This window comes from Tenrec ecaudatus, chromosome 13, assembly GCF_050624435.1.
Source record: "Tenrec ecaudatus isolate mTenEca1 chromosome 13, mTenEca1.hap1, whole genome shotgun sequence".
Taxonomy (NCBI): Eukaryota; Metazoa; Chordata; class Mammalia; order Afrosoricida; family Tenrecidae; genus Tenrec; species Tenrec ecaudatus.
Window position 1 is genome coordinate 8,718,958 of NC_134542.1, and position 576,716 is coordinate 9,295,673.

General features: G+C 46.3%; 3 protein-coding genes, 1 non-coding gene and 1 pseudogene across 32 annotated transcripts in view; 3 read left to right on the plus strand and 2 right to left on the minus strand.

Moving 5' to 3' along the window:
• Positions 1 to 9,766: 9,766 nt before the first annotated feature.
• Positions 9,767 to 95,268, minus strand: FBXO36 (F-box protein 36). 3 transcript variants are annotated; one of them, XM_075530187.1, is made up of 5 exons: positions 94,520 to 95,268; positions 37,652 to 37,813; positions 24,732 to 24,840; positions 19,880 to 20,052; positions 9,767 to 10,257 (listed from the first exon to the last, which is right to left on the minus strand). In XM_075530187.1, the coding sequence occupies exons 2-5, from the start codon at positions 37,670 to 37,672 to the stop codon at positions 10,060 to 10,062; spliced, it is 501 nt and encodes a 166-aa protein (XP_075386302.1). In that variant the 5' UTR covers positions 37,673 to 37,813; positions 94,520 to 95,268; the 3' UTR covers positions 9,767 to 10,059. The 3 variants fall into 3 exon arrangements, 2 of the variants coding, with proteins under 2 accessions (XP_075386302.1, XP_075386303.1); XM_075530188.1 differs by having other exon boundaries at positions 19,880 to 19,992; positions 94,520 to 95,264; XR_012779396.1 differs by lacking the exon at positions 37,652 to 37,813 and having other exon boundaries at positions 10,236 to 10,257; positions 19,880 to 19,992; positions 94,520 to 95,265.
• Positions 25,670 to 25,795, plus strand: LOC142425216 (small nucleolar RNA SNORA44). The gene has a single exon (XR_012779569.1). It is a non-coding gene; the product is annotated as a small nucleolar RNA SNORA44 (small nucleolar RNA).
• Positions 94,571 to 228,719, plus strand: TRIP12 (thyroid hormone receptor interactor 12). 27 transcript variants are annotated; one of them, XM_075530182.1, is made up of 43 exons: positions 95,764 to 95,910; positions 134,094 to 134,240; positions 150,353 to 150,484; positions 151,272 to 151,831; positions 152,018 to 152,077; positions 171,806 to 171,911; positions 174,612 to 174,748; positions 180,094 to 180,177; positions 181,132 to 181,227; positions 184,822 to 184,970; positions 187,367 to 187,402; positions 187,486 to 187,581; positions 188,588 to 188,680; positions 188,846 to 189,007; positions 190,119 to 190,187; positions 190,278 to 190,443; positions 194,428 to 194,545; positions 194,682 to 194,841; positions 196,738 to 196,891; positions 197,986 to 198,214; positions 198,474 to 198,592; positions 201,303 to 201,510; positions 202,611 to 202,711; positions 202,950 to 203,124; positions 204,963 to 205,104; positions 205,827 to 206,018; positions 207,283 to 207,434; positions 209,444 to 209,616; positions 211,819 to 211,892; positions 211,983 to 212,182; positions 212,711 to 212,886; positions 213,982 to 214,133; positions 214,784 to 214,926; positions 216,656 to 216,812; positions 217,870 to 217,968; positions 219,774 to 219,888; positions 220,677 to 220,831; positions 221,692 to 221,856; positions 223,256 to 223,420; positions 224,401 to 224,514; positions 225,566 to 225,660; positions 227,717 to 227,820; positions 228,179 to 228,719. In XM_075530182.1, exons 2-43 carry the CDS (start codon positions 134,143 to 134,145, stop codon positions 228,373 to 228,375), a joined length of 6,078 nt encoding a protein of 2,025 aa, XP_075386297.1. In that variant the 5' UTR covers positions 95,764 to 95,910; positions 134,094 to 134,142; the 3' UTR covers positions 228,376 to 228,719. The 27 variants fall into 27 exon arrangements, with proteins under 27 accessions (XP_075386275.1, XP_075386274.1, XP_075386278.1 ...); XM_075530160.1 differs by lacking the exon at positions 95,764 to 95,910 and adding an exon at positions 94,571 to 94,692 and having other exon boundaries at positions 151,272 to 152,077; XM_075530159.1 differs by lacking the exon at positions 95,764 to 95,910 and adding an exon at positions 94,787 to 94,943 and having other exon boundaries at positions 151,272 to 152,077.
• A 167,348-nt stretch (positions 228,720 to 396,067) lies between these two features.
• DNER (delta/notch like EGF repeat containing) overlaps positions 396,068 to 576,716 on the plus strand; it is a 188,906-nt gene continuing 8,257 nt past the window's right edge. Inside the window, exons 1-9 of the mRNA XM_075530190.1 lie at positions 396,068 to 396,382; positions 399,237 to 399,331; positions 403,477 to 403,643; positions 452,110 to 452,255; positions 478,387 to 478,540; positions 492,764 to 492,877; positions 524,153 to 524,377; positions 553,714 to 553,836; positions 571,645 to 571,758. Coding sequence (XP_075386305.1) covers positions 396,068 to 396,382; positions 399,237 to 399,331; positions 403,477 to 403,643; positions 452,110 to 452,255; positions 478,387 to 478,540; positions 492,764 to 492,877; positions 524,153 to 524,377; positions 553,714 to 553,836; positions 571,645 to 571,758 — 1,453 coding nt within the window. The remainder of the gene's footprint in view (positions 396,383 to 399,236; positions 399,332 to 403,476; positions 403,644 to 452,109; positions 452,256 to 478,386; positions 478,541 to 492,763; positions 492,878 to 524,152; positions 524,378 to 553,713; positions 553,837 to 571,644; positions 571,759 to 576,716) is intronic.
• On the minus strand, positions 506,512 to 507,744 carry LOC142424706 (60 kDa heat shock protein, mitochondrial pseudogene; annotated as a pseudogene).

A 576,716-nucleotide genomic window follows, 5' to 3' on the forward strand; every position in this document is an offset into this window, starting at 1 on the left:
GGAGCCGGGCACCATCCAGTTCTTCTGGTCTCATGCCACAGCTGTAAATTTCTACAGAAACAGATCTCCAGGTCTTGCTTGCACGGAGCTGCTGGTGGGTTCAGCCTGTCAATCCTTCAGTTAGCAGCCAAACACTAAACCACTAAACCACGGTGCCACTTGGTCCAGCTATTAAATTTTGACTGCATACTTCTTTTAATATCACAATGACATCCCTCCCCGCCCTGTTTTGTACAAAGACAATTTTTTTTCTGCATTATTGTTGTGAAGTAAAAGTCTGGAAACCATTTAACTGCCTGTCACTGAGGGATTGAATGCTAAGTAAAGGTATAGTTTGTAAGCGACTATTTTAAAAAACCAAAAATAAATGTATATTTAGAAACTCAGAGTTTCTAAGATCTATTTCTAAGCGAGAAAAACAAGAGAGAATTTATTTGATAGACCTCCAGTATTTTATTCGTAAGAAAGAAAGGTTATTCATACATATGTCAGTTTGCTTATACATGGACCACCTCTAGAAAGAAACACAAGAAGACAGCATAGCTCATCTCTGGAGGTCAGAGTGGGTCCAACTAATTTTTTCCTTAGGCATCTATTACTTTTCCAATTTTTTTCCATTGGAAATAAGTCATTATTTTAAATGCAGACCTGAGGTTGCTTAGAACTAAATGAAGTGAAATATTGAGCATAAGTCTCAAAATAGGCCTTCTAAGTACCCGTATCCATTGATTCTTATGCTCATGAAGATTTTTTTTAACGTTTTATTAGGGGCTCATACAACTCTTATCACAATCCATACATATACATACATCAATTGTATAAAGCACATCCATACATTCACTGCCCCAATCATTCTCAAGGCATTTGCTCTCCACTTAAGCCCTTTGCATCAGGTCCTCTTTTTTTTCCCCCTCCCTCCCCGCTCCCACCTCCCTCATGTGCCCTTGGTAATTTATACCTCGTTATTTTGTCATATCTTGCCCTATCCGGAGTCTCCCTTCCCCCCCTTTTCTGCTGTCCCTCTCCCAGGGAGGAGGTCACATGTGGATCCTTGTAATCAGTTCCCCCCTTCCAACCCACTCACCCTCCACTCTCCCAGCATCGTCCCTCACACCCTTGGTCCTGAAGGTATCGTCCCCCCTGGGTTCCCTGTGCCTCCAGCTCCCATATGCACCAGTGTACAACCTCTGCCCTATCCAGCCCTGCGAGGTAGAATTCGGATCAGCTCATGAAGATTCTTATGCTCATTCTCAAACCAGTCCGAACAGATGTTTTCCTGACTCTCTTTAATTGCCTCTTTTCTCTTCATACAGCGTTCTGGTCAATTATACCAATGGAGAACTCATAGTGTATCGTACCTTTATTCAACAGTGCCTTTTGGATTACAGGGTCCTTTCCCAATCGACAAATGTCAACCCGCTTGTAGGAGAATAAAACAAACGGATGCCAGGTCCTTTGACACACACACGAGATCACCATGAGTTGGGGTCACCTGGATCACAGCTGGTTTTTAAAGTGACAGTGTGGCAACTAATGTATGGGCAATTTTACTTGCAGCCTGCATAAATGAAACTGATTGATCACGTAAAAGTACAAGGACGTTCAACAAAGCAATCAAGCAATTCCTAGGAAATGGAAGACCAACGACTTGTCAAATGAAAGATACAATATGAGTGTACGCATGTGCCACCACGTCAATGCTGACTCACAGCGACCCTCTAGAACAGGGCAGAACTGCCCCTATGGGTTCCCGAGACTGTAACTCTTACAGGAGTAGAAAGCCTCTTTCTCCTGCAGAGCAGCTGGTGGGTTAGAACTGCTGGCCCTTGCCGTTATGAGCCCAACTTATCACATATGATTCATTTAGGAATAGCAATGATAAATCTACTATACTCATATAAATCACATTTTTAAGAAAGTGACTTTTCCAAGAGGGGGAAAACCCATTTAGTAAGAATAACACTGTTTTGCATTTTTCAAATCTCTTCAAAGTCTGGTTTAGAAAATAGTTGCATCTTCCTATTCTGTATTCAACCTGATTTGATACGCGCTTCTGACTGATGCCTATAAAGGAAGGCTAGCCTCATAGAACAATGTAGCTGGAAAACAGACGAGTGTTTTAGTAGTCTTTTCAGATATTTATGATTCTTTTCATATATATCATACCAAACTTGACTCAATAAATGTTGTTTCCCCTTTTTAAAAACCATTTTATTGGCATATAATTCTCACATCATACAACAGTTCAATCACATTAAGAAGGATTGTACAATATTGCCAGCGTTAGAACATGTTCTTTCTGGTACTCATGGTTATTCAAATGGTGTTTCCTAGAGATCAGGTGCTGTGTGAGCTTGAACCCTAGCAATGAACTTTTGGGTTCAATATTACATTGAACTCCAACGGTCTATCTTGAGCTTCAGGTGGATCTTTTGCAAGTAATTTGTCCACCGCATCTTCTAGATCTTCCAAAAACTTTCATATTTCAGACAAGATTTTAGAAATGGTGTGCTCTCAGATGACTCCATGGATCTGAAAAGCCCAGAAGACTCACACCCATCGAACGGCATGCCTGTGTGGCTGCCTAAGGCTCTGCAGAGAAGCGACAGGAGGTGCCTGCCAATGAGGACAATTGCTTCCTTTTGGGGGATGAAGATGTTCTAAAGTGAGACAGCGGTGATTACTCCAGGACTTAGTGAATATAGTTTTAAAACACTGAATTATGCACTTTAATGGGTAGATTTGATAGTACGCGAATCACATGTTTTTAAAAATAACACTGCCACTTGGGCCACAGGAATCCCCGGGTGGTGTAAACAGTTAAACCCATGATGTCTAACAGGCTGTTGGTTTGAATTCACTGAGATTCCTTAGAGGGAAGGCCTAGTGATCCACTTGTGGACAAGAAACAGTCTTGCAATGGATGAGCTGAAGCATTCAGAGAGTGTGAATGGCTGAACGTAGGACTACGATGGGCACTGTAAACCTTCACTTGGGATCACACACAAAATGCCGAAAACCAAAACAACCCCTAGGGAGCAGAGTTCTACTCTGACCCCAAGGGCTGCCAGGATTCAGAACCCTCTCAAAGACAACGGGTTTGGTTTGGGGTTTGGGAATCTGACCACCAACCTTATCAGAAAAGAAGTCTTTCAGTGTTGGGAAGGTGGATGAGCTCATGGAGGTTCTCGAATTCACACGGCGTTTGAATGCCTCAGTTTCATTAGTGACATTCAACACAGATGGTAGCTGCTTTCTTGGGGTGGAGGAGCCCTAGTGGCATAGAGGTTAGGTGTTGAGTTGCTAACTGCAAGGTCAGCAGTTTGAAACCACCAACTGCTCCACTGGCGAAAGAGGAGGCTTTCTACTCCAATAAGACTTACAGCTTCAAACCCACAGGGTTCTACGCTGTGCTGTGGACTCACTGTGAGTTGGAATGGCAGTGGGTTTGGTTTGGGTGTTCCCTTGGAGGGACAGTCAAGAAGGTGTCTGGATAGAAGCTGCAGTTAGTTCACCTTGCAGTTCAGTTCCTCAAATATCCCTGATGACAACCCCTGTACTTCCGAATCCAGCAGGTAGGCTTTGTCTCGATTTCCTATCTTTGCCTACAGATGATGAGAAATATCTTACTTGGGGGCACAAATCTAATAAAGATGAACCTTTTCACTGCTTCTCCACGAACATTCTTCAGTCACTTTGGCACCCATGTTCTGTCAGTGTGTGGTGGTGAGGAAGCCAATGATGCCACCAGTGTTGGGCGTCCCTGCTTTGTGGTGTGCAGTGGTGAGGGTGTTACCCACCATGGCTTCTGGACCATCAGTGAAGATGTCAGCACAGGTGCTCCAGGGTCTGTCTACCTTGAGAGGGAACATGGCTATTCAGGACTTCAGACCCTTCAGCATCACGTGGGCGGGTCCCTAAGCATCTTCTAGAAGGCCTTTGATGTAAGTGGTGATACGGGATGAGCCCAAGCAAAATAGCACATGTCCATCCACACCTATTGCTCTTCCGTCTTTTGATGTACCATCTACTGATATGTCCATTTCTAAGGCAAGAATGGACTCCCTGGGTGATGCAAGGAGTTCATGTGCTCAGCTGCTAACCAAAAGTTAGGAAGTGAGAGTCAGTCTGGAGGCTCCTCAAAGGAGGGCCCGATGACCTATTTCCACAAATAAAAATCTCCCATTGAAAACCCTAAGAAGCACAGTTCTCTTCTGACACGTGGGGGTGTCGCGAATTGGAGGCAACTCCATGTCAACTGGTCCTGGTAAGGCAAGGGCGAAATCCGGCACACAGTGGTTCAGCTTTCATGTGTGAGGCTCAGTCTTTCACTTGACAAGTGTGATGGTTAGGGGCTATGTCAACTAGGTATGCCTGGGTTAAGGGTAGGGGTGGAGCTCACAACTACCAATTGCATCACACTTATGACACCTCCTTGACATCCTAAGTCTTTCTGTATAAGACAGAGGGGTCGAGGAGACTCGAATCCCCCTTTGTCCTTTGCTTTCTGCTGGAGCTGCAGCTGGATCTTGTGTCTGGCTCCTCCACCTCCTGCTGCATCATCTGCCCACCCCAGGAGCCATCAGCGAACTACCAACGGTGGATTCCTTTGACTGACTCCCGGACCTCTGCATCCACCAGCCTGTCGGGGCCCCTGCTGTCTCTGCCTCGTCATCCTGCTCTGGGTTGCATTGCCTGCCATCCCAGGAGCCTCAGCGGAGTACCCTGGCTTGAACCAGACTGCCCTTGCCTATTTTTTGCAACTGTGTAAGCCATTTCTTTTCTTTCTTACTTTTTTCTTAAGTAAATCATGTTATTGGGGGGCTCTTACAGCTCTTCTAACAATCCATCCCTCTATTGTATCAAGCTGGGAATGATTAGGGCAATGAATGTACAAATGTGCTTTACACGATTGATGCATGTGTGGATGGTAATGAGTTGTATGAGCCCCTAATAAAGCGATTAAAAAATTGTATCAAGCATGTTTGTACATAGGTTGCCATCATCATTTTCAAAACATTTTCTTTCTACGTGAGCACTTGCTATCAGCTCTTTTGTCCTCTCCATCCCACCCCTGCCCTCCCACCTTCAGGAACCCTTGATCAATTACAAATTATTATTTTTATATCTTACACCATCCATTGTCTCCCTTCGCCCACATTTCTGTTGTTCGTCCCCCTGGGTCGCGTGTGTGAATATGTCAATCATTGTAGATGATTCCCCATTTCTGCCCCTTTTCTTCCCACCTTCCTCCTACCATCATGGTAACACTGCTCCCATTTATGTTCCTGAGGGGTTTATCTGCCCTGGATTCCGTGTGTTGAGAGTCTTACCTGTACTAGTGTATATTCTCCGGTCTAGCCACATTGATAAGGTAGGACTGGGGTCATGATAGCGGGGAAAGGCGGGAAGAAGTACTGAAGAACCCGAGGAATGTTGTGTTGTCGGTGCTGTGCTGCACCTTGTGGAAGCCATTTCTTGATAGCAATCTCTTCATAAGTACAACACACACAGCGTCGTTCTTCGAGAGAAGTCACCCCACCAAGTGACGGTCTCATTAGAGGGGCACGTGTGTGTGTGTGTGTGTGTGTTTTGTCTCTCCGCTGAGCAGTCAGCAGTCAGGAGTCCCTGTCCCCAGGCACTATTGTGCAACAACTTGCCTGCCTTGTGTGTTACCTCAGTGGCTCCAGAAAGTTGTACAGATCCATCTTTTGGCTGTGACTGAACCTATCCCATCTCCATCCAAAACACACCATGTCTTTTCCTTTAACATCGCAACGATCACTCTCAGAAGGATGCTCGAACACAAGGGCCACTAAAACGATAACTTATTAATAATGATAAGGGCCAGGAAAAGACACTTTTGTCCTATCATTTTGGTTCCCATTTAGCGTTGTGTTTTGGTCTTTAGTAGATTTATTTTTCTTCCATGATCTGGGGAACTAATGTGTCAGTTCCAACTTTTCCTGTGTCTTTGGGTTTTTCAATGTTTCCCAAAGTGGGCAAAACTGCCCCCAAGGGGGAGGTGGGTACTACGGGTTGGAAGCGATTCGACACCCACCACCTTTAAGAGTCACTGTAAGAATTAAATTGGGTGATACGTGTGTATTTCTTAGCACCAGCCTCTCTGTGAGAGAAAGATGTGGCCGTCTGCTTCCTCTGAAACCCTGTGGGCACAGTGCCACTCCGCCTACTGGGTGGCTGTATCAGAGCGAACCTGATGGGCGTGTGTTAGGTTTAGGCTAGCAGACGATACGTGGAAACTTTCACCATGATCATTTAGAAGGCTGTTGGCAATGTGTGGACAGGTGCTGACCATAACAGATCTACGTCTGAGTCTAGACCTCTGAGTACACAGAACAGATTTCCCAATGAGACATCACTCTTCTGAGCGAAGAGCTGTGTTTTGTTGTTGTTTTTAAATGAAAAGCGGTAGCTGATGACGGGGAGTTGCTCTATGGTGTGAGTCTGGGTCGGGTGGGGCAGCCAATGCTGTCCCAGAGGCTGGGCGACAATTCACAGGAGAATACGGAGGTAGAAAGCCAGGCTTTCTGCTCCCATGGGGGGGGGGGGGGAAGAGAGAGGGAGAGGGAGAGGGAGAGAGAGATAGAGCGAGAGATATGAGTTTTGCAATGTGATCTGGCCCTTGGGGTTAACGGTGTTTTGGATGTAGGTGTGTGGTTTGCAAGTGTGGCGGCAGCTGTTCACAGGATGTTTTTAACATCTAACCACAACATCCTTTTCGAGGTCAGGTCAACGATTCAAAGTTGAAACATTTGGGTTCTCTTGTCGCCAAACCAAGCTCTCTGCCATGGAGCCGTTTCTGATACACAGTGAAGCCACGGGTAGACCGACCCAGGGGGTTTCCGAGACTGCAACACTTGTTTATAAGAGTAGAAAGCCTCTTTCTCCCTCGGAGCAGCTGGTAGTGTCAAACTGCTGACCTTCAGGTTAGCATTAGCCTGCTGCGTAAACACTATGCCCCCCCACCCCCGGGTTCTTCCTGAAAAGGCCACTATTCACTCGACAGTGGCCACAGAGAGTGAGAACACAATAGAAGCAACTTTGGTTGAAAACCCAGAAAGAGGCACTTGACTCTGAAATGCTACATCATACCCAAAGCAGATGGATCCGCTCCCACGAGAGCTACAAATAGAGAGGGTGTGCGGGGGTGCCCCCCCACCCCCGTGCTGTGAGCATCCAGTGAGCCTTAGAGGGATCACCCCATAGGATCAAACACCGAAAGTGCCGCACCACGCAAGGCTTCCTGAAAAATGCCCCAACGCTAAGGATGGGGGACCACAAAAGGTTCAAAGGTCACTGATTTGTCTTCTATTTTGGCAAAAATAATGAACAAGTAATAAGACATTCAAGTTATTTATGACAAGGATTTACAATACATCAACCTATACTTAACAATAGTCACTATATGAATAATTCATGCATTATTTAATGCTAGTGTCTGTTTTACACTACAATGTATATATTATAAACATGTGCATGCTCTCAAATAAATATATATCGCTATATAGATATAGACACATCTGGAGCCCTGGTGGTATCGTGGTTATGTGTTGGGCTGCCATGTGCTTATTCAGAAGTTCAAAACCACCAGCAGCTCTGCAGGAGAAAGATGGGGCTCCCTACTCCCATAGAGTTAGAAACCCTGTTGAAAACCCCCAGGGGCTCCCTGAGTTAGCAGAGACCCCCAAGTCAGCGAGTGAGTGTTCAAGACACATGTATAGACATGTGCTGTGAGCCTGAATATGGCTCTTTCACCCTAGTCTCAGTAGCTCCCCCAAATGACGGGATGGGATTATGAACATAGGGAGTGTGTAAGCCTCGAGGGGATTGGTCATTTTTGGTGCCCCCCCACCCACGTCCCCGGCTTTCAAAATGAGCCCCCTTTGAAGCAGCAGAGAGAGAAACCTGGAGGACCCGGGAAGAGCACGTTCCAGGTCTGTCTGCAATGGCGGCAGCCACCGAGACCAGACACATCACAGACTGTGCGTGGAGACTGGGAGGAGTGGGGCACCTTCTGACCGTGGAACTACGGGGCTGAGGGACAGGCGGGCGGGTTTCCTGGCCCATGGAGGCAAAGGCCAAGCAACCACGTGGCTGAGAGGCTGAGAGCCAGAGAAGTGACTGCAGGCTGAGGAGACCAATGACAGTGACCTGGCTGTTTGCTGAGCCTGACTTGTGGTAACTTATTAATGTCCCTAATGAACCCCCTTAATTGAGTGTTGCGTATGAGTTGTGGCCATTGCAACAATTGAACACGGCACAGCAAAGAGGGTTGTGGGAGGAACGGTTGGTGACAGGACGGTAAGGGAGGCTGGACCCTGAAGGCTTGTGGGACCCCTGCCTCTCCGCATTACAGAAGCCAGAGGAGGTCACAGAGGTCAACCCTCCATCGCCATTACTTGCAACATGCATGTCTGTAGGCCTGTCTCTCGTCTATGGCCAGAACGTGTCTCTAGGTTATTCTGAGTGCTCTCAGCGTCAGAGCCTCGGATAGCTGAGATAACGCAAGCAGGGAGACTAAGACAGCCACCTTTGGCAGAGATGTCGCAGAAGATTTGGAAGATGTTCACCCACTTCTGTTGCCCCCCCACCCCCCGATTCTTGTGGTGTTGGCGTACACCTGCTGTTAACTCATGTTCTGGCCCTTAACACGGAGCTTGGAAGGAAGTTAGAAACAGCCGCTGGGAGCCCCTAGGCGAAGCATGCCCTGTGAGACCGCCATCTGAGCAGGAGTGTGCAGTCGGGCGGCTCACCGGCCCCCAGTCTTTGCCAGGTGCTGGGACTACATCCTGGCAGGACTGTGACCGGCACCCCCTCTTGTGGGAAGAAGATGCTTCTGCTGTCAGGTGTCCCTGGCAATGTCTGGCCACGTTTTAAGGGTGTGTAGATGAGGGAGAATTCTGATGGGTTGTCATCACAGGTTTGGGGGACTGGGAGTGGGTGTTAGTCCGTGACCCCTGGCTTCGGAGCTCTCCCAGTGGGCTTAGATGAGAAGGCCATGCTGAGACCACCACTGGGCCCCACTGGGAAGGGCTTTCCCTTCGCCGGTATAGGATTTGTTTTCCTAGTTAGGGAAGCGGGAGGAAAACAATCTGGCGACAAAGATTACGTGGCAGGAAGCCGGGACTCGGTCACCTGGACAGCATCTCGTGAACAGAAGGTAGGCTGCTGTGAAATCACGGTCGGAAGGACTTCAGCCTCAGACAGCAGGCAAAGAGGGAACAAATGAAAATGAAGGAACCCTTCTCAGTGGGGTGCAATGGCTTCCTGCCGTTTGCACCGGCTTGATTTCTCTGCCTAGACCATCTGGGAATTTCCTCTAGTCCCTGAAGCTCCCTTTGTCTCTTACAAACCCACGTGAAAAGGTGTCCTAGGTGCCCTAGACAGCCATGGCCCTTGGAGCAAGGGTGACTGAGCTAGTTCTCCTCTGGGGTTTTTCTGTTGGGCCAGGTCTGCAGGGAGGTCCTGGTCTTCCCCTCCAGCTGTGATCCTGGGCCAGCTCAGAGGCTGTCTACACAGCCTGAGAGAGCCTGCCAACCAGGGACCCCAAATCCCCATGGAGGGGCCATGACGGCAGATGTAGCAGGACAAAGCTGGGAAGGCCACCACACTCAGAATGAGGGCCCTGCGGCTCCCAGTCCCCCGTAGGGACACTCGAGACCCCCTCACGAGGGGCTAGGAATGGCATCCATCACCAGCCCAAGGTCACCAGCCCAAGGCCCAGACTCAAACAGAGCTAACATTTAACATGCTAACAAGCATTTATTGTTCTACCCAGCAGAAGGCTCTTTTCCTGTAGGTGTCTTGGGAGGAAGGTGACAGCAGTGACCTGGAGGCTCCCAAGACTGCAGGCCTTGGGCTCACTGATGGCAGGGAGGGTGGCACCGGCACGGCAGGGTGGCTAGGTTTGCTGCCGTTGTGTGCGTGACTCCTTGGGTCAGCCGAGGCCCCTGGGTCTTAGAAAAGGGAGCAGCAGAGAGGTGGGCTCTGAGGAGAAGCCGCCGGGCCTCCACTCCCCGCCGGCCAGGCCGGCCTCTATGGCTGGTCGGCTGGGGCTGGCTTATGGCTCTCGGATTTCTGCTTCCTCTTGCGGAGCTGACGCTGGAGCTGCAGCTTGTTGGTGAAGAACATCGCCTTCCAGCCAATGTCCTCGGCCAGGGCCCGCATGTCGGGGGTGATGGTGTCACACGTAGAATGGACAATCTGCTCCCACAGCTGGTCACACACACACAGCTGTGGGTGGAGAGAGTGGGGATGGGTTACACGGCTGACGGAGGGGTGGAGTGAGCGAAAGCCATTCCCTTAAAACACACAGACTGAGAGACTGGGAGAGGAAGGCGGGGTCTTGATGGGAGGGATGGGTTGGGGGGACAACTTCTTTCAGGACTGCTTCTAACTCTGAGGCCAATAAGATGCCATAGCAACCAATGAGAAAAGAGGAGGGGAGCCAGAGACTTTTGGAAAAGGGGAGGGGGCAGGGACAAGTCACTGTATGGAATGGATTCTGATTTAAAGCGACCCCCTGGGAATTAGAGCAGGAGTCCTCCTTGGGATTTTCAATGCCTAAATTTTTTGGAGTCGACTGCCACCTGCTGGTGGACTCAGACTTCCTATGCTGGAAGCTTGTTCATTGTGTGCATGCCAGGCTCACAATGGAGCCCTGGCGGTGTCATGGGGACAAGTTGGGCTGCTCTCTGCATTGGTGGGCAGTTCAAAACCACCAGCAGCCCTGCAGGAGGCAGAGTGGGTTTTCTGCGCTGACAGTCACTGTGAAGGAGTACGGACTCGATGGCAGTAGGTGAATGCACACTAGAACATTTCCAAAAAGAAAAGAGTAGATGAAGAAAACAGCCCCTGTGGAAGGGGCGGGAGAGGGGGTATTTGATAAACGTGATATAGTTTTAGACTTATAAAACATTGCCTTCCGCTAGGGTCGTTTGTTTTGTGTATCATGTCAGGTACATGGTTCCAAGCATAGGGTCTCCAGAAACGTGGGAAGGAGTCGCCATGAAGGAACGAAAGGCCCATCTTGGAAGGAGAACTGTAATGGGAGCAGGCTGCTGGTGTGACCCGGTAGAATCTATTACTGCAAGGCCACCTTCAGACCTGGGAATTGAGCTACAAGCACTGCCTAGTCTGTGACAGAAACCGTGTGGTGGCTGGCTAACATGCCACCTTCTTCTCCCACAACTCCTTGTTCCTAGGAGTCACGGGAGGAGTCCTGGTGGGGCAGTGGGTTGCACGCTGGGCTAACCACAAGATCAGCAGTTCAAAACCACCAGCCACTCTTAAGGCAAGAAGCTCTCTACTCCCATCGAGATTTAAGGTCTGGAAAGCTGAAGGAGCAGCCCCACTCTGTCCTGTGAGTCAGAATGAACTCGATGGCAGGGAGTGGTTTTCCTCTGGGCTTGGAGTCTGCAGTCAGGTGGGGGCTTCATCATCCATTCTGGCCAAAGAGCTGTGAGTATAAGAAACATGCAGGGTAGCATGCCCGGGTTCTTGTCCTTGCCATGGTGCTGTGGTGGCCCTGTGGGTCGAATAGGGCAGCTCCAATATGGCAGAGACGAGCCTCCCATTGACCTACAGGGAATAGGAACTATAGGTGAGAGGGCCGGTGTTACTGCATCACAGCGAGGGAGTTTGGCATGGGAGTGGAGGGGTTTGGTCCCAAGACACAGCTTCGAACCTAGTCTATTACGACATCAATTTTATGGAAAGTTTGGGTTTTTCTTTCAACTCTTTTCTAGCATCCCTACTAATACCACTCCTGGCCCACCCTTGGCGCTGCCCTGCCCTGCTGTGGTGTCCCCTAACTTCTTTCTGGGCAGGGAAACAGACAAACAGGCAAGCCTTCTTGCTATCCCTTCACACCCGCTGCAGAACAGAAAATAGCCTGTGAGCTTTACTCTGACAGGCCGTGTGACTGTGAAGAACTAGAATGAGGGACAAGGAGGGCTGGCCAGAGAACTGAGGAGACACTCCAGGGTGGTCACCTGTGGTCCTTTCGGCAGCTGTAGCACAGCAGAGCAATGCTAGTCACCTGATATAGGGGGCTGGGAAGCAACCACACAGCTGCACATGGTCCTCGCAGCTCCCAACCGTCTTGATGCCGGGCAGATCATTAGCTCATCCTACCCTCACTGACATCATCAAGGATTTTGTCTTGCTTGGGTGTTAGTCTGGGTACGTTAGAGAAACAAATCCACAGAAACTCATGTATAAGAGTGTTTTATATAAAGGGTAAGTGTGCATCAAGAAAACATCCCAACCCAGTGCTGCCCAAGCCCACAAGCCCAACGTTAACCCATATGTCCAACACCAATCCACAAAGTCCTCCTCCATCTCACAAAACAGATGCTGATGGCAGGAGGAAAGCCCAGTCAGTGAATGTGTAAGCAACTCAGCGTGTTGGCAGGGGTCTCCACACGGCTACTCCAGCACCCAGGGCCACCTCAGGGTAGGTTCATGTGGCTTCTCCTCAGGGATGTCTTGCAGGAAGTGAGCCTTGCCAGCTAAAGCAGGGGACTGGCTGAGGCAGCTGTACCCTGGTCCGACCATCAGAAAGCAAGAGACCCAAGAACTAGAGAGGTGAGGTTCACCAAGCCATTTATCCCTAAACCCTTCAATTAACCCCACATGTGTTTATCGGCCAGGTTGGCACAATAAACTAACTACCTCACTTGGATCCACAATCAATGCTCACGGAAGCAGCAGTCAAGAGCTCAAACGACACACTGCATTCAGTAAATCTACTGTGCGAGACCTCTTTAGAAGCTTGAAAAGCCAGGATGTTACTTTGAGGATTAAGGTGTGCCTGGCCCAACCATGGTACTTTCGCTGGCCTCATATGCGTGTGGTTGTTGGACATAACCTCTGTATTAGAATTGGGGTGCTGGTGAAGAACACTGCCAGTACCCTGGGCTGCTCAAAGGACAAACCAATCTGTCTTGAAAGAAGTCCAGGCGGAATCTTTCTTAGACACAGGAGAGCAAGACTTCATCTCACGCACTTGGGACACGTGGTCAGGAGAGACCAGTCCCTGGAGAAGGACGGCAACAAAGAGGAAGGCCTGCCACAGGAGGGACTGGCACCGTGGCTGCAACAAAGGGTTCGGACATAAGAACACCTGGGGGGCAGCGCCACAGTGGGCAGTGTTTCCTTCGGTTGTACATCAGTCGCTAGCAGTCGAAGCCCACGTGATGACACCTAACAACAGCAAGACTCCTCCTCACTCTGCCTGCCCTGGAGGGGGGGGGGGCTGTAAATCGGGATCAATTCAACGGCAGGGAGCTTGCTTCTTACTAACTGCATTTCTGCAGTATGAACATTTTATACTGAAAGGATTTACAGAAAACTACTCTTCAGTTGATGTACAAAATACTATCCACCTGAGACCACCAAAGGACTCTGGGTAGTATTCATGAAGGTACCAGCCAGCGCCTTTGACCAAAGCCCTTTTAAGCGTGCATTTGGCGCCCTCTGGTGGTAGCACGTGCATGGATTTCAGTGTTTGTGTAGCCCATGGGCGGCTAAGGAGTAAAGTCGGCAGTTCTAAACCACTCTTGGAAAGAGTTACAGTCTCATCTTAAAAACCCCACAGTGGCAGTTCTACCCTGTCCCACAGGGTCACTATAAGTAGGCACGGACTCAATGGCAGCGAGTTTGGTTTGGTTTGCCTAGTTAAAACCTGTCTTTCACAAAAGAGGGAGCTAAGGTTCAAGGAGGGGTGGGGTGCTGCCCAAGGCTGAGCCTGGACGACAACCTAGCGCTCTGGCCTCGTGCTGCTTCAAATACACCACAGGGCGGAGGAGGCATCTCTCTTCACTTGCCCCAGACTGCAAAGGCGCCCTGTAGCGCAGGGAATACATGCTGGGCTGCGCACCGCAGGCCACTCTGAGGAAACGAGGTGGCAGGCTGCTCGTGTCCCGTCTCGGAGGCCCTGCCTGCAGTGTCGGGAGCAGGGATCACCTCTGGGCAGTGGCTGGGCACCTCCAAGGATACCAGTCACCTAAGCAAAATCCACTGTGCTCTCTGAAAAACTCTGCACACCCTCCTTCCCTTCCCCGCTGCCCCGACTGGGGAGGAGTTTGACTAAACCACTGGGATAAAAGGAGCCCTGGTGGCCTGGTGGTTATGGGCTGGGCTGCGAATCACAGGGTTGGCGGTTCAAAACCACCAGCCACTTCATAGGAGAGACAAGGCTTTCTACTCCGGTCAAGAGTTACAGTTTTGGAAACCCACACAGGCAGTTCTACTCTGCCCTACAGGCTCATTATGGACTGGACGACAGTGAGTTTGCTGGTATAAATAATGGTCTTTCTTCTCCCCGCCCGGAAGGAGGAGAGAGGTTGGATAAAAGCAGAGTCAAGTACTTTTTATTTGAAGGATAAAAGTGATTGGGGGGAAGGGGGTTTACTGGGAAGAATAAACCAATAGAGAGAACTAGAAATCAGAACTAAATATAATATCCTATTGGACTGGATTGATGGAATGCTGGTGGGGTTCTCAGCTGCTGACTGGAACGTTGGTGGTTCAAAGTCACCAGGTGCGACATAGGAGAAGAGACCTCAGGATATCTGCTTCCATACACCTGACAGCCTAGCAGTTTGGGGGGGCCAGTTCTCTGTCACATGGAGTCAGCTCAACTCCCACCACCACACCAAGATCCTGGATTGTGTCCTGCACCAGCAAAAGGGCATTAGAAAAAGCTGGTGAAACATGCACAGGATTGTGCCAACATAGATGCTTGGTTTTAGTCAAGTGTCCTGGTTACATAAGTATTAGGAGAAGTTGGGGCAAGAGGTTTTGTAATCTCTTGATACTATCTTTGCAAGTCCTCTGTAAATGTAAAATTATTTTAAAACAACAACAACAGATGGAAAAGGAGATGGCTGATAGCCTGGTGTCACCAGGAGGAAGTCCAGGAGCCAGGTGGCCCTGGCCTTGGACAGGGAGGAACACCTCCATCCCTAAGAGTCGATGACAGGGTTGGACCTGGACACAAATGTATTCATGATAAATGTCTCCCAAGGAGTTTGAGATGGAAGCTTTTTGTCATTCATAAAGGGTCGCTGTGGTTGGGTGCCGTCACGCAGGTTCTGATGCAAAGCACCCGTGTACAATGTAGCCACACACTGCCCAGGCCTGCAAAGTGGTTGTTATGTTTGAGCACACCGTGGAAATCACTGTGTCAATCCATTTCCGGGAGGGTCTACCTCAGTGGTTCTCCACCTTCCTAATGTTGGGACCCTTTCATACAGTTCTTCGTGTTATTGGTGACCCCCCAACCATAAAATTATTTTCATTGCTACTTCATCACTGTCATTTTGCTCCTGTTATGAATCAGGTGACCCGGTGAAAGGGTTGTTTGACACACCCCCAAAGGGGTCACGACCCACAGGTTGAGAACCACTGGTCTACCGCTTTTGTCTGGCCCTTGACTTTACCAACATGATGTCCTATCCCAGGGACTGGTCTTTCCTGATAACATGTCTGAAGTATGTGAGGTGACGTCTTGCTCTCATCACTTCTGAGGAGCACTCTGGCGGTACTTCTTCCAAGACAGACCTGTGTGTTCTTTTGGCAGTCTGTGGTACTTTCAACATTCTTCCCCAGCACTGCCATGAAACGCATCAGTGCTGTGTCTCCAGTAGTCCGTGTCCAACTTTCAAGTGTCTGTGCAGCACGGGCACCCACTGGGACGAGACCTTTGGATCTTGATGCTGCCTCCATGAGCACTGACCTATTGGATCCACCAATTCAGTCAAAATGAAATCTTCGGCAACTTCACTTTTCCCCCTCCATTTCTCATGATGTTATTTATTGATCCAGCTGTGAGGATCATGGCCTTCCTTACACTGAGTTGTAATCCATCTTGAGGGCTACAATCCCTGCTCTTCATCAGCAAGTGTTTCAAGTCCTCCTCACTTTCAGCAAGCAAGGTTGTGTCGTCTGTGTATTGCAGGTGGTTGATAAGCTGTCCTCCCATCCTGATGCTGCATTCTTCTTCGTCTAATCCAGCTTCTCTGATGATTTGCCCACAGATTGAACAATAATGATGAGAGGACACAACCCGGATGCACACATTTCCTGATTTTAACCCATGCAGTATTTCCTTGTTCTGTTCACACAGCCTCTTGATCCATGCCCAGGCTCCGCATGTGCACAGTGAAGTCTCTGCAATTCCCAGTCTTCTCAAAGCTACTCATGATTCCTAAGATCCACAGAGTCGAATAGTCGTGCATAGTCAATAAAACACAAGTAAACATTTTCCTGATATTGTTGCTCTCGTTTCAGCAATGTTATCCCTTGTTCCATGTCCTCTTCTGAAACTACCTTGAATTTCTTATAGCTCCCTGTCAATGTAGTGCTACAACTGTTTTTGAATTATCTTTAGCAAAATTGTGCTTGCATGTGATATCAATGGTATTGTTCTATAATTTGAGCATTATCTTGTGTCAATTTTCTTTGGAATGGGTCCAAATGTGGATCTCTTCCAATCAGTTGAGCAGGTAGCTATCTTCTAAGTTTCTTGGCATAGACAAGAGAGTGCTTTCAATTCATCAGCTTGTTGAAACACTTTAATGCATATCCTGTCATTGCCTGAAGCTTGTTGTTGGTTAATGCTTTCAGTGCAACTTGGACTTCTTCCTTCAGGACCCCTGGCCCTTGTTCATGTGCTACCTCTTGAAATGGTGGAATGTCGACTGGTTAATTTTGGTACGGTGACTCTGTTCTTTCCATGTTCTTTTGAAGTTCTCTGCATCATTCAATGTTTTGCTCACAGACTCTTTCCATATTACAACTCACTCAAGTCTGGAACCCTGTCTTCAGTTCTCTCAGCTTAAGCTACGCCGAGGGGTGCTTCCTCTTTGGTTTTCTATCTCCAGGCCTCTGTACATCTCGTTACAATGCCTTCCTTTGTCTTCTCAAGTTGACCCTTTGACATTTTCTGTTCGGCTCTTTTCTTCATCATTGCTTTCCTTTGGTTTAGCTTCTCCATAATGAAGAGCAAGTTTGAGAGTCTCTGCTTAACATCCACTTTGACCTTTTTTTTCTAAATCATTTTATTGGGGGCTTGCACAACTCACCATAATCCATCCATCCATCCACTGTGTCAAGCACATGGGTACCTTTGTTGCCCTCATCATTCTCAAAACATTTTCCTTCTACTTGAGCCCTTGGTATCAGCTCCTCAATCCCCCCCCCCCTCCTTCATCAGTGCTATACTACACCCTGACTAGCCTGTCTTCTCCCCGAAACCCTTCTGTAAGGGGATGTCCAATTGCCTACAGACTGGTTTTAGGCCTCCACTCCTCACTCCCTTCCTCCCCCATTCACATTGACATAATGATTTTTTTGTTCTGGGTCTTTGATGCCTGATACCTGATCCCATCGACAGCTCATGATCACACAGGCTGGTGGGCTTCTTCCATATGGGGTTTGTTGCTTCTCAGCTAGATGGTCACTTGTTTATCTTCAAGCCTTTAAGATGCTATATCTTTTGATAAGCGGGCACCATCAGCTTTCTTCACCACATTTGCTTATGCACCCATTTGTCTTCAGTGATTGTGTTGGGAAGGTGAGCATTTCAGAATGTTGGATTACTAGAACAAAGTGTTCTTGTGTTGAGGGAGTACTTGAGTAGAGGCCCAATGTCCATCTGTTTCCTTAATACTAAACCTATAAATATATGTACATAGATCTGTTTCCCCATCGTCATATATAAATATATTTACATATGTACATACCTGTATTTAGATCTCTATAAATGCCTCCTAGTTCTTTCCTCTATTTCCTTTAACTCTCCTCTTGTCCCACTATCATGTTCAGCCTTCATTTGGGTTTCAGTAATTCCTCTTGGTTGTATTGCCCTTAATCAAGCCCTACCAGACCTCCTACACTCTCCTTGCCATCGATTTTCGGTCACTTGTTGTTCCCTTGTCCCTGGGTTTGTTAACACCCACTTCTTTTCCCCCACCTTACCTTCTCCCATGTCCCCCAGAACTGTTATCCCATTATTTTCTCCTCTGGGTTGTTTATATCTTATTTACGTAGACTTGCAGGAGCTCTTCTTTCTTTATGGGCTTTTTAATGACCTTTTGCTTTCTTCATGTATAGTGTTCTTGATGTTCTATCACACCTCATCAGGTCTCTGTCATTAATGTTCAACACATCAAATATGTTCCTGAAATGTTCTCAAAATTCAGGTGGAATAGACACTAAAAGTCATATCTTGGCTCTTGTGGACTTGTTTTAATTTTCTTCAACTTCAGCCTGAATTTACATATGAGCAATTGATGGTTGGTTCAACAGTTAGCCCCTGGTTTAGTCTGAGCAACTGATATTAAGCTTCTCCATTGTCTCTTCCCACAGATATAGGCAATTTTGTTTCTGTGTATTCAATCTGGAAAAGTCCACACATCTGGTTGACTTTTGTGTTGTTAAAAAATGGTATTTGCAACCAAGAAGTCATTCGTCTTGAAAAATTCTATCATGCAATCTCCAACTTCATTTCTATCACCAAGACCCTATTTTCCAATGACTGTTCCAGCCTCTTTGTTTCCAACTTTTGCATTCCAATCCCCAGTAATTATCAATGCATCTTAGTGCATTGATCAGTTTCAGACTGAAGACGTTGGTAAAATTCTTCAGTTTCTTCATCACTAGTTTTAATGGTTGGTATGTCAATTTAAGTAATAGTTGTATTAACTGAATTTTCTCGTAGGTACGTAGAAATTATCCTGTCACAGACAGCAGTGTATGTCTATAAATCATGAAATTTCCTTTTTGATCACGAATTCCTCGAGTATGTGTCATTCCCACCCTCCTAAGTCCTATGGTGTTAGGATTCAAATGGCCAGCTCCAGTCTGTTTCAGCTCACTAATGCCTAGGATTATCCATCTTTAGGAGGTAGGGCTGTTTCAGTTCTGACGACTATCAATTTTCCTAAATTCACACTTTGTACTTTCCATGTTCCAATTGTTAGCAGATGTTTGCAGTTGTTTCTTCTCATTTTGAGTCATGCCCCACCAGCCAACGGAGGTCAGAAAGGTTTTACTCCTTCCACATCATTAAAACTGGCTCTGTTTGAGGAGGCAGCTCTTCCCCGGTCGTGTTTTGAGTGTCTCCCGTTTTTCTGGCACTCTCTCTGACAGGGCTCCACTGCTCTCCTAAGCTTCTCAGTGGCTGATCCCTCCGGAGCGAACGGTCCTGTCCTTCTCAACAGTCTGTTCTTAGCAGGGAGTGCCACGGAAGCCTGTTCACCTTGAGTGACCCTGCTGGTATTTGAAATACGAGTGACATCGCTTCCAGCATCATAGTATCACACAAGCCACCACAGTATGACACACTGACAGCTAAGTGGTGGATTAATGGGGGAGTTAGATTTTTAAAAAAATTCTAAATAAAGAAACGAAACAGGGAAATGGAACACGGAGGAAACAGATTGGGAATAAAAACAGATTGGGAATAGAGTCGCTATGAGTCACAATCGACTTGATGGCAGTGTGTTTAAGTTTGCTTTCGGTAGAAATTAGATGTAATTCGTGAGTGTCTCTTTTGTATGCAATGTACAAAGTCTCCTTTCCCACTGTAGGTTCCTTGAGGGTAGGGATAATGTCTTTCCCCTCTGGGGATTCTTGACCAGGGCGCTGCAGATGCCCAAGACTGCCCAAATGACTGCTGAAACCAATGCAAACACTAAAACAACTTTGAAAATGCTGATGGGGGAGTGGAAAAAAGAAGAGCTGAGACCAAGGGTTCAACTAGAAAGTAAATGTTTAGAAAAGAAAAAAAAAAAAAAGAAAAGGCTGATGGGAAATGCTTCCGAGGGGCAAGCGATGGGCCTGTTACCTTGGCGAATTTTCGAGAGGTCTGCGATAGCCTGCAGATGTCTTCCAGATCCAGGTAGGACATGATGCTCAGGAGCAAGTTGTCCGAGAGCCGTTCAAGGAAGTCGACTTTACCTTGGCACAAATTGAGGACATACTCTATTATTCTTTCACCGAAAATTAAGGCAACTTGAACTGCAATTCAAAGAAACCAACAATGTTATCACGCAGAGTCACCTGGAAGCTCGGATAGCAATTTCAGGGCACAAACGGGGAAGGCATTCCTCCCATCCCCAGCACCCACCCCAAGAGTGATGCTCAATTTGGCTTCCTCTTCCCAAGTTGCCTCAGTGACCAATGGCCCAGTTACAATAATGGCACAATCATAAAGGTCACATGTGTTATAAATGGCATCCACCCGGCCTGCCGTGGCAAGGCGGCTCTAGGTGGTTAACAGAAATACTCGGTGGCCTTTTTCAGATTTGCTCCCAAATGCACAAGGTTTGCAAGCATTCCCCCTGTCGATAAAATTCAGAGCAGCTATCAATGTATGTGACATGCCCATCTTTATACCTGGCACTGCCACATCTAAACTAGTGGCATTCTCACGCAGGGTGCAAAGATAAGTACGTCCCAAAACATACCCAGTGTTTCGTAAGAACAGCAAGCAATGATGTGAAAATACCCATCATTTCAAAGTGGAAAGATACACGGAAACCCTTAGTCACCCTTCAGCCCTGGGACTGAACTCATCCCCTTGTTAGAATAGTCAGCCAGCTGATCCAAAGGGCAGAATGACCCGAGGACAAAGTCCAGAGGGTTAGGAGAGAAGGGGGTGGAAACGGGAACCAGCGGAAGGAACGGGGAAGCACTAGGGTGCTGACAGATGGCAATAGATGAGCCTAAACAAAACAGGTATGAATTGTTGGAGGTAAAGCTGATGATCTGCTCTGTAAACCTTCACCTAATTCACAACAACAACAAAAGAAAAAGAAAAATTACCCATCAGTTAAAAAGCCAAACCAAGCTCACTGCCATCTAGTCAATGCTGATTTATAGCAACCCTCTAGGACAAGGTTGAAATGCTCCAGTGAGTTTCCGGGACTGTAACTATTGACAGGAATAGAAAACCTGTCTTTCTCCCATAAAGTGGCTGGTGGATTCGCATATAATCTTTAAAAACAATGGGGTCCTTCTTTATATATCCTAACCTTCAGCCCCTAAAACAAAACCCATTGCCATCAAGTCCATTCTGATTGCTCAGCCCCGTAGGACACAAGAGAACTGCCCTAGGGCGCTTGCAAAGGAGCCCGGAGACCTGCTGTGCTGCTAACAACAAGGCCAGCAGTTCAAAACCAGCCTGCACTCAGGAGAAAACGAGGCTTTCAAATTCCGCCCAGTTCCAGCCTTGGGACCCCACAAGGACAGCCCTGTCCTGTGCTATAGGGTCACTCTGAGTCAAAATTGACTTGGAGGCACTGAGGTGGGCTGGGGTTGTGAGGTCCCCAAGGCTGTACAGTCTTAAAAAAGCAGACCACCAACCTTTGCCCTCAGAGCACCGGTGGGTTTGGACCGCTGACCTTAGTCTAGCGAATGAGCGCTTTCCCCACCGCACTGCCAGGGCTCCTCTGCGTCCTCACAGCAACCAGTCCACAGTCTACGGCGTGCGAAACCAAGTGAGAGGGCTAAAGGGGACATCTGATGCCATTTTTGTCAACAGACGCAAACAGCACCCAAACAAAACCCAGTAGGTCTGTGTGGACCGTCTTGAACAGAGCCTGAAAGAATTCAAATGCAACTGGAACCACTCATGGCTGTTATCTCTGGGAAGGGAGCCAGTGAAGAGGGAGGGGATTTCTACTTTTTAAGTTTTAAAAACTGGACCGGCTTGAATTTAGGGAGTAGAACTTCTTTTGTGTCAGACACGGTGCAAAGTACTTCATTCAGTTCCTGCCCCCCTCCCCGCCCCCCCCAGCCCTGTCAGGCAGATGCCCTTAATGTTTGTGTTATCACAGTGCAGGTGACTGGACGCTGAGACAGGGGATAATTTGCATATTTGTGGGAGTTTGGAGTATCAAACAATGGAGAGGCCCTGGTGACTCAGCGGCTAAGCACTCAGCTGCTACCTAAAACAAATGAATTCACGGATGGCCTGGTGGCTGTACTAGAGTGTTGAAAAGCAAGGGAGTCACTTTCTGAGGGCTCAGGTGCGCCTGGCCCACGCCACTGTGCTTTCAGTCACCTCATATGCATGCTGGCCATTGACTAGGGAAGGCCGAAGAAGAACCGGGGCAACTGGATGGTGGTGCTGGCAAAGACTACTGAAGGTACCATGGAATGCCAGGAGAACAAACATCTGTCTGGAAACAGCACAGCCAGAATTCTCCTTAAAAGGGAGGATGATAAACTATCAAGGAATTGTGAGGGAGCAGTGAGGGAGGAGAGAGAAAAGAAAAATGAGGATCTGATTCCAAGACCCCAAGTGGAAAGCAAATGTTTTGAGAATGATGAGGGCAATGAATGTACAAGTGTGCTTTACACAATTGAAGTATGTATGGATTATGATAAGAGTAGTATGAGCCCCAATAAAATGATTTTAAAAATAAGGGAGGATGGGAAGACTTGGTCTCGGTTACGGTGGACATGGTATCAGGAGAGGCCAGTCTCTGGAGAAGGACATCTTGCTTGGTAAAGCGGAGGGACGAGGAGAAAGAGGAAGGCCCAGGACGAGATGGACTGGCACAATGGCTGCAACAATGGGCTCAAGCCTAGAAGCAAGGGTGAGGATAGTGCAGGACCGGTGGTGTTTAGTTCTGCTGTTGTACATTGGGCTATTATGAATCAGAACCAACTGGATTGCACCTAACAACAACAGAGGCATTGCGGTGGCTTGGGACTGAACTCCCAATGTCACCAAGGTCTTCCTGCATCTACAGTGCTCAGGGAGGTTGCCCCTTAAGACCCCCCCTGAGAAGACTCCCAGTGATCTTCAGTTTCTGCTCTCTCTGGCCCAAGCACCCCTCTCCCCCAGGCTTCGGTGGAAGTTGGCCAGAAAAGCGCATGGTCTGTCAGTCAGTTAATAGCACCCACTAGACTAAGGGTTCTGGGGCAGTTAGAACCATGATAAGAAAAGAAAATGGATCACAACTCCAACACTGGACGTGCTTTGTAGATGTCTGTCTACGATGATCTGTGTGGAAACAGGCCTATTCCATGGTTAAATGAACAGGGCTTGCCTGGAGTGTGTTTTATTCAGTGAAAAATAGAAGTCTTTCACCCAGAATGGTTCTTTTTAAGGCCAAGAATGAGTCTTTAAGAAATACTTGCTATCCAGGAGTGGGCTCACTCATAGATGCAATTGGGAGGCTGGTGCAGGACTGGGCAGTGTTTCACTCTGCTGTGCAGAGTCCCTAAGAGTCAACCTGACAGCCCATAGCAACAACGTGAAGGAGGGAATGAAAGATGAGGTGGGCGTTGTCAGGAATCCTGAATTTTTTCACTGGGTTGAAAATATGTGCAATCAACCCTGTACATCCCAACCATTTCCACGGGGATACTTCAGTGTGTTTTCTCATCCACTACCCTCTCCAGACTATTCCACCACTGTAATCAATCCAGACTGTTAGCTATTTAAGGGGAAGCACAACAGAACCAAGCCTTTCCCCCTGAGACCAGCTATTGCATGTCGTAAGGTTAAATAAGGATGCTGGTTATCAAGGATCCTACCCGGAGTCTGCCTCCTTTTAAAGTGACGTGAAATAGACTTGATTTCCAAGGCTAGTTCCCCAAATTTCACTTATGAAGCCAAGATGCCGATGTTGATGTCACGAGGCTACTGTGACAATCGAGGAGAGAATGTGGGTGAAAGCACTTGCTATTATTAGTAACTACTAACTAATGCTAATAGAAGAAGAAGTTCTAGGTGACTTCTGGCTATAAAATCTTATTATGAGGGATTTATTACTGCAGCATTTAGGATTCCTGGAGTAACTGTGATTGTGCTCAAAGAAGACACCTACTGAAGTCACGGAGGACAAAGTGAGGGAATTATCCAGATTTGTCTCCAAATAATCGCAGGGCAACCCGGAGTGGAGGTTGCTGAATACTCAGGCGGGGTTATGGTACATGGGAGCTTGTTACATCACCCTACTCCTTTTATTGGCATGGATTTTCATATGAAGAAGGGGATAAGAAGCAAAGGGGTAAATCAGGGAGAAATTTCTATTATTAAGTTCCAAACAAAAAACAAAAAATCTCCTCACTGTCATCGAGTCAATGCCAAGTCATGGTTAGCCTATAAACAGGACAGAACTGACTCTGTACATTTCCAAGACTGCAACTCTTTATGAGAGTAGAAAGCCCTGTCTTTTTCCCACAGAGCGGCTGGTGGTTTCAAACTGCTGACCTTGCGGGTAACCACCGTCCCACAAAAGTGGTAGGTAATTTAACACTACTGCTTAACCAAGCCTTGATATTCAAAGAAATACGGAGATGTCCCTTTTAAATTAATTCCAAGATTTATCGCATTCAAAGATTTGATTCTTTGGCTATATCTTCAAGTGGTTTTTTCCATTCGTTTGTAGACTAAAAGAGACCCCTTTGAATGAAATTATATTTACAAGATTTAACCTTCATAGGTTCGATTCCAATGTACATGTTGACTGGAAATCCTAAACACGTCAAAATACCTCCCAGAGGGAAATCTCAGGACACGCTAATGTTTTCTGTTTTCCTAAGAACGCAATGCTCTATTGTTTCCAGTATAGTGTTCCATGTCACTGCTTGGCAAGATGGCATGTTGGTGACTTCGCTGGCATCACGGATTAAAGGCCCGAGCCAGTGAGCATGAAACCGTGACCCGTCCCCGTCCTTGCCTTGGAGATGGGAGTTCTCCAGGAAGTCCTCGTGAGTTTCTCTGACTTCTCCAGGTTTGGTTGTTCGGTACTCACTCCTCAGGGAGATCTTCCACCACCGGAAGACGATCTGTCAGGAACAGAAAGTGATGGGAATTAAAACTGGACTCACGGCAACAGCTACCATCAGGTCTGCAGTGTTGAAGGCTCAGCCTAAGACATACAAGGGGCTCTGCCTTCACCTGCAATCAGTGGCATGGAGGCGGTCATACTTGACCTCTTCTGGCATCCCAAGTGCTATGAGGCCAGGGCCAAACACTCATCCATGGTCCATCCTTCTTTACCTTATTCTGACACCAACCGGTCTTCCCACGCCACTCTGCATCTCCACTGGGTTCGCGAATTCATTGCAAAGACCAGACAGAACTTACAGACAACACTCATGGTTAAAGCAGGTTTATTGGGGAAGTCCATAGGTTAATATCAATCAGGAGCTGCAAACAGTAAGGATGCAGTCATTGGTCCCCTCAGTCAGCAGTCAAATCTTTCTCGCTCCAGTTCTTAGCCTCTCAACCACACGGTAGCAACTCTCAGGTCCTCAGTCGCTCAGCTATGTGGTCCCTTGGCCTTTGACTCCAAGGGCCAGGAAGCCAGTCCACCTGTCCCTCCGTCCCACAGTTCAGATGAGAAGGTACCCCCTAGTCTTGGCCCTGCTCTTCTGAGTCTCTGTGTCCCAAACCCCGAGGCATCTGGTCTTGGTGGCCTCTGCCACTTCAGGGATGTGCTCGTCTAAGACAGTCCCAGGATTTCTCTACTTCTGCTTCTGCTTCAAAGATGACTCTTCCTTAGAGCCAGGGGCTGGTAACCAAAACCACCCAATCCCCTCTCTTCGTGTGACACACGCCCTGTTTGCAGCGTCCCTCCCAATGGTGTGGTAGAAGAACCATGTTAAGAAAGTTGAGCATGTTCCCGAGTCTGTGGCTCGTGTGGCCATCTGATCTCCACCACGCAAGGGCAGCGTGGAGACACGGTGACAGCTCAGGTCAGCAAAGGATCTGCAGCTGCCCCTGGCCTTTCCTATCACATTCTCCAGGACCTGGACAAGGAAGCCTTCTACCTACGTCCAGTTTTCCATCAGCTTCCATGTAGATGGGTGTACTGGATTGATTTTGGCTTTGTACTTTTTATCTATTTTCCTCCCCTTAACAAGAAGAAGAAATTTCACCACCACCATCACCCACAGTGGATGAACAACAGAACTGTGGGGAAAGGAGACAGCAGACGGTGTAAGATATGAAAATAATAATAATTTATAATTTAACAAGGGGTCACAAGGGTGGGAGGAGAAAAAGAGGAGCTGATACCAAGGGCTCAAGTAGAAAGAAAATGTTTTGAAAATGATGATGGCAAAGTATGTGCAAATGTGCTTGACACAATTAATGTATTGACTGTTAGAAGAGCTGGAAGAGTCCCAATAAAATGATCTTTAAAAAAAAGAAAGACATTTCTGATTCGGCAGTAGCCACAGCGCACACAGATTCTACTCCTCTTGTAGCTCTCTCAATTCCTCTGCAACCGTGTGTCACCCAGTAAGGCCGAGATCGAGAGATTCGAGGAGTCAAAATGGAAGACAGAGCGCAAGAGAAACCAGAGAAGCAGGCGAGTCGTCCAGAGGCGGCGCTGCCTTCAGATTGCCCTCTCCTAGCCGTGTAACTTTGTACCGCGCAAAGGGGTTGGATCTCGTTGAAATGACGGTGCAGCCCAGAGAGAAGGCGGTGCGCCTGCCGCTCCCATCGCCTGTCTGGCTGGCAGGGAAGGAAGAGAACTTGCCCATTGGTGAAGGCAGCAGCTGGGTTGGGGGTCAGGGAACCAAGGGCTGGAAAAGCAAAGCTGGGCCAAGGTGTCCTGCAGACGTAAAATGCAGTTTAATCGGAATGCCATTTTTTAGTTCAAATGATTTTTGTTATTGGAATGCACAATTTTTAAAATATGCAAACAAAAAAATTTAAACCTGGGGTAAAAAAAGAAAGAAATGTCATTGCACGACATGAAGCCCAGCTGAAGCTTGAGCGACGTGCATCACATCAACTCAGGAGCAAGGCTCTCGCCCAGCAGTGTCCACGGAGGCTGTCCCATGCAGGGCAACCCCAGTCTCTGGGCTGCCTTGCCCCTGGGGTCTTCATCTTCTGGAAGAAGGTCGCTTTCCTTGCTCAACCATTCAGCTCCTCTCAGTGCTGTAGATTTTCCACCACATCAGAGACGTGGTGAAACTGTTCACCACAGATGAATGACTAAGCACAGGTCAGCCCACGCTCATCCATGCTTAATGACGGCCCTGTCCCAGACTGTAAATTGGAAAAGAGGCCTGGATTCTGTAGGGATGTGCTGCGAGTGGGGTGGGGGTGGGTGGAGACGCCAGGCAGACTATCTTTTGATGTGGTGAAAAACATGGAACAGTGTTCACCACTGGTTCATGAGTAAGCACAATTCAGCCATGCTTACCTTACAAGTTTGGCAATCCAACACTGCCATTCTTCTGATGCCTACGTTCTCAATCTTATTTAGCTTAATGCCCCCTTTTCAGGGGAAAATTTACTCAGTGTCCCAGGCAATGAAAACATTTGCCCTTTAGTCCACGACCCAGGATAAAGAGTAGGTGTCTGCTTTTGCAGCCTCCCTCACTGGCCCTGCATTAGCCCCCAGGGTGAGGGATTGCCAGGTTTGAAAATGCCAATGGGCAGAGCACTTTCTGGTGCTGAACCTGCTAATAGTACACTGAGAATCAGTGGAAATGCCAAGGGTGATGCCTACGGTTTCTGCTGCCTTCATGGCCCAGGTCAACTAGTGGGTCTGGGGAGAACATCCTTAAAGTTTTTCCAATATATCTCCTCTTTTTATACCTGTAACGGGGCCGGGCAGTTCACTGTGATGGCAGGACACCTACCAGTGTGAGGAGACAAGACCTGCCCTGGACATGGGTAAATACTGAGAGGGAAAAGGTGTGTAAGGGGCCAGACAGTGCCGAGTGAGCAAGTGGTGGGCTTCCGGTTCTGGGGTCTCCCCTCTCTAGCACTACTACAAAAACCAAACCAAAGGTCCTGCACCCATTGTCCTCCAGCCAAATCTGGGGTGTGGTGGCTCTAGTACGACCACTCCATGGGGTTTTCTTGGCTGTCATTTTATAGGAGTCCTGATAGCATGTGGCTGCTAACTGAAAGGTTGGAAGTTCAAGTCCACCCTGTGTCTCTTCCAGAGAAAGACCTGCTCTTCCTGAAGATGACAGCCTAGAAACCCCTAAGGATTGGTTCTGCTGTGACATGGGGCCTACACAAGTCAAAACATCCAGCAAGAATCTTTTTTAATGTAAATTTTAAAAAATTTAATACATCATTTTATTGGGGGCTCTTATAACAATCCATACATCCATTATATTAAGCAGACATGTACAATTATTGGCATCAACAATTTCTAAGCATTATCTTTGTTCTTGAGCCCTTTAATATCAGCTTCTCTTTTGCCCTCTCCCTTTCCCACCCTGTCACCCCCACCCTTAGCATATTACGTATTGTTATTCTTATTTATACATATCTTATACCACCCATTCTATCCCTTCACCTACTATCGAGGGGGAGTCATTCTGCCATCATTGGTATCCATTCCTCCTTCCCCCACTTTCCTTCCCTTCTCCTACCCTCCTGGAATCACTACTCCCATTACTGTTTCTGGGGGGGTTTGTCTATCCTGAGTTCTGCTGTATATACACGGGTCTAGCAGGATTTCCAAGGTAGGACTGAGATCATAATAGTGGGAGAGGAAAGATTACAGAACTAGAGGAGTGTTGTGTGTTTCGTGCACATTAAACTGCCCCCTGGATGTAGTTTCTTTTCCGTGCAGCCCCTCTGCATGGGACTTGTCCAGACGGACTCTGGGTCTCTTCTTTGACCCCTCTCTTATCACCTTGATGAGATTCCAACAACAATCTTGACAAAAGTGGATTGCCATGGACCACTGGGTAGATCTGAACCACCAACCTTTGGGTTAAGCAACTGAAAGCAAACTGCTTATGTCAGCTTAGGGGCCAACTAGCATTCTTGACAAACCCACTGCAATCTAGTTCATCCCAACTCACAGTGACCCTGTAGGACTGAGAAAAACCACCACACAGGGTCTCTGTGGCTGACATTGATGAAGGCAGAGGACCAGCCAAAAAGAGGAAGACCCTAAGATAATTAACGTTTATGGAGCCAACATGGCCAATGAACATATGCGGGATTAATTGAAGGGCGGAGAGATAAATGACTCAGGGAGCCTCGCCTCTCATTCTTAGCTCACAGCTGCCTTGCTTGTTCTGTGCTTCAATTTGTAAGTTACACTACCCAAGGGACACCTAACCCGTGGACTGTGTCACTGTAATTTGAGGTTCCTTCAAGACCTGCTTTGCCACACCATTGGAATTTACATCTCTTGAGCTGGGGACTGTCGGACCCTGTCATCTCATTGGCTGTGTGTGACCTGCCTTGCTGTTTGCTGCCTGTGCCCGGATAGTCTGAATTGCTCTACAGAGGACTACCTGGTGGCCCTCAAGACTTGAAGGACTGCCAGTGTCTCACAACTGTCTCACGGGAGTGAGCTGCACTGAGCCATTTGTACTGCTTTATGATTTGATTAAGTGTTTATTTCTTATGTTATCTATCTCTCTATAAAATTATTAGCATCTGGTTTTGTTTCTCTGGAGAACCTTGTCTAACACAGACCCCAACAAGATGGACTGACAGTGGATGCAGCCACGGGCTCAAACACAAGCACAGTGGCGAGGCTGGTGCAGGGCCGGGCGATGTTTTGTTCTGTTGCACATCGATCGGGTCACTAGGAGTTAGAGCGGACCTGAGCACATAACAAGAAGTGCCATCTTTAGGGAAGCAGATCACCAGGGCCTTTCTTCTGAGGTGCTCCATCATCCTTCAGGTTAGTAACTGAAATGTAAACCATTGGTGCCACCCAGGGACCTTCCTAAAACAGAAGGAAAAAACTCACTGCCACCACGTCAATTCTCACTCATGACAGAGCGACCCTAGTGGACTTCTGACACGGTGACCCTTAACAGGAGTCGAAAGCCTTTCTTGTCTCCCGCAGAGGGGCTGGTGGTTTCAGACTGCTCATCTTGTGGTTTGCAGCCCAGCGTGTAACTGCTGTCCCACCGGAACTCCTCTAGGACACATCTTCGTGGAAGTATTTTGCTGTGAAAGCAAATCTCAGACTGAATTTGGTCACCAGAAAGGCAGGTGTTAACAGACAGGTGATGAGAGACCACAGACCCAGGCCGGGCGCCAGTGGAGCCCAGTGGGCCCTCTACAAGAACATGTGCCAGGTAGTTCCCCTCCGTGGCAACTGTGCCTACCAGATTGTGACAAAATGAGCCACCCTTCTAGCCAGGCCACACCACCAAGGCCTGGGTTGCATGGGGGACTTGGGAATCACTGGAGCTTTGGGCCAGGCGTGGCCCCAGTGCTGCGTCTCTGAACGTACTCACCCTGTAGCTTAAGGTGACCAGACATCCTGCTTTTGGCGGGACAGGTCTGATTTTTAATAATTTGTCCCGTGGCCCATGGTGTTTTAAAAAAGTCCTGATTTTTGGAAAGAATGCACGACAAGCTAGGGTATACGGTTTTCGGCTGCAATGTGGCTATTTTGCCAGGATATGAGTTTTATCAATGGTGTCCCGCTTTACCAATGTTAAAATCTGGTCACCTTACCATCTCATCACCATTTATCACACCATTTATCTCATCAGCAAAAAGAAGATTTCCGGCATTCATTCGCTATGCTAATGAATAAGCCCTCTGGCCCTGATTGAGAAGGCAGCCTTTGAAGGGCTTGTCATCAGGCCTCTGGAGGGAGGATCCCCAGGGCACAGACTCAAGTTAACTTACCGAGATGAGAAACCTGCTGTCTGGCTCCTCCGAGAGAGGCAAAGGAAATTACTGAGGAGGTGACATGGGCCTCAGAAACATCACAAACACAGCCTGCCTTCTGAGCCTTTCCTCAGAGCTCTGATGGTACAGCAGTTAAACTAACAGAAAGGCTGGCAGTTAAAACCCACTCAGAGGCTGACCTGGAGTTCTAGTCCATCTACACACAGGTTCACCACGAGTCAGAACTGGCTCACACCCAAGAACAAGATTTCCTTATATACGGCCTTCATTATGCAACTCAGCACCAGGCAGGATACCCCCAAACTCCAAATTCATTGCCATCGAGTTGATTCTGACTCACAACGACCCTACAGGGCAAAGATGAACCTTTTTGAGAATAAAAAGCTCCATCTTTCATCCTCGGAGCAGCTCGTGGTTTCAAACTGCTGACCTTGTGGTTAGCAGCCCCACACACAACCCACCACACCACTGGGACTCCTTATTTCAATTCACAGACATATCGCATTATGTATTCCACCCCTTTTTGAAAACCTGATGATCTACACATACTGTCTTAAAGTGCCTCGTTCTTATCAATTGTGAATGCCTTGTCAATGAGAACGCCTGGAAGAAAAGCCTCCGAGAAAGTGCTTGGGAGACGATGTGTTGGGGCTGGGAGGGAACAGGAGTGTGACTGTATGTGACCAGGTCTCCCTCATCCCTCCATGCCTGTGAGCAATGCATAACTGTCCTGCTGCCAAAACCCAAACCCAGTCCAATTCAGTCAATTCTGCCTTAGAGCGCATGACAGGGCAAAGGAGAGGTGTCCCGGAAATGGACCTCAGGTGATTAGATACCAGTGGGTCCACTCTGGAGCACATGCCACGATTTGGTAACTTCATAAAGAGCAAGGGCCCAGAAGTAGAACTTGTGAAAAGTTTCAGCGACAGTTCGCAGATTCTGAGACTTCTTATACGAGGAGGCTTCAAAGAGCCTGTAGGAAAATGGCATGAAAAGATCATGGAGTTCATGCTTTGCGAAGCCCCTCATTGATGGCCATCCATGCCTATGTATGTGCCCGCCTATGCCCATGCACATCTTTCTAATAAACTTGGAAACTGAACAGACTTTTAAAGAGGGGTCAAACATCTCTCATAAATCCCTGACTCTTTTTTCCGCTCAAATTATCCAAGCAGGATGATGAGGGGCCCAATGAAGGTAAAATACACACAAGCCCACCCCCTGGCCCAGGCCTGATTGTCCCACTGCTACCCGCAGCTGAAGAGCTCTAGTGGCACAGTGGGTTAAGCAGTTGGGCGGTGCTGTGAACGCCCCCAGGAGGATCCACAGAAGAAAGATGAAGCTCTCTGCTCCCGGAAAGGGGTATAGCCCCAGAATCCCACAGGGACACTTCTGTACCTGCCCCATCGGGTGCCTGTGAGTTGGAATCATGAGTTGGCACAGCCCACCATCTGGTTTGCTTTGGTTGTCATCAGGAGGAAGACATCCTGGTTGGTGGGGCAGAGGGCCTGGGAGCGTGAGGGAGACGCTCCGTTTGATGCACTGGTACAGTTTTCACATCAATGGGCCCGAAGACTCCAGCTGCGGTGAGGATCATGCAGCACCAGGCAACGTGTCCGTTAGTTGTAGGCATCAATCACCGTCGACTCAAGGGCATCTGACAACAAGCACATAGATCTGTGCGTGGCTGAATTTCTCTTATCAGGGCCAAAGTTAGCTGCTTGGCTACCAATACTGTGCCCGGACTGAGGGCCTGGTAAGGCCTCTCCGTGAAGACTGAAAGCAGCATTATTAAGAGTGGGCAAGGGGGGTGGAGGAGATGAACTGCACCGGTGGCCAGAGCCGAGCCGGAGTCAGCTTTGCCTCTCCACAAGTTCTTGGGGCTCCTGGGTGGGGCACCTGGCTCAGTGATCTACTACAGATCTAAAGGCTGGTAGATTGAATCCACCCAGAGGTGCCCTGAAAGAAAGGCCTGGTGATACGAGATGGCTTTCTTGTTGTAAGCTGGGCTGCCTATCATTTGACCCTCTCACTGCCACCAAATGGATGCCAACTCACAGAACCCAATAAGCCAAAGCAGAACTGCCCCGAGAGTTTCTAAGGCTGTAACTCTTTACAGGAGTAGAAAGCCCAGATTTTCTCCTGCTGGTTTCAAACTGTTGACCATTCGGATGACAGCCCAATATGTAATCACTATGCCATCAGTAAGAGCAATAACTGATCCACCATCCAGACCCTTGAGACTCAAGAGAGTGTCTTGGCTGCAGAAGCTCTGGTGTCCTTGTTAAAATTATCCCTGAAGTCACGCAGTGGGACTCTTCAGCCTTGGAGTGGACCCAAACCACCCAGAAGGGAGTCCTGCTGGCACACTGGTTAAGGTTGGCAGTTTAAAACCACCAGCTGCAATGTGGGAGGAAACTGAGGTCATCTGTTCCGTGAAAACTGAGTCTATGGGGCACTGCACTGTTCTATTCTCTCCTTCACAGTCCGTATGAGTTGGAATCGACTGGACCACCATGGGCTTACAACCACCTAGGAGCCAGATTTCAGCTCTCAGTTGTCTGGAACAGGTGCTGGAAATCTTGCTGTTGGTGGACTCACATGATGTTTTGGAAAAGCGAGTATTTTGGATAAATGTGCCTCCACTGCCTTAGCTTTTTTAATTTTAATTTTTTTCCAAATTGAACTTATTTTGAGGCTGGATTGAAGACTCATCCATTACTGTTAGAGGGAGTACAAGGAGGCCCCTTTCACCCTCAGCCCGGTTTTCCCCTAATAGTAATCACTAGGACAATCACACTATGACGAGCTGTGCTTATGAACGCCAGCACAGGGGGGTATAGCTTATCATTAGTAACATACACTATGTACAACACTAAACTATATCTATGTTCAAACATAAAAGTTGGAAAAGTTGAATGCTTCCAACTGCCAAAGATGAATGACAATTTGATTTATAGAGAAACTAATCATAAAAGGAAAGCTTAATGAAAAAATTAAGTACTTAATTTATGTCAGAACTGACCTGTGACAGTCACTGGATGGATAGTCATAAACCAGGGACTATCTGCATTGTTTGATGCCACAACCAGGTCACTGGTGCTAATACCATCAGGATGCACAACATCCCATCTGTCCAGGGTCCTTCACCTTGCTCTTTTAAGCCACACCCACTTCCTTCCTTTACCACCCTGCTTGGTAAAGTGGAGGAGTAGTTGTGATATATAGGTTTATTGTACCAACCTGGCTAATAGGAACATGTGGGATTAATAAGGTTAAAGTTTGCTTGGAGGGCAAGGAGATAAATGTCTCAGCAAGCCCTGCCTCTCACTTGCTCTCTGATCGGACTAGTGTGTGGCTCCTAGTTCTCTGCTTCAACTTGTGAGCTACACTACCTGTGGGACTGCCAACTCATGGATCGTGTCACTCACTAGAGCTTGAGGTTCCTTTGAGACCTGCTTCACTGCGCTGCTGGTGAATACATTGCTTGAGCTTGGGACTGTCGGATCTTGTGGTCTTGCTGACTGCTGGTGACCCACCCTGCTGTTTGCTGCCTGTGGCCGGACTGCCTGCAGTGCCCAAGGAAGACTCAGCTGTCTGCTTCCTTGATCTTGGACCCAGCAGCCCTCCTGAGTTGAAGGACTTCCAGTATATTAACTGTTCCACGGAAGTTAGTTGAACTGAGCCCTGTGTACTGCTGTGTGGACTAATTAGCTGTTATATTCCTTTGTGCTGTTTATATCTATCCATATATATAATGTATATTATATATATAATCGTAAGTGTCCTGGTTTTGTTTCTCTAGAGAGCCCTGTCTAACACAGTAGTGGAAAAGAGGAAGGCTCTCAACGAGATGGATGGACACAGTGGCTGCATAAATGGGCTCAAGCATAGAAACAATGGTGGGGATGGCACAAGACCAGGCAGTGTTTCTTCTGTTGTACATAAGGTCACTATGGGCCAGCACTGACTTAATGGCCCCTAGCAACAACATTCCACGGCATGAACACACCAGAGTGTGCTAAACCATTCACCTGCTGGACGACATTTTTGGGATTGTTTCCGGTACGGGGCTGTAGTCAACAACAACGATGTTCTATAAAGCCTGCGGTGTGTATGTTTGGGTGAACCTCAGTCTTCTTTTCTCTGAAGTGCACACCTGGGAGTGGAATGGCTGGCTTGTATGGAAGCTGCATGTTTAGCATAGTTTCTTTTAAGGAACTGCCTGACTGCTGGCGCTTAAAAAGCGAGGACCGAGTGATCCAATTTCTGTACATCTCTGCCAGCATTCTGTGCTATCACTATTTTTCACTTCCGCGTTCGAGTAGAGATGGCTCCTTGTGGTTTTCTGTGTTTCTCGTCATGCGTGTCTGTTCTCTTCCATGAAATATGCTCTTCGCGTCTTTTGTCCGTTTTCTAATCTAAATACCATTCCTTTGTCGGACCTGTGGTTTGCAAATATTTCCTCCTACTCTGTACCAGCTCTTAACAGACTCATCTCGAAGCAGATGTTTTAAATTTCAATGAAGTCCAATTTGTGAAGGAAAAAAAATGTTTTCCTTTTTCTGGATCATGCTTTTCATGTGAAGTCGAAGAACTTTTCCTGGTCCTGGATCCTGAAAGTTTTCTCCTGAAAGTTCCTCTCCCATTACAATTTACATTTCATTAGTATTCCACTTCACGTTTAGAAACCTTGGTGGTGCAATGGTTATGCATGGGGCTACGATCTGCAAGGTGAGCAGTTCGAAACCACTAGCCGCTCCTCGGGAGAAAGACGGGGCTCTCCGTCCCGTAAACAGTGACAGTCTCTGATGCTCAGAGGGGCAGTTCTTACCTTATCCTATAGACTCAATGGCAGTGAGCTGAGCCACACACACTTTACATTTAAATCCACAGTCCTCTGGGTGTTAATTTTGAGGACAATGTGAAGCTTAGATTGAGGCTCTTGATTTTTGTTTATTTATTTTGGAGTATCCGGGTTTCTGCCCACTGTCTGCTCAGCAGTAGAAATATGTGGCAGTCAGAACTGACTGGACGACAATGGGTCAGTTCTAGAAGGAGCCCTGGTGATGTGCTGGTTCTCTGCTCAACTGCCATCCAAAAGCTCAGTAGTTCAAATCCACCAGCTGCTCCGTGGCAGAAAGACGAGGCTGTCTCCTTCCATAACTATGTCAGCCCTGGAGACCCTACGGGTCACTTCTATGCTGTCCTAGGGTGTTACTCTGGATCAGACCCAAGCAGACAGCACCTGATTCCATTAGACTCATTCAGCAGATGGTTGCGAACCACTGCTTTGTTTCAGACACTGTGGCTGTTGTGTCATTCTTATTTTTCCTGTCTTTTCTCCTATGTTGAGCTATTTTTGCTTCAGGTCTTCTGGAGGAGCAAATAATGTTTAATGGACTAGTAATCTGACTAGAAACCTGAGGGTTCACAGATCAAACCCACAGGAGAAAGGCCAGACGATGTTTCCATAAAGATTACAGCTAAGAAAACCCTCTGCAGAGTTCGACTCCGTGACTCGTGGGCTCAGAATGTGCTGCAATCAACTTGATGTCAATGGCTGGTCCTTCCTCTTTGAGCCTGGTTCTTGCCCTTCTGAAGACAGATGTGCGGTGCTTTTATGGTGTCTCTGTGCCCTGCCTTTGCATGCTCCTGCTTCCTGATGCCGTTTCCTGTCCATTCCCAGATGAGAAGTGAGGTGCTGACGAGCCAGCTGGGAGCTCTGGGCATGTGAGTGGGGCCTTGGGGTGGAGTGATCTGTGGGGTTTCTCTGGTTGGCAGGTCTTGCCTGTTACTATCTTGGGAGCATGTCTCCTGGGCTGGCCAGATTCCTGCCTCTATAGCCTCTGCCTGGAAGCTGTGTCAGCCAGGCTGTGCAATGCCTTCTGGGAACTGGGAGGGAGTCTCGTGGTTCAGTGTGGAGTTTCACTTACTCCCCTCCATCTCCAGCACAGACTCCACGTGACCTCAGTTGGGCTGGGGACTCCCAATTCATCATCTCCTTAGCTCAATTTACCAGGGACCCAACCTCCACTTTTCTGCTGGGAGATGGGCAGGGTGGACGGTGCGGGTAAAGCAGATGCTGGTTGTGCAGGGAGGGGGGAAGGGTGAAGAAAGTGAGCCGACGGCTTCTTAAACAGCATTGCAAACATTCCTGCTGCCTCCAGCCTCTTCCTCGCCCCACTTCCAGAGCAACCTAGATCCACCCACGCCTGAGCCTCTGGACTTCTGGGGTGCCCCTGTGATTGTTTCTTGACTCTCCACCACTAGCTTGGGTTTTAGGGTTCCCAGAGCTGCTAAACCAGCTGTCTTGAGGCTACCTGCTTTCTAGAAAGCACCCTTGTATTGCCTATCTCTTTGTCGGTGGGCTTGTGTCTCGGGAAAGCCATTTTGTCGGTGTTGCTGGAGGGGGAGAAGGTACAGGCTGGCTCTTTATCTAACAAGGCACAGGAAATAACAGTCACACACCAGTGCTCCTCAAAAATGTAGAGAGAATCTACAGACTGGAAAAAAAACAAAACATTTGGCAACGACTTGTCTGACCAGAGTCTAATCTCTCAGAATGATAGAAAACTTTGCAACTACAGAAAGATGAACAGGCCAATCAAAAAGATGTGCAAGGGACATGACCAGAAACACCACCAAAGAAGGCATGCAGATGGCTAAGCACATGAAGAGGTGCTCTCCAGCATTAGTCATTACCCAAAACAACCCAAGCCCAGCCCACTATCACCCAGGCGATTCTGACTCATGGCGGCCCTGTGGAGGTTTTCCACGGCTGTACGCCTTTCCCAGAGCAGAGGGCCCCACCTTCCTCCCTCGAAGTGGCTGCTCTGTTTGAACTGCCCTCCTTGAGGTTAGTGGGCCAACGCTTACCCAACAGCACCATCAAGACTCCTTCTGATTAGTCATTAGAGGAGATACCACCCCACTCCAGCAAAAACACTCCAAATCAGAAAAACAGCCAATACTGGAAAGGCTTTAGGGATCCTGGAACTCGCTTACCCTGTGGGTGGGACTGTACATCGGCACAACCACGAGAAAAAAAATCCTTGAGGATGCAGTAGCTCCACTCTTACGGATCTCCTCTCCAAGGGATATGAGAACAGTGATCTGAGTGTGGAGACATGCGCACACCCAGGCTCCCTGCAGTCATTATTCACCAGACTGGAAAGACAGAAACAACCCAAGTGGCCATCAAGGGATGAATAGACAGATAGACATCCATCCATGGAATACTACTAGGCAACCAACAGGAGTCATGAGTCTGTGAAACATCTCAAACCCTGGCTGGATCAGGGGGCGGGGCATTATGTGTAGTGAACCCCCACAGGACAAATATTCTATTTGTAACAAGTCAAGAATAGGTTATACACAGAAAGCACCTTTTTCTCATGGTTACGAGGATGAGACACGAAGGGAAGGGTTAGTACTGACTTGAGCCCTGGTAGTATCCTAGTAATGCATGGGGCTTCTAACTGCAGCTCCATGGGAGAAACGTTAGTTTTCTACTCCTTTGAAGATTTATAATCTCAGAAACCCACAGGGGGTAGTTTTATTCTTTCCTGTAGTAGGGGCACGAGAAGTTGAGTTGGAATTGTGTGTGTGTATGTGTGTGTGTATGGTAGACAATTAATTCTAGTGAACAAAGGCGATTGACAACTCACAATACAGGGAAGTCAGCACAATGTGACCAAGGCACGTGACGACACTAAGAGGTACACAAGAATAAAGGGTATGTACAGTACGTGCGATATACATTTCTCCAGGAGGGGTAACCACCTCCCCAAATTTGTGAGTGGTTACACAGGTAGATATGTATGCTACACAGGTGCGGCAGGACAGATGGAAGGACCGCACATGCATGTGTAGGTATAGTAGTTGGCCTTTATGTGTCATTTACATATATATTCAAACCTATATTCTAAAGCAGTTATAGAAACCTCTTACAGATGTCCAAACATCTCTTGGAACTGAAGGCTAGGGACTATCTATCGTCTTAGGGGACATGTCAGTCTAGTGGCAAAACCCAGGACATGAAGAGGATGCTCTACCTCCTAGTTTGGTGAGAGCAGCTGAAGCTGGAGAAGCTTGAAAGTGGCCCCAGAAGGACACCAGCATTGGTCTCTTCACCTGGAGCAAAGCAGAGTCCAGGAGAGCAGCTAGTCCCCAGAGCTAATGGCCCCAGGGAGCCACAGCCTCCTCTAGTCTGAGACGGGAAGAGCGAGGCAGTGCCTGGCTACCACTGCCGACCACTCTGACCAGGGACACCAGAGAAGGCCCTGAACAGGATGGGAGGAAAAGGTAGGACAAAATCCAAAGTCCTAAAAAGATCAGATGTGTTGGCCTGGTAGACTGAAGGATTCCCGAGGCGATGACTGGAAGATACATTTTAACTTGGAACGGAAGTCTTCCTGGAGGCCATATTTCAGCCACCAGAGTGGCCTGTACAGTGGACAGCAATAAGCGTGAGCAATGGCAACTCCAGGAGAGGAGACTGAATGGTTAATGTTTGCCAAAAAGTAAGCAAGAGCCTAGGAGGAGGAGGAGGGGCAGAAAAAGGGGAAGGAGGGAGGCAGAGAAGGCAAGGTGAAAACAGAGGGAGCGTATACCCTGAGGGGAAAGCAGAGAATGTCAGTTGTGGACTGGGAAGCAAATTCAGGCTGTAAAACGTTCACCTGAAACACGATGTTTAGGAAAAATAAGGTTCTTTGTCTATAAGCTGCTTTGACATAGGTTATAAAACTCAAGTAAGCGTCTTTCTGGTATTCTCTGCTTTCAGCCAAGATCCATCGGATATCAGCAAAGCTAGCCCTTGTTCTGAGTTCTCTTCTGAATCCGGCCTGAACCTCTGGCAGCTCCGTCAATGTACTGCTTGTTGTTGGATGGTTGTCAGCAAAATTTGCCTTGCATGCAATATCATTACAATTTGAGTACTCTATTGGGTCACCTTTTTATGGAATGTGTACAAATATGGATCTTTTCTAGTCAGTTGGCCAAGTAGCTGTCTTTCGCTTCCAGTGCTTCATCAGTTTGTGGACACATTTTAATGGATATTCCATCAATCCCTGAAGCCTCGCTTTGGGCTAATGCTTTCAGTGCAGCTTGAACTTCTTTCAGTATCGTTGGCTCTTGTTCATATGCTACCTTTTGAAATGCTGGAATGTCAACTAGTTCTTTTTAGTTCGCTATACAGTCGCCGTGTATTCTTCACATCTTTTGATGCTTCCCGAATTACTCAGTATTTTGCCCATAGAATCTTGCAGCTTGAAGCTTCAATTTTTCCTTGAGTTCTTTCCGTTTAAGATATGCTGAGTGTGTTCTTCTTTTTTTGTTTCTTAACTCTCGGTCTTTGCATATTTCATTATAATATTTTACTCTGTCCTCTCGAGCTGCCCTTCCAGAATTTCTGTTCAGTTCTTTGACTTCCTAGTTTCTTCCATCTGCCTGAGCTACCCTTCCTATAATTAGGAACAACTTTCAGAGTCTTTTCTGACATCCACCTTGATCTTTTTTTTCTCTCTTGTCTTTTTAATGACCTTTTGCTTTCTTCGTGAATAATATTCTTAATGTCCTCCCACTGCTCATCAGGGTCATTAATGTTCAATGTATCAAATCTGTTCTTGAGATGTTCTCACAATTCAGGTGAGAGACTCAGGTTGCATCTGGGCTCTCGTGGACTTGCTTTAATTTTATCTGCTTTACCTTGAACTTACATATGAGCAATTCATATTCTGTCTCACAGTTGGCCTGTGGGGTCATTGAAGCTACTAATATCGAGCTTCTCCAGCACCTCTTCCCACAGATGTAGGCAATTTGGTTTTTGTGTGTCCCATCTAGAGAAGTCCACCCGTAGAGTTGTCGTTGGTGTTGCTGAACTATGAACAAGTCATGAGTTTTGCAAAATTCTATCATGTGATTGATTTCCAGTCTCGTTTCTGTCACCAAGACCACATTTTTGTTCCTTCCGTTTTGTTTCGAACATTTGTATTCCAGTGACCAACAGTAATCAATGCATCTTGACTGCATGTTTGATAAATTTTGGACCAAAAACAATGGTAAAATTCTGAAATTTCATCCTCACAAGCTCAAGTATGTAGGATAGGGCAAACGATGAAGTTTGCAGTTGATGCTTAAACTTAGAAATATCTGATTTACTCAATTTACCATGATTTTGAAGTGCTCAAAAAAGTTTTATGTTCTATTGTTGTAAATGTTATTTCTAAATACTTGGACAAGTTCTGTTTGATTTGTCATTAGACCTTTTTAAGATTTTGGACATGCTGAAGTAAATCAAATATATTAAACACAAGATCATTGTTGGTGACAGAACAGGGGCTTCTGCCCTGCCTGCTAGGAGAATGAAAGAACTCTGTGAGAGCTGGCTGGGAGCACCGAGCCAGGCCCCAGTGACCATCAGAACACAAGACTTACCTCAGATAAAGACTGTACCTGGAAATAAATCCAAAGCACGCTGACCCAGAGCCAGATCCAAGATAAAAGTAGGAGACTAAAGGACAGACTGAGTATCGAGAAAGTTGCTTGAGCATCTGCAGAGTGGCATTCTTACCCTTTAAAGATCCCCTTTAAAAGCTAGAAGCGTTCCCCTAGAGCAGTGGTTCTCAGCCTTCTAATGCCATGACCCTTTAATACAGTTCCTCATGTTGTGGTGACCCCTCAATAAAAATATTTTCATTGCTGCTTCATAACTGTAATTTTGCTACTATTATGCCTCGTCATGTAAATATCTGATATGTAGGATGCATTTTCATTGTTACAAATTTAACATAATTAAGGCATAGTGATTAATCACAAACAATATAATTATATATTGTGAAATATTTATTTCTAAGTACAAATAAATGAAATTTTGTCTAGAAGCATGGTGTAGCATGGGTAACAGTCTTCATGCCGGGTACTCATATGTGGGCGGATCTGCATGTGGGCAGATCTACCTGGAGATGGATAGAGGAGTGGTGCCTCAGTTCCTAAGACCAATGGAAATATGCAACCCCCGTGAAAGGGTCCTTGGACCCCCAAAGGGGTCACACCCCACAGGTGGAGAACTGCTGCCCTAGACAATGTCCATTTTCAACCTGAGGGGGAGTGGGGCCTTCTTAGTCTCTGGAGCAAGCACACCTGATCTATGCTTAAGGTGTTTTTCCCACCTTGCAAGAAGAACCCAAGTGACCCTATGCTCCTGTGTGCATGTGTGTGAGCTCTCAATTTACCTCTGGACTCCAACAAGCCACACGGTTCTGGAATTTGTTAGTATGCCAATGGCACCGAACTTCACAATTCTAAGTTTAGAGGCTTAGAATCTAATCAAGTCAGTAAATTATAATATTGCACGAGAATCTCTTTTGTTAGACTTATGTTTTTGAGCCTCTAACTTAAGTTTCAGATAAATTAACTGAGCACAAAGTGCTTAAGTGTTAAGAGAGGGTTAAATGATAATCAAAGAACAATGACTTGAGTGTTTTTCACTTTAACCCTAAATTACTTGATTTACATCAGAATGTACTATGTTAGTAAATGGTGTTTTGACAGTTTATGGAGAAACAGGCTTTTAATTAGAAACTTTCCACTGAGTGCTGCTGGTGTTAAGCACAAAGAACTGTAAAGCAGAGTCCCCAAATCAGATTTTTAAAAGTGAATCAGGAGCAAAGTACTTATGGACACCTGGGTGGCCATTTGGAAAAAAGAAAACTGGCTCATGCCTCACAACTGTATAAACTCTAATTGGATCAAAGATCTACATGGAGAAAAATGAGATCATAGACGTATTAGAAGAAAAAATGGGGAAAACATTTAAAAGAAAAAAACCATGAGTGAATTCCATTATAACTTTGTCTCGATGTCTAGCAACATTACTGGCATAGCGGTTATGCATTAGGCTGCAACCCACGAGGTGGGCAGGCAGAAACTACCAGTTGCTTGCTCGGCAGGAGAAAGACGAAGGGTTCTACTCCCTTAAAGGGTTCGTCTCAGAGACCCAAGGTAGGGGTGGGGTCAGTTCTAGTCTGTCTTCATGAGAGTGAGTTTGGAGTTGAGTTTATAAAACAGAAGGCTGACTTAATGGCCCATATAAACAGATTTCTGCATGGGCACAATCCCCCAAAGATATAAACAAATGTTTGGAGTCATTTTATTCTGATAGCCACAAATTAGATACAACCAAAATATTCTTCAACTGGTTAAATGGATATTTAGAACATGCATACCCATTTTTGCTGAAAGACCCTTCGGCAGTCAAGAGAGCTTCAAGGTCAGCAGTTTGAAACCATCAGTCTCTCCGAGGGAGAAAGGTGAGGCTTTCTTTCTACTCTTGTGGAGATTTGTAGTCTAGGAAACCTACAGGGGCAGTTCTCTGTCCTTTAGGGTCACGGAGGGTTGAAATAAACTTGATGATAGCGAGTTTGGTGTAGGCTTTTGGAACCAACCTTTCAGTTAACAGCCAAGTGTGTTAAGACTCATATTCTCTCTCTCTCTCATTATATCTACCTTCATAAAAATGAATAAGTGACATAAAAGTGGAGTTCACAGAATACAAGCACCCACGCTGTCCAAAAGCATATGAAGAGGTGCAAAACTCCCACCAGCGTCCCAAAGGCTCAAAACGCACGCGGTTAGTAAGGATGTGGGCAAACGGGCACTCACCACCATGGCAGTAAACCTACAGAGGCACATCCTGCACGTTCTGTTAAGATTCCAGAAGAATTTACCCTATAGATACACCTGCACACATGGAAAATGACATACATGTGCGGCTTTTCACTGAAGTTTGATACGCAAAAGCTCAAGATTAAAAACAGCCAACACCCAGCAATAAAGGGCTGATTGGATAAACGTTGGTCTAGCCCCAGAGGACTGGACTGTCATGCGCTGTCCAAAGAAACAAATGAGAACGGTGTCTAGGTATTGATGTGGCGAAACCACTAAGATAGCTTATTACCTTTTAATTCCATTTTTCCACCAACTATTTGACGCCTTTTGTAGTCTATAGCTAGCTTATCTCCTTTCTAAGCTCCTTCAATGTGGGAGTAGTGATTTTTGGCGGGGGGGGGGGGGCTGTTTGGCTGGTTGGTTGGGTTTTACATTTCTATACCCCTTGTGGCTGCTAACTGCAAGGTCAGCTGTTCAAATCCACCAGCTTCTCTGTGGGAGGGAAAAAAAAGAGGCCTTTACTCCCATAAAAATGTACTGTACAGATTTAGAAACCCACAGGGACAGTTCTACTCTATCCGATAGGGTTGCTATGTGTCGAAATTGACTTCATTGTAGTGAGTTGCTTATTCCCAGGATCTCGTGTTGTAAGATACTGGGAACTCAAAAAATATGTGTGTGTGTGTGTGTTGGGGGGAAGTAACCTCACATCTGGAAGGGAGGCTAAAAAATGATTATAGAAACTGAGGGGAACAATGAATCTAATTTTATGTTCCTGGGAAGACATTACATTACAAATATGTCTCTACCCCAAACCTCTCTATGGTTTTGTTGTTTGTTTGTTTACTGGTTGGTTTGTTGCGGTTGTTGGTGTAGTGGGTCTTAGGGGGTTTTGATTCTGTCACAATACGACAAAATTGAAGTAAACCTGAGTCGTGCATATCCCATGGATGTGCAGATGGATTCTGGGCCCCCACTGAACTCTGGCCCCAATCCAAGAACAGTTAGTTCTGATAACATGGCCCTACTCAATACTCACCTTCATGAAATGATCACTGAAGATAAGGGTGCTACAGCAAAGTATGGTGAAGAAAGCAGATGGTGCTCGGCTATTAATTGAACTCGTGTCTAGGGTCTTAAAGGATTATAATCAAACAAACAGCCATCTAAGTTATATGTCTACTAAGTCCACATAGACGAAGCACCCCAGCTTGTGTGATCCAAAAATGATAACAAAATTCAAATATGTAGAAGGGAAAAGTATCAGAGCTTAAATTGTGAGCACCCAATTTGTAAAAGGCTATGGAGGACATGGGAGCCCCAAACCCAGCTGCAGACTATCTAATCTGATTAAGGCCCTGGCAGATCCCCTCCAAGGGTCTCTAGCAGTTTTACTCTCAGATAGAGATTACTGTGATCGTGATTATACTGGATCGAACTTGATACTTGGTTAGTTGACCTCCCTCTTGACCCAACCTGAATTTGTTCTAGGTGCAAGTATTTCTTATTCCATGACAAAAATTTCTTCCCTGGCTTTTAAAATATTGATGATGACATTTTCTTTCTTACTCATTGATTTTTATCTTTATATTATTATTATTATTCTATCCTTACCACTTTATTTCATTTTTGTTTTTTTTTTGTTTCTGTTGAATTTTCTAGTTCGTAAAGCAAATAAGGAGTGAATGCATACAGGCCATAACTGAGGCAAGGGTTTATTGGGGACATAGGGGAGGAAGGCGATAGAGAGGGTAAGGGGAATTCTGGAGCAAACAATCAATTCATGAGAGGGAGGGAGTACTAGAACTGATTTGGATTACACAACTCTTTTTAAAAGCAATTTAACCATGGGGAGTGTTCAAAATTTGATTGTAGTAATGATTGTACAATTCTTCTTGATATGCTTGAACTACTGAATTGTATGTTTATTATGTGCCAATAAAACTGTAAAGATATATACGTATATATGTTTGTGGAATTAATGAATTGTCTATGCACATGAATTTTGTTGCTTTTCTTATCGGCTTACTAACCTTTTCCCATTATATTGAGGTTTTGGTGGAAGTTGACACTGAAAATTAAGTGCTCATTTAATTACTTCTGCACACAGTTTTAGTAACACTGATGGCAGTTTACACATTGCATCAACGTTCTCATTATTTCTGTTCTGGCTGCCCTGTCGCCATGATTCTTGCTGCCCTGCACCTGCCCTGCTCTGCCTCCCAAACTTCCCTTATTTGTTTGAAGATCTTTTCCTTTCTGGCTTTTGAGTTTCCTATATGAGGAAGACTGCCACACTATAAATTTATTTAAATGCTATCTTAAATTGTATTCCTAATATTGAATAACAGCATAAATTATTGTATTAAGAAGTTAAAAGAGAAATATATTTTACCAATAGATGCCAAAAATGTCTGCGAAAATTCAGTAGCTATTCCTCAGATAAAATTCCTAGTATAAAAATAGTAACAGAATAAATTCATATAAATATAACAAAATCTATTTTCATATATACTATTCTTGCTATATGCAATATTCATATATCTACAAGATCTCAAAAATTTCATGGAAAAATAAAATTTAAAGATAATAGATTTATCGATGAGCTTGGTGAAGCCCCTTTGTACAAACCGATACATCTAATAATCGTCCTATTGAATGGGGGGCGGTTTGAAGCCAGGACATTTAAATCACAACCAAAATCACTACTTTGGGCTTTCCAGACAGTGCAATGAGATAAGAAAATTAAGTAAATGCAAAGATTTTTTAAATGTATAGACAAAATAGCTGCTACTCTATTAGAAGTAACGAAAATTGAGTAAGGAGACTGGGTATAAGGGTTACAGATAAATAGCCATTCTTTATATCATAATAAAAAATTCGTATGATAAGCAGTTAGGATGGAAGTAGAAGCATATTCCATATACAATACCCCCAAACGATATAATACATAAATATAAATAACAAAAAGGGTATAGAATCCTTTTTTTTAAAAAGCCTATTCAATGTTGTTGATATACCTAAAACCAATAGTTTTAAAAACAGAGAAACATTTCAAATTCCTAGATTGGAAACTTTCATTTTGCTAAAAAGGAAAAAAAATCACCCTCCCTCAAATTAATATATACAACAGTACCATTTCCAATCAATCCATTCTTTCTGAAAATACAAAACCATATTTTAAATTCATATGGTATAACAAATATGAGAAAATTGAAAAAAGAACTTGGGGGAAGAAGAGGTGTTTGAAATATATTAAATGTGAGATACTCGCTCATTCACTGTCAAGTCAACTCTAATTCATAGTGACCCCATAGGACAGGATAGAGCCTGTGGGTTTCTGAGACTATAACTCTTCTGGGGAGTAGAAATCTTTCACACTAGAGGAGCTGGTGGTTTTGAACTGCTGACTTTGCAGTTGGCAGCCCAACATGCCCCCCTAATCCACAGCAAGGAACAAGGAGCTATTCTTGCAGCTATACACAGGAGATTCTGGGTCATGGCCAACATGCAGGAAGATCTTTGAGTTGAGGCTTACTGTGGAGTGATGCGCCCCTTTGGGCATTTATTAGCAGCGCGGAAAGAACTCTGTGACATGTCCTGACTGCACATCTTTATCGTGAACATTTCTCACCTGCCTTGTAATCTATTAACTTCTTGGGAAAACAAACAAACAAAACCCCCAGTAAATTACGAGCATTGTCTAAGAGTTGTGTGTGAGCAACCCAGATGTAAAAGTAGAGCGTGTTTGAAGTAGAACAGTATCATAGTACCAAGCCTTTGTACATCTATTCATACCCTTTCCTGTCTGAACCTCAGAGTCTTTCTGCAAGACTTGGGTGATGTAGGTCAGATCACTTCTACTGTGTGATGGTGGTCAGTTGTGGTAGTTACATAATCTGTCATCAATTTGATACTTAAGAGCGAGTTTAGCCTGTCAATCAGGTTGCAGCTTGATGATCTCATTTAGAGACGCTATGGAGATACATAGCTCACTGGAGGCAGGACATTCCTGTTGAGAAGACACATGGAGCTACTCTAGAGTCCTGGAGCTGAAAGAGCCACGTGAAGACACTGCCAGCGCTGAGATGTTTCCCACTGCCACTGGATTCACAAGACTTTCCACAGTGGCCTGTGATCTTCCTGTATTCAGCATCATTGCATGTGTTGCATGAGCCTCAAAAGGAATTTATAGATTGGTATTAGATATATGGGCTAATATAAAACTTATGGACTTGATCTGGACTGGGCTGGTATGTTTCCTCAATGTTCAATTGCTCTTGGATATAAAGCTCTTTCTTACACACATAAGAATGTCTCTGGATTTGTTTCTCTAGTCACCCCAGACTAACTTATCAGTGAAAGCACTTGGGGGTGCTGACAAATGTTGCTTACTCTCTATGCAAAGCACTTAGCCCTCCATATGTGATCAAACTTGCAAAGTGACTGAAATCAAATGCTCCAAGGGCTTGCATAGCAGTCACATGATCATGGACTTGATGATTACAGACATCCATCAGCTTAATACATACTGTGTTCCTACTACTTGTAAAGCAGTGAGCCAGGCAACTGTTCGTGTAGAGGGCGGCGGTGGAGGGCGGGGGAATAAGGGCAGTCTCCTTATTCAACAAGTTCTTGATCTTGTAGATTCCTTACTCCCCACGTGGTAGTTACATAATCTGGTATCAATTTGAAGACTAAGAGTATTAAGGGTAGAGTCTAGCCTGTCAATCAGGATATAGTCAATGAGTCTCTCTGTGGGCATGGCTTTCTCCTGAGGATTCTGGGAACTCCTGCATTTCCTCCTTGGAGGCAGGAGATACTCCCTCTCTCTCAGCTCACTCCCTGAGAGACATCCCTGTGGAGAAGACACAAGGAGAGGGGCTGATGCAGACAGACCTTTGGAGTCAGAGAAGCCACATGGAGACCCCTGCCAGCGCTGAGGATGCTTACAATGCCACTGGAGCCACAAGACTTCCCACCCACTGACTTGTGATTTTCCTGCACTCTATGTCAATGTCTGTGTTGTGTGAGCTTCAAGAGGACTTTATAGATTGGTATCAGACATATGGGCTAATATTAGACTTATGGACTTGATCTGGACAGAGCTGGGATGTTTTCTCAATATACAGTTGCTTTTTTTTAATCGTTTTATTAGGGGCTCATACAACTCTTATCACAATCCATACACACATCAATTGTGTAAAGCACATTTGTACATTCATTGCCCTTATCATTCTCAAAATATTTGCTGTTCACTTAAGCCCCTGGCATCAGGTCCTCATTGTTTCCCCTCCCTCCTCGCTCCCCTCTCCCTCATGAACGCTTGATAATTTATCAATTATTTTTTCATATCTTACCCAGTCCAATGGTCTCCCTTCACCTACTTTTCTGTTGTCCGTCCCCCAGGGAGGAGGTCACATGTAGATCCTTGTAATTGGTTCCCCCTTTCCAGTCCACCCTCCCTCTACCTTCCCAGTATCACCACTCACATCAGTGGTTCTGAAGGGATCATCCGCCCTGGACTCCCTGTGTTTCCAGTTCCTATCTGTACCAGGGGACATCCTCTGGTCTAGCCAGATTTGCAAGGGAGAATTCGGATCATGATAGTAGGGGGAGGGGGAGGAAGCATTTAGGAAATAGAGGAAAGTTGCAATTTTCATCATTGTTACATCGCACCCTGACTGGCTCATCTCCTCCCTGATATCCCTCTGCCAGGGTATGTCCAGTGGCCTACAGGTAGACTTTGTGTCTCCACTCCACAGTCCCTCACTCATTGACTATGGTAAAATTTTGTTCTGATGATGCCTGATACCTGATCCTTTCGACACCTCATGATCGCACAGGCTAGTGTGCTTCTTCCATGTGGGCTTTGATGCTTCTGAGCTAGATGGCTGCTTGTTTACCTTCAAGTTTTTAAGACCCCAGATGATTTATCTTTTGATAGCCGGGCACCATCAGCTTTCTTCACATTTGCTTATTCGTCCTACAGTTGCTCTTTTATATAAAATGCTTTCTTATACACATGAGTGTCCATGAATTTGTTTTTCTAGTTTAAACCAGACTAACACACCCCCAGATTGAAATACTGGTCTCATTGATGAGCCTATAGAGACAGGAAGCAGAACATGGGTTCTTTGGCGGGGTGGGGTGGCGGGGTAGGGTGGGGGGGGATGCGTAAAGCAGAGCTGATATCTAGGAGTTGAAGAAGAGAATATTTTGAAACAGATTGTGGTAGCAACTATACAGTACTGCTTGATGTGACTGACTATGGAATGATATGATATCCAAATTAGCTGCCAATAAAATGGTTTTGGGGAAAAAATGATAAATATTGGTCTAAAGTGACTAAAAAAGAGAGGAAGAGTAAAACTGAAGTGGACTTGGAGCCTTTAGTGACAAAACCAAACCATAACAGGACAGTTGTCTTGTCCAAGAAGCTGGCCTTAACCTCATAGAGCCAGGTTTTTGTCAGTCATATAGAAGGAAGGCCCATTCCTGTTGACTTGACAAAGAGAAATGAATGGCTTTAAACACCTTGAATGTCTACTGTCCGACTAAGGCATAATGTAAGCACATGTCCCTCTTCAGGCCCCAGGGAAAGACATCATGCTTGATAAAGTGGAGGGACAGCAAAAAGGAGGAAGGCCCTCCATGAGACAGAGAGATGGACTGATATGGGGGCTACAAACATAGCAACCATGGTGGGAATGACAGGGCACCTGCAGACAGGGTTTCGGTCTGTGGTCTGCAGGTCGCTACGGGCCGGAACAGACTCTGTGGCATCTAACAAGAGTAGAGTAATGCGTGGAACTCTCACTTCACTACCTGTAGGTATGCGACAAGAAAAAAAAAGGCTTGTTGGAAGTGAGCATTATTTCCGTACGTTAACTCAACGCATTATTTATTTTGGTGTTGGGAATGTAGACAGCAAAGCATGCACCAACACACTGCCAACTGCTCTGAAAGGGATTGCATTAGCAGGTCCTTTATTGAAGGGGAGAAAGCAGCAGAACAAAACACACAACCATAAAGAAGACAGCCAACTGGTCAGACTGGAGAGCTCTGAGACTAGTCAGGCCTGGAATTGAAGTCTCCCCAGGGCTCAGTTTTCAGTCAAACAACTGGCAGGTCTCCAAGGGGAATCAAACCACCAGGAAGGTAACCACCCCTGTGAGACCAAGGGGACAGCATTTGCCCGAAGGACAGAGTTCAGAAGGGTTTTCAGAGGAGGCGGGTGGAGGCTGGAAACTTAGGCAGGAGGCGGGGCTGAGTGGTATTGCTCAGAGGGCTGGCAATGAGTAGGATTAAGCAACATGTGTGTGAATATCTTAATGTAGAATGGATGACCTCTCTGTAAGGTATCACCCAATTCACAACATCCAACTTTGTAATGGGTTCCCTTTTTCCCCTCTTCCTCACCGCACCCCCCCCCCCCAAGCAGTAATCTTTACAAGAGCAGATTGCCAGGTATTTGTCCCACCAAGCTACTGGGTGGCTGCAGACCACCAATCTTTTGAGCCAAGTCCTTAACCACTTTCACTGCTGTAGTGAGTCAAAAAAGTGTCTGGGGGTTGAGAAATTAGAAGCCAGGGGTGTGAAGCACACTTTGAGGAAGCTCAGCTCTGAAGGCAGGGAGGGTGGCCTAAGTTAGGAGGATCAAATGATTTAGTCTCAGGAAAGCCTATCTTAACCTGTTGCCTCAAGGCTGCCAGTAGCCATCTGGGCCCTTCTGTGGTTAAATAAAACACTTGCCATTATCAAGTCAATGGCTTAGTGACCTACAAGACTGGGTAGAACTACCCCACAATACAAAAGTTGGACATATAGCAGGGGATGAGTAACAGAAAGGTGGGTGGGTGAATGGAGACAATGGACAGTGTAAGACATGGAATAACAATAATAATAATATATAATTGACAAGGATTCATAAGGGTGGGAGGGGGAATAAAGAGGAGCTAATACTAAGACTCAAGTAGAAATAGTTTTGGAAATGTTGATGGCAACATATGTATAAGGGTGCTTAATACTATCGAATGATGGATTGTTATAAGATTTGTCAGAGCCCCCCAATAAAATGATTTAAAAAAATAGATTACAGCTCAGGAAACCCTATGGAGCTGCTCCACACTGTCCTACAGGGTCCCTGGGAGTCGGGAGGAATTTGGTGGTACCAACAGCAGCAGCAGCAAGTTACAGACTGACTACCAACACTCAGGGCAACTCCTGGGAATCACCAAGAAAGCTCTTCCATGACTCAATTGGAAGGTGGAGTGCTAGCCACGTTCTGGGGTCCCTGTACAACTGCTAACCAAAGGCTGGAGACATGAGTTCACCCAGAAGTGCTTTGGGAAAAAGGCCTGGGGATCTTCCCCCAAAACAGCCCTTGAAAACCCTATGCTGGCCACAGTTCTATACTGACACACACGAGCTGGAATGGATTCCTCGCATTTTTTTAAAGCACTCTTCTAGTTGTTGGGCCACAGCGTGCAATGGATCCGTGTAGAAGCTCAGGCGCCATGAAGCAAGCTGCTAAGCAGAGTAGCCTATTTCTTGATGGTCCCTATTTCAGGGAGGCACCGTGGTTAAGTGGTTGGCTGCTAATTAAAAGGCGATGGTTTGAACCCACCCAGTGGCTTCCCAGCAGAAAGGGCACAGCAATCTGCCCCCATTAAGAGTGCAGCCGAGGAGAAGCGGCCCAAGGGCAGTTCTACTCATGTGGGTGCTGAGTCCAACGGACACAACCACAACATTTCAGGGCTAGCCCGACCCCAATCACCCATGACAGAAATCTGGAAGCTCCTGTGCTTCTACACACACACACACAAACACACACACACACCACACTCCTGTGCTTCTACACACACACACACACACACACACCATACTCCTGTGCTTCTACACACACACACACACACCACACTCCTGTGCTTCTACACACACACACACACACACACACACACACACACACACACACACACTTCAGTTGGTTGCCAAGTCTCAATTCAACCCCTTCCTCTCAGATCCGTCCGTCCAGGATGTCCACTACTTGCCTTGGGTCTGGGGGTGTGCTGGAACTTCTCTCCCCAACTCCAGGTTCAGTGACATCATGCTGGTGGCTTACACCTGATCACAGTAGGGGCATTTTACACTTGATCACAGCAGGGGCATTTGTACCACGGAAATTGCAGAATGCTCCAGTTCCCAGCACCCCCTGGGTGAGGCCTTTGATGTTGATCCTGTGAATGACCACAGAGGTTCTCTGTTCTCCACATCTCCTAGTTCACGCCCTAGAAGCCTTCCTTTAACTAGCTGCTGCCAGAATGCGCCTTATAAAATATCTGGGATCGAACCCACGCCCTTTAAAAGCTGCCATCTTAGTTATCCAGATGCATGCTCTAGGGAAAGGCCCTTGGCTCTTGTCAACAGCTGGGGGCCCAGGATTCTTTGAAGACCTCCATGTGTCTGGGCGTCAAGGTGCCCTGGGTCCAAAGGCTGCGCACCACTCCCACTCCTTCTTTCGGAGTGGCACTGAGGTCCCTATTGTTTCTCTTCCTTTCACTCAGGTAAACTGTCTCAGTGCGGGGTGGCCTGAGCAAGTGGAGATCTGAGTCAAGCTCTCTCCTAAGTTATGATGCAAGACACAGCCCACCCCAATCCTACCTCGTCAGCATATGGTGTGCGGATTTGCAATATGTATCACAAAAACAGAGGAAAAGCACACAATGTGGGAATCGTAGCCTACCCAAGTAGACACATAGAGGGGGCAAGGGGCGCACATAATTCAGTGTGTGACAGTCCCTCTACCCCTTTCAAGGCTGTCTCTCACTCTCTAACTCACTGCCATCAAGTTGATTGTGACTTGGGCAGAAGCGTCCCTGCGGTTTTCTAAGATTGTAACTCTACATTTCCGTCTTCCTCCTTGGAGCAGCTGGTGGCCTCTGACCTTGCGTTCAGCAGCCCAATATGTTACCACTGCATCCGCCAGGGCTCCTGTCTGGGGCCTTGGCAGTACAAAACAAAAATCTCTTCAATCTAGCCCTTCTTGTCCTTCCAGCCTGCTTACCTTGTTTTTTTTCAGTCTGCCTACCTATACCTAGGAGCCTATAGACGCACCGCCCCCTCAGTGCATTTTCACAGCTCTCCCTTCTGCCTGCAATGCTTGCCTAATTCCCAATCATCTTAGAAGACTCGGGGAAGGCATGACATTTTGGCCTCCCTTTTTAAGGCCCAGCAGGCTCAACGCCTTTACCATATGTTCTCAACTGTACTGTAGCTCCCTCCACACAGGCTTTGTGGCCTGTCTGCCTGAGAAACTCTCTGGCTGGGGAGAGTCGTCCTTAGAGATCTCTCTTCCTCCTTGGCTTCTCCGACCACCTCCAGGCTGATGATTCACAGGCCCTATCTCCAGCCCAGATCTCTCAGTCTAATGAGCATCGACATCTTGACATGGTGGAGAACCCAGCCAGTTCCTTCTCCTCCTTCTTCTTCCAGCGAATGTCAGGAGCAGGGATGGGCTGGTCAGAGACACCCACGGCCTCCTCTGAGAACAGGTTTCAGGTTTTTCAAAGGACTCTCATCACAACACACCGAAACAGAAACAAAGGTTAGGAGACCCTGTTTATGATGTGGCCTTTTATAAGGAAGGAAAAAAAAAAAAGTCGACTTTGAGGCATTACATTTGACCAAGCACCTGGGAATTCATAATAATATGAAATCACTTAACTGGCAATTAATACTAATAGCCAAGGTTGAGCTCACTCTGTTCGGGCACTGGGTGTTTCACAGATGTACTTAACTTCATCCTGGTCTCAACTGATAACTACAAGGATGCTCCAGGCTCCACTCTAGACAGCACAGAGGAGCTGGCAGAGATGACTGAGTCCAGACCAGGGGAAGGCATAGGCATGGATGACCTTGGTGCCACCCATCTCTAAGAACCTGGGAGATGAACTGAGCTGAGTCCCGTCATGTCCACTGGACCACTGCTGCTGGTAGACAGAGACCATTGTGTCCTTGTCACTGCATGTCCAGCAGCTGTCATACAATCCAGCTGGCTGGCTGGCTGGCTGAAGAAACTGCACAGGAAATGGGATCTTCCTCTCACAACTCAGGAAAATGTGATTCAGAGGGTGAGCTTCCTGGGCCTGGGTCACACAGATAACCCAAACCACTGCCAGCGAGTCGATTCTGACTCATGGCGACCCTACAGGACAGAGTACAACTGCCCCTGTGGGTTTCTAAGACTGTAACTCTTTACAGGAGTAGAAAGCCTGATCCTTCTCCCTCTGAGTGGCTGGTGATTCTGAACTGTAGCAGACCAACACATCACCACTACACCGCCAGGGCTCCTCACACAGCAAACAGGAGCCTAGTTTTAGGTCTGACATCAGCTCTTTACTTTCATTAGACTGGTCTCTTCCCTCTGGTTTGCTCACTGTCCTCTCCATTGGCTTCTTCCGCCTGGCCTTAAAAAAATAAAAAGTTTCCTTGGAGTCAATTCCGACGCTTAGCAGCCCCGTGGGACAGTGGAGGGTTGCCCCAGAGGGTTTCCAAGGCTGTCATCTTTATGGAAGTAGACTGTCTCATCCTTTAGAGGAGCGCCTGGGAATTCAAAACATTGACCTTTCGGTTGCATTCAAGCACTAACCATGGGCACCCAAGGCTCATTCCTGAGCCTTAACCGTGCTCACTTTGCCCCCAACAACAGCCTTTGGCCACTCCTCCCCTATATCTTGCACCTTTTCTCATCTTCCCCCTTTACAGACAAGTTTCTTGGGAAAATTGGCATTTTACTTGTCTCTATTTCCTCACTTTTCATTCCTGTTCATGGCTGAATCGTAGAATGCAACAATGACCAGTGTCCAGCTGTCCTGGGCCTGGTCTTAAGACATCTTGGCAGCATTTGCCACCGTTCCTAGTTTCCATCTCTTCCCAGATCTTCCTGGTTCCCTAACAATTCTTGGCTTGTCTTCCTGGGTTCCTGCAGGATAGTTTTCTTTGGCCCAGAATCCCCTTCTGAGGCCTTCTGTGGTCCACACTCCACCCAAGCTCCGTGGCACCCACTTCTTCCTGTCACCCATCTACCCATCACTGTGTATTCTTTTGTGTCCACTAGTCTAAGCAGCACTCCAAGGCCATTTCCAGGTACTGGTCGTTTTTGTTCACCTGCAGTCTGGAGTGGTTCAGGGTGTGGAGGTCAATCAGTAAGCATTGGTTGAATACATTATGGAACAAGTTAACACAGAGCCTTCTCTAGCAGCTGACAGCCAGCAACAAGGCAGAAATAAAGTTAAGCAAGGTCAGAGATTTTTCTGCCACACTGTACTTGGAAAATGACCAACAAGGAGGAGAATATGGGCCACGTGTAATAATATAGTAGCCTGTGGGATATAAACCCATACTTTGGAAAATACAAATACACATGCATACATGAGTTCTGCGACAATGATATATTTAGAATCTTATGTCCGTAGGTTTTTATTTATAATTTGCACTTGTGGATTTTTAGACAAGAAGCTAAAGCAAGAGGCTAAAAAAGAATCCATTATGCTGTCTGCTGCTTTTCTCCTTTTCTGAAATGCTGAGGTAGTGGCTTGTGCTGCAAGGCGGGTGTTGGGAACATTAATGTGATAAAAGCCAAGAAAGAATTCTGAGGCAGCGTTTATTTAAATGGGCAAAACGGAGAGTAGAGATGAAAATGCCTCAAGGACTAAAAACTTCACAGGCAGCTTCAGGTTCCTACAAGTCAAAGCAACAGGCAAGGCAACCCCCATCCCCCCCCCCACCTCCCCACACACAGAGTAAGGAGGAAAGTGTACAGGCGGTTAAATGTTGAGTAGCAACAGTTCGAACCCACCAGACCCACCAAGGGAGAAAGACGAGGAAGCCTGCTTCCATCCGGGTTCACAGCCTGCTCGGAAACCCAGGGCTTTCCGCTACTCTATACGACCACCACGAGTTGGAATCGACTCTACAGCACTAAGTTTTTTCATCAGAGAAGGAGAGGTGACTTATTATCACAAAATCTTAAAACTGGGGAATGTTGGGGTAATATGTCTGTAAGTACCAGAGCTTAACGTCGGAGCTGCGAATCCATCTTGGAGTGCCCTCACAGATTCACCTTCCAGGAGTGCTGATTGTGGGTTGGCAATGTGCTGTCGGGACGATGACTCAAACACAGTGACGAGCTGATTCTGACAGCGACCCTATAGGGCAGGGCAGAACAGCCCCAGTGGGTTTCTGAGATTGTAACTCTTGATGGCAGGAAAAGAGCAGCTGGTGGTTTTGAACTGCTGACTTTGTGGTTAGCAACCCAACACATAACCACCACTCCACCAGGGCACAGCGGGACAAGAGACGCCTCAGATACAAATATAGCTTATAGAGACATTTATTACGTCTTAAAACAGGGCAAATGGAATCCTTGGTAGCAGAGTGGTTACATATTGTACTGCTAACTGCAAAGTCAGCTGTTCGAAACCACCAGTCAGCAGCTTCACAGAAGAAAGGTAAGGCTTTCTATTTCCAAAAGGAGTAGTCTCAGTAACCTACAGGGATGATTCTACCCTGTCTTCTAGGACTGTCAAGACTGAGAATTGACTCAATGGCAGTGAGTTTGGTTTTTGGTTAAACAGGACAAAGATGAAGACAATTCCTTATGAAGAGGAGACCACCAGCAGGAGGCCATCATGGTGTACAATGATTTACAGAAAAACAGCCCCTTGAAAGGACATGGGAGGACAGGAGAAACTGTCACAAAAGCATGACTGGTAACAGCTCAATACATCAACCACAAGCAGTCATTACAGAAACAGGAATGGGACCATGATTGGGAAATGTACATTTTGCGCGACAGAAGAGCTTACAAGGCAAGGCCCTCCAACCAAGGCAGGCAGTATGACTCATGACTATGTAACCTTGGTACCTCAATTCCATGAAGGGCACATCCAGGCAAGTCCCTTTGGGCTAGGCCCCATCCCTGGACTGGCTAGGGGAGTGGGAGTAATCCACTGTAACTACCCTGCCAGAGGGCAAGGCTATTCACACTGCTGAGTAAATGGATTCAGTGGAGACTGAATGTATGTAGATTGAAGGCCCAAACTGGAAACTTTGTTGCTTTTGCAGTTAAATGTCACCAAGTTGGCTCCCATCCACAGTGACCCTAGACACAGCAGAAACTGCACCATCCTCACAAGGGTTCCTAGGCCTGAGCCCAGTGACACACCGCTGTGTCAATCCGTATCGTTGAGGGCCTTTCTCTTTTCAACCACCCCTCCACTTTGCCAAACATGATGTCCTTCTTCAGCGACTGGTCTCTCCTGACAATATATCCAAAGTATGTAAGACAAAGTTTTGCCATCCTTGCCTCTAAGGAGCACTATGGCTTTACTTCTTCCAATACAGACCTGTTTGTCCTTTTAGCAGTTCATGGTACTGTCAATATTCTTCTCCAGCACCACAATTCAAATCTGTCTATTCTATCGTCTTCCTTAGTAATGTCCAACTTTAATATGCATATGATCAATGGACAATACCAACGTTTGGGTCAGGATCATTCAGTTCTCAAAGAAAACAGCCTTGCTCTTCCATACTCTGAAGAGGTCTGTATAGCAGATTGACCTTATGCAATACCTCTTGATCTCTTGACTGCTGCTTCCAGGAGCACTGATTGTGGTTTCAAGCAAAACAAAATCCTTGACAACTTCAACCTTTTTTTCTATTTATCATGGTGTTACCTATCGGTCCAGTTGTGAGGATTTGGGTTTTCCTTACACTGAGTTGTAATCCACATGGAAGTCTACAATCTTTGATCTCCATCAGCAAGTGTTTCAAGTTCTCCTCACTTTCGGCAAGCAAGGTTGTGTCACCTGCATATCACAGGTTGTTAATAAACCTGCCTCCAATCCTGAATGCCACACTCTTCTTCATATAATCCAGCTTCTCTGATAATTTGTTCAGCATAAAGACTGAACAAATATGGTGCGAGGATAAACCCTGATATACACCTTTCCTGATTTTAAAGTATTCCCTGGTTCTGTGCACACAACTGCCCCATGATCCAGGTATAAGTTCCCCCGAAGAATAATCAAATGTTCTGGGATTCCTATTGGTCTCAAGATTATCCAGGGAAACAAAAGTAAACATCTTTCTGGTAGTCTCTGCTTTGAGCTAAGATCCATCTGACATCAGCAACGATATCCTTTGTTGTATATCCTCTTCTGATTCCGGCCTGACGTTCCGACAATGTGCTGCTGTAACCATTGCAGGATGATCTTTAGTAAAATGTTACGTGTGTTCTATAGTCTTAGCATCCTGTTGGGGCACCCTTCTTTGGAATGGGTACAAATAGGGATCTTTATCATTCATTTGGCAGGTAACTGTCTTCCAAATTTCCTGGCACAGACAAGTGAGTATTCTGGTGCTTCTTCAGCCTTCTGAAACATTCCTATGGGCATTTTGTCAATTCCTGGAAACTTGTTTTTGGCTAATGCCTTCATTGCAGCTCGAACTTCTTCCTTCGGCACCATTGGTTCCTGCTCATAGACTACCGCCTGAAATGGTACACTGTCAGCCATAAACTTAGTGCTCAGAATTTTAAGATCTAATGCAAATGGAAAAATCCCCACCAGACTCATCCGGAAAACACTCCTAAAGGCCAACAAACAGACCTCAAACTACTAAAGAATTTTTTTTTTTTGCTGTTTTTTTGTTTTTTCTTTTTTTTCCTCTTGTAAATTTTGTATGTCAGTGGCTTTTTTGTCTATCAGCGTGTCGGTGTTGCTGCTGTTGATGCCATGTTCTCATGTGCCACTTGGTTGCTGTCAAATCCATCTGCATTTGTATGCACATATTACTATACCTGCAGGTCCACTTAGATAAGATAGGCTGGACAAACAATGAGAGAAGAAAATAACGGGACCAACGGTCCTGGAGGGACATGAGAGCATGGGAGGTAGGGGAAGGGAGGAGGTATCGCCCAACACAGGGACAGGGGAACAGCGAGTGGTTCAAAACCAGTGCCAGGGAGGGGATGGGAGGACTGGTAGAGAGTGACCAAGGGCAAGGTAACTGGGAGCAATTACTGAAACCAGAATGAAGGTTGAACATGGTAGTGGGAAAGGAGGAAAGCATAAGGAAATAGAAGAAAGGAGTAATAAGCAAAGGGCATACATAGAAGCCTAAATACAAACATGTACATATGCAAATATACTTATGATTATGGGGGAAATAGACCTATGTGCATATATTTATAGGTTCAGTAGTAGGATAGCAGGTGGACATTGGGCCTCCTAGTGCACACTCCCTCAATACAATAGCACCTTGCCTAGCTAAACGGTCATTCCATGATACCCACCTTCCCGACATGATCACTGAAGACAGACGTGTGCATGAGTAAACATGTGAAGAAAGCTGATGGTGCCCGGCTATCAAAAAGATATAGTGACTGGGGTCTTAAAGGCTTGAAGGCAAACAAGCGGCCATCTAGCTCAGAAGCAACAAAGCCCACAGAGAAGAAGCACACAGCCTAAGTGAATACAAGGTGTTGAACGGACCAGGTAGCAGACACCAAGGAACAAAAACCATCATTGTGTGATTACCTTCCTCACATAAATGCTGAAGACAAATGTGTGCATAAGTAAGTGTGGTGAAGAAGGCTGATGGTGCCCGGCTATTGAGAGATATAGCATCTGGAGACTTAAAGGCTTGAAAGTAAACAAGCGGCCATCTAGCCCAGAAGCAACAAAGCCCACATGGAAGCAGCACACCAACATGTGTGATCATGAAGGGCCGATGGGACCAGGTTTCAAATAACAAAGGCGAGGGGGCATCACATCACCGTGAATAAGGGGAATGCGTGATGGGGACCCAATGCCCATCTGTAGACAGCTGGACATCCCTTGCAGAGGGGTAGTGGGGAGGAGATGAGTCACTCAGGGTTCAGTGTAGCAACAATGAAACTCAAAACCTTCCTCTAGTTCTTGAACGCTTCCTCCCCCTCAGTTATCATGATCCCAATTTTGCCTTGTGCACCTGGTTAGACCAGAGGATGCACAGCAGTGCAGTAGGGATCTGGAAATGCAGGGCATCTAGGACAGATGAACCCCTCAGGACCAGCGGTGAGAGTGGTGACACCTGGAGGAGAGGGGGTGTAGAAAGGAAGAATGATCTCGGGGATCTACGTGTAGACTCCTCTCTGGGGAATGGGCTATGGGAAGGTGGGTGAGGGGAGACGCTGGGCAGTGTAAGATAATAAGTTATAAACTGTTAAGGGTTCATGGGGGAGGGGGGAGCAGGGGGGGAGGGAAAAAAAGGAAAATGAGCTGATTCCAGGAACCCAAGTAGAAGGCGAATTTTGAGAATGACGAGGGCAACAAATGTATAAGGGTGCTTTACTCAATTGGTGTATGTATGGATTGGGATAAGAGTTGTATGAGCCCCAATAAAATAATTTATTTTAAAAAAAAGCCTTGTTCTCAGACAGAGTGCATTTGTTGAGCCTCCTTGGCCAGTGCAGGGAAGGGACAATCTTGCCCTTAACAACTGGCCTGGACATGCCCACCCCTGATCGAAACAAAGAGCAAACTAGAGGTGTGCTAACAATTAAAGAGTTTCTTGAAGGGACAAAACAATACAGGATTAGGAGGACCTTGCAAGGATTCACAAAGTACTACAGTGAAAGGAAATTTTCAAAGAGCTTAAGTACAGAGAACACAGACTTACAAGAAATTTCTGATTTGACAGTACTAAATCAGACTTTAATAGACACAAGACAATGGCATGTACTCTTAAGCATTATTTTGCTAATAGTAAAGTTTGAGTCATTTAACAAAGGATTACATGGATAGTCCTAAAGACAACCTGAATGCTTTCCCAGAATCTTGCTGTGTAAGGAAGGGAGAGAAAAGGAGGGTGGTAGAAGGCTTCCTCAGGTTTGGGGGCCTTTGAACGTCAGCTCAGACTATGCAGTGAGAACAACAGCAAAACAGACTCTGCCCTGTATCTTTGGCAGAAGCTTCTCATGGCGATGATTGTTTTATTTTGTTTTGTTCTCCTTCAAAATCACCACAGATGATCAATAATGTCTACAGAAACTTGCAGATCATTATTTTAAGATCTCTTTTTTATTGGAACTTGATCCACATATCATACACTTCAAGCATATGAAGAAGAGTTGTACAGTCTTTTTGGTTTTTTTTTAGTAAGGATAAAATAATATAAAGATAAAAGTACAAATAATGAGTATCAAAGAAAAGACCATCATCAATATTTAAAAAGCCAGGAAAGAAATTTTTGTCACGGAACAAGCAATACTTCCACCTAGAACAAATTTAGGTTGGGTCAAGAGGGAGGTCAACTTGGGGACGAACAGAAACATGGGTGAAGGGAGAAAGCAGACAGTGTAAGATATGAAAATAATAATAATTTATAATTTATCAAAGGGTCACGAGGGTAGAAGGTATCAAGTTCGATCCAGCATAACAAGATGACAATGATCTCTAAGAGTAAAGCTATTAGAGAACCTTGCCTGTGGCAAGCGGGGATCTGCCAGGGACCTAATTAGACTACTCTGCAACTGGGTTGGGGGTACCTACTGTCCTCCATAGGTTTCTATAAATTGGGTGCTCACAATTTAAGTTCTGATACTTTCCCCTTCTTCATATTTCAATTTTGTTATAGTCATTTTTTGATTACACAGCTGGTGTGCTTTGTCTATTTGGACTTGGTTGAAGTTTTGCTTAGATGGCTGTTTGTATGAATATAATCCTTTAGGAACCCAGACACAAGTTCAAAAAATAGTTGAGTACCACCTGCTTTCTTCTCCACACTTTGCTGTAGCACCCTTATCTTCAGTGATCATTTCATAAAGGTGAGTATTGAGCAGGGCCATGTTATCAGAACTAACTGTTCTTGGATGGGACTAGAGTTCAGGAGGAACCCAGAATCCATCTGCATGTCCATGTTATATGCACGACTCAGGTTTATCTCTATTTTGTTGAATGGTGACAAAATCACAACCCCCTAAACCTACTACACCAACAATAGCAAAAAACTAACCAGTAAAAAACAAACAATAAAAACAGCAAACAAGGTAAGGGCAGGAAACAGAAATTCATAGAAACAAAACAATGAAGCAATTTCAATCATCCCCCGAGGGTAGAAGGCACTGATAACATCATCAATCTTCCCAGTTACAGAGCACTCCAGGCACTGGCCTTATAAGGAGTCTAACAGTACAGTTCCACCATGAGAGAAAACCCACGTGTTACTGCTCTGCAGAATTCAACCTCCCATTTCACTGAGCTCTGCTTACCCTAAGTATGAGACTTGGTGCCAGGGGAGAACTTCCTGGATCAATTCTTCCGAGTGCAGATCCCTGCCCCACAGATCAAAACCTGTCATACCAGTGCGAAGGGGGGCACAGAGGTACCAACTTACGGTGGATCTGGGACCCTTTCCATTGGCTAGCCACCAAACCAAGGGTTCCCCCCCAAGGTCCGATGACCACCACCTCCACATTCCCTTGGCAACTACTCTGTTTCCCCTCCCATCCTGGTACCCCAGTCCTCAGTCCATGGGTGCGGGCAACTTTGAGGCAGGGCTCAGTTCATTCAGCTGGGTCTCTATGTTAAGCCCTTCTGGTGTAGCCCCTGGGTTATTCCATGCTGCCTGTAAAATCAGCATCTAAGGTCATCATGGTGCTTCGTCCACGGCATGGTTCACTGAGGTTTGAGTGGAAACATATTTATAATGTCTACCCAGGAACATAGAATCTGATCCACTGTCCCCCTAGGTTTCGTACAATCATTATTTATCACCCCTTCCTGATGTGAGGTTAATTCTCACCAATTACCCACCATAATCACTCACAGATCTATCTGTGTCTCCTCCAAAATGCTGATGCTCCCCTTTGTTGGTCTGGATTTCCGGCAAGGTTCTCATTCCATTCCTGTGGAGGCCCATTGATTTGTCCTTGCCTAGTATTGATGCTACATTGCCTCAAGAGGATGGTCTCTCACACACTCCCCCTTTGACGGAGTAACCCCAGACAATGTGTGGTCTCCACCTTCAAGGTGGCTCTTGTAAAGTGAGCATAAGGGAGGTGATGTATGGTTCATGGCCGGTAGGTAGCCTTCTCCCCTTTTGTTTAGGAATTGGTCTCTAAGATTTGATTAATTGGTGTTTCTCCTTATAATAATGGACTCATACAATACTTGTCCTTTTGCGATTGACTTACTTCACTCAACACAATGGTTTCCATGTCATGTGGTGGTTCATGCTTTTCTCACCGTTTTTTAGGGATGCATAGTATTCCATTCTGTGTATGTAGTTTATCTATTCTTCCTCTCTTGGGCATTTGGGGTGCTTCGTTTCTTGCTATTGTGAACTGCGCTATGAACACGGATAGAGCATATATCCACTTGTGTTATGTCTCTTTATTCTTTAAGGTATATGTGTAATAATGATCCGTATTGCTGGATCATATGGGATTGCAATTCTCAGTTGCTTTAAGTAACACCATATTGTTTTCCACAGTGGCTATAAGTATTTACAAATCCACCAACACTGAAGATGAGTTCCCAACTTGCCACATCCTCTCCAGCATGTTTTGATTTTTTATTTGGGCTACCGTTGTGGGTATAAAATTGAATCTCATTGTGGTTTTAATTTGCATCTCTCTGATGACTTATGATTGTGAGCATTTTTTCATGTGTTTTCTAGCCATTTATACTTCATTTTTGGTGAATTGTTCATGTTTTTCCTATTTTTTTCATATCTTTCTTTTAATCATCTGATTGGGAGCTCATACAGCTTTTATCACAATATATCCATCCATCCATTGTGTCAAGCACATCTGTACATTTGTTGCCAACATTTTCTTTCTCCTTGAGCCCTTGGTATCAGCTCATTTTCCCCCTTCCTTCCCCGTCTCCCTCTCTCCCAAACCCCTGATAATTTATAAATTATTTCCTCATGTATTACACTGACCAATGTCTTCCTTCGCCCACATTTCTGTTGTTCATCCCCCTGGGAGGGCATTATATGTAGAACATTGTGATTGGTTCCCTTTCTTCCCCCACCTTCCCCTTCCCCTCCTGGTATTGCTAGTCTCAATACTGGTCCTGAGGAAGTTTATCTGTCTTGGATTTCCTGTGTTTCCAGCTCTTATCTGTACCCCTGTACATGCTCTAGTCTAGCTGGATTTGTAAGGTAGAAGTGGGATCATGATAGCGGGGGTGAGGTGGGTGGAGGAAACATTAAAGAACTAGAGGAAAGTTATGTTTCATTAGTGGTATACTGTACCCTGGCTGGCTCGTCTCTTCCTTGTGACCCTTCTGTAAGGCGATGTCCAATTGTCTACAGATGGGCTTTGGGTCTCCACTCCAGACTCCCTTTCATTCACAATATGATTTTTTGTTCTGGGTCCTTGATGCCTGATCCCTGATCCCACTGACACCTCCTAATCACAGAAGCTGGTGTGCTTCTTCCATGTGGACGTTGTTGCTTCTCAGCTAGATGGCTACTTGTTTATCTTCAAGCTTTTAAGGTCCCAGATGCCATATCTTGTGATAGCCAGGCACCATCAGCTTTTTTCACCACATTTGCTTCTGCACCCATTTTGTCTTCAGCGATTGTGCCAGGAAGGTGAGCATCACAGAATGCCAGGTTATTCAAAGTGTTCTTGTGTTGAGGGAATACTTGAGTAGAGACCCAATGTCCATTTGCTACCTTAATATTAAACCTATAAATATATGTACATAGATTTCCCTATTGTTATATATTTACATATGTACACAGTATTTAGACCTCTATAAATGCCCTTTGCCTCCTAGTTCTTTCCTCTATTTCCTTTTACTATCCTCTTGACCCACTATCATGTTTGGCCTTCATTTGGGTTTCAGTAATTCCTCTCGGTTACATTGGCCTTGATCAAGCCCTATCAGGCACCGCATGCCTTCCTCACCATTTATTTTAGAGCACTTTTTGTTCCCTTGTTTCTGGGTTTGTTAACATTCACTTCCTTTCCCCAGCCTCTTCCTCTCCCATGTTCCCCTTTGGAATCGGCAATCCGGTGTTTTCTCCTCTGCATTGTTTATCCAACCTATCTTATCTAGATAGACAAGAATAGCACACACACACACACACACACACACACACACACACACACACAAGCAAAACAGCAAAAGAACCAAAAACTAAAGACAATAAAAGAGAGAAAAGTCTATAAATAGTTCAAGTATGTTTGTTGACCTATAGGAGTGCTTTGAGTCTGATGAGGTGCCATACCCTGGTCCCAAAGTGCATTTTTGGTATTCCCTGGGGACTTCATTGCTTTACTCCCCTTGCTGTTCTGTTGCATGCCCTTAGCATTTAGCCCTGGTGTGTTGGGTTTTTTCCCATTTCTTATTTGGGTCTGTTATTTTCTTATTTGAGTTGTTGTAGAGTTTTATCTATTTTGGTGATTAGCCTTTTGTCCAATACATCATTGGTAAAAAATTTGTTCCTAATCTGTGGGCTCTCGTTTAACATTCCTGATGAAGTCTTTTAATGTGCCTCAGTGATGGAATTTCAGCATGTCCCAGTCATCTACTTTGTTTTCTGCTGTGTGTGCTTCTTCCATTATACTTGGCAGTCTATGTATGTCTCGTATTAGGGCCCTTCAGTTTATTCCAACCTTCTCATTTATGATACAAAGAGTCTGGGGGTTTATATTTAGGTCTTTAATCCATCTTGAGTTCATTTTTGTGCATGGGGAAAGGTATGGGTCTTGTTTCACTCTTCTGCATGTAGAAATCCAGTTTTGTTGAAGAGGCTGTCTTTCTCCTATTGGATCTTTCTAGGTCCTCTGTCAAAGATTAGTTGTCTGTAGAATGATGCATTTATATCTGGGTTTTCTGTTCTGATCCATTGGTCTATGTATCTCTCGCTGTACCCAGTACCAGGTTGCTTTCACTGTTGTGGCTATGCAGTAGGTTTTCAAGTCAGGTAGTGCTAGGCCTCATATTTAGTTCTCCTTTTTAAGATGTTCTTTTCTTATCCCGGTAGACTTATCAACTCGTCACTTTGCTATGTATAGAGCCTCTTCTTCAGGGTGAGCAGATCTTTTTGGCCACCAAGGAGTAATGTCTTCTGCAAGGGTTTTTTATGTGTTAATTAGATGGCTGTCTATTTCAAATACTCCCTAGACACTTCCTTTGAAAGGAAGCTGGACACCAGGTAGCTGATTATGTAACAAGCCTGTAAGATTGACTTGAGTTGGTATCGCGTGGACAAACGGCCACCACCATTGACGTGTCTTTATCGTATTATGTAGCTTGGAGCTAGGTTCCATGATATTTCTCTTTTCTATTTTTTCTAAAAAGAGATGTGTGTGTAAGCATGGTTGAATGAAAAGGAATACTTGTTAGAAAAGGGCAGTGGCCAAAGGGCTGAGCTGTTCTCCAAAGAATTTCCATTTCTTCAAAATACCTGACTTTTCGCTAAGTGGTGTTGCATTGTATGTAAGCATAAATAACAATAAAACATTTAATTAGTCCTATAATAATTATTCCAGTGATTAAAATAATTAGTCCCGTTTGTAAAATTGAATATAATCAAGAGCCAATTGCAGTCGGTAACTAATTAAGAAAAAGTGATCTGTCAAAAAAGAACTGTGACTTGGGGGTGGCATCTGACTCCTCTAACTTTAGACGGTGGAAGGACAGTCACCATCATCAACATTAGCTGGCCAGGGCCATTTCCTATGAACTTTCTCACCCCCACCTCCAATCTTCCTTACCATTCCTTCAAGGGCACGCTTCTTAACTGGGTCTGATAATTCACTGCCATGTCCACAAAGAATGCACAGGCTACACTCACAATCAGAGGGCTTATCAGATGACTTAACAGGTTACGATTCAAGCAATAAATGTCCAGGATACAGCTGTTCAGTTAGGACACGTTTTTCTATGCTGTGTTTGCAGGTGGCCTCTCTCTGGATCTGTCTCCTGGTCTGGCCCAGTGTTTCCCAAAGTGGCTAAAACCACCCTCTGGGGGTGCAGAAACAATTGGGGAGGGAGACTGTGAAAGCAGATACTTACACTTTATCTGAGATTATAGGCTATAGTACAAAAGTTTTCCATCGAGAGAAGTAAACTGAGTAAAAATTAATTTAAGGGCACAGCAGGTCAAACAAGTTTGGGACCCTATGGTCTGGCCTCTGCCCTCCTTGCGCAATGTTTACAAAGCTTTTTTTTTTTTTTTTAGGTTTGTCAATAAATGCTTAAAGGTCATGACACAAGCTGTAAGCAATCCGCCCCACAGCACTTCTGCCATAAGCTACAAGCCTTAGCCTAACAGTGCTCAGCTTCAGCTCCGTGGGCCAACAAACTTACATTTCCCCCACCTTCCAATTAAGTGCCTAAAGGCATCCCACTCCACAAGCCAGCCTCCTGCCTGCTTTACTTGTTCTGTGGGCTGGGAAATACACTGTTGTGTCTCATGCTCTGGTTCCTGGTTCTGGTGCTGTTGCTGCTCCTCCTGTGTCACAGATATCGTCTGGATCAAGGAGATTCAATGTGCAAGAATCATAGGATCCAAAGGATACATGTCATTCCTCTCTCTTTCTTGCTGGTAATGAGATCCCCCTTCCTGCTTTTGAGAGGGCTTTGGGATAAATCAGGATGGTAATCACAATGAACCCTTATTAACAATCACTAAAAAAAAAGTCTAGAAGAGCCAAACTAAATAATTCACTGCACTGCAGGGGCTAATGATTGATGGATGGTAAATTGAATGCACTTTAAAGGTCTTTCGATGTAAAGATCAGTCACCTGGTCTAAGTGAGAGATCCCAGCCAGTTTGGTTAATTATGAGCACATTCTTCTGAAGGACAAACTACTTAAGTTTTACACGAGAGATCACACGGTTCTGAAACACAGCATTTCACATATAAAATGTGTTGAACTAAAACAAAAGAGCCCCTTTCAATAAGAATAGAAACAATGGGGAACAGAGATTCCACAATAGAGTAGCATTCTCCACCCCACCTCCAACATCTAAACCAAGAGGAAAATCAACTGCTTATATAATAGTTTCATTTAAGAGGGAACAGGATCATTAAGACAAGACCCTATGTGCCACATATTTAATGTAGCGAAGAATGCTAGCACTATTGGCAGGAATTGATAGAGCAATTAGATTTTACTATGGCGCGAGTGCTTCCTGGGGCTGCGGTGAAGATGGTAACAGACATTCACTCTATTTTTGGATGTTAAGTCGTTGCACTTTTCTTGTCATAGCTATTCAGTATCCATCTCTCAGTGTCCATGGCACTGCCAGGGCAGTTTAGGGCATAGTTAATCCTTCTATATGTTTCATAATGGTTACTGGGGTACCATGGTCAAATGGTGAGAAGTCATACCCCAAGGTGGCTAGAAGGTCCTGAACCACACTTTCAACCTTTTCTACCTGCAATAGGGCATGTCTCCTCTTCCAAGTCGAGGCTGTAGTCCCATCTGTGAATGTGAGGAATTGATCTGTTGCCAGTTGTGAATCTGTGGCGTTTCCTTTGTGTCTGACGTCCTTTTTAAGTGGCTGGGACTCCTTGGACACAATTATGGTCTTGTGCTGATGGCCTCCTTCAATTGGATGACTTGTCTTTGTCCCGTTTAAGGCTTAATAAACATGTCTCTACAAATTATATTTGGATTTGGAGTCTGGTGTTCCCCTAGAATAGAAGGAAACTGGCTCTCTGCAGCCTTCCCCCATCCAGGAGTTCTGCAATGTTATCTCTAGTTAACTATGGTGAGTTGTATAAACTCAAATTTCGTAACAAAAACGTTAAACAAAATAAAGCATGAAAGTAATAAATGACTGGAGTGGGTTGAGTGACTAAATGAGAGAGTTGCCTTGGGGCATGGTGGTGTCATGGGACCAGGCAGAGTTTTGTTCTGCTGCACACAGGGCCACTATGAGTCAGAACAGACATGATGGCACACACACACACACACACACACACACACACACACACTGCCACCATCTCCACCACTTTGGGGCAGAAACTCAACTTTAAAAATCTAAAACTTCTATGGCCATAAGGAACCTTAAGCTCCTTTGAAGACTTATTGCCTCAGAAACCCACAGGAACAGTCCTACTCTGCCTATGGGGTCACCATTCAGTAATGAGTTCTTTTAATGAAAAGACTGCATCATTGTTACTATGTGCATAAATAAATATCTTGCCAGATTTGATAATAATTGCAATCGATCTATCACTAAAATAGATGGATAGATAGAACCCAGTGCTATCACGTCAACTCTGACTCAAAGTGATCCTGTGTAGGTTTCTGAGACTATCTATCTTTTCTGGTGCAGGCTGTGTCTTTCTCCTCCAGAACAGTTGATGGATTTGAACTGCCGACTACTTGATTAGCAGCCTACTGTTCAATCCACTGTTCCACCAGAAGAGGAAAGAAAAATAAAAACTAAAGAGCTTTAAATGATAGAAATTCTTTTGGTCCATAAATATTTTCTTACTTTGTTCCCCTAAATGTACAAAATAAAATGAAATAATTGACATAGGCTAGCCATGAGACTTGCAATCTAAGTTACAAATATTTTCTCAGTAGCAAGTTAAAAATTCTGGCAATTAGGATGCCCTCACCTTGTAGGGTTCTCACAAAAAAGGTGAGCCTGGTTCCCTGACTATTGTTAATGTTTTATTTCTAGCAGCTAAGGTCTCATCTTGGTGGTTCAAACCCACCAGCTGCTCCTCGGAAGAAAGGTGAGACTGAAGATCTACAGCAGTGGTTCTTGACCTTCCTAATGCTGCGACCCTTTCAAACAGTCCCTCATGTTGTGGTAAACCCCCAATCATAAAATTATTTTTGTTGCCACTTCATCATTGTCATTTTGCTACTGTTATGAATCAGGTGACCCCTGTGAAAGGGTCGTTCGACCCCCAAAAGGGGTTGCAACCACTGGTTGAGAACCACTAATCTATAGCCTCACAAACTCTAGAGGGGGTCTCGAGGAACCAGAAGTGATTGGATGGTAGTGTGTTTGGGTTTAGATGCATACACCAGGGGTGTCAAACTGGTGGCCCGTGGGCCATATGCGGCCCCCGAGGTAATTTCTTGTGGCCCGCGATGTTCTGAAATAAAATGAAAATAGAAAAAATTGTTATGAAGAAAATAGCACTTGGGGGAGATCTAGGCAATGCCTTACACACAATTCCCTCATTAACCCTTAACTACTGAAGACCAGTATACATGTGGCCCAGTGCCTTTCCTGGGGGCCTGTGGACATGTATAAAGGCGCTGACTCTGTTCCGGCAATGTTTGAAAGCGGTATGTCTGCCACTCTCAGTGTCATGTAATGTAAATAAATGCCAATAATGAAAAGGTTAAAAAGAGCACTCTGGGTTGTGCTGTTATGAATCATACCTAGCGGCAGCACTAGCTAACATCTTTAGAGGGAAGCCATTATGATTGTGCATCATGTTTGTCAGCTGTCCTACATTTTGTCTTTTTTATTAGTTACTTTGTTATATTTTCTGGTCACAACATGAGAAGTAAGTGAAAACTAGTAGGAGGAAAGCGCTGGCAAGTTTCGGAAAAAAAAATTTAAATTTTATAGATACATAATAAATGTTTAAATAAAAGCAATTATATAGTGTTTTAATGATCTTATCCATATTCCTGAATCCTCACTTCAAAATATAAATTTAACAAAATTTTTAATGTGATGTGGCCTGTGTGAATCTTGCCTGTTGCACCAAATGGCCCAAGTTTTCATTGAGTTGACACCCCTGTCTACACTACAGTTTTCCAAGTCAGGGACAGCACTGACCACGCCCATTTGTAATACTGTCCTCCAGTCCGGATCCGCAGTATCACATAGGGCATCTCCAATTCCCCTGGCCCACGGTGCTGCTTTGTACAGAGATAGACAACATTTGCTCAGCCCATTCCAGGCTAGAAGACAAGTTTGTTTCTCTCCTGTCTTCCCCAGCAACTCTGTTTTGGGTTATTAGAAACAAAATGAGGATGAATATCCAGGACAGTAATTCCCCCTGGGCAATGTGGATCGATCCAAGGGGCGGCAACAACAACACTTACACTTCACCCTGGATTAGGAGTTTTCATTGCCGGGGGGCACGGGGTATTTTTCTCAAAAGCGAGTGGTAGGACAAATAAGTTTGAGAACCTATGCTCTAGGGTATGTCGCGTTTCAAATGTGTCTAATTCTCTCCTTTGGTAAGTTCACTGAAGTAGGAGACCAGGGCAAGAAGTATACACATTACCCTTGACATATAACATGCACACATGTACAATGCGCACAGAAAGCAGAGGAAACTCACGAGAGGGGCTGTCCAGCTGAGGGGCAGGAGTATGCCATATAAGGTGCAATTAGGGTCAAGTTAGGGTGGACTGAGTGCCACAGACCGCCCAGCAGAGCGGCTTCCCAAGCTGCAAGTTTAGTTCTTCTTCGTGTGAGAGAAGACAGGCCTCCACTGTGTGACTTCACCAACTTCGGGGCGTGCTGTGTGATTCGGTGGCCTGCTCCAGGCTGAGGCACGGAGTCTGAGCCCAGCTGGCAATGAGAGGAAGGGACAGAGAGGGCCCAGCTCCCAGATCCTCCTCGGTGAAATGCTCGCCAACCCTGCGGACTTGCATCTAACTGGCCAGAATGTGGTCAGCGGCTCTTGGTCGCTGCAGGAGAAACTGTGAAATGCTGCCTTTTCTCTGGGCTGTTGGTAGGCGCTGCTCAAAGTCAGGTGATCCTTTACTGAGACAAAACTCACATAGGTATTGGAGACAAGTTGTGGTTTCTGCCACAGGAAAATGGTCACTTCACCCTCAGGTCAGCACCGCACGGGGAGGCAGAGCCTTTAGCAATGCTGGGCAGACTTGCCTCAGGTGCTGGCATGATGGCGAAGTGCTCGGTGGCCAAAGGAAAGGTGGGCGCTGTGAACCCCCCCAGGGCCTGACAGGAGAGACCGGCCATCTTCTCCTGTGAAAGCCTTCTGGGCACTCTCTTCCATCCTGGGGGACTGCCTGGGGTAGAGATTGACAGCACACAGTAACACATACACGGACACTTATCCACAGCATTAACCTCAAATCATGTGTACAGCTTATGCCACTGATGTCAGGGATGTATACTTTATCCCCAGAAGGTAAAAAGAACATGCAGATGTCAGGAGTCATGCGTTCCGCTGCCTCCTACAGATGCTTCAACCTTAAAGCTCTGTCCTTGGCTGTCTCCTCCCCTCCCTGAGGGGAATCCATCCGCGGAGCTGAAAATGCTGCTGATCCAAATGCTATGCCGCCAGTCCTGAGCCCAGAACCTGTGCCGGCTACAGCGGCTAAGCATGCTCCCCTTCCCCTGGAGACCTGCAGGCAGTTTACCAACCAGCTGCCATTGAGGCGATGAAAACCCAGGGTGACCCGGGGGGAGGGGGTGGGGTAGAACTGAGCTCCGTGAAGTTTTCGAGGGCTGATCTTTCGGCATCAGACCGCCAGGGCTGCCCTTTGAGGTGCCTCTAGGTCAGCAGTTCTCAACCTGTGGGTCTCGACCCCTTTGGGGTGGAACAACCCTTTCACAGGGGTCGCCTGATTCATAATTGTGGCAAAATTACAGTTATGAAGTAGCAATAAATATAATTTGATGGTTGGGGGTCAACACAACATGAGGAACTGTCTTAAAGGGTTGTGGCATTAGGAAGGTTGAGAGCCACTGTTCTAGGTGAACTTGAACTTCCAACCTTTGGGTTAGCAGCATCCGAAATCCGGGCTTTGAACTAGTTCACCCAGACCAACCTTTGGAAGAGAATCTGCCTTCTCATCTCTGACAGACTGAACCTGAAGTACATTTTAACCAGATTCCTACCAGAAGCACCACAATCAGAAGACCCATCTGGGGATCTGGTACATTTTAGGATCCAGTACCTCTGAGGTGGAAATGCAAATTCTCAGCAGGGGGTGGGGATGGGGCTGATCCAAATGGAAATAAGTCAGTTTGAAGCCCTGCCCTAAACTCAGCATATTCAAAGAAAAACCCAATTCACTGCCATTGAGTCAATTTTGACTGATGGCAACCCAGGGAAGAACAGCCCTATGGTTTCCAAGACTGTCACTCTTTACAGGAGCACAATGCCTCCTCTCTCTCCCATGGAGCTGTTGGTGGATTTGAGCCGCTGACCTTCTTCCGGTTAGCAGCATATAACCAGAGCGCCTCTCTGGACTCATCCTCTTCCTTTATCGGCGCACCGACTGCTTCCCACGTGCCCAATTGTGGTGGCACTGCTTGAGCTGCAGTGACCACACTTGATTACGTTCATTTCCTTCCTATCACCTGACACAGTCTCCGCACCACACTGCAGAGACGTGACTGTCTCAGCGAGGGCGCCCTGCCACCAAGCCCGAGTCAGTTCAGGCCACCTTCAGCACCGCAGCCCACAGCCTCTCACCGAGATGCGGATGTATCTTTATACTGCCCACGGAAGCCCCGTCCGTGGCTCTCTGGGAGCACAGAACTCAGCGTGACACTGCAGCAGCCACTCCTGTCACCTCTTCCTCTACACCATCTCACACCAGGATCCTGGTGCAACGCACATTTCAACGTATCATTTATAGTGCTACGATTACAACATCGCAGCTCAGTGACCATGGTCCAGTGGTCCTCCCTCCTATCTACATTTGTTTCTACACGCACCTCTTTCCCTGGAAAATAGGTACCGGCAGCCCAGGTCACCTCCAGTGTATGGAGCTCGCCGACTTGCCCTTTCATAGTATGTATATTTGCCCTCACTTTGACACGACTGAGCCAACCCCTGTCACTGAGGCCATTCGGATTCAGAGCAAGCCTACAGGACAGGGCAGATCTGGCCCTGTGGGTTTGTGAGACTGCAACTCTTCCCAGCAGTAGAAAGCCTTGTCTTCCTCTGTGGAGCAGCTGGTGGCTTCAACCTGCTGACAGTGCTTAGCATCCCAGCATGTAAACACTACACCACTAGGGCTCCCTAACCAACTCCTACCGGCGACAGATTCTTCATCACAGTCACCTAAGCTGGGCCTGACTCACAAGGACCCCACATACATCACCAAACACTGTGTCATCCTCACAATCGTGATGTCTGAGCCCATTGTTGCAGTCGCTGCATCAAGCCATCCCTTGAGGGTTTCCTCTTTTCCACTGACCCTCTACCAAGCACCATGCCCTTCTCCAGGGGCCGGGCCCTCCTGATAACACGTCTGAAGTACCATCCTTGTCTCTAAACAGCATCTGGCCGTACTTCTTCCCAGACAGATGTTTGTTCTTTTGGCAGTCCATAGTACTTTCAAAATTCTTCAACACCACAATTCAAAGGTGTGCACGAGGATGTGTAAATGATTTCCCCTCATAAGTGCCAATGTCTTTCACTTAAATAAGAATCAGAACTGTCATCTTTACTGCAGTTTTAGAGACCAGAAATATGAGACTCAGAACTAAAGTCTCCTGCCAGAATATAAAGGTGAGACAAGGCAGGCCCCTGTATCCACCATTTGTAAGTGGTATTTCATAGAATCCTTAAGCTATTGTTATCAGGAAAGGAGTATGATCTTCACGTTGTTGGATAAGAAAACGAGGCCCTCCAGTCTGACTGCCTGCCTTCTTCCCGCAGTTCTTAGGCCCCACCCCCTTGCTCCCTATGCTGTCCTCCCTATGCTGTGCTCTCCTGCAACTTCAATCATGTCTGTGCTTGTGTAAAAATTCCTTCATTTTCCAAATCGGTGATGAGGAGGGTGTAGGAGGCCTGGTAGGGAGTGATCAAGGTTAAGTTAACTGAGAGGAATTACTGTAATGCAAATGAAGGCTGAGCATGATGGTGGGACAAGAGAAAAACAAAAGGAAATAGAGGACAGAGCTGGGAGGCAAAGGGCATTTATAGAGGTCTACATACAGGCATGTGCATGTGTAAATACATTTATATACAAGGATGGGGAAATAGATTTATGTACACATATGTATAGATTTAGTATTAAGGTAGCAGATGGACATTGGGCCTTCACTCAAGTACTCCCTCAATGCAAGAATACTTTGTTATATTAATGTGTCATTCCATGATGCTCATCTTCCTGACATGGCATAAGCAAATGTGGTGAAGAAAGCTGATGGTGCCTGGCTATCAAAAGATATAGCATCCAGGGTCTTAAAGGCTTGAAGGTAAACAGTTGTCATCTAGCTCAGAAGCAACGAAGCCCACACAGAAGAAGCATACCAGCCTGTGTGATCACAAGGTGTCGAAGGGAGGAGGTATCAGGCATCAAAGAATAAAAAATCTTATCATTGTGAATGAGGGGGAGTGCAGAGTGGAGTCCCAAAGGCCATCTGTAGGCAACTCTGGACATTACCTTAAGGAAGGGTCGCAGGGAGGAGACGCGCCAGTCAGGGTACAGTGTAGCAAGGATGAAACATACAACTTTTCTCTAGTTCCTAAATGCTTCCCACCCACCTACCCTACCCCTCCACTATCATGACCTCAATTCTACCTTACAAATCTGGTTAGACCAGAGGATGTACACAGGTACAGACAGGAACTGGAAACATGGAATCCAGGGCAGATGGTCCCTTCAGAACGAGTGGTGAGAGTGGTGATACAGGGAGGTTGGAGAGAGGGTGGGGTAGGGAGGGGGGACCGATTACAGGGATCTACATATAACCTCCTCCCTGGGGGACAGACAACAGAAAAGTGGGAAAGGGAGATGTCGGACAGTGTGAGATATGACAAAATAATAATTTATAAACTATCAAGGGTTCATGAGGAAGGGGGAGCATGGAGGGAGGAGAGAAAATGAGGAGCTGATGCCAGCGACTTACGTGGAGAACAAATGTTTTGAGAATGATGAGGGTAATGAAATGTACAGACGTGCTTTATACAATTGATGTATTTATGGATTGTGATAAGAGTTGTATGAGCCCACAATAAAATGATTAAAAAATTAAAAGTAATGGAATTAAAAAAATTCTTCATGGGTCACTACTACCTAGAACAGTTGTTAAATTTTGGCATTTAAAAAAATTTAGCAGCACCCTTTTCTTATTAATAGAATTCTGTAGCGATTTTATCTCATTTATGTGTATCTATTGAATAGAAAGGGAGCTTTATTAAGGTCAAAGTTTTCAATAAGTTCAGCTTAGTAATGATTACTGATTATGAAGTCAATGAGAACAAAGAGGCTACTGTGAAAAGAGAAACCACAGATCATTGAAATGAGACAGTGTTACATAGAAAATGAAAACTAGTTTTACTCACTATCAGTAGTCGATGAGTTTCTGCATCACAAAACAATATGAAGAAAAAACTTTGAATTGCACGGGTCATTAAAGGCCTGTCCTTCACCTCATAACCAGACTGAACCTTTAAACACACAAATTTTTACAAAGCACAAAGCTTCGGTCAACTCTGAAATGCCCTTGAGTATAAGTTGCATCGTTGTGTTCTATATTAAAATGTAGAAACATGGCAGTGATGCTGAGGATGGTACAGGACCGAGTAATATGTCATTCTCTTGGACATGGGGTAGCTATGGGTCAGAAGCAACTCCAGGACACCTACCACCCCCAACCCAAAGTGAAAGAAAGCGTGGGCTGATTCAAAAGGTTGCAGAGCTCCAGCCTCCTCACAGCCTTAAAGCTCAATGGTTTCTCCCCCTCTTACTGTCAGGGAAAAGCTACAGATTACTCTCCCAGAAGTCCTCGTAGCCTACCCTTCTGCCCCCTTGCTGCTCCCTGTGTGGCGGGCAGGCTCTCTAGACTTCTTTCTGCACCCTAGTCATCTAGTTCTCAGGTCAAGCATCACTGCCTCTGGCCACATCTCCCCTGCTGGCACTCACTGTAATGATGCCTTGTAATGAGCATATGTGCTTACTTGACGGCTATCTTCTGTCTCCATTAGCCTGCCCACTCCATGGTACAGGGATCAGCATTTTTTGCTTTCAAATTTATATTCAGCTCCCAGTGCACCCAGGAACCACACACATTTGTTGGATGACCGAAGAGTGTGGAACTGATTTTTAAACAGTTGATAATTTTAGGATACTCTTTAACCCTACTGCCAGGAAAACCCATAGATGGCCAAGTCAGACTTGGGTCATTAAAAAGATCTGGTGTGTGGTGTATGGTTGTGGTGTGTGGTGTATGTTTTTTTCTTTGGGGAAGGTATGAAAACCAGGACTGGTGAGCCTAGAGAGTCAGGCAGTGGAATAAGGGTTTCTGGGGAGGGGCACAGAGGGGTGGTGGGTAATAATGTTAAGGAGGTCCATATAGAAGGAGGTCTGGAAACTGACTGTGGTAACAAATGTACAGTTCTGCTGGATGTGATTGAACTATGGAGTGACTTGATTGATATATATATCTATATTAATAATAAAAACAATCTATCAGCTGTCGCCTCCTGAGCATAGGCACCAGGTTTAGATGAAAGTCACTGAAAACTATCAGGTGCGAAAACTCTGCTTGGACACTGTCATCATAAGGTAGTCAAACTATTTATTTTCAGGAGCCCTAGTAGTGCTGTGAGTTAAACTTGGGCTGCTAACCAAAAGGTCAGAGGTTCAAATCCACCACCTGCTCCTTGGGAGTAAGAAAGGCGGCCTGCACCAGTAAAGATTTACTCTCAGAAGTTCTATCTAGGGCCACTCTGGGCAGTGGGTTTGGTTTTGGTGTTTTTGTCTGGGCAGGAGGAGCACTGGTGGCACAGTGGTTAAGGGCTTGGCTGATAACTGACAAGGTGGGTGCTTCAAACCCACCAGCTGCTCTCGGGGAGACAGGTTACAGCATTGGAAACCTTTTGAGGCAGTTCTACTCAGTTCAGAATCCACTGGAGGACAACAGGTTTGGGGCTGTATAGACACAAATCCAACTTAGTTGGTCAGGGCTTAGCCTTCCCAGTCAGTGACTTATTTCTAAGATGTACTCCTATAGACACGGCAGGACCGATGCTGTCCTCTGTAGCCTGTGGACGTAGCTAACGTCACTACTCATTACAGTCATTTTTAGGGACCAGGTGATGACAGTGCAGTGAAAGTACCTCAGGACCATGCTGAGTGTTTCCAGAATGTTCCACAGAAACCTAGTTCATGAAGATGCCTTGGGAGAAGAGGGTCCCATGGTGGCATACCCTTCGGAAAAGCCCCAGGCAGCCATCTCCCTTGGGGGTTTCCCGAGCACAGCAGGACTTGACAGGCGCTGTGAAGCTTCAGAGGGCGGTCCTTGTGGCACTGTGGGTTAGGTGTTCGGCTGTTAACCTCAAAGTCAGTGGCTCAAACCTACCAGGTACTCTGCTGAAGAAAGATGAGTCTGTCTGCTCCAATACAGATGAAGAATCTCAGAAATCTCACGTAGGATCGCAGTGCATTGGAATCAACTAGGATGGAGGTGGGTTGGTTGGCTGAGAAATTCTGGCACAAAGACATCCATGCAATTTTGTCAAATCCTGGACTTTCCAATCCCAGTGGAACCCGGAATCTCTCTCTCTGAGACGCGCCGGACTGGTGGGTTTAGAAATTTCACAGGATTAGCACGTGTGGCATGCTGGCATGCATTCCAGGCTTAGCACATCTGTGAAGCAGGTGGAGGAGGAGCTATGTCCAGTGTGTGGGGGGGAGTTGACGAGTGGACCCTCCGGGAGGTGAAAAATTGCACCAAGTCACACAGCCACCAACACCATCTTGGACGCAAGCTTAACTTCTCTAAGCACACCAACCAAACAAGAACGCCAGCGCTTTCCTTAGCACCCAAAGGACGGCACCGTTCGAGTCAGACAGCATTTCAGAGGAGTGAACTTGCAGCTGACAGTGCTGAGGACTGTCTAACCCCACTTGAGGGGAGCGAACAAAAGAATTGCACGTAAATGGATACACTGGATGATGGAAGATGCAAAAAAAGAAAAAAAATAGATAATAAGGGTTCCTGGGGCGGGGGTAGGGTGGGGGAAGCGATGGGTTAAAAGGGAGCCGATATCAAGGAGTTCAAGAAGAAAGAAAATGTTTTGAAACAGACTGTGGTAGCAATTGCACAATCCTGCTTGATGTGATTGAACCATGGAATGCTGTGATACCTGCAAGAGCTCCCAATAAGATGATTACATAAATAAAGCTAAAAAAAAAACACCTGAGTATGCTTGACCTGGGCCTACCTTGGCTTGGCTCAAGACTTGCGAACCAGCTGGAGTATTAAAGAGTCATGACTCAGTGACTCCCAATTAAGTGTTGTACTGCTGCCCCATATAATTACAGGGCAAATCTTTGTCCACGTGGGCAGGGTGAGACCAAACAAACGCCCCAGCCCAAGGAGGTGCTAAGAGATGGTGAGTGAGCCATGCACCTGCCCAAGGACGATACCAGGGCAACAGCAGGTGGCTGTGTGATTTCAGATGCAGACGGAGTAGCTGCCACTTGTTGACAGGGCTTGGACAGGGTTCTGTACTGGATACTGCCGGGTTTTCAGGCTGGGGCCACCTCATTTGTACCATTTTCTTTCTGTCCCATGTCTGGGGCAGTTCCTGCACGTGTGAAATTAGCCAGCCTGTGCTGCCTAAGTGTCTGGCTAAACCTTGGTCTGTAGGTTGCTATGTACTTTGTAGCTGTGATTAACATTCACGGCCGGCTGACTTTAAGCAGATTGCCCTTGATCATGTAGGTGGGGTTCAGCCAATCAGGTGATGGCCTGAGAAGCAAAGAGGAAGGTTTGTTTCTCCAGACAGGACCCTAGTTATGCTGCCTTAGTCTCCAGCCTGCTGGCCTGCTCCATGGACTTGATTGCCAGGGCCCATCATTCCATGAGGAATTCTTTAAAATAAATCATCTCTATATATCTATATCCAGGAGCCCCAGTGGCGTAGTGGGACATGTATTAATCTATTATCCCACTGGGTCAGCAGTTTGAACCTCCCAGTTGCTCTGAGGGGCAACAATGAGACTGCCTACACCTGTAAAGATTTAGGTTTTGGAAATCCAGAGACAGTTTTAATCTGTCATATAGGGTCGCTATGAGTCAGAATCGATATGACAACAGTGAGGGGTTTTGTTCCCTCAGTATATGTAGTCCCCAACTTACCATGGGCTACTGTTCTGACACAACTGGCAGTGGGTTCTGACCAACTGAACTGTGTTTCATTTTCATTATCATTGCTTTTCATTGTCAGCACAAGGCTGGCTGATTTTTAATGTTTTTTTCAAGTGGTGTAGGAACTTTGGGAGAGTATCAACCGGGTGATCTCTAGAAGACTAGAACCAACAGGCTGTCTGTCTATTGATAGACGAGGACATGTAAGGACATGTATGGAAGACATGTATGGAGTCATGTATGGAGGCAGTCCTTGACTTGTGACATGCTTAGGGGCTTCAAAAAGCCTGTGGGAAAGTCCCATTCTCTTTTCACTTTCCTGTGAGTTTTTTCATGTACAACAAATCACACTTAACCACCATCTGGATTCATTTTAAGCAGCCTGGTAACACAGTGCTTCCGTGTTGGGCTGCTAACCACACAAGGTCAACAATTCAAAACCACCAGTGGCTCTGTGAGATCAAAATGAGGCTTTCTGATCCTATGGGGGGATGGGAGGATCATTTTATCATTAAGAAGCCCGGGTGGCATAGTCGGCCACACATTAAGCTGCTAACCTTGCAGTTACCACTCTCTCAGGAGAAACGGGAGGCTTTCTGCTCCCGCGAAGATATATAGCCTTGGAAAGTCACAGGGGCAACGTCCTTTGGGGTTGCTGTGAGTTTGCATCGACTGGCTATGAGGCTGAGTTTGGTTGTGGCACTTCTGCTGCTGGGATCTTCCTCAAATGTTCACTCAGAGATGTTCAATGGGATGACTTATAAAGACACTGATAACAAAAGAAATAAAGAAAACAAAACAAAAGGCATTCGAATTGTGTTAGAGCCCACTTATAATGGACCTGCGGGAATGGAACCCCTTGTAAGTTGGGGACTACCTATAGGCTCTAGAAATCCCATCTTTATCTTTGGGGGCTGGAACCTACATGCAAATATCAGTGAGTGAATATTTGAAAATTATGACGCCAGCAAATCACATGCTATAATGCGGTGTGTCTTGCTTATTACTGATGATATGATGTCTAGAAATGCTCACAAATGAACCAATAAGAAAATCCAAATATGCCGCTGAGTGGATTTCAAGTCATCTCAGCCCTATAAGACAGAGGAGACCTGTAACTATTTTATTTATTTTTAACAAATTTATTGGCACATAACCCACATACCATACATTTCAATAATTCAGTCACATGAAGAAGAGTTGTGAAATCACTATCAATTTTAGAAGATTTCCTTATTTCACTCATCGTTAGCAGCTTTCCATTCCCTGGAACTGTTAACTCTTTACAGGATTAGAAAGTCTCATTTTGATCTCACAGAGCCACTGGTGGTTTTGAACTGTTGACCTTGTGTGGTTAACACGGAAGCACCATGCCACCAGGTTGGTTAAAATGAAACCAGACAGTCGTAGTGTGGTTTGTTGTACATGAAAAAGCTCACAGGAAAGTGAAAAGAGAATGGGACTTTCCCACAGGGTTTTTGAAGCCCCTAAGCATGTCACAAGTCGAAGACTGCCTCTCCATACATGTCCTCATCTATCAACAGACAGGCAGACAGACAGCCTGTCGGTTCTATTCTTCTGGAGATCACCCGGTTGATACTCTCCCAAAGTTCCTACACCACTTGAAAAAAGAAATCAAAGGAAATTTAAACTTTCTGACTAAATCCGATTTCACAACTCTTTAATTGGGCATATCCTGGAGCATCACGGGGCTGGGAGTCATAAGTGTGTCAGATGTGCAGAATGGAAGGAGACTTTGGCAGGGGCCTCTCCTGCTGGTCTAACCTGTAGGACAGGGAGGCTATGTTTACTGCAGCAGCTCCTGTCAGCAAGAGAGGTGCGGACCCAAGTGCCCGGAGGAGGGAAAACCCAAACAGTGTGACTAGGGCCCTGAGCACAGTCGAGCTGTAGCGTCTTAGCTGCCACGAGGAGGGACAATGCTTGGCCTTCATGGGCAAAGAAGGAGGGACTTTGAGAGGCAGGCAAAAGGACAGCTGAAGAGATGAGGGTGAACCCCGAGCTATCAACCACAGGACAGGAGAAGAATGCAGTAAGTATCACAGTGAACTCTGAGGCTAAGAGAGGGGCAGGGGCCTTGTTTTCTGCCTGGACACTTGGCTGTGGCTGGTCGTCCACGGGCAGAGTGGGCCATGGGGGAGACTAGGGAAGCGTTCTACCAAAGAAGGAGCCTGGAGGAATGTCTTCTCTGTACTTGTGAGGGGCAGGGCTGGAGCAGAGCTCCTGGGTCCAGAGGCCGAGGGTGGTGAAAATGGCTAATGTACCTGCTTACGATCTGAAAGGTTGGCAGTTCAAAGCCCTAGCCCCCACAGGCCCCTTGGAAGAAAGGCTGGGCTAAGATTGGGGTTTGGGAGAGCACTGTCAATTGGCATAAGATGCCCCACACAAAGACAATGCTCTATATCCTAGTTGGGTGACTAACAGGTGGGGTCTAAAAAGCTGGTGAGCACTTATCTGAGATACAAAATTGGTTAGGCTCTTCGGGCCCAGGGAATAGATGATTGAAGAGAAAAAAAAAATCAAACACCAAAAGAAACCACTAGCCCAATGAACTAGCGGGTCACCTGAACCTCAGCCTCCAAGACCCTGAAACTGAAAGCACTAGTTGGTGCCTGGACAACTGCTTTAAAAGGAATTATAACAGGAGATCCTCGATAGACTTGGAGGAAAAATGCAGAACAAAACTCAAAATCGTCAAAAAGACCAGCCTTCTGGTCTGAGAGGGACTGGCAGAACCCCTGACCCTACAGGCCCTCTACCACCCTTCCTGCTGGAACCAATTTCATCCGTTGTGGAGCAATGTCCAGTGAATCCATAGACAGGCTAACAGAGTGAACAATCTCACCAGAGAGGAACACACTCCTTAGATTAGAACTAAAACCACAGGACTTCCAAAGGGCAGCACTAGCCCAGGGAGAAAGGTCAGAGGGCAGGAAGGGCTAGGAAGAGAGGAGGAGGAGGGGACTGGTCAAGAAGGGGCGGCAGTGGGAGGAGCGCTGATGCATGAAAGTAAATGTACACAAGCTGTTGAAGGGGAACCAGTGAGCTCTGTAAACATCACCCACATAACAGTGAAAACATTAACAGCCCAGATCCACTCGCAGGGTCCCCACATGGCGTACTTCTCTGGTGAACCCTCTCTGACCAGTCGAGGGAGGGGAAGAGCTTTGTTCTTAGGCTGAGAGCATGGCGCGGTTCATTAGGGGAGATATGGTCAGCTTAAAATGGAATACCTTATCATCTGAACTCCCTCTTGACCCATTTTAAAGCTGTTTTGGTTTTTGCTATTTTTTTGCTTTCTCTTTATTTGAGGTTTTTCTGTATTATGCCTAGTCATTGTTGTTGGTTTTTAAAAATTGGTATAATTGTGCCGCTTTGCATTTCCATATATGAAATCTAGGACAGGGAGGCCTAGAGAGACAGTAGCTGGTTGGGGGTGTGGCAGGGGAGGATGGGAGGCAAGGGGGCAATGGGGAGCTATCAGCAATGAATGGAAGCAAACATCCTGAAATTGATTGTGGCGATTGCAAAAATCATGATTGAGCAATTAAATTGTATATGTGAAGTATATGCCAATAGAACTGAAAGAAAAAAAGGACAGACCTGCCACTGCAGACCCTGTGCACCACAGTGCTACTCCTGACACACATGGGGTCGCCTCCTCAAGTCAGCCAATTTAACAGCAGATGGTGTGAAAATGAAATTTCCTGAGAAATACTAAAGATGGCACCGCATTCGACTCTCAAAACAGGTGACTTTGATGTCTCCCTAATATGATCCCAGTGTCCTGGAGAAATTATGTTCTTCAAACTGAGAAGTCTACCCGGGGGGCTGGTTTTGTATGATTTTTTTCCTCCACCTTTCTGTTTCACCTCCCCCCCTCCCTATAGGACATGAGAGCGTAAACCCTTCTGTTCTGAGGAGTGAACTTATCAGAGGGTCGGGGCTGGGGTGAGGGTGAAGGCTATTGCGTTCACTGTGCCTCATGGTGACCCCTGTATGACTGAGGGGAACTCCACAGGGTTTGGAAGGGCTGATGATTTAGACCACCAGGCCCTTTCTGCTAGCAGTTCAGTTCATTAACCCAAGGTTTCTTTTCTGGCACTAAGATCCTGCAGCTAACCTTGCTAACACATACAGATTATTACTTTTTTTGTCCATACCAAACAGCAGGCTCTTTGGAGACACATTGATTAAAAGCCAAATGTGGGAGGGGCGCTAACGTGGTGCTGGGGAAACAGGCAGGGAGGCCCGTGTGTGGAGCAGGCTGGCAGCTCCTAGGAGGCACCGCCGGGGCACGGCCCTGTTCAATCTTCATGGCTACCTCAGATTCTAAGTAGGAACTAAGGGCTGTAGAAAATGCCTGAGCTTTCAGGACGATGTGCCCTGACAAGCCTCTCTCTGACGTTTACTTCATACCTACTGCAAATCAGTTTCCTTTTAAAACACGGAATCAAACTTTATGTAACCCAGCAACTAGCTCTTCGTCACTTCCTATGCATTTTGTTGATGGAGTTAATAGAAAGGCGCTTCGGAGGTGCACTGGGTGAGGCAGTGGGCTGCTAACCCCAAGGCTGGCGGTGCCAACCCACCAGCTGCTCTTTGGGAGCAGAGGAAGGCCTTCTGATCCAGGTAGGGTCCATCTCAGAAACCCTGTGTCCAGTTGCTGGGAGGTGGAGGCGACAGGTTGGCAGTGGGTTGCTTTTTCTTTCGTGTGTGTGTGTGGTGGTTGCTTGTAAATAGACACCCTCCACATTGTTTATCAAAGACTGGGGCATATTCTGTGGTTACGAGTGTCTCACAGTTTTGCCAAAACAGAAAGCTGTGATTGTCCTGCCTTTACTTTGGGACAAATTCTTGGTGGTATGACCTTCCCAGTTGAGAACATTTCACGAGGAAAAAAAGTCCTGGATGAGAATGATGAGGGCAATGAATGTACAGATGTGCTTTACACAATTGATGTATGTATGGATTGTGATAAGAGTTGTATGAGCACCTAATAAAATTATTTTTTAAAAGTCCTGGAAACGGATTTGGTTGGGGACCAAGGGGTACACGTGAGGGGGCTTCAGAAGGCTTCTGGAAAAATGGAATTGAAAGATCAAGGGATTTTCCCACCAACTTTTGCTCAGGCCCTCTTGTATTGACATGTTGATGCCACTGCACTAATTTGAAATCTTTAAATTTGGCCGATGGCTTGCACCGGCACGGGCACAATTCTTTGTTGCTGAGGCTCTTGAATAACCGCCCAGCAGATTAAGTCTAGTTTTCTTTAAGGCGCTGACACTTTTGTGTCACTAGCTGCTGTGTCACAACCTTGGACACTTCCATCATAAAGCATTTCGAAGATATCTATCTTTTTTGGTCGGGGTGGGGGGTTGCAAGTTTTTAATTTTTGTTCTCTCTACCCCCCCGCCCCCAATAATGTCAGCCTCAGTGATCCTCTTTTGAGGGGGTCTGAAGTAGGAGTTCGTCAGAGATGAGGGTTAAGTCAAAATGGGCTGCAATAGAATCACAGAAACCTTTATTAAACAAAACTATCAAAAAATGCGAAGCTATTGTTTCTCCACATATCTTCCAACCATGTCTAGATACTTCTGACGGCGGTGTTTCCATCTCTCTAAACCTGTCTTGAAGAATTCTCTTCCGCTGACACCGAGGCAGAAGGGCAGTTTGGGCATCCTTGAGGTATTTAAATCATGTACCTTCTAAATGCTGAGTTTGGGAATGCCAATAAAGTAGGAAGGGGCACGATCAGGGCTGTAGGCAGGTAAGGTTCTCCAACTTACCACTAGTGGGATGGCCCTTGCTACCTTTGAACAGCGAGCAGAACAGGGCATTGTTATGAAGGAAAGACAGTTCTCAGAGTTTTTTTTCTCCTCACTAATGCAACTTTCCATTAAAAAAAAAAATTAAGGTAAATAAGCGGCCATCTAGCTGAGAAGCAACAAAGCCAACATGGAAGAAGCATACCAGCCTGTGTGATCATGAGGTGCTGATGGGATCAGTTATCAGGCATCAAAAAACAAAAAATCATATCATTGTGTGCTAACCTTCCCGACACAATCACTGAAGACTAAGCGGGTGCATAAGCAAATGTGGCGAAAAAGCTGATGGTGTCCAGCTATCAAAAGATATAGCATTTGGAGTATTAAAGACTTGAAGGTAAACAAGCCACAAAGCGCACATGGAAGCAACAAAGCGCACATGGAAGAAGCAACAAAGCGCACATGGAAGAAGCACACCAGCCTGTGGGATCAAGAGGTGTCGAAAGGATCAGAAAACAAAATCATATCATTGTGAATGAGGGGGGGAGTGTGGTAGGCCAGTCAGTATGCGATGAGCAACGATGAAACATACAATTTTCCTCTAGTTCCTAAATGCTTCCTCCTCCCCTACTATCATGATCCCAATTCTACCTTACAAATCTGACTAGGCCAGAGGATGTACACTGGTACAGATAGGAACTGGAAATACAGGGAACTCAGGGTGGATGATCCCTTCAGGACCAGTGGTATCAGAGTGGCGACACTGGGAGGGCAGAGGGAGGATGGGTTGGAAAGGGAGAACCGATTACAAGGATCTACATGTGACCACCTCCCTGGGGGACGGTCAACAGAGAAGTGGGTGAAGGGAGACATCGGACAGTGCAAGATATGACAAAATAATAATTTATAAATTATCAAGGGTTCATGATGGAAGGCAGAGTGGGGAGGAAAGGGAAAATGAGGAGGTGATGCCAGGAGCTTAAGTGGAAAGCAAATGTTTTGAGAATGCTGAGGGCAATGAATGTACAAATGTGCTTTACACAATTGATGTATGTATAGATTGTGATAAGAGTTATATGAGCCTCTAATAAAATTATTTTTAAAAAATCATCTACACAAAAAGTCCCTGTGATCATCCCATTTCCTTCAAGAAATTCTGTCAGGAGAATTCCTTTGGGATTCCCTCCAAAGTCTCCAAAGATATGTACACTCGTGCTCATTGTAGCCCTTTTCCCCATAGCAAGAAGATGGAAACAGCCTAAATGTTCATCAGAAGGGACACAATGGAATATTATGCAGTGCTAAAACACGGAATTACGCGGGGCGATTGAACCACCCTGTTTGCAGCCATCCACTGGTCAGAGAGATACACACCTGAACACCTTTGGTGTGGAGTAAACCTGAGCGTGTATGTACCCTTTCAACCATCCTTGGTGAGAAGATGTAAAATGAGACTGGCCTTTCAGCTGGAGTGGCTGGACTCTGGGGGCTACGTGGGACAAGCCCTGTGCTATTAGGATAAAGCATTGGATGAACTTTAGATATCAAACTTAAAATTCTAATTCAACAGCCTCTTCCAAGAATCTGTACACAATTCAAGCGACTCTGATGATGTGGAGATAGTTTAGGATCCATTTGGGTGATAGGTGGTGGCCTGTTGTCCACTTGTTTTCAGATGTACAAGGTTGTCACTCTCCACTTTCCTGTCTGGCAGCTCTGCTCGACTTGGCAGATTTTTGAGGCTTTGTTTCTAATACTTTCTGGCCTTTCTCCATGCAATTTGTCACCAGTTCTGGCCACCGTGAGCAACACTTCCATTTCGAGAGGACAATGATGACAGCATTTCAGGGGTAGTTCATACTGTACCCTTCCAGATATTTGCTTCCTCGAGAAACAGAGATTTTCAGGTACCTACACTATTCATTAGGAATCCAGTGGTGAAGTGGTTATGTGTTGGACTGCTAACTGCAAGGTCAGCAGTTCAAACAACCAGCTGCTCCTCAGGAGAGAGATGGGCTTTCTACTCCTATAGAGAGTTAAGTCTTGGAAACTCTAAACGCCAGTTCCATCCTGTTCTTGTGACTTGGAATCAGAATCGACCCGATGGCAGTGAGTTTGATTTTTTTTTTGTGGCGCTGTGGATTAGGTGTTGGGTTGCCAACCACAAGGTTGGCAGTTCAAATCCCTCAGCCACTCCGAGGGAAAAGGATAAGGCTCTTTAAGATTTACAGTGGAGGGAGAACTCTCTAGAACTGATGATAATTACATACATCATGTTAAAAGTGACTTAACTGGGAGACGTCAATGTTTAAGAAAGGACAAAATATTAAATTATTATTTTTAAATTTACAAAGTGGTTTTAATAGTTTGTTCTATTTTTAAAAATTAATTATTAATCTATAAATTATCAAGGGTTCATGATGGAGCAGGGAGGGAGGGGAAAAATGAGGACCTGATGCCAGGGGCTTAAGTGGAAAGCAAATGTTTTGAGAATAATGAGGGCAATGAATACACAAAAGTGCTTTATACAACTGATGTATGTATGGATTGTGAGAAGAGTTTTATGAGCCCTTAATTAAATGATTAAAAAAAAGTTGTATGAGCCCCCAATAAAATGCTAAAAATAAATAAATAATTAAAAAACAAACCCTGATTTAACCATGGGGGGCTGTTCTAAAATTGATGGTGGTAATGATTACAATACTCTAGTCACTGGAGACTCCGTGTGGGAATTGTGTCCGATCTGATCCGGCCACACCAAGGCAACACACTACGGGGGTGCAACAACAGCAAGGGAACGGAGCCGTGAGGTCCCCAGGGAATGCCAAAGGTGGATTTTGGGGTCAGGGCTTGGTGCCCCAACAGATTGGACTGGAAAACACTCCTAAAGGCCAACAAACAGTCCTTGAACTAACTACAAGCTTTTCTTTCTTGTTTTGTTGTCATTGGTTCGTTGTTGTTGTATATTGTTGCTTGGTTTTGCTCTATCTTGTTTTTGTGCATGCTATTATCTCCAAAGGTTTGTCTAAATAAGATAGGCCTGATAAACAATCTGGAGGAGAAAACAATGGGACCTACAGTTCTAGGGGGACATCAGATAGGGGGAGGTGGAGGGAAAGGTAGTGGTGTTAACAAACCCAGGGACAAGGGAACAACAAGTAAAACAAATCAGTGGTGAGGAGGGTGTAGGAGGCCTGGTAGGGCGTGATCAAGGGTAATATAACCAAGAAGAATTACGGAAACCCAAATGAAGACTGAGCATGATAGTGGGGCAAGAGGAAAGTCATAGGAAATAGAGGAAACAGCTAAGTGGCAAAGGGCATTTATAGAGGTCTAAATAAAGGCGCATTTATAGAGGTCTAAATAAAGGCATGTACATATGCAAACATATTTATATATGATGGGGAAATAGATCTATGTACATATATTTATAGGTTTAGTATTAAGGTAATAGAAGGACATTGGGTCTCCACTCAAGTACTCCCTCAATGCAAGAATACTTTCTTCTATTAAATTGGTATTCTATGATGCTCACCTTCCCGACACAACCGCTGAAGACAAAGAGGGTGAATAAGCAAATGTGGTGAAGAAAGCTGATGATGCCCGGCTATCAAAAGATTTGGCATCTGGGGTCTTAAAGGCTTGAAGGTAAACAAGCGGTCATCTAGCTCAGAAGCAACAAGGCCCACATGGAAGAAGCACACCAGCCTGTGTGATCACGAGGTGCTGAAGGAATCAGTTATCAGGCATGAAAGAACAAAACATCCTATCATGTGTGCTCACCTCCCTTATATGATCGCTGTAGACTAATGGGTGCATAAGCAAATGTAGGGAAGAAAGCTGATAGTGCCTGGCTATCAAAAGATAGAGCATCTGGTATAAGCCATTATCAGAACAAAAAATCATTATCATTGTGAATGAGGGGAGCAGTGCAGAGTGGAGACCTAAAGTCCACCTGTAAGCCACTGGACATACCCTTACAGAAGGGTCTCGGGGAGGAGATAAGCAGTCAGGGTGCAGTGTAGTAACAATGAAACATACAACTTTCTTCTAGTTCCTAAATGCTACCACCCCACCCGCTATCATGATCCCAATTCTATCCTACAAAGATGGCTAGACCAGAGGATGTACACTGGTACAAATAGGAACTAGAAACACAGAGAATCCAGGGAAGATAATCACTTCAGGACCAGTGGTGTGAGTAGCGAGACTGGGAGGGTGGCGGAAGGTGTGGGGTGGAATGGGGGAACTGATTACAAGGATCTACATATAACCTCCTCCCTGGGGGACATACAACAGAAAAATGGGTGAAGGGAGACGTCGGACAGGGCAAGATATTACAAAATAATGATTTATAAATTATCAATGGTTCATGAGAGAGGGGGATTGGGGAGGGAGGGAAAAAATGAGGAGCTGATGCCAGCGGCTTAAGTGGAGAGCAAATGTTTTGAAAATGATAAGGGGAACGAATGCACAAATGTGCTTTACAGAACTGATGTATGTATGGATTGTGATAAGAGTTGTATGAGATCCTAGTAAAATGATTTAACAAAAGATTCTTCTTGCTATGATTGAACTACTGAATTGTGTGATAAGTGGATTAAAAGCCAATAAAACTATTAAAAAAAGATTTACAGTCTTGGAAACCCTGTGTGGGTCACTATGAGTCAGAACGGAATCAAAGACAATGGGTTTGTGTTTTGTTTGGGTTCTTTTCATTAAAAGAGCCCCAATGACATAGTGGGTTATGCAAGATATACAGCCTCAGACACCCCAAGAATTAGTTCTACTGAGCCAGAATTGACTCAATGGCCGTGGATGGGCTTTATTCATTAACTTGACAGTGGTTCATCAATATCCTTTAGACTTAAATTGAAAAAGTTCATATAAATATTACACCACCTACATGGTCGTACAAATCAAATCGTTAACTAGGTTCTCCCACTAGAGGATATGTACCATGAAACAGTACCTGATGTGTTTAGAAATAAACTCAAAGCCATGCCCTGCAGTGGGCTCATGGCAACTGGACAGGACAGAGTAGACCTGCCGCCCCATAGAGTTTCCAGGCTGCAAATCTTCACGAAATCGAATGGCCTCATCCTTCTGTGGAGCAACTGCTGGGACTGAATCTTCCTGGTAGCGCAGAGCACTTTCACCACCACACCACCAGGCCTCCTCAGGCCCATAAAGGAGCCCAACAGTTAAAGGAGTTATAGTCTTTGTGGGCACCAGCTTCTATTTAGCATTCTGTGGTAAATGCCAAATTGCTAATTAAAATCAAGGTCTGGAACTTCATTCAGCAACGGGAAGTGAGATTTTCCCAGGGAGTCCTATGTGAAATGGCCCCAGGCTTCACAATAGCATTCAAGGCCTTTCCAGTATGAATCCACTATTTTTGAGAGAACTCCTCTTCAGAGGGAGAACCAAGAATGACTACTACAAGCGGTAGAGGGAGGGGGCACAACCAGATGACTTTCATTCAGAAAGCAGGGGACTGATTTGTCTTAGCCTTGACATCTTCATCACAATCAGATTTGAGAATTAACATCTAACACCACCCCACTTGCCCCCACCCCATGCTATAGTCTGAATAATCCATTGGAGGAGGGGTGAATCCACAGCTGCAAGTTCTTAATTTGGAATCCCTTTAACTCACTGCAGCCCATTCGATTCTGACTCCTGGTGGTGACCTTATACACAGAACTGCCCCATAGACAGGACTCTCAAGGCTGTACATAATTTTGGGGGGTCAATTCTGTATACGTTTAAAGATTTTTTAAATTTATAAATTAGGAGGAGGCTCTTTATGGAAGTCGACTGCTGCATCTTTTTCCTGAGGAGCTTAGCTGGGCGGTTCAGATCACTGACCTTTCAATTAGAAGTCGGGGCACATGATGACTGCACCACCAGGACTCTGAGGAATGCTTCTAGAAGCGCAAACAAACAAACAAAGTATTTACAAATTTAAATGCATAAGCAAGGAGTCACAGAAAACCTTCCTGTGTAAGGACTATGTCAACAACAGTGGGGAACTAAAGTGTGATTTGGCTGCCTGCAAGTCCCTGTCAAGTACGTAGCTTTGGGATTTTAAAACTATACAAATACAGTGAAAAGGGGGAGTGGGGGAAGGAAGAAATCCAAAAAGAGGATTTGAGAAAGGAGTCATCATCTAAACTAAGGACATATTTTGGATATTACACAGATTGTATGGAAGAAAAGCAGAAGTGAGGACAGGTGAGTGTGTTTGGGAGGAGTACAGGAAACAGTTGTCGAAAGACATTCAAAGATGGGAACTGGAAACACAGGGAATTCAGGGTGGATGATCCCTTCAGGACCAGTGGTGTGAGTGGCGATACTGGGAGTGGAAAGTGGGAAGCGATTACTAGGATCTACATATAACCTCCTCCCTGGGGACGGACAACAGAAAAGTGGGTGAAGGGAGACGGCAGACAGTGCAAGATATGACAAAATAATAGTTTATAAATTATCAAGGGTTCATGAGGGAGCAGGTAGCAGGGAGGGAGGGGAAAATTGAGGAGCTGATGCCAGGGGCTTAAGTGGAGAGCAAATGTTTTGAGAATGATGAGGGCAATGAATGTACAAATGTGCTTTACACAACTGATGTATGTATGGATTGTGAAAAGTTATATGAGCCTCTAATAAAATGATTGAAGAAAAAAAATAAAACTTAAAAAAGGGAGCGTCATTAAAAAATTAAAAACCTACCTAAGACGCTTTTTAATGCTAGTCTTTCAGTATTTATTGGTAGCAAGCCACCCCATATTGGAGGTTCAGTTGCATGTACTGAGAATGTGTGTAACTATGGTTTGGTTAGAAAGTGGCATCGTCTCAAAGCGACTGACTGGGAAGCGCTTTCTATTTTGTGCAACACATTTGACTTTAAAAAGAGGATGAATCTATTAGACTTGGGACGAACTTGTGTAGAATTGTAGTATATATACATATTCAGAGTGCCTAGGAAATAGAAACTGGATCAGATCTTAAACCATAACAAAAACCACCCCTCCTATTTTATAGATGAGTGTCTGACGGAGAGAAAAAGATCCCGAAATAAAGGTGAGTTTTTTATCTGGGAAGGAAGGAAGCACCAATTCAGGATGTTGGAAAGAGAAGATTTAAAAAATAAAATAGGATAGTTAGAAGACACATGCCCGGGTTACACCGGGGAAGAACACCAAGGGCAGCATCGTCAAGACAAACAGACGCTTAAGGCTGAACTCAGTGAAAGTGAAAGGAACAGGCACGCAGGGGGTCACCTGGCTGAGGCGTCCAGCTCTACAACAGAGCAGACTTGTCACCCCAGACCTGGCAGGAAAATGCTCAAAAGGAATCCTTTTAAGACACACTATGCAAAAAGCTAAGCGGTAAACAATAAGAACTTACTTGAGGTGGATGAAAAGAAACAGAATCTCTTTTCCATCAGTCACGTGAGTGAGTCAAGTATGGAAGACAGCCCCTAATCTGCCACCAAAGTGTACCCAAGATAACAATTTTAGTATGTGCGAGAACTCTTAATTAAATGTGTCAACATTCTTGAAAAAAAGATTATTTCGTCCAAGAAAATTTAAATGGGGTGAGCTGATCATGCAGGTAAAGATGGTGACTTCTTAGGTTTAGAAAATAAAATTATTTCTATTACAAAGGATGATTAGAAAGCTATGAAACATCCATTCTCTGCCTCTTGTAGGGGCCAAGAGCAAATTGATATTCAATATCCACACCCACAGATAGTGAGTTCTACATTTCATTTTATAGGCATATCACAACAAACTCCATTGCCATGTAGTTGTTTCTGAGTCATCGTGACTCTCTAAGCCAGCAGTTCTCAACCTGTGCCTCCCAACCCCTTTGGGGGTCCAGAGACCCCTTTTCACAGGGGATTGCCTGATTCCTAACAATAGCAAAATGACAGTGAAGCAGTAGTAACGGAAATAATGTTATGGTTGGGGGCGGGGGTCACCACCACATGAGGAACTGTATTAAGGGGTGGCCGCATCAGGAAGGTTGAGAACCGCTGCTCCAGGAGATCCACCTGCTGGCTCCATAGGGTTCCTAAAGGAAAGGACCACCAGACCTTCCTCTCCAAGTGCAAGGTTGCTTGCACGACCTTTCGGGTGGCGGGCCATCGCTGAAACCGCTGAGCCACCCGGCCGCATCTCAGGACGACCAAGTGTTCAACGGCAAGATGCACGGATACCTCAGAGAGCGGCACAAGCTCGGTGGGCACTGCCCACGTGGAGGCCCAGCTGGGGGAGAGAAGGCGGTCATTTCCCGTGCACCATAAATCACCCAGAAAACCCACCTTCCGCGGCTTGTCATAAACAGGCGGTCACCTTCCTCCCGGAGGGCACAATCCTCCGGCTGATTGTGGTGGGGCAGATGTCACGATGGGTGGGGCAGCCGCGCGGAGCAGCTCCAACAGTTGGTGCCGCCCCTCCCGCACACCTTCCATGGGCTAGAAAGGGCTCCGAGAAGGTAAGGGGGGGAAACTCGCCGCCGCCCCTTTCTCCCTAGAAGGCTGGGCGTCCTGACGTGGGTGTGGAAGTCGAAGATACCGCCCGGGATTGGAACACTTCCCGAGGATTCAGTCACACCCTGGCAGAGAGGTCGGCCCTCTCTCCCCTCCCCTGCCGGCTCCTCCTCGGGACTCGGGGCCGGGGCGGTCTTCGCCTCCTTCCCGCGCGGAGGACGCCAGCTCGACGCTTCGCGCGGAGGCAGCTCTGCGGGTAGGGCCCCGGGGTCGCGGCGCGGACGGCCGGGGCGGAGGAAGGGAGGACGACGCGGGCGGGCGGCCCGGCTGAGGAGGCCGAGCGGACCAGGGCGATCGCCCGGCTCGGGGCTGGGAGCGGGCGCTTCCGGCGGGCCTCGCTCGCTCTCGGCCTAGTGGGGGCTCGCGTCCCCGGAGCCGACCCCGGAGGGCAGGGGGTCGGGAGAGAGGGTGAGCCGCGCCTCGCACTTGCCTGCGACCGGGTGACCGATAATTGGTAATAGTCTTTGCTCGGAGCCGGACCTTGTCCTACAATTTCGAACAGAGTGTCCGGCAGCCACGACGCCATCTTGGGACGCCACCGCCGTCGCTAGGACAACCAGGAAGGGGCGGGACTTGCTTGGGGTCATGGGGCCAAAGCCCTAGCTGGAGTCGAGCCTAGCTTTTGAGCGCTCGGAGGTCAGGAGGCAGGTTCAAACTTGGGGTAATCATCCCCTCTCCCAAGGGTCTCAGGGAACTTTGACAGAGGAAATTTCCACCTCGAGGCCCCCCGTGACCCGAAAGGGAATTAGTTCCTGCTATCACCGAGGGGAGGGGGTGACCCCGGCGGAGGGATACCAAGCGGAGCTTCACAGCCTTCTTCCTGGTCCCTCGAAGGGATCGGGAGGAGATCGGAGGCCGCTGGGGGCGTCGCGCCGGGCGGTGGGGGAGGGAGGGGCAATGTGATGGGCCGCGAGTAGACTGCGGGGCCTGTCCCGCGGACGAGCCCGGCGGGGAAGGGCAAAGTAGTCCCCGGGAGTGTCGGCGCTGGCGGGGAGGGAGGCGGCGCGGGCGGAGGCGCACGGCGGCGCGGTGCTGCGGCTCAGCTGATAATTGAAGGGACTGAGGAGCCGCCGCCGCCGCCGCCGCTGGGGGGGGTGGGGGGAGCGAGTGGAAGTTACTGCCGCGCCACCGAGTCCGCACCGGAGACTTTGGGGCCTAACTAGGTAATTGGGGCGCAGGACCGAGCGACTGGGGGAGGGGTCGGCTGAGGGGTTGGGGGAGCAGCGGGGGTGGGGGGGGGCTGGAACAGAAAGTCCCAGGAAGCCTGCTTGTGTCATCGCCGCGGTTCGGCCCCCGCTCGGCCCTGTTCCCGGTGGCGACGGCCGCGGCGGCGGGACCGCGGAAGGACGGGGCCGAGGGTTGACGGGCGAGGCGTTCGAGGGAGACCGAGGCCGGAGGGGCCCGGGTGGGCCGGAGCGGGGGTGGGGGGGTGACGCTGGGTGCCCCCTCCTGCCCCTCACCATGAGAAGGGCCCCTCACTGCATTGGGGTAAGGCGTGTGGGTCTGGGGGAGCCCGGCAAGGGTCGGGGGGGCCGGAAGTGGGTTTGGGAGCTTGGAGGGCGTCTAGGAAGAGAGAAAGTGGGGGGCCGGAAGTGCAGGTGGGGGGTGTGAAGACGGCCTGGGTTCCCCGGAAATGGGACGGGGGGCCCGGAAACGGGGAGAGGGGAGGCTCTAGCGCCGGAGACGGCCCGGAAATGGAAACTAGGGAGCAGTTCGAGTGACAACAGTTGTGGGGAGCGAGGGTCCTAAGAGGGAGCGGCCGGAGTGAGTGGAGTCCGCCGCAGGGGTCGCCTGCCGAGGGGGACGGTTGAGGGCGGGCGAGCCGGAGCCGGGGCTGCGCGGGCCAGTTCCTTCAGCCGGGGAACTTGAGGCTGAGGGATGACGCCGAGTGGGCCGTGAAGGGGGCCCGAAGGCGGCCGCGAAACTTGGCAGAGGGGAGCCGAACATCCTCCGTGGAGCAGAAGGAAAAGCGAGGGGTTGGGGGAGGGCGCCTCGAACTTGGGGGAGGTAGGTGACCCAATTGCCAAGCCCCCGCCCCCCTCGAATCGGGTTTGCGTCCAAGCCCAAGCGAGACTGGTGATTCGGGGCTCCCTGGGTTACATAAAACCCATCACGACGTCTGCCTGGCCGCCTCATCCCCTTGCGCCTTCCCCCGGGGAGAGAGAGGGGGGGGGGGCTTACTGGGGCACGGAACAAGTGCTAGAGGTGCTCTGACGCCCGCCCTGGGGTGGCTCAGCCCAAGCCCGGCCCGCCTCCGTGGCCTGGGGGGATGCCTTCGTCTGCTCCAGGAGAAATTAAGCCCCAAATTTCCAAACATCCATGCCAATCGGGGGAGGGGGGTGGAACCCACATCCGCGGAGCACTGCTGGGGAGCGGGCAGGCTTTGGTTCCTCCTGAGCCTTCCTGACGGCCCTTTTTGGTGTTGGCGTTGATCTTGCCGTTTGTCTGGGGTTGGTCAGATCAGCGGAAAGCATCGCTTTCCGTAGGTGGGTCCCGGTTTGATTACCTCCTTAGGTAATTGGGAGGGGGACGAGAGAGTGGGGGTGTCGGCGTTCGCGTGTGTTGTGTTGTGTACGTCCGCTTAGGAGTGCTGCTGGGAACCTGCCCCCAGTGGACATCTTACCGCGCCCCTGCCGGCTCCCTTCCCCGGCGGCCTTCCAAGGGCCTTGGCTTGGCCTGCCGGATCACCAGATCCCCGGGCTCCTCTCGGTAGTGTAGGCCCAGTGGTGATATGTGTGTAACTTTCTCTTCCTCCCGAGAGAACCCCCTCGATGTTTTTGGCATCTCATCTCCTAAAGACCTCGCAGCGGGCCCCGAATCTCTTCTTGTCAAACAAAAATCCAACAAAACCACCGGGTAGAAAGTTGAAAGAGCTATTGAGTTAGGGTAAAAAACCGACACTAGGAACAAAGGTCCTAGTTGTGTTGGGAGAAAAAGGCTAGAGGCCTATAGACCAGGCCTTGTGTGTGCGCGCCTGTGTGTGCATTTACACCCAGGGGAGGAGGGAAGCAATTCTGAGTTGACTAGGGGGATTATCACCGGTGACTTGGACACAATAAATTGGGGTGGGGTTTGTTGGGGCTGCTTTTTTATTTGTAGTGCCCAAGAGAGCAGTGTTAAAGTGTAGGAGAGGAAACATAAATATAAGTATTTTACCCCTTGACATTTGCTTCTTGAGAATACTGAACTAATGAGGTCTTCTTGTGACAGTCTTTGGGCTTTTGGATTTCCATGTACTTGCAGCTGAAGAAGCACCTCCGCTTGGTTGAGTAGCGTGGGCTTTTTCTGAAGGTGCCAATGCCCAAGATTTGGGTAGCTGGACTTGAGAATGCCACTCTTTACTTTGCGGTTTTTCTGGATTTTGAGTGATTTCTAAGCCTGTATAGCTGACATTTCTTAATGTAGTTTATGTCTACGGACAGGTTGTTTTATTTCACTTTTTCATGCACTTTCTCCAAGTTTTAGGATACTAAAACTTAGGTTATATAGTGTACCAGACAATGCTGAAGGGAGAAATACTGACCCAGGTTGGTAGGCCAGAGTAAGTGCCGTCACCTAGCAGGGTACAGCACATTTTGGAGTAATGTTTACTTTTCCATTCCAACTTGTAAGATTACTGTGTTTATGTTATCCAAATAAGGGTGTGTTTTTTTTTAATTCCTGTTTTAAAGACCTAGCAAAGAAGATGAGGAATTGCCAGTTATTAACTTTGTGACCTTGAACTAGACACTTAACTCTGGTTATGAGCTCCAGTGGTGATGACAGTGGATAACTTTATTACTATTAGAAAATTAGTTATTTTAAGGTTATTGGGGGTAAAATAAAAGGATAGACCCTGTTGAAGGTGGTGATGTGTTTGTAGGGGGACACTGGTAGGAGGTACGTTGAGGATTGGGGTCATGGTTTTTTGTCTTTGAAACTGCTGCTGAACTGGTAGAGGAACTTGTCTCTGATTTTTATAATATGATAAATGAACGTTTTTGTTTGTTTGCATCTACATGCTACATTCTTTTTTCTTTGCCTTGTATACAACTGAGGGCCCTTGTAAAGCTTTGGGGAAAGACTTGTTTACAGTTTTATTATTACAAACATTTGTGTTGATCTAGTTTTGTGGTCTAGAAAATAGATTTCTAGTCCCTGTAGAGATTACAATGAAGGAAAACAAAACCTTTCTGTGACTTTTCTTTCCCAGATCTAGGGAGTTTGTATTTAGCTTAATTGTTTAAATAGCTGTACTTCCTCACACATGCTTCCTCTTAAAGTATTTGTAGGAAGGGATCTTTTTGAGTGTGATGCAAATTTTACTCTCCCTGCTGAGATAGGTAATTTGATGTAGGCAAGCTGAAACTACCAGGATCTCATCTTCTTTATTTTAGTTGTTTCTTGCTCCTAAGGAACCCTGGAAGCTCTATCAGATAAGCTTTGGACTGCTAACCATAAGTAAGATCAGAAGTTCAAACCCATCAGCCCCTCTTGAGGGAGAAAGATAAGGCTGACTGCTCTTTTCAAGATTGATAGCATAGGGTCCCAAACTTGTTTGGCCTACCCTTTATCAGGAAGGAAAAAATTTTTTTTTCACTCAGCACCCCCTTGGCAATTAGAGACTTTGTAATGTATCTCATAATCCAGGACATAGTGTCACCATCTGCTTTTGCAACCTCCTTGTGCCCCCCCCCCCCCCATGTACACTGATTTATATAGTCTTAGAAACGCTACAGGAGGTGGTTAGGAGTCATAAGTAACCCTGTGGCAGTGGAGGTTTTGATTTGCCACCAGCCTGACCAGCATTTTTCTCCTCAATTTAAGGCACTTCCAATTTGAACTCAGCCGCTCAAATCGCCACAAGTGTAACTTCCCAGGCTTTTTGTCTTTTTTTCTGTTTTTTTTTCTTCCTCTTTACTGCAGTTTTAACTATTACAAGAGAATTTAAAGAGTTGTGTGGAGAAATGGAATGAAAGAGAATGGGGTTTCCCTCCACAAACTTGGCAAAGCCCTCTTGCATCGCCATGCTTGTTGACATGTGACTTTTTGTTTCTCCAACTAGATTGCAGGCTTCCTGATCTAACGGCAAGGAGCACTCAGCAACCTGATTGGAAAGTAACCCTGTTTTCCTTGCCCTTCAGACCTGCCGGTGCCAGCCTGACCCTGTTGAGTAGGCCACCCATCTTCCTGCCTGGAGGGTTTCTTGACCTCAGACAGTCCAGGTAGCTGCCTCTGGTTTAGTTCAGTGATCCTGACCTTGCTACATCTCTTCCCTGTGCCTGCATGGGTACAAACTGCTATCGGCAAGTTTTTATTGCTAAGCCAATGGGTCACTCTGCCTCTCTTCCCATCGGCCAACCCTAGAGGGAGCGCAGCCAACAAGGGTTGCAGGGTGAGTCTAAGACCGTGCTCTCCTGCTGTTCCCAGTGTGCAGTGTTAGCTTCATGTTTATGTGTTTCATTTTCCTGCCTGATAGTCATCTCATCAGCAGTTGCTCCTCACCACCTCCTTCTCCCCCCCTCCCCGCCCAGCCAGGTGACTGTTGGTATGGCAGTATAAAAGGAGGCCTTCAATGAGACGGGTCGATACAGTGGCTGCAGTTGTGAACATGACACAAGGCCAGGCAGCATTTTGTTTTGTTTATATAGGGTTGCTATGGGTCGGAACCAACTCAGCAGCACCTAACAACCACAGCCGACAAGTATGCTGATGCCCGGCAAGTCACCTGGTTTTCTTAAGTAAGATTTAATTTTGCAAATGGCCTGGATTGTTTGAAGGGCAGTTCTTCAATGAGAGCTAATAAGAGGGAGGCTTTCAAAAATTTGTGGAAAACAACTGAAAGATAATAGATTTTTTTCTGTTTTTTTTTTTTTTAAGTCCCGCTCGTATCACCTATCTTACTGATTTAGTTCATTGCCCCCCAAAAAAAGGGAGTTTAACAGACCGAAATAAGTCTGCCTAACAATTTATTCTGAGGCTTTTTAGATTTCGCTTTTGGGGATTCTTGTCATTTCATATAACTTGATGGGCCAGAAATGAAAGAGGACGTGTCAGTTACTCAGGGATCACTGATGGTGCAGCTGTTAAGAGTTCTGTGCTGCTAACTCAAAGGTCGGCAGTTTGATCCCACTATCCACTCTTGCAGGGGCATGAGCAGGTGAGATGATGGGTTCAGAAACCCTACACTCTGATCTCTGGGTCACCATGATGAGTGGGAATGGATTCTGACAGCGATGCGTTGGGCCTTGGGGCCTATGATTCAGATTTAACCTGCCTTGTCTTAAGTCTGCAGCAGTGGAACATGACAGGGCTTCAAACCTTGGTTTGGATAATAGGATGAAAAGATCTTGTAATTGTTCCACAGCCTTTTTGAAGCCCCCTTATAGGGAGTTTTGTGGTTCTGCTTCCTTTTAAATGTCATTCTGTTGGCATAGTGTGACTGATGCCTGCTCCTCTTTCCACTCAACTAATTTCAGCTCAGCAACCCATATACAGGGTGTCCAAGATTAAAAACCTATGTGTGAGCAGACAGCTTCATCTTGGAGCTGGTGAGTTTGAACTGTTAACCTTGTGGTTAGCAGCTGGGTGCCTAACTCCATACTACCAAGGCCCCTCTTTCCATTAGTTTCAGTGGTTCTCAACCTTGCTAATGGCACAACCCTTTTACTATAGTTCCTCATGCTGTAGTGACCCTCAACCATAAAATAATTTTCATTGCTACTTCATAACTAATTTTGCTACTATTATGAATCAGGCAACTCCTGTGAAAGGGTCGTTTGACCCCCACAGGTTGAGAACTGCTGCATTAGTGTGAGTGAAGCAACATGACATTGCGTGTGTGACTTGAAGGCAGAGACTCATGCTCCCAGTCCTGTTATGTCCTTTCTCTTGGGTTGACCCTGGGAAATTGTTGAACCTTTCTTTAGGTGAGCTTCAGGTGCTCAATCTGAACTCAAACCAAACTCCCTGGCATCAAGTTAATCCTAAGGCTTTTGATCTACACAGTTGGAGTTGGTTAGGCACTTAGGAGACTAGGTCTGGAAGGTGAATGGAGCAATCTTTGTGCCCCTCGTACATTGTAGTATTGACTCTGACCCTTTTCAGCTCTACCTAAAAAAAACCCATTGCCCTGTAGCCATTTCTAACATACATCGATCGGGTGGGACAGAGTAGAACTGCACCAGGATGTTTCTGAGACAACAGTCTTTACTGGAGAAGGTAGATAGCCTCATCTTTTTCCTGAGAAGCATCTGGTAGGTTCAAACTGCTCACTTCAGTTAACAGCCCAACTGAAAACCCACTCTGCTTATGCCACCAGGGCTCCTTTCTACCTAGAACATATGTCTATTATATAGACAGCGTTCCTCTCTCATCTGTACTGGTGACATCTTGAGTGCAGGAGAGGAATTACTGAGGGGATCAGGAATTCCTTGAATTCTGGTTTATTTCCTTTTAAATCTCCAGGATCTAGCACAGTGCCTTCCATAATAGGAATTCTCTAAAGATGTTTTGAAGGTATAAGTCTTGTGACAAACTTGGGAAAAATCAACCCCCCTGCCAATTCCAGTCACTTTTGACTCAGCTCTCTCCAAGGCCAGAGCAGAACACTCTTCAGGGTTTCCAGGGCGGATTGTCACATCTTTCTCCAGAGAGAACACAGGAACTAGTCTTGCAAGAATAGTTATCTTTAAAGAAAATCATTCTTAAGTGGAATGATTTTGTACAATTCTATTTATCCTGATCCTTGTTTCATAAGTATTGGTTCATGCCCTGGTGGCACAGTGGTTAAAGCCCAGCTGCTCACCAGAAGGTAGACAGTTCAAATCCAATACCTGAATCTCCGGGAGATGGACCTGGTCAGCCACTCTTGTCATAGTCTTAGTACATCAGACCAGTAAAACAACCAGGGCAGTGTCTTATGTAGTGCTGCTATAATCACACGCCACACGTCAGTGCCTTTAACCAAGAGAAGGGTGTTTTCTCAGTCTGAGGACTGGAAGCCCCAATGCAGGCCTCTGGGTCCAGCGAAGGGCCTGATTTTCTCACCATCCTTTTCCTTGGTCCTTGGAGACCATGGGGCTTGGCTGTTCCCTTACCCCCTCTCTGCTTCCTTGCCTGTTTAATCTGCATTTCAGAAATTGGCACGACACACCCTATTGCTAATTATGCCTCATTAGCATAAGAACCCATCCCCAAATGGAACTCAGGGTAGAATTGACAGCTCATTTATTTGGGGTAAGGGGCATGATTCCTTTCATAATCACAAGCTATCATACACTGTTTTTCTTTATTATTTGCATATAACAATTGACCAAATAAATGTCTGCTAAGTTGTGGCTCTAAATATGTTTTGATGATTTTCAACCAATTTGCAGTACATGCAAGCCTTTAACTTTATGATATGTGTGTCATTGCCCAAACCTGAATGTTGAGGGCTCTTTGTAAGCCATAGTTCTTTCAGTAAATGAAATTCCATTTGAATCACCTTGGGGGCAGGCCTCCCTTCCTAGTTGGAGCTGGGAAGGCAGAGCCCTACACTGCCTTCCCAGCTCCACCTGGCTCCTCCCACAGGCTGCGTGCATTTTGAGTGCCTGAAGGAGCTGTTGCTGTCTTAAGGTCAGATGGACTCCTTAGTGGGAGTGTTTAGTGTCTTCCCAATGAGAGTCAGTCCTTAGGCACTACAGTCTTCTCTTAGTGCACTGTCGTAATTTAAGCTGCAATGTGTCCTTGGGGTTCGTTCTGGAGATCACATGGAAGGCCTCCCGGTTTTAAATCCTTAGACACCAAGTCTGTGTAGCTGCAGAGAGATGAATGCTCTAACTCCTGCCCTGAGCATGGTGCTTTTTAGGCCTGCCCATGCAGCTGGCAGTCAGCTTGACTGACTGGTTTTCTGAGCACACCTTGTCAGCATTCTTGACTCTGGCTCTCTCTGCTCTCACTTCCTGGGTTGCTTACCTTCTCCTATTTTGTATTGCCTGTGCTCAAGTAAGTCACTTGTCTTCCCAGAGCTCCTCAGAGATGTTCTCGCTTCACTCTGTTCTCCATTCTTTATCTCACTTGTAGGATGTCCTGTATTACATAATTTGATGTTTACAGTTTAACTCAGCGGTTCTCAACCTTCTTACTGCTGCCACCCTTTGATACAGTTCCTCATGTTGTGGTGACCCCTAACCATAAAATTATTTTTGTTGCTACTTCATAACTAAATTTGCCATGGTTATGAATCATCACGTAAATAAATATCTGATATGCAGGATGCATTTTCATTCTTACAAACTGAACATAATTAAAGCACAGTGATCAATCACAAAACAATATGTAATTATAGATTGTGAAATCATTTCTAATGACAAATGAAATCTTGTCTTGACGCTTAGTGTAGCATGAGTAACAGTCATCATGCCGGGTACTCGTATGTAAGCGGACCCACCTGGAGACGATGGAGGAGCAGTGTCTCGGTTCCTAAGACCATTGGAAATACGTGTTTTCCCATGGTCTTAGGCGACCCCGGTGAAAGGGTTGTTGAACCCCAAAGGGGTCTTGACCCACAGGTTGAGAACTGCTGGTTTCTCGCTCTCACTTGACTCTTTGAGGGCAGAGGTCTGGTTCTCCTGTCTCCACCTGCCTGGCCCAGGGCTCCTAGTCAAAGACGCTGTGCCTGGGGCAGATAGGTCTGGGTGACACATGCTTCTTCAGAGAGCCTTCAGGCTGCATCTTGAAACCTTATTTGTGAAATAGATTAGCATCCTTTTCTGTGACTTACTGTTGACTTACATTTTTTTGTTTTCCAGCATTTATTAGCTGAGTATAGGATCCTAGAATCTGAATTGGGCTCATTGAAATCAGCTATTTAAGGAATATTTTAGTCATTCAGTTACCTCAGGTTTAGCAGTTGGGTGTTTATTAGAAAAGGAAGATCTATCCCGATGTCCATCTTATTTCTGAAAGCATCTTGCACGCAGACCTTTCCCTCAGTGAGGTTCCACAGAGTTGATCATAGCTCATTTGGTCTAACTAATTTGATAGCTGTAGTAGAGTATAAAATTTAGCCTAGAGGAGTATTTCATAAATGGTCGCAATGCACATTTCCTGCATTTAGAAAAGCTGTTATTCCACAGCAGTTGAGTCAACCCACAGTGACCCTCTATAGCAATGGTTCTCTAACTGGGATTGTGACCCCTTTGGGGGTCAAATGACCCTTTCACAGGGGTCACCCGATTCATAACAATAGCAAAATTACAGTTTTGAAGTAGCAATGAAAATAGTTTTATGGTTGGGGGGGCGGAGCGGGGATGTCACCAGAACATGTTAGCTCAGAGGCTGTGAATCTTTATGAGAGCAGATGTTTTCATCTTTCTTCCCAGGAATGGCTAATGATTTCGAACTGCTGACCTTAGGGTTAGCAGCCCAATGTGTAACCCAGTTCATCAGGGCTCCACACGAAAGTAAAAAACAGGTGAATTAGGGCACGAGTTTGGACTTCAGAAATCAGTTGTTGGAAACACCTTTATATGAGTGTGCCTTTCCAGTTTAATACAAACTCTACAGTCTTAGCTCTGAGGAAAAATAAAGAGGTTTCCTTGTCTTGAAATGTACTTATGCTTACATTCACATTAATGATAGGGTAAACTGTGTATTGTGCATATTTATATTTGTTACTCACTGAGAACAAAGTTGAATTTTATACAGTGAGTACTGTGAAGTTTATGGGGGGGTGTACTTCTGGGTTGAGACTGAGGAAGGCTTCAGAGAGAGGAGGGCCTTGAACCCTGAGTGCCATTGTTTGGGGGTAGGTACAGAATTGGGGAGTCTAATGAATTAATGGTGGCCTAAACCTAATGATCAGGTAAACTTACTCTTGGGAGTGAAGGTCCTCATTTATAAAATAACAGGAAATAAGGTTGCATAATAGAAAATCTGGGTGGAGATGAAGGGAGTTTCTTAAGAAATTAGATTTAACAGATCGATTTTGACAGCTTAGTGTTGAGCCCAGAATAGGCACTGACAACAATGAAAGAAATATCTGAAAACACTTAATTTGTAAATGAACTGAAAATGAAAAGGACTATGAGGTTAAGTGCTTTGAGAGCCTAGCTTTTTATGAAATTGCTTCCCATTCTTGGATTGCACATCAAGATTTTTGTGCTAAGTTTGGGGAGAGTGAAACAGTGGACGCCAACATGATTTCTTGTTCAATTTTCCAACATAGCAGTGAAAAATTTTCGTTAAATAAACAAGAGCTGGGTAATTGTCTCTGTGACTCCCACTGCCCTGTATTCAGTTCCAGAACCCTTCCATGAGTGGAAGATGCTGTCATTTTGTCTCAGCACATTTAGCTATTTTGGTTTTTAAAAATGCAAAATGCTATTTTGAGATTTAAAGTTTTTATGAATTACTCAATAATTTGTTCATCTTATTTGTTTGAGAAACTTGCTTAGCCTCTATTGTGATGAAGGAAATGTAAAACAAAAGCTAATTGTAGTTTAAACCATAACCTATTATTATTTATTTTCAGAGGTGGAGGATTTTTATCAAGGTGGGGAGTTGAGAAAACATCATACATCTTTAGGATCTTTGTGCTTTCTGAATAACGGAGCTGGTTCTGATGGGATACCTCCTTCCACCTCTGGTGAATGCATTTCCAGCGCTGGTTATTGTAATAAATGAGTGTGGAGGGTGCTCAGCAGGCTCCTCATCTGGAGCACCCTGGGTCTCAGGTTGCAATGGGGAGGGAATCCGAGTTCTGTAGGAATCTCCAGGGGCCCTGGGTGGTGGCAGCTTGTACACATCATGACTCTTGCTGATGGTAACAGTTGATGCCTCCTCGTCCTCAGGTAGTGGTGAAGTGGGTGAACGGTCTCGCTCTCGACACAGCAGATGGGGTACAGTGGGGTGTTCTCACTAAACTGGGCCAAGTCCACACGCCGGTCAAATAGCTTGATCACATGCATGTTGGATCACTGAGGTTCTCCCTCAGCCAGCCCATCATCCATCCATCTCCTTTCCTTGCACCACTGTTGAGGGAAGCGGGTGCATGGCCTGTCCATGTGGCTCTTCTCCAGTAGACACTGCAGAACAGCATCCGCTTGGTTCCGGGCGTTGGCCATCTCCAACTCTGATTTCTCCACTTTTACTTTAACCAGGAAGATGGTTTGGACTCAGGATCTGGTTAGCTGGTCAGATGAGTCCCCTAATTACCTATTTTAAAGACATCAATAATACCCTCTTAATCTAGTTCACTGCCTTAGATTTGTTGAGCCCTCTGGTGGGAGCTGTTATTAGAAGTAGATGTGTAGCCCTGTCGTTTTCTAAGGGTGTACACAACAGGAGTTAAAAAGTGGGAAACAAGGTTAGATGGTTTATGAGTCAGAATCAACTTGCAGACAATAGGATGGCTCTTGGTTTGTTTTAGGTCAGTGGTTCTCAACCTTCTTATGCCGTTATCCTTTAATACAGTTCCTCATGTTGTGACACCACCATCCCCCGAACCATAAAATTATTTTTGTTACTACTTCATAACTGTAATTTTGCTACTGTTGTATCGGGCGACCTCTGTGAAATGGTTGTTTGATGCACAAAGGGTCGCGACCCACAGGTAGAGAAGCTGGTTTAGGAAAAGTGAAGCTAAAGAGTAGGATGTTTTCTTCAGGGGTCTGGGAGCCGTGCCTGCCTTCTTGGGCTGCTTTTATTTCTAGCATATTGATTCTTTGTAGCCTTCCTGGTGGTTTTGACTCTCTCTCATGTGGAGCTAGCAGAGATGCTGAGAGTTAATACAAAGCTATGCCTGACACTAAAGTTGGTCAAGTAAGGGTAATGTGTACGGTCAAAACTGGTGGAGTTTATGGGCTTCAGACAAAGGGCATTTTGTAAAGTCTTTCTATTTGACTGCTGTCACTGACCAGTATGCCTGTTTTCCTGCTAGGCAGTCCTGTAGCTACACGAAGGCTGTACTCCTATCTCCTGATACCTCCCACCCTCCTCTCCAGCAGATGGCCACAGGCAGGCTGGTGTGGGAAGTTTGTGGCCTACTTGATTTTGTGATCGGATTGTTCGCCCCCCCCCCTTTTTTTTTTTCCTAAATGGTTCTCAGGAACTTCAGTGTTGATTTTTCATATTTTTGGCCCCACATGCTTTTCTTAGAAAACCCGTAGAATTCACCTTCCCTCTCTGCTTCACCCCGCATCCTGGTTCCTGTAAAGTCTTGCTCTTCTGGTTATAGCAGTGAGACGAGGTGCTGTAAGTAATCTGCTGCCAACAGCTTCTAACCATCTAGGGTTACTGCCCAGCTGCCCAGTGCTGGGCCAGGTCGGTTTTTCCCAGGTAGTTTCTCATTACACAAAGTGCTGCTGCAAGGAATTGCCCAAGAGTCGTGGAATCTCGACCACATGTCTTTGTAGTGGTACCTGTGTTCATTGATCCTCCTTTTATTTCTTGGATAAGCTAAGAAGTTGATAAACTTAGGTTTAGTAGAAGAGAGTTGTTTTAATGTGGGATGGATCTGTACTGTTTAGCTCGTGTGTTTAGGTATCTATTTGACCAGGGTGGGGAAAAGCTTTGTTTCAGCTAAGATGATTTTGTAATTCCACAGCATTGTGCTTTGTGGGACACAGTTAACTTCTGAGAATTTACAGTATTTAGAGAAACAACTTTTTCAGGGTGCCAATGTTAATCTTTCCACTTAAATATTTAATGCTATATTGAAGGATTTGGAAAATTGCCACCTTTCTAAGAGAACTTTAAAGTTCAGAGTGGCTCCATCTATAATACTTTTAAGACATGGAAGGTAAAGAACGTAGTAAAATAGCACTTACAGAAAAACCTGGAGTTGAAAAATTCTCTTTGGAGAGGTGATGCAGTCACATGGAGACATTTCTCTGGGCCTTTAGAATGGTTACTGTGCCTGTTGTTTGCCACCCGGAAGATGGGAGGTTCAAGTGCAGCCAGGAGAAAAGACTTGGTGATCCATCTACAGCTAGAAAGCCCTATGGCCAGTTGGGCTCTGTCACACAGGTTGCTGTGAATCGGAATTAGACTCAACAGCACCTAACATCCCAGAATTCTGAAGTCTGAGTGCTGCAAATGCTTCCTGTCTCTGGTTGCTAAGCAAAAGGTTAGAGGTTCTAGTCTCCCAAGACCCTTGAGAAGGAAGGTTGGAAGTCTGCTCGAGACAAGTCAGCCATTGAGTGCACTGGAGCCACAGTACTTCCTTACCTCATGTGGGGTTGCCACTTGGAGCTGACACATCAGGAATCATGAGCACAGGAAGAAGTTACCTTGAGTTTGGCAGTTGCCATGTAGCTCTTTGGCAGTTGTTGCTTTTGTCTTCATTAACCATACTCAACATAAAAAGCACATGAGCACTCGGGGAAGTTAGTTTAGCGCAGTGTAAACCAAATTAGTGCCTACAGATCACAAGCAAATGGCATATATTACAACTTGTTTTTGGTCACTTCTTATTTCAGGCCATGGGCCAAGTAAGACTTTGGATTATAAAAGTATATAAGATGCAGAGCCCTGGGCCTTGAACTTACAGTCTCATGGGTAAGGGTGGTCAACTTGTCATGAAGAATTCTAACACAATTCTGAGGTTTTACTCGGGTAGAGGACCTGGTAAACATACTAGCATGCTCTTTCTCTGAATGTTGCATCCTCGTAGGTCATACCTGCCCACGTGGAACACCAAATGTCTATTAACGCCAAGTGCTCTAGGTCAGCGCAGTGGGCAATTGAGGACAGAAGAAAAGGAAAGGCTTCTTGAATAATTGTAACGGTAACAACTGCTAACCTGACTCCTTGGCTCATGCCTGACTGGCGGTTTACACTGGTTGGGGGCAGGAGGAAACAGATCAGTAATTAAGAGCTAAAGTGGCACATTTTAGACAAATAAAATGAGATGAAGATGGTGAGGATCTGCTTTGAGAGGGTGTCATTTTTCAGTGGCAGGGGAGAGTTCATTGTACCCGGAGAAAATCATACTTTGCATTTGGTGTTTGTTTGCTGTGTTGACCTTAATGAGCCCCTTTCCTCTTTATCTTTGCCAAAGGAGGAATGTGCCACGTTTTTTTCCATTTTTGAGTCAAGCCCCAGCTCACAGTTAACCTGATTTCATTATGTGTTGTGCAATTCCATGAGCATTTTATCTGGCTTTTTAACTGGGTAACTTTACTCAGTTTCATCATTAGTCTTAAATATTTCCATGGTTACCCATGTTTAAAGCAGTGTCACAGACAAAGAATATGAACTTTGAAGGTGGGTAGAATCCGTATTTAAACAAAAAATGGTTCTGTGTTCTTGCGGTATGATCTTGGGTATGTCATTTCAATGCACTGAGCCCTTAATGACTTGGTAGCTGCTGCTGTGTTATTTATAGAAATAGTGAAAAAGGAAAGTACTGCATTAATTTGGATAGTATAGAGATTATATACAAAACTGCCCTGTGAAACCCATCACTGTGCCACCGAGTCAGTTCTGACTCATAGTGACCCTGCATGTCAGTGCAGAACTGCCTTTGTGAGTTGCTGAGGCTGTTAATCTCTAGTGGCACAGAAAGGCTGGTCTCTAGCAGAAGGAACCCCTGGGAATAATATAACAATGCTTGTATCCTAGGATTGTTGTAAAGATGAGGTTATCGTATATGACTCTTAAAACTGCCTGGTTGTGGGTAAACACGAAATGTGTTCTCCCTGTTGGCACTACCAGCTAAGCCAGTGGTTCTCAACGTATGGGTCGCAACACCTTTGGGGGTTGAACGACCCTTTCCCAGGGGTTACCCGATTTCATAACTGTAGAAAAATGACAGCTATGAAGTAGCAACAAAAGTAATTTTATGGTTGGCGGTGGGGGGGCAGGTATCACCACAGCTTGAGGAACCAACTATAGTGAAGGGCCGCAGCATTAGGAAGGTTGATAACCAGAGCTAAGGACTCTTTTTTTTTTTTAACAATTGGCTGTTTTTATTTTAATTAAAAGATCATTTTATTGGGGATTTTTACAACTCTTATTAACAATCCATACATCAATTGTATGAAGCATATTTGTACATATGTTACCCTGATTCTTTTCTAGACAGTTATTTTCTTTTTTCTATTTTTAAACATTTTATTAGGGACTCATATAACTCTTCTCACAATCCACACATGCATCAATTGTGTAAAGCACATCTGTACATTCTTTGCTCTCATCATTTTCAGAGCATTTGCTCTCCACTTAAGTCCTTTGCATTAGGTCCTCTCTTTTTTCCCCTCCCTCCCCGCTCGCCCCTCCCTCATGAGCCCTTGATAATTTATAGATTGTTATTTTGTCATATCTTGCCCTGTCCAACGTCTCCCTTCACCCCCTTTTCTGTTGTCTCTCCCCCAGGGAGGAGGTCACATGTAGATCCTTGTAATCGGTTCCCTCTTTCCAACCCACTCAACCCTCTACCCTCCCAGTATCACCCCTCAGACCCCTTGTCCTGAAGGTATCATCTGCCCTGGATTCCCTGTGCCTCCAACAGAGCTAAGGACTCTTACAGTGACCCATTGTACAACGGAACTGATCTGTCCTGCCCTATCCTCACAATTGTTGTTAGATTTGAGCTCATTGTTGGCAAGCCACCTTGCCAGTTCCATCTCCTTGATGGCCTTCCTTTGTTTTTTTTTGGCCTTTTTTGGGATATCTTTTCATTGAGCAGTCTTTTGATAACTTGTCCAAAGTGAAATGGGAGTTTCACCATCCGCACTTAAAAAAAATCATTTTATTGGGAGCTCTTACAGATATTATAACAATCCATAGTTCAATTAGAACAAGTATAATTGTACAACTGTTGCCACCATCTTTTTTGTTATTTTATTGGAGGCTCATACAACTTATCACAATCCATAATTGTATAAAGCACATGTGTACTTTTATTACCCTCATCATTCTCAAAACATTTTCTCTCCACTTAAGGCCCTGGCATCAGCTCATTTTTCTCCCTCCCTCCCTGCTAACCCCGTCCCTCATGAACCCTTAATAATTTATAAATTATTTTGTTGTATCTTAACACTGTCCGATCTCCGTTCACCCACTTTTCTGTTGTCTGTCCCCCAGGGAAGAGGTTATATGTAGATCCTTGTAATTGGTTCCCTTTCCCACCCCACCCTCCTGGTATTGCCACTCTCACCATGCCCTGAAGGGATCATCTGCCCTGGATTCCCTGTGTTTCCAGTTCCTCTCTGTACCAGTATACATCCTCTGGTCTAGCCAGATTTGTAAGGTAGAGTTGGGATCATGATAGAGGAAGTGTTTAGGAATTAGAGGAAGCATTTAGGAACTAGAGGAAAGTTGTATGTTTCATCGTTGCTACATTGCACCCTGAATGGCTCGTCCTTTCCCTGTGACCCTTCTGTAAGGGGATGTCCAATTGCCTACAGATGGGCTTTAGGTCTCCACTCTGCACTCCTCCTTAGTCACAAGTTATGGTTTTGTTTTCTGATGATCCCTGATCCCTTGGACAACTCGTGATCACACAGGCTATTGTGCTTTTTCCAGGTGGGCTTTGTTGCTTCTGAGCTAGATGGTCACTTGTTTATCTTCAAGCCTTTAAGACTCTAGACACTATATCTTTTGATAGCCAGGCACCATCAGCTTTCTTCCCCACATTTGCTTATGCACCCAGCTGTCTTCAGCAATTGTATTGGGGTGGTGAGCACACAATGGTATTTTGTTTTGTTTTTTGATGACTGATAACTGATCCTTTGGGCACCTCGTGATCATGCAGGCTGGTGTGCTTCATCCACGTGGGCTTTGTTGCTTCTGAGCTAGATGGCTGCTTGTTTACCTTCAATCCTTTAAGACCCAGATGCTATATCTTTTGATAGCCGGGTACCATCAGCTTTCTTCACCACATTTGCTTATGCACCCACTCAAAGCATTTTCTGTCTTGAACTCTTTGCTTTCAGCTCCCCATCACCATCCTCACTTCTAAATGGCATTTCCAAAAAGGATTTGTTTGTTCTTCTGCCAGTCTATGGTACTTTGTAGCGTTTTCAAATATATCCGTTCTTCTGCACTCTTCCTTACCAACTTTACTCTTCCTGAACAAGATGAGTGCAAATCTCATGGTCAGGCTCACCTTTGTCGTCAAAGTGGCATCCTTGCTCTTCAGCACTTTTAAAGAGGTCTTGCAGCAGATTTACCCAATGCAAAGTGACCTTAGATTTCTTGACTGTAGCTTCTATGAGCATTAATGAAATTGATACCCTCAGTCTTCTCTGGCATGAGGAAATGAATTTCTCTGATATCTCAGAATTAATTTTGTGATGCAATTGTTGGGTTGAAAAGAGACTTTAATGGTCATGGAGTAAGGCACCTTTACTGCATCAGAATAATGAGTTCAGTTTTTAAACGTGTTTGCCTTTGAGTAAATTAGTCACTGTTAATTGTAAAAAACACGGATTATGTTTCTTATTTTAACTTTTATTTTTGGTTTGTTTGTTAATGTTGTTTTAGTTTTAAGTGTGAAAATGATGTGCTTAGCACCATGCCTGGTAAACAGTTAAGTGATTAAAGAGTTGTTTCCTCTGCTGAGTCTTCTAGTTTTAACTCTTGCACCATCCTCCCAATTGTTAGGTTTAAGCCCATTGTTGCAGCCGCTGTGAAAGCCCATCTCCTGCAAGATCTTCCTTTTTGTCACTCCCTCTCCTTGAGGAAGCATGATGTCCTTCTCTAGGGACTGGTCCCTCCTGATAAACATGTCAAACTAAACCAGACTCCCAACTATTGATTTGATTCCAAGCTGACAGGACAAGGTAGAAAGAACTGCCCCACTGGGTTTGCTAGATGAACTCTACAGGGTAGAAAGTTTCATCTCTCTCCGGATAACACGTTAGCGTTCATGGAACAATATCTAAACATCTTTGCTTTTAAAAATCTTTCAAGCTGTTCTTTCAACTTGTTTGAATAGTAGTGATGGTGGCAGTGTGGGTGCTGACCATGAGATCAGCCATTCAGAGCCACCAGCTGCTCTGGATGAAAAGGATGATGCAGTCGTATATATTTACAACTTTGGAAAGTTGTAACTTAAATCTGAATTAAGTTAATGATAATGGGTAGTTAACTGTGGTACCTTTTTTTTTTTTTCCCTGATTAAAATACTGGATCCTAGGAGTTTAATGATGGCTTTTTATCCTAATTTTTTGGGGGGTGGGCATTTTATAAAAATCTATAAAATTACAAGGTTGCAGAGTAAATTTATTATTCTTAAGATGTTTTAATCTGTTAGGTAAATGTATTAGACAATTAATATGAAACTTACAGAAAGGAAAAATATTCTTTACCTAGACTAACATTCAGTGCTTTCAAACATTTTTTGAGATGTGTTCAAATCTGGTTCAATTTGAGATGTTTTATCACTAAAAATTATAATCTCTTTGACTCCTTTTAATAGTTTAAAATATTGGTTTTAGCAGTTTGATGTGGCTTAAGGTTTATTTTTCTGATGTCTCTTTTGGTATAATTTTAGACTTATAGAAATGTTACAAAAATATAAGGATCCCATTAGCAATCAAGATCTTTTCATTTGTCCATGAGGATTTTGTGTGTGTGTGTGGGGGGGGGGGGTGTTTCCCTTAAGAACTAGATCTTGTGAAACCTGTTATAATAGTACAATGAAGACAACTTGTGGTGGCTATTTAACAGTAATTATATACCTCACTTTCCACCGTGTGTTCTGAAAGCCTTGAATGTTTTATTCCTGACTCTGGGCTACCATTAATGAGAATTGGTTTATCATAGGCCTTGTAGAGTACTCACTGACAGTTGGACCCTCCTAAATGGCCCCAGCTTCTGATGTGACTTGACTGTTTTTGTTTTGTGGCTCAGATGTGAGCTGAAGTAAATAGTTAAGTTTAGAGTACTTGAGTCATTTGGCTTATAACACTGGTAGTGCAAGATATTTTTAAAACATGAGTTTTCAGCAGTTTTCTTTTTAGTTGAGATCAATAAAGCTTTTTTCTCTCTCTCTCTTAAAACATGCTTCCCTTAGTTATCTAGTGGTGCTGTAACAGAAACGCCACAAGTGAATGGCTTGAACACATTGATTTTTTTCACAGACTAGGAGCCGAGAAACATGAATTCCAGGTCCAGTCGCTAGGGGAAGCTTGCTTTTTTTTTTCCTCCTCTCTCTTCTGGGTCACCTGGGGGAAGATCCTTGTTCCTTCTGCTTCTACTGCCTTCCTTGTTCCATGGAGCTGTATCATCACACCTGGCTCATCCCACCTCACCTCTGGGCTCTCTTTGATCCCTTCTACAGGGAGAGACAGACACCCTGCCAGGAATGCTGACAGCTGCTCATTAATATCACAAAGATGACTCCTCTTTTCCAGTTGGGTTCATAGCCAGAGGCTTAAATGTTTGAATTTAGGGTCCCATCTATTGAGGGCCCCTGTTCAATCCTTAACCCTTGTTTTCCCTAGCCAGCCATGATGATCCTTGTAACATGTGTAAACAATTCCTCTTGTAAGTAATAGAAACGTAATAGAAAACGTGCCTAACTGAACCATCAACAAACTTGGCAGGGTTCTGCTGTGTGGTAGTTCCAGCCAGACCCAGGCTCTGAGTCACTGCCTTGCCACTCTTAGCTGCTTCTCACAAGATGGTTATCATGGCGTAAAATCACTGTGTCCATATTTCCAGGCAGGAAGGAGACAAAGATGGGGTCATGTTATATTTTTAATGGAGACTACAGAAGTGTGCCTACGGGAAGTCTTGTGTAGCTCTCTCTGGACCATCCTTCTACTCTTGTCCCCATAAAAAAGGTGGGGGTGGGTGGGCATAATGGTATTTTGTACCAAGACATGATTAGATTATTGGCTTTCCTTTTTGGCTTGCATTTCTTAGTAAGTAGATATGTGGACATGTACACAGTGCCATTGGTATCGTGATGGTATGCAATAGACCTGCTATTTTCCATTTCATTGAAAAGTTCTAGCTGAGACCAGTCAGTCTGGGCTCAACCTTTCTGTGCCATCCACCCCTTGCAGCAGTTGGGACCCCAGGGACTGCTGCCAAGTTATTTTTAAACTTATAAATAAATAGCTTGAACTGAAAACCTCAAACACACCAAAATACTGAAATTGTGCTCTCAAACTTTAAACCAACTTGTAATAGAGAGATAGGTTTCTGTATTAGCACTCTGAGTAACACAGTGATGAGGGTAACTGATATTTGTAGAGGTCGGCAACTATTGTAATGTGACACATTAATATCTGTGATTTTGATTGGTACAAAGTCAGGTGCTGCCAACATCACTGTAGTTTGGTGCCTATTCATAATCCGAGCACTTGTTGCATTTCAACGTGATCTTAGTGAAATTATATCAAAAACAATTTCCAACCTAAGTTCATGAGCTCGTTCTGCTTATGAACGCTTGCTTTAAATTGATCTCAAGACTCTAATCTTGCAGTTAAAAAAAAAAAGAAAAAGACTGGCTTCAACCCAATCATGACTCATCCTCCAGGGGCCAGGGAGTCACCCATTTTCCTCAGAGGTGGAGGGATCTGGGCCCTGCCTTCTAAGGCAGGGTTCCTTTAGCAGGGAGAACGAATATGTTTTCTACCCTCCCTTCCCTTCCGTCCCCCCTCCCCCACCGCAAAAAAAAAAAAAAGCAATACAACAACAACAAAAATATCCCCACAAAGCTTCATGTGGGAGAGACTTCTATTACCCCTATCTCCCCAAACCATTTGAAGTAAACTGGTAAGTAATTACATGGTCAGTAAACAAAGGAGTTGCTGAATACAATGAAGGAGCTCTAGCACTTGCAATCTGCAAGGTCAGCATTTTGAAACCATCAGCTGCTGTTTAGGAGAAAGGGTTTTCTAAAGAGATAGTCTCAGAAACTGACAGGGGCACTTCCACCCTGCCCTTATAGGGTCTCTATGAGTCGATGACAGTTTTTTGTTTTTTAGTAAGCATACAACCTAGCTGGCCCTAGAATAGGGGTGGGGGCTTATGAGGCTGGAGAAATCATTGGTACCAGTTAACATCACAGGCCCTCACCAAAGAGAAGCTGTTCCAGTCATCACCTTTGGGGCGAGCTAATTTGAAATGTGTGACTAGTATGACCTAAGAATGATTTTGTAACTGTCCAAATAGCCTTTGGCAAAATTAAGTGTAAAAGGGTTCCCCATGCTTTCCCCACTTAGCCCCCATGCCAACAAAAACCAGGTGTAACATAACTGTGCTTGCCTTTCTACTCAGCACATCTGTTGTTCTCTTTAGACCTGACCCTGAGTTGGGAAGCTTGTGACATTTATGTCAAGTGACTGCTATAAAGCACGGCACACATGTGCTGTTTCTTTCCTCAGAGGGAGGATATAAGATGGCTTGTGTTAAGGCAGTAAATTTTCATGTATCTACATCTATGTCTTTCTCCAGTAGTTTGTAAGCCAGGAGCCCAAACCTGAAAAACAGTGGTTCTCAACTTACCTAATGCCATAACCCTCTCATACAGTTCTTCAGGTTGTGGTGACCCCCAAACATAAAATTATTTTCATTACTACTTCATATCTATAATTTTGCTTCTGTGAATCGGGTGACCCCTGTGAAAGGGTTGTTCGGAACCCCAAAGGGGCCGTTGACCTACAGGTTGAGAACTGTTGCTTTAAAGGACAGTGGGATTTCCAAGGCTGTAATCTTTTTAAAACTTATTTTATTGGGGCTTATGCAACTCTTACCACAATCCATACATCCATCCATTGTGTCAAACACATTTGTACATTTGTTGCTATCATCATTCTCAAAACATTTGCTTTCCATTTGAGCCCTTGGTATCAGCTCCTCATTTTAACCCTCCCTCACCCTCCCCTACCTTCCATCCCTCATGAACACTTGGTAATTTATAACTTATTTTTTCATGTCTTACACTGTCTGATATCTCCCTTCACCTACTGTCCTGTTGTCTGTCCTCCAGGGGGAGGGGGTTATATGTTGATCATTGTGATCAGTTCCCTCTTTCTCCCCCCACCTTCTCTCCACCCTCCTGGTATCTCTACTCAGTATTGGTCCTGAGGGGGTTTATCGGTCCTAGATTCCCTGTGTTTCCAGCTCTTATCTGTACCAGTGTACAAGCAGATTGCTCATCTTCCGTGGAATAGCTGGTGGGTTCAGACTCACTCTTAACCACTGTGCCAAGGCTCTTTAAACCTGGAGCAGAAAATAATTTTCCCTTCCTTAATTTGTGTAAGATGAATAAAAATAAAAATGCCTTGTGAAGAACTATAATCTCATGACATTAATCCAAATCTCTCAGGAGTTAGTGCAAGCCCCTTCCCCCCTTACTTTAGTTCAAATAAATTCCTTGGCCCTTCCAAATGCATTATTTTACAAGTTACAGCAAATCTGATTAATGAAAATCCTGAAGGAATTGGTTTGGCTGCTCTCATTAATTGGATTTTTGTTTTAACTTGGTAGGTAACCAAGTTTTATTTTAAAGTTTCCTCACAGCAGTATTTCTGACTTGATAGGATACATCTATGTCCTTTTGCACAAGGTAGAACTAAAAAATCTATAGGGCAAGTAAATTTTTTTTCGGGTGCACCAGTGACTTGAGCCTTTACTATAGCTTCATTTTTAAATAATGCTTCCTTTTGGGTGATAATCTAATTCTTAAAGGCAACCAACATTAGTTATTGTGGCATGTATCAGTAAGCCTTTTCTGTTAGTTCCTGTGTAAGTACTGACCATCGGCTTTTGATTTTTATATTTAATGGCAACGTTGGAAAATAAAAGTTACTGGCTTCTAACCAAGGTGAGGACTGATGAAGCATCCTAGTGTTTTCAGACAGGAGAAGGGGAAGATGTGGTTCCTGTAGGTTACCTGGAGACGTAGTTCTGCATTATAAAGGCATTCTTCTCATTGTGATAGGTTCCCACCCCCACCCCCTCACCCCCGGAAATGACTTGTTGATTTCTAGTACCTCCTATCTTTGGGCTTTCTGGGTTTGGTATATCACACTTTTGATTAGTCCCTGCTCTGCACACTTTTTACATTTGTTGTAGATTGGAATCAACAACCGCTAACATCACCACCAAATCACAGTTTATTGTTGGCATATTTGAAGGTTTAAAAACAACACAAATTAATTTAAGGTTTCCCTTACAAATGTTTCTTGTGAAGGTAGGAAAAATCAGAGAAAAGGGGGAATTTTTTTTTTTTGAAAAAGGAATTTTAAAAGAGTTCTTTGGAAGTATAATTCATATGTCATTAAGTCTCCATATTTGTACACTGTTTAATATATTCAGTTGTGTGACTCTGAATATCTGGTTACAGGGTTTTTTTATCACTCCCCCCCCCCCCCAAAAAAAAACCCAACTAACGAAAAATACAACAACACTTTTGGATTCTGTAGACTTTGGGATTAAGTTTTAGAGTTGGCATTTTGCTTGTGATGTGTTTGTTCTTAGTTAAAATCTTAGCCATTGTGCTGCATGTAGTTGTAGCCTAGTACAAGCTCGAAAGTTATAAACTTGAGTTTAGATATGGATTGATCCTTTTTAAGGTCAACATTCAAGAAAACTGCCCTGTGAGTCAATGCTAGTCTGATTTTAAGCTTAGATATTTGAACATAGATGATTTCCTTGACTCTTTCTGTTGTATGAGTAATATATTTGTTCTTGCTGTAAACCTGAAGTTGTTTAGGATTAAAGAGAGATGCGTGCCAGAAGTTCTGTTACATTGGTGCTCTGTACAAATACTAGGGTATGGTATGAACTGAGAGTTTTTGTCTTTGGTCTTGGGGAAATTTGAAATCTCCATGAGTCAAACTTAGAGGGACATCCTTCTCAATTTAAAGGCATTTAAAAAAAGTTCTTGTTGGGCGCCAGCAAATCAGTTCTAACTCCTATTGACTGTACAATAGAACTAAACTGCCTGGTCCTGTGCGAGTCTCACAAATGTTCTTAAGGAAAATGTGAGTTGGACATGGTGGTTACTTAGAGCTAAATTGAAAACTCTTGTATTTCCTGAAATCCTTCAGGGTGAAATCAAGAGAGCTGATTCTTGGGACAATTGAAACCACTGGCTCACATGCTGCTTCCTGAACATGGCTTCAGAAAATGAAGCCCCTATAATGCGAACCTTTACAGTCCAGGGTAAGGGTCTTGTAGAAGGACTCTGGTTGGTCCTTCATAGACCATTTGCAGTTTTGAGTCTTAGTTAACTTGTGGTGGGAGTTGCCACTATGGGGGTGGTCTTGCTTTGTCATGTAGAGTGGTGCCTTTTCTCAGGAACCCACAGGAATGAAGTACCTAAAAGGAGGCATTTGGACATGAAGGAAACATGGAGGAAACATGAAACAAGAACTCCTTTAGGGTTTTCAGGACTGTAAATCTTTATCAGACAGCTCATCTTTCTTCCACAGAGTGGCTCCTGGGATTGAGCCACCAACTTTTCGGTTAGGATTTTAGGGCCTAACTCACCGCACTACTAGGGAAGTTTTCATTTAAATAGACAGACATGATTTGGGGTTAACTTAGTGTGGTCAAGTGTAAGGTGAGGAATTTGGGGAGGGAGAAGCACTATAAACTACTAATGGGTGATGACCTCTCTGAGCAGCAGTCTGCAGGCTTAGTTCAGTCTCACCCGAACCCCAAAGGTATGTACAATGCAAAGGTATGACACAATGTTTTGTGTCGCTGTTTGTTTACTAAGTGAAGTGTCTAAGGCACCTCTTCCTGGAGAGTTAGAAAGTCCTGACACAAATGGAGGAGGTGTGTCTTTTGCCAGAATGGAGTGGTGGAAGGGCTGTTTAGCTCTATTCCGAAGAGTTAGATGCTTGTTGAGTTCATTCTGATGTCCCTAAAGTTCACTTCAAGTGCTTGCATCCTGCATGAGTGGAGATTACATTCAACTTCTAATCAGAGAAAGAAGGAGCACTTATACCCTAAATGGAAAGATGCCTAAGGAAACGGGGACCCTTCTCCAACGGTCCAGAGGCAGGGTGTGTGCATCTCGGAAAGGCAGTGTTAAGTATCAGGAGACCAGGACTTACAGACACTTTTTTTTCTTCCCATTTCTGATAAAAGTGAACTCTCTATGGACCTATTTTCTAAAAGAAAGTGGTAATCATCCTTTGAAACAGAAAAAGCAACAGTTCTCTGCGCCTACCAGAGTACTATTCTCATTTTTATTTGAGTGTCTGTTCTTTTCATGGGCAACATTTTGTTACAGAAGATGTCAGCCATACCTAAGACCCAGCCACTACACCATTAATTCATGGCTACATTTAAAAAAAAACTGCCCTCTCCCCACCCTCAAGTTACTTGCTTCACAAATTATTTGGAAACAAATTTCACCATTAGAATAGTTAGTCTCTAAGTATTGTCTGCCTTAAAGATGGAGATCACATTTTAAAAACTTGTGCTAATGCTGTGATTGCATCATAAACAATAGACATGCCTTTTAAAATCTGAATGTTCAGTGACTGTACAAGTTCCCTTGGTTGTCCACAGTTCCATCTTGTTGATGTGTCTTAAACACGCAGATTCTCTTTCTTTTTCCCCTTGGAATTAGCTTATATTTTTCTTCATGTTTTACCTTTTAGTCATGGAAATGTTAGTTCACGAGACAGCCATTGTTTCCATTTTACAGACAAGGAAGCTGAGGCTTAAAGAGGTCAAGAAATGTCTCCAAGGGAACATGGTGTAGAATAATGCAGCTCGTAGGATTTGAAGTTTCTCAGGAAAGACGTCCTTTACCCCCTTAACCTTTCTTTTCCACTGTTGACACCTAGGCACATTTTACCATAATTTACTCTTACGGACACACAAACAAATACTGTTTTTCCTACTGTTCTCTTATCCTCTGGATCTCAGCTTCAGAGATCCAGAGGGCTGTTTACCTAGCGATTGAATCTAAAATAGCTTTCTTGTGTTCTTCTGTTGTGCTATCCCTCATTTTCTTTACCTTGGCTCCCTGTAGCATCCCCATTGCACCTTAATCACAGTGAACAAACCTTTCAATTGAGTGCACGCCATGGTGGCAAAGTCAATTTAGAGTGCTCTACAAAATAGATTTTCTGTGCTGGCGTTGGATACATCATCAATGGCTGATTCGACATGGTATTCTCTTTGTTTGTGTTGATGGGCAGTAAGAACTCATTTTCTTTCGGGGGGAGGGGGAGAGTAGTAATTTGAATTACAAAGTTGATTTTTTTTTTAAAAGCAAACATTCTATCCAAGATATAAAAATCTTAAAACTCAGTACTTGAGTTTTTATTTATTTTATTTTTTTTTGAGTTTTTCTTATTGAGGGGTGAAACCAAAAGATGAAAATTAGAGAAATGAAAGAAAAAGCTGCTAAAAAGTGGTATCATTTTGGTGTCCTTTACTGATTATTTAAATGTTACCATGTACAGATATAGTTAAGATTAACTGTTCTCATATAGTTAAACTTGAAATGTACACAGTATTATAAACATGTTTTTGGAGTACAGAAAATAGGTAACTGGTGTAACATATAAGATACCTGGTAGTCCTGTCCTGTTCTTCCTAGATAAACACTGTTGTATGAATGTGTGTGTGTGTGTGTGTGTGTGTGTGTAATTGCAGTGTCTCTCCTACTGATTATTGGCGAAGAGTAGTGAGAGTACTACGTACAGCCAGAAGAACAGACAGATCTGTCTTGGTCGAAGCACAGAATGTGAGGATGGCAAGACTTCATCTACTGTACTTTGGATGTGTTATCAGGAGAAACCAGTCCCTGGAAAAAGACATGCTTGGACAGGAGAGAGGGAAAACGAGGAAGTGCCTCAGTCAGATGGATTGACTGACCTTGGCTAAAAGAGTAGGCTCAAACATGATGACAGTTGTGAGGATGGTGCAGGACCAGGCAGTGTTTTATTCTGTACATGGGGTCGCTGTGAGCAGGATCCTACCGAATGTCATCTAACAGCAACGTGTTGATTATTTAATTCTGTGCAGACCAACAGTGGGTGGTCTGGACTTTGTTTATGGACATAATCGTACTCTGTGCAGCATTCCTTACCTGCATTTTCAGTTTAGCAAAGGCTTGACAACAGTATTCCTCTTAGTGCAAAGCACATTTTCCTTTTCATTTATGAGTTAAAGCTCTTCGGATTGTCTTAATGTCTTCCTGTTGTATAACCTGCCTTTTAAAAAATTGTGCAGTGGATTTTTTTCCCTTTTGTTTCTTCTTTTATTTTGTTTGTTTGTTTCTTCTTTTCATAACCTTGATCTCCCTTTTAGTCTCCTTTCTTTGCCGTGGGATGTCTTTTCACTGATCCTTTGGCTTCCTCTGCTCTGTACTTAATTCTCCATGTCTCTTTTTTTTTTTTTTGGCAGTTCCCTTGCTGGAGCTGAACAGATCCTCATAATGGAAGCTATGATGGTGTGTGTGTGTGTGTGTTGCATTCCTTCATTTTGGAATTTAACTCCCTTGTTTCTCTTGTTTATTTTGCGTTGGCTAGTCATTTGCTGTTTGGTGCTATCTAGTTGTTCCTTCTCGTGGCAACGCCCAATTCGTAATGGAATGAAACTCTTGTCTGGTCCTATGCCCATTGTTGTAGCCCCTGTGTCAGTCCATCTCCTCAGGAATCTTCCTCTTTCACTGACCTTCAGGTTTGCCGAGTATAATGTCCTTTTCCAGTGACTGAAAACCCTCCCAATAACAAGGCTGAAGTGCCATGGGGCAAAGTCTTACCATCCTCACTTCTAAGGGTTTGTGACTCCTTTTCCCAAGATAAATAGACTTGTTTTGTTCTTCTGGCAACCCCTAAAAAACAAGAGCTCACTGCCATCTAGTCATACCTAACATACAGCCACCCTGTAGGACAGAGTAAGAACTATCCTTTGTGGGTTACCAAGGCTGTAAATATTTATGGGAACAGAAAGCCTCATCTTACGTCCATGGAATGACTGGTGGATCCAAAGTGGGGTTAGCATCCCAGCTTGTAACAAACTGTGCCACTAGGGCAGCCTGAGGTATAGTCAGTATTATTTCCCCAGCACCATTATTCAAAAATATCTGATTCTTTGGTCTTCCTTATGCATTGTCCAACTTTCACAGTTGAAAGGCAATAGAAAATAGGCTTGCTTGGGTCAGGTGCACCATCTTAGTCCTCTGACATCTTTGTTTTTTAGTCCTTTAGAAAGGTCTGTAACATTTTTGCCCAAATGCAATATGTCCTTTGGTTTCTTGACTGCTGTTTCCATGGGTATTGATTTGATTAGAGAAAAATGAAATCCCTGGCAATTTTTTTCTTTCCACCATTTACTATAGTGAATATTGGTTCAGTTGTGACGCTTTTTATTTGCGTAGCTTGAATTTTAGTTCATACCGAAGGCTATATAATAGGCTTTGCCCTTGATCCGCATGTGCTTCGCATTACCGACCACTTGAGCAAGCAAGGCTGTGCATGGTGCTGCATTCTTTATACAGTCCGGCTTTTCAGATGCGAGTTGTGTAAGAAGACTAATTCTGTGAGAAGTGAAAGGATACAACCTGACACGTGTTCTAAACTTTGAACCACACAGTTAGTCCTTTTTCTGTTTGCGCTCCTGCTGCTTGTTCCAGCTTCCATAGGAGCACAGTGAAGTATTGTGAAATTCCTATTCGTTGCAATGTTATCAATAATTTGTTATGATCCACGGAGCTGAATGTCAGTAAAGCAAAAGCAGACATCTTTCTGGTATTGTCTGCTTTCAGCCAAGATCCACCTGTCACCAGCAGTGATAGCGCATGTGCCATGTCCTCTTTTTAATCTAGTTTAATTTCTGGCAGCTCCCTGTTGATGGTTGTATTGCTACAACAATTTATTTGCATTTGATATTTATGGTACTTTTGGATACATATGTATTTGTTGGTAATCTGTTTGATTACCTTTCTTTGAAATGGGCACTTCCATTCAAGTAACTTTCTCCTAGATTTCTGGATGTGGACGAGTTTGTTTCCTGTCTTTTGCATTCTTTTGTTGAAACATACCTGTTGGCATTCCAACAATTCCTGGAGTGTCTCACTCTACCCCATCCCCACTCCACCCCCACTGCTTTGGGTGCAGCATGGTCTTCTTCCTCATAAGGAATCAATTACTGATTTATATGCTACCTCCTGATACTTGAACCAACCCTTTTTGGTAAGGTGACTCTGTATTCCTTCCATCTTGTTTTGATGTTTCCTGCATCAGTCGATGTTGCCCCCATAGAATTCTTCGGTGTTGCAACTCGGGGCCTTAATTTTTCGAACTTGAGATGTGCTGAACATATTTTTGGGTTTCTAACTTTAGATCTGTGTGCACTTCATCACAATACTTTATCTTCTTGGACTTCCTTTTGAATCATCAATTCAGTTCTTTGGCTTCTGACATTCACCATGTCTTTTCCTTGTTGAAGAGCAAATTCCAGTTTTCTGACATTCACTTTTGTTGTTGTTGTTGCTTCTTCCTTGTCTTTGTAACCCTTTTGCTTTCTTTATGGGTGACATCCATAATGTCATTCCACTTATCTGGGCCATTGTTCATTGGTGTTTGAGCACGTCAAATCTGTTCTTGAGATGGTTTCTACATTCAATGGCATGTACTCAGAGTTGTACTTTAACTCTGGTGGGTTAATCAGGAGACTGCTAAATCCAGATGACCTGCTGCCACCCCTTTAATAGCCAGACCACCCTTGCTTGAACAGCCTCTCGAGCATGGACTGTTAGCTATCACTTGTTTCCTTCGTGGAACACTTTTGTTTTTTATCAAGGAAAAGGTCTTTGGATAGTGACCTTTAAGATCACTTTTGGAGGGAGAGGTAGGGAGGGAAGGGTGTTACTGAGATCGCAATGAATGGCATGTAAACAAACTCGCGCGCACGCACACCACCACCACCACCACCACCCCACCCCTTCAAGGGGATAAACAACAGAAACCAGAGGGGAAAGGAGACAGCGGTGGATGTGAGATATGAAAACAATAACAATCTATAATCTATCAAGGGGTCATGGGTGGGGGGGAGCTGATCCCAAGGGCTCAACAGAAAGTGAATGTCTAGAGAACAATGGCAATACCTGTATTAATATGTCTGATACAATTGATGTATGGACTGTAACAAGAGTTGCAAGAGCCCCTAATAAAATGATCATAACATATAAACAAAAGGGAGAAGGGAAAATTAAAATATCAGGGTAAAAGTGTGATTAAAAGGTATTAAAATAGAAAAATAGGTCACTTTTATCTACTACCTTTAACAACTCATTAGGTCATTGCCTTTAGACAAGTTCTTTTGTCCCTGGCAATAGTCTTCAGAGTTCATGTTTTTTCTAGTTTTAAACTTTCGGTCATTTTGCTTGGTTGATGGGTCAATATTAGTCTCTGTTTTGCACATGTGTGTTAAAAAGAGCTGGTTTCAAGTTCTGTTGAGAAATAAAAAGGATATTTCCAAGAAAATTACAGCATAATTTGTATAGATGTTAATGCTTACTTCATACTCAAAAGAATAACGCACTTTCAAATTAATTCCAAAATCTCCTTGACTCTTCCTGAGACCTGGTACATGGCCTTTCCAAGCACATTGCTGTAGTAAAATGTGGGTGCTAGTACCTAGGATTGAATTTCATTCATCAGCCTTGGATGGCACTTGAACAATCGCTTTTTTCCTAGGTTCTTTAATTTTAATTTGTACTCAGTAAGTGAAGGTACAGAGATATGCGAGAGTGCGGTATCGGTATGCTGTGTTCATTATAGTCGATTTCTACCTTGTAAATAGATTGCTGTCTTGGAATAGAATGGCCCACGGGTAAACAAGCTTGCCGTTGGCATCTGGGAGACAGGGATTTTATTCGTTGGTTATATTCTTGAATAGTTAGTTGTTTGGATTCCTCTGGCCTAAAATGAGATGGTCACATCAGGTATGGATTGGTGTGATTAAGTTTGGTTTCCTCTATCATCTAAGGTCTCTGTGCTGTTGGGCCATCCCCCTTCTTATTTGTTGTAAGGTGTTTTCAAGTCCGCTCCAACTCATAGCAACCCTGTATATACAACAGAACAAAATTACCTGACCCATTACCAATTAGGCAATTGTTGCTATGTCCAAGTTCATTGTTAGCAGCCACTGCATCAGTATATTGTAAGGAGGTTTAGCAGACTCCGAGCGAAGGTGAGCCCCACACAACATGGAGCAAAATGCTGCCCTTCCTTTGATTGGTTATAGATTGGACCATTGTGACCCATAGGGCTCACATTGGCTGATACTCAGAATTAGCTCTTCAGGCCTTTCTTTCTAAACCTTAGACTGGACTCTTTGATGAAACCTGTTCAACATGGGAGCAACACAAGCTGCCCCTGCAGGCCAGGATGGCTTTTCCTGATCTCCAGTAATTAATATGAAATCTCCATTCTCTTGTTCTAGAGCTGTGCCTTTCCTTGCTGCCGCAGAGACAATTACCTTTCCTCTCCCAGGCTTGTGCTCTTCAACCCCCCTCTCCATAGAATCATTCTAGTAACTGTACATTTTACAGCCTCTTTCATTTAGGCCCCTTACAAATATAAACTTCCTTAAAGCTTCTTTTAAAAAGAAAAATGGGAAAGTCAACACATCCTACATACACACATGCACACACTTTGTGCCCTTTTTGTTGGCTAGCATTTTCAGAGGATGGCTGCTGTTTATGCTCCGGACACAAGTTTTCTTCACTTTCTAAAGCTGATGGCACATCTTTTGTCCTCTGTGTCTGGCAGGTGACGATTGAACTCTGCCTTGTCCTCCTCTTCCTCTTGACTCCTCCTGCATTGTCACTGCCCAGCCTGACCCCCTACCCCCTTCCCAATTACATTCTTTCTGTTTTCCTTAGACTTTAGCATTTGCCCAAGGTTCTGGCCCTCTCTACTTCGCTTGTTTTTTATTGAGGAAATGGATTCTCATCGATGACCAGGCCTTCACTTAGCTCTTGTCTCTGCTGATCATTTCCCTCATCTACATATCCTGTTACCTACCTACTTCATTCTAGACTGGAGACTGAATTCTTTCCTGGCCCTCTACCTTGATAGCCCTTATAATCACCTCAGTGTGACTGGACTTAGTGACACTTGCCCCGCCCATCTCTATTTTGGTAATACAACCATCACCTATTTTGCATACTTTGCTAAGGTTAAAGACATTACTTGTTAACAACTGTAGCCTAAAGTCTTGGTGAAGATTTAATTCAGCTCATTCACTAAATTGGGGGAAAAACCTGTTGGCTAGAGCTGAAGTTGGTGCAGATAGCTCTTGGCAAACTGGATATTCATCTGTGCAAGATTACCTGCTGGGTAATTCTCTGCAGGACATTCTCCTGTATAATATGTACATACTGTATATATTTGAATATAAGCCAACCCGAATATCAGCTGAGGCACCTAATTTTACCACAAAAGCTGCATTAAAAAATATGCTAAAAACTTCGTATATTGCCACTAGGTATGACTGCAACTTAACATGTAACCCGTGTCTGAACTCCTAATTAATTATAAATAGCCAAGTTAAACAATGATGTTCTTGCCTAGAAAAATGAAATTCTCCTTATGAGCCAGTTGATGGTTCTTCTGGAATTGAAAGAATGTACAATCTAGTTTGTATTTTAGAAAGATTTTCTTAACTCCTCACCAGAGCAAGAAACTGAAGAGTTGTTGGAGATAAGTGTTTCTGTTCTTCTGCATGTGAGGTTGGAGAGCCACTGCCCTAGACTTACCCTTAAACAACAACAAAATAAACCAATCCCACTGCCATTGTGTTGGTGCCGACTCAGTGACATAGTAGAACTGCCCCTTTGGGTTTCTGAAACTAGATCTTCTAAGTGGGGGAAAGAGTGAACTGCTGACCTTGCAGTTAGCAGCCCATCTTGGAACTCACTAGGCCCAAAAGTCTCCTGATGGCCTTAAAGAAGTAGAAAAAAAAAAGACCATACACTTCCGGACCATACACTTTCCCCCACACACTCCCAGCTAGGGATGTCATGACTTTCCAGTATTTTGACTTTTGCAAAAGGAAGGACGTGTTAGTTTTGCTTTGTTCAGCGAAGGAGCACAGTCAGACTGGCTTTGAGTCAGACCTGCGTCTGAATGTTGACCCTGCCACCTATTTCCTTGGGGACCCTGGGATTGCTTCAGCCACCTCTGAAAACCCAAACCCACCTCCATCGCATCCATTCTGACTCTTAGCAACCCTACCTCTGTCGAGTATCCGAGAAGAGAACTCTTGATGGGAACAGCCTCCTCTCACTGTGCTTCAGCTCTTCTGGATGGAAAATGGTTTCTCTCCAGCACCTGTTTTGTCAAGTTGATGAGAAGAGTATTGGAAAAGTAACAATATTTGAGCCACTCTTGGGGAGACTAGGAACTCTGGTTGTGTGTAGTGAGTTAGTTTTGTGTTGGGTTGCTAGCTACAAGGTCGTTAGTTGGAAACCACCAATCACTCTTTAGGAGAGAAAGATGAGGCATTCTACTCTTGTCAAGAGTTACAGCCTAGGAAACAGACCAGGCAGTTCTACACTGTTCTGTAGGGGTTAGCTGACCACAACTGAGGTTTGGGGCGGAGCTGGAGCAGTCAGCTCTGTGACCAGTTGTTGCTTTATTTGCCTCTGTATCACAGGACCTCTCAATTCCTGGCACTTAGCAGCAGCGCCCAGGGTTATTCGTTCTCACTAATCTGAAGCCCTCGCCATTCTGGCGTCCTTAAGCAGGTGGCTGCTTTTTGGGGCAAGGTTAATTCCTCTTCCATTCTCTTATAGTCATTGACTCTACCTTGTGTACTTAATTTGCCACAATGTCTTCTGACACCTGGCTGTGTCCTCCTCGGACCTAGTGTGTGGGGTCTGTAAGTACAGATGGCGTTAGCGACAGGTTGCATGCAGGCTACTCGGTTTGGCAACACACTTTGTTGCCTTATTTGTAAAATGGGAACCCTGTCACACTTGATGAGGTTATCAGCACATTGATGTTTGGCTACAAGAATAAACCTGTGAGTAAAGGGTGGTGCAGATTGTATTTATTACTGCTGTTGTCCAGGCACTGAGTTGTATTCCGAAACCAAACCAGGTGTCTTGGAGGGAGGACCACAGCTAAATCCAGTGCTCACAAACTAGTGGGGGCGCACCCTGGACTGTGAGGCCAGTTCTGAAAGCCAAACGCACCCTGCCTGCATGGGATATGAGTAATAGTGCATTATGAAGATTCGTAAATTACATCTTTGAAATGATCTGGTTTTCAGGCCCCTACTGGCATTGTCAAATAGGCAACAAGGAGTGATTGGGGCACTTTCAGGGTTGGGGTGCTCAACTGAAAGCTCCTTCTTAAAAGTCTGTCAAATGCCATCCACTGGTGGGAAACCTGCCCACATCCTGACCTCTTGTGACATCTCTTGTCCTAGACTTGGTGGCCATTGGACCAGGAAGAACTGCCACCTTCTGAAATTACATGAAGGAATTGCCTCTTGGGAAAATTTCAAGGATGAGTTTTAAAATGTAGCTTAATGTACAACTCACTCTTTACCTGTGTAGCATTTGCCTGTAGAGCTGAATATATTCTTTCACATAAAATTAAAATGCCATTTCATCCAAGTAACAAAGTTTTAGACACTTTGAGCTGAGAAACAGTCAACCTGAGTCTGTTTTCAGTTCTAAAGATAATCCCTGAGCTATTTCATCCGTTCCATTTGAGGACAGTCAAGGAGCCCTGGTGGCCTAATTGGTTGCTACTTGTTGGGCTGCGAACTGCAAAGTCAGCGCTTCGAGCCCTCAGCAGTTCTGTGGGAGAAAGATGAGCCTTTGTGCTCTGTAAAGAGGGACAGCCTTGGAAACCCCAGGGAGCAGTCTAGTCTGCCCTGCAGGGTTGTCCTGAATAGGAATCCATTTGGTAGCCAGCGGTGGGTTATTTTGGGGTGGGAGGTCAGCTCTTTCATTTCAGTGCTTTAGAGTTTGAGTTTTGACCTTAAATATCTGGGTGGTCCTTTTCTCAGGAGTCAAAGTCTGATTCTGGTGCCAGCCACAGTGTATTATCAGATCACCTCAGACCCCTTCCTGCATGCACACTCATGCACAGCACCCTTCCACCCCCTCCACCCCCCCCCCCCTTTGTTGATAACCTGGCCCAGGAGTGGGCTCTGTTTGTCATTGGTTAACCTTTTACTGTTTACTTTCATGGAATTGACATTCCAAAGTTTAACTCAGTAGGATGTCCTTTCTTAAAGATAAGTTTAGACTTCACAACTGGGCAGCCTTTTGATAACACAAGTAACGGGCTGTGGGGAAGTTGGTAGGAAAATCCCATTATCTTAAAAAAAATTTTCCAAAATGTTTTGAGGGCCCCTCACCTAAGCATCTCCTCGTGAATCTCACTATTAGTTCTAGGTACTCTTAAATCTCTGGAGTCACCCACAAGTGGCAAGTAATGTGCAGGCTGAAAAGCACAGGTGTTCGGCATATTATTAAGGTGACTTTGGCCAATGCAGGCCAGAATAACTAGCCTGATTTATATTCATTTGAATAACTTCACAGCCCTTGTTGACATACAGCAGGCATTTAATAGCAGGAAGTGGGCAGGTGAGAAATACCTGCCCTGGGTAATAATAGCACTTTTTGCTTTTCAAAACAAGAGCAGCAGTCTCATGTCATTCCCTTGTAACTCCACTATTTAAAGTCTGGGTATTTATTTGATGGTGGTGTTTGAAGCTTCTTGAATGGATTCTAAAATAGGCTGGCCTACTATTTAATTCTTTAGTTCGTTCAAACGAGGAAGCCCTTGGAAAATCTGGCTTCTGGTTTTTGTGCCCACCAAATTCGAATTTTTTGCAAGAAGGTGACTTTGTCAGGTAAGCATTGGGCTGGTAAACAAATGCAAGGCTGGCATTTCGAACCCACCTCCTGCGCTGCAAAAGTTGGGGGCTATCTGCTCCCACAAAGACTACCTCAGAAACCCTTTCAAGAGCAGAGTCTGCGGATCTACTCAATGGTAGTGGTTTTCATAAGTGGACATTCCCCTTTAAAAGGAGCCTGGGCGGTGCACTGGGGTACAAAGTTATTTGCTAACTGCAACTATACTACTTAGAGAGAAGCTGTGCTTTTATAAGGGTTTGCGGTTGCAACTCTAGTCTGCCAGCCACCACTCCGTGTAAGGAAGGGTTGCTCTGAGTCAGTGCAGCCGTAGGTGGCTGGTTTTCACCAGTGACGTTTATTGTATGTGTTTTTTAATAGCAAAAAGTCACTTGCAGCTACATTACTGGAAATTTGTGGCTGACATGTGGACAACTGGTTATAAGGTGATCTTTAACTCATAATGTTGTTACTGCAGTATTTTTCCCTTCTGTTTATTGAAATGAACACTATTTACTATATATTTGAGTTCTTGTTTTGAGAGAGGACCGTGTTTGAAATAGATTTTCTCACTAAATCCTCCAAATAATTTCATGAGGGTCACTTCTCTTTCCCGTTCTTTTGAACAGGTGTACTCTATATAAGTACTTAAACCAGATAGTATGCAGTCTCCAAAAAGCTCAAGGAGGTGTGAGGGGGAACAACCCATTATCTTTAAATTCGATTTTTCCACGAATTTTCTGAAGCCCCATACAACCTGTGGATGGTTGAGTGGGATTCCAGCTCAGGAGTCGGGCAGTATTTAGGATTCCTAAGAGCAGCAAAAGCTATTTTTATTTTATTTCCAAATTCCAGACACATACCTTCCCAGCCTTTATTCTCAGTTGGCAATCAATACTTAATTCACGAATCCTTCCTTCTGCTTTCAGGGTATTGATAATACAGTCTTTTTCTTTTCTTTTTTTTTTTTTTTAAGAGACATAACCCTGACCTTAAAAGATCAAGAGGTTTATGTGGGTCTTCCCCAAAATATCTTAGTGGAGGGCATCTTTCCATCTCACCACTGTGGATTTCATGAAGGATGTCAAGCATTTATCACCGAAGAAAAGAAATAGACTTTTACTAAAACAGTGTGTGTGCACTATCCTAGCTCCCTGTCCCCTAACCTTACCCTCCATCATTTGCTGTGTGTGCTAACGACTTAGGTATGTTACTGAGGGTGGTGGTGGTGCTGTAATCCTTTTCTGCTGACCTGGGTCGACATGTAATTAAAAAGAAAAGTTGAGTTACTGTTAGTCCGTGTGATCTCTGAAAACAACATGCAGCACCGTGCTCAGCTGTGCCTATTCATTCAGCTCCAGCTCTAGTGCTCTTGTTGGCCATTCCTTATTTTTCCTTTCCCATTAAATAGAAGTAAATAATTCTACCTGGAAATTGGAGGCTTAAAAATACTTGGGTAAGAGTTGGTTTACACAAACTAAATATGTCTCAGATAATAATGTTGGCTTGCGTTTCCAGTTAAATTACTCTTTTTTAGTTTTATCTACAGTAAATTTGCAGAGAAATACAAAGCATCTGGGTTAACTTGTGGTCCGATTTTCTTTTTGTTAACAACTCAGATAGTTGAAATACTGGTTTTACAGAACAGATCAATGAAATTCTGAGCTGAAGTTTCATGTCCAGGGTCACATGGCCACGAGGGAAATCTAGGATACTTGGGAGTGTTGCTCAGTTGACTGGGGCTGCATTTCCCTTCCTTCACCTCCCCCCCCCCCCTGCACATTAAAATGCTCCTGTTGGTTTGGTTATTCACAGCACTTCAGGGAAATAGGCACGGGTTTATGGGTGGGGAAACTGGAGGCTTCCAGCTGGGATTTGTGCAATAGTGAACCTCTCCAAACCTTTACAGTACTCGCATCCTGGTCTGTGCACTTACAAGCAGCAGTGTCCCCTTTTAGGCACAGCTGTGGACGTGGAGAAACAAAGACGTATTTTAGCTGGCACCCCGTGTTTCTTGAACAGAGAATTTTCTGGCAATTTTTTGAAAAGTCAAGTTTTATGTTCTGGTTTTTTAATCACGTGCCTTGAGTTGAGTATATTCCCGACAGTTTTTAAACACATTAATCAAGTAGTCTTTACAAGGTATTATGATTTCTAACTGGTTCATTTCTACTGGGGACACTGTTGGAGAATTTGCCGCCTCACCTGGGATACACTGAATCATAACTGCCATTGTAGCAAGGTTTTTTAACATGAGGATCACCTAGGGATCGTGTTAAACTGTAGATTCCTAAACCCACAGGGGCAGTTGTGCCCTGCTTCACAGGGTTGCCATGGGTCAGAGTTGATGACAGTGAATTTGATTTGAGGCAGAGTGGACCCACTCAGAGGCTGCTATTTAGACAGCGCTTTGTTGGTTAAAGCTATCAAAATCACATTATTTGCATCACCCTTTAATTCCGTTACTACTTTCGATGGACCATCATCTCCCATGGCCCTTAATTTTCTAGGTACCATTCCACAAACATCTAATACATTTTGTTTCCTCTGTTTTTCTTGCAGTGAATGGTAGTGTCTAGAAAGGGTATGTCCCTTCAAGAGAGAGGTGCCAATGTCCAACCGGCCTAATAACAATCCAGGGGGGTCACTGCGACGTTCACAGAGGAACACTGCCGGGGCCCAACCACAGGACGACGCCATAGGAGGAAGGTAAGGCCGTGACAAGGGTGGGAACATGATTATAGGGCCACAGTTTTGAGGGGCTCGCTGAGCAGGGCAACCTTCCCCCACCCACCAATTTTTGAGTGGAGTAACAAACAAACTTCAAAGTCAATCTTAAATCACCCCCTCATCAGCTCCTCCACCATGCACATGGTCACACAAGCTGCTTGCAGGACGTGTGTCATGCACGAGCTACAAGAACTCCAGCCTCTTGTGTCACTCCTTGTGTGTCACACGGATATTTTGTTGACCAGGAGCTTCATTTGTGTTTAGAAATTGAGCTTTGACACCCTGGCATTTGAGTTTTTAAATCAAATGTGTTGACAACTTACAGATATGGAGGAGCGGGCAGGCTGACGTTGTTAGTGTATCAACAAGTTCGTCTTTTTTCTTGGGGAACCCAGTGTTGAGCTAGAGGCTTTAAGAGGAATGTTGTACTGCGCTCGTGTGAGGAATCAGATGCTTTCCCTTGAATGTAGATTTGAGGCCTGGCAGGCCTGCACTGTATCTTCAGATAGATGTACAAGGTTCTCTGGCCTCTGCAAAGAAGGCCCACTTCTCTGAGGACTAACATTGCGCAGCCGTACCTTGTGTTAACCACTAAATCTCAGATATCTGGCACAACACATCTGGTCAAGATTATAAAAATCTTGAAAATGTCAGGTATAAAAATGGAAACCACGAGAGTAGGCTGAGTGAGGCCACTTTTGTGGTGAGGCCTGTGGGCGCTAGAGTAGGGCAGCTCTGTATGTAGTGTCGGCCGCTGGCACTAAGTAGCTTTGCGTCCTTTGCCACGTCTTCCTAACCGCCTCCGTTTCCCAGGCCACACGGTGGGGAGGGGGCCGCGTGCAGTGTTAGTGTGTGGAGCTCAGCTCTTGGCAGGTGTTTGCAGCCCCGAGTCCCCTTCTGCAACTCTTTTGCTCTTTCACACTCATCTTAACCTTTTTTTTTTGGTTGTTTTTAACTTTTTGTTGTGAGTTAAATGGAAGTGTAACGGAGTAGCGCATCCCTTTATTCTTCAGTTGATACACATTTCCTTGCTTCCTTGTCATTTCCTGTTTATTCCTTCTCCACCTTTCCTAAGTCTCTGAATTTTGATCTTGGGGAATGACGACTGCCCTTTTGAATCTTCTAAGGCAGCTTATTCTAGGCAGCGGGGGTGGGAGGCGCAGAGTGACTAAGGGCCACAGTCTTAGGGATTCCACCTGTCTATCTGACCACAAGCCTCACCCTTGTGATTTTTTTTTTAGTTCTATTCTTTGGTTATTCTTGGGAGCAGCCAAATTAGTTTCTGTTGCTTCTTTTTAATATTTTAAAGAATTAGGAAAATGTAGAGAAAAGTCAAATTCCACACCTCTGTTACATTGGTCTATTCCTTCCTGGTCTTTTCTCTCCTTAACTGCTTCTACATGATTATTTGTAAGCATGGAGCCTGAGGGTGCACATGAGTAACATATACACTTTGGCCAGCTGAGATTTCTGTTAATTTGTGTTCTATCTGAACTCTTGTTACATGTGGATCGACAAGTATTTGCACAACCCATTGCTCATAAATCCACAGTGATGTTTGTTTAGCACCACTGCCTTTTCTATACATCAGTGCTATATGCAAAACCACTCCTATATTGGATCGTGTTTATATATATTTTTTAAATGAATGAAAACCAGTGGGAGCAGTTCACGCTAATGATTAAGAAGCATTATTGGTTTGCAAAACTTTAAACGTGTGATGGACACGGAAAATGATTGGGTTTTTAGATGGCATAACTCCTGTGTTTTAGGACAGTCAACTCAACGATGAAGGAAAAACAAAATCATGTAAAATGTGTGTGACAGAACGGACCGGAACAGAAAAAGCAAAGTGTAATGAAACATTTTACAGCTTTTACCTAACATCATCTCCTTCCTTGCCTTTTGATAATGGAAAAGAGCCCCAACTGTTAACTACAAGGTTGATAATTCAAACCCATCAGCAACTATCAGGGAGAACGCCGAGGCTGTCCATGTAAAGATTTTCAACCTCAAAAACCCGTTGTGGGTTTCTAGGAGTCAGCATTGACATGATGGCAGTGGGTTTTTTGATCACAGAACTATTTCAGCCTGTTCACTTAGAAACAGCAGACTGCTGGGACCACAGGTGTCATTTTCCATGCCATTCAAAGGTGTTTGAAAACATACCTCTGAAGTTGTCCTCAGCTGTGTGGCTCTCACATAGTTTGGTATGTTCAGTAAATGGAACTTCTCTCTCTCTCTCTCTCTCTCTCTCTCTCTCTCTCTCTCTCTCTCTCTCTCGTGTGTAATAGACATGTGTGTGATAATTATGATCGGCACATAGATTTAGAATTTTAATCAGAAGTCTTAGTTTGACTCAGAATGCCAATTAAAGGATTTTTGCTGGTCTGCATTTCACACTGCCTGCTTAGGAGAGATGGCTGTGTTCTCTAGAACCCTGGGGAGATGGAAGGCTGCCTCATCACACTCTAGACTGACTTGGAAACCACTGCCTGAGTGCATGCCACCCTAGCAGTGACTGCATCTCTACAAAGCCTCTTAGGATTTTCTGAGTGGTCCCACAACTGTTTGGCTCTGTTCTTCATCTGACTCTAAAATACTGTGCCTGTGGCTTTGTTTTCTAGAAACTGCCAACTTGTCAGTTCTTCGTGATACAGTGCTTCAAATAAAGAAGATGCTATTACGGCAGCACTAGTGGTACTAAGTGTGTGAAAATTATTACAAACACTCTTGTTTATAATACTTTTTGCAACCTAGCAGACTCAAGGAACTATCATTGCCCTTAATCCCTGCTATGTCAATGTTGAAACTTGCCTCACCTCTATAATGTTGAGCCAGGACTTGATTCCAGACCTGAATAGCACCTGTGGGTCTTTTCAGATTGTCTTTACATCACAAACCATTCACTTCCATTTGATAGGGGACTTTAGAGCAGGGCATGAAATACTAATAATTGCAGCGTATTAACCCATTTAATTTAAAGTATAAGTATTATCTTCCTCAAGTTTCTTGACATCATGCATTTTGGATCCACTTGTACTTTCTTCCAAACTGGATTTACAGTCTTTATAGAGCTACCTCCTGTTGACCATCTTTGCCCTCCTCCTAAATCAAGCGTACCTGCTTCTTCTACAACACTCATTTGTGCTCACCTGTAAGAGAAGAGAAAGTAGTAAACTCTTTGGAATATACCAACATAGGTACTCTCCTTTGATTATTTCTCTGGCTTTTTTTTTTCATCACCCTTTTCTTCCCATAGACAAGCATTCATCTTTCTCCTAATGTCCTAGGCTGGGTTCACTAGAGAAGCAAAACAAAGTAACTCTTAGATATGTTTATACAGGGAGTGGAATTTATACCCAGGAAGTGGCCTCACACAGCGGTAGAAGTGGGCAGGTCCAAGTCTGACAGGCAGACTCCCAAGTCTGTGGGTCAGATGTTAGGCTGGAAGCGTCTCCTGGCTCACTTAGCTGTGGGGACTGATGAACCTAAGATCAGCAGGAAGACCACAGGCTGGTGACTGCAAAGGTGGATGAATCCAAATCTGGCTGATTACATAGTAGGCTGTTGACAACTGTGATCAGCAGGCGCAATGGTAGGCATTGACTCCACTCCAAAAGAACTTGGTTGATGAGTCAGACCTATCGAAAAGCTTAGACACTTTTCACAGCTTCTACTTAATTAGAAGCAGGCCACATCCTAGGAAACCTCGTAATTGCTTCAGGGTTGTGACCCTGATGTAAGGAGTTTGGATTCCACCCTTATCTACTAGGACTGCTTGGCTGCTCACAACAGCAGATCCCATTATGGAGTTGATTACATTGTGTTGGGTCATATTATTAGCGATTACTAGATCTTACCTGCCAAGCCACTGAATTCCTGACCCAGCAAGTTGACACAATACTAACCACACTCTTCTGTTAATTTTTTCTTTTCCTCTTACCATTTTTTGGACTCTAGCTGATCTGTTCCTCTTTTTTCTGTTCTCTTTTTCTTCTTTAGGCACTCCTTCCCCTCCACTGCTTCTCTGTGTTGGCTTGTTCTCAGGGACACTTCCTACCCTTTTCTGCTTCTAGCCACAGGTATTTGTAGGCTACCCCGCCCTCCACCATGTAGCAGCATTCTCATGACATCATGTGCTTTTCCCCCTTTTTCTCAAATGGCAACCGTGGGATTGTCCTCAAATTCTATGAGCAACTTCCTTTCAGATTGCTTGAGTGATAATTGGGACATTATTTGGGGAATAAGAACAGATCAGAACGGGAAATTGGAAAGCTTCAGTAAAATTTAAAAAAAGATCATTTTAATTCTGCCACCCAGAGTTTAACCATGGCTGTTATTTCTACCGTAAGTTCATCTAGTCTTTGCTATGTCTACTTCCTATGTAACAGATGATGCAGTAACCCACTGCTCTCTCCAGATACGAGCATTTTCTGGAATTTTGAAACATTGCTCTGTAATAAAATTTAAAACAACTCCATCCATGATTTTCTTCTATTTGAAAGCCCGTGCTTTAAACAATGTTTAGGCCTTTGGTTGTTGACTTTTCCTCCTTAGTTTGTAATCTTTACAAAAATAGTGCTATGCTTATGACATTTAAGTATGATTTTACTTTAATTCTGAAAGAGGGTTTATTAGATCTAAGGGTATGACTGTTATGAAGATTCTTAACAGATTGTCACTGGAAAGACTAGACCAATTTGTACGCCTCCCAGAGCTCCGAAACCAACTATTTCCTCAAATCCTAGGCAATACAAAATGTGCTCTCTAACAACAACAAAAGTCCCAACCCCACCCCCCAAGAAAAGGACTCCTTTGGCTAAAGTGAACATTTTTGGGGCTACTCTAGAGTTGAAGACGTTCCCAGCATGTAGCCATTGAGCTTTTTTTTTAATTTAACTTTTTTATGATGAAATATATGGAGCACGTTTACACTTTTATTTTGTGACTTGTCAATTTATGTCCTGTCTCTATTAATGTTGGAATTGCTTATTCTTTTATTAAACCCGTATTGGGAAAGTTATCAAATGCATTGGCATGAGCAGCATTTTTTTTATATAGAAATTTGAAAACTTTGGTCAGCAAGGTGATCACATCTGTACTGCTTTTCTTTCTTTGCGCCCTCCATCCCCCATGTATGTGATTTTTTTTTTTTCCTCCTTCAATTCTGTGAGTTTTACATTTGATGGATCTATCTGGAAGTTTCTGATGGTATTAGAAAATGCTTGTGTTCAGCCTACTCCTGCCCTCTTAAAAAAATTTGGCAGTAAACTTGGGATAACTATTGGTTATTGAGTATAAACTCAGTTGTGAGATTGTAGGTTATATGTAGCTTTTTAACAGTTTCATTGCTGACTTTTAAGCACAAGCATTAACTATATAGACTCTGATTTTGCTTGAAAAATGATTCCAAAGGGTGGGAGGTATTTGAGGAAGTGAGTATTGTTCAGAGTAAATTTGACAGCATTTTGTTTTTTAACTTTGAAATACAATTTAGAATGTCACTGGTTATACTGTCCAATCCTGCCCTGTTCCCCACTCAGCATTATTTTCTCCAAGCCACTAGTGGCGCCGCCTTTTTTCCAGGTATTTTTGTTTAGTTTTTGGATAGTTGCATTGGAAAATTTTTATGCCTCTGCGCAAATATGTACATTTCTGATAGCTCTGCAGGTGAACTTCCTGGAAGTGAACTTGCTTGGTTAAAAGGGCCGTACCATCCCCTTGTGTCATGTAAATTCATTTGATCCAAATTACACTCTTTGCACCAGGAAGAGAGTTCTTCCACTGTTCTATTTGTGGTTTCTGTTGTTCATTTTTTTACCCCTGCTGATTTAAGAAAGAAATGCTTTCTTTTATTAGTACATTTTTAGTAGTGTAAAGGCTAAATGTTGGTAAAGTCCATTTCAAGTAGTAAGAGTCCATTTTAAGTAGGAAGAGCCAATACTATTTCTTACTGATGTGCTACTAAATCTGCTTGGGTTCTTTTCATATGTACTGGAGCGTAAAATTCCAAGTAGTACCAAAAGCAGCTTTGAAATTGTGGCGATATGAGACTTGTACAATCTCCCATGAGAAATGTAGACTCAGTGGAGCGCAAATGCTTTGAAAATGATTAGGGCAAAGAATGTACAGATCTGCTTTATACAATTGATGTATGTATATGTATGGATTGTGGTAAGAGTTGTATGAGTCCCTAATAAAATGTTAAAAACATAAAAACACATTAAAAAAAAAAGAAAAGAAATCTAGACTCACACCCTGGAAGTCCTGGGAGGCTATGGGGACGGTTAAAGACAATTCACAGAAGATGTAGAAATTAACTATAATTTTTTAAAGACTTGAATAAGAAGTCACGATAGCTTTTTATTTATATTTTATTTATATCCCTTTTTAAGAATAAGTTCTTGTATTTTACACACATTAATGTGGCTTCAAGGAGCTCTGGTGGCATAGTGGTTCCATGTTGGGCTGCTAGCCACAAGGTCAACAGCTCAAAACTGCCAGCTGCTCCATAGGAGAAAGATGAGACATTTTACGCCCTAAAGAGTTATATTACGGTCTCGGGAGACGACAGGGGCAGTTCTACCTTGTCCTATAGGGTGGCTATGAGTCAGAATTGAGATTCTGAGTGGGATCGTGACTTGCTGTGTGTACTCCCTGTATCATAGGCACCGTAACAAGTCATTACATAACCTGTGTACTCATTTAAATGTTGGTTTTAATGTTTCCATTTACTGTTGTGTTAATATGATTAATTCTATTTTAATGACATCTGATTTCTGGTTTACTTGATAGCAAGTGGTATTAAGCTATTTCCAACCTGTATTCTCTAGATACTGGACGTAGAGTTTTGGGGTCTGGGAGTCTATTTTTAAACATGTTTTACCCTTCTAGAAAGTTAACCTTTGCAGAGTTAGTTGTAAACACTTTTTTGTAATTAGAAATTGATTATATCAAGATTATTAAATTTCCTGATAATATGGTCACTTTTCTGTTTCACTGTAATATTTTTCTAATGTTAGAAATAAAATTGGAAAAGGGGCCATAGTTTAACTTTTGAATTATTCTGTTTTCCAGTGGGAAAGTGAAGCCCTTCCAGGACTGATCAAAACAAGCTGTGCCTGTGTCATCAGCTTGATCCCTCCCTCTCTCCCCTCCATCCCCAGAGGAGGAAGCAAGCACGCCACAGTGGAGTGCAGGCTTTCGGGGGCCAGAGACCATATTAAGCCCTGGTGGCGTAGTGATTATATGTTGGGCTACTAATCCCACTGTCAGCAGTTCAAAAACACCAGCTGCTCTGCAGGAGCAAGAGGTGTTCCACTCCTGCAAAGAGTTGGTCTCGGAAACAGACCCAGGCAGTTGTACCCTGCCCTGTATGATGAGTTTAAGTTGGAATTGACTCGATGGCTGTGAGAGAATCAAATGGCAATAATCGCCACTGGCTTCAACTCTGTTGCCATTTTCTGCTTTTCAATCTTTGCCTAGGCCGTTTTCCTTCTAAATTACTTTTAGAAGATGTACGTCTTCAGACCTTTTCCTATGAAATCTTACCTGTTTTGAGAGAGCCAGTCCAAACTTACCACTTTTGGCCTAAGCTCTTCTCCAGTTTCGATTCCTGCCACACATTGCCACATTCTTAGGACGGTTAAGGTGGTAGCATGCTGGAGGCTGGCAGAGCAACCACAGGCTCGGGATCTGGGTAGCTAGTGTAGTAGTGTCTGCCGACCTGGTGGTGTCCAGCTTTTCCCTCAGTGTTCATTTGGGCAGCTTTGGAGGGGTCTCTATACCAGGTTGGTGTATTTCAAGGGTCAGCTAGGGCAGTGTCATAGTGACGCTCTCATTTACCCTTGGCTGTGAGACTGAGGCAGGCAGGGGTGAAGAGCTGATGGCTCACATCAGCTGGGCTTTCACGGGCCAGGTGGACTTGAGAGTCACAGAATTTGGGTTTTATTTCTAATGTTACTGCAAGTAATTGGTATTCAACAAGAACTGGTTGGGGTAAGAAATAAACAGGTTTAGTTGCCTGATGTTTGTAGGCATAGACATGACTTATTTTTATGTAAAGCTGGGGTGAAGGTGGGGTTGAAGTGGGTGGGATTGTGCTGCAGAGACTCTGGCTGCCCAGTGCTAACTGCTCAACCGCCAACCTACAGGGCTGCAGATTGAACCCACCAACTGCCACGCAGAAGAGGGATGTGAAACCCTGTTTCCATGAAGATGTACAACCTTGGATGCCCTCCGGGCATAGTTTTCCTCTGTCCTATAGGATTTCTGGGAGTCAGAATCTACTTTTGGACACTGGGTGTAGTTTTTTCCTTTTAGATTTTGTTATCAAACAGTAACAAACAACCCTAAATCTTATGAGCTTTTAACAACCTAACCTCTAACCGACTTGCCTGTCCTGATGGGGTCGCCTGTGTTTCCTGTTTGTACATTCAGGGTACCCTGCTGGGTAGGCAGTGGTCTGTGGGGCAAGGGAAATGGTGGGTTGCCCTCTACCTCTCCAGAGTCTTCTCCTAGAAGCCCCCACCACCACCACCACCACAAGGCAAGATGTCTGCTAAGAGGAGCCATTTTGGGTTATTGTAAATTTCATAGCTATGGCAGGCTGGTTATGTGTTAGCCCTTATAAAACGTAATGAATTTCTCTCATCTCCACTTTGTGTGACAGACCTGTGGGGGTGGGTGGGTGTTCTCTTCATTTTTCTGTATCATTAGCCACTATGAATGTCTGCCTTTTCTATTTTCCTATATTTTCAAACAATATGTTCAAGTTGGCTACATAACTGGTAACCTGCTCCTTTCAGTAACCAGTGCTATAATACTCAGTCTTAAGCTGTAGCCCAAGTTGGGCCCAAATGTTCAGCTCCCACTTTTTAAAAAAAATTATTTTTTAGTGGCTTGTACAACTCTTACCACAATCTATAGAATCTATACATACATCAGTTGTGTAAAGCACAGTTGTACATTCAGTGCCCTCATTCTCAAAACATTTGCTCTTCACTTAAGCCCCCGGCATCAGCTCATTTCCCCCTCCTCCCCGCCCCCCCATGAACCCCAATAGTTTATAAATTGTTATTTTGTCATATCTTACCCTGTCCATTGTCTCCCTTCACCTACTTCTGTTGTCCGTCCCCCAGGGAGGAGGTTATATGTCGAATCCTAGTAATTGGTTCCCCCTTTCCACTTCACCCTCCCAGGATCACCATTCTCACCACTGATCCTGAAGGGACCATCCACCCTGGATTCCCTGTTTCCAGTTCCTATCTGTACCTATCTGGTCTAGCCAGATTTGTAAGGTAGAATTGGGATCATGATAGTGGGTGGGGAGGAAGCATTTAGGAACTAGAGGAAAGTTGTATGTTTCATCATTACTACACTGCACCCTGAATGGTTTGTCTCCTCCCTGCCTGTAATGGAATGTCCAATTGCCTACAGATGGGCTTTGAGTCTCCACTCTGCATTCCCCTTCATTCACAATGATATGATTCTTTGTTCTGATGATGCCTGATAACCTGATCCCTTCGACACCTCGTGATCACACAGGCTGGTGTGCTTCCAAGTGGTCTTTGTTGCTTCTTAGCTAGATGGCTGCTTGTTTATCTTCAAGCCTTTAAGACCCCAGACGCCATATCTTTTGATAGCTGTGTACATGTTCACTCCCACTGATGACTTTGTGACCCAGAAGCAAAAGAAAGCAAGGGGCCCCTTTTTAGGAGTTCACAGGGAAAGAGGATGGCTTCTTCATTTTTCTGTTCCTACTATCTCCAAAGCAATGAGCCACTGCTTTTGATCTGTAGGCAATGCTGGCCAAAAACCCCAGTGTGGGAAGGAAACCTGAAGCCAGGGTAGACATAACTCTCTGCCTTGCCTTTTAGCCAGAGGGCTGGAGTGTAGCAGCAGAGGGACCAGCTCTGTAGACCTGGCTCACTCTAACCAGCCTGCCTCATCCCCCATATCTTTAAAATGGGAATGACTCCCACCTCGGGTCTTAACTTGAACAAACTGGATGATGTATTGAAAGGAAGTTAGTCATCAGCCATTTATATATCATATGGGTTCATAACTACAGCTGTCTTTATTATCCTGGGGTAGGCTTGCTGTAAATGTGGGCGTGGTTGTCGATTGGGGTATAAGGTTTCCCTTGTGTGGGCCAGCTTTTCTCAGGGTTGTGATTCTTAACTTCCTCTGCCTTGTTTTTGTTCTGCTAAAGTAACATAAGCCTTGTAAGCTTGGACTTGGCAGCACTTAGGTCACTGAGCTTATTAATGTGTTGCTTTTGTCTCACTGCGTGTTACCTTGTCCCCACCTCTCCCTGCTTTTCAGCAGAGGACCAGGAAAAGATGGAGAAATAAAACACCATCATCTTGATCTTGCACCTCTACTACACGATTACTATCAGATGCTGTACACAAACTGCCATAGCATTTTACAGCTGCGTTAGTAGAAGGAACATCTGCCAGGCTCCAAACTCACTGCCGTTGGGTCCATCCCAACTCAGAGCAACCTTATCCGCGGGGGCTCAGCCTGCGCAGTCCATGTGCACGTAGAGGAGGAGTTCCTGATGATTTGTTAGAAATGGGGGAGGAGTTGGTGGTTTGGAAAGTACTTTGATTTTGGAGTTAGGTCTCCCATTTTAAATGGGCTGAAGCAGGCGTCCTCAAACTACAGCCCGCTGAGGACATTTATCCAGCCCCATTTTGTTTTTTACTTCAAAATAAGATATGTGCATTGTGAATAGGAACTTGTTCATAGTTTTTTTTTTTTTTAAACTATAGTCCGGCCCTCCAACGGGTCTGAGAGAGACAGTGAACTGGCCCCCTGTTTAAAAAGTTTGAGGGCTAAAGTTAACGCTCAATTGTTTTGTATCCAAACTAAGGGAAATGCCTCAAATTTGCAGTGTGAGCACCTCTCAGCACTACATATAAGCTGGTTCTGTGGCATTTCATCTTTGCAGATCCTTAAGATCATCCCTTTGTGGAACCACTTAGTGGTGAGACCTCCTCATAACTCTCCTTTGGCTCTTACGGAATTGAATTGTCCTTAAATATCAGACGTGCCTAATAATCCACCTATTATCGAATGTGAAGCATAGCTGCAGATATCATGGCATTTTGTTGTAGTAAACCTTTACCGAGGATAAAATCTAGAAACTTCTGCATAAGGACCCGCCCTGTCTGGCTCAGCCTGACCTTTCCACCCTTTTTCCATGCCGCGTATGCATCATTATGTCTTTCCTCTGCCTTCGTTCACACTGGTTTGGGGCTCGCAGGCTTTCCCATCGGCTCTTCAAACTTCCAGTGCCAGTTTAAATGCTGTGCGCTCTTCTTTAAAGCCTGTGGGTTTTTGCTACACGTGGTTCCTCCCTCCTGGCAGTTCACTTTGTGTAATCTTCAAAAGCAGGGCTGATGTCTGTCAGTCATGTTTACAAAGCCTGCATGACTTTGGTACGCCCAGCATGTCTCTGGCATTGAGGCTATTAACAGGGGTTTTCACTCTGCAGTTCCCTCTCCTTCGTGTGTATCTTACGATGAAAACATCTTTTGTGGCATACCCTTCACTATCTTGAAAAGAATCAACATATAAAATTCTTTCCTACCTGTAGTTAAGCATCCATAAAGCATGCTACCATTTGTAAAGATAGAAAATAAGAAAAGTAAACTACCCGATAGAATAAAAGGTGTAGGACAAAGGCGCCTTTGGTCCATTGAGTGGCACAAGATGGCCTAATGCAGGTTGACACATCCTTACACCTACGTGTGGACATTGAATGTGACAGCTGCTGCAGCCAGGTATATTTTCCAAAATGATACTTGAGGAAAAAGAAACAACCCCCAAACAAACCCACAACAGTAATCTTTAATTGATTTATATGGTAAGTTCATTCTTGGAAATTATAGCATGTACTAAAACGATGGTCTTTTGTCATTGTGCTCCCCTCCCCCATCTTTTCAGATTTTTTCTTCAAGTTTTCATCTATTCCAAGGCTGTTTAAAAACTATGGCTTGACCATGGGACCATACTTTCCTTGTGTCTTACTGTTGTGTATATTAGATGGCAGCTACATTCCAGGATCACCTGTGTTCACCAGTATGGGTTTCCAGAATGTGCCCTAGAGTCAGTGCCATGCCTGTCAGAGGATGAATAAGTCTGAATTTACAGAATCATGCAGGCTAGCACTGCGCTGTAACTGAACACGGACTATTGGACAGATGATTTTGGGGACTGAAATAGAAAAACAGTGGTATAGTGGGTTAAGAATTGGGTGCGAACCACAGGGTCAGCAGTTCAAAACCCTCAGTAGAAAGATTAAGACTGTGTGCTCCCATTAAGATCTACAGGCTTTGAAACCACTGGAGGAGTTCAACTCAATCCTATAGAGTTGCTATGAGTCAGAACTTGATTCAATGGTAATGAATTTTGTTTGGGGTTTGTGGGGTGCAGTTGATAGTTTGTCTAAGTACTTTAAAATTACCTTTCTACCATGATTACTGAGAAGAAGTCACTGGTTTATTGAAATACGTGTCTTACAGAGTTAAAACAAAACAAACATTTGATTTTTGGAATACAAAGCTCCATAGAGGCCTGACCCATCACCCAGACCCAAGAGTCTAGGCCCCAAGTACTCTCCTTCCTCAGACCCATGAGTCCTGCCTTAGCCCCCTGCTTTTCTGTATACTTGTATATTTAAAACATAAAGGGAGCAATATGTGTATCTATGTACACATACATTTTAAAATATAATTAAAGGATAATTTCATTTATATTTTGTAATTTGTGCATGCATTTGGGTTGTGTGTTTCTATGTCTGGCATGAAAATTAATTTCAAACTAATTAGCTAATTGTCATTGTTTTAGATGACTTAGACTAGAGATGACTTTTAATCCTTTGACCTACCAAAGGCTTTATTTAGGCACCAAAATTCAGTTAAAATATTTAGGAGACAGGTCATACCATGTCATTGGAAAGTTTATTATGAAGAGTTCAAGTTAACATTCTTGAAGCCCATGACCTTGAGTTGATTATAGTCTGTTCTGCCACGTGTGTTTTGCTAGTGTGAACCAGCCTGTGTGTAGTTGGTGTACAGTGTCATTATGATGTGGAAGTCATATCTCTTCATGGGCAATTCCTTCCACAGTGATGATGTATGAAGTGAAATGGGGCAAGTGTTTCAACTAAAGGGGGACATGTGATATTATTGGAGACCTCTGGAAAAGCTGATGTTCGTAGAAATTATTTGACTCAAGCAATCCCTAGTGTACTGGCTGCCAGAATCATTGCTTTGTGCACATTGCTAAACACTTTCAGGAAAAGGTAAAAAGGATGGAAAGTAGCATGGACTCTGGTATTTTTTTTTTTTCATTTGTTGGAGCTGGTCTCAAAAGTACGTTAAGAAGAGGTACACTTAAAATTAAAGAAGCCCCCCCCCCTAAAAAAATTGAAGGCCATGTGAAAATAACACTTAAAGGAGTGAACCAAGCTCTCTCGTGTCTTCACTTCTGAGATGACAAAGAAAAGGCGTAACAACAATCGTACCAAGCCTATTCGCTGCAGGCATGCACCCACTGCATGCCCAAAGACAAGGCCATTAAGAAGCTTATAATCAGAAACAGTGGAGGCTGTAGCCGTCAGAGACATTTCCAGAGCAAGCGTTTCCAATGTGTATGTGGTTCCCAAGTTGTATGTGAAGCTCCATGATTGTGTGAGTTGTGCCATTCACAGCAAGATGGTCATGGTCCCGTGAAGCCCTGAAGGACTGAAACCCACCCCTATTTAGACCTGCAGGTGCTGCCCATGACCACCTCCAAAGTCTCTGTAAAGATTCTAAGTTAAAGAAAGACCTGAAAGGAATTAAATTGGAAGTGGCTCTTTTAAAAAGAGTGCAGGGATTGTTGTGATTAGTGCGAGTGCCAGCAGAGATCAGAGTTGGTTGTTGTCTTGGGACTATTATTAAATGTTCTGAACACTGGTTTTCAGAAGGTGGTTTAGCTCTGGAGGGAACCTTGGAATTGTGGGTACGGATTGAACTGCCAGTCACAAGGTCAGCGATGTGCAACCACCAGCCATTCTGCAGGAAAAACACTAGGCCTTGTGCTGTGCGCAGCTCTCCGCACCGGCCCTTCTGACTGTCCTGTACAGTTGTCCTGGGTCAGAATGGATGCCATGACAGGGAGCTTGAATTGTGCCTGAGTTCAACTCTGAATGGCTGCAGGCTCTTTTAATATAAACGTTAGAATTCACAAGTCAGGATTACAACAAGGGGAAAACGTAATTCTATAATGAAATATAAAATATGGTTTGATTTTAAAACATGTAGGAAACATAAGTAAAATAAGCATGTAGAGCATCAGAATGACTTCATGCCTAAACAGTGATCAATGCATATTAAATTCTTAAGTCTGAAAACAGTCTTAATACTCTTTTGTCTTCTCTTTCATAAATTTGGAATGATTTGAAAAATTAACTCATCTTATAAAAGATAACTCTCCAACCCAAGAAATACAAAAAAAAGGAAAGCAAACACTTGAGAAATGAAATCTGCTAAAAGTACAATAGAAAATTTGGGGAAAACAAAAAAACAGCCACATATGTGAAGTCATACCTGGATTCACCCCTTATCAGCTCCTCCCCCTTCCCCTTAACCACCTCCCAGCCCCCAAGAAAATGTGGATCTGCAGACACACTCACTACTCACCTGATGACTAGCCACTGACAAATGAGGCTGGAGCTTTTTCAGAGCTCATTTAGTCTTAATAAGTTCAGAATAGACTATGATTGCTGCCGGAGGTTAGAACCTAAAATACAAAAATTATTTTGGGACCCAGGAAACACTTTATTTTATTGAAGAGCTTACTTTTACAAGAATCCATTATTGAATTCTGAAAAAGGTGGAAGAAAGAAATATCCTGAAGAAAGAAACGTGTTATTTTAGAGAAGATAGTTGAGACATCAGGACATGGCATCTTTACAGATTCAGTTAGAATTATTTTTTTGTGATGTTTTCGGGGATTTATTTCTATTCCTGTGAGGTGGTGTTGGCACTGGCAGCCTTCCAAAGGCCTTTAAAGTGCCCCAAACAGCCATGGTTCTGAGTTGTCACCAGACGACTCTCATAGATGCTATTTACTTGCAGGATGGGTGTTGGCTGTGAATTAGATAAGTTGGATTTAATAAATGAATATCTCACCTCGGTAAGGACAGATCTTCTGTATATATGTTTAAAATGGATGTTTACTTCCTTTGGAGTGCTTCTGTAAATCTCTTCTAGCTAATCATTGCCAGAGCTTGAAAAACCTAACAATTGAATACACTGCTTCTTTGTCTTCCTTCAGCTTGCTATAAGGAGAGTAATGCCATAAATAAGAATTTGACTGATTATAAATGACTTATTAATAATGGAATCTTTGGATGTGCTTGGAATGCTTTATGGTGAATTCTTTTAAGTATCTCTTTCTCTAGGACTTGGGTTTTGGTGTACTTGATTAGTACTTTAAATTCTTAACAACTGTCACTATATTGATTTCCTGTAGTTCTGTGTTCTGTTTCATCTGATGATTTTCTCTGTAAAATCTCTTGGAGAATTGGTGTATCTGCTTCAACATTTACAGTGCTAATTGAAATTTTAATGTACAAATTGGAAATTAGGTCATTTTGAGGAATCGTAGAATACCTTCATTATAAATGTTTAAAGCAATGATAGTTACATTGTCTTTTAATGCTAGCATGTAATTCTATAGAAAGTCTAGATTTGCTGTTCTTAAAATTAAGCATGCCTGAAGTAAAATTATGGGAAAAATCATTTTGCTTTAGCAACACTAACACTAATGTAATTGTGGCAACTGGTAAGAGTAACCTTAACTCTTGGACATTAAGGGGAATTGGTCGTAAGAAGCATTTTCGTTTTACTTTTTCTTTCTCTTGGTTATTTGATTAAATAATTAGATTATCTTAAATATTGGGGGAAAGGTGTAGGGTCAGTGATGAAGAATATTTAGGCTTTTTTTAAAATGTAAAAATATTTCACCTTCAATATTGTGTTTGCACCGCATTTTCCTGATAGATTTCTGTTTTGATTTTCTGCTGACAGGTCACATTTAGAGCAGGCAAAACATAAGGGATCTAGCCCTCCTGAGAGTAGAAAATGTAATGCTAATGCTAAGGCACCCAAAGGGCAGTCTAATTCCACTTCTGAACTGTCAAGGGGACACCTTTCTCAAAGGTAAATCTTCACATTGCTTCTTTATTTTCAAGGCAGAATTATTTGCATTTGAATCCTTGCATATAATATTAAAAGTTGGCCAGATTACCCCCAATGGTATGATACATATTTTTCTTAATCTCTGAGAGGAGCTCCGAGGATTAACTGTCCAGCACCTTGTCCGTGAGGACAGCGTGATTAATAGGCCTTCAACAGGGAAATTTTTCCTTTTCTTTAGAGAACTATGAGGTTCCCATTTTACTCAGCAAACCACAATCAGCCTCTGATATGCTAAGTTACTGTTTTCCATAGTTTTTGTAGTTGAAGCCATAGTTCGGACAACAATTTCTTCCAGACCAATTTGGAGGAGTCTGGGGAAGTAAAAGGAAATAAAGATTTAGCAGTGGTAGAAATAGCATTTCTAGCCTTCGTTTTGAAAGTACATATTTTACTGTGTTTGAGAGCCTTGATAGTCCACTCTCAGCTGGTTCTGAACCGCTAAGTATTCTTTTTCTTACGCCCTCAGCCCTTGCTTTGTGAGTGGGTATGCTCACAATCTCTGAGCTAAAGATCCTTATCTTGTAGTTAAAACTTTGACCACCCAGGGTCATACCTGCTATTTTCCCCCTGGCATTTTGAGCAGCTTGGAGGGTCCCTGTTTGTTAAATATGGGGCTTGCTGGGAAGATTGTTGGTTTGGTTTGTTTTTAAAGAACTTAATTCCTGAGACGTAAGACTTTCATAGATAGATATACACTGAGTGTGGAGGTGAATGATGGTGCTAACTCTTGTCTTATCTAACCTCTTAGAAGCTCCAGTTCATCCTCTGCTGTCATAGTTCCACAACCTGAAGACCCAGACAGAGCCAATACTTCAGAACGGCCCAAAACGGGGCAGGTGCCTAAGAAGGACAATTCTCGAGGAGTGAAACGCAGCGCAAGTCCAGACTACAACCGGACCAGTTCACCTAGCTCTGCAAAAAAACCCAAAGCGCTGCAGCACACTGACTCTCCCACAGACACGAAGAAGCCACACAGCAAGTCCAAGAAGAGACATTTAGACCAGGAGCCACTGCTGAAATCTGCACAGTCACCATCCACCAGCAAGGCTCACCCCCGGAAGAGCGGGGCTGCCGGGAGTTCACGGAGTCAGAAAAGGAAGCGGACGGAGACTTCTTGTATAAAGAGTGGTTCTGCGTCGGAGTCAACTGGTGCTGAAGAGAGAGCTGCAAAACCACCCACCAAGCTGGCTTCAAAATCAGCCGCCTCAGCCAAAGCTGGGTGTAGCACCATCACTGAGTCTTCTTCCACCGCCTCGACTTCCTCCTCGTCTTCGGCTGTCGCCTCGGCCTCCTCCACGGTGCCACCAGGTGCCCGGGTGAAACAAGGAAAAGACCAGAATAAAGCCAGGCGTTCCCGCTCCGCATCTAGCCCCAGTCCCAGAAGAAGTAGCAGGGAAAAGGAGCAGAGTAAAACTGGTGGCTCTTCAAAGTTTGATTGGGCTGCTCGTTTCAGCCCGAAAGTCAGCCTTCCTAAAACAAAACTGTCTCTTCCAGGGCCGTCTAAGTCCGAGACCTCGAAACCTGGACCTTCTGGACTACAGGCCAAATTAGCAAGTAAGTGCAGCCTAGCCGGCCCCATTTCTTTTATTTTCACTTCGAGAATGTCAGTCATGGTTTGTGCAAACATGAATGCGCTTTAAAAGTACGGTATATTTTTTCATTCTAAGGCTGTCTTAAATAAACGGATTGCTACATTTGCATCTGTGTGGACCACGCACATGGTCATTGACACCCCCTCTAACTGTCGGGAAGGCGTCTTGGTGGTGCTGTAGGCTAGGCATTGGACTGCTCACAGCTAGGTCAGCAGTTCAAGCTCACTAGCTGCTCTGCAGGAGAAAGATGCCACATTCTCCCATTCAAATGTACAGGCTTGGAAACCTTGGAGGACCAGCTCTACTGTTTCTGCTAGGATGGCTATAAGATCGGACAGAATCTACTTGATAACAGTAGGTTTAAGGAGTTTTGTTTTGTGGAGGCTGGTGGTGGTAATAGTGTCTGGGAGAGATCAGGAATCCTGTCTGGGAAGATTATTATTATTATTATTATTATTATTATTACTACAAACCATTCTGTTTGAGTGTCTTTATGACTTTTTGAAAGGAGTGGTTGGGCTGCAAACTGAAAAGTCAGTAGTTTGAAACCATCACCCACTATATGGGAGAAAAATGGAGCTTTCTACTCCTGTAAAAAGTTGACAGTCTTGGAAACCCACAGATGCAGCTCTGCCCTGTTCTATAGGGTCACATGATTTGGAATCCACTCGATGGCGGTAAATACATTTCTTTAGACACCATAGATGTGTGACGGGTTGTACGTTGGACTGTTAACCACAAAGTTAGCAATTGAAACCCACCAGCCACGCCTCCAGAGAGAGATGAGGCTGTCTGCTCCCTTACAAAGTTACAGTTTTAGAAACTCAGAGGGACCACCCTACTCTGTTTTACAGACCACTAGGCATTGGAATTGACGAGGCGGCCGTGGTTTTTTGGTTTTGGTTCTCTGGTACAATGCCATCTTTCTTCACATGTCATACTTATGGCCTTGCCCATTGTGGGTGAATGCTCTGTGGAAGCTTGCGGTGAAGCAGAAAGAACTGATGGTGCTAGACTTCTGAGGTCCCCGCAGGGCCATGGAGTTCCCCCAGGAGTTGAGGACTCCCGTATCTCTCTTTTCTCTCTCCTCTCTCTTCTCCTCTCCCTCCCTCTGGCAGTGCGACTCTGCCTACTCCTTGCTGGCGTCCGTGAATCTTGCCCGTGAAACACAGAATAAATTTCTCCCTTTCCTTCAAAAAATAAATAAGTAAATAAATAAAAGAACTGATGGTGCTAAAGAACAGAAACTTGATGGGAGAAGCGAGGTGCTGGCTGCAATCTCTCAACACCCCGTCGAGCAGCCAAGGGCACAAACTTCCCTCTCACTGGAATCAAATAATCCACCATAATGCAGAAGGGTTCCTTCCCTCACTCCCTCCTTTTTATTTTAAATCCATTCAGACTACACTTATCTACCATTTTTTAAAAATCACTCGTTTTCTTTGGTAATGTTTAGTCTGGTAGCTTCTTTTGACTTTTCTCCTTCAGCGGCCTCATAGTGGATTCAGATTTCATATCCACATTTTGGTAAATCTCGGACAGGGTTTAGTAAACTCTGGCTCTCAAGCCGTAGGCTTTTTGGGTACATGCATGTGGCTCTGAAGTACCATTGAAACATTTTAAAGCATCTTACTCAGATGAGTGATGTCATTTGCTTGCAAAAATCTATTTATGGCTCCGAGTAATTTTTAAATTGTTGTGAGGGACAGGATTGGCTCTTCCATCTCAAGTTTGACAATCCGTTGTCTAGAACTTTCTCTTAGTTATCGGAAGAAGGTGGCTGGGGTTCTAGCATAACATTGGCTTCAGGATTTGTTAGCCTCATGTGGTAGGACCCTATAAAATTATGTTGATTATTCTGTATTGGTTCAGTGTTAACTAAACTGACAAGAATACCACTTTTCAAGCAAATGATGCACTTGTTACTGAGATTTTTGCAAAGGGTGGGAAAATAAAGTACTAGCTGGCCCTAAAGGAGTCCTGGTGGTTATTGTGGGTTATGAGTTGGGCTGCTAAAATGCCAGGTCATCAGTTTGAACCCGCCAGCTGCTCTTCAGGAGAAAGATGAGGCTGCCTGCTCCTATAAAGAATAGTCTCAGAAAGGTCAAGGAAGGACCTAGAGGGTCACTGTGAGTTGGAGCAACTAGATGGCAGTGAACAGTAAACCCTGAATAAAATCTTAATTTTAACCTTCACCACAGGGCAAGCTTGTCCGATTGGTATATTAAATAAACAGTACATCTTTCTTAAATATTTTGTTTGGAAATAGAGCCATGGATTCGTCTGTCCTGGGCAAATCAACTGGCCCTTTGTTCTGCCAAGGTTTTCTGGACAATTGGAGTTACTGATGTCAGCTTTCCCACCTCCACCTTGCCTTCTCCTTGCATGTTCTTGCAGTAGAACTGAGGTTTCTCGCCCAGACCTTTGTGCATCTCCATTGGTGTCACCTGTGTGATAGCAGTTCCATGGGTCCATCAGTCATCCTCACTGGATGAACTCTTCTCTTCTTTGTAGGAAGGAGCCCGGCCAGGCTACGGTAAGGTTGGGCTTGAGTTCCAGGTGTTGACTTCTCTGAGAGATAAGCTTTCTTTTAAATGTCTTGCTGCTGCTGCTGCTGCTGCTACGTTTTTAAGGAGCACTCCACAGCACCACTAGCTACTCAACAGGGACACCCAGGAGTAGCGCCCAGGCACTAGCCAGTGTATGCTTCATGTGCTCCTAGGCTCACCTGGTGTCAGAAGTCACTTCAAAATTATTTTGCTCACTTCACAAAAATCTCCGTGTGTACCTTGTCTCTAATACCACTGGTCCATTTCCACCGCCACTACTTTAGTTCTAAGCAAAGCTGTTGAAACAAGTTATCAGATCTATTAGGGCACAAGTTTTGTATGTAAGCACTTGCATTTAAGTTTTAAAATATGGTGCTTTCAGTCTTGGGACAAGCATTGGGCAGCTGCTAACCCAACTCTAAGTAGCTTAAACCCGCCGCCCGCCCCCAAGGAGAGAGATGATGCAGCGTGCCCATGGAAACAAAGATTAACACCCTTGGAAACTTTAAGGCAGTGGGTCTCAACCTTCCTAATGCCATGACCCTTTAACACAGGTCCTCATGTTGTTGTGTCCCGTATGTGGGCGGACCCTCTTGGAGATGGATAGAGGATCAGTATCTCAGGTCTTAACACCATCGGAAATGTGATATTGGACAACGCCCAGGAAAGGGTCTTTCGACACTCTCCCGCCCCCAAAATGGTCGAGACCCACAGGTTGAGAACCACTGTTTTAAGGGGTAGCTCTGTACAGTTTCATAGGGTCTCTCTGAGCCAGAATTGACTCTGGCAATGGGTTTGGCTTTATAGTTTACCATAGTTACCAAACAATTATTTTTGAAGAGCTGAGTCACTTGCTTAAGTGACCCATCTCTGGAAGTGGATGAGTTGGGATTCAGTGCCCTGGCCAGTATGACTTTTCCTCAGTGTCCTTTAGGCTCTGTTGCCCTCACTGGCGTGATGCAGGTGAGTGAGCTCTGTGGTGGTGATGAGACCTGAAAGGAGGCAGCCTTGTATTGGCGCCTCCTCTACTGGTAGTATTCATTCTGAGATCTACGTAATCCCTGTGGTCTGTGGAGCATAAGGGCTGCTGTTTGTCGGAACCTACTCATCGCACCAAAATCAACAAAACAAGTACCCTGAATCCGGGACCCAAGGCATACACCATTTAGTACCGTATATGCTCGAATATAAGCCAACCCAAGTATAAGCCGAGACACCTAATTATTACCTGGGAAACCAGAAAAACTGATGACTCGAGTATAAGCCTAGGGTGGGAAATACAGGATGTGAATTAACACAGAGACCAGAGGGGAGAGACGGAGCGCAGCCACAGACACATCCTTACCAGTTCAGCTGCTGGTGTAAGTGAATCACTACAGGTGCGTCTGCGAATTGGAGCCATCCACGTCATAGGATGACTCTGATTGGTTAGATGTGAGTAAACAAACATTCAAAGCCCCGAAGTGTCAGCAGGGCTTTGAATGAACAGCTGAGGAACGGCAGTCACCTATGAGATTTTACACCTCGCTGGGGTATCACTGACCCATGTATAAGCCAACCCCCAATTTTTCAGCACAGTTTTTGTATATACAGTAGGTTTTATTGTGGGGTGTTCTTTTTTTTTTTTTTGCTTCCCCTCAAATGAGTGAATAACATTTCAAAACAAAATAATGGGAGCAAATATTTAATGTGCTTGCAATGTGCAGGCAACAGTTCTGAATGCATGAATCATCTTGTTCCTTCCATATCCCACTCAGGGAGGCCAGGTCAGTGGTCAAGTTACCTGTCCAAGGTCACAGGAGTCCAGTTCCGGGATCTGATTGCAGTGATCAATCTGGAGACTAGGGCGAACTAGCTAGTAGGTGGGGAAGTGCTTCATTTGCAAAGACCCCTTGAACTCAGATGGGGCAGGGTCAGTTGTAGTTGAGATTAAATGTGAGCCTTTAGGGAAGAGCTTATTTAAGAAGCAGTACTGCAATCAAGTTGGCAGTGCTGATAGTTTTACTTAAGGATGCAGAAGCTTACCATCGTGACCTGGGTTTCAACTGACAGCATTTGAGGAGAGAACACCACCCCACCCCACTGCCGCTCCCCATTGAGCTAAAAGCCCTAGATTAGGACCCTGGATCTGCTGGTGGCTGTGGGAAAGCTTGTTAAATTTTCTCTGCCAGTTGCTCATAATCACCACTGGAGGGACACAGAGGATGTTGGGAAGACTAGGATAGATGGTGCTTAGGACACGGGAACTGCCACCAAAGTGAATGAAGCCCCGTGCGAGTGTGGAGCGTTTTAAGGTAGAAAAGAGTCTGGAGAACATTCTGACGAGGCATTGACCAGTCCTTAGATACTAGTCCACTTATTTGGAACATGTATGTGAAAGTAACCTTGTGTGATTAGAATGCCTTACATAAATAATGATGTTGTGAGGATGGCAGCCTTACATTTAAGTGGCTTGCCCATGCCTCAGGCATTCGATTGTTGTTTGCTTACGTTGATCAGAGGCAGAATTACTGAGTTAAAAGTTGAGAGGTGGGTTTCTGATTATTTCAGGGTAGGTACTGGGTGTTTTATCTAAAAACATTTATGGTGACATGGGGAGCTTGCCAAATAGAGTATATTGTGTCCCGTCCCATCCCCCCCACAACCCCCACCATGCCCTTTGTTTTCTTCCAGCTTCTGAGATGCAGCAGCTCTATTTCCTCAGACAAAGGACTCGTTTAAGATATGATTGGACAGTACAGCTTCATGATAAAAAAAGGTGTTCTTTGGTTTTTGTTCTTGCTTTTGGTAAAATTGTTAGAGTAGTCATCTTCTAAGCTGTTTTGTGAGAAAGCAGTCTCAGTGAGCAACTATTCCTCAAGAGGCTCAGGAGGTGTGCAGTAACTCAAAGGTTTACTGGGAGGTCTCGCAGGAGCGTGTGCTTCGCTCAGTGATTCACAGATGTCTTGGCCGGAAGATGTTCTCCGTGGGCTCGTTTAGCCACGGCTTAGGATGGAGGGCTGTATGAGAGTTAGAACTGTTGCTTGCCAGCTGCGACTGATCAAAATAGCTCTGGGCCAGAGGTCACGCTGTCCCGGTTGGTAGCAATCTTGAGCGTGCCCCAGAAAGGGCAGCGCTAATTTGTAATAAACCCTAGGAAATTGTCACAGCCATACACTGTTTATGTAACATATATAAAACAAGTAGGCCAATGAAATGCTACAGATGACTTTCATAGAATTTTTATTTTTCAAAATTAGTTTGGCTTTAAACTGTTTTTTTAAAATCTGTGTTACTTCAGTGTAAGCTGATTTTAAGACGTTTCGACGATTGCACAGTAGGCATTTCCTGGATAGTGGGAAGAGATGACATAGAAATGTAAGAAAGTTGCATAAGCAAATATGGTGAAGAAAGCTGATGGTGCCTGGCTCCTAAAAAAGTGTCTGGGGACTTAAAGGCCTGAACATAAACAGCGGTCCTGTAGCTCAGAAGCAACAAAGCCCAAATGGAGGAAGCACACCAGCCTGTGTGATCAAGGGGTGTTGATGGGATCAGGCATCAGAGAACAAAAACTCCTGTGAATGAGGGGGAGTTCAGAGTGGGGACCCAAAGCCCATCTGTAGGCAACTGGACATCCCCTTACAGAAGGGTCATGGGGAGGAGATGAGGCAGTTAGGGTGCAGTATACAACAATGAAACTTACAACTTTCCTCTAGTTCTTTAATGCTTCCTCCCCCTCACTATCATGATCCCAACTCTACCTTACAAATCTGGTTAGATTAGAAGATGCACACTGCTACAGATAGAGCTGGAAAAACAGGGAACCCAGGGCAGATAAACCCCTCAGGACCAATAATGAGAGTAGTGACATCAGGAGGATAAAGGGAAGGTGGGGTAAATACATGGGGAAAAAAATTTATAAATTTTCAAGGGCTCGGGAAGGAGAGGGTGGGGGGAATGAGCTGATACCAAGGGCTTAAGTAGAGGGAAAATGTCTTCAGGATGATGATGGCAACAAGGTACAAATGTGTTCCACACCATGGATATGTGGATTGTGATAAGAATTGTATGAGTCCCCCAATAAAATGATTTTTTAAAAGAAAAAAAAAACGTAAGAAAGTTCTTGATCAAACTCTAGATCATTAATGGGAAAAAATTTTTTTTGATGAGGGGAGGGGTAAGGATATGGACATTCCAGAACACCAATTCATACATTGTCCTGTGTGCTCCCCCTCAATGACGTCAGCTCTGGGTGTCAGGTTATGACACCTTTCTCAGTATGTTTTTTCAGATGATTTCTCCAGCCTAAGACAACATTTCTGACTCTGTGTCTTCTTGAGAAAACACCCCCCTCCGTTGTTGTGTGTGAGACCACTGTTGCAGCCACTCTCAGCCCATCTTCCCTTCTGAGAACCTTACTCTAACTAAAAGGGGAAGCCTTCTGCAGGACCTCGTCCCCCGGATAATTTATCCAACTTGGTTCAAGAGCAGCCTGGCTCTCCTTATTCCAAGACACATTTTTGTTGTTGTTCTGGCAATGTAGCACTGTAATTTAAATGCATCAGTTTTTCTCTGGTCTTCCTAATTGATTTTATAGCTTTCACATACACATGACACAGTTGAAAACACCCTGGCTTGAGCCAGGTGCACCTTAGCCCTCCGAGTGACATCTATGCTCTTTAACCCTGTAAGAGTGACATCTTTGCTCTTTAACCCTGTAAAAGAGCACAGTTCTCTAAGTGGACCTTCTTTTCTAAGTAAGCTATGTTGGTGTTTGGTTTACAAATGTCTTCTGGGCATTGTTTGGGTTTTAAGGCTTAAAGAATTTCCTTGGGCAAAATTGGGATGATGGGTAGTGGTGGTGTTCATCTAGCTTTATTGGCTCCCTAAAGTCTAGATCCCATGAGAATTTGAAATTCCGTTCCATATTTTTCTCCTTTAATTAAGATTTACCTATAGTATATTTGCATCCCAGTTTCCGTGGTGGTAACTGAGTGCTGTCCATTTTGGTGTCCTGGCCAGTGGGGACATTGAAGTTGTTCACGGAACCAGCTAGCTAGCTGTGCACTCAAGTTGTGCCTCTAAGTTCAAGCTTTCTATCTTCCTCTGCTGCTCCTGGCGATAAAAAAACCATTGTTATCCTTTTGTTGGCCCACTAGCAAACCTTTAGGGTCCTGGGTACTATACAGTGAACCAGGAGGTAGAACAGAGGCGGCCAGTTAATTGGAACGCCCTGTAAAACCAGGCCCCCAAAATCGCTGAATCAAGGAAACAAATCTCACGAAGTGTTTGGTTGGCTATGGACAGTATCAGCAGCTGCTTTACTCCCCTCCCCTTTTGGTAGAAATCTCACCCATGTATCAGATTAGCCCCTTTCAGGTGTATAGCGTAGTACATTAATCATGTTGTGCACCAATTTAATTGCAGAAGTTATTTATAGAACAAACTTAAAGGTATTATATTTCTAGTCTATTTGTAGATCTAGTCTACTCTCCATTATTTAAAGTGGACATCATGTGCGAATTATTAATAACATAGTCAGCAGTAACCACCAGCTTATTTCCATCTTGAGTTTCATACTCTTCTGGTTCCTTGCTTGCAGCCTGTGGCCTTTATTAGAACTAGACAAGAACCAGGGAGCTGCTGAGATCTGGGAAGGTAATTCTGCTGAGATTAGGGTCCTTTCTACCAGGCTGAGATACAGCGCTTTGCACCTTTAGCATGTAGAGAGGAATGAAGAATGAGTTGAGTAGGAGCAAAATTTTTTTAAATCTAGTTGGGCTTTTAAATTTAATAATGTTGTGGCTTAGGTGAAAGTTCACAGGTTCTTCTATGGAATGTCCCGTGGGGATAGCAGTTGCAGTCCCCACAGTGTGTCTGCCTGGTCCCCTTCTCCACCTTGAGTTCCTGTTTCCACTCTCCCAGTATTCTGGTGCCTTCCTGCCCTCGTGACTTTTCTCTTAGGCAAGGCTGCCCTTTGGTCTTATGTAGTTGAATGTTCTGAGGAGCATATTCTTCTTCCTGACTGTGGGATTGTTCGTTTTATAGGGCTCTTGCCTATGGCTGAAAGTAGTCGCTGAGAATGACCTCAGTTTCCAATCAGCGTGTGTCTGGAGGCCATAGTTCTGTGGTTTCCTACAGGGCAGTGAGTCTGGTTTAGTTGCTTTTATGAAATTTCTTTTTAAATCGATTTATGGGGGCCCTTACAGCTTTCATAATGGTCTGGTGATTTTTATGAATTTGAGTTCTACCTCCCTCCCACTGGTACCTTCTTGCATTGTGATCCTGGTAGGAGCCATTGGTAGTGGTATCCAGGCAGCACTCTTTCTGCTGCTGGTCTCAGATGGTCCACCTGGTCCAAGTCCTTTGGGCTAATTGTTTCCTTGAGTTTGGGGTTTTCTGTACGCTTGCTTGCTCCTGATGGAAAGAGACTAGTCGATAAAACTTGGATGACCACCTGAAAGCTTTTATGACCCCAGTTGTTTCCAAACTGGCGCATAGAACATTGACTTTGTGATGGACTGTGTTAGGCCAGTTGCTGGCTGTCTTTTCAGACCATCAACCTAGTTTGATCAGACAGGGTCATTCCTGTTGAGCTGGAAACGTAGATTAACTTTGTGAGTGTTGAGTGGAGAGCTTAAATCGAAAGCTTAAAAAGGGTTGAGTTGGATATCTATCAATATACACACACCCTGCCCCCCACATATATGGCAGATAAATTTAACCTAAAACCTTTAATAGTATAACCAATTTGAAAAACCACCACTAAAGACTCCTATTTTGAGTGTTTCTTTAAAAATACGGTAATTTTTTTAAGGACTTCCAAGTTGAAAAAATAACATTTAGTGGAAAGAGAAATGGTTGGTCTTTTTGTTAGACACTTTGTTTACCAGGGTGAGTTTTCAATGACCATGTGAGGTATTTTTGTGTACTAGGTCAGAATAAGGATTAGCCAAATTATATTCTTTACATTTACATACATATAATGCAATGTGTTTATGTGAGTGGTTGTGTTTTATTACGTTGGTTATAAAACCAAGAAAATATCAACAAGTACAAAGAACATGCAAATTCCTTAAATTCCATCACCAGAGATTTCCTTCCTTTTGGTGTCTGTGTATCCTGTCAACTTGCTTTGTTCTCTCCCCCACCCCCATTTTCTTGTCTTTATATTGTCCAACTCTTAGATATCTTGACAGAGCTTAAAGGCAAAGCGTTAGATAAGATTTATTACAAACAGCCTACACCTCTACTATTGCCCTTCCCTGAAGCTCATTACTCTTATTTAACATGCATTGCACTTCTCCGGGAATACTGCACCCATTGGACAGGTGGTATTTCCTAACCATGCAGTCGCCTTGGGTGCTACTTTGCAGTGTGTGTTACATGCTGGGTGTTGTATTCCTGTTTGTGAGAATTATGGTATTTCAGTGTCTCAGCATCACGCCCTTAGATGCCTGTTTTGTTTTATTTTTCCCATTGGAGCACTAACTGCGTTCTTCGGAGGAAAGATGAGGATGTAATCCCATCTTGCTTGCAATCTCACCTCAACCTCTTCACTCACCAAGCACATACAAGGGGGAAGCTTAAAAAATTGGATGGGAAAATGGAATAAGAAGATGATAGAATTTCCCAGGAGCTTCCGGAAGCCCTGTTGTGTGCTTCCCATTTGCTCACTTCCTGATCAGTGGCTGCCTGTGTTCTTTGATCACAGCCACTGCCACATGGCGGCCACTTCCGCTTCCTTGCTCCTGTGGTTCGGTGATTGTTCTCTTTAGCTTGCTTAGGAACCCACCACGCAATCCAAGTCCTCACTGTCCACAGTGTTGCTTGTCTGACTGCTCCTCCAGATGTCCACATGCATGAGGTTGTCACTCAGTCCCTCGTTTCATCTGGCAGAGGAAGGATGGTTCGAGAAGCCCTGATTGCTTTTTATGCCCCTTCCTCCTCTTCCGCCAGCCTCAGGACTTCCGTTCCCCTACTTCTCTGCTGTCTGCTTTCTTGTCTCCACCTTCCGCTACCATGTCTGTCGCCTTGGATTGCCTTATTTTGATGGACCATAATCTTCCACTTTCTCCAAGAAAAGGGGCCCAGGAGAGTATACTGTTGCTAGTATTTTTATTCTGAGGTTTGTATATCTGGCAGATTACCTTGATAGCAGACTTTTTCTTTCTTTCCAATTTCAAATATGTCTGTGAAATATCGGTAACGAACAGTTGTACCTTGGGGGAAAAAAGCCACAACATGTCTTAAGCTAGGCAATTGTTTAACAGATTGGTTGAATGTAGCGTTCTGGTCAAGAAATTCTTTCCCTTCAGGATTTTGAAGGCTTTACTCTCCATATCTACTAGCAGCTCCTCCTAATACTGGGACCATTGTGATTCCAGATCTTTTCCCAGTGTGATCGGGTTTCCTGCCAACAGATAGATCTTATCTTGACCTCCATTGTTTTCAGCTGGCACTGCAGGCTGCTGAGGTGTGTTTTCAGTCCGAATTAGGGCCACCAGCGTTCTGGGCTGGAAATATTTCCCAACTCAGAACTTTTCAGAGCCAGTCATCCTGGAAACCACTCGGTCTCCTGGATGGCCCACGTGTCTAAGCAGAACTGTACTCCAGTTTTTATTTTTTATTTCCCTTTTTGTTTGCGAACATGTTGTGAATTGGATGAAAGCTTAGCAAGTCATTTCCCAGTTAGCAGTATAATCATGTTTTGTTTTCTGACAATGGCTCAGCCCCCTCAGGGTAACAGCACTTTTCTCACTCAACTTTCTCCTTGGCCTCCCTGTTTCCAAGGCCCCCCTTTTGATCCCGCAGGGGTGATAGTTCTGAGGAGCATGCCCTCCAGTGGTGGTGTCCCTTTTATGAGTCTATCATTTGGCCCAGGTGGGCTCTGGGGCTGGAGAGGGTCAGTGCAGGCTTTGGCTTAAGAGTGTCAAAGGGGTGCATCTAGTCTGTATCAGACCAGGACGTCTGAGGAATTCTGCACTCGAGTGGATAGAGATTGCATTTTAGATGACTACTTAAAGGTTTTAAACAGACTCCAGTTAGTTGTTATGCATCCAAGTCAATGTAAAGCCTTGTCTCTGTGCACTTTGAAGCTCTGGTGACGTAGTTGGTTATACACTGGCTGCTAACAACAAGGTCAGCAGTTTGAGCCCACCAGCCATTCTCTGGGAAAAAGATGAAACTTTCTGCTCCCCTAAAAATGTATAGCCTGGCAACCCTAGGAAACCCTTTTTTATTTAGGGTTGATACGACTTGGAACTGAATTGGTGACAGTGGGTTTGGGTTTTTGTGGACTCCAGCTTATGACATTTGACTTAGATGTCCCTTGTCCTAATCCTCAAGACCAGTGACTTGTTCCATCAAGGTGTTTGGTTATGGTAAGTTTTCATAACTCCCTGTATTCTTCCAAAAGCTCATGGAAAACTGGAATGAAAAGATACTGTAATTTTCCCACAAACTTTAAACCCCCCTTGTACACATGGATATATTTTCAGCAGATAACAGCTGCTGCACACACATATTCACATAATGTACATCCCATATGCCATGCCCATCTACCTGTGTATCCATTCATAGACGATTGTGCGTTAATACGTTATTGTAGTGTTGGCTGTATAATAGTGTTCGGCATTGTTGCCTTTTACTCTTGTGTACCTACCAGTGCCATCCTTTGTTGCTTCTGTGGACTTACCCCTCAGTAGGGTCTACAGTGCCTGGATTTTCAGAAGTAGTTCACCAGGCCCTTCTCTGGTGGTACCACTGCCAGGTCGACTCGGACCATCCTGAGTAAATCTGGACAATTGGTCACCCTATTCCTTCTATCGACAACTTGTTATTTTGGGGGATTGTCCTCTTGTTCGTGTTTCCTCTCCCCTTTAAAAATTTTCTTTTCAGTAGATTCCTTTAACTTTGCCATCCAACCTTTTCTATTGATTTTTTTTCTTCCTATTTTAATGCTTGCTGTCTTGTTTATAATATTCCATAGATGATTTTATTTTTCCTTTTTAAAAAAATCCTGTATTTGGCATTATGGGCATATTTCTAATTTTGAGGGCAGGCTTTTACTACCATGTGAGTTTATTTTGGTTTTTAATCGTGTAGCTTGATTTTGGTCTTAATATCTCAGGGTCTGTCCTCGGATTTTGATCATTCTTGGTTGTTTCTTCATATTTGTGGATGTGGGAGGTGGGGCAGGTAACCTAGAGTCAAGTCTGTTAGCTCACCATGTAGTTGAAATTGGACTGCCATTTGCTGTCCAGTGATGTGGCTGAGCTATTCATTTGGGAAGCCTCTAGCATTTTCCAGCCGTTTCCCTTTGGTGGACTGGCAAAGCTCCCTAGGGAAGATTCTTTCCAACTCCTCTGTGGCCCTTCTGAAGGCCTAACGGACACCTTTCTAGGGCAGAGTAGAAGAAGGGGTCTGGGAAGAAGAGGACGTGCTAGACACTGGGTTTCTTTCTAGTTGTCTCCTTCCCCCTCCCATTTTTAGAATGGTGCCATTTGTTTTCATTGAGAACTTACACGCCTTAGATCATCACAGGAATAACAGAAAGGTCCATTGTTTCGGGTTTAGATTGGGAAGAAAGGATAGTTGCCTAGCAGTCCGATGGGGAAGAAGGTCTGGGGATCTGACCACTTTATGAACAACTGATTAACCAAGCCCCCAATTTGACATTGAAGTGGTTACAGAAGTACCTGGTAACGAATTCCTAAACCTTTGGAGTTTTTTTGTTTTTACTTTGAATCGAATGGGTACTTAGGTCAGTTTATACCTTACCTTTTGAGGTGGGTGCTGATTTCCTATCCACTTAGTGCTAGTGTTGCTGCTTGTCTATTTTGAATACTGTATTGCGGCGGAGTTTCCAATCCTGCCCAGCTGTAAGCCTTGTGATGGCACAGCTCTTTCTTCCGTGGAGTGTTGGGAGTGATTACTTTTTCTTTTCTACACTTGTTCAGAAGCAGAGCCTTGTCTGTGGGTAGCCATTCTCTCTCAGAAGTTGGGTCCATCTCTCTTCATAAGTGGAGTTGTTGGCATGGGCTTTGAGGGCCTGTGTGTGCCAGGATCTGTACTAGACTTTGGCATAACCTAAATTTCACCTTTATAGCAATTGAGAGTATGCTTATTTTAGGTGCAAAAAGTTCTTTGTTTCAACACTTATTAATAGGCTGGTTTTCCCTTCAAAAATCTCTGTAAATCATAATAACACTTTTAGTGGCTGTATGTAAATGACCTTTAATTTAGCTTATTTCCTATTAATTGAGACTGATATTATCTTGTGTTTTTATTACATATGTGCTTACCTCAATTTCTTTGTTAGGTGTCTGTGGTTATCTTCCTTTTAAATAATGGGGAAGGGATGGAGAGAGGGAGATGATGGATAGGGGGAGGTATCAATGGTATAAACAGTTAGTGCACTCAGGTGCTAACCAAAAGGTTGGAAATCCTAATAGTCCCCAGGCAACTGAGAAGACAGACCTCTGACAAGCTAGTGAAGACCCTTGGGGCGCAGTTGTAGTCTCACCCACAAGAGGCTCTCCTAACATACATACCCTAATTGAAACTGGCTACATGCCTATGAGTTTTACATAGTAAGGTATTATATATATATTGCTCCTAAAGAAAGGGATGCAAATTCAGACCTATCAAGTGATGTGAAAGTGTCGGTGTGTTCACATCCTTATTAACCAGTGCTGTGGTCCCAGTGTCACACTGACTAACCATTCCCTACCAGTGCACCAGGAGGAGCTCTTGAGCCATCCTAAATAGTGATCACATGGGATAGATCAGCTCCTTTGTGATGGATATCCAGCAGGAGTTACACCTGGAAAAGGAAATCGGACTCTTATGACCGATAAGGCCTGATCAGCCTCAGGTGTAGATTGAAACTAGGAACTCAAATGGATATGGTTGCCAGGAGTCCCGAGCCTGGTGCTTTTTTATGAATTAGAAAAAAATACACTATACCTTCATGTGTCTATCCACCTGTAAGAAAGTTCCTATTTTAGCATAATGGTTTTGCTGCAGTCCCTGGGAGGGGTGTCCGGGTGGAGAGGAAGGGGCAGGGTGGGACGGTAGTGGTATAGTACTGATTGGAGAGGGCAGTCATCTCAGCGGTGGTCAGGGCCCCATGCCCTTTGTCGAGGTGTTAAGGAAATGGCAGCTTCATCAGTTAGTTCCATGTGGAGAAAAGGGGCATGGGGTGTAAGGAACAGCTTCTCCGAAGTTTTGAAAGTCAAAAAACCGCAGGACATGAAACATTTGGCACTTACTTCATCATGGTTTCACTGAATTGGAACCAACTCCACAGCACCTAACACAGAATGAATGTGTATGTTTGAGAGGAAATGCATTTAATGAGGTCAGTCCCAAACACCCTTTCGAAGCATCCTTGTGTGATGCTCAGGTGACTATAATAGATCTTTTCAAATCCGTGTTTGCTTTTTGCTTCTTATGGAATAGACGGGTTTTTTAAAAATTGGAAAATCCACATTTGGGAATACTAAGACTCGATGGCACAAAACACCCAGCAATATAAAGTTTGAAAATAGAATGTAAAGCTGAACAGTGAATGTGGTTAGTTGTCTGTTGCTGTTTTTTAAGCGTTTACTTAGGAGAACCATTGCACCTTTTCAGCACTAACTACAGTCTGGTAAGAAAAGTTTGGCAAAATCTTGGTACCGGTTAGAAAAGAAAAATCTACCATACCAAAAAGCAGCACTGAAGAACACCCTTAACTGTATAATACATAAACTAAGGTCCAAAATTTAAATACCTACTGTATATACTTGTGTGTAAGCTGAGTTTTTCAGCATATTTTTAATGCAGTTTTGTGGTAAAGTCCGGCCGGTTTATACTCGAGCGTACGCGGTATGTGCGTGATGAGCCTTCACTCGTGTAGTCGTAGGAAACCCAGACTAGAGTGGCATAATGAGGAGAGTAGTCATGTCACGTCTCACTGAAAGAGGGCTCATTTAGAAAATGAAGCTCTGAGCTTAGAGCAAGCCAGTTACTGCTTAGGAATACTTGTTTAAAATAACAAGTATTTTATTATTATTTATAATAATACAAATAATATTTGTATTATTCACCTGGTTACGGTGGAGAAGAATACATTAATCAGGATTTTAAGTGAGTAGCACTCAGTGCCAGTTTCATTCATACTCAGAGGACTAAATCTGGGATTATATATGGTTCATATATTCTCGAACCTTTAGATTGCCAAAAGCATTGGCAGGAGCAGTAAGTCTAAATGCATACCTAACTTCAGTACATCAAGACTTTGAACAAGGATATGTTAGTCTGACCAACAATATTCTGGTTCTTTCTCAAAGTTGGCATCATAAGAATGAATGGTAAATGCTATTTCAGTGCATAACAAAACCTGGGGCAGGAGAGAGAAAGAACAAGTATTTTAATAGGTTTTCAGTTTATTATAGGTTTACATTTCCCATGCCTCCTCTTCTATTAATGAATAGAATTACAAAGAAAGACATTTTTATGCTATACCACCACTGTATTTTTGTAGCAAGGGTTTGAAAGGTGTATAAATGGAAACACTAAAACACAGTTTTTGCCCGAAGCAGATTGGAGGTTCTTGTCTGCGTAAAAAAAAAAAAAAAAACCCAAAAACCAACGCAGTGATTTGTGTAGTTGACTGGGTTATGTCCTTGTTAAACAAGGTAGTTAATGTTTGTGTGTCTGAAAAACAAGTGCATTAGCTTAGTAGCTCCAGGTTACAGAATGAATCTGAAAGTGATTTGGTGGTAGTGGTGGTATCCCCACGAATATCCAGACTAAAATGATAAGAGGGTGGTAAGTTGTAGCACAATTCACTTTCTTAACAGTCTAAAGAGAGTTCAACTATTCCTGTTGTCTTGGAAGGGTTCTACTGAGTTTCCTCAGATGAACCCTTCCTTTTTTTTTTTGCAAGGTCTTAGGAATTTCTGTAGTTCTTCCAATATTTGATGAGAAATATCGACAAATTACCAGTTAACAACTGTAAAGGAGCTGTCTGCCATTGGGGTTAAGGTTACCAATGCAGCCTGTGCCCCCTTTTCATCAGAGAGCTTGAATACAGAGTGTTATCCTTGAGATGACAAGTTGGGGGGTGGGGGTTGCTCTCTCAGTCTCCCATGCTAGGTTAAATGGGCGATTGATTGTGTGTTGTGATTGATGTCAGTTTGTGAAATCAGTTGTAAATAGTTCTCTTTCCACTCTGTTTTGGGTCTTCTTCCTCTACTTCTCAATATTTAATATCACGAGGTTGTTTTAGGTACATGCCAAGGATTCCCACTCAACAAAGAGAAGGACCAGGCTACCCAAACCTGCAACAACATGGCTTCTTTCTTGAAACGTGGTGCTAGTTGAAAGCAGCTTTCATCACTCAAAGGTTACATATTGTATGATTCCCTATGTATGAGATTCTCCTGGGACGATTGTTTTTACAAAACAACCTGATCACCTTCAAAGTACTCTCCATTATATGTAATACATTTGTGAAATCTGCTATTCCATTCTTGGAAACATTTTTCAAACTCATCTGTTTGGATGGTTGACAACACCTCCCTTGTTTTTTTCTACACCTCTTCTACGTCATCACATCACTGTCCTTTCATGTCCCTCTGCATTCATGGACATGAAAAGAGGTTGCACAGAGCGACTGGCGTGCATGGGTCAAGAGAGGCATGCCGTTTTTTTTTTTTGCCAAAAACTGACTCACTGAGATGGCTGCGTGAGTAGGTGCATTGTTTGGTGGCAAAACCAGTCCTCCATCTGCCATAAGTCAGGCCTTTTTTTGGTCACACACTGTTAGGCAATCTTTTTGGAACCTATAAATAGGAAGCTTGATTAACCGTCTGACCTGGTGGAATGAACTCCAAATGCACTGCCCCCCTCAACTAAAAAGAAACAAAAAACGAATGAGCATCATCTTGATCTTTGATTTTACTTCTCGAGCTTTTGGGGGGCAAGGTGATGATGACATCTTCTACTGGCTTGATTGATGTTTGCTTTCAGCGTGGTAGAGTCGAACCCTGTCTAGTCACCAGTAACGACCCTGGGATAAACGCCTGGGTCGCTTCAGAGCGGCATGTTTCCACTTTGGACGCTCTTGTCCCTGGTCAGTCCAAACCTGAGGCACACATTTTGCAGTGACCCTCTTATTCCCAAATCTTACCTATGAGCGCCAAGACAGTGCAGAGAGCTTTCCCATCTCCTCAATGGTCCGGGGTCTGTCTTCCAGACGAGTACACGAGGTTTGTCAACTTTCTCATCCATTTGGGAACTTGACGGACGTCTATAACTAGTTTGTCATCAAACCAGTTCAGTTTTTGAAATGAGAATACCACTTGTACACTTGACTTTTTCCCATAGCACTGTCCTCGTAAGCCATGTTCAACATCCCAGCAGTTTCTGTGGCATCTTCCCTGAGCAGGAAGCAAAATTTCACAGCCACATGTTGTTCTCTTAAATCAGCCATCACCAAAAAACAAGGTTCAAGCAAAATAGCTTTTACGAAAAAATTCACTGTGACCAGAGAGAACCTTCCCAGACAACACCCCCGGGTGAAGGAACTCAGAGCGAATTGCTCAATGCTCGCCTAAGGGGGAAAATGTCCAGGGGAGCTTTTTTTTTTTTCATTTTGGGGAGGTACCCCCTTGTATATACCAGCATCTTAATACTATGGCACCAGCTCATAGCACATTATGTTGCAAATTTTATATGAAATACCATGGGAAATAACCCGTCTTGGTTATGTATGAAGAGACTTAATTGTCATATGAGGATGAGGCTTCAGAAAGCACTCAGATAAGTGGGATTTCCCCACAGATCTTGTGAAGCCCCTTACACAGTAAAGGGACCCTGAGGAAGACAGAAGCCTGTCAGAAGGTAAACAGATAGTTCTCACTCTCAGAGATTGATGGGGATGTGCTAAAGACTGCGCCTTGTCAATAGGGGGACACTGCCGAGGTCTAGGCACTGAAAAAGGTGGTCCTGCCCAGGTCTGGCTCAGGTGCGACTGTGTTAATGATGTAATCCAGGAGTCTTCACAGTGCTGTATTATGGTTTTAAAAGGCATTTTGATTTTTAGAATATTTTAATATGAAAGGCCTTCAAAACGCTCGTGGAAAAATGAGATGCAGTCTCAAAAGGTATAATCCTAGTGACTTTATTTTGTTTTATCTCCAAACTGCATTTTTTAAGTTCTCATTAGCCTTCCACTCCCAATATTATGGCAAGTATTGGCTTAATATTTTCTGGAGTGTTTTAACGGGTACTACTAGTCACTTAAATGTAGTAGCCTAATGCCATCCACTCTTCCCCTCGGCCTGTGTGTGGAGGCCAACATAAAAAGCTTAGCTCTGGCAGAGTAATTCTGTTATTTGCTGGGGGGGGGGGGGCGAGAAATCAACCTCACAATAAATTTAAATTAAAGAACTCAAGCTAGTTTTCTTGTATCGCTTGAAGTCGCTGCCTTTGCCACAGTTTTGGGGTCATCTTTTTCCCGAAAACATAGCTTGGCAACACAAACCACAGTAACTAACCCTCTTGACATCAGTAATGGGGGTGGCGGTGAGTAGTGGAGGAGCTGAGATGGGGGTTCCTGCCACTGTCATCATGTCAATCCTGACTCATGGCGACTTGGGTGAAATTTTTAGGGGGTTGGTTTGGAAGAGCAAGGGGTGAGATATATAGCTTGAATCAAGGCTGATTTTGAGTCAAAGGTTGAAGATTGATCCTTAACAAAAGTACTCAGGGCCATTCTCACATTCCCAGTGGCCTTGGAGGTTTGTCTTGGTGACGTATAGATATTGGGCTGCTCACCACAAAGTTAGCAGTTCAAACCCACCAGCTGACGCTCCATTGGGGAAAGCCGCAGCTTCCTGCTCTCATAAGGTTTATAGGTTTGGAAGTTCTATCCAGGGTCACTCTTGAGTATGAATCAACTCAATAGCAGTGAATTTCCTTTTTTTTTTTTTCTCCCTAGTGTGAGTGGTTCATTTTCTTGCTAGTATGAGTCAATGCTAGGTCAAGTCCAACTACAAGCAACCAAGGGATCATTCGGTGGTGTCCCGCGGAACGGAACAATTGTCTGATGTTTAATTCGTTAAAACGTCTCTGTTTAAAACACGTCTTTGTCTTCTCTCTGCATTCAGGTTTAAGGAAATCTACCAAGAAGCGCAGCGAGTCCCCCCCTGCGGAGCTCCCCAGTTTGCGGCGGAGCACACGCCAGAAGACCACGGGCTCCTGTGCCAGCACCAGGTAACCGCCGGGCCTTCTCAAAACCCTTAGCCTGCAGGCCAGAACCTCCCGTAGTTTACTAGGCTAACAAGTAATTTATTATGACGTAGCAGGTATTTTGTGATCTGTCTCCAACTATATCTCTACATTTTTAGTAAGTTTTAATCACATACACACAACACACATACATGCACGTACATGCAGCGGCCTCAAAAAGTCTGTGGGGGAAATTTTAAAAAGGGAATTTCTCCCACAGAATTTTGAGGCAGGCACGCGCGTGTGTTAAGCTATACAAAACTGTGTGTTATGCTACACAAAATTCTTTTCTTTACACTTTGTTTTGTGGTTATATTGTTGCTCCCAAAGCTGTTGCCAATAGTTGGGTCATTGAAGTTTTCAGTCTGCCAAATAAACCTCTAATGAGCATCTTTATGTGGTTAGAGGTTATTTTTTAAAGCCAGCTTAGCTCCCCACTCCCTTTTTGGGTCAAGTGGATTAAGAAAAGTCCTTGGATTAATGGCTATAATGTTGCCTGGGTAGTTTCTAGACTTTTTGGTACCAGTTACTAGCTTTAACGGGTGAGGGGGGAAAATAATGCTGAATTCTCACTTCCTGGCACACAGAGAGCCCCTCGCTCTCCCCCTCTCTGAGGGAAGTCCCAGACCTAGTATGGCTCTTGTACATCTCTGGCTCCTGCATCTCCTGCTCTTATTCAACATTTATTTTCAGAAAGTTTTTTATTGGATAATGGTGTACGATTTCAGTCTTTTTATCAGCTGTTTGAGAAAACTGAGTGTCGACTTGATGATATTTTTCTTCCCCTTTTCCCAACTCTCTTCATGTCTGACTATTTGGGTAGAAATGCTGCATGGTCCCCAGCCAGACAACAGCCTCTCTTCTTTCATCGCTGCTTGGTTCCCTCCAGTAGAAACGGACACTAGATTCAAATTAACAATGGACCCAATTTATAGCTATCAGCATCAGGGCTGTTTTGTATGTTTTATTGTTTGTAATAAAAGACCAAATTTTAAAACCCACTGGTCATTAAAAAAAGACAATGATATTGAAAATGAAATTAACCAAAAGATGAGATGTATTTGACTTATGCCAGAAACCCATGTGTGATAAGAGTTGTTGGATCAGAACTCTATTGGTCGTCGGGGATTGCCTGTTCTCTCCGTCCAGCAGCAGGGGTGGGAGAAGGCTTTCCTCCTGCCTTGCCTGCTCATTTTAGTAAGGCCAGGGCATGGGGCACTTCTTTGACTCTGCTGCCTGTGTGCTGCAGGTTTGCCTCCTGGCGGGAGGAGCCAACGTGATGGGTGCTTCTAAGTCCCTTGCCAAATGAATCCCCACTTTTACATGTATTTTCTAGTTCTTAGTAGTAAGTTGGAATTAGCACACCTAATGCCCCTTTGAGTTTCCTTAGCAACACTTTTCAGAGGCTCTCCCAGAGAAGCCGTTCTTCAGCACTGGGGTGGTTTCTTGCTCAGAATTGAGATCTGCGCTAGAAACTAATCCACTGCGGTTCAAAATCCGCTTTCACGTTCATATGAAGTTAGGGATTCTGAAATCGAATGGTCTGGCCCTACTGCTGCCTTTCCTTTGTGCTCAGCCCTTTCTGAAAGCCTGGAGATGCTTGCCTTGGGCATGTGTGCCCACCTGCCGGAACTCGCCAAGAGCCTCGGCCACCCATGGGCGTGCCTGTGTCTGTCTACTCACTCCTTGAGGGCAGCAACCATGTGGGTCCCTAGGTAGGCATGGATGGTTAAGAAGAATCCCACTAGCTTAGATAGCTTAATAAATTGGATTTAGAAAGAGCATTTCCAGTGATGGAAAGATTGGCTTTCAGAGCCCTGTTGGGGAAGATTTTTCTCTAAATAATATAGGGTCCAGTCCTCTCAAGTAGATCTGAGGTTTCACTTGCATAGATAGCAACTGGTCTGCTTTTCTTTGTTCTGAACCTTTTATTTGGCAGCATTAAATTGGATTGTCGTTAGACTAGTCGAAAGCACTTCTTTTTTATCATTAAAGCAAAAGCATCTCTTGAAATTGGTATGGTTCAGTGTCTTCTGCATTTTCTAAGTGACTCTGGAAGGCTGCTGTTTAAAATCTCTCGTGTTGCAAACAACTGGAGGAATTTAGTAAAAACCAAAAACAATCTATCGCCATCAATAAAATACAACTTGCTTTATGAGGAATTCTTTTGTCCCCTCTCCTAGTCTGCCTTTATCCTATGCAACTGACAGCAGTCTTTGTTTACAAACATTAAGTCTTCTTAAAGGACTGGCGTTCTTTGGTGGGAATCTGTTTGTGCCTTCCTTTCTCATCCCCTCTCCTCCCTGTAAGATGTTACTCTTCAGCCAAGCCACTGTTCACCCTGGACCTGGTCATCCCTTACTCCAAAGATGTTTCCTTGCACGAGAGTAGGGCGTTTTCTATTGAGTTGGAAGTGTTTTAAGATTGTGGTCTGTGAGATTGGACCACAACTCTGGTTTCACTGGGAGCTATCATTGCGAATGTGCTATTGTAACTTGGAGGAAATTGAAATCTACCACCTGCCAGCTGTGACAGAGTGATTGTCTACAACAGTCTTTTATGTAAAAAAAAAAAATATCTGATGAAGACACTGGCTTTGTGCCCCTAGAATCTGAGCTTTGTGCTGCCTCTATGATGCTCAGGTTCAGCGGGTGCACCGCCCCTGATGGCATATTTCTCTCCTAGTCGGCGAGGCTCTGGCCTGGGCAAAAGAGGAGCAGCTGAAGCTCGTCGACAGGAGAAAATGGCCGACCCAGAGAGCAACCCGGAAACCGTCAACTCTTCAGCTGCACGAACAGATGAAGCTCCCCAAGGGGCTACAGGTAGACGGACGCTGGCTCCAGGCTAGCCCGTGGGGTGGGGCAGCACGTGGAGGCTCCCTTTCGAGATGGTCGACCTTGTACATGCATGTACCAGGTGTAGCACACGAGTGGGCTGAGGGGAAAGGTGGGCTCAAGGCTCCCAGCAAATACATACACTTGGTGCTTCTTTTCCTTTATAGTAACTCAAACGCCCCACTTATACTTATAGGCTTGGTCTTTTGGTTCATTGAATGTGATACATATGGGCCACTACTGTTGGTAGATTTTTTTTTTTTTTTTTTTACCAAACTCCAACTTTCACTAATCAGAGTCAGAGAAGCCTAGTTGGAGTAGTAGTTACATGCTGGGCTGTGGTCCACATGATCGGCAGTTGGAAACCACCAGCAGCTCACAGGGAGAAACGTTCTTGTCGTGAAAACCCAAAGGGGGTCGCTATGAGTCAGCTTTGGCTTAAGGGCAGTGAGAGTGTCAGAGATTTTGAGAGGAAGGAATCCCTTCTGTGGGGGCTCCTGTGTTGATAGTCACCTTCATAGAAGATTTTCTCACTGCTAATGGGAAAGAATTCAAAATCAGGATGAAGATGTATAAGGGTCTGGTTTAACTCACTTCCTGTGTGTGTTAGAAATTAGGATTTTGTCTTCCCTGAAAAATATGTGTTTCATGGGATTCTGAGCAGCCTAAAAGAAGGGTGCTTCTGTTTGTACTCATCTTGCTATCTTCGCACAACAGAACTCACCCCCCCAGCACTCAGCATTACCAGTTAGCCACACACAGCCATCAGCCAGTCACGGGAGCCGACAGGTTGTGAAATTTAGTCATGGGCACCTCATTTAAAAAAGCTTGAGCAGCTCATCGTGGTGAACAGATAGCTATGCATCCTTTTAATGAGGTCCAGATGCAGGCTTGCATATCTTTCTTTTTGAACCAGCTCCTTCCCATTTTGTTTCTCACTATTAGAATGTGTTCATTTCTTGAGTTCTTCTCTGCATCCCCAATTGATAGGCAGCTTCTTGTAGGTCCACCGTTGCCCTGTGCCTATGTTATTCTTAGTAGCATTTCTACGTCACCACCCTGCTTCTCCAGGTGTATGATCTGTTACAGCAGTGGTTCTCCACCTTCCTCTTATTGCGACCCTATCATAGGGTTCCTCATGCTGTGGTTGCCCTCCCCCCCAACCATAGCATTATTTTAATTGCCACTTCATAACTGTCATTTTGCTACTGTTGTGAATCGGACGACCCCTGTGAAAGTTGAGAACCACTGTATGATATGGTTGGCCTGTAGAATTTATGTTGGTGGAACAGGCCATTTGGGGATCATTTTTCCCTAGAATTGTTTTCCTAAAAGGTTAAATGGTGAGTTTCAGGCAGCCACGTGTCTCTTGCACATGCAAGTCATTGAAGCTGCACCTGACACATGTCCTCCCTCTGTTCCCATACCAACCTAGTCTTTGCATGCTGAAGTTGGAAAGGGGAGGGGGGTACAGTTCTCTACAAGGTGGCAGAGATGGAGCTACTGAGTACGCCATCGGATAGACTCATTGCCGTAATGGTACTGGCTCATGCTTATGCAGTATTCGACACCCCTCTTTCATTCACATGTAATACTCAGCCTGCTGGCAGGAGTGAGTACTATGGGTTCTCAGAGACAAACAGCAGATATGCTTGCCCAGGGTTTCGGGCCAAGGGTGTGGCTCTCAAGCCAGGCAGTAGAAAGGAAGCACACGTTTGTAGCAGGCCATCCTGTTTCGCTCTAGTTAGACGAGAATTGTGCTCATGCGGATATGATCAGAAACCAGGATGTGTGGGTGGACAAGCAGTTCTTCCCTGGTCCATTCACCTGGGAGGCAGAAAGCATCGGACTTTGCCTTCCTGAGCATGAACACAAGTCTCTGCGATTCATAGTGACCCCACATGTGCGTCCGAGTAGAACTGTGTGCTCCATGGGGCTGCAGGTGGTTGGTTTCTCAGGAGATTGCCAGCCAAAGTGGATCCAACCTTTCGGACGGCATCTGAGTAAGTGGATTGCTGGGCACCCAGGACTCCCTCAAGAGTTTTGCTGTTCTTCATATTAGCAAGCACATTTTCCACTTTTATCCTCCATTGCCAACAAACCAGACCCCTTGCACACACCAACACCCCCCATCCCAGTTTCAAAGACTTTAATTTTCTTTATGGAATCAGACTGCCCCCCTTTCAAATTAGCTGCTGAGCACCTCACCACTGTGCCATCTGGGCTCCTTGTGTACTGTAGCTAAGGATGAAAGGATAGTGTCCGGCCATCACAGACACTGGACAGGAGCATCCATGGCTCCAGCATGGTGTAGAGGGCGGGTACCTGAGTCTTTGCTGAAGCGTTATTCATGGGGAAAGAAGCTGATACCTTATCGGTGATGTGCAGGACTCTAGGGGAAAAGGAAAACTTCTGGAAACAAGTTTTGTGCCAGCTCGGCTTAACTCGAGATTTGAATACGGCCCCCAGCTGGTATTGAGTGATTGCTTTTTCTCACCTGTGTAACTGCAGCCAGCCACTTGTATTGAAATTAGTCCAAAGGCTAGATTTGTGTGGCTTACCTTATTTTTGAAAACTTGACTACAGTAAGTCTCTGGGTAACATGTCTGAATTTAAGAACAGCTCCTAACTGGAACTAAACCCACTCCCAATGCGTCCGTCCCCAGTCCTCTCCGCATGCGTGTGCAGTTTTTAATCATTGGGGAGCCTTCAAGGCCTTTCCTGCCCTGAAATCATAGGGCTCAAAGCCCAACTTGAGGAGGGGATCTTGTTCCTAAGACAGTCTAGGGTCTCCTTGTCCAGAGGACAGCAACAAACAGATGCGCCATCCAAGGGGTGACAAAGAATCCCGCTCTTTCTCTTTGGGTCCAGTAACTGTCAGAACAGGTCCTTCTGTTTCTGTGACACGCCCCTAGTAGTCTTGGCACCACTATAACAGAGCTACAACAGCGTTTTAAAATGTGTGTCTTCACAAGTTATAATGTGTTTGTTAAGTTCTGCGGCAGTCCAATTTGAAATGTTTGTTCTTTATGAATAACAAATAATTAGAGCAATATGTATAAGGAGTAACTTAAAATCCTGAACCCACTGCCATTGAGTCAATTCTTACTCATAGTGACCCTAGAGGACGGGCTGGAATTGCCTCTGTGGGTTTCTGAGACTGTCACTCTCTGTGGGAGTAGAAAGCCTTGACTGTCTAGAGGAGCAGTTTGGTGGTTTCAAACTGCTGACGTGGGCCAAAACTGGCTGGGCCAATGTGTATAACCCACTATGCCACTTAACTTAAAATAGAAGCTTTTAAAATTACAGACTATAGGTCTTCACCATTTTTCAGAAGTAAAGCCGAACCTCTACTAGATTAAAGAAACCAGCATTACCTCACATAGAGTGTGTTTTGATTTGATTTCCAGTTGTGTGGGTTCCAGAACCCAGTTATTTCTCCTTTTTAAACTTTGCACTTACTGCTCACATAATTGGCAGAATTTGAAAGCCATTAATTCAGTTCATAATTGACACTGTGTTTGAATATAAAAGTGCTACTGAGGAATGTATTTAAGGAACTGATGTGTTACGGCTCTGTGAAGCCAGGCCTCCTAGGTTCAAACTCTGACCCACAGTTAGCTGTCTGGCTTTGGATATGCACGCAACCTTCTTCGAGTGTCTTCTGGAGTGAGATAGCCCTTCTGATGCCTCTTTGGAAAGCTTTGTTCATAGGAACACACAGTTCCTATGCTGAACAAGCATTTCCTAAAGGCCACCTCTACGTAGCATTAAGCTGTACAGAGATTGGACGTCCCCTTTTTCCTCAGCAAAGGTATATGATTTTGCTCGATTCTAATACCCTTTAATGTTACAATTTCTAGTTAGCCTGTGGTTCTAAACTGGGGCTTAGTGTCATGATGTATAGAGGGAAAGGCCTCATTAATACTTCATTCCGTGTAGACTTTCACAGTCTCTGTTGCTGCTAAACCCAGCTCTGCCTGTATCCCATGAGCAACTTCATGAATCCAAACGTGGATGTGGCTCTCTTCCAATCACAGTCGATTGATAACATTCATGTGGGTCTTGGATGTGGCTGGTGAGCCAGTTTGCCTACCTGTATTCTATGCCATCCATTTTTCCCAAGAATATTTTTAAACCCCCACGAAATCATGCTTGCTTACTTACTGCTCTGCAGTTGATTCTGACTCGTAGTGACCCTGTAAGACGGGGTAGAACTGTGTGCGCCCCTTGGGTTTCCAAGGTTAGAACTCTTTACAAGAACAGAAAGCTTCATCTGTCACCTGTTAGCAACTAACTGCTGGTGGATTTGAACCTCTGGTGTGCAGTCAGCTGCCGCAGTGCTTAACTTCACTGTACCATCAGGGCTCAAGAAAATAATACATAAGGGTGGTCAAGAAAAGTCTTAGGAAAACACAGAGTTGCTGGTTGTTGGCAGTCATCTCGTTCGTCAGAGCAGCCGCTTAATGCCTGTGTTGTCTGTGGGCCATTTGAACAACAATGACGGATGGACTCTGTGTGGCAACTGTCTTGTTGTGTGTGCATGGCTCACGGTGTTGCGGATGATGCTGTCCTTCACAGATGGAATGCTTGTTTAAAAAGAACAAACAAAAACCACATGGTTTAAGATCAACAAACACATCGAGGGACTGGATACAGCTGGTTTGGGAACATAACTTTACCTCCTTGTCACCTTCATAAGAGGACCAGAAATTATTGTGAGCGTTGAGTGTTCTGGGGAATGGAATCCTTCTGAGTTGACATCTTACTGTTCTAGCTTTTCACTTCATTCTATTAATGGGGGTCTGTGTCTTCTAGATTTTGGCTTGGGAGTAAATAGAAGGGTGCCACTTCGCATACACCTAAGTTCAAGAAGGTGGCTGAGTGGTTGTGTCAGGACTACAGCCCAGGAACAAGGCACATCAACCACCTAATAGAGCATCTCCCCTGAATGCCGGTTTCCTTTTTGTTTTGCTTCTGGTTTCATGTGTCAGCTATTAACTGCCCTCCCGTACGGCTGTCTTCCTTCATTGCCTTTCACTAGAGTAGTTCAGGACAAGACTTAATTAATACCTCAGGAACTGTTTCCAAGACTTGGATCTGTCACAAACCATGTAGAACTAAAATGGAAAGATAGTATTTTTTTATGCTGATTTACTACTAAGGCAGTTGAGCCATCCATACGCCCACTAAAAAGGAAGACTGGAAGAACGGCTGAGAGCAGTAGAGAGACAGGGACAAGCGTCATGGCCTGTCTTCTTCATTCCTTTTGTAAGATTAACTGGGTCCCTAACCTGTACTCTTCTTTCGTTTATTCAATCTCCTTCCCGAAGCCTCCAGTTCTGTCGCAGGGGCCGTTGGCATGACCACCTCTGGGGAGAGTGAATCTGATGATTCCGAGATGGGACGATTACAAGGTAAAAAAAAAAAAAAAAAGTTATTGAGCTTACAAGTGACTTAAGGATCATTGTGGAAATTAACCGATAAGTGTATGTGGCCATAATCTATCAACGCCTGCACCTTCTCAATTTCCCACTGAATTGCATATGGTCCATCAGCCTCTTAATTTCTACTGTTTAATTTGAGGACAGAGCCCTTAAACCTATTGCTGCTTTTAAAACCATCCTTTTGTGGTATATTTGTAGCAGGATTTATTGTAACAAATCAAGAAGCAGCTTGAAAAAGATGCTTAATATGCTGTTCTTTCTCAGGGACATGGTGATCTGTACACATCTCAGCGGGTGGTTTGGGGCCATGCTCCTTTGTCTCTTGTTACCTTTTCCCAATTAAATTGTACATTGTATTTCAAAATTATAGATTTGACTTAGTGGTTTACTTTTTAAAGTAATCAAGTTTATATTTGCATGATCTTTACCAATGGATAGATAAATTTTTCTATCTAAAGTAGTTTAAAATTGATTCTATTGTGATATGTATTAGGTACATTAACAGGTCAGTTTTCAGATGACCACTCACTTTTGAGAACACTCATCAACACAGTTTTCCTCGCTTTAAAGCTTGGAATGGATACAAATAATGTACTGTTTTCCCTGTGCTGGAAGGTATCATGACCAATATCTCATTGGGAAATAACAACAGGGAATAAGGCACAAGGGCACTTCATACCTTGGGTTTTTCTGGGACTGTTTGTTTATATGAGTTTCTGCTGATAATTTGGGGTTGAAATATGGGTGTTTTAATAGCTATTCTATTACTATATTAGTGGTCTTGAACGTTTAATGTAGCACCTCAAAGTTCACCGTGGAAAGTAGTGTAGCATTGATTAACTCAGGTGAATAAGATCAGCTGCATTAAACCAACTCAGTTTGCCCTCCTACCCTCCCCCAACCCCCCCTCTTTTTTTCCCTTAGCTCTGTTAGAGGCCAGGGGTCTTCCTCCTCACCTGTTTGGTCCTCTTGGTCCTCGGATGTCACAACTTTTCCACAGAACAATTGGAAGTGGAGCCAGTAAGTTCATTCTGATAATAAATTTGTCCTCTAAAAATCCTTATAATTAATTAAGTGCAAGCTGTACTGCTGATTACCTATTGATAAAAGTGGTAAGTTTCCAGGAACTTGTAACCTGTTTTTAAAAATAGGATGCATGCATATTCTATTCTTAAATATGAACAATGATAGTTTTTGTTGCGTGCATGTCAAGCTCAGGTAGATTGATTAGAGACGAGGTTGCACTGAGGTGGTGGCAGACTGCGTGTGCTGCTTTGCACTGTGGAAAGGTGTGGGTGTGTACATTATGGTACCTGCTTGCCTCTTTGTGTAGATGGAAATCTTGGAGGTTTTTTATGGTTCAATGATTTCAAGCATGAAACAGCCAACCTATTAGGGGGTTTCAGAAATTCCATCGTCTTTTCAGTTCCCTTTTCCCTGAGCTTTTGGAAGCCCCTCATTTAATATGATCGTGTGAGGAAAGAGTACTCTGTAGACTTATGCAACACTAGACACATCACACTACTGTACCCCAGCCCGTCCATCTTCTCTACAGTAGACACACACTGACTCCTGAAGTCTCGACCTAACAAATCCAACAGTTGATAGCACATCCAGCAACAGTGCGACATCCTTCGCTTTCCTTAAATAAAGCTTAGTGTTCTTTGTGTTTTATAGCTTCCTTGATAATGCTTCATAGACTTGGTAGCCTATTTTTACTCTTAAGACTTGTTGAATCTCACACCTTTCTAGAGTGTTATGGAAGTCTGTGACTTTTGACCTTACTCATTTAAGTTTATATCATCTTCCATGCATTTTCAAAACTGACGTGTATCCATGTGGACTCAATATGTGTGCACATGTACCTCATGCCCTTTTCTGTTTCTGACTCGGCACCTTGCAGCTGGTGTTTCTGTGTGTCTCTTGCTGCCCTGTCCCTCGGGACTCAGCAGACCCTGCTGCAGAATCCTTGAGAGCCAGTGAACGTTTTCGCTTTTTGAGTCCCCTTCACTAGGCACAGGGAGCAATTGAGTGAGCCCAGAGAGAGAGAGAGCCTGGGGCTCCATTTTTGAGATATGAACATAGTTGATTTCAGCAGTCCCTGACATTGGACATGAGGATTATTTCTGAGTTTGTGTTACTAGTTCCGGTACAGTGACATACACAGCCATTGTATTTTCTGCAATGTTGTCTTCAAAAAATTGTTCTGGAAGTGGAGCCAATGTGTGAATGGGTAAATGCCTGGCAAGTGGTGCTGGCATTCTAGAACTGTCTTTGGGGGAGTTGGGCCGGTTTGCACTTCTACCAGTTCAAGCTTGACAACAGAACGTTGTGTGGATATTTTTGGAAGATATATACCCTTTGGGATTCATCAAATATTTTATGTATTTCTTTCAGCTCTTCTCAACTTTTTAGTTATACATCCGTATGCATATCTTTTAGTATATATGGAGGGATTCACTCATCTTACTGATTTATTACATACCAAAACCAAACCTCCTATTGTGGAGTCCATTCTGACTCTTCCTGACCCTGTAGCGTGGACTAGAACTGCCCCGATAGGGCTGCGAACATGGGAAACTTTATGGAAAAGTTGTCGTAATCTTTCCCCGCTTGAGCAACTAGTAGGTTCAGACCACCAGTTTTTTTTGCACCTGGTGGTGTTCAGAGCTGTGCAGTCATTGCAGATTCGTGGTGATCTGGTGTACAACAGATCAAATTAGTGCCCTGGCCTCGGCCCTCCTCGCCACCGTTGCTCCCTGGCCTACCTTAAATTGTTACCATATCCCAGCCAGGACTCGGACCTCGCAGCTTCACTCGTTTTAACTCCTGCCCATCCTTTCTGTTCATTCTAATTTTACTTTTACCATGTAGACTCGTGTATAAGCCAAGTTTTTTCAGCATTTTAAAAATGCAATTTTTTGTGCTAAACTTAGGTATCTCGACTGATAACTCGGGTCGGTTTATACTCGAGTGCTTACGGAACTTATGTTAGACTTAAAAAGACGTTGCTGTTTCGTTATTTTAAAATATCTTCCCACACATATTTGAGAAGGTTTCAAAAAGTTCGTGAAAAAGTGGAATTAAAAGATAATTGGAATTTTTAAGCCCCTTCATACCCTCAATCCTCTGCGTTCCCTTCTGCATTGCCGTCCTTCTTTGACAGGGATTGTTTGTTCCCCTTCAGCCTGACTGATCTCTGCTTTTATTTCACAAATTCATGTTTGATCCTGAATTATTAAGGAAAGTCAGCCTCCGTTAGCACTTTGCTTCTACAATTTCTGCTTAAAAGTCTTTCTGTTGCCCTTCCATGGCAAGGTCATCTTTCTTTCAGCCTTTTTCAAGGCTGGCGGGCTTGCTTTTTAAATGTGAGTCGTTCGATTGGTGTTCTTGTTGTTTCGGCTGAGGGCTCACTGAGCCGTTTTTTCCGGCCTGTAGAGGTTGATAGCTTTTAGGGAAGGCTTGGCCGTTGTCTCTTCAAAATAATATTTCTGCTGCTTTATGTCCTTTCGGGGGTATCAAGATGATATGCAGGTTTCATTTCCTTTTCAGACTTTGAGCTGTATTCTGGCTGGCTGTCTGGTCCTGTTCTCATGTTGGCTCTGTTTCTGAATTTTCATTCTCAGCACAGTTTAGAAACTTTCTGTTGGCCCATTTCCAGACTCAGAAATATTTTCTGCAGTCTTTTTTTTTTTAGGTGCTTTAGATAGTGTGTTAGTTTTAGACAGATAAATAGCAGATATTTTGTTATAGCTTTTTATGCCTTTTTAATTGATTTAGATTACCTTTTGAAATTGTTTTATATTCTAATTTTGCTTCTTTTTTATTTTCAGTATGTTGTAGTGGGTATAAGTAAAATACTCGTGTGTGAAGAAATAAGCTTCAAGGTGACATCAGTTATAAATTTCTTAAGGACATATTGAATTCGAATGTGGTTTTAAGAAAGGTGGGCGAGGAAAGGGAATCAATTCGTACGTGTTATGTGTGACAGCCCAATAGCCTGTTTTCCTCTCATGGTTAACTGTGAACTGGTCACCATTTCTCTGGGCAGGGGTGGCTCTCCACTGGCCTGAATCTGCACAAAAAATAAGAGGTGCATAACCTGGTCAGTTTGGTACTTTAACAAAACACTTCCCCTTACCATCCCCCATACTGCCATCGTACTTCATTGATTACAGTGTAGGTTTTGAGGGAAATCCTTGCTGATTCATTTGAGGTCTGGGAATACTGCTTATCTGACTTTTACTGCAGAAGGAACACTTTTGCTAACTTGTAGTTTTCAAATAGCAGGTAGAAACATACCAGTTTTGTGATTATTATGTTCTCTGTTTCTCATCTGAAGAACCCAGCCAACTACACTCACTTAAAAAGGCAAAAAATACACCAAAAACTCTGAATTCACTGAAGGAGGCAGCATTGATCCAGTTTATTTAATTCTGCCTTGACTGTATCAGCCATGTATCTTTTCTCCAGTATCGACCTGACCTTTAATTAAGATCAAAGAAATTTGGTGGCCATTTCCTGGCAGACCATCTCCCAAGTAGTAGCAGTCACACTTTCCAGCAGATTGAAATTTTCTTCACTGTGTAAAAATGCCCGTGTCTTCCGCTGAAGGTTCTAAGGCCCAGCAGCTTCTTCAAGGACTACAAGCCACCGATGAAAGTCAGCAACTTCAGGCTGTTATTGAAATGTGTCAACTGTTGGTCATGGGCAACGAGGAGACCCTGGGAGGCTTTCCCGTCAAGAGTGTCGTTCCAGCTTTGGTAAGCATGGCTGCCCCAGGGTTGCCCTCAGTGCTGCCAAAAACACACGAAATGCATGGGGGCATCTCACGATGGATTGAAGACAGCAGAACGAAGAGGGGAGAGTGACTTGATGCTTTTATTTCATGGGTATATTAGAATAAGTCAATTTAGTGTGAACCATTACATGGTGAACCAGGTACCCAAGATTTGATACTGTTATTATCAACTCTGTATTTTAAGTTGCTAGCCCTGTAAGTAGTACCCAGACTCTTACCGTGCCTAAGTTTATAGGCTCCCTCCTTCCCGCTCCAACTTATGAGGCAGTAATAGGAAGTTCATTTTTGGTTGTCTTTGGAGGCCCCCAGAATTTCCTCGTTTGATAATTGTGTGTAAGGCACAGAGATCAAACTAACCACCATATGGGTCCTTCATCTCCCCCACTCCCAAAACCAGTAAATAAATAACCTTAATGACTTTTGATGCAGCTGTGAATTGATATTTAGACCTGGTTAATATCCTTTTTTAAATAAAAAGAAATCTTATTGGGGGCTCATACAACTCATCACAATCCATACATATATCAATTGTGTCAAGCACATTTGCTTAGTAAATCTTTTTTTAACGGAAGACAAATTGCCATTAGCAAATGTAGGCACTTTTTATGCCATATAACATTAACCTAGTGGTTTGGTAATTTTCTTAGTCCAAAATGAATTGGCACTACTTTCAGATTAGACATTAACAGAGTCAAATATTAACCATAGTCTAAAACAAACATTACAATGATATTCATGGCACATTTTATCTTAGAAGGTAAAAATAAATGTTATGTCCTTTTCTACGTAGCCCAAACATGAAGATCTGCTGAGACATCAGACTGTCTCATTGGACCCATGACCAGATCAGGATGATGGGAGTGTCTTGCCTGTTGTATCATTTGCTCCATAGCGGGTTCTGTGATATGAATCAAACGTTCTTTTTTGGTTCACTAAAAATAAATAGCAATAAAGCTCTAGGTTCACTTTAGACCATCTTCTCTTTAGAAAGCAGTTTTTGTTAATTAAATAAAGAAGTCATTAAATCTAGGACAAAATGTGGACACGTTTTTCACATTACTTAATTTGCTGGCTGTTGATTAGATTTAAGTACTTAATAGACCCATGCAAGTCAACTCGTGCTATTAATAGTAGCTGCTAATGAGCTGTCCAGCTTCATCTTTTATGATGATTGAATATATGAATATATTTATCACCGCAAATTTGTGTGGCCGTAAATATTTTTGGTAAAGAGGGTCTGTTTACAGCAATTCCTTCTGATTGTGGTCTTTTTTATTAATGTGACAATGCTTTTGAATGTAGGTGGTTACAGTGGCTGACTGGAAATGGAAGGCAGGACTGGTTGGAACATGAAAGGGGTTGTGTGGGTGTGTTTGTAGGGGTGGGGCGATGTTTAAACAACATAATAGCCTCAGGACTAAACTCCACATCATGTAGAGCAACTTTGTGGAGAAACTAAGAATTGTGTTAAAGTACCTGATGTTTATTATTGTAATTACTCATTTAATTGAAGGATACTGCTTCAATTCCGGTTTTCCATTGAACCCACAGATAGCGGATAGCTCTCTGAATAGGAAATTTATCTGCTAATTCTCGGTTGCTTCAGGATAAGAAACATAAGAGATTTACATTGCGTAGTTTTTATTAAAAAAAAAAGGCAGAAGTCTGCTTAACTTCTTTTCCACACACATAAAAGCAAATGAAAATAAAACTATATGTTTAGGTCCACTGAATGATTGTACGCTTATGTTACCTTGGCTTTGGCTAGCTCCTGATCCGTGGTGTGGGCAATTGTGTGTTCAACTCCCCGACAGCATGCTGCACAGTATACTTGACCGCTGTGTGCAGGGCTGCCTTTCTCTGCTGGCACAGAAACTTTTTCACAGGCGTTTTAAGCTTTGGTCCTGAATTTGCAGACAGGGCATTTCTGGTTGGGTCATGTGTATAGCAAATGCTGTGGGCACTTGGTAATTCTTGAGATGTATGTTACGTGTCTGAGTGGGCATTGGAAACCACAGACCTGTTGCTGTCAAGTTGATTCCAACTCATGATGACTCTCCAAAGGTGCACAAAATGGCTCATTGGGTCTGAGCAGCTGAGCACTTCACCTCCCACCAACCCTTTCCGGGGTCCCGTAGTGATGATTAGCAGAGAGAAAATGCGTGCGTGCGTGCGTGCTTGCGGGTGGTGCCGTCTGACTAGATTCAGTCCTTGTGCACACACTGGCCCTGTCTTCATTCCATGTGGTAAATGTCATGAACGAACCCATTTCAGTTGAACTGGAAGAGGAGCTGACATTTGTAGAGCTTTTCTCCAAGAATCTATCTTTTAATATTTTGTCAAAATCTTTCTCCACAGATAACATTACTGCAGATGGAGCATAATTTTGACATTGTAAGTATATACTGTACTTTTAAAAATTCCACATGTTTCGAGTTTTTTAGTCAGAAGAAAACAAACACAGTCTTGTTTTCTAGATGAACCATGCCTGTCGAGCCTTAACGTACATGATGGAAGCGCTTCCCAGGTCATCTGCAGTTGTAGTGGATGCAATTCCGGTCTTTCTAGAAAAGGTGCGTCTACTCACTAACTTGCTCAGAAGCAGACATAAGCCAAACACCAAGCCTGTGGGACACAGGTGGGCTCAAATTGCTGATTTTGCAGTTAGCATCTTATCTTGTAAGCCACAATACTGCTAGCGCTCCTTCGAAGCAGACGTAAGGAAATCAAATTGAGGATCCTTGAATTTTAAATTCTGGGGTAGAATGTCAATTTAGTGAATCTACTTTAAAAGACTTTTGCTTTTGTAGTGTTGTATCTCTAAATAAATTTTATATATTTTTAGCTAGTGTTCCAGAAAAATATTTCATGTTCCGCAGACCAAAAACTTAACGGTGAAGCTAATGGATCAGTTATAAAATCAACCCACTTTTATAATTTTAATAATAGCAATTACCAAATTAAAATAATATCTCACAGAGATGAGTTTAACACACCTGTTTAAAAAAATAATCTCATTATAACTAAAAAAAATGTGGTTGATCGCTATTTATACCCTGACTGTACAGCTGGGAAGGCTGAGATGGCCAAGGTGTTCAAGGTCACCAAGGGAGGGAGGTTGCCGGGAAAGGGAATTTTTTCTTAGGGTCTGTGGTAGGTTCTTTTTTAGGACTGTTAAACACATAAGCCTTTCCTCTCCCCTTTCAATGTATAAGAGAAAAAATTTATTACTTGATAAACCTAGAGAATACAGAATTCTGATAGAAAAGATGTTTTTTTTAATATAAAACAACCTATTTTAAATAGGAAAATTTCATGTTTGTGATTGGATTTTGTTTATTCTCCGTGTAAGCATAGTTTTCTCTATCTTAAGGAGCAAAGTAGTTGGAAGGACAGGGTATTGGCCCATGTCTGTGTCTTGTTCATCAGTTACTGGTTCCTCATGGTGGCTTTCATGTTAGAGGCAGTAGCGATTGATGGAAATTGGTAAAAGAAAGAAAGAAAAGCCCAGTCTATTAGTGTACAAGTTATGCTGGTAGAAAAGCCCTTGAATATGGGGTACCTGGTTCTCTGCCGCAGCTGCAAGTGATCCAGTGCATTGACGTGGCGGAGCAGGCCCTGACTGCCTTGGAGATGCTGTCTCGCAGGCACAGCAAAGCCATTCTGCAAGCGGTAAGTCTGGCCGCTCCCTCAGGCCCTGTCCGCACATTCAGACCCACCCACTCCTAGAGCGCAAGATGTTTCTCAAATAGTGTGCTTGGCTCTTTTGGGATTGATGGTTTTTATTGCTGGGATGGGCGGTGTCTTTGCTGTAAAAATGGTTTCTCTCTGTTGTAGGGTGGTTTGGCAGACTGTTTGCTGTATCTAGAGTTCTTCAGCATAAATGCCCAAAGAAATGCACTCGCGATTGCAGCCAATTGCTGCCAGAGCATCACGCCAGATGAATTTCACTTTGTGGCAGATTCTCTTCCGTTGCTCACCCAAAGGCTGACCCACCAGGTAAAGAAGAACCCAGTCTCTGTTGGGAATTCTCTGCTGGTTGGTTTGTTATTTCTCAAATGACAATTTCTCTGAGTATCCCAAATCTTCCAGCTCGGTGTAGATGTTGTGTTAATCCATCAGCTTTACCCTTCGCTACTGTACTGGGTGCTGTTACATAGTTTTTACGGGTTTGCTGAGTTGAACAGCATTCTCACAATGCGTGCTGTCTTGGGTTATTGGAGCTGTAAGGGGCGGCTTGATGATTTCATTAAGTATTACGGGTATTTCATGGTGTGTGATCAGTGTGGAGATGGGCAGACAGGATAGGGATGTGTTAGTAAAAGACAAGTGAGCAGAGGCTGGGGATGGACTTGAATCTAGGAGGGTAGGCTTGCCTGGCTTGTGCTGTTGAATAAAAAGCAGAGTATATGACAGCGGTTCTCAACTTGTGGGTCACACCCCCTTTGGGAGTCAAACGACCCTTGCACAGGGGTCACCCCGTTCATCACCAAAGCAAAATTACAGTTAAGAAGTAGCAACAAGAATAATTTTATGGTTAGGGCGTCACGACAACATGAGGAACTGTGTTAAGGGGTCACGGCATTAGGAAGGTTAAGAACCACTGCTCTAGGGCTTCATGGTACCCAAATCTATGCCTTTGCTACACAAACAAAGCTAGCTTTTACAGATGACGTCTTTTTGTAGCATTAGGGAGGGGCACTTGCTAACCAAACTCAGGTCAGTAAAATACTCTTTGTTTTTATGTGTGGGGACTTTTTGAAATCTTTTTTCAGCGAGGCTACTTGTTTTCATAAGGAACACCACCGATTTAAAGCCATTGTTAATCCAGCTGATTGCAAATGAGTCACCTCATGTGTGGGATGAGGTTTCCTAAGTACAGAGAAAGCTGTTCCTCCTCATCTGTTCCTTGGCCTCCGTCTCTGCTTGGGCCTTCATGCATGTTCTCGTGACTGGCACTGTGGTGGTACTGAGTGCTCCTCAGGCGTGCTTGCCTTTCCAATGCTAGCATGTACTGACTGAGCTGGCCTGGCAGAGTTTGGGGTTGAGAAGCAGTGCGCAACCACGAGTACGGCTCTGATCAGTCAACCTTTTCCTTTCCCCAAAACAGGACAAAAAGTCGGTAGAAAGCACTTGCCTTTGTTTTGCACGCCTGGTGGACAACTTCCAACATGAGGAGGTGAGTGAGGCTCCTTGTGGAGACGTCATGACCGTGTCACATTGCTGGGCTGCCACATGACAGTTTCTTCTTTCTTTCGCTTTCCTGAAGAACTTACTGCAGCAGGTTGCCTCCAAAGATCTGCTTACAAATGTCCAGCAACTCCTGGTTGTGACACCGCCCATTCTAAGTTCGGGGATGTTTATCATGGTGGTTCGCATGTTTTCTTTGATGTGCTCCAACTGTCCACCCCTCGCTGTCCAGCTCATGAAGCAAAGTAAGTACTGCTGGTTTGTCCTGCCGCCACCTCCCACGGGTGCACCACATCAACATTAGTCACATAGAAGCAACCATGAACATGGCAGTGGTTCTAGTTGTTGCCAGGTGCTTTTGAGTTGGTTTCAACTCATAGCCACCACGCATCACAGTATAACTGACTCCTTAGGTTTCCCGTGATGTAGTCTGTCCGGGAGCATATCACCAGGTCTTTCTCTGCCTTGGAGACACTTGTTCAAACAACAGCCAGCCTTTTGGTGAGCAGCCATGGACTTAATTGCTGAGCCGCCAGCGGTGCTGTATGATAAGGAAGAGAATGCTTGTTTCCAGCAGTGGTGGGAGTTAGTACATTACTGCTCCTAACATGCAATGTACACGCATATTACAGGTGAAACTGTTACCCTTCTTAGTTCAAGATAACTATTTCCTTTGCGATACTAATTACGTAGTGATGGTTCATTAGAATCTGAGTTTACGTCACCACTTGTCTTCCTGTCATTTTTTTTGCCATGGTAAAGTTGCTAGCAGTTTATCTGAGTCTGGAATCCTTTCCTCAAGAAGATGGAGACATAGTCATGCAAACACATCTCTGTGTGCTCTGCTCCGTGTGCATTTCTGAACTTCTTCCCCACCTCCCCCAGAACCTAAGAAAGCAAATGTCACATTGCTTGTGGGATTTTCCTTTCCACTCTGACATTCTGGGGTACAGGGAGAGCCTGGGCAAACACCTGTGTGTGATGATTCTCCTGAGCACTGATCGCATACGGCCGCCTGCAGTTGTGGGTGGTTTCTTTCCCACACGTTTAATCTATATCTGAGATACTACTTTGGGGATCAGTGGTGACGCTCGCTGGAAAAATAACCTTTATTTCCACAGCTTCAGACAGAATATTCATCAGTAAAATAATAATTCAGTTTGGGGAAACTCAACGTTATTATTTTGCATGTATACAAGTTAGTACATCGCCACAGAATGTTGTGAAAGAACAGTGTTGAGGTGATTTATTGAAAATATTTCTCCTAAAAGCATTGTATCTTTCCCAAACTTCGTGTTCCAGAAGACAGAGCCACAGTGAAGTAGCCCTTATCCCGATGTGTGTGGGAGATTCCGCTCCTTTGTGTTCAGTCATTACCGTCTGTGTTTACTAACATCCCTGTGAGCCCTGCTGGAACAAAGGCCAGGCACTCGGGCAGAAACTGGGAGGTTTACTGGTTCAAAGATGTAGTGGCAGTCTGCTTCCACAAAGGCAGCAGCCTTGGACCTCGGGGGCAGACCTCCTCTGTCCTGCAGGGTTGCTGTGAGTCGGGATCAGTGTGACAGCAGTGGGTTTAGTGTGAGGTGCCCTTTGAACTTTGCAGTGGCCAACAGTTCCTGCAGTTTGAATCCAGGACAACCCCGGACTCTGTTCCAGCATGTCCTCACAAACGCTGTGGGGCAGTGCAACCTGGCTCGAGTTTAATTGTGGGGGGTGTTTTTTCCTTTTAATAGGGTGAGTGTTTTCACCTCTGCTGCATATTCAACTATGTGTCCTGCACTTGGATATGTGAAGGCAGCTTGGGGCTGATCGTCAACTTCTATAGCAATATCGTAAAAAAAAAAACTGTGACCCTGTTCTGGCTCTAGGAAAGCAGGTTAACGAGCACTAAGGATGTAATCCCCACATAACCAAGTGTCCTAGGGAACTTGACAGAATTGTTTATTTTCAGAAAACTTTTTTAAAGGCACAAATTGTGATATGCATAAGGTTTTCAGCTGCTGCTTCCTCCTAGGTCTGGAAGCTACACGGAAACCTGGCTGTTGTTTTTTTGGTGGTGGTTGGGGGGGGGTGACCCTGCTGGCATTTGAAATACCAGTGACATGGCTTCCAGCCTCCCAGCAGCGCGCAAGCCACCCAGTGTGACAGACGGACAAACAAGTGGTCGATAACGCTAAATCACTTGCTGATAAAGATGAAGGATTGCAGTTTAAGCACAGATTATGACTGTAAACAAAACCCAACTCCTCCTCACGATAGGACTGTTTATGTAACAGGGAGAAAAGATTGAAGTTGCCTAGGATGTCTTCTTGCTTGGATCCACAATCAGTTCTCATAGAAGCAGCAGTCAGAGATCAAATTACATGTTGCATTAGGTAAATCTGCGACACAAGGCAGACCCTTTGAGATGTTGCTTTGAGGGCTGAGGTGTGCCTGACCCAAGCCAGTGGGCCAGACTGCCTTATGTACATGTGAAATTTGGACACTGAATAAGGACAAAGAAAAATCAATTCTCTTGAATTGTGGTGCAGGTGAAGAATCTTGAAAATACCACAGACTTCCAAAGGACAAACTGATCTGTCCTGGAAGAACGACCAGAGTGTTTCTTAGAGGCAAGGATGGCACACCATGTACCTTAAATGCCATATATACTTGCATAACCAGAATATCAGCCAAGGCACCTAATTTTACCACAAAAACTGCATTATAAATGTGTCGAGAATTGGGCTTATCCACGAGCATATACGGTACTTTGGAGGTATTGTCAGGCTAGACCACTCCCTGGAAAAAAGGCTTCCAGCTTGATAAAATGGAGGGGAGTCAAAAGGAGGAAGGCCCTCAACAAGAATGGAAAGACACAGCGGCTGCAACAGTGAGCTGAGACGTAAGAACAGTTGTGAGGTGGCACTGGACCCGATTTCATTCTGTTGTACATAGGGTTCCTGTGGGTTAGAACAGGCTCAGTATGTTATTTGGGCATATTATCAGTAGAGCTCAGCCCCCTGCAAAGGACGCTGTGCTTGGTAAAGTAGATGGTCAACAAACGAGTAAGATCCTTGACTAGATGACGTGACACCATATCTGCAACAATAGACACAGGACAATTGTGAAGCTGGCTCCAGCTCAGGCAGGTCTGAGTCAGAGCCAACTCACTGACAGCGCCAGTTACACCCCCGCGGAGTGCCCGCTGGGGCCCGTAAGGTTTAGTGTGGCGGCTCTTCCCACACAGTACATTGAGGTAGGTAGTTGGCAAATATCTCCTTTTCCCTGGAGCCAGCCTACTACTGTTTAAGTGATTGAGCATTATTGAGTTAGCACGGTTAATGTCACATACAGTAGACGTTTCCTGATCACTGCCTGATTAGCATCTGAAGGTATTGAATTGCTTCATTTTATCTTCTTGGCCCCACATGACCAGTTTACCAAACTCACTGCCTTGGAGTCGAAGCTGATCCAATAGGACAGGGTAGAAGCGCCCTGTGGGTTTCTGAGACTCGCTCTTTACAGGAGCAGAGAGCCTCCTCTTTCTCCCTTGCAGCTTCTGGTACTTTCAAACTGCTGTCCAGCGTGGAACCAAGGGACCTTCACAAAGTCCGGGGAAAGTCGAATTAAAAGACAATGGAATTCGCCCCGCCCACCCCACCATATTGGTGAAGCTCCCCAGATTTGAAGCCGAGACGATATATGATGTGTTTGAATTGCAGCTTAAGGAGCATGTTGAATGTGACTATGCAAAGTATCACACTCCTCTTGGGAAGCAATAAAAGTGTCCGTCTGGAAATGTCTGGGGACAGACTGAAGGATTTCATTCGAATTAGGCACCCAGTTGGTAGAAGGCAAATGCTTAAAAAGAAACTTCACTTTTTTTCTTCCAGTTTTTATGAAAACTTTTATTTCGTTGACTAATAGAAAATACTCCTGATAGCCTTCCCAGTAGGGAACAGTTGCCTTTGATTTAGGAACTTTTTTCTTTTTAATCAGTTATTGGCGGGGGGTGGGGGGGTGGGGGGGTGTTTGTCTTAGCGCTCTTAAATAATCCATACATCCATTGTGTCGAGCACATTTGTATATATGTTGTTGCCATCATCCTTTACAAAACATTTTCTTTCTACTTGTGCTCCTCATTTTTCCCTCCCATCCCCATGAACCCTTGATAAATTATTATTTTCGCATTAGGAACTCTTAACTAGGTTAATGGGGTTTTGTGGTGGTTCTTGTTGGTTTTACAGACATTGCAGAAACTCTTCACTTCCTGCTGTGCGGCGCCTCCAACGGAAGCTGTCAGGAGCAGATTGACCTTGTGCCCCGCAGTCCTCAAGAGCTCTATGAACTGACCTCGCTGATCTGGTAAAGAATAGCAGTAATGGTGGCGGGGTAGCTCTCTTGGGGTACACTTCACTGTAGAGGGTGAATGACTTGGAGTTCCGGAAGCTGGGCCGTCTTAAAAAATAACACTTTGTTGTCTGCCCCCCCACTCCCCCAGCGAACTCATGCCCTGCCTGCCGAAGGAGGGCATCTTCGCGGTGGACACCATGCTGAAGAAGGGCAGCACTCAGAACACCGATGGTGCCATCTGGCAGTGGCGGGATGACCGGGGCCTCTGGCATCCATACAACAGGATTGACAGCCGTATCATTGAGGTAGTAGTTTCATCGCACCATTTAATGAGAGTGTTCGCTAGAGAGAGCGAGGGGGTGGAGTGAGGGGGAGGTGAGCGTGTGTACTGCATTGTCCTCAATTTTACATTAACTCCTGATCTTCTCATTTTGTCTCCTGAGAACAAGGTCCTCATATCTGTTCAGGTCAGAAAACGGTGTTCTAGTCCTGCTTTTGCTGCTCAGTACTTGGCTGACTTGTTCCACAGTTTCCTCCTTTTCTCTAAGGAAACGTTGGAGGAGTCATGCTCTGTGTTGCTAAAAACCCTCTCCTCCTGCCCCTACCCCCTAACAAAATCTGCCAAATGCAGATCTACACACAAGTAGATGGTTTAGGAGGGTTCACAAGGCTGCAAACAGACGGAAACATGCATGATGAAGCGAATTGTGTTACATGCCCTAGGCTTGTATGCAATCCAGATGAACGAAGTGCGTGCTCACTGCATAGGGTGAGAGAAATACCAAGCTGTACTTTTCAAGACCGCACACCACCGAGGAGGGAAGACGGGGATACTAAGGAGAAAAATAGGGCAGCGTGTTTCTTGTGATTTCCCCCCCCCCCATGGCAGTTTTATGTATGTAGTGTTTTTATGTTGATTTCCATTGAGTTTGTATCGGAATATTTTTTGGAAATGATCTGATCCATAAGATATTTGTGTCCCAGTTTACAGAGTGTGCTGCTCATGGTCTCCTTTGAGATGCCATGCCTCTTTTACTTAGATTTGTCACAAACCTACTTGTGAGTTTTCTGATTTCAACCCCGACACTTGAATATGCCCCGGAGGTCTCATTTCCTTTTTCTTTTTTATCAACTCAATTTTTAAAAATCATTTTATTGGGCGCTCATTTTTTAACGGATACTCTCTTGAAAGAGGGTTTTCACCAGTTTCAGGAAAGGAATTTTTGAAAACCTTTTGAATCTTGGATTCATGTTGTAAAACAAAGTTCCTATGACAACAGTCAGAAGACTGTTGAAAGTTAACCTTTTTTAAGGAAGTGAACTTTAACTGCTCACCCGTTTGTCCTTAGCTCTGCCTTTGATGCCAGCCCTCAGATGGAAACAGCAGGGCTGTGTAAGTGGGTGAACCCAGGAGAAGGGCTGTGGGCTCCAAAGATAAGGGCTGAACGCTTACATTTTAGTGTGTCTCCCCCACCCCCTTTCAGTAATTGCTTCTTTGCCCTTAGTGTCTTACAATTCCTACGCTTCTTCTCTAAAGCCCAGACATTCTATAGTTTATAAGAAAATTTTTCATATTCTGTTACTTTTATAGGTTGTCTGGAGTCGAGCACACTGTTTAAACGGCCTTCAGCTGCATACAGACTGTGTGTACGGACTGCAGATCTGGACTGTAGTTTTCCGTCGGGTCTCCTTCTCAGTCTTATTTCAGTGAAATGTAAAATCCTTTGTTTACCTAAGGGCAAAACCTTTGATAGGGACCTTTGTTTAAAGGAGGAACTTGCTGGGCAGCTGTAAACCTAACACATGATAGCTTTTTAGTCTAAGAATAAGAGCAGTGAGATTTATGCATAACCCTTTCCCCCACCCCCTACCAGCAGCGGCTTAAGAACTTTCTGAGCACCCTTGGCGGCGGCGGCTTGTCAGTGATGCTCTACAGCTGGACCTTTCTTCAGTATTTGACCTGTGTTTTGGTTTCATGGGACCCGATAGGCCTATGTGTATCTGTGTTTAGTGAAAATGGGATTTGTTGGCTGGAGGAGTTTTGTCCTATGGGACAAAATCGTCCGCACTCTGTTAATTCACCATTTGAAACCTAATGAAATGAACCTGTTGGTTAGCGATTACGGAGAGGGGCTCCCGCTGTGTCAGAAGGTAATTTAGTGTCTCCATGTTTATATTCAAGGTTTCTCTCTCTTTGCTCTCAGGCAGCCCATCAGGTCGGTGAGGATGAGATAAGCTTGTCCACTCTGGGACGAGTTTATACTATTGATTTTAATTCTATGCAGCAAATCAATGAGGACACGGGAACAGCACGTGCCATTCAGAGAAAACCTAACCCCTTAGCCAACACTAACACTAGTAAGTAACTTTTGCCTCAATATTGTCATCTGAATATTATTTGTAATAGTAAATCATATTTGGTTCACTGGGTACTTATACTTACGATAGCAGCATATTAGTTTTGGGATTTTTTATGCTGTACGTGATGATGAATAAACTGGTACTGTGTGTATCTTTCCCCTTTTTTGCCTCTCCTAATTTTTTTTTAAACTTACAATGTTTTGGCCTGTGTCTTCAATCAGAATTGACCCCTGCCATTTTTCCCCCTTGATCCCGTTATTTCTATCCGACCCATTTCAAAATTCTAAGTGACCTTTTCTTTTATACCTTGCCATCTAAATTCTCTTAAGTAATAAAAAATAGATTCCTCTATTGTATTTTTTCTCCTTCTGCTTTCTGACATCCTCCCTCAGCGAATGTATAGTTCATTGCTTTTGAAAGTCCAGTCTAGAGCAGCTGTAGCAAACACCCACAAATGACCAAGTCGCAAAGAGCTTGGACTCGGTGGGCCGCTGTTCAACCATCCAGCAGGGCAGCTCTCACTGAGGTGTCACTCCTGACCGTCTGGTTTTGCCCTCGGGCCCAAGTTTAGTGCCTGGTTTACCCTGTGCTGTTTAAGGTTACCTGTGGCCTCAACTCCTCCTAGGCACTTTCTAGCCCAGACTCAGCAAGGAGCTCGGCTAGTTAGGACTTGCATCCGCTCGCTCTCTCGCTCTCTCTCTCTCTCTCTCTCTCTCTCTCTCTCTCTCTCTCTCTCTCTCTCTCTCTCTCTCCATCAGTACTGCACTGTTGAGGGAGTTTCAGAAAGTTGACGGAAGATTCATTTAAGAGATCACAGAAGTTTCCCAGGTTCAACAAGTTTCTACATTTTTAAAATCAACAGGGCCGTGGGGAGGATGCCTTGCTGCGTGTTCCGTAGGACAGAATGGCCCTGACCCAATTTTGTCTGGCTACCTTCTAGCATTGTTGTGACCGTGGCACATCATACTAGAGAAGTGTATTGGTTTGACTACCCAACAGGACTTGGCGTGCCTGAACATGATGTTGACTTGACTGTGTCCTTACCTTTCTGGCGCCTGTCACTGTGTATGGTTCTCCACTCTCTGCCACAGGTGGATATTCAGAGTTAAAGAAGGATGACGCTCGAGCTCAGCTTATGAAAGAGGACCCGGACCTGGCTAAGTCTTTCATTAAGACGCTGTTTGGTGTTCTTTACGAAGTGTATAGTTCCTCGGCAGGACCTGCGGTCAGACATAAGTGCCTTAGAGCAATTCTTAGGATCATCTATTTTGCGGATGCTGAACTTCTGAAGGACGTCCTGAAGAACCATGCTGTTTCAAGGTGTGTGCCGGGAAATCGCCCTCAGGAACCCTGTAGTCATGTGGAATATTGGCTGTGAGAGTTCATTTGGAACATCTTGAGAGGGGGCTTTATGCAAATTCGTAACTTTAATAAGCAGTAAAATATAAGTAGGAAAACGGAAGGAAGACTCTTGTTTTGATGGAGTGATTTCACATGTGTTTTGCCCTCACCGTTAAAATAGTATGGCCATTGACGATTAAGCAGACAAAGTTTTATATGCAAATGCTTTCTCTTTTAGTCACATTGCTTCCATGCTATCGAGCCAAGACCTGAAGATCGTAGTTGGAGCGCTGCAGATGGCAGAGATCTTAATGCAGAAGCTGCCTGATATTTTTAGTGTTTACTTCAGAAGAGAAGGTAATATCATTCACGACGGGACGTTCGTGGTCAGTGTGTCCAAGTGAAAGTGTGGCTAGCTGTAGACACAGGGGAAAGTGCATTGTGAGCTCTTACAAGAGAGGACATCTACATGCTATACCTCCAGTGCACTTAGAGCATTGTCTTCCCAGCAGTCTCTTGTGAAATTCACAACCCGTTGACAGATACTTAGGATCATTGGTTTGAGTTTTTATGGCTGAGACCACTGACTTTTTGGTATAGATCGTATAGGCCCTCATGAAGATGCTCTGTTGAAAGAGTCAGATGTCTATGTCTTCCAAACAAACACTGTGTGTAAGGAGAAATTCCCCAACGATAAAGGGTTTCTGTGTACTCTCCATCATGCCGGTGAATGAGAATCTAATTTGAGGCACTTCGATAGGAAATCAACCTAAGAGACCTGGTCCTTTCCGAGTTCCCTTCTTGAAGACCTCAGATAAGAAGCTTCCGAACGCCTTCGGGGCTGTGCTCGTTTTCAAGTCTGCCAACATGTTCCTATCAGTAGAAGCCTTCCCTTGGCTCTTGGCCTTGGCCTTCTGATGATGAAGAAAATAATGGTATTTCCTCCTCAACTAATCTTGAATTATATCTGCCATCTAGGAAACAATTCTGGCCCACTTTCTTCATACAGTCTGCTTTCCATTCTCTTTAGTAACCTTTTCCGATGATGGATGCTCCTATCTTTTTCACATCTTGAAAATGCAGTGGGCGTATTAGTGGAATTGTACTGAGTGGAATGGAAGAGATTTTCCTCCATTAGTTTTGCATCAATAACACCGACTTTTAAGAATTCCACGTCTATATACATATGAAATGGAAAGCGAAATTCTCCCATTTTCCCAAGATAGCTATTGATAAACAAGCACACATGCAGATAGTTTTCTACATACATAAAAACACTGGTGCATGTCCCTTCTCTTTATGCTGTGATGACCGTACATCTTGCTTTTTGTAGTTTTATTTCTATGGGCAGCTTTTGTTCGCCTTGTCAAATGTTATACCTTTCTGGCCTGGAAGTGTATCACAGTCTTGTTCTCTCAAAGTCAATGTCTTTTCTAACCTTCCGGTGACCAACTAATGCTGCTCTGGTGGCACTGTGGGTTAGGCATTTGCTATGGACCACAGTCAGGGCTTCAGCTCTCTGCTCCCACCATGAAGTCAGAATTGCCTTGAAGGTAACGGGGTTGACTTTGCAACTGGAATCAGCTATGCCGCTCTATTGAATTTCCCCCACCCCAAGAGTGCTATGGCAGCTGGGTCTCAAAGCTGATGGAGCACTCTGGAGGCTCAGCTGGCTTACAACTCTCTGTCTAGGCCTTTCTGATCCTTCAGCTTCAGCTCTCCTGCCTGCGGACCCTCCTTCCTCTGCAGGGTAGCTGAGGCCCATCTGCTGGGGGCTGGGAGTGTACTGCCGTCTCTCTCAGCATCAGATCCATGCTAGTTTCTGGTGAAAGTGTCTCCCACCAGACATTTGTGCCCTGAGTGCACTGGTCTTGTTCATGGTCGTGTCAGTCCCTTATACAATAATGATAAGCAAGCTTGAATTTGTTGCCTTACCTCTTTCTGAACTTTTATCTTTTTATTTACTTTTTTAAAATTACAAATCTGATGAAAGCCCTGGATTGTTTCTAAGGCTGGGGGTGGGGAAATTATGAACATATATTTACATACATTCATATGCCCTGATTAGCATGTCATTTATACAAACAGGTTCTCTCTCTCTCTCTCTCTCTCTCTCTCTCTCTCTCTCTCTCTCTCTCTCACTCACTCACTCACTCACTTCCCCATTTAATTCCCTAGGAGCTTGGTGATGCTGTGGGGTAAGCGCCAGGCTGTCCGTAGCATGGTTAGTGGTTCAGACCAACCAGCCCCTCTTTAGGACAGCGACATGGATCAGTTGTGTCCAGCCATGGAAATGGATCCGGAGGCAGTGGGTTTGGTTTATGCACTTCCAAGGGAATCCTGGTGGTGCAGGGGTTAAGAGCTTGGCTGAACCAACCACGAGGGCAGCAGTCTGTCCCACCAGCTGTCTGTCCACGTGACAACAGACCCAGCACTTTGCTCCATTAGAGTCGACAGACAGCCTTGGAAGCCCCCTGGGGTAGTTCTACTCTGTCTTATGAGGTCACGGTCGCTTTGAGCCAGACCTCGAAGGCAGTAGGGATTTTGTTGGCTTGTTCCACTGTGCCTCCCAGCATGGTGAAAATAGCACTGCTAGGTGAAAAGCCTGCATTCTCTCTTTTGGGTGACAGTTTTCTTGTGGTCTTGGTTCCTCCTCGTGGCACCTGGACAGGTAATCCTAGTTACTCCCCACCACAACCCCACCATGCCTCCCTCACACACCACGTTGACCCTGAAGCTGGAACCTCACGATGCTTCTGGGATTGATGATGTTCTCCTGTGGGTGTTGTGAACTGCAGGTGACTCGACTGAACTCTCTTACTAAACACACTTCTTGTTTTGAAATTTCGAAGACATTCGGTAGAAATGTCTTTCCTCCATTTTGGAATTTGATGGTGTTTTTTGGATTGGGGTCCGGTTGAGGGCTCTGGCTTCTAGATGTGTTTCCCCATTGTGTCTGCTGTTTATCTGTTCGGCCCGTGCATCCCTGTTAGCATTTTGGGGTTTTGCCTGTGGGGGGCGGTCGTGATGAAAGCTGGCTCTTCTTTCCGTCTCTGTTACTGTGAAGGTGTGATGCATCAAGTGAAATACTTAGCCGAGTCCGAGTCTCTGTTGACGAGCCCACCAAAGGCTTGTACCAATGGATCCGGGACTTTGGGGTCCACGACGTCAGTCAGCAGTGGAACAGCCACGGCTGCCAGTAACGCAGCGGCCGACTTGGGGTCTCCCAGCCTGCAGCACAGCCGAGACGATTCTCTAGATCTGAGCCCTCAAGGGTGAGTCGGTGTTCTGCTTTGATTTCTGTGCTCTCTGCCATGGCGCTGGAGACCGGTGTGGGCAAGAGACAACAGGGCCATTCCTGCCCTGTAGTCTCGGTTGATTATCTGTTGAAGGGAGTGGGAAGAAAGCCTTCACCTTCATGGCAGCCTCCGACCAGAGGGCGTCCAAAAGGTGGTGGGAGCATAGCATCACAAAGTAATGGAAATTTTCCACCCACTTCTGGAAGCATCCTTGTTCTTAGCCTGCCCGCAGCCTTCACGACAGATGTACCATGTGCCCATCTGGATGGTGCCCATCTGGAGCCAGGCCCAGGGATGTTGGATGTGCTGCACAGGGTGACACGCAGATCACATAGGCCTGGGTTTCTGTCCTGTCGCACGAACCAGCCTTGAGACACCAAGGTTTGCCACAGCGAGAGTCAGTGTAAATTAGCATGTTGAGAATGGAGAGGAAAGAGAGCCAAAGGACACCCTCCACCTCCTGCTCCTGTTCTCCCACACTGGCCCCAGGAGACAGGCCTGCATGCCTTCCTGTCATTGTGGCCGCACTGTGTTGCTGGGGCTTGAGCCAGCCTTTTTCTGGTTGGCTGTCCATTTGTTAGACTAGACACACGCCTTATACACTAGCTATTCTTATTTTCTTGGTGTTGGAAACATAAGCAGTAATGCTACATGCACAGTGCCTGGTGAACCACACACTGAAATGCAGAGCTCACTCCAAGGGAGGCTCCCTTTTGGCTCCTCAACTGAAAAACTGGTCTTGGCCAAACATAGTCCTGCTTTAGGCCTGGGTTCCAGAAGCTTAATGTCAGGGCACCATTGGCTCCGTCCTGCCCAGCAGCAGCCCCTGGGCTGCGTGGTGCTGCCACAGAAACTTCCCCTGCCTGACTGCTTTGGGTGCCCCCTGGTGGCAGAGTTTGGGCGATGGTGCAATTTAAAGGCTGGCTGGGATATCAGGCACTGAAACTGAGCTCCTGGGAGCTGCTGAGTTGAGGTGGTGCCTGTGCCCAGAGCCTCGGAAACGCCAGAGACTTTGGAATAATGGTTATTGTGTAGCAATGATTGCTCAACTGACTGTGTTTTTTCCCATGTAATAGTCGACTGAGTGATGTTCTCAAGAGAAAGCGACTGCCCAAACGAGGGCCAAGAAGGCCAAAGTATTCACCTCCTAGAGATGATGACAAAGTAGACAATCAAGGTAAGTAACGCTGACCACGGGGCCAGGCTTGGGGTGGGGGAGGAGTGGGAGTGAGGTGAGATCCTTTATGGATCAGGATTTCCTTAAAATGGCTCATAGCACCAAGCAGGCCGCCATTTCCTGAGTGTTCAGTGTCCACAGTTTTGTTTTTGTTTTCCTCGGGGAATGTAAGTCTTAAGATTCACATGGTTTTCAGCATGTACGCTGAAGGGATTTCATTGCTGTTTCCATCTTGTAGCTAAAAGCCCCACCACAATGCAGTCACCCAAATCTTCTTTCCTGGCAAGCTTGAACCCCAAAACGTGGGGAAGGTTAAGTGCACAGTCCAACAGCAACAATATCGAACCAGCACGTACCGCCGGCGTCAGTGGGCTTGCCAGGGCTGCCTCTAAGGACACCATATCCAATAATAGGTGAGACCCGGGCTGGGGGTGGGAGTGCTGATGCTTGCCTCTTCCAGATGAGAAAATGTGACGCCATGTTCAGTTAGAATGTTTATGGTATAGATAAGATAATACAGATGGTGAGAACTTAGAACTGTGAAGGAGGTCGGGATGATGGAGCTTGAACCCCATTGTTGTTGAGTGCTGTCATCCAACTCATAGCAACACCACCCCCGCCCCTGGGCACTGAGCCACCAAGAGTTTTCCATCATCTTTCCAGAATCATAGCACCAGATTTTTTCCCCCACAGAGCTGCTGGGTGGATCTGAACCACCAACCTTTTGGTTAGCAGCTATGTGCTTAACCGTTGGACCACCAAGACTTTGTACCGCTTCCTAAATTCCAGTATTAGGTCTAGAAGTTCCTTTGACCATCTCTAGCTCTCTCAAGACTGAACAAGTTAGGATTCCTTGATACTTGCTTCAGAGTTATGTGCCGGACGGGGAAAACTGCCCTGTTCTCTGTTCACAGTCAGAGATATTTACGTACCCATTGTCCTATGTAACAAGAACAAGGGGATACCAAATGGTTTAAAGTCAGGAGAAGTGTGAGCCGCTGGAGAAGGCTTTCACCACACTGGTTCAGCCTGTCTGCTGAGCAGCTAATCCAGGAGCCTAGTGAACATGGTCAGGATTGGAGGAAGACTCATTCACAACCTGAGGTAGGCACAGGACCCAATCGTGCTTCTCGAAACCAAAGAAGACTCGAAGACCATGCACTTCAATATAAGACAGAACCCTCACAAGTAGACCAACGTATTCAGAGGGAAAAAATGGAAGTTGTCAAGTGTTGCATTTATCCACACTTAGCTCCCATGGAAGCTTCAGGAAATCAAGCTTTGTGTTGGGCAAATCTGCTGTATACGTGCTCTTTAAAGGGTTAAAACGATGTCCGAGAATGCTTCTTAGAAGCGAGAATGGCGAGGCTTTGTCTCACACACTCTGGACACTGGAGAAAGGACATCCTGGAAAGTACAGGCTGCCCCTCGTGAAATGGACGCAACCAGGGCTTCAGCCCGCGCCCCAAGCACAGTAGAAATTGGTGAGCGTGGCACAGGATCGGGCAGTGTTTGTCTTGCTGCACATGGGGTTGCTAGAGCCGGAACGGACCTGATGGCACCAAACGCAATGTCATGCCCGCATGTGGATTCTTTGCGTGTTGCCCGCCAGTAAGAATCCCTCCCCCTGCAAACATGCGGTTGAAAATGATCGATGAATGTCTTCGGTGAAATAGCTTTTTGAGGGTTGGCGTGGTTGGTTGGTTGGTTGGTCCATTGGTGGTTTTTCTAAATTGGACTTAATAAAAATAATTAGGTAGATATATTTTTGAAGGGATTGGAATTCGTAATTTAAACAGCCAGGCCTCATTTACCATAGCGTGCCAGTGTTTGGTAAGCTGTTTCTGATCAAATACAGCTCGCTCAAGTACAGCTGGGGACAGGGTAGGTATGAGTATACATTACATAGTAATTGTGTAGACGAAAATTCAAGTGAATGCTTAGGGACGTAGGCTGTCAGGTCTCAGGAAGTTAGTGCACTCTGTCTACTGCTCATGTCAACCTTCCACGCATTCATGCAGCCCTCGGATTTCTCAGGACACACCTTTGCCTGTTTGCAAAACAAAACCTAGTTTGGTTCAGGTGGGATGTGGGTGAGCTGTGTGGATCTACCCATGTGGGTCCTGCATAGTGTTTCCATTGTAGCACCTGTTGGTCAGCGATCGGACTATGTCATTGAGATCCTGTCCCTGAACCATGAGGCTTCAATCGCGCTCTCGCTCTCTCTCTCTTTTTCCCCTTCTTTGTGCAGAGAAAAAATTAAAGGCTGGATTAAGGAGCAGGCACATAAATTTGTAGAGCGTTATTTCAGTTCTGAGAATATGGATGGGAGCAACCCTGCGCTGAACGTGCTGCAGAGACTTTGTGCTGCAACCGAACAACTCAACCTCCAGGTACTAATGTGGGCACCTTTCTCCACCAGGGAGCGGCCTCCACTTCCCCTCCTGACCTGCGGGGGTGGCTGTCACAGAGCGACAGCTTCATGCCAGACAGCCCTTCTGTCATTTGTCCCTCAACTGTTCAGCGTCATGTTGAAAGTTCTGGAAAACACATCTTCAAACTTTGCCCAATTACTGGCAAACGGAGCGACTCCAGAATGGTCCCCCAAGCTTGTCTCCTTGTCTTCTCTAGCCCCTCTCTGCTTGGGCCTGATGTTACTTATTAAAATGATTTTGTTTGTGTTGGGGTTTTGGTTTTGTTTTTCATCTTTGACTTGTTTCAGACAATTGGGGGAATACATGTTTTCAAAGGCTGAGCTCTTATGTGCAAATTTTCCATGTCATTGGAAAGCCACACTTTGGCTCTTGTTTTCTTTTCCTTCTGATAGTATGGCTCCTTTCTTAACTTTCACTTTATCCTCTCACCCCCGGTCAATTCGCCTTTGTTACCTTAACACCCATGGCTGTGTCCTTGCCTCAGGAAGCAGCTATTGTGTGTCTCTATTGTCCCTTAAGCATCTGTTGCTCCTGCGATCTCCCAAGAACCCAGCACTCCCCGCCCCCTCCTGGTAGAGTTCTTCAGTGTGTGCGCAGTTCCTTGTGGTGGAAGGGAGGGGCAGGGTGGCTTTCGTCCTTGCTGTGCACATCCAGCTGGGAACCCTGTTCAACTCTCGCAGGTGGACGGTGGAGCCGAGTGCCTTGTAGAAATCCGCAGCATAGTCTCCGAGTCTGACGTCTCCTCCTTTGAGATCCAGCACAGTGGCTTCGTGAAGCAGCTGCTGCTTTATTTGACATCGAAGAGTGAGAAGGATGCTGTGAGCAGAGAGATCAGATTAAAGCGGTTCCTCCATGTGTTCTTTGCTTCCCCAGTAAGTTGGCTGGTGACGTGTCCAGAGCTCGTGAGAGGAGTGTCTGCTCACGGCCTGTGTGTGCTCTCCCACTGATCGTCTCCAGTGGCTGGCAGTCAAGATCTGGAGGGACTGTTTCCTGCTGCTTAGCCACAGTGGGCATCCCTGGAGAACAACCAGTAGTTAGTACCAGCACAGTGGTGATGTCGTGGGCCCATCCTACAGTGTCTCCGGCTGCAGTCTCTGGGTCTCCTGCCACCATAAGTCCTACTGTTTATAGTGGTCCCTCACAACTATAGGCCTACCACCAAACCCACTGCCACTGAGTCAATTCGGCTCCTAGCCACCCTATAGGGCAGAGTGGAACTGCCCCGTGGCATTGCTGAGGCTGTCCACATGCTCATCTTTCTCTCAAGGAGCAGCTGGTGGGTTTTTTGTTTAGCACCCCAATGTGTAACCCATTATGCCACCAGGGCACCTTAGAATGGATGTGTTGATTCTGTCCTGTTTGTAGAGCCCACAAAATGCCCCCTTTTTTTCCTGCACTCACGGGGAGAGCAAGAAGGTAGCTGCTCTTGGACACCAGTGACTTAGCAACGCCCTGCTTATTGACAGTGCTTCACAGATGGCTTCCCATGGAGGGTTCCCTCGGAGCTGTCTGAATGAAGACTGAGGCCAACTTTCCTGGGTGGCGGCAGAGCTGCTGCTCCCAGACAGTCTCAGCCGAGAGCTGCCTGTGTTCTCTCGGCTCACGGGGCTCCAGAGAAAGCAGGGTTGCTCAGCAGACATGTCTGAGATTAGTGACACCACCTGGGTGTTGTTTGTCCCACCCTTAAGATTAGGGGCAGGTCTGTGATCTTTTATCTGGAACCCTGGTGTCTGTCTGGGTGTGTTCATGAGTTCTGAACTCCAGTGTAGACAAGGGGGCTTCACCGCGTTGGTGGGAAGTAGAATGGAAAGACAAAGGTATTTTTTACATATTTTTTGAAGACCGCTGTCAGGAGCAGCCCTCCACAGTATACACATTCAATCCTTTTGCAGAAAAATCCTGGCCGTTCTTAACCAAAACCAAGCCCAGGAAGCCTAGAAAGGGAGCTGGCTGTTGGTAGGTTTGTGGACCGGCCCAACACAAGTGTCTTTATGGAACTAGAGAAGGCTTCGTGGGCTAGGAAAGGGCACAGACTAGTGGTGGCTCCCGTGTGCAAACTGCTGTTGGCATTTTCTTACTGGGGAGAGTTTCATTTGCAAAGTGCCTGGTTTAAACTCTTGACTTTTTTATAACCAGCTTCCTGGAGAAGAGCCTATTGGTAGAGTGGAGCCATTGGGGAATGCACCTCTGTTGGCGTTAGTTCACAAGATGAACAACTGCCTCAGCCAGATGGAACAGTTTCCTGTCAAAGTTCATGACTTCCCCAGTGGGAATGGGACGGCAGGCAGGTAAGGATCATGACGGAGGAGTTCACTAGCCGCTGGAATCTGGTAACTTTGGGGTGGAGAGGGAGGGGGGTTGTCATTTGTTTTGTTTAAGATCAGGTGGCAAGAGGTCTACTAATGTCTTGCTCAGTCTGGGAACAAATGGGCATTGGGACTGAAGGAAATTGAGTGCTCTGAAGTGTCGGCTACACCCAGCCTTAAACATGCCATTTTCCAACCATAAAAGACCGCTCCGACTAGGCTGGTTCTCAAATTCATATTCTTTGTTACGTAAGGCTCCTGCCAGAATTTGATGGTCATGGATCGTGAATTAATTATTTATAGTTATTTACAGTCATGGGCTATCATACTTAACACCTCAAACTCACTGCCATCGGATTGATGCCAACTCACAATGCCCCCATAGGGCAGGATAGAACTGCCCTTGTAGGTTTCCACGACAGTAACTGTTTACGGGAATAGAAAGCCCGGTCTTTTTCTCTCGGAGCTGCTGCTGGGGGTTTCCAACTGCTGGCCTTGTGGTTCACAGCTTGATTTGTAATCACTACACCACCAGGGCTCCTGCTCTTTGGCACAAGGAACATCATTGTATTTTGCCAGTGTACATCAGCATCATTGTGTTTTGATGGTCTTCAACAAATTACGATTATTCTGAAGTTACGCTGCGTGCATCCAAATTTCTACCGTGTTCAACTATGTAGTAGTTTTACAGGAGTTGTGTGAAGTGCCGAAAAGAGCCCTGAAGCACTGTGGGTTACATCTGGGCTACTGTCATCCAAGGTCTGCTTCTTGACCCCACCAGCGCCTCTGTGGCTTTCTACTCCCATAAAGACTGACAGTCTTGGAACCCAATGGAGCAGTTCTCTGACCTACAAGGTCGCTGTAAGTTGGAGTATAAACACAAGGCAGTGAGTTGGGTGTGGTTTGGCGAGATACTTCCAGAGGGATGAACTGTAAAAGCTCACTGTTGTCAGTTAAAAGCTTCATTGGGGTATTTGGGCCAGAAGCTTAGAACGTGGGGGCTAAGGTTGGTTGTAAAATATAAAATCTTAAGTATTTTGAGTGATGGAAAGTGATTAGCTTGAAACACAAGCGTCGATATTGAATGGTTTGTAAAGGGGTCCTTGTGCTGACGTAGTGGGGTGTTCTGTGAGTGTGGGGTGTTTCTGTTTGCAGAGTGGGGGGGTGTCCATTCTCGTTAGCCTATTGGAAGCCCTATATTCTGAACTCTCGTATCAATTCAGGGGAAATTCTATTCATTTTTGCTGTGTTATGCTTGCGAAAACCATTAAGCGTTTCATGTTTGTCTCTGTGTGCATGAGAGCGTTTGGAAAGTTGATGGAAATGAAAGAGAAAGGCATCTTCCCACTGTTTGAAGCCACCTCATATGACCAGTGTCATGGAATACTCTGCCCCTTAGCCCCACATGCACTTTCTGTGGGACTTTGTGGATGAGCTCATCTTACAAAGCCACTTGCTACGTGGCTGCTGGTAGTGAGCTTTTCAAAAGTGAACGCTGAAACCTAATGTGCTGTTTTAGTGAAAAAACATGTACCCAGAGATTTCCGATTCTTGAAGTGATTTTGTGGCTGAAATCTTTAAAAGCAAAACAACAGTCTTCCATTGTAAATTGGTAGGCTTGAGTAGGAAAGGACCCACGAGGGGAGCAGTGAGCATGCTGCCTGACTGAGAAGCCCTCAGCTGAGGTGGAGCGCCCCAGGGCCAGGTGCTGCTGCTCACGGGAAACCGTGACGGGGCGGGGAGGGAACTGTGACCCTGTTTTCCCTGCATGGGTGCAGGACCTCCTTGTGGCCTCGTTTAGTTCATTTATTATTCTCACTTTAAAAAATAAAGTAGTTGCTGGCTTTACCATTTAATCTGCCTGGTAAGTTCTTACTTTGTATGCCTGTATGTTTGTTGTCTGTGTTAGATTGTTTGCTTTTATATGAATTAATTAATGTATATCGATTGTGGCAATAAGTGAATAACCTTTTTTCCCAAATTATCTGGAGCTTTTCTCTCAACAGAGGATCACAAGCTTTAAAATTTTTCAACACACACCAGCTCAAGTGCCAGCTGCAGAGACACCCGGACTGTGCCAACGTGAAGCAGTGGAAGGGCGGGCCTGTCAAGATCGACCCCCTGGCCCTGGTGCAGGCTATCGAGAGATACCTGGTTGTCAGAGGTGAGTCGGGCGTCGCTCTTTGGGTTGATGCTTGTGCTTGGGGTGTGATTAAAAACGCACACACGAAGACCGAGAACTTGAGATACAGACCGTGCATGGGCATATCCACATATATAACACACATACATGAGGGATTTTAAAAGTTCTTGGAAGTTTTTCATTCTTTCACTTCCATTTTTTACCATCCTTTGGAAGACTGTGTATGTGTGTGAGTACACAGAAATACACACGCAAGAGTTAGTCCAGAGTATTAACTGTTTAAGTGCAGTCGGTCTGTGTGTAGCTGCAGACAAGGCAACACTGGTGTCTTACGTAGGGGCCATCATTGGGAAAGAGTTCAGTCAACATGGTGGCTTCTGAGAACATCTGCTGCTGGGTCAGTTCAATGCATGTAGAGAGGTTAGCTTAGAAGGTTATGGTTATGGTGGTGATCTTGATAGATTAAAACAAACAAACAAAAAACAATAATTATCGGGGCTTATTGTGAAGCTTGAAGAAATGGAAAACTGCACCAGTGAGAAAAAGACCAGCAAAATTTTGCTGAGGAATTTTCCTCATCCTGAAAAGGCACCCCTTAGCCCTTGAGGCTAGCAAGAGCAGCCTTGTCTCTTATGAGCTACGGCGGCCACCCTCTTGCCCCTTCCAACTTCGTTTTGTTCCTTGAACCCAAAAAACATTGAAGAAGAGCAAGGTCGTTAGGGAGATAGGTCTATGTATACATATTTATATGTTAAGTATCAAGGTAGCAGATGGACGTTGGGCCTCTACTCAAGTCCTCCCTCAACACAAGAACGCTTTGTTCTAATAACCTGGCATTCCGTGATGCTCCCCTTTTCGATCCAATGGCTAAAGTCAAATTATGGTGAAGAAAGCTGATGGTAGCCAGCTACGAAAAGATACGACATCTAGGCTAGTAAATGCTTGAAATTAAACAAGCGGCCATCTAGCAGGAAAGCAACAAAACCACATGGAAGAAGCACACCAGCCCGTGATCACGAGGTGGTGTCGACGGGATCAGGTATCAGGTACCAGAAGACCCAAAATAAAAAGCAGTCATATGAGAACGAGGGGTGGTCAGAGTGGAAACCCAAAGACCATCTATAGACAATTGGACATCCCTTCAGAGATGGGTCACAGGCCAGCCAGGGTGCAGCATAGCACTGCCAAAACACCCCTCAACATTCCTCTACTTTTACACACACACACACACACACACACACAACCATCGTGACCCCAGTTCTACCTTACAAACCCGGCTAGCCTGGAGCCTGACACTGGTACAGATAAGAATTCTCAGCCCATAGAACTCAGAATAGATAAAACTCTTTATGAACAAAAAGTGGGTAGTGATACCATGAGAAGAGGAGAAAGGGGGAACCAATCACAGTGATCCATGTATAAACACCCAGTGGGGGGGATTAATAATAGACTGATGAACGGCGACAGCAGACAGTGTAAGATATGAAAATAATAATAATTTATAATTGATCAAGGGTTCACAAGGGTTAGGGGAGGGAGGGGAAAAAGAGATGCTTTTGCCAATGACAAGTAGAAAAATGTTTTGAAGATGATGGCAGCATATGTACAAATGTGCTTGATACAATTGATGTATGGATTGTTATAAGAGCTCTTTTCAATAAAATGATTTACTAAAGAGAAGGAAGGAAGAAAACAGGGTTTGAGTCTCTTGAGACCAAATCTGCCTCACTGACATGGTGTCAGCTGATGAGGACTGACCCTTCTGGGCAGGCTTGGAGGAGGTGGAGCGCCCCTTCAAAGGGCCCGGACCTAGGAGGGAGACTATGTCCAGGAACTGGAGTGTTCAAGTTACATAGTTTAGTGTCATAAAGGTGCCTCTCATTTGGTAGCAGTTTCTTGTTTGTTTGTTGTTTACTCCTGAACCCAGCCATGATTTCCTGTCCTGTGCTCTTTGTGCCAAGAGCTTGTGCTTCTTTCCTTCGTCTCGTGTCTAGCATTCAGCTTAACGCGCCCTTAACTGCTTGCTCGAGGGATGAGTGCGCGTGTCTGCTTCAATGCAGTAGGAAGGCCTCCCTGTGTTTGACAGTTTGCCCAGCTCTGCCTGCTGTGAGGTCAATGTGTTAACAGGCCTGTAGTGTATAAGAAGTGCTACTTACCCAGGATGCCCCGGTTTTCCCTTTTGCTATCTTTGCTAGGAGGTTAACATCCTTCTTGGATCTTTAGGGTACGGACGAGTCCGGGAAGATGACGAAGACAGTGATGATGATGGGTCAGACGAGGAGATAGATGAGTCTCTGGTAAGACACTGCCCCCCACCCCCACCCCTAGCACTTGGAGAGTGGTACGTGGGGCCTGCCATGTCACCAGCTCTGCTTGTGCTTGTGCAGGCTGCTCAGTTCTTGAATTCGGGAAACGTGAGGCACAGGCTGCAGTTCCACATTGGCGAGCACTTGCTGCCATACAACATGACAGTGTACCAGGCTGTGCGGCAGTTCAGCGTTCAGGCGGAGGACGAACGGGAGTCCACGGATGACGAGAGCAATCCCCTGGGAAGAGCTGGCATCTGGACAAAGACTCACACCATATGGCAAGTCTGCACTTGAGGGCGTAGGGCTCTTAGTAGACTTTGATATTATTGGTGTGTTGTAGAACTATGAGCAGTGGCTGACTTGCGTAAGGAAAGGAGCCCCGAAATGCCCTCTTCTGAAAGTGCTCAAAGCCCCTTCAAGTGTTGCGTCGTGTGCGTGGACCTGCATCTGTATACCTCTCCGTCCATCCACTAGGAAGTGTGTACAAGGGGCCCTCATACTCATGGCAGCAGTCAGTGTTTGCCTCTCGAGACCTGACATAAGACAAAAGTGTCCTGCCCAGAATGACCCACAAGTAGTAGGGGTTGGGCACCACCCCCACCTGGGAGCCTCCGAGGATTTTTAGTGCTGTTTCCTCTGTTGCTTTGAGGAGGGCTGTTCTTCCCTGGGGAATTTCTTAGGTGAGCCCCAAGAAGGTGAGCCTCCTGCAGAAGTGAGCTCAGGCCGGGCTCTCTGGTGTTTGTTGTTGGCACTGGGGCTCAGGGAGCCGTCTTGCTCAAGGCTCACATGCTGCCCTATCGTTGCAGGTACAAGCCCGTTCGAGAGGATGAAGAAAGCAGTAAAGATTGTGTTGGTGGTAAACGAGGGAGAGCCCAAACGGCTCCAACAAAAACTTCTCCTCGCAACGCCAAGAAACACGATGAGCTGTGGCACGGTGCGTGCGTGCTCGTGCAGGAGGAGGACGCGGGGCTCCCTGCCGCGGGTGGGCTTCTGCTCCACAAGTCAGCCAGTAGCCAGGCTAACCATCTGTGAAACGCTATTCCCACAGAAATGTGGGGGCGGCCCTCCCAGCATTTTCCTGAAGGCTGAGTTGGGGGCATGTTTCACTGCTAGAGGCTTCAGATAGGGGCTTGTGGCAGACTGGTGGGGCTGTAGTTGTCTTCCTCAGTATAATGTGTCATACGGGGGTAAGGGGGGAGCACTGCGTACTCTTCTGGTTGCATATTTTTTGAGGACTTTGAAGCCCTTCTTGTAACAAGCACCAAACCAAACTCACTGCCACTGAGTCCGTTTGACAGGGTAGAAATGGGGTTTCTGAGACTAACTCTGTGCGAGCAGAAAGTCTTCGCTTTCTCCTGAGGAATGGCTGCTGCTTTCGAACTACTGAACTCCCAGTGAACAGCCTGACACACAGATGAGGACAACGACGATGGCCACAGTGTTGTGGTCCTTTCCCGGTGGTGTGAGTTCCCTGTGCAGGACAGCAAGGCAGTATAGCTGCTCCTCTTCTCTGCAGACGGGCATGGTAGTGCCACAGAACCCGGCAGGCCATATGAGAGAGGCCATCTTATCACTGGGGCTTTCTAACATGACGGTAATGAAATGCCCCTCATAGATGATGAAAAGACCCTGGTGGCGAAGAGGGTTACACTTTGGGTTGCGGACTATAAAGTTGATGTCTCAAATCCTCTCCCCGCTCCAAAGGAGAAAGATGAGATTGTCTGCTTCCTAAGAATCAACACCTGAGAAACCCAAAGAGGCAGTTCCATTGTGTCACATTGTATCACTGTGAGTTGAAATTGATCCAGTGGCAGTGAATTTTTAGTAGCATTTACCCTTAATTTGTTCCTCTGACTATTTTATTGTTGCCAACTGTTTCTGTAAATGCAAATTCATCCGTGGGATGGGACAGGGAAGCTTTATAATCCTGGACAGTACTGTTTTGCATGCAAGATAGAACCAGAAAGCTGAGTCTGCACTGAGTATCCTGCTGACGTTTCGAGCAGTCTCTCCTCTCTGTGAGGGTTGGTGAACGACATGCAACGCGAGCCTTTCCACTCTGCTCTTTGCCCTCTAGATGGAGTGTGCCCGTCAGTGTCAAACCCTTTAGAAGTGTACCTTGTACCCACATCACCCGAAAACATCACCTTCGAAGACCCATCCTTAGACGTCATCCTCCTCTTACGGGTTCTGCACGCCATCAGCCGATACTGGTATTACTTGTATGATGTGAGTAAGAGTCCTTGGTCTGCTGTTCACGCCGTGCTTTATCCGTTTGGTGGATTTGTTTCACCCGGAAAGTCAAGCAATGATTCAGTTGAAAGTGGGGCTCCTAATCCTTGTCCGGTGCCTTCAGAAGTCCATGGAAAACCCAGGGATCTATCATGTCATGCCATTTCCCGTGCGCTTTCTGAAGCCCCCTGACCCAGGCCATTCATCCATTCATACCTCCACCACCACCCCCACCCCGGTCCTTCTTGGCCTATATTCTTGGAGTCGTTTGCAGCGTGCATTTAATAGTATTCTCTAGGTACGTTAAACCAAAATTCATCTGTCTCAAGATGTAGCTACCCAGTAGAACTTCCCATGAAAGCTGCGCACTGCCCGTGTTGTTGTCAGTGCAGAGCAGCGGGCCCGGGTGGGGCTAGCCCAAGCTGTGGCGGGCGGAGGTTGGGGTGCGTTTAAAACAGAGGTGGTAGGAGTTTCAGGAATTTGGGTCGGGATACAGGCTGAGGTCCTGTACACAGCTCACTAGGAAGCACTAACTGCAATCCAGCTCCTCTGCATGCAAACAAAGCTGGTGGTGCAGAGAGAATTATGAGCGTAACCCAAATGTTTTATGAAGCGTGGCAATGTTTTCTTTTTAAATCATCTTACAGAACGCAGTGTGCAAGGAGATTATCCCAACTAGTGAATTTATCAACAGTAAGTTGACTGCAAAAGCGAACAGGCAGCTTCAAGATCCTTTAGTCATCATGACGGGAAACATCCCCACGTGGCTGACAGAGCTGGGAAAGACCTGGTAAGCCTCCTGCCGCCCTGGAGCAACTGTGTCTCGGCGCCGAGGCCACCTGCCTTCAGTGGACCTTCACGGACATTCTCAGTGCTGTGGGGGTGGTGCTCCCACTGGTGGCACCAGCTGCTCCTCACCAATCAGATGGGTGGGGGCCAGAAGTGGCTCTCTCGTACAATGGGGCTGTGTAGTGTCTGAACCATAGGTGGACCTTTGGGGTGTAGGTGTGGTGGGTGTCCCTGGCATAGCTGGGACCAGAGACACTCAGTTGTGCTGGTTCATCCATGACAGTGGCTCCTAGCCGGGGGAGGAGAAGTAAACGAGTTGCTGCAATGGGATAAAATAATCCCATTTTACCAACACGTTAGCCTCATGCTCTCGTGACCTGAACAGGACAAAGTGTTCAGGTCACCCCTGGATGATGTTCTGCAGAGTGGTCTTCGTGTTTCCCCTAGTAAGAGGCAGTCAGGCCACCTCACTGCCACAAGACGAAAAAGTTAGGAGGGGGAAAGCAAGACTTAGTTAAGCCATGATGTGGGCATGTGTGACATGGGGCCCAGGCCTCCTGCGAACGCTCCTCAGTAGCCAGGTTATCAAGAAGCCCTAAGCTGCTAGTCTCAAGATCTGGTTCAAACCCACCAGCTGTTCAGTAGTAGAAGAGAACTGGCGACAGACAGCTGTAAAGATGACAATCTAAGGCGTGGGTGGGGGCGCATTCTACTCTGCCTTACAGTGTTAACTCTGACAGGCACTGCAATAGCAGGCATGTTAGTTGAAGCATTGGAAGGTTGGGGAGGAGGAGGGTTTCCCTCCTTCCACGCTGGGGCCCTGGTTCCCATTCCCTGCACTTCCAACTCCTCATTGCCAGACTTAAGGCATGCTAGGATGAAGGGCCTGGTGATCATTTCTGGAAACCCTGTGGATCACAGCAGTCAGATCTACCCCTGCTCACAGGGCTGGCTTGGGACTGGACCGTGTGCCATTCTCTTGTGTATTCAGTCTCCTAGATTCGAGACCAACTGCTGCTGCTGATGGCCAGAAGTTGTGCATGCCACACTTCTTCAGGCCCAGGGGCAGTGCACGATTGGCTTGCAAAGACTGAACTGAACAGTCATGACTGGTTATAGTAGTGGGATTCCAGTGTGCTGTATAGGACATACCTCTGGCGTCTGTGTGTGATCCCCACGAAATGTCACGGAAGAGCCATTAGAAGGCATGGAAGCTTTCCAGGATCATTTCTGTTCCTTAGGTTGGTCATTGAGGACTTCTGGGGGCTCAGCTGACCAAAATCTAGGGAGTTGGAACCCACCTGCTTCTGCAGGAGAAGGGCGCGGCAGTCTGCAGCTGTCAAGCTGACAGCTTCTGGAACCTGCTGGATTGTTCTCTGTCCTGATGGGGCTTCGGAACTACACTCAACTGGGTGACGGTGGGGGGGGGGGGTATGGAGAAGCCACCTTTCTGCTTCTTATTAAACATAAAAACCACTGCCCTCAAGCGATTCCAACTCTACGCGGGGTATCTTTATAGGAGCAGACAGCCTCATCTTTTTCCCATGGAGTCGCTGGTGGGTTTGAGCCCTCAGTCACCTGGTTAGCAGCCCAACACCTAGCCCATAGCGCCTGCCAGAGTGGGGAAGGTGGGGGGGGGGTTGTGTGTGCACGTGTGTGTTGGGCACACGTGTTTGTGCTTAATGATTTCTGATTCTAATTCAGATTGTTTTTCTTACATCTTCTTCCAGTCCATTTTTCTTTCCTTTTGACACCCGGCAAATGCTTTTTTACGTCACCGCATTTGATCGAGACCGAGCCATGCAGAGACTACTTGACACTAACCCGGAAATCAACCAGTCCGATTCTCAAGATAGCAGAGTTGCACCTAGATTGGATAGAAAAAAAGTATGTTTCTCCCCCAGATATTTTAAGATAAAGCTTTTCAGTATGCTGAGCAGCCTGAAGGGGGTAGTGTGCTGTTCTGCTGGGTTGCTTTGGGTGGTTTGAAGCATGTCATTCATCTCTTTGTCCCTCCTCTCTCCTGTGGGTCCCACATGTCTCTGTCACACTCTTAGTCCTGCACTGCCTGTGACTCCTCTTTGTCTCCCCGCCCCCACAATCCTCTCCACAGCTTCTCCTGTTGTCAGGGCCCGTTACCAAGCACCAGACTTCCCTTCTTGTACGGAGATTCCTTTTCCTCCTCAATTGGGGACTTAGGCCGTAGGCATTCTTGCACACCAGGCAGAGTTAGTTCTTGGCTGCACCAAAGGTGGTGTCCGAGGAACAATTGGGGTGTCTCCCCAAGGCAACCCCAGGATTGTGGACCATCCTGTCCCTCATCCTGGCTCCAAGACTGTGAACCCTCTTTCTCCAAGGTGCAGCCTTTTATGTACATTGACTCTTGTCAGGGGCCCCTCTTCCTGCCTGCGTTGTTCTTCCCAAGCCATTCAGCACTTGAATGACCTAAGGGCCATTAGTAATGACGAGACATGTGGCATGACAAGATGCAACCAAAGCCCCTTTTGCACAGACGGGGTGCATCATTTGGCACTCTGGCTTTATCATCCTCCCACTGCCGAGGAGCAGGCAGCTTTGGGCAGGAAGGTCCAACCAATACATTTTAGTTCCCCTGTCTCCCTGTCTGTCCCTCTGCCCTCTAATTGTAACGGGACCCCAAGAGGCTTCTGGGAAGCTGCAGCCCTGCGCTTACACTCGTGACTAAGTTACGGAGACATTTCTCGCTCACCTAGGGTTTCTGAGTTTGCCCTGCACCCTGCTATGGCTAAGCATGTTCTTGTGCTTCCTGAGCGAGTTCCTTCATGTCTGCCAGGCTACTGCCGGCATTGGCAGCGGTTTGGCTGCTTTGAGGCTTTTCGACATGTGTCAAAGAATTGCTTTGCTCCACCATTGGTCAGCAGGTAACATGGGGGGACTCACATCTCATGCCCTGCTTTCTCCACAGCGTACTGTGAACAGGGAGGAGCTGCTGAAGCAGGCCGAGTCTGTGATGCAGGACCTGGGCAGCTCTCGGGCCATGCTCGAGATCCAGTATGAGAATGAGGTGAGCTTGAGTCTGCGCGATGCCCACGTGGCCCTGGGGCACGCTGCCTCTGACATCCTCTGGTGTCGGTGTCCATGGGATTCTGAAAGAGTTGGGAACACTAGCATGCTCTCCCTCCAATGCCCTTTTTTCCTCATGAATGGTCTGTTCTGAGGAGCCCTGATGGCTTGCAGGTCACAGGCACCATGCTGCTAACTGGAAGTTCAAAACCACCAGCTGCTCCGTGGAAGAGGGACAGCTTTCTAGCCCCTCAAAGAGTAGCAGCCTGGGAAACTCGGGGAGTCCTTGAAGGATTCCTGAGAGTTAGTTTGTAATCTTTAACTTGATACAATATAAGAAAGACTATCTTAAAGCTCCAGTGTCTAAAAAAAATTGATGTGTGGGCAGAAGTGATATGTAGGGTGGGTTCTTGACCGTAGTGCACACATAAGAAATTGTGCACTTGTTATTGTTGACAGGTGTGTGGTATGTCACTGCAGCCTCAGCCAGGAGACTGTACAGTCCCTTCCCCACAAGATGTCCCTCAGAGCGAGTCTCCATTTCTGGTCATATAGTTTAAGATAATCTTGTGTTCCAGCACCATCTGGTGGGTGTCAGATGTCACTGCAGTCCCTTCCTCTCATCTCAGAAAAAACAAAACAACACGGAGCTGATTTTTATGTGAGGGAGATTCCCGTGTTAGGCCATGTGGGAACGGTGAAGAATGGCGTGTGAGGTCAGAGCCCGAGGTCTGAGGTGGCATTTGAGCAGAGACCAGTCCCTGCTCTGTGCTGAGGAGAGGTGATGTGGCCCTTCAGGCTGTCCGTCTAGCATATATGCTGCTGGTGGGGCCTTGCTGCAGTCTGGTAGTTGAGGGTGTGGTGAGAGGCGAGAAGGGCATGATCTGACGGTTTGGGTGAAGGGCACTCACCCTGGATGGGGAGGTTGCCATGTCCTGGGGTGCAGACTGCTATAGAGACATCCCCAGATAGCAGGTGATTGTGATTTGACAACATGTAGCGGACCACACAGCCTGCCTTATAAACTCGCCTGGGTTCACTGTAGAAGTAGCTAGGGTAGTAGCCAAACAAGGGTGTCTTCACGCGGGCTGAGGGAGCCTGAGAACGCCAGCCTGGACCCTCCCTCTCCTGGTGCATAGCTTCATCACAGAGTTCTGGCATCCTTCCCTAGACTTACTGATGTCCTCTTCATGTGTGCACATGAGGTTAAGCATTGAACTGCTAACTGACAGGTGGGCAGTTTCCACGGGCCCACCGCTCCTTGGGAGGAAGAAGAGGCAACAGCTCCCATTAAGATGTACAGTCTCGGAAACGCTGGGGTCGTTGTGCTCCATCCTCGAGGGTCTGAATCGCAACAGACTCACAGCGGTGGGGGGTTGGGGTATGTGCCAGGCACTACAAGAGAAATTAAGGAGCATGAAGTTTGAGCGTCTGTTAAAAAACAAACCGGTGAGGCAGGCAGGAGGCTTCTTTGAGGTGGTGACCCGTGAGCTGCTTTTAAGGTCCCCGCTCACTGAAAAGTGGCTGGCGGGGAGAGCCCCAGCACTGTTCTCCAGGCAGCACCCGGGGTTATCCCTGTCAGCTACCAACTAGGAAAAGGCGGCCACCAACTTGGAAGAGGCAGGCCTGCTGGCCGGTAACCGAAAACAACTAGTTGCTGTGGAGCTAACCCTGGCAGGACTGTGGGCAAGACTGGGTAGCAAGCCCCAGGAGCCCGGTGCTGTTCACACCGTCAAATGGTGTGCACGACCCACAAGTGGCACTGCAGGTTCATGCCGTGACCTTGTTCTACTCATTCTCTTTCAGGTTGGCACGGGTCTTGGGCCTACACTGGAATTTTATGCACTTGTATCTCAGGAACTACAGAGGGCTGACTTGGGTCTCTGGAGAGGGGAAGAAGTGACTCTTAGCAATCCAAAAGGTAACTGCTTTGGGAGACCGTAAGCTGGTTTGTGTTGTTCAGTTCAAATATCACACAGATCTTGCAGCCCATGCTGTTCCTGTACGTTCCAGCCACGGCATTCATGCCCTTCCACGTACCCTGCGCATCTCACGTGCAGCTACTACTGTCTGGGGCAGCTTCTGGGTTGCTTTAGTGCTGAGCATGGCTCTGCAGGGCTTCCAGGCAACAGTGGACACCGAAGAAGGCCAGACGCAGGGATGGCATGGAAGGAGGAGGTGGTGGTTGCTGCTGGGCACGGGGTCCCTGGGAGCCCAGTCAGCATCCTAGGAGAAGACGGCCTGGAGTCTGCAGTCAGTCCCTTGATTTCTTGTACCCTCTAGTTCATATTTTAAAAGACAGGAAATGAACCCCCAGCTCTGAGGCACTCTCGTTAAGTGTGGGGCTGTTAAGCACAGGCTTGGCAGTCTGCTCCCACAAAGACTTAATGCTTCAGAAACCTGGGACGCTGTTCTGTTTGGCCCTGGAGGGTTTGAACCAGTTCAGTGGCCGTGGGTTTGGCTATTTGTTTTGTTTTCCAGCGCTATTCCATTTCGTTTTCTGACCTTTCGGATCATGAGAATACTAGCTCTCTACTCCCATGAAGAGTTACAGTCTTGGGAGCACACGGGCATTTCCACCCTGTCCTACAGTGTTACTTTGTGTCACCATCGACTTGATGGCAGGGAGTGTCCTAAGTGCTCTCAGTCCCCAGTTTTTTGCTTTGGGGAAGTGCCATCTAACGTCGGATGCCTTTGCTCTCGCTACAGGAAGCCAAGAAGGGACCAAGTATATCCAAAACCTGCAGGGCCTGTTTGCACTCCCCTTTGGTCGGACAGCCAAACCAGCTCATATCGCAAAGGTTAAGATGAAGTTTCGCTTTCTGGGAAAATTAATGGCCAAGGCGATCATGGATTTCAGATTGGTGAGTCGGAGCTTCGCGACAGTTGCAAAGGGGCCAGGAGGCCCTGCACTCAGTGCTTCTCAGACGTCACACAAACCAGTGAAAGATTCTCATTCGGAGTCAATAAGCCTGAGTGAGGCCTAGAGCTCCAGAGTTTCATACAAGTTCTGGGGTGATGCCACCTGCTTGCCAATTGGTGGACCACACCTAAGTTAGCAGGGTTCCAGAGAAAGTGTTTACCATCGAACATTTCACTTGGTTGGAAAGTTGGCGCAGATGGGGAAGCCATGGTATCTTTCCGTTGGGAAACCTTTGCCTGCCTTCCGCTCCTCTTCCCCTGTTTTCTGAGTGACTTTGCCATTGTGTGTGAGACCGTGTCCTCACGTGCCAAGGCCACAAGGCTATACAGTTCCTCTTTCACCCCAAAGTGGGCCATTTATCCGTGATTTTAGACGTTCCAACTCCTGTTGGAAAGAGCATCATCGGTTGTCATGGTACCGACTGGGATGACCTGACTGTCTTTTGACTCTCACGCTGGTGGAGTAGTAATAGAGTCTCACGAACACTTGGTGCTTTAGGCCCCGATGGAAAGTGAATTGCGGAGAGCGTGTGACTGCACCATGGAAACATGTCTCTTCGTGTCAGGGTTAAATGGGATTCTGAAGTATTCTAAATTCCTTACAGTAGCTGAACTTAAAGTGGAATTAGGGGATCATCAGTTTCGAATGTGAGAGGCAGTCCCTCGGTGCATTGTTTATTTTTCTCTCCTTCTAAAAGACCAAGAAACCTGGGTCTTTCTGAGGGAGCTCGCGTCATCTTGTTGAACTGAGGCATTCCGACGCTCTGTGAGCCTGTAACTGTTCCGTGTGCTTCCCCTCCAGGTGGACCTCCCCCTTGGCCTGCCCTTTTATAAGTGGATGCTGCGACAAGAAACTTCACTGACGTCACACGACCTGTTCGACATCGACCCAGTTGTAGCCCGCTCAGTGCGTCACCTCGAAGACATTGTCAGACAGAAGAAGAGACTAGAACAAGATCAATCCCAGGTGGGCTCAGAGGGCCAAGGACCCACCGGGCAAAGCAGTTGTTAGGGCCTTCAGTCTTGTGAAATGATTTGTATTGCACCCAGGGATTTTTACATTCATATTTCCATTGAAGCGCAGAGTATAATTTTTGTTGAATGATAATAACTGAAGCCTGTGACTGATTTCCACAGTGATAGCAGTAAAAAAAAAAATGAACCAGACTCACTGTCATAGACTCTGTTCTGACTCAGAGCGACCCCACAGGACAGGGTAGAACTTCCCCTGTAGGTTTGACTGAATCAGAACTTCTGAAGCTTTCCTGGTCTAAGTGATGTTTTCTGCACCATGACTGCTCCGCTGCCGGAAATCTGGGTTTGTAGCATTTCAAACACAGGCGCCTCCAGGTCAGACCCTCGTTTGTCACCTCTCTCCCCTATGCTGACTGCCTTCATTCGCAGTTTGTTGCTTTGCTTGTGGGTCTTGGATTATTTATCAAACAAGTCAGCTTTCATCTAGGCCAGCGGTTCTCAACCTGTGCGTCGTGACACCTTTTGGGGTTGAACAGCCCTTTCACAGGGGTCACCTGATTCAAAACAGCAAAATTACAGCGATGAAGTAGCAGTGAAAATAATGTTATAGTTAGGGGCACCGCCGCATGAGGAAGGTTGAGAGCCACTGCTCTAGGCCTTGCATTTAAAAGGGGACGTGGCAGCCTGCTTCTAGCTGCCCCTGCCTGCAGAGGGAGGTTGCGCTTTTCTCACGACTCCTCCCTGTTGTTGTGGGAGCGCTCGCGTGAAGGAAGGGTCTCCAGGGGGTTCTGAGACTCGAACTGCGTGGTAGTAGGAACATTTCCACCACATATGGACATGCTCAGTGCACTGTGCTGTTCAGGGTTTAACATGTATGTACGTACATCTGTATCACTCATCTTTCACGAGAAGTTTGATTGTAGCCTCTAGGCTCTTAAAATTAACCACTGTCTATCGCATGGACTTGGGAGTGGAGCCCGGAGCTTGAGCTAGCTAGGCCGCACTTCTCACACGGAGGAACCCAAACCCCAAACGCCCTGTCGCTCCCTGGAACTGCCTGAGTCTTTCTCTCTCTCTGTCTCTCTCTCTCTCTCTCTCTCTCTCTCTCTCTCTCTCTCTCTCTCTCTCTCTTTAGTATTTTTGGTAGTTTTCTGTTTCTTTGAAACTTCTATCGTGCACTGGGTGAGGGAAATAAGGGCCGTCATCTCCTAGGGACATCATGGGCTTCTTCTAAGGTGCTGAACATGCCATTCTGAGATTGGAGTGGTCACATGTGTCGATGAGATGGTGGCAAGAAATTCACTCATAACTGGAGGAACCCGTAGCACCCACTAGGAAACAAGCCCAAGTGAATCACCAAGCTTGACCTTGGCCCTATTTTGTATTTGCAGACCAAAGAGAGTCTCCAGTACGCATTAGAAACCCTGACTATGAACGGCTGCTCAGTGGAAGACCTAGGGTTGGATTTCACTCTCCCAGGGTTTCCCAACATCGAACTGAAGAAAGGCGGAAAGGACACCCCCGTCACCATCTACAATTTAGAGGAGTATCTCAGAGTACGTGACCAGATGGCCACTTCCGGGGACGAGGGTGTTAAGGCCCGGGAAGTGCTGGCTTGTGTCCAGTAGAGACCATAACTCAGGCCTTCGCACCTAGTTCTTTTGAGAAGAGCGTAGCAGATGCTCAAGAATCTTTCATTCTCTACCCTCCAGCTGAAATAGTAGCCAGCAAATACCGGCTACATGGTTGTCGTTGAGAAAGGGCAAATAGGGATAAGGGAGGCCTCACTTGTGTTCTCACTGAAGTACGCATCCTCCTCCTGCTCGGCAGCACTGTCCTCACACGTAGCCCAGTCCCTTCTCTGAACAACCCCGCTCTCTAGCCCGCTAGGGAGCAAGGAGCTCAGGTGAAGGGGCTCCAGGAAGTGAACTGCTAACAGTTGGTTTTCGAGCAACCAAACACTGGTGGTGGCGTTTTTCTCCAATTATGTTCTTTGTTAGGGTCTTTAAGGCTTGGTCATTAGTGATCGGTGAGCCAGTAAGAGTCCCATGCTTGCTTCCATGTACCTGTACGTCTGGATTTTTCTGAGTCACACACGCTGCAGGAACATGATGGTCCTAAGCAAAGCAGGATCTAGGATGAACTATTTCATTTTCAATGAAAAGCCCTCCACGTGGCTAATTGTCAGCCTTGAGACATTATTTCTCTACCCTCTGCTCTAAAAGAGTGCTCCCTTGACTTCTCATCTGATAAAATGCCGTCACGACTAGGGATTTCACATAGCAAACTTTTACAACCTACTCTGCCAGTGCACAGAAGATTTTTTTAATACATTTTTTTCTTGCCTGGACCCAGATTAGAAATTGACCTGGCATGTTGTTTATGCCGTTTCCTCGGAAATGCTTTAAAGACAATGGTGCTTTTTTTTTTTTTTTTTTTAATACCCAGAAGGATGCCTGGCTATGCTTCACCACACACGATTGAGCAGAAAGATTGAAATCTTGCCACTGTTTCTAAAAAACATTTCTTTTTGCAGCTGGTTATATTCTGGGCATTGAATGAAGGCGTCTCCAGGCAGTTTGATTCATTTCGAGATGGATTTGAATCTGTCTTCCCACTCAGTCACCTTCAGTACTTCTACCCAGAGGAAGTGAGTAGCTCGTGTGGTCAAGTCAAAACCGAAGTCGATGGGGGGTGGGGGCCGAGGCCTTTGGCTGCTCAGGGGACATTGCGGATGGCTCCCTCGCAGAGCATCTCTGTCGGCTCTATCTCTGGACCTCAGAGCTATGTTTGGCCGCTTTTGCCAGTGATGGGGGGAAACTCCGGAGCTGCTACTTTGTTTTTAAAGTTTTGATTTCAAACTAGGGGAAGATTTTCAGAGCACGTCATTTCTGTCCTGGAATGCAAGTGTCCTGCCTACTGCGCAGTGGGACGACAGAGTGCTGTGCTCTGTGCCTCTTTGTTCCCCTGCCTCTGTCCAGAGGGCACCAGAAGTCCCTAGAAAGTAGTCCCTGGTGTGCGGTGTCACAGAGGGGCAGAGCAGCGGTGCTCGACATTGGGGTTCCACCAGGTGTGGGGAGCCTCTTGTGTGTATCTTTTGAACATTAGCCTTGATCTTGGCTCTTCCTTTCAACCCTATGTTGGTTGGCCTGGCCCTTTAGGGCGCTCACTGAATGTGTGTTGAATTGAGTTTCCAGTTGCAGGGCCTCCTCCTGGGATGGAATCCAGTGCCCCCTTTCGGCCCCACCCCTTCACCGTGTCAGCAGCACCTGGCTGTGTAGCCTGTATTCCCACTCCAGTTTGATGTCCTTAGACCACACGTGCACACCAGCCACCAGTGGATAGCATCTTCCATTTGCCCAGAACGGGCTTTTCTCAGGGTGCAGTCATTTCGCACGTGGGCAGGGAGTCAGCTTCGCTGCTTAGCATGCTGGCAAGTGGAACATCCAGGACTTGAGCGCACGAGTTAGAAAGCTGATAAACGGGGGTCTGGGCCATGGGTCAGCTTGCTGTGTGCACCAGAACTGCATGCCAAGGAAAGAGACTAGGTGCAGATGTTTGGGCCCCAGAAATGATGCTGCTCTTAAAAGGACATGGATGTGGTGGTGGGCATGGAGGAGCGGCCTGGTCAGAAATTGACAAGCCGTGTGTGCACCCAGGGGCACGGGCACTGTCCTGACTCTGCCCTTGTGCCCGCACAGCTGGATCAGCTCCTGTGTGGCAGTAAAGCAGACACTTGGGATGCCAAGACGTTGATGGAGTGCTGTCGGCCCGATCACGGTTACACCCATGACAGGTACGTACTGGGCTTCGTGGTACAGTCCAGGTGTTGGGGTGGTGGGGAGGGTGCTCATGGGAATGCACCAAAACATACTGCCACTAGGGCTCCAGTTCACACCGAATGTGTTTGAAGGTGTCTGTGGGATCATGGATGGCCGCAAAGAAACTGAACCTCACAGCTGCCCTTGGTCATCTCAGTGGGCTTTCCCCAGAGTAAGCTCATCGGAACAGGGGCTTCTTAAGGGGAAATCCAAGAATGAGGGGCAACTCAAGACGCTTATGATGATGAGTTAGGACTCTAAAGCCATCCTCCTGGTGGATTTTCCAAAAGGATTGAGGTGATCCTGGGAACTTACTGTGCTGAAGTGTGAAGAATGTCGAAAGCTGCCTTGGTGGCACAAAGACCAGGACCTCTGTGCACCCCAGCAGTGCATCTGCTCATTCTTTCAGGACACCAAGGCTGTCCTATGAGAATGTCATTGGGAACCTGGCCCCAAGGAGCCCACAACTCTGAGCTTGTCCTTCCAGACTTCTTTCTGTTGCCCAAATGCCCCATCTCAGAGGACCCCGAGCTGCCCCCTTAGGGGGTCGGGCGCCCAGCTGTTTTGATGAGGTGTGAGTCAGAGCATGCATAGCTCTTTGTGTGTGGGGGGGTGGGGGTGGCGGTGGTAGATGGAAACAACTACCTTCAGAGAATACAATGAGAAATGAACTTCATGCTTGATGTTTTTTTTTTTTTCATTGCTTTTTTTTTTTTTTAACAATTTATTGGGGCTGATACAATTCTTTTCACAGTTCATACATATACATACATCAATTGTATAAAGCACATCTGTACAGTCTTTGCCCTAATCATTTTTTTCTCTTTTCTTCTTTTACATTTTATTAGGGACTCATACAACTCTTACCACAATCCATACATATACATACATCAATTGTATAAAGCACATCCATGCATTTTCTGCCCCAATCATTCTCAAGGCATTTGCTCTCCACTTAAGCCCCTTGCATCAGGTCCTCTTTTTTTTTTTTCCCCTCCCTCCCTCCCCATTCCCCACTCCCTCATATGCCCTTGGTAATTTATACATCGTTGTTTTGTCATATCTTGCCCTATCCGGAGTCTCCCTTCCCCCCTTCTCTGCTGTCCCTCTCCCAGGGAAGAGGTCACATGTGGATCCTTGTAATCAGTTCCCCCTTTCCAACCCACTCACCCTCCACTCTCCCAGCATCGTCCCTCACACCCTTGGTCCTGAAGGGATCATCCACCCTGGATTCCCTGTACCTCCAACCCTCATATGCACCAGTGTACAGCCTCTGTCCTATCCAGCCCTGCAAGGTAGAATTCGGATCATGGTAGTTGGGGGGAGGAAGCATCCAGGATCTGGGGGAAAGCTGTGTTCTTCATCGGTACTACCTCACACCCTAATTAACCCATCTCCTCTCCTAAACCCCTCTATGAGGGGATCTCCATTGGTCGACACTTGGGCCTTGGGTCTCCACTCTGCCCTTCCCCCTTCATTTAATATGATATATATACATACACATATACATATATACATGTACATACACACACTTATATCTTTCTTTTTTTTTTTTTTTTTTGCATGATGCCTTGTACCTGGTCCCTTGGGCACCTTGTGACATGCTTGATGTCTTTAAATGAAGGTGTCCATGGATTCTGGGTAGCAGTACTTTTTGGCTTATCCTTAAGTGTTTTAAATAACAAAAGTGATAGGAGGGTTACATTTTAATATGGGCCTGGTTCCTAAAGGGCGCTTACTTCCCTGAAGATTGCCACTGGGGAGACTAGAGCTTCCTTTCACATGTAGAGGGCGGAGGTACAGGAGGGTGCTGTCCTGAGCCAGGTATTGTTCTGGACCGTAGTAGGGGGTTCTCCTCCTATTTGTACTGCATCCCATCTGTAACAACCGGAGGGAGGGATGGAGGGGCGGGGGTCCCATGGCATATCTTCCTCTACCTAGCTGTGAGTTGGGGATAGGGGCGCACTAGCCTGGTTATATAAACGGAATTTTGCTGTGAGGGCGTAATTCTGGCGTTTGCTTGTGTTGCAGCCGAGCTGTGAAGTTCTTGTTTGAGACCCTTAGCGGCTTTGACAATGAGCAGCAGCGGCTGTTTCTGCAGTTTGTGACCGGCAGCCCCCGATTACCTGTTGGAGGTGAGTGCCCTTTGGGGAATGCGTGTGACTTGGCTGCTGCAGCCTCGATGCTGCTCAGTTCTGGGCTGTGTTGTCAGCCAGGGGAAAGTGAGAGAGCCTCCCTTTTGGGCAGGGGAATCCTCTGTGTGTGGTCTGTTGTGTTTGTGCGTGTGTTGGAGGGGAGGGGACCAGGGGTGGGGGGAGCTGGGCATGTATGTACAGCAAAGCCATTAGCCGTTTTTGGAGAGTAGCCACGTCATAATGGTGTGCCTGGGATTACTGATTGAGGCCTGGGAGCCAGAGCACTTCTCCTGGGGGAGCAGGTGATTTGTGCCCCGTACACTCATCCCCCGGTATGTCTGCCTCTCCCAACCCTCAGGCTTCCGGAGTTTGAATCCACCTCTAACGATTGTCCGGAAGACGTTTGAGTCCACGGAGAACCCTGATGACTTCCTGCCCTCGGTGATGACGTGTGTGAACTATCTGAAGCTGCCGGACTATTCGAGCATTGAGATCATGCGTGAAAAACTGCTCATCGCAGCTAGGGAAGGGCAGCAGTCCTTCCACCTGTCCTGATCCCAGCCGGAGCCGGTCTGCCTGCTACAGCAAAAGAGACAAAACCACCACCACGGGCTCTTTCCTAAGCGCTGTCACCAAGTCAGGGAAACACGCTACTTACGCCGTCTTGTAGGAGAACGACTTGCCGATTGCAGAAGAGACACTTGGTTGAGATCTATCGATGGCCCCATGGACTTAAGTGATCAGGCCCTAAAACGTTGTTGTCATGAGGTTCCTTTAGCAAGTTCTTGTTTAAATTATCATTTATTTGACGAGTGAAGTTTTTAACTTGCTTTGCTGTGTGAAATTTACAAAAGGGATGTTTTCCAGGCTGGAACAATAAATGTCGCTGTGCAGTTTAACCCGAGCTGTGTGTGTCCCTCTAGCTAAGTCTGCCAAGACAACGCGTGCTCCAGGACAGAAGCTCCTGCCCAAGAGGGTGTGGCCGGCAAGTGCTGTGGGCCGGCCTCACGCCCCTTTGGGACTGCCAAGTGCCCAGGGGTTTGGGCGTCCTGCATCACCCTCCAGGGCCCTGTGTGGCCCCAGGTGCTCACAACGGAAGGCCGCACTAACCATGGGTTGCACTAAAAGATGGGAGCCCCATCATTGCAACGAGAGGTTTCTCCCCCGTAGCTTGCATTTAATGTTCCAGGAGAGCCCCACCCCTGCCCCAACTTCCTCACCCCGCAGGGCTTGGAGGCTTGGAGATTGCGGGCGGCCGTATTCCCCCTTCACGCGGAGGAAAAGCATTACTCAGGTGTCGCAGAACATTGAACGGCTTGGGCGCCCTGTGTGTACTGTGGGACGGGCAGAGCACTGCGCAGATGTGGGACATCCCCAACAACGGCTGTGGTTCTCATATCCTGTCCAAGTAGGCAGCCTGTTTTCCTCCTCCTCCTCTTCCTCCGGGGCTGACTGACACACAGGCCTCAACCTCGACACAAACAGACGTTTGTCCTCCACGCTCGGCCCAGGGAGTGGCTTCTCTCTCAAGACCACAGTGGGGCATCCCCAAACCACCGGTTTCTGGGCTGTCGGCATCCTTCCCACAACCCAGCCGACAAACAGCCACGGTCCCTGGTCATGGTTGATTCCACCTGCCAAGCATGATCCTGAAGAGCAGCCTGAGGAACCGTGGAGAGAGCACTGAAGGAGACGCCCTCCCTCCCTGAGGTTGAAACTGAAACGCCGATCTCACCACTAGGAGAAACCATTCCATAATTGCCCTCTGACATCGAGAATGGAGCTCATTGCTTTGTGGACCTTCAATCCCTTTCCTTGGTTTTACTGACTCCGCAGCCAGGAGTCTCATTTGATTGATGCGAGGCCCCTTGCCCCCCCTCGCCCCTCTATGCCACCATCAAAGGAAACTCGATGATTTGCCCTCTTTATCATTCGGCTTGCCTCTGTCAGTGGCCTTGTCTGCACAACCCCCTGAGTGGGGTGGAGCAGGCCTGCCCGGGAAATGGAAGACCACAGCACTTAACTGCTCGTGTCCCAGCTGTCTCGGGAAGTGAGCTTCATATAAAAATAAGATTTGTTCTCAACTGTGTTGTCTGTCGGCTCTCTGGGAAGCACAAACCCGGAGTAAACGTAACCATTCTTTAAATGGTTTTGCTGGTGTGTAAGCGCAGTGCTGGGTCCCGTATTAGAAGATGTCTGTCTTGTGCTCTCTGACAGTGCGGCCTCTGGTTCCAGCCCCTCGAGGCTGTGCAGGGTGATGTAACAAATCTGCAGCCTCAGGGTTTCTCAGTGTAGCTGGTTGAAATAAAGGCTCCGCAGTAGGTGGCAAACCCCTGGCCTTAGCAGGTCGGGCCTTTATTCAATTTGCGGCAGGAAGCAACCTAGGGGGGGGTGTCGTAGCTTTCATGTGGCCGCATGGGGAACGAGTCTGTCCTTCACACACTGTACCTGCTGTGAACACCTTCAGTGTGCCTGCTCAGTAGTCCTGTTTGCATTGCTTCAGGCGGCTTGAGAGACGTGGGCAGCCAAGCAGTGACAGTCGTCGCCCTTGCTTCTCATGCCCACAGGTGGATCGTCTGCCATCCAAGGCCCGGTTAACCAACAGGGCTTGTGGATGGTACTTTTTGTGCTGTTTCTGGTTTGGTCAGAAGGAAGGTGGCAGGGCTGGGTGAGCCCATAGTCTGCATTGAACCTGACGTTCAGACAAGCCAGGTGCCCACCCCTGCTGAAGGGTACCCTCTGCCCATGTAGCAGGAAAGAGCCCTGCGCCCTGTCCAAGCCCAGCAGCCACCTTTCACACAGGTCGAGGCTGGGAGAAATGCCGCGTGTTTCTTCCGTCCTTGCTCCGGCTTCATGTTCTGATGAGGGAGGATGGCATCCCCTTTTCCAATCTGGCCACTGGGTATGAGAAGGGGTGGCCACTCCCTGTCCTGGAGCCGCTGTGAGGAAAAGACCGTGAGGTTGAGGGGACAGAGCGCTGACCCAGGTGCCCAAGAAATCACTCTGCGCTCATGGTGCCCACTGGCACCTTCCCTCAAGTCCATCCAGAAGTCAGCTCAGCCAAGTGAGAATGCCACCGATGTTCCAAGGGCGGGGAAGGGGGCACCGTGCTCAGCAAGAGACTGGTTTGGAGGAAAGAGTTTAGTTGACAAGGTACCTTCAAAATGCAGCTCCTTGTGCGAGGCTGGGAGGGGGTGATTCTGTGCTGTTGCTCAGGCTGCGTCGGCCACGATGGACAAAGCCTCCGAAGTGTGTGCTTGGGCCGGGTCCTGACTTCTACTTTGTCCCTCCAGCTGTAATAAGCCCGCTGTTTGGAAAGGCCCTGCTCTGTGTGGGGAGTTCTCCAAGAAAGGCTTGGGTGTGACGGTGCAGTGGTTTTGCGAGTTCAGGCAAGGAGAACGTAAAACATCACGGAGAAGACGCTTCACAGGTTCCTCGGGAAGGGATTCCGGCATCCCAATTTCCAGCAGACAGCCTGTGCTGTTTCCCAGGAGCCACAAGTGAACAACTCTTGGGCAAGGAGAAGCACGTCTTCACTCGGAGGGCTTGTTCCACGTGAAGAAGACACGACTAGTGAGGAGGTGTTTTTGTGTTTCTACCTCGTCCCGAGCGCGTGTGTAAAACCTCTCCTTTTCTCTCTCCCACCTAACACGGGGACTTCTCTGAACTGTCAGAGTCAAGGAAACGGAACCTCAGACTGCCGATGGGTCTGTAAGACTGCGTAAATGCACCGACCCCCGTGGGTATATTTTTCACAAGCCGCTTTATCCTTGCGTGGTCAGTGTCATCAGCCGGTGCACCGCTGGAAGGGGAGCCCGGCCTTGAGTTGGGTCAGTAAGTGCCCAGAGTGTATGGAGCAGGGTGAGCATGGTACCTGTTTCTAAGTAAGATGCCCCTGTGTGGTGACGTTCTGGTGCCTTGGAGACTGGACAGTCCTGGGAAACGCAGAGACCATGTCCCTTCCCAGCAAGACCCCTGAAGTCCTGGTGTGGCTTTCTCTGCTGGCTTCTAAGTGGCCGTTCCTTCTGTCCAGGAACGTGGTGGGAAGAGAACTGATTTAGGGGAGCAGGGGAGATGGGTGGTTCTTTGTTAAGCCATGATTCAGAGGGGTTTTGTCCCCCGCTGCTTTGAAGTGAATGTGATGTCCACCTATACAAGGCCGTTCCCAACGTTTTGTGGGGAAATTCCATTATCGTCTAGTTCCATGTTTCCATAAGCTGTTTGAAATCCCCTTGTATGCATACAACACATGTGTTTATACTTATTTTTGTCAGTATTTCTTGTTTGCGCCTAGAGAGTCCCCAGATCCCCTGTTGAATCTTCTCCCCTGGAAAATGACTGAGATAGATACAGCAGCCGGGCCTCAGACCGCCATTCTGAATGGCAAAGCCAACACTGCCAGTCTGACTCAGCGACCCTACAGGACAAGGCAGAACTGCCCCTGTGGGTCTCCCAGACTAACTCAGTGCAGGCAGAGAAGGCGGCATGTTTCTCCCTAGAAACAGCCCGTGATTTAGAACTGCTGACCTTAAGGGTAGCAGCCCAACGGCTAACCCATAACAACATCAGAAAGAGACTCTACCATCTAGTCAGCGCAGACCCACAGCATCCCCATAGGACAGTGGAACCGCCCCTGTTTCCAAGAATGTGCTAAGACTTAGCAACTAAGTCGTTGTCATGGCAGCAGTAGGCCCTTTAGGCCCCTTGAGGTCAGTGGGTACCAGACCACAAGGCAGTGTTTTTTGGGTGTGTGATTTTTGGCGGGGTTCGGCGCTGGGTAGCCGGGGCTGTTTGATTTAAGGTTATCTCGAGTGCTTACGGAGGCATAGCTCTGTTCTGCCTCGTAGCCAGTTCCGAACCCCGAGGTTGGCCCTGCCCAGCCCGGGCCTTCGTAATTTGCGTGAAAAGGACAGAGCTGGAGCCACCCGGCCTGTGTAAGAAGCTGCCCCTGAGAGGCGCAACCTCAGGACTTGTGCCCGCTCCCCAAAGGCAACATGGTAGAAGATTGTGGGGTTGGTCGGTCCCTCGAAGCCTCCATTGCGGCCACACTGGGAACACAAGTCTCGGACATAAATTCAAACACCCTCTCTGTGAGTACCAGCTATCCACCAGACTAGAGACCCTTGGAATTGACAATCCACTCTAGAAAGCTGCGAGAAGGGACGTTGGAATAGCAAACATGTTATTTCTGAACAGCCAGGTGGTACGTGCTGACTATGGTAATGACACACAGGCAAATGCTATTAAGAAGCGGAAGCGATGATTGCACGTTGAGTTAATAACCTAAAGAAATCCCAGTGGGCAGCTGGGGACTCCTGTACCAGCGCAAATAGGGGCCTCTATTAGGACGGCTCATCTCCGGTCCACTGACTTCTCCCAAAGTGTCTTTCAGCAGAACAGGAGCAGGTTCAGGCAGAGCCAGCCATTGCCCCACTGTCCTGTCCCAGTGTCAGAGCTGTGGCCGAGGGCTGCCTGGTGGAAGCCCAAGGGCCCTGGCTCTGAGTGCTCTGACAAGCCAAACCCCAGAACCTCACCTCTTAGGACCACATTACTCTCCCCGTGTTTCAAACCAGTGACACCTAGCCTCACATTCCAGTCACACCACGTCCACCCTCGTGCACGGGCTCTGAGAACACGACCTTGAGGGGTTCTCTGTGAAGACATCCGTCCCAGGCCTTCCTGGGAAAGGGCTGGTGTGAGGAGTGGAGCTTCCCCAGTTGCCGGCTGGAAGTGGCAGCAGCCTTCTCCATTCATTCTGATGACCCCAGACGTGCCCTGACGCACCTCTTCACTCTCAGGGTTAGGTCCCAAAGACCAGGTCGTCATGTGGAAATCAATGTTAGGTGCAAATGGAGGGTGCCTCCCTCGTTGCATAGCTGCCAAACCCCAGAGGACCATGGTAACGTTAGCCACCGCAGGCGGCCATGAGCTGGCTCCATTGGCATCTATTTCTGGCAACCATTCACCCATAATGCGCAAACCAGTTTGTTCACTGCTGCCATCGATGCCAGGTAACAAGATGGTTGGTCCTCGAGGAGTGGGTGCAGTTTCTGAAATGCACAGCAACATCCCTGGTTGAGAAACGAGGTGGTATGTGACTGCTTTCAGAAAGGATCTGCGTATTAACTTCCTGCTAAACACCAGGGGCCCTGTGAGATGACAGAGAGCTGGCCCAGAGTGGTCCCAGGCTGAAATCTGTACGGGAGCAACTGCCACATCTTTCTTCCATGGGGGTGCTGGTGGTGGCTTCCAACCACCAAGTTTGGGGGGTTGCAGCTGAGCACTTAGCCCGCTGCACCACTAAGTCTTCCAGTGAGTAGCTGCAACTAGCAACACATCCAAACTGCAGAATTTATAAGCAAACTGACTCATAGCGACCCTACAGGACAAGAGTGAAGGGGGGGTGGGGGTGGTGGTGCAAGTCTGCGGCAGCAACTTGGAAAGCCTCCTCCTCTTCCCGCAAAGCAGCTGGGGGTTTCCAACTGCTGACCTCCATGGTTTTCAACCTTCCTGATGCCGCGACCCTTTGATACAGTTCCTCACTTGGTGGGGACCCCCAGCCCCAACCATAAAGTTATTTTCGTGGCCACTTCATCACTGTCATTTTGCTACTGTTAGGAATCAGGTGACCCCCAAAGGGGTCGAGACCAACAGGTTGAGAACCGCTACCTTGTGACCCGCATCCCAACGCACAACCCACTATAACAGCCGGGTTCATTCACCACAAGCAGACAGTGTGAAAAAGGGAGCAAAATGTAGGCTAGTCAGGCAAAGGCACTGCATTGTGCCCTGCCCATGCACACATGTGAGTGTGCTTGCGTTTGCGCGAGCACACACACACACACACACACACACACACACTTTCTCACCAGGAGATGACTTCCTTACTATTCTGGTATTCAGCCTAAGTGGGAGCTGCCATGTGTGGGAAGAGGGGGCTTCTCTCCCCCTTTAAAAGGACCCGGAGGTGCTCTGAAGGAAGGATCCTTTCTGGCCGATGTCCTGTTACCTCTTCGTTGTCCAGGTGCTTGTGTAACCCAGGTCCTTGACTTCACGGAGTTTGACAGCCACATAGAAGGTAAGATGGAATCAACTTGAGCCTGCGCACAGCTAAGTGCTGGGCGATGAAGAGCCCTACGAGTCCTGAGGAGAGCTGGGGCTGCTCAGTCTGGAGCTCACCCCACCACCGAAACCACTGGTAGCACTCGGTGCTCTGCCATGATGTCCTGCCGGCCCTGCCCTTCTGCCATCCTGCTTGATAGGCCCATGAGATCAGTCTACCAGAGAACCGGAACAAAGTGGAAGGACACTTTGATTTGTGACACGAGGGGAAGCTGAGTTGCTTTGGCCGGGATCAGAGAATATATGCGTGCTGGGCAAAAGTAAAGCCTAAAAGAAACTGTTGCCTAAATAAAATGAACCAAGAGCTGACCTCTGTTCTCATCACCTGAACACACAGGTCCCAGGGGGTGGGGGGCAGTGGAACCAGAAAGCCATTTGATCCATTTGAAGATGATGAGGAGAGAATTGGGTCATATTTTTTCCTGAGCACATTTCAGACAGAGCCTCAGAGAGTGCGCGCGCACGAGAGAGAGAGAGAGAGAGAGAGAGAGAGAGAGAGAGAGAGAGAGAGAGAGAGAGTCATCCAACAGTGACTTTCTATTGCCATCCCACCTCTTTTGCAGGATCTGTTCTCATTTCAATGATATTCTAATAAAACATTTTTAAAAAACGAAAAAGCTCAATGATATTATCGCTCCTTACAAAGTTGCCCTCGCGGTCCAGGCATTTTGAGCCCACCAGCTGCCCCACGGAAGAGAGAAGCTGCCTGCTGCTGGAAGGATTGGTGGCCTCAGAAACCCCGCACAGTAGGTCTACTCAGTCTTCCAGAGGCTTGGCGATTCTGATGGCAGCGGCCGTGGCTTGGGTAGTGTTCGTTTTGATTCAGAATGGTGCAAATACTGGTTACACACACACACACACACACACAGCGAGAGGCAGGAGTCACTCCTTCCCACCATGTATAAAGCTTGTCAGGAAGATTTCCATCCACCAGCCATGTGGTAGTTGGAAAATGTGGCTGAGCTTCACAGAGCTGGGCTTCTGGTTTTGAATTTGACCTTGAGCAAGTCATTGGATTTGCACTGAGTCTCAGGGGGGGTGGGGGACGTATACCAGATTGAGGGTGTATGTATCAGTCCCACCTGGGAGGCGCTCACCATGTCAAACAGGTGTTTAAACCTCCATCACCTGAATTCCTGCCTAAGGCAGTCACCCTGTGCAGTAGGTCACCCCTAAGGCTTTCCTTACCTTGACGGTTCAAGTTCGTGTCATTGGCCGGGCGCCTGGGTCTTATTCCCTCTTTGGATGCCATTAATTTTGAATAGGTGTGTCTGCGCTTTCAGGTAGAATTCCCTTTTGCCCGGGCTTATCTCCTTCTAAGGACTGCTCTCTGGCTGGGGGGGGGGGGGGCTGCGGTTTCCTTGTTGTTAAAGGGAGACTGATGCTGAGCCAGTATTTGGTTAACTTTCAGAGATCCCTATCACTTAGAGCTGAGCTGCCCGTTCTTTCGCCCAACGTTCTCACTTGACAGAGGGCGGAGGTCAGCAGACAGTCAGGGACTTGCTGGTACAACTCAACCGGAAGTGACAGAGCCCAGCTGCATCCCCAGACTCTAGGACCCAGGCTGGCTCCACCTGTGCCCGGGGAGCTTGGAGTTAAAAGAATGTTCTGGTTGATGGCTAACCAGTGGTCTTGGAGTCAACCCCGACTCCCGGCCACCCCTTGTGTGTCTAAGTAGACAGAGCCTCCATGGGGTTTTCAGTCCTCAGACGTAGATCACCAGGCCTTTCGGAGGTGCCTCTGGGTGAACCTGCGCCCCTAACCTTTCAGGCAGCAGTGGAGGCATTCACCTTTTGTGCCCCCAAGAGGCTGCAGAACTGATCAGAGCCCTGCCCTCCCCTTCAGGGTGGAGCTAGTTTCCTCCCATCTAAGACCAGAACTGCGACCCTGTCCTGCTTCTTAAATTTTATAGATGAGTCTTCCAATATTAGTGATAAAATGAGCGGAGGGCAGGGGCGGAGAAGGTAAACTACAACTTTAAAACCAGTTCCTTTCTGTCTGTTTCCCATCATCTGACTTTCTAAATTCAGTGACGATTGTTTTTACCGTTTGGGCTTGTTCACTTAGTATTTTAAAAGACATCTTTCCTTTTTTAAGCATGGGACAGGTGGTGGGGATGGTTTATGGGAAAGGACTGTACCTAACCTCTGTCTCTGTACTCACCACTCTTATTTTTTGTCCTAAGGTCACTGTCAATAATTTCACAGAGAGAATTCTCTAGCAACCCTCTAGGAAACCTTGATTTCTTCTCTAAGTGACCCCTTGTGTTGAGGCTGGACTATGTTCCACTGACTCCCTGCCATAGAGTTGATGCCAACTCATGGCCGCCCTATCAGACAGGATAGAACTGCCCGTGCGTTTCTGAGACTGTAACGCTTTTTTTATATTTTATTGGGAGCTCTTACATTTATCATAACATTCCATCAATCACATAAAACAGTATTGTACAATTGCTACCACAGTCGGTTTCAGAACATTTTCTTTTTTTTACATAGATGACATATAATATTTTTAAAAATACCATTAAACAATGTATTATTTAAGGTTAAGTATAATATGAGGGATTTTTTAAGTGTAGAAAAAAATGAATTAAAATATAATGGCATCTTCCCACTTTTAAAAAAAAATCATTTTATTAGGGACTCATACACCACCCATCTCGATCCATACATACATCAATTATGTAAACACATTTGTACATTCATTGCCCTCATCATTCTCAAAACTTTTGCTCTCCACCCAAGCCCCTGAAATCAGGTCCTCATTTTTCCCCTCCCTCCCCACTCCCCCCTCTCTCATGAACCCCTGATGATTTATAAATTATTATTTTGTCATATCTTGCTCTGTCCCACGTCTCCCTTCCCCCACTTTTCTGTTGTATGTCCCCCAGGGAGGAGGTCACATGTAGATCCTTGAAATAGGTTCCCCCTTTCCAACCTACCCTTCCTATTCCCTCCCAGTATCGCCACTCACTCCACCGGTCCTGAGGGAATCATCTGCCCTGGCTTCCCTGTGTTTCCAGTTCTCATCTGTACCAGTGTACCTCCTCTGGTCTAGTCAGGCTTGCAAGGTAAGATTCGGATCATGACAGTGGGAGGTGGGAGGAGCAAGCATTTAGGAACTAGAGGAATGTCGTATGTTTCATCATTGCTTCCGTTGCACCCTGACTGGCTCATTTCCTTCCTAAGAACCTTCTGTAAGGGGATATCCAGTGGCCTATAAATGGGCTTTGGGTCTCCACGCCGCACTGTCCCCCTCATTCACTATTATAGGATTTTTTGTTCTGATGATACCTGATACCTGCTCCCTTCAACACCTTGTGATCGCACAGGCTGGTGTGCTTCTTCCATGTGGGCTTTGTTTCTTCTGAGCTAGATGGCTGCTTGTTTACCTTCAAGCCTTTAAGACCCCAGACGCTATCACTTTTGATAACCGGGCACCATCAGCTTTCTTCACCACATTTGCTTATGTCCCATTTGTCTTCAGCGATCATATCAGGGAGGTGAGCACAAAATGATACGATATTTTTGTTCTTTGATGCCTGGTAACTGATCCCTTCAGCACCATCAGCTTTCTTCACCACATTTAGTTGTTCACCCACTTTGTCTTCAGCGGTTGTGCTAGGAAGGTGAGCATCCTAGAATGCCAATTTAATAGAAGAAAGTATTCTTGCATTGAGGGAGTACTTGAGTGGAGGTCCAATGAGACTATAACTCTTTACAGGAGTAGAAACCCCATCGTTCTCCAGTAGAGCGGCTGGTCGTTTCGAACTGTGGACCTTACAATTAGCAACCCAACGCATAACCACGGCTCCAGAACAATGTCCTGGGGAGGAGGGTATTTCTAGGTGGAAATGCTTGCTCAGTGATCCTCATTGCATACAAGCCATGTGATCATGCTAGAGAATCTCTAACACCCTTCCCATGAGGTGGTCCTGAAAATCCTGGAAGAGTTCCTAGGGAAATTCCATCACCTTCTCATTCCATCCACCCACCAACTTTTTGAAGCAAGCCCCCTACTGAATGCTTTCATTTTGCATCTCCCATCCCACCCCCCACCCCCGTCAATCCCACTGTTTTTCTCTCCGCTACATCTAGAGAGGAACGCAGAAGAAGTGATGCATTTGAATGACGGCGAAGAACACCGAAAGGGCTGAGGACCGCCAGAAGAAGAAACAAATCTGTCTTGGAAGAAGTCAAGCCGGGATGTTTCTTAGAAGTGAGGATGAAGACACTTCATCTCACACACAAGTCCCTGGAGCAGAACAGCGTGCTTGGCAAAATAGAGGAGCAAAAACAGAGAGAGAAAGAGAGAAACCCTTGAGCTGCAGCATAGCAAATACCCCTGAGGCCGGCAGAAGGCCGGGCCATGCTTCGTTCGGCTGTATATCCAGTTACTGTCAAACCCGAAGCCGCACTTCACAACCTTCTGTCCCCTCCCTGCCAAATGAGCTCACTCTTCAACACCTGACCCCTCGCCATTTGCTGACCTTTTTTCTCAGGTTAGAACTTTAAGTGTATCGCGTGACATTGGTCTCAGTTTCAGGTGCTATGGGAACAAAGACACCATGAGAAGGTGACTTGAAAGGGCACCGCTGTGTTGCCCCAGTCTTCTGGAGGCTACCTGCCCAGGGCAGGGACTCCATCCTGAGCTCCTCTGGTCCTCTGACCATAGGCTGTCCTGCAGGACCTCTCTCCTCTCCTCCTGTGGGGGGCTCCTGTGTCTCATCAGCTTTTTCTTGCTCAGAAAAGGTTCCCTTCCAAACACCTGACACTGGCATGGCCTCGTGGGACACAGCCAGGAAAGCATGGTGTCCAGAGAGAGTTACATCCACCCGGTAACTGCCTCCTAGCCATCGAGTCAATTCTGACTCATCTTGACTATGCCCCGCCACTAGGACTCCTATTTCCACAGGGGTGGGACTAAATCCACTTCAAGCCAGGGAGTGAGTGTGGAGAATGCACCAGAACGAGCCAGCCATCTGCCGGGTGGTCTTGCAGAAGCCACAAGTGAAGCGTGACTGGGGACGAGGTATGAAGAACACAGGTGGATGTTGTGAGGTGTGGTTCTTGTAGAGCAGGGCTTGGGAACATCCAATCCACAGGGCTGTAATAAGGCCGGTGAAATCATCAATACCGTCAAACATCACATGCTTCACCTCAGAGAAGCCATCCAAGACACCACACTAACCCAACACCAAACTCACTGCCCTCGAGTGGATGCCGACTCACAGCGACCCCATAAGACAGGATAGAATGGTCTCTGCGAGTTTCTGAGACCATAACTCTTTATGGGAGTAGAAAGCCTCATCTTTCTCCCTCAGAGTGGCTGGTGGTTTAGAAATGCTGACCTTACCATGTAACCACTACACCACAAGGCCTCCTTACAGTTAAGGATGAACTGATGAAATGTTAGCTAGTTTGTAAGTTGATCCTCAAGTTGATAGGGCCCTCAGAAGCTGTTATAAATATCCAAGTGGTCTCTAGTAGATAAAAGGCTTGCCACACCTGTTGGAGAGCAGTCCCCCTGTGGGGTCCGGACCTTGCCTCCTGAGACAGGGAATACCCAGCTCAGGGCTTTATCTGACATGCCCTGTGCTGTGCCGTCACTCACCCAGGGGCCTTTGCAACACAGATGCTCTGTGGAAATGTAACACCGCCAGACGCTTGGCTCAGGACCCAGCTATCGACACCCTGACATGTTACCCACAGAGATGGCTGTCTCCTCTCTGGGGTTCACTTTCTCAGAGATAGCGCTCAGTGACTTATTTCCACGCTGACCCTTAATCCCTTCCTTCTGCGTGTTTTGAGCTTAACCTGCTCTTTCTCTAAGATTTTCCAGGTGGAAACACAACAAACAGACTCAGTGCCCGGGAGTCGATGCTGACTCATAGTGACCCTATGGGACACGGTAGAACTGTCCCTGTGGGCTTCCGAGGCTGGCCTCGTCCTTCTGCACAGCTTCCGGTGGTTTCAAAATGCTGACTTTGAGGTGAGCCGGCTAAGAAATCACCCTCCCTCTGCCTCCCTGGCTCCTCCCTGGTAGGTACAGTTTGTACAAATGTCCCCCCTCCCACATTCACTGTCAAAAGCATTAACTTCTTTACTTATGTCTAAAGTCTAGAGCAGGGGTCCTCAACTTTTTTAACAGGGGGCCAGTTCACTGTCCCTCAGACCGTTGGAGGGCCGGACTATAGTTTAAAAAAAAAAAACTATGAACAAATTCCTATGCACACTGGACGAGTCGGCTGCTCAGCAGGACAGGCAGCGGCGGCAAAAACACCCGATGGGCCAGATAAATGTCCTCGGTGGGCCGCATGTGGCCCGCGGGCTGTAGTTTGAGGACCCCTGAACTCTAAACCCTAGGAAATCAACCTTCTGGCAGGGCCAGGGTGTGTACATGGACGAACTCTGCCTGAAATCTGCTTCAAATATGTGTACAACCACAAGAGAGAGATGTGATCCATCCAACTGCTTGTTTTCTTAGTCAGAAGGATTTGCTCTGGATGAGAATGTGACCAGAGGCTGGGTGGGGTCCAAGAGAAGTGGGGATTTGGGAGAAGGAGGCAAAGGAAGGTGGAGGGGCTAAAGGCAGACTTCACCGCTTTGGTAACGCCTTGAAGAGTCCTGTTACCCAAAGCAAGCTTCCAAAGGAAGGTTCTTTCCCTGCTCAGTAAGAATACCAAAAACAGGGAGCCAAGCTTACCACGCAAGCAAAAGGATGTGTTAGAGAGAGAAGCATCTTGCAAGGGGAGACGGGGATCTAAGGCAGCACAGAGACCTCACCCCTCCAAAACAGGAAAAAGAGGTTGAACAGGGAAAGAGCGTGGACGCGAGAAACATTATGTTAACTCATGGAAGACATGAGAGCCGAAGCGTCGAGTCTACGTGGGTGGGTTATGACTATTGGGTGCTCGCGAAACAAGGTTCAAAATGGGGGCTTTGGCCAAAGCTTCTGGGTGAGGTAGTATCACTTATTATGGGATGGTGCCCATGCTGGCTCATCAAGCTCTGGTCCTGTGCCCGGGTGTTCTTTGCGCTTGGGGTCAACTCGAGGTCACGGGTCTGCTGTTACTCATGTCCAATCTGAGTCGGTCAGAACGCTGAATGCTGTCGACAAGGGAGTGGGATGGAAAACATTATTGTTGCAAGGAGGGATACATTGAAAATGACACAGCTATTGTAATATGCTCCAAGTTTAAAATTGCCTGGGTGGGGTGTGGATGTGTTGATCCCTATGGGTTGATCTGAGGAAATGCTTTTACTTCATGTGGGATGTGTGTGTGTGTGTGTGTGTGTGTGTGTGTGTGTGTGTGTGTGTGTGAAGTCAAGGAATTGCCAAGAGCTACTTCAGACACAGATAGTCGGGAGACACAATGATGGAAACTACCCCATCATAGTCTAAGTATGTGTCTCTATCATTGTCCAAGTGTGTGTCCGACATCTTTTAAGGAACCTTGGTGGTGCAATGGTTTAGTGCTAGGCTGTCAACCGACAGGTCTGAACCCATCCATTCAACCGATGCACTTGAACTGCTGGTGTTGCAGAATGCTGGAAGCCCCAGCCGTCTTGGAAGAAGTCAGACCAGAGTGTTCCTTAGAGACAGGATGGCAAGACTTCATCTTACATGCTTTGGACATGTTGTCAGGAGAGACCATCCCTAGCTAGGGACATCGTGCTAGGTAAAGTTGAGGGGCAGCAAGAAGAGGAAGGCTTTCCATGAGATGGATTGACCCAGTTGCTGCAACAACGGGCTCAAACATAAGAAGAATTATGAGGACAGCACGGGGCCAAGTGATATTTTGCTCCACTGTGCACAGGGACACTGTGGTAGTTACATAATCTGGTGTCCAATTGGGACATGAGAGGATTAAGAATGAAGGCATGGAGTCTAGTCTGATAGCCAATGAGACCTCTGTGGGCGTGGCTTCTGAGAATTCTGGGAACTCCTTTATTTCCCCTGGGAGGCGGAAGAGACTCTCACTGCTCTCCCTTGGAGATGCTCTACAGACAAGATACATGGCATTACGCTAATAGACCCCGTGCCCTGGGAACTGGAGAAGCCATGTGGAGACCGCTGCCAGCGCTGCAATGCTTACATCTCCACTGGCTCCAAAGACTTTCTACCCACTGGCCTGTGATTGTCCTGTATTTGGCGTCTTTGCATGTGTTTCGTGAGTCTACAGAGGACTTTATCGATTGTTATAGGACATATCAGCTAATATTGGACTTGTGGACTTGATCTGGACTGGGCTGGGACATTTCTTGATGTTCAATTGCTCTTGCATATAAACGTCTTTCTTATTTACATGTGAGTCTCTATGAATTTGTTTCTCTAGTCTACCTGGACTAACACAGTTGCTATGGGTCGGAACTGACCAGATGGCGCCTAACAATGGCAGTGGCTCTTTTCAAGAGAGCGCAGGAATGTGTATCTGTAAAGCTTACAGCAGAGAGGACCCCAAAGAGCGGCTGGACAGTGTTGCGTGTCACCGATGTGAGTTGGAATGGCTCGGTAGAGACAGCAGCAGCGTCACTGTCTGAGAGGGCACCTCTTTGCTCGGGTTCCTCATTCTGTGCCAGTTTTAATGCCAAGGAGCCAGCCTAGAATATGTGCAGCTCAGAAACTCTCTGGCTCTATGTGTTAGAAGACTGGAAAACACAGCACACCTCCTTTAAAGTAAAATAATGGGGGCTTCATGGTCCCTGGTGGCACAGTAGCTAATGTGCTTGCAGCCAATGGAGATGTCCGGAGTTGGAATCCCCGGGCTGCTCCTGATGAGAGAGATGTGACTGCGCCGGCAAAGATCCACAGCCTTGGAAACCGACCCTATGGGCAGTTCTTCTCTGCCCTACAGCGTCACTAAGGGGTGTCCTCAGCTTGACAGCAGTGGGCTTTTAGTTTGAGTTTTCAGTAAGGACTTGGGAAATGTCTGAGCTTAGTGATTTGTCTATTTGGGGGGAAGCACATGATACAACAGAAGAACCCCTTGATCACACTGACTTAAGAGAGTGACTTCAACCCTTGAGAGTGACTGGAATTCCCCTGCCCCTACCCCAAAGAGCCCTTCTGAGAGAAAGCAAGCTGCCTCCGGCTGAGCCAAGGTCGGGTTACAGTCAGATGTCGGGGGTGGGGGGGGTGGGGGGAGGGGGGGCTCTGTCACCAACATTAATAATGGGAGATGGTTACATGGGACACACAGGCATGTGCTGATAACCCTCTTCCTTGAGAAACTGACCAGGAATTCTGGGAGACCAGACTCCAGGGGTCTCAACTCCAAAGAGCATTTTCACGTCATCTGAGCTGGACGGCACGTGGAGAGCTCAGGGTCTCTTTCAGAGGCCTCTGTGTCCAGGGGGAGCCATTTATTGACTTCCTTTTATTACCAATGCTAGTTCGCCTGCAGGGAAAATGATAGAAGCAGCAAGTTGCCTGGCCCTCCTTAAGGCTGTAAGCTGCTGGTGATGGGAGGCTTAGCCCCCAAATTTGCTCCCAACTTCTCCATTCACCACCAGCGGGGAATGGCTGATGGAAATTCCCAGCTCGCTCTCTCTCTCTCTCTCTCTCTCTCTCTCTCTCTCTCTCTCTCTCTCTCTCTCTCGGCTCTGAAATGAAGAAAGACAAAGACTCTGGAGTGATGCTGGTGCTGCAGTTCAAAACTGGCAGATCTTTGGCACTCTTGGCACTGGTTCTCATGGCTTGATGGTGGTTGTTGGTGACAGTTACATAATCTCTTGCCAACTTGAGTGAAGGGGTGGAGTCTAGCCTGTCAATCAGGTCACATAGCCAATGTGACCTCTATGTGGGCATGGGCTTCTCAGGAGGCTTCTGGGAACTCCGTCTTCCTCCCTGGAGGTGGGACTCATACTCTCCTTGCGGGACATTCCTGTTGACAAACCAGATGGAACTATGCTGATGGAGCCAGAGCCCTGGAGCTGGAGGAACCACGTGGAGACCTATTCGCCACTGAATCCACAAGACTTCCCGCCCACTGGCCTCTGATCTTCCTGCATTTGGCATCGTTGCCTGTGTTGTGTGAGTCTAAAGAGGAATTTATGGGCCAGTATCAGACATATGGGCTAATATTCGACTTATGGACTTGATCTGGACTGGGCTGGGATATTTTCTCAATATACAGTAACTTTTTTATATAAAGTTCTTTCGTACACATATGTGCGTCTCTCTGGATTTGTTTCTCTAGTCTCCCTGGACTAACACGGTCATCTCTGGACCCAAACAGCAGAAAGATTATGAAGCCACATCAACAAGCCAGTGAGCTAAGAGTATCCTGATTGATTAGTGATGCCTGCCTGGGCCAGCAAGGGAAGCGTTGAAGCTCACAGGACACATTACCAAGCCTGGTGTGCAGGCAGAAAAGATGTTTACTCTGCAGTTCAGCAGAATGAGGTTTGATTATGAACCATGCCATCAACTTGCAGGCTGAATGCTCCTGAGAATTAAATGAGAAGATGAGTGTGAAATGTGCAGCTACGTGCGTGCAGGATAGAACACGATTCTGTTCCTCTTGACAGAATTCCAGAGAACTAAGTCATCCTAATCACCTTCCATTCCCTGACTGGTGGCTGGCCCACAGAAAGACCCTCATCATGGTTCGGCACGGTGGCTGCAACAATGAGCTCAAACTTAACCACTGTGAGGATGGCCCAGGGCCAGGCAGTGCTCAGTTCTGTGATACATAAGGCCACTGTGAATCAGAGTTGACTGGACAGCACCTCACAATAAGCCCCCAGAACCAGGCTGAAGGAATGCATCTAGTGGCTGGACTTGAGACTCCGCTCATCGAGGAGAGAAGCATTTGAGGGTCAGCAGGCATTTTTTTCCAGACTAGAAGTTACACTCCCTCCGGGGCCTCCTCTTATTATTGGTTTATAATGTATTTATAGTTGTTCTGGAGAATATACACTGCGGGGCACACACCCAACCAACAATTCCTGCAGGTGCAATTCAGTGACACTGACTAGAGTCTCTAAGTTGTGCAAGCATTCTCACTTTCCCTCCTTCCATCCCATCAACACAAACTCACTGCCCCTACATTTCTATGGCAGCTGCTCTTTTCAACTTGACCCCACATACAAAAAACCAAACCTACTGCTGTCCAGTCAATTCCAACGTGGAGGCTGAAGTCTTTAGGGGGACAGACTGCCGCATATTTTCCCATTGGAATGGCTGGTGGGCTCGAACCACCGACCCTTCTGTTACCAGTCCAGTGCTTAATGCTGTTTGCACCACTAAAGCTTCTCTGGGAGCCTTAATAAAACATACACACAGAGATGTGCATAATGAACTCAGTTCTAGTTCTCACTCAATGGTACAACCACCGGCACCCTGGAAGACTGCCGTTGCCTGTTGCCAGCCTCAATCTGTCCACCTCCAAAGGTACCTTCTCCTTGTAACCTCACCTTGTCACGGTGGTTAGCCGTGCACACACCATGCTTCCTCTTACTCTAGTGAGCCTACCATGTACCACGTGTTCCTTGACCTTCACCTCAGGCTCTTTGGGATTTTTATAACTTGCTGCATTGCTCAGAGGCAAACATGATGTTTCCTGAGAATCTTCCCAAGGAAAGTTAATTCCTGCTCTGTGGTTGGCCAACCAAGACTTTCTAGCCTTACTGTTCTGTCTGCATCCCACGATTATCCTGAAGCCCGAGTTAATGGAGAACATCTATAAGTGACTCCTCCAGGGGGTGAATTCCAAAGTGAGAAGTATGTAATTTCTATGTATTCGGAGCACAAGTGGGACTCCATCAAGTCAGCCTGTGTTGCTGTCATTCTCCCTGCTGGTGCCACTTCCTAATAAAACTTCTCTTTTTCTCTAGCTCTATGTTAGGGAATTAGCTCAGCTGCTCCCTGGTATGAACCTTTACTGAAGATTAGTAAAGGTTAACAGCCTGATTTCAATCATCAGGTATTAAGTGCCTTCAACAGTGTGTGAACTCAAACCATACTGTTGCATAGAACAAATGAATTCATTTTCACCAGTGGCTTCTAATCCAACTTATGAATACATCTTAGTTTACTTAATTATTTACCTTTGTATGGGCATTTGAGTTATTTCAGATGTTAGCTATTACAAGGAAGGCTGCTTCGGACACGGCTTACATGTCTTTCGGTGTTTTCACCCACATTTCAGTGGATCTGAGTAGAATGATGGCCTGAAATAACCAAGTTTGGACTTTAGTAGATATCAAAAATAATTACCTAAAGTGGTTGTACCCATTGACATTCTCTCCAGGTATAAGGAAGTTTCCTGTGCTCCACAACTTGGCTAATGCTTGCCATTGTCAGTCTTTGACATTTTAGCCATCTAGTGCGTCTGTCAGTTTGTCCTGCTGAGGTGGCTTGCCTATGACGGTGCTGCTGGTACTTCAAGGACCACAGGGTCATCCCCGGTTTCTAACAGACAGCTTGCTGGAAGTGAGGAGGACACGAAGCTCTTACTGATGGGGATCGAGGATGGAGCCTTCAGCTCGGATAATAACTCAGTGTAAAGAAGGCCCAAATCCTCACAACTGGACCAACAGGTAACATCATGAAACATGAAGAAAAGATTGAAGTTCTCAAGGATTTTGTCTTGCTTGTATCACCATTCAATGCTCACGGAAGCAACAGTCAAGGGATCCAAGGATGCCTTGCATTGGGTAAATCTGCTACACAAATCCCTTTAAAAAAAATCATTTTATTGGGGGCTCGTACAACTCTTATCACAATCCATCCATTGTGTCAAGCACATTTGTACATTTGTTGCTATTACCATTCTCAAAACATTTGCTTTCTGCTTGAACTCTTGGTATTAGCTCCTCATTTTTCCCCTCCCTCCCCAACCCCCTCATGAACCCTTGATAATTTATAAATTATTATTTTGTCATGTCTTACACTGTCTGACATCTCCCTTCACCCACTTTTCTGTTGTCTGTCCCCCAGGGAGGAGGTTATATGTAGATCCTTGTAATCGGTTCCCCTTTTCCAACCCACTCTCCCTCCACCCTCCTGGTGTCGCCACTTTCACCACTCATCCTGAAGGGATCATCTGTCCTGGATTCCCTGTGTTTCCGGTTCCTATCTGTACCAGTGTACATCCTCTGGTCTAGCCAGATTTTTAAAAATATGTTTCTTTTCTTTCTTTTTTTGTCTTTATTTCCAGCTATCTTTTTTTTATCATTTTATTAGGAGCTCATACAACTCTTATCACAATCCATACATACATCAATTGTGTGTAGCACATTTGTACATTCATTTCCCTGCTCATTCTCAAAACATATGCTCTCCACTTAAGCCCCTGGCATCAGCTCCTCATTTTTTCCCTTCCCTCCCCGCTCCCTGCTCTCTTTAGCCAGATTTTTAAGGCAGAACTGGGATCATAATAGTGGGCAGGGGAGGAAGCCTTTAGGAACTAGAGGAAAGTTGTATGTTTCATCGTTGCTACACTGCACCCTGACTGGCTCATCTCCTCCCTTCAACCCTTCTGTAAGGGGATGTTTAATTGCCTACAGATGGACTTTGGGTCCCCTCCCCGCACTCCCCCTCATTCACAATGATATGATTTTTTGTTCTTTGAAGCCTGATGCCTGATCCCATCGACACCTCATGATTGCACAGGATGGTGTACTTTGTTGCTTCGATGTGGGATTTGTTGCTTTTGAGCTAGATGGCTGCTTGTTTATCTTCAAGTCTTTAAGACCCCAGCCACTATATCTTTTGATATCCAGGCACCATCAGCTTTCTTCATCACTTTTGCTTGTGTTCCCATTTGTCTTCAGAGATCATTTTTGGGAAGGTGAGCATCTTGAAATGCCAGTTTAATAGAACAAAGTATTCTTGCATTGAGAGAGTACTTGAGTGGAGGCCCAATGTCCATCAGCTACCTTAATACTAAACCTATAAATATATGCACATAGATTTATTTCCCTGTCATCATATATATAAATATTTATATGTGTACATGCCTGTATTTGGACCTTTATAAATGCCCTTTGCCTCCCGGTTCTTTCCTCTATTTTCCTTTTTAAAAAATACTTTTATTGGGGGCTCTTATATCTCAACACAATCCATACATTCCTCCAATGTGTCAAGCACATTTGCTGATATGCCACCACCATCATTTTCAAAGCATTCTCTTCCTACTTGAGCCCCTGATGTCAGCTCCCAATTTCTTCCTCCTCCCTCCCCCGCCTGCCCTCCCTCGTGAACACTTGATAAGCTATAGATTATATTTTCCATATCTCACATCATCCTCTGCCATCCCTCACCCACTTTTCCATTATTTGTCCCCCTGGGAGGGGTTTCTAGGTTGATCCTTCTGATCCATTCACCTTTTCTCCCCCAACCCTCCCCTAATACTCCTGGTATCTCTACTCTCCCTGTTGACCCTGAGGGGTTTATCTATCCTGGGTTCCATGTACTGTGGACTGTTATCTGTAGCAGTGCGCATGCTCCTGGTCTAATCTGAATTGTAAGGTAGAATTGAGGTCATGATAGTGGGGCAAAGGACTCGCCAAAGAGCTTCCTTCATTGGTGTGTTTCATTGGTGTTTCATTGGTGCTTACTGCACCCTGAATGGTTCATGTCTTCCCTGTGACCCCTCTATTGTAAGGGGATGTCCAATTGTCTACAGATGGGCACTGGGTCTCCACTCCATCCCACCCCCTATTCTCCTTTATTTCCTTTTAATTTGCTCTTGTTCCACTATCATGGTCAGCCTTCATTTGGATTTCAATAATTCCTCTTCGTTACATTGCCCTTGATCAAACCTTACCAGGCCTCCTACACCCTCCTCGCCACTGATTTTGGATCACTTATTGTACCCTTGTCTCTGGGTTTGTTAGCACCACTTCCTTTCCCCCACCTTCCCCTCTCCCATGCCCAAACCCCCCTGAACAGTTGGTCCTGTTGTTTTCTCATCCAGATTGTTTATCCCACCTGTGTTAGGGTTCTCTAGAGAAACAAAACTAGAATGCTAATAATTATATATATATATATGACAGCTAGATAGATATATAACATAAGAAGTAAACAGTTAATTAAATTATAAAGCAGCACAAATGGCTCAGTGCAACTCACTCCCGTGAGACAGTTGTGAGACACTGGCAGTTCTTCTAGTCTTGAGGGCCGCCAGGTAGTCCTCTGAAGAGCAATTCAGGCAATCCCACCACAGGCAGCAAACAGCAAGTCAGGTCACCCACAGTCAGCCAGATGACAGGGTCTGACAGTCCCCAGCTCAAGAGATTTAAATTCCAATGGTGTGGTGAAGCAGGTCTGGAAGGAACCTCAAATTACAGTGACACAGTCCATGGGTTAGGTGTCCCACAGGTAGTGTAGCTTGTAAATTGAGGCACAGAACAAACAAGGCAGAGGCACATTGGTCTGAAGATCAAAGAGCAAAAGACAAGAAAGGTGAGGCTCGCCAAGCCATTTATCTCTCTGCCCTTCAATTAATCCCACTTGTGTTTATCAGCCAGGTTGGCACAATAAACTAACTACCTTACTACCTATCGTATCTAGATAGACCTGCAGAGATAATAATATGCACAAAAACAAGACAGAGGAAAACAAATCAACAAAAGAAAACAAAACAACAATGACCAAAAAAAGAAAAAGAAAGAAAAGTCTGTAAATAGTTTAAGGTCTGTTTCTTGACTTTGGGAGTGTTTTCTGGTCGAGTGTGATGGGGTGCTATTCCCTGGCCCCAAAGCCCATTTTTGGTATTCCCTGGGGACTTTGTTGCTCTGTTACCCTTGCTGTTCTGTTGCATGCCCTTAGTGTTTTGCCTCTGTGTGGTGGGGTCAGATCAGGCACAATTCCCACAGTGTGTCTCCAGTAGGGCTACGGGTCAGTGAGGGAAGTCGTGTCTCGTGGTGGGGCCGGTCCTATGGTCCCCTCTGTGCGTTGGCTGCTCTGAGCAGGGATATCGTCCTTAGGGCTTGGTGGCCAGGATTGCACAGATCTTTTCTAAGAGTTGAAAAGCAAGGGTGTTGCTTTGAGGACTAAGTCGCACCAGACCTAAGGCAAGCTCATTTTAGTTGTCTCATAGACATGTGAAAGCTGGACATTGACTAAGAAAGACAGAAAAAGAATTGATGTGTCTGAATTATGGTGCTGGCAAAAAAAATATTGAAAGTACCATGGACTCCTAAAAGAACAAACACGTCTGTCTTGGAGGAAGTGCAAACAGAATGATCCTTAGAAGCAAGGATGGTGAGACTTCATCTTATGTACTTTGGACATCATCAGGAGAGACCAGTCCCTGGAGAAGGACATCATGTTTGGTCAAAACGAGGGGCAGCACAAAAGAGAAAGGCTCTCAACAAGATGGATTGACCCAGTGGCTGCAACAATGGGCTCAAATATAAGAAACCATTGTGTGGTGGTGCAGGACTGGGTCTTGGCTTATTCTCTTGTACATAGGGTTGCTATGAGTTAGTATCAATTCAACGACACTAACAACCACAACAGAATGAAGGAAGAGGCTGAGCACATCTCAAAGAGCAGACACTGGAAACGCTATAGCCCTAGGAATTGATAGAATGCCAAGAGAAATGTTTCAACAAATGAACACAGCGTGCTGCAGCGCTCGGCCATCTGTGCTAAGACTTTAGAAGACAGATACCTGGTTACCTGATAGGAGAAGATCTATATTGATGTCCATTCCAAAGAAAGGTGACCCAACAGAATGTGGAAATCATCCAACCATTATTATTAATTTCACATGCAAATAAGATTTTGCTGAGGATAATTCAGAAATGCTTGTCCTCGTACAGCAAGAGAGCTGCTAGTTGTTTAAGCTGGATCCCAAGAGGATTTGGACTGAGAGCTCTCCTTGTGGCTGTCAGATGGATGTTGACTGAAAGCAGAGAATACCAGAAAAAAATGTTTCCTTGTGTTTTGTTGATGGTGCAAAAATGTTCAACTGTGTGCATCATAAGAACCAACAAGTGACAAAATAAAAAATTCAAGAACACCGACATGTGCTCATGGGCAACCTGCGCATAAACCAAGAGGCAATCATTTGAACAGTAAAAGGATGGTTTCAGGAACCTGGATGGTTTCAGGAGCCCTGGTGGCTCAGTGGTTATGAGTTGGACTGTGATCCCCAAGGCTGGTAGTTAGAAACCACTGGCCGTTCCATGGGAGAAAGAAACGGCTTTCTACTCCCATTAATAATTACCGTCTCAGGAACTCACAGGGGGCAGTTCTACGCTTCTATGAGCGGGCATCGACGTGCGGGCAGTGGGTGAAAGGTTTAAAATTAAGAGAGGTGTGGATCGGGACTATATCCTTTCTTTTTTTAATTAAAAAAAAGTTTTATTAGGGGCTCATACAACTGTTATCACAATCCATACATACATCAATTGTGTAAAGCACATCTGTGCATTCATTGCCCTCATCATTTTCAAAGCATTTGCTCTCCACTTAAGCCCTTTGCATCATGTCCTCTTTTTATCCCCTCCCTCCCCGCTCCCCTTTCCCTCATGAGCCCTTGATAATTTATAAATTATTATTTTGTCATATCTTTCCCTGTCTGACATCTCCCTTCACCCCCTTTTCTGTTGTCTATCCCCCAGAGAGGTGGTTACATGTAGATCCTTGTAATCGGTTCCCTCTTTCCAACCCACTCTCCCTCTACCCTCCCAGTATCGCCACTCACACCACTGGTCCTGAAGGTATCATCTGCCCTGGATTCTATGTGCCTCCAGCTCCTATCTGCACCAGTGTACATCCTCTGCTCTATCCAGACTTGCAAAGTAGAATTCAGATCATGATAGTGGTGGTGGGGGTGGGAAGAGGAAGCATTCAGGAACTAGAAGAAAGCTGTATTCTTCATCAGTGCTGCATCGCACCCTGACTGACTCATCTCCTCCCCTAGACCCCTCTGCAAAGGGATCTCCAGTGGCTGACAAATTGGCTTTGGGCCTCCACTCTGCACTTCCCCCTTCATTCACTATGGTAAGATTTTTTTTTGTTTTGATGATGCCTTATACCTGATCCCTTCGACACCTCGTGATCACACAGGCTGGTCTGCTTCTTCCATGTGGGCTTTGTTGCTTCTGAGCTAGATGGCCACTTGTTTACCTTCAAGCCTTTAAGACCCCAGATGCTATCTCTTTTGATAGCCGGGCACCATCAGCTTTCTTCACCACATTTGCTTATGCACCCATTTGTCCTCAGTGATCGTATCATGGAGGTGTGCACCCAATGATATGAATTTTGGTTCTTTGATCCTGTTCAATCCGTGTGCTGAGCAAATCATCCAAGAAGCTGGCTTATCTGAAGAAGAATGTGGCATCAGGATCGGAGGGGGGCTTGTGAACAACCTGCGCTGTGCAGTTGGCACCACCTTGCTTGCTGACAACGAGGACTTGAAGCACTTTCTGAAGATTACACCTCCACATAAACTTTAAAATCCTCAGAACTGGACCAGTAAGCCACATTACTCTCCATGGAGAAACACTGAAGTTGTCAAGGATTTCATTTCACTTGGATCCGCAATCGATGCCTATGAAGCTACGGTCAAAGGGTGTATTACACTGGGCAAGTCTGCAAATGCACTGCTGAGCATCGTAGAGGGCAAAGCTGCCGCTCTAGGGACTAAGGTGAGCTTTACCGAGGCCATGCTGTTTTCAATCGCCTTGTGTGCAGGCAAACTCTGCACAGTGGACAAGGAAGACCGAAGGAGCGTGAATGCATTTGACTTGTGGTATCGAAGGACCTGACTATTCCCCAGGTGGCCAGAAGAACGAACACAGCTGTTTTGAACGAAGCACAGCCGGGTTGATCCTCGGACATGTGGATGGAGACACTTTGGCTGGTGTCCTTTGGACATGTTACCAGGACGGACCAGTCCCTGGAGACTGACATCCTGCTTGCCAGGGGGAAGACTCAATGAGACGGGAGTGACACAGTAGCTTCGATGGTAGACTCAAGCACAGTGACGGTGAGGATGGCGCAGGCCCAGGCAGTGTTTTGTTTTGTTTCCTTGCGGCTGCTAGGAGACGTCATGGAGTCAGTGGCACCTAGCAACAACGGGAGATGCGTACTGGTCTGCTGGGGTTTCAAGAGGTTCATGGAAAAATTCAGTGATCTTTTCACGCCATTCTTCCAGGAAGATTTTTTGAAGCTCCTTCGTATTTATGTATCTTAATTTTAATTTTCCTGATGCCTGATGGGGGTGGCCATTTGGATACCCTCATCATTAAATCCGCTGACATGTAAAGCATGCGCCTTATTCTTAGGATTTTAATTTTTAACGTGCAGTTGCTATTGATTGTGCTTGCTAAAAAGCAATTAAATTCCAGCCTCTAGAAATTCAGACTCCTGTGGATTTATTTTCTTTAACAAAGAAGATCAGAACTTACAAGTGCAAATGCTATACATTAGGAGCTCTGGGGGCATAGTGGGCTACTCCTTGACCTGCTAACAGCAAGGTTAGCAGTTCGAAACCACCAGCCTCTCTTTGGGAGAAAGGTGAGGCTTTCTGCTCTCATAGAGATTTATAGCCCTGGAAACCTACTGGGGCAATTATATTTTGTCCTCCATGACAATGAATGAGTTCTATACGCTTCCCGTTCTTGAAACTCACTATCACTGAGTTGATGGTGACTCATAGGAATAAAGACCCTCCAGGACAGGGTGAGACTGTAGCTCTTTATGGGAGTAGAAAGCCCTGTTTTTCTCTCAAGGAGCGGCTGGTGGTTTCCAACTGCAGTCCTTGCAGATGGCAGCCCAGTGCATAACCACTATGCCACCAGGGAGCCCTACCCATTTTTAAGGCAGCCTCATGGTTTTGGAGTGTCCATTAAGTAGTGTATATTGTGGCAAGAGATCCAAAAGACATGTTGCATTAGGTACATCTGCTACACCAGATCTCTTAAGGGTATTGAAAAGCAAGGATATTACTTTGAGGATGAAGGTGCACCTGACCCAAGCCTTGTCCCTTGCTTCATAGGCATGTGAAAGTTGGACATTGAAATAAGAAAGACCAAAGAAGAGTTGATGCATTTGAATTGTGGTACTGAAGAATAATATATAGAGATAACATATGTAATATGATTTTTAAAATATCTATTAAATAATCATTTTGTTGGGGGCTCTTACAGCTCTTATAACAATCCACACATCATGTGTATCAAGAATATTTGTACATATGTTGCCATCATCATTTCCAAAACATTTTCTTTCTACTTGAGCCCTGGTATCAGTTCCTCCTTTTTACCTCCCTCCCCAACCCTCCTACCCTCTTGAATCCTTGATAAATTATAAATTATTGTTATTTTCATTTCGTACACCATCTGCTGTCTCCCTTCACCTACGTTTCTGTTGCGCACGCCTCTCACGGGTGGTGGTGGTAGTGGGTATATGCTGATCATTACCATTGGTTCCCCCTTTCTCCTCTTTCTTCGCCCACCTTCCCCCTAACCTCATGATATCACCATTCCCACTATTGTTCCTAAGGGGTTTTATCTGTCCTTGATTCCTTGTGTTGAGAGCTCTTATCAATACCAGTGAACATGCTCTGGTCTAGCTGGATTTATAAGGTAGAACTGGGGTTATGATAGTGGGGGGAGGCAGCATTAAAGAACTAGAGGAATGTTGTGTGTTTTGCCAGTGCTACACTGCACCCTGGCTGGCTCATCGCTTCCTTGTGACCTTTCTGTGAGGGGATGTCCAGTTGTCTACAGATGGGCTTCGGGTCTCCACTCTGACCCTCTCCCTCGTTTGCATCGATATCATTGCTTGTGTTGGGTGTTCTGGTGTCTGATACCTGTTTCCGTGAAGACCTCATGATCACCCAGGCTGCTGTGCTGGAGAGGAATGTTGAAAGTACAGTGGGCTGCAAAAAAGACAAAGAAATCTGTCCTGGAAGAAGTGGGGCCGGAGCGCTCCTTAGACGCAAGCAAGGAAGGCAAAGCCTCATCCAACATACTTTGGACATCGTGTCGGGACATGCCCCTGGAGAAGGACATCGTGCCCGGTAAAGTGGAGGGGCAGTTAAGAAGAGGAAGGCCCTTAAGGAAGTGGATTGACCCAGGAGCTGCTACCATGGGATCCGGTGTGGCAATAGTTGTGAGGATAGTGCAGGACTGGGCGGTGTTTTGTCCTGTTGAGCAGAGGGTGGTTGTGGGTCAGAACAGACTCGAGGACACCTAAAAACAGCAACATTGTGTATTTTAAATACACAGTTTTAAAATAAGGACTCAAATACCCTCCTGCTCAGCAGAGGCCCAGCCTGGACTTGTGCTACGTGGTAGTCCAAACTGCTCAGTGGGTGGCAGTGCAAATCCACCCAGCAGTGCCGCACAAGAAAGGTCTGGAGATCTGCTTCCATAAAGATCACTGTGAAGAGCTCTCCCTGGAGCCTGGCACACACGGGCTCACCCTACAGCAGAACTGATTTGAGGTCAATAGTTTGTCTTCCCTTTTTTCTTGCTGTCACACCGCTATACCAGACAGACTGGAGAGCAATCAACAGAGTGGTGACATGAACAGCTCACCCCCGGAGGCACTCGGGTCTCAGGTGACCCTGCCACCACCAATATCCGGTATCTGACTTCTGCTTCTTGTCCAGCCCCTTTGGTGGGACCCTTAATTTCTGGCTGCTGTCTCAGGGCCCAGTTGCCCTTGGTTCTGCTCCCCAACCTTGGTGCTCTCTCCGGACCCCCAGAGTCCCACAGTCCCACAGTCAGTGGTGCTATTTGCTCCACTGGGATTTAGGTCGCAAATAGAAGCAAGATTCAGTATGTGGAATTCATTTGTCATGAGAAATCACCTGATGCCGGCGGGCATTCTTCACGGTTTGCCTTCTAAAATCCCCCCAGGTTGACAACAAGGACAATGCTGTTCGATCCGGCTAGAGGGATGGCACTGTGGAGCCCAGAGGTGGGTGTCAAGTGTTCACAGGGCTCCTGGCAGTGAGAGAGTGAAGGGCTCACCTTGGGCTAATCCTGTACTCCCTAGAGGACACGCCTGGTCCCTGATGAGCTGTCATCCCTGTTTGTCATCATGCCCTGTGTCTGGGAGTTCTCGTTTTAGTGGATGATTGGCTACGGAGTGGTTTTTAATCAGCCTGTCACACCTGCCTCTGTATCTGCTGGCACGGTCCTGAGAGAGAAACAATTGCCATCGATGCGGCTCTCGGCGATGCCAATGACCTTTCCCAGCACAGCTCTCTTTGAGGGCTGCTCCGGTCGCACGTGACACCCGTGACGCACAGAAGATCAGGTGACGCTGCGCTCCTGTTTGACGGTGACCCGAGGCTTCAGTTAACCGCGGGCAGGGTGACACCTGGGTCCAGGGGAGCCAGCGGCTCTTCCTGACTGACTGCGGGAGAACAGCGTCAGCCGGCGCTCCAGCCCCTCCTTTCCGTCTCGTTCAGTCCGCTTCCACAAAGCCGTTTCATCTAGCGCCTTGTAAGCGGAAATAAATAGCCCAGGCGCCAAGTGAAGAGTCCCTGTTTTCTTCCAGCTCCGTTCAGCGTGATGCTTTCCAGAGCCCCCCGTTTCTTCGTCTTTGCCACCATCAACCTCTGATGTCATATGTGTCTTAGGTGTCTCACAAGTATCGGGTCCGGGGGTGGGGCGGTGTCGGGCAGTGTGCACAGGGTGCTTTCAGGAGGCGGACCAGGTTTAGCGTGCAAGGAGCTCAAGCAGGACAGGAGCTCAAGCAGTGCGTCTAACTTTGGAAATGTGTGATAGGACTGTACTGAGGGTGCTGGAGGAGAGAACATGATTTTGTTGATCTAAAATATCAATGTGGACGTCCTCACGGCATAATTGGGAACAGGAAACAAGCCGATTCATGGGCAGAATTGGAAACCAAGTTCTTTCCTGATTTTAAACCGTAGGGGCTACATTTTTCAGCCGCCTTCACAGCGAGTGATGATCAATGAGATAGAAACAAATGGTCACAGGAAGCTTCTGGGCTGATTCGGGTAGTGTTTCCGCTTCACCTTGCCTTGTTTTACTGCCTGGAATGTGGGCTGATGGCTGGAGCTCAGGTACCTTTGTGCCCACGGAGTTGGGAGCCTGAACTAAGAGAAAGTGGCAGAATGGGGAGGTAGAAGGAGCCTGGACCCCTGATAGCTTTCTGGAGGTACCAGATCTTATGGGGATGAAAACTTCCAGACTTTTAAAATGTGGGAAAATCAACTCTTAACTCAAATTTTAAACCAAAACATCATTCACGTGGAAAGTATAAGTATGATGTGCTTTTTTGAGTTGGCAAAGCCAATGTACATGCTTCCATTGCCACTGGGAAATCGAAGGCCTGGAGCTGTCGCAGGAGTTCCTGGGCAGGTCAAACAGTTAAATGCTCGATTACAATCTGAAAGGTTGGCGGTTCAATCACAGCCCGAGATGCCTGGAAGACAGGCCTGGTGGCTTGCTCTGTACACATGAGTCAGGAACTATCCAACCACCACTAGCAGCAGCAGCAGCAGCAGCAGCAGCAGCAAAAGAGCTGCCTTATGGTATTCCAGTTCAAGGTCACAGTGAATTCAGCTCGCAAAGGAGAGATCTCACTTTTAATCTCCTCTTTGCTGCCAGTCAAGGTGGACAGCTTCTGGAAAAGACAGCTAGGTTCTCGTAGGGTGCATTCCTCACAAGGACAAAATCTTGGGACTAAAAATCACAACTGTGTTTAAACTAATTCTCCCATTCTCAGGTGGTTGTGTGAAACAGATCTGGCTTCCATCTGGTGGCCGTGAAGGGCTTTGTGAAGTACGCTTTGAGGAAAGCCATCTTTCCACAGTCCTGGCGGTTTGCTACGAGCCGGAGTCCACTTGGCGGCAGTGAGTTACATTTTGGATTCTTCCTGGGTGTCCTTACATCCAAGACTGCTCACTTGAACTTGCCCTAGATCAGTGTGATCATGTAGAAGAAGTGAAAATGCTCCCACAGCTGCTTCAACAGTGACTGCTCAAATCAGAGCCTGGCTAAAGTCAAGAAGCCCAATGCCAACCACGGTCAGTGGTACGTTTAGAAATCGCTCTGTGACACATCAGGACAAGAGAACCTGACCATATATGCTACAACACTTGAATGACTTTAAAAATTAATATTTCTAATTAAAGGAATACGAGAAGAGAATCGTTCTGGTGCCTGTGGTGTTCATGTCTGCCACACACATTTATACTTCTTGAAGACTCTTCCAAGACACTTAAAACTCCCAGGTACGTGGTGTTTGTATGTTCGCACTTCCTTTGGGCTTGGTTGCCTCTGGTGAGAAATTGAGCAGAGTAGACCTGGGGATTAGGAGATGTGAGGGTCCTTTCTGGTTCCGAGTTGGAGTGGGTTCTTCCTCAGGAACTGGATCTTTCTCTTCAGAAGAGACCTTCAAGCCCCCTCCCTCGCTCCCATCTTACATTTCTGTAGGACAGCCGTAGTAGTGCACCCTAGAAAGCAAGTGAGCAAATGACAATGCTCATGTCCTCCTGTGAAACATGAATGCAGAATAAAGCAAGCTGGGAATGAATGGACCTTTGGATGGGGGTTCTGTTGTTGCTGCTAGGGACCATTCAGTGGTGTGCTAGTCTGTGTACATTAGAGAAACAAATCCACCGAAACTCATGTATAAGAGAGCATTTTATATAAAGGGTAAGTGCACATCAAGAAAACATCCCAACCCAGTGCTGCCCAAGCCCACAAGTTCAACATTAACCCATATGTCCAATGCCAATCCACAAAGTCCTCCTCCATCTCACAAAACAGACACAATGATGCTGACTACAGGAGGAGAGCCGAATCAGTGAATGTGTAAGTATCTTAGTGCAGGCAGGGGTCTCCTCACAGGCTGTTCCAGCACCCAGGGCTGCATCGGGGTAGGTTCATGCAGCTTCTCCTCAGGGATGTCTTGCAGGAAGGTGAGCCTTGCCAGCTGAAGCAGGGAACCAGCTAAGGCAGCTGCACCCTGGTCTGACCATCAGAAAGTAAGAGACCTGAGAACTACAAAGGCGAGGATCACTGAGCCATTTATCTCAATTAACTCCTCATGTGTTTATCGGCCAGGTTGGCACAATAAACTAACCACCTCAAGCGGGTTCTGACTGGTAGCTGCCTTGTGCACAACACACTGAAACACTGCCCAGTCTTGTGCCATCCTTCTCATTGTCACAGATGACCGCTTTGTAATTGAAAACAAAAAAACACTATCATCGTCACTTTCTGAACGGACTGATCTGTCTTGAATTTAAATGGCCCAACAAATCTTCTGGAAGCCATTGTTCTGATTGGATTTATCTTTTAATTTTTTGGAAGACACCTTAACAAGACTTAGGTAAGTATGTTCCTGAATTTGTTTGCAGCCATCTACTGACCATAGAGTATGTTTAAACATGTTTTCTTTGGATAAACCTAGATACATAAGCACTGGAACCAGAGTTATACTCTTTGACTTACTTGGCTATATAGATATGATTCATGCAGCACACATACACACACCATACATATCGCTACTGTGTGCCAGGGCACTCCTGGAGTGGACAGAGAGTAGAGGTTCAGAGTTGAACTTCATTTCCAGGTTCCTCTCCCTGTTTGAGTACTGGCCAAACCACTTCCACGCTGTAGTTTTAGACTCTTACTTAACCGTATTATACTTCAATCTTGTCTTATTTTCTTTTTCATTTCTGTTTTTTTAAAATTGTTTTATTGGAGACTCTTACAGCTCTTATAACAATCCATCCACTCTTCCATTTGATTAAGCACATTTGTATATATGTTGCCATCATCATTTTCAAAACATTTTCTTTTACTTGAGTCCTTGGTATCAGCTTATACCCCCCTCCCTCCTTCATGATCCCTTGATAATTTATAATTTTTTTCATGTCTTACACTGACAGCTGCCTCCCTTCACCCATTTTTCTGTTGTCTGTCCCCATGGAAAGGGGTTATATGTCAATCATTGTGATGGGTTCCTTCTTCCTCCTCTCACCTTCCCCTTGTCCTCCTGATATTGCTACTCTCATTATTGGTCCTGAGGGGTTTATCTGTCCTGGATTCCCTGTGTTTCGAGGTCTTATCTGTATCTGTGTACTTGCTCTGATGTAGCCAGGTTTGTAAGATAAATTTGGGGTCATGATAATGGGGGGTGGGGAGGAAGCATCAAAGAACTAGAGGAAAGCTGTGTGTTTCATGAGTGCTGTACTGCACCCTGACTGGTCTCTTCCTTGTGACCCTTCTACAAGGGGATGTCCAATTGTCTACAGATGAGCTTTGGTTCTCCACTCCGCACTCCCCCCTCATCCACATCGATATGATTTTTTTATTGACACTTTGTGATCACACAGGCTAGTGTGCCTTTTCCACGAGGGCTTTCTTGCTTCTCAGCTACATGGCTGCCTGTTTATCTTTAAGCTTTAAGACCCCAGATACTAAATCTTTTGCTACCCAGGCACCATGAGCTTTCTTCACCACATTTACTTATGCACCTACTTGTCTTCAGTGATCGTGTCAGGGAAGGTGAGCATGACAGAATGCCAGGTTATTAGAACAACGTGTTCTTGTGTTGAGGGAGTACTTGAGTGGAGGTTGAAGGAGTGCTAGAGTGGACGTTGAAGGAGCACTTGAGTGGAGGCTTTTTTTATTTCTTAAAAAGACATTTAAAAAATCTTTTTATTGAGATGTGAGTTAAGGTTTCAGAGAAGGTCACTTTTCCGGTCAGCGATTTGTACACATTTTGTTTCATGTCATTGATTGCAATCCCTATAATGTAACATCACTCATCTCACTTCCTCCCCGTGTTTCCTGTCTCCATTGCTCCTTCTTTCCTTTGGATCCCATGTGGTTGATTGTTCTTAGGTGGGTGTTCCTCCCTAGTGTGATTGATCTCCTTGCAGACTCATCTGTTAGGCTGAAAATTGAGCCATGGGGGTGAGCTCATTCCCAGACCCGAAGGGTGACTGAGGTCCGTAGTTTTGGCTCCATTTGTTCTGTCCTCTTGTCATCAGTACAGGTAGAGTGGCTACCTCATAGTGTTGGTGTTGATATTAAATGAGATATGTTTAAAAATACATTTTGGGGCCGGGTGTATTATAAATTATCTCCACATATAATTGTCATTATCGTCTCATTTACTTCTTCCAAGGTCTCCATAAAGTGAGGTTGCTATCTCCATATCGCTTATGCAGAAACTGAAGGTCAAGGAGACAACTAACTTTCCCAGTGCGTTCATGAGACTTGTTACAACTGTTCTGGTGGTGTCCTCTATGACAGGAAATTGTCACTGGGGAATGTGTCCCTTTGGTCTGGATTCTATGGCTGATTTTTTTCTTTCAAGTTAACCCTAGCTTCACACTAGTACCTAGTGTCAACTTCTGTAGGTCACAGGGGCTTTCCTTTATATTTGAAAGGGGAACTGGACGTGGAAGGGGGGGGCTAGGAACGAGGTCATTATCTCTAGGGAACCTCAAGAATGCACGTGGTGTGTCCGTCTTTGCCTCTAAAGAACTTTCTGGCTGTACTTCTTCCCAGACAGAGCTGTTTGTTCTTTTGGCAGTCCCTGGCATGTTCATCATTCTTTGCCAGCGCCATAGTTCATATGCACAGACTCTCATTAATCTTCCTTATTTAATGTCCAAAATTTCACATGCATATGAAGCAATGGAAAACATCATGGCTGGGGTCAGGCGCACCTTAGTCCTCAGGGTAACAACCTTGCTTTCCAACACTCTCAGGAGGTCTTTGGCAGCAGATGTGCCCAGTGTAAGCTGGGTTAAAAGATGGGAAGACTCAACCCCCTTTTGTCTCGGAGCAGAGTGAAAAGCACAATATGCCTTTCAAAGCCTAAAGTGAGTGAGAATATTGAAAATATTTTCAGCATAAAACCATGCTTAACCTTACAAAAGGTTAAATTTGATCCGGAATTTTTAGAAATGAGCACCCAGATATTAAAACTAGTGTTAGTTGTTCCATATTTCAACTCAACTCAACTCAACCCACTGCCATACAGTCGATGCTGACTCACACCAACCGTACAGTAAAGGGCAGAGTAGAACTGCCCCTGTGCGTTTCTGAGAACGTAACTCTTGACAGAAGTAGAAAAATCTCCCCTCTCTCACTCAGAGGGGCTGGCCGTGCGGATCTTCTGGTTAGCAGTTCAGCTCACATAGCCAGGGTTTCACTGTTCAAAGTGGTATGGAATTCACATCCCAGCCATGGCTTACGGGCAAAAATATAGACGTATATACATATAGATTTGTGGATATATATGCATGCTGATATCGCTGTTGATGTACATAGGTGTCTTTTTGACTAGTTCACGGCACATTTTATAGTATCTTTTGCTGGATCGATGGAAGCATGTAAACCGCTTACATCGCTTGTCAGTCTGGGATTTTTAAGGTAAAAAAAGTGAGTTTGGGGCAAAGAACTCACATCTAGGGACACGGCAACTGGGAGAAACAGGTGGTTGATGAACATGTACCAGCAGAGGGTGCTGGCGTGGCACAAAATTAAGATTTAAAAGGGAGGTCTCAAAGAGGACCAGCAGGTGCGCGGGCTAATGCATTAACTGTGCATCCGCTTGGGGACCAGAAGTCACGGGTCCCCTTGGCGGTAGATGCACCCTGGGATCCACTGATGCCTGTATTGGCAGTTAGGATGGGTAAGAGGTGCCAGTCCTCCTAGACAGGGATGCCTGACACTTGTTCCCACGCCTGGGAGGGGTCAAAAATTGCTCACCTTTCCCTGGGCCAGGAGCAGCAGCTCTTGGTTGTTTTTCTTTGGTGCCTACGTGTCTTTACTTTTTTAAGTGCCTACTTTTTACACAGAGATTTTTTGTTTTGTTTTGTTTTAACACAAAATGTACCCACACGTCAATCCAAGCGGGTCACATTTTGATTTTTCATCTGGGAACCATAACACGTGGTCGCCAGTACCTGGGGGCCTACACACACATAGTACAAGTTAGAAGGGGCGATGGGGCTGGGCTGCATTTTGTTCTTGGCCACCTCCTCCTGAGCCAACCTAGCCAGGCCTGTGGGGCGCCCCTGAGGTAGGTCAAGGTGTCTGCTCCTTTTACTTAGAGCACTGTGGCCACCCTGCCCTTCTAAACTGTTCGTTCCGTTCTGACCGCGTTCTGGGCTGGCCATAAATTGACCCACTGGGTGCCAGGCCAGCCCGTCTGGACCTCGGTTTCTTTCTTTGGCCAGCGACAGGGCTGGGCACGGAGAGGCTGAGGCTTCTTGCAGTCTTCTGCCGCCATCGGTAGGCGTTTCTTGGTTGCGCGGCCGGCTCCGCACCGAGGAAGGGGCCGCGAGAATGGAGACGCCTCGGTCAGCACCAAGGACAAGGCCTCCGGGCGCGCCGGGCAAAGGCAAGGTCACTCCTGAGCTCCGTGAGGCTCCGAGGACCGCGGGGCGCAGGAAGGGCCTCGGGAGGGGACAGGGGTCCCGAGACAGGCACCGCCGGGCCCGCGGAGGCCTCGAAGACTCTTGTGTCAAAAGCTGGCCCTCCCCGGGTCCCGCGCGCCCCCGAGGTCCTGCCCGGCTTGTGGGGCGTCCCCTGCGCCCTCCTGGAACTGTGAACGACTCCCACCCGCATGCACCACCTCTCCATCCCGTGCGCCTCCCAGCAGCGCCCAGGTTCCAGCCCTCGCAGCTCCCCACCCTGGCCCCCAGGGGTCCTTATGGACACATCCTACTGCCTGACTCGCCACTTTCCCCGCCGCCTTCCTGTTGCACCTGCCCCAGTTTCCTGGCGGGCCGGGGGAAGGGTCTCCACGCCCCACCCCCACCCAAAGCCGTCCTAGTGTCCCCAGGGACTGAAAGGGCGTCCGCCTGGGTCAGGGCGCCACAGAGCAGATGCACTCCTGGCCCGCCCGCCGCAGTCAGAGACCCTCAAACCCGCTGCGGCCCCGCCCCACCGGCCCCGCCCCCAGGCTCCGCCCGTCGTTGCCCGGGGAACCGCGGATCGGCAGCTGCTGGCGGCGCGCTGCTCGCCCAGTCTTCTCCGCCGGCCGCCGCCGCCGCTGCGCGCAGCTCCGCTCTGCACCCGCTCCGGCTCCGCGCCCGCGCCCGCGCCCGCGCCGCCCGGCCATGCCGCCCCGCCGCGCCCCGGCGCCCCGGCGCCCGCTCCCGTCTGCCGCGCCGCTGCTGCCCGCACCAGCCCGGCTGCTCCTGCTGCTGCTGCTGCTGCTCGGCCCCGGCTGCCGGGCCGGCCCCGTGCCCGCCGTGCCCCTGGCCGCACCCGGGCCGTGCGCCGCGCAGCCCTGCCAGAACGGGGGCGTGTGCTCCCCGACCGCCGGCCAGCCCGGCTACAGCTGCGCCTGCCCCGCCGGGGTCTCCGGCTCCAACTGTCAGGTGAGTGAGGCGGCGCCCGGCGCGGGCAGGGGACCGGCCACCTGGCCGCCTGTCTGTTAGGGGATGCCGGCCCGCCGGCCGCCTGGCCACGGCTTTCAGCCCTTCGGGAGCGGGGTGGATGCGGGCTCTCCGCCCGCGTGGACGCGGATCCCCAGGCCGACTTTGCAGGTGCCAGCCCTGGGCTCTGGGGGCGCGCGCTCCAGGGCCTGGCAGACGCCCGCGTCCCGGGCGGTGCTCCTGGCACCATCGCTGGCCGCCGAGTGGCGCGCCCCTGCCGGCTCCGACCAGCCACGCGCTGCCGGAGCTTGGCCTCTGTGCGGGTCCTGTGCGCCCTGCCCTGCTTGCCCGAGTTACGGGGTGTGAAGGGGTGGTGGTGGTGCAGGTGGTGTCCGCTCGTTTTCTGATCCTTGGGGACCCAGGGACCCAGCGGGCGGCTGCCTTCCTGCGGCCCGAGGCCAGCCTCTCTGGGCTCTGGATGGGGTGTGGGGACAGTCGGACGACTGGAGGGGGCTGATGAACGTGGGGGTCGCAGGGTCGCCCCGGCACTGGCCGGTCCTTGGGGCGCACGTCTGTCACGGGCAGCCTGGGCGTGAATGGGGCGTGGGGCGGCTAGAGGACGCGTGGGGCCCAGAGGACGAATGAAGATGGCCCACGGCGGCCTCCTGGTTTGGAATTTCCAAGAGATTTTGACAGAAGGCAGTACGTGGAGGCAGATGACCAGTGCGGGGGGGGGGGGGGCGGGGGGAGCGCGTGCAAGCCTCAATAGGTGATTAGGTTGTGGCTTTGTGTGCTCCTAGAAAAATCCCAAGTCTCCATTCCAGAGTGGACTTGTTCTAAAGAATGAAATGTGACCGAGAGAATGGGGGGATGCATGTGGAAATCAAGGCTAGTTTTCTTGTGCTTAGCGGTTGGTGAGTTTGTTTCCTAGAAATTGGATAGGATGCTTAGAGAGAGAGAGTCTGAGGACATGCCAAGTGCCCTCACCCACCTCCCAAGCCCACTCTTTCAGTGTGACCAGTTTTATTATTATTTTGTTTTTCCTAGAGGTGATGGGATTGAGGAGTTTGACCTTGCCAGCTAGGAATTTTATGACTTTGATTTTATCTTTCCTTTACTTGCAAAGTAGAGACAGAATCCATCCTTTCCTTGACCTCCTTTCCCCCCTTTGTCCCTGGTTTCCATGAGCTTTCGTTTCCTCAAAGGAGATGATGATGATGGTGATGGGTGTGAGCAGGGAGGGAGGTCATCAAAAGTAGGTTTGGGGCAGAACAGCTGTTTGAGGAAATACTGGTTGGAAGCATTCTAACCTGCTTTTGGGGGAAAAACAAACAAACCTGCTTTGGGAACAAAGAAAAGGACAGCAAGCAAAAAGCCATGTGAATTTGCTTCAGTGATGGGTGAATTACCACCTTCCCCGGCAGAACCGAGTTTGTCTCCAAGCTTCTCTCAGCTGCTGCTACGTGTGTGTGTGTGTGTGTGTGTCTGAATTCCATTTCGGAAAGACCTCGTTGCTTCGCTTCCAGAGTGTAGTGGGGATGATGGCAGAAGGGAGGCCGGAAAGGCACTTCAGGTCAAGTAAATGGGAAGAAAGTCAGGGTGGTCATAGGGAATCTGATGTAACTCAGAGGACCTTTGTTTTTTTTTTGGGGGGGGTGACTTTAAAAATGGGTATGTCTTCAAACAGGGAAAGAGATCTTTCATTCTGTTTAAAGGTGACTAACCGAGAAACATGTGTCTGTCCGTCTGTCCTGAGTTGTCATCTGATCTATAATTGTTCTAGAAAGCAGGCTGAACTGGAACATAAACATTACTGACCCCAGTGGCTCAAAAGTCTTGTGTCCCAGCTGAGCTCTCGTCGGAGGCTGGCTTTGCCCCGTGGAAACCCCCCACCCGAGGAGAGAAGCAACTTGTACCCAAGCTCGGCGATCGGAACTGAGGAGTGAGCCGAAGCCCCTGTTATTCGAACGGCCACACTCAGAAAATGTGGAACCCAATCAGGCCTGATTCCCCTGGGAGCGGGGGTGGGGTGGGGATTGAACTGGGATGATTCAGGTCTTTTTCACCCATAAAAAATTGATTCCTGATGATTTTATTTGAATCTTTCATTATCTTGCAGTTAAGACCCGAGGCTCTAATTTTCAATGGAAAGAACTATATCCCCTCCATAAAAACAAGAAACAACACACACACACAACACACACACACACATACCCCTCAACAGAGAAATTCCATAGATGAGACCGAGCAGAGCAATAACCCACCCAGTTGCAGATCAAGACAGCGATTGCTGGCCGTTGTGGGCAGTGTGCGCGCTAAAAGAGCGGTCCTGCTCACAGGTTGAATGGAACTTGGGATTTTAGCGGGATCTGAAGAGAATTTGTTCACCAGAAAGGAGTGTCACCTTCCTTCTCCAGATACAGGGACAATAGTGTTAGTGGACCCGTAGAACCTAGCCCTGAAGTTCCTCTCTCTCTCTCTCTCTCTCTCTCTGAGAGAATATTAAGAAAATCTTGAACCACTAATTGGGATCAAAGTGGATGAAGATTATTTTTCGGGGATGACGTTTTTGACTCGTGGGCGGTTGGCCAGTTGATGCTGGACAAGTTGACACTGGAGTGGAGGCACTGCTTTCTCCAGTGCCTTTGAAGGGAGTCTTGCTGCTCACGGCACCTGGGTGCTGAGGGAGGATGGAGGTTCTGAGGTGGAGAGGTTCTGGTTAAATCTGCAGTTACCAGTGATTTAAATGGCCCAGGGCTTGTTCTCCTCATCAGCCAGGATTAGGGCTACCTGATGGACATTGGGCTGCTCACCATTTGTAAGCCTTGCCCCTGTTGCCCTCCCCTTGTGGTCCACCTAGGCAGGGTCCCCAACCTTTGGGTAGTTGTCTGACTGATGACAGAGCCAGGAGTGCCCTCTGTAGGCACCAAACCATTCGAGCTCTTGCACAGTCCTACTGCTACCGGCAGCAGGACCCCACGCCGGCCTTTCTCTGCCCTGGCAGCCTTGGACCTCTTTCTGATCTAGGGTGGGGACACTCTGGGCCCACTGAAAATGAGTTTTGCCTGAGTCTGAGCCTCCGGCTATAGCAGTAGACCTTTTATAGCCTCAGGGGTGTGTGTGGTGTGTGTGTGTGTGTAATGATGATGGCAGCACATGTACAAATGTGCTTGACACATGGATGGATGGATGGATGGTGATAAGAGTGGTATGAGCCCCCAATCAAATGATTAAGCAAAACACAACACTACATAAACTAGAGAGAGAGAGAGAGATAGAGAGAGAGATCATTCGTCTTGACATCTGAGCCAACATTTTTGGTGGGAATCTGACCAAAATTTTTGCCAAGATTTCCCCAACAGGGTTTTAGGGAGGATTGTGTTCATCAAGTATCTAAATTGAGGAGCACCTGGTACCCTGACGGTCACTTCTCCTCTGTCTTGCCTCTCTTCCTTCCTGTCTTCTCATTTCCTCCCTTGCTTCCTTCCTTCCTTCCTTCCTTCCTTCCTTCCTTCCTTCCTTCCTTCCTCTGTTTCTCTGTCCCTCCTGGCCCCCCTTCTTTCTCATACACACCTCCACCTTCTCCTGCTGTGCTCCCTCCCTGTGGCAAATGGAACAAACAGTATCATCTCCTTTAGTCGGCTGGAAGAATGGATGCTCATTTTGATAGTACGACTCATTAAAGGGCTCCCATGTCAATAAGTTACGGAGAAATTGTATCCCACCCAAATATGGGTTTCTGAGTGTCTTCAGTTCACTTTGAAAATTCAAACTCTCGAGTGATTCTATCGGTCAGAAACATGTCCCTGGAAATCTATTTGATCGGGCTACAGGGCTGACGGCGCAGCTGATGGGGTGAATGCTTTCCTGCAGCCTTTACCACGTACCAGCACTGTCCTGGGGGACCTGTTCACACCCCAAACTCACCAATCCTCTGCATGTTGCATGAGCTGGAAGCTGTTACCATCCCATTCCCATTTTATAGATAACACACTGAGAAGTTAGGTGCCTGGCTCAAGGGCATGCTGCTAGTTCCTCCTGGTAACCAGGTAGCCAGTCATGCTTAGATGGAAGCCTGTGCTGGACTGTCACCTTAGCTGGGTGACCTTGAGCAAGAGCTATGACTTTCTTGAGGCTTGCCTGTGGAAAGAGGACCATGATCCAATTGCCGAGAGCCAGCCTCATGCTAAGACACCAGGCTTGGTCGGGCCGTGCTCTAAGGCGTTTGCTCAGCTGGAGTAAAATGGTGCAGCAGGGCTGAAGACTCCCAGCGTCTCCTGGGAGAACGCTGACCTCAGATGGAACTCTCAGCCCTCCCTGAAGTGACTTAGCCATCAAATGGACACAAATGGACCAGCAAATGGACACAACGTACAAGATAGATGTCTCTACTGGGTTTGAGAGAGGTTCACCTTTTAAAAACCCAGAGCTCTGCCTTTAGGTTCTGCTGGGCAGCGACTGGGTCCCATGAGAGTCCCACAGACACAGGAGCTCTGGTGCCTCAATGAGTTAAGAGTCGGGCTGCCGACTGTGGCAAGTCCTTGGTTCCAACCTTCTGGAGAGGGAGGCAGGTGAGGTCATCCACACCCCAGAGTTCCCATCCCCATGGAGTAGTTCTCTCTGGCCCTGTAGGCTGCCCCATGTTGGATCCATTCAATGGCAGTGGGTTTGCATTTGGACCCAGAACTCTTTCCCACAGAGTGGGCCAGCCCTCCCCGGGAGGGAGCGTTTCCATGGTCACCATGCTGTTTGTGAAGTCCATTGAACTTTAATGCCACACTTCGCTGCCAGATAACCAAGCCACCAGACACCTGCTCATTTTTCCATTAGCTGGTCCCTGGGGCTCCCGCCCTGTGGGCTGATAGTGAAAAGGTACGCATTTCTGCACTCGGAGGGAGCAGGGACTCCTGAAGCTGGCTCTGTAATCCTCTTCTGTCCTTAGCCTGCTAATGCAAAACCACCAAGGCGCCCTGGTGATGCAGTGGATAAAGCATTGGGCTGCTCATCAGAAGGTCTGAGGTTCGAACCCTGAGCCACTCTACAGGTGACAGGTGAGGGCAGTCTGCTTTCAAACCTTATGAGGGTGGCTCCTCTCTGTCCTGCAGGGTGGCTCTGAATTGCACTCAACTAGAGGGCCATGAGTTATTTGTTGTGGGGGGTGGGGTGGGTGTGCATTTGAATGACGGTGCTGGTGAAGAATATTGAAAGTGCCATGGACTGCCGAAAGAACAGACAGACCTGTCGTGGAAGAAGGCCAGCCAGATGCTCCTTAGAAGCAACGACGGTGAGGCTTCGTCTCAGGTACTTTGGACACGTTCACGGGAGACACCAGTCCCTGGAGAAGGGCATTGAGCTTGGTAAAGAAGAGGGGCCATGGAGAAGAGGGAGGCCCTTGACAAGGTGGATCGGTTTGGGGCCTCCATCAACATGAGAGCAGTTATGAAGATGGCATCGCACTGGACAGAGGTTCCTTCTGCCGAACTGACTCAACCGCACTTGGCAGCAACACCCGGGCCGAGGGGGAGTGCATTTAACTGAAAGCAATGGCTCTGCTTTAGAGGGATCCATTTTCTTTTCTTTTCTTTTTTTTGGTCTGATACTAAGTTCTTTTTTTAAAAAAATCATTTTATTGGGGGCTCGTACAACTCTTATCACAATCCATACATGCACCCATTGTGTCAAGCACATTTGTACATTTGTTGCCATCATCTTTCTCAAAACATTTCCCTTCTACTTGAGCCCTTGATATCAGCTCCTCATTTTCCCCTCCCTCCCCCACTCACCCTCCCTCTTAAACCCTTGATAATTTATAAATTATTATTATTTTTTCATATCTTACACTTTCCAGTGTCTCCCTTCACCCACTTTTCTGTTGTTCATTCCCCACGGAGGGGTTATATGTAGCTCCTTATAATCGGTTCCCGCTTTCCACCCCACCCTCCCCTTACCCTCCTGGTATCGCTGCTCTCATTATTGGTCCTGAGGGGTTTATCTGTCCTGGATTCCCCGTGTTTCTAATTCTTATCTGTACCAGTGTACATCCTCTGGTCTAGCCAGATTTGTAAGGTAGAATTGGCATCATGAGAGTGTGGGGAGGAAGCATTAAAGAACTAAAGGAAAGTTGTATGTTTCATCGGTGCTACACTGCACCCTGACTGGCTCGTCTCTCCCCACGACAGATGGATCCATTTTCAATTGGGTTTTACTCACCAAAGATGCTGGTTTTTCGTACTGGACTTTTTGAAGGCCTCTGGGTGGCCATGTCAGCAGGGCATGTCTGACCGTTAACTTAAAGGCGGGTGGTTCACAGACACTCAGAAGGAGTGGGCCCAGGGTCCTTCTGTGAAGATGTCAGCCAAGATGGAGCAGTTCTGCTCTGCAACACGGTGAGTGGGAAGGCCGTGAGTTCGAATCAGCTCCATGCCAGCTAACACGAACCCCTGTGGTGGTTTTCACACACACACACACACACACACACACACACACACACACACACACGCATGTGTAGCGCATATTATTGGATCTTGGGTGCTTCATGGCAGATTCTTCAGCCTCTGTCCTCACATTTCTAAAATGGCCCAAGACGGCCTTATTTTCGTTATAGCTCTTAAGACACAACGGAGAACACGGCAGAGGTTTTCCAATAGGTAATATGACGTGTGTGAGAATGGATTTTAAAAATTCTTCGTGGACCAAAGCAAAACAAAGAAAGAAAATGTTTCATCCAGACAAGGTATGCGAAGAAAAGGATTCTGTCTCTTTCCCTACGGAACGTGCCCGCATCTGTGAGCATTTTGGTTCAGCGAACGGACTCGGCCTTTCCTCTCCACCAGGGTGAGTTACACAACCGCCTATGTGAAGAACCAACACATCGATCTTGGAAGAAGTGCGGCCAGAACGCTCCTTGGGGTGAGGATGGCAGCGCTTCCCCTTACATGCTGCTTGGGCACGTTGTCAGGAGAGACCAGTCCCCGGAGAAGGACATCGTGCTGGGGAGAGTGGAGGGGCTGAAAAGACCAAGCCTCTCAAGGAGACGCATGGACACAGTGACCTCAGCAACGGCTCACATGTCAGAACAACTGCGAGGCGGGCGCGGGCTGGCACGGTTTCATGCTGTTGTCATGAGATGTCGTGTTTGGAAGCGGAAGCAAATGAAGCTCGTAAGCCATTTCAGTAAAGGGGGGAAGCAGGGGTCCACTTGGTGGTGTTCAGGCGAGGGATTCTCTTAGGCTCTTGGTCTGGTGCATCCTTCAGAAACTTGCTGGCCTCGGCTCGGCCACCTGACACAGGCACACTTCTGTCCTCAGCTTCTTCACCCCAGCGTCGTGTGATGCCGTGGTATCCAGAGTGGGCTGGTTTTGACCTCACTCTGGAAGCATCCACAGGGAAGAGAGCTCATCGGAAGCTGCAGCGAGCAGAGGAGCTGAGTTGTCTTTCGCGCCTCCCTTGGCAGTTCTGTAGGGAACCCTGGTGGCTGTGAGGCAGGCGTTGGACTGCGAAGTAGTGCAAGCTCGCCGGGTCGGATGCACCCGTCCCCGGGAGGGGAGGAAGATGAGGCTGCCTGCTTCCATGAAGACTTAGAATCTTAGAAACCCTGTAGAGCAGGGCTCCTCAAACTTTTTAAACAGGGGGCCAGTTCACTTTCCCTCAGACTCGCTGGAGGGCCGGACTATAGTTTAAAAACACCTATGAACAAATTCCTGTGCATACTGCACATATCTTATTTTGAAGTAAAAAACCAAATGGGGCAAAAACACCTAGTGGGCCAGTTAAATGTGGCCCACGGGCCGTAATTTGAGGATGCCTGCTATAGAGGGTCACTTTGAGTCAGACTCAGTGGCAGTGGTTGTTTTGGGCAAAGAAAAGTGGCACATTCACGTTTGTTCCGAATTGTTCTCACCCAAAGGGCCTCCAGTTTCCAGGGAAGACGTGGTGGAAGATTTCCCCGGCCACACTCCTTGAATGGTGTAGGTTTTGGATTTCCAGGTGAAGGGGACGATGGGTGGCTCATGGCGGGGTGGGAAGTGTCCACACGAGGGTGTCAGACCTGGGCTGGAATCCAGCTGGGGATGTCCTTGGACGGGTTCCTGATTTCTTGAAGGCTCGGTTTTCTCATTTGTGAGAATGGGATCTTGATGTCAACTTTGAAGGTGGCTGAGACTTAGAAAAGTGTGTAGCCCACTGCCTGCTGCATGGGAGGTAGACACTGTGCTTCTCTGTAACTGGGCCTGGGTCAGGATCAAGAGAGGTGTGCGTCAGGGCGCATCAGTCAAGCTCCTCACCCAAGTCACGGCCTTTCCAATCACCGCATGTGCATGGGAAAGGTGGACAGTGAATAAGGAAGATTCATGCATTTGAATGATGGTGCTGGCAAAGAAGCTTGAAAGTGCCACCCCGACCAAATACCCAACCCACTGCCATTGAATTGACGGGTACTCATAACGACTGCAGGACAGGGTAGGACTGATCTTGTCAGTTTCCAAGTCTAACTCTTTCTTTCTTTCGAACTTCAGAGCCTTTGAATAGGTTATCTGAGCTATATGTTACCTTAATAGGAATGATAAGGAATTCAATGATCTATGATTGTAGATTTCGGCGATGAACATTTTCTTTTTAAAACTTTTTTATTTTAATAAATCATTTTATCGGGGACTCATACAGCTTTTTAAAAAAAAGACATTTTCTTAGGGGCTCATACAACTCTTATCACAATCCACACATGCATCATTGTGTAAGGCACATCTCATGCAGCTCTTACAGCAGTCCATCCATCCACTGTATCAAGCACATGTGTACATATGTTGCCATCATCCTTTTCAAAATGCTTTCTTTCTACTTGAGACCTTGGTATCAGCTCCTCTTTTCCCCCCTCCCTCCCCTCCCCTCCCATCCTTGTGACCCCTTGATAAATTATAAATTACTATTATTTTCATATCTTGCACCATCTGCTGTCTCCCTTCCCCCATGTTTCTGTTGTTTGTCATGGGGGTGCGGCTTTATACATCGATCATTGTGATCTGTTCCTCTTTTCTCCCCTCACTTTCCCCCTACCTTCATGGTATCGCTACTCCCATTACAGTTCCTCAGAGGTTTATCTGTTCTGGATTCTGTGTGCTGAGAGCTCTTTGATAAGAGCTCATGTACCCGTGTACATGCTCTGGTTTAGCCAGATTTTTAAGGTAAAACTGGAGTCACGATGGTGGGGGGAGGAAGCATTAAAGAACTAGAGGAATGTTGTATGATTTGTTGGTGCTATACTACTGCACGGATGCTATCTTTTAATAGCCAGGCACCACCCGCTTTCTTCACCACATTTGCTTATGCACCCATTTTGTCTTCAGTGAATGTGTCAGGAAGGTGAGCATCACAGAATGCCAGGTTATTAGGGCAAAGTGGTCTGTGTAGAGGGAGGACTTGAGAAGAGGCCCAATGTCCACTTGCTACTTTAATATATAACATATAAATATATGTACATAGACCGATATCTGTATCATTATATGTAAATATATTTTAATATATTTTGTCTCTTAGTTCTTTCCTCTGTTTCCTTTTACTTTCCTCTTGTCCCATTATCATATTCAACCTTTATTTGGCTTTCAGTAATTCCTCTTGGCTACATTGCCCTTGGTCAAGCCCCAGCAGGCATTCTATGCCCTCCTCTCCATTGATTTTAGAATACTTGTTGTTCCTTTGCCCCTGGGCTTGTTGACTCCCTCTTTCCTTCGTCCACTCCCATATCCCCCGCCCTCCCAGGAACCATTGGTTCCATTATTTTCTCTCCGGAATTTTGTTTATTGTGCCTATAAATAGACATGAAAAAGAAAAAGCTTATTAATAGTTCCAGGTCTGTTTGTTGACCCTTATGAATATTTTCTGATCAATTTGATGAGGTGCCCAGCCCTGCCACCAAAGTCTGTTTTGGGGATTCCTTGGGGACTTCATTGCTTTGCTCCCCTTGCTGCTCTGTTGCACTCCCTCCGTGATTTTCCCCCGTGTGGAAGGGTTAGACTGTGTACAATTCCCACACTGTGTCTCCAGTGCTGTCCCCCGTAGTGGTATGGGTAAGTGAGGGACGTCATGTCTCATGGTGGGGTCAGCCTTGTGGTCCTCTCTGTGCATTGACTGCTCAGAGCAGGAATGCCGTCCTGGGTCTTGGAAGGCCAGGATTCAGTCCATCCTCTCTCTCTCTCTCTCCTTTCCTCTTAGTTTGCTCCTGTGTGGTCTGAGCAGACCCGCTCCTCTCCCCAGGCTGTCTCTTCAGTGCTATCCTCTGTAGTGCATTCTTCTGGGAAGGGGGTCCATGTGGCTAGGATTGGGGCCAGATCCGCAAGACTAATTCTTCATGGGAGTAGAAAGCCTCCTCTTTCTCCCACAGAGCAGCTGCTCTGTGATTCGCAGCTCACTGTCCCTGGCTCGGAAGTACCCTGGACTGCCAAAAGAAGAAACCAGCCCATCTTGGCAAGCGGTACAGCGGAATGCTCCTTAGAAGTGAACATGAAGGGACTTTGTCTTGTGTCTTTTAGACATCTTATGAGGACAGGCTAATCCTTGAAAAAGGACACTGGGTTTTGTAAAGTCAAGCAAAAAAGAGGAAGCTCCTCCATGAGATGGATTGACCCAGTGGCTACAACATGGGCTCAAGCGTAACCGTTGGAAGGACGAAGGAGGACTGGACAGTGGTTCCTTCTGATGAACACAGCATTGCTAAGAGTACGAACTCACTTGAAGACCCCAAACACAATGCAACAGTGGCCTTGCTTAGTTCGCACTTTCTTTCTCAGAAGAGGGAAACCTGGGATAGTGTGGTAGTTACATCATCTGGTATAAATTTGAGACTTAAGAGTGAAAGGGTGGCCTGTCAATCAGGTCGCAGCTTGATGGCCTCATTTGGAGGCGCTAAGCGATAAATAGCTCACTGGAGGCGGGACACACACTCACCCCCTGTGAGACATGCTTGCTGACAAGACACATGGAGCTACGCTAGAGCCCCGGAGCTGGAGAAGCCACGTGGAGACCCCTGTCAGTGCTAAGTGGCCTCTTCTACCACGGGATCCACAAGACTTTCCACCCACTGGTCTGTGATCTTCCTGCATTTGGCATCATTGAATGTCTTTCATGAGTCTGAAGAGGACTTTATAAATTAGTATCAGACATTTGGGCTAATATTGGACTTATGGACTTGATCTGGACTGGGCTGGGATGTTTCCTCAATATTCAATTGCTCTTGTATATAAAGCTCTTTCTCACACACATATGAGTCTCCCTGGATTTGTTTCTCTAGTCGACCCGGACTAACACAGATAGTCTGTCCCTTTGCCCCCAGTGACCTCCTTCCCTGTGGATTCCCAAGAGACCACAGTTCTTTCAATAGACATTCACTTCTTAGGTTGTGATGGACTAGATGCCAGGCATGGACCACAGCGCTCATTTCCAGAGCACCCACTCCCCTTAGTGCCCCCTTCCCTCCCACCTGGGGGTGGGGTGAGGACCATGAGAACCAGGTCTCTCCAGGGGTCTAGACTTTTGTGGAATCCTCAGGTGCAGCTTCTGTTTGCACACACCCCCTTGTCTTTAGTCAAAAAACCAACGTGACTCTTGGGGTGCCTGTCTTCCAGAAGCCCCTCGGAGGGCCTCTCAGAGTCTTCCTTTCCTGCCTCCACCAGCAGAAGCAGCCCTACCTGGGGACAGTCTGCTCATGTTTTATGAGGGCAGGGACCTGCAGTCATTCCCAAGGCTCCCAGGTCCGTGTTGGTTCTCCATAACCGGGTGCACAGTGGCTTGGTGGGTCTTTGAGGGAGTGCAGCATGGGAGCCAGGGGCCAAGGTGGCGGGGCACTATGTTCGGGAATAGAAAGCTCCCTGCTGGCAGAGTTTGCAGTCATCAGTTCCGCCTTTCAGATTTGCTCTGGGGAATACATGATGTGTTTTTTGGGGAAAAAAATCCTTCCCAGTAGCTCTGCCTTTTGCTTTTTCCTCATCGAATTTTCTTTTTACGATGATTTATCTCTTGTGGTGAGCTAAGCCGTGGGGAAGTCTCCCCCTCTACCCCCCACCGCCAGTGCAACTTGGAGCCAGGATTCAGACTTTCTCTCTCCGCAAAGGAAAACAGCCCTCAAAATAAGAATGGCATTTGTGACACATGGAATTCAAATTCTGGGGCCCCTAAATAAGCATGTATTGGAGCGCAGCCTCTTCCCATGGTTTGGGTATCATTTATGGCCGTCTAGAAGATGGGAAGAATATGCAAAGTCACTGTACCAACAAGAATTAATCAACCATTTCAAGAGGTGGCGCTCGATCAAGAACCAATGGTGCTGAAGAAAGAAGTCCAAGCTGTGCTGAAGGCATTGGCTAAAAACAAGGCTTAGGAATTGGTGGAATGCCCCTGAAACGTTTCAACAAGCCAGTGAAGCACTGGAAGCAATCACTCACCCAAACCAAGCAATTTGGAAGACAGTTACTTGTCCAACTGACTGGCAGAGATCCCTATTTGTACCCATTCCAAAGGAAGGTGACCCCACAGAATACACAAATTATAGAACAATATCATTGGTATCACACGAAAGTACAATTTTGCTGAAGATCATCCAGCAACAGTTGCAGCAGACCATTGACAGGGATCTGACAGGGAGGTTCAGGTCGGATTCAGAAGAGGATGTGGAACAAGGGCTATAATTGATGATGTCAGATGGATCTTGGTGAAAGCAGAGAATGTTGGAAAGATGCAAAGGCATTCCACTGTGTGGGTCATAACAAGCTATGGACAGTCTTGAGAAGAATGGGAATTCCAGCACTCTTCCTTGTGCTCATGTGGAACTTGTCAAGAGGCAGTGCGCAGACAGAACAAGGGAATACCTCCTAGTTTAGATTCAGGAAGTGACCTTCTAGTTTAGATTCAGGAAGTGACCTCATAGTTTAGATTCAGGAAGTGTGTGCATCAGGGTTGTATCTTCCTTCCATTGTGTTCAATCTGTATGCTCAGCAAATCATCAGAGACCCTGCATTATATAAAGAAAAACTCAACGTCAGGGTTGGAGGAAGGCTTATTAACGATCTGCGACATGCCGATGACACGACTTTGCTTGCTGAAAGTGAGTACTTGCTTATGAAGATCAAGGATCGTAGCCTTCAGTTTGGTCACAACTCAATGTAAAAAAGACCAAACTCCTCACAACTGGACCAATAGGTAACATCACGGCAAGTGGGAAAAAGATTGAAGCTGTTAAGAATTTCATCTTGCTTGGCTCCATAATCAATGCTCATGGAAGCAGCAAGTTAGCGAGCAAACGATGCATTGCATTGGGTAAGTCTGCTGCCCAACACCTCTTTAGTGTATTGGAAAGCAAGGACGTTACTTTGAGGACTAAGGCACACCTGACCCAAAACACAGTATTTTCATTCACCTCACATGCATGTGAAAGTTGGACATTGCATGAGGAAGACTGAAGAAATATTGACGCATTTGAACTCTGGTGTTGGCGAAGAATATTGAAAGTACCGTGGATTGCCAAAAGAACAAGCAGATTTGAAAATAAGTACAGCCAGACATGAGGGAGGGGGGAGCGGGGAGGGAGGGAAAAAAAAGAGGACCTGATGCAAAGGGCTTAAGTGGAGAGCAAATGCTTTGAGAATGATTGGGGCAGGGAATGTATGGATGTGCTTTATACAATTGATGTATGTATATGTATGGATTGTGATAAGAGTTGTATGAGTCCCTAATAAAATGTAAAAAAAGAAGAGGAGAAAAAAAAGAAAATGATTAGGGCAAAGAATGTACAGATGTGCTTTATACAATTGATGTATGTATATGTATGGACTGTGATAAGAGTTGTATGAGCCCCTAATAAATTGTTTTTTTAAAAAAAAGTACAGCCAGAGTGCTCCTTGGGGCACGGATAGTGAGAATTTGTCTCATGTTCTTTGGACAGACACATCATCAGGAGAGACCAATCCCGGAAGAAGGACAGACATCATGCTTGGTAAAGTGGAGGGACAGCGAAAAAGAGGACAGCTGTGGAGAAGACAGAGGGACAGACACAGTGGCCGAAGATAGCGCAGGACCGGGTCATTTCTCTGTTGTACATCTGATCACCGATGAAATATACAACATTCCTCTAGTTCATTAATGCTTCCTCCCACCCACTATCATGCCCCCAATTCTACCTTACAAATCCGGCAAGACTAGAGCATGTACATGGGTATAGATAAGAGCTGGAAACACAGGGAATCCAGGTCAGATAAACCCCTAGGACTGATAATGAGAGTAGTGATAACAGGAGGGTAAGGGTAAGGTGGGGGAGAAAGGGGAAATGGATCACAATGATCTACATATAATCCCTTGCCAGGGGGATGGACAACAGAAAAGTCAGTGAATGGAGACATGAAAAAAATATAAATTATCAAGGGTTCATGAGGAAGGGGGGTGGGGTAAGGAGGGGAAAATGAGGAGCTGATACCAAGGGCTCAAGTAGAAAGAGAATGTTTTGAAAATGATGGCAACAAATGTACAAATGTACCTGACACAATGGATCGATGTATGGATTGTGATAAGAGCTGTAAGAGCCCCTAATAAAATGATGTTTTAAAAAGAGCGTTACAGTCTCAGAAGGCCAGAGGGGCAGTTCTACGTGTTGGAAATCAACTAGATGGCCCAAGTTTGGTGCTTTGAGTCCTGCCCCACGAGGTCTCCCAGGTGTCATCTATACGGACGTACACCACCACATCCTTCTCCTGACGGGCAGCCGGGAGATTTGAACTCTCGACCCTTGGGTGAGCAGGTGAACCCTTTGACCAGGGAGGGGACCGTGTGTGGGGGCTCCTTTTGATGTAGGTGCTTCTGGTTCACGCGGTGTTGAGGTTTTGTTAAAGAGAAAGGGCGTGGGGAAAAGGACAAGGATTTGGACAATGACCTAAGTGAGCTTATTGGAAAGGCACGGTCTCCAGGGAAGCCTGCGCGCTGTCTTTCGTTCACAGTTCCTCAGAGCTCCCAGAGCTTCGGAGTTTTAATGCCGCAGCTACCCCACTTTTGTACTAATTTAAAGGCGTGTTTACAAAGGTAAAACTGGGGTTCCCGAGGCAGGCGGACGCTCCTCTGTGGCAGGTGTTCTTTGGCACATTCTTTGTGGAAGTCATCCCAGCAAGGACGTGATGACGACCTTTATTTCCATAGGAAATCAGACCCAGGCGGTCGGGAGCCAATGGACTGACGCTGGTCGAGGGGACGCACCCCACATGAGGGCATCTGCCAGTCTCACAGGACGTTCAGGTCCCATTCCTCAAAGAAGTCGTTTGGCACAAAAATCCCATGTGTAGTGCTTTAAGTGACACAGAAAGTGTTAGAGCAGGCGCAACATTACCTATGGACCCCCCAAAGGCCAAATACATTGCCACCAAGTCGGTGCCGACTCATAGACCCAACAGGACAGAGCAGAACTGCCTCTGTGAGTCTCCAAGGTGGTGCAGTGGTTACATGCTGGGTAGCAGTGCACGTGGTCAGCAGTTCAAAACCATCAGCAGCTCTGAGGGAGAAAGACTCAACTTTCTACTCCTGTGAGCAGTTACAGTCTGGAAATCCCCGGGGTGGGGTGGGGTGTTGGGGGCAGTGGTCACTGTGAGTCAGCACTGACTTGATGGCAGTGAGGTTTTCTTTTTAGAATTCTTCGTGGGTGTACAAAGCCCCGTCTTTCTACTGGGGTGGCTGGTGGGTTTGAACTGCAGACCTGGTGGATGGCAGCCCAATGCGTACTCACTACGCCACCAGGGTTCCGACGCGTCCCTGGGAGTGAAAAGGATTAAGTGCCTCAGAAGAAAGGCCTGGTGATCACCTTCAGAAAAATTAGCCGCTGAAAACCTTACGGAGCACACCTTCAACTCTGATGCACCTGGAGACACCGTGCATTTGAGCGGACTCCACAGCAATGTTTCTTTTTTCTCGAGACAGTATGGGAAGGTGTGTGCTGGGCGGCTAGCCTCAAGGATGATGGTTCGGACTCACCAGCCAATGTTCTGTGGGAGGAAGAGGAGGCGAGCTGCTTCCGCTAGGAGGGACGCCCCAGAGACCCTTGCAGCATCTCTATACCGTCCTCTAGCGCTGCGATGAGGTGCAATCAGCGCAGCCCCGTGGGCCTGCTTCTTGGGTCCTATCAGAACAGTACAAGGAGAAGCCTAACCTCTCACTGCAAATGGACCTTTCCCGGTGCTCAGTGGTAGAGCGTCGGTGGGGTAATGGTTGCGCACCGTTGGGTCACTCATTGCGCGGTCAGCAGTTTGGAACCGCCAGCTTAGCTGCTCTGAAGGAGACGGATGAGGCTTTCTGCTCCCAGAAAGAGTTACAGTCCCAGGCACCCACGGGTCAATTCTGCCCTGACCCGTAGCGTTCGCTACAAGAGTCACAATTGCCTGGGTGGGTGGCAGGGAGTGAGGATTGCTCCCTAGACAAGGATTCCCAGCCTCGTTTTGTTTCTCTTTAATGAAATATAATGCACACGCAGGGCTTCATTTGGTCCTCGCGTATGGTTCTGCAGTCAAAACATGACACAGGCTATCTTCCCTCAGAGTTGCCATAGCGCCTCCCCCCCCCACCATTTTTAACATCTACTCTTTCCTAGTAGGGCCCCTACTAGACTCTGCTGCAGCCAGTCTCCTCTGATTTCTGTCCCTCTGGTTTTGCCACATCCAGATGTCACATAAAGGTAACAGCACAACCCGGGAACTGGTTGTTCTTGTGACAAGTCCTCTCGCCTTCAGCGGTCAAGTTGACACTGACTCACAGTGAGCCCATGTGCAGCGGAACAAGACACTGCTCGGTCCTGCGTCCTCCTCCCAAGTGCTATTGAGCCCCTTGTTGCAGCCACTGTGCCAACCCCCCTTCTTTCTCTGATCCCCTGCCCCTCCCCTTTACCAAGCACGCTGTCCTTTTCCGGGGACTGGTCTCTTGTGATAATGCATCCAAAGTACGTGAAACCCCAACTCGCCCTCCCCTCTTCCACGGCGCTTCCTGGCTGTCCTCCGAGGCAGTTTGTGGGTCCTTGCAGTCCACGATCCTTTCAAAAGTCTTCACCTATCCTCACAATTCTGGAGGATCATCAGGGGAAACAACAGGCCACAGCGGGTCAGGAGAGACGCACCATCTGACCGGCCTGCCTCAGGCTCCCCAGGAAGTTGCCTTCCTGTCTCCTCGCTTACTGCTACCCTAATGCAGCTGCTTCTAGTCCACGGGCTCTCAACCTTCCCGATGCCGCGACCCTTTCATACAGTTCCTCATGTGGTGACACCCCACCCCCCAACCCCAACCATGAAATTATTTTCGTGGCTACTTCATCACTGTCATTCTGCTACTGTGATGAATCGGGTGACCCCTGTGAAAGGGTCGTTAGACCCCCAAAGGGCTCACGACCCACAGGTAGAAACCGCTGTTCTGGTCTGTATATCAACCCGCTTCTCAACCCTTTCTTCCGCACCTCCGGGTTCTGTGATTCCCAGCTGTGAAGACCGTCATTAGGCATGGCGCGGCGTGTCTTTGGTGAGGAGCGGCTGAGCGGTTTGTCCGCCCAGGCAGGTACTTTCAGCATTCTTCGCCAACATCATAATTCCGATGTAGCAGTTCTTCTGTGGCCTTGTGGGTCTCTACTGTTTCCACGCATGTGAGGGATGGAAAATCGCACGACGTGGGCCGGACCCACCTCAGTCCCGAAAGTGAGGATTTTAGTACTGCTCTTTGACACCTTAAAGAGGTTGTGTGCAGCAGATTTGCCCAAAGCAGTAGGCTGCTTGATTTCTTGACTGCTGCTTCCATGAGCGTCGATTGTGGCCCCATGTCAAACAGATGCTTAGCATCATGCCTTTGAGACAGGCCCAGTGGTTGCCTGTATCTGCAGCTTGTCTCTTTTTACCGCTGCAAAGTCCCCCTGTAAAGATGTGCTGTATTCGTTTATCCTTTTACCAGTTGACGGCATCGGGGCTGTCTCCAGGTTTGCGTGGCTGTGACTAAGGCTGCCGTCAGCATCCATACTCCTTAGAGGCAAGGCTGGCAAGACTTCGTCCTGCATACTCTGGCCATGCGGTCAGGGGAGACCAGTCCCTGGAGAAGGGCATCATGCTTGGTAACATGGAGGAGCGGTGCAGAGACACAGGGGCTGCACCCATGGGCTCAGGCACAAGGACCATTGTGAGGACAGCATGGGGCTGGGCAGTGTTTCCTGCTGTTGTGCCTGGGTGGCTATGGGTCAGGACTGACTCAGCGGCTCCTAACAAGGACAACCACCAGCATCCATGTCTTAATCAACTGCTGTCACTGTGATGGAAACATCATGAGTGGATGATTTTAAGAACAGAAATATATTTCTCATAGTGTAGGAAGCTAGAGTCAGGGTGCGGCTTCTTGCTCTCCCCAAAACTCACTGCCTTTGAGTCTATTTTGACTCATTGTGACCCTATAGGACAGGGTAGAACTGCCCTTGTGGCTCTCAGAGGCTGCAACTATTTGCGGGGAGTAGAGAACCTCATTATTCTGAGGAGCAGCTGGTGGTTTTGAACTGCTAACCTTGCGATTGGCAGCCTAGCACATAACCTGCTACACCCCACTAGGGCTCTTATTTAAACTTCTAGTAGTTCCAAATAATAATAATAATAAAATGTCCTATTACCATTGAGTTGATTCTGACTCAGGCTGTGAATCTTTATGGGAGCAGAGACTGTATGGGTCTCAGAGACTGTAACTATTTATGGGTGTAGAGTGCCTCATCTTTCTCCAGAGGAGTGGCTGGTGGGTTTGAACTGCACACCTTGCGGTTAGCAGACTAACAGCCAACAACAAAGCCACCAGTAGTTCCAAATACCATATATACTCATGTATAAGCCGAGTTTTCCAGCACATTTTTAATGCGGTTTTTGTGGTAAAATCAGGAGCCTGGGCTGGTATTCTGGCCGGCTTATACTCGAGTATATACGGTACACATCTTTTATTTGACCTGTGATTTGTAAATGTCAAATGCCAGCTGAGGCTTGTCTTTCCCTTTTCTTAATAGCAACTCCGGTAGAGCAGGTTTATAAGATGGACAAAGTCTCACTTATCAATCCTTCTGTTGGGGTATGTGCCCGATCTAAGGAACATTGGTCTAAAACTAAGATCACAGTTTGCTTCTATGTTTTCTTCTAGCATTGTATAATTTTAGGTTTTACATTTAGGTCTGGGACCCATTTTGTGCTAATATTTATATGTGGGACAAAGTATAGATTTTTTGAGTGATTTTTGTGTGGCTTATGGGGCCTAAGTCTTTGTCTTCAAATTGCTTAAAATTGGAGAGCAAGGGTAGATGATTTCGATTTTTCATATGAAATCAGGCCTTGGTCAGCACATTTGAGCACGAGGTTACCGGTAGTCTGTTTCCAGGCATGCTGGAACATATAGTGAAAAGTTGTATTTGTTCTAGGAATTTGGGGTGTGGGCTAGAGGTCGGCTTAGGATCTCAAGCTGTGTAGCCTTGAAAAGTTATGAACTTTCTTCACCCGCGTTTCCGCCTTCATCTATCAGATGATGCAGGGATAGACAAGAGTGGGTTTGTAAAGCTAATGGCACCAGGTAGGCTTTCTAGGCAGAGGACGGTTGTTAGTTGGAGAAAGGGAGGCTTTCTAGTTCCATAAAGAGTTAGTCTTGGAGACGCCCAGGGGCAGTTGTGCCCTGCCCTGCCGGGTCACCTGAGTCAGAATTGGCTTGGCAGGAGGGAGGGTGTTGCTGTGCTGGGAACATGTGCGGGTCTAGGTCTGCACTCTCTCACTCTGCTGAAACTAGGCGCCATCCCGACCCAGCCTTGATGATTGTCTCATGAGAGCAATTCTTGAAATTAGGTTCCCAAGCTCTATAATGATCCTTTCCATGCTGGAATTGTTCGGCTATTCCAGATCGCCTGGCTCTTGCTCTTTAGAAGGGCAAAGAAGCGTGGGAAGCCTGGGCCCTCTCAGGCCTAGTGAGAGAAACAAGGATTCCAAGGAACAGGCAGACTTTTAAGGAGCCCTGGTGGCACCATCTGCTAAGTGTTGGCCACAGACTCCCTATCCACTCTGTGGGATAAAGATGAGGCTGGCCGCCTCCTGGAAGATGTGCAGCCTCAGGAAACCTGTGCACCAGTTCTCCTCTGACTGAATAGGGTCAGTAGGAGTCAGAATCAATTTGGTAGCAGTGCGTTGTTTTTTTTTTTTGTTGGTTTGATTTGGTTTGGGTTAGGCTGCCTTTGGATACCCAGGTCCAACTAACCTGGGGTCCCAGGATAGCCTCCAGAATGCCCTGAAAGACCAGGTTTTGCACGCTCTAGTTTCCACAAGGCTCCCTAAACAGAGACCATTCGTCTCAATTACCAGGGGCTGAGGGATTGGAGAGCAGACCAGGAGTCTCTCTGGGAGACACGGGCTTTGTGATTTATGGGGAGATTCCAAGACGTGCAGCGCTGCTTGATGGCCGGCAGGGTCAGCGAGACAAGCCCAGAGGAGCTGCCGGGGCTGTGGGCTCCCTGGAAACCGCTCCTCCAAGTCTGTCCCGTGAACACTGCCTTGAAATGGGATAGTGTGTTCTTGGTGCTCCGCCTTGAATGGAAGGTGTCGTCTGGGCGAGGCCATGGATGGGACGTGTGGGTTCCTACGTTTCCTGAGGTTGTGTCAGTAGTTTTCCACCCATAAAGGAGCCACTAGAAGGAGGGAAGGAAAGGAGGGAGGGAGGAAGAGGCGGAGGGAGGGAGGCAGGGAGGAAGCACAGCACCGGAAAGCATGGGGCCTTCTGGGTGGGAGTAAGGCGTGTACCAGTCCTTTGTGCACACACAGCATGTGCTCATAGAACTGTGTGCTCAAGACGAGAATCTGATTGTACAGAAATTATGTCTCACCGTATATACTCGTGTATAAGCCGAGTTCTTCAGCACATTAAAAAAATCATTTTATTGGGGGCTCGTGCAATCTTAGCACAATCCATGCATCCATCCATTGTGTCAGGCACGTTTGTACCTTTGTTGCCATCATCGTTCTCAAAACATTTTCTTTCTACTTGAGCCCTTGCTCCTTATTTCCCCCCTCCCTCCTTCCCTCCCTCCCTCATGAACCCTTGATAATTTATAAATTATTATTACTTTTTCATGTCTTACCCTGTCCAATGTTGCCCTTTACCCTAGGTCATTGCGATCGGTTCTCCCTTTCTCCCCCCAACCTTCCGCTTACCCTACTGGTATGGCTACTCTCATATTGGTCCCATGGAGTTTATCTGTCCTTTATCCCCTGTGTTTCCAGCTCTTATCTGTACCCATGTACATGCTCTGGTCTAGCCAGACTTGTAAGGTAGAATTGGGATCATGATAGTGGGAGAGGGGAGGAAGCATTAAAGAACCTGAGGAAAGTTGTATGTTTCATCTGTGCTACACTGCACCCTGACTGGCCCGTCTTCTCACCCCAACCCTTCAGTAAGGGGATGTCCAATTGCTTACAGATTGGCTCTGGGCCTCCACTCCACATGCCCCGCCTCATTTACATTATGATTTTTGGTTCTGGGTCTTTGATACTTGTCATGATCACACAGTTCAGCACACTTTTAATGCAGTTTTTGTGGTGAAATTAGGTGCCTCAGCTGATATTCAGGTCAGCGTATACTCGAATACATACATAGGATACATAGGGTAATTAAAAAACGTTAAAAAGAAAGTATGGGAATCGTCTGTCTGAGATGCTTCGAAGCAGTCAGTCAGTTTGAGGTTAGAGATTTTGGTTTTCTCAGCCTTGGTTTCTCTTTCCGAGGTAATGTGTCATCTTTGGGTGCTGCCGAGCCAGGAACGATTCCCACTGACCCGTGCATAACAGAACAAAGCACTGCGGGGCCCCACCCCGGCCTCACAACCACTGCTGAACTTGAGCCCGTAATTGCCAACACTGTCAATCCATCTTCTTGAGCGTCTTCCCCGTTTTACAGTGACCCTTTACTTTAACAAGCAGGGTGTCCTCCCTCTTCCCTTCTAAGGAGCATTCTGATGGCCCCTCTTGGAAGACAGATTTGTCTGTTCTTTTGGCGCGCCATGGTATATGTAATGGTCTTCGCCCTAATTGAACCGTCATTCGAATTCAAATGCGTTAATCCTTCTTTGGTCTTTCTTATGCCTTGTCTGGTGTTCACCTGCCTTGGAAGTGATTGAAAAGAAAATACCACGGCTTCCCTGGGTCAGGCAAGCCTTCATCCTCAAAGTGACACCTCTGCTTCTTAACACTTCCAAAGGTCTTTCACAGCAGATTTGCCCAATGCAGTATGTCCTTTGATTTCCTGGACCACTGAGCCGATATCTTAGCACTTTTCCTGTTCCGGTACATTCCATCGTGCATGAAGCCGGGAGCCAGCCTAACAACATGCTGAGGGGCCTGAGTGTGGGGTTGCCAGGGAGAATACACGGGATGCTCAGGTCATGTGAATTTCAGTCTGTGATGAAGTCCCACCCCCCAACACACACACACACAAAGCTGTCATATTACTTACACTAGAAATGTTTCATTGCTTAGCTGAGACTCAGATTGACCTGGGAATCTTGACTTCTCTGCTAAATCTTTAAGTCTGAATGCACCAGCCCAATTCCTTCCTGCTGTTCTGATGTCCAGCTTCCGTCTGCTCTGGCCCCCTTTTTTCCCCCTTCCCCCCTTCTCCCCCCCAGTACTTTCAATGCTTGCCAAGGGGTCACAGGAGGCGACTCTCAGTTGCTGGCATTTAAGGTGTGAATTCACGAATTCATGGGCCCCTTTCAGGCTGTCAACCTGTGAGAGAACTTAGCGCTGAGGGGAGTCAAGCCAGTCACCAAAGGACAGTCCGATTCCACTAAGAAGAACCACCTGGAAGAGGTAAATCCAGAGACCAGACTTTTCCTGTGGTTCCCAGGGGGCAGAGGGAAGAGGGAAGGGAAGTCCTGGTGCAGGAAGCATTGAGTTCCTGTTGATAACCAAACCCACCGCCTTCCAGAGGATGCTCAGCCACACGGGTCCTACGTAGAGACTCTGAGACTGTCAGTCTTTACAATAGTGGGTCGCTTCATTTGTTTACCGTGGACCCGCTGGTGGGTTCGAACTGCGGACCTTTTGCTTAGTAGCCCAGTACCTAGCCCACAGTGCCACCAGACTTCCTTAAATGATGACGGAGGACTGGCAGCTTGCACGGCCTGGCTGACACAATTGCATCGTTGAGTTGCTAAGGCGCACGCTGTCCCGCACTGCGCTTGCTTGTGCTGTGTGGGTTTGGGGCAGTTTTCCACAAACACGGTTTGCTGCCTTTTTTACACATTGAAGCTGTCCAGAGAGCCCATCGGCGCCATGGACAGCAGGCATTCACCCCTCCCCCCCGCCCCCCGTGTCCTGTTTGGTTATTCTCACCGTCCCTCCAGCTGGCCCTGGAAACGTGCTGTTTACGAGCTGGGCTGCTCACCCCAGGCTCAGCAGTTTGAAACCACCAGCGGCTCCGAAGGAGAAAGACCGGGCTTTCTATTCCCGCAAAGAGTTACCGTCTCGGAGACTGAACGGGGCAGGTCTACCCTGTCCGACGGGCTTGCTGAGTCGGCCTTTACTTGATGGCCGTGAGTTTGGATTTTGAGTACGATGAGGCGTTACAGTCTCAGAAGCCCACGGGGCTGTCATCTACGCTGTTACATAAGGTCACTACGCGTCACGGTCGACTTGAAGGCAGGTGCGTTTGGTTTTGCTGTGTCTGGAAATTAAATCATGCACTGCAGGACGTAGGAGGCCTGTGGTACAATGGTTACAGCGCTCAGCCATGAAGGAAAAGTTCTGTGGTTGAAACCCACCAACCGATCTTGGGGAAAGACATGCCGCCAGCCTGCTTCTGAGATTATGGCCCTGGAAATCCTCGGGGCAGTAGGGCTGGTATGAGTCAGCAGCCGCTTGACTGGGTTTGCTTTTACGCACAATATTTTGGGCATCTTGCCATGTCTTAAGAGCCCTGGTGATGTAGTAGCTATGCATTGGGGGCTTGCCAACCTCAAAGTCAGCAGTTCGGAACCATCTGCTGGTTCGTGGGAGACTGAAGAGCTTCCTGCTCCTGTGAAGAGTTACAGTCTCAGAAACCCACAGGGGCAGTTCCACCCTGTCCTATAGGGTTGGTATGAAATGATTCCATGGCCGGGAGTCTAGTTTTTACCATGTCTTGGACCCCAAACCAAACCCCAAACTTACTGCCGTAGGGACGATTCCAACTCACAGCAACCCTGCCCTGAAATGGAGAGTTGACACCTGCATTCTGATGTCTGGATGGCATTCTGTCCTGTGAATAGTTACATCTTCACTCCTCTCTGCAGCATGTTTCCTGGGTTGCTTCATACACCGCCCCCCCCCAATATAACAACAGAGAGTGACAGTCTCAGAAACCCATAGGGACAGTTCTACCCTGTCCTATAGGGTTACAATGTGTCAGCATCGACTCAGTGACAGGGAATGTGTGTATGTAAATATAAGCAATGACCACCCTTACAGAGAGTATATCTCTTTACTCACTTCTCAGAGACTTTCTCAAGACTAATTTTCCTAGAGTCAAAATTCCGGGTGAGCGGTTGCACCCGTAAGCTGTGCAGCGCACAACGCTTGGTGAGCGTCTGAAAGGCAAGGCCATTTTGCACCTCTCCTGTCAGCACGCGAGAATGCATCTTCACCAGCATTTTGGTCCATACTGGTATCCCCAAATTTGATCCCCGCCCCCATATCCCCCCCAGTGGGTGGGTAAAAGGTGGCATCTCATTGGCTCGCTTTGGAATTTTAAAATTATGACGGAGAGAGCTTGCTTGTGAATTGCCCGTTATTATGTCGGCCAGATTTTTGGAACGCTCCTTAGACGTGATGATGATGGGACGTCAGCTCACCTAATTTGGACACGTTGTCAGGAGGGACCAGCTCCGGGGAAGGACGTCATGTTCGGTAAAGCGGAGGAAACCTCTCAGGGAGCTGCATTAACACAGTGGCTCCAACAATGGGCTCAGCCGTAGCAACATGATGAGGCTGACAGAGGACGGGGCAGTGTTTTGTTCTGTTGTATGTAGGGGCACCATGAGCTGGAACAGATTTCGTGACACCTAGCAACAGCGACAGCTCATTAAAAACAAAAAAGACTTGTGATGGTTGTTAGGCGCTGGGGAGTCAATTTTCAAGCCACCGTGGCCCTATAGTACACAGCAGGACTGTGCTGTAGAGCTCTGAGGCCGGCATCCTGAAAGAGGAGGTTTGGTGGCACGGTGGTTTTGTATTCAGCTGTGATCTACATGCTCAGCAGTTTGAAACCACACGGCGCTCTGATGGTGAGAGACAGGGCTTTCTGCCCCAGTAAGGAGTCTCAGTCTTGGAAGCTCACAGGGGCAGTTCTACCCTCTCCTCTGTGGGGCGATGAGCCGGAAGCAACTTGATGGCCGTCAGTTTTGAGATTAATCTTCATAGGAACGGATGACCAGCTCTTTTCCCTGGTAGATCTGCTGGCGGGTTTGACTTCTCGACCACTCGGTTAGCAGCCAACCGCGTACCCAGGTCTCCCTCACTGATTCGTGGTAGCTCTTGTGAAAGATATTAGTCCTTTTTGTACTTTGCTTCATAAGTATTGCCCCTACTTATTGTTTTTCTTTTGACTTCCTAGTGTTCACCATTTTGTCCTTTCAAAGTCTACAATTCAAGTTTTGATTTTGGCTTTACCCTGACTCATCAATGGACTGGGGGTAGGGATGGGTGTATACAGTTTAAGGAGAAACCGTATGCTTGATACCATTTCTGTGTTGTTCTTAGGTGGTCGTTTCCACGCTATGCATAACAGAACCCACACACTGCCCCTGTGCCCTCCCCACAATTCCTGCTTTGCTTGAGCCATTGTTGCAGCCACTGTCAGGCCTTCTCACAGAAGGTCTTTCGGACTCTCTGCTTCACCAAGCCCGATGCTCTTCTCCTGATCATGTGGACAAAGTAAGTGAGGTGCAGTCTTCCCATCCTCGATTCTCAGGACCATTCCGTTTCTATACTCTACAAAAGTTCCAGAATTCGCTGATGTGGGCCAAATGTTAGCTTTTGAAGAATTCCATTTTGGCCGAGATTTACATTAATAGGATGGATCGGATTGCCTCTTTAGAACATGCAATTAAATATAGCCCAAGTTTCTGCCTGTTCTAAGAAGGGCTGACATAGATTTTCTAAAGCACACATAAATGCTTTTAATTCATCATTTTGTAATCATCTTATCAGAATTCCTTAAAAGAACCACTCTCCTCTTTTATTCCGAAGAAATGCTCAGCACGTCTTCCCTATCGCAGTCACCCTGTGAGCTGCCTTAATATGATGATAAAATAACAGGTTAATTGGCATGGCATTCTAGTGTCATTGAGTCGATACGAAGGGTCTTGGTGTCACGCTCTTGTGTTCCAGGAGTGCTCTACACCCAGGCGTGGGACAGAGCAAGACTCGTCCTGATATTCAGTGAAAGGCCAGTGTCGCCTGCTTAAGCTTCTTCTTTGACTTTTAGCTCTTTCCCTCTTGAGTCCAGCCTCATTTCTTCTGACTGGGCATTTTTGTAGTCCTCTATTTTCATTTTTACGCTTTAAAACTAGGCGTTGGTTGTTATTTTTAAAACATTTTTGGGGGTTGTACAAAAGGGAATGCTTTTTTTCCCTTTATCTTGATGAGAGAAATAATAGGAGAAGCAAAAATGCAAACTCACATTAGCATTTCCATGTGGCCCCAAATAAACTCTCTGCTGGAGAGAAGTGAGTTTAATGTGATCATCACAGCGGCTCTTGTTAATTTTCATCTTGTGTGAAAGAAGGGCAGCAGGGGGCCTGGGGAGGGGTCTTCAGACTGGACTAGCTGAAAGACAAGTCACCTCTCTAATACAGTGGTTTTCAACCTTCCTCAAGCCGCCACCCTTTCTTTCATACAGGTCCTCGTGTTGTGGTGACTGCCCCCCAACCATAAAATTATTTTCATTGCTACTTCATAACTAGAATTTTGCTACTGTTATGCATCGGGCAACCCCTGTGAAGGGTCATTCAACCCCCAAAGGGGTCGCGACCCACTGGTTGAGAACCGCTGCTCTAACAGGTTTTCTAAGGAAATGATGGTTATATACCATCCGCTAGTATTTGAAATGAAACTGAAGACGACAGTGACACCTCTTTAGAAATCTCCGTGGGATGTGGAAGCAGCTTGTGCTTCCTGTGTCTTGGATAGATCCTAAAGGTGCTTTGTTTGGTTTGAAGAGAGTTTTTAATGAAAACAACTTTATTTTTATCTATCTATCTATAAGGTTTGAAGAGTGTTTTTAATGAAAACAACAACTTTATTTTAATCTATCTATCTATTTATTCATTTATTTATAAGCAGTGGGGAATTAATCGAGAGCCCTGTCTCTTCAACCTCGATCTTTCTCTCCCCCTGCCCCACCCCGATCTTTCTTACTCGTGGTTTTTATGGTCCCTTTGTTCTTCCTCCCCTGTGTTTAGTAAAGGGGGTCCCATGCATAAATTATCAAGGGGTCATGAGGGAGGGGGAGCAGGGAGGGAGGGGGTAAAATGAGGAGCTGATACCAAGGGTTTAAGTGGAGAGCAAATGTTTTGAGAACGATGAAGGCAATGAATGTACAACTGTAAATTGATGTATGTATGGATTGTTGTATGTAAGAGTTGTATGAGCCCCCAATAAAATGATTAAAAATAAAGGGCACCCCATCTAGGCCGCAGAAGACAGTAGGGAGGAGAGGCTGCCTACAGGGGTAGCTCAGTTGCTCTCTGCCCTCTCCTCCCTTCCACTGTCCTGTGCCCCCCTCAGTGGAAGGTTTGCTTCACCCCCAGAAAGGGAGTCCTTATCTTGTCAGGGCTTACCAGTAGCTCTGCTTTCTTCCTAGATTGCAGCGAACCCCACGGCCATTGCTGTCAAGGCGTAGGAACCCTGTGAGATGGCAAAGGCTGGACTCAGGCACTGCCACGGCTTTCTCTCATGGTAGGGCTGTTGGGTCTGAAGCACCGACCTTTTGGGTGGCAGTCAGGCCCACGACACCATCGGGGTTCCCTGCTTCCCTCCTGTTGCTCACGGCGCGCCCTTGTAGAGCAGAGCACAGAGCCTGGTTCTGCGCCACCCTCCCGGGCGCCGCCGCGTCGGAGCTGATGGTTGCAGCCACAGCAGCAGTCCTCCTCGAGGGTCTTCCTCTCTCCCACTGACCTCCGCTCCATCACCTCTGCCTGCTAACGTCCTGAGATCCGACAACACGAGTTTCTGTTTGACGGAGCCACTCACGTGTGTGGTTTCTGTTATGGCACTGCTGGGTGTCTGTCCGACCACCACTTGTCTGCCAGTTTGTCACACTGTGCTGGCGTGTGTGCTGCTGGTATTTCACATGTCGGCAGGGTCACCCAAAGTGAACAGGTTTCAGCAGAGCTTCCAGACTGAGAACAGACCACGAGGAAGGAATGGACTGTCCATGTCAGAGGAATGAGCCTTTGGCATCTCTGGGTAGCACGGAAACATTGCCAATTACGGAAAACCCAATGAAAGGAAGCATAACATTGTCAGACATGGTGCCAGCAGATGAGCCCATCAGGTCGGAAGGTACCCGGAAGAGGACGAGGGAGCGCTGCCTTCTCCAAGTGGTCCGCCTCAGTGACGTGGCATGAGTAAAGCCTTTGAGACCTTTACTTGCTGCAGGGGTATGACGCAAAATGAGAAGAGACAACCGCAAGCATCAGTGCATCATTGGAACTTGAAATGTGCAAAGTATGACTACAGAAAAATTGGAAGCCATTAAAAATAAATATGAAATGAAGATGACTATTCTGGGCATTAGTGAGCTGAAATGGACTGGTCCTGGCCATGTTGAGTCAGAGACTCGTGTGGTTTGCTCTGTCAGGGATGATGCAGTGAGGAGGCGTGGCACTGCCTTCATCATTCAAAAGGACAGTTTAAGGTCTGTCTCAAGTACAATGCTGCCCATGATGAGATTATGTCTATGGTCCTTGAAGGAAATCCAGTCAATACAACAACGATTCAAATGTATGCACCACTCAGTAAAGCTAGTGATGAAGAAATTGAAGAATTCTGCCAGCGTCTTTAGTCTGAAAGTGATCAAACATGAAATCAAGATGCAGTGATAACGATTAGCAATTGGAATGCAACAATTGGAAACCAAGGAGGGACAGCAGTAGGAAAACAGGGCCTGCGTGATTCGAGATGAAGCTGGAGATCACATGCTAGAATTCTGCCAGACCAACAACTTGTTTTTAGCAAATGCCGTTTTTTCAACAATTCTAAAGGTGACTATGCCCACGGAGTTCTTCAGGTGCGACACACAGAAATATACTTAATTGCAACTTTGCAGGAAAGTGACGATGGGGAAGATCAAGGTCAGCAGCTAAAACCACGTCAGGGGATGACTGTGGGACAGACCAGCAATCGCTCATGTGTAAATTCAGATTGAAGTGGAAGAAAATGAAGACAAGCCCACACGAGCGCACAGGTCACTTTGAGCCTATCCCACCTGAATTTAAGGCGATCTCAAGAATAGGGCTGCTGCATTGAACACCAATGACCTGATGCACTATGGGTTGGCGTTAAGAACATCATACATAAAGAAAGCAAACTGGCATTAAAAAGGCATGCAAGAAAGCGAAGAACAAAGTGGGCGCCAGAAGAGACTCTGAAACGTACTCTTAATTGTAGCATAGCTACGTCAAGTGGAATCAAAATGAAGTTAAAGAACTGCACAGAAAAATTCAAAGGGCAGCTCTGGAAGCCAAAGTAAAATATTCTAATGAACTATGCAAAAACCTAGAGTTAGAAACCAAAGAGGAATAACATACTCCACATGTCTTATACGGAAAGAACTCAAGAAAAAAATTGCAGCCTTGAGTTGAAATACTGAAAGCTCCAGTGGGCAAAATATTGAAGGATGCAGGAAGCATCAAAAAAAGATGGAAATAATCCACAGAATCACTGGACCAACAGGAACTAGTCAGCATTGAACCAGTTCAGGAGGTAGCCTGTGAGCAGGAACCAATGGTGCGAAAGGAAGAAGTCCAAGCTGTACTGAAGGCATTAGCCAGAAAGAAGGCTCCAGAAACCGATGAAGCACCAATGGAAATATTCCAAGAAAGCGTTGAGGCACTGGAAGCACTTACTCTTCTATGCCAGTAAATTCGGAAGACAGTTACTTGACTAACTTGATTGGAAGAGATCCATATTTGTGCCCATTCCAAAGAGAGGTGACGAGATGCCCAAATTCTAGAGCAACAGCATTGATACCACAAGCAAGGAAAACTTTGCTGAAGATCAAGAGCGACAGTTGCAGCAGTGCACGGACAGGGAGCTGCCAGAAGTTCAGGCTGGATTCCGAAGAGGACATGGAACAAGGGCTATCATGGCTGCCGTCAGATAGATCTTGACTCAAAGCAGAAAATGTCAGAAAGATACTTGTCTTTTATTGGCAAGGCAATCAACTGTGTGAACCATACTAAACTGTGGATCATCTTGAGAAGAATGGGAATTCCAAACACTTCCTTGTGCTCGGGTGGAACTCGTACAAGGTTCAAGAGGCAGCTGTGTCTGTGTGCATAGAACAAGGGACTACTGCATGGTTCAAAATAAGGGAAAGCGTGCGTCAGGGTCGCATCCTCTCACCATGCTTGTTCAGTGTGTTCTCTGCCTGAGGCCTGTCTGTGAGTACCTTTGTCCCTCCTGCCCGGTGATTCCTACCTCATCCTCACTCCTGTGGTCTGCTGAGCATCTTTGGGAGAAAGTGAGCTTTGCAGGGAAGAACTGGCCCAGGTTTCGTGGGTCCGTTTCGTATCTCTAAAGAGGAATCTGAGACCAGAAAGGTGAAGAAAATTATTCCAGGCCATCTAATCCATTGCTGGCTGCACCAAGGCTTACACCAAGCCTTTGAGATCCGGTGTGATGGCCCTCAGAGCCCTTCTCCGGCCGGGCCCCCATCGCCAAGGCATGGACTTTAGGTGACAAGGTCTGGCGCCTGTCTCCCAGTCCTCCTGGAGGGGGGCTGTACCAGCCTGACCGACTTGTTTGTTAGGGCGCTAGCTCCTGGGAGTCGAGCAGCGAAAGCGTTCACACCACTGGGTTTTAATGAGCTCAGTATAAATGCCAAGTTTGAGTGGGTCCGGTGGGGGTGGGGCTCCCTGTTCTTTCTGAGAAGCCAAAAGAGGGCTGAAGACTGGAGGTCACTAGTTGCTTAGCAACCTCTGCCAGGCTCCCAGGTTTCCACCACCTGAGCCTTGTTAACCTCTTCAGGGGTTGGGACTTGGGCGCTGAGGTTTAGGCAGGAGTGAGCATGGGGCATTTTGTGGGCTCACCCTAGTGCCCTAAAATACACGACCCACCGCCCTCCGTCCCACCCTCTCAGGGCTCCAGCAGTTCGGGTCACCTTGGCCCTTGTGAGCTCTGGGAGCTCATGAAACAACTGTGTGCTTGTTGGCTGGCTCAGCATGTACTCACTCAGCCCGGTGCGTTCCAGGCCCCTTCTGATCACTGAGCAAGGGTTTGCCACCGATTCTAACCAGAAAGAATGCTGGTTTGAACCCCCTCCCCTCCACCCCAGTAACGTGGCTGAAGAAAGGCCTGAGAAGCCTATGGATCAATTGGACAGCAAAAGGCTTAGAGCTTTTGTTTAGTTCTAATGAGCTCATCTGCATGTGAAAGCCAGATAAAAAGTGCATGTGGACCGCAGGCTGCAGTTTGAGGATGCCTGCCTTAGAGCCTCCAGAGGTTTTAGCTGGAGTGCCAGGATCTCTCTCTTCTATAATCTGGACAACTTTGGATAACTTGCTTAGCCTCACTGAATCTGGGTTTCCACTCCCCCCCCCATCCCCCCCGCACCTCCACCCAGTGGTGTAGTGGTTTTACTTTGGGCTGCCGTCCTGGTTGTCATTTCAGTACCACCAGCAGCTCTGCGGGAGACAGACTGGACTTTCCACTCTCCTAAAGAGTTCGCCTCGGACACCCATGGGGGTCACTATAAATCAGCATCGACTCAATGCCAGTGAATTGTTTTTTATTTTAAATGATTCTTCAAAATAAGAATAACTGATAAGGCATTGATGTTCTCTTAGCTATATAATGAGAGTCAACTTTGCAGCGTGATAAGCAAAGATTGTAGTCAGATATAAAAAAGCACCTGAAGGTTTGCCAACATACTCGGACACGCGTGTAGAACCCCGTGTCTCTGTTCTGTGGATATTTTCCAGAACATGGATCATCTTCTGCCGACTCAGGACTGATGGTGAGGACAGCACCGGGCGTATTTCCTCCTGTGGTGTAGAGGGTCTCCGGGAGTGGGGATCAACCCGGAGGCATCAGACCACAACAAACTTACTGAGAGGTTACTCTTTCATCATGCCCATTGTTTTTCTTCAAAAAACCACTTTTATTAAAAGATGATTTTATTGGGGACTCTTACAGCTCTTATAACACTGCACCCCTCCGTCTATCGCAGCCATTGTTAACAGAGCTGGAGGAGGACAGAGATTTCTGGGGTTTTCACAGGTCTTGTCTAGGACCACAAACAGCGCCTGCACATGTAGACACGGACTGAATGTTTGTTGTACAAACGTCTGAGTGAGGAATCATGTGAGAATTCGCCTCATTAGCTTCATTCCACTCAGCAGTCAGCACTGTGCACGCTATGCTGGCTCCGGCTCATTCCATCAGTGAGCTAGATGTCTGGTAGGCACTGTTGGCATCACTCACGGCCATGGAGTGGATGCTGGCTCATAGTGACCTCATAGGACAGGGTAGAACTGCCCTTGAGTTTCTGAGACGGTCACTCTTTAACGGCGCAGGAAGCCCACCCAGGTTGTCACCCTTGGAGCAGCTGGTGGCTTTGAATTGCTGACCTTGCGGATCTCAACCCAATGCGGAACCACTACGCCACCACGGTGGGTGGAAATAGAGTCTCAGTGAAGTTAAGCGATTTACCCAAAGTTGCCCAGATTGTAGAAAGCAAGGTCCTGGCATTGCAGCTAAAATCTCTCTTGAGGCACTGAGGTAGTTATCTGCTTGGCTTTAAATACAAATAAACAAACAAACTTTTTTTGGCAAAGGGGTAAAAGTAGCCCCTACCCCCAATTAGTAATTCTCAACCCTAGCATTGTATTAGAACCCCTGTCATTGGTACCATTGAGTGGATTCCATGGAACAGTGACCCCATGTGTTCTAGTTACCTAGCCTTGTCATAACAAACACACCACAAGTTGTTGTTCAGTGCCACGGATCGATTCCAACTGAGAGAGAATCCATGCATCACAGTGTCCCGAGTCTTCCTCACAACTGTTAGGTGTGAGATCATTGTTGTGGCCACTGTGTCAATCTCGCTCATTGAGAGTCCCCCCCTCCCCCCACTGATCCTCTACTTCACCAAGTATGATGTCCTTGTCCAGGGACTGGTCCCTCCTGACATGTCCAAACCACGTGAGACGAAGCCTCTCCATCCTCCCTTCTAAGGAGGATTCTGGCTGAACTTCTTCCAAAAATCAATTGTTAGTGTCTGGGGTAGTCCATGTGTGCCTTCAGTATTCTTTTCTAACTTCATAATTCAGACATACTGTTCTTCTCTCCCTTGTTCACTGTCCGGCATTCACGCAGGGCCCCGTGGCTCTGTTGGACAGAGTGTGTGTCCGCACGAGTGGCAGCGTTGCATAGTGCTGCACACAGATTCTCTGTGAACTGAAAAGCAGAATTTCCTGTCTTCCTGCAGGTAGAAGCCAGTCCATTAGCAATGGACATGATAAAAGAGGTATATCCCCCCTTGACATCGGAGCAGGACTGTGGCCTCTTCTAAGTGGGAAAGAGCAAGGGCATTACTTTGACGACTAAGGAGTAGCTGACCCAAGCCACGGTGTTTTCCGTGTGAAAGTTGGACATGGGATAGAGAAGACTGAAGGAGAATCACTATTTCTAATTAAGGTGCTGGTGAGGAACATTGCAAGTATCAGGGACTGTCAAAAGAACAAACAAATGTTTTTTCGGAAGAAGTATAGCCAAAATGCTCCTTAGAAAGGAGGTGTTGAGAATTCATCTCACGTCCTTTGGACATGTTATGAAGAGAGACCAATCTTTGGTAAAGTAGAAGGGCAGCAAATAAATGAATGAATGAACGAATATGTAAATAAAAGCCCCTAAGGAAATGGATTGATGCCTTGGCTGCTTTGATAGGCTCAAACAGACATCTTCGAGGACAACATAGAACGTAGCAGTATGACCTTGTTTTATGCAGCTTTGTTCTGAGTGGGAACCACCATGAAAGCACCTGACAGGTAGGTTTATTGTGCCAACCTGGCCAATGAACACAAGTGGGATTAATTGAAGGGCGGAGCAATAAATGGCTCGGCCAGCCTCGCCTTTCTTGTCTCTCGCTCTTTGATCATCGGACCAGAGTGCAGCTGCCTTGCTTGTTCGGTGCTTCAATTTGCAAGCTACACTACCTGTGGGACACCTAACCCATGGACTGTGTTGCTGTAATTTGAGGTTCCTTCCAGACCTGCGTTGCCACACCATTGGAATTTACATCTTTTGATCTGGGGCCTGTCGGACCCTGTCATCTGGCTGACTGTTGGTGACCTGCCTTGCTGTTTGCTGCCTGTGACCGGATGGCCTGAATTGCTCTACAGAGGACTGCCCAGCAGCTTTCAAGACTTGAAGGACTGCCAGTGTCTCACAACTGCCTCATGGGAGTGAGTTGCACCGAGCCATTTATACTGCTCTATAGATTAATTCACTGTTTATTTCTGATATTTTATCTATCTATCTATCTATCTAAATATATATAAAACCATAAATGTCCTATTTTTTAAATCATTTAATTGGGGGCTCATACTACTCATCAAAATCCATACATGTATTTACTGTGTCAAGCACATTTGTACATTTGTTGCCATCATCATTTTCAAAACATTTGCTTTCTACTTGAGTCCTTGGTATCGGCTCCTCATTTTTTCCCTTCCCTCCCCGTTTCCCCTTTCCTCATGAACCCTTGATAATTTATAAATTATTATTATTTTGTCACATCTTACACTGTCTTAACGTCTCCCTTCACCCATTTTTCTGTTGTCCATCCCCCAGGAAGGAGGTTATATGTAGATCCTTGTAATCAGTTCCCCCTTTCTACCCCACCTTCCCTCCACCCTCCTGGTATCGCCACTCTTACCACTGGTCCTGAAGAGATCGTCTTTCCTGGATTCCCTGTGTTTCCAGTTCCTATCTGTACCAATGTCCATCCTTTGGTCTAGCCAGATTTGTAAGGTAGAATTGGGATCATGATAGAGGGGTATGGGGGGTAGGGAAGCATTTAGGAACTAGAGGAAAGTTGTATGCTTCATAGTTGCTACACTGCACCCTGACTGGCTTGTCTCCTCCTTGCACCCCTTCTGTAAGGGGATGTCCAGTTGCCTACAGATAGATCGTGGGTCCCTAAGCTGCACTCCCTTTCATTCACAATGGTATTATTTTTTGTTCTTTGATGCCTGATACCTGATTCCTTCAACACCTCATGATCACACAGGCTGAAGTGCTTCTTCCATGTAGGCTTTGTTGCTTCTGTGCTAGATGGCTGCTTGTTTACCTTCAAGCCTTTAAGACCCCAGATGCTATATCTTTTGATAGCTGGGCACCATCAGCATTCTTCACCACTTTTGCTTATGCACCCATTTGTCTTCAGCGATCATATGGGGAGGTGAGCACACAACGGTATGATTTTTTGCTCTTTGATGCCTGATACCTGATATCTTTGACACCTTGTGATCATACAAGCTGCTGTGCTTCTTTCATGTGGGCTTTGTTGCTTCTGAGTTAGATGGCCGCTTGTTTACCAAGTGTTCTGGTTTTGTTTCTCTAGAGAACCCTGTTTAACATAGCACCTAACAACAACAATCCTCTTAGAACCGATTGATTGGTCACATCAGATCAGATCACATGATGGGGATGCTTACATAATTTCTTAACTACCAGATTATGTCAGCATTTAACTGCCAAACCAATGAGAATCATGGACCAGCCAGGTTGACACATATATTGGGGATACACAATTCAATCTTTGACCTCATGGAACAGAGCAGAAGCTGCTGCCTGGGTTCGAACCACAAACCTTTGGGTTAGTAGCCACCCACTTAACCATCTGTGCTATCAGGGTTCCTTTTGTTTTTCTTAGACCCTGTAGGTGACCTTTAGACAAATTAAGGTACCTGGGCTCTGTCCCAGAGTGGCCCCATCAGAATCTTTAGGGATGGAGTCTGAGCAATTTAGTCAAGAGGAAACGCCCCTGGGGATGCTGATGAGCAGCTGTAGGTGGGGATTACTGGCCCAGGTTATTCATGGAGGGCAAGTAGCCCAGTTGTGTGTTGTTTATTTCCTTTTCATGAGAGATTAGACCCCTCTCCACCTTCTGAAATTCCACATCTCTCCTGTTTCTTTGACTATGAGCTTAGTTTGATTTCCCCCACAAATAATAAATCTGCTACAAGAAAAAGTCCATCTTCTCTGAAAAGTGCACCTTGATTATGGCTGGTTATGGATCCATGCATCAAGTTCATTGACAAGGCTGTGATATTCTCCTGTCTTCATAGAGATTCAGCTTGTAGGAGATACTGACCCTGGTTGTTAGCAGCAGGCATTTGAATCCTGGCTCTGACATGTGTTGGCTCTGTGGCCCTGGACAGGTTGACATCCCTTAGTCTTACCTCCTTCAGGTCTAACATGGCTTCAGTCAAGGGCTGTAAGGCACCCAAACCAATAAAGCTCACAGAAAGCTCTTGACCACTTATTTGTCCTCTCGTTTCCATCATGAGAACCTTTCTACCCCCAGGCAACAGATGGCACCCAATTACTAATCCAAAGATTGGCAGTTTGATCCCACCCAAAAGTACTGTGGAAGCAAAGTTTCAGGAAGAGGAGGGTGTGAAGGGGAGATGATGTCAGGGGGTTCATGTAGGAAAAGAATGTTTGGAAACTGATTGTGGTGGCAATTGTACAACTCTGCTTGGTGTGATGGAACTATGGAATGATAAGATATATCGTCATAAAAAAGTACACAAGTACAAAATAAGTAAATAAGTAATCACAATTAAAATAAAAAGGGTCACTGCTAAGATCACGGCCATCACAGCCCCATGGGGCAGTTAGTTACACGTTGTAACACACGAAATCACCATGAGGTGCCGCCGCCACCTCCAGCAGGCCCTTCTGTCTTGGTTGGGGACACTTGTCTGGTATTTTTAGTTCCTTGTACATCTGGCAAAGTAACCTAATGCTGTCGTCGGATGGTTTCCAACTCATAGTGGCCCTACGAAGGGTAAATCTTGACGGGAGCCAACAGCCTCCTCTTTCTCCCCCAGGCAGGCATGGTGGGTTGAACCACAGCGTTTGTGGTTAGCAGCCAGCTTCTAACTCACAGCCCCACCGGGCTCCTGTGGTCCATGGGAGGTGGACACAAGGGTTTGCAGGATCTGAGATTTTGTCTTCAAGGCATCTAAGGATATGCTTTCCTGGGTTCCTGAGTCAGGAGCCCTGTAAGATGGACTAGAATAAGACATTTGCTTCTGTTCATTGGGCTCTGCTGGGGTCATGGCAGTGGGCGAGGGATGGCTGGTTTGCCCCTCCCTATCCCCACGCTGAATTTAAAGGAAGATTATTAGGTTCAGGGTCACTGCTCTTTCAAGTAAATTCTTACTGTGATGTGGGTCCCGGTCCTGTGGAGGAGCCCTGGTGGCTCAGTAGGGCCCAGCTGCTAATCACAAGGCCGGTGGTTTGAACCCACCAGTCGCTCACTTCTGGAAACCACCCTGGAAACCCTATAAAAACTGAACCAAACCGACTGCCATCGAATCGATTCCTACTCATAGCAACCCTGTCTGTGGGCAGTTCCGTTGTTAGGTCGTTGCTAGGTGTCATCGAATCAGTTCTGACCCCTAGCGACCCTACGGGATGAAACACAGCCCGGCCTGCGCCATCCTCACAGTTGAACCGCCGTTGCAGCCATTGTGTCAGGTCATCTCCTTGAAGTCCTTCCTCTTTTTGTCGTCCCTCCACTTTACCAAGCACATTGTCCTTCTCCAGCGACGGGCTCTCCTGGCAACATGTCCAAAGGATGTAAGAGGAAGTCGCACCACCCTGGCCTTTAAGGAGCAAGTGCTTAAGTGCTTGCCTCTAAGTATGGCCATCCTGTCTTCTTCCAAGACAGACTTGCTTGTCCTTTGGGCAGTCCAAGGTCTTTTCAGTAGTCTTTGCTAGCACCATTCAAAACCATCGATTCTTTTTCAGTCTTCCCTATTACATGACCAACTTGCACATGCATATGACGTGATGGAGAATATTATGGCTCGGGGCACATGCACCTTAGTCCTCCAAGTAACATCCTTGCTTTTCCACATTCTAGGATTGCTACGAGTCAGAACCCACTTGACAGCACCGGGTTTGATTTTTTTGGCATTCACACTGAGGACCCCTGGTGGTGCAGGGGTTAAGTGCTTGGCTCCCAACCAAAAGATTAGTGGTTCGCACACACCAGCACGCTGTGGGAGAGCGATGTGGCAGTCTGCTCCTGTAGCTTGGGAACTCCCTGGGGCAGTTCTACTCCGTCCCGTGGGCTTCCTATGGATGTCATTGACTCAACGGCACTGGGTTTGGTCCTAAACATTTTTTTGGTTTTTATTGTTCTCATTGATGGGACTCGTGCTGGCCTCTAATTGGTAAATTAAGACATGTCAGAAGGGCCGTTTCATGGAACAAATGAAGCATTTTGCTGGGGCACACATGACTAGTAATGCTTTCCTTCAAGGCCCAAGGTGGAATCTGTTGCTCGGAGGTGCTGCAAACTTCAGTTTGTGCGGCCAGCTAGAGAGCCAGGCAGTTTGTGTCGTGTCTGCATCGGGTCAGGTGGGCGTTGCCTGGTGCTATGCTCCTCTTCTGGTTTCCATGATTTCTGCAGGAAGTGATGCAAAGCGGGTGATTCCTGTAGATTGTGACACAGGGCTCCATCGACACTTCACATTCCTGTCTCGCAGAGGTCTCTTTGGGGGAAATGACTGGCGTGCATCGGCTGTGGGGTTGACTGTTCAGCTTAGAGCTGAGAGAGTGGGACAGAAGCATTCACATTTTGGGTGGAGCCTTTGGCAGACTTGCTCTTAAACACCTGGGGAAGTAGACGCAGCCTTCAAGTATCATCATTCAAATTACACTTGTCAAGGGTTGGGACTTTGGGGGATCTTGCCTTGAATGGAAGACCTACCCTTGCAATGGTACCAGTCCCATGTGCCAATGTGGTGTGCTAGTAAGAGTTCTGGGTGGGGACCCAGGGCTGCTTCTGCCATTTGCTTCCAGGAGAACCTTTGTGGGGCTTAGTGTCATCATCTCAATGGTGGCAGGTAGGTAGGTCTTGGGAAGACCTTGAAGTCTGTGATTGTTTCAATGCTGGCTGCTGTTGCTGGTTTTGCTCTTGAGCCCCGACTCATGGTGACATCATGCACAAGGAGGTAAATTGTGCCCAGTCCTGTGCCGTCCCCATCCATGGACGATTGCGATCCACAGGGTTTCTGTTGGCTGGTTTGCAGAAGCACAGAGTTGCCTGAGGTCTCTTCCTAGTCCTTCTGGGTTGGGAAGCTCTGCTAAGACCTGGTTGGCATCACAGCACTACGAATCCTCCCGCTGGCTGATGGGTAGTAGCTGTGTGGGAAGTGTCCTGACTGGCCATCAGATTCTGGTGGTCGGCCTTTCTTATTTTAATGACTGAAAACAACAAACAAACAAACAGTGGCTGTGAATTCTGACCCCCGAGGGTCCCGAGTGTTCAGAGCAGAACTTTGTAGGGTTTGCAAGGCTGTTATTCTGAAAGCTTGTCTCCAGGCCTTCCTTCGGAGGCACCCTGCTTTTAGGAGCACCTAACCATTTGCCCCACCCGGGGAGTGCATTTTCATGGTACTGAAACCCAAACCCACCCCCACCCAGCCGCTTCAGCTCGTGGGCACCCTATAGGAAATAGCAGAACTGCTCCTGGGGACTTCTGAGACTGCACATTTTTGTGAAGCATCAGCCTCATCTCGCTTCTGTGGAGCAGCAGGTGGGTTTGGGCTGCGGACTTTGCTGACATGTCACCCCCTAGGGCCCCGGGGCCCCTTCTATATTAGTGGTCAGAGCTTCTAAGTCCTTTCTGTGGAGCCCACATGACACATTATAGTCTAGAAAACACACCCAGCAACAACCGTGACAGCTGTGCCGCCGCTGGCGGTGTCTGGCCCCCTGCAGTCCCCCAGGGCGCTGCCCATCAGAGCTGGAGAAGCGAGTGTGTGTGTATGTGCTTTCAGAATGCGGGCAGTGCCCAGTGGGCTCACATAGGGAGGGGGGCCCTTCTTCTTCAGCCAATCTGAGTTCAGGGGCCCAACGTTTTTCCCACACTGGCGGCGTATTAGTTACGCGTCAGGCTGCTAACCGTGGAGTGAGTCAACAGTCCCAAACTGCCAGCTGCTCTGCGGGAGAAAGGTGGGACTTTTCCTCCTGTAGCGTGACCGTCTCAGAAGCCCACAGGAGCAGTTCTACCCTGCCCTATAGGGTCGCCATGAGTCAGCAATGAGTTTTTTTGGCTGATTTGCTGCCATCTCCAGCACTTCCTAGTGCGCCAGTGTGAATGGTCTCCTCACGCTCATGTCCCTTCCGCACACGTTAATGCTAACACCAATCGTGCGAAGGAATGCAATTTAAAGAGTTTAAAACCTAACAGATGTTAAAAACAAACAAACAACAGACCCAGAAACCCACTGCCATCGAGTCATTGCACCTCATAGCAACCCTTCGGGACAGAGTAGAACAGCCCTGTTGGGTTCCCAAGGCTGTCTCCTTCACCGAAACTGATGGTGCATCTGCCTCCCAAACCACTGACCTTTCAGGTGGATGCCGAGTGCTTTAACCGCAGCACCACTAGGGCTCCTGTGTAGGTTTACATGCTCAAAAAAATCAAACTCACTTCTATTGAGCTGATTCATGGTGATCCTATAGGACAGGGCAGAACCGCCCCTCTGAGTTTCCGAGACAGTAGCTCTTAACGGGAGTAGAAAGCTCCATCGTCTCTCTCAGAGGAGCAGATGGTTTTGAACTGCTGACCTTGCGATTAGCAGCCCAACTTGAAACTATCATGCCTTTTAATGTTCACATAAGGATACATATAAGGAGGCTTGGAAAAATTCGTGGAAAGATGGAATGTAAACATAAGGGAATTTTTCCAGGAACTTTTTGAAGGTCTCCTTGTCTAGCACAACTTTCCAAAACTCACTTCCTCTGCGTCAATTCTGACTCATAGCCACTCTATAGCACAGAATAGAACTGGCTCTTGGGGTTTCTGAGATTGTAAATCTTTACGGGAGAGGAAGACTTCATTGTTCTCCTGTGGAGTGGCTGGTGGTTTTGAACTGCTGACCCTGCAGTTATCAGCCTAATATAGAACCCGCTATGCCACCAGGGCCAAATCATGGCTCCACCCAACCACCTGCTCAATTGCTTTGGTAGACTCAGCCTAACTGACCTCTTAGAACAAGCCCTGCTGTGGGGTCCCTTCCTTCTGGAGGTGACCCCAGGCATGTCAGAAGAGAACTTTGCTTCAGATTCCAAAGGCTGGTCTTTCAGAAGTTGAAGCACCTACGGATGGACTTGAACCACCAACAGTTTGCTTAGTAAGTGCGCTCCTAACCACTTGCACCTCTCTGAGAACTCCCACTAAGCCCACACCTGGGAGAAAAGACACCTGAACGCAGGGCCAAGGGGGGCAGGAGGAACAGGACTGCAGGCCCCACAGGCTGAATGTGGCTGCCTGAAACTCAGACTCTGGAGTTTACTTTAAATAGGAGATGCGGTGACTTACACTTTCTGTTCTCTCCCAGGAACCAGCCCTGCAGAGGAGACCCTCAGGTGTGGTGGCATGAAAGGCCAGAGTCTTAGTAAAACGTGACACATCATAATGGATACTAGAAAGTCAAGGTCCCAAAGAGAACTGAGTCTAGTTCCTAGAAGCCTCTCCTACACACACCTCACATAGGACCCCAGGCGCTGGAAGGTGGCTGAATGGGGCCTGTGCAGTCGCCCACATTTCATGACTTCTCAGCCTTGATGTCAGCACTGGGGAATCTCCTGTTCTTCTGCAATTCCCCAAATTCAGTGGGAGGAGTTTGGCTTGCATAATGTCTCTGAGGCTGCACATTTTCAAAGCAACGTAGATCCCATGAACCTGCTTCACAGTGGTTGAAGTGTTAGTCTAGGCCAGGGGGTCCTCAAACTTTTTAAACAGGGGCCCAGCTTACTGTCCCTCAGACCCGTTGGAGGGCTGGACTATAGTTTAAAAAAAGAACTATGAACAAAGTCCTATGCACACTGCACATATCTTATTTTGAAGTAAAAAACAAAAAAGGGAAAAACACCCGGCGGGCCACATGTGGCCCGCGGGCCGTGGGTTGAGGACCCCTGGCCTAGGCAGTCCGCTGGGTGAGTGGCATTAAGTGGAATCCACTACTTAGTGGGGAAGTCTGGGTTTCAAAGTGACTGGCTGTGTGAGTGGGATCCTTCCCTTTCGGAGAGTCTGTGTGCTCGAGCCCACCGTGGTGAGCGCCCTCAACACCCAATTTGCGTTCTCCTTTCTATGGAGCGTCCCAAGACAGATAGTCAATGTTGTTGGCTAACGTGGCATTCAAATGCCTCCCCTTTCCTCCAGTCTTGTAAATTTACTGTGCAGCTCCCACATGCATATGGGAAGCTCTGGTTCAGTGTGTTGTTGTCTTCAGATGCCTTCCAGTGCGTTCCAAGTCATCGCGGCCCCGTGTGTAACAGAACAGAACCCTGCCTGGTCCTGCGCCGTCCTCACACTGGTTGCGGTGTTTGAGCTCACTGTTGTAGCCACTGTGTCGGTCCATCTCACTGAGGATCTTCCTTCTTCTCTCTGAGCCTCCACTTCGCCAAGCATGATGTCCTACTCCAGAGCCTAGTTCCTTCTGATCACATGTCCAAAGTGCATGAGACGAAGTCTCGTCATCCCCGCCTCTAAGGACCATGCTGGCCGTACTTCTTCCAAGGCAGACCCATTTGTTCCGCTGGCGGTCCATTCTGGATTCAGTATCCTTTGCCCGCACGATCGCTCAAAGGCACCAAGTCTCCTTCACTTTCTTCATTGCCCTGGTTTCATGGATAGGAAGATGTTAAAAGCACCTTGTCTTCTGTAGGCTGCCCCTTAATCTTCAGAGTGGCATCTCTGATCGTTGAGCACTTACGGGAGAGCTTCTGTAGCAGATTTGCCCCAGGCAATACATCGTATCGAGGCGGTAAGTGTTTTCATTTGAGCAAGTTTGATGGGAGGCCAGAGGTTCCCGGCCATGCCAGCTTCCACATCCCAACTGAATATTGCTGAGCACTTGTTGGGCAATCCTAATTAGCAGCCAGATCAAGATCACAGACAGAGAGGCGTGAGAGGGTGACAGTAAAGGTAAAGTTGATTGAGAATCCATCTGGAGATAATTATGGTCCAAATGAGTGCCAGATCCACAAATTCTGTGTGAAATCACTCCGTTAGCCTTATGACTACATTTGGCAGCTGCTGACATTAAAATATTGTGACAGATAAAAGTAATTTCACATGGCATTAAAAATGTACTCCTTGAAGTGAAATGGGCTCTTATATCAATGGCAGTTGTGAAGACTGGTTCCATTTTTCTGGAAGGCAACTTGATCTGATGGCTCACGAAACCTTGAAATATGTTGACACGGTGAAACCCCTTCTGAGGAGTTTGTGCTAAGGAAGTAGCAGATGGGAATTCAAACAAATTTTTATCAACAGAGAAAATCATCGTTGTATTATTTACAAGAGGTGAAAATTGAAAAACATGGAGTTGCTCAATTCACAGGAAGACTCAAATGGTGATGACATCACCGGGTGGTAGGAGCTTATTCCGGGTGTGTTTCAGGATGACTTTGTGCTGCTAATAACTGCAAGGCCAGCAGTTCGGAAGCACCAGCTGCTCTTTGGGAGAACGAGGAGACTTTCTCCTCCAGTACAGATTTACAGCCCCAGAACCCCACAGGGGCAGTTCTTCTCTGTCCTAGAGGGTCGCGCCGAGTCAAACATCAACTTGGTGGCAGTGAGTTTTTGGGTTGTGCCATGATGGCAAATGACAAGAAAAGGAAGGAAGGAAGAAAACTAACAGAAGCCGTGCTAAAGACACCCTTAGGTGAAGATGCGTAACATCAAGGTGGAAGGAAATCTATTCCACGCCGCCACGGCCCATTCCACACAGGAGGACACGAGCTATGGTCCTGAGCCATCTTCGTGCTTGATTGTAGAGGAGAGCACTGTGATGCCAGGGAACTCTTTACCCAATCACCAGACCTTCCTTCCCTCGCTCTCTGTCTCAGATACCCAGGGACAGACCCCCTGTTTCTCGGGGCCGGAGGATGATGCGTGTTTTTCTGGTAGGATGTGACTGAGAAGGGAGCGTTCAGGCCTTTGTGAATATGTAGCCAGGCCTTTCAGAAGGTTGCTGATTCAGTTCCCTTTCCAAGGTCCCTCCGACCTTGGCTCATCCCATGCGTAACCCATCCTGGCCTCACCTAACACAAGACCTATGGGCTCTTGTCTACCCTTGGCCTTTTCCCAGTCAGTTCTCTTTTCCCTCAGCTCTGCCCACAGCTGCATCCGCATTATTCTTTGAGTAGCCCCCAAATAGCACACCTCCCAAAGGTGCCATCCTCTGATACCTGGAACTGGTCTCAGCCCTGTGCTCCCGTCCTCCCCAGAATTTGTCACGATCCACAGTTCTGTCAGTTCCTGCTACTGGCAGTAGTCATGTTCTGTAAAGTCACCACCAACACAGAGGTGGAAAATCCTGAGTCACCCTCCTGTGTCGGGCAACTCACCTCATTTGGCTGTGTTGCTAACACCTGGGCCCCGAGAATTGGTGTTGGGGCTACACCTACATTTTAGCAAGGGAAGCCATAAATGACGGCTCCGTAGAGGATGAAACTCAGCGGCACTTCTTTGTTGTCTGTCCCTTGTGCTCAAGAGCCCCTGACGACAGGCACCATGTCGGTCCTGCTTCCAGTTGCCCATTCTGTGTCTGGGCCACGGCCGGCCCCCTGCAGCTGCTAAGTGCCCGTCTGTCACATGCAACAATAACGACTGAGTGATCACAGAACGTGCATGTGGACTCCATCACCATCCACAGGCTCAGCCTCAAACCGGACGATGCTCTCTGTGGAATGGATGCTCTTAGCTGAGTTCTGCCCACGGGCCAGTTTTCAGCCGCTTTAGTCGTGATGCGGGTGATGATGATGAAGCCTGAAAACCCTCAAACTTATGGCCATCGAGTCGATTCTGACTCATAGGGACCCTATAGGACGAGGCAGAACCGCCTTTGTGGGTTTCTGAGCCTGTGACTCTTTGCGGGAGTAGAAAAACTTGTGTTTCCCCCGTGGGTTGATTGGTGGTTTCAAACTTCTGACCTTGGGGTTAGCAGCCCAACTCGTAACCAATATGCCACCAGGGCTCCAGGGGATGGCGACAACAGCCAATATTCATTGGGCAGCACTGCAGGCTGGCTATCCTCCTTGGCCACCTCCATTCATTTGCTCTCCTTTGATGGTGTCCGAACCGGGCCAGCTCTGTCTTCAGGAGAGCGGCATGGAGTGCCGCCAGCATCTGGCTTGTGCTCACACGAGCCAGCCCGTTGCACCTGCTCCACGCCAGCCCCCAGCCCAGGTGGCTGTGGAAATAAACAAGCTGGCAGACCCGGTGGGGTGGGGAGGGGTGGGGTGGTGGAGTGGTGGGGTGAAGCATTCTGGACACACCAGTATTTAGACAGAAAGGTTTTAATGAACGGTTCCGAAACTTTCCAAGTAATGGCTAAACTGCAAACGACATGGTTTGGCCAGAGACCCTTTATCCTTGTTCTCTTCACAGCCCAGGGTCGCTAAGCAACCAAACAGCTGAGGCCTCTAAACCCCTGTTATCTTTATACAAGCAAGGCCCTGGTGGAGAGGGAGAACAAAAATCATCCAACCTGGAAAGCCTGCCCCAGGATGCCGGTAATCCAGCCCGGATCATCCTGAGAGCGGTCTGGAGAATCACATGGCTTCCAAGCGCTTTGTTTTCACTAGGTCAAGAGAACAGCTTCCATCGAAATGATTGGTAACTCTGGCTTCCTGTTGTTCTTGTTCTTCAGACGGTGAAACGAGCCTGGTTTGCTTTACGACTGGAGGGGTGAACTGTGGGTCGTAAGTAGGGCATGATCTTGAGCACCCACTTTGAGAGGAATCTGCACCTTGGACTGTGGGTCAGGAAGGCGTGCCCAGGGGGCAGTAGGCTGGGCATCAGACAGACCTGATGTGGCTCTGCCAACCTCCAGCTACATCCGCTGGGCTGGAGATTTCTCAAATCTATTTCTGTGTCTGAGGAATGGAGCACCTCTCTCCCAGGTGCAGTTGTTTCAAGGTTCTGATTGATAGTGATCCTAGGGACAACTGAAGAAATCCTGCCCCTCCCTGAAACATCCTCACAGGGCCTGGCACGTCTGACCGAGCCCATGGGGACAGCCACTGTGTCAGTCCATCTACTTGACCATCTTCCTCTTTTTTGCTGCCTCTCCACTTGACCAGGAATGACGTCCCTTTCTATGGACACGTGTCTCCTGGTAGTGTGTCTGGAAGATGTGAAATGAAGCCTTTTGTCAGGGATATCCCAAACACAAGCAATTCCAACCCCTAGTGACCCTGTAGGACAGGGGTGCATGGTCCCGTAGGGTTTCCACTGCGAAATCTCTGCAGAAGCAGACTACCTCGTCTTTCTTCCAAGGAGTGGTTGCTGAGTTCCAACCACTGACCTTGTGGTTCGTAGCTGAGCGCTTAACCTCTGTGTCATCAGGGCTCTTTCTTGTAGGAGAGACTTAATTGATGGAACCAGAGAGGCAGGCCGTGTCCAGGTGACTGAGGCCTTGTGTGTTGTGCTTTGGTGAAACAGAGGGTCAGCAATGACGAAGGAGATCCTGGGCAAGATGGACTGGTCTAATAACTGCCACGACAGACTTGAACATGGAAGCAATCATGAGAATGACACAGGGCAGTGTTTTGTATTCTTTTGTGAATAAGACCACCATGAAACACAGCCAACTCCATGGCAGGCAGTGATCCATCCATCCATCCATCCATCCATCCATCCATCCATCCATCCATCCATCTCTCTTTCCTTCTATCTATCCACCTCCATGGAAAAAGTCAAACTTGCAAGATACTAAAGAATTAGCTACCTTTCAAAATAAATCTATTTTCCTAGTCTGCTGGGAATGGTGACATATCTTTGCAATTTTATAATTCACTCTTACCAACAGCAATACCATCTATAGCTACTTTTGCATACTTGTTGATAATTAATGGCTTGACCTTTCATTTTGTGTGAGGTTTATTGTCACCATGTCATCCCCTCAGTCCTTTATTCCTTCTCCATTCCGCCCCACAGTTTTGAGACAAAATGACAAGGCACTACTTAAAAAAAAATCATTTTATTGGGGCTCATGCAACTCTTCCCCGCCCCCCCTGGTCACTGCTGTCAACTGTACAGTACTGTGGCTGTTGTTGATTTGGCTTTTAAAAAAATCATTTTATTAGGGGCTCATATAACTCTTATCACAATCCATCCATCCATCCATCCATCATCCATCCATTGTGTCAAGCACATTTGTACATCTGTTGCCATCATCATTCTCAAATCATTTGCTTTCTATTTGAGCCCTTCGTATCAGCTCCTCATTTTTTCCCCTCCCTCCCCACCACCTCTTCCCTCATGAACCCTTGATAATTTATAAATTATTATTATTTTGACATATCTTACACTGTCTGACATCTCCCTTCACCCACTTTTCTGTTGTCCTTCCCACAAGGAGGAGGTTATATGCAGATCCTTGTAATCAATCCCCCCTATCCCCCCACCCTCCCTCCACCCTCCTGGTGTGACTTTTAGAATGCCTCTTGCTGAGCTGATGCCATCAGCAGGAAGTGCTCAGAAGCAGGATTAGTGGAATCATCTTGAGGATATTGAAATATTGGACAAAAGTAAGATGAGCAAACTTATCAGGCAAATGAAAGCTTCTTTTGATTCAGTTAATTAGAACATATTGACTTTTATGCTGGTGTTCTCAGGAGCTGAATAGACACGAATCAGATCACAATGTCAAAATTCTAAGTACAGCATTCTTAGGAAATTGTAGTCGATGGTCTGCTGAATTTTATCCTGGGATGGAGGGAGTGTGGGGATACATTTGTGAATGAGTCCTGAAAGACAGTTTTCAACTGTCCCAATGTCTTTATGACTCTAAATTCTGTGTAGCCTTCAGGAATGGCCTTCGACTTGAAATTCCCTCCCTCCTCACGAGCTTTCCTCTGCCTCCTGTCTTAAGTCTACCGTAATGGTTTCTGTTGCCCTCTAGTAGGTACATGCTGTGTGCATACACCTGGCAACCTGTCCTGCTTATCTCTCATTTCTTGAGATGACATTTACTAAATTTAAAAAAAAGGTTTTCTTTAAAAAAATAAATAGTACTTTTGATGGTTCAAGAATTACGTCTTTATGGTGCCCAGCTATCAAAAGATATAGTGTCTGGAGTCTTAAAGGCTTGAAGATAAACAAGCGGCCATCTAGCTCAGAAGCAACAAAGCCCACATGGAAGAAACACACCAGCCTGTGTGACCACAAGCTGTCGAAGGGATCAGGTATCAGGCATCAAGGAACAAAAATCATATCATTGAAAATGTGGGTGAGTGCAGAGTGGAGACTCAAAGCCCAATGGTAGCCAACCGGATACCCCTTACTGAAGGGTTGGGGGAGAAAATGAACCAGGCAGGGTGCAGGGTAGCAATGATGAAACGTATAACTTTCCTCTAGTTCTTAAATACTTCCCACCCCCACTATCATGATATCAATTCTACCTTACAAATCTGGCTAGACCAGAGGATGTACATTGGTACAGATAACAACTGGAAACACAGGGAATCCAGGACAGATGACTCCTCCAGGACCAGTGGTGAGAGTGGCGATGCCTGGAGGGTGGAGAGAATGTAAGGTAGAAAGGGGTAACTGATTACAAGAATCTATGTATAGCCTCCTCCCTGGGGGAGAGACAGCAGAGAAGAAGGCAGGGGGAGATGTCAGACAGTGTAATATATGACAAAATAATAATAATTTATAAATGATGGAAGGGTTCATGAGGTAGGGGAGAGGGGCGAGGGAGGGGGAAAATGAACAGCAGATATTAAGGGCTCAAGTAGAAGGCAGATATTTTGAGAATGATGATGGCAACAAATGTACATATGTTCTTGACACAATGGCTGTATGTATGGATTGTGATAAGAATTGTATGGGCACCCAATAAAATAATTTAAAAAAGAATTACGTCGTTATAATTTAAACATAATACTTGAGATGTGACTTTTAGTGTTTGACTTGACGTCAAAAAGCAACAAAAAACACTAACCAATAAAACCACTAACAACAAAAGCCACATCACTATACTCCAAATTCACTGCTGTCGAGTCGATTCCATCTCTTCATAACCCTGTCGGACAGTGTCAAACGGCCCCTGTGGGTTTCCGAGACTGGAACTCTTCACAGGAGCAGAAAGATCCACTTTCTCTTGAGGAGCGGCTGCTGGTTTTGAACTGCTGACCTTGCGGTGAGCAGCCTCATCACGATACGATCACCAGTGTAATAAGGAAGGGTGTAGTGCTGAAGCACTCCGTGGCTAGCCAGAGGCTCGGGTGGTTCCAAGTCACTCCGTGGGAGAACGACACGGCAGTCTGCTTTTGTCCTGACATAGAGCCCTGGCAAGGGAGCAGCCCAGCACTGAACCCAGAGCACCACCAACCCTGGCTCCACAGAAGCACAGTTTGCTTGAAGGAAGGCCTGGGAAGCAGAAGATGGCTTCTGATGTTAGGGATGGTTGGGAAGAAACTTAGTATTTACATGTACTATTTTGAGGAAACAGTAGTGAATCATATTACTGAGCACCTGATTCTGCGAGTTTGGGGAGATCGCTAAGCAGGGACCCAGTTCAGTTCCTTTTCCTGGAACAGAACTGGATTAGGGGAGTGAGGCTGGAGTGCACAAGGAGTGGCCTTGGCCCCTCAGTTTACCCTTCCCACTGACAAGATGGGCACTGCGTTAGTCCGGGTGGACTAGAGGAACAAATTCATAGACACTCATATGTATGTAATAGAGAACTTCATATTAAAGCCATTGTATATTAAGAAAACATCCCAGCCCAGTCCAGATCAAGTCCATAAGTACGATATTAGCCCATATGTCTATTACCAGTCTATAAATTTCTCTTCAGACTCATGCTACACATGCAATGACATGGGATGCAGGAAGATCACAAGCCAGTGGGTGGAAAGTATTGTGGGTCCAGTGGTGGTGGAAGCATCTCAGTGCTGGCGTGGGTCTCCATGTAGCTCCTCCAGCTCCAGGGCTCTGGCTCCATCAGGATAGCTCCATGTGGCCTTTCAGCAGGAATGAAGTAGAGAGAGTGTGTCCCACCTCCAGGGAGGAAGATGAAGCAGAGTGTGGGTCTGGCCTTCAGCGAGCTATTTATCACCATAGTGCAGTGCTTCTCAATCTTCCTAATGCCAGGTCCTCATGTTGTGGTGACCCCCAACCATAAAATTATTTTCGTTGCTACTTCATAACTGTAATTTTGCTACGGTTATGAATCGCAATGTAAATATCTGATATGCAGGATATATATTCATTGTTACAATTGAACATAATTAAAGCATAGTGATTAATCACAAAACAATATGTAATTACATATTATGAAATATTTATTTCTAATAACAAATAAATGAAATTTTGTCTTGAAGCATGGTGTAGCATGGGTAACTGTCGTCACACCGGGTACCTCATAGGTGGGCATATGTGCATGTGGGTGAATGGTTTTCTGATGGTCTTAGGTGACCCTTGTGAATGGATTGTTCGACCCTCAAAGGGGTCGCGACCCACAGGTTGAGAACCACTGCCATAGGCCTCCAAATGAGGTCATCAAGCTGCCACCCAATTGACAAGCTAGACTCCACCCTTTGCAAGTTGACATGCAATTATATAACTGCCACAGGCACCTTGAGTAGGTGGTCCTCCTCTGGTCACAACCAATGACTGGCCAGGGTCGCGAAGGCTGCCATGTGAGGATGGGGCGTGGCGTCCAGTTGGCACAGTGGCAGGTCATTTGAGGGTCCAATGGATGCAGCGTGGGCACTTAGCCATTGTGCCACCAAGGGCCCTGGATGAGCGCTCGTCGTTGCCACCCTCGTGTTGGGTGTGACTCACAGCGACCCTATGTTCCACAGAGTGGCCAGATCCTGTGCCATCCTCACAGTTGTCCTTACGTCTGAGCCCATTCTTGCAGCCGCGGTGTCAGTCCGACTCGCTGAGGGCCTTTCTGTCTCTCACTGCCCCTCTCCTTTACAAAGCATGATGTCCTTCTCCAGGGACTGGACTGGCGTCCAAAGTACGTGAAAGTGAGACATGTCACCAGCTTTGCTGTAAGGAGCCTTCTGGTGGTACTTTGACAGATTTGTTGTGCTTTTGGCAGGCCATGGCACTTTCACCAACACCACAATTCAACACCCAACTGTTCACATGTGTGTGAGGAGATGGAAATACCATGGCTTGGATCAGGTGCACCGAGTCCTCAAAGTAACAGCCTTGCCTTTCAACACCCTACAGAGGTCTTACTCAGATTTACCCATTGCCATGTGTCATTGGAGTTCCTGACTGCTGCTTCCACGAGCATCGCCGGGGGTTTCAAGCCAGATTAATCATTGACAGCTGCAATCTCTTCTCCAGTTATCATGCTGTTAACTATTGGTCCAATGGTGATGCAGTGCCTATAGGTGGTAAAAGACTTCGATGTACTTTTCTTCTGAGAGACTGATTTCTGGGGATGGAGGGAGGGTGGGTAGGGTCTGGCTTAGTGGTACTGAGGCATCCCATGGGGGAAGATGTAGAGGGTGGTGCCCCATGGTTCACGAGCACTGTTCTTACTTGGACCCACGCGAGTGGCTCATCACTGGGTGACTTGGTGTGCTCAGCTAATCTGCCAGCTTATTCCACTTGTACCCATGACTTCTCCACGTTTCCAGCAGCCCCAGGGGTCACTTACTTGATATACCATCATTTCTGCACTTCAAAGTCCTTTTGTGTATAAGGAGGAGTCAGAAAACACCTCACTTGGAGGGGAGGGGTGGTCCCACATAGGATGCTGCTTTTCCGAAGGGTTCATGACCTGTGCCTTCCTCCCCTGCAACTCTGGCCATGTTAGACTCCATCAAAGTTTCTAGATTTCAGGCCAACAAAACCCAACCCACTGGCAAGGTGGGCTCTGGAGTACTGGCTGTCCTGTTAAGTGGCCCTGACCAGAGGTTCTGCCTCTGGAGTTTGTGGTGAGGACCCGTGGCTGGGGCTCAAGGAACAGTATTTAAGGTCTGAAATTTGGGAACCAAAATCACGATGCTCACAAGATGCCTTCCCTGTTCTAGCCATGTCGAGGCCAATGAGGCACATGGGGCTTTTCTTTATGCAGCAGAGGAATCTTGGAGTGACCAGGCCACTGCTGGCATGTCTGAAGGGTCCACCAACCCACAGCCTTTGAGAAAAGAGTCATTAAGGAGGGAATGGGGGTCACTGTGTGCAGCCCCAGATGACAAACGCCTCCAATTTGGTACTTTGTCCTGCGAGCGATCTGGGGTGGATGAGTTCAGCCGCTTTGTGTGCAAAGCTTATTTAAGACCCTTAAAGCCCTCAAATGGACCTTGGAACAAGAAGAGTCATGGGCCCAGGTGATGCTTTGGTACAATCAGCAGGGGGCTAGAAGCAGTGTAGGGGGTCAGAGGCCACCAGTGAAACAAGTTTTCACATGGAGACTAAACCTGTAAACCCCGCAGTCGACTGGTGAGAAGGACCAGGCTTTCCATCGCCGTGAAGAGTTACAATCTCGGAAACCAGGGAGGCAGGTCTCCCCTACCCTGTGGCACCACTAATGGTCAGAATCCACTTGACGGCAGTGAGTTTTGCTCTTTTTTTTTTTTTGGTGGTCAATTCAGTTCAGACTCATAGCGATCTGACAGGGCTGAACAAAGCGCTTCCACAGTTTCCAAGGCTGAAACTCTTTACCGAAGCAGACAACCTCATCTTTATTCTGGTGCACGGTGGGTAGATTTGGACTGCTGATCTTTCAGTTAGCAGCTGAACGGTTAACCCACTGAGCCCCTAGGGTGCCTTTCAAGGAGAATGAGGGCATTCTCCCAAGGCCGCCTTATTGGAAAGTCAGAGTTTATGATGCTCCATCTGTCTGGGAGCAGTCAAGCTGAGGCCATGGCAGTCACTGAATCCTTATGAAAAGTTTACCACCTAGCGCCCACTGAGGTGACGGTGCTGAATTTGAAGGCGGGAAAGTACTTCCTGCCCTTTCTTCCCCTGAAGCTTGAACACTTTGAAATGTGCACTAGACTTCACAGAGCCTTGTCTATGAATATTGCAGCCAATGCAGATGAAAAAAAAAACAAAAAAAAAAGCTTTCGGAACCGGGGAGAAGATGGGGGGGGGGGGGGAAGAGGGAGAAAAGGGAACCTGATCGCAATGATTGACATATAACCCTCCCCAAGGGGGGGATGAATAACAGAGATGGGGGTGAAGGGAGACAGCTTACAGTATGAGATATAAAAATAGTAATACTTTAGGGAATCCAGGACAGATGAACCCCTCAGGACCAGTGGTGAGAGTGGCGATACCGGGAGGGTGGAGGGAAGGTGAGCGAGAAAGGGGGAACAGATTACAAGGATCTACACATAATCTCCTCCCTGGGCGTCGGACAGTGGGGAAGTGGGTGAAGGGCGATGTCAGACAGTGTAAGATATGACAAAATAATAATAATTTATAAATTACCCAGAGTTCATGGGGGAGTGGGGAGCAGGGAGGAAGGGGAAAAATGAGGAACTGATACCAAGGGCTCAAGTAGAAAGAAAATTTTTTGAGAATGATGATGGCAACAAATGTACAAAAGTGCTTGACACAATGGATGGATGGATGGAGTGTGATAAGAGTTGTACAAGCCCCAAATAAAATGATTAAAAAAAGAAAATAGTGATAATTTATAATTGATCAGGGTTCATGAGGGAGGGAAGGTGGGGAACGGAGGGAAAAGAGAGGAACTGATAGGAAGAAATTGTTTTGAAAATGATGATGGCAACATATGTACAAGTTGCCACGAGTTGATAACAACTGATGTATGGATTGTTCTAAGAGCTGTAAGAGCCCCAATAAATGATTTATTTTTTAAAAACCTTTCTGATCGCTCATCTATCCTGGGCATGGGAGATGGTATAGCTCTGAGAAGAAATGACTGGATCTTCTCTTCTAAGTCCCAGTGGCCCCGAACTGATTGAAGTGGGGTTTATATCTACGCCTGTCTCCTCCCTGTCTGTTCTGGTTTTTCTGTTGTTGTTGTTCTTGTCATCATGTACCATGCACACGCACAACGGAACAAACCACTGCCCGGTCCTGCGCCACACTCACCATCCTGGCAATGTTTGAGCCCATTGTTGAATTCTCGGTGCCAGTCCACCTCCTTGAACAGCTTCCTCTCAAAAAAATTTTTTTTAAATGTTTGCTGACCATCTACTAAGCACGATGTCCTTCTGAAGGTACTGATCCTTTCAGACATGTCCCCAGTGCATGAGACCAGGTCTCGTCACCCTCCCTTTGAAGGATCATTCTGATTGGTTCGTTCTTCTGACAGTCTAGGGCACATTCATTTTGTCAAGACTGCAATCTGAACATGTAGTTTTTCTTCCACCTTGCTTTTTCTACGCACACGTGTAAATGGGAGTAGAGAGGGCTTTGGGGGCCTGAAGAATCGCCTTTGAAAGCTGTGGTGCGGACCGAGCTAGCGTTGGTAAGCCCCAAAGCAGACTTCCTGCGGGATTTGGTCCGTGCTACTGCTGCTGCTGCTGCTGTGGGAAGGCCGGAATTCAAGGAGCTCTTGTGTTGGGTGGCGCTGCCAGGCAACGTGAACCAGGAGGAGAGGCTCAAACAGGAAAGAGACCGAGGCAGGACGCAGTGGTGAGGCTCGAGAAGCCACCACCGAGCACGCAGAAGCTGACTCACGATGAGAGCGAGAGCGTGGGCATCTGGAGGTGACCTGATGGACAGGCTGGACTCCACCCCTACACTCTATTTATCAAGTTGACATGAAATTATGTAACCACTACAGAGGGTGGGGTTGGGTGGGGGAGATATGTGTCAGCAAGCCCTGTATAAAACCAAGTCCTCATCCAGTTCTATGACTTTAAGGGGAGGGATGCCCCTCACCAATGTACAGCTTTTTATTGGAGCCCAAATGAATCACTCAAAATCACTAGACCTCAACCAAACCCGCTGCCCTGAGTCGGATCTGACAGCAACCCCATAGCATCTCTATAGTAGTGGACAACCTCGTCTTTCTCCCAAGGAGCAGCTGCTGGGTTTGAACCACCAACCTTGCACTCAGCAGCCCAATGCCTGTTCCACAGCAGCACCCATGCTTCTTAGTCAAAATTGTTGTTGTTAGGTGTGGGTCTGTCCGTTCTGACGTATAGCAACACTATATAACAGAAGGAAACACTGCCCAGTCCCATGTCATCTTTACACAGCCCCGCTCTCGGTCCTCGTGACCGTACAACTCATGGCATTGGCTTCTTGACAAACGTTTGCCTCGTCCAACATGGCAGGTGGACTCTAAGGCCCATGAAAGCAGGGACTCGAGGGCTCACCCCCAGGACTGACCCTCACCGCTCACCTCTGAATCTATCTCATGGCTTCTCTCTAAGAGCACACTGGTGCTCTGCAGATGACTGCATTCTTAGCGACCTAGTAAGGCAGAACTCTCACGAGCAGTCTCTAAGGAGGTCAGATCATTCAGGAGGTGGAGATATCTGTGCCATTTATTCATTTATAAGAGCAAGACTTTCTGGGAAAGTATGGGCAACATCCTCTTAAATTCGTATCCTTGGAATAGTTACACAGGAGCCGGCAGGGTACACTTAGCCAAGCAGGGACACTGTGGCGCCCCGGGCTAAAGCAACTGAAGGCCAAGGGAGGCCCAGGAGCTGGTCTTGGCAAATGGAGACCAAGAGCATTGGGCTGGAAGTCAGGATGTCCATCAGTGGAGGAGTGCAGCCAGCCTGGGTGCCCTGCAGGGGGCGCTGGCTTAACACATACCCACCCTTCCCTACTACCCTCCCAGAGGTCTCTGCCAGCACACACTGTTGGCAGAACCCAGCCAGCAGCTGTGTTGATGAGTCCACATAGGTCAGCTGTTAGGACACAGAGCAAGTGGCATCGCTAACTGCCCTCAAGATGGCCCTGGCTCACAGGGAGCCCCACCACACAACAGACTAAACACCCCCTATCCTCCAGGCTCAGTTGCCCATCAGACTGTTGTGAACTGTAGGAATTTCCTAGACTGATTTTCAGATCTCCAGGCCTTTCTTCCTAGTCTCTAAGCTCTGTTGAAGCCTGTTCAGCATCAGAGCAACAAGCAAGCTTCCACTGATGATGAATGATGGCAGGCCATGAGGTGCATTGACCAGGCATCGAACCTGGGTCTCCCTCACTGAGGGCGAGAACTCTACTACTGAGCCACTGCTGCCCCCACGCAGAGCAGGCAGAAAAGAGGAGGCTCTTTCATTGCCAGGGAACCAGCCAGGGAAAACTTCACGGAGCACAGTTCTACTCTGGAGCACATGGGGACTGCCCTGACCCAAATTGACCTGGACACCTCTGGTTGGCTGATCTATTTATTGTCAGCGGCTGGTGTAGTCAGGAGCCCTGGGGGTAGCATAGTAGTGCTTACGCGTTTGGCTGTTATCCGATTTTCTACTCCCACAAAGAGGTGCAGTCTTGGAAATTCCCTGGGGGCCGTTCCACTCGGTCTTATAGGGTTGTTATGAGTCGCTATTGACTGGATGGCAATGAGAGCTGCTGTCGTCACCCCAGCTTCTCCTTACAAGGTGCCAGGCCCTTGGAGAGCCCTTGGAGAAGCTGCTTTGTCCTTACTCTCCTTTCTGGAAGGTCTGCTCTCTGAGAGGGTGAACAGAACTTCAAGGGAATTGTGCTGACTGGACAGTGGTCCTCAGCTTCCCAAAGAGAAACCTGGCAGACAGGCGCCCTCCTGCGAATGGTGAGGCCTCTCCCCAGGGACATTCCAAGGACCCGCCCTGACCGAAGCCAGGCTGGAGTCAGCTTCCACGTTGAATGGCCCAGATTCATCGGATGCCTGACCTGGTCTTTTTTGTCCATTAAAAAAAACACGATTGGCTGATGCTTGGCAAAGACCACTGTGGCAGCAATTCCGGGACCCTGTTTCTAAGGAATGCTGTGCAAAACCTCGTTAGAGTATTGAAAAGCCAGGACTAAGATGTGCCTGACCCAAGCCATCACATTCACAGCGGTTTCATATGCATGTGAGACTTGGACACGGAATAAAGAAAACTGCAGAAGAATGAGTGCACTTGAACTGTAGTGCTCGTGAAGAATACTGAACGTTTTATGGACTGCTTAAGGACAAACAAACAAATCTGTGTGGGAAGAAGTATGGCCAGCATGCGTGAGGGCAAGAATGGCAAGACTTCATCTAACATACTTTGGACATGTTGTCAGGAGAGACCCATCTCTAGAGAAAGACATCATGCTTGGTGAGTAGAAAACCAAACCAAATTCACTGCCTTTGAGTCAATGCTGACTCATGCAACTCCTGTGGGTTTCCAAGACTGCAACTGCTTACTGGAGCTGAAAGCCCAATCTTTCTCCCACAGAAATGCTGCTGCTAGTTTTGAACTGCCAACCATGTAGATTGCAGCCCAACTCGTAACCACTAGACCGCCAGAGGGCCAGCAAAAAAAAGAGGAAGGCCCTGGACAAGACAGACTGACACAATGTATGAAACAAAGGGCTCACACATAACCATTGAGAGGATGGCACAGGGCTGGGCCGTGTTTCATTCTGTTGCGCACAGGGTCCCTATGGGTGGGTATAGACTGAGTGGTGCCCAACAACAACAACAACAAGCTCTAAGTGGTCCCAGGAGGTCCTGGGCCTTCAGGCTCTCTCTCCTTCCTCCACATTCAGCTCAGAGGTCTGCTCAGAAGGCAGATTAGCAGTGTGTACTGCTGCTATTCCCACAGGGCTGGTGTTCCTGAGTGGGCAGTGCTGGTCCTGCAGTGGGCACTTCCCAGGTTCTCATTCTCACCTTAGGCACCTGTGGTGTATGCGCCGCATACATTCTAGAAAAAACACAGATCCCTTCCCCGCTTCCTCCCACTCTCGCTTTGTCTTTGTGTATTATGAACACATGTCTTCTTGCGTCAAGGTGCTAGGAGCCAGGCCCATATTTTCTGTGGCACCCAGAGGTGCGCACCCTCTCCTGAGCCAGGATAAAAGGCAAGGCAGGTTCGGGCCATGAGAGTGGTCTTAGGAGTCTCCACCCTAGGTGGATTCTCAGAGGGCGAGACAGATGGAGTAGACGCTCCAGCCGTGGCTCCGTCTCACTGTGGAATCCGTGTCTGAAGGGTGATGGACAGAAGTCATGGGTGGGACCTCAAACACCTCTCAGTGCCATTCTGTATGGGTGAGGGGAGAAATGATTGGCAGACGTTTGGACTTTAGAAATGATCAATAGCAGAACACACCGATTTTTTTTTTTGAGCTTCCAAACTCAACCCGTTGCCCTTGAGTCAATGCCAACTCATAGCCACCCTGGAGGACAGAGCGGAACGGCCCCTGTTCCTTTCCAAGGTTGCCATCCTTACTCTCTGTGGAAGCAGCAGTCAAGAACTCAAAGGATGTACAACACTGGGAAAATCGGCTGCAAACAAATCTCCTTAAAGTGCCCAAAAGTCAAGCAGTCCCGTTGAAGAGTAAGGCACACCTGACTCAAGTCACAGTATTTTCAGATGCCTTCCACTTCTGGAGCAGGTAAGGGACACTGAGTACACCGGGGACTGCCAGAAGGAGCGTCAAACATGTCTTGGAAAAAGCACAGCCGCAATGCTCCTTAGGAACAAGTTTGCTGAGACTTGGTCTCATATATTTTGGATGTGTTTAGCATCAGTGACAAGTCTCTGGAGAAGGTCATCATGTTTGCTGAAGCAGAGGGTCAGAGAGAAAGAGGAAAATGCAACACGATGGCTTCACACAGTGGGTGCAGTAAGAAGCTCAAACATAGCAAAGACGGTGAGGATGACGCAGGGCCGGGCTGTGTTTTGTCCTGTTGGGTGTGCACTGCAATGTACAACTGGCTCAGCGGCATCCAACAGTGACAACTGTAGTCTTTACTGAAGCAGATGCTCAGCTGGTGCGTTTGAACCACCGACCTTCTGGTTAACAGCCAAACACTTTAACCACTGTGCCCCAGGACTCCTAGCCTGTGAGCTATCAAAAAAACAAAAAACAAAACCACAACCAAACTCATTCCCATGGAGTCAATTCCACCTCATAAAGACCCTACACAACAGAGTGGAGCTGCCCCTGGTTGTTTGTGAGATAGAAACTCTTTACCAGAGTAGAAAGCCTTGTCTTTCTCCCTCTGAGTTGCTAGTGGTTTTGAACTGCTAACCTTGTGGTTAGCAGCCCAGCTCGTACCCACCACGGTGCTACAACATGGCACAAATTCTCTGAGCATTTGACTCCCAGAACGCACGGAGGGAGTGCAACAGAGCAGTAAGGGGAGCAAAGCAACAAAGTCCCAAAGGACTTTTGACAATAGACGTTGGACTTGGGGGCACAGCTTAGCACTGACCTGATCAGAAAACATTCATAAGGGTCAGCAGACAGACCTGGAACTATTCATAGGCTATTTCTTCTTTTTCATCTTCATGTCTATCTATATAAGATAGGCAGGATAAACAATCCCGAGGAGAAAACAATGGGACTGACGGTTCCGGGGGGCACATGGGGAGAGGAGGAGGTAGGGGAAAATGAGGAGGTAGCCAACAAACCTAGGGATGAGGGAACAAGAGATCTAAAATTGATGGTGAGGAGGGCATAGACTGCCTGGTGGGTTCAATCAAGTGCAGTATAGGTGAGAGGCAATACAGAGAGCCTGATGAAGGTCAAATATGATAGTGGGACAGGAGGAAAATAAAAGGAAATAGAGGAAAGAACTAGGAGGCAAAAGACATTTATAGAAATATAAACATAGGCATGTACATATATAAGTATATGAATATATAATGACAGGGAGATAGGTCGATGTACACATATTTATAGGTTAAGTATTAAGGTAGCAGATAGACATTGGGCCTCTACTCAAGTCCTCCCTCAGTGCAAGAACACTTTGTTCTAATAGCCTGGCATTCTGTGATGCTCAATTTCCGGACATGATTGCTGAAAACAAAATAGGTGCATAAACAAATGTGATGACGAAAGCTGATGATGACTGAGTATTACAAGATATAGCGTCTGATGTCTTAAAGGCTTGAAGTTAAACAAACGGCCATCTAGCCGGGAAGAATCAAAGCCCACGTGGAAGAAGCACACTAATCCATGTGATCATGAGGTGTTGATGGGATCGGGTGTCAAGCATCAGAAGACCCAAATCAACCATTTTGATGTGATGAGGGGGTCAGACTGGAGACCCAAGGCCCACCTGTAGGTAGTTGGACTTCCCCTCACCGAAGGGTCACGAGGAAGGGATGAACCAGCCAGGGTACAGCATAGCACCAATGAAACACATAACATTCCTCTAGTTCTTTAATGCTCCCCCCTCTCCCATCATGACCCCAGTTTTACCTGACAAAACTGGCTAGACCAGAACATGTGCTCTGGTACAGATAAGAGCTCTCCACACACAGAATCCAGGACAGATAAACACTTCAGGATCAATAATAAGAGTAGTGATACCATGAGGGTAGGTGGAAGGTGGGTGAAGTGGGAGAAAGGGTGAACCGATCACAATGATCAACCTACAACCCCCACCCCCTGCTCCAGGGGGATGAACCACAGAAATGTGGGTGAAGGGAGACAGGTGACAGTGTACACTATGAAAATAAAATTAATTTATAAATTATCAAAGGTTCATGAGGGCGGAAGGGGAGGAGAAAGAGGGGGAAAAAAGAGGAGCTGATACCAAGAGCTCGAGTAGAAAGAAAATGTTTTGGAAACGATGATGGCAACATTTGTACAAATGTGCTTGATATATGAATTGTTATAAGAGCTATAGGAGCCCTCAATAAAATGATTTATTAAAATTAAACTAAACCAACAAGACAAAACAAAATAAAGTTAGGGAGAGAAGGGAGGAGTTGTTTTGAGTGGGGAAAAGAAAGAGGAGGGCATGAAATTAAAGAGTCCTGCACCAAGCTTGGGAGGTGAGAATGGAATTAAAGGTGAGACTTGCTCTGCAGGAGGTGGGCCAGCAAGGGCATGATGGGAACGTAAATCTGAGGTGCTGGCCTGTTGGCATTCCGGACAGGAGTAGCCAGAGGGACTTGCCTTTGCTGCTGGCTTTGTGGGAAGCTCGGCTGGTTACGGGTTATGAGACTGTTAAGCCTTGAAGGTAGATTGACCCTGTGGCTGGGCTTGTGCTGCTGGAGAGCTTGGCCTTGGCCTTGGTCTTTGGAGAGCTTGGCCTTGTTCCTGACTCCCTGTGCTGACTCTACTACTTCTCCGCTGGGTCACCTGGAGTGAGTTATTTGGCCTCTGTCTGCTTTAGCATCCTTACCAGTGAAAAGGGGGAGGAGCGCCATTAGCAGTTTCTTATGGAGAAGAGCAGATCTTGGAGAGTGAGTCTTCCACTCGGGTGAATTGCTGTTCTCCACCTAAGCCAGTCACAAAGTATACCTGCTGGGGACCCTGCTGCCCCAAGGCCAAGCATCCTAGAACGACACAGCTCACCTGTATCCCCACTGGGCCATCTGGCCTTGGGCACCTGGCTGTGGTGACTCTGAAATCCCCTGTGGGTCCTTGGGGGCACTGTGCTCTTCTCCAACCAGAGGGAGACTTGATTTTCTTTGTAGACCTAGTACTTTTTTGAGGGCGCTTGTAAAGTGCACACGAAAGACCCACATTCGGTGAAAGAGACAAGATAAGCCTTTGGCTCTAGCGCTACCACTGCACACCACACACTGATTGAATTAAGGACTCATCCAAACAACCTATTTGATTTCCTACCAGTGGCTCCAATGGAGAAAGATGAGGCTGTCTGCTCTCACAGAGAGTTTCAATCTTGGAAACCCAAAGGGGCAGTCTACTCTGTTCTGTGGGGTGGCTTTGAGTTGGAATCAACTCGATGGCAGCACGACTGAGCTTTTTGTTTTATTTTGGTTTGGTGAGCAGGGCACGTTTCCAGGGGGTCATGCCACGGTTCCCCAATTTTTAGCTCTTGTTATCCCCATGCTCTGTTATGGAGTCGATTCTAACTCACAGAGACCCAGTCAGACAGCATGGAACTAACTATCCCCGGGGGTTTCAGAGATGGTAAATCTTTAAGGGGGCAGAAAGCCTCATCTTTCTCCTGCAGAGCTGCTGGTGTTTTCAAACCGCTGACCTTGCAGTTAGCAGCCCAACCTGTAACTCGCTATACCACCAATGGCCTCAAACTCTCCAGTAACCAGGGACATGGCACCAAACGGGGCAATGTTTTCTTTCGCTACATGCGAGGTCGCTGGGAATCGGAGCTGACTTAACGGCAGCTAATAACCTCAACATATTACACATGAGGTACAACATGTATACTACAGCCATACATGGTACCACATAGCGGCTAAAAAGACACATCGGTCTGTCTTGGAAGAAGTACGGCCAGAGTGCTCCTTAGAGGCAAGATGGCAAGACTTTGGCTTACTTGCTTTAGACATGTTGTCAGGAGAGACCAGTCCCTGGAGAAGGACAGCATGCTTGGTAAAGTGGAAGGGCAATGATAAAGAGATGTCCATCAAGGAGGTGGGTGGACACAGTGGCTGCATCAGTGGGTTCAGTCCTGGGGACAACTGAGGAGGGCGCAGGACGGGGCAGTGTTTCCTTCTGTTGTGCATGGGGTCGCTATGGGTCCGAGTGAATTCATCGGCACTTAAAACAGCAACCTAGTTGGGTGCATTCTTCTGAACAATGGAAACACTTCAGGGTCCCTGGGATTCATTAGACCAGCGGTTCTCAACCTTCCTCATGCTGCAACCCTTTAATACAGTTCTGCGTGTTGTGGTGACCCCCAAGCCCTTAAATTATTTTAGTTGCTACTCCATCACTGTAATTTTGCTACTTTTAAGAATTGGACGACCCTTGTGAAAGGGTCATTCGATCCCCAAAGGGGTCATGACCCATAGTTGAGAACCACTGCATTAGACAGTTGATTTTTAAGCTGAGATTTGTGATGGCTTGTGAACATCATTAGATTGGTCATAAATGTGTGTGTGTGTGTGTGTGTGTGAGAGAGAGAGAGAGAGAGACCTTTTCAGAGGGAATCTATAACTTACCAGCAGCCTCTCAAAGCGCTTTATTCTACGGTGTTTTCATGGAGACCACCTGCCCTGCTTCCAGAGAAAGAGTCACTGGGACTCCCCACACACCCCCCCATCGGAGGAATTCTTTAAGAAAATAGTTTTATTAGGGGCTCATACAACTCTTATCACAATCCATACATTACATCAATTGTGTAAAGCACATGTGTACATTCATTGCCCTCATCATTCTCAAAACATTTGCTCTCCACCTAAACCCCTGGCATCAGCTCCTCATTTTTCCCCTCCCTCCCCATACCCCACTCCCTCATGAACCCTTGATAATATATAAATTATTATTTTGTCATATCTTTCCCTGTCCAACGTCTCCCTTCACCCACTTTTCTGTTGTCCATTCCCCAGGGAGGTCACATGTAGATTCTTGTAATTGGTTCCCCCTTTCCAACCCATCCTCCCTCCACCTTCCCAGTATCACCACTCTCAGCACTGGTCCTAAAGGGATCATCCGCCCTGGATTCCCTGTGTTTCCAGTTCCTATCTGTACCAGTGTCCATCTTCTGGTCTAGCCAGATTTGTAAGGTAGAATTGGGATCCTGATAGTGGGAGAGGAGGAAGCATTTAGGTACTAGAGGAAAGTTGTATGTTTCATTGTTGCTACATCATACCCTGACTGGCTCATCTCCTCCCTGAGACCCTTCTGTAAGGGGATGTCCAGTGGCCTACAAATGGGCTTTGGGTCTCCACTGCAAACTTCCCCCCTCATTCACTATGATATAATCTTTTGATGCCTGATACCTGATCCCTTCAACACCTCGTGATCACACAGGCTGGTGTGCTTCCTCCATGTGGGCTTTGTTGCTTTTGAGCTGGATGGCCTTTTGTTTACCTTCAATCCTTTAAGACCCCAGATGCTATATCTTTTGATAGCCGGGCACCATCAGCTTTCTTTACCACTTTTGCTTATGCACCCATTTGTCTTGAGCGATCCTATCAGGGAGGTGAGCACACGATGATATGATTTTTTGATCTTTGATGCCTGACAACTGATCCTTTCGGCACCTAGTGATCATGCAGGATGGTGTGCTTCTTCCATGTGGGCTTTGTTGCTTCTGAGCTAGATGGCTGCTTGTTTACCTTCAAGCTTTTAAGACTCAGATACTATATCTTTTGATAGCCAGGCACCATCAGCTTTCTTCACCACATTTGTTTATTCACCCGCTTTGGCTTCAGCAGTTGTGCCGGGAAGGTGAGCACCATAGAATGCCAATTTAATAGAAGAAAGTATTCTTGCACTGAGGGAGTACTTGAGTGGAGGCCCAATGTCCTTCTGCTACCTTAATGCTAAACCTGTAAATATATGCACATAGATCTATTTCCCCATCCTCATATATAAATAAATTTGCATATGTACATGCTTTTATTTAGACCTCCAAAAATGCCCTTTGCCTCCTAGCTCTTTCCTCTATTTCCTTTGACTTTCCTCTTGTCCCACTGTCATGCTCAATCTTTATTTGGGTTTTAGTAATTCCTCTTGGTTACATTACCCTTGGTCACGCCCTACAAGGCTTCTACATCCTCCTCACCACCGATTTGGATCACCTGTTGCTCCCTTGTCCCCTGGGTTTGTTAACACCACTTCCTTTCCCCCCACCTCCCCCTTTCCCATGTCCACCAGAACTGTTGATCACGTAGTTTTCTCCTCCAGATTGTTCATCCACCCTATCTTATTTAGACAGACCTGTGGAGATAATAACATGCACAAAAACAAGACAGAGCAAAACAAAGCAAAAATATACAAGAAAACAACAACAACATGCCAATGACAAAAAACAAACAAAACAAAACACAACAAGAAACAAAAGTTTGTAGTTAGTTCAAGGACTGTTTGTTGGCCTTTAGGAGTATTTTCCAGTCCAGTCTGTTGGGGCACCAAGCCCTGGCCCCAAAGCCTACCTTCAGCATTCCCTGGGGACCTCGCTGCTCTGTTCCCTTGCTATTCTGTTATACCCCCTTAGTGTTTTGCCTCGGTGTGGCAGGATCACACAATTCCCACACTGTGTCTCCGGTGTTGTCCCCTGCAGGGCTATGGGTCAGTGAGGGTTGGGATGTCATGTCTCATAGTGGGGCCGGCCATGTGGTCCTCTCTGTGGACTGGCTGCTGTCATTGGGAACATCGTCCTCAAGGCCAGGATGTGCTCCACTCTCTCCTCCTCTCCCTTCATCTTCTCTCGTATGCTCCAATCATGCATGTCCCTCTCCCAGAGCTGCAGATTGAAATAAATTCTTCTGGGGGGAGGGGCAGGTGTCCACGTAGTAGTTGGAATTGTGGCCGGCCCCCTCAGACCTCTCCACTGGCTCCCTACTCCACGCCCGCATGTTGCATTCACATCTTGGAGCACTGGGTTGAATCTGGTCCTTCTTTCCCTGTGTAGATATAAACAATACCCTCCTCTTGGGTGGGTTAGTGCCCCGTGCCCCCGCTATCCATTTCTTTTTCATTATTTTTCCTTTCCCCACCTCCTTTTTAGTTGTCTACCATGTGTACCCCGGGATTTGATCTGGCCCAATTTTTCAGCAATACAGCTCCAGCCCCCACAGCTCAGATCTCAGGACCAGACTGTGCCTGCAAAATACTTAGTCTCAATGAGGTTAAACGAGGTCAAATGGTTCTGTCCTATTTAAATATGGAGCATTTGGGATGGCGAGGCCCTGGGACTGGGCTGCAGGGTGGCATCGGGAGCCGTGCTGAATGCAGCTGTAGAGCTGGGAGCAGAGCTGTGGAGATCCTTCTGAAACACTCACTGATGTGGAGGGGCCTCTGCAGAGGGTCTGGGAAGGAGTGACAGGAGAAAAGTCTGATTGATGGCTTTGAAATCCCACTCTTCCATCTCACCCCTCATCTACGTCTTCTGGAATCCCCTTTCAGAGATCTTGGAAAGACACTCCATTCTTGTCTCAGGACTAAGAAATGCCTCCCTGCCCTTTAGCGTTGAAACTGTGGGGCAGCCCTGCCTGGGGCCCTTCTTCATCACTGGGGCCAGCTCAGTCCTGCAGCACGCTGCTCATGACAGCATCACTTCCATTGTAGGTCATAGTGTCCTCCAGACTGGGGCGGGGTGGGAGGGCGGGGAGGAGCGATAAGTGCTTTGGAAAAATAGAAAGCTGGCTAATTTTGTAACATGTCTCTCTTGCGTTTTTTTAAGGTCGACTTTTCAAACCTTCCATTAACCCATCGTTTCATAATGACGCGTTGTACAATGTGAACTACCAGCGAGGTGACTATGAGTGTCAACCTTGCTAGCTCTCGAAATCAGCCGGAGTGCTGCTAATTGTCCCCAAATCTAGACTGAAGGGGGGGGGGGACGTCAAAGGCATGCTATTTTCTGATTAGACTTTTGGTATCCGGGAACTGCTTTCTGGAGTTGGTTGTCATTCAGATGAAAGAGGCCGATACATGTATTGATCTAAGGACTCTCAGAGGGAGATTTGGAAAACAAAAACGCTTCTCCCATTGCCCCCAAATAATGGCAGGGGGCTTCAGAAAGTTTGTGGGAAAATTCGATTATCTATTTTTTGGCAGGGAACATTTCATTAGCTATTATCTTTTTAAATAAAATGAATCATTTATTGGGAGCTTTTACAGATATTGTAACAGCCCATTAGTCAGTTAGATCAAGCATAATTCTATATTTGCTACCACCCTCAGTTTCAAACCATTTTCTTTCTTCTTGAACAATTTGATATCAGTTCCCCTTGATCCCTGCCCTACCACCCCCAAGAACCCTTATTGTTATATTATATTATATATTGTTATTTTATTTGTTTATTTAATTTATTTTATTTTATCTTACACCATTCGTTGGATCCATTCACCTGCAAATCTGTTGTTATTCATTCCCCTAGAGTGGGGTTATACAGTCATCATTGCTTTCAGCTCCCCCTTCCTCCCTTTCTCCTGCCCTCTCTTCTCATACTCACAGGGAATCATTACTCCTATTACTGTTTCCTCTTATGTCTTAAAATCATTTTATTGGTGACTCATACAACTCTTATCACAATCCATTACTGTTTCCAAAGGGTTATCTATCTTGGCTTTCATGCATGGAAGGCTCTTAATTATACAAATGAACATAATTATACAAATGAACATTAGCAAGGTTAATGAGATAAAACAAACACTATCATAATAAGGGGAGGACATTTTAAAAATAATTTTATTGGGGGCTCATACAATACTTCTCACAATCCATACATCTATCCATTTTGTCCAGCACACTTGCACATTGTTGCCATCGTCATTCTCAAAATATTTGCTTGCTACTTGAGCCCTTGGTAGAAGCTCCTCATTTTTCCCCCTCCCCAACCTCTTCCAAAGGGAGGAAATATTAAAGAACTAGAAGATAGTTAAAAGCAAAAAGGGCTTCTGAAGACACCTGGGTATGATAAGCGTGTCTTAAAGACATACAGACAGGTGACAGGTGAGCGAATGGGATCAGAGAAACTGTTGACTAAAGCCACCCTACATCTCCAACCTTCGTCTTCTTGGGCAGGCGAGTTTTATCTGACGATTAAGCTAACCTGGACTTACCTTCCTCACCGTTTAGAAGGCTTTCCACAAGTTTACCTGAGATGACCTGGCCCTGTGCTTGACTTCTGCAGTCAAGAGGGTATGTCTGGACTTTGTCATCAGCATTCTGTTTCAATCCAACTCAGCTCGCTGTGTTCTTTCTCTCTCGTTTGTCTTCATGTCGTTGTTTTAGGGACATGCTGAATGTTTCCGAGGCCTGTAAGGATGAACCAGTTTTTATCAATTCCCTTGGGTTTCCCTTGAAATGAGGACAGGCCTTAAAATAGGGGCTTGCAAACCTGACCCCTGAATGAATTCCTACCCTACTCCAAATGGAGGGCAAACGCTTTCTGGAAATTGTCACCCCAAATGTGTTAGCCTCACCTCCAAATGTGTTAGCTTGGTTGGGCCATGTATTATGTAGTTATCAGTATTATATAATTATCCTCCATTTGGTGATCTGATGTAATTATCCCTTGTGTTGTAAATGCTAACTTCTAAGCTATTAATGGATTGACACAGATGGATCGACACAAGGGTATTAACAATTGGCTCAGACATAACAGCCACTGTGAGGAGGGCAGTGTTTCATTCTGTTGTACAGAGTTGCTCTCAGCTGGAGCCAACTCCCCAACAACTCCCCACAACAACAATCATAACAACAACATATATTAATGAGGCAATCCACAGGATTCCGTTCTATTTTGAGCCAATTCCTTTTGAGATTTAAAGGAGATTGAATAAGTGAGTGACTCTGTGGACCCAGAGTCCCTGTGCTGAGAAGCTCCCAGACCCAGGGGAAGATTGATGCTGAGACCCATGGAGATCTCCAAGGAACAGGGGGCCCCAGGTATTGAAAGGAGATACAAATCTTCCTTCTGAACTGTGGACCAATAGAGAGAGTACATTTTTCCCCAGAGCTAGTGCCCTGAGTTCAGACGTCTAGTCTTCTCAACTGTGAGAGGATGCATTTCCGTTGATCAAAGCCACCTGCTTGCGATATTTCCCTTATCGCAGCCCTGTAGAAGGAACACATCTGTGCATGGCCCCATTCTCTACTAGGCAGGTCTCAGGGATGGGAGAGTCTGCTTCCAGGGTCTGGATGCAAGAGCCAGTTTGAAGTAGGTCATGTTTTCAAGTGTAATGAGTTGTCTAGGTCTTACCTAGTAGATTCTGAGCAAACGTTTGCACAATTGACGACTATGAACTTGGCTAACCATGGCAAAACATCTTGGGGGCAAATATCTCTAGGAGCATAATGATTTTCACTTGGTTACTTATGTAATGGCCCTGACATCTTGAAATAGAAAGAAAAACAGAAGTATTGTCTTCATGTTTCCCAGGAAGTAAATGCATTGCACGATCGTTTCATAGCTCCCGGATATCTAAATATCTCAAAAACACATTTGCTGAAAAGATACCCCTCCTGCGAGGATTAATGTGTAAGCGCTTGGGTGTGATAACGAGGATGAAGCTGATAAAAAAGAGTTATAAATAGAAGTGTGGATATCAAGGCATTGGAGTTACTCTGATTAGTGACAAGAAGCTGACTGAGGGGACAAAAAAGAATTTCAAAAAGTCAGATGAGGGCTTCTTCATCTGATCTTAGACAGTGATTCGGTTTGGGCTACCTAGCTCTTAGCAACGCTAAGATCTTACCATCCACCTTTCTAAAGATGATGCTGAGAAGAACACAGAGAAGTTCGGAAACACGCCCACGGTCATACAGATAAATGAGGAGAGCTTGAATGATTTCAGCCTTCTTGTTGTTTTGGGGTACCATCCAGTTGACGCCATCTCTTAGCGGCTTCATGCTTTCTGGGCAGAACTGCCCCCGTAGTGGTCTCTAGACTGTGGTCTTTACAGAAGCTAGCTGCGGGTCTTTTGCCCCTGAAGCCATTGGATGGGTTCCAGGTATCAACCACTCAGCAGCTGCGCCCTCAGTGCCACCAGGGCTCCTTTGTTCCAGCCCAGCGCTCTTTAATCTGGAAGTTTCAGCTTCTGGCCAGTCTGCTGCAGTCATGCCATTGAGCTGGTCCCAACTCATCTCATCCCTGTGGGTTTCCAAGATGGTAACTCTATGGGAATAGAAAACACTCTCTCTTCCTGTGACCTGACTGGTAGTTTCGAACTGCCGACCTTGTGGTTCACAGCTGGATGCATAACCACTATGCATAACCACTGGCTTTCCACAATTACTGTGCTCAAGGTGCACCTCTACATCCTGTTTCTAATTGTTGACTGCCACCCATGGCCTGCAGAATGGAAGAAAACACTGCCTGCTCTGTGCCATCCCTGTGATGGACTGTGGATTCGCCCTCGTGAGACATCAGGGTTTCACTGGCTAATTCTCAGAGGTAGATCTCCAGGCCTTTCTTTCTAGTCCAGTCTAGCTCTGGAAGTTCTTGCTCTTGGTGAGGCCTGTTCGCTATCATGGCAGCACAGCAGCTGCTGCTCGTGAGGTATGAAGGCCGGGATTGAACTCTGCACAGAAGGGGAGATTTCTACCGCCGAGCCACCCCTGCCTTCTACTTTTACCTGTTGTTGTTAGGTGCCATCAACTAGGTTCCAACTCCTAGCGACCCTCTCTGCAGTAGAACGGAACACTGCCAGGTCCTAACCACCCTCACAGTTGTTATACTTGAGGCCATTGTTGCAGCCCCCGTGTCCATCCGTCGTTCTGAGGGTCTTCTCTTCTTTAGCTGCTTTACCAAGCACGATGTCCTTCTCCAGGGACTGGGCTCTCCTGACATGTCCAAAGTATGTGCGACAAAGTCTCAAAATCCTTGCCTCTCAGTAGCATTGTGGCTGTACTTCTTCCGAGTTAGAGTTGTTTGTTGCAGGGCACTTTCAATATTCTTCACCAGCACCACAGTGCAAACGCATCGATTCCTCTTCAGTCTTCCTTACTCAGTGCCCAACTTTCACATGTGTATGAAGTGACTGAAAGTATCATGGCTTGGGGGAGCTACACCTCAGTCCTCAAAGTAACATCCTGGCTTCTGAACACTTTGAAGAGTTTTGCATAGTTACCCACAATGCAACGTGTCTCTTGACTGCTGCTTCCATGAGCATTTCTTGTGGATCCAACCAAGACAAAATCCTTGACAACTTCAACCCTTTCACCATTTTTCATGATTTCATCTATTGGTCCAGTTGTGAGGATTTGGGTCTTCTTTATATTGAGTTGTAATCCACGCTGAAGGCTACAGTCTTTCATCTTCATCAGAAAGTGTTTTAAGCCCTTCTCACGTTCAGCAAGCAAGGTTGTGTTATTTGTATATCACAGGTTATTAAAAAAAAGCCTCCCTCCAATCCTGATGCCCCATTTTTCTTCATATAAGCCATCTTTTTGGATTCTTTGCTCAGCATACACACTGAGCGAGTACAGTGAGAGGATACCAACCGGATGCATACCTTTCCTGATTTTAAATCATGCAGTATTCCCGTTTCCTCTTTGCACAGCTGGTCCCATATGAGCACAACGAAGTGTTCTGGAATTTTCATTCTTCTCAAGGCTATCCATAGTTTGCTATAATCCACACAGTCAAATTCCTTGGCATAGTCAATACAATTCAAATAAACATCATTCAGGTAGTCTCAGCTTTCAACCAAGATCCACGTGACATCAGCAATGATATCTCTTGTCCCACATCTTCTTCTGAGTCCAGCCTGGACACGTGGCAGCTTCATGCCAATGTACTGCTGGAACTACTGTGGGATGATCTTCAGCAAAATTGTGCTTGCATGCGATATCAATGATCTTGTTCTATAACCTGCACATTCTGTTGGGTCACTTTTCTTTGAAATGGGTATAAACATCCAGTCAATTGACCAAGTAGCTGCCTTCCAAATTTCTTGGCCTAGCTGAGTGCATACTTCCAGTGCTTTGTCAGCTTTTTGAAACATTTCATTTGGCATTCCATCAATTCCTGGATCTTTGTTTTTGTGTAATGCTTTCAGTGTAGTGTGATAGGTTTATTGTGCCAACCTGGCCAATAGGAACATGGGGGATTAATGAGGTTGCAGTTTGATTGGAGGGCAAAGAGATAAATGGCTCTGCAAGACCTGCCTCTATTTCTTGCTCTCTGGTGATCAGACCAGTGTGTTGCTGCTTTAGTTAGTTCTCTGCCTCAACTTGCCTGCTGCACTACCTGTGGGTCAAGCCAACCTGTGCATCATGTCGCTAGAGTTTGAGGCTGGTGGATCCTGTTGCCTTGTATTGCTTAAGTTCGATATCCTATCCTGGCTCAGATCCCAAGCTATTGACTGTCGCTGACCCACCCTGCTGTTTGCTGCCTGTGGGAAGATTCTGAGGGAGTCTGAGGGAGGACTTGTCTGAGGAAGGACTCTGCTGTCTGCTTCCTTAACCTTGAACCTGGCAGTCCACGTGAACTGAAGGATTTCCAGTATATTAACTGTTCCATGAAAGTGAGTTGAACTGAGCCCTCTGTACTGCTGTGTGGACTAATTAGCTGTTATATTCCTTATTGCTATATAAACATATATTGTATATACTCGAGTATAAGCCAAGGCACCTAATTTTACCACAAAACTGGGGGGCTTTCTCAGCATTAAAAATGTGCTGAAAAAACTCAGCCTACACTTGAGTATATATGGTATGTGTGTGTGTATATATCTCCAACACACACACACACACACACACACACACGCACACACACACACACGCACACACTCAGTGTCCTGGTTTTGTTTCTGCAGAGAACCCTGCCTAACACAGTGCAGTTCTTCCTTCCTCCTGATATGGTGGAATGTCAAGTAGGTTCTTTCTTGGGGGTGCGGGGGTACAATGACTCTGTATATTCCAATCAAGTTATTTCGGATAAAGGAACAAAATTACACACCAAAGTGGTCTATTTGCTTTGAATCCTATATTCTTTCCCCCCCATTCATTTAGACAAAAGGCCTGCTTTCATTAGGATTAAACCCTTTCCCACTGAGCTGATTCTCATGCTGGTGACCCTAGAGGACAGAGTGTAACTGCCCAATGGGATTCCCAAGGCTGTAAATCTTCATGGAAGCTGACTGCCTCATCTTTCTCTGATGGAGTGGCTAGTGTTTGGGGGGCTGCCATCCTTTATGGTTAGCAGCCAAATGCCTAATCACTAATCCAGAAGGGCTCTCTGTAAAGATTCCTCATTGCCGTCTGCTTTCCTAAGGATTGAACCCTTGTCATTGAGTTGATTCTGACTCATAGTGACCTTCTAGAATAAAGTAGTACTGTCACATGGACTTTCCGAGGAAGTGGACTATCTGTCTTATCTTTCTCCCTTCGAGAAGCTGGTTGGTTTGAATCATAGACTTTTGCTTTCACCCCTGTGCCACTAGAGCTCCTTCCCCATAAATCTTACCGTCTTGAAAACCCTTTGGGAAATCAACTCAGTAACAAAGAATGTGGCTTGGTTTCTTTCATTGCACTTCTTTTAAAAAAATTGGATTTCTAAATTTCAAAATTCCTTAAAGATCTATTTAACTGCCTTCTTTTTGATGATTGCTCTTAACCATGCACAGACTTAATGAATTTGAGTAAAATAGTGTGTCATTTTGGGAGTTGCTGTTGGTGATAAGGAACCCTGGTCTCTTTGTTGGGTAAGCATTGGACTGCCAGTTGCAAGGTCAGTGGTTCAAATCCACCAGCTGCTCCTTGGGAAAAAAGTGAGGCTGGCTGCTCCTGTGAAGATATACAACCTCAGAAACCCTTTATCAGGTTGCTATGAACCCTAATCAACTTTATGAAAGCGGGTTTGGTTGATGATAATGGCCCACCTCACCATACAAGGAGTGCCATTGCATTGTGGGAAATGCTTGCATGATCTGGCAATGTTTTAAAAATGAGGCCAGTTAACTGTTGGTTCCACTGGCTTACCTCAGTACTGATCTCTGAAAATGGTCTTAAGAATTGTCAGAGGCAATTTTAATGCTGCTGCTGCTATTTCTTTAAGTAGAATTTCTCTCTCTCTCCTCCTCCTAGTGGAGTTCAAGGCTGGGAAGTCAGCACCAGCATTTGGGTTAAAATGCAGCCGTTCACCTGTGCAGAGACCCAAGAAGGGGCCCGGGCAGTACAGTGGGTCCCATGCTGGGCTGCTAACCAGAAAGCTTGCTGGTTTGACCCCACCAGTCACCCTCGGAACGAACGATGCGGCTGCTTCTGGGAAGACTCTGCTTCCGGGAAGACTCGCAACCTTGGAAATGCTCTGGGGCAGTTCTGCTCTGTCCTGTAGGGTTGCTGTGAGTTCAGATCAATGTCATGGCAGAGAGTTTTAAAGCAGCGCGTTCCAGGGAATCCAGGACAGATAAATGCCCGGGACCAATGGTGAGAGTAGCCATACCAGGAGGGGAAGAGGAAGGTAGGGGGAATAAAAGGGGAATCGATCAACCTATAACCCCCTTCCAGGAGGATGGACAACAGAAAAGTGGGTAAAGGGAGACATCAGTCAGTATAAGACATGAGAAAATAATAACATAAATTATCAAGGGTTCATGAGGGAGGGAGAGTGGAGGAGGGAGGGAAAATGAACTGATAGCAAGGGCTCAAGTAGAAAGAAAATGTTTTGAAAATGGTGATGGCAACAAATGTACAAATGTGCTTGACACAATGGGTGCATGGATGGATTATGATGAATTGTACGAGCCCCCAATAGAATGATTATATAAAAAAGCAGTGTGTTTGAGTTTTGGTGAATTTTACCTCGATCCATGGGCAGTCTAGATGTCCGGGGCTCAGGGGGACATTCTGACTAGGCCTCCCTCCATGTTGGAAATGTGTCAACTTTCCGGTAGTTCCTGTGGATCACCACTGTGTGCTCTTGTCACCGGAGTGGACCTTGTCTCCCATGCAGCCTCTGAAGCTGCTGGACTCGCAATCCTCACCAGGACTGCAGAGGCCAGTGGTTGGTTGTCAGCGTTCGGCCCCCACCAGCACAGGTAGCGATCAGGACAGAGTAAAACCTCTGGGGTGTGGTGTCCAAAATGACTATTTTTATCCCCTTCCCACAACAAAAAGAAGGCACCCAAACCACCGAGTTGCTTTTGACTCCTCTCTCGTTTCTGAGACCGTGAGCCTTCTCAGGGACAGACAGCCTCACCTTTCTTCCTCAGAGTGGCTGGTGGCTTTGCACTGCGGACTTTGGAGTCAGCAGCTCAGCATCTTGCCCATTAGCTTTGTATTAAACACTTACTGATATGAGCCCATGCCTCTCCCACAATCCTTGCCTCACCCCCTTCTTGAGAGGGATTTAAGAAGACCCTGCAAAAACGTCTTTGTGGCTTTTGCGTTTTCCTTTGGCAGTTTGCAACATTTTCAGCCACCCAGCAGGGATTCTCAGCCGTCACACCAGACAAAGCCACGCCCATTGCTACCCGGCTCAAAGTGACCTCACGTGTTACATAGCGCTGCTCCATAGGCGTCGCTGACTGTAATCTTAATGGAAACAGATTTCTAGGCTTTTCATTCATGCCACTGCTGGGTGGCTTTGAACTGCCAACCTTTAGGTTACTGGTAGAGTGCAACCTTTCACTGCCGTCTAGGCAGTTCTGACTCAAAGCGACCTAGAGTGTCCTAGGTTGGTATCTTTGCAGAAGATGTTCTTGTGGAACTCCAGGCTGAGTTTGAACCTCCAACCCCATGGCGAACAGCCAAATGCTCAACTGTTTTGCCACCCGGGCTCCTGTAAGTGTGAGGCTGGGGCAGGACTGGGTGGTGGTTGGTTTAATGGGATAAAGGGTCTCTATGAGTCAGAGGGGCCTCAGGCAACATGTAACAGAATCTGAAATGGATGAAGAAAAGACTTCCTTCAGGAGCTGTACCCTGTATGCAGCTGTGGAGCCTCTGGAACCATGGGAAAATACACTCGTGACGGCGTTAGGGACCCTCCTCTGCCCCAGCTGCTGTAGGAAGCCCAGCCGTGCAGCAGAACAAAGACGTGATGTGCTCAGAGCTAACCGAGAGCCCAGAGAGCCACGGCCTCCTCCTGCACTGTCCCTCTCCGGTGGGACTGGCTAGCAGCTGGCCGCAGCATCAACCTCCCAAAGCCCCCAACTGGCAGGTGCTTTTCCCTCCGCCACCTTGAACTCAAGGTCTAAGGGTTTCTAAGAGATTGTGTTCCACACAGAGAGCAAAGCGGCTGTGGGTTTTCAGGGTGCGCAGAGAAAGAAGCCCAGCCTCATGGATATGCATGCTTTTGTGCTCGGGGAGAAGCCAAGTGCACATTAGCATGCGGGCATTGGCGTCCCTGGATCAGCATCCTCGCCAATTCTGGGAGAAGAAAGGGCATGTGTTCGCCATGCAGCGCCTGGTCCCCGACCCTGCTCACTGACGGACTCCCCAGCCCCGTCTCCAGGTCCCTTCCGAGAGATGTGAACAGCTTTTCACAGCTTCTTTTCCATCTGCCCAAATCCACAATAGCCTTGATAACCAATGGAAAGAGGCAGCAGCAGGTGAAGAGTTATTTTTAGATGTGCTGAAAGCTCAGCGTTGATTACTGTATTTTCACACCTAAAACACCCAAGACGCTGGTTGGAAAAATGGACCACCCCCCACCCATCCCCTTCCTTCCTCCGAGCATTTCAGCTCATGAATATCCACGGCCTCTCACCCGGCTGCCTCCTGCCAGATACCCCCTTCTCTTCCCTGGGCAGCTGCTGGAGGGACAGTAGTGGGGTCACCTTGTCCATCCTCACTGAATGACATCTTTAAACAATGGCTGCTCTTCTTGGCTTTCATGGCTCCCTTTCACATCGTGTTTTTGAGATTTGGAGTATCTGTTTGCTGCATGTCCATGTGCACCTGGCCCTGGGTCACTGCCCCTCTTTGATGCTCACCAAAGGTCCTTACCTGATCCTTCCCACTGCCCTACTACCATTGAGTCTTCTCTGACTCACTGAGACCCTACGCCGCAGATTACACTCTGAGGTGCAGTCAAGGGTGTCCAAGGATGTCCATCTCTAGGGAAGCAAGCTGCTACATCGTTCTACTATGGTAGGAAGCAAAACCAGGGCTCTTTCTCATGTGTGTGCCCGTGTGTGTATGGACTCACCTGAGAGCTGACATTCACAAAACGCTGCAGAAGGGAAGGAGTTAAGGAGGGTGCTCTCGTGTAGGAGGCATAATGACCCCAGGTGTGAGACGTTTCCTGTCATCACGTTGGAGGCTATAAATATAACTGCTTGTTATAAGCTCAGCTGCCGGAGCCCTGGTATAATTCCATGAGGCTTTACGTCAGTGGGGTGCTGGAACCGGCCTGGACTGGTTTCTGTTGTCCATGCTCAGGGACATCTCCCTGGCTGGAAACCAGGCATCATGGGAGCATTTACACCATGGAAATCAGAAACACTGAAGAGTAAGATTCCTGCCCCCTGCCCAGAGTTGGTCGTGAAGCATTTATCCATCTACCACTGGGTCAAACGCATTTTCGACATTGCAGTCACGTCCCCAAGTGCCCTCCTTCCTGAAAGAGATCAGGCCTTTGACAAAGTGAAGACTGTGTGCAGTGAACTGTCCCCAGCTTCTCTGTAGCCAGTCTTCAAGGTTAGCAGAGACCCGGCTGCTGCAGACAGCTAAAATGCTCCCGAAGGCTGCAGCTTCGAGTCCATTGGCGATGACTCAGGAGAAAGGGCTATCCATCTACCTCTGAAAAATCAGCCACGGGAAATACAGTTCTACCTACTGATACACTCAAGGTCATCATGAGTCTGACTCAAAAGCAAGTTGGCTGGTTGGCATTGGCTTTTTTACTGCGGAAAGAAAGAGAAAGAAGAAAAGAAAAGGATGATTTTCTTGATTACTATAGGAATAAATCCTGAAATGATGCTGGATTGGAAGAGTCAAGGAGAGGTGCCTCTCCTTTTCTCATCTGTATCGTGGACTGGTAAAGGGGTGGTAGTCTCAACCAACTGATCTTTGGCCAGCAGCTGGGCGCTTGAGCCACTGCACCAGTATCGATCCACCACACTGTCTTTTTAAGCCTTTTCTCACCTCCACCACTCTCCTGGACTCAGGAAAGACACGACAGGCACCAGAGGCCTGAGTTAATGAGTGTAGGCTGTCAGATGCTTTGCCTGTGGGGTTTGGGCTAGCAGGGCTGCATCGCCTCTGAAAGGGAGGAAGCTTACCCCACTGCAAGCACATGTTCAGTAGAGGAAGATTTTGCTAAATTAAAAAAAAAAAAGAAAGGTGTTTGATGCAGTGAATATTGAGGGGTTGAGTTATTCTTGGGCGAGTGTGTGAGGGGGGCTTCAGAGAGATGTGGAATGAAAACATAATGGAATTTTTTCATCAACATGTCAAAGCTGCTTCCTGCTGGTCGAAGACATTTCTATTAGCTTTGGGAAATGAGTTAGAGAGCTGAGGTCAACAGTGGGCATACACTTATGTAGAGATGGCTACCTTTTAATGGCTGTGAGACTCTGCTCATCATCACGAAAGACCAGTCACCGGGAATGGACACCATGTTTGGTCGTTAGAAGGGTCAGGGAGGATAAGGATGGGCTCAGTCACCGCCACAATGAGGCAAGCATCAAGCAGGCGGGGCAGTCGGGCCGGGAGATGCTCACTTCCGTTTCTACAGAAGGTCACCTTCAGTTGGCTCTTTGGCAACCAACAGCAACATCCTAATTGCAGCTAGGTACATGCAGTCCAAGTGTAGGGGATGAAGGACAAGTGCTTGAGAACGGGAAGTCTCACGGAGCTCGGTCATTTTGACATTTGGGGCGAAGTGATGACAAAAGTCACGGAGAGAAAGCATGGCTCCAGTGACTTAGGGCAGGTCAAACACAGCACAGACAGTCATTTCAAGCACTCTGAGCCTTTGCAGGGAGAAACCCTAAATATGAAGCAACTTCCTTGTTACTTTCACAATAGTATATGCTTTGATTTCAATCAAAACCAATATTGCCCATTGTCTTAGAGAAGCAAGACCAGTTGAAACTTATGTATGTGTGTATGTATACATATACACAAATATGCATGCATGTACAAATATGTATACAGAAGTTTATATCAAGAATATGCATATAGATATATGTGTTTCTATCAAGGCAATGGCTCACATTATACACACACATATATTCTTGATGTACAGATACATATAAAACTCCAACTAACTCACTGCCTTTGAGTAGATGCCAACTCCTACTGTCCAAACACACGCACACACACACACCCTCCCATACATATATCCATATATATAGGTATAAATCAAGAAAATGGCTTACACAACCTGGTTTGCAGATAGCTATGGGTGGCAGTGAAAGTTCAAAGTCCATTTGTAGCGTCCCCTCATGGGGTAAGTCTCCATTGAATTCCTTCTTGCCTCTGGCTAGATATATGAATAGTCTTATCCTCAGAGTGCATTGGAGAATGGATCACCACAGATACAACCGAACAGAAGACTCACTACCGTTGAGTGGCCGTTCCAACTCATAGCGACCCTATAGGCAGGGTAGAACTATCTCCATGGTTTTCCAAGACTGCAACTCTTTACTGGAGTAGAAAGCCTCATCTTTTCCCCATGGAGCTGCTGGTGGTTTTGAACCATTAACCTTGATGTTAGTAGTCCAATGTGTAATTCACTACACCATCTGGGCTCCTTAGCTTAAAAATTAACATTGTATCATTTGTTTTCCCTTTTGACTCATTTTTAACTTGTTCTAGTTTTATTATTTAATGCTTTCTTTTCGATTGAAATTTATCTGTTTCATTTTGTTGTAGTTATTGGGTTTTTTTGTGTGTTTGTATGATTTTTTTTTAATGTGAAATCAAGGTTAGGTAAATCTATCTAGACAGTAACTAGATTAAAGACACTCAGGGTTATTACTTGATGGCAGTGAGTTTGGAGTTTGGGGGAGGGTTATGACAGGGCTTCCTGCTGACTTCTTAGGGTGATGACATTGTCTCTCTGTGAAGCAGAAAGAAGCATATATTTCCCCCTTCCAACACCATCTCCTGTCATTTATTTCTTGTTGGCTGCCTTGCCAAGCATCAGCGTTCTTTCCCCAATTCCTCATTTCAGTTGTGTCCGCTTGGCTGTTTGTGAGGTTCTGAGGCATTGGGCACATCATGTCACACACACTCTGGGATGGTGCTTCCTGCACACTCATGCCACTGAGTTGATTCTGCCTCACAGCCACTCTATACGGGCTTTCTGAGGCTGGTGATCTCTATTGGAGCAGACAGCCCCATCTTGTGCCTGAAGGGTGGCAGGTGTATTTGAACCATCAACGGGGCTCACAGTCCAACACTTAACCTGACAGGGCCAGGAGCGTTACTTCTACAAAACATCAGTGCCTAGAAAATATTTGTTAACTGAATGAGTGAATGAACGAAGCTCAAAATAAAAGTATCCCAATGGGCCGGCTTAAGTTCACACTCCATCAACCTTTAGGTGGTACGATAATAGTTCTTGAATTATCTCCTGAATTTGGAATAGACTCAACTACAACAGTCACTGGGTGGTGCAGATGGTTAGCTTGCTGGGCTGCTAACTGAAAGATTGGAGCTTGGAGTTGACCCAGAGGTGCCTCGAGAGAAAAGCCTGGAGATCCACTTCTGAGAAACCATCCATTGAGAATCTTAGGGAGCAAAATTCTACACGGACACACACGAGGTCATTATGAGTCATAATTGTCTTGGTGGCAATGGATTTGAATGGTTATCAGCTCCTCCTTTGCTTAACAAGTATTCTGGTTGATGATGCTTTATAATGATATTCTATTGTCTTCAACCACGTAGCCATCTTACCTTTAGTGCACCTTTATAGACTGACAGGTCAGCGAACATGTTTGAAATAGGTAAAAGAAGGTGCAACTCAATCTGTACAAAGTGCATAATAGCTAAGCCCACTCTGAGGGCTTATATATCAGAGCGACAGGTGTAGTAGTCACACACTGGGTTGCTAACCACAAGATCAGCAGTTCTAAACCACTGGCCACTCCCCAGGAGAAAGATGAGGCTTTCTACTCCCATTAAGAGCTATAGTTTGGAAACCCATTTGGCTGTTCTACTCTGTTCCATAAGATCTCTATGAGTTGGAATTGACTTGATGTTAGTGAGGTGCCATAGTGGGTTACTTTGGGCTGCTGACCACAAGGTGGGCGGTTCAAAACCACCAGCCACTCTGAGAGAGAAAGATGAGGCTTTCTGTTCTTGTTTAACCAGTTTGGATGATCCATGTAATAGTCTTAGCTGTGATGACCAAGACCTGCAAAAACTTGCGTGCCCAGATGAACCTTGAGTTTGGAGCTCTCTTCAGACTTTGTTATAGTGAACAATAAGTGATCAGAAATCAAGACAACCACCAGACTGGGCGGATTTAGGGAGAGAACAGTTGTCAATGACTTTTGGTAAAGTTGGAGACAAGTGTGGGTGTGATTTGGGGGTTGGTACCGGCTGGGTCTTCCTTAAAGCTTGTGATGAGTGGTAGGTACTGAGGTGTGTGTATGAGCTGTGCCAGCCCCCCACAACTAATCCTGGGTTCAGTAAGGGCAATTGTACGGTTAAGATATATAAAGGTTATAGTAGAGTCATAGAGAAATGGGAGAGAGAGACAGCAAAATGAAGAAATCAGATACATTTCATGGTAGCAAGCTCACCTCAGCTCCTCTTTGTGGTACATGTAGAGATGGGACACGAGAGGGCAGGAGAGAGATTTATTGCTAACCAAGGCTTATCTGTCTTTGGGGGTATGCATGCCTCCTAATTACAGGTAAAGACATACGTCACAGGAAGGGGTTGTACAATAGGCAATACAAGCAATAAGAGGGGGATATACCATGGGCGTAAGTGTAATAGGAAGGGGATGAGCTAGGGGTATATGGGGAGGGACTAGGGGTATACATGTGATAAGATGGGCAGACCTACATCCATGATGGCGGCCTAACCTTGGTGACCCTTGAGTGAACTTGACCTCCCTGGGCTCTCCGTCAGGGAAACAATCTACTACTATCCTTATCAGAAGGGAGTGGGCCCTACTTAGGGTGGGACAGACTATACAGTCTGATTGCTCTGGATGGTTGATAAACCCTTAGGGACCTACTTTTCATTGACCTCCAAGGGTATTCATTTACCCTGTGTAGAAGCAGCTAAGTTTGGCATATATTTGGGGCAGACAACTTGGGAGAAATCTTTCTGTTTCCCACACACAGTGGCTGCAACAATGAGCTCACACAGCGATGATCGCGAGGACGAGGCACCGTTTCATTCGGTTGCATGGAGTCACTATGGGTTGGAACCGACTTTAAGGCACCTAACAACAACAACAACAACAACAACAACAACAAACAAAAGCATGATTGATTATAACATGCAGTCAGCATTTATTGACTCCCAACTCCCCCCCACCCCCCCACCCCCCGCCCAGATCATCTTTTAACTGTTGAGTCCCTGGGTGGTGCAAGCAATTAACTGACTAGGCTGCTAACTGAAAGGTTGAAAGTGGGAATCCACAATGAGGCACCTCTGGGGAAAGGCCTGGCCGTCGTCGAAAGCCTGATGGAGCGCAGTTCTGCTCTGACACATATGGCATCACTGTGAGTTGGAATAGACTCAATGGTAACTGCTTAAAGGAACACTGACAACTCTAAAGGGTTATTAATCTTGCTTATCTAGTGCTGCTGGAACAGAAATACCACAGGTCGGTGTTTTACCAAGCACATGTATCGTCTCACAGTTTAGGAAGCTAGAATTCCGAATCCAGGGCACCAGCCCTAGGGGAAGGCGTTAGGGGAATATCCTGGTCTCTCTTCAAGTTCGATGCCTTCCCGCCTTGGGATCTTCATGTGGGGAGGCATCTCTTCCCCTATCTTGCCTTCTGCAATCTGCTTCTTTTTTTATCTTAAAAGAGATTGGTTTGCATGGCGTTTACTTAAATTGTTTCGCAACAAGCTGCCTCTAAGGTGGATTAGTGGCATGTGTACATTTTAGGAATCTGAATGGATTATGAGCTTGCACTCATCTAAGAACAGTTAGTCTTGTGGTGTGGCCCTGTTCCCTGTTCAATACTCACCCTTAGGAAGCGGTCACTGAAGATACGGGTGTTGTAGCAGATTGTGGTGAAGAAATCAGATGGCACACAACTATAAGAACACACAGCGTCTGGGTCTTAAAAGGCTTGTCTTAAAATCAGCAACCGTCTAAGTGAGTTGTCATTCAGTTCACAGAAAGAGCACGCCAGCATGTGTGATGCGAGCATTGTAACAATGAAATCCCGATCAGAGGAAGGAATTGTACTAGAACTTCAATTCTGAGCACCCAGTTTGGCGAAGGCAGTGGATGACAATGAAAGTCCCAAATCCATCGGGCCATTGACCAGAGATGTGAATAGCGCATTGGAAAGTGGATTATTGATGATATAGTTAGGTTAAATTTTAATATATTATCATTTGTTTTCCCTTTTGACCCATTTGTAATTTGTTCTAGTTTCTATTATTTTCTGCTTTCTCTTGGATTGAGTTTTGCCTGTGTTTTATTTGGTTGTCATTGTTGGTTTTTTGGGGTGTGTGTGTGTGTGTGTGTGTGTGTGCCTAACCCACAGCACCACCAGGGTTCCTTACTCAATTACGCCCATGTGATGATTTGAGGTGGGAGATGCTTTCCAAATGGATCATTTCCTCTGCTACCTGAGTCATCACATTCTTCCCTGGGAAACTGAGGTCCAGGGAGGATGCAGTGAGCCCTAGACACATAGCTGATCACTCTTGAGGCCACTCTCAGAATCCCTTATAACTCAGTGTAAATGTCCTTACTCCATATGCTTCCATGAGGCTCCATGACTTCAGGGCACATACGCGTGAAGTGTTGGCTGTGCCGGATTTAACCTAGAGCATATCATTGCACTTTGTGCCCCCAAATATGAATTTCGCTGGGTCATGATTCTCAGTGGTTTGGTAGTTAGGAAGCAATGCCATTTGGCAGTTATCCAACGATGTAATTAGCTCCTCATGATCTCATTAAACTTGTTAATTTGATCATTTTAATTAATTTTTTCAAAACCATTTTTATTGGGAGCTTATACAGATACCATATCATTCCATAGTTCAACCATATCAAGCAGTCTTGTACAATTGCTGCCACAGTCAGTTTCAAAGCATTCTCTTCCTTCTTGAATGCCTTGAAGTCAGATCCCCTTTATCTCCCCACCCCCACCTTACCCCCCAGGAACCCTTATTCTACTTGCTGTCTCTCTATAGTCATCAATCCTGGTTTTCATATACCGCAAAGCAGAAAAACATATCACAAAAATTCAAGAGGGCTCCCCCAATGACAAAATACTTCAGAGATAAACCGCAACATGAAAAAAAGTCTCCCCCCCCAAAAAAATCCAACAGAAAATGTCGAAACCCAGTCCAGGCCCAGCAATGATCAGAGCGGGGATCAACTGACAAGGTGTGAACCGTTCGAGTCAGGTTTGTCATTTTGATATCATCTGCTCCCAGGAGGGGAATGCTTCACTCGGGGCCCCTGAAACTTTTGTGACTTAACAATGCCATGATTCTTCTTTGGTCAGTCCTACAACCTTTGTCATGGTTTATTTTTCCCCTTTTCCCAGAAAGTGTGTATTTTCCGAAGTCACTGAGCTGCTGCTGAATTGGTTCCGACTCATTGTGAGCCTACGCCCAACAGAAACACCATGCCGTCCCACACCATTATGACAACTGAGGTTATGTTTGAGCCCATTGTGTCGGACACTGTGTGGCCACTCTTTGACGCTGACCCTCTATTTTACCAAGTATGACGGTTTTTTCAGGGGCTCCTCTCTCCTGATAACATGTCCAACGTGTCTCCGTAGCATTTTCAGTTGGGGACCGGTACTGCGTGGAGCAATTGTGCGCTTTGTAAAACATTGCAACGCCTTCAGGAAATGTACTTTTCTCGTGGCTGGGGAAGAAGACTTCTATCCCCTCAGCAGGTGAAAAATGTCCATAATCATGGATTTGGAAATAGGCAGAACTGAAGGAAATGGCAGTTATTTCGCTAAAAAGCCAGAGCGAAATGTCTCCAGCGCTTTCTGGCCTTTCTCCCTTGGAGTAGAAAAATTGATGAAAAATGAGCTAGCATGTTGTCAGGATTCCATAAACAGCACTTGCTAAGTGGGAAACGGAAACAGCGATTGACGTGGAGATTTTAACACTAGGAATTCTTCGTGGCTTTGCTGTTTCTTCCTCAGTTACCCCCTTTTGTGCCTCACACTTCCTTGGTTGCTTTCTCTCTCTCTCCCATCCTAGCTCGCTTGCATCCTCTCTCTGTCTGCGGGCAGGATGGACCAGGTGTCTCGAGGCGGGTGATTTCACCGGGTTGTTATTGTTAGATTCCACGGAGTCCATTGGGACTGCCCCACTCCTAGAGACCTTGCGTACAACAGCACAAAATAGTTCTCTGTCCCGCATCATCCTCAAAATTGTTCTTACGTTTGAGTCTGGGTTAGGCCGCTGGACTAGAGAAATGAACTCAGTGACACTCATCTGTGTGCAAAAAAGACACATAATTCTTTATGTCAAGAATGAATTACATATGGCGAAAACATCCAAGCACAGCCCAGCTCAGTCCATAAGTCCGATGCTAGTCTGTAAGTCTCTCTTCAGCCTTACTCAGGCACATGCAAGGATGCAGAATGCAGGAAGAAGATCACAGGCCGGTGGGTGCAGTCTTGTGGATCCAGTGGTGGTGAACACAGCTTCTGGGTTCTGGCAGCAACTGGGATCAGCCAGCAGGAAGGTAAAGAGAGGGGGCGGGGTGGGTCCCAGGACCCTCCTTATGAGAAGGCCACGCCCACTAGGAGGCACCATCAGGCTGTGGCCTCATTGACAGGCTGACTATCACCCTTACACTTTTATAATCTTCAAGATGACATGAAATTATGTGATTATCCCAGAGTCCCTTGTTGCAGGCACGGTGTCAATCCAGCTTGTCCAGGGCCATCCTCGTTTTCACTGCCCCTCTACTTTACCAAGCATGCTGTCCTGCCAGGACCACCCAGAGCCTGGTCTCTTCTGACAACATGTCCAAAGTAAGTGAGCCGAAGTCTCGCCATCCTTGCCTCTAAGAAGCATTCTGGCTGTACTTCTTCCAGGACAGCTTTGTTTGTTCTTTTGGCAGCCTGTGGTGCCTTCAGTGTTCTTTGCCAGCACCGTAATTCAGGTGCATTGATTCTTCTTCAGTCTTCTTAATTCAGTGTCCAATCCGCATGCATATGGGACGATTGAAAATGCCATGGCTTGAGTCAGATAGATGCACTTTAATCCTCAAAGTAACCTCTTGGCTTTTCAACATAAAAAAATCATTTTATTGGGGGCTCATATAACTATTATCACAATCCATCCATCCATTCATTGTGTCAAGCACATCTGTTACCATCATCATTCTCAAAACATTTGCTTTCTACTTGAGCCCTTGGTATCAGCTCCTCATTTTTAAACCTCCCGCCCTACTGCCTCCTCCCCCATGAGCCCTTGATAATTTAGAATTTATTATTATTTTGTCATATCTTACACCATCCGATGTCTCCCTTCACCTGGGTTGGTCCATAAAAATCAATATTCCACCAGAGGGCGCCATTCGTGAAGAGGCCAATTTGCTTGCTTACTGAAATGCAGAAATTTACATGATTTTCCAATCTCCACAAAAAGAAAATGTTAAGTGTCCCAGGAGAATATCCTTATGTTTCCTCCGATTGATTTTCTTTCTTTTATTGGAGGACTGTCAATCTACAGTATCTTTGTTGGCTCCATTTTCTACATTATGAAGGTCATATTATGGTGAATTATAGGTCACCCCCTGCTTCCTTGTCTGGTGGGGTTGTTTGCCTTAAAAAGCCCTGAGATCCACACTTCCAAGACCTCTTCTGGAATGGCTTCTGCCATTGCCTCCTTGCCAGGGTGCACGCCGTGCTCCAAGAAAACTTCCCTTTTGCGGGAATAAAAAAGCATATCGTGAATGAGGGGAGTGCATGATGGGGACCTAATGCCCATCTGTAGACAACTGGACATCCCTTGCAGAGGGGTAGTGAGGAGGAGATGAGTCATTCAAGGTTCAGTGTAGCAATAATGAAACTCACAACCTTTCTCTAGTTCTTAAACGTTTCCCCTCCAACTATCGTGATCCCAATTCTATCTTGCAAACCTGGTTAGACCAGAGAATGCACAGCGGTACAGTTGGGATCTGAAAACACAGGGAATTTCGGACAGATGAACCCCTCAGGACCAACGGTGAGAGTGGCCATACCGGGTGGGAAGGGGGTGTAGAAAGGGGGAACTGATCTCGGGGATCTACATATAACCTCCTCTCTGGGGGGTGGGCAACAGGAAAGTGGGTGAATGGAGATGCCGGGCAGTGTAAGATAAGATAAAACAATAATTTATAAATTATTAAGGGTTCATGAGGGACGGGGGAGTGGGAAGGGAGGGGGAGGTAAAAAGGAAAATGAGCTGATTCCAAGAATCCAAGTGAAGGCAAATTTTGAGAACGATGAGGGCAACGAATGTATAAGGGTGCTTTACTCAATTGATGTATCTATGGATTGTGATAAGAGTTATATGAGCCCCAATAAAATGATTTAAAAAAAAAAGAAGAAAACTGCCCTCTCAGTCCCCGAAGGCATGCTTTGATGTCCCTTTCTCTGCCCACGCTGACCACGATTGTAAAGAAGTGCAGCCACGTTTGCTGATCTGCAAAGTCCCTCGATTCCAGCCATTTTAGCAGATGTTTGAAATTGCCTCGGCTGGGCACATCTTGCGTGCAGGGTGCGTCGCTAGCTCTTCCACGGTGCTTCTCTGAAGAAGGCTCTCAGCTAGGACGCACTGAGCGACTTCTCTCTTCAGGCATCGGCTGATGACAATGTTTTTGCTCACTATTCATCTATCTTTAAATACTTTGGCACATTTCTATATTAATCTTTTCAGCAAAGCTCTGACTTCGTGAGTGGGAGGTAGCGCATTGTAGCGTAACCCTGAAACGCACAAACGCAAGCACAGCACGGAGGTTGGCAAAGAGCTGCCACAATGGAATTCAAGCTGTGTTGACCTTCCTGCGAGAAAGCACACCTGCGCTGGTATTATCCTTGCATAGCCCCCACCCACCCGACTGTGTAACCTTTTGAAATTTCCTCCTCACTGTGCTATCGTTTAAGAGGCGCATGGGCAGCGGATGCGTGTACATTGTAAGAAGCGATAATGGTACCCAAAAGGAAGAGGCTCTGTGGATGGTTCTCTCCCTCTTTCTCTAGTGTGTTCAATGTATGTGTCATGAAACACTGGCCTTTACATTTTGGACGTGGACTGTCCAGTGACATTTATTGTGTTCCTCATATGGTACAACTATCACGGTTGCTTGTCCCCATTTTTTCCATCACTTTTCAAAGAAGCCCAGTGCCTTCTAAGCAATGACCCTTTGTGCTAGTCTGGGTACTTTAGACAAACAAATCCCCAGAAACTCATGTGTAAGAGAGAGTTTTCTATAAAGGTTAAGTGTGCATCAAGAAACTATCCCAACCCAGTGCTGCCCAAGCCCACAAGTCTACCATGAACCCATATGTCCGACACCAATCCACAAAGTCCTCCTCCATCTCACAAAAAACACGCAATGATGCCGACAACAAGAGGAAAGCCGAATCAGTGAATGTGTAAGCATCTCAGTGTTGCCAGGGGTCTCCACACGGCTGTTCGAGCACCAGGGCTGCATTGGAGTAGGTCCATGTGGCTTCTCCTCAGGGATGTCTTGCAGGAAGTGAGTCTTGCCAGCTGAAGCAGGGAACTGGCTAAAGTAGCTGCACACTGGTCTGACCATCACAAAACAAGAGACCCAAGAATTAGAAAGGCGAGGCTCACCGAGCCATTTATCCCTCCACCCGTCAGTTAACTCCACATGTGTTTATCAGCCAGGTTGGCACTACCTCACTTTTCTACCAACCCTGACCTAGTAACCAGTAATATATTCCATATAAGTGAGTTCAAAGAATATTGTCCTTTGTGGCTGATTTATTTCACCCAGCATGTGAATCTATAGGCCCTCCCCTGTGGTGACAGGCATCAGGACTACATGCCTCTTTCTTACTGAGTGAGATAGTTAAGGTTTATTGTGCCAACCTGGCCAATAAACACATGTGGGATTAATTGAAGGGCGGAGAGATAAATGGTTCATGAGCCTAGACTTTCTAGTCCTTAGGTCTCTTATTCTCTGATGGTTGGACCAGGGTGCAGCTTCCATAGCCAGTCCCCTGCTTCAGCTGGCAAGGCTCATTTCCTGCGAGACATCCCTGAGGAGAAGCCACATGGACCTACCCTGAGGCAGCCCTGGGTGCTGGAGCAGCCGCGTGGAGACCCCTGCCAGCGCTGAGATGCCTCTGCGCTCACTGATTCAGCTTTCCTTCTGCAGTTGGCTTTATTGTGAGTGCTTCGTGAGATTGAGGAGTACTTTATAGATTGGGGTTGGACATATGGGCTAATGTTGGACTTATGGGTTTAGATATCACTAGGTTGGGATGCTTTCTCAATGTACACTTTCCTTTTATATAAAACTCTTTCTTATATGAGTTTCTACATGAGTTTCTGTGGATTTGTTTCTCTAGTCTACCCAGATAAACACACTGAGTGATATTCCATTGCCCGGAAGAACCACATTTGGTGGGTCCATTCATCTGTTGAGTGGCATTTAGGTGCCTGTGATGCGATCTTTCTTGAAGGGTTCTTTCTGTGTAAATATATGTTGGTGACCAGGGCTGAGTTCAAATGGAAGAGCTCTCCTTGGAGGAGGGAGTCAGAGCTTGCAGTCTAGGTGTTTAAAACCCAGGTTACTTAGTTCAAGTTCTGGGAACACTTGAGCCTTACATGTAAACATCCTCAATTAGCTTGCATTTCAAACCCCTTGCCCATAGTTCGGGGGGACTTAAGCCCTCACCTTGGCTTTCTGGGTCCATCCATCAGTGACCAACTCCGTGATTTTCATGCGGAGTGAGTCGCTCCAGTCCAATTAGAGTTTAGCCCTTAGCCAAGTCCCAGATTGAGTATAAACCTTCAGACACTTATTTTTAGTTTTATAATGCAATTAGGGATTAACTTCGGCAACCTTATTCTTTATTGAAGTCCTGGAGTGTTCAAACAAGACACTTCAAAAGGCTTAGAATGGCCAGAGAGAGAACAGTTTAAGCTAACTTGAGCTGTGATAGGGAGTCCTATTTTCTCACATCCAGAGCTGTTTCCCTGCAGTGTGTCTGCCTGTTTACAACCCTCTGTGTTTGTGAGTTCCTGTGGTATGGTCACGGAGATGACCTGGACCACTTAGAGAGGGCGTTCAAGTTGTAAACGTAGTCCCACTCCCCAAGGAAGTCATTCTAAAGACTAGGGTGGACCCCAGGTGTCAACACCTTATAGGGATGCTCCAGGTGGCTCTGCTGCTGTTGGGACAAGATGATCTCAGACAGTTTGGAGAAACCCATTGGAATGGAGAACCTCTTTGCAAGTTATTTTCTTAATTGGTAAAGTGGGTTTGATTAGATTATTCCACCAACTGACTTCTATTCCAAAGAGATGACCCCATGATTTCATTGTGAAAGGATCTAATTCTTACTCGTCTTTTTAGTTTAGACTTTTGGACACAAGTACGTCCCAACATCTAATCTATTTAAATGAAATTACTTAAATAATTAGAACAGAAGATATCCCTGCACATTCTGATTGACATTAAATCCATGTAATACGAGAAGCAAAAAGATATGCATTTCTAAGTCCCTTTCTGCCCTCCTACTTAGGCTCCTGGCATTTCAAAGTATGCAGACTCAGTTCAGTTAGGAGCTGAGCATGGAGGGAGTTTTTAAATATTTTTATTTTTATTATGGAGATCCAGTTGTCTTGAGTAACTTTTTGGATAAAGAAATACCTCCCCCCTCTTTTAAATTACTTTAGCACCTGTGTTGAAAATCAGTTGATGATAGGACATCTAGAGCTAATAGAGGAAGTTAGCAAAGTTGCTGGGTCAACAAGGCCAACAAACAAAATGTAATGATGAAACAATGATGAGAACGTGAAAGGGAAATTAGGGAAATAATTCCATTTACAATAGCATCCAAAAGAATAAAATACTCATTACCTTCAATACTCATTTTGAAGCATATCAACCTTACAGGAAAGAGTAGAACTGCTCCTTAGGGTTTTCAGGTGCTATAAATCTTTATGGGATTAAGCAGTCTCATCTTTCTCCCACTAAGGGTCTGGCAGATTTGAACTGCCGACTTTGTAGTTAGCAGCCAGTGCTTATCTAACTAGGAGTATGAAGGACTTAAGCAATGAAAATTATGAAGTATTGTTGAAAGAGATTAAAGAAGGTTTAAATAATTGGAAAGTTGTTTTGTGTTCTTGGATTGAAGACTTAATATTCTGATAATGTCAATACTACCCAAGTTGATCTGTACAACTCCATACAATCTGGATCAAAATCCCTCTACCCTTCTTACAGAAATAGAAAAACCTCTCCTCGATGCTGTGTGGACTTAGCAGAGTTCCTGAAGAGCTGAAGGAATGCAGAAATAGAGCAAGTAGGGAGACTCACAATTTGTGATTGCAGAGCTTCTTATCCAGCTACAGTAGTCAAAGCTAATATTAGAGCAGACACATCGACGGATAGAGAGTGGGATTGAGAGTTCAGAAATAAACCCACACATGTAGGGTCAACTGATGACCAGAGTGCTAAGTCCATCCAATGGAGGAAAGGAGAGTCTGTTCAAGAAACACTTGGGAAAATTATATACAGGAAAATGAAACAGGATTCATGATCCATATCATAAAAAAGACAAAATGGATTAAGAATGTAGAGGTGCAAACTAAAATCATAATATTCTTAGAAGAAAATGCCTAGCTTTTACCAACTAATACCAAAGCAAAAGCACAAGCAGGAAAATACCAGCTACTAACTGGGAGAATATCTTTGGAAACCTTCTATCTGATAAGAATCTCATAGTAAAAATACATTGGGGTGGTGGTTGAAGTGCTGGACCGCTAACCAGAGGCTGACAGTTCAAACCAGCTCCTCTGTGAGAAAAGGACAAGGCAGTCTGCCCTGCAAAGATTCACAGCCTTGGAAACTACAGAGCAGTGAAGTTTCTGTCCTGGAGGGTTGCTATGGGTCAGAATTGACTCCATGGCTGTGGGTTTGGGCCTTCTGGTCTCTATAAAACATTGACCACAGAACAAAAACAACCATCATAAAATGGACCAAGGACTTGGACAGACATTTCACCCGAGAAGCCATTTGAAATACATGAAAAGATGCTGAACAATTAGTTATCAGAGAGATGCAAACCATAACCATAATGAAATATCATTTCACTCCCACTAAGATGACTAAGATAAAAAACAAGAAATCAACAAGGACCAGAGAGAGTAACAACCGTTGGCAATGACTTGGGGAAATCCAAATCCTTGTTCCTTTCTGGTAGGAACACACCACAATACCTTCCTTAGGAAATCCCATGTCGTGTCGCTGTTCCTCAAGAAACTGGCAATGCCCCTCCCTTATGACTCACCAGTCCCACTCCTGGGCATGTGCCTCCAAGACTTGAGACCAGAGATTAAAAAAGAAACTTGTACACCCATGTTTACTGCAGCTGTGTTCACAATAGCTCAACAGTGGAAACAACATAAATGCTACCAACAGATGAATGGAGAAACAAAATGTGTTATGTTTGTATGATGGAATACTATTCAGCCAGGCAAAGAAATGAAGTCTTGATACATGCTGCACCATAGCATGAACCTGGAAAGCATTAAAAAATAAAACTTGAGTTGATTCCAACTTATCTTGACTCTATAGGGCAGGGTAGAACTGCCCCTGTGGGTGCTTAAAACGCATAGTCACCGTATAGGTCAGGATGGAAAGGCACCTGTGGATTTCTGAGACTGTACTTCTTTATAGTAGAAAGCTTCATCTTTCTCCCAAGGAGTGGCTAGTGGTCTTAGACTGCTGACCTTGTGGCTAGCAGTCCATCAAGTAACACGTTCTGCCACCACGGGCATCTTTAGTCAGCCCCTCCAAAGCAAAATACTGTATGCAAAGATTTTTATACAAAAAGACAAGAAAAGGCAAACAGATGGAAGTTTTTGTTACTGGCTGACAGGAATGGGAGGGCGAGATCAAGAAGAGGATCCATAGTGATGACAAACATCACATTGACAGCTGGTTATTATCATTGCTGACAATCAGTTGTACGCCTATAAAAAGTTGAACTGGCCAACGCTGTGTGATAGACGTGTTTGCAACAGCGGGAAAAAAGAGCAATTGCTGAGGCTGCTTGTGTCTAACCAAAAGCCTCGTGGGATCGATTCCTTGGTTTGGAGGTCTTGACTTCATGGAACATGGCAGATAATTGACCTGATAACACATTTAGTGCTCTGTCGCCCTTGAGCTTAATGTTTCTTTTAAGATCTCGCTCTAAGGATCCAAAGGACAAACAGTGACTTGAAAGAGGAGACAGGAACCTCGGGGCGGGCGGTGGGGGTAGGGTGGAGGTAGTGAGTTGATGTTGATGAAGGAGATGTCAATGATTGTACAACTCAAAAATGTCATCAGCATCACTGTACCTTGTACAAGTAGAAATGGTTGAATTGGTGTGTATTTTGCTGTGCATATTCTCAACCATAAAATAATCAATTGATTGAACATTTGTATATATTTCTGGATGACTAGCTCCTGGTGGGATAGTGGGTGCACCTTGGCCTATGAGATGCAAAGTTAGCAGTTCAAAATCACTAAGCCACTCAGAGAGAAAGATGAGGCTTTCCACTCCCATGAAGCTACAGTCTCAGAAACCCACAGAGGCAGTTCTATCCTGCCCTGTAGGCTCACTCTGACTCTATGACCTCAGTGGCAGTGAGTTTGGCTCAGGGTTCCATTGATACAGTCATCTGTCTCTAAGCTAACACCCTACTGCTTCATTTCTGTAGGCAGTCTGGGCTGTAGTCCTAAACCCAGGTAGGATCAACCCTTTAATTTCATTTTAGTTCAAAATTTCTTGTTCCTAAAAAAAAATCAATTATTGTTTAGTTGATAGATCCTCAGGGTGACCTCCTGGTAGGTCAAAGGAGATCCGTGCATGTTAGTTGTTTCCGAGTTGGTATTTTGAAAGGACATCTTTCTTCTGAGACCTGCTAGGTTGCCAGGTCTTGCTTCCAAGGTGTATTCAGGTGAGCTCATCCCTCCAGCCTTTTGGTTACCAGCCGTGCATGCGCACCGTCTGTATTAGTGAAGGATTTGTGTTTGGTTCTCCTGGGTCCTCTGTACATATCTATAAACACTTTAGAATTAGTTCTGGATTCCCTATGTTATATATGTTATGTCTATAAGAAGCCCAATAGTATTGTGATTGGTATACTCTCTCTAGCTGGTGGGAGCTCTTTGGATTTTAAAGCATTCATTGCTCATTGGTTAGGGAGGTGAAACTTTGGTTAGCAAATGTGTATTCTCAATCGAAAACAGATACCTCCCTTAAATTTCCACTAATATGATCCCTGTGGCATCTACTCTAATGGATACCATGGTAATAAGAACATTAATTTTCTCAAAGCAGCTTAGAAACTAAGTAAAATCTACAAATTAGAAATTATGGTATTTCCACATTAGTCGAAAGTTCCAGTGCCTTTGTGTGATCATTAAGAAAATGATGTTTACGCTTGGTATTTCATCTTCAGAGCAGTGATGATATTTAGCAAGTGGCTCTGCAGGAGGTGGGAACTCTTGCATTATAGCCTTTGCCAGTTTCTGTGGTGTAAACACTCCCACTGTCGTTGCTTTGCAAGGACCAGGTGATGTCTCAGAAGGTGGAGTTGGCAAGAGATGAGCACTTTACTTGCCGTTATATGGAATTTCCACACACAGACACAATAGATGCAAACAATTTCATGAGGTGTGGTATTTTCTTTTAATATAGCTTATTTAATTATATGTTTGCATAAGTTAACTTTTTAATAATGCTTATTTTTAACAGCTGGATTCTCAAACTCCTGAAAATGTAGTAGTTCACAAGCTGGGATTCGCTGGCTCTGTACACTGTGATGGACCAAGAGTAAAGAGGACAGATGTGCACTATCAGATTGAACTCATTGCTAATTAACTTGCTGAGTGAGAAAGAGTCTTTATGGTTTACAACTTTAAATTCTTGATTCAACAATTCTAAATTCATGGGCCTGGGTAGACATTGTTACCCATTTTATAAATGAATGATCTCTCTCTCTCTCTCTCTCTCTCTCTCTGTGTGTGTGTGTGTGTGTGTGTGTGTGTGTGTGTGTGTGTGTATGTGGTGTTTTCAAGGGGCAGTGCTGGGGCAGGGAAGATATGCTGGAACTTTCCTTAGGGTGAGATTGCTGAGGAAACAAGTCAACCCAGACATGCAGCGACTCCTTACAGAAGTTTATTTCTCACTCATGACATAATAATAGTCAAGGGCAGTTCTAGAATGATTGTGATGGATTTATGTGGGTTTTGTTTTTTTTTTTGATGAGGGGAAGTGTTGCCTCCACTCACTCATTCAGGTACAGACGAAAGGTTACACTAAATTTAAAGACTGGCTTTCAAGATCCGCTGAGAGTTTGATTTCCAGCAAAGTGCAAAGAGAATTGAGTACAGAGGAGCGAAAGAGGAGGTTGGAATGGACACGCCTGAAAGTGTGGGCGGGAACCCTTTCCCACTCCATTGGCGATTGCTCAGTCACGTGACCAATGGCTGCGGTGGCGCCTGGGGAGACGTAGTCCATCAGAGTTGGAATGGTTCATCGTTTCAGGACAGGCCTTCTTCCTACTTTCCCGCCATGTGCTGATGCTCCGGTTGGTAGCCTTTTGCAATAACAACATGATTTGGGGGTGCTGGCCTTGAGCTCAGGAGACTTGGGTTTTTATCCTCAATTAATGGTGCTCTAGAACCAGCCCACTCCCCTGTGAGTCCAGTTTCCTGTGTAGAAATAGAGATCTCCTTCAGTTCTGAGACGCCTTCACGATGCTCCGGTTTCTCTTCATCAGCATCCCTTGTTCTCCTCTCCGGCTTGGTCTCCCGGGGGTGCCTCTGTCTGCCGGACTTCAGTCCTGAGATGCCAGTGGGACAGTCGTTTTCCCACCACTCAGCAGCTCTGCCCCACTGTCCAGCTTGGGACCAGGGTGGAGGAGCCGGGCGCTTCTGGCACAGGGCTTCCGGGGAATGCGCACAGCTGTCACATTGGCGATAACGTTAGGGCTTCATCTGGAAACAGTTGTCCTTGTACTTCAGTCCGGATCGCGCACACGCCCACCTGCATTTGTGCACGGTACAGGCATTTTGATCCAGCAAACAGCGTGTCGGGAAAACGCAAGTGTGGGAGGATGTGGCCTCAGGAGGCAAGCTCCCCAGGTTCAAATCCTGGACTCTCCTCTTTCTGAGGTTTGCAACACACGGGGGCCAAATGATGTGACCACTCTGTGCCTCCGTTTCCTCACCTGGAAAAAGTCAACGAGAAGAAAACAATGTAAAGTGGATAGGTGATCTCAATGGATAGATAACCTAAAATCATTCACACTCGCTGGCCCTTGGTGCGTTCTGGTGAAGATTCTTACCTGCGGGCTTCCGAGGATCTTTTTGACGGCCCCTTTTGTACACAGCGAGAGCACAGATCCGTGCCCCGTGAGTGGCAAATGCTGTGAGAATGTGGCATTTGCCTTCCTTGTGTTACGAGTCTGCAGTTTTCGGAGCCCTTCAGGGCGTGATGCTCATGTGGGCAGTGTGGCACAGGAGTAAAAGGGTCAGGATCTCGCTTTAAAAAAAAGCGCAGCTGGCTCAATTGTGCAGCACAGCCTGGTCACGGAAAGTGTCCCGGCACGGAAAGTGTCCCAGCTGCCTCCACAATGCTGATGGCAGCCTTCCTTTTCTTTCCTGACTGCCGCCACCCTCCTTCCTTGTCCTTTCCCTCCGAGAGCAGCCAGGATGTTGGGGGTTGTGGAGATGCAGAACCGCCAAGGGATGGATGTCTGCAGATGTGTAATCAGGTCAGCATTATTTAGCACCTCTGTCTTCCCATTTGTACATTCTTGGCAGACATTACTAATCAATATGGGTAGTTTACCCTCCCCCCCTTCTTCTTTTGCTTCTGAACCCCAGCACCTCCATAGAAATGGATTCCACTCCAAACATTCAACATCTGGTAGGGCATCAGACCTAACCCTAACCAGAGGGCTAGGGGCACCCTGCTATGCCAGACAGTAACCTAATTGCTGGGCTTGTGGGCAACTGAAAGGATGCACAGGAAGGAGATAAGGGAATACAGGGCAGGGAGGGGCTGAGGAGGAGTGGAAGCCTACGGTTGCCCGGGGTCCCTGGGCGCTCGGAGTATTTCGCTACCATAGCAATCTGTGTAGCTGCCTTTGCACAGGTCAGTTGAATAGCCGAGCACAGACCCCTTGCCCGTACAGCCACTGCCTCTTGTGCACTGGAGCGTGCGCTGAAAGCTCTACCAACAAACAGGCTCTGTAACGTGCAGCTTAAAGAGCAGAGGTACCACGCGTCTCTAAAGCTAGAGGCAGATGGGTTTGAGCTGGGTCCGGAGGGTGTCCACTGGCCGAAGGGCACAAGGGTATCTTAGGAGAGGACCAAGATGAGCAGAAAGGCCCACAGGAGTCTGATGAAGGAGGCTCACCCAGCTGCCTGCGGTCCATCCCTCCTCCCTGGCTCACAGAGGATGCTAAGCCATGTTGCCATGGTGATGACAGACTCCTTTGGGCAGACAGCTTTCTGAAGCCACCAGAGAAGAAAACAGACCCGACCCCCCACTGCCCCACTCCCGGTTCCCATTTCTGTCCAGACTGTGAAATGGCAGTAAATACCAATCTGTTTTCTTCTAGAAAAAAAAGTAGTGTCTTTTCAAACCCTGCAATATAAATTCTAAAGAGAAAATAACTCATCAAAACAGATCCTAGATGTAATTATACAAAAATAAAGTAGTTCTCTGCTCTCATTTTAGTGGTGTGCTTTTAGTTTTCAATAATAAAGTCATAATACCTTCAAAATTACCTGGAATTAACGCTCACTGAGAAGAAGCAGTTCTCCAAATTTGTTTAAGTAATAAGCACCGCAACAAGTAGAGTGTGTTGGAAGCAGTACAGCAGGATGCTCCTTAGAAGGAGGACACACTTTGGGCATGGTATCAGAAGGGACCAGTCCCCAGCGGAGGACATGATGCTCGGTGAAGGAGAAGGTCAGAGACAAAAAGCCAGCCCTTCAATGAGAAGGAGTGACACTGTGACAGCAATGATTGCGAGGACGGCACAGGACTGGGCCGGGTCTTCTTCAGTGGTGCACAGGGTCTCTGTGAGTCAGAACCCACTCAAAGCAGCTCCTGACAACAGAGCCGGCTTTGAAAGTAGAAGAAATTATAGATGGGTGTGAAGGGACTCGGGGATTGCTCCTTCTGCCATGTTTTAAGGCATGACATGGGATGTTGCCTCTCAATTGTCTCCTTACAAGGTAGAGTGAAGAGAGAAGAAACCATGATCCTGTGAGTCATTTTATTTTCTTTTGTAACCGCACCCTCTCACAATTGTTGCCACATGTGAGCCCGTTGTTGGCACGCCATCTTCTGGAGGGTCTTTCTCTTTTTCACAGACGCTCTGCTTTACTGTGTGAGGTTGGGATGATGAGAGAAACAAATCCAGGGACACAGCTGTGTAGAAAGGGCTTTACGTCAGGAAGTCGTTAGGCGTGCAAACATCCCTGCCCAGTCCTGCCCAAGTCTGTCAGTCTGACAACAGTCCGCAAGTCCCTTTCTTTAGACTCGCACGGCCACATGCAATCATGCTGCGGAATGAAGGAAGATAACAGGCTGGTGGTGCAGAGTCATGCGGATCCAATGGCAATGAGTCCGGTAGGTCTCAGAGTGGCTCGACAGCAGGAAGGTGAAGGGAGAGAGAGAGGGTGTGTTAGTCTGGGTTGACTAGAGAAACAAATTCATTGACACTCATGTGTAAGAGAGAACTTTATGTCAAAGAGCAATTACATATTAAAGAAACATGCCAGCCCAGTCCAGATCAAGTCCAATAAGTCCAATATTAGCCCATATGTCTGAAACCAGTTTATAAATTCCTCTTCAGATTCATGCAACACATGCAATAATGCTGAATCCAGGAAGATCACAAGCCAATGGGTGGAAAGTCTTGTGGATCCAGTGGCGGTGGAAGCATCTCAGTGCTGATGTGTGTGGGTCTCCATGTGGCTCCTCTAGCTCCATCAGTATAGCTCCATCTGGCTTGTCCACAGGAAGGTGAAGTAGAGGGAGTGTGTCCCGCCTCCAGGGAGGAAGTCAGGAATTCCCAGAATCCTTAGGAGGCGGCCATGGCCACATAGAGGCATGATTGGCTATGAACTGACTGACAGGCTAGACTCCACCCTTCGCTCAAGTTGACAGGAGATTATGTAACTGCCACAGAGGGGGAGGTTCCCAGGACCCTCCTTAAGAGAAGGCCACACCCACAAGGGGTCACCACCAGGCTGTGACAGGATCGACAGGCTAGATTCCACCCCTACACTTTTATATATCAAGTTGACATGAAATTATGGAACTACCACAATTACTAAACAAGATGTCATTCCCCAGGGCCGGGTCCCTCCTATACTACACATACAAATACACTATATAATACTATACTATAGCATACTATATTACATAATGCGTTAGTGTTTATGTAGCTGTTGCTTGTGTGTGTCACAGTCTCCTACTCAATCTTTTGCAATATGTTCATAGAAAACATGAGTAACTTTTAATTTACACACGCCTACTTTAGGAACACTTTCCCAGAAACCCTTGGAAGTTAAAATGCTTTTTAAAAACTTAGGTTGGTATTGACATGAAACAATGCTTGACTTTTCCCTTTTAATAACTAAAAGTGCCATCTTCTTTTCCCTTGCTATTGCCTTGGATGATAATGTGTCCATCAAAGAATCGTGCTTAATTATAGATACATGTTTTGGGAAACTAATGTATATTAGTTTAAAATTGTTTACTTATTTTGTAGGGCCAAAGAAAATCATAGCAGAGGCTTTTGATTGATATGGATTCTGTAATAAGAATCTTGCCAATAAAGGAGTATTGATACATGAACACTTACTGTGCGTGCTGGTTACTTTTCTTGGCTCATGAAGGCTCACAGCAGCCCTCTGAGGGAGTTGCTGCGTTGTTCCCACTTTGCAGATGAGGAAACTGAGGCACTGAGCTGCGCAATCCATCTCTCTTTCTCAAAGACCTGGACATGGAACCGAGTTCGCCTGCCATCGATTTTGTTTTGTTTTCTATTGCTTGATCTTTGAGAACCTTTTAGGTCCTGCATTTCAGAACTAGTGGCGAACGGCTTTTCCCGAAGACTTAGGTTGTTCCTATGGTGCTAGCCGCGCTTCTGGCACCTGTTTCTAGGTAACAAATTACCTCCAGCACGAGCTGTTTCAAACAGCCATTATCGTTTGGTCCTGGTCTGTGGTTGGGGTGACTGGGGCTGAGGAGCCGGAATGCCTACTCCCCTCTTCACCCTTCACCCTACCCTCTCCATCCTATTCGCCCCCCTTACCGCTCCCCATTCTCTAAGGCTTCTTCATGTGGTTTAAGTATCTCACAGCTGAGTGCTTTCTGGGTAGACTCCCTTCTAACATGACGGCTGCCAATCTAAGAGGCGGGAAGCACTACCTTCTATTGGGATGGACGTGAAGTCACTTCCGCTCTCTTCCGGTGGTCAAAGCAGCCAGGAGCGTATCCGGATTCGAGGAAGCAGAGACGAAGACTCCACCTTCTGTGGGGCAAGTGGCAAGGCCACGGTGAAGGCGAGCCTGTGGGATGGAGCTGCTGTGGGGCCACCTTGGACGATGCAAACTGCTTCATCTCACCCCAACTCCGTGCCTCTGGCGCTGTCGAGGTGATTTTAATATCTAGCCTCTCACAGCTGATGCTGATGGGTGTCCCTTCCTGCCCTCTCACTTCGCCGTCTGCAGCCTTCTTCCCTCATAGTTGCTTTGGAAAATTCTCTCCGCATCCCTGGCCACGCTGCTCACAACTTGCTGCTTCAGTGGGTACGAAGGGCTTCTCCCCACTGCTGACTGCTGTTAATTCCCGGCTTCTCTCCTTCTCACCCCTTGTCTCTTCCGCCTGGTTACAACTTGTTCTTCAGGTGTCTTGACGATTTAATGAGCACGCTGAGATTTATAAAGCAGCACCTGCTCTTCAGCTCTCTCTCCTTCCACATGGCCTTGGAACCGGGCCTGGCTTCATCAGCTTGATCCTTACGTTCAACTCCCTGTTGATTTGCTGCTTCCTCCAGAATCGCTGCTCTACTAGAAAGACAAAAGGGCGGGTGCCGGGGTGAGGTTGCAGTGAAGTGAGGGAAGCACCGCAGTGGCAGGTATGGCTAGGGATACGGACTGAACAGGGATTGTTTGATTTTTGGGAGGGGACGGAGAAGCTACTTGCACTCAGAGGCATGAGCACAATCACAACAGAACCAGCAGTCCCCCCACAAGAGCCAGCCCCCCCACCCCCTCCCACCCACACAGTCTGTAGTGGGGGCCAGCCCCTTGGTCTGGATTTAGCCAATAATGGCCGCCAGGTGCAGCCAGCCAGGTGGAGGGTGGGATGGTGGCATTTGATTTTAAAGACCTGTTTTGTAGCCTGGCATATTTATAAAATGCAGAGTAACGCGTGTCTGTTGAACTAAATATATTCGCACGGAGCACTCTTAGACATCATTGTAGAGAGGAAGGGCTACAATACAGATTCCCGGCGTGAGGTTGGGGCCAGGCTTTGCTTTGGGTGGCTAATTTGAAGGGAAAAATAACTACAAGGTGAAGTCTGTGGAAGACTCACTCCACATAGAAAGAGATATTGTGATAAATTGACGGAAAGGGGTGACATGCTATAGTAAAAAGAAAAAGACATTATTTGCTCTGTAATTTTGGATGAGCTATTTAATCTCTTTTGACTTAGTTTTTCCAATGAACTTAATGATAAGACTTGTTTCCATTATTTTTTTTGTGGTTTTCTTCACCTCCTAACTGCCATATATGTAAATAAATATATATAAATATTTATATATTCTTGTTTTCAGTGAAAGTTTATACAACACATCACATTAGGTTTTCATTCAACAATTTCTATATAACTTGTTGAGTGACATTGGTTATTTTTTTTACCAATCCAAATAAACCAGAAAATAATAAAAATAGAACAAATTGAGAATGGTTAACAGGGAAAACAAATGATAAGATGTTCAAATATACCCTTACTGTATCTGCAGCAATTCTCTTTCTGGTGTACTCTGTCTGTGGCCAGAGTTCTTCACATCTCTGGTCAATGGTCCAATGGTGTTCAGTGGAGGGAGGGGTATTCTCTGTTGGGGTCTCTGTAAATGGATTTGGGGCTTACACTGTCATGCACAACCTTCTGCAAATCCAGTGCTCAGGATTTAAGCTCCAATACACTTCCCTCCTCTGATCTTGGATTTTGTCATTTACAATCCCAGGATCACACAGGCGGATGGGGTTCTTCCTTGTGTGGTTGGCTGTCACTTCACTTATGAGAGCTGCTTGTTTTAAGACAAGATTTTAAGACCTCAGATGCTATTCTTTCTGTTAGCTGGGCACCATCTGATTTCTTCACCATACTTTGCTGTAGCACCTTTAGTGCCCTAACATTTTTAAAGGTGTCTTGAGTTGGGAAATGAGTCCTGTGGGTTAAGTGTTCAGCTGGTTGGTGTTCAAACCCACTAGCTGCTCCTTAGGAGGAAGATTAAACAGTCTGCTTCTAGAAAGACATCATCTTGGGCACCCTGAGAAGCAGTTATCTGTCATGTAGGATCATTATGAGTTAGAATTGACTCGAAGGTAGTGGGTTTGGTGTTGTTTTTGATTTGGGTCCCAAACCCAATCTCCCAACTATTGAGCTGATTCTGACTCCTAGAACTGCCCCTGTGGGCTTCCAGGACTGTCAGTCTTCGAGTGAGTAGACACAGGCTTCAAATGGCAGATTTTGCGGTTTGCAGCCTAATGCTTAACTGCTATGCTACCATGTGGCTATGTCTACACCATCTCTTCTTTCTTAATGTGGAATGTACATTTGGTGCACCTTACTGGATTTGAGAATAATGTAGCTGGTGTTAGGAGTTGGCCTCCACTCCATGGCAGTGAGTTTCATTTTGTTTTGGTAGACGGTGCAAGCGGCATATCTGACTACTACCGGAAAACGTAGGGGTTGAGTCCACCCACATGCCCCTTGGCAGAAAGGCCAGGAATCATCCTCCTAACCTCGGGGCCCTGAAAACTAACGAAGTACAACCCTGCCCTGCTAGAGCCACCATAGGTGGGAATAGACTTCCTGCCAATTCTATGAAAACACAGTTTCAGCGCTTGAATGACTTGATTTTTACTTGAAGCAAAAAGATAACTTGGAACAAGTCCAGATTTTAGGATGAAGACATTTGAAAAACCCAGTGCCCCTTTGTACCTGCTTGTTGATTGCACCAATTTACCTTCACACAGGGAAGCAGGGATTGCTCCCGAAACAGGCTCCGTGGAAACCTGGCGTCTTTTGTGGCCCCATCAGGACCCAGCCCTCTTGGAAACCTAAATGAGTCTCTGTAATTGCTTGATACTACGGAACTGTTTTTGGTTAATGTGCTAGAATTTTTTAAAAAGGTCTTTTTTTTTAAAAGGTCGTAAATAAGCTGCATAGGCAAATAGGAAAAGCGATTAGATTTTTGCTTTGTCTAGCTCTCTGGAGTGGCCAGAGAATTAAAAAAAAAAACAAACACCAAAGAAAAAACTGACCTCTACATATTTTGCTTGGCTCACCAAATAGGATGGCTTCTGGTCAATGTTTTGTAATCCTAGTTTGCATAGCGACTGTGTTCCTTCCAGATCCACTAGTTTCCTCTCTGCCCTTGGATTAGACAGAGATTTGTGGTCCCAGCTCTGTCTGCTAGCTGATAGACTAGACAAGCTGCCCCTACGTAGGAGTTTGCCATCTCCTTCCAGTCGAATGGAACTAGAATGTTTTCTCCAGGGCCTTGAACCTGCTTCATTCTGCTTGGACCCCCTGCTGAGAATTTGCATTTCTCCAGCTCAGCTCACTCAGAGTCAGAATCTGCATTTCAACAAGATCTCCAGGGGACTTTTCTTTTTCTTTCTTAAAAAAAAAAAAAAAAACTTATAATGGATTTTATGTAGAAAACTCCACAGTCTTATTGACCTATACTTCACAAATACAAGCCAGTGGTGTAAAGGTATCAGGCAGAGTTGTGCAACACGCCCACCAATTGTGGAACGTTTCCTTCTCTCTTGTGCTCATCATTGTGAGCTCCCCATTCCCCCCCACCCACACCCTCCCTGCCATGGCCCTAAGACACTATGAATCCACCTAAGTGGCTCCAGATTTACCTATCCTGGATTTCAGATAAAGAAAGGCACAAAAAGCAAACTAAAGAAAACCCACAGCAAAGCAAAGCCAAACCAAGCCCTCCAGCAACAAGAAAAGAAACATTAACAACCGTAAAAACCTCAATGGAAAAGAAAGCAGAAAGTCATAAAAGCTAGAGTAAATTTAAAATGGGTCAAACCTAACTACATTGGCATTAGCCCACTTTGCCGGGCCGCTGGCTCTAGGAAGACTATTCCCATCCCTGGTCAATAGGCAGGGGGATTCACTGGAGGCTTTCTGCCTGTGGGAACCTTGCAGATAGATTTGAGGCTTCCAAGTGATTCTTCTGTACTGTAATAGTGAAGAATCCAGTCAGTCCATAAAAATGGAATTTTATTCGGGAAGAAGGAAGTGATGACACGCAGATGCAGGATGATACACAAGTGAGAACTGCTCGCTCCTGTGAACGTGCCCCAGTAGACAGATGCGGTTTGTGAGACCACGCACTTACGAGGAGCGGGCTTACTTTTTGGTTGAGGCTACAAGTCGAAGGAGTATAGCACCCAGGAAACACACCACTTTCCTCTAGTTCTTTAATGCTCCCCCCGCCCCCACTATCATGACCCCAATTCTACCTTACAAATCTGGCTAGACCAGAGCATGTACACTGGTACAGATCAGAGCTGGAAACAATGGAATCCAGGACAGAGAAACCCCTCAGGACCAATAAGGAGAACAGAGATACTAGGAGGGGAAGGGAAGGGGTAGTGGGAATAAGGGGGAACCGATCACAATAATCCACATATGGCCCCCCTCCCAGGGGGACAGACAGCAAAAAAGTGGGTGAAAAGAGACAGCAGTCAGTGTAAGATATGAAAAATTTTAAAAAATGATCAAGAGTTCGTATACGAGGAAGGGTAGGGAAGGGAGGGGGAAAATGAGCTGATACCAAGGGCTCAAGTTGAAAAAAGTGCTTTGAAAGTGATGATGGTAACAGATGTACAAATGTGCTTGAGACAACGGGTGTATGTATGGATTGTGATAAGAGTTGTATGAGCCCCCAATAAAATGATTAAAAAACCCCACCAAAAACGAGTGACAGCCTGGAAAACTCACAGGGGCAGTTCTTCCCTGTCCTTCAGGGTCACTGCAAGTCAGCTGAATCTATGGCAGTGAATTTGTTTGGTACTATTTTTTTCGAATGTTTTCACTTTCCACTCCGGACAAGACATTCACTTCCTGCACTATTCCTACATATGTTAATGATGGACTCAAGCTAATACCTTAGCACGGTGGACATTTAAGGTGCAAGTGACTTGGGCTTGACTAGTTACCCACAGGGTGTAGGTTTGTGCCCACTGGTGGTGCAGTGAAAGAAACACCTGGTAATCTGTCTCTGCAAAGATCCCTGAGCCCCAAAGCTGAACTCGCCGCCACTGAGTCCATGCTGACTCCTAGCTACGCTACAGGACAGAGTCGAACTGTCCCTGGGAGTTTCCAAGACTGGAACTCTTTACAGGAGTGGAAAACTTTGTCTTTCTCATGGGGAAAAAGAGAGCCTAAGTTCACATGTGTTTTGTGAACACCCATTTGTTGTGTCTTCAACAGAACCAAGAGGAAGACAAAAATGAATCATCAGATGAGAGAGACCACCAGCATGAGGGGGAAAGACACACATGTAACACACGTGTGAAAATGACATGTGGAGGTTATGCGGTAGAACACAGAATGCGAGCTTTATTTTGTAAAAATATAATAGTTACATTAGGACAGACCCTATTTCCAAACAAGGTTACATTCTTGGGTATACCAGGGCTTGGGACTTCAATATGTCTCCTTGGGCAACATCCAGTTGGATCCTTACATGGTCTCTGCCATTGACTTTCCCCGACATACCTTTAAACCAGGTGCTCAGGAGGAAGACCCGGCTGAAAACCAGGTTTCTGCAACAAAGTTTCCCACGGGAGACCTCTACAGCTGTCTGAAGATCATGTTCAGAGCTGCTAGAATGGCAGGGAGTTGGACTTGAAGTCTTTTCCAACCTGAACCTTTGTGATTCCACAACTAGTTTCTCAAAGAAGCCTGATTCTCCTTGGTAATGTGCTAACTTTTCCTGTTTGGGGTCTTTGAGCCCGGGAGCATCCTGCCCCAATGGTGGGTGCCCTGGTAGGAAGAGGAGCCACTGGGAGCCAGCTGTCTCCGCCTCTGCCCTGTGCAAGTCCTTACCCCAGTCCAGTGGGCAACTCGAAGATTGATGGCCATACCAAGTAAATACTGGTGACAAATACATGGAAGGAAAAAAATTCACATTGAAAACAGAAGTGGGAAATTGGCCATACAAGGTTGAAGGGTTGGTATATTCGGGACAGCAAATGTCAACAGCATTGTATTCAGGTGAAGGTGAAGTTCTTAATAGCTGGAAGCTCAGAGGATCCCCAAATTGGTTTTCTGTTCAGTGGGGACAGAGCAGCAGCCTGGCGGGGTGGTAGGATTCAGACTGGTTGGAAATTCGTCCGTGAAGAGCTTTGGTTCCCAACCATCTTTGGATTGTATTGTTATTGTTGTTGTTGGGGGCTGCCAGTTCAACTCTAACTCATGGCAACCACCAAGTTCAGAGCAGAACTTTTCCGTATGGTTTTGTATATAGAAATAGGAGCAGCTCACTAGGTCTTTGCTTCCACCGAGAGGCTTGGCTTCGAACCACCAACCTTTCTGTTAGCACTCAAACTCCTCTGGAGGGCCAGGTTACCCACAAGTGAAATAAGCACAGGCTGACTTGTGAACAGATGGCACAGTTTTTCACCCCATCACAGATCTTGCCTCCAGCACTGATCTTTCTCCTCACCCCACAGTCCAGGCTCCAAACCTCTTCTCAGGTTTACAATCCCCTACAGGCATGGAGGACCCAGGATGCAGTGCCAGCCCAGGCTGATCTGTGCTCGTCCACTCTGTAGCAAAGAATTCAAGTGTTCCCATTACAGTTGAGAGTGAGTGTGTTAGTCCGGGTAGACTAGAGAAACAAATCCATAGAAATTCACGTGTATAAGAGAGAGTTTTAAATAAAGGGCATTTGTACATTAAGAAAGCATCCCAACCCAGTCCAGTCCAAGCCCATAAGTCTATTATTAACCCATATGTCCAAGATCAATCTATAAAGCCCTCTTTCTGACTCTTGAAACACATTCAATGACACCGAATGTAGGACGATCATAAGCCAGTGGGTGGAAGGTCTTTGGATTTAGTGGTGGTGTAAGCATCTCAGCACTGGTGGGGTCTCCACATGGCTTCTCCAGTTCCCAGGACGTGGGGTCTGTCAGCGTAGCTCCATGTGTCTTGTCAGAGAACATCATCTCAGGGAGTGAGCAGAGAGAGAGTCTCTCCCGACTGCAAGGAAGAAAAAAAAAAAATACAAGAATTCCCAGAATCCCCCAGGGAAGGCCATGCCCACATAGCGGCTTCATTGGCTATAACCTGATTGACAGACTAGACTCCACCCCTTCACTCTTAATCCTCTCAAGTCCCAAATTGACACCAGATTATGTAATGGACACCAGAAGGTGTAACTACCACAGTGAGTATGCACAGGTAGGTCAGCCTGTACTTTACCTTGCCTAGTGGGTAATCTGCCCTGCTTCTCTTATTCATCTTCAAAACCCAAGCCAAACCCACTGCCATCAGGTTTGCTCTAGCTCATAGCGACCCTCTAGGAAAGAGTAGATCTGCCTCTGTGGATTTCTGTCCCAGAGGTTCACTTTATTGAAGCCGATTGCCTTGTCTTCACCCCAAGGAGCAGCTGATAGGATTAAACCACTGACCTTTCAGTTAGTGCCCCCAATCCATTGAGTCCCCCACCTCACCCAAAGCAAACTCACTGCCAGGAGTCTATGTTGACTCAACATGATCCTATAGGACAGTGCAGAATTGCATCTGTGGTGTTCGAGACAGTAATTCTTTTCGGGAGTAGAAAACCTCATCTCTCCCCGAGGGGCGTCTGGTAGTTTAGAACTGCTGACCACTAGCAGCTGAAGGCATATCTCAGTATGTCACCAAGGCCCCTCTTTACTGCACCCCCTTTCATGAAGTATAGTCACTGCCTTGGAATGCACTCTGACTCATAAGCTTGTCAAATAAAAACAAGTCTGCACCTAGGGGAGGAGTTGGAATCAGTGCCATGGCGGCTCACTTCAGCAGTGTGGCTGGAGGAGGACTGGTGTAGTGAGAGAAGACGCTGGGACAATGGCCCTGAGCTCCCTCCAGAAGAGCTGCTGGTGCAGGGAGGGCCCTTGCAGGGGGAACCAATGAGCTAGAAAGGACCCAGTGTGGTCTATGGGTCTGCAGGTGATGCCACGAGACATTTGAGCAGATGGCTTCCTGTGGTTGACCGTAGGCAGGTGCTCTCAAGGAGGCTGTTGCCATTCCGATGCTCGCTCAGCCAGAGGCTGGATCAAAGCTCCAAGGCCCATAGGGTGGAAAGGTCTCACTAGACCTTGGTCAAGTCAAGCGAGCAAGCATTTTGTTTTGATCGGCCAAGTGCAATTTGGGCCTAATGGAGTCAATGGAGGTGCATTGGTCTGTTTTTTTGTGTGTGTGGGGGGGGGTCTGGCTGCATCATGGGCACAGAAGGGGTCACCAGGAGAAGGGTGGTTACTTTGTGTAGTAAGCCATTTCCTGGGGCCACAAAAGGGTGGGAGATTTCTCAGTCATTACTGTTTATCCAGAATTCAGGATTTTTGCAAATCTGATACAAAGCACGAGCCACTCTTCCCAGAAACATGCATCTGTGTGGATCAGTGTAAACATTTCCATACAATTTCAGTAAATTCTTAGCTTGGAAGCCTTCAGAGCACCAGAGTTCTGGGGGTTTCTAGGATAAGAAGGAAAAACACACACAAAAGACAAGGACTGAGGAAAAGTTGTTGAGTGTTCAGGTGGAAGAGGAAGTGCTGTTGGGAGTGAATGGTAGTGGGATCATTGTCATAGGCTTCGTTAGATGGCCCCTGGAACGCTGATGGAATAGTGCTTACCAGTTGGGCTGCTAACCTCAAGGTCAGCAGTTCAAAACCACCAGCTGTTCTGTGGGATAAAGATAGGGCTTTCTACTCCTGTAAAACCCTACAGTCTTGGAAACCCACAGAGGCAGTTCTACCCTACCCGATAGGGTCGCTGTGAGCCAGCATCAACTCCATGGCAGTGAATGAGATGGCCTGTACACGGTTTGTGGACACTCGTGTGTGCTTTCTGATAACAGAGCAAATAAGGCTTGTTGATCAATGCAAATGATGCTCCTAATCCTAGTAGAGAAATGGGAAGTCTTAAACAGCTGTCCAGGTACCGCTTGTTTTATTGTGCTTCATGATATTGCACCTGTTTGTACGAATTGCATGTCTGTAGCCACCCTGTGTTGGGCCAAGCCGTTGGCGCCATTTTCCCAACAACTTTGGTTGTGGATCATGCTTTGATCATTCTCACAATATTTCATGCCTTTTTCATGACCCCGTAGCATGCCTAATGGATGGCCGTGTCATGAAACATAACTTCCCTCTGCACCGGGAAAACCAAAGCTCCCTTGGTTGGAGATTGTTGCTTTGTCGTGGTGGTCTGGGGCTCAGCCAGCCATGTCTCAGTGCAGTATCGAGAAGGGTGGACTTCCAGGAACAGTACCACGTTAACAGGAGGTGTCCTGGTGACCTAGTGAGCCATCACAAAAAGTATAACACGAGGGTGGCGTCACTGAATGGAAATGCTTGTCCTCCTAGTCTGGCAAACCAATCTCTGCCATGTTGATGGCAAGTCCTTTTGTGGGTCTCTCATCCAGTTTCTGTTATCTACTGGCAATTCAGGATGTTTCTTTGTTCCTAGACAGTCCCTCACCTGGAGCCCGGCTGCCCTGTGTGTTCTCTGCTCTTTCTGTGTGATGCCACTTACAAGTGATTAGGTTTAGGACCCATTCTGTTGTCCCTTGTTAATATAACAATTCCCACAGTCTCTCCCCCCCCCCCCAAGTCCTAGTCACAGTCAGCTGCTGAAAGCCCTCTGGTACACAGCTCTACTCTGACACATGGGAGCGCCACGAGTCGGACATGAAGTTGAGTGGTGAGCTCTAAAAGAAAGGCATTTGGGCAGGAAGGAGGGGGGATGAGGAGCTGAGGCCAGGGGCTTAAGTGGAGAGCAAATGTTTTGAGAATGATGAGGACAATGAAAGTACAAATGTGATTTACACAATTGATGGATGTATGGATTGTGATAAGAGTTGTATGAGCCCCTAATAAAATGATTAAACACACACACGTACACACACACGTACACACACACACACACACACACACACACACACTCAAGAAAGGCATTTGGGGACATGGAGGTAATCTCCTGGCCCAGGAGATTGTGACCCAGCTGCTGACAGTGTCCTGCAGAAAGCAGGGAGGTAGGTGGGAGGACAGAGTTAGGGCGTGGAGACTGGACTGGGAGCTCAGCCCAAGAGGGTCCTCTCAGCTGGGGGAGAATGTAGGATCAAGAGTGGGTGGGTTGGGTGAAGAAGAAGGGAAGTGTCTGATCTAGTTGTGTTTCATGTTAGTTTGTTTGGCTTTCTGTCTATCTCCAAGATAACTCAAAAACAGCAGGGACAACAACAACAACAATAACAACAACCAAACTCACTGCCAGCATTCAGTTTGGGTCCTCAGAGGCCCTTCTCCCAGACACTCGCCCTTCCATGTACCTCACACTCCTTTCAACACCCAAGGCAAACTTAGGTTGGCTGTACTCCTCCATCTTGCTTTGTCTGGGCCCAAAGTCCTTCGAGTGACATGCACAATTAGGAAATGAAGGCACAGCCGTTGTGGAGGGCAATTGAAATGAAGACTGGTGATTTCAGGCTCAGCATTCTGAGTGGCTGTTCTTCGGTGCCAGAGAGATCTGATGCACCACACAAGGAAACACTGCCCGGTCCTGCGCCATCCTCACCACTGTCCCCATGCTTGAGCCAGTGTCCCCGTGCAGCCACGGTGTCCATCCATCCCCCTGTGGGCCTCCGTCTCCCTCGCTGCCCCTCTGCTTCACCAAAGATGAGGTCCTTCTTCAGGGACTGGGCTCTCCTGACAATATGTCCAAAGTATGGAAGATGAAGTGAAGTCCCATCATCTTTGTGTCCGAGGAGCACCCTGGTAGTCATTGGCTTTGGAATCTTGCTCAGGTTCACCAGGCTCAAGCTGGTCTTTCTGGAAAAGGGAGGGTTAAAAGAATGAGACACCCCTCCAACAGCAACTCCGTGTTTCAGAAAGGCAGAATGGAGCAAGGGGCTGGTGTGGCTTTTTGTGATTTTTTATATTTGTTCTGCAGTGTGTGTTACCTTCTTTGGGGGGCCCTGGCATTTTTGTGGTTTAGGTTGTTGGGCTGCTAACTGCAAGGCTGGCAGTTCAAACCCACCTGCTTGTCTTTGAGAGATGAGGTTGTTTATTCTTGTCAAGATTCACTGTCTCAGAAATCCTATCTCGGGTCACTGTGATTTAGAATCAACTCATGGCAATGGTTTTGGTAAATGTACTTGAACCTCAGAAGTTGTACCCGGAAAATAGAGTGGACAATGATAATAATTGTGTGGCCGAGTTCTGTTTAGGTTTAGAGACAATGTTTATACTATTTAGGAAACTGCTGCAGAACTTGTTGTTATTAAAACCTTTCATCGTCCATGTTGTTTTCTACACAATGCATCAGCGTATATAGGTAGAGATGAAAACCCACAAAGCCAACCCAAACCTGAGCTTATCACTGATGGGTCAGTTTTGATTCAAAGCGACCCTCAGGACCAAGTCGAACTGCCCCACCGGGCTCCAGAGGCTTGTTCATGCTCCTCCTTCTGAGGGGCAGCTGGTCGGTGTGAACTGCCTGCCTACCTTTCTTTCTTTGTTAACATTTTGTTGAGGGCTCTTACAGCTCTTGTAACAATCCATGCATCAGTTATATCGAGCACATTTGTACATATGTTGTCATCATTATTTTCCAGACATTTATTTTCGATTGAGCCCTCCTCTTTTAACCCCCTCCACCCATTTCCACCCTATGGCCCCTTAATAAATTATAAATTATTATTATTTTAATATCGTGCACTGACTGCTTTCTCCCTTCCCCCACGGTTTCTGATCAGTTCCCCCTTCCTCCCCTCCTTTCCCCACTTTCCTCCTGCCCTCCTGGTATCACTACTCCCATTCCTGTTCCTGGATACCGTGTGTGGTAAGCTCTTATGTTTTATCGGTACCTGTCCACATGCTCTGGTCTAGCCCGCAGTGAAAGGCAGTACTGGGGGGCATAAGAGTGGGGGGTGATGAAGCCGCAAGGAACCAGAGGAATATTGTGTGTTTCATCAGTGTTTTACTTCGCCCTGGTTGACTCATCCCTTTCCTGTGACCCCTCTAGGAGGGGATGTCCTATTGTCTACAGATGGGCTCTGGGTCTCTGTTCCCACCTCCCTCATTCTCAACAATATGGGTTTTTGTTTGTTTGTTTTGGGTCTTCTGATGCCAGTTACCTGGTCCCAGTGACACTTCATGATCACATAGATTGCTGTGCTTCTTCCATGTCTTCTGAGCTAGATGGCTGCTTGTTTACCTTCAAGCCTTTAAGACCCCAGAGGCCATATCTTTTGATAGCTGGGCACCATCAGCTTTCTTCACCAGTTTGTTAGAACAAAGTGTTCTTGCATTGAGGGAGGGCCTGAGCAGAGGTCTGAAGTCCGTCCACCACTCAGTGTATTGCCATATCAATATACGTACATGCGGCCTGTCTTTCTGCTCAAGCCCTGGTGGCAGAGCGGTCATGTGTCGGGCTGCTAACTCCAAGATCAAAACCACCAACCTCTCTGTGAGAGAAAGATGGGGCTTTGTACTCTCACGAAGAGTTATAGTCTCAGAAACCCACAGGGACAGTTGTCCCATCCCATTGGGTCACTAGGAATCGGCATCAACTTGATGAGAGTGGGTTTGTTTCCCCCCAAATCTTTCTATTAGCAGCTGAGCATTTCACCACCACACCACCAGGGCCCCGAGTTAACTCTGGTGTGGCTCTACTTCAGGTTGGAGACCAGTTGGCACAGTGGTTAAACTGAAAGTCAGTCTTTCAAACTCACCACGGAAGGAAGAGGTGGCAGTCTGCTTCTGGAAAGATCTACAGCCTTGGAAACCTTGTGGTTCTTTGTCACTACATGTTGGACCTGAACTTGAAGACCACAGGCTTTTATATTTTATAGTTCATGCGATTGCCCAATTTTGGGGGGAGGGGTGGGAAGCTACTATTTGGAGTTCCTTTCTTTCTTTTCCCAGCAAAACTTCTGTAGCTGGAAGAGACCTTCAGAGCATGAACTGGCCACGGATCTCTGATTTTCAGCAGAAATGGAGTCTGAAGTGGTTTCTTTGCTGCAAACCTTCATTACAGAGTTGTAGACAGTGGGAGATGCCAGTAGTTGGCTTATCTGGTGGCAGATATTTTGCATTGCAAATGCTTTAATGGGGGCACAGATGAGATGGAATTTTAAACAGAGCTGAGACATTCGTTTATGTAGCAAGAGACTTGTGTTGGTGCCTTCAATAGGCAGATATCTGTTTTGGCCTAACTCTGCTTTGTACAATGGCCACATGGCCACATGGTTTGGGTCACTTTAAGGCCTGGCCCTCCCTGCATGTATGCATCATGCCATAATGAAGTCCCCCGGGTCCCTAATGGTACGAGTCACAGGGCCTAAGGAAGACCAAATCTAACTGGCTTGGTGTCCATTCTCTCAGTCTTTGTTCATCTGGGGACATGAGGGTGAGCTATATTCTGATCATGAGCTATTGCATTTCATTACCCATGGGATAGTGCTCACCAGGCGAGGCCAGCCACTGCTGGATGAGTAAGAAGAGACAGAGCCTCAGGACTAAGGTGAGGGGAGGACTGGGCCTCCAAGGTTGTTACGTGGCCTTGAATGGACTCTAACACATAGCGACCCTGCGGACAGCAGAGGGAAACACTGCCTGGTCCTGCCTCATGATCACAGTTGTGCTCAGGTTCAGCCACTGTGTCGATCTGTCTCTTTGAGGGCCTTCCTCTTTTTGGCTCCCTCATGATGTCCTTCTCCAGGAACTGGCCTCTCCTGCCAACACGTTCAAAGTATGGGAGACGAAGTCTCACCATTCTTGCTTCTAACACCTGGAGGCTTGAGGCCCAGCTTGGAAGCTGGCCAGTGCCTCCGGCCTCAAAGAGCTGCTCACAGACTGCAGTAGGAAGCTAGAGCAACGGAGCCTCTCCAAGTGCTAGCTCCCAGGGCCAAGTATGGCTCAGAGCCTCAAGTGGAAGGCCAGGGTTGTGTAGCATCTTGATGTTGGAGCAACCAGGAGGACCTCGTATGCCCTAACGGTGGGTCCCTTACCCCTTGTGCTTCTGTGGATTAGGTCCCCAGCCAAACAAGTCTCTTTATCAAGGGGACCAGGCACAGCACCCTGCCAGACTGTAGAGTCACACAGACAAGCCACTCACATCTTCCCAGGGGTCCCTAGAGGCACTCCAGCCCCTTGGTACTACAAATCCTGCCTCCCAGAAGCTCTGATGGTTCACTCTGCTCCCAAGTCCAGTCCTCATGGGGTCCTCCTGCCCCAGCTATGAGCACATCCGTTCTGCATCGGCCCAGGGCCATTGCTATGAGGCTAAGGTCAGACATGTCTCCTCCCTCTCACCTTCTTGACCACTTCTGACACCAACCATCCCTCCCACAGGACACTCTGCTTCCCAACTGGGTTTGATTACTTATTGTCAGGGCCGCACAGAACTCACAGACCATGCCGATCCTTATGGGCCTAAGTAGGGAATGCAACAGGTTATATAGTTCAGAGTCAGACATGTATAGAGCAAAGTACTTCCAGTCAAGACAGCCTCTTCTCCACCATGCCCACAGGTACAGCCCTCACTGGTCCTGGGCTTCTCAGCCACACGTCTCCTCAGGCTCTGCCCTGCTCGGGCTATGTTACAGAGCTTTTCAATGCCGCTGATCAGTGTCCACAGTGTTCCCTCTGCCACAAACCCAGACCCACAGGCTCTCTAGCTACAGGCGTGAGCAAACCTCGCTCCTCACTGAAATGCCGCCCTCCAACCCGTCAGTGCAGAGCTGGGCATCCTAATGGGGACCTCAGCTATGACGGGGATGGGCCATTTTCCTGGAGGACATTCTCCTGAGAGCATCGACTGCTTTCGCAGAGACCCTTCTCTAATTCACAGACTGTGAGGCTCTTCAGGGGAGTTGGAGAAGCCCAGGTGGCACAAGAATGAAGCGCTCAGCTGCTAACGGTTGGGCTGCTGACTGAAAGTTTGGCTATTTGAACCCACCGGCTGCTCTGTGAGAGAAGACGTAGCAGTGCCTTCCCCTGGGATGAGAGCCTTAGGAACCCTCTGGGGCAGTTCATGTGGGGGACCAGCCTCTACAACCAAATGGGTCAGTTGTATAATTGGAGGGTAAATTAAGGAGACATCAGACAAGGCATCCATGGTGACTGGAACCAGAGAGGGGGTGATGTATTCTCTTAATAGGCTTATATAACTGGGGCCCACAAGCCACGTCATAGACATACATAGCAGGAAGGGGATGTGCTAAGGGCATAACATAAGAGGAAAAGGGCATCCTTGTGGCAGGAAGGCACATACATATATAACAAGATGGGCGGGTTCTAGAGTTAAGCTGGCAGCCTAACACGGATCGTCTCTGAGCTGGCTTGACCTTAAGTGTCCCTGAGTTCTTTTCCAGGGGAACAATCTATGATCCTGATAAGAAGGGAGTGGGCTGGACTTGGGGTTAGATGGTCAGATTGCTTTTGATGGCTGACCACCTTCAGGCAGATAGCCTTTAGCAGTTGACCTTCAAGAGCATAGTAAGCAACCATGTGCCCATAAGCAGCACCTTACAATTGGCATTATTATGGGGGGGGGTCATTGTGGGCATTAATTTTTATTTAGGAGAAGTGACTGGGATGCATCTCGGACTCACGAGCACGAAGGCCTCCCTCCCCCAGAATCCGCCTCTCAGACAACTTAAATATGAGCATAGGGAATTTGTCCACCTACAATCTCTTCCCGGTTCTCAGTTTCTGCAAGTTCTACTCTGTTACCTGGGGTCGTGTGTGCTCCCTCTCTGAGCTGGAACTGACTTGATGACACCCAACAGCTACTGCAGTGGTTGGTCCACTAAAATCCCAAATAAACCCACTGCCATCGAGTCAAGGCAGACTCACAGCGACCCCATAGGACAGGGTAGAACTGTCCCTTTGAGTTTCGGAGAGTGTACCTCTTCACGGGAGTAGAAAGCCTCATGTTTCTCCAGCAGAGCTGGCTGGTGGTTTTGAACTGCTGACCTTGGGTTAGCAGCCCAATGCATAATCACTACAGCACTAGGGCTACTGCATTTGGACCAAAAATACTGATTTTTCTCTACAGCAAGTGCCCTCTTTATTGATCAAGGGGTCTTGTCTCCCGTGCTGATTTTCTGAGCTTGAACTTGGGGTGATTGGTGTGGCTCATTCCAATATCTAAAGCCTTTTCACCATCCAGACAAAAGGTACCTCCCCATTCTTAGTAGCTCACTCTGCACATAACTGCGCATGTTCAGCATTAAAAGAGTCATCTAAGAAATCACAGGAGTTTTAATTCCTATTAGAGTTTTTACAGGAAGTACTGATTTCCTCATGCAGTCTCTTAGGGGATACAATTTCATGTGCTGAGTAATTTCCAGCTGCTGCACTGAATCCATGATGTTCATCCCGGAGAATAAGAAGCTAGTCATAATATTTCTGCCTCACTGGGGGAGCTCTTCAATTATTTAGCATTCTGTATGAAAGCTGAGGCAAGTCCTTGCATTGGTATTATCAATGCAGGGAATACAGTTATTATCTTTACCTGCGTTAACTGAGCCCACTGCCATGGAGTCGTTTCCCATCCATAGCAACCCTGTATGGAATTATCTGAAACTATAGATCTTGACAGAACCTGCCAGCCACATCGTTCTCTCAAGGGGTGGCTGGTGGGTTTGAACCGACAACCTTGCCTTTAGCAGCCTGCAGCCTAGCCCACGAAATCAAGATACAGGATAGTATTTATAGCATTTGCATTCCATGTACCCAGAGCATAGGAGTCCCTGGGCAGTGTAAATGTTTAAACACTCAGCCAATAACCAGAAGACTGGGAGTTCAAGGCCACTCAGGACTTCTTTGGAAGAGAGGCCTGGTGACCTCGTTCTGAGGACTCTTCCATCAAAAAACTTTATGGAGCACAGTTCTACCCGGACACAAACAGGGTCACTAGGAGTCAGAGACAACTCAAGGTCAACTGGTTTACTGGCTGGGTCCATTGTAGGGCTGGGCAAATGCTTCCTGTAAAGGACCAAGTAGTACATATTCCCCATTTCATTGGGACCCTGCTGACGTTACTCTGCATCAAGCCAGCCTTGGACGATGTATAAACAAATGAACGTGGCCAACTTCCCCTGGCACCTTACTGATGGACTCTGGGCTCTTACATAATCTCCACATGACCGGAACTGTTTTTTGTCCTTTTGTTCCCTTCGCCCTCTTGTGATTAAGATGTGTAAAAATCATGTTTATCTCCCAGGCAGCTGGCTGCATGGGACCCATGGGCCACACTTACTGACTGCTGGCCATCAACACGCGCTGGTACTTGTGAAATGTTGAAGATGCTATTTTTATTGGAGATGTTTAGTACAAAGGATTTCACATGCGCGGAGAAGACAGTGGATCATGTCACGAGCACTGACCACTGAAACTCACCTCCACTTGTCTGTCAATTTGTTCTTCATAGCTGTGATGCTGGAAGCTCTGTCCATGGTATTTCAAAAGCCAGCAGGGTCACCAAAAGAGAACAGGTTTCAGCGGAGCTCGGAGACCTACAACGGACTACATAGAGGGAATGGGACTACATAGAGGGAGTGGGCTGTCCGCGTTAGGTGAATCAGCTACTGAAGACCTTGTAGACGGCAATGTCTACAGTGTCGGATACTGAAAAACTCCTGAAAATCAGCACCAGAACATTGTCAGATATAGTGCCTGAAGATGAGCCTCTCAGGGTGGAAGATACTCGAAATACGACTGAGGAAGAGCTGCCTCCTCAAAGCAGAGCCAAACAATGACACGGATGGATGGAGTAAAGCCTGCAGGACCTTCATTTGCTGATGGGACTTGACTCAAAATTAGGAGGAACAGCTATTAATAATTGGAACTGGGAATGTGCGAAGTAGGAAAATTGGAAGTCATCAGAAATGAAATGGAACACATAAAGGATTCAACTCTCCTAGGTCTCTCTCAGATACACAAAGGCTGCGACACCATTGATAGGTTGAACTCCACCTGACCCTTTCCCGGCAGTGTCTCATTGGCAGAACCCCTAGAGACCACATCCACTCCAAGGCCAGTCACCCGTCATTCTACAATGGTTCTGCTATCCTGTCTGTTGATCCACTGGGTTTCACTAGTCTTCCCATGTCATGCCCTGATGTCCTATAGGGTCTTCAAGTTTACCAGTCCCTGCACTATGCTGTTTCTGTAGACACAATCAAAGGGATACTTTATACCCTAATGAGGTAGGACAACCTTTAGACATGTAGTAGCTTATTTTTAATGGAGCCAGCTCACAGCCACCGGGTTGAATTCAGTTTGCAATCTCTTTTTAGCCTTCTTTCAAATGTGCCTCAACCCACATGCAAAAATCAGGATAAGATGGTTCCAAGAGAGTTGGACCTAGATTAAGAGGAAAAACATTGACTTCCTAAATTTGTCTCCGCATGATTTCCGTACTAGTTTTGGAGCCCACTGAGGCAGAAGTAAAGAAATACTAAGACGGGGGATATGTGTCTGTAACTGAGATCCTCAGATATGTACCTCTTCACCGCAGAATGTGAGTGAGAATTTCTATTCTTTGAATCTGTAAAATATTCATGGGCTGTGTTTCTTGGCTAGGTCTATAACTGGCATAGACATTGTAGTAATTCCCCCCATATTTTTTATTCCTAGTGGATAAGCAGTTGGTGTTGAATGATAGTTGAGATCTTTCTTGAACCAAGTGAGAAAATTGCCTCTCCTCTGACCAAAATACTGTGACAGTTGGGCCCCAACATTGTTCATTTGCCTTCCAACATGAAGGTGACATTTCCCACCAGTGCCATTTCCGTTTCTGGTAGAGAAATACTGTGTTAGTCTGGGTTGACTAGAAAAAACCAATCCAGAGACACTCATGTATGTATAAGAAAGAGCTTTATGTAAAAGAGCAATTGTATATTGAGAAAACATCCCAGCCTAGTCTAGTTCAGGTCCATAAGGCTGATATTAGCCCATATGTCTGAAAGTAGTCCATAAATCTCTCTTCAGACTCACACAACACATGTAATGACACCAAATTCAAGAAGATCATAGGCCAGTGGGTGGAAAGTCTTGTGGCTCCAGTAGCAGTAGAAGCATCTCAGCACTGTCAGGGGTATCCACATGGTTCCTCAGCTACAGGGCTCTGGCTCCATCAGTGTAGCTACTTGTGTCTTGTCAACCAGAAGACAAAGCAGAGGGTGTGTGTGTGTGTGTGTGTGTGTGTGTGTGTGTGTGTGTGTGTGTGTGTGTGTGTGTGTGTCCCACCTCCAGGAAGCAGAGAGAGAGTGTGTGTGTGTCCCATCTCCAGGAAGGAGTTCCCAGAATCCTCAGGAGAAGGCCATGCCCACACAGGCATGATTGGCTGTGACCTGACTGAGAGGCTAGACTCCACCCCTTTGCTCGAGTTGACAGGAAATTTTGTAACTACCACAAACATCACTGTGAAGAAAGGAAAGGGCTTGAGAACTACACCGCCCCATGTCTTCCTTTTACAGTGAGGAAAGTGAACCCTAAGATTCATGCAAGATCACCCAGAAATGAGAGTAGAGCCTCAGCTACCTCATAGGCTTTCAAGTTGACAGTTGTGCTCTGTCATTTTCAAGGTCACCCTAAGCTTTACATCCTGGAGTACCTTTGTCATGATTCCTTCTCCCAGTTGGCTGACTTAGACCTTCTCTTGCTACTGGCAAGGACCTTTTGTGAGTATGACCCTCCCCACCAACACTGCTCCGGGGATCCCCAAATTTGGCCTCTGTAGTGGCCTGACCATCCTCCACCATTCTCTCAGCATTACAGTTGATCCCCCTTGTCAGCGCATGTCTGAGCAGAGCCCCTGCTCTGTCTGGCCCTCTGATGTCACATGACATCACATTCTTTGAGAACTCTGTGGGGGTTCTCTGGAGTGGATTCTAGCTCATAGCCACCCAAGAAGGCAGAGCGGAACCGCTCCGCAGTTCTAGAAACCCTGTGCGTTTCCAAGACCGCACATCTTTTCAGGAGCAGATTGGCAGGAGTCTGGGGCAGCTGTCGCTTCCAACTTTTCGGTGCGCAGCTGAGCCTTTGAACTAGCGCGCCTCCAGGGCTCCTTCATCTTCCTGAAGCCTCTGCACATTAGACAGGCTGAGGAACCGCCCCGTGAATTACCTCACGTGAATGCGCAGAGTGGTGGAGCAGGACCATCTGAGAAGAGCCCCGCAGCACCAGGTGACGTCAACACAGTGCTCACCCTAAGCTTCTAAGAAACTCCAGCGCTTCTGACTGTCCCTTCTATCCGCTCGACTTTTTGCGTTTTGTTAGTGTTGCAACTCAGAAGGCGCAGGGGTTGACTGGGGAGGGAAGGCAAACAGGCCCTCCCTGGGATTTCCCCGGTCCTGTAAATGGACAGAATCCTCATTTGCATCCGGTCTCCTGATCAGACTCACATCCCGTAAGAGTCTGGAGTGTAGGATGGATGATTTGATATTAGTCAAAAGTCTAAGGTTAGCATGTTCGCTGATTCCCTAAAGGTTAGAGATTCAAGTCTACCTGGAGGTGCCTTGGAAGCAAGGTCTGGTGATCTTCACCTGAAAATCCAGATCTCGAAAATACAGCCCTGCTCCCATAAGCATGAAGGCACCAGGAATCAGAATCGACTGAAAGGCAACTGCTTTTCTTTTCCACATTAAAAAAATGTGTAAAATAAAATGTGAAAGAACAATTTCAGGTGAAAATACGTGTCTGAAATAGATGAATTAATGTCACCCGACCAAATCCACTATGAGTCCCCATTAATTCAATAACAGTATTTTTTACCCAAACGCGCAGCTATTGAATCACTTTCAATTCACAGGTGAACACACTGGGACAGAAGAAACCGTCTCTGTGGGTTTCTGAGGCTATAAATCCTTACAAACATTATTTTAGAATAGTTTTATTAGCGCATACTTCACACTCAGTCATATTAGGAAGAGCTGTTCCATCACCACCATGACCAATTTCAGAACATTTTCTTCTCTTACTCAGTGTTGTCCGCTCCCCACCCCCCCCCTCCTTCTCGGCCACGCCCCTTGGCAATGATCAATCCAGTCACTGTCTCTGTAGATCTACCTGGCCTAGATTTCATATACAGAAAATCATACAAAACACAAACAGAATCAAACACCACCAAACAAACAAAAAAATCCCTCAACAACATGGACTAGACAGAACACCAAAAAGAAAGCAGAAAATGTTAAAATCTGAAATAATGTTTAAGTGGGTCTAAGGGAGAGCAAATGTTAAAGTATTGCATTTGAACCTGGCTATGTCTGCCGTCATCGGCATTATCTTGTTCTCTGTTGGATAACAAGACGGTTCACGTCCCTGGACTGTGGCCAGAGGACTCAACCCATCTGGGGACCCTGCAAGTGGATTTGGGGCTACCACTGTCATCCACAACCTTCTGCACACCAAGCGTTCACAATTTAAGCTCCGATACCATGCTCTCCTTTGGATTGGAATTTTATTACTTCCAATCCTCAACTCACATAGGCTGGTATGCTTCTTCCATGTACACCTAATCGACCCCTCACATAGACGGCTGCTTATTTTAAGACATGCGGATGCAAATGTTTACAGAACGGGACTGCGACATCTTTCACCCCCAGAGCGGCTGATGGGTTCGAACCGCCAAACTTTCGGGTAGCAGCTTAACCCGTAACCCACTGTATCACCAGTACTCCTTAACAGACATACAGCATTTGATAAATGAGCCCATTAATAAGCAGGAAGCAGTACAGCATTAACCCATGGCCCTCTTTTTTATACTTTTTTTTAATAGCTGGTATTATAAAGGCTTAATCATTTTTTACCCATCATTAGGAGCGAGGAATTACAACTGAGAAAATAATGTTCTCTGTTCAATTTGGTGTGTCCCAAAAGTCAGTTCTATTAATTATATTTTTGTCTCATTATGCATTTGGGCAGTAGGCTTATTTCCCGCTTACAGCTCAAACTTAATGGATTTAAGAGCTGTAGCGACCCATTCAACAGTACTCTGCTCCTGTGAGATAAAATACAAATGCAAACTGAAAACAAAAATAACCCCAACGAGCCTTAAAGCCACTCAGTACGTTGCTAGAGGAAAATAGGGCTTGGACTCAATATTTAGGATGTTGGTTTCGCTTAAAACTCGGCACTTAGCTTTTGAACTCGATTCCATGTCTCACTTTCCTGAGACTCGTCTGAAGCCTTTGGGAACATGACAGCAGGCACCTGCCATTGTTCAAGGAATAACCATGTACAACCCAAGGCAGTGGCTTTACTATGCCAACAGTGAAAAGAAGCTGTCAGTGACCCCAGTGCAAGCATTCCCTTGCTTTGTGTCCCAGAGTTCCTGTGGGGGAGGTCAGATTGTTCAGGGCTTGGGATTTGTGTAGAAATCCAGACAATGTCATTTTATCCTTTTTCTTCCTTTCTTTACTGAGTATGCCTGGCCTTCACTTCCGGCATGCTTCCTCAGATTGCATTTTGCCATTGACTCCGCAGCAGTGGGTTGGGCCTAATTTTTATGCCCGTTGTGAATTCCTCTTACCTATGAAACCCAGTCACCTCAATTCATTGCCATCAATTCGATTCCATAGCAGCGACCCTTTAGGGCAGGGTAAAACTGCACCTGTAGGTTTCCTAGATAGTAACTCTTTATGGGAGTAGAAAGCCTCATTGTTCTCCTGAGGAGTACCTGGTGGTTTCATACTGCTGACCTTGATGTTAGCAGCCCAATGCATAATCCTCTATGCCACAGGGGTTCCTGGCACCAAGAGGTAACATGATAAATGAAGAGGAGGTTGAAGTTGCCAAGGATTTTGCCTTGCTTGGATCCACAATCAGTGCTCATGGAAGCAGCAGTCAAGAAATCAAAGGACACAGGGCATTGGGCACATCTGCTGCACAGACCTCTGTAAAATGTTGAAAAGCAAGGATGTTACTTTGAAGACTAAGTTGTGCTTGTCCCAAGCCATGGTATTTTCCATTATCTCGTGTGTGTATAGATGGATGTTAAATAGGGAAGACAAGAAGAATCAATACATTTGAATTATGGTATTCACAAAGGATATTCAAAGTACCACTCACTGTCTGCCAAAGAACAAACAAATCTATCTTGGAAGAAGTATGGCCAGAATAACCCTTAGAGACAAGAATTCATCTCACGTACTTCGGACATGTTCGCAGGAGAGGCCAGTCCTTGGAGAAAGACATGCTTGGTAATGTGAAGGAACAGTGAAAAAGATGGATTAACACAGTGGCTGCAACAGTGGATTCAAACATAAGAACAGCTGTGAAGATGGCTTGTGGTTCCCTTGCTTGGCCAACTGACTGTTAGACACGGCAAATTAAGCAACTTGCCTTTCCCACCTCAGCTTTGCCCACCAGTTCTACCAGAGTCCTGGCACTGTCCACCCAGGTGATGGACTTCAGGCAGCGGCATGAGCATTTGGTGTCTAAGGACCAGTGATAGATGGTACACCAAGACTGGTAACACTTTGCAGGTTCGATTCCAGGCCAACGCAGTAAAATATTGGAGAAAAGAGGGTCACATGGATTCTTTTATTTTTGGCTTTCTCAGTGCATAGAACAGTTATTCTTTACTGTTGTTTATGATGTGTGCAATAAGAGCATGATGAAAACGTTGAAAATGCTGAGAGAATGACCAGAGTGAGGCTCAGAGACATGAAGGAAGCACAGTGTGTTAGGGAAATGGTGCTGATGCACGATTGATGCAGGGGTACCACAAACCCTGAATTTGTAACCCAACCCAACCCCTAATGAAATCAACCCCACCCAGCCCAGCCCAGTCTACCAGTCTAACCCAGTCCAGCCCAACCTATCCAGACTATACCAAACTAAACCAAACCAAACCAACCAAACTCACCACCTCCCAGTCTATTCTGACTCAGTGACCCTCTAGGACAGGGCAGAACTGTCCCTGTGGGTTTCTGAGACTGTAAATCTTTCAGGGAGCAGATAGCCTCATCTCCCTCCCTCAGAATGGCTGGTGGATTTGAACTGCTGACCTTGTGGTTAGCAGTCTACTTCATAAAAATGAAGTGCAATAAAGTGAAGCACAATGAAGTGAGGTCTGCTGGTACTGTTGTTCTTAGCATGACTGCTTGGTCAACTGTCAACTCCACGGGGCAGACCTGGGGTTTGCCTTAGCATTTTATTCTCAAACCCAAACAACTGAAGCAGCAAATGCTTGAGCGATATTGGTTGACTAGTATTATGATCATAGCTTTCTTTCTCAAAAAGTATTTAAAGCGGCCTTAATTGGCTGACATGTAATCCTGATTTATTTCCCATGGCTCATAGAAACAGAAAATTGCCTTTTGCCTCCTGCAGAATGTCTTGTTTGGATCGATCATTGTTAGTTAGGGAAACTGTTGCAGAAAGGTCCCTTGGCTGGGCATGGCTGCAGTCCTGCTTCCTTTGGTGGGGGTTGTGGGAATGAAAAGGGGTCCTTTCACTCCTCAGCCCGCCCAGCAGTGAGGTGGGCTCAGAAGACCCCTTGTCTGTCCCGGGGTGCTGGGAGGGCAGGTGAGGTCTGGCATGGGATGCTCTTAGATGCCATCTGATGGTGAGCTCAGGGGTCAGGCCTGGTGGTCTTTGCCGGGAGAAGGATGGATGCCTGGACTCCAGACTGTCCTCTGGAGAGGATGCGTGCCATCCCTGCTGCAGCAGGGGACTGTGGGGATGGACTAGAACCACGGGCCCCCTGAACATCCGGTAGCTGCACTGAGGAGATTTAAAGTTCCAGAGTTCATGTTTGTATCCACCCCTCAGGGGTAGCCACAGCCCCACAGTAGACTTCTTCTCCTTCATGGGAGGAGACCAGGTTGGATTCCCAGCTTGTGTGCTTCATGCACACAACTGCCCAACTGTCCGTGGTGCCTTGAGTGTGGTGTTGAGCAGGTGTAAGGGCCTTTCAGATCAAGGCAGACTAGGAAGAAAGACCTGGCAATCTACTTGTGACAAGCAGCCCATGAAAACCCTGTGGTTCAATCACAGCGGTTCCATCTGTAAGCAATGGTGGCATGGAGCAGGCGTGAGCAGCTCTGAGTTCCGCAGTGCACGGCTTTCTGTGCAATGATAACAACAAGACAACAACAATATTGTTCCCTGGGACTGAAATGTAGCTCCATGCTCATATTTGCTGCTGCTGATGCTGCGAGGTGTCATGGAGTCAATTCTGACTCATAGATCCCCCTTCCCCAACCCACACACATAGCAGAAGGAGACGCTGCCCACACCTGTGTCCCCATCACAAGGGTTGTGACGATTGAGCCCATTGTCACAGCCCCCCCTTACAACAACGGTACACAGGCATGAAGATCCTTATTTTGCGACGAGGCCTACCTGAACCTTCCAAACGTGTATGTGAGCAGCATGGCTTTGACTATGCCGGTTACCTGGGTTGTCGTTCGGGTTGTCTATGCCTTCAAGTCAGTTGCCATCCATAGAGACCCGTGCACAGCAGAACGAACCCTGCACAGTCCTGTGCCTTCCTCACAATGGTTCCTAAGACCGAGCCCATTGTTGCAGCTACCACGTCGATCCGTCTCATTAAGGGCCTCCCTCTTTTGTTGCGCCTCCACTTTACCAAGTGCGATGTACTTCTCCAAGGACTGCTCTTTCCATTCTTTCTCCTCCATTATCAAAGAATTCTTGGGTGGACACCCATACTGTGGAGTTTTCCTCAAAATAGATCAGAATCAAAAGGACAATATCACGACTAAATAGACAATTCACATCCTTCCGTCACCACCCATTGCTTTCCCGGCAACACTCTCCATCCCCCCTCTCCGTGCCTTGTGTTTCTGACCATGCTATAAAAACACAGCCACGCGGTTCTGGGTATTGGAGCAGCTGGAGACAGAACAGTGGACAAGCCCCTGCACTCCTGGGACTCACACTTTTACGGGAGAGAGAAACAAACGATATTTTAGAGTTGGGAAGCAAGGACAATTTATTTAAAAAAATATATAATAGTACTTAAAATTTATATTTTTGTTGGGGCTTCTCTTTTTTATTATTAATCACTTTATTGGGGTTTTTACAGATCTTATAACAATCCATGATTCAATCGTGTCAAACACACTTGTACATATGTTGCCATCATAGTTTCCAAACATTTTCTTCTGCCTTGATCCCTTGGTATCAGCTCATCTTTCCCCCCTCCCTCCCCCACCCTTCCACCCTGGGACTCCTTGATCAGTTATATACTATTATTGTTATTTTGTACTTTACACCATCCATTGTCTCCCTTCACCCACGTTTCTGTTATTCGCCTCTCTCAGATGGGGTGTGTGTCTTATAGATCCAACCTGTGATGAGTTCCACCTTTCTCCCCACCCACCTCCCCTTCACTCCCACTACTGTCATGATATTGCTACTCTCACTACTGCCCCTGAAGGGTTTATCTGCCCTGGATTCCATGTGTCAAGAGCTCTGGTCTACCCAGATTTGTAAAATAAAACTGGGTCATGGGGGATGGGAAGCATTAAGGAACTAGAGGAATATTATGTGTTTCATTGGTGCTATACTACACCCTGGCTAAATCATTCTTTTCTTGTGACCCTTCTGTGAGGTGTCCAGTTGTCTACAGATGGGCTTTGTGTCTCTACTCCAACCCTCCTTGTTTGCATTGATATACTTGTTTGTTTTGGATCTTTTGATACCTGATACCTGATCCTGTCAACACCTCGTGATCACACAGGCTGTTGTGCTTCTTCCATGTGGGCTCTGTTGCTTCCCTGTTAGATGGCTGTTTGTCTAACTTCAAACCTTTATGATCTCAGATGCTATATCTTTTGATAGCCAGGTACCATCTGCTTTCTTTCCCACATTTGCTGATGCACCCATTTTGTCTTCAACGATTGTGTTGGGAAGGTATCACAAAGTGCCAGGTTATTAGAACAAAGTGTTCTTGTGTCTAGGGAGGCCTTGAGTAGAGGCCCAAAGTCCATCTGTTATCTTAATACTTAACATTTAAATATATGTAAATCAACCTCTATCATTATAAATTAATATATTTACATATACATATGCCTATATCTATAACTCTATAAATAGCTTTTGCCTTCTAGTTCTTTTCTATATTTCTTTTCACCTTCCTCCTGTCTCACTATCATGCATGCCTTCCATGTGGCTCTCAGTAATTCCTCTCAGCTACACTGCACTTGATCAAACCCCACCAGGCATTCTATGCCCTCCTCCCCATAAAGTTTAGATCCATTGTTGCTCCCTTGCCCCTGAGTTTGTTGGCTTCCCTCTCCGTTTTCCCCGCCTCCTCTTCTTCCTTGTCCCGTCTGGAACTGTCAGTCCTGTTGTTTTCTCCTCAGTATTATTAATCCTACCTGTCTTATATAGATAGACATGAAAAATATTTTAAGCCTAAAGTGGTTCCAATCTGTCTGTTGACCCTTATGAATGTTTCCCAAGGTGTCAAGCTCTGTCCCCCGAGGCAGACGTCTATTTTCAGGATTCCTCGGGGACTTCGTGACTTTGCCCTCCTTGCTGCCCTGTTGTGGTTCCTTCGCGTTTCTCCCCACTATGTGTGGGTCAGACTGGGCACACGTTCCGTAGTATGTTTCCAGTGTTGTCCCCTGTAGCCTTGTGGGTCAGGGAGGGGATGTCATGTCTCATGGTGGGCCTGGCCCTAGGGTCCTCTATGTGCATTGGCTGCTCCAAGCAGGGATGTCGTCCTCGGGGCTTGGTGGGCCATGATGAGGCCCACTCTCTCTTTCTCTCTTCCTCTTAGTTTGCTCTTGTGCGGTCTATAAGACCCGCCACCCCCCCTGGGCGACATCTTCAGGGCTGCCTCTGTGGCATTCTTCTAGGGAGGGGTCCGCACAGCTTAGCTTGGGTCCATCCCTGTCGAAGGATGACTTCTTGACTTGTTCACTACCGTAGAATCAATTCTGACTCATGGTGACCTGTTAGGAAAGGGTAGATCTGCCCTTGTGTGTTTCTGAGACTAACTTTTTGGGGGAGTAGAAAACCTTATCTTTTCCCAGCAGAGCTGCTGGCTTTGAACTGCTAATCTGTCTGTTAGCAGCCCAACTCATACCCACTACACCACCAGGGCTCCTGAGTTCTCTTGAAGGAGGTAACATTTGAGGATGGAATGTTGACATGCGCTAAGCGCCCTGACAAGTGAAAGGCAAAGCAAGCCAAGCAGAGTGCCCTGCAGGTGCAAAGGCCCTGAAGTGGGGATGGAGTTGTCAAGGTGGGGGGGGGGGTCAGAAAGCAGGGGAGGAGCGGGTGGTGGGCCTGTAGAAGGAGAAGAAGTCAGAGGGCAGGACTGTGGTGAAGCAGCTTTGATTTTATTTCAAGTTGCAAACGTGTGGTGTAAATATCCCGTTTAAACATTCTCATGAAATGCGGAGCCGGCTGGTCTTCGCTGGAGGCTTTGCCAGGCGATAGCACTGAATAAGCAGTGCTTTTTTGGGGGGGAACTTCATTTTATTCACTTCCCAATCCCTTCGTATTCCGTTAGGAGTTAGTTGGGCTTAGTTTTACGAGGATGGCGTAGCAGAATGAGCACATTTTCACCAGGCAGCATTCTATCTGTGTGCTCGACTTTGTGTGTGAGCATGTCTGCCCCAGAGATCCAGGGTCCCATTTGCCTGAAGCCTCTTCTTCCCCGATTTCAGTTCTGTTCCCAGCGCCCCTGAGCAGCCAGGGAGTGTACTGGCAGCAGTCAAAGTCTCTGTTAGCCCAGAAAGAAATTGTAATTGAATAGAGTAAGCTTTGAACGCTGGGGTGTCTCTGGAGAAGCCAGGCTCTCTCCATGTTGATGCATGGAGGGTCTCTGAAGACTATCTGGGGGGAGGGGGGGGCACGGGCGCGAGGCCGGCACCAGCCCGGGACTTGGACACATGCATTAAGAACTTAAAGCCCGGCCACCTTTGAAAGTGAGCCAGCTGAAGTTTTTATCTCTTCTCTTTGTAATCAACCTTCCAACTTGGTAACTCCAGTCGCACACCCTCCCTGCCCCCACTGGAACTCCGTCTTGTTTCTAAGGAGCCCGGCGGTGCAATGCTTCAGTGCTGCTCTGTAAAGGTCGGCAGTCCAACCCCAGCCATTGGCACGAGGAAGAAAGGCCTGGCGATCGGCTTCTAGGAAGATAGCAGCCTCGCACACCCTGTGGGGCTGTTCTATTTGGTCACCCGGGGTCTCTGAGTCAGAATCCACCCCTGGCTATCTAACAACCACAGCGGCAGCAACAAGCTCACGAGGACGGAACAGTGCCCGTGCTAGCTGGCCGCCTCACATTAAACACAGACCTTTGGGTGAATACATGCGCCACCCCAAGGGTTGTAGGTCAAGTGGAAGTTGGTTGACATAGGCCAGTGCACCTATAGGGGAAATAAGCAAGGAATCTGTGCAAAGGTCGCACTGCCATCGAGTCCCGAACCCTGCCCCTGCGGGTTTCCCAGGCTGGAACTCTCTGCGGGAGTAGAAAGCCTCATCTTTCTCCTGTGGAGTGGCTGGTGGTTCCGAACTTCTGCCCTTTCGGTTAGCAACCCATGCATAACTACTACGCCACCAGGGATCCCTGGACAAAGGCTCGGTGTGTGAGAAATGAGATTTCAGTTGAGACTCTGGTATCCTCAGGATGGCAGCCAAAAAGATAGAGTTAGTGCCCCCTAAGGAGTCTTATTTTCACCCAGGGTTGCCTTAGGAAACCCCACCCAACCCACAGCGGGGTACATTGGGTTTCCAAGGCTGTAAATCGTGATGGAGGGAGACTGTCAGATCATTTTTTTCAAAGAATTGTTGGTGGGTTTGAACCGCTGACCTTTAGGTTAGCGCAGCGTGTAACCCACAGCGCCACCTGGACTCCTGAAAACGCCTCTATTAAAGCCCTCTGGGGATCCACATGGTTTACGGGGTGGTCTAATTACGAGGAAAGAACTGACCCATTTATGGTCTCTTTGCAGCTCCTTGCGGATCCTTGCGCCAGCAACCCCTGTTCCCATGGTGACTGCAGCAGCAGCAGCGCTGGTGGCTATGTCTGCGTTTGCAGCGAAGGCTTCGGAGGGGCCGACTGTGACCAGGCACTTCCCAGCCTCCCTGCCTCTGGCTGGACCGAGGCCACAGCCCCCAGGCAGCTCCAGCCAGCCCCTGCCACCCGTGAGCCCGACATCAGCCTGCCCCGCTCTCCAGCCACTGCGACCCTGCCCACGTGGCAGCCGAAAACGGGACAGAAAGTTGTCGAAATGAAGTGGGATGAAGTGGAGGTGAGGACGGGTGCTTATATCTCTTTCACCTCCAGCAACCAGATAATGAAAATGCACGGGGAGGCCTTTATGTTAAGTTCAAGAGAACCACACGAAGGTTCCAGATTTTTTTTTTCTTTATGAGGTCCTCGTGGTTCCGTGGTAAGCTTTTTGTCTTCCGTGTGGGGAGACCCAGGTTCGATTCCCTGGCAGGGCACTTCATGGGCAGATATTGCCCATCTGCCAGGGGAGGTTGGCAGCTGGATAGGATGTTGAACAGGTTTCAAGGGAGTTCCCGACTAAGAGGGACTAGGAATAAAGACATGGAGATTCCCTCTGAAAAATCCTTCGGATCATAGGGGCCCATGTTTTATTTCCTTGTACACGGGGTCACAGATTTGAGGGCTGCTACCCTGACAACCTCCTTCTGTCCCCACACGAGGGTCTAGCACACACTCTTGGTTACACAAAGAACGCTTTGCGGTTAAAATGGTTTGGGGATAAAGAGAGAAAGTGAAGGAACGACCTTGTTTTCCAGAAAGGGTCCCACATGCATTGTCGGGAGGCGATCTTTAGCCTGCGCCCCATGCCAGCTTTTACAGGCAGAGGCCGCTCATGGTGGAGGCATGGAGCTGAGCTGGGCCTTCAAGGGTTGACCTGGTTTCCCTTCACGGAATATTATACCGAACTTTTATTTCTGGTTTTACATGCTTTGGCCCTAGCGACATGCCTCGCAGGGCTTCAGTGGGATTTAGGAAAGAGTCGCTATTGTTGATTTAAAACCCTTTTCTTTTTCAGAATGGCATTTCAGAATGTTATTGATTTGGGGCGGTAGAGAAAGCCATGGAAACAGGTTGCTTCTGGGTGTGGAGGGGCTCCCAGAGCCCTGAAAGCCTTTGGGAGAGTTTTCAGCCATCAGCTGGAAGTTGATCTAAAATGTAAATGTGCCAGGTTCACACAGACGGGGAACAGTTGAAGCCTGAGTTTGAGGCCTCATTGACAGAAAGTGGTCCCACTCCAAAGCTCCCACATTATGTCCACTGTGTCCTCCCATTCCACGGCTTATGTCCATTATGTCCACAGCATCCTCCCATTCCATAGCTTCCAGGTTAGGCCATGGTGTCCCATGGCTGTGTTACTGCCTGCTGTAGGTTTCAGAGCTTGAAGCAGAAAGACACGAGGGTCTGTGTGTATCATGAATCGAGTCAAAGAATGTGCCGGGAACCCGCCTTCTTGGTCTCAAGGAGATAGGCAGCGGTCCTCTCTTCCATTGCTCGGGTCTTTTGGTCAGTTGACCCATTTCCCCCCATCATTCACACTCAGTTTGTGAAGGCTGCATTCAGACTGCAGGATAGGGTTCTGAGCCTTCCTTAAAACGAAACAAAACAAAAGCAAAATGAACTGTGGGCTTGCGCTGATCTTTGGAGCTCTGGATTTCATACCCCGTTGCAGTGTGAGAATCTGATTAGATTCCTAGTTTATCAGCGATGTGTCCTGTCAAGGAAGCATTTGCCTGGCCAGCCATCATTTCACTGTGTGTGTGTCCAGCCCTGCCGTGGGAGGGCAGGCTAAGTGGTTGGTTTTTTTTAACATAGCAGGTTCATCTTCCTGCTATGTAAGCTAAGTATGTGGGGCAGTGAGCTCTCCACGAGGAGAGGATGCGTCCACTGGTGATTAGGACCCTTTGGGGAGCCCTGCCCAGGTCTCACCACACGCTTTCTGTTGAGTCCCAGTGGTTCTATGATGAGCTCCTTTTGAACACACACGACAGCAGGGCAATGTTCGAGAAGGCGCCGCTTCATAACTGAAGGTGTAACCCCCAAGGGGGTATCAAAGGGCATCTTGCTAGCACCCTACCCCCCTACCCAGTCTCAGCACAGAAGGCGGCCACCCAGGGTAGGCACACTGTGGCCAGGACCAGATGCTTAGGCCCACATTCCAATCAGCAAGGCTCCTACCTGCCCTTTGTATGCTGGCCCTGACGCCCCCTCCCCCCCTGCTCTCGAAACACCCCGTTCCCTCCTTCCCAACAGCTGGAGAGTCGAGGAGGGACCCATGACTGCTCCCTCAATGAAAGGGAGGTGACTTAGAGAGAACCCAGCTGCCTTTCCTGTAATCTCCCCATGTGCAATCTTGGGAATTTCCAAACAGCTCCCAGAGACCTTTCGCAATTAAGGGAGTAGTGATACCAGGAAGGTAGTGGGCAGGTGGGCAGAGGAGGGGAAGAACCCATGGGAGAAGGGAGACAGTGGATGGTGTAAGATATGGAAATAATTATAATTTATAGTTTATCAAGGGGTCACGAGGGTTGAAGTGGGGAGGGAGGGTAAAAAGAGGAGCTGATACCAAGGGCTCATATAGCAAGTAAATGTTTAGAAAATCATGATGGCAACATGCACAGCTATGCTGGATACAATTGATGGGTGGGTTGTTATAAGAGCCGTAAGAGCCCCCAATAAAACGATCTTAAAGAAAAAAAGAAGAGAAAAAGAGACTCAAGTGTTGTAATGTTCATTGCCTCTCTAAGTCCTAAGTTGGATGTGTCCCCTGCCCATTCTCAGTCTTGCTTCATGGATAGAAACAGAGCATGTTCCACGACCCCCACAAATAAACAAACAAACACACACACACAAACTCAGTCCTCGAGCCCCTTTAGGACAGAGAACTGCCCCGCAAGGTCCCCAGGGCGGTAAATCTTGACTGAAGCAGATGACCTCAGTTTTCCATTCAGGAGCAGCTGGTGGGTTTGAACTTCCAGCCGTTCAGTTAGCAGGGAGGCGCTTAATCACTGTGCATGGAAACTTGTGGACGATAGTATGGCGTACCGTTGAACAACTCCGACAACCAGTCTTGTTTGTTTTGCTCTTCTTCCCAGGTGGTCCCGGATATTGCTTGTGGGAATGCCAGCTCCAACGGCTCCTCCGGGGGCCGCCTGGTGTCCTTCGCCGTGCCCCAGAACACCTCAGTAAAGTAAGACAACTCGCCCTCACCTCTGCTCCGCTCGCCACTGTGGCCCCGCTGCCGGGCTGCCCGTCTTTCACAAGGAGTCGGTAGCCAGTTGGAACAGTGTCCGGGGCACCCCGGTCGGAGTGAGAATAGTTAGGGTCAACGTGAAGGCTGGAAATGGGGGAGAAATGGGGGATTGTGGGACTGGATCAGAGTGGGTGTCCCGAGTCACCGTGAGCTTCCAAAATGATTCATGCTCTTAAGATCTTTATTCAGAGCCCTGGTGGTGTAGAGCAGGGGTCCTCACATTTTTTAAACAAGGGGCAAGTTCACTGTCCCTCAGACCCGTTGGAGGGCCGGACTATAGTTAAAAAAAAAACTATGAACAAATTCCTATGCACACTGCACATATCTTATTTTGAAGTTAAAATACAAGCAGGGCAAAAACACCTGGTGGGCTGGATAAATGTCCTCGGCGGACCACATGTGGCCCGCAGACTGTAGTTTGAGGACCTCTGGGGTAGAGGTTACATGTGAAGGGTGATGTGGGGGAAGCCAGCCCCTCACGCTATCACGGGTTCAATAAGTGCAATTGGATGGTTAAAATATATACAGAGTATAGTAAAGTCACAGAGAATAAGAGAGATAGAAGAGAAGGTAAAATAAAGTAGTCTGACACATTTCATGGTGTGTGCTCACCTCCTGGACGGCCATGATCTTACCAGTCAGGTCCACGCACAGCGAGGGCCGAGGGGGCAGGAGAGAGAGTGCTTTATTTCTAACCTTTTGGGGTGTATCTTTTGGGGTGTACAAGCCCACTATTTACAGGTAAAGACATGTATCACAGGAAGGGGTGGCACTGTAGGAGGGATTAAGGGTACACATGTGACAAGATGGGCGGATCCTAGCTTCATGGTGGCGGCCTAACCTTGTCCTTGACCTGGAGACTGGATTTAGTCTAAGCTTTCAGGGAAGCAATCCACTGTCCCTAACAGTAGGGAGTGAGCCCCACCTAAGATGGGACCAGACAACAGGGTCTGCTTGCTCTGGATGCTGGTGCCTTCAGGGAGGTAACCTGACAATCATCTACCATTAGTAGCAAGCCGTGTCCTCGGTCTGACATACATATTTGGGGGAGATGAGCTGGGGAACAGTCTTTTTATATCCCACAGGGTGCTAACAGCAGTTCAAAACCGCCAGCTGCTCAGGGAGAAAGGACTTTCTACTCCTGCAAAGAGTTACAGGCTTGGAAACCCACAGGGCCAGTCGCTTGGTTTGGCCTCTTGAGCTCTTAATTAGTTTGATCTAATAGTAATCATAGTAAAATAACTGAACTGAATTACTTTTACACCAGGCGGTATACCTGCCCATTCCCCATTTTCCTTCCCATAGTAGCTCCTTGGAAAGCAGGCAGCTGGGAGAGCAGCGTTTTCCCTGAGGTGGAACCAGGCAGAATGGCCACCATGACAAGACAAGACAGATGAGGTGGTGTGCTGGGGTGGCGGTGGAGGGGCACCTGCTGTGTATCTCTGCCCTGCCATGGGCCCCAGCTGTGCCCCCCACCCCACCCCATGGACCACTACCAACTGTCCATCCTTTGTTGTGGTGTTTAATGGTCTCTCCCCAGCCTCCCAGGCCCACTGGGTGAGGGGGCACTGTCTAGCCATTGGAGACTTTGGGAGAATGGGGGACTTGTGGGCTGGGGTAACCAGCTCCATGTAAAGAGGGGCAGTGGGCACCATAGGAAAGAACAGAGGGTGGTCAGTGGGCACTTTCCCAGGGTGTTGTGGTCACAGTGGTATGGCCAACGATGTTTAGAAGAGGGACTCCATTGTATTTCATCTGTTTCCCCTTCTCCCCCACAAACCCTGGACCCACTCAGGATGGAGAGTGAATTCCACGGACTCAGGGAGGGACTGTCCCCAGGGGAGAGGGGTGGAGAGTCCGAGGCAGCATTGTGTTTCGGCAGCAGGGGGCGACCTGCCCCCAGTGTTTCCCGGCTGCTGCTCACACCCCACTGGCTGGCTGGTTTTAAGGAAACAGGGGATCTCTTCTTTCTGCAACTTCTCTGGAACCGTCTCCCAGCCCTCTCTCCAAATCGTATTACCTTACTCGCGCCAGCCATTTCTACTAATCCTTATCTTCTCCACACCTGCTCAAATAAACCACCTACACTCCCTGCCTGCCAGCCAGTGCCAACTCATAGCGACCCTATAGTGGATGTCGGAGACTGTACCTCCTTACTGGAGTAGAAAACTTAGCCTTTCTCTCGAGGAGCGGCTGGTGGTTTTGAGCTTCGGACCTTGAGGTTAGCAGCCCAATGGACTGAAACTGGCGTTTGAAAATACGTGTTTAACATCTTTCCTCTCCACAACCTGGGGTCCTCTAAGACACCCCCCAACCCCCACCACAGGGGTGGTCCTGCAGATTGGACCCAGGCTGAATAGAATGGGATGATGGATGATCCCGGAGTGCTGGGACTCTACTTGTGGGCAACTGTCCCCTCACTCTCTGACTTACTCACCCCCTCAGTTGTTTATCAAAGTTCCCAGCTCTTCTCTGATAAGATTCACCTGACTGTGCCCTCTAGCAGGCGGGGGTGGGGGCTACAACAGAGGAAGGGAGGATCCCAGGGCTGGGCTGAGATGTGGGCCACGCCTTGGAGCTTGGAGGGCAGCGACATCTTTCAGTGGGAGAGAAACCCAGCAGCCATGGAGCCAACCCCAGGTGTGTCCCAGTCGACCTGACTCCATAGGGTTGTCCATGTCTGGGTGTTCAGAAGTGAATCACCAGACCCTTCTCTCTTTTTTAAGATTTATGCTTATTTTTTTAATAAATCATTTTATTGGGGGCTCTTACAGCTCTTATAACAATCCATACATCCATTGTATCAAGCACATTTGTACATACACGAGGCACCCCTGGGTGGACCTTTTGGTTAGTATCCATCTCTGAAAACTGTTTACACTAGGTGGACCAAACAAAACAAAACGAAAAATGAACCCACTACCGTTGAGTCAATGCCAACACACAGCAACCCTATAGGACAGGGTAAACTGCCCCTGTGGGTTTCTGAGACTGCCACATTCATAGGAGGAGAAAGTCCTATCCCCCCCCCCTAGCCCCCGGAGCAGCTGGTGGTTTTGAACTACTGACCTTGTGGATCACAGCCCAGTGCATAACTACTATGCCACCAGGGCACCTGCACTTCATTCATTCACACACACACACACACACACTTGTCACTGCTGCATTAGGTTGGAAGGGTGGGGAGTTGAGCCTGGTAGGGAGCTGGGGTCCAGGGTGATCTCAGCTGTCTGTGTGGAGCAACAGTGTACATTTGTCACGTGTGCCAGCAGGAATCTAGATGGTGTGACTGGAGCGCTTGTAGTGTCGAGGTTACTTGTTAGGCTGCTAGGTCAACAGTTTGAAACCAAAAACCGCTCCAAGGGGGAATAAACCAGAGTTTTCTATTCTCATCAAGAGCTACTGTCTCAGAAACTCACAGAGGCCATTCTATTGTGTCCTGTGGGATTGCTATGAGTCAGCGTTGACTCGGTGGCAGTGAGTTTGATATTTGGGGATCCCTGGTGGGGTAGTGGGTCAACAGTGTGAACCCACCAGTCACATTTTAGGTGAAAGACGAGACTTTCTATTCCAGCTCCGGAACCCGCAGGGGCAGTTCGACTCTGTCCAGAGGGTTACTGTGAGTCAGAATGGACTTGAGGGCAGTGAATGATATTGTTTGGCTGTAGAAGGATTACATCTGTCAAAGAACTCAAAACAAAACTAGAAAACCAAAACAATATCAAGAAAACCCCAAAGGCCAGCAGTTCAAAACCACCAGCTGCTCCTCAGGTGAGGCGCTCTGCCCCTGTAAAGAGTGGGGGTTCAGCAGCCCGCGGGGACAGGTCTACCCTGCATGAACTCGACGGCAGCGAGTTTGTAGAAATACCGAGGGTCTTTCCAACCAACAAGGGGGCGTTATCACGGTGAGTGCACCTCGTTAAGCCTCAGGCTTGCTCCCCAGGTCACGGCATCGACTTCTCGGGGGCTCCTTTGGACGTCCACGCACCCCTTCTTATTTTCAGTTAGAATTCGAGGAGCTGGGTTCTCAGACGAGTTTTCTGCATGCGCCAAGCTGTTGATGTTCTGTTTCGTGCTTTCAGAATTCGGCAGGATACCACTGCCTCCCTGATTCTGCTGTGGAAAGTCACGGCCCCCGGCTTCCAGCAGTGCTCCCTCATCGACGGGCGCAGTGTGACCCTCCTCCAGGCTCCCGGGGGCCTGGTCCTCCTTGAGGAGATGCTGGCCCTGGGGCCCAACTACTTCATCGGTGAGTTAGGGCGTCTCTGCCCACGGCATGCTTTCAACACCCAACGTCGGGTTAGCGGTAGAGACAAGGGACAGGGCGTTTGGTTCACCTCATTGGGATTCTGGTCATCAAACCCTGCTCTCCTCTTTTCATAAGGCTTTGCTTATAACCTCAACTGGCTTCCAAGATAATACCAGGAGGCTCCAGCACATCCATGGGGGAAATGGAATGAGGAGATAAAGGGAAATTTCCCTGGAACTCTTTGAAGCCCTTTGGGATGTCCAGCGTGGCTTCAAAATGGACAAAGCATAGGCTACAGAATCCAAAGACTATCCCAGTCCCAGCCTGAGTTGAACAGGGCTGGAAGCTCAGGCCACAAACGCAAGTCTTCTGTGCCTCTCTTTGCCTCCGGACCCTTTGGCCCACACACTCCAGGGACTGTGGGCAACTGGAGGCAGATTGATTGTTGATGTCTCAAAAACAAACAAACAAAACCCCGCCGTTGTTATCACTTGACTTGGGCTTAGCTAAGAGGTCCTCCAGGAGCCTCCAGTGGCAGAGTGGGGTGTGCATTGGGCTGCTAACCTCAAGGTCAAGCTTGGAGGGAGAAAGGTTTGCAGTCTTGGAAATCCACAGGGGTAGTTCTGCTTTGTCCTAAAGGATCACGGTGAGTTGGCATTGATGACCTTGAGAAGAAGGACTTAGAAAAGAAAAACGATTGTTCTCTTCTGAACCAGCAGCTCTGAAGGAATTGGCGGAGTTACAGCTCCCTCTGAGTCCTCTCTATTGTCCTGCCCACCCATCTTTCCTTGACCCACCAGCAACTCAATGTTCTCCAAGCCTAGCCCCGCCACCCGTATGTCTTAGGGTGCACACGTGAGCAGTTTTCCGTTCAGCTGGCCTCTCTACCTCCACACGGGTGCAGCATGCTGTAGTCCCTGCGTGGAAGCCACCCCTCCCCCAGTACAGTGTTCCTTTGGAGTTAGGGTGGGCGACGGTAGCCCATCTCATGTGTTACTTTATTGCTGATCTCATCTGTTAACTTTATTGGGGCTTATTCCAGTGATGGGCAGTCTCAACGCAGGGACACCGCTCAAGCTTAGCCTCTGTGCATCCCAGGTCAAGTCACCCACGCACCTTTTTGGATTGCCTTCTCTTGTCTAAGCTTTTATTCCAACAGCTCCCTCTCTCAGGCCTCAATGAGGCAACAGCAGTGAGAGTATACATGACACATGTTAACCCTGATCCTGGGGTACTTTGTTATATACTCACCCACATGTGCACACACATGAAATATTGTGCTAAACTAAATGGAAATGATAACATAGATCAATGGTTGATGCAACTCTTGACACGCAGTGAAGATCAGCTGATAAAATGAAATGCTCTCCTCCTTGTAATTTCTATCGGAAGGTGAATTTGATGGCCTGTCCTCTGATGGAGAAGGTATGATGGCTGAGAAGCCAACTAGGGTTTTGTTGGGTGGAGAGACCAAAGGAGCCTCAGCTGGGAGGGGGTGTGGCTGCCATAGCGAGTGGGAGTCGGACTTCATACCCTTGTTTGTGTTTGGAATTGTGTAGATGCCCCGTATTTGATTCCCCAAGTACATTCCAATGAAACGCCATATGGATGCTATCCATGTGTCTAGAAGGAAATAGATGGTAGGTTTTGATAAGTTGTCTCCATTTACTGCATACTGGCCTTTGAAGTTATACTCTGTAGTGGATTCATGTACCATTCTCTGAACTAGAGCTAAGATTTCAAGAAAATGGCCGAGATTGCATAACTCTTTAAAAATGCTGCCGAATAAGGCATCATCAGGAAAAAAAACTTTCCATAGTGAATGAAGGGGGAAGTACAGAGTGGAGACCCAAAGCCCATTTGTCAGCCGCTGGAGATCCCCTTGCAGAGGGGCCTAGGGGAGGAGATGAGTCAGTCAGGGTGTGATTTAGCACCGATGAAGAATGCAGCTTTCCTCCAGTTCCTAAATGCTTCCTCCCCCCAAACTATCATCATCCGAATTCTACCTTGCAAGTCTAGACAGAGCAGAGAACGGACACTGGTGCAGATAGGAGCTGGAGACACAGGGAATCCAGGGTGGATGATCCCTTCAGGACCAGGGGTGTGAGCAGCGATACTGGGAGGGTAGAGGGTGAGTGGGTTGGAAAGAGGGAACCAATTACAAGGATCTACATGTGAACTTCTCCCTGGGGGAAGGACAACAGAAAAGGGGGTGAAGGGAGATGTCAGACAAGGCAAGATATGACAAAATAAAAATTTATAAATTATCAAGGGCTCATGAGGGAGTGGGGAGCGGGGAGGGAGGGGAAAAAGAGGACTTGACGCAAAGGGCTTAAGTGGAGAGCAAATGCTTTGAAAATGATGAGGGCAAAGAATGTACAGATGTGCTTTATACAATTGATGTATGTATGGATTGTGATAAGAGTTGTATGAGTCCCTAATAAAATGTTTAAATAAATAAATAGATAGATAAATAATAAATATAGCCATTCAGAACATTAGCTGATCCTGTATGTGGCTGTCTTTGTTATCTAGGGGTGCTATATCAAAAAGACTACAGGTGAGTGGCTTTAAGAACCAGGCATTTGTGAGGGGGCTAGAAGTTTGAATTCCGGGCTCCAGCCTCAGGGGAAGGCATTCTTCCTCTGTGGCCTCTGAGGGAAGGTTCTTGTTTCTTGTAACATCTGTGGCCTGGCGTTTGTGGGAGGGCTCCATGTATCCAGGCATCAATGTTCACCAGGGTCTAGGAGGTTCCAAGCTCTGGGACCCCAGGTCCAAAGGATGCCCTCCGTTCCTGGCTCTTCTTTCTCACTCACCCCCCTCCCCTCTTTTCAATCTATTGTAAGAGAAGAACGTTGAGGCAGGCCACACCCGGGGGAAATTTCCCCTTACATTGGATCAAGGCTTTGACCTGAGTGGGGGTCTTGAAGCCCATCCTAGTCCCCTTACAACGGAAGTGCTGGTCACAGCAGGTCACATCACGGGGAGTGATGACATCATTTCCTAACTGCCAGAGCAATGAGATTCATGCCCCAGTTCAAGTGGACACATCGTTTGGGGGCGCACAATTCTATGCCAGAGAATGACTTCTGGTTGTGGCTTAACTATAAGCTTAGGCTGACACGGAAGTGATAAACAAGGGAAAGATGTCAGTATATTTGTATTACTTTCAGACTGGAGGGATTCTGGGGACTCCCACACAAATTTGTGTTCCTTGCACTAGTTGGGAGATTTCGGTCACAAAACAGTGTTATCTTTGGTTGGCATGTAGTGCTCCCCAGAGAGATAACTTTGAAAGAAATTTTATTTGAAAGAATAATAACGGCATTAAGGAATGCTTTCTCAATCATTGGAATTAGATATTAGCTACTGATGAGAAGATGGTGATTTTGAGTAAGATCATTTATTTCTATAAGCCATTTCTCACCCCCCCTTTTTGAATATTTGATGTCCTACTACTAAAAAGATGCCCTGGTGGTATAGTGGGTTATGAGTTGGCTACGAACTACAAGGTCAGCAGTTCAAACCCACCAGCCGCCCCTAGGGACACAGGTGAGACTTTCTCTTCCCTTGAAGCCTCACCACCTTGGGAGCCCATGGTGGCTGTTCTGTGCCGTCCTATCCGGTTGCTGTGAGTTGCTGTCGACTTGACAGCATTAAGGGGGTTTGGTTGGGTTGCTGTTTATGGTTCAACATTTCCTGGGGGTGGCTTTGAAACAGAGATGCTAATCTTGGCAGGCTCTTCTCTTTAAAGGGAGTAGGCAGTCTTGTCACAGACTCCCAGAGAAGACCAACAGCTTCCTGCCAGGGATCAATTGGCGACACCTGCCTGCCGACCGCCAGCTACTTGGTAGGGTTATCTTTTCTCCTAAGGAAACAAGGTTTATCTTCGGCAATCACAGCACAAGCCTCTTGCGAACCCCCTTGACACGTGCTTTGCATTCTCTTCTGTTTTATTTTTCAAGAAGCAGCTTCTTAAAATAACCTGCGTTGACAACTCGGGGCTCTCTAGACACAAACGGGTTGTCTCTCTAGGGACCATCTGACAGCCAGGCGCACTGCTGCCTGTACAACGGGCAGAAAACTACCATCCCAGAGGGAGAGAACCCCCACCACGCCCCATTGTTGTGGGTCTCCGTCGTGTGCCAGTGGTTAAGCGCCAAGACCACTGAGAGGCACCACCTAAGAAAGACCTGGCGATCTTTTCCAAGAAAGGGCACAGCTTTGCAGATTCCCTGGAGTGCCGTTCTCAGCACCCCTGAGGCCGCCATGAGTCGGAATTGACTGGGTGACCAATTGCTTGGTTTGGGTTGGATCCTTTCCCTGAACTAGATTGTGAGGCACTTCTAGGACTGACCACTTCACCTGCACCCCCCCCCCCCCCAACCCTCTGGCCTCAGGTGTTTCTCTAGACTCACTGATGGCAGACTCTGGTTGACAGTTTGTAGTGAAGAGAGCAGAGTGCTCCTTCTGTGTCTTCAGGAACCAGGCTGGTTAACCTAAAAAAAAAAAACACCCTTTCAAAGCTTATTGCGGAAGGTCTAATGTCCCATGGGTGCTAGGTGATGACAGGGTGCCGACCTGCTATTTCAAGGGGGCCCTGGTGGCATAGTGGTTACGTGTTGAGTTGCTAACCCAAAGGTCAGCAGTTCGAAACCAGTAGTTGCACCTCAGGAGAAAGGCAGGGTGTTCTACTCCTGTGAAGACTGGCAGTCTCCGAAACCTGATGGCAGTGACTTTTTGTTTGTAGAGTGTGTCTGACCTACAGTTTTCTTTTGTGGCTGTTTGCAAATGGCAACGAATTGACCCTGCTACGTAGCAGCCTCACAAATGACAGAATGAATCGCTGCTTGGTCCTGCACCACTTTCATGTTCACAGGTAGGCTGGAGTCTGTTGTTAGGCTCACTGGGTCCCTGGAGTGTTTGCCACCTGCAGGGCTTGTTTTTCAGTGTGGTTTCAGACCCTATTTGATTGGGATTTGCAGGGTTTTGATTAAGTTGATTTTCTGAGGGTGATACTCAGGTCTTAGTCTGCTTCCATCTGCACATCCTGGGACACCTGGCTGATGTTTGAAATACCAGTGGGTTAAGGGTTGGGCTGTTACCAAGGTTGGCAGTTCAAACCCACCAGCCACTCCATGGGAAGAAGATGAGGCTTCCTGTTCCCATAAAGATTTATAATGTGGGAAACCGTAGAGAACAATTAAAAAACACTTTTTTTTTTTTTAGATTTTGCCATCTGGTAGTTGGAGCCCTGGCAGCTTAGTGGTTATGCAGTTATGCACCGGGTTGCTAACTACAGGGTCAGCAGAACATAACACACCTTGGGTCAGGTACCCCTTAGTCCTCAAAGGAACATCTCACTTTTCAATACCGACTGCAATACCAGCTTGCAGTTCAAAACCATGAGGCAGTTCGAAACTACCAGGAGCCCTGAGTGAGAAAGACCAGGCTTTGTACTTCTGTAAAGAGCTGCAGGTGCAGCCTCCCCCAGGAGGCAGTCCGACCCTGTCCTGTCGAGGTGCCGTGCATCCACATGGCAGTCATGGTGGTCAATGTATTTCTAACCACCATCACCTAGGTCAGCACCGGAGTGTCTGCCATCCTTGATTTCAGCGTTGGTTGTAGACCTTTCATTAGCCTGTGAGTGTCTCAAGAGAAGGGGCCTTTTACCTGCTGGTTTGATTAGACTTTGCTCATATAGAAATTCTCCTCCTCAACACGTGCCACACAAAGGCCATTTCCTACTACAAAGTGCCAACCCGAAGAGCTCCTTCTAGATCGTCGTATCCCACCGTGGTGACATTTAAACTCTCATTCCCCCTTCTATTAATGTTACAGTCACACTATTTTTGAGGGTCAATTTAAAAAAAGAAAACATTTCTTTCACCCTTCTTTTGGGAATGCTCCATCGTAAGATCTCGCTGTTGGGGGTGGGGGTGGGTAAAAGAGTTCCAGAAAGTTTGGAAAGAACTCCACCCGAAGCAGCAGCATGGTGACGCTTCCCTTTGCTGAAAACTTTCAGGATTTCACAAAGGAAAATGGCAATGGATTTCCCCTTTCCTTGGTCATCAGAAAAGCACATGCAAATGCCGGCCACTGAGCTCCCTCCAGGAGAAGAACAAAGACCTGGGAGCTGTGAAAGGAAGCAGCCTGGGAGGAGAACAAAGCAGAGGAAACCGAAAGCCTCCTTCCCTGGGCAGTCTTTTTGGAAGGCTTCTGCCCTCACCTTCTGGGAAGATTCCGATTAAGTTTACATTTTGCCTAGATTGAAACGACATTTTCCATTTCAAATATCGTTAGCAAGCAGGATTACCCTCACTGACTTTTTCCTAGTGGAAATGAATGTCAAGATCACGTATCATGACCATGCAGTGCCTCTGTGTTCCTAAGGATCCTCCTGACTGGCACCAATTCTTAGCATCTGTTGATTGTGGTGACAAACCCAGAGGCATTTAAGGAAGGTATTCCATTGTAGACACCTAGGATCCGCTAGAGCTGACAGGCCCAAGGTCACTGTTTTGTTGATGTCAGCCGCTGTTGGTTTCGTCCCCAATTCGTGGGAACCCCAGAAGGAAATGCTGCTGGGTCCTGAGCGGTCCTTATAATCAGACATGCATCAGTCCACTGTGATCCACATACTTTATATTGATGGATTTTCCAAAGTAGTTCACCAAGCCTTACCTCCTAGTCCATCTTAGTCATGAAGCTCCACTGAAACCTGTTTAGCTTCATGTTGCTGCTCTTGCTAGGTGCCGTTGAGTTGGCTCCGACCCGTAACGAACAACTGCCCACGCCTGCAGTTGCTCACAATTGCTCCTATTCTTGGGCCCATTGTTGTAGGCAATGTATCAAGCCATCTAGTTGAGGGTCTTCTTCTTTTTAAAAAAAATTTTTTTTAATTCACTTTATTCTTTCTTTTTTTTAAATACTTTTATTGGGGGCTCTTACATCTCTTATCACAATCCATACATGCATCCAGTGTGTCAAGCACATTTACACATGTGTCGCCATCATCATTTTCAAAGCATTCTCTTCCCACTTTAGCACCTGATATGAGCTCTCCATTTCTTCCCCCTCCCTCCCTCGCCCTCCCTCCCTTGTGAACCCCTGATAAGTTATAGATCATTAATTCCATATCTTACATCATCTTCTGTCACCCCTCATCCACTTTTCCACTATAAGCCCCCTGGGAGGGATTTCTAGGTTGATCTTTGTGATCAATTCTCCCTTTCTTACTCCACCATCCCTTAATCTTATTGGTATCTCTATTCTCCTTGTTGGCCCTGAGGGGTTTATCTACCCTGGATTCCCTGTGTTTCTGGCTCTTATCTGTAGCAGTGCGCATGCTCTGGTCTAATCTGATTTGTAAGGTAGAATTGAGGTCATGCTAATGGGGTGAAGGAAGCACCAAAGAACTAGAGGAAAGTTGTGTGTTTCATTGGTGCTATACTGCACTCTGACTGGCTCATCTCTTCCCTGTGACCCCTCTGTGAGGGGAAGTCCAATTGTCTACAGATGGGCATTGGGTCTTTACTCCATCTCCCCCCAATCTCCCCATTCACCTTGGGTATGATTCTGTTCTGGGTCTTAGATGCCTGATATCTGATCCCACTGACACCTTATGATCACGCAGCCTGGTGTGCATCTTCCATGTGGGGGGTTGTTGCTTTTGAGCTAGATGGCTGCTTAGTTATCTTCAAGCCTTTACGACCCCGGACACTATATCTTTTGATAGCTGGGTACCATCAGCTTTCTTCACATTTTCTTACGTACCCATTTTGTCTTAATTGATTGTGTTGGGAAGGTGAGCATCATAGAATGTTGGATTGTTAGAATAAAATATTCTTGTGTTAAAGGAGTGCTTGAGTCGTGGCCCAATGTCCATCTGCAACCTTAATTCTTAACATATAGATATGAGTACATATAGATATGAGATCTATTCCCCTCTCATTATGTATGTATTTACATATGTGCATGCCTGTATTTAGGTCTGCATAAATGTCCTTTGCCTCCTGGTTCTTTCCTCTATTTCCTTTTACTTTCCTCTTGTCCCACCATCATGTTCGGCCTTCATGTGGGTTTAGTGGAGGGCCTTCTTCTTATTTACTCCCCTGTACTTTACTAAGCATGAAGTCCTTCTGCAGGGATTGCTCTTTCCTGATGATATATCCAAAGTATGTAAGATGAAGTCTTATCATCCCTGCCTCTCAGAAGCACTCTGGTCGTACAGCAAGACAGATTTGTTTAGCTTTTTGTGAACCCGTGGTATTTTCAATTTTCGTTGCCAGCACCACAAACCAAACACATCAATTCCTCATTAGTCTTCCTTTTTCAAAGTCACATTTTCACATGCATGTGCGGTGATGTGTGGTCACATGCCTTGGGGTTCCCCTTAGTCCTCGAAGTAACATCCTTTCTTTCCAGTACTCTGAGGAGGTCTCGTGCAGTAGATTTCATAGCGATATGCACACTTCCGTTATACGTGTCGTGGGTACACCTGAGATGGCATTGGCCAGGAATTGAACCTGGGCCTCCCACATGGTGAGAACTCGACCACTGACCCACCAGTGCCTCAAAATTAAACCAAATTCCAACCCTACTGTCCTCAAGTTGATTCTAATTCACAGTGAGTCTATAGGACAGAGTAGAAATGACCCACTGGGTCTGCAAGGCCATCAGTTTTTATGCAGACAGATGACCGCAGCTGGTGAGTTTGAACCCTTGGCTTCTTGGTTAGCACTTAATTGCAATCACTTTTCAATCTTCATCATGTCTCAGCAGGGCTCCTTAAGACTCTTTGGTGACCCAGGCTGCAGTGGGGGGTGGGGATGACCACAGAGGAAGGACATCTCCTCTGTGCCAGTCCCTGAGACCAGGTGTAGGCCCTGTTAGGAAGGCAGGAGCATGGTCCATGTACAGACACCATCAGTCTCAGGAGAATCTCCGACTAGGTCCTCAGATGATTCTTTTGCATATTAAATGAACCCTGTGCATACTCTAGGGGCTCATCAAGAGTCACCCCATGATGGAGCAACACCAACCAAAGCCCACATATAATACAACTGCCTGGTGGCATGTTACCAACATGCGCCTGCAGCTTGCAAGAGTCAGTTTTAGCGTGTCAGAGAGGACAGCAGCTGCAGGTGCATTCTCTGATCTGGGCCCGATGCAGAGGGCAGAGAGAGGGCTTTGCTCGGGGCTCAAAAAGCAAACGGAAGGTAATCCAGGGCCATCAAGTTGCTTCTGACTCACAGACAGCCATAGAAGGCAGAGTAGAGCTGCCCTGTAGGGCTCCCAGGCTGTAAGTCTCTATGGGAGCCCACTACATCACTGCTCACCTGCGGAGCAGCTGGTGGCTTGGATAGTCATTGAGTGCTTTAACTACTGTGTCACCAGAGGACCTCAAGCTGGACCGAGATAATCCTACCATTTTCCTCTTCTTCCCCATTTGCCTCATTGTCTCTGCTTCTCACTCCGGACTTCCTTTGAATGTAAACACATTCAAGGAAGAAGACTGTGAGTATATTTTATTCACAGATTAATTTGGGAAAATATTGCATAATAGAGAAAATTAATTTGATCTTAAAAAAAAACATTTTGATCTTCCCGGAAAGGCCTCATGACTGAAGGACCATGAGTGTATCCAGATCTAAATCTTAGGCACAGAACTGGATGGAAATGCTCCTTCGAACCTTCCTTGATCTCGTGCCACACAGAGACAGACGGCAGGGCCCTGTACTCCCCGCTTAGCTCACTTGCTCTCTGGCAGTGCACACCGCGGCGCAGAAAGCTGTGCCTTCAGTTGCCTTATTGGCAAGCTGGATTTTGCTGCTCTACAACTAGTTGGCATCGTGGGTTACACATTGAACTGCTAACCACAAGGTCGGCAGTTTGACACCATTAGCCGCCAGCTGCTCCCTGGGAGAAAGATGAGGCTTTCCGTCCTGGTGGACAGGAACAGACTAAGAGATCCACAGGGACAGATCTCTCTCCTATAGGGTGGCTCGCAGTCAGAATCGACTCAGTGGCAGTGAGTTTGTTTTTGCTTGTTTCGGGACATCAGCTCTTCTGTTTCTTTCCAAAGAGGTAGAGAGAGATGGAAGAGAGGGAGAAGCATGGGAGGAAAAGAGAGGGAGAAGAAGAGAGAGAGAGAGAGAGAGAGAGAGAGAGAGAGAGAGAGAGAGAGAGAGAGAGAGAGAGAGAGAGAGAGAGAGAGAGAGAGACTGACTCTGATTTAAGAGAGACTGACTCTGGTTTCTCATGAAGCATAAGACCTTCAAAACATTCCTTCGATCCCCCCACTCCTCCACCGAGAACCAGCCTTTACACACATTGTGGGCCATTTCCCAGCAGATCCCTCTTTGTGTGCCAACCTATACCTTGCCTACGCTTAGTTGTTTCCCCACCCGCCCAGGACTGAGATTGTGCATTATTTGCTTTCTTCATGTACTGTATCATGGAAATTCTTCCATGTTTAACGAATACAGATCGGCACCATGATTCCTAATGGCTGTCTAGCATTCCATTGACTAAACCAAAATCAAACCCACTGCCCTGGCGTCGAATCTGACTCAAGGGTTCCCGGGGCTGTATATCTTCCCGGGAGCAGACAGTGCCCCCCATTTCCTCCAGCAGAGCAGCTAGTGGGTATGAAATGCCAGCCGTTGGGCTAGCAGCCAGCACTCACCTGCTGTCTCCTCTGTGAGCTATTTTTAACCAAGTGACTTTTTCCCTCCCTCTCTCCCTTTAGCCTTCCTTCCTCCCTGCCTTTTTAGATGTATCAGTATAAGCACATCTTTGTGACTTCTCGGATGAATTATTTGGGTTAAATTCCCGGATGTGGAATTTTCTGGGTCAAAGAGCTTATGCAATCATTAGGCAAATTGGATACACATTATCAAAGTGTCCTTCTTTATTCTCCGTTTTACTCATGATAGCTAATGTGTCTTTGAGATCCTGCTTGTTCCCCCCCTTCTTCCATTATCTTATAGCGCGAATGTGATTAGTTTGATGCAACTTGAAATTTACATATTCTTCTTAGCAATTTCCTTAGCAACCAGAAAGTTTGAGGCATCTCCTCAGAGGGAGATGTGGTCAGTAACAGTTTTCAGAGAAAAGGCAGTACACTTATCTGTAAACAGGTATCAGCTGGTTGCCATGTTTCACTACCCAAACTCACTGCCATTGAGTTGACTCCGACTCACCGTGACCCTCTAGGACAGGGTAGAACTGCCCCAATTGCTTTCCAAGACTGTAGCTCTTCATGAGAAGAGAAAGGCCCATCTTTCTCCCACCGAGCAGCTGGTGGTTTCGAGCTGATGACCTTTCACTTAGCAGCCCAGTGAGTAGTCCCCACGCCACCAGGGCTTTCATCCCAGTATTGCTTAGATATCGGAGAAAATGTGAAGTGGCAAAAGGAGGATACGGAGTGGACAAGTGGTCGCTGCTTTCACGGTGGGATCCCTGGGTGGTATGAAGCATTACACTATAGATTCCCACACACATCTGCCCCCCGGCAATGAAAACATTTGCACTTCAGCACATTAGCCAGGATAAAGTGTAGGTGTCTGCTATTGCAGCCCCACGATAGGTGGTATCATCCATTTTGGGAAACACTAAAGCAAAGCAAGCAAACACATATATAAACGACACCCCCCCAAAAAACAAACAAAAACTAAACGCACTGACATTGAGTCGATTCTGATTCATACTGATCCGATAGGACAGGGTAGAACTGCCCTGTATGTTTCTGAGACTGTAACTCTTCACAGGAGTTGAAAGCCATGTATTTCTCCTAAGGAGTGGCAAGTGGTTTTGAACTGCTGACCTCATGGTTAGCAGCCCAACACTTAACCACAATGCCACCAGGACTCCTGAGTTACACACATGCGCGTGAACACACACACACACACCAACCAAATGAAACCAAAGTGATTTCCATTGAGTCAATGCTGGCTTTTGGTGACCCTATAGGACAGGAAAAAGCAGTTTCCGTGAGTTTCTGGTGTTTTCAAACCGGTGACCCTGTGCTTGGCAGCCCAACTTGTCATCATCACACCACCAGGCTCCTCGAATCCACTGCTAATGAAAAGGTTGGAGAGTCAAGCGGATCCAAGGCCTCGTTCGCAGCAGTAAGGCCTGGAGACTCACTTCCACATTACCAGCCCCAGAAACCCCTTGGTGCACTGCTCCCCTCTGTCCTCTCGCAGTTGTCGGGGTTGGAGTTGACTGGGACTTCTGGTTGGTGTTTGGCTCCCACAGCCGTTGCACTGGTGGATTCCATGGATGCCGCTCTTTTCCCGTCCTGCAGAGAGCTTTCTGATTCTGGAAACCGGACCCTCGATTCCATGTCCACCTCCATGTACGAACTTCCTTTGCTTTCCCATGAGATGCTCCTGATGGTAGAGATTGAACTCCTTTATCACAGGCTTCTCAAGGAGAGATGAAGGATTCCACGCAAATAGGGCCGGCGTGTTTTCCCAGGGGAGACACAATCTTGTGAACCCCCCCAGACTGACTTTGAAGAGGGAGGTGTGATTTTCACGCAGAACCAGGATCCTTCGGATTGTCTTCGGCAGGGGTCTTACTTTGAGACTCAGAGGAGCGAGGGAGTGGATGGAAGGAGGGCAAGCCGGTGAGAGCGCATGGTCTGGGTTTGGGTGAGGGACAGAAATGCTTACAACTGTGCTTCTCCAAGACTTCCCTGGCTTCTCATTGCTAATGCTCTCGCTGACATTTCGGGTTTGAATGCCATGGTATTTTGGGAATCCGCATGCATCCTTAACAAGCAGTGCTCTCATGGCTGTCCTGTTTTCATGTTGTAATTGGGGGTTTGACCTACAAAAGTTGTATTTGCTTGGTAGACAAATGAAAAAGCTCCTTAAACTAACACACTGCCAAAAAAATAGTAATAGATGACAGGCTCTGGAACACTAAAAACAAATCTCCTCAAAACAAAACACGGAGACAGATGACACGTGGGGCTGTTGAGTCAGATCCAACTTAGTAGGACCCTACTGGACAGGAGAGTCTGCCCCACAGGGCTTCTGGGGCTCGCAGATTTAGGGAAGCTGACTGCCATCTGCATCCTGCAGAGGGATTTCGGGTTCCCACTGCTGACACTTTGGCTCACAGCTGAGCACCAGCCCATGTTTCTGAACCATCAAAAACTCAAACTCAGTGCCACTGAGTTGATGGGGACTCATAGCTGCCCTATAGGACAGGGTAGGCTGCCCTCGTGGGTTTCTGAGACTGTAATGCATTATGGGTGTGGAAAGCTCTGTCTTTTTCCCTAGGACCAGAATCACTGTGCCATTAGAGTTCCTACTGAGAAAATACAGGACTTCACATTGAACATCAGATAACCGATACCATCCGCGTGAAGGATCTGTGAACTCTGAATTGAAGGGAAATTAAGGTGGGCGTGGGAAGGGGATGGTAGGGCCTGAGGTCCCTTGTGAGCTGGTGCTGGTACAATGAGAAGGAAGGACGTTCCAGGTAAGAGACGGGCCAGCAAACACGTGACTGCCCTTACCACATTGTTAGGTGCCGTTGGGTCCGTTCCAACTCCTAGTGACCCTTTGTACAATGGAATGAAACCTTGCCTGCCCTGCGCCATCCTCACAATTGTTGTTAATGTTGAGCTCAATGTCGCAGCCCCTGTGTCACTCAGTCTTGTTGAAGGTCTTCCTCTTCTTCCCTGCTCCTGTACGTTACCAAGCATGATGTGCTTCTCCAGGGAGTGGTCTCTTCTGACATGAGACACAGTCTTGCTTTTCTTGCCTCCTGGAGCATTCTGGCTAAACTTCTTCCAAGACAAATTTGCTGGTTCTTTTCACAGAAGATACTGTCAACATTCTTCTCTAGCACCAATATTCAAATGTATCTATTCTTCTTCCACCTTTCCAACTCAAAGTCTAATGTTCATGGGCACGTACCATCATTTCAAAATAATAGATCAGTTTGGCTGGCATAATGGGTGTCAACCAGGAAGTCGTGGCACAATAGGAACGGGATCAGCTGGACGAGGCAGACTGCTAAGGCCACTGCTACCTGTGCTCTGGAGTTTATGTCTCATGCAGGCACTGTGTGCAAGGTAAGGGGATGAGAGCCTTGGTGTGGGGATAATATAGTCAGTAGTGTGCAGTGGCTCTTTTTGGCTTCAAGAAATAGATTTCTCTCTCTCTCTCTCTTTCACAACTTAGGAAACCAGAAGTCCAAATTCATGGCACCAGATCTAGCGGAAGGCTTTTTCTCTTTGATGTTCTGGATGAAGGTCCTTGTCTCCTTTCAGCATCTGGGGGTCCAGGGTTCCTTGGAGAGCTCCATGTGTCTTTCCCTGGGTCTAGGAGGTTCTCAGCATGGGGACCCTGAGTCCAAAATATGTGCCTAGCTCTTGGCTTTTCTTTCTTGGTGGAGTGAAGTCTCTTCTTCTCTTCTCACTTCGCTCTCCTTTTCTCTCTTGTAAGAGGAAAAGTGATGCAGAGCACACCCTGAGGAAACTCACCTTCCCTGGGATCAGGGCTGTGACCTCCGGAGAGATGGGGCATCCTACCTGTAGGGACACAGTTCAACCAAGAGAATCTACTATCTACAGTGTGCCCGAAAACCTGCTAGTTGTTGTTGTTGTGTGTCATAGAGTAGATCCAATTTATACCAGCCCTATAAACTGTTTGGTACTTTAAGCTGTCAGCACAGCTTAAAGTCAAGTGAGGGGGGCCTCCTGCTGGTCAAAATGGAGGATGAGAAATGGAATGGTGGGGGTGGCAGTAGAAAGTAACGGGTTACAGCGACACATTGTGCAGAGATTCCCTTCAGCAAGATTCCCTTCGACAAGAATGGATTACTTAAAGTAAGACTGAACTACTGGCAGTGGATAAAGGGGATTGTTTCGTTTATACACATGTGAACTTAACTCAAACTTGTTTGTGCCTAACAACCAACAAATCAGGAGGCAAAGGAGGAGGGTGTGGGCTGCGTGTAATTCAAAGTCCAGGTGTGGACCTGCTGTCACCAAGGGTCACAGCCAGAGTGAATCGGACGGGCCTTCTGAGAGAAAGCGATATCCCAGTGAAATGTGTGGTCGGGGCCCACTGCCTTAGATTTTATGTGTGATGTTAGTTTATACTCACTGCCGTGGAGTCAATGCTGACTCATAGGGACCCCCTGTCACTAGGTTTCCAAGACTGTTTTGGGGAGTAGAAAGCTCAATCTTTTCCCGAGGAGCTGCTGGTGGTTTTGAACTGCTGACCTGGCAGATCACAGACCAATGCATAACCGCTGCACCACCAGCACTCCATGATATTATAGACGTTATTGGAATACATAAATGTGCATGCCTGTATTCACGCACCTATCCATACATCATATGTGGATCCTTGCACATACCAGACACAGATGCACATGTACGTAATCGCAAAGAGATGCACATTCACACAAAGACTCATGCATGCGCAGATCGCACACACAGATGCACACACACGCACATGCACACTATATGTGGTTTGTGAGATTTGAATGGTGAATTCTCCAAACAGGCCATAGCTTGTTATGTGGGAGAGTAAGCTTACAGGCTGGCAGGGATGTGTGTGAAGGCATTTGGTTTAGAAAGAAACACAGAGGCTTCAGAGTTGGAAGTGATGGTGTTCCTTAGATGGAGGTGAAATGTGAGTAACTAATATTCATGAGGTACCCATGAATCCATGAATGGATTTTCTGCTACAATCATGGTTGCCCATAAAGGAGCATTTCCCTTGGACTATTACAGTGTGATTGATTGGCTTTTACACATAAGCTAGATTCCAAACGCCTCATTTCCCGGGGCGACCTTTGCCTCTTGTTCCCGGTGGTGGCAAACTGGAGCCTCTATGGAAACCAGCCCATGGGTCACATGGGAAATGGAAATCAGCAAAGAAAGAGACCTTCTTAAGGCAGTTGATGATGTTTCTCACTGGAACGTTAACAGCGGCTAGGTTTGCGCATGCATGTGTGTGTGTGTGTGTGTGTGTGTGTGTGTGTTGGCCTCCACCTTATGCACTCTGATTCCTGTGAAATTCCCAAAGGTCCAGCAGCAGCAGTCTCTTCAAACAAAGGCAGACTGGGGCTGTAAGGGGGAGGGGGTGAACCTGTAATGTGTTGCACGGGCTCTTGCAGAAAGAATCGATGGTCAGATCGGAGGCCCTGGACTTCCGTCCAGGCTGAGGTATAAATCAGTGTGTTCTAGGCAGATAAGGAAGACGCTTTTCAGCCCACCGAGCCCACAGTCGCACTGAATTAAAGAAATTCATTACAGGAGAGAGCTGATTGGGAATGGACCGTCCGCCTGAAATCCACCCTCTCTTGGTAAGCCCCTGAAGCAGGACTGGCGGCTGTATTGTTCACGGTTAAGCAGGGGTTTTCACCTAAATTGGTTTGGGGCGCTGTGTTCTGGGTGTCTCCTGGGTGAGGCTCTGCACTGGTAGAGCTGCTATGGATGCCCGCTTCCGTGGAAGCTGTTCGCCAGAGCAGGTCCTGGAAGTTGGTTTCCGTGACTTTCTGTACCGCGTGTTTTTCCCTGCTACCGAGATGGGTCTCTCTTCTAATCTTGTCTTTGCCATCCTGACATTACAGGGACTTTGCACTCATGTAGCTATACAGTCACAGCTTTAAGGGGCCCTGAGTCACCCTGAAAGTCAGTGGTTCAAACCTACCAGTGGCTTCTTGGGAGGAAAATGAGGTGGTCTTCTCTTGTATAGATTTACAGCCTCAGAAACCCTTTATAGGCTCACGAAGTGTTGGAATTCACTTGATGGCACTGGGTAAAGGAGCCCTGGTGATGCTGTGGGGTAGGTCTTGGACTCTCAATGACAAGGCTGGCGGTTCAAACCCACTAGTCATTCTTGAGGGGAAAGATGAAATTCTCATCTCCCATAAAGATTTACAGTTTTGGAAACCCTAAAGTGGGGTCACTATGAGTCAGAATTGTCTTGATGGCAGGGAGTTGTTTGTTTGATGTTTTTCAATGAGTTGAAATCAACCGGATGGCAACAGGTTTTGTTTTTCGTGTGTGCTAACCAGAAGGTCTTAGTTCGAACTCATCAGTCACAGCCTTGGAAACCCTATGGGACAGCTCCACTCCATCTTATGGAGTTTCTCTCCATCCGTCCATCCATCTATCCATCCATCCATCCATCCATCCATCCATCCATCCATCCATCCATATATCTATCCATCCATTAAAAAAGTTATTGCATACCTGCTCTGGGTGAGGCCCAGAAGCAATAAGTAACCGCAAGATAATAGAGCAGTAAGTAAGAGAGAAAAAAAATCTCAGCCTTCTTGGGGCGATGGGTATTGGAAAAATAATTACACAAATAAATAGAAGGTTACAGCTGCGCTAAAGTGCAGTCAGGAAAAGGTACCCTGTGTTCTGATGGTGGGCAATTACTACCTTGAAGAAAGATGATAGAGTTGCTGTAGTAGCTAGTCAGTGAGGAAAACCTTCCAGAGGAAGACAAGAGCTTCCCGTGCAAAGATTCTGCTGCTAGAGAGGGGACACAAGGCCCAGAGTCGTCAGGCTGGGGTTCAGCGTCCAAGGGGAGAATGGGGGAGAGTTGGGGGAAGGTGGGTTGGAGTAGCCCTAAGCTGCGGGGTCACTTGAAGGTTCCCATCTGGCTCTCAGTAGCAATGAGGAGCCCTTGAAGGGAAGGGCCATCTTCATTCTGGTCTAAATTCCCTACAGAAATACCTGCATGTTGGCAGAAAAGAAGTTATTCCTCACACAGCATGTCCCACACCTGGCTGGGTAGTTTCGTAAACTCACTAGGCTCCCGAGCCTCCACTGCAGAGATTCTGATTCATTGGGTCTGGATGGTGCCTAGGTAAGGGCTGATTTAAGAAACTCTCTAAGTAATTTGTCATGGCAAATCTTGAGCCAGAGGGAAGAGGGGTGGGGGTGGGGATCTCTCTGGAGCACCAGGAAGTGGAGAGTCTTGAGAACTGGGGCTGAATGTGTTACTGCTCCTGTGGACAAGAGCAACCCAACCAGAGCCAACTCGTCCCTCCTTTCAAATCAGGCAGTGCCATTGGGATACACTGTAGTACATTGACTACTTCCATAATTGTGGGGGAAATAAAACCAAGCACGGACTGAAAAGTAGAGTTGCCTTGCACAATTCAAGAAGGAAATGTATCTCAAATTAGAAATCTCACTAAGCACTTGTAAATGTAGGTGACTTCTTTCATGTGATCTTGAAGTCCCCAGACCATCTTGTCAGTGACCATGGACATTTGGGAGCTTGAATCAAAGCGGAGCAAAGAGCTGTGATAGACCAAAGACCATGGAAAGATCATGTTGAAGGTACTTACCACTGCCAGGCACGCAACCATGCCAATTAACAGCTTTTCACTTGAGCTCATCTGAAGGCCTGGCTTCCTGATTCCCCACCATTTATCAAATCGTCCACTGCCCAATTAGCTACACATTTATAATCACCCAGCAGCTTCACATCAAACTCAAGAGTGATTAATTAGTTTGGCATTCATAGTGATACCATTACTCAGGAACCAGTCACTGGGCATTAATGACTGGACACCGTAGGCAGTTGAATGTGAGCTCCACAGTAATTTAGCTATCGATTTCCTAGTATTTGATACGCAGATTAAGTGTTGCAGTTCTAACCAGTGATCAAAAGGTGACCCAATAGGCAGGGAAAGGAGAGGAAATGAAAGAAGAATTTCCGTCGTACAGGCTGCGAGTCATCTGTGTATTTCAAGGGAAAAGCACAGATGCAGAGGCTGTGCGAGTCATCTGTGTATTTCAAGGGAAAAGCGCAGATGCAGGTTCACCTTCGACCAATGGGTGTCCAGGAAGTGGTGTTAAAGGAAGTGTTTCATTAGGATGAGCTCTTTCCGGGCTCGGAGAAGACGCTTGATAAACTGAGATTCACTGCCAGGAGTAGGCACATGGAGGGATTTGATGGGACTCGGGGGAAATTTTGCTTCAGAAAAAAGAATTTTATAATTGGAATGTTCCTAGATCATCCTGACTATTTAACTAGCCAGCTTTCTTGTATTAGGGAATTACAAATCTCATTTAAGAGCCAGGAATTGCAGGTGTATGTAGCTATTTACATTTTTTAGAACAAGCTAGTTATCAAACAGAAAACAACCAAACAGAAAACCAACTCCCCCAAACCACTGCCATCAAGTCACTTTGGACTCCCAGTGACTTTTTCCAGGGCGTGGGGTCTGGACATCCTTACGGAAGCAGACAGCCTCTTTTGCTCTTCGTGTGTGAAAGTTGGCCATTGAATAAGGAAGAACATAGACTGATAGATGCATTTGAATTGAGGTGCTGGAGAAGAATGTTGAAGTATCATGGACTGCCAAAAGGACAAACAAGTCTGTCTTGGAAGAAGAGTGGTCAGAGTGCTCCTTAGAGACAGGGAGAGGGAGACTCCGTCCTACATACTGTGGACATGTCTGGAGAGACCAGTCCCAGTAGATCAGTGGTTCTCAACCTTCCTAATGCTGTGACCCTTTAATATAGTTCCTCCTGTTGTGGTGACCCCCCAACCATAAAATTATTTTCATTGTTACTTCATAACTATAATTTTGCTGATGTCATGAATCACCATGTAAATACCTGTATGCAGGATGTATTTTCATTGTTACAAATTGAACATAATTAAAGCATAGTGATTAATCACAAAACAATATGTAATTCTATATTGTAAAATATTTATTTCTAATTACAAATAAATGAAATTTTGTCTTGAAGCATGGTGTAGCATGGGTAACAGTCTTCACTCCAGGTACTGGTAGGTGGGTGTATCTGCATGTGGGCAGACCCGCCTGGAGATGGATGGAGGAGTGGTGTCTTGGTTCCTAAGACCATCGGAAATCTGTGTTTTCTGGCGACCCCCGTGAAAGGATCGTTAGAACCCCCAAAGAGATCGTGACCCACAGGTTGAGACCCACTGATGGACATCATGCTTGGGAAACTGGAAGGGCAGCAAAAAGGAGCAAGGCCATTGACAAGATGGATGGATACGGTGGCTGCAGCCACGGGGTGAGACAAAGGAACAATTGTGGGGATGACGTGGAACAGGGCAGTGTTTCGTTCTGTCATGCATAGGGCCACTGTGAGTCAGCTGGCTAGATGGCATCTAACAACAACAAATGCATGCTTATGCATATATGTGTAATTTGGGTGAAAATTTACAGAGTGAAAAAATAAAATATCTCACTTAAGGCCTCTGAATCCAAGCCATATGTATGTACTTGGATTTGAGCATTTTCCATATCTCCTCCCGATAAGTTTCAAGTGTAAGAACTCTCCTTCCAAGGCTGCGGCGTTAGGGTCTTCTCAAAGGCTTCGTTGCTTGCATCCCGGCACTACTGTTCTCGCAGAAGAATATACCTTCAGAGAGTTTGGCCCCCGGCTTATACAAGTCTGAGTTGAATTTAGGACACATTTTATTTTTTATTAAAAGATTATTTTATTGGGGGCTCTTGCAGCTCTTCTAACAGTCCATTCATCATTTGTATCAAGCATATTTGTGCCTATGTTGACATCATCATGTTCTAAACATTTACTTTCTATGGAGCCTTCGGTATCAGCTCCCCCCCCATGTCCCCTTGATAAAGGATTATTATTTTCATATCTTACACTTCCTTCCCTCCATGGTTTCTCTTGTTTGTCCCCTGGGGTGTGTGTGTATGGTTATGTGTCAATCATTGTGATTGGTTCCTCCTTCCACCCCTCCTCTCTCCACCTACCCTCCTGGTATTGTTACTCCCATTTCTGTTCCTGGATTCTGTCCCAGTATCGCTACTCACACTACTGGTCCTAAAAGGATCATCTGCCCTGGATCCCCTGTGTTTCCAGTTCCTATCTGTACCAGTGTACATCCTCTGGTCTAGCCAGATTTGTAAGGTAGCATTGGGATCATGATAGTGGGGGAGGAGGAAGCATTCAGGAACTAGAGGAAAGTTGTATGTTTCATCGTTGCTACATTGCACCCTGACTAACTTGTCTCCTCCCCGAGACCCTTCTGTAAGGGGATGTCCAGTGACCTACAACTGGGCTTTGGGTCCCCACTCCGCACTGTTCTGATGATGCCTGATACCTGACCCCTTTGACACCTCGTGATCGCACAGGCTGTTGTGCTTTTTCCATGTGGGTTTTTTTACTTCTGGGCTAGATGGCTGCTTATTTACCTTCAAGCCTTTAAGACCATAGATGCTATATCTTTTGATAACCGGATACCATCTGCTTTCTTCACCACATTTGCTTATGCACCCATTTGTTTTCAGCAATCGTGCTGGGAGGGTGAGCATCACAGAATGCCAGGTTGTTAGACCAAAGTGTTCTTGTGTTGAGGCAGGGCTTGAGCAGAGGCCTGCAGCAGGACACATTTTAAATGGATGCTGGCTGTTGATGTTGTTGATGAGGGTGGTGATGCTGCTGCTGCTGCTTTTTTGAGCCCTTGTGTACTTGGAGTATACTGCAAATTTTGCCTGTACAAAGAGCTTCGATCTTAATAACTACACCCCCACCAAAAACCCCAAACTCATTGAATTATCATTGACTTAATTCTAACTAATAGAAACTCTATAGGACAGAGTAGAACTGCTCCCAAAGGGTTTCCAAGATGGTGAATCTTTATGGAAGCAGATGGCTACAACTTTCTCCCACTGAGTGGCCGGTAGATTCGAACCACTGATCTTTCAATTAGCAGATGAGCGCTAACCCCTTACACCATCAGGACTCCTCTACAACAGCAGATAGTTACAGTTGTGGTGGTAGATTCCATTGAGTCCATTGTGACTCATCGTGACCCTATGCACGACAGGACGAAATGCCATCCAGTTCTGTACCATTCTCACCATTGTTGTGTTTGAGCCCGCTGTAGGAGCCACTGTGTCAATCCATCTTGTCGGTCTGCATCTTATTCATTATCCCTCTACAGAGCATCATGTCCTTTTCCAGGGACTCATCTCTCCTTATAACATGTCCAAAGTACATGTCTCCCTAGCTTTGCTTTAAGGAACATTTCGGCTGCACTTCTTCAAAGATCTGTTTGTTCTTTTGGCAGTCCCTGGTGCTTTCAACGTTTGTTGCCAGCACTATAAATCAAATTCATCAATTTTTCATCTTTCTCCCTTATTCAATTTTTTATCTTTCTCCCCCACTCTCACATGCATATGAGTTGATGGTTTTATTTGCATATGATATAATCCCAAACAGTCACTGTCAGTGAGTCAACTCTGATCCATAGAGACCCTATAAGAGAGAATAGAACACCCCATGTGGGTTTCCCAAATTGCAACTCTTTACTGGAGTAGAAAGCCTCACCTTTCTCCCTTGGAGTGGCTGGTGGTTTTGAACTGCTGACCTTGAGGTTAGCAGCCCAACCTGTAACCCACTATGCCACCAAGGCCCTGATATAATGAAACAATTGTTGTTGCTGTTGTTAGGTGCTGTCAAGTTGGTTTTGATTCATAGCAACCCAATGCATAACAGAAGGCAACACTGCCCGGTTCTGGTCCATCCTCACAATTGTTCTTATGTTTGAGCCCATTGTTGCAGTCACTGTGTCAATCCAGCTCGTCAATGGCATCCAAGTCATGAAGAATGTGGCTAACTATCCCAAGTCCACAGAGTGGCAAGAGGGAAGCTGTGTGGAGGTAGAGCCTGGTATAATCTCCCATTATCCTGGCATCCACAGATGGGCCTCATACTGACTTTATTGATGATTGAGTTTCTCAAGCCATTACTTCTGAAATGTGAAACACACATGATATCAGAATATATAAAATGCTAATATTAAATGATTGATGAAAGAGACCAACCTTATTGGTTGGATAGAGACTATTCTCCCTCGTTGCCCTTCAGATCTGGAACTAAATCCCCCCTGCCCCCAAGGTTAGAATCACCAGCGATGGCAGATCATGAAGGTGTCCTCTACCAAGGACGATGTCAGAAGGCCAGGAAAGAATGGGGAATGGGAACAAGGAACACGGGGAGAAGTGCGGGGAGTGGTGGTCCATTGAGGGGACTGACATAGTTGAGTTGAAACAAAATGCGTATAAATTGTGAATGGAAAACTCATGATCTGCTCTTTAAATGTGCACCTGTGTCACAATAAAAAGAGGGAAAGAGAGAGGAGGTGGTATAGGAAGAGGTGGAGAAAGAGAAGAAAAGACAGAATATACCTCTTTAGGTGTGTATTCAAGTATTTAACTCATCCCTATTTAGTAACAGGCATTTCTGGGTGGTGTAAACAGTTAACCATTCAGTTCCTAACTGAAAGGATTGAGTCCACCTGGAAATGCCTAGAAAGAAAGGCCTGGTGATGAATACAGAACATTCAGCCACTGGAAACAGTCTGGAGCATAGTTCTACTCTGGCACCAGGGGGACCATGAGTAGGTGTCGACAACTGGCATATCACAGGAGCAGTAGTATTGGATAATCTTCGCTAAGCTGGTTGTCAATTTCCTCCACTTCTCCCCTGGCAGGTATAAGTGAGCCGCTTTGGTGGCCAGCCCTGCCTTGTGGATAAGAAGGAAGAGGAAGGAGAGATGGAGATGGTGGTTATCGCACGTTTTTGTGACTGAGCGGTAGCTCCAGAGTCGAGTCGTGGAGGTGATCGGACATGGGCCTGGACAGGAATTGTGTGTGATTCGTGTGCCGGCTCGTCTAAGATGCTGTAATTCAGAGGCCTCACATACGATGTTTAAGGAAGGTAGGAGTTGATCTCTGTTAGGTTACGGGCTAGAGGAGTTGGTCCTTTGCTGATCGAGCAGGTTTGCTTCCTCAACACACATCTCTGAGTCCAAAGTGGCGGCCCATTCCCAGGCCTTTGGGATAATGCCTAGCACAGAAGGACCGCGCATCATTTCAGGGGCTCCCAGTGCTGGCTGGGATACCTGTCTGTTGGGTTGCAATCCACATGGAAGGCTGAACCATGGTCTCAAGCATAGCAATGCTTGTGAGGATGAGGCAGGACCAGGCTTTGTGTCCTTCTGTTGTACCTACCCCCGCCCTGAGTCAGAACCAACTTGCGGGCACCTCGCCACGGCAAAATACAGGGCACACTGCCTGGACCCTGATTCCCAGTGGTCTGGTAGCTATGTAGGGGTATGGCTACTCCCCTTTACACCCCAACCCCCTCAGCCATGATGTGATTCTATTTCACCAGCCAATCTGTTGTAAGGAGGTTAAGGTGGGATACAAAATCCTTATTCAGGTCACTGCCCTGACCCAATTTAAAGGCATGTCCCTGGGGTGTGACCTGCCTCACTCTTTATCTTACACGAGCTAAAAGGAGGGCGAAGGACAGAGAAGAAGGGACTTTCTGTCACCGAGAAGGAAGTGCTGAGAGTGGAGTGTGGCCTTGGGAACAGGGGTCTTGTGCTGAGACGTGTGGAAACCCAGGGACAGATGGATGGGAAGGTCTTTCCTCCGGAGCCCCAGCAGAGGGAACGGCTTCACGGGAAGCCGGGCCTCCTAGCCCGTGAGAGAATACACGTGTGCTTGTTAAAGCCTGCCACTTACCGGTGCTCTGTTACTGCGGCACTAGATAAGGAAAACAGCTGCTACCCTGATGGCTGGAGGTTTCAATTCAACCAGAGGTGCCTCAGAAGCAAGGCCTGGTGACCTGCTTCTGGAAAATCGGCCCTTGGAAACCTGGGAGCGCATCGATCTATTCTGACACACAAGGAGTCCAACCTGCCAATCAGATTACAGCAGGATGGTGCCTCCTTGGGGCGTGGCCTTCTTATAAGCAGGGAACCTGGGAACCCACCCCCACCCTCAACCCCTTCTCCTTCTTGCTTGCTGGGTGTCTGATGCCGACTGCTCTCTGTCTGTGCTCTGCCATGTGCCCACCAACTTGGGATCCCTGCAACTCTGCTCCCAGTGCTCTCTGCTCTTCCGCATCAGCTTGCAGCCATGTGAGCCTGTAGAGGGCCTAGGCTTGCCTTGAACGTGTGAACTGGAGTGGGACTGGGCTGGGCTGGCTTCTTTTGATATAAGATTATCAATAAAAAAGTTTGTTCTCATACATACCATATATAATCTAGTATAAGATGAATTTTTTTCAGCACAATTTTTATGCTGACAAAGTCCCCCAGTTTTTTGTGGTAAAATTAGGTGCCTCAGTTTATACTCAAGTATATACGGTATATGAGTGTCACTGGATTTCCTTCTCTAGACAACTTTGCCTAACACATTCTGAGTAGGACAAGTGGGCACAGGCTGGTGCCAACTCGACTGCTCTAGGACTTAGCACTGTGTTAGTCCAGGGAGACTAGAGAAACACATTCATACACACTCATATGTGTATAAGAAAGAACTTTCTATACGAGAGCAATCGAATATTGAGAAAACATCCCAATCCAGATCAAATCCGTAAGTCCGATATTAGCCCATATGTCCAAAACCAATCTATAAATTCCTCTTCAGACTCACAAAACACAGGCAATGATGCTGAATATAAGAAGATTACAGGCCAGTTGGTGGAAATTCTTGTGGATCCAGTGGTGGTAGAAACATCTCAGCACTGCCAGGGGGTCTCCATGTGGCCCCTCAGCTCCTGGGCTCTAGCGTAGCTCCATGTCTCGTCTCAACAGGAATGTCTCGCAGGGAGTGTCTGTGTCTGTGTGTCTTACCTTCAGGGAGCTCTATCTCCTTAGCACCTCCAAATGAGGTCATCAAGCTGTGACCTGATTGACAGGCTAGACTCTACCCCTTCACTCTTAAATCTCAAATTGACAACAGATGATGTAACTATCACAGTCACACCAGTAACTGATTATGGTCAGAATGTCTGCTTTCCCTTTAACAGGGAAGAAAGGAGTCTTTTACCAAACTTCTGGAATGAGAAATGCAAATTGCATTTGCTATTAATCCTAATGAGGTGCTAACGACCAAGTCCATTGAAGACCCCTGAGCACTGATATTAAAGAAGACAAGACGTGACATAAACAGTTAATGACCTGGAGCTCCATGTTTCTTTTCCTTTTACGGATGCTTGCCCCTCTGCTCCTAAGAGAAGGACTGGAGCCTCGCCTGAGCTGCTCTCACTTCTCAGAGGACTCAGAGGAGGTGAGGTTGGCCAAGCCCTGTTTGAAAACCACCGATGAGCCGCAGAATGTTTCATGACTGTGTTAAGGAGCGTGGTTGGGGTGTGTGGGCAGGAGTGGAGTATATGTGTAGGTGTGTGTGTGTGTGTGTGTGTGTGTGTGTGTGTGTATTGGAGCAAGGATGTCAGGGAGCAAAAGAATGGAAACTCAACTTCTATTTGTCACGCGCACTGGTTACTTAAGAGTGTTACAGGCCCCTTGGTGGTCTTTGGAGGAGGTTTTCCTCCATTAGGACTTGAACACTCTCCAGGGAAATCAGTCCATTACATAGCAGGTAGACAGCTCCCTGCTTCTCCTCCCTCCTAACTTCCCTCTCTCCCTCTGCTTGACTCGCTGCAGATCATTGCATTGAGCCGCGTGGAGTTCATTAGCCTCTTTTCTATCTTCTGGACCAGTCTCCAACTTCATCATCCATGTTGTCAAACCCTGGCATCATGTAGTGTTTTTAAGTGCCTCCATGTTGCTGAAATAGCAGGGTTTTTGTTTTTAACCAACCCCATGATGGAAAAGCCATAGATAGGCATATTGATGCTTTGGTTGGTCTGCTCTGTGTCTGTTGTGATCGGTCATCAGTGCACGATTAATCTTATGGTTAGGGGCAGTTGAATTGGTGCCAACTCAGACAGACCCAATGTACAACAGAACCAAACCCTGCCCAGTCCTATGCCCTCCTCACCTGTGAGATTGGAACCCATTGTCATAGCCACTGTATCCATTTGTCTCCTTCAGGCTCTTCCTGGTCACTACGCCTTCTACATTCCGTAGCATGACATTCTTTCCCAGGTACTGGTCTCTTCCAAGGTATGGAGACCAAGTCTCTCTATCTTGCTCCTAAGGAACACTCTGGTTGTGCTCTTCCAAGACCGATGTGTTTTTCACGGTGTTTTCCCCATTCTTCGGCAGCACCGTAATTCAAATGTGTGGATTCTTCTGTGGTCAGAAAACACCATCGCTCGGCCAGGCTAATTCCGGGCCGTAGAGCCTGGGCCCTGCTCTCTCTGTAAATTCACTTTTAGAGGGATTCCCACATTTTTAGCTTTAGTCTCGATGTTTCTAACTACCGGTGTCTTATGCCAATGTCAACCTGGCAGCTCAAGGTCAGGGGTGGTGGTGGTGGTCTCATAAGCATCTCAACTTTGATATGTTCGAAGTTGAAATCTTGATACAAGGCCAATCTATGGATGATTTATTTTCCTTCCCTTATCTCTCACATCTAGTTTATCCTTCAGTTTTTTTGAGAACCAATAAGAAGAACCTTCCAAAATGTGATTTTTGGAAAAAACTAAGACCCTTTGAGGGGTTTCCAATGTTCTTGGCATGGACTCTAAACCTTTACTGTGACTTTTGCTCAAGTCCCCTTGTGATCTGGCCTTACTGTCTCTCTGTCTCTTTATCTTCTGTCACTGACTCTTGGTGCTCTGTCCAGCACACTAACCTCCTGTGTTCTCTTCTCTGGCTCATCCTCCGCCTCCAGGGCTCCACCTACAAGCTGCCTTTTCCACAGAGTTTGGTCTAGTCAGCCTCTGCTCTAGGCTAACGGAGTGAACTTAATGATTGTCTCATCCTCCATGCTCTCTCCATCTTCCCCGGTCTTCAACACCAACTCCTTCTGATGAAATAATTTTATTCATTCATTCATACATTTATCTATCATCTATCCATCTATCTTCATGCATTTATCTACCTATTATTTATTTTTGCATCTCAGTGTAATTTTAAACATTTTTATTGGCATACTTCACCGACCATACAATTGAATCATTCACTCATATTAAAAAGAGTAGCACAATAATCACAATTTATTCCACAACATTGTCTTCTTGAGCTCATTGTCGTTAGCTCTCCATTTGCCCCAACCTCCCCTGCCATGCCCTTAGGTAATTATTAATCCAGTTACTGTCTACAGATTTACCTATCAAAGTATTTATAAAAATACGGTTTTATTGGCATGTAATCCACATATTATATAATTCAGTAGTTCATTCATATCACGAAGAGTTGTTCAATCATCGCCACAATAAATTTCAGGACATTTCCTTCTTCATTGTACTCATTGTTATTAGCTTACCATTTTCATTCCCCCTCCTCAGCATGCTCTCAAGAAACCAGTAATCCACTTATTGTCTCCATAGATTCACTCATCCTGGGTTTCATATACTGAAAAACATACACAAAGGCTAGCAACAATAACAAAATGGAGAAAAACCTCAATTAAAAAGAAAGCAGAAAATGTTAAAAATTAGAACTTTAAAAGGAGTCGAAAGGGAGATCAAATGATAACATGTTAAATTTTAACCTAACTACATCTTCCGTAGTCCACTTTCCAATGCACTCTGAATGGGAAGTAAGGCGGTTCACTTCTGGTCTATGTCCAGAGGCCTCATCCATGTCTACTTCCCCCTCACTTTTTTTTTAAACCAAAACAACTTATAAATGGGTCAAAAGGAAGATCAAATGCGAGATTACATTTTAACTTAACTATGTCTACTCTAATTGCCTCTATAAGGCTCTTGGTTTGATAACAAGGCTGTTCACATCCTTGACTATAGTCAGGGGGTTTCACCAGAGGCCGGTAGACCCTGTAGATGGATTTTGCTCTCCCACTGTCGTCTATAGCCTTCTGCAAAATAGACATTCACAATTTAAGCCCTGATCTCATTCCCCTGTTCAGATCATGCAGGCTGATATGCTTCTTCCATGTGGACTTAGTTGATGCCTCACTTACATAGCTGCTTGATTGAAGATGGCCTTTAAGACCCCAGACACCATTCTTTCTGATAGCCATGCACCATCTAGCTTCTTCACCACTCTTGGCTATAACACCCATATCTGGAGTTATCTCTTCATGAGGGCAAGTATAAAATAGGGCCATTGATCTTAGATTGGAGCTAGAATTAAGTGTGAGCCCCAAATCCATTCATAAATCAATGGTTTAAATATGTCTCCATTTCACCTTAGAGACACCATTGTCATTTTATGTTAGAGAACATTATCAATCATCTTCCTTTGGGATGAGATACTTCTGTTGACAATATCATGAATTCAGCCAATGGTATAGAATTTAAAACACAGTTGTGAATAGATTATACAAACACAGACTGGCTATGAACTGCAATACATAATTTATTGACTTGTACAGATTAAACTCTTCAATGACTGGACATTACACAAACAACGGGGTTGGAAATATGACAAAACTTTCAATTATATTCATTGAGAGTGACAGAAATAGGATTGTCAGATTAATAAAACATGGAGAGCATTAAAATAGTAAGTATATATGGTAGGCCAGGGCCACCATTCATTGGACACCATCGAGGCAAGAAATCTGAACCCAAGTCCAGCGGCCTCCAGTTCTGTACCCTTGGTGTAACTGCAGGTTATAAAAAGACTTTTCCCCAGCTTTGTCTCCCCCAAAGATGTGCCAAACCTTAGAGGCCATTTGTCAGCACACGGTGGGAGGTCACATGCTTAGAGATATTCTCCCTGAAGGCATTCAGCCATCAGACTACTGTCTGGTCCACGGTAGATGGTGCTCACACCCTACTGATAAGAATAGTACTTGTTTCCATGGAGAATCAGAGAACAGGTCAAACCTGCTCAGTGACATCCAAAGTTCGACTGCCATCCTGAATCTAGGATACCTCCTTCTTGTCACATGTATACCCCAATCCCTCCCCTTCCTATTTTGTGTATACCCTTAGATCTCCCCCTCTTACTACTGTATTACCTATAGTACAACCCCTTCCTGTGACGCATGCTTTTACCTGTAATTAGGGGGCTGTACATCCCTCAAAGATATATAACCCTTGGTTAGAAATAAATTGCTCTCTCTCCTCTGCTATTCCCACCTTCCATATCCCCACGTGGATCACCAAGTGGGGCGGAAGTGAGCATGCTACCATGGAATGTGTCTGACTTCTTTATGTTACTCTCTCTTCGATCTCTCTTATTCTCTGCGACTTTACTATAATCGTTACATATTATCACTGTACAATTGCGCCTGCTGGGCCTGTGATGATTTGTTAGGGGCTGGCTCCCCTGACAGTATTGCAATCTTCTTCTCACACTGTGGCCTTTCAGCCTTTAAGTCCAAGGGCTGCAGGTGTGTTTGAGGTTCAGCCCAGTCCACTCAGTGGGGGTTTCTTCATCAAGTCCTGGTGTGGCTCACGAAGGATGTTGTCCACCTTGAAAAAACAGGGGCTAAAGTCCCAGTAGACTATAGCACTTCGCCTGGTTCACCAAGGCTTAGATGGAAACTAGCTCAAAAGTGTCTGATAAGGAATATAGTACACGAGTCTTGTTGAGCTGAATTTTTTTTTGAGAAAGATGAATACAAGACTAATTCATCTCAAGACAGTGGAGGTTAAATACGTTCCAATGTCCCACTCCATCATCTCTGATATCGACTGCCATTCCTCCCCTTAGTGTCGTCCCTTATGTGCCATGGCTCTGCAGTTTGCTTCAATTCCCCCCGGAACTCACAACATGAAATGATTCATGCAGTCAGGGGTGCTGGTGAGTCCCAGATCTAAAGTTCAGAGACTCTTCGTCCACAAGCCTGTGGAAGTTAGCGAAATCAAGTCAGGCAGCAGGCTGCAACACAAGTCCCAGGTACTGGAGGTCCAGCAGAGGAAGGTGAGCCCGGTGTGGGGTTCAAAAGACACTCTCCACGGCTGGCTCTCCTCCCTTGCTGGTAGTGAGATCCACCATTCGCTTGGGAGAGGGCTCACTTTATACCCAGCAAGATGACATTTACTCACAGCTGAATCATATAATACAATCGTATCTTCCTCCACCTCTGACCCAGACCCATAGGGGAGAAGTCACTTGGTGGGAATAAAAAACACCAAAGATGACTAGAAGAGCCATAAATAATTCACTGCACTACACACTCAGGGGCAGTGGCTGTGCTCTTCCTCAGGATGATTCAGGGACTTGAATCCACTATCAGAATCACTGACCTGGGCTGCATGTTTCCAATCAGGAGTTAAACAAATGTTTACTTCGTGAACATATCCAAAGCCCTCTAATTTTACATCATTGGTTGTGATTGGAATGGGGGCTATGAGGCCATGCAAATGAGATGGTTAAATGTTGGGGGTTTTTTTGTAACAAAAGATGTGAGATACCCTGAAATTTCTGATGGAAGCTTTCATTCCTTGTCCCCATTTCAGCTCGTATTTCTGGATTAGGGTCTTCTCTCTCACGGAGTGCTTTGTATATTTGCTCTTCGCTTCTCTGCCCAGTCTTCCTTCCTATCTTCCTCCCTTTCCCCCTTCTTCATCTGTCTTACTTTCTTCCCTTATTCTTTTTCCCTTTCTTCCTGCATCCTTGCTTCTCACCTTCCCCTTCATGTTTCCTGTTTTCTCCTTCCTTACTTCCTCCTTCCCTCCCTCCCTCCCTTCCTTTCTTCTTATCTTTCCTTTCTTCATCCACCCTCACTTTCTGCACCCCTCCTTCCTTTCTATTTTTTCTATTTCCTTTCTCTTTTTCTTTCTTCTTTGTTTCCTTCTCTTTCCCTTCTTTCTTGTACAAGTCTCTCCTTTCTAGATGTAAAATTAGAGGGCTTTGGATATGTTCATGAATTAAACATTTGACGGACAGTGGGTCTTCATCTTTGAGAAGAGCAGGGGAAATGCAGCTGCTGAGCCCCGCCCTTTCTGCAGCAGCTCCACAAATGGAACCAGAGTGTCCACCTTCACTCCTACTTTGCCAGCTTTCCCTTCCAGTTCATCAGTGGACTCACTGGGTGCATCGTGGACCTCTGAGCACGGGAGGCTTCCTTTCCTGACCAGTGTCAGTGGCCATGCTGCATATATAGGCTCTCTACGATAGGAGCATTGTGAGCCTTGCTCTGCATTTCTTCTTGTTACAGTGTCTTAGAAGTGTCAGCCAGTTTGATTGTGTGTCCAAAACATTACAAGGGTTTTTTTTTAATGATTCTCAAATGATCACTGCTAAAACCTCAAAGAGCTAAGGGATTTTAGAACTGAAATACTAATAACCTTGTTGAACAAGTAAAGTTAGTGCATAAACCCTTTTCCGAGCTGTCGCCAAGCAATCATAAACTAGGGAATGTAAATACTGAATATCGCCTACCAGCTTTTGTTGTTGTATGCTTTTCTGGTGTTAGACAGGTTCATTTATCTTTATATTTATGAATGGACTCCTAAAACCAAACCCAACCCACTGCCTTGGCATTGATTCTGACTCATAGCGACCCTATTGGACAGAGTTGAGCTGCCTTTTAGGGCTTCCAAAGTTGGAATCTCTATGGAAATCGACTGCTTTATCTTTCTCCCTTGAAGTGGTTGGTGGTGTTTGGACAGATGGCCTTTCAGTTAACAGCCAGAGGCTTACTCACGACACCGGGGCTCTACGGAGTCACATAGACACCTAGGATTCAAGATGGTTGTTGCCTTCATAACAATAGGACAGATGACTTGAATGAGCATGTCTACCAGGCTAGTGGGTTCTTTGGGAGAAAGCACACGCCACAGTCCTTCTCAAAACAATGCCTACCGGGACCCATCATTCGGACTGCTGAGTTCAGACCCCTGGGGATATAATCTTTGAAAAAGCACCTGAAAGATTTTGAAAGGACTCATTTCGGAACAAGTCAAGAATGACTGCTCTTGGTGGGAAGTCTAGAGATGCAGAAACCAAGGGTAATGCATCTTAGTAATCTTAGAATACAATATGGTGGCCTGGTTTGCCTCTGAGCTCAGTAAAGGATCATGGGACAATGAGAGCACGTTTTTCTTGAAAACTATACATTACATTTTAAGTTACATATTCATTTGAATGACTGCTGGAGGCACGATTGCATAACATTGGGCTGCCAACCACAGGCTGTTGCTTCAGAACTACCAGCTGCTGCCAGGGAGAAAGAGGAGGCTGCAGAGGTCTACAGACTCGCTAACCCTACCACAGTACTGTGACTCAGAGTCAGCTTGAGGGTAGTGGGTTTTGTTTTGCTTTTTTGGAAATAAATTTAACAGTTGAACAGAAACTTGAAAATACCCCTTGGAGACCTCATTTACAAAGTTTTAGGCATGGTGTGCTTCACTAAATGTTTTTTTAGTAGACAGATAAAGCAGATGTTTAAAATTATTTTAATGTCAAACTGGAGACCAAAGCTCAGGTGTGCAAAACACCACCATAATGACTGATTAAAACATCATTTAGTTGTTTGCATAAATTGCCATTAGGATACAGGAGGATCAGGAGGCATCTCAGCATTGTATCAGGCTTGATTTATCTATCAAGAGTAAAAAAACAAAGAGTAACCATTTATTGGCAGGTGGTTATTTTTTGGTGAACCGGAACTTCCATGTTCAAAAGAGTAGACTTTTTGGATGACAAAATGTTCTGGAAATTCATTTTGGGAACAGCCTTTACTGCCCTGGCTATCCATAGGTGTCTGGTGCCTTTACTTCTTTCAGACCTGCCCCTATTACCAAGGAGACAGAGGAAAGATGCCAAATACCTACCTAAGACATGCAGTGATCAGGGCGCAGAATTGGTGGGATTCACTTGAGAACAGAGTCATGGTAGAGATCACTGTGGCCTGGAATCCTGAGAGCAAGCGTCCAGAAGGAGGTGACTGTGAGATTGGGAAAAGAACTATCTCTGGACAGTGAGGCATCGTGGGAAGGTTTACAGAAGTGAAGGTGAGAAGGGCATGTAAGGCAGCTAGAACTACGCAGTACACACATGGTACACACGTGTGAAGGTGTGGGGACTACTCAGTACACACGTGGCACACATGTGAAGGTGTGGGGACTATGCAGTACACACATGGTATACACAGGTGAAGGTGTGGGGACTACTCAGTACACATGCAGCACACACGTGTGAAGGTGTGGGAACTATGCAGCACACACATGTTATACACAGGTGAAGGCGTGGGGACTATGCAGTACACATGTACACACATGAAGGTGTGGGGACTACGTAGTACACACGTGAAGGTGTGGGGACTACGCAGTACACATGTGGTACACACGTGAAGGTGTGGGGACTACGTAGTACACATGTGGTACAGAGGTGAAGGTGTGGGAACTACTCAGTATATGGTCATAATGGAGGTGGAAAACGCTACAGAGCATTGTTTTTGCTTGCTTGGTTGTTTGCTTTTGCCTAACTGATGCTTTTTCTTCCTTTATGTTCAAGGGGGATTTGGGAAGTTCATGGGGAAATTCTATTATCTTTTAATCAGTGTTTTCCTTCACCTTTTTCCCCAAAACCACTTTATTGGAAACTAAGACAGATGTCCCACTATTCCCATAGTTCAGTCACATCAAGCACTTTTTCACAATTGCTACCACAGGCGGTTTCAAAATATTTTCTTCCTTCTTGAATTCCTTGATATCAACTCTCCTTTACCACCGCCCCCCCTCACCCAGGAATCCTCATCCTACCGTCTCAGAGCTATAGGCTCATCAGTCCTGGGTACATATGCCAACAAAGAAAAAAACACAGAACAAAGATTCAAGATCGAGCTATCTATTTATTTTTAAGATGGTTTTATTGAGAGCTCTTACAGCTCTTATTGTATTCCATCCATCAGTTGTATCAAACATATTGTCCATATGCACCCTCATTATCTTCTACACATTCACTTTGTATTTGAGCCCTTAGTATCAGTTCCTCTCCCCCACCCATGACCCCTTGATAAATTATAAATTATTATTATTTTCATAGCTTACACCGACCGCTGCCTCCCTTCCCCCACGGTTTCTGTTGCTTCTGCCCCTAAAGGTGTGTGTGGTTATGTGTGGATCTGGTTTCTGTGTGTCATAAACTCTTATCTGTACCACTGTACATGCTCCAATCTAGCCAGAACTGAAGGGCAGGAGTAGAGTCATGATAGTGTGTGGGGGGGGGCAGGGGGGTGGGGATGGGATGGGCGGAGGGTGAGGAAGCCTTAAGGAACCAGAGGAGCACTGCGTGTTTCATCAGAGCTACACTGCACCCTTGTTGACTCATCCCTTCCTTGTGACCCTTCAGTGAAGGGATGTCCCATTGTCTAAGATGGGTTTTGGATGTCTTTTCCAGGCCCCCTCGTTCTCAACAATATGTTTTTTTTGTTTTGAGTCTTCTGATGCCTGTTACCTGTTGATACCACATGATCACACAGGCTGGTGCGCTTCTCCTTTAAGACCCCAGACACTATATCTTTTGATAGCCAGGCACCATCAGCTTTCTTCACCACATTTGCTTGTACACTCATTTTGTCTTCAGCGATCATGCTGGAGGGGCGAGCATCACAGAATGCCAGGCTGTTAAAACAAAGCGTTCTTGTGTTTAGGCAGGGCTTGAGCAGAGGCCTGAAGTCCATCCACTACCTCAACATATTGCCATATAAATATATGTACATAGGCCAAATACCTCTATTTTTAGGAATTAATATATTTTTATATGTACACACCTATGTTTACAGCTCTAGCCATAGCATTGCTTCCTAGATGTTTCCTCTTTTTCCTTTTACCTCCCTTCTGTCCCACCATCATGCTTGCTCTTCTTCTGCCTCTTAGTAATTTTTCTCAGCTAGATTGCTGTTGCTCCAACACCCCCAGAATCTCGATATCCTCTTTACTGCTCTTTTAATTCCCTAGTTGTTCCCTTGTCTATGGCATTGTTTGCTCACTCCTCCCTTCCCCGTCTCCTTCTGCCCACAAGTCCCTCCAGAACCATTGGTCCCTACCTGTTGCTTTTTCCTCAGGCTTGCTTCCTATGCCTCTCTTGTATAAGTAGGCAGTCCAACAATAACAAGACAGAACAAAAAGAAAACAAAAGATTGAATAAAAGGGAAAAATAACAATAAATAGCAAAAAACCATCCAGAACGAAAAAGCATACACAGTTCCAGGTCTGTCCACAGACCTTTATGACTATCTCCCCACCAGTCCTGGGGTGTCCTGGGAACTGCCTCTCCTAGCCTGCAGTCCATTTTGTGGGATCCTCAGGGGCTTTGTGGCTTTGCTTTGCTCCCATTGCTGATCTGTTATGGTTCCTTCTTGGTTCGCCTTACTGTGAGGGGTTCAGACCAGACACACTCCCCACCCCTTGTCCTCTGTACACTCCAGCGAGGGGACATTGTGTCTTGAGCTGTTGTCGGCCCTACAGCCCTCTCTGTGCCTTAGCAGCTCCGCGCAGCAATGTTGTCCTCAAGGTTTGGTGTGCCGAGATGAGGTCTAGACCCATACTCCCTCTTTTTCCTTCTTGGTTTGCTTCTGCGTGGGTGTGGGAGGCCAGCCCTTCTCCCCAACCTATAGGTTTAGTATTGTCCTCTGTAGCACATACTTCTGGGGAGGAGGCCAGTTTGACTCTGATTGGGGCCCGCCCTGTAGCCCATTCTGTGCATGAGTTGCTCCATGTGAGTACATTGCCCTCAGGCTTGGCCGTGGTGGGGTCTGCATGCACACTCCCATTTCTGTGGAGACATAAACAATACCCTCCCCCTGGGTGGGTTAGTGCCCTGCTCCCTCAGTGCCATTGTCTCCCTCTCCAACCCCCTTTCTCCCCACCCCCTTTCCCCTTCTTTGTGTTGGAATGACATGTACATCCTTGGGTTTGGCCTGTTCCCCACTCAATTGCCTGTACCTCAACCCATAGAGTGTAAGATAAGTGGCTTTTCTTCTACACCTACTGTGCTGATTATACTTACTTGGTGGACTCATGTTGTACTTGTCCTTTTGTGACTGGCTACCCTTGCTTAGCATACTTTCCTCCAACTCTACAGGAGACAATGTGCTTCATGCGATCCTGAGTGCTTTTTAGTGATGCGTAGTACTCCATTGGGTGTGTGTGCCCGAGTTTTCTTATTCACACCTCTGTCCCTGGAGATTTAGATTGTTTCCAATTCTTTGTGATTGTGATTGTGCGGCAAATACTTTGAGCACAGATGGCTGGTCGTGGTTTATTTCTTACCTCTTCTGGGTATTTGCCCATTAGGGGTATTGCTGGGTCGTAAGGTAGCTCAATTTCCATTCGCTTTAAATATTGCCAGATGGCTTTCCACCGTGGCTGTATGCATCTACAAGACCACCAGCAGTGGAGGAGAGTTCCTATCTCGCCACATCCCCTCCAACACTCGTTCTCTGATTTGGGCTATCCTCAAGGATGCTAGGGGGTATCTCATAGTTGTTTTAATGTACATTTCTCTAATAGCTAATGATCCGGAGAATTTTCTCATATGTTTATTGGCCATTCGGGTCTCCTCCCTAGTGAAACTTCTGTTCAGGTTTTTTCCCACTTCCTCAGGGGGTTAACTGTCTTCTTCTTTTTGCAGGCTAGCAGGGTATTGTAGATTTTAGTAATAAATCCTTTGTCGGTTGTGTCATTGGTAAAAATCCTCTCCCAATCTGTGGGTTCCTTTGTTGCTTACTTGGTGAAGGCTTTCAACAACCACCCGTATATCCATTTGTCGATTTCAGCTTCATCTGTGTGGGTACCCTCCCTTAGCCTATGTATTTCCTGTGCCAACGTTCTTAAGCTTGTCCCAGTTCCTTTATTGATGGTTCCGATAGTTTGGGGTTTTATTCCTAGGTCTGTGATCCTCCACCTGGAGTATGTTCTTGTACATGGGGTGAGGGAAGAGTGCGGTTTCATTTTCAACAGGTGGTTGTCCATGTTTCCAGCACCACTTCTTAAAGAGGGCATCCGCCTCCCACTGGATGCTTTTGGGGCCCTTGTCGAAGATCAGTTGTCTATATGCTGATGGTTTTATTTCTGTGTTTTCTGTTCTTTTCCATCAGTCTGAATATCTGCCTTTATTCTAGTACCACCCTGTTTTGACCACAGGGACTGTCTAGTAGGTGACCACTACCTGTGATCTACTATGCTGGTGGGTTGGACTGCTATGTAGGCTGGTTGCCCAGGGACTCAGTGGTCAGCTGTGAGAGGGGCATCAGAGGTTGGGTTGAGGCAGGCAACTGTAGGTATGCCACTGCGTCTGTTGGTGCAGGCCTACAGCATGGCCATGGGCTTTGGAGGGCAAAACTGGTAGAGCCAGGTTCTGGCTTGGGCTGTGTCTATCTGAACCTATTGGCCCTTCCTGTTTTGTTATGTTAAAATCCTAGGACTTACTCTGGGGATTCTAATTCTGGCTGTCTTGTTATGTTAATGCTACGCTAATGGCAGAGTTCTGGTGGCCTGCATTCAAAGGTACACAGAGGAGCACAACCAGGAATTGAAAGCATTAAAAAAAATTTCCCTCCTTTTTCTAATGGCCTTGTGGGGTGCCCTGGTATCTGAACTGTTAGGCACTTCCTTCAGGAAGGGAACCCAGCTTAGGGGAGTGGGTTTGGGGCCCACTGGATCCAAATTCTTCCCCGGCTGCACTCCTGCATCACTCTAGGCCTTCCGGCACAGTCCTGCAGGTTGTGCTCTGGGGAACTGCGTTCTGTCACAGGTAAATATGCAGAGGCAACCATGCTGGCAGGCGTGGAGCAGGGGAGAGGAGGAAAGTGGGTGGCCAGTGCAGTCACTCACTCCTGGCTGGGGAGGGGAGCTGTTAAGCCCTACACTGCAGGAGCAGGGTGGATAGCAGAGAGGAGCAGCAGAGGGTGTCAGGCCTTGTGACTAATTCTCGGAGAGCCTGGGGTTGTGACCCCTTTTAGACAGCAGCCTGGGAAAACGACTGCTTGCTACCTACAGGACTCGGTTCTTGGGCACAGGAAGGGGTGCTGGACTCGGTCTTGCTGGACCTGGCAAGGGGTTATTAGCTTAGAGCGTTTCAGTGAGTTCTGGACTCGCTTCGTGGGTGAACATGGCAGGGGGAGGTCTGATCCAGACCCTAGTACACCGAGTCTATTCAGCACCCAGCCTCCCAGGATCGGCCTCCTTACTTCTTAATGTTCTGGTCTAACAACAGCAGCGCCGGGCGGGTGAGTCTGCCTGGACGCCTTCTTGACTCGTCCTCCTGGAGAACTTTTTGAAGGCCCCTTTTGTTTGGTTTCCACCTGCTTGTCAGTTTGTTGTACTGTGGGGACTTGTGTGTCGCTGTGATTCTGCAAGTCATGTGCCTGGTCTTTGAAATGCCAGCAGGTCACTCAACGTGAACAGGTTTCAGCAGAGCTCCCAGACTGAGAACAGATTATGAAGAGGGAATCAGCGTCTACTTTGGAGCTGAAAACCTTAGGCACAACTTTGGATCATTGGCACATACTGAAAGCCCAATGAATGGAAGCAGAACATTGTTGGAGACAGTGTTTGTTTTCCAGGGATGCCGCATCAAAATACCAGCACTTGGGTAACTTAGAATAATATTGGCCCCGGCTACGGCCATACCACCCTGACCGCGCCCGATCTCGTCTGATCTCGGAAGCTAAGCAGGGTCAGGCCTGGTTAGTACTTGGATGGGAGAATAACATTGGCCTCAAATAGCCGGAGTTGTGAGAATGGTGTAGGACCAGGCATTGTTTCCCTCTGTTGTGTTTAAGTCAGAAATGACTCTACCGCACCCAACAACAACCTAGAATTTAATCTCACAGTCGCGGAGGGTGGAAGTCCAAATTCAGGTCACCATTAGGGCCTTGCAGGGAAGATCCTTTTTAATTTCTGGAATTGTGCATTTGCATCTTCATAGGCATTTCTTCCTCAATCTATTTTTTGTCTCTTTCTGTCTCAAGATACCCTCAGATTGGATTAGGACTCACCCTTTTCTTATTGTGAAAGACTTTATTTCTAAACAGGATCTCGTCCAGGTGTACTGGGGATTAAGATTTCAACGCATCTTTTGGGGGGAACATACCATATCCCAAAGCCAATTGACAATACAGTTTTCAATTGACTGGGGAGAAAACCAGCAATTCTCCGTGAACCTAAGATGCCATCAATGTCAGGGCACCGTGCCTGTTTTTGTAGCGACATCAAGAGATCTCTGTCCCCTAAGGCCAATCTTGAATTTGAGGCGTGTCTCTGGGATGTTCTGGCTTTCAGCAGTTTCCCATTATGATCTTCCTGCTTGCCAATTGAATTGCACTTTATACAAATCTTAAAATGTATCTTCTGCCTGTTAAATCAATCCTTGCATTAATGCACTTTTTAGATGTGCTGTCTCCAGAGACTCATGATTACCCGCAGGGCTCAAGGTCTTCCAGAGTGACCCCCTTCTAGAGTGAACTGTCTGTTATACACAAGCTTCTCTCTGTATCGTTGAAGGTAGTAGCTCATTTTAAGCTCCCAAAAGGTAGATGTTTGCTTAACAATTTTTTTAAGAACCATTTTCTCTTCTGATGCTTTTAGCCCTATAGTGTTGGTTCCAATTCACAGCAACAGGGCAAGACGCTGTCCAGTTTGTTCCCTTCTCACAGACTTAACTGCTGTGTTGTATCCCATTGCTGTAGCCACCTGATTCCTCTCTCGGAACCCTCACCGTGCCAGGAGATCTCAGTGTTGTATGTGTAACGATCACTCACACCGAGCCGTCATGTACACGTGCACTATGTCATCAAGATGCCGTGGAGGTGGGTTCGGTTCAGGATGACCACATGCATGTCCAAGCAGAATTAGGCCCAATAAGGTTTTCTGTGGCTGAACTTTTGAAAGTAGAACAGGAGGCCATTCTTTCTTATAAGGGACTTCTTCCAAGACAGAACTTCCAGGAACTTCCCGGAGCTGTGGGGTGGTCCCGTCTCATATTTACCCCCACAGACTGCAGCTCCTAACAACAGCAATAACAATATGAAGGACCTTTGAAGGTTTGGGGGAAAATTCTAGTATCTCTTAATTCCAATTTCCTGGATATATGCCGCTTCTGGTATACATATATGTATATGTATATGATGTATATGTATTTATCATGCATAACTTTATTTAGTGTAGTAAGCTATAAATGTATATAGTATTACTTCCTTCTAATCTCTTTGAGGAGTCCTAATCTGTTTCCAGAATAGTTTCTCATTCTTTGTAAATATTTATGATGTTATCTTTATAACTTGCCCAAAGGACAAACAGAAATAGCGGAGAGTGCTTGAGAGATGTCTTATTTTTATATAAAAGACTTTAAAGAAGCATGAAAAGGGAAATAGTGTTAGAAAGTCTATTTTAGCTTTCTTAACAAACTTTCTCAAAATAATCATCTCTTTAAAGGGGTGAGAAGCTAATCCTGGGCTGTCAAGTCACACTGTGAGGAAAATCTGTGACAACGGGCTTGGGAAAACACAGCAGCAGTGTGTACAAGGGGTTCTAACTTGAGAACCCTGAAAATGCTGGGAGAGTTGTTAATTTATTATCAACACAAATGAACACATTCAGAAGTGGGCATGAATTAATGACATGATGCTAGGTACTATGTCAGCAGAAGGTAAATAGAAACAGCTGCTTTCTACTTTTTATCCAGTATTTTTAAAAATGAAATGTACTGATGAGAACATATAGAATCCCCCTACACATGTGTGCATTGCATGGAAGAGTTTTAAATAGGGGAAAGAAGAGCCCATTGAAAACATACAGAGATGCGATCATAAAGCCATTTTGGGGCTAGGTGTTTGAAGTTTGTCTTACTATTTTTAACCTACCATAGGCCTCTGCGGATTCCTGAATTACAATTAAAAAATTAAATGAAAAATTTACTTGCATAATATCTAAGATATCTCTAAGACTGTATGTGTTATGGGTAGACTAGAGAAACAAATTCATAGACACTCATATGTGTATAAGAAGAGCTTTACATACAAGAGCAATTGAATATTGAGAAAACATCCCAGCCCAGTCCAGGTAGAGTCCTTCAGGCCGATATTAGCCATATGTCCGATACCACTCTATAAAGTCCTCTTCAGATGCACGGAACACATGAAATGACGTCAAATGCAGGAAGATCACAGGCCACTGCGTGGGACATCCTGTGGATCCAGTGGTATTGTAAGCATCTCAGTGTGCATCTGGCTCAGGGCGCTAGCATAGTTCTATGTGTCTTCACAGGGATGTCTTACAGGTAGTGAGCATATGGCCCGCCTCCAGCGAGCTATTTATCTCCTTAGCATCTCCAAATGAGGTCATCAAACTACTACCTGATTGACAGGTTCGATTCTCCCCCTTCTCTCTGAATCCTTAAATTGACACCAGATTATGTAACTACCATACTATGTAACATGTTACATCAGGTAAATATGCTGCAAAAAGACCTCTTTAGAATATTGAAAATCAAGTATGTTACTTTGGAGATTAAGCTACGCCTGACAAAAACCATTGTATTTTCAATTGCCTCATATGCAAGTGAAAGTTGCACATTGAATATGGAAGACTGAATAATCAATGCATTTGAATTGTGATGCTGATGAAGAATATTAAAAGTACAATGGACTGCTAAAAGGACAAACAAATCTGTCTTGGAAGAATTACGACCAGAGTGCACCTTAGAGGCAAGGTTGGAGAGCCTTCATCTGACAGACTTTGGACATGTTGTCAGGATTGGCCAGTCCCTATGGAAGGCCATCATGCTTGGTAAGTAGAGAGACAGGGAAGTCGAGGAAGGCCCTCAAGGAGATGGACAGTCACCCTGGCTGCAGCATAGGGAACAATTGTGAGGATGGTGCAGGACGTGCCTTGTTTCGTTCTGTTGTGTACAGAGTGGCTGTGGGTCATTACCGACTCAATGGCACCTAACAACAACAACAACAACATGCAAATCCATTTAAGACATTTATAAAAGGGGCTTAATATTTCAACATATTTGCTTCAAATATTATCACTAAAGAAAGAAGATATTATATATTGTCATCTGTCAGTTTGCCATACGAGGTGGCTTGTGGGTGGCTGTGCCGCTGAAAGCTCTGTCACTGGTATTTGAGATACGAGCTCCCCTGGGTTTCAGAGGTGCTTGCAGACTAGCAGGGACCAGTGTTGAGGAGCAAGGACATCACCTTGGGGACTGAGGCGTGCCTGACCCAAGGCATGGGATTTTCAGTCGTCTTATATGCATGGGAAAGTTGGACATTGAATATGGACGACCGAATAAGAACCGATGCATTTGAATTACGGTGCTGGTGAAGAAGATTGAAAGGACTGCGGACTGCCAGAAGAACAATCAACCCTGTCTTGGAAGAATTACGGCCAGAATGCTCCTGAGAAGCCAGGGTCCTGGGTTGGCGTCAGGTACGCTGGGCATATGATTAGGAGAGGACAGTCCCTGAAAAGGAAATCGTGCTCAGTAAACCAGAATGTCCATAAAAAAGAGCGAGACCCTTGACGAGATGAGTTGACGCAGTGGCGATCGCAATAGGCTCAAACGTAAGAACAATGTCAGGATGGTTCAGGACTGGGCGGTGTGTCCTCTGTTGAACACGGTGCGGTGTGTCCTCTGTTGAACATGGTGCGGTGTGTCCTCTGTTGAACATGGTGCGGTGTGTCCTCTGTTGAACATGTGAGTTGGAATGGGCGCCGTGGTCCTCAGCCAGTGCAGATCCACCGCGACAGGACCCCTCACACCCTCCCCCTCTCTTCGAGTTGGATGTGTTGCTTCCCATGCATCCCTATGTTCTTCCCCTGTGCATGTGTGCACATACATCGATGCTTGTGATTGCTTGGTGCACTTTTAATATTTAAATACGTACTATCAAGTAAAATAATGCTGGGGGGTGGAGCAGGCTACAGAAAGCATTTCTTCTATATTATTAAAACTATTTGTTTCTTTTATGCACTGTAAGTCTAATTTCTAGTATTTCGGTTTATTGATTTTATTGAGAGAGCCTTTTTAGGTACAATTTCGAACTTGAATAAAGTTAACTCGGATAATCTGGTTTTAGATAATTTTGTGTGTTCCTTGTTTAAGAAACTTTGTGCCCTAAGATTATGAAATCTCCCATACTTTCCTCTTAAATTATTCTGTCCCACATTTAGCTCTTTAAACTATGTATCATTTACTTTAGTATCTAGTGTGAGGCAAGGATTCCATCTTGATAGCCAATTGACTCAAAATCAATGATTGATTTGTCTATATTTTAAAACTGATTTCTGGTGCTATCTTGATCCTAATTTTTTTGTTTTAAAGAGAACTTGGCATATGACTTCATAATATTAAGGCTCTTGGACTTGGTATTATTCTTGAACAAAATTGAGAAAATTGTGTTAATAAGCTTGTCATCTTCACTAACTTTGGAGTATATTTCATTTTGAAATTAAAAATTATACTTGCATAAGTAAAGATGCTTCTTCTTTGAGACAACTGGTGTGTCACAAAAGGATTTAAGTCAGATACAATTTTAGTTCTCCTCCTTTTATAACCACCCAGACCAGAGTTTAAGTCTGATGGGTAAGGAATCTGAAGGGTGTTAAAGGCTGTGACCCTTCTCTTTCTTAAAATATATATATATATTAAAAATTCTATTATTACTTTTTTTCCTTTTCTTGGTGAAATATAGCACATACAATGAAAAGCATACTCTGTGCGGTCGTAAAGGCCATCGAATGAGCCCAGTGACTGTATCCCAGGAACTCTGCTGCCCACCCTCCTTCCCCGCCACCAGTGTGGTGTTTCTACCCACCTTCCCCTCACCCCTTCCCCTCACCCCTTCCCCTCACCCCTTCCCCTCACCCCTTCCCCTCACCCCTCCAGCCTCCTCCCTCCAGCCTCCTCCCTCCAGCCTCCTCCCGGCCTCATCATTGTCTTCACTGTCTTCTCCTTTGGTGCGAAAACGACACTTTTTCTTTAAAATGTTGTCATGAAATCTTCATCTTTACGAGACTGAGTAACTTTCCCGAGCATGCCCTCCAACTTTGTCTTTGTCTTGAGGAATTTGACACACTCATTATTGTTTATTAAGAATGTATAATATTCCATTTTGGGCATTGTTTCCATTTTTTTCGCTATTATGGAAATTGCTGTGATAAACATGAGTTTGTGTATCTGTTAGTGTTTGTTCTTTTATTCTTTTAGGGGATAAACTAAGTAGAGAGATTGTACAATCAGAAGGTGTTGTCATTTGCTTAAGGAAGTGCCATACTGTTCCCCATAAAACAAAAACAAAGTCCCTGGCATTGAGTCAGTGCCCACTCACAGAGGTCTTGGAGGACAGGGTGGAACAGCCCCGTGAGTTCCCATCTTCTCCCACAAACAGCTCTGCTTTCCAACTACTACTGACTTGGCCCAACTCATAACAACTGCGCCGTCAGGGCCCCAGTTCCCGCTCTGGTTGTATAATTCTGCAATCTACCAGAAATTTATGAGTGTTCCTGCCTCTCCACCTCCTCTTCAGCATTTATGATTTTCTGTTTGAATTTTGCTAAGAGCACCAATGTGAGTTGGTATCTCACTGTTGTTTAAATTTGTATTTCTCTTGTAGCTAATGAATGTGAGTACTTCTTCATATGATTGTTGGCTGCCGGTTGTCATCTTTAGTAACTTGTCTATTCATGTCTCATGCCATTTTTTGGACTGAGTTGTTTGTATATTTCTTAGTAAGGTATTGTAGTTTTCTATAGGTTTTTGAAATTAGCCCTTTACCTGATACGTCATTGCAAAATATTTTTGCCAATCTGTGGATTCTGTTTTTACTCTTTTGATGAACATGGATGTAGTATTTTTAAAAGGTCCCAGTCTTCTATTTTGTCTTCTGTCAGGTGGGGATCTTCACTATGTTTGCTAGTATATTATTAGAGCACTTGTATTAGAGCACTTAAGTATGTCTCTGTTATTTTAATTTATGATCCTTATGTCTCTAAGGTTTATATTTAGGCCTTGAATCCATCTTGAGTTCATAGTTGTACATGGTATGAGGGATGATTCTTGTTTTGTGGTTTTTTTGCAAGTGGAGATCCATCCTCCCCAGCATCATTTATTGAAAAGGTAACCTCTTCCTCCACTTAATGTATTTTAGGCCTTTATTAAAAACCAGGTGTCTGTTGATCCTCGATTTTAATTTCTGCATTCTCTGTTCTAATCTATTGGTCTTCATATCTGCCACGGAACCAGTACCAAGCTGCTTTGATTACTGTGGCTCTAGAATAGGTTTTGAAATCAGGGGGTGAAGGGCCTTCCACTTCGCTTTTTAAACTAGGGTTTTGTTTATCCTAGGTTTACTTCCTTTCCATCTAAAGTTGGTGATTCGTTTTTTCATTTATTTGAAGAGTTATGCTGGGACTGGGCTTGACATGCATTGACTGAGTGCTTTCAGTGATACTTACATTTTCCACTATATTGAGTTTTCCTATCTATGAACATGGGACATTCGTCCATTTGTGTGAGTGTCTTGGTTTCTTGTAGAAGATTTTTATAGTTTTCTTTGTGTAAGTCTTTCATTTCTCTGGTTAGATTTATTTCCAAGCATTTTATCTTTTGGGCAGTTATTGTAAATGGTATTGTAAATGGTATTAGCTTCCTTTTCAGAGTCCTCCTTTTTAATATTCAAGTATCCACATTATTTTTGGATGTTTATCTTATCACCTACAACATTGCCAAAATTTCAATTAGTTCTAGCAACTTAAAAAATCTAATCTTTGGGGGTTTCTATATATAGGATGAAGTCATTTGAAAATAAAGAGAGCCTTGTTTCTCCTGTGCCAACTTGGATGTCTTTGTTATCTTTTTGATGTCTTATAGCTCTGGCTAAGCCTTCCAGGGCTAGATTAAAGAAGAGTGATGGTAAAGGGCACTCTCTCTGTTTCACATGTGAAGGGGGAATGTTTTCAATTTCTCTGCATTAAGTGAGATGCTAGTTATTGGTTTTGCATATATGACCTTTATTATGTTGAAGAATTTCCTTTCAGTTCTTATTTTATTAAGTGTTGGTGTCAAGAATGGACGTTGAACTTTATCAAATGCCTTTTCTGCATTGATTGATGTAATCATACAATTCTTTTCTTTTGTCTTGTTTTTCTAATATTGAACCATCCTTACAGATTCTTCTTTTTAGAAAACATGATATATTCTCAGTGAAATAACTTAATGCAAACCACTTAAACTCTCTATTTTTCATTCTACTTAAAGGCTATATTTACTCATTAATTTATTTCATATATGTTGATTCCTTCTACTACCAAGAGTCCTTGGTCCATGAGCATGGTTAAGCACTTGTCTGACAATGAAAATGTTGGCAGCTTTCATCCATCCAGAGGAACCTTGGACAAAAGACCTGGCTCCTCCTGTTAAGAGCTACTTCTTAGAAACCCACGGAGCAGTTCCACCCCATCCTATAGGATCACCGTGAGTTGGGATTGACTCAATGGCAGTGAGTTTGGCTGAGGTCTATTTTTGAAAGGTTGCAGCCATTGAGGACCCCTTGGGACATAGTTTTGCTCTGTCACACATGGGATTTCTGCTCAACAGAATCGACTCAGTGACAACTGTTTGGCTGGGGTACGAACAACTGGATGCCCTTGGCATAAAGAGCATTTGGTAATCACCAAGACATACCAATGGTATCACAATCAATATTAAACAACCGATTGGTCCAGTTGTGTTAGATAGTTAAAACCACATGACCTAAACGGACTTTCGCTTATCAGGTAAGATGCACCAGTGCTGTCAAGTCAGTTGGGTCTCAGCAACACTAGAGAGCAGCGAACTACTCCTTATGGTCTCCATGCTACAAATGTTCACGGGAGCAGAAAGCTTCTTCTTTTTTTTTTTTTTCTCCCATGGAGTGGCTGGCAAGTCTGAACTGCCAATCTTGTGATAATCATCAAAACTGGAACATAAAATATGTCTCCTATATTATGTGAGCCCTGCTTCATGCTATATACAAAACTAAATGATAAAGTGGCTTAAAGAGCTAAATGTGAAACCTAAGACTTTCAGAGGAAAGCATGGGAGGCTGCTTCATTGAGATGGGCATGTGAGGTTTCTTAAACAAGCCACACACACACACACACACAGATGTATTAAAAGAGATATCAATAAACTTAACTTTGTTCAAGTTCACATCCTATTTTGGGGATGCCCACTTGTGAGGGAACAGAGAGGCGGGCAGGCTGGCTGCCGTGTCCAGTGCGTGTAGCTATCCAAGCAGGCAGGGCAAGGACGAGTTGGAGGATGCAGGAGATGATGCGGTTCAAAAGCAGAGAAATCGGACCCTCAGATATGTGTCCAAGGATAGAACTGAGAGGTAGCAGGCAAGGGCAGAGGCAAAGCGAAAGGCGACAAGATGATGGCAGAAGACTCTGGAATCCTTTCTCTGGGCCTGGGATGTTCCCCCAGCCGCTTGGGAAGACTGGCCTATTTTATGGCCTTCGATCCAAATGGACACCAATAGTATTCCTTTGCTCGAGTGCTTTTTGTTGTGCCTCCCAGATTTGAGTGCTGCTTAGTCCCTAAATGCTGTACTTCTTTTGGAAGATGGCTGGTAAACTGTTACTTCACGTTTCCGATCACCGTGTTTTCTGTAGGTTTTGTGAACGATTCTGTGACTAAGAGAATCGAGGCCCTGCGCCTAACCCTGGTGGTGAAGCTCAGCACCTGTGTCCCCGGGGGAAGCCCTGCAAATGAGGTGGAGTGCTCCGGGAAAGGCAAATGCACCACGAAGCCATCAGAGGTAAGTCGGAGCCTGGCCACTCATTTAGACAACATGTGTACACAGGCATGTGTACCTTTATCCAGCCGACACCTGAACAAGCTGAGCTTAGGAGTGTCGTGCTCCTGTGGGATTGAAAACCCATGTGTAATTTACAATTGGCCTGTGAACAACACGGATTTGAGCAGCACACGCCCATTGATGATCTGTTGTTAGACGCCCTCATGTTGGCTCTGACACATAGCATCCTCACCGTATAGCATCCTCACCGTATAGCATCCCCACCATATAGCATCCTCACCGTATAGCATCCCCACCGTATAGCATCCCCACCGTATAGCATCCCCACCGTACCATTGAACAAAACACTGCCCGGCCCTGCGCCCTCCTCACCATCTGTGATCACTGTAATGAGCCCAGTGTGGTGGCCATTATGCCAGTTTGTCGCATTGAGGGTCTTGTTCTTCGCTGCTCCTCTACTTTACCAAGCACGATGCCCTTTGCCGGGTACTGGTCTCTCGACCACGCGTCCAAAGCCAGGGAGACAAAGTCTCACCGTCCTTACTTCTAAGGAGCATTCTGGTTGTACTTCTTCCAAGACAGATGTGCGTTCTTCTGGCAGGTCATAGCCTTCCCCAGCACCCCAGTCCTAGGCAGGTGTTTTTTCTGTTGTTGCTCATGTGAGAGCCGGTGTGCTGAGCATCTGTTTAAAACGCCATTAATCATGCCATGGGAGCCGCTTGTCTCTGAGTCAGGCCTCACGGAGACGAAGGGCTCATGCGGAGACAGGGATGATAGTTTAAGGGGATACTCGCGACTCCTGAGTACACTGTAATGCCCTCAGGAAACAGCTGTCTGCTGGCAAGTGGGCCCAGGCCGTTTAAACTGCTGTTGTTCCAGGGTCCCCAAAAAGCTTGTGGAAAAAGTCCATGATCATCCGGGACAGATGAGCCCCTCAGGACCATTGGTGAGAGTGGCGATACCGGGAGGGTGGAGTCAAAAGGGGGAACCGATCACAAGGATCTCCATATAACCCCTCCCTGGGGGACAGACAACAAAAAAGTGGGTGAAAGGAGACGTTGGATGGTATAAGACATGACAAAATAATAATAATTTATAAATTATCAAGAGGGAGGGAGCAACAAGGAAGGGGGAAAAATGAGGAGCTGATGCCAAGGGCTCAAGTAGAAAGCAAATGTTTTGAGAATGACGATGGCAACATCTGTATAAATGTGCTCGACACAATGGATGGATGGATGGATGGATTGTACAGGCCCTCAATAAAATGATTTTAAAAAAGACCATGATCTTTCAGCGCTAACTTTCCATAAACTCTGATTTTTTCCAAACTAATTTGCATGCCACAAAAGAAGACAAGTCACTTTCACGTTGCCTTTCCCTCCTCAAGCTTTCAGACCTGTGTGTGGAGGCTTTAAAGGCTGTGAACCCGCCCTCTCTCGCTCTCTGGGTTAACTTGGCTTCGTTTATATCTAGTTGTTGTGTTTGTGGCATGTAACACATGCGAAGAAGAAGATGTCCTGTGTGGTTACTGAACCCCTCTGCTCAAATCAGCGACCAGCACCCAGTGAGCCTCTGTAGCCGTGGCTCTATTATGTTCTACCCCACCTGCCCCCTCCTTCCCTTCCTGCCCTGTCCTCCCCCAAGCCCTGCCCCGTCCTGGCGTCTTGATAGTTATTAAAGGCTGTTCCTTTACTGTGAAGCTCGTTTTTGCTTTGTTTTCATCTAGGATGATGGTTGACTAGCTGTGCTGGGCATAACCTTCCCTCGTTTTGTCCGCGTCCTAAGGTGCTGGACGGCTCGTAGTTGTTTACGGATGCATGGCATTCCATTCTGTGACTGTGCCAGTGTTGGCTGCCCCGTTCCTCTACAGGCAAGGCTTTTGATTGTGGCCATCTCTTTGTTATTATAAAAATTGCTGCAATAAATCTGGGTGTGCATATGTCTGTGTTTTGTTCTTCATTTCTTTAAAGTATGTACCAAGTAGAGAAATTGCAGAATATTAAAGTGTTTGTATTTGCAGTTCTTTAAGGAAGCATCATCCTCGTTATCCCTGTATCATCCATAAGCATTTAAATATCATATTGTTTTAAATATTGAAAACTGGTGGCTTAGTGGTTACACATTGGACTGGAACTGCAAGGCAAGTTATTTAAAATCACCCGCTGCTGTGCCGGAGAAAGTTGAGGCTTCCTACTGCTATGAAGAGATACAGGCTCAGAATCCCATGGGAGCGTTCTTCCTTGTGCGATTGGGTCACTCTGAGTTGAAAGCGATTCAGTGGCAGTGAGTTTTGAGAATTTTTAAGAACGTCCTGCTTTGGTACACACCAGAGGTTGGCCAGGCATCATTGTATGTAGTTGTAGAAAGGAGAAATGGAAGAAAGGGCAGTTGCTTGTCATTGACTTACAGGTTCTGGAACTATTGCCAACAAATAACAAATTCCTTTCAGACTTAGCACCTCTCTAGAGCTGGCCTCAAAATTGCAGATGCAGCAGGAGAGTGGGAGGAAGACAGGGATGGGAAGGGAAACTCATTGTGTGTTTCATTTGGGGTGTTGGCATCATCCCTGCTCTGGAGGACCCCCATTTTCAGGAGGATGGTGGAAGGTGGGTGCTGAGAACAACTTTCTGCCCTCCCTTCTTGTCTTCTGGGTTTTAGTGACATGGAGGTGGTTATGAATAGAACCTAGTGGTGATTTGGGCCAACCTCCATCCTTCAAGGGAAGATTTTTTTGGAAACAGGTTTGGGCAGATGGGTTCTGAGAGAGACACCTCTATTTTACAAGGGGAACGCCCCATTGGGAGTGCCCATTCTTCTCACCACTTCCAGTTTAACATTCCTGCACACTTGCTTCCATTTTCCCCTCACCAGTTTGACACATATTTCCAGGAGAGCCAGTTTTGAGTCAGAGTGAATCCCCAAAGACACCACCCCCCGAAACCAGAGCACGATTCATTTTAGACTAATATGGTGCAAAGCAGTGCTGATGTTTCATGGGTTAAGTGTTGGGCCACTAGAGGAGGCTGTCTGTAAACGATTAGTCTCTGGATGTCTTGTTGGAATCCACTCGGTGGCATTGGGTGACTTGAGGCAATGACTACCATTCTTGGTTTATGGCAACCGGAAGGTTGGAGGCTTGAGTCCACTTGGAAGAAATATTTGACATTCCATTTCCGAAAACACCAGCCATCGAAAACCCTGTGCTGCTCAGTTTTATACTGTCACACACGTTGCCATGTGTTGGGCTTGACCAAAGCAAACTCAACTACATCTGTGGTCACCAAATCCATTCTGACTTTTGGTGACCCCATGTACACAGAATAGAACTGCTCTGTCTAAGGAGCCCTGGCAGTGGTGGTTATTCGTTGGTCAGCAGTTAGAAATCATCCGTCGCTCCTTGGGAGAAAGACGAGGCTTTCTACTCCCTCCTCTCTACTCCAGTCCTGGAAATCCGCAGGAGCAGTTCTACCCTGTCCTGTAGGGCTGCGGCTCTGAGTCAGAACCAACTCTGTGGCTGTGAGCTTCGTTTGGGGTTTCTAGGGTTTTCTTGGCTATCATCTTTACAGAAGTTGAGTGCCAGGAGTTTCTCACAGCACCCCTGGGTGGGGTTGACCCACCAATCTTCTGGTTAGCAGTGTGTGCAAAGTGTTTGTACCATTCGAGGTCTACCTCACTGGCAATTGATAGCTTCTCCCGGTAAGATAGCTACACCTTCTTTGAGGAGATTGTCTTGTCCTGGTTCTAGCACATTCTCTAAGAGTGGTGTACCATTGATACGTGAAAAGTACAGAGCTTACTGATAACAAGAACTTGGATGAATCTTTTAAGCAGTGATTCTATGTCATCTTGGAAGACTCTCGACTCGCATGTCTTGAGTATAATATTCCAGTTGCTTAAATATACCATTTAGTTGACAGAGGAGACCCTGCGAAGGGCCAACTGTGGTGTGGGACTCAAGAAGGTGGTGGGAATGATACGGTCTGCTCAAGTTTTTGAAAGGAACCTGGATGACAATTAAAGCCTAAGCTGAACCCCTTCTCTGGGAGGCAGGGACTGGTGAGTGGGTGAATCCAGGAGCTGAGAGAAGAGATTTCTTTTATGCTGCCAAACCTGCCCTTTGTTCGATTTTTCTGCCAACTTGGACCAGCCTCTTCTTTCTTCTGAGAGAACCTCATTTATCAGTATCTTCTGTGCTGTTGTGCTGTGTTAGTAGGTGCTGTCACATCAGACCTAATTCATAGGAAGCCCAGGTGCAATACAGCGAAACACCATCTGGTCTTGTGTCCCTTTCACAGTTGTTGTCATGCTTGGACCCATGGCTGTAACCACAGAGCCACTCTGTCCGGTTGAAGCCCTTCCTGTCTTTCTGTGACCCTTTGCTTTACTGAGTGGGATGTGCTTCCCCAGGGCCCAGACTCTCCTGATAACATGTGTTCTATAGGGGGAAAGGGGAAAGGGTGCTTTGAGTTTTTCTGTGATCCCCTCACCTCACTGCCGTCAAGTCAATGCCAACTTATAGTCAGGAGTGAACATCAAATCTGCTGCCATCGTGTTGACCCAGATTCATAGGGGGCGTCTGTGGGGTTTTTAGTTGTAAGAAAGGCACGGGGCACAGAGTGCATTGGAGAGAGGGGCACAGAAGAGCAAAGGGATAAACCTGTTTTGGACAGTTAAAATGTTGACAGTTGATCCCCCTCTGACACAGACTGGACCTGATCTAGTTTTGAACATTTCCTGAATTTTTGTTTTGTTCTTGTTGTTCACATTAGGGTTTAATTTCAGAAGTGTTATGTCATTGGGATCACCCTCGTGAAGTTGTGCTATATGTTCTTCTGCTCTTCTGTGTATAAGAAACCCAGGATTGACGAACCTATAGCTACAGAAAGTAGAATAAGCGTTTTGGGGTGGGGGTGGTGGGAGGGGTAAAAGGGAGATGATGTCAGGGAGTCCAGGAAGAAGAAAAAAGCTTATAAACTGACTGTGGTAGCAATTATACAACCCTGCTTGACATGATTGAACTATGGAATGACATGATCTATGTATTAATTCCCACTGAATAACAAAATTGTATAAAAAAGAAGGGTGTGGGGCAGTGTCTGACTTATTCTGTTGACATAGGGGAAGGGAGCGTCAAACTTATTAAAAAAAAACAACTTATTATTCCCATGATGTAGAGATCAGACATGCCTCCACCTTCCAACCTGCTGACCTTTTCTGACACTGTCCACGGCACTCCACATTCAGCTGGGTTTGATAATTGGTTGCAGTGGCCAGACCGAATGAAAAGACAGTACTCGCTGCCTCTGAGTCAATTCCAACTCATAGCGACCCTATAGGATAGGGTAAAACTGCCCCTGCAGTTTTCCAAGACTTTCTCCATGCAGTGGCTAGTGTGTTCAAACTGCTGACCTTGTGCTTAGCAGCTCCACAAGTAGCCCATAAGGGCTTTTGCTAGTCAAGCCTAAGATGGGATAAAAAGCAGGATAAGAGATGAAATAACTGGACATCCCCTTACAGAAGGGTGGCGGGGAGGAGCCCAGCCACTCAGGGTGCAGTGTAGCAACAATGAAACATACATATTGCCTCTAGTTCTTTAATGCTTCCTCCCCACCCCACTATCGTGATCCCAATTCTACCTTACAAATCCAGCTAGACCAGAGCATGTACGCAGGTACAGGTAGCTAGAAACAAAGGGAATCCAGGACAGATAAACTCCTCAGGACCAATAATGAGATTAGCAATACCAGGAGGGCAAGGGGAGGGTGGAGGAGAAAGGGGGAACTTATCACAATGATCTACATATAACCCCCTCCTTGGGGGATGAACAGACGTCAGACAGTAAAAGACGTGACAGAATAATAATAATTTATAAATTATCAAAGGTTCACGAGGAAGGGAGGGTGGACGAAATATGAGGAGCTGATACCAAGGGCTCAAGTAGAAAGGAAATGTTTTGAGAATGATGATGATAACAAATGTACAAATGTGCTTGATACAACGGATGGATGTATGGATTGTGTTAAGAGTTGTAGGACTTCCTAATAAAATGAGTTTTAAAAAAAGAGAGATTAAATAAAAGATAAGGAAGCAGGTGGAGAATTTATAAGAAGGTTCCCAAAGAGAGGAATTAGGAGAGTGTGAGAAAAATCAGCTATTCAAGATCCAGAATGTCAGGACTTCCAAGTGAGCTTAAGAATCTCCCTACCCGCACCCCCAACACTACCATGCCAATTCATTCTTATCACTCCGAAGGAAGAATGTTAGGCTCAGATACCTTGGCAAAAGGTAAAATTGGAAAAAGAAAATTAAGTCACTGATGCCTTAGGTGCCTTCTTAACTAAAAGAAAAAGTCCTGGACAAGGAATGGGAAGCTGGTGGGTTTGAACTCCTGGCCTCCTGGATGGAAGCCCACTTCATCAGCAGGGCTCCCTGAGAAATGCTCTGGGGCAGATCTGAGTAAATTTGACACCAACACTCACCTACCCCCATAATGGATGCCCCTTCTTTCATCCATAAGCCAGTGCAACAGCCTGGGTGCAACGTGGCATGTGGGACTCACCTGCTTGGGAGCTCAGCTGGCAGGCCCTGTCTAGTGGCCTCAGACTGACTCATTGAAAAGGCAAGAATAGAGCCGTGGTTCTCAGCCTCCTAATGCCGTGACCCTTTCATACAGTTCCTCATGTTGTAGTATCCCCCCAAACCATAAAATTATTTTCGTGGCTACTTCATCACTGTCATTTTGGTACTGTTATGAATTGGGTGACCCCTGTGAAAGGGTCGTTCGACCCCCCATCCCCCATAGGGGTCGCAACCCACAGGTGGAGAGCTGCTGCCATAGAGGAAATTAGCACATGGTTGGTAACCTGACAAACCTTGCCGAAGCTACTTTGTTTTTTATGGGGAAGAACGATGAAGAAGTCTGGGTGAAGAATCCATGCCAATTTTAGAAGATCTTTTCAGAGGAAGAGCCTCTTCATTCTGGTTGACGGCTTCTTTGCAGGAGCTGAAGTGCCCTGGAGGTCATACCTGCTCTCTCTATGGCCACAGGCCAGCCCCAGAAGGGGGCGCTCCTGAGTGTAGAAATTCAGTCATTGGAATACTTACCTTTGGCGATTAAGGTGTGCCTCTTTAAAGCCAGGCTATTTTCAATCGCCTCGTTTGTGTGTGAATGTTACACATTGAATAAGGAAGACTGAAGAAAAATCGATGTATCTGAATTGTGGTGTTGGTGAAGACTATTGAAAGTGCCACGGACTGCCAGAAGAGCCAACAAATGTGTCCTGGAAGAGCTATAGCCAGAATGCTCCTAAGACGCAAGGATGGTGAGACTTCTTCTCTGGTACATTGGACATGTCATCAGGAGAGACTAGCCCCTGGGAAAGGACCTCAAACTTGTTAAATGTAGAGGAGCAGCCAATAAAAAAACAAAAGAGGACAATTCTCCACAAGATGTATTGACACAGTGGCTCCAGCAATGGGCTCAAACATAACAGAAATTGTACAGATACTATACGACTGGCAGTGTCCCATTCTGTTGAACACAGGGCCATTTATCACCCAACAACAACAAGCAGAGAGTTCTTGATATCTACTTCCAAATTAGTGAACAAAAGCCCCACAGATCACCACAGAATACTTTCCTAAGAAGCCTGATGCTGTAATGGGTTACACATTGAGCTGCCAGCTGCAAAGTCTGTAGTGTGAACTCGCCAGCCACGCCAAGGGAAGGAGCTGAGGCTGTCTGCCCCAGAAAAGACTAGGAGTTGGAATTGACTCGATGGCTATGAGTTAGGTTTGTTTTTCTCTAGTCCTGGAGTGTGACCCTCATGCCCTCTCCAGCTTGGGAGGCCCTCCAGCAGGGCTACGATGAAGGACCCAGACACAGCAGTGATTGTGGGGGTTGCATGGGGGTGGGGCAGGGTTTTATGAGGTTGCACCATGTGCCACAAGTTATCATTGACTGGAAGGCAACCAACAGCAGCCACAGTTGCCAGGCTGAGACTGATGAGGAAGAAAGGCCAGGCGATCTACTTCCAGAGATGAGCCAGTGAAAACCTGGGTTCACAAAAGCACCCAGGTCTCACTCGTTTGCTTTGGCTTTGTCATCGGGAGGGATTACTCACAGGAGTTGTTACATCATGCTTGATGAAGTAGAGTCCACAAGGGTAAGAGAGCCCCTTTGTGCAATGGATTGGCTCAGTAGCCAAAATGATGGACCCGATTTTGCTGGTAATTGTGAGGATGATGCAGAACTTGGGTAACAGAAGGTCAGCAAGTGTTGGAATCGACTTGATTGATGGTATCTATCTATCTGTCTATCTATCTATCTATCTATCTATCTATCTATCTATCTATCTATCTATTTATCTATCTTCTATCATCCTTGCCCTCTAAGTGGATTTCAAGAAATCGTGGCCAATGGTATCCTTAGAGCCAGTCTATCTACCCCTTGATGATATCTCAGAAAATGTTTAAGTTGGAATGACTGGGTTCTTTCAAGACCCATCACATGGTGATCTTGGAGAGAAATCCTGCAGTCCTGCAGCGATGGAAAGATGCTTGGAGTTGTAGCACAGCAGAAAAGAGATTCACTTGTTTTCGTTCTTGTTAACATGCTGTTGCAGGAGTCATTTGCCAGCGTTCGAAGCTGATTGTGATCATGTTGCTTCCTTTTTACAGTGAGACATGATGGAGGCCAACCTCCCAGCCAGTGTCGGAATCCCTCCAGAGCTTCAGGCAAACACAAGCATGTTGGAACAATTTACTTTTATTGCCCTCATAGTTTTTAAATCTTTTGATTAGATCATCCGTCCACATAAAAGCAGTTCTGTGATTTCCACGCTGTTCTTCTTCGGTAATGGAGCCCATTGCTCTTCTGTCAGATGCACTCTGGTTAGAGGATCTTTCACAATTCCAAGTTGATGGGGGCTTGGCCAGAATGGCCCGGCGTGCCCCATCCTGGAGAGATCTTGTAGCATAGTTACTGTAGCGCTATGAAGGACCGCTGGAGTTTGGAAAACATTTTTGGCTGCAAGGTTTGCTTCTGATGTTCCTTCGTTTTATGAACAAGCCACACCCCCCACACAACCCTGGCTCTTGACCATCATTTCTCTCTTGAACTTTATCACCAAGGTGGTCTTTCATTTAACGGCAGGTAAGTGCCAAGGAGAGACCCAAGTGGCATGACTGGCTATGGGCTTGGCTAGTAACTGAAGCGTCATTGGTTCAAACCCATCCGCAACTTCGAAGGAGAAAGCGTGATCTGTTTCCATAAAGAGGAGGGAAACCCGTGAGAAGTTCTGTTCTGACCGCCCCCCCCCCCCCGGCAGTGCTATGAGTTCCAAAATTCAACTGGGCAGGCCCTGCTGGCAACTCTGTGTCAGGGTACCTGCACCAGACTCCTTGCTAGCTCAAATCTTAAGCTTATCTAGAGCCAAGGTAAATGCCATAGAACTTTGTCTGCTTAGAGCTTGATGATCCTCCCCACCCCAAGTTGAAGGAGTAATTTTACAGTCAGAGGATGATGTGCTGAGTGCAGGATGCAGAGAGGGTGAGCTGTCCCAGAAGACCCAGGTGTATTGGATGCAAGCCACTCCCCCAAGGAAACTCATCTTCCAAACGATTGGCTGCTCAGATCAGATCACAAAATGAAGTGTGGTTGCACCTTATCTGCCAGCACTGAAAAGGATGGTCCAGCCACGCTGACACTGAACTTTAACCATCACAGCCGCAGGGATCCCTGAACACTGCCCAGGGGAGTCTGGGGTGGTGCACTCCCTGAGATTAGCACCCAGGTCTTGTTTAGTCTGTGTCCAGTGTAACCTTGCTGAGCATGGTGCTTGATACCCAAGAGAAGCTGAGCGACAGACCCAGCAGGAACTGGATGGCACAAAGCCCCAACAGAAACAAAAGCGTTGTGGGGAACCAGCTCTGGGGTATTCGAGCGAGGTGTATCTTCACAAAGTTCAAGTGAAAATTCCATGCTGTGTTCATCCCATTTCTCCACTCAGTTTTGAAGCCCCATCCCCCCACCCCCGACCTCCCAATCTATGGGAGGACTGTGGAGCATGAGGAGTAAATGGCATGCTGGCGGTTTTCCAATGAGCTGGAACCGTTTCTCTGATTTTCCATCTCAGAGAGTGCGCCCCAGAGCGTCATTTCACTATCGTTACAAAAAGAAATCTGTCAGAATAATTTGAGGCAGCAGAGCCATTGAGCCCACCCTCCTGTTGACTTGGGGCCATGGCTGCCCTCTGCAGGGTGGCCAGGTGTGAGGAGTGAAGAGTGGGGATGTCACATCCTTCATCCCTTCTCAGAGAAGGTTCTTCCATCTCCATTCCAGCAAACACAGAGGCGATCAGGGAAGTGCGGCAGGGAACTTGGAGAGCTGCAGTGACCCAGGAGGCTTGTGGGGGACAAAGAAATGTCATGCAGGGCAGACAAGGGAGTCCACAAGGACTCAAAGGAAAGCCAGTTGACACCCCCAGCATCCACTTTCCCTCTGCAGGAGAGCTGCTGGGGGTCAGCATACAGCGAGAGAAGCTTTGTCACAGTTCTATTGATGGGGTGGGGTCAGCTCACCCCGTCCTGTGAGCACCAGAGAGAAATTTCTCCCTGAAGCAAGGGGTGGGACTCAGCAAGGCGTGGGGGGTATCTGGTGACCCAGTTGTCAGTGGCAATGGAGAGAGGAGTCTATTTTATTCTAAGCAAGTGTCCTATTAGTGGAGAGGGCAAACTTTTTTCTTGACCCACTAAGTAGCTTATGGACGGGGCTCATTAAAAAGTTTTGAGCTGGGGAAGAAGTCGATGCTTTGGATTAGATGGCAGAAAGGAGGAGTCTGACAGAGATTTATTTGCTAATAAAGGGAGCGTGATCTCTCCCATGGATTTTACTTGGAGAATGTGCACCGCGGACCTCCAAGGGAGGAAGTGCTTTTATGGACAATAAAAATAGACTAGTCATGATGAGAAACACATCAGCGGCGAGCTCATAAACCTCAGTGCAGTCCAGCGGCCTCTCTGCTCTCTTAACATGCCAGGAACGAGGCCATCCGGAATGCCATTGATTTGTGTTTGAATGATCATCCTGGCTATTGATGCAATCCAAAGGCCAGCGTGGCCTTTTGTGTTATCGAACAGCGCATCGGGGCCCGCACGAAAATAGGCCAGCCTATTCCAGTCATTTGTTATAAATGATTTAACAAAACAATTATAAATGGATGTTCCCAAGGAGAGCAAACACAGTGGCAAATAGCGGGCAAGACCTTGGTGGGAGGCAGCATTTCAGATTCATCAGAGGGAGGATTCAATCACCGTGAAGTTTTCAGGGTTTTAGGATTTAGTGTGGACAGGGGCTTTCAAAGGGCTCTGCTCTGATTTTATTTTTAACCCTCAGGAAACCGGGGCCTAGGAGACAAGGCAGCAGGTTGGCCAAGGTATGAGAGTTAATCTGTGGCACTATGTCCAGTCCTTCCTGGTGGTGGTTGCTATGAGGGCAGTCAGCATTTTCGGGGACCTTCACATCTGTCTGTAGTCCTGGGAAGGAGCCCTGGTGGGGTGGCAGGTTGTGTGTTGTGCTGCTAACTGTAAGGCCAGAAGCTCAAACCTACCAGCTGTTCCTCAGGAGAAAGATGAGGCTCTCTGCTCCCATAAACGCCACAGGGCCGGTTAGACCGTGCCTAGAGGGTTGCCGTGAGTTGGAGCCGGCGGTGCGTTTTGGAGTCCATGGGTGATGAAGAGCATGACTGTGCTCTGTTCCTCACTGACAGGCTGCCTGGGCCCTGGGCCTCAGAGGAAAGCCTTGGGGATTTGCTTCTGAAAAGGCCGCCATTGGAAACCCCAGGCAGCCGGCCCACGCCGATACCTGTGGGGGACGCAGGGAGTCAGCCACTGGTTCTTGGTTACTGGCCTGCTGTCCCAAAGTAGCTCAGCCACTGGCCTCTCCTGGTACTCTGTCTGCCAAGCTCGCTCCTTATAAGCTCACCTGGAAGGGTTGCCACTGAGTATGGCAGTGGAGATAATTTCATTTACAAAATTGATTGACTTGACCCCACCCTCGGTACCATCGAGTCAGTTCTAACTCAGAATGACCCCATAGGACATAGCAGAACTGCCCTGTGCCCCTGAGATGGTAACTCTTTATGAGAGGCGAAAGCCTCATCTTTCTCTCGCAGAGCGGCTGGTGGTTTCCAACTGCTGACCTTGAAGTTAGTAGTGCAGCGTGTAAGCCCTGCGCCACCAGGGCTCCTTGTTGGCCACCCCCCTTTGCGTTCTTATAAGTTATCAAGGACTCCAGGGAGATTTGCTTACTGGACTGTAGCTGTGGCTTGCCGCCATATTAAATTAAATAGAGGAATTAAAAGATAGGCATATTAGTTCATTTTAAGCTGGCAATAAACCCATGGAATGCTAATAAACAAGAACACACTTTTTTTCTTTTTATAATCATCTTATTGGGGGCTCCTGCATCTCTTATCACAATCCATACATAAATGCATTGTGTCAAGCACATTAAGAACACACTTTTAATGAAAAAACAAAAACAACAAAACACTGAAAACCAAAAATCAAAAAAAACTCCGATAATCAAAAACCTGAAACTGTTCCATAGAGTGAAAAGGGTGACGTGGTCTTTGTGTTTACAGATCACTTTCATGTTCAGTTTGGAAGTAAACAGGCAGGTTTTCATACTCATTCTGTGTTCATTCTCTCCCAGTGTATTGTTGTGGCTGAAGTGTAGAAAGAAAAATTCAGCATAACCGATGTGTACTTAGAAAAAGAGCAAAGCGTGATTGTATTCTAACCTCTTCAGAAAATGGAGGCTTTTCTTCCTTGGAAATACTTTACCATTCTACCAATCATAGGCTCTTAAAGGTTGCTTGCAGTGCAGAATCTGCAATGGCTCAGGCCTGGTTTACCCTTGGCTACCCTACAGCCCATCGGTCCACCGTGTACTGAGTCTTTGACTCGTGAGTAGTTTTGTAACTGACAGACGGGTGGCCTGCCACCTTCCTGGACTGTGGGGGCTTGAGTGCTGTGCTGAGTAGAAGTGGCCCTGCGATCAAGTTCTGCAGATTAGTCAGTGAAAACATGATGAATCACCACAGATGCCATCAGAGGTAGAGGTGGAAGAAGAATCTCTAGGTTGGAAGTCACTCAAGAGACACACTGGCTGCAGCTGTAGAGTCAAGCAAACTGGTAAGAGTGGAGACGGTATAAGGACACGTCTGCGCCAGCTTCTCAGCAACCCACAGCAGTTCTGTAACATCACACGTTGGTCGTATGGGAAACATTGCATCATCGAGAGATTCAGAGCTTCCACGCATTGACACACATTTCTTTAGTCAATATGTTTCAAAGCCCCACTTCTGTCAACATCCCCTCCAATCATGCCAGACGAATACTTACATACCGGGAGGCAACCTGTCAAACTCTTAGACAGATACACATTCACTAACGTAATTTTTCTTTTAAAGCGCAGAGAATTTGATGTCCTTCCACAAAGGCACTCCATTGTCTTCCTTGAGGTGGCAGGCTTGCTGTGTTCACGGGAGAGAAAATGTCTGCCAAGGAGCCACATCTGGCGGGGTACCGTAATTGTCTGTGCAGAGTGCCAGGGATGGGGGCAAGGGTGGGCAAGATCCTTCGACATACACTCTGGACATGTCCTCGGGAGCGAACAGTCCCGGAGGAAGAGATCCTGTCTGGTAAAGTGGAGGGAGAGTGAAAGGAGGAAGGTTCTCGAGGAGACGGACGGGCGGACACAGTGGCTGCAGCAATGGGCTCAGGAAGATGAGCGCCCGTGAGGGCGGCGCGGAGACTGGGCAGCGTTTGGTTCTGCTGTGACCAGGGTTGCCGTGGGTTCCAATGGACTCGATGGCACTAACAGCCGCAACAACAACAACAACAAACAACACGCAGTCAGCAAAGCCTGCGTGCTAGTCTCTGAGTCCTTTGAGTCACACACAGTGTGGCAGATGGGCGCTCAAGGGTTGAGATTTTAAATAATTTTGATTTTTTACTGCTTCATGGAGGACCCACTAAATGGAATTGGCATTTCCTCTCTTTGGGACACCCAATGATGAGGAAGAATCCGATGATCACTCACACCAACCCCCTCCTTCCCTTCTTGAGGTGACGGGTTTTTACAGCATCCCTTCTACTTGGATGGGTGTGTCCTCTGAGTAAAGACGGTGCACCAGGCCTTAACACCAGTGGTTTTCAGCCTGTGGGTCGTGACCCCTTTGGGGGGCTTGAACGACCTTTTCGCAGGGGTCGCCTAAGACCATCAGAAAACACAAATATTTCATAGTATATAATTACATGTTGGTTTTTGATTGATCACTATGCTTTATGTTTAATCATGTTCAATTTGTAACAATGAAAATACATCTGCATACCAGATACTTACATGACAATTCATAACAGTAGCAAAATGACAGTGACGAAGTAGCCACGATAATAATTTGATGGTTGGGGGTCACCACCACATGAGGAACTGTATGAAAGGGTGGCGGCACGAGGAAGGGTGAGAACCGCTGCCCTAACACACTTCTAAAGCAGGGTTGACATCATGGTTCCTTCTCCAGCCCCTTTCCCCCCAACACAACCTAACCTGTTGCTCTCACACTCATCTTGACCCTATAGGACAGAGGTTTCCAAGGTTGCCCTCTTTATGCCAAAAGCTTTTCCTCAGAGCTGGACTGCATGATGAAGAACAAAGGCACAGGACGGGGAGGCGATTCTTTAATAGCCCGTGCTGTGCAGATGACACAGTCTTGCTCGCTGATGGAGACGTCAACCTGAAAGTCCTCCTGATGAAGAACAAAAGCTACAGCCTTCCGTATGGATTTCACTTCAACACAAAGGCAACGACAATCCTGACAGCTGGCCTGATCACAAGCATCAGAGTTAGCAGAAAGGAAGCGGGCGTTGTCAAGGACTAGGTTTACTTGGATTTATACTCAACACCCGGGAAAGCAGCTACAAAAAGCCAACTCTCATTGTACTGTGCAAATTGGTTGCAAAAAAACCACAAACCTCTTTAAAGTGTTAAGAAGCCATAATGTCACTTTAAGGACTAAAGGGTGCCCGATCCAATCCACAGTATTTTTAATCACTTCATTTATGTGTGCAATCTGGCTAGTGAGTAGGGAAGACGAAGAATAGATACACCGGAATTATGGGGTGGGTGAGGAACACTGAGTGAGGTAGTTAATTGTGCCAACCTGGCCGATAAACACATGTGGGGTTAATTGAAGGGCAGAGGGATAAATGGCTCGGTGAGCCTCGTCTTTCTAGTTCTCGGGTCTCTTGCTTTGTGATGGTCGGGCCAGGGTGCAGCTGCCTTAGCCAGTTCCCTGCTTTAGCTGGCAAGGCTTACTTCCTACAAGACAGGAGAAGCCACATGGACCTACCCTAATGCAGCCCTGGGTGCTGGAGCAGCCTGTGGAGACCCCTGCCAGTGCTGAGATGCATACACATTCACTGATTCGGCTTCCCTCCTGTAGTTGGCATCATTGCATGCGTTTTGTGAGATGGAGGAGGACTTTGTGGATTGGCGTCAGACATATGGGCTAATGTTGGACTTGTGGCCTTGGGCAGCACTGGGTTGGGATGTTTCCTTGATGTGCATTTAACCTTTATATAAAACTCTCTCTTATACATGAGCTTCTGTGGATGTGTTTCTCTAGAGTACCCAGACTAACACACCAAGAATGCCGTAGATTGCCCAGCGAATGCACAAATCTGTCTTGGAAGAAGTATAGTTAGAATGCTCCTTTGAAGCAAGGATGGCAAAACCCTGTCTCACTTACCGTATATACTCGAGTATGAGTGGACCCAAATATCAACCGAGGCACCGAATTTTATCACAAAACGACATAAAAATTGTGCTGAAAAACTCAGCTTATACACGAGGATATACGGTACTTTGGACCTGTTATCAAGAGGGACCAACCCCTGGTGAACACAGAATGCTCGTCAGAGTCGAACATCAGTGAATAATAAGAAGACCCTCAGGAGATGGATGGACACTAGCTATAACAATGGGTTCCAGGTCTGAGCAGTGTTTGTTTCGGGTGTAAATAGGATCACTGTGAGTCCACGGTGACTCGACAGCCCCTAAGGTCAACAAAAATCTGTACAGAAGTGGACTGCCACATTTTCCTCCCACAGAGTACAGGGTTGGCACGAACCACCAACCTCTGGGTTGACAACCTAGTACTTAACCACCACACCACCAGGGCTTGGGGTTCAGAAGCCTTGTTTGGATAACTTCTAACCCAAGGCAGAAGGTCCTTGGTTGGTGCATTGGGTGATAACCCCACATTTGCCAGAGAGAGTTAATGTAAGGGTTTCTTCTTTCAGATCAGCTTTTCCTTCTTGTCCTAGAATAATCCCAAGACACTTGGGCTAAACCTGCTTGTCTTCTCCTTATCGGCAGCAGAAGGCTCAGTCTGTCCTCAGCTTCCTTTCTTAATGGGCACTTGGAGCCTAAGATGCAGGCAGGGGTGCTCCCTAAGTTCACCATGACTGAGAGTGTCTAGTTTAATGAGAAATCTGCGGTTCAGTGGAGTATTCTCATGTTCAATAAGGCGGAGAGAAGCCGGCCCTAGAAGGGACCCAAAAGCTCTCAAAGGCACACCACAGCTGTTCAGTAATGGCTAAATGGGGCCAGGTGACCACAGGCCCTCTGAGGCCACAGCCATGAGGGCAATCCACTTTCTCCTCTAGGACTGTGGCTGGTTTCCACACCGTTTCTGGGCAGAGTGTTCCCAGCGTGTCTCAAACCTCAGAGGGAGGAGGCTATGTGATAAGTACAGCGGGCATAATGTGTGGAGGGAAAGACAAAGAAGAGACTGGCCTGACATCTTGCAGGGCATCGGCAGAGTCTGTGTGGAACGTTCCAGACCTGTTTAGGAGTCCAAGGCCATCAATTATGTAGGACCTTGGAACTGCCATGGACATATCCTGCTTTTACACAGTCACTATATTTGGGCAGGAAACTGGGCGAAAACAAAGCATATGAACAGAGGAAATGCTCAGAGCAGCATCTGCGAAACCGCTGACGTGTTATTGTTAGGGGCTGTCCAGTTGACTTTCAGTTATAGCAGTCCCGTGTCCACCACGAGAACGGAGCTCTCTCTACCTGGTACTGCACCCTGCACACAGTTGTTCTGATCTTTTGAGCCAACGGCTGCAATTGAGGGGCCTTCTCTTTTTCAGTGACAGCCTGGGGGCCTTCCCCAGACTCTGGCCTTTCCTGATAAGAAGTCTCCCCAGGCTTGCTTCTAAGGAGCGGTCTGCCTGTATTTCTTCCAAGACAGACTTGCTTGCTCTTCTGGCAGCCCACGATCTTTTCAATATTCTTCACCAACACTAACAGCGGTGGGAGGGGTTCGTTGAAATGATTTGAATTTTTATTTTGAGGGCCTTTGCTGAAGAACTGAAATTTCTTTTTAAAGGCAAAACTTTGAAAATAAAGGTCATGCCACAAGGATACAACCCCATTGTACATGCTGTGTTGGGCAGATGGCAGCGAGCAGGGGGTATGTATGTGCTTTAGAGTCAAGGGTGTTTAGGGAGGCCCCTTCATCCCAAATTTCCCTGGCAGGAAGCCTGGAACCTGTTACTTGAATTTAATTCCTATGTAATAAAAACACGATTTCCTATCTAAATGCAAATGTTCCTAAAAACACTTCCAACAACCCAGTAACACATTAAGGTGTTATATATCATTAAAACTGGGCTATCTTAGTTTAGTCAAGGTTTGCTTTCAGTAGGGAAGTGGATAGGAGATCATTCTAGAACACAGGTGTGTCCTGGGGTTGTGGGGTGCAGGAGCAGGGACATGGGCTTAAGGAGATGAGACCTGCCCCCCAATCAAGGCTAAAGGTTGTTTTGCATTTCTCACCAATTAAGAAACATGGAAGGCAGATGGCCTCTGAGCCAAGCTTGAAGACTGATGCGATATCAAATAAGGCCTATTTGATTCTCAAGCAGCCCCCCCAAAGCCTTGAGAAGCCATATTGACCTTGAACCCCATTCCATCATGAAAGTCCAGTTATGCAACCTTTGAGAAGGTGGGGTTTCAAACCAGCGCATACCATCTTGTTTCTTTGTTTTCCTTTCTGACCAGAACCTCTAAATCAGAATTAGAAAGCTGAGGCTAGCAGTTAGTTCTCCCCACCTACTCAGGTGTGGCAGACACGAGTGAGTCAACCTTCAGGAGAAACTTGAGTGTAACATTTTTCCAACATCTGTGTGGACCTGTCCTAACCAAACAACGTCCCAGCCAGAGCCTGTCACCCAGATATTTTCTTCATCTCCGCCATGTGGCAGTGATCTGGGGACTCTAGGGCATTCCACCTGCTTTTCCTTGTCTCCCAACAGAGATTCAAAACCCAGCCTTCTCTCTGAAAGCTGTCAACGAACCAGAACTGTGTTGATAAGCAGCAAAATGAACTATAAATGGTCAATATGTGATAACACTAACCAGAACACTCTTGAAAGGAAGGGATGAGCAGTGTTGTATTGCTACTACCCTTATATTCGGAAGTCTGCTACAGATTTAAAAAAATCTCAACAGCGGAGGATTTAATTACCAGAAGAATGGAAACGTTTCATGTGATTATTATCAATAGAAAAACATTTGAAAGCATGCCATGCTCTTGCTTATGAGTTTATCGATTCTTCTGCCAGCTCTGTAAGCTATTCTGATAAGTTTCTTCTGGAAATTACTAGAGTGGTTATATTCTAATTATTCAAGACAAATACATGTATTCAATATAAGCTGCCTTTTGTTTGAGAGTACAATGATGGAAGCAGTAAGCATGAATGCAACAGGTTTTCATGACGTGATAAGACGTCTCCACTGGACAGTGAAAATCGAAGATTGAAGATGAGTTGTTTCCTTTGCATTATGGCGTTGGTGAAGAATAGTAACTATACCATGGGCATTCAGAGAAGTGAATAAATCTGTGTTGGAGAAATTCTAGCCAGAAGACTCCTTAGAAATGAGGGCGGTGAGACTCTGCCTCATCTGCTTTGGCCATGTCATCAGGAAGCAGCATTCCCCAAAGAAGGCCTGCCTTCTTGGTACAGTGAAGGTCAGTGAAAGAGAAGCTCTTCCAGGAGATGGGCTGACATGGTGGCCGCCACAAAAGTCTCAGCCAGCACTGATCATGAGGATGGCGCAGGACAGTGTAATGGGTGTTGCTTGTACATAGATAGGGTTGCTGTGAGTTATAGCTGACCCAACAGCACACCCGACAACAACCACAACAACTGGCCACAATTTCCTTCTGAGGGACCGCTTGGTAGATTTGAGCCACCACCCTTTATGTAGTAGTTGACCCTTTAACCAACCAGGGACTGCTAACCCCAAAGGATAGCAACCAGTGCCCTCGAGTCGATTCCAAGTACAGGGTAGAACTGTCCCTGTGGGTTTCTGGGACGGTAATTCTTTACAGGAGTAGAAAGCCCCATCTTTCTCCCATGGAGCACCTAGTGGTTTCAAACTGTGGACCTTGAGGTTGACAGCCCACTCATAACCACTACCCTATCAGGACTCCTCATGCAAAATGTAGACCCAGAGTAATCTGAGTGTTTCAAGCAGTCAAAGAATCGGGGCCTCTTGATAAGGATGTATAGGTATTGATCCTCTTACCTGACCAAGGTGGAAAAAAAGTGGTCCTTGGTTTATCATCTCTGTTCCCGACCAAGGTCACTTGAGGAAGATGTGGGACAGGTTCCTTTGCCCATCAGTGGCCATCAAACCAATTTTGACTCATGGTGACACTGACTGTGTCAGAGTAGAGCTGTGCTCTCATCCCCGCTCATCCATCATTTCCACATCAAAGCATCCATGTGATCAAAGCTTCTTTTCTCTTTGATGTGCCAGAAGGAAATAACTACTAGAAGGCTGAAATGGAATTCTAAAGTATGAAAGTAGAAGACTTGCTTACTGGTGCGATCAGGTAGCTTGTTGATTTGTTTTCAGGGAATTTGAGAAAGAGATGGAATTGGAGGGGCATTCCTTTTCTTGATGGATTAGAATACTGCAGCAAATAAGTACAAAGATGTCAGTAATGGAGAGGCCAAGGCTGGTCTCCCGGAGTCTTGCTGATGGTGGACTCCGGTAGAACCTGGTTGGAGACCACTTTACAACCACTCCATCCTACCGAGCCTTTCATCTGACTTTAGGAAGAAAGGCTCTTAAAAATTCCCTAATGGACCCTTCTGTTCTTTCTCGCCTGGGTTATGAAATCTGAAGGTCCTTTGGAAGGAAAAAGCAGGACTCTCATCACTGCTGCTATTTTGAATTTAACATTTAAGCTTGGAGAATGAATGACAGGAAGTCGCGAAGGTGTCAAGTCTTGGATGTCATGTTTAAGAGATCTGTAGGTTTCTAAATTGGATTCGATTTAAATAAATGTATCCATGTGCAATGAGTGAATGAAAAGCAAGACTAATCAAAGATTGAAGACTAATGGGAAAGTAAAATTAGGAGCTATCAGCCTCGGGCATATGCTCTTTTAGCTACCTGAGTCACGAGTAATAGAGGAACCAGACCCAGCCAGTAGGCACGAATTTAACAAACAGCAATTCCCCTTGAATATTCTGTGGAAATGGCACTCTGTGTTCCCAGAAAGGCAGACCTTTGTTTAAGTGACTGGGTTCCAAGTGTTCTTGTGTCGCCTGGGTTCAATGAAAAGCATTTATATATACTTTAAAAATGCACATCAAATTCTCAGGCGCTCCCTCAGATTTTATGTCTAGATGATCTCTTCTACCCTCTGTTGTTAGACCCCACCCAATCGATCGTTGACTCATAGGACCCCGTGTGACAGAGTAGGGTGACCCCATTGGCTCTTCTTGCCTTATATCTTGATGGGAACAGATAGATCTTTTGCTTTCTTGTTTTATGTTTGAAATGAACTTGTATGTCATTAATGACTCCCAAGTCCACTTCACTTTTACTTTTCTTCCCTTTTTAGTCACTTGAGTCAATATTTCAAGCTGAGGGTAAGGAATCGAGAAGTCATTTTTTTCCCATCGAAGCATTTTTAATGAAGGAATGAATGAATGAATCAGTTACTTATTTTTTCCATGTTAAACCCTCTATTTCTTTTGTCTTCTCACCCCCCATCTCTCCCTTCTCAGTGTTCCCACTTCTTTGTAGTCATCAGTCACGTCTATTGTTGTGTAAACCACATTTCTTCTTTGTTTTTCTTACAATCGGGATATTTGGGGGTTCAGATTTAAAGAGTATCTGAGAGCACTCGTTTCAGGGCTTCAGTCAGTCTCCAAGGCTCTAGAACAGCCTACATACCGTGAGGATCCGAAAGAAAAATGCTCCAAGGGAAAACTGTAACTTGTGGAGGGCATGATACTGAGCAGGGGAAGCATTGACATCAGTCTATGGTCCGGGTATGGAAACACTTATTAATGTTCTTCTCTCCACACCTTACAAAGGTTGGGAATCAATTCAGCGTTTTGCTTTGTTCCAAGCTTTCCAATCAGCAGTTCCCTAGTTTCCATCCGGATGCCTGCTGCCAACGAAGCAAAATAAAATGGGTGTCTGGCTTCTGCTTTATGTTCTAATCAAGGCCAAATAGAAGATGCTTGATTTGGGGATTTTAATCATTTATTTTCACAAGCAGCATATTTTCCATGGAACTCACCAGATGAATTACATGCAAACCGTAGCTCCCCAAATAAGCAAGGAAATTTATCTGCAATATGGAACGTCTGGCTACAGAGCAAGTGGGCTCTGGAAGACAGCTGCCAGGATCAATGACATGAAGTAATTCATCACGACGCTGAGGCCCACATTGGAGCCGTCTGCACGGGCTGACATTTCCCAGGCAGTGATGAGTCTGTGGTTGTCCAGAGGGCCCCAGACATGTCCCTGGCAGAAATCAAAGGTGCACACGGTCTTAGTGAAGCACAGACAAGCCTCTCCTCAGAAGATAAGTCCAGAAAAATGAGCTTCTTGTTTCAGAAGATGGCTTCACACAGGTCTGGGTGCAGCTTCTTCTAGATTTCTGCTATGGATTCTTTGCGCGTGTGCGCGCGCGCACACACACACACACACACACACACACACGAAGAACAAACAGAAACAAAACCTGACAGCATCATGGAAAACCAACCCACCAGAAGTCAACCCACTGCTAGATGATGCAAGGAATTTCCTTTTGCCACAAGAGGCTACAAGAGCGGTTAAAACCCAAACTAAGCCATTATGTTGAATCAATTCCGACTCAGTGACTCCTCATAGAGTTTCCGAGACAGTCAAGCTCTGCGGGAACAGACAGCCTCATCTTTCTCCCATCAGCAGCTGGAGGGTTTGAACTGCTAACCCTGCAGTTAGCAGACCACCATGCAGCCCACGGTGCCACTGCCACCAGCACTCCTTAGATGACAGGAGCAGAGGGTAGACTACTACATCGCGCCACCCTCGGAAGACGAATCACTGCCCTGCTCCGATTAGTCTACTTTATAAGATATACTGGAAGGATATTTTCTGACACCAGAGAAGACAATCAGATAACAAACAGTTCTATGAAGGGGGATTCAAAAAGTCATGGAAAAAATGGAATAAAGAGATAGGGAATTTCCCCCCATGAGCTTGTCAAAGCCCCCTCATCCATACCATGGAACCATGGCAAAAAGACACCCCTGCATGGAATCGGGCCGTTTGGTCTGGAAGTGTGACGCTTTGCCAGTGGGCATCTTGGGTGGTTGGCTGAGGACAAGGACTTCACTTGGGATTCCGCTCAGAATGCTGTGGGCTCTTTGATGTTAGGGATCTTCTTAAAGTATAAGTCATGGGTTCACTGTGCCAGGAGTACTTTTCCTCAGAGACAGAGTATGTGTGTGGGGGTGGGGGGTGTATTTGCGGTATGAAGAGGAGGCAGGGGATTTATGGAAGGTATTAGCAGTCTTAACCACAAATCCAATCCAACTATATAAAATTTATTTTTGCATAATGAACTAAGAGATACTCCTTCCAGGAACTTACAGTTGAGCCAGGACTGGGAAATCTAAACATTCAATTTACATTTTACTAAGTGAAAGTGAAAAAAAAAAAAAAGAGATAATTTTTGCAGAAGCTAAAATGGTGTTTGATAAAATTCACGAGTAATTCCAGCATTCGACTTGGTAATACATTCTAGAAGCAACCCATTACAGCCAATTTTATCCTGGAAGCCTTGCCCATGTAATTAGGAAAACTGGGATGATGATGTTATCCTTATGCGCAGTTAATTTATATACATTTCCTTTGGTTTTAGTTTCATCTAGAAAACCCATAGAGATTAGCTAAAACTCTGGCAAGCACTGAGGACTGGTTATAGAATCCTAAGGTGGTTTTTTTTTTTTACATATCACTAATCATCACTAGCAAATATGGGTATTAAGGGAGCTAAGGAGAATTTCCCATCAGCAATACCTCCAAAGAAATCTAAATGCTCAGGTGTAAGTGTATTAAGAAATGTGCAAGAACCAGAAACCTCAACTCAGAGTCCAAGTGAAAATCATGAACAAAATGGGAAAGCATCCGTTGTGCTCTCAGGGGGAAGTGTGTGCCCATGTTGTGCTCATTAGATGCTCCTGGGCGCCATTGATTCCAGCCTTCTCTTGGGACTGACTGTGACAGAGTGGAACTTCCCCATAGCTTTCTAGGCTCTGTCTTTATAGAAGCCATCCACCCACCAAGTCTTTCTCCCAAGGAACCACTGGGTGCGTTTGAACTGCCAACCGTTTGGTTAACAGCCAGGTGCTAAGTCGTTGCACCAAAAGGGTCCTTACTCATTAGGCTACTCTGTATAGAGACCAAGTTGCCAGCACTTGACAAAATTTGGGCAGAGTCTCTAAGATCAGGCTGGGGCTGGATAAACAGAGTGGGGGTACGAGGGAGCGCGACGGTGGGCAGCAGAGCTTGGCAGCAGAGATTTGAACCTGAGCCATGATGCTGGGGGCTTGGGGTGGGAGGCAGCTGGGAAAGGTGTTTTCTTGTTTTTTATTTTATTTAAGACGGAGGAAACTTTGGGTAGTGCAAACAGTGATCATACTTGGTTGCTGATGGAAAGGTTGCAGGTTCAGGGTGCACTCAGCGGTTCCTTGGGGGAAAGGCCTGGCGGTACGCACTGCTAACACATCTCCCATCGTCAGTCCTTTGGAGTGCAGTTCTGCTTGCTCACACACAGGGCCTCCACGAGGCGGGATGGACTTGGCGGTCACTGGTGAGTTAAGTAGTGAGATTTGTTTGGATCTTTCTCCTCTGCACCCCACCTTTCACCTGCCCTCCCACTTCCAACCCATGAAGACCTTCATTGATGATCTCTGTTTCCGTGGGTTATGATGTCGGGCACGGACTTCTTTCAGCCAAGTCACCAGTCTCAGCCCAGACCAGACAGACGCAGGAGCCTCGGTGATGTAGTCTCTGTAACTTGAAAGTACCAGCTGCTCCTCAGGAGAAAGACATGAGGTTTTCTACTCCCATAAAGATTTACAGGGAACACTAGGGATGGTGCATAGGTTCGCTATGAGTCAGAATAGACTCCATGACAGTGAGTTTAGAGAGTTTGTGCCAGAAATAAAGCTTTCAGTCAAGTTCAGGGCTCAGGGCCTGAATTATCATCTGTTTTTAAATTTTATTTTTTAAATCATTTTATTGGTGGCTCCTAATACTCTTCTCACAGTCCATCCATCCATCCATTGTGTCAAGCACATTTGTACATTGTTGCCATCATCATTCTCAAAACATGTGCTTTCTGCTGGAGCCCTTGGTATCAGCTCCTCACTTTTCCCCCCTCCCTCCTCCACCCTTGATAATTTATAAATTATTATTATTTTGTCCTATCTTACCCAGTCCCTTCACCCACTTTTCTGTTGTCCATCCTCCAGGGAGGAGGTTATATGTAGATCTTTGTAACCACTTCCCCCTTTCCAATCCACCCTCCAGGTAGCGCCACTTTCACCACTGGTCCTGAAGGGATCATCTGTCCTGGATTCCCTGTGTTTCCAGTTCCTATCTGTACCAGGGTATATCCTCTGGTCTAGTCAGATTTGTAAGGTAGAATTGGGATCATGATAGTGGGTGGGGGGAGTGAGCATTTAGAAACTAGAGGAAAGTTATCTGTTTCATTGTTGCTACACTACACCTTGACTGGCTTATCTCCTCCCCGTGACCCTTCTGTAAGGGGATGTCCAGTTGCTTACAGATGGGTCTTGGGTCCCCGATCTGCACTCCCCCTCATTCACAATGATTTTATTTTTTGTTCTTTGATGCCTGATACCTGATCCCTTGACACCTTGTGATCGTTCAGGCTGGTGTGCTTCTTCCATGTGGGCTTTGTTGCTTCTGAGCTAGATGGCTGCTTGTTTACCTTCAAACCTTTAAGACCCCAGACACTATATCTTTTGATAGCCGTGCACCATCAGCTTTCTTCACCACATTTGCTTATGCACCCATTCAGCAATTGTATTAGAAAGGTGAGCACACAATGATATGATTTTTTGTTCTTTGATGCCTGATGAGTTATCATCTTTTATCAAAAGAATGACACCAGAACAAGAAGGTCACGCCTTTTCTCCTTCCCTGGGATGCAGGCAGGCTCCACGCTGTGCACTGAGGCACCTCACCAGGGCATTGAGTGACCCACCTGTGGCTGTGGAGGACTGTTGAGTAGGGCTTTGATGGTGTGCTAGTCTAGATTGCTGGCGGTACGACGGGTTTAATGGGCAGCGTTAACATCCCTTTTACTGGTTAGCTGTTCTAGTAAAATCGCTATTTGCTCATCAGCGGAGCCTAATGCCATTGTCTAGTTCCTCCTTTTGAGATAAGCTGTGTTTTCCATTTCTATTTTCAGAAGAGCAGTCTAGTTGAGATCAATAGGAATCGAGAACCACTCGCATGAATATTTGATATTGTCTTGTAATGCAGCACAGGAGGTTTTTCTTAAAAGCCATGGTTACACGCAGCTCAGGGCCGAAGGGATCACCGTCCTCGATGTCCGTACAATTATAGACGGAGTGGCACTGCTTTTAAACTTGGCGTCTTCCCCGCCAACGCCTGCGCAGCGGAGGACTCAGCTAACACGCCCGTGTGTTTGTGTTCTAGGCAACGTTTTCCTGTAGCTGCGAGGACCAGTACGTGGGCACTTTCTGTGAAGAGTTCGATGCTTGCCAGAGGAACGGCTGCCAGAACAACGGGAGCTGTGTCGACGCTCTCGAAAAGCACGAGGGCCGCCACTTCACCTGCGTCTGTCCCGCTGGTATGCTTTAGATCGGCGGTTCTCAACCTGTGGGTCGCGACCCCTTTAGGGTCACATGACCCTTTCACAGGGGTCGTCCGATTCATAACAGGAACAAAATTACAGTTATGAAGAGGCAACAAAAATAATTGTATGAAAAAAATAATTTTATGATTTGCAGGGAGGGGTCGCCACAGCATGAGAAACTGTATTAAAGGGCGGTGGCATTCGGAAGGTTGAGAACCGCTGCTCTAGCTCCTTGATAGTTTGCATATCTCCTCGCTCTGTAGAACAGGCACTTGTACGTGCCACAATCCTTTATGGAGCCCTAAGGGTGTGGTAGGCCAAGCAGGGCTGCTAGTCACAAGGTTGGCGGTTCAAATCCACAAGTGGCTCTGTGGGAGACAGATAAGACGGTGTGGATTCCGTAAACATGTCCAGGCTCTCAAACCTTGTGGGGTGGAGCAGCTGCTCTCCTTCCTAGAGGGCTCCTAGCAGTCAGAATCGAATCGATTACAGCGGGATTTCGTTACATGATATGATATCCAGAGCAGTTGCGGGAGATGGCGACTTCAAGGTCTCATTTGATTCCATCAGTGTGTGTATGCCCTCCTGGGGTAGCATGTACAGTTAAACCCTTGGCTGTTTGCCCAGAGGTTGGTTGTTTGCCCAGAGGCTGTTTGTCCAGAGGCCTCTCAGAAGAAAGGTGTGGTGGTATACTTTTGAAAAGTTGGCCATCGAAAGCTCTACAGAGCACATTTGTATTCTGACATACAGGGCTCTTCAGCAGTGAGAATCAACTAGCTGGCAAATACTTAGTATATAATGAGAGATTAGCTGCTGGAAGTTAGCATGGGGGTGGGGCAAAGACACCGTGCCCGCTGGTTTTCCTTTTGACATTAGAATATTTTCAGATAGAGAGTTGGCTGTCTCAAAACCAGCATTGCAGGTGTGTGTTGATGCTGGGCTGGCTGATCAGGTTAAGTAATTGAAGAGAGACCTAAACTAAACGATTGGCTGAAAGTTCTTTGAGGCCCCATCCCTGCAGTATGAGGTCTTCTCCTTTCCTTTATAAGTGTTCAGTAGCTCAAGTTCTGGGGAGCTAACCTTCACACGGACCTGCTTTCTTTAGTTGTTGTCAAGCATCTACACAGCAACACATGGACCTGGATTGGATCCTGGGAATTGTGCCACCATCCTGACCTCCTTTTCTGCCTTGTTCCTCTCGCAGTAATGTGAATTCTCTGTCCCCTCACCGTTTCTCTTGTCAATTTGATTCCATGAGGGTAGTTCTTAAGGAGTCCTGGTGATAAAGTGGTTACATGTGTGTCCGCTAACTAAAAGGTCAACAGTTCAAATCATCTAGTTCTACCCTGTCCTAAACGGTCAATATAGGGTGTTATGGGTCAGTATTGACTCAGTGGCAGAGTTTTTAGGTTTTTTTGTTAAATTATTTATCAAACTTTACTTTTCTAGTTAATTTTTTGCAACCTATTTTAAGACATCTTCCACTGTGTTAATTTCTAGAAGATATTAACTTATTTTGCCCCTAAGTATTAAAATTATTATTAATTTACATTAACATTTTTAATTGACCTGAGTTTGTTTTTAGTATGTACAGTGTGAGATAGGGATTAAATGTCATCTTTCCTAATGACTTCATTTTGTTTTTTTTCAAAAGTATTCTATGTACCTTATATACTCGTGTATAAGCTGAGTTTTTCAGCACATGTTTAATGCATTTTGGTGGTAAAATTAGGTGCGTTGGCTGATAATCAGGTCAGCATATACATGAGTATATATGGTACCTGTTTTAGCTGGTGCCTTTGGGCCTGCTACACAGCTGCTGAGGACCAGCAGGTGACAACTGTTCTTTTTGCCACTAGTCATGAGTGTCAAGTGAGAATGCTGGGGTCTACACTGATGACATAGGTCTCCAACATCAAGCCCAGAAGCTGACTTGCTGATCAGATGAGTGAATCCATCCATGTACACACACACACACACACACACACACACACATATCCCTGTTGTCATCAAATCCATTCTGATTCATAGCATGTCTATAGGATAAAGTAGAACTGTTCCATTGGGTGTCTAAGGCTGTGAATCTTTCCAGAAGCAGACTTCCACACCTCTCTCCCTTGGAACAAATGCATAGATTAAACAAACCAACCAACCCAAGCCCATTGCCATCGAGTCTATTTGCTTGTAGGAAGTTCATAGAACAGAGTAGAACTGTCCTGTAGAATTCCCGAGGCTGAGACTCACAGAAGCAGTTGCTTACTGGGTGAGTTTGAATTGCTGACCTTTCAGTTAGGCAAGCACTTAAGTACTGTGAAATCAGAACTCCTTCCCAGGTCTACACCCCAAACCCAAACCCAAACCCACGGCCATCGAGGTGATTGATTCACCCAGCCCTCTAAGGTTTCTAAGACAGTGTATTGTTTTGGAGCAGACAGCTCTTTCTCCCACAGGGTAGGGGTGAGTCATCAACCTTGAGGTGAGCAACCCAGTGCCAACAGGGCTCCTTCCTCAGGGGTTTCTGGGTAACTAACGGGAACACAACTCTTGCCTTTCCCCACTCCCTGTGTCACTTGGCTTCTACAGCAGACTGTGCCTGGCCTGAGAGCAGCAACCAATCAACTTCTTCCTCGTCATTCTCTGCCTTCTTTCAGTGCCACACAGAAGGCTAGCCATTCCCTGTGTGGTTAGGTTGATATTAACTTTGCTAATCACCATTTACTGTATTTTAAAAGCCTTCTAATAATAAGAGTAGATTCTCCCCCACCGCACGGCGCTTTCTTTCTTTTTCTTTTTGGTAAAGAATAGCTGTGATACACATGAAGAAACGTCATTAGCATTGAAAAGGTGTTGGCACGACTCCTCAAAAGGCCCGTGTTCCAGTGAATTGGTGGCTTTGGTCTATTGGTAAAATCTCAGTATTCCAGAAGCAAGGAGAACGTCCAAGGAGCTTCTGTTCCGGCTTCTCTGTCTTCCACCCTGGCTGTGACGTGGGCACGTGGTCAGTGAGAGATGGGTCAGCTCCTCCTGGAGACCCATCTTTGATTAGAACTCTATCCTCAAACTACTCTCATTCAGGATATGTTACTCCACACTCATCACCCAACAAGCACAGTGAGGCACGCGGGAGGGGAGAGCCCTGTCTGAAGGACGGGGACGTTGTTGGTGGTCTCTTTTTAGGTCCACAGGTCTCCATGGGGATTTGTGGCCATCGTACTTCTCCAGCTCTCTCCATCCTCCCCACTCTGCGGATCCCTCTCTTCTCCTCCCAGGATGAACTGAGACATCACAAGGCCCCAGTGCAAAGCCTGCGTGACGTAGGGGAAGCCACTTCACTTCTCTGGGCCTCAGTTTTCTGGGGGGGGGAATTGGGAGTGGGTGGAGGGAGATAGTGGTGGCAGTGAAGATGAAATCAGATGATGGTGTGCTGTGTTTAGAAAGGGACTTAGAGCCCGTGAGCTCAGTCAATGCCACGACCATCAGTGTTGTTAAGGAGCCCTGGGCGTGTAGTGGCTACATCTCGGGCTGCCAAATGCAAAGTCAGTGGTTTAAAACCACCGTCCACCTCTTAGGAGAAAGACAGAGCTTTCTATTGCTCTAAAAAGTTTGACTTGGAGACGCATAGGGGCAGTCTGCCCTTCCCAAAGGGTCACCGTGAGTCTGCATCCACTCAATGGCAGTGAGATTGGATTTTGGTTTGGGGTCATTATTGTTACTGAAAGGCTGAGAGTGTGAAGGCCAGCACAGAGCCCCACACCAGCCCCGATCAAGGGACCTCCAGACAAATTTCCTTGCTGCTGTGGCCAGTTGGGCTGGCGATTTGGCTTCAGCTTTTCTGGGGCCTTTTTCTCTTCTGGGCCACGTGGGTCATTGCTGATGCCCAGGACTTTCATTTTTACTCTGTAAAGATCTGGAAGTGACTAAGCCAGATTGAGCCACCATGCCCACCTTCCCCTGCCCGCTGGGCTTGCCTATCCTGGTCCGAAGTCTTTGCAGACCAGTTCCCTGGAAAGGAAAGAAAATCCCATGCCTGGTGAAGAGATGGACAACTTCGAGCCCAAGTTTTGTCATCTGTGACCTGGGAATAGAAGTCCTGACCTTACAGGATTATAGGAGAACACATACATAGAGGCAAGCGTGCACACACATGTATGCACATATATACACATGAACACACAGTGCACATATACACTGCACACATGCAGACACATTAATTCACATGCACACAAACTAGTTCACATGCATGCACACATACATGTACCCTTGAGCACACTTACACTTATGTGTGCGCACACACGTTTGCACACACACACATCTCACGAAGGCACACAAGAGGTGAGAGATGTACTGTCTTGTTGAGTTGATTTCCACTCCCACAGCCCTCCAGGACAGAGCAGAACAGCCACAGAGTTTCCCGGGCTGTAAATCGTCAAGGACACAGCCTGCTGTCCCTTTCTCCCAGGGAGTGGCTGGTGGGTTGCAAGCACCAGTCTTCTGATCTTGATGTGGTGTTGAATCGCACCTTCCTCCTTTAGCCTCTGTTCCTTTTCTTCTGTAATGTGCAACACACACACACACACACTTCAAAAACGATGGGAAAATTCCATGATCTTTCCATTCCAGTTTTAAAGAACTTTTGAAACTCTCGTATGTGCATGCGTGCATGTGTGTGCGTGTGTGCATGCGTGCATGTGTGTGTTGTCAGGTGCCATCAAGTTGGCTATAACCCATAGCGACGCTATGCACAACAGAACACAGAGCTAAACACTGCTTGGTCCTGTGCCATCCTCACAATTATTCCTATGGTTTTCCATATCATACATGTATACATATTTATTATATGTACAAAAACATAAAACCAGGAGACCATGTAATTCACAAGTGACTACTGTTTGTACTTGCTCATAGGAGACTGCGTTCGACTCCTTGCCTAGCTCAGTGGCTCCCGGTCTTTCGCGGGTACAGGTATCAAGAAGGCTTGAAGCGTTCTCAAAACTCAGGTTGCGGCAGCACCCACCCCACCCAGCCTTCTTCTTTCTGCTTCAGGGGGTCTGGGTAGGGTCTGAGCGTTTGGAAGGAGCCCCATGTGCTGCTGTTGCTGTTCTGGAAAGCAGGGGTCTAAGCTGCAGGTTAAAAATGGTGTCCAAAATTTTCTGTATTTTTGGTTTGTATTATTTTGTTTGGTTTTTGTTTGTTCATAGTAGAGTGTATCTCAAGGGAGCTATGCCAGTGGAGGTCACCCCCTCAAAACTGTGTTATTTGCTTTTCTGTTTTTCAGTACATGAAACCCAGGATTGATGAACCTATACAGACAGCAACTAGACTAAGGGGTTCTGGGGGGAGGGGAGTGCAGTGGTGGTGGGGGGCAGGAGATAAAAAGGAGATGATGTGAAGGAGTCCACGTAGGAAAAGAAAGGTTGGAAACTATGATACCAATCATACAATTCTACTTGATGTTATTGAAATATGGAATGATATGTTATATGTAGTAAATCCCAACTAATAAAAAAGTGGAGAGAAAGCCATATTGGGATATCACGCCTCCGTTTCCAAACCCACCCTCCCTTCCTTCAGCCTGCCCTGGGCCCGATTCTGCATGCCACCGGGCCGCTGCTCTTGCCCACCTACCTCACTGGGGCCCAGGAGCGGTGACCACCCCTGTCTCACCAATAGGGGAAGCAAAAGTTGAAGAGGTCAGTCCCTCAGTGATGTCACTTGGCAGTTCCTTGCCAGGACTCTGCTGGCCCAGGTCTTTCAAGGTGCCCCTACCCCACCTCTGACCACTGTCCTTCCACAACCTCTCCCATCATGCCCGAAGTCAACATGCTTGCATTCTTCCCCAACCTTGAGCTTCAGTTTCCAATGCTGCCCAGCATCCATTTGCTTCCATCTGCCTGACTTTACTGCTCAGCCTCATGACCTTGCGCATCTTCCTCCGATTCTTGGATTTCCAAACCCTGCCTCTGGTTCGCATTGGATCTGAAGTATTTTCCTGCCCCTGCCAGCAAGTCTCACCCTTCTCCCAGCCTCCCTCATCCCCCATCCGTCCTCCTGGCTCCAACGTGGAGGCCTCTGAGACCAGGCTGATGCTTCTCCTTGACTTCTATGTGCTGATAGGAGGCGGTCTCGTCAGCCTGGGGCTGGGGGATGCTCTACCAGCATGAGGCCTGTGGTTCAGACCCTGCAGCTTCTCTTCCCCGCAGGGGCCGGCTCATCACAGACCAGGGTGTTCAACAAAGCTCTCCTCGCCCTTCCCATGTGGAGGCCGTCAGGCCAGCTCTCCAGAGAGACACGTGGTTTCCACCACGCCCACGCCCGCTGGCATGATAGAGGCATGCTTGTACTTCATAGCAGAATCATCACACACAAAACAAGTGTACTGGGATGGCACAGCAGGAGAATAGAAGGGAAAAAAAGCCCCAACGGATTCATTTTCTTTCATTAAAAAAACAACAACAAACCCCAGGCTGGCCTCTTTATTGATCTTTGTTTCCCACTCCTGTAATTTTCCAGAAGGGGCTCTTTTACCTGCAGTGCAGCAGTGCCCACCCTTCCTCAGGCCGCGACCCTTTCACACAGCTCCTCATGGGGTGGTGACCCCCAACCATCAGATTATTTTCGTTGCTACTTCATTACTGTCATTTTGCTACTGATATGAATTGGCGACCTCTGTGAAAGGGTCATTCGACCCCCAAATGGGTTGCGACCCACAGGTTGAGAACCTCTGCCTCGAAGGAACAGGGCGTAGAGATAGTGATGTGAGGGGTTAAGGTTAACAGGTTTTCTGTTGTGCTCAAAATGGTGCTACGGGGAGTCGTCCTCTACACCCCCCCCCCACAAGCCCCATTGGCATTCACAGGGCACATGAGACAATTTCCTCCCAGTAAGCAGACCATCGAGCTGACTCTCCTCCTGGTGACCTTGGTGGACGTCAGCGTAGAACTGCCCGCTGGGGCTCTTGTCTGAGTTTGGACTTCCCTCCACATTGTTCCCCTGCTCTCGCCAAGACCTGCTATCCAGGCCACTCTTTGTGGAGGAGGCACAGCTTTGCTCCAATCTTCTTTGTTATATTGACAATGTTCTCCAAAGAGCTTGGTGGTCCCTAAAAAGGAGAGATCCATGTTCCCAAGTTGTCTACTTTTGGACCAGCTCTTTTATGTATTTACTAGAATACCCCAATTCCTTTAGTCAGCTCAGTAACTCAAGGTTACAATTATTTTAGTCACCTCAGTTTAGGGCAGTGGTCCTCAACCTTCCTAATTCCACAACCCTTTCATACAGTTCCTCATGTGTGGTGACCCCCAACCATAAAATTTATTTCATTGCTACTTCATAACTGCAATTTTGTTACTGTTATGAATTCTCATGTAAATATCTGATACACAGGATGTATTTTCCTTGTTACAAATTGAACATAATTAAACATAATTAAAGCATAGTGATTAATCACAAAACAATATGTACTTATATATTGTGAACTATTTATGTGTTTTCTGATGGTCTTAGGCAACCCCTGTGAAAAGGTCCTTCGACCTCCAAAGGGGTCTTGACCCACAGGTCGAGAATCGCTGGTTTAGGGAATCCCTGGGGATCTAGGGGGCTACGCAATAGGCTGTTCACAGGAAGGTCAGCAGTTTGAAGCCACCAGCCACCCCGTAAAGAGGTACAGTCTTAGAAACCCACAGGGGCAGTTCTACTCTGTCCTACAGGGTTATTATTTTTTTTACAGGGTTATTATGGATCAGAATTGACTTGATGGCAGTACATGTTGAGTACCTAAAGTTTGTAGAGTCAAATGACATTTTAAAAAATAGTCTTTTTATTTGTTTGAGGTGATAACTCCTCTTGTGGATTGGAAACTACTTTTAAAATGGCTAAACGTGTTATTGTCCTCCTTGTGCAGGATCCATTTCTGGCAAAGTGAAGGTGAAAGACAGAGGGACACAACCAAAGGATTTTTGTCTAAGACACCCAAATCCCGTTGGCATCAACCAAGGTTTCTCCACCATGATCGTAGGGTATCTTGGGACCAAGTAATTCATGGTTGTTTAGCTTGGTAGGTTAGATGTCAGGGACCAGAGTCGTGGCCACAAGCCATGTCTCCAGACATTGCCACATTCCCCCTGGATTGGAGAACCCTCCCGATGGAGGACTACTGAGTAAGGAATTGAACCCGAGGAGGGGGATGTTGTGAGAGCAGGAAGGGCTGGGATCTCTTGTTGTAATGACAACTTTGTGGATGTGTGATGCACATAGTGACCCCATGTGACAGAGTAGAACTGTCCCATTGGGCTTTCTGCACTGTAATTGTTTCTGAAGCAGATGGCCTGACCCCCAGTCCACAGAGTCACTGGATGGGTTTGAACCTTCCACTGTTGGGTTAGCCGATGAGCACTCTTAACCAATGGCACCGGCTGGGCTCCTTGTAGACACGTAGTGCCAGGCTCATACTGTACAGGTCTGCTGCTCAGACATTGTCTATTTCTTTAGGATTCTACTTTCTCTTTATACATCTTTAAGATCAAGCTTAAGGAACATTTTCGCTCCATTTCTTCCAAACAGGTTTGTTTGTTCTTCTGGCACTTTCTATATATATGTTAGTCAGCAACCTAAGTACAGCCAGAATGCCCCTTAGAAGGGAGGATGGTGAGATTTCGCCTCATGTACTGTGAGGATGCTATCAAGAGCGAACACTTCCTGCAAACAGATGCGTGTTTGAGTGGAAGGGCATCCAAGAAGAGGAAGACTGTCAGTGAGATGGAGGGACGCAGTGGCTGCACAAATGGACTCAAATAGACAACTGTGAGGATGTGCAGAACCAGCCAGTGCTTTGTTCTGCTATCTATAGGGTCGCTATGAGTTGGAACTGGGACCCAACAACAACAACAACAACAGCAGCAATAACAACCACCATGTATTGCCAGATAGACGTCTGCCTAAATTATGGCAGCCAAGAATACCCTGTGCATTGAAAATGCAATCTAGTCTCTCAGCTCGAATTCTCCCTGAGCTGAGATACTAGGTTAAGTCGTGGAGCTAGATCGAACAGCACTTCAGATTCCCCTTGCTCATGGGTGTAATTGATGAGCTCTATAGGTATGGACAGCATACCCGGGGGAAAACTTGTGTGCTACCTGACAATTTTAGCTCTTAAAGGGAGAACTGTCAGTCTCAGTAATAGTCACTTAAAGGGCTTCACTACAGTTGTAATGGGATCAAGCATTAACCAAAGTTTCTATTTTAAAATGTTTCCTTTGATTGCAGATAACATACTGAAATACTTAGGGGTAGATTAAAATGTGTTAGAAGAATTTCCTCAGGCAGGGTCGGGTCAGATCATAATGGAGAAGAACCAGTACCTTGAATGATCACAACACTTGTAAGGACTAAAGATGGGGATGGGTCTGTAAGGTTTCTTTGCTCATTGCTAGAGTTAAGCATTCAACATTCCCAATAAGAGGTTCAAAGAAAGTGACTGGCAATTTTTTCTCTGAAGGACTGAGTAGTTCTTTGCATCTTGTATTCTCCTATTTTTCTGCACAACAAGGACATTGCACTCTTAATGACATCTAGTAAAACTCTGAATATTTTTTCTTGGTTTTGGGTGATCCTGTGGCCACCCAGTTCTAAGGTCTGTGAAATGATAAGATTCATGATGCCATATTCTTTAAGCCACGGTGCTTCTAAGAAGCTAGCTTTTGTCATTGGTTAGCTTGTCCACAAATGTGTATTTCTAACTGTGTTGTAGATCTTTTGATGGCAGCAACTCAGAAAATTATTGGAAACTCAAAGCCTAGCATATTCATGTAGGGCTCTGTGGGCTACAAATATGGATAGATATAAACAGCACAAAGGAATATAACAGCTAATTAGTCCACACAGTAGTACAGAGGGCTCAGTTCAACTCACTTCCATGAAATAGTTATGTACTAGAAGTCCTTCAACTCACGAGGGCTGCTGGGTCCAAGGTCAAGGAAGCAGACAACTGAGTCTTTGGTAGAGCAATGCAGGCAGTCTGGCCACAGGCAGCAAACAGCAGGGTGGGTCACCAACAGTCAAGCAGATGACAGGATCCGACAGTCCCCAGCTCAAGCAATGTACACACCAGCAGTGTGGCGAAGCAGGTCTTGAAGGAACCTCAAGCTCTAGTGACACGGTCCACGGTTGGGTGTCCCACAAGTAGCGTAACTCACAAGGTGAGGCAGAGAACTAGCTAAGGCAGCCACAGACTGGTCCAATCACCAGAGAGCAAGAGAGAGACAGGTGGGGCTTGCTGAGCCATTTACTGTAAATACTCATGTATAAGCCGAGTTTTTCAACACATTTTTAATGCAGTTCTTGTGGTAAAATTGGTGCATCAGCTGATATTCAGATCAGTTTATACTCCAGTATATACAGTATCTCTTTACCCTCCAATCAAACTGCGACCTTGTCAACCCCACATGTCCCTATTGGCCAGGTTGGCACAATAAACCTACCTATCACGTCTTCTTTCATCACAAATACATGTGTGTTAATGATTACTTAAGGCATCATGCTGAGATGAAAGCATGACGAGGGGCAGGTGTTGGGCTGCTTGCGTTCTGGAATAGTGAGGTTCTTACTCACTGTGTGACTTAGCCCAAATTATGCAATCTTGTTAATCCTCACTGTTTTCGCCTGCGAAGTGACAACGACTATAGCAATACTGTGGCATAGTGGTTAAGCCCTTGGCTGCAAACAGAAAGGTGAGTGGTTCTAAACAACCAACCAAGCAACTAACCAATCAACCCGCCAGCCTCTCTGTGGGAGAACGATGTGGCAATCTGCTTTGGAAAGATTAAAGCCTTGGAAACTCAATGGGGGCTGTTTTACTCTGTCCTATAGGATCGCTATGAGTGGGATTGACTTTATGGCGGTGTCCCCCCCGCCCCCATAGGGTTGCAATGAAAATAAAATGATATAGTGATGAAAAATAAGTGCTTTATTATAAACATATGTAAAAACCTGTAAGACAGTTCTAGAACAATTCACGTTCCCTCAATTGGAAGTTAGAGTTTTCAGGAGAAAACCCAGTATTATAATCTTAAAAAGATCCAGCTCTGGAATTTTGAGAAGGCTTTTTGAAGTGGAGTTTTGAAATTCCACTTGGATTCTTTCCCACTCACCTGCAGCTAGCATCTGTGTTCTGTCTGAGCGCAATGGGAGGAGAGGAAGGTTCAAACAAAGCCCCCCTTGCATGGCCTCTGATTCACCTGAGTCTGGAAGATCATCGAAACACAAGCAAATCATCCCTGCGCTAACATCGTTGGTCTCTGTTTGTACTTACAAATTTTGCTAATGCATAGAGACATGTTTTTATTTACTTAAGCCAGCCATCGAAATATATACAGTGTTAGTCAGGTGAACACCCCGCTGAATCATCAACCATTTGAGATTGAAATGGCTTCATCTGCCCAAGGACCAAGTTTAGAAGGGTTAGGAAACAATTAGGGAAGGAAACAGGAACCATCTCCTTCTTTCTTGTACTTGATATTATTAGCTTCCCGCCCTCCAATGCCATGCCTCCAAAGGACCATGAATCCAGTTCCTGTGTCTATAGATTTACCGACCCTGGATTTCATAGACAGAAAAAGCAAACAAACACACAAAACCCCAAGACAAAGTAAAACAGAGAAAAACCTCAATAGAAAAGAAAACATTTTAAAAACTGGAACATATTTTAAATTAGTCAAAAGAAAGATCAAATGACAAGGTATTAAATTTGAACTTAACGGCATCTGGAATAACCCACTTCCCAAATCATTCTGCATGGTAGCAAGGCTTTCTATCCACATCCAGTTCTATGGTCAGAGGGGATTGACTAGAGGCTTAATACATGTGTATTTCCCCTTCACTTAACAACAACAACAAAAACCAAAAAACTGAAACAACTCTTAAATTGGCCAAATCTTACCATTATCAAATGATGAGATATTGTATTTTAACCTTTCTACATCACCATAATCGATTTTAGATTGCTCTGTCTGATTACAAGGATATTCACCCCCTTGACTGACTATAATCAGTCTGAGTCTGGGCTTGGGTTTTGCAAATGGATTTTGAGTTTCCACCATCATCCATTGCTTTCTGCAAACCAGGTGCTCGCATTTTAATCTCTGATACCATTCCCTCTTTCAGATTTGGAATTTATTGTTTGCGATCATTGGATCACACAGGCTGTGCGCTTCTTCCCTGTGGACTTAGTTGATGCCCCACTAAGATGGCTGCTTGTTTGAAGATAAGCCTTAAGATCCCAGGTTCTATTCTTTCCAACAGCCGAGCTTCATCTAGAACCTAGATTCTAGATTGTTCATCACATTTAATCATATCTTAACCTCTTCATGAGGACAAGCATCAAGCAGGGCTGTGTTAAGGAACACATTGTTCTTACATTGGGGCTAGAATTAAATGAGAACCCAGAATCCATTCATATTCATATATCTATGGTTTTTATATATTTCTCTGGTTCACTTTAGAGCATCATTTATAATTTTATGTTAGAGAACAGAATCAGTCATCTCCCTGGACATAAGGTAATTCTATTGATAGTGTCATTAATTAACCAATGATACAGAATTCAAAACTAAAGGAAAAGTGTACAAGTATAGGTCAGCTATGAACCATAATACATGAATTATTGACTTGTATAAACTAAATCCTTAAGTGACGATCTACACAAAAATGGGGGTTAACGATTGAGCAAAACTTCCCATAATATTCATTCACGTTGGCAGAACCATGCCTACCAGGTTAATACATGTTGTAATAAAACAAGGAGGGCATTACAAGAAAGTGTGTAGTACACATGGGCCACTCTTCATTGGACACTCTCAAGGCAAGAAATCCCAACCAGAGTCCGATACCACCAGTTCTCTAACCTTGGGATAATAGCTATTAGGGAGTTTCAGCCTTAAATCTAAGGGCTACGGGTTAGTCTGAGATAAGCCCAGTTCACTTAGGGGGGTTTCAACATGGGTCCTTCCGGTGTGGCCTACGAAGGATGCTGGGTACCTCAAAGAAAAGAATCCAAAGCTCCAGTAGTCGATAGCACACGGCCTGGGTCACCCAGGGCTGGACACACATTACGTCAATAATGTCCAAGTAGAAACTGAGTCCCAGGCATATTCTCCCCTTGGGTTCTAGGTAAGTATTCTTATGATTTCCCAGTGGGAGGTTGCTCCTCCCCCTTTATCCACCAACAGAAACACCCCCCCACAAACCGAAACAGACATCGGAGACACACCTGCCGTCCCCAGCCATCTGGACTTGAATTTCCAGTGAAGTTCGCTTTTCACTCTGGTAGGAGCATCTGATGGTTTGGGGCGAGCTTGAAAGACCACACGATTCAAAGTAGCTGGACTGTACTAACGACGAGAGGCTACTGACGAGCCCTGTTAGTCTGGGAAGAAGACAGCTTTCTACTTCTGTAAAGAGTTACAGTCTCAGAAACTTATGAGTCACCATTGACTCAATGGCAGTTAGTAAGTTTATTTTTTTGGTACAAAAAAGATCTCAGAAGATTTATAACTAAAAGATTACTTCAGGGCAGTCATTTCAGATTGCCCTCAAACTTTCCTTCTCATTCAGAACTCTCTGCTTTCAAGTCAGTGCTGACTTACAGGATACAGTGGAACTGCCCCGTGGGGTTCTGAGACTACCGCTTCATGGGAGTAGAAAGCCTCATCTTTCTCTTGTGGAGTGGCTGGTGGTTTCATACAGCTGATCTTGTGGATAGCAGCCGAACTTGTAGCCCATGACAACGTCGGGGGTCCTCTTACATTTCATAGGTAGTCATAAGTGGCCATTTTCTTGGTCAACCAGAATCCAGGATGCCGTTGCTTCTGCTTTGCCTTGTGTTTGTGGGCAGCTAGCAACAGTGTTAATGGTTTTCAGACAGTCTCAGTCTCCCAGGGTTCTAACGAGTATTCGAGACAGAATGCTGACTAGCAGCTGAAGCCGTGTCTCTGTTTGCAGTGAAGAGTTTTCCAAAACACAGGGTTTGTGGTGCCGTGCTTCTGAACTGCCATGGTTGTTAGCTGTAAAAGGCAAGTAGTTCCAGGTGTGGCTGGGAGATTTTAGCTTCAGGTGACTGTGGCCAGGGTGGGGCAAGTACCCGTGGATCCCGTCCGTTCCCGGGGATGGTTCGTGGAGCTTTAGGGAGTACCGTGATTTTAAAAACATGCTTCTTGTTTGATTCAGGTTATACTGGGGAGCTGTGCCAAACCAAGATTGACTACTGCATCATGGATCCATGCAGAAATGGAGCGACCTGTGTTTCCGCACTCAGTGGATTCACCTGCCAGTGTCTGGAAGGTAAAACTTGCTACCTGAGGGATACCTATCCTTGTCCATATTGAATGACGAATGGATTTGATTACACTTTTAATTTCTGAAAACTACACAAGAAGTTTAAATTCTGAGCACCCCGTTTGCAGAATGCTATGGATGACAGTGAAAGCCCCAAATCCATCTGCAGGGCCCCCACTCAAGTGAAGCCTCCACTGAGTTCTCTCGGACCGTTGACGGGGAGCTGAATCATCTTGCCTGCAGACACAGTGCAATGAAAAGTGGATTACTGCACATAGAGTCGGGTTAAAATGGAACATATTATCATTTGTCTTCCCCTCGGATCCATTTTTAATTGGTTCTTGTTTCTGTTGTCTTCTGTTTTCACTTGGATTGAGGTTTTTCTGTGTTCTATTTTGTGGTGGTTGTTTTTTGTATGATTTTCTTTAGCTGAGATACAGGGTAGGTAACCCATAGAGACAGTAACTAGATTAATCGTCCCTTAAGGTAAGGGAGGCAGGGGGTTAGTGCAGAGCTAATAACAATCAGAGCAACGATGAAGAAATATTGGCTGTGGTGATGATGGTACACTTTTTTGTTATTGTTATTTATTTTTGCGTACTTTTAAATATATTTAAACTATTGAATTTATGATATGTGAATGGCATGTCAATAAAACTTAAAAAAATTTAAACTCTATACAAGAGAACTTCCCCCAAAGAAAGCAAATTAAAATGCTGAGAGAGAACTTCCTATCTTGCTCCATTCACACACACACACCCCACACACACCCCACACACACAAAAGGGAGATGGCCATTACTTTATCTCTTGCCCTGATGGTGCAGTGGTTAAAGCACTGAGATACTAACTCAAAGGCTGTTGGTTCAAACTCTCCAGCTGCTCGAGGGAGAAAGATGAGACCATCTTCTTCCATAAAACTTTAGATCCTCAGAGACACCCCCCCCCCAGGGCAGCTCCCCTCTGTCTTGTTTAGTCCCTGTGGGTTGTGGAGTCCACTCAAAGGCAATGCAAAATATGTTTGACTAGTAGATTCATTTAGGACTTTCTGTTATTTTATTTACACGGTGAACATTCTTAACAACCAGACTGTGGGCTGTTTCAGGAAATTGTGATACTTCACTTACCCATGAGCCCTGGTGACAGACATGGTGTGTCGGGAAGAGGGCAGCTAACTGCAAGCAGTTCAAACCCACCAGTCAGCCGCTTCTCGGGGGAAAGGCGAGGCTGTCTGCTCCCATCATGGTTCTGAAGACCCCCGAGAGCAGTCCTGCTCTGCCCCGGAGGGTTGCCAGTTATCCAAAGCACCCCGATAACAGCCGGGTCGATTCATTTTAGAGATACTTTCTCTAACTTAACATACTTATATATATTTATATTGGTTACATTGTCAGGATTTGTAAGCGTCAGTTCGCATTTGAAAACAAAAATCCTTATCTATTTTTGCTTTAAATCAAGTTTACAGTGTCTTAGAATATCCATGTCCCCCAGCAAGCCAGATCTTTAGGGTTACATGTATTTAAAAATATAAACAGAAAATACATATAACCTCCTCCCCTAGGGGATGGACAACAGAAAAGTAGGTGAAGGGAGACGTCAGATAGTGTAAGATATGACAAAATAATCATTGTTTATAAATTATCAAGGATTCATTGGGGGTGGGGAGCTGGGAGAGAGGGTGCAAAATGAGGAGCTGAGGCCAGGGCCTTAGGTGGAGAGCAAATGTTTTGAGAATGATGAGGGCAACGAATGTACAGATGTGCTTTGCACAATTGATGTATGTATGGATTGTGTAAGAGTTGTATGAGCCCCCAAATAAAATGATTTAAAAAAAATAAACAGAAAAAAAGTTACCCAGGAGAAGAATTTCATGGGAAGAAGCAGGTGGGCGATGACCTCCACAGAGCCAGGGCTCCTAAAATGGGTTTGTGCTTGTAAGAGGCTTCATCCCCATTTGGCCTCGCAGGGCTGTCGCGGAAGCGGTTACTTTAAACCCGCCATGTTGGTAGGAAAACACGATGTTAGAGTTCTCTCCTTTTAGGACGGCCTGTGAGCTCCTGACCCACAGAAAGGGCACTGACGATTTCGTAGGTTTGGCACCGTCTCTGCAGAGATGACATGCGCAGGCGCAGTGTGAAGGAAGACCCTCCCAAGTCTAGGTCTCCCTCGATGGCTTTTGACGGGGCGGCTGGAGGAGGCCAGGGGTCCAGGATGGGGCACTGATAAGTGCCTTTGTGTCGTGGCGCTGCCAGAATCAGCACCTGTGGGCAGCAGTCCAGCTCCACGGCCGTCTCACTTCCCTCCCTGGTTTGAGCCATTGAGACCACTGGTAGATCTGAGGGTAAGGCACCTGGAGGGCTCTTCAGTCTTTCCGCTCCTTAAATGTTAACATTACTCACGTATTTACTTAGAAAGAAAACCATATGCACCGCCCATTGCCATCCAATCAAATCTGTAATCGTATTTATTATAGTATCCCACTGAGCCCCCCACCCCCACCCCACCCTATCCTCCCCCCCTCCCTCCCTCCTGCCATAGTGTCCTGTCTTTCCTCTCACTCTGCTCCCACCCCTGTCCTCCTCATAGTCTTCAAAATCTCATCCTTTGATGTGAAAATGACTTTGACTTTAAGGGTGTCATTAACTCTTGGTCCTTCCGGAGTTGACTACCGTTGCCAAGCATCCCAGTCTCTGGTTTTTTCCGTGTGGTGCGGTGTTGACGAGCGCCATCAATGGTTTCTGCGGAGAGTTTCTTGCCTCCCAACCTCTGCTCCCTCTTGAAGGGGTATAGGGTGTGATGTCAATGCACACGCTAAACCCTGAGAGGGAGTGACCACGCTCCAGGTAGCCCGTGTCTCCTCCTCCTCTTCTGGTGCATTCTCACCGCACGCCTGAGCAGGGGTTCTCAACCTTCCTCATGTCGTGACCCTTTCATACCATTCCTCATGTGGTGGTGACCCCCAACCATAACATTATTTTCATTGCTTCAAAGCTGTCATTTTGCTACTGTTATGAGTCAGGTGACCCCTGTGAAAGGGTCATTCGACCCCCAAAGGGGTCGCGAGCAGCAGTTTGAGAACCGCTGCTGTTGAGTAAATGGGAAGATTTGCAAAGGTCCCTGAGGACGGAGCCAGCAGCAGCAATTGTCCTGCTCTGGAGAACACTGTGGTGTCGAAAGCTGTCTTAGTCCTCGTTGCCCCCCAATGCAGGCTGTAGGCTGTGGGTAAAGGTAAGGGCCAGCTTCATGTCAGGACCGCCTTCATGGCAACTGACAGCAGCAAGTCTGCTAATGCACTTGATTTTCTCAACAACCCTATGAGGCAGGCGCCAGTAACCTTTTTGTTTGACGGATCAGGAAAACTGAATCGTAAAATGGTAAGTAACTTGTTGTTGGAGACCACATGGCTGGACATTTACCCAGATAGACTGGCTCCCGACCACGTTTCTGCCAGTGTGCTGTGCTGCGGTGACTTTTGTGTTGCTTCGATGCTGGAACCATGAGTATCTCAGTTACCAGCAGAGTCTTCCCTGGTGGACCATTTTCAGTGGGACTGACAGACTGGGAAGAATGGCTTGACAAACAACGGGCAGTAAAATTGGCCACTGAAAACCTTAGGAACCGTAGAGGGACATTGTCTGATGTAGTCCTGGAATCTAAGCCACTCAGATTGGAAGACAGGAACTAATGGCTAGGGAAGGGCTGCCTTCTCAAAGTAGAGTTAAACTTCCTGAGGTGGGTGGAGAGAAGTTTTGGGAACATCCATTTGCTGACCTGGCTTCATTAAACATACGAAGAAATAGCTGCAAACATTCATCAGATTATCGGAATGTGGAATGTGCACAGTATGCATCTGTGCAAATCAGAAGTGGTCCAAATGAAATGGGTCACTTCAAGCTCAGTGTCCTGGGCACTGGTGAGCTGAAATGGACTGGTCTCGGATGTTTTGCAGAGAACAAGCAAGGGCTTCTGTGCTGGCAATGACCAATTCAAGAGGAACAGGGCCTCAGTCACTGTCAAGAAGGTATCTCAAGCCTTTCCTGGAGTCCAGTGCTGTCGGTGGGGAGATGATATCTACATGCCTACAAGGAAGACCAGTTAATAAGGCATTTATTTAAATTTTGCACCAATCACCAATGCCAAAGATGGAGACATTGACGCTTTTCACCCACATGTGCAGTTGAAATTGATCAAACTTCCAAGTGTGCTGCGTTAGTAATAACTGGTGATTATTAGATGTGAGAGTTGGCAACAAAGAAGGATCATTCATTGGAAACTATGGCATTGGTGATAGAAATAATGCTAGAAAGCATATGATAATATTTTGTAAGACTAGCAAATTATTCATTGTAAATACCCTTTTTCAACAGCATAAGTAGTGATTATACACATGGTTCTTGGCAGATGAGCACATAGGATTCAATTGATTACATCTATGGAAAGACAATGAGAAGCTCAATGTTATCAGTCAGGACAAGGCCAGGGATTGACTTTGAAACAGACCATCAATTGCTCAAATGCAAGTAAAATGCTCAGTAAAATGAAAACAAATCCACGAGAGCCGACTACATCCTTAAGTATATTCCCCTTGATTTTAGAGGCATCTCAAGCATCGATTTCACACATTACACGCTAATGACCAAAGACCATCTGAGTTGTGGGAAGATATTAAGTACATTATATATAGAAAGCAAAACATAATTTAAAAGAAAGACAGAAAAGACCAATGTGGATGTCAGAAGACTCTGAACCTTGTTCTTGAACATAGAGTAACTGTGATGGATGGGAAAATGGATGAAGTAGAAGAGTTGGATAGAAGATTTCAGAGTGACTCCAGGAGATAAAATATTATAGTAAAATGTGCAAGGACCCGGAGAAAGAAAATCAGAGGGGAAGATCAAATTTGACATTCCTTAAACGGAAAGAACTAACAAAGAAATTCAAGTCCCTTCAAGTTGCAATATTGCAGGGTTCTGGAGCAAAAAGGGTTGCTTAGTGTTCAACAATTCCAGGAATAGTATATGACCAAGAACCAGTAGAACTGAAAGGAGTTTAAGCTTCACTGGAAAAGAAGAAGGCTCCAGCAATTAACAGAATACTAATTAGATATTTCAACAAATAGATGCAATACTGGAAGTGCTCCCTTGTTTAAGATAAAATTTTACAAGGTAGGTATCTGACCAGTGGTTTGAAATCATCCTCATCAGTATTCACTCCAAGGCAAGATAACTTAATGGAATGTGAAAATTCTCGAACTATATCATTAGCATCACATACAAGAACATTTTTGCTGAAGGTGATTCAAAAGCAGCAATGCATTTACAGAGTGCTGTCAGAAACCCAAGCGAAATTGAGAAGAGGATGTGCAATTAGCGATATCATTGCTGAGGTCACATGAATCTTGGCTGAAAACAGAGAAGACCGGGAAAAAATGTTTCCTTGTATTTTATTGAATTTAAGGTGTCAGGACAGTATACCTTTACTAATCTTATTCAATCTCTAGTTGAGTAGATCATTTGGAAGCTGGACTACATGAAGGAGAAGGCAGCATCAGATTGGAGGAAGCCTCAAGAACAATCTTGGATATGCAGATGGTACAAGCTTGCTTGCTGAAAGTAAGGAGGCCTTGAACCACTTGCTGATAATAATAAAAATCTACAGTCTTCCGTCCAAGTAACACTTCAACATAAAGAAAACAAAAATCCCAACAACTGGACCAATAAGCAACATCATGGTACGTAGGAAAAGTTGGCAGTTGTCAACAATGTCATTTGACTCAGATCCACAATGAACTTCCATGGAAGCAGCAGGCAAGAAATCAAAGGACATACTGCTTTGGGCAAAACTGCTGCAAAAGAATTCTTAAAAATATTCGAAAGAAACTCCCCCGAAAAGAATTAGTTTTAAAGGATGACATTGATTCTGCAGCTCCGGGAGATGGACATATCTGATCAGAGCACATGGGAGCAGATGAAGGGGCAGGAGGAGACAGTGGAACACAGCCTGGCCCACCAGGCCATGAGGATGATGTTCCTGAGTAGAGCAGCCAGTCACCAGAGAGAACAACATGGCTGGCCCTACTATGAGAAATGATGCCCCTCAGTGACTAAGGGCGATACAGGGGACAGCACCGGAGACACAGTGTGGGAATTGCACCTGACCAGATCCCACCACACCGAGGCAAAGCACTGGGGGAGTGCAGTGGAACAGCAAGGGAATGGAGTGGCAAGGTCCCCAGGGAATGCTGAAAGTGGACTTTGGGGCCAGGGCGTGGTGCCCCAACAGACTGGACTGGAAAACGCTCCTAAGGGCCAGCAAACGATCCTTGAATGAACTACAAGCCTTTCTTTTGTGAAAAAAAAAAATTCTAAAGAAAGACTTCATTTTGAGGATGGAGGTGTGCATGCCTTACCTAGACCCATATGCATGCAAAAGCTGGGCCATAAATAAGAAAGACTGAAGGCAAATTGGTGCATTTGAATTACGGTGCTGACAAAGAATATTGGATCTATCTACCATGAGCTCTCTGAATAAGGAACAAATCTCTCTTGGGAAAGGTACAGCCACCATGTCCTTAGAAGCAAGGATGACGGGGCTTTGTCATTTGTACAGGGGACCACGGGGGCCAGTCTTTGGGAAGAAACATCAAGCTTGGTGAAGGAGAGGGTCACTGAGAAAGAGGAAGACTAGATTCACCCAGTGACTGCCACAACGGGCGTCAACACAGCAATGCTGATGCGGGTGGTGCAGGACTGGGCCTGTCCCTTTCTGTTCTGTGTGGCCGCATGGAGTCAAGATGTGTTGGATTTGAACTCAGCTCAGGGACACCCCAAACCACCACCAGCAGCAGCTTCAAGTGGTGTTCTTCATCACTGCCCTATTCCTCCCTTGGATATGTTCTTTAAAATAAATTTCATTATACTTATTGGGAAGAAGCTCCTTATTAGCTTAGCTGTGGGTAAAATAAATGCAACGTTGCTGAGTTTTAACCTCATAATATACCTGATAAAATTTCTTAAGTATGAAAAGAAATCTAAAAGAAATGTTTTTAAGTGCATTAAAATCCATTGACCACAATCCCTACAAGCCCAGAAAGTGGTAAAAATTGGGTCTTCCCTGCAGAAAGGACCTGAGACCCTGCAGGCTTCTGTCCTTGCTCTTTCTGATGTTTTTTCATCTTCATCTTATTTCCCCCAGGGATCACTTTGCATCTGATCTGGGCCAAGTCCGGGGAGGTTGAATTCTTTCCAGAGTGGCCTCTCTCACTCCAGACTTCTTAACTGCGTCCCCACGGTCAGAGTCAGAAAGACCTAGAACACGGGTTGTATGTTGCTCATCACTGGGGCACTTTTTTGTGTGTGCTTTATTTTTTAAGGTTTAATGTTAAACTTCAGTCTTTTTTTAAAACATTTTATTAGGGACTCTTACAACTCTTATCACAATCCATACATTTACATACATCAATTGTATAAAGCACATCTGTACATTCTTTGCCGTAATCATTTTCAAAGCATTTGCTCTCCACTTAAGCCTTTTGCATCAAGTCCTCTTTTTCCCCTCCCTCCCCACTTCACCTCCCTCATGAGCCCTTGATAATTTATAAATTATTATTTTGTCATATCTTGCGGGGCACTTATTCTACGTGGAGATTTTGATCCTTCGCCGACGGGTTACTTATTTTCCTTTGAATTTCTACTTAGCTTTCACTGGGCCCATTTTTGTAGCTTCGGATTCTGGTGACAATAGAGGTGATAAGAGAGGACACGTGAAACTAGCACAAGCATTTTCTTGTGTGCGTTTAACTGTAACAATGGAACGAATAATCAGAAGCTGGCTTTATAGTCTGTGTCCACTCTTTACATGGCTGTTACCATAGTTAAATGGCTGAGTGTTGTGACCGTTGAGTTGGCTCTGATTCCTGATGCGCCCAGGTACAAGCAAGGACATATTACCTGGTCCTGCGCCATTGCTGGTATGCTAGCGGCCACTGTAACCTAGGAGCTCATCTTTCGGTCCAATCTCAGAGAGCATTCTGTTCTTATCCATCGGGTTCTCACTGGTTGATATTTGGGAGTAGATTGCCAAACCTTTCTGTACAGTCTGCCTTTGTCTGAAATTTCCGCTGATGGGCAACCCTGTTGGTATTTGAAATACCGGTGACATAGCTTTCAATAGCAGAGCAGCATGCAAGCCACTCCGGTATGGTCAACCGATGGGTGAGTAGACAGATTTGAACTTTGGGATCCTTATATTGTTTAATGAAGTGTATTTTAATTCTGAACATGTTGAATTCCTTATGCATACTGCCATTGCCTAGTGCCATTTAAGTGCACACTTGAATGTATGTCTGTCTTTTAAATACATCACATGCATGTAAAATCTGGACACTACTATCCAGCTAACAACTTTACTTCCTCAGCCTGATTTTTGTTTTTTTGCCCCCTGGGATTGACAGTATCCCACCCTGTGAGTTCATCACGACTGATCGTGACGAGCGTCTCCAGCAGTCAAGCCACTACTGACTCCGCAGGTGTCGCTTCACATCGGCACAGAGCACGCCTCAGAGTGTGGGGTAATTTTTATGGCCTCGCCCTATAACAGAAGGCATGTGACAGTCCAAAACGAGCAGGGCAATGCGTGCAGGAGTTTGAGAAAACTTGGTTTTATCCAGATGTGTTTTGGAAATATTTAACACAGACTGCCTCTTCTAGTGCTACATCTACTGATAGGATTATATCCACTGCCTTCTAGCCACTTCCGACTCAGTGACCCTATAGGACAGAGTCAAATGGTTCTGGGGGTTTCTGAGTCTGTGTATTTCCCCAGAGACAGAAGGTCTCATCTTTCTCCCAGAGTGGCTGGTGGGTTTTTGAACCATCCAGCTATCAGCCCAACAATTAACCCACTGTGACACCTGGGTACAGTCCAGTGGTAGCAACTACTCTTGTACAATTATGGACATAAGTATGACCCTGCTACTGCTTCCAGTCCAATACCAATGAGACACAACATTAGCGATTACCATCAGATTGTGCAGATCTAATGATATGGAAACCCAATAGTCAAATGTGGAGGGCCAGTGTCTTTAACTGGCCCAGATGTCAGGAGGCCTGACTGGGCCCATAAGGCAGTAAAGGGTTGAAGAGCACGGGGCTTATGGGAACACTGTTTGGTCTTGAAGGCCGTGCCTTTGACTGGCAAGCTCTTTGCTTCTGGGGGTGACACTGTTAACTTACCTTACATGTTGGCGTGAAGAATGAAAACAACCTAGCACTGTGTAAATAGTCACTTCTGAACAGACAGCAGTAGTTACAGAGCCTTGGTGGGGATGTAGTTTAAGTGCTGGGTAAGTGGTGTAAACACATCAGCTGCTACATGGGAGAAAATTGAGGCTGTCTGCATCCGTAAAGATTGCTAGCTTGCACATCCTATACCGTGTCACTGTGTGTTGGACTGAGGTGTCAAGGATTTCATCTTGTTTGGGTCCAAATCAATGCTAATGGAAGCCGTAGTCAAGAGCTCGAATGACATTGACACTGGATACGTTTGCTCCACAAGACCCCGTTAAAGTGGTGAAAAAGCAAGGATGCTACTTTGAGGACTAAGGTGTGCCTGACCCAAGCTACAGTCTTTTTATTTGCCTTGTAAGTATTTGGAAGTTGGGCATGGAATAAGGAAGACAGAAGAATGATGGTGCTGGAGAAGACTATTGAAAACACCGTGGGCTTCCAAAAGAACAAACAAGTCTGTCTTGGGAGAAGTATAGTCAGAATGTTCCCTAGAAGCGAGGCTGGCAGATACTTTAGACCAGTTATCATGACAGAGCAGTCCTTGGAAAAGGACATCATGCTTGGTAACGTGTCAGGATAGCGAAACAGAAGACGACCCCAGTGGCTGCAATAATGGGTTCTAACATAGGAATCGTGTTTAAGGAGGGCGTAGAACCAGGCTCAGACAGTGTTTCTCGTTGTACACAGGGTCTCCATGAGTTGGAACTGACTCGATGGTACATAGCAACACACAGCATATATTGAAATCCACTCAATGGTCATGAACTGGGTTCCTCAACGAGGACGAGGGAGGGAAGTGGTAATTCAGTGGTTGAATTCTCACCATCTTAAGTGAGAGACCTCAACTCAGCCCAGGCCAGTTCACCTCCTGTGTAGCCACTACCCGTATGTCATGAGAGGGTTGTGTGCTGTTGTGATGCAGAATAGGTTTCCATTGGGACTTCTAGAATAAGATACTATGAATGCATCAACTTAAGAGCCCCTGGCTGCATCAGTAAATCCATCTGGTTTCAAGTCATGTTTATAGAGAAAAATTTCATAACCTCTAAGTGGCTCTACGAAAACACAGCAGTTTAGACTGCTGGGTTGACCCAAAGGTTAAATCTTCTCACAGAAAACATCTAGAGTCTACCCAAATAAATTTGGTTTTCTGATTTATGTGTAGTCATATAAAAATCCCTTTGGCCAACTCAAATTTCAGTCGTCAAATTGTTTATCTGAAAAGGCTTTATGTGCCATCTCAATGCAAGTCGTTAAAGTTATCGCTGAGATAATGGTATTGTTCAGAAACTGGCATGCTACTCAGTAAGGATATAGGAATACTGTCTTTGGGGGATTTGGTTATATTTCTTACTTCTAGTATCCTGACAGATGTGAACTTGATGCACATACATCCTCAGGAATACATCAAACCGCTTGTATTTACAGCAGAAACCCTAAATCCATCCTCCTGGAGTTAGCGGGCTTGAAGCAAAAGTATTCTCTTAGGCATTTTGGCACCAGCCCTCTCACTTACCACATCATTCAGGAATCAGAGTCGCGGAGGTGGGTGGTGTGCCCGGTGGTATATAATCACTCTATCTGGAAACAGTATATTAGGATTTGTTAAGTGCCAGTAAAATTTTATTCCTGTGTTTAGTGCGCGCTGACTAATCTCTGTTTTACAACTGAGTTTATGCTTCTTTTCTGCTGTTGGGAAGTTTGAACACAGCGCAGTGTTTCTGAAACTGTGGCAATACAATTGCTGCAGGGGCCTTTTTGTTCCTGCTTCTTCCATGGAACCTTTCTACTGCACGGTTTGGTCCTGACAGAAAGAAAAGCCTGTGCATCTACTGCTAAACACAAGCCAATAAAGTCCCCGTGAACCACAATGGTCTAGTCTATAGGCAATCATGGAGATAATGGGCAGCATTTTGTCCAAGGCAGCGAACTACTGCCACAACTGCCACCTCCCTCAGGGAAGAGTCTCAAAACCAAGACATTCACCTCTTGTGTGATTTCCCTCAGAAACTGCCTGCCTGTCTTCTTCGCACTTGTGTCAGATGGGGTTGACTAGAGAAACAGGTTCATTGACACTCATATATGTCTAAGAGAGCTTTCTTTATATTAAAGAGCAACTGTATATTGAGAAAACATCCCAGCCCAGTCCAGATCAAGTCCAAAATTTCAATATTAGCCCATATGTCCAATACTAGTCCATAAATTCCTCTTCAGACTCACGCAGCACATGCAATCATATCAGGTGGATCCAATGGTGGTGGGTGTATCTCCAGGGCTCTGTGTGGTGGAGAGTGAGTGAGTGAGTGAGAGAGAAAGAGAGAGTGAGAGAGAGAGAGAGAGAACCACTTCTGATGGCAGAATCAAGAGAGAAGTTCCCAGAATCTTCATGAGAAGCCACGCCCACAAGGAGGGATCAATCAGGCTGTGACCTGATTGACAGGCTAGGCTCCACCCCTTCATTACTTTATCAAGTTGACATGAAATTGTGTAACTATCACAACTCTCCAGAGCCTTCAGATAGGAGATTTAATGTTTATATCCAGAATTTTCAGTTACTCGTGGTAGCCGGGCATCATCTAGTTCTTCTGTGGTCTCAGCATGGTGGAGACTGATGTTTGCATGATTTACTGGTCCATTGGACTGATTGTTCCCATCTGTCTGTCTTTGGATTTTTATCACTCTTCTTTCCTCTGGATGAGGAGAGATAAATCCTTGCACCAATGGTTGCTCCTGAGTTTTTACAACTTAGTTGCTACTCGCTGAAGTAGGATGTAGAAGTGAACTCACCCTGTGGTAGAATAATCAACCATTTAAGAAAAGAAAAGACAGCATTCACCCAATGGCAAAGTTCAGAGGGCTGGGAAAGAGAGAGGAATAGAAATAGGAATTAGGGAGAAAACAAAATACATGCTGGTACATTGGAGGGGATTGCAATGGATGATATGAGCCAAAATGTGTATGGATTGTTGAATGTAAGTCTGATGGTTTCTTCTGTAAATCTTTACCTAAATTAACAATAAAAGGGTAAATAAAAAGGAGTATAAACCTGCTAGAAGAAAACAGGGATAATATTTGTTTTTTCCTGCAGTAGAATATATCTCCGTACATATGCTCTTTTTACACCACAGTGATTGCAGGATGCTAGAACAAGAATTTCACTTGACCTTGGCTCATTCGATCATGAGATGCAATATTGCATCTAACCCTGAGCTTTTTGGATCTCATCTCTCACCCCTACAAGCTTCTTATGGTAGGAAGCACTGAGAGACTCGGGCCTAAGAGAAAGTTGAACAAACAACCCCGGTATAGATAACACTGGTAAAACGAAATAATGTTTCATCATTTTATCATATTTGAATGTCAGTTAAATACACCTGACTTTGAATCTGTTCTTCCCCCCTAATTCTCATTTCATCCAATCTTACTGACCGTGGATAAAAGATAACTGAAAATTGCTGCTGTTTGTTGCCATCAGTAGTCTTTAACTCATCATGACCTTGTGTGAAACAGAATGAAACATTGCCTGACTGGTCCCTCAATAGGCTTATAATTGTTTGTAAACATATCTGTGGCTATTGGTCAATTCACTCCAGTGAAGATTTCACCGTTTTTGCTTGTCTTCTGCTCTTTTTGCTGGTCTTCTCCGAGGGAAAATGATGAAGATGCTGTCTGTTGTCGTAGAGTTACAGCCTCAGAAACCCACAGGGCCAGTTCTTCCCTGTCCTATAGGGTCACTATGTGTCAGAATCAACTCTACAGTAGTGGGTTTGCTTTCATTTTCTGTTTCAACAAACATGATTTAGTCTTTCCTGATGACAGCATGTGGCCAAAGTAAGCAAGATGAGGTCTTTCCACCTTGGTTTCTAAGGAGCATTCTAAATGTATTTCTTCTAAGAGCGATTTGTTTGCTCTTCTGGCAGTCCATGGTATCGTCCATCTTCTTCACCAATATCATAGTTCACACATCAACTTGAACATGTCATCTTTTATTTTTCTGGATGGGTATATAAACCTTACCTTGGCTTTGTACAGTAGTGGTCTCATACAACATTTTCCCTTTGGCACTTGCCTAATTTCGCTCAGTAGCGTGCCCTCCAGGATCATCCATGTTTGGAAGTGTTTCTCAGATCCATCATAATTGCTTAACACTTTGCCTTTTCCCACTGTGTGTATGCACTATAATTTGTTCAGCCATTCATCTGTTTGGGGCACTTAGATCGATACCAAAGGTATCTTCTTTTCTTTCTTTCTTCTTTTTTAAACTTTAAACAAATTTTTATTACAGAAAGGTTGTCGCATAATTGGAAAAAATCCTACTTTGACATAGTTTTCTTTACTCCACATTCCCCCTATGCTACTGCCCATTCCCCAATCCCCTTACCCCCATGCCTGCGTCCTTCTCTTTAGGAATTTCTGTGACTACAACCTCTGCTGTGGTCCTTAGAGAACCTTCACCAGCCGCATCCAACAAAGCACTTCTGACCACCTTGGTTGCATCAATGATTGCTTTTTCTACCACATTCACAAAATCTTCAGTTATAGTATTACAACCAATGTCCGAGGAACTCCATAATTTTCTCAACTATCAATTATCCTCAACTATCAACTCCTCAATTTTCTCAACTATCAATTATACCTGCATTCTTAACAGTGGTCATTGCAGGAATGTCGAGTGTTCTTTCAATCGTCTCTAAACCAAGTTTTTGATCTTCCTTTGCTGGGGTTAATGAGCAGAGCCACCCCCAAGAGCACTGCCTTTTCCATAGCAGCTTGTGTTGCATTGAGGGCATTGAGGGCCCTGTCTCCCTCTTCATTCACTTCCACATCACTTGTCCCACCAGCTGTTAGCACACCTACTCCATCTGCAAGCTTTGCCAGGCGTTCATTCAGTTTTCCCTGTTCCCTTTCACTAGTTGTCATGTCCAACTGCTTAATGATTTCTTAAATACCCTTTTCCATTTGAGCCGTGTCACCATTTCCTTTCAAGAGACTGGCATCATCTTTGGTCATAGTGACCTCTCCAGTTTTTCCTGTCAGAAGGCTGAGCAGCTTCAAGATTCAAAGTCAATCCCCCCTCTTCTCCAAACACTGCACCACCAGTAGAAATTGCCACGTCTTTAAGCTTTCTATTGTCACCCAAACCTGGAGCATTTTCTGCTACGACCTGACCATCAACTTTCAGCCTACTCAAAAGGAGGGTGCTTGGAGCTTCTCCATCAGCACCTTCAGCAATTATGGCCTAAGACTTACAGTGAGCACTGGCAATTTCAAGAGCAGGTGCAATAATAGACTGGATGCTAGAAATTGTCCTTCCACTTATGGAACATAGGCATCTGGAATTCACACTTTTGGCCTTTGGCTGCATTAATAAAATATGGGGAAATATAACCTGGGTCAGACTTCATGCCTTAGCAATTTCTCATTCACCATTCAAGAGTGATGCCCATTAGTCATTGTATCAGAAGTGAGAGTGCCCATCTCTTTGTCTCGGCTGCAGAAATTACAGCACCCTGAGCAATTCTTCAGGAGTCGTCCCAGGTTGAGATCGTCTCTGGAGCTCAGCAATTGCAGCATCGCCAGCCACCATGCCCCCTTCTGATTTCCTCTCTGCTCTTGTCGCCTGCACGCTAGTCCCCACGCAGAAGCACCCATGCTCTTTCTAACATGGAGAATCTATGTTTTCACTTCCCGCTACTCAAACTGATGGTCATTTCTTGTCCCAATGCTGGTCCTGGGCCAGCAAGCCCCCAGCCTGCTCCTCTCCAACATCATTTCTGACCTACCCCTCACCTCTCCTCTCTCCCCTGCAGCTGTAGCCTCTGGCTGCTCCTCAGACACACCTTGATCGTGCTGCAGAGGGCGCCCTGCACCATCAAACCCAGTGCTCTTGTAGGCACTTGCTCCTGATGCTCCTGTTGCTGAAAGCCTTGCTCTTCCTCACGTTGTCTGGGTCTCCCTGATGCACTGCTAAAGGATTCCTGGTGGTGCAGTGGTTAGGGACTTGGCTGCTAACTGAAAGGTTGGCAGGTCAAACCCACCAGCCAGCCGTGCTGCAGGAGAAAGGTGTGCCCGTCCTGCCAGTCCACCTCCCTGAAGGTGACAGCCTTGGGCACCCTGTGGGGGCCATTCTACTCTGTCTCACAGGATCACTGTGAGTCAGCATCGACTCTATGGAAAGAGGTCAAACTCTGCCCTGCCCCCATGTCCTCTCCTTCCGTCCCTGCTTCAGTAGCACCTGACACGGACTGAGCTTATCTGTTTACTGGTTGATCGTTTGGTGGAGTTCCCTGCATGGTACAAATTGCTCATGTGTCTGGCAGCTAACCAAAAGGCTGGAGGTTTGAACTCACTCGGAAGTGCCTCGGAAGTAAGACCTACCAATCTCTTTGTGAAAGATCAACCCCCGAGAGCCCCATCCGTCTTCTCTGACACACATGGGATGGCTGTGGGTTGGAATCGATGCAAAGGCAACTGTGTTTTGTTTTGTTCTTTCAGTGGTTGATCTTATTATCATGTTTGCCCCCTTAGATGTGGCAGGGCGTGAGGCAGTGCCTGGGACATGGTTGGTCTCAATTAGTGGAGATTCAGTCAATAAGTGCACAACAGGAAATGGGGAATTTTGGCCCAACGTCTGCATTCCCACTGCTCATAACCGATTGCTTCTGATCATGTAACTCATATGCTTCAAATACATTATTTTCGGTCTCCTTTTATCTCGTTAGTCTAGGCCAGGGGGAAATTGCATTCGATCTTCCTCCGACCATTTCCAAATGTCGTTTCACTTGCCAGCCTTAAATCTAAATGGGTCTCTGTCCTGCGGAAGAAGGTACCCCCTTCCTTGATCTCCAATGGATTTCCCTGAAAATGAACAGTCACATCTCTATAAATGTCATCTTCTGGGTCTCTTACGCTGGACAGGTGTGGAATTGCTGTTCCTCGGTGCCCCTCTCCTCCTTTTTATCTGCCCCACTGCCTGCTTTCCCAGAGTGAGAGCGAACGTGGTTCCCATTAGGTTCCAGAAACACCAGCCAAAACTCCCTCTCTGGTTAACATACCGTGCCTCCTTCGCCCCCGTCTTGACCACCATGCCAAACCTGGCTCTTTCTTTGAGGCTCCAGGCCTCCCTGAGATTTTCCAGATTCGTCCCATCCCTGTAACCATCAGCTCTTCAGAGGAAACTGCTCCGTGGAGAGCCTGTTCCTTCAGGGGATCCATCCCCTCCCTCCACGAAGAATTCATTCCAGGCGTATCTGCAAAGAGGAAACAGCCTTCCCTGGCCATCTCATTGTCACAGATCCAGACAGACCTCACAGAGAAGCCGGTTTCGCTTCCAGACCACCGCAACCAAGCGACTGTCACAATCCAGCCAGGCGCACGCATGTTTTTGTTTGCCGGTGCCTGGAAGAGGGATGTTGTATGGGGGCTGTGGTCCATGAAGCGTGCAAAAAGCAGGCTGGAAGCATTTGGAATGTTGTGACTGACCAAAGCATGGCCCTGGGACAGAAAGTGAGCACGTGTGATTGAGGGGGAGTATGGAGCCCAGCTGTAGACAATTGGACATGACCTTATAGAAGGGTCACAAGGAAGAGACAAGACAGTCAGGGTGCAGTGTAGTACCATTGAAACATACAACTTTCCTCTAGTTCTTTAATGCCTCCCACCCCACTATCATGACCCCAATTCTACCTTACAAATCCAGCCAAACCAGAGCATGTGCACAGGTACAGATAAGAGCTGGAAACACAGGGACTCCAGGACAGATAAACCCCTCAGAACCAATCCTGAGAGTAGCAATACCAGGAGGGGAAGGGGAAGGTGGTGGGGGAAAGGAGGATCAGGGCACAATGATCTACATATAGCCTCTTCCCAGGGGGACAGACAGCAGAAAAGTGGGCGAAGGGAGACATCAAGCCGTATAAGACATGAAAAATAATAATTTATAAATGATCAAAGGTTCGTGAGGGAGGGAGAGTGGAGGAGGGAGGGGAAAATGAGGACCCAATACCAAGTGCTCAAGTAGAAAGAAACGTTTTGAGAATGATGATGGCAACAAATGGACAGATGTGCTTGACCCATGGATGGATCCATGGATTATGACAAGAGCTGTGTGAGCCCCCAATAAAATGATTTTCAAAAACAAACAGCGCCGCTAGATTTTTGTGGTGTAGCGTGGCCACAAACCTTCCGTGTGTCAAAAAAAAAAAAAAAGCAACCTCTGCCAATCTCGCAGTGAAGCGAAGTGCTATCAAACAAGCCACGCCGGCGTGTCCTGCTGCTCTTTATGTCGAAGAAGGAGCTCATCTTGAGAGGCCAGAGGCTGTCTCCTTTCGCTTCTCTCCGCTGCTCAGCAGACTGTGTAGATGGCCAAGATTTTCCACCTTCCTTTGGATTCTGTGATCGTTCACTTATATTTGGATCATCTAAACGTCGACTGACTAATATACACCCTTCTCCTAGTCCCTCCCTCCAGGGAACTATTCAAACCTTACAAAACCCAGCAAGCTCCCTGCCGTCGAACAGTTTTGGACTCACAGCAACGCTGCGTCTAGGATCTCTGCACACCTTACAGGGCTCTTTCTCCCATGGAAGAGCTGGTGGTTTAGCCCATTAGCGCCACCTTAAACACAGTAACTAAAAAATCACACTTACTGCCGTCGAGTCGATGCTGAGTCACAGGGTAGAATCGCCTTGTGCATTTCTGAGACTAACTCTTCACAGGTATAGAAAGCCCCCTCTTTCTCCCAAGGACCGGCTGGTGGTTTCGAACTGCTGACCTTGCAGTTAGCAGCCCAATGTGTAACCACTACACCACCAAGGGAGGTACTGTGGTACAAATCAGAAGGCGATGTGGTATTTGTTTCCCTCGAGTGCATCACAAACAGAGTGGCTTAGAACAAGAGAAGCTCCTCCCTCACTGACCTAGAGTCCAGGCACCCCCTGCTCACAGGGGCAGCAGAGCCCTGTCCTCTCTGGAGACTCTGGAGGAAGAATCATTCTTTTTTTAAAAAAATGTTTTTAAAGAAACCATTTTATTGGGGGCTTGTACAATTCTTATATCCATCCATCCATCCATCCATCCATCCATCCATCCATCCATCCATCCATCCATCCATTCATTGTGTCAAGCACATTTGTACATTTGTTGCCATCATCATTCTCAAAACATGTACTTTCTACTTGAGTTCTTGGACTCCTCCTTTCCCCCCCTCCATCATAAACCCTTGATAATTTATAAATTATTATTATTTTGTCATATCTTACACTGTCCGATGTCTCCCTTCACCCATTTTTCTGTTGTCCCTCCCCCAGGAAGGAGGTTATACGTAGATCCTTGTAATCAGTTCCCCCTTTCCACCCCACCTTCCCTCTACCCTCCAGGTATCGCCACTCTCAGCACTGGTCCTGAAGGGATCATCTGTCCTGGATTCCCTGTGTTTCCAGTTCCTATCTGTACCAGTGTACATCCTCTGGTCTAGCCAGATTTGTAAGGTAGAATTGGGATCATGATAGTAAGGTGGGAGGAAACACTTAGGAACTAGAGGAAAGTGGTATGTTTCATAGGTGCTATACTGCACCCTGACTGGCTTGTCTCCTCCCCGTGACCATTCTGTAAGGGGATGTCCAGTTGCCTACAGATGGGCTTTGGGTTCCCAATAGGCACTCCCCCTCATTCATAATGATATGATATTTTGTTTTTTGATGCCTGATAACTGATCCCTTTGGCACTTCATGAGCACATAGGTTGGTGTGCTTCTTCATGTGGATTTGGTTACTTCTGAGCTAGATGGTTGCTTGTTCACCTTCAAGTCTTTAAGAACCTAGATCATTCTTACCTCTTTTCCCTCCTGGCGGTCCCTGGCAATTCTTTGTTTGTGGTGGCGTCTCTCCCCTCTCTGCCTCCGTCTTCCCATGCTGCCTTCCCTCTCTAGCTCTGCATCTCTTCTCTATTTCTTATAAGGAGTCCAGTCATCTTTCTTTTTTTTTTTTTATTATTTTTTTTATTTTATTTTTTTATTTTATTTTTTTTTTTCCAGTCATCTTTCTCTCTTTGTTTTAACAGTTTTATTGGCACTTCATGCACACATCATACAATTCAATAGTTCAGTCATGTCAAGAAGCATTACCACAACCAATTTTAGAACATTTCCTTCTTCCTGGCACTCATTGTTATTTGTTTAACTATTATTATTTTTAATTGTGGAATAGATATGTACAACAAAATGTTCTCCAATTCAACAACCTCTACATGTATAATTGAGGGCTATTGATTAGACTCTTCATGTTGTACAGTCATGGTTGATATCAGGTCCTCATTGTTCTTTTAAGACCCATGCTACTCTGGTATAGCCTCAAGCACATATCAGAGCACCCAAGAGGCAATGTGTTAGACAGGGTTCTCTAGAGAAACAAAACCAGGACACTTATGATATCTATCTATCTATCTATCTATCTATCTATCTATCTATCTATCATCTATTGAGATATACAACATAAGAAATAAACAGCTAATTAGTCCACAGAGCAGTGCAAATGGCTCAGTTCAACTATGAGGGCTGCTGGGTGCAAGTCTAGGAAGCAGACAGCCGAGTCTTCTGTGAAGCAATACAGGCAATCCGGCCACAGGCACCAAACAGGAGGGCAGGTCACCAACAGTCAGCCAGATGACAGGGTCCATCAGTCTCCAGCTCAAGTGATATATACACCAGCATTGTGGCGAAGCAGGCCTTGAAGAAACCTCAAACTATAGCAACACAGTCTACGGGTTGGGTGTCCCACAGGTAGTGTAGCTCGTAGGTTGAGGCAGAGACCTAGCTAAGGTAGCCAAAGACTGGTCTGATCATCAAAGAGCAAGAGGCAAGAAAGATGAGGCTCGTTGAGTCATTTTATCTTTTTGCCCTTCAATTAAACTGCAGCCTTATTAATCCACGTGTTTATTGGCCAGTTTGGTCAATTAGTTACTTACTTACTAATCTGTAGAGACTAATTTCACATATTTCCACCACAAGGAAGATTCTGCTTTTAGATCTGGCTGGCATCTTTCTCTGAACTCCACAGCATCTGCCAACAGAATCTAACCCTCTTTTGTAGTTGACAGTTCTTAACAGACATGGAGTACTCCATAAGCCAGGTAAGCACAGACTGACCTGTGTTTACTGGTATGTAGTAAATAGTTTTACAACATTTTAACCACCACACCAGTCTGATGAAACTCATGGGAAATTATTCCCTGAGGATTAGTAAAGAAGCACAAGCTTATCTTGCTTATTGGCCTGGGGGAATCCCCCCTCATGGTAACTTAATTCATGAGTTTTGCAAAGATGCTGTGTCCAGATAAGGCCACATATACAGGTACCCAGGGTTAGGACCCGATCATATGCTTTGGGAGCGGGAGTGAGGAGAAAACACGAATTAACTGCGGAGTAGGGTGATCATTCGAGTGGGGTGATCAGAGTTGCCCTGTGTGTTAGGCTGGGTTGTTTAGAGAAACAAATCTAATGGTACTCATCTCTGTATAAGAAAGAGCTTTATATCAACAAGTAATTTTATATCGAAAGAAGGCCTCCCAGTCCAGGCTTACTCAAGTTCAGTGCAAGCCAGGGCCCTCTTCAGAGTCAAGGAAGCCACCAGCCGGTGACACAGAAAGGTGAACTGGGAAGCAGGAAGATCACAGGCCAGTGGATGCAAGGTCATGTGGATCCAAGGTCAGTGAAAACAAGACATTACGCCACAGCCCTCAGTAACCTTCAGGGCCTGCCAACCAAGTGTCAGCAATCAAGAAGGTGAGAAGTCTCAGAGAGAGGAAGAGGGAGAGAAAAGTTCTGGGTTCCCAGTATATAAGAAGGCCACACCGCAAGGAGGCATCATCAGGCTGTGACCTGATTGACAGGTGGGACGCCACCCCTCCACTCTCCTCCAGATTCAACTTGGCATGAACTCACCTAACTACCGCAGCCTGACATTTAAGCCAAGAATTAAAAAATAAAGACTAAGGAAGGAGGCGGGTGAGTGGAGGAGCTCCCAGGAAGTCGGGTGGGCAGGTAGCAAGATACTAGGTAGGGAACCAATGCTGTGAATGAATGGATTCCAGAGGGGCTAGCTCTTGCAGTCTGAGGAGATAGAGCGGTCTGCTGAGACCAATGTGTTCCTGAGAGGGAGGAAGCTGCGATCCTGCACATATTTTTGGAAAATCATTCTGGTTGCAGTTTGAAAGGAGACAAAAACAGGAACTCTCACCAAAGGAAGCTAGAGTGACAGACCGGGAGAAATAACTGTGGTTTGAACGGGGAAGGTGCCGATAGAGACGGATCCAAGTGTTTGGTTGGATTTCAGAGGTATTTTGGGGAATCTTTAAGATGAACACATTGTTGATTTGAGGAGGGGAAGCAGTGAAGTGCAACTCCGAGGGGACTGACTGAACCCATCTGCCAGACTGGTGAAATCTCACGTAAAGTCTTCGGCGCCTGCGCGCACCGTTCCTTCCATGCGCACAGCTCGGCACTGTCCGCAGCAAAGCCAGCATCCCTTCGCCCTCTGATTCCTCCTCCTCCCGCCATCCAGACAGCTTCCCGACCATGGCGGAGTGACTTCATTGTCTTGCAATTCGGAACCTTCCAGTTATGCCTTCTTTTGTTCTCGACTATCGGATGTTCACGCTCCGTGTGCCTCCAGGGTGTGATCTCTCTGTAGTTACGGGATAAACATTCAGCCGGCACATACATGTCAATCTTGGTTCAAACACAACATTTGAAGTCACCGGCAAATAGCTAGATTATAGCTCTTTTTATTTTGGTTTGGTTTGCTCTGTGTTAACTCCTCTTTCCTCAGCAGGGTTGCTTATATAACCATAGTCCCATGTACCTTATTTTCCTTTGGAATCCTTTTCTCTTTCAGTCTTTTCTAAGTGTTCCCGTGATTGGTTGATTCCATTCTCATGGACAGTGGTTCTCAACCTTCCTCATGCCGCGACCCTTCAATACAGCTCCTCATGTGGTGACCCCCAACCATACAGTTATTTTTGTTGCTACTTTGTAACTGTAATTTTGCTCCTGTTATGAGTCATCATGTAAATATCTGATAGGCAGGATGTATTTTCATTGTTACAAATTGAACCTAATTAAAGGATAGTGATTAATCACAAAAACAATATGTAATTCTATGGAAATATTTATTTCTAATGACAAATAAATGAAATTTTGTCTAGAAGCATGGTGCAGCGTGGGTAACAGTCCTCACGCCTTGTTCTGTTCACACAGCTGACTCTCGGTCCGTGTGCAAGTTCTGAATGAGCACAATGTCGTGTTCTGGAAGTCCCGTTCATCTCAAGGTCATCCACAGTTTATCAAGGTCCACACAGTCCAGTGCCTTTGCACAGTCAATGAAACACAAGTAGACATCTTTCTGGTGTTCTCTGGGATTCTACAATCCATCTGACAGCAGCAATAATATCCCTCGTTCCTTAGGAAGACGGAAATATGTGCTGGTAGCTACAGATGACCCCAAGGCTTTTGTACCTTATGTTGTAGAGTGAGATATTTTTACTTACACTCATAAACTCTATACAGCCCACCACATACTCCATACTCCATACTCCCGACTCACAGTGGCCTTCTGGGGCATGGTAGAACTGCCCCTGGGAGCAGAAAGCCTCATCTTTCTCCTGCTGAGCTGCTGGTAGTTTGGAACTATTGACACTGGCTGTTAGCAGTCCACCTTGTAACACACCATGCCATGCGGTCTCCTACCACCTCGCACAAGACTCTATACTCAAAAGAAATAGGAGGCAAAAGACATTTATAGAGGTATAAATATAGGCATGTGTATATACATTAATATATAACGATATGGATATAGGTCTATGTACATATATTTCTATGTTAAGTATGAGGTAGCAGATGGACATTGGACCTCTACGCAAGCCCTCCCTCAACACCAGAACTCTTTGTTCTAATAACTTGGCATTCTGAGATACTCACCTGCCTGACATGATTGCTGAAGACAGATGGGTGCATAAGCAAATGTGGCGAAGAAAGCTATTACAAGATATAGCTCTGGGGTCTTAAAGGCTTAAAGTTAAATAAGCGGCCATCTAGCAGGGAAGCAACGAAGTCCACATGGAAGAAGCACACCAGCCTGGGTGATCACAGGTGTCAACGGGATCAGGCATCAGAAGAGCCAAAAACAAACAATTATATTGATGCCAATGAGGGGGGTTAGAGCGGAAATCCAAAGCCCCTCTGTAGACTATTATTGGAAAGCCCATCACAGAAGGGTCACAAGAAATGAACAAGTCAGCCAGGGTGCAGTGTACCACTGATGCAACATACAACTTCCTCTAGTTCTTAAATGCTCCCTCCCCTCCACTATAAAGACCCAAGTTCTATCTTAAAAATTTGGTTAGACCAGAGCATGTACATTGGTACAGATAAGAGCTCTGGACAAATGGAATCCAGGACAGATAAACCCCTTGGGAGCAGTAATGGGGTAGGGGGAAGGTGAGGGGAGAAGGGGGAGAAAGGGAATACCGATTGCAATGGTCAATGTATAACCCCCCCCACACACACACACCCCCAAGGGACAAGAAACAGAAACATGGGTGAAGGGAAACAGCGGATGGTGTAAGATAACAAAATAACAATAATTTATAATTTACCAAGGGCTCATGAGGGTGAGAGGGTGAGGGAGGGAGAAAAGAGCAGATACCAAGGGCTCATGTAGGAAGAAACACTTTGAAAATGATGATGGCAACCTATGCACAAATGTGCTTGATAAATTGATGTATGGGTTCTTATAATTGCTGTAAGAGTCGCCAATAAAATGATGGGGAAAATGCTCTGCATTCAACACAAAGGAGCATTTCATATTTGTACACAGGGAAATCATAATCAAATCAGAGCTCTGGGTCGTAGTGCATTTCCATAGATCTTTTGGATAGATGTCTTTCAAGTCAGTCACATAAGTGCATAGTTTTATATGGATTGCAATCTACATTGTTTTTTATCTGGGCTCCTATTTAATTATTGAAACTAGACTCATATTGCATCCAAGCATTCTGTGATCAATATTTTGCTGGCCTGCAAGTTTTGATTCAAGATTTCAATAATTATACAATCAATGCACATGTAAATGCAGCAAAGAGTCCCCTTATGAGTCCACACCTGGCACTGACCAGTAGGGGGTGTAGACCTGGCCTGCATTGGTTGGCATCATGGTTCTTAAAGTGATGCTTAGATGATTTGAAAGAGTACTGATTTTCTCAGGTGTTGGTTATACCTGTGGTACATGCCCTCATAACTCGAGTTGTGTGACGGCATTAGAAAATATCTCTGCTGTGACCCAGAGAAACACTGAGACTCAAGAGAGGCACAGCAGGACGAGGTCACTTGTGTCAGTACACCTCGTTCAAAATTCGTAAATTAAACATGAATTCCCTTCTTTTTCTTTTTCTGAAATGCTGTCACAAATGACCCACGTTTGGAGTCATATGGGTTTCATCTGGCCATGGTTTCTTACGCTAGTATAAGAAACCTTCTCCTTTTCTAGCATGTTTACACAAATCGTCTTATGAGAGCCAGCATAAGCCACCCTGGAGATGCAGGCCAACCTCCGCTGTCAGCTTGTTTTTCCTACATCCTAGGTGGGAAGAATTCTTGGACAAGTTCATTGACATCAAGTCTCCCACTCAAAACAGAATGAGACGGTGCCTGGTCCTGTGCCAGCCTCACACTTGGTGAGACTTGAGGCCAATTTGGCAGCCAGTGTATCAGTACATCCCCATGAAGGCCTTCCTCTTTTCTCTGAGCACATGCTTTTCCAAGCAGGATGTCCTTTTTCAGGGACTGGTCTCTCCTGGCAATGTGGCCAAAGTACACAAGACCAAGTCTCACTGTCCCCACTGCTAAGTGGCATTCTGGCTATACAAGGACAGATTTCTTTGTTCTCCTGGTAGTCCATGATACTTCCTGTATTCTTTACCGACACCCTAATTCAAATGCATCAGATCTTCTGCCAACTTCCTTCATCATTGTCTCATTTCACATGTATATCGGGAGACTGAAACCATGGCCAGGTTGGACACACCTTAGTCTTCAAAATGACCTCCTTGCTCTTCAACATTGTATCGAAGTCTTGTGCTGCGTGTTTGCCCAGTGGGGTTTGTCATTTGATTTCCTGGCTGCTGCCTCCTTGAATGTGGATCCTAGTAAAATGAAGCCCTCGCCAACTTCAGCCTCTTCTCTGTCTATTATGATGTTGTCTGCTGGTCCAGTTAGGAGGATTGGGGGTTCTTTGCAGGGAGGGGTAATCCATCCTGAACGCTGCAGTCTTTAATACCCATCTTCATGTCCGAGGGTCTCCTTTTCGTGTCTCGTTTCCCCGTTTTGTTGTGAATTAGCTGAAGGTTTCCAGAACAGAGCACCAGCATTACAGTCACCTATTGTTGAGCCTCTTTTCCTTTTCTTACTTTCTTTTTTAGTGTGATTTTTTAAATGAGAGCAAAAATATACACAACAGAGCACTCTCCTGTCCAACAACTTCTGCGTGTGTAAGTCAGTGCCGATGAGTATACTCTTTGTGTTGTACAGTCACTAATGATATCCTTTTCCAAAGTATTCTACTGCCCTTAATATCAACTCAATGCCCCTGAGCAAAATCTCTTCCCCCTTCACCGATGGTCACCATTGGTCATGTTTGGTTTCTTTGTTTGCGGGGGGGGGGGGGGAGGCGGGGAGTAGTTTTCTTGTATAATATTCACATATCATACACTTTGATAGTTTCCTATAAAGAGATGTATATACATCATCACAATCAGTTCTAATGCTCCCTCCCCTGTAATGTTCATTGCTTGCTCCCCAATTTCTCTTACCCTCCCCATGCCCACTCTGCCCCCATAAGCCATTGCATCAGTTAATGTCTATATGTGTCCACTCCTTCTGCGCTTGTTAAACTGGGAAACCTAATGGAAACAGTAAAAAGCAAAGTAAACAGAAAGAAGAAAATAATAATAATATAAAGATAACAATAAAGAGTAAGAAAGAAAAGACCACCAACAATATTTAAAAAGCCAGAGAATAAATTTTTTGTCATAGAGCAAGCGAGAAATATTTAAGCATAGAGCACATTCAGGTTGGGTCAACAGGGAGGTCATTTATACCATGGTTCAATCCACCATGATCAAATTTACAATAAGCTCTGTCTGATAGGAAAGCTATTTGTGTGCCTGGCCTGAGGCTAGATGCTTAATCTGACTAGATACTCTGCGGATGGACTTTGGGTTCCACTGCCCTCCATCACCTTCTCTATATTATGTGAGCCTCTTTTCTAAGAGCTGTTAATAATCGTGAGTCAGGAAAATTGTCTGGTAATTGTCTACATCCTGTGCAGCTCCACAAAGGGTATTCAGATATAGGTTGGGTTCTTCTGACTTTTGTCACCCTTCCTACTAGCACAGTAATGTATATTAGGGCCATGCTCACGGAAGCGGCAGTCAAAAGAACCAACTGCGTGTTGCACTGGGTCAATATGCTGCACAAGACTTCTTTCAGGTGTTGAAAAGCAAGGATATTACCTAAGGACAAAGGTGTGCCTTCCCAAGCCTGGATATTTTCAATTGCGTCCTATGAATGTGAAAATTGGACTTTGAATAACAAAGACCTAAGAAGAAGAGATGTTTTTGAATGACAGTGCTGGCGAAGTATATTGAAAGTACCATGGACTGCCTAAGAGCAAACAAATCTGTCGTGGAAGAAGTACAGCCAGAATGCTTCTTAGAAGCAGGGATGGTGAGACTTTGTCTCCTTGCTTGGGGCTTGTCAGGAGAGACAAGTCCCTGGGGAAGCGCATCATGCAGGGCAAAGTAGAGGGGCAGCCACAAAGAGGAAGGCTCGCTACACAATGGATCCACAAAGTGGCTGCCATAATGGGCTCACACATCAGAACAATTTTGAGGATGATGCAGGAGCGGGCAGTGTTTTGTTCTGTTGTACGCAGGTCTCCATGAGTTGGAAATGACTCTGTGACAACAACAACAACATCTTCCTCTTAGTATATACTGGGGTGTACACACATGCTTTAAAAAAGGTAAATGAGTGATTCCAATTTCATGCCACTTCCATCTTTTTCTGAATTAAGAAAACCAGAGACTTTATTAGTAATAAAGCACAAGTTTCCTGATTCAATACCAGGGACTGTTTTCCATATTCAATTCAATAAACATGTTGTGATCCCCTTTTAGGGAACATTTCCTTCCGTATATAATCAGTTCTGCTTTCAAGTATTTTTCATAAACAAAAGCAAAACAAAAATTCCTTTTTTGCCTACATTCCCATTTAGATATCTATATAGATATTTTTGCTATACATTTATACCCTATCTGTTACCTCTTACTATATATTTTATGGCCCTTCCTCTAAAGGTTGGAAAGAGGCAGACCATGTAACCCAGAAATCCTACTAGGTATTGATCCTTGAGAAAGAACAGCCATGACACGAGCAGATATTCACATATGTATGTTCATTTTAGCATTATTCATAATAACCAACAAGAGGGCAACATCTGCTTCCTTTCTCCATGTCTTTGAAACATCACCATCCTCCACAGTTCTCGCATCTATTCCCATGGATCCATGGATTCGTTTCTCACTCATGCGTATTATCCCAAACCATTCCTTTGAGTTGATGCCTCTCCTCTGAGCCTAACCAGCCGATGACTAGACTCTTGCTGTTCGGGCCCCTCAAGCCCACAGGCACAAAGCTGGATTCACCCCCAGATGAACCCAAAAGGGTCCCTGACCTTTGAGAAAGAAAAAGTAGCTTTATTGCAAATCGCGGCGTAAGGAGTCAGGAAGGGTGGTCACTTAGATGCTACGAGTCCCTGAATTATCTGGATCCTTAGAATTGCAGGGAAATGGTCAGGTGAGTTATACCTACTCACAGAAAGGGGCAGGGTAAGATAGGGGATTGGTTGAACTCATGCAGCTTCGATTGAACTCACTCAGAACTCACAGATATCACGTCGATGCCAATTCATAGCAACCCAACAGGACAGGGCAGAACTGCCCCTGTGAGTTTCCTAGATTGCAAGGAGTGGCTGGTGGTTTTGAACTACCGACCTTAGGGTTAGCAGCCCAGTGAGTAACCGTTATGCCCGTAGGGCTCCTCGCTTTGATGCAAAGGGCCATACAATTCTTAATGTGCTGCTCAGCCATATAGGAAGTGTTTGGGGTTGTGTGCTTCTGGAAACCAGGAGGTTTGGCTGGGGTGGAGGGTGGTTAATAAGCTAGTCCCCTGCGCAGAAAGACTCTGGGCATGTGAAGGGACTCAAACTGGTTGAGTCTGGCTTGGGCTGGTTTTCTTCTGAGTGTGATGAAACCAAAAACCAAGTTTAATCGGTTTTGTAAATCTTTACTGAAGCAGGTGGCCTCATCTCTTTTTGCATGGAACAGCTGGTGCATTTGAACCACCGACCTTGTGGTTAAGTGTCCGTGCTTACAAACCGTTGGGTATCAGAAAGGCAATGAAAAGGGAAATTATCTACTGCAATGAATAAACAAAGTAATATAGAAACATTAGCCCTGGATGGAGTGGTCTTAGTAATTTCCCCTCCCTAGCTCCACAAACCTGATTCTCCGTCTGTGTTTCCCATTGTCATCAGTGATGAGACCATCCAAATATCCTTCTTGAATCTGGTGCTTGGGAATGCCACAGTACGGAGAGCTACTTCCTTATTGAACCATTACTATTTGCCAGTCATGGCTCCAGGCATTTGCCTGGTTGTTTGCATCGTGGGTTAAAATACCTATGTGCTGTAGGCATGCATTTGGAGCCCCAGTGGCAGACTGGTTATGCATTGGGCTGCCAACCACAAGGTCAGCAGTTGGAAACCACCAGCTTCTCTGAGGGAGGAAGATGCGGCTTATACTCCCGTAAAGAGTAACAGTCCCAGAAACCCCTGGGGGCAGTTCTACCCTGTCCCGCATGGCTGCTAGGAGTCAGAATCCCCTAGAAGTCAGAGAGTTTGGGGCAGCCCTTTATGACCCCATTTCGCTAATGGCGAAGCATAAGGTCAGAGTGATGCAAGTTCTTGCCCCAATTCCATCCCTTTCCTGGCAGGAAGTATGTTGGAATGTACCGTATATACTCGAGTGTAAGCCGACCCGAATATCAGCCGAGGCACCTAATTTTACCACAAAAAAACTGCATAAAAATGTGCTGAGAAACTCGGCTTACATACAGTTATATACAGTCATTCTTATTGGCCCCTGAACCTGTGCTCTTTAACACAGAGAAGCCACATAAGTGATTTTTTTGCCAGCTAAATGATTTCTGAACATTTTCTTCTTTTTGATAGATATTTTTTGTTAACTTTGTATTTTGATGATCCGAACGTTTGCTTGCTTCTCTGGTGCTATGGACTCGTCCATTGTTTGTCTGAACATTGAGCCATGGGGTGGGCTCAGCGCCAGGCCTGAAGGGTATCGACAGGCCACGTTCTCAGGGGTCCCCTCAGTAAGCCTGGGCTCTCTTACGATGTTGAGTTTTGCTGCACATCTTTCTCCTTCTCTTAAGGACCTTCTGATGTGATCCTGTTCAGAATAGGTGACAATGGTAGCTGGGTACCATCGGACTCTTCTGAGCCCAGGGTTGTAGAGAGTTGGGTAGCCACGTGGTCCACTGATCATTGGATTTCTCAACCTTTCAAGATGCTGAAATGTTTACTGATTCCTCCCCCTCACTATCATTATCCCAATTCTACCTTACAAATCAGGCTAGACACAGGCACAGTTAAGAGCTGGAAACACAGGGAATCCAGGACAGATAAAATCCTCAGGACCAATAATGAGAGGATCAATACCAGGAGGGTAAAAGTAAGGTGGGAGGAGAAAGGGGAAACCATCACAGTGATCTACATGTAACCCCCTTCCTGGGGGAAGGACAAGAGAAAAGTGGGTGAAGGGAGCCATCGGTCAGTGTAAGACATGACAAAATAATAATTTATAAATTATCAAGGGTTCATGAGGATGGGAGGGTAGGTAAGGAAGGGGGGAAAATGAGTTGCTGATACCAAGAGCTAAAGTAGAAGGAAAATGTTTTGAAAATGATGATGGCAACAAATGTACACATGTGCTCGACGCAGTGAATGTTTGTATGCATTGTGATAAGAGCTGTATGAGCCCCCCAAAAATGATTTTAAAAACTTAAAATCTTTTTGAAAAAGAAGTTGAGGGGCTAAATGAATTTTTCTGGAAAATAGAGACCTGTTAACTTGCTCCACATGCCCACGGGCAGCAGTTGGCAAAGATAAGCAGTGGCCATCCTTTTTTGGAAGGGTATGTCTTCTTTGGCTCTCTTCCCTGCCCCCCCCCCTGCCCTCACAGCGGGCACGATTCCCTCATAGGCATCATCTGCGTGCCTCCTCCTGGCATTTGCATTTGTAGATCCCGTTCCAGTGCCTCCCTGGTCTCTTACCATCGTTTCTCTCATCGATCCTACAACTGGTCTTGGAAACAGCAACTATGGTGAGCCTGCAGGTGTTAGCATAAAACCAGCGTCCACAGCACTTTCATTCACTGGCGGATTTTGCTTCCAAGGTGGCACTGGGTTCACGGAATCCTGCAGCCTTTCCGGTAGTAGCTGAGCATGTTAACGGTTTGCGATACCAGGACCCCCCACGTGTCCCTGAGTGTAACTGCCCATGTAGTCACGCTCAGGCATGCATGCCCGTCTAAGCAGCCACCTGTTTTATCACTCAGCAAAGTGGAATCACAGGGCTTGATACTACATTGCCATCCCAGGGTACCAACATAAAGAGGAAAAACGTCTTCTCCCCTCTTGTTGGGTCAGGAATCTAGAAACTGGAGGAATGGGTTGCTTAGTGAACGCCTTCGCAGTGGAGACCCCTGAGGGCGGTGTGAAGCATGTGATGTTAGCTGGCACCTCCTCCGTTGTTACGTGGTCATGCGCGCTCCTTGCTAACCGCCCGCCCTGTTGGCATCGTTGCAGGTTTCTACGGTTCTGCCTGTGAAGAGAGGGTGGACCCCTGCGCCTCCTCCCCGTGCCAGAACAACGGGACTTGCCACGCGGACGGCGTGCACTTCAGCTGCAGCTGCAGCCCCGGCTTCACAGGGATGGCTTGTGCCCAGCTTGTTGACTTCTGCGCCCTCAGCCCGTGTGCGCACGGTGTGTGCCGCAGTGTGGGCACCAGCTACAAATGCTTCTGCGACCCAGGTCGGTATCCTCCTGTGCGGTCCCTCTAATTTATGACACCTGGACTCTTTAGACTTATTTTTGGCAGGCCCTTAAAAAATACCTGTTCCCCTTTCCAAGAGAAACTCACGTTTATCGTCGAAAAAAGACAAGTGAACAAAATGAAAAGCGATGCCAAGCTGGGTCACGCAACCAGTTAATTATTTTTAACAAGTTTCTGGAGCTTCTTCCAGCTTTTACCACACGCTGCTTCATTTCCGACGACGTTCTTCAGTGCACAGAATAGGCTCTTTCCTGCGGATGTGCAGGAACCGCATAATGGCATCTATCTGAAACTAAAAATAAAAGCACGCTTTGACCGTGACCTGGCGGAAGGTGTGAAGAGCAAATGCACATTCTCCCCTACCATTGGTGCCCACTTTGTTTCCAGTTTCATGTCATCGACTGGAATCCTCTCAAGGTCACAGCACCGCTTGCTTCCTCCCAACATTCCCCGTTTCCACTCCTCCGCCTTCTCCTGACCCTTCTGAGCTTTATCTTTGGGCAAAAGCTCCCAGTTATTCTAAGGCAGCCCTGGGGCACCTTTTTTCGGCCAAGGGCTATTTGGATATTTATAACACCTTTGGCATCGTTCACAGGCTGTACAACATTCTCAACTTAAAAATGAGCTTGCTATACTTTGTGAAACATTTTATTAAGTCACCCCTCACCCCCCACCCCCCATGATGGCTAGAACAGCTTCTCTGTGAAGCATGTGATGTCAGCTGGCCATGTTGATATCATCGCGGATCTCAGACGGCCAGTGGGCCAGACAGTCCCCACCCTGGCCCTAAAGAGTGTTTGCCTCCCTGGGGTAATTGTTTCCCTAAAAGACCAGCATGCTGTTTGACTGGACAATGAAGCGTGGCGGTGAGATCAGTCCCAGGCCTGAAGGGTGACTAAGAGCCATCCATTTAGAATTCTCTTATTGGTTGATGTTTGCACTCTGTGTGTGTACTCAGTGACGTAAGACATCTAAACTCCGCATGAAACCATGGAGATTTTAATGTTTATCTTCCAAATGTCTTCAGAATTTGAAATAGGAATATTTTGTTACGAACGTTTTGATACCCAGGAGTCAGAGTGATGATGGGTTAACATTTGTCTGCATAACCTACTGGTATGGTCTGAAAAATATGCATGTGGGACCTCTTTTTATTTTCTCCTTTTTTGCCCGTCTTCATCTTGGGCAAGTTAATTCTTCAGAGAGGTTTCCAGTTTTATGTCCCCACATGTCTCCTTGGGTTGGTCAGTGTGGCGGCCACCCCCATGGTCTCGCTTCTGCCCTGCTCTGTTCGCGTGATATACTCTGGCTCAAAGGCCCCCTTGTAATCGGCCAGGTGGACTAGAGAAACAAATCCAGAGACACGCATACGTGTGTAAGAGAGAGCTTGCTTTCTAAGGGCAAGTGTATGTTGAGAAAACATCCCAGCCAGGTCCAGGTCAAGTCCACGAGTCTGATAGTAGCCCATTTGCCCAATACTAGTTCATAAATTCCCCTTCAGACTCACCTAGCATATGCAGTGATGCCAAATTCAGGAAGGTAGAAAGTCTGGTGGATCCGTGCTGGTGGAAACATCTCGGCACTGGTTTGAGTTTCCACGTGACTCTTCCAGCTCTCTGAGCATGGCTCTACCACAGGTGAAGCAGAGAGGGTGTCCCACCTCCAAGGAGAAAGAGAGGAAGTTCCCAGAATCCTCATGAGAAGGTCACGTCCACAAGGAGGCATCATCAGGTTGAGATCTTTTTGACAAGCTAGACTCCACCCCTGCACTTATTTATCAAGTCGACATGACATTATGTCACCACCACTCCCCTCCTCCTCCTGTCATTGCATCTCACCTAGCAGACTTCGACTCCTGAATACAGAATACGTTTTCTCATGTCTGTGTTCCAGCGATTACACCCAGCATCACTTCATGCACTTTACAGCAATACATGATGTTCCCCCTGCCGGTCTCTTTCTTACTTGTGTTGAAAATCTTCATACAGTTTACGTTTCTGCTAATCTGGTGTCCACCTGTCCATCCAAAGGATTCCCTTTACCATTTCTTATAGGGCAGATCTTGCGGTAACAAACCCCCTCAGCTTTTGCTTCTCTGAGAACCGATTAATTTCACACTCATTTAGAAGGTCACGTTACGCCAGAATAGAACATCATGCTTGGCAAAGTAGAGGACACCGTGGCTGGTGCAGCAGCGGGGCTGTCTCAGAGAGGAAGGCCCTCAGGGAGATGGATGGACACCGTGGCTGCGACCCTGGGCTCAGACACAGGAACGACGGTGAGGCTGGTGCAGGACCAGGCCGTGCGTCCTTCGGCTGTGCATGAGGTCTCTATGGCTCAGAACTGGCACGATGGCACACAACAACACCAACAACAGAATTCTCGGTTGAAAGTTTTCTTTCAGTTCTTTAACGTGTCATCGAGCACCCTAGGCCTCCATGGTTCCCAAGGAGAACCTGGCACTTAACTGGGGATCTAGGAAATCGCAACAAAGCATTTGAAGGATGTTTCCCATAGGCCCTTGGTTCTTTGGTTTTCTAAGAAATCTTGGGATTGGTGTTTCGCCAAGTAGCACTTGTCCCCCTGGCCCTGAATTCTGTAGAGAATGGGGTTCTTTATGACAGCTTTGTTTTTGTCATCAGCCTAGAGGTGAAGAAGTTCCTCCACTTCTATCTCTGGCTTGACACCCACCCTCCCCTGACTGAGCTGTGGTGGGAACGGGACCCATGTTCTCCCATGTATTTGTAGTGTGTGTGCCCTGAAGCCGAGGCCTCTGGGTGCAGAGGCCATGTGGGGCCATGCCTTTACCTATTAGAGACCTTGAACAGTAAGAATGCTGTGTGTTTGCAGGCAGGCAGAACAAGCTGCAACTGTGCTGGGGGGCAAAGGGGGGGGCAAGGCCTTATCCAGATCTTGACTCATTAGCTACCATAACATGCATGATAAATGCCCTAGAGGCAGCAACATCTTCTTGTCAGTAGTTTCCTCCATCCTTCGTTACCTGCCTCCTGGCAGGTCTGCTTCTCAAGGCAAAGCGCCCCCCAAAGCAGAGTCAAACAGCAGTAGACTGGAAGACAGCTTTGTTTCCTCCTTCCCTTTGACACTACCTTCCTTCCTTAAGGACACCCAAATGCTCCCTTGATTTTAATTCATTTATTTTTAAAACTCTAAATTGCTTGCCGTTATTTAAAGCGGAGTGTTGCTCTTTGATAATCAAGGTAAAATATCCCAACATGTGTGAGAGGACACAAGGTGACCCGATATAGGACACAGCAGAAGTGCCCCACAGGGCTTCTGAGAAGGTAACTCTTTATGGGAGTAGAAAGCCATGGTGTAACATGGTAAATTAACCCACCCAGTGTTTCTCTTTGCATCCTGGGAGAAGTAGCCAAGGGTAGGAGGAAGAATATGCTAAGGAGACCTCTACTTGCAGTCCGAAAGAATGGTGTGGAGCTGGCAGCTGGTGCCCTCTGATTTCACAAGAGACTTAGAGCATCTAAGTCAATATCAGCCCCCAAAGCCCGTTCCTATCAGGCGGAGATCAGACATGCCTCCACCTTTCAACATCTTTCTACTACTTTTTTTCCCCAGCCCCCCCCCCAAAAAAAGAACAATCAACCCTGTCTTACTGCTTCTTACTGGCACACCAGCTGCCCCTCTCAGAGCACTCATAGGCAATCCTCACGACGGTGGGGTTTATCAGGGACGTGAACAGATTACAATTCAGGATTAGAAATGCTCAGGATACAGTTCATTGGTCGAGTGCTTCTTCTCCACCATGCCTACGGGCTCAGCACCTTTGGGCCTTGGCCTCTTAAGGCCCTTTGGCTTCCGCCGTGCCCGGACAATGTTACAGAGCTCTTGTAGTGCTGCTGTTAATAGCAGCCAGGCTCCACTGCACTGCGGGCACCAGCTTGTAGCTGCTCAGCTCTAGCGCCGGGTTTACAAACCTAGAGCCCTGCTGAAGGGCCTGAGGCAACCCACTCAGTAAGAGAGGAGCCTGCCTAAAGGCGTTCAGCTTTCTGGTCCAATTAAGTAGGTTGGGAAGCTGCTCCATCTCATGCTCCTTGTGTTGGTGGCTCTGCTGTCACCACCCCACTGCCACTCCTCTGCAGCCAGAGCTCAAACTCCTTCACTAAGGAGGTTCAGCGTGCAGAGAACTCAGGGTCCAGAGGACAAGCTCCCCTCCTGCCCTGGCTCTTCTTCTTTGATGGTCTTGAGACACCCATCCCTGCTTCTGAGATGGCTTATACTTTTTAAACCCTGCAGGCCGGCACGATGACCAACCCCTCTGTACATTTCTGTGTACCTTATTCATGTGCACCGACCCAGACATGGGGCTGAAAGAGCTGTGTTAAGTAATTCACTGCAACACAGAATCCCGGTATGACACCAACGGCTAAGCACTCAGCTACTCACCAAGAGGTTGGTGGTTCTGAATCCACTCAGAGGTGCTGCGGAAGAAAGGCCTGGCAATAGAATTTTTTTTGAAAGATCACAGCCATTGAGAACCCTAGAAGCTCAGTTCTGCTCTGACACACACGGGGCTGCTACCAGTGGGAGCTGACTGGCTGGCAGCTGTTTCTTTCTTTCTTTGTAAGTTATTAACTCCATAAGCATTCAAAGCTATCTCTTGACATCCACGGAGCTCACGCTGTTCCTGCTTAAGGCACACGTGGTCAGGCCCCCGCAAGTCAGCTCTGCCTCTCAGCAATCTTGTGCACACCAGAACAAACCAATGCCCCTTTCTGTACCAGAAGCATCGTTGCTGTTGTAGCTGAAGCTGCTGTTACAGCCCCCGTGGTGTCCATGTAGCTCCTGGAGGGGAGGTTCTCCTTTTTTCTCTGACCTGGTACTTGAGCAACCATGATGTCCTTCTCCAGGGATTGGTTCCTCCTGAAAACATGCCCAATAGACCTGAGGCCAAGTCTCCCCACTCAGGGTTCCAGCTACACATCCTCCCAGACAGATTTGTTATGCTTCCAGCGGTCCACGCTCCTCTCGGTAACCTTCGCCAGCCTGGATTCTCTCTCTCTAACGTCTACTTTTCCCATCCTGTGTTCTCTGCTCAAACTTCATTCAGGTTCATTTGGCGCATTTCCCTTGGCAATAGCCTATGTTCTTGCTTGAGTACTGACCACCAGGAATAGCCTGAAGAGAGTCATGCCCCGTTCCACAATCGCTCCACTTAGTCACCCATCTCCTGGGATAGAGTCTCAGTGGTCTGGCAGCGCTGGCTGAGAGCACTTGGGAGAAGGCCTTGCTGTGGGTGGGGGGAGGGTGCTTCCAAAGGTTGTTAGGTGACATCTTGTGAAATTAAAAGGGCACCTTAACATCTGGCAATAATTTACATTTTAAGAGGTGAAAATAACACGCCTCTGAATGGAAAATTCTAGTCTTCATCTTCTGGGGGAGTCCTATAATTGCCTCACTCCTAGTTTGCATAATAGAAGAATCTCAGGAGAATCCGTGAAATGAGGTCTCTAGCTGAAGAGCCGCCAGCCCCATCGTGCTTATAGGGAAGGATGGGTCCCATCTCATCAAATGGCTGCAGATTGAAATCATGTCAGGCTGGTAATTATGTCCCATCTGACAAAGTGCCATTTTGATGATGGCAAATCAGATTTGCCAGGTGCTTTATTTTCAAGTCTCTCTCTCTCTCTCTTTTTGGCTTCTCCGACGGGGGATTTTTGACGGGGTTTCAATATTAAATAATAAAGTGTCAGCCCCGAATAATCATGGAAATGTTATCTCCCACTAACAGTGGTAAGTGATAGGCCGGCTGGTCTGCAGAATACTGCAAAGTGAAATCTCCCGGAGACTTGGGAAGGAGGGAGTTGGGAGCTGCCGCGGGCTCTCAGGGCAGAAGGCCGCGCCTGGGGGATGTGCCCACACCTTGGTGGGTGGGATTATTTGTGTGCTCAGTAAGATGGGCATCTGCAGATGGTCATTTGGAGGAGGAAGGTTGGAGTTGCCTGATCCTGTCCAGGCCACCTGTGAGGAAGGCAGTGGGCTCCCTGAGTTCTCTGGTTTGGGACGCCACTTGTGATCTGTAAATTCTTTCTCTAAACTCCTTCCTTGAACGGAGTTAATTCTGCCATCATGGCCTGGACCTTACATTCTTAACGTACTGTATAGAAGGAGTACATGTAAGGCACTATTTAAGGTGTTTAAAATACAAGGCACTAGAGCAGTGGTTCTCAACCTTCCTAATGCTGCGACCCTTTCATACAGTTCCTCATGTGGTGACCCCCCCCACCATAACATTATTTTCATTGCTACTTCATCACTGTCATTTTGCTACTGTTGTGAATCGGGCAACCCTGTGAAAGGGTAGTTCAACCCCCGAAGGGGTCGCGACCCACAGGTCGAGACCCACCGCACTAGAGGGATAGTTTATTTGCATGTCAATGGGGAAGTCAGCCTTGCTCTTCATAAATATGCAACCTCTTAGACACTTGCCCACCGAACTGCAGTTGAGGTCATAGACGAGATCTGGACCTCGTTGTCCACCAGGAGCTTCTGCCAATTCTTTGTCACCAAAGGGCTCATGACTCCATCTGATCCTGCAGATACTATCCAAGACTCTGAAGCAAACCAAGTCGGGGCATTTCCCACAGAAGACTTCTCCCTGGAAATGGTATTGGTAGGAATTTTAGCTACTGCCTTTCTAAAAAAAATTAAAAATCTTCAGCAGACACCTTCCGTGTGGCCGATATTTCCCATCTCTTTGACCTGAGATGGGGTCTCCCATGGGGCAAATGGTTTGTGCTTGACTGCTAACATAGAGTCTGGAGGTCTGAAGCCATTCAGCAGTGGCCCGGAAGACAAGGCCTGGTGATCTGCTTCCATGAAGGTTACAGCCAAGAAGTTCCCATGGAGAAGACCTGCTCGGGAAGACATGTGGTCTCCCCGAATCGGAATGGACTTGGCCCCTGACAGCAAGGGCAGCAACAAGAGCAGACCTGCACAGTGGCATTGCTTCCTGCTATTCAACACCGACTCTGCCGGAAGCAGAATGGAAGACAAGGCTCAATGGTCAGGATGTTGTGATCAAGGGAATTGCAACAAAGCAGGAAGTAGGCTCTAGCTGCATTTAGATTCTTAGATAAGTAGAGTATGCAACCTTTCATCCCTTATTCACCAGAATATTCTATCGGGTTCACTAGGATGGTGTTTCATCTGCAATCGGAGTTTCCCATCCTGGACATCCCATTAGTCAAGAATAATGCGTGGTTGTTGTTAGGTGCCATTGAGCGGTTCCGACTCATAGCAACCCAGTGTACAACCAGGTGCTGCCTGGTCCTAAGCCATCCTCATCATTGATGTTACCATGGAGCCCGTGTGGCAGCCACTGTCATTCCGTCTCCCTGTGGGTCTCCCCCCCCTCCCAAGCATAATGTCCTTTTCCCCAGGCCGCTCCTGATGTGACACTCAAAGTGCATGAGATGAAGTGTCTCTATCCACGCTCCCAGGAAGCATTCTGGTTGTATTTCTCTTATTCGTGAGGGTTGTAGCTTATATGGAATGGAACGGCTCCTTCTCTCAGACCCTAGTCCTGTTCTCATGTCTTTCCTTCGCCACGATCTTCCAAAGCATGGCGCCCGTCCTCGCCATCAGGATCCAAATGGAGTCTTGTCCACCTGGCTGCAGTGAGGGCAAGCGACAGTTGCCTCATTTTTTATGACCTGCGTGGAGCCCTGGCGGTGTAGTGGTTGCGAGTTGGGCTGATAGCCACATGGTTGGGAGTTCAAAAGTGCCAGCAGCTCAAATGAACTTTCTACGCCCATAAACAGTTACAGTCGCTGAAGCCCCCAGGGGCTCACTGTGAGTCAGCATTGACTCCATGGCAGTGATTGAGCTGTTTGTAACCTGAATTGCACCTGAGAATAAATGCAAGTCTCTGCATGGTCTCAGGATGCCACTATGGCATGAGGAAGACACAGGCAAAACCAGGAGGAAGATCAATCTGGAAGGACCGGATACCTTTGAGTACGAGGTTGGTGTGGTTAAGAGCTGATTTGTGCTCACAGCCAAGCCATAAACAGCACCAGGCAAGATCACTTGGTAGTCATGACAAAGTGAGCCAGAACAAGACAACTGCATAATGTTGTTTAAACACAGAGAGGAACGAGACCCCTGTATCACCCACACTAGTAAACATTGCCCTCTCTCCTGGCTAAATGATGGATGACTGTTTTTTAAAACCAATTATACCTTTGGCTTAGCTGTCTGCCTTCCTTTGGGGTAATTTCTACTGAGCTACCCAGTTACAGAATTATCTTACTCTCTGACAGCCTCCACTGCAGAGTGAACCCTTGCCAAATAACTTAACCAAAGTCAATCCTTTAATAAGTCCTTTCTAATCCCCTCTTACCGAGCACCCCGTGACTCCTCGTGGTGTGTGTTCTGTCTTGCTGTAAGGAGTAATACTCTCCACTTATTCAACTCTAAGTTTGTTTCTGGTGGGCTTTGGTGGGAGGGCATTGGCAGAACTTAATGGATCACAATGTGAACAATATTCAGCTTCCCAACTGGCTGAATTTTCATATTAGCTGGTCATTGAATGAGAATGTCTAATGGACTACTAGCCACAAGGGTGGTGGGTTCAACCCTACCAGCTGCTCAGCGGGAAAGACATGAAGTTACCTGCTCCCGTAAGATTGACAGCCTTGGACACTCTCCATGGGGCTGCTGTACCATTGACTCCGTGGCCGTGGTGTGTAATAGCTAATGATTTTCCTTCCCTTCCCTCCATCCATCGTAACTCTCAAAGAATGTTTCTGCGTGTAAACCTTTTCTTGAATTGTTTCTATGGGAGTAGTGTTATACCATATTTCCACGATCCACTTACTTCTTTCTTATGTTTCATTCTCTCTACCATTTTGTTTCGTTTTTCTCTTGTCCTCCCTGTCTGTCTCACTTCTCATTTCCATTCCCTCCCCTTTCCTAACCTTTCCTGCCTTCTGAACTTTGCTCCTGGGCAAATGCTTCCATTTTAATCTCAAAGAGTTGATTTTTCTAAGGAGTACCTCCCTCCCTAGTATGATTGCTCACCTTATGGACCTGTCTGTTGTCTGGCTGAAAATGGGTCCAGTCTGCAGGGTGGCTGAGGGTCACAGTCTTGGGGACACTGGCCCTAGTTGTTTTTATGATTTTGAGGTTGGTTCCACATCCCCCCACCCCCTACTTTATCCAGTACCTTCTAATGTGATCTCCTTCAGGGTGGTCAGTAGTGTAAGCCAGGCACCATCTAGTTCTTCTGGTCTCAGAGTCACTGAGGCTGAGGTTTGCAGGGCCCATCAGTCCATTGCACTAATCTTTTTTCATGCATCTTAGATTTCAGGTTTTCCTTCTTTGCTGTGGGCACGGAGAGACCAGTCACTGCAGCCTTAGATGGTTGCACACTAGCTTTCCAGACCCTGTCTGCTCTTCGTCAAAGTAAGACGTAGACCATTGTGTTGGTGGACCATGTGATACCAACTGACCTTGGTGTTCCCTGAGACTGTGGTTCTGAGTCCCCAGGTCCATTGACTCATTCTCTCAAGTTCCGTCTCCTGTGTGCTCTGTTCTGTTTGTGGCTATATTGGCAGCACAGATAAACACACATGTAGGAAGAGCTGGCCAAGCCTGTATGTGCCTGTGGCTGGAGTACCAGTCTCTTTTCCACACATGTTCATTCACCTTACACAGCTCTCAAAGCATCCACTCACAGGTTGCTAGTAGAGCCAGACAGTGTGTGTTACAGTATTTCCCGCTGACGCCCTAAATCATTATACTTTCCCCAGTATCTCCCGTTATTTTCATCCTTTTTTGCTGAAATGCCTTTCATTTGTATCAGTGAGTTGGTGAAATTTGTCTTCTTTAGACTAGTGACCGGAGGGGGTGACGCTAGGGGAAGAAGAGATGAACAAGTGAAGGGCACTTGGACTTTTTATGAGATTTCTGATTTTTCAGAACTCAGGCAGCTGATTTTTGACTGCAGTTTCAGTTGCTAATCCATAGGTCTGCAAGAGTCAATAAGCTGACTTTCAGTTCCACGGTGCTTCTACTCCTCCTGTTTCTTGGCCTCCCCTCAAACATCAAATTGTTCAGAACAAGCTCAGGGCTGAACGCACAGGGGAAGGTAGGGCCTTTATGGACTGGGAAGAAGAGTTGTGGTACTTATAGTCTGTGAGGGCAGCAAAAATCGTTTTACATCATCTTACCTGGAATGAAAGCAAGAGGTGGCAGCTGCTAACAGCTCCGGGCACTAATGGACTCATTTCTGAAGATGTCTCTACTTACAGCACGGCCAGCATGTCATGTCAGGAAATTCCCATCAGGCTCATGGCCGAGGAGGTCAGATGGGGACGTACCTAAAACTAATTTATAATTAAGCTGTTGACTCATATTTCATTTTGTGTTTGGAAATTATTATGATCCCAAGGCTAACACTCTTGGACTCTTACCGAGAGCATCTGGGGCTCTGAAATTTATAAGCCAAATCCCGAATGTCTTGCCTCACTTACTTGTTGCATGATGGAATGAAGCCTGGCTTAGAGTTAAGAACTGAATTTGAATCCTAGCTTTACCAGCAAACAGCTGTGTGATTGACCTCTGCTAGCCTTACTCTCCTCTTCTTTAACAGGGGATCAACTTAACTCCTGGGAAGCTCCATTCAGATACACACATGATTTATTTTGTAATCTAGGAGTTGAGGAGGGAGTAATACATGTATTGTATACTTAGGGAGCCCCAAAAAGTTCATAGGAAAATTTGATAACCTTACAATTCAATTTTAAAATGAACCTTTTGAAACCTTCGATTTCTTACTTATCCTGAGAAAAACCATAGGGAAATTATTAAAATTATGCTCCAATTCTTCTCATATTAGACTCATGATTAGCGATGGACTGACCAGAGATGGGATTGACTCTCTCCTGGCAATGGTGGGCCTTCTTTAGTAATGGATATGGACGGGTTCAACTTCTTAACAAGAACCCTGGGATTGCTCACTACCTAAACCATGACTCCCCCCCACCCCCGTCATTTTATTAGGGGCTCATACAACTCTTATCACAATCCATACATACATCAATTGTGTAAAGAATGTTTGTACAATCATTGCCCTCATCATTCTCAAAACATTTGCTCTCCACCTAAGCCCCTGGCATCAGCTCCTCATTTTCCCCCTCCCTTCCTGCTCCCCCTCCCTCATAAACTCTTGGTAATTTATAAATTATTATTTTGTCATATCTTGCCCTGTACAATGTCTCCCTTCACCCACTTTTCTGTTGTCCATCCCCCAGGGAGGAGGTCCCATGTAGATCCTTGTAATCTTTTTCCCCTTTCCAACCCACCCTCCCTCTACCCTCCCAGTATCGCCACCCACACCACTGGCCCTGAAGGGATCATCTGCCCTGGATTCCCTGCATTTCCAGTTCCTATCTGTACCAGTGTACATCCTCTCATTTAGCCAGACTTGCAAGGTAGAATTGGGGTCATGATAGTGGGGGTGGGGGGGAAACAGAGGAAGCATTTAGGAACTTGAGGAAAGTTGTATTTTTCATCGTTGCTACATTGCACCCTGACTGGTTTGTCTCCTCCCCGAGACCCTTCTGTAAGGGGATGTCCAGTGGCCCATAAATGGGCTCTGGGTCTCCACTCTGCACTCCCCCATTCATTCACTATGATAAATTTTTTTGTTCTGATGATGCCTGATACCTGACCCCTTCAACACCTTGTGATCACACAGGCTAGTGTGCTTCTTTCATGTGGGCTTTGTTGCTTCTGAGCTAGATGACTGCTTGTTTACCCTCAAGCTCCTAAGACCCCAGACGCTATATCTTTTGATAGCCGGGCACCATCAGCTTTCTTCACCACATTTGCTTATGCACCCATTTGTCTTCAGCAGTTGTGTTGGGAAGGTGAGCATCATAGAATGCCAATTTAATAGAAGAAAATATTCTTGCATTGAGGGAGTACTTGAGTGGAGACCAAATGTCCCTCTGCTACCTTAATACTAAACCTATAAATATATGCACGTAGATCTATTTCCCCATCTTCATATATAAATATATTTGCATATGTACATGCCTTTATCTAGACCTCTATAGATGCCCTTTGCCTCCCAGCTCTTTCCTCTATTTCCTTTGATTTTCCTCCTGCCCCACTCTCATGCTCAGTCCACACCTGGGTTTCAGCAATTCCTCTTGGTTACATTACCCTTGATCACTCCCTACCAGGCCTCACCACACTCCTTACCACCGATTTGGATCACTTGTTGTTCCCTTGAAGCATGACTCTTAACGATCGCAGGGATAAACATTGAAATGCCAGGTGCCGTGCAAAGACCTTCCCATGGAATGTCTTCTTGAATCCTGGCCGTCCTTATGAATGGGAGCCCAAGGTCTATAGTGGCATTTCTTCACTCGCAGCCACAGAGCTAGTTAAGGAATTTGAGCCTGGTCAGCTGGGCTTCACCGAGCATATGACGGCAGCCACTGGTCTCCTTGACCTCGGTGTAAACAAGCAATGGAGCTACACTGTGACCTTGCCTCACCAGCAGTCAGTAAGTGGGGACTCAGACACTCAGCCAGATTGGCTAAGTGGGGCCTGTCTTCCTAGCCACTTGAAATGAGCATATTCAGTTGAACCATCCGGTCCATCGACCCTGGCTTGGCTTCCATCATCGAGACCCTTCTGCCGCTAAGATGCTGTGCCCTTGACAAGCACTCCCTGCTGTTTCAGCCTGGGGCTATAGTATTCTGTTCTTTCATTTACGAGTGAGGAAACCGAGAGGGCAAGATGTGCACACTTGAAGGTGGAGGTGATGGAGGCCCCCTTTTAACCTAGTTCTGGGTCTGCCTCAAAGCCCCTGTCCTTCATCAAGATCCTGAATTTAGCAGAAGCCTAGTTATGGTCCCAAGTTGGGTGCAAATCTGGGTGCTAATACGTATTTGGAACAGAACATGATAATGAGCTGGTAGATTCTCCCAAAGTCAGCATAGCTCCAGAGACGGAGCTCTAAGTGTGTCCCTCAAAGACAGGCTTCAAGCAGGTCCCTCACTCTGGCTCAGTGAGACTCTGGCCCCACCACAACTCTGACACCCACCCAGGGGAACTGTGCTGTGGGTGGGAAGACGGGCTCCTTTACCACCTTTGCTGCCATCTGGAGACCTAGCAGTCCACAGCCTTGCGATGCATGCTCGGCGTTGCCTGTCCCTGACACTTGTGATTTCATTTGGCCTCCTAGCAACAGGGACATGTCATTAAAGAAGCCGCTATGTCCGGGACTCAAATGTAAACACAGTCTCATGACAGAGGTGTCATCCAGCAGCGTGGACAGCCCCTCTTGGGCAGTGCTGCTCATTTTTAGAGGTCCTTGGTAGCGTAATGAGCCCTGGTGGCGTAATGGGTTCTGCATTGGGCTGCTATCCACAAGGACAGCAGTTCAAGCCACCGGCCGCTCCTTGGGAGAAAGAAGAGGCTTTCTTCTCCAGTAAGTTCCGGTCTGGGAAAACCCCAGGACCAGTTCTCCTCTGTCTATGGCACCATAGGAGTCGGAGCCCATCCCGCGGCAGTTGCTGTGATGTCTGAGGGGGGAAAGTCTCTCTCTCTCTGTCCTTAGCCACCCGAACCCCGAAAGCGTCCTGTGCTGCTTTATGTTCACGTGGACTCCTTGGAAGGGATATCCTTTCATCTGGCTCCCGTCACACTCTACCCCGTCCTTCTTCATGTTTGCCATTTGGTGTTTTCCTTCCCTACCACGAGAGGGTTTTGAGGTCCTGCACGTCCAGAATCCTTCCTCTCCACTCGAAAGGCTCCAGGGGGTCGCTCTCTCATCAGCACCTGTCATGAAGAGTCATCTGCACCCCAGGGTGGGAAGTGCTAGAGCGGTGCACCACTGTACACCATAGCTGGGATCTCGGGAGCCCAGTGACTGACTTCTTGTATCCTGAGTTTCAACCAGGGAACCACAAAGGAGATTGTTTGTAGCCCCCACTTCTAGCCTTCGGCATGCCTTTTAATTCGCCGTGGAGTTGGATTTAGCTAGACACACAGGGATACTTCTTCCATGGACTTTCAATCCCACCCATTAATTTTCCAATAGAAACCATCCTGTGAACATCACTGCATTCACTGAGCAGTGCGATAGTCTTGCTCCACTTTTACTGGCATTCAGCGCCATTCAGACACAGGTACGTGGCCTCTTTTTTCATCTAACCCCTTGTCAATTTAGGACAGTGTGGTAGTTACATAATCTGGTGTCAATTTGGGACTTGAAGGCTTGAGAGTGAAGGGGTGGAGTCTAGTCTGTCAATCGGGTCATAGCCAATGAGGCCTCTGTGTGGGCATAGCCTTCTCCTGAGGATTCGGGATCCTCTATTTCCTTCTTGGAGGCGGGAGACACTCTCTGTTTATGTTCACTCCCTGAGAGACCTTTCTGACGAGAAGCCACGTGAAGCTACCCTGATGCAGCCAGAACCCTGGGAGCTGGAAGAAGCACGTGGAGACCCCTGCCGGCACTGAGATGCTCACAACGCCACTGGATCCACAGACTTCCCACTCACTGGCCTGTGATCTTCCTGCATTCGGTGTCATTGCATGCGTTTCGTGAATCTGAAGAGGACTTTATAGATTGGTATCGAACATATGGGCTAATATCAGACTTATGGACTTGATCTGGACTGGGCTGGGATGTTTTCTCAGTATTCAGTTGTTCTTGTATGTAAAGCTCTTTCTTATACACATATCAGTGTCCATGAATTTGTTTCTCTAGTCTACCTGGTCTAACACAAACAGCTACCGATTTAGCAGAACACCATGCCATCTTTTCTATCTCACAGTAACTTCCTGATGCCATGTGACAACACTCCACTTGAAAGGCCATTGGGCTTGGCAGAAGTGGCCTAGACAGACCTTAATCTGTTTGAACTTCAGCCTTAGTGATAACTGGAGATCACCAGGACTTTTTCATTTTTACTCTACCAGGTGGTGGCTGAGAGTGGACATCAGAACGCACGTCCTAGGTCTCATTCAGTAGTCGTAAAGTGTTGCTTCTAGGGTGACTGGAAGTAGGTCTGGACGAAGGAGTCCGTGAGTCTACTGGTGCGACTTGGGAGAGGGCGCCCCTCATCCACTGAATCCTAAAAATACTTTACTAATGGCTATCTGATGTCTGGAAGCCTGTCTCCAATAGTTGTTTGCTTTTTCCCTTTAAAGGAAAGCATTGTCCCTGATAATTAAGCCTTTCTCTCAGTTCGTTATTGCTCTGTAATAGGCATGCTAACATATCATTGATGAAAACAACCATCATAACTGGCGTCTAACGCTATTGGTCAATAATCAGGGCAGGGCCTATGTGGAGGTGGCTGTGTTAAATGACCTGCCTGTGTTTTTCCATCACGTCAGTAGAGGCTGGGTGGCCTGGGGAGACAGGCAACTGGGCCACGTGGCTCATGTGATGCAGCAGGTGAGTCTGCTCTTCTTCCCATGGTGGCTGAGTGCCAGATCAGGGAGAGAAGAGGCTTGTGTCATGTTTGCTAAGATATGTCAGCCACAGAGCTCAGCACCAATTCCAGGGGTAGGCACATAGATTCCGGCTCTTGATGAAGTTCTCAAGTATTGGGGGACTTTATGTTGATGCTGTTGTCTCATGATCTACCATCACTGTAGATCTAAATACGTGAAGAACTTGGATGAGTTTATGAAATTGCGTGTAGGTGTATGCATATGTATGCATATTTACATATGTACGTGCTTGTATACGTATCTTATTGCCATTGAATTGATTCCAACTCTTAGCTTCCCCGTAGGATAGGGGAGAACTGTCCCTGTAGGGTTCTGAAACTATGACTCTTTGCTGTAGTAGAAAGCCTCATCTTTCTCCTCTGGGACAGCCGGGGCTATCTAACTGTGGACCTAGTGATTCGTTACCCAGCTAATAACCCGATATGCCTCCATGACTCCTCTGTGTATACATATAAACAGTTGCTCCAAAAGCAAGCTCCCTCCCATCAAGTCCATTTTGGCTCATAGCAACCCTATGGCTTATGGGTTTGAACCACTGACCTTGTAGTTAACTGATCCTTACACGAAAGTACCACCAGGGCTCGCTCTCTCTCTCTCTCTCTCTCTCTCTCTCTCTCTCTCTCTTTAACTAAAAGATAATGGAAAATTTCCACAAACTTGGGAAGCTCCCCTGTGTTAGGCCAGGCTGCCTGGAGAAACAAATTCAGTGACACTCATAAGAAAGAGCTTCATATCACGAAGCTTTATACATCAGGAAAACATCCCCGCCTCCACTCTGACTCAAGTCTGTAAGTCCAATACTAGTCTATAAATCCCTCTGCAGACTCACGCAGTCACAAGCACTGATGCAGAATGTAGCAATATCCCAGGCCAGTGGGTACAAAGTCTTGTGGATGCAATGACTGTGGATGCATCTCCAGCCATTGAATCCATAATTGATACATGTAAGGATCCTGGGAACCTCCGTCTCTGGCAGAGAGAGTGTCTCAGGATCCTCCTTTATTTTATTTTATTTTATTTTTAAATCATTTTATTAGGGGCTCATACAACCCCTATCACAATCCATACATACATCAATTGTGTAAAGCACATTTGTACATTCATTGCCCTCATCATTCTCAAAACATTTGCTCCCCACTTAAGCCCCTGGCATAATCTCCTCATTTTTTCCCCTCCCTCCCCACTCCCCATTCCCTCATAAACCCTTAATAATTTATAAACCAGGATCCTCCTTATGAGAAAGCACACCCACAAGGAATCACCATCAGGCTGTGACCTGATTGACAGGTTAGACTCCACCCCTACACTTTCATATATCAAATTGACATGAAATTATCTAATGACCACCACCCCCTGTATATATGTAATTTTAAAAATGCTGGGCCAGATTTGATTAAGAGAAACCAAAATCACTGTGAGATCTTTGCTAGAGAAGGAAGGAGAGCCCATTTAGTATATCTTTTCTTCTCAAATGATAAGGGATAAAGGAATTACTAGAAACGGATCGACTTTGTCTTACCTCCAATTCTGTGTGTGGAATGAGCCTAGTCCTGAGCCTGATACTGGGGAACTGTCCCTGGTCTACTTCAGAGGTTGAACAGATGCTCAGATTCTACTAGAACCTTAAGTCACCAGATTAAAGTAAATTTTTTTATTTATTCTTTGATTTTTATGATCTGCATGAGCACATCTCTTCATCTCTTCATCATAGGCATACTTAATATTTGTTCCATTGACACAATTAGAATAGAAATCCAGGATTTGATCAAGTGGTTGAGTCCTAACTCTAAGGTTTGGGCATTCTGAATTGGCCTTTATAGTCCAGTGGCCTTGAGGTCAGTTTTGTCCAGAAAGTTATTTAGCTGAAGTCAAGGCTGTGAGAGTCAGCTTCAGCTTTGGGTTTATTGTTTGTAGGGAGATTGTGGCCAAGTGGGAAGTGTATGTGTCTACAAACGTGCCTGAATGACCTCCAAGGAATGTCCTTGAGGCAGTGCAGTGCCTAAGAGTCAGCATCTTTGCTGGAGAACGGCAGTGACTCACAGGAAATGCAGGGATTGCTTGTGCCCATTGTGCCACTGAACGATCTCGGTGATTGAGCACTGGGGAAGTAAAATCACACACACACACACACACACACACACACCTGTGGTCTACATTGCTTATTCAACACACTACATTGTGCACACAAAAACATGTTGATTCTGACCACACAAGTACTTGGGCACTTGACTCTAGACCTATGTATTTGGTGTGGAGGCTGCCAAGTCAATTCTGACTCATAGTGACCCCATGTGACAGGGTAGAACTCTGCACAGGGATGTCCAGGCCACCATCTTCATGGGCAGGAGAACGATGAGGCTGTCTGCTCCCATAAAGACCCCCAGCCTTAGAAACCTCAGGGAGCAGTTTGGCTCCATCCTAGAGTGGAACTCCGAGTCAGAATCAACCTGATGGCAGTGGAACCATTCACGGAAGCAAATCATCAAGGGCTTTCTGGGGCCTTTCAGAGAGCAGCTGGGCGTTGGCCACTGGAGCAAAAAATAAGAATTGCTGACCCCCGCTCCCCAAACCAAACCAAAAGAAAAAATCCTACTGCCATTGAGTAGACTCCAACTTTTATCCAATCTTTGTAGGGTTTCTGGAAGTAATCCCTCCCTCCCCAAATCATCTCCTTGGGAGCTAACACAGATATCATATCATTCTGTAGTTAATTCACATCATGCACAGTGTTGTGCAATTGCTGCCACAATCAGTTTCAAAACATTCTCTTCCTTCTTGAACTCCTTGATATCAGCTCCCCCTTACTCTCCCTCCACCCCCCACCCCACATCCCCTCCAGGAACCCTTATTCTACTTGCTGTCCCTCTAGATTCATCAGTCCTGGCTTTCATACACTGAGACACAGACAAACACATAACTTATGTTGACCTTGTTGGCAGACCAAGAGGCACCCACAGCTCCACCGGGGCTCCCTGCGTGTGCTCCAGGCCAGATCTCACACCAGATACAGCAGTCCTGTGTCAGAGCATGCTCCCCATCTTTGCCGCGTAGAAAGCAGGCCCCACAGGCTGCCCGCCCTTTTCGGACAGCATTCTCGCCAGCCCCAAAGGCGTTTTCCTCCAAGGTTCTGCAGCAGGACTGTCAACATTGATGGTGCTTCGTCTGGGGCTCAGCCCGGGTCACACCTGCCTTTTCTTACCGGGTGTGTTTACTATCTCAGCTCCAGGCCCAGCTCTTTGTGTGTGAGTGAGTCTCTAAATCTGCCCAGGCAGTCCTTTTATGAAGCGTTTTCATTCTTTCTCTCCCTAGAGACACACTGGATCTAAATTCTCGTTGAGATTGTTATCAAATATTATCTTGACATTGTCCTCCAGCGTGATTAAGTCATGGCGTGATAAGAATGTGCATTAAAAAAAATACGTTTCATAGAGAGTCAGTATGAAAAACACTCCATTTTCTAAAGGATCATTTTGATTCTAGCCCAGAGGTTCTCAACCTGTGGGTCGCGACCCCTTTGGGGGTGGGACAACTCTTTCACCGGGGTCGCCTGATTCATAACAGTAGCAGAATTATAGATATGAAGTAGCAGCAAAAATAATTTTATGGTTTGGGGGGGTCACCACAACATGAGCAGCTGTATTAAAGGGTGGCGGCATTAGGAAGGTTGTTCTAGACACTCAACATAGGGCCTCCGTGAACTGGAACCAGCTTGATTGCAGTGGGTTTGATTTTTTGGGTTGGGATGTGTGTAGAGGACAGATTGGTGAGTTTGCAAACTGTAAAGAAATAGATGAAATGTTCATTTTTATCCTTCAAGAAAAAGATATCTCTCCTGAAATATAAAGAAGCTGGCCAATTGACGCATCTCTCTGAGATGGGATGTAGTGGGGTGGGGGAACCACCGGTGGGGGACGCTTCCTACTCCCACAAAGAGTCTCAGAAACCCACAGGGGCAGTTCTGTTCTGACCCAGAGAGTCTCCATGAGTCAGCATCAGCCCAGTGGCAGTGAGTTTGGTTTTGGGGAGCCTTGTCCAGTTTTCATTGGTGACAGAGAGCTTTATTCAGTTGTTCCTCTTTTTTTAAGAACTGCTACCAGGTTCTTCCATTTTCCTTTCAACTGGTAGAGATCCTAGGTAGAATCCACCCTCTAGTGGTCAAAAGCAACATTAAAAAAAACACCCCCCCCCAAAAATATTTAAAAGACAAAACTCTAAAAAGTATGAAGAGTTTTAAAAAAATAAGGTGATTAATTTGTAATTAGTTTGATCCAGGAAATTTCCCACAGTACTGAAAAAATTCAAAGCCCAACACCTAAACGGTACCAGGGCTTTGGCTCAAATAGAGTCACCGTGGAGTTCTGGCTCATCTCCCGCCCCACGGCAGCCGCCTCCAATTGTGTCCCCCGAAATGTATATTTTTATCATTTCTTAAGTACCTTTGAAAGATAACCTTATTTGTAAGGACGCGCACTCCTCCCCCCTCGCCTGCCCTTCTGCTTTCCTCTCGTGTACACCATCGTTCGTCCACAGAGCTGTTGGTGGACTCGAACCGCCGGCCTTCCAGCTGGCAGCACAGTGCTTATACCACAACGCCACCGGGGTTTCTTATCACTCATCCTCCCACTGCCACCGAGTCAAGTCTGACTCGTAGTGACCCTGGAGGACAGAGTGGAACGGCCCCCGTGAGTTTCTGAGACTGCAGCTCTTTCCGGGAGTAAACTCTGCATCTTTCAATCTGCCGCCCTCGCGGTTAGCAGCCCACTGTGTAACCCGAATCACCCTCATCCCCGCCCCCACCCGGAATCCTGTGTGAGTGGCACCGTGGGTTAAGTGTCAGGTTGGTGACTGGAAGGGAGGCAGTTAAAACCCACTAGGCACTCAGTGGAAAAAGCTGACGCTATCTGGTCCCACGAAGACCAGACACCAACCAGAAAGAACTGCCCGGTGCTGTCCTCTGGGCCTGCTGTGCAGTGTAATGGACTGGGTGGCAGTGCTTTGCATTTTATCCCTCTGGTCTCTCTCCTCCGTGCGTGCAATAAAACATAAGCAAGAGATGATGGTCATGGCTTCTTTAGCAATTGGCCACATGATTAGGTTTGTTAGCCTAAAAATTGCGCCCGTAAAGTTTCTCTGTGGCAATATTAACCCCTTTGATTGAGGACAGAAACACTATTTCTCATGCAAAATGAGAATGTCTGAATATACTTAAAATATATTTTCAAACCCCTCCCCAAATCAAAGAATCCATCTTTTCACCATGAAACAAAACCCACTGCTAATTTTGAAATGATGACTTCCCGACCTTTTAACCCCTATTTGTACATGATAGACTGTCTGTCAAGAAAGGAATCGTGCTGTATGCACGCACACAAAGGTTTTCTGGCCCAAGGAGCCCATATTTCTGGCAAATCCAGTCCACCAGTTGAGCATCTTCCACATCCACCAGTCTTTGAACCAACCAGACAGGGCAACTGACAGTTGCTTAGGAGGGTTACACGCTGAAGTATTGAGGGCAAGTTTCAGTGCCCAGCGGGGCGGAGGATCTAGCCTGGAAGTTAGTCTTAGGAAGATGAAGCAAAGGGAAATGCATAGTTCTTTGTTTTGTTTAGTTTTAATGCGAAGACATAAAGAGATCCTGCCTCATATTAGACAAATCCAAGTCTTTCCGAGTCAGTGGCTGGCCACTCCAGAGCTCTCTACCTGTAAACACTCTGAATACAGGTTGCAAAAGGAAGTTAGTGCGAGGGAGAGAGTGTCCAATACATTTGACTCGAACAAAGGCTGACTTCATCAGCAAGAATCTTCCATTGTCTCACGGTCTTGCAAACTCTCCATCTCCTACCCTTACCTCCGAAGTCACCTGACAACAGTAGTGCCCGCCAGTCCTGCTCGCTGCTGTCCAGGGCTCTCTGGGCTCCATCAGGGACAGAGCCTCCCTGGGCCTGCCCACTGCTGAGTGACCAGCTCAGAGCCAGCGGGGCAGCCTTGTTCCGCTCTTTAGCGGCATTCGCAGCAGCATTCTTGTTTGCCAGCACTGCAGACTCCACCACAGGCCCCTTCCAGGCATCTCGCTGTCTTCAGGTGACAGCCCCTGACCTGAGTTACAGCTCTTCCCGGAGGGTTCATGCCCAACCTCTCTGTCTGCTTCTTCTCTTTTGTTGCCCTTTGTCCTTTCTGCTTCCTTGATTTCCCCCCTCGAAGCCCTAAACGGGGCTGGCTACATAAATGTATAAGCAAATTCACGGGCAATTTCACGGCATGGCCCTCCCACTCGAGTCACACACTGACCAACTGCCTCTGGGTCGGTCGCAGTGGCTTCATTTGCATAAAGGGCCATAGTCACTTTATTTGCACCAATTCCTATAAGGTGTGAAAAACAGACCACTTATAGGGCAGGCTGAAGCCCACGGTCAGATACCAAGAGTCTGACCTTCCTCGCTGTCAATAGCTTACCCAGAAAATATTCATTATCTAGACCAAAGCAACAAACCCTTGGGGGTAGAGAACTAGGTCAAAGATAACCCCTTAGGGGGTAAAAAACCTCTCAAGCTGTTTCCCCAAAGAACCAAGGCAAAAGGCTGAATAAGGAAACTCATCTCTCACCCACCCCTTGTTCTCATTTGTTTCCCTTGCCCCAGTTAAAAATTTAAATTTATCCCGATGATTGGTATCTTCCTCCTCATGTAACTATTCCTCCCACCTTTTGGGGAACTCTGTCCATTTACACTCACGACATAGTCCCATTGTTTGACGCAGTGCCTGGCACACAGTAGGCAGTTAGTAAGTTTTTGTTAAATTCAAGAATGTTTTAAGTTGAAGAATGATTGAGAAAGAAGACATGCACCCACCTTGACCTCAGTGGGTCTTTGCAGTGCATTGCACGCAGGGTACGGATAAGATTCATCTTCCCATTTGGGCTTGGGAGGTGGAAGGCAGAAGAAGGTGGCTCGGTAACATCCCAACCATAGTGAGCTTTGAGAATCCAAAATGTGCATTTAGTTTCTACCGCCAACCCTTCTTCCAGGTTACTCCATATAAGAACGCCAATGGGCGTTGACTGATCTGGGTCTTCTCACATTGACTTTCACTCTGGCCCAGGTACCTGGAGTGATGGAAAAATAAGAAATGAGGCCAGGAAGGAAGAGTAGTCTTGCAGACATTGCACACCATCGAGTGTTGGGTGTTTACTCACCCAACCTTTGCCACAGTTACAGTTACTGTCTGCTTTTTATGGGTGTGTGCGACGCACATGGAAGAACTCTCTGAAAGTCCGGGCAGATAATAGCTGCAGGTCTGGAACCGAGCACCCAGTGCTTGATTCGGCTAATGTGAGCAGGGACTATTTTTTGGTCTGTTCTTAAAATGATTTCCTATGATGAGCCTACCAGGTCAGTGACTGAGTCAAACACACACACACACACACACACACACACACACACACATCTCTCTCTCTCTCTTTCTCTCTCTGGAAATCAAGTCAGAGACACTCACCTTTGGCATTTCATGGCACAGATGAACTCTTTGACGAGCAGCGAGTCCGTCCAGAATTTGGAAGCTCACAGTAAACCATTAGTACTAAAATAGGATTATCTTCTCTCTGCTCAGCCGCCATGGGGAAGGTGCTTGGAATATTTGATCTCAGGGAACTGGCCTCGACTTGAATCGAGGAGACACCGGTGTTCCCATTTTATCCACGCCCCTTGAAAAGAGGGGGAAACATCCTTGGAGTTGTCACCTGTCCTTAGAGGAGTGGCCTGGGCACATGCACTTCAGCCTGATGTCCCAAGAAGAAAGAGGAAACATCTCTAACCCTTCAGCTTCTCACCCACGGGAGACCAGGGGCCAGGGAGACTTCCCTCACCAACGTTGTGGACACATCACCATTGTTTCTGAAGGCGCAGCCTTAGGCCCCTTTTCTGAGAGGGCAGGAAGGCCAGGTCGCAGCAGCAACCTTGAGTTGCTGGAGTCTGTTCTACAGAGTGGGAAGACCCTCTGGTTCAGCCATTATGCCTTACAAGTTCGTGATGTTTCGGGGTGTGATATGATGAGGGAGGGAGGAAGTGGGAGCTTGGGAGTAAACACACGGTGAGGCAAAGCCTGTCTCGTGTTGATATTCATGTGTGTCTTGAGATCATCTTGATGGGCAAGACAGAGACCAAGCAGCTTAGAACCACACCCTTCATGGGGAGATCAGGATGGATTGGCTGCTGCAACTTGGAGCTGACTAACTGGGGGAAGCTACTTTAGGTGGCTTTGTCAGGCGTTTCTAAATGTTGTTCTATTTTGGATTCATCCTCTTGCTAATATGTGATAGGTAGTTGCTAGAAAGTGAGTTCGAACTCATTCCAATTCCCTGAGGTTTGATCCATCTGCACGATCGACTATGATCATTGTGATCCTGAAGTTACACGAGCTGATTTGCCGAAGTAGATTGCAGGCCTTTTTTCCTAGTCAACAGTAGTCTGGAAGCCTGGTCAGCATCATCACATTCAAGCCACCACTGACGGACGGTGATGGCTGCCCAAGGGGAACCCGAACCTACGTCGCTCTCATGGAAGGGGAGAATTCTATTACCAAACCACCACCTTTTCCTGGCGACATAAGCTCTTTGGGAGCCACTGCTCTTTAGAGGTGATTTTGAAAAATGGTGACCAACTCTTGAAGCAATCTTCTCATGGTTTGCCCAGTGCTTACATTCTGGGGAAACTCCGTATGTCTCGAAACTAACCGCTCTCTACCGGTGTGATGGTCAGTCTTATGTGTGACTCTGACTCATACAAACCAGAGAGCAGTTAGATCCTAGGCTTGGAAAGTTAGAAGCAGTGTTTTCATCCTCGTGACTGCCCAGTAGGGCGTTCCGACACCGGGAAGCATTCTGGCTTATTCTTTGTTGTGCAGGAATATCCGGGTCTTGCAAGATGTTTCATAGTTCAGGCTCCCTCCCACTCACTACATTCCAGCAGAACCTTCTAATGCTCGTGCAAAGGAAAACCCTGCCTTTCCTTAATTTCCAAAATATACTCAGTGACCTCTCAGTCTTCTCAATGAGCTGTCATTCGCTCTTTTGACACAGTCAACCATCGCTTCTTGACTTGCTCCCCACTTCTTGCGTGGTGACACTGAACTTGGGCTTCCTCGTTTCCTCCCCCAATCTGCTTCTTCTCCCAATCCCTATCTACAACCTGACTCCTTGTTGACCACTTTCATCTCCATGTGGAGTCTGACCTTGGTCGGCCACCTTTCTTTTCTTCCTCTTTATTTATTCATAATAATAAAGTGCTTTTCTTATAGAAAACACACTTGGGTCTTGCCTTTTTGGGGGAGTCCACTCTGATAGTCTCTGTCTCGAAATTGATGTATCCAGACTCTATGCATTTTAAGAGTATTAATATTGTATGTGTTGTTGAGTTGGTTCTGCCTTGTAGTGACTCTATATACAACACAACAAAGCACGGTCTGTCCCTCGTCATCCACACAGTGGCTGCTGTGCTCACACCCATGTGGCAGCCACTGTGTCAATCCATTTTGTTGAGCATCTTCCTCTTGTTTAGGTACCTTCTACTTGACCTTCTCCAGCTACTGGCCTCGTCTGATGATATCCAGATTACTTGAGATGAAGTCCCACCATTCTCACGTCTAAGGAGCTCTCTGACTGTGCTTCTTTCGAGAGAGATTTGTTAGTTTTGGGAGCAGTTCCCAAACAACATAATGCACCAGAATTCAAGGACATCACTTCGATTTTGGTCTTTCTTATTCATTATCCAACTTTCTCATGTATATGATAGGATTGAAAATACCACGGCTTGGGTCAGGTGCATCTTAATCTGCTGTGGTAATTGGTTTACTAGTTACCATATTTGTAACAATTTCCTGTTATTGCCTCCTCCTCCTCCTCCTCCTTCTTCTTCTCCGTCTCCTTCTTCTCCTTCTTCTTTTTGTCTTTTGCTCTTGGTTGCATTTTCTGGTTTTAAATGAGCATTTTTGTATGATTCCATTTTCTCTCTCTCTGAACATTGTCACTTACATGTCTTTTGTATTTTTTCCCTAGTGATTGCTCTCACGCAAAAACTCACCAGCATCCAGTCAATTCTGACGCGTAGCCATGCTACAGGACAGAGTAGAATTGCCTTGTGAGTTTCTTAGACTACGACTCTTTACAGGGGTAGAAAGTTCTTTCTTTCATGAGCGATTGCTCTAGAAATTGCAAAAGATATTTAAGCTGATGTTCTTTGATGAGAAACTTAACTCCCGAGTGACCCACTCCCGAAAGTGGTGTTTCTATGAAATTCCAGTTCACCTTTTGTACCACCATGTGGAGCACTCCTAGAGAAACGTAAGTTAAACATGTTCAATATTGAACTGGTCTCTACGTCCCCAAAGTGTGGTTACCCCACCGGTTGTACCTATTTGAGTTAATGGCACTGCCATCCACTCACTCAATCTGCACATGGCAGCCCTTTCTACTGCTCTTCCTGCCTTAGGCCGTCGATGGCATGTGGTCGTTCGTAGACATCCAGTTGGGTCGGATGCATGGAGACCCCATGTGTGCGGAGTAGAGCGGAGTTCCATAGGGTTTTCCAGACTGCCCTTGTGGAAACAGAGCACCAGGCTTTTCTTCCGCGGCACCGCTGGATGTGTTTGTACTGATAGCAGTTGAGCGTGGAACCATTTGGACCATGCACTTGAGTGTTTGTCACGCGCTGTCAATTCTAAAAGAAACTGGTTTGGAAGTGGGCGCAAATCATGCAGAGAACAGAGCAGTGGAGGGAAAGATTCGTATCCTCGAAGGAACTGCTCTGACCCTACACTTTTTATTTCTTATTTTCAACAAAATTCTTTGGACTAACCTAGTTTTTCAGACTCTGGTCATCCTGCCTTGAACAGTCTCATTTTCAAAGCAACCTTCCTCTTTGGGGAGGTTTCTTCTCTTCATTCGCTCAGTTCAGTTTGAGCCTCTGGCTCACGTGTAAGGAGTGCCGTGCCGTTGCCATGCAGGAAGGCACGGAAAGGCTACCGTCTCTGAAGAAACCACTTTCGAAAATGAAACCTTTGTCTTGTTTTCTTTTCCCGGGAAGAAAAACATCCCCCGCTTAATTATCGGTGTAAAATTACGCCCTTGTTTGCTGTCCACGCTGTTCGTGGGAAAAGATAATGAGGCAGTTTGCAAACAACAAAAACAGGAACGGACAATTTCAGGAAATTTGCTTTCTGACTATTGCCTGTGTAAATAACACCTTAAGGCAGGTTAGAGATGCTTCCAGGGGCATCTCTATTTCTTCCAAGTTGATTTTTTTAAGAGCTGTGCTTGGAGCACAGATAAACAGAAATGATATTCTTTGGGCTTATTTTCCCATATGGACCATAAAAGGATTCTTATAATTAGGAGAAGCAGCCAAGGGCACTTAACTCTTGTAAGATGAGCCATCTTCCGTTGAATGTAGGGCAGGGATCAACAAACATTTTCCATCAAGGGTCACCTAGTAAAAACCCTGTGTTGTAACTACTCGATGATGCTGTTGGAAACAATGTGCCCATAGACAATCCATAACTGGATGACCTTGGCTGTGGGTCCGTACAAGTTTATTCATTTATTTCAGATGAATGTAATCTATAGAAGGGCAGCAACAAAAGAGGAAGGCCTTCAATGAAATGCACTGACAGGGGGTGGAACAATGGTCTTGAACATTGGAACCATTGTGGGGGTGGGACAGGGCGGGGTAGTGTTTTGTCAGTCCCGCAGAGGGTTGCTATGGGTTGTACTCAGTGGCCCCTAACCACCACCTATGAGGCTCTAGATCACGGAGTCCTGACCCACAGCAGGCATTTTTGGCCTTCACCTTGATGGAGACTGCGAGCTGGATGCCTCTTTATTGTGCAAAGGCTGTCTTATGTGCAGGAGGATGCTTAGCCTCATCCCTGGCCTCTACCTACTGGATCCCAGTAGCACCCACACCCCAACTTGTGAGGCCCAAGCTGTCTCCAGTTGGGCCCAAGGAAAGCAATGTTGCTGCCACTGGAGACCCTCCAGTTCTAAAGGGTGACATAATCTGAGGAAGAGGTCATCCGATTTATTTCTGCCCAAATTACAGAAGCTGGGTGAGATCAAAGACTCGACTAGCAAGCCATCGCGTTATTTCTCTCAGCCTGTTGCTTGGCGTCCATTCTGACTCGTGGCCCCCGGGGGTCCTTCTGGCTGAACTCTTTAAGGAAGCAGACCCCAGCTCTTTCCCCCTCACAGCTCGCAGGTAGGCTGGAGAGCACCTGATGACCCAAGCCTGGTGCCACCAGGGCATCTTAAGGAGCTGTGATCACTGGATAAATTAGGGAAGCAGTTCTCAAGCCAATTGAAAGACACCGTGATCCCATTTACAATGAAAACACATGAGCCTCCACTTTGGGGCAGGGCACAAGAAATCGAACAGCTCGCGGTACTGTCTGAGTTGGGCCTTGACCTTGAGTAGGAAGGACTGGGTAAAACAGAACAACAAGCTAGTCATTCCAGTCTCCACTTGGGCCAAGGTTTGTTTATTTTTGCCTGCTTATCTGCACTCAGAACTAACACAGACAGGGTGAGTTTTGAAAACGTTCCCATGCTTCTCTTTGTTTGGACAGGGCCGGACTCAAACGGCCTGGATCCACTGGGTGCTGGCAGTCGCCTGTGTTTTTGAAAGTCAAAAAACAGCATGACATGCACGAGCGAGTAGCAGGGAACGCGGTCTTCTTGTTCTTTAGAGCAAACACCTGTTTCGCAAACAGGGGAGACACTGGCTCTGTGAAGGGATCGTTGGTTTCTTTTTCATCCGGATCCGTCTTCTTATGATGTCGCTAATAATGAAAAGACAAAAGGCCTGGGAAAGTTGGAATGCTATCATTCGGGTCATCAGATGTCAAGACAAAGCAGACAACTTCCATCAGGCATTTCTGTCAAGCCCTTGTTCTGCACTGAGAAGCCACAGGCAGGCATGACCGCTTTCCTTCTCTAAGAAGATGATGCTCAGCTAAATGTCTCTTTCTAATGGACTTGGAGGAAAGCGTGGTGCACACTCTTGAAAGGAACTCTTACTCCCACACCAGGTTGTCTGCCACCATCTCTGTCCCCTGTGTACTCTGGCCACCGAAGACCATTTGGGAATCTGGCTCCCACAATGACCTGGTCACCGGTACTGCTAACTAGTTCATCCCAATGCCAACTCCTAGCCAACCTGTTAGCCAGGGTAGACCTGCCCCATCTGGTTTCCAAAGCTTTGGTGTATCCCTGGTGGGACTGTGGGTTAGTCAATGGACTACTAACTGCAAGGTTAGCGGTTCGAAGTCACCAGGGGAGAAGGATGAGACTGTCTACACCTGTAAAGATGTACAGTCTAGGAAACTGGGGACGGGGTCGCTATGAGTCGGGAAGGACTCAGGGGCAGTGGGTATAATGTTTACGGAAGCTGACTGGCGCTGCTTTCCCTCTTGGAGCTGCTGGTGGGTTTGAACAGCTGTGCACAGTTCCATTATACTCCAAGATCCCGTCTGTCTGCAATGCTTTCCAGTGAACTCAGGAAAGCGCTCTACCACTATTCTGAAGGTTGGCAGTTCAAAACCTCCCAGAGGCAACCTGGAAGCCAGGCCCGCTGCTCTGTGGCCTCTGCCAACCTCAGGGAGCAGGAGCAGTTCTGCTCTGGGCCCAGGAGCCTGTCATGAGTTGGAATCGCCTGGGCGGCTCGGACAGCGGCAGCAGCCTCGCTTGCAGGATGGTGGGGCTGGCATATTGCAGGGGGAGAGTCTAACGGCCACCTTCCGCTTCATCCCTCAGGCTACCATGGCCTCTACTGTGAGGAGGAGGACAACGAGTGCCTCTCGGCCCCCTGTCTGAACGCTGCCACCTGCAGGGACCTGGTCAACGGCTACGAGTGCGTGTGTCTGCCAGAGTACAAAGGTGAGCGAGGGCCACTTAGCCCCTGGGCCAGGAGTGGCTTCCCAGGAAGCCGTCTGTGGCACCATCTAAACACATAGACACCTCCCCTTGGGGCGTGAAGTTGCTGGGAATAAAAATCAAATGCTGGTGGTGGGGTGATTTGTGGAGCGGAACAAACAATAGTAAGATTCGGGTGATTCCTAATGAAAACAATCTGCCTCTTGCCCTTCTCTTCGTCCATGGGACTCTTGCTACTCTGTGGGATGTGAGTGGCCCACCGGCTGGTGGTCAGGGGGCACGGCTGGCAGGCGCATGGCAGAGGGAAGTCTGCTGCTCCGGCTGCCTGTGAAGCTCAGACTGGATGCTGGGTTTCCTGCAGGCTCTCACGCCTTGGCACATGCGTGAATTCTCACGGGTGGGACAGTCAGGAGGGAGATGTTGGTTCGTTTGGATGGGTGTGTGTCCGTGTCATGCTGGACCAACAGCCAACCTTGATGGAGTGTTTGCAGTGTGCCAGGCCTGCCCCGAGCCCTTAGCTGTGTCCCTCCTTTAGGAACCGCTGAAATACTCCCAGGTGATGGGTGATACCGCCCCCCGCCCCCCCCCCGCCAGCACCGGCCCCGAGCCCTTTCCCTCGGCCTCCCCAGCTATTGGACTCCAGCCGTGGGTTACGGCTGGTGTGACCTCACTTGAAGCTGGGCCCCCTCAGACTGCCCTGTGCCAAACTGGCCTCTTTATCAGCTGCTGAGCACATTGCCAGGAAGCCTTAACTTCAGGGCTGGGCCTAGATTTCGTAATGCTTTTGTGGGCTCTATTTATAGCCATTTCATTTCACCTCTGGCTCCCGTCACTGCTGACATGTCCTCATACCATCTGTTCTCCAAACATGTCCATTTGCCTGGTGGCCTTGTGTTGCAATCACTGTCGCCTCTCTTGGCATGGACCCACTTTTATTGAGGCAATAGTTGGCTAGTCCCAAGGGCTCGTTGGCTTTCTTAGTTACCTGGTGCAATTGTGACAGAAATGCCACAGGGGGTGGTTTTCTCAAATAGGCATTTCTTCACCTGCAGTTTAAAAGATCAAAGTACAAATTCAGGTGCCACCCTGGGGGAAGGCTTCTTCCCCCTTTCAGCCCTAGGGGAAGGTCCTGGTCTCCTTCCTGGCATTCCTTGGAGATTTCCATGTGTGTTGTCATTAGTCTTCTCTATGTCTAGGAGGTTCTCAGCACAGGGACCCCGGGTCCAAAGAATACATGCCTCTTCCAGTTAGTTTTTCTGGTAGTCAGGTCCCTCTGATCTCTGCTCATTCTTAGATCCTCTCTTACATCCCCAAAGAGATTGGCTCAAGGTACAACTGGATTCCATAAATTGTATCCCACCTCACTAATATCTATCAGAGGTTAGGATTTACAACTCATAGAATGATTATGTCAGATCACAAAATGGAGGCAAATTACATAATACTGAGGATTATGGCCTAGCCATGTTGACACAACCTTTTGGGAAATAGGATTCAATCGATAGCATGGGTCATCCCAGTGGACTTGCTCAGGACCCTGGTCAGAAAAGCTGAGGTCCAACCCCACAGGGTCTTTGCTTTGCGGTCAGCAGATCTGAAGCTTCTCCTTGAGTGTCATGCCCATTTTGAGTCAGACTCTGCTAATTTCTAGAATAACTTCATCCACCTGGCTTGTGTTTTATTGATTTTGCCCAGATAGTCAACTGTGTAGATCATAACTATGGATGACATTGGGAAGAATGGGAATTCCAGAACACTCCGTCGTGTTCATGTGGAACCTGTACATAGACCACAAGGCAGTGATAAAAATAGAACAAAGAAATACTACACGTGTGGTTTAAAATCAAGAAAGGTGTGTTTCAGGGTTGTATCCTTCCACCATTGTAGGAATAAATGATGACCTCTGACCTCTGACTTCACAAGGAGGAAAGAAAATGATCAACAGCCACTGCCTAGGGCCTATTCCTATGTCACTGATGTCAGACCTGCTCCACCCTCCAGCCAGTTCTGACACTGATTGCCCCTCCCACCACTCCCTCTGCTTTTTCCATGGAGTTAGGCCATTTGCAATGGCCACACAGAGAGAGCTCACAGACAACACTCATAATTATGTAGTTTATTAAGGAAATAAATGGGTTACAGATGCTCTGGATGCCATTTTTGAGACACCACAGTATCTTCTGAATCATGCTGGCAGGCAGGCAGGCTTCTCACTGATCTTTGGCCTTCCATTGACCTCTGTCCTGCTAAGACATTGTTAAGGAGCTCTTTTAGGGCTGATAAGACATGCCCAAAGGGCATTCCACTCCACCATAAGCTTCAGCCTGAAGGTATTCAGCTCTAGGTACATGGGTCAACAAAGCCTGAGCTCCCAATCAAGTGCCAGGAGGCACCCTACTCCACAAGCCAGCTTCCTGTCCAAAGGCACTCGACCTTGCTTGCTCTGTGGGCTGGAAAGTCCACCACTGGGTCTCATGCTCTGGATCTTAGTTCTGCTGCTGCTCTTCTGCCACTCCTCTGTTGCTCCTGGATCAAGGCGATTGTAAGGATCTTAGGATCCAAGGAATGTGCCTTTCTCATGCCCCACCTCTTTTGTTGGTAGTTAGCAAGATGGTAATCACAATTAGCCCTGTTCATAACCCTTCACAACTGAGTCATAAAATCCTATCAGTATCTTCTACCACCTTCTCTTACCCTGCCTCATCAGGAAAAAGTCATTCGGTGGGAATTTACAAAGACTATGAGTGGAAGAGCCATATTAAAGAACTAGCTGCAGTATCCCTATATGTGCTCTGTATGCTGCGCAGATCATTTGAGAAACTGGATTAAATGAAGAAGACTCTGGCGTTAGGATTGGAGGAAGGCTTATTAACAGGGTACACCAGTCACCTCTGATGAAAGCTGGGCAATTAATAAGAATGGCCACAGAAGAATACCACACTTAAATTGCGAATGCTGGTGAATACTGAACATCTTGTGGATTCCCAGAAAAGCAAACAAATCTGGCTTTGAGGAATACAGGCAGTGTGCTCCTTAGAAGCAAATATGGTCAGACTTTGTTAGGATGTTGTAGTGAGACATGTTACCAAGAGACCAGTCCCTGGAGAAGGACTGCATGCTTGGTAAAGTAGAGGCTCAACAAAGGAGACTCTCAGTGTGATGGATTGACAACAGTATCTGCACCAGCAGGCTCAAGCTTAACAAAAATTGTGAGCACAGCCCATGACTGGGCAGCATTTCTTTCTGTTGTATGTGGGGGTCATCATGAGTTGTTCCAGCTCAATAGCAACTACCAGCAATAACAATAACAAATGAAACTGTGTACACTACTATATTTTGGATATGTCCCTTAGCTTTCTGTGTTTTATCTTTCATTATACTATTATAGCATAATTGCATATGCTAACCTATTCTGTCTCCTCAAATTCACATACTTTGTGTGATTTTTATTTATTTGTTTTTAATAATTTTTATTGGGGGCTCATATAACGCTTGCCATCATCTTTCTCAAAACATTTGCTTTCTACTTGAGCCCTTGGTATCAGCTCCTCATTTTCTCCTTCCCCTTCTGCTCCCCCCGCCCTCATGAGCCCTGGATAATTTATAAATTATTATTTTGTCATATCTTACACTGTCCGATATCTCCCTTTACCCACTTTTCTGTTGTCTGTCCCCCAGAGAGAGGAGATCACATGTAGATCTTTGTAATCGGTTCCCCCTTTCTACCAGTCCTTCCTTCCACCCTCCCAGTATCACCACTTTCACCACTGGTCCTGAAGGGATCATCTTTCCTGGATTCCCTGTGTTTCCAGTTCCTATCTGCACCAGTGTACATCCGCTGGTCTAGCCAGATTTGTAAGATAGAATTGGGATCATGATAGTGGGGGTGGGGAGAGCATTTAAGAACTAGAGAAAGTTGTATGTTTCATTGTTGCTACACTGAAGAAGCACACTAGCCTGTGTGATCATGAGGTGTCGAAGGGATCAGATATCAGGCATCAAGCAACAAGAAATCATATCATTTGAGTGAGGGGGAGTGCAGATTGGGACCCAAAGCCCATCTGTGGGCAACTGGACATCCCCTTACAGAAGAGTCGCGGGGAGGAGATGGCATTCATACACTTTAGACGTTGCCTTTGTCATCTCCTTCTTCCTGTCCCATCAGTGGGTACTCCAAATATTTTTCCACTTCCCCCAAGCTTCATACTGAACCACTCACCTGTAGACTACACCACGACACCCCCAGTTTCATGGTGGAGAGCAGAGGTGGAGAAGTTTATCATCTGTGGACATACAGACAGATAGCAGCCACACTGGGTTGTGATCCAGACCGCCACAACAAAGCGAATACCAAAGTAAAGCAAGTCACAGGAACTATTTTTTGGCTGGCCATTGCCTAAAAACGTTATGTTTACCCTGTAGTGTGATCTCATCAATGTGCTCTATGTAGCATGAAAAGAAGAAGTTTTGAGGTAGTGTGAGAATGACCGAAATGTGACACAGAGACAGGAAGTGAGCACAGGTTCTTGGAACAATGGTGTCAATTCATTAGCTACACTCGGGGTTGCCTCTGACCTTTCTTTTGGTGAAGCATCATGCAATGAGGTAGGCCGGTATTCAAAGGTTAATTTTCCATGCCCTAAGGGAATCCCTCTCAAGCTTGAGAAGTCATCAGAATCTGCGGGTGGTCTCGTGGAGACATAGACTGCTGAGTCCAGGACTAGCATTTTTGATTCAGTGGACCTGGCGCAAGGCCCCAACGTCTGAATTTCTGGTGTGTTCTCAAACCATGGCAATGTGCTGGCCTGCAAACCACACAGTAAGAATCCCTGCTCGACCAGCTTCTCTGCCACCACAAGCAGTAAAACTGCATCCTCTTCCAAGGTCGCCGATGGTGCTCTCCTCATCCTGCTTCAGGCTAATTCATCTTTCTGAGGGAGTCCCTGGGTGGGGGTCCAAAATGGTTAACCTGCTCAGCTGCTACCCACAAGGTCAGAGGTTGCAGTTTACCCAGAGGTGCCTTGGAAGAAAGGCCTGGTGGAACTACTTCTGAAAAATCAGCTATTGAAAACTGTGGAGCACAATTCTCTGATACACATGGGGTTCCCAGGAGTCAGACTATTGACATAAACTAGTAATTTTATTATGTTTTTAATCTTTCTGGTACCTTTCTCCCCTAGAACCAAAGATTCCTCTGCCCTCCTTCTACCAATTACTCCTCCCTTGCACCTTTCCCTGCAGTGATGGTTAGGGATGATGCTAGCTAGACACACCTGGGTAAGGGTAAGGTCGAAGCTCAGTCTATCAAATGGGCCACAGCCTGATGACACCTCCTTGGTGTCCTAGGCCTTTTTGTATGAGAAAAAGAGACTGAGCAGAGTCGAATCTCTTTGGTCATTCGCCTTCTGGCAGTGCTGAATCTTGCCTCTAGTTCCCTGATCTCCTGTTTGTACACCTGCTGATCCCGGGAGCAGTCAGAGGATTACCAATGGTGGATTCATTCAACTGGCTTAGGATCTCTGCCTCCATCAGCTTGTGCCCTCTGCTGCCTCTGCTCAGTCATCCTACTTCCTGCTTATCGGCTTCCACTAATCAGGAGAAGCCTGACATGAACCAGCCTGGACTTACCTCTTTCTACAACTAGAGAAGCCATTTCTTGATATAGATCGCTTTCTTTAGACAGCACAGGTAGCCCATGGCTTTCCTTCTCCAAAGAACTCAATCCAACACACCTTCCCTCAGAAACATGCTCACTCGTATGTCTCTGACTCTAAGCAAAAGAGCATTCCAGGGAAGAAGGCAGCCTATCTACATTCATGATCCCTGGGCTCCTGACTCTCTGTTCCAGTGACTCAACATTGATGGCCCAGCAGGACATCTCAAACACACCCGAGGCTTTGGCTTTTCAAGAGAAGGGTACAGATACCTGGATCCCTTTGTTTACAGCCATGGTAGAGGATGAGGGCTAAGGGGGAAACTGAGAAACCAATGACCAGCTGAGCCCAAAGAGCACCTTATTTTTTTTTTTGGGGGGGGGGGAGTGTGTGTGAAGTACATGCTGTGAGGGTTGCCGCAGTAGTGCCTACCGATCTCATGAATCCTGACTGCCCCCAAGGCAATCGCTCCGCTGAATTGAGCGGGTCTTTTCTTTTTTGTGTGGCTGGGAGAGGCTGGGCTTTCTTACTTAGATCTGGGGCAGCTGAAAACCCCAAACAGGGAGGCTCTTATCCCCTGCCTCAGACGACCAGGTTTCATTTAGGAAGTTTTCTCTGCCTCTGCCTGAGAAGGCCACCCACAGCTTGGTCAGTGCTGGGAGTCCATCCCAGCCACAGCAAGAGGGAAACTCCCCTTTCAGAATCAGCGACATTAGCAATGACCCACAGCTCTAAGCGTTCAAGGGAGGAAGTGAAAAACGCAGGAAGGTACGTGACACAAACTTGAGTTCGGATTCGTAACATCTGAAGGGAACTCTTTTTCATATAGAAGTAAAACCATGAGGAAGTGGGAACTCTGAGGAACAAGACAAGGAAGGTGGAGAACAGGACACATGATCAGGGCAGTGAGGGGCAGTGGAAGGTCACATCTGACCTCTTCCCTGGCTTCTCTCTTGCCACGAGGCAGGGATCAGACCTGCCTTCTTCTTTATCGTTTCTCCCACTCCACTCTACATCTGTGCTGGGTTCTGTGATCGGTGTCAATAGCCATACAGAATGGAGAGCCAATGCAAACAATGAAGGGAACTTGCTAGTCAAGTGAAGAAGTTACCAGGAGTCAAGGTCAGCAAACAGTCAGGATTCAGTCATTGGTCTCCTTACCCAGTAGCCAAGTTGCTCTGGGTGTCAGTCTCAGCCACGTGGTCCTTTGCCTCCATGGCCCAGGAAGCCAGCCTGGCTGTCCTTCTGTCCCACGGTTCCATAATCTCAAAAGAAGGTGTCTCCGTGGCATAGTCTGTGATGTGTCTGCTCCCACTTCAGACAGAGATCTTGAGGTCTGGGGACAGTGCTCTCCCCAAGTCCTCCAGGTTTCTCTCCTCTGCTGCTTCAAAAATGGCTCATCCTTATAGGTAGGCAGGGCAGGACGGTGATGAATACCTACCAATCCCTCTCTTAGGATGACGCATGCCCTATTTGCATAGTCCTTCCCAATCCTTCGATAGGAGTCTCAGAGACAAGAGCCATAGGATGAAATTTCACCCCACCAGAACCAGGGTCTGTCTGAAGGACGGTGGACGGTGTTCCAGAACCAGAAAGGGCCCATGGAAATCACACAAGCACCAGCGGATGGCCACGAGACGCTGTGAGCTGAAGAAAGACTTGCGTTCACAAGTGGAATGGGCTTTAGTGATTGCCAGAGGATTGATGATGGAGATGATGACGCACAACTTGAGATGGCCTCGTAAAATTCCCAAACTCAAGAGTAACGAAAGTTTTATTTCCAAAGTCCTTCACAGAGAATGCTGGCTATTTGCCCAGGAAAGAGCACCGAGATGCTTCGTAGGGTTTCTAAGACTATGGATCTATATGGAGGTGGAAGGCCTGACTATTCGCTAGCAGAGCACTTGATGAGTTCAGACCACTGACATTTTGGTCAGTGGCCCAACACTTAACCCACTGTGCTACCAGGATTTCAGTCTGCTTTTTTTTTTTAACCTTTAATGGATGCTAAGCAACAGTAGACTAGGACTTTAGCTATTTAAACAAGAAGAACTGTGAATTAAGGGATCATTTCTAGTTGAGGGCAGAAGGAGGACCTTTCTGCGCTTTCAAGGATGAGGAAAACACACTACCGTGTGCCCCCTAAGACAATTATGTTTAAACGAATACCCACCAAATAATAACTAAGAACAAAGGTCTCCACATAGAAGGAGATGGGACGCAGGAGGAAGAGTCCTAAGCAAACTATTTCAGATGTAATGGTTAAATCTAAATGGACTATACTCACATGAATGGAACTGGTAATGTAATGCTGCTGCTGTTAAGCACCATAGAATTAGTTCCAACCCATCATAACTATGTACAACAGAACGAAACACTTCCCTGAGGCAGCCTCACAATTGTGCCGACATTTGTGTCCTTTGTTACAGCCACTGTGTCAATTCACCCCATTGAGGGTTTTCCTCTTTTTTTGCTGCCCCTTTACTTTATCAAGCATGACATCCTTCTCCAGGGACTGGTTTCTCCTGGTAACATGTGCAAAGTACTTGAGACGAAGTGTCATCATCTTTGTCATGAAGCAGCCTTCTGCCTGTACTTCTTCCAAGATAGACTTATTTGGTCCTCTGACAGCCCATTGATACTTTCAATATTCTCCCCCAACACCACAGTTCAACTATATCGATTCTTCTTCAATCATCCTCATTCAGTGTTCAACTTTTACATGAAGATAACAACTCAGAATACCCTGGCTTGGCTCCCGTGCACCTTAGTTCTCAAAGTAATATCCTTACTTTTCAACACCTTTAAGTGGTTTTGTGGGGCAGATTTTACCCAATGCACCATCCTCTGGTCTCCTGACTTCTGTTTCCATGATCATTGATTGTGGATCTAAGCAAGATGAAATCCTTGACCAGTTCAATTTTTTTTTTCTCTATCATGGTGTTACATGTTGGTGACATTTTGAGGTGTGCTAGTCTGGGTTGACTAGAGAAACAAATCCAGGGAGACACTCATATGTGTGTAAGAGAGAACTTTATATCAAAGAGCAATTGTACATTTAGAAACATCCCAGCCCATTCCAGATAAAGTGCTGAAGTCCGATATTACCCCATATGTCGATACTAGTCCATAAATTCCTCTTTAGAGTCACATAGCCATGCAATGATGCTGAATGTAGGGAGACCACAGGCCAGTGGATGGAATGTCGTGTGGATCCAGAGGTGGTAGAAGCTGCTCAGCTGCCGTGAGTCTCCATGTGGCTCTTCCAGCTCCAGGATTCTGACTCCATCAGTGTAGCTCCACGTGGCTTGTTATCGGGAATATGAAGCAGAGAGTATGTGTGGCTTCCAGTGAACTATTTATCTCCAAATGAGATAAATTTGTGTCTCCAAATGAGGCCATCAAGCTACGATTGATTGACAAGCTAGACTCCACCCCTGCCTCAAGTTGACAGTAGATTATGTAACTGCCACATGAGCATTTTGGTTTTCTTTACATTGAACTGTAATCCACACTGAAGGCGACCATCCTGATCTTCATCAGCAAGTGCTTCAACTCCTCCTCACTCTCAGCAACCAATGTTGTGTCATCTGCACATCACCAGTTGTTAATACTAAACCTTCCTCTAATCCTCATGTTATACTTTTCTTCAAATGTTCCAGCTTCTCTGATCATTTGTTCAGCATATACATTGAACAAGTATGGTGAGAGGATACAAATGTCGCACACCTATCCTGCTTTTAAACCATGCCATATTCCCTTGTTCTGTTTGCACAACTGCCTCTGTATCCGTGCACACTTTCTCCATGAGCACAATGAAGTGTTCTGGAAATCCCATTCTTCTCAAGGCTATCCATGGTTTGTTATGATCCCCACAGTAGGATCTCTTTGCACAGTCAATAAAAGACAAGTAAACATCTTTCTGGTATCCTGTTTTCAGCCAAGATCCATATGATGTCATCAATGATATTCCTTGTTCCAAATCCTCTTCTGAATCCAGCCTGAGCCCCGGAAAGCCCCCTCTTACTGTACTGCTGAAGCCATTGTTGGATGATCATCAGAAAATTTTACTTGCATGTGATATTAGTGATATTGTTCTATGAGTTGCACATTCTGTTGAGTACAAGCGTGGATCTCTTCCAGTCAGTTGGCCAGCTGTCTTCCAAATTTCTTTGCATAGAAGATTGAGTGCTCCCAGTGCTTCATCAGCCTCTTGAAACATTTTGAGTAGTATTCTGTCAATTTCTAGAACCTTGCTTTTGGTTAATGCCTTTGGTGCAGCTTGGATTTGCCCCAGTGTCATTGGTTCTTGATCATATGCTACCTCTTGAAATGGTGGAATTTCTATCCATTGTTGTTGTTGTTTGGTCTTCTGTGCATTCGTTCCACTTTCTCCCGATGCTTCTGTTATCGTTCAATCCTTTGTCCATGAAGTCTTTCAAGATTGCAACTCAGGGCTTGAATTTTTTTCTTGAGTTTTTTCAATTTAAGATATTCTGAGCATCTTCTTCCTTTTCCTAACTCCAGGACTTTTGAGATTTCACTATAATATTTTACTTTGTTTTCTTGAGCTCCCTTTCAAAATGTTCTGTTCAGGTGTTTGACTTCATCCTTTCTTCCATGTGCCTCAGCTACTCCATGATGCAGACCATGTTTCCGAATCTCTTCTGACATCCACTTTGATCTATTCTTCCTTTCTTGTCTTTTAAATGACCTTTTGCTTTCTTTTTGGATGTTGTTCTTGATGTCCTCCACAAGTCAACAAGTCTTTGTCGTTAGTGTCCAATGCAGGAAAAATGTGTTTTGGGCATTTTGTCAAAATTCAGGTAGTCTATCTTGGTCAGATGCTACCTCAAGTTCATATTTTGGCCTTTGTGGACTTGTTTTCATCTTCTTCAACTTCAATCTGAACTTCCATCTGAGCGACTGGTGGTCTTTTCCGAGTTGACTCCCCTGACCTGGTTTTAGCTGCTGATCTTGAGCTTCTCCATGGTCCCTTCCCACAGATGTAGCCGATTTGATTTCTGTGTCTTCCACCTGGAGAAAGCATTTGCAGTGAACAAGTTGTTGGTCTTGCCGAATGCTGTCGTGCAATCTCCAGCTCCGTTTCTCTCTCCAAGACCATATTTTCCAACGACTGTTCCTTCCTTATTCTTTCTGACGTTTGCTTTCCCATCTCCAATAATTATCAATGCCTCTTGATTGCATGTTTGATCAATTTCAGATGGAAGACTTTGGTAGAATTCTTTCATTTCTTTCTCACTAGCTTTTGTGGTTGCTGCATAAATGTGAGTCATAGTTGTATGGACTGGACTCGTTTGTCTCCAGAGAGGCATTATCCTATCACAGAGAGCGCTGTACTGTACAGCAGTCATGCTCAGTGTGTCAAACCTGAAGGTTTCCTTCCTGCTCATTGACCCTCTCTTCATTTTGTCTCTTCACAGGATGTCCAAAGTACATGAAACCAAGCCTCACCACCCTGTCTTCTAAGCAGGCAAACTTGTTATGATCCAAAGCCCAGACCCAAACCCACTGCGATGCGATCAAATTCCTCAGACTGCACATCCTAACTTGAGCAGTCAGTTTCATTTTTTGGTGGTGGGTTTGAACCACTGACCTTGCATCCCAGTCCACAGTGCCTCCATGGCTCCTTTTTACAATGATCGTTATTTATGAATGTCTTTAACAAATAAAGACACATCCGTGGCTCAACATAGTAATCGTCGTCACCTGGCCATTTCTGTCGGTGAGAAGTTTAAGCGCTGGCTCACCGGATGACCTGCTCAAGGTCTCTGGAAGCTGCAATCAAGGTGTTGGCCGGGGCTGTGTGCTCCTCTGGAGACCTGGTGAGGGGCAGGATCTACTCCAGGCTCTCAGTGTGTCTCAGGCTCTCTCTGGAGAACTTCTCTCCTCAAGGCTATAGGATTCACCAGTGCTAGCTTCTTCAAAGCCAGCAAAAACACAAAAACCAAACCAGAGAGGGCCTCTGCTGCTTCCTACAATTAACTTCAGGGAAGGCCAGTGCACTCTTCTGGGCTTTCCCTGATTACACCAGACCCACCCGAGATAATGACTCTGAATCAACCTATTAAGCACCCTAATTGCAGCTTTAAACTGTCTTTATCTTTGCCATATTCCTCTTGGCTAGAAGCTCACGTTTGAGGGGCCTTAGAGGCAGACCTTGGAGACACTGGCGGGTTCGGATTCAGACCGCCGCTCGCTCCCTGCCCTCAAGTGGATTCTGATTCACAGCAGGCCTCTGGGCCAGGGTAGATTGACTCCTGGGGGTTTCCCAGGCAGTGTTCTTTACAGGAGCAGGAAGCTTTGGCTTTTTCCTTGGAGTGGTTTGGAGTTTTGAACTGCTGACCTTGGGGTTAGCAACCCAACTCCAAACCGGCTACACCACCAGGGCTGCACAGTAAAGCAACATTCACAACAAAGAGAGCCACACAGCCTTTTTATTTTTGGCTTTCCTGTGCCTATAAAAGTTACATTTATGGGAGGGTGGGGGAGGGAGGGGGAAAAAAGAGGAGCTGATACCAAGGGCTCAAGTAGAAAGAAAATGTTTTGAAAATGATGATGGCAACCTATGTACCAATGTGCTCGATACAATTGATGTAAGGATTGTTGTAAGATCTGTAAGAACCTCCGATAAAATGATTTATATTTTTAAAAGTTATGTTTATACTAGACTGTAGTCCATGAAGCATGCAATAACATTATCAAAACTTTGAAATATCGTAAGAATGACCACAATGCGATGCAGGGATGTGGGGTGAGCACACGCTCTTGGAAAAATCATGCCCGTCCATCACAAGCCTTCAGTTTGTGAGACAAGAAAGACAGGAAAGCAGAGAGCAATGAGGAAGTGTATGAACACACAGCACTGACTCACTGGGGAGGGGGGGGCAGGAGGATGGCCCTGGGGGCTCCTGCTGCATTTAAAAGTTTTTCATTTTAGACAAAAGCCCTGACTTGGAGAGGAGAAGGAGTGTGGAAGGGACAAGGAGGCAGGCAACGGCATGAAAGGGCTCACCCACGGACAGGACAGGCAGTGCCTGCTTCAGCTTGCTGCGCCTAAAGAGGGCTAGGTTTACGTTTTTAAAGGCTGCTAAAAACAACAAGGAAATCTCAAGAGAAACAGCAATAAATGGTAGAGATTTTCAACAATAAAATGGTGGGGATGTGGGGAGAGAAAGTGGAAGGGAGAAAGCATGAACAGAGAGACTCAAAGCCCAAGCCGAGCTCACTGCTGTCTTCTTGACTCCAGTTCACAGGGGCCTCACAGGGCAGCGTAGAACTGCTCCTGGGGTTTCTGGGAGTAAAAACCTCACCTTTCTCTGGCAGAGAGGCTGGTGGCTTCAAACTATTGGCCTGGAAGGTAGCAGCCCCGTGCATAACCACCATGCCACAAGGGCTCCTGAAAAAGGAGGCCAACTCAACGACGATCAAGTTCTGACTCAGTGGCCCTGTGGGACACGATAGAACTGGCCCCTGTCAGCTTGAGACTGCAGTGCTTTACTGGAGTAGAAACCTTGCTTTTCTCCCAAGGAGCAGCTAGTGGCTTCAAACTACTGACTTTCAGTTAGCAGCCCAACGCATAACCAATTCGCCACGATGCCACCAGATGAGGATTAATCTTGCTTTTTGAATTGCTCCACCCAAGCTCAGAGAGTCAAATGATTCTTCTGCTTCCCCAGGTGATTCGTACATATACATAAGATCCGGTTAAAATGCAGATTCTGATTCAGCATACCTGGGTGGGGAGGCAAATTCTCTGCAGGAGATCAGACCCTGGCCAAATTGATGATTTTTCAGTTTCCCAAGTAATCACGACGGCATTGCAATGACAACGAGGATTTCTAATTAGAACGCGCCGCTGAATTCCAACTGATGTTAATTCTAAAATTAACCTTTGGGAAGAGGCCTGTTGGAATGAAAACCTTCTCGGAGACTTTGTCTCTCCATCCCTTAATCTGAAAAGTCTGAGTTTTTATTAGTTTTGACTGCGTTGCCATTTATTTTTGCTTGAGACTAAACACACGCTTTGTAATCGTGCGTGCTACACCTTTTGCCAATGGGTGATGCGTGCACCCTTGCACAGCCTGACTTTGAAGTGGGGATCTGGTTTTCCTGACGAAATAGGGTGTTTGAGAAGCCGGGCTGAAATGGCGGCCTACTTCTCTGACATTCCTACCTGCGTGTCAGCCAAAGAACATTGGCTCTCACTCCTCCCAAAAAAGACAGGGCCCTAGGCACCTACGGGCCATTTCTTCTACAAGGGAAGACCTGGCCTCTGCTCTGAAGGGCCTCCGAGACGGCAGGAGATGGGAGGAGCATGAGGATGAGGCCAGAAGAGTTAGAATTGGCCACAGGGAGCTCTGGAACCATCGGAATCCCAGCATGCTCCTAAGACACAAAGGCAGAAGAAACCCCTTTCTTCCACCTGGGGCGGGCCTGGCTCCGCCGTCCAGAGAAAGGACATTTGAGTTGGGATTTCATAGACAAGTCATACACACCAGGTCAAGTCAAGGGTGGAGGAAAGGGTGAATGAAGGAAGGCATTTTGATCAAGGTAAGGAGCGGGGAGACCTTGGGCCCTGGAGGTGGTAGGAGGCTGTAGGGAGGTGGGGCGCTGGCCCCTAAGGAGGGGTCCCATCCGCAGCTTGCCTCTCTGAGTTGCTCATTTCTAATTGACAACAGAAAACTCTGACAAACACTGCTTTAGAGGGATTAGCAAGGCTTAGTGGAGGGACATGAGCAGTCTTTGGGCTTCCTGGGGGCTGTTCAGCCCATCTTGCCTCCTGTAATCTGTTTCTGTGGTGATCAACCTTTATCCTTCTTGGAACTGCCAGGAAAGCCTCAATGGAGCTCAAGGGCTGCGTCTCTTCTGAAAAATAGAAATGACAAAGGAGACCAATCATTTTCCCCAGGAAAGCCCCAGCAGATTGGAATGGCTTATCATCTTGGGGGTTCTCATCAAATCCATCTTCTTGAGGCTCTGAAGGCAAAAGGGCTTCCACGGTTAGCCTGGACTTTGCTTTGCAGCCTTAAGTGGAACATGGAATCTTTGGCTTGCTGACATGCATTCTGATATTTTGCTATCCAGGCCAGATGATTGAAGATGAGGCGGTTTCGGAAAGCTCAGGGAGAAAGGGAAGGGAAAGATAATGACATTTCCCCCCAAGGATTTCCCCTGGTCTTCTAGGATGTTCCTATCACTCCAGGAGAGGTCAGCGTGGAATGGCCTTGCTTTATGTCCAATGGAAAATGTTCTCCTCAACTGTCAGAAGTCTTCGCCCACTGGCCAGAGTTGTAGTTCCCAGCCCAGCTGAAGGCCTTTGCTGTTGTTTGTGGTTCTCATTCCTCAGTCCCTCGGGAGCTTGGACGAATGAGAGTGCTTGCTTCCCAGATCAGTACATAGAAACAGAAGAGATACATCTGTCTTTTACTCACTCTTAGGAGCCCCTTCTACTTGGGGGTCTGTGGGAGAACGGAATCAGAGGTTTCCCAGAGAAGAGACCTGCATCTGTAGGACTCCTCCAGAAACACCGAATCTGTGTGTGTGTGTGTGTGTGCTTTTGTATCTACTGATTTTTACATACTCTGTATGTATATAGGGAGCCCTGGTGGTGTAGTGGCTACACGTTGGACTGTGATCTGCATGCTTGGCAGTTCAAAACCACCTGCAGCTCTGAGGAGGAAAGGCATGGCTTTCTACTCCTAAAAACAATTACAGTCTCAGAAACACACGGGGGGGGGGGTCACTATGAGTAAGCATAGACTCAATGGCAGTGAGTTTGAGTTTTATATATGCATATAAACAGAATGACAGTCTCTGAGTCCCACGGGAACAAGTCTACTCTGTCTGAAAAGGTTACCATGAGTCAAAATGGGCTGGATGACAGTGAGTTTGGTTTAGGATATATATACATATATACTATGATATATGTATACAAAATAGTATATATTTATATCTCCAAAATCCAAAATATTATATATACATCATTAGAATATATATATATATATATATATATATATATATATATATATATATATATATATATATATATATATATATATATATATATATATATATATATATATATATCTTTCTCTGACCTGAGCCGCCCTCGGTGTGGAAGAACACCACCATGTGCAGAAGTGCCTGCTCCTTGTTAAACTAGTTTGGCTTTTTATATTATCGTGCATCCGAGAACTGATTGGGATGACCAAAGTCATCAAGGTAGAGAGGTCAGGCAATACCTGGCAGAGGGGGACGGGGCTGCAGGAAGAAAAGGCACACAGCAATCTGGCTCTGCAGGAAAATCTCTGTCTGAGTTTTGTGGATGGAGGGAGTAAGAGGGGCAGGAGGAAACAACCATGTTGAGATGCCTTCCCTGGTTGAAAGACGCACAAGGAAAGCTCTGTTTCTCCCACCTCTTTCCCTTCTTCTGGATCCCTACTTCTGAAGGAATTGAACACGCTTTAAAAAGCCCTTCTGTCCCCGCAAGCATGGTTTCAGTGAGTGAAAGATGAGGATGAGTCATGATTGGGTGTGGCAGTACCTTGAGCACTATGAGCTAAGCCATGAAGTGGAGAACAAATTAAGTAAATCCCATTCAGTTATTCTTTGCTTTTGCTTATTTTTCTTGGGGACCCCTGGGAAGGGTGAGAATTCCATTATGCACATTCCTGTCCAGAGCAGAATATAATTTATCATCGTCTCCAAAAGGGTGTGGACCACAGAGAATGAGAGAGACCAGCTCATTCACTCCCCCGGATGTTCCAATATGATTCCAGCAGGAAGTCTACCTTTCAAATAGTACTGTCCTGCCGCCCTGCCCTTCCCTGTCCAACCTCCATATTTTAAAAAATAAAATTATAGGATGACATATAAAGTCAAGCTTTCTGCCACCAGGTCACTTCCAACGGAGCCATCCTCTACAACAGACCAGAACTGCCATACAGGGTTTCTCAGGTTGTACATCTTTACAGACGGGCCGTCTCTTTCTCCTCTTGAGCAACCGGTGGGCTTGAACCAGTGACCTTTCCGTCAGCAGTTGAGCACTTAACTTCTGTGCCACAAGAGTTCTCGTAAGGAACCCAAACCAAAAACCCAAAACCAAATTCACTGCCATACAGTCGATTCAGTTCCAACATATGGACAGGAAGAACTGTCCCTGTGGGTTTTTGGAGACTCTCTCTCTCTCTTTTAAAAATCATTTTATTAGGGGCTCATACAACTCTTATCACAATCCATAGAGACATCAGTTGTGTAAAGCACATTTGTACATTCATTGCCCTCATCATTCTCGGAGACTCGAACTCTTTACTGGTGTAGGAAAGCTCATCTTTCTCCCTCCAGGCAACTGGTGTTGTGTTAGCGTTCCAACACGTAACCTTCAAGATAATATATACAGCGCGCCCCCTTTAAAAAATCATTTTATTGGGGGCTCATATAACTCATCACAATCCATCCATGGTGTCGGGTACATTTAAATCATCAAGCTAGATATACAGACAGTGTAAGGGACTACATTTCTTCTCATCTCTGTGCCAGGGAGAATAATTTGTGTTTTTTCTATATGCTTTCATACATAGGTGCAAACATATACACATGCTTTTTTATATATGTAAATGGGAAACTGTTTCTTTGAACATACAGCTTTTTCCTTGTTCTGTCTCCTTTCGTATATTCCCTTGGCCGGTCTGAGCTTGTACCCTGTGTAGCAAATACCAGCTATGGGTGAGGATTGCAGGCAACTTCTGATCTCAGCTGCCTTGTGGCATTAGATTCTTTGCCTCAGTTTCCTCATCTGTAAAAGGGGAGGGTGAGGGCATTTTTCACATAGCTGTGTTGCCAGGATTACATTCAACTTAGAGCCAATGGCAGAGCTTCTGGAACCAGAGTGTCCCCGGGACACATCAACTTTCACATAGAGAACAGAATATACAGCACTCTCAAGTGTGCATGCACAGACACACACACACACAGACACACACACACAGACACACACACACACACACACACACACACACACACACACACACACAGCTTGCCCGCCATTTCAGGCTGTTCGAACCCTTTGCTCTTCAACGCTGCAGACCAGAGGATCCCGTGGTGAGTCACATGTTTTGCGTCTGTGTCTCCACAGGAGGGCGCTGTGAGCTGCACAAGGACCCCTGCACCAACGTCAGCTGCCTGAACGGGGGCACCTGTGACAGTGAAGGGCTCAACGGCACGTGCGTGTGCGCGCCGGGCTTTGCAGGCAAGTGATGGGGCACGGGGCTTTCTCCTTTATCACCAGGTCCCCAAGATCACAGATGGTAGAAAAAGAACCGCTCCCTGCGCATAAGGGACTTTAAAATACCACAGCCAAGTGCAGCCGGGCCTTGCCTGTGTGAAAATCCACTTCTAACCCTAACCCTAACCCTAACCCTGTGTGTGTTCTCAGTGGACTCAGCTTCTCTGAAGTCAGCTTTGGGCACTTACTCTTGCAGAGACACAGACTGCCAAAGCCAGAGCTTTGTAGCTTCATAGAGAAGCCATGACGCTAACACCTGAAAAAGGTCCCTATTAATGGAAGTAAGAAGAGCAAGGGAATGCTCACGTGTGCTTTCTCAAGAACGGCATCCAGCTTCCTTCCGGTGGTTTTATTGAAAGACATCAAAGAGATAGGATTTTGTTGGTGCAGGGAAGGAGGGGAGATACCCCAGGCACAGGGTGTATGGTTTGTGAAAGCACAGGGGCTGTGTCGTTAGTTTTCATCAGGTTGGCCCCTTTATGCACAACAGAATGAAATGTTGCCCGGCCCATACTGTCTGTACAGTTGTTGTTATACTTGAATGCATGGTTGTGCCACTGTGTTCTTTGACTGATGTCCTACCTAGAGACTCATCATCCAGCGCCCTATCACTGCCATCTCATAACCTATCGGGTTTTTCATGGACTGAGTTTTGGAAGTAAGCCAGCAGACCCCCTTCTAAGTCTGTCCGCTAACAGTGATCCTGTTGGTACTTGACATGCTGATGATTTCTGTGATTTCTAGGTTCCGTTGAGTTGGCTCTGACCCATAGCCACCCTATGCCCAATGGAACAACACCCTGCGTGGCCTTGCACCCTCCTCACGATTGTCCCTGTGCCCGAGTGCACAGTTGCAGCCACTGTGTCCACCCATCTCGTTGAAGGTCTTCATCTCTTTTGCTGCCCCTCTGCTTCACCAAGCCTGGTGTCATTCTAGTACCTATCCTTATCAGTTCCCCATAACTCCCAGCCTTCCCTGCTATGACCCTACGGAGTTACTAGTCTAATCATAGTTTCTATGGATTTACCCATCCTGGATTTCATGTAGAGAAAAGCATACAAAAACCTCCCACAACAAAAGTGACATAGACCACAGAAGGACCTTCACCCAAGCAAAAGCAAATAATAACAGAAACCAGAACAAATTAAAAATGGGTGGTAAGGGAAAACAAATGATAAGATTTAAATTCCAACTAACCATACCCGCAGTAATCCCCTTTCCAGTAATCCCCTTTCTTGAGCACAGGACTATTCACATCGCTAGTCAATGGTGTGAGGGAGTCCAGGGGAGGCGTAGTCTGCATGGAGACTCTGCAGATGGATTTTGTTTTTTTTTTCTACAAGCTGGGCACTTGGATTTAAGCTCTGATAAAATTCCCTCATCTGATCTTAGATTTTATTGTTTAAAATCCTTGGATTATCCAAGTTGGTGCACTCCTTCCATCCCACTTTGGGTCCTGTAGGGTTGACTTTGGTGAGGATGGCATTCTCCGTAAGTATTATCATCATTATCATGTTGTAGAGCTGTCTGTTGCCTGTCTGAAAAGTAACTCCCAAGGCTGGGTCCAGTTTTGAAGGGTATCTAGAGGTCATGGTCTTGGGGGTTCCACCAGTCTCTATCAGACCAGTAAGTCTAATCATTTTTATTAATTTAAATTTTATTCTACATTTTTTTCTCCCATCCTGCCCAAGGCTTTCTATTGTGATCTCTATCAGAGTAGTCAGTTTTGATAGCAGGGCATCATCTATGTATTTTGGTCTCTGTGAGAAGAGAAGATGCAATCTTTTCTTCGGAATATTTAGCAGATCTTCAACTGCCCATTCAACATCTCTTGGTGTTTCAAAGACACCTCAAGGTCATAGAGGCTCTTCTCCTTTCTTCCTTGTAATATTTGCAAGCTCATGATACGATATCATTGTCATCCCCCCCCCCCAAAAAAAGCCCTGATCATGAAGCAGAAATGTGTTCAGCTGCTAACTGAATGGTGTAGCAGAAAGACCCGGTATCCATTCCCATAGAGATGACAGCACTGGAAACCCTGTGGAGCAGCTCTGCTCTATCACATGGGATCTCTAAGTCAACATCAAGTCAGTGGTATGTACCAGCAATCAATCAATCAAGCAAACAAAATTACTGCCATTGGGTTGATGATGGCTCACAGTGACCCTGTAGGACAGAGCAGAGTGGTACCAGTGAGTTTTGGAGACTGAAACTGTGGGAGTAGAAAGCCCCATCACTTTCCCACGGAGCAGCTGGTGGGTTTGAACTGCTGACCTTGCAGTGAGCAGCCCAACTCATCACCCTTAGTCCAAGAGGGCTCCCCCACCAACAGCAACTATCATTTCAAGTTATTCTGGCTGAAAACTGGGCATCATGATAATCTCTTCCTCATCCTCACCTGCACATAACCAACAAGGTTCCCTGCACAACACTGAGCATGTTCCCTGCACAACACTGAGCATGTTCCCTGCACAACACTGAGCATGTTCCCTGCACAACACTGAGCATGTTCCAGCTCTTTCTGGAGCCCGTACCTGCCCGCCTTCACCTCCTGCTTGCCCCAGTGAGAGCCCTTCTAACTGAATTTCCACACCTCTCCTTCCCTTCCGAATTCATTCTACACCTAGGAAAGATCTTATAAAATGGATATTGAATCTTTTTAATATAAAATGGTAATTGAATCTCTCTCTGCTAAAAATCTCATATGGGCACCCTATTGTCCTTAAGAAAAAGATTAAACTAAAGGACAAGGGAAGAGCAAGTGATCTAAAATCGATGGTGAGGAGGGCATAGGATGCCTGGGGGCCCATGAGCAACTCATCTGCTAACTAGAAGGCTTGCACTTGGAGCCCACCAGCTGCTGTGCCCGAGAAAGCTCTCTTAATCTACTTCCTTAAAGGGAACCAGTTCTCTCTGCCGCATGGATTCACTCTGCATCAGCATCTGCTCAGCAGCACCGAACCATCCCATAAGGCCGAGAACCAGTAGCTCTTTTGGGGGAATTTTTCGTCAGAGAACTCATTAAGTGGCTCCATCTTCACGCGTTCCATTTTCCTGCCTCCAGCATGGCATATGGGGGAGGCCTTAAACGGAGACCCACTGGGAGACCACTGGTTCCCCTAGCAGGGTGGGTGCAGTAGTCTGTCGAATAGGCCATTCGAGTACGTCTGGAGGCATCTGAGAAAGGGACACCCCTTCAGAGCATGTAGGAATTGCAGCTGAGAAAACTCCGTGAAGCAGTTCTGCTTTGTCTTGTAGGGTGACCGTGAGTCAATGTCGACCCCATAGCAACAGGGTTGGGTGTGGGGCCCTAGGTATTTGTCAGACAGCTACAGAAAGGGATCAGGTCATGTTTTTCGTTCCATTTTCCATTCCCACCAAGACCTTCCTAACTAGTGGATCCCCTAAGCCAAAGCAAATCCACTGCCATTGAGTCGATTCTGACCCGTGGTAACCCTTACAAGACAGCCTAAACCCGCCCGCCCCCGGGACTTCCACGGCCGTATATCTAACAAGAGCCAGTTGCTACAGCTTTCTCTCAGAGTAACTGCAGAGTTTGAACCACCCATCTTAACCACTGGGCCACCGGGGCTCCCCAGAGAAGACAGTTTCAGGGTTCTGACTCCCCAAACTACGTTAGAACCCCTTGGAGATCCAAGACTCAGTGCAGTCTGGCTGTCTTTGGCCTGGAATTCCTCATCTGTTTCCCTGGGAAGCTCTGACCCAAGAGCAGGCTTCAGGACTGCCCAAACCGAACTCACTGCCACTGAGTCCATTCTGACTCATGGAGACCCTATAGGGCTGAGTAGAACTGCCCCCCGCCTGGGATTTACCGAGCCTTTAACTCTGCTGGCATAGAAAGCTCCATCTTTCTCCTGAGGAGCGACTGGGGGTTTCAAACTGCTGAGCTCATGGTTAGCAGCCCAGGGCTCAGAACTACTACGCCTCCGGGGCTCCTGTAAGGACTGTCCGGGGTTTAAAAATCAGAGGGGTTTGGTACTGACATGGGGCTTCATGGGACAGAATGGGCCTTTGCAGGTGCTCAGGCTGTAGAAGTAAGAGGCAGACAGCCTGCTCCCATGGTGAAGGTTGCAGGACATCTCACTTCAGAACATAGTCTCCAGGTAGTGTGCTAAAGACAATCCCTGTTTAGGAAATCCCGTAATTAAGCTCGCCCTCCTAAACGGCTGTGTGTGTGTGTGTGTGTGTGTGTCTGGGCACACCTGAGTTCACGCCTTCAACGTTTCCCAGCACGCTCTTGTTTGCGACTCTTCCACTGGTCTACCTTATAGCGCCATTCCCAATAGGTTATTCTGTGCCCTCTCCCTCTCAGAGTGATTGCCCCATTAATAGAGACATCCTCTGAAATAGGATCATAGGAGGTAATCAATTTCACAGATGACTGTATTGACGTAGATGACTGTATTGCTGGCCAGAAAACACATTCGCTCAGACACTCCTGAATCCTTACCAAGCTGGTGGGAGCTCCACGTTGTAAATGTTAGGCTCGTCAGATTTTGCTTTAAAAATAAAGTCATCAGATGCCAGGGATGGAGAGAGTGTGAAACCGAAGCGCCGTGCGAACTCATAGCAGGAGAGTAGTCTGGGCTGGGTGGAGCATCTGGTGGGTTTTGTAAATGCGAGGCAAACCCACCGCCCAGAGAAAAGCATGTGCTGCCCATTCTGTAAGGCTGGAAGTCATGACCCAAGTAGACATGGAGTCAGTGCCTTGTGAACATGGACGGACCCTTTGATGCTCTTTATTTGCCTCTCCCTATGATACCACAGTGCTTGGCATCTAATTTTCATCCTTCTGTCCAGAGTTTAGGCAAACAAAGACAGTAAATTTTTTTTTTCTTTTCATTTTCAAACATTTAAGGGAGAGAGCCAAGACTGGCAACCACACCCTCCCATCCAGTTTG

Bases quoted from the DNA above. Each gene is read 5' to 3' on its own strand.
- FBXO36 (XM_075530187.1), bottom strand. From the start codon at position 37,672: ATGTACAGTCCCACCCACAGG. The intron at 24,841-37,651 runs GTAAGCGAGTTC...TGTTCCTGACAG, and splicing joins TGTACAGTCCCACCCACAGG to ATCGTCTTCCGGTGGTGGAA. The intron at 20,053-24,731 runs GCAAGGACGGGG...TTTGAATTGCAG, and splicing joins GGAGAACTCCCATCTCCAAG to TTCAAGTTGCCTTAATTTTC.
- TRIP12 (XM_075530160.1), top strand. From the start codon at position 134,143: ATGTCCAACCGGCCTAATAACAATCCAGGGGGGTCACTGCGACGTTCA. The intron at 181,228-184,821 runs GTAAGTTCATTC...CTTCCGCTGAAG, and splicing joins AACAATTGGAAGTGGAGCCA to GTTCTAAGGCCCAGCAGCTT. The intron at 196,892-197,985 runs GTAAGTAACTTT...TCTCTGCCACAG, and splicing joins CTTAGCCAACACTAACACTA to GTGGATATTCAGAGTTAAAG.